The sequence below is a fragment of the Cetorhinus maximus genome, chromosome 1 (assembly GCF_964194155.1).
Source record: "Cetorhinus maximus chromosome 1, sCetMax3.hap1.1, whole genome shotgun sequence".
NCBI lineage: Eukaryota > Metazoa > Chordata > Chondrichthyes > Lamniformes > Cetorhinidae > Cetorhinus > Cetorhinus maximus.
This window is the reverse complement of record NC_135879.1, coordinates 81,256,483-81,773,536: the sequence shown is the minus strand read 5'-3', so window position 1 is coordinate 81,773,536 and position 517,054 is coordinate 81,256,483. Positions and strand designations below refer to the sequence as shown.

At 42.7% G+C, this 517,054-nt stretch overlaps 1 protein-coding gene and 1 pseudogene across 26 annotated transcripts; both read left to right on the top strand.

The window, feature by feature from the left end:
* The first annotated feature begins 102,013 nt into the window (after positions 1-102,013).
* Positions 102,014-110,871, top strand: LOC144688699 (serine palmitoyltransferase small subunit A pseudogene; annotated as a pseudogene).
* Positions 110,872-185,456: 74,585 nt separating this feature from the next.
* Positions 185,457-516,711, top strand: LOC144681317 (calcium/calmodulin-dependent protein kinase type II subunit delta). 26 transcript variants are annotated; one of them, XM_078542924.1, is made up of 21 exons: positions 185,457-186,099; positions 186,632-186,726; positions 302,486-302,545; positions 356,294-356,348; positions 401,759-401,824; positions 415,580-415,652; positions 421,624-421,726; positions 422,846-422,929; positions 431,102-431,196; positions 437,873-437,995; positions 440,784-440,867; positions 446,308-446,350; positions 459,773-459,810; positions 472,905-472,937; positions 482,786-482,845; positions 483,407-483,451; positions 485,364-485,412; positions 508,501-508,576; positions 513,062-513,156; positions 513,247-513,475; positions 514,923-516,711. In XM_078542924.1, the coding sequence occupies exons 1-21, from the start codon at positions 186,035-186,037 to the stop codon at positions 514,924-514,926; spliced, it is 1,575 nt and encodes a 524-aa protein (XP_078399050.1). In that variant the 5' UTR covers positions 185,457-186,034; the 3' UTR covers positions 514,927-516,711. The 26 variants fall into 26 exon arrangements, with proteins under 26 accessions (XP_078399050.1, XP_078399088.1, XP_078399093.1 ...); XM_078542929.1 differs by lacking the exon at positions 415,580-415,652 and adding an exon at positions 416,577-416,649 and having other exon boundaries at positions 185,473-186,099; XM_078542919.1 differs by lacking the exon at positions 415,580-415,652 and adding an exon at positions 416,577-416,649 and having other exon boundaries at positions 185,473-186,099; positions 459,770-459,810.
* Positions 516,712-517,054: the final 343 nt, after the last annotated feature.

Below are 517,054 nucleotides of genomic sequence, written 5' to 3'. Positions count from 1 at the left end.
CCAAATCCTTTCCATTTACCTTAGACATTTACCTTCTTCCTGGCCTGTCAAGGACCTTTAAATTTCGTGGGACCTTTAACTTACCTGTTTTACAGCAGCTAGTGCCATAAAAAAGGGGCGGGTCCTCCTTCACTTTGACAGAGCTGGACTTCGATGCGAGGGCTCGGGGACGAGCTGCGCTGCTTGAATCTCACCTGGCTTGAGTCGGAAGTTCGGGCGAGACAGGATTGGAAGAAAAGTTGTGTAAATAATTGGGCACGGAGTGCCAATCTGATGCCAAACGCCACTCCAAGGAAGTTACAGCTCATTATGACTGTACGGGTGCCATTTCCTGTCCACACCCTGAATTGGAAAATTTTTACCAATTTTGCTTCCAACCTCCAACCTTCTCTCATCTTTAAGAAATATAAGCTGGTTTAAGTGGTGGGGGGGTGGTGGGGGGACAGGTAGAGCTGGATAGAGGGCCAGTGATAGGTGGAGATAGCCAAAAGATGTCATAGACAAAAGGTCAAAGAGGTGTTGAAGGTGGTGATATTATCTAAGGAATGTGCTAATAGGTGACATTAAGGGTAGAAAGCAGGATGAGCAAGGTACAGATAGCCCTAGTGGGGGTGGGGGGAAGGGATCGAAATAGGCAAAAAGGTAGAGGTAAAACAATGGATATAAATACATTTAAAAGTAATGGAAATAGGTGGGAAAAGAAAAATCTATATAAATTATTGGAAAAAAAAAGGGGGGAGGTATCGGAAAGGGGGTGGGGATGGAGGAGAGAGTTCATGATCTAAAATTGTTGAACTCAATATTCAGTCCGGAAGGCTGTAAGGTGGCTAGTCAGAAGATGAGGTGCTGTTCCTCCAGTTTGCGTTGAGCTTCACTGGAACAATGCAGCAGGCCAAGGACGGACATGTGGGCTTGACAGCAGGGTGGAGTGTTGAAATGGCAAGCGACAGGGAGGTCGCAAAGCAGTCACCCAGTCTGAGTTTGGTCTCTCCAATGTAGAGAAAACCGCATTGCGAGCAGCGAATGCAGTAGACTAAATTGAGGAAAGTGCAAGTGAAATGTTGCTTCACTTGAAAGGAGTGAGGCATGGGCCCCAGTTATGCCTGTCCCTTTATGGGGTATGTTGGACATTCCTTGTTCCAGTCCTACTCCGGCCCCCTCCCACAACTCTTACTCTGGTACATTGATGATTGCTTCGGTGCTGTTTCATGCTCTTGTCTGGACCTAGAAAAATTTATTAATTTTGCTTCCAATTTCCACCTCTCCATCATTTTCACATGGTTCATCTCTGACATTTCCCTTCCCTTCCTTGACTTCTCTGTCTCAATTTCTGGTGATAGACTGTCCAGCAATAATCATTACAAGCCTACCGACTCCCACAGCTACCTCGACTGCAGCTAATCACACCCCGCTTCCTGTAAGGACTCCATCCCATTCTCTCAGTTCCTTCACCTCCATCGCATCTGTTCTGATGATGCCACTTTCAAAAACAGTTCCTCTGACATGTCTTCCTTCTTCCTTAACCGAGGTTTTCCACCCATGGTGGTTGACAGGGCCCTCAACAGTGTCCGGCCCATCTCCCGCGCATCCGCCCTCACACCTTCCTCTCCCTCCCAGAAACATGATAGGGTCCCCCTTGTCCTCACTTATCACCCCACCAGCCTCCGTATTCAAAGGATCATACTCCGCCATTTCCACCAACTCCAGCATGATGCCACCACCAAACATATCTTCCCTTCATCCCCTCTGGCGGCATTCCACAGGGATCATTCCCTCCAGGACACCCTGGTCCACTCCTCCATCACCCCCTATAACTCAACCCCCTCCCATGGCACCTTCCCATGCAACCACAGAAGGTGCAACACCTGCTCCTTTACTTCCCCTCTCCTCGCCGTCCAAGGGCCCAAACACTCCTTTCAAGTAAAGCAGCATTTCACTTGCACTTCCCTCAATTTAGTCTACTGCATCTGCTGCTCCCAATGCGGTTTCCTCTACATTGGAGAGACCAAACTCAGACTGGGTGACCGCTTTGCAGAACACCTTCGGTCTGTCCGCAAGCATGACCCAGACCTGCCTGTCGCTTGCCATTTCAACACTCCACCCTGCGCTCATGCCCACATGTCCGTCCTTGGCCTGTTGCATTGTTCCAGTGAAGCTCAACGCAAACTGGGGGAACAGACCCTCATCTTCCAACTAGGCACTTTACAGCCTTCCGGACTGAATATTGAGTTCAACAATTTTAGATCATGAACTCTCTCCTCCATCCCCACCCCCTTTCCGATACCCCTTTTTCCAATAATTTATATAGATTTTTCTTTTCCCACCTATTTCCATTATTTTTAAATGTATTTCCATCCATTGTTTTATCTCTACTTCTTAGCCTATTTCGATCCCTTCCTCCCACCCTACCCCCACCAGGGCTATCTGTACCTTGGCTCGTCCTGCTTTCTACCCTTAATGTCACCTATTAGCACACTCCTTAGATAATATCACCACCTTCAACACCTCTTTGACTTTTTGTCTATGACATCTTTTGGCTATCTCCACCTATCACTGGCCCTCTATCCAGCTCTACCTGTGTCGTCCCCACCCCCACCCCCACCCCCCCGCAACACACCTTAAACCAGCTTATATTTTACCTCTTTTCTATTTTTACTTAGTTCTGTTGAAGAGTCATATGGATTCGAAACGTTAACTGTGTTCCTCGCCGCAGATGCTGTCAGACCTGCTGAGTTTTTCCAGGTATTTTTACTTTTGTTTTGGATTTCCAGCATCTGCAGCTTTTTGTTTTTCTCACATCTTTACATTGACCATCTTCAACTTTCCCTTCCATCCCTCCACTTCCCTGTTGCCATTTCTTGGGATAGGCTATTAACAAATATTCACTGCAGGTCCATGGACTCCCACAGCATGCTCTGCTTCCTGTAAGGACCTTCTTTCATTCTTCCAGATTCTCCATCTCCATTGCATCTGTTCTGATGATGTAACTTTCCATACCAGCACTTTTGATGTGTCTTCCCTTTTCCTCAACCAAGAATCCCCCTCCCCCCATTGTGGTTGACAGGGTGTTCAACCATTTCCAACCCATGTCCTGCACCTCTGCTCTCACCCTTTCCTCTCCCCCACCAGAACAATAATAGGTCACCTTTCACCACACCAACATCTATATTCAACAGATTATCCTCTGCCAGCTCTGCCACCACCAGCATAATGCCACCACCAAGCATATCTTCCCCTCCCCTCACCTGTTAGCATTCTGAAGAGACCATTCCCTTCATAACACCCTGGTCCACTCCTCTATCTCCCCCAGCACCTTCTCCTCTTCTCACAGCACCTTTCCATGCAAGTGCTGGAAATGCAACATCTCTCCTCACAGTCCAAGGCCCCAGACACTGTTTCAAGCTAAAAATCAATTTATGTGTACATCTTCCTACTTAATATACTGTGCTTGCTGCTCACAATGCTATCAGCTCTACACTGGGGAGATCAAACACAGAATGGTTGACCCCTTCGTGGAACACCTCCATTCAGTCTCCCAAACATGACCCTGAGCTTCTGGCTGTCTGCCATTTTATTTCTCCACCTTGATCTCTCTCTGTCCTCAGCCTCCAGCATGTTCCAACGAAGCTCGACGTAAGCTGGATGAATAATACTTCATCTTTCAATTAGACACTTCACAGCCCTCTGTACAAAACATTGAATCCAACAAATTCAGGCCACAACCTCTGCACCCATTTTGTTTTTGTTTTGATTTTAATTCATTTTTCTCTTGTTTCTGCTTTTGGATGACAACTGCTCATCTTTCTGCCATTCATACCTCTCTAGACAGATCTCTTGTTTCTTTACTTGACCTATTGCCATTTGCTTTGACCTTGCACCATCAACACTTTTGTCATTTAATCTTCCCTGTCCTCCATCCTGTTACAGACCTTCCCTTTTGTTTTTTATCCACCTTCTCCCCTTTACTTGCTTAAAATCTATTATATTTCTAATTTCCCCTGGTTCTGGTGAAAGATCAATGAACTGAAACGTTAATGAGGTTTCCCCCTCCACAGTTGCTGCCTGACCTGCTTAGTATTTCCTTTCTGTTTCTTTGAGGACTCATCGGCCCTCCCACTCCAGCTCCTCCATTACCCTTGAAGGCCCTGTGAGAATTGAAAGCTATGAGTTGGAACTGACTTGGGAAAAGGGTTCGAAATTTACGTTATCAAAAATTGACATTTCAGTTAGTGATGACATCAATTCAACATGAGTTATTATGTGCCAAAGGCAAATGTGATATCTAATTCTGTCACCAGGTGTGTGGGGGACCCTCACCTCTCCATCACCAATGCCCACGAACTCTACCATCCTCTTGCTCTCCAATGCCCTGCCATCACTCACTTGGGAACCATCACTGGTTCTTGGTCTTTCCCTGGTGTTGTGTGCCATCTTCTCCTGCAAAGAGAGCAATCAGAGAAGTGGAGTGTGTAGAGAAGGTGGAATGAGAACACTCATGCAGGGTGGCTACAGGGATGAGTGCAAGATGGCACTAAGTGAGGGTGAGTGTGAGTTGTTGGTTGTTCAGATAATGTTGTAAAGCGGTGCCCCTGGAGAGAGGAACGAGTACAGCTGCAAGGTATGCTGTCCTGAGGAGCATTATACAGGAGTATGCTATGGAAATCTGAGGGACAGGGTTGGCATGTAAAAGTGGTATGCCAGTCACCTTTCCTGCCCTTATGAGATGATTGAACCTCTCGCAGCACTAAATCCAGTTGTGAGAGACCTCAGGCCTGCTGCTGACTGTTTCTGCCACTTCCAGCCACGCCTGTTTAGTTTGCGCAGCTGGCCTCTTCCTCGGACCCACGGGAAACAATACTTCTCTTTGAGCCCTCACCAGCTGTACTATCACCTCCAAGGGAGAATCAAAGTTTTCCCATGTCTCTTTGCAATTGCTTTGTTTCCAAAACTGTCCAATGCAGGATGATGCAATTCTAATGCTGCCAGAGTCCCTTTAAATAGAGATCCTAACGTTGGTGCCGGCAAAAAGAAATGAAGCGTCAATGGCAGTAACATGGGAATGACACTGAAGGTTCTTTAAAATGCTAAGCTATCCAAGGATCAACATCAGTAATTATTTGTATATGCCCCTAAATAAATTCTATTAAAAAATGAAAAAAAAAATCAAGCCCACACTTTATGAATGCTCAAGAAACCTGGAAGCGCTAAACAGCCAAGGCAAAGTCCATTTCAGCAATGGTCAGGATCCTGACCCACTGTCAGAACCTCAGCTGTGAGTGGGTGGGGTCTGTGAAGATTCTGTCACAGATAACGACCATGCCTGATTAAACATTGATAAGCATAACTTTGACTTTTCTTTCAGGTTCTTTGAAGAAAATAGTGTTCAAGGTCTTTTTTTCGAAATGTTCTTGGCAGTACTCTGCTTCTGTTCTTTGGTAAAACAGGACCTTGGCTTTCAATCAACACAGGAGCAATTTATTACTTCATACACAGGGGATAACTGAAAGGAATCACTGAATTTAATATGCATCAGGCAAGCCATAACTGGTATACTTTTCACTCAAAGTGTGAAACCGGATCATATAGTTGATGCATACCATACTTACTAGAATACATACTTTTTCATTCAACCACGTTCAATATAAATGCTTATTTATGACTACACCTCTTGATCCACATTTCGGGCAGGTGGCCATTTATTGTTGTACAAAAAATGAACCATCAATTGCTTTCACCAACTGCAAACTACAATAAACAAACCACTTCTAGCTTAATACCATGTTTCATATACAAGAATTACCTTTGTATAAGAGTTTGGAGCATTACTTGCTCCACAGGAGTTGGTGATTATTGTCTAATGGGCAGGAGGGTGTTAATTTAAACAGCACTAATTTCTCCTCCCACCACTCATCCATAAACAGGAAGGTGTTTTAGTTTGTTTCCCTCTTTATAAGCTGTGGAGGATTTCCCAACCTCTCGGTTTTGGGGAGATCGAATTTTCTATTAATAACCCCCATAGCAAACTCGAGATAGGATGAACTCAAAGGGTTAGTTTACTTGCACACACTCAAAATGCGAAAAGAGAGGGTTCACAAAGTCCTCCTCACCTTCAGGTAGTAAAGAGAGGGATAGAGAAAAGAAAGACCTACAGTGACGCAACCACAGAAGAAAGAAATATTGTTTCACGCGGGTTCAAGAGCCAGAATCAAAGTCCAAAGAGGTATTTCTTCACAGAGATTGGTGGGCTGAAAACCAGTGTTATAGAATTCACTTTTCTGGTGGTGTTGACTTCACATGATAAGATAGGCACGCGGAGATGAATCAGTCTGGTAGGCGATGGCATATAACTTACAACAGAAGCAGATTACATGGGGCCAGGTGTCCTACAGTGTGGCTTGCTAGTCAGATGTTAAACAGCAGACTGAGCTATGCAGTTCAGCAGGGCAATATTACTTGCTCCACAAGCCTGAGACCCATGTCACATGACTCCCACATGTCCACCAACTTTGAAAGGATGGATCCATTGTCTGGATTCAAAGGTGTCTTAGCCATTAGGAATTATAAGGAAGGTTTCAGGGTCTTTGTCTTAGCAGACAATCCATCTCCTTCTGGCCAGCCTGGGTTATTAAATGCAGATGGCCTTTGTAGAGCTCTCTTTGAAGTTGGACTGTACAGTCCTCAGGGGGTCATTAGTGGCTCTTCAGAGATAACAAGGTGTGACTTTTCCTAAAACTGCCAAGTGGCTTCTTTTGTTCAGGGGTCACAGACAGACACTGATTCAGCCATTTTAAAGGCCTTTGGTTTTTAAAAATTTAGAAGTAGCGATGAGCATATCCATACATATATATATATATCTCATATAAAAAATATACAGTGTGAGGTCTTAGGCCCTCACAATTGACAGAAATACATCACATAGCAAGGCTACTTAAACTAGTCTCTGCTCTTTTCTGCTAGAATTTGAGTTCCTTTTTCTGGGATTAACTTCACCTTGCTTACATAGCACTAAGTTGTTGTATGAGAAAGTTAAAAAGGTGGGTCTGGATATTTCACTGGGTGATTGTCCTCCTGGCCCGTTTTGTCTCCATCAGGGATAAACTTGTTATGTTTGGCATTTAGAATATAGTTAAACTTGAGATTAGATTGCAGATGAAAGAAAATCACTCTTATCATTACCGCTCAATTTATTACATATTTAAAGGCTTGACTTACACAGCTGGATTACAGATATTAGTGGGATAGAAATTCAGCTCCAATTTTCCATGACAATTTGGCCATCAATCCATTTTCTAGTTTTTATATTTGGCCTGAGTTTATCCTCTAGGCCAATATTAATTCCCTCCCCATTTACACAGGGATTCCGTTGTTATAGTGGGAAGAATTTTCTCCCCGTTGGGCGGGCCGGTAAGGAGTGTTCACAGGCTGGCGCTGAGCCGATTGCTGCCTGCGATCGGCTCCGCTTCACCATTTTACGTTGGAAGACCAATTAAGGTGCGCCCAGTGTGAAACACAGCTCCAGAGGACAGCGGGAGTGTGCGGGCAGTGGCAGGACTGCAATGACCACCAGGTCCAATGGTGACCTAGCAGCCTGTTTAAAGAGTACTCCTGCAGCCTTGCAAAGTCTGTGAACCATGGCCAGCAGAAGGGTTCCCAGAGCGCTGCTGGTGAGCAGGCCAGGCAGGAGGGCAGGTCAGCGGGGCACTGTGCCCCTCATTTTTCTGATGAGTGCCTTGCTGCCCTCCACGAGGAGGTGGCAGCACAGCGTGAGGTCCTTGTACCCCAGGATGGGAAGAGGAGGCCCTTCCACATGACCAAATGTGCCTGGGAGGAGGCAGCAGAGATAGTGAATTCCCACGACGTGGAGCGACGCACCTGAGTACAGTGTCGCAAGCGCTTCAACGACCTCTTGTGCTCGGGTTGGCATTGCCGTGTTGGCATTGGTCACTTAACCCATCAGGTAGGCTTTCCCCCACCCCCTCACCCCTGGAAACTCTGCGTGTAGTTATTGCATTGAATCATTCACGGCACGCGTCCCTCGCTGGTGGGTCAGCAGATATTGCCCATGCCTAGTTCACCCTGAGAGGTTTGTTCTGGGCTGGGTTTTGCACCCGCTGCATGTGGTAGACTGATACCCACAGTACTGTTTTGGGGGGCTACCTCAAGGATCTGCACCTAGGCGCAGTGCTGCAACTCCAAAACATGTCAAAGTCAGGCTGCTGACATGCTGGAAGGGGAACTTCAGTTGGCAGGGCACCCATCTATCTGCTGCCCTTGATGTTCCACGTGCTTATACTTCCTTTTGCTTTGCAAGGTGAAACTGTGTGGGTGGCAAATGTGATGGAGGCAGCGTGTGGGCAAGGGGGGTCAGCCCTGGCTTCTTGGTGTGAGTGTGCGGCAGCTGCAGGGTCACGATTCACTGGAGCCCTTCAATGTTTCACTCAGGTTGGGATGGCAGGGATGCAATGGCAATCCAGGTACAGGGTGGACTAATCAATGCTCCTCTCTCCTTTCCAGGAGAAGACCACAAACAACACCACAGAGCGGATGCAGACTGGCGGAGGCCAGGCCCAGTTGGCCATAATAACCAGATATGAGCAGGAGGCGATGGAGCTGGAGAGGCGCCATGCACCCAGGTCCACTGGTGGCAGTAGGGCTGGGGTGCCAGAGGGAGGTAAGAACGCCATGCACTGAGGTCACCATGTCTGTCCCAGCAGACATTCCACTGTTGAATGTTTAGTGAGTTAAGCATCCAACATGGGTTGACCATTGATTATGGAAGGAGGAGCGCACACTGATCCAGAGGCCAGGCATGCACATTGACATTGTCTCGACTTGAACTACCAAATTTCCTTGTTCTTCCTTTCAACATCACCAGATCAGAGCCAGGAGGAGGAGGCAGAAGGGCCACCTCTAACACCTGAGGGCCCAGATGAATTAGAAGCACCAGCATCACACCATCTCTGCCAGGCAGGCACCAGCACAGATACCAGCACCTCAGTGGGAATTAGATCGCCAGCTAATGTCCCGGGGCACAGCGGTGAGAGCACTTCACACTCACTTGAGGTGCAGGCAGAGACAGAGAGTGCCCATGGCACCAGCAGTCAGAGGACTGCTGGTGACCAGGAACATGCTCAGTCAGTACCTGATGATGTGCCTCTGGAGTCGTCCCTGAGGCAGCAGATGCTGGAAGTCCAGCAGGGTGTGCGGGAGGGTTTGGCGGAGATACATGAGGGAATGCGTGCCATTGTCTCTGTGATGGAGGAGTCCATGTGGACCATTAGCAATGCAATGACCCTCATGGCTGAGCGCCATGCTTCCTCCACGGAGAAAGTGGCAACTCTCATGGAGAGGCTCCTCCAGGAGAATAATCAGGGTCTCATGGGGTTGCGCTCGGACCTGCAAGCCCTCACAGCAGCATTGACCTCAGCTGGTCAGTGCCAGTGTGGAAGATGGATTGGGCACCAAGTATTCCAGCTAGGTCAATGCACTGTCATCTCTGCGGGCTCCTCTCAGGGTGCAACAAACGAGGGTAGCAGCTCCTCCGCCCCTCTGCCAGTGACTGTAGGATCCAATGAGGCTGCGGCAACTGGGGAGATGCCAGCTGCGGAACTGGCCGCTCCCTCCCAGGCGGGGCCATCAAAGGCTCCACCGGCCAGAGGACGTCCACCAAGGTCATCGAGGCCAAAAGGACAGCACAGTGAGCAGGCTGCCTTGAATACCAGTGCCAGCGAGGGGGGAGCACCTAGACCTAGCAACCGAAAACATAAACTTAAGGCACATTAGGCACACCACGGACTTCTCACTGGTGGTTTTATGTTCCCCCACTATCAGTTGATTATAATTTGGTGTGATGCTGAACACCTTTGAATTAAGTTTCTTTTCTGTTTTATTTTGTGAATTCATTAAATGCTTCATATGTGAACATGGCTCAGGGTGATTCCTTACTTCTGCAGGTGGACGGGAACCCATAATGTTATGAGTGACTTGTTTGTCATTGAGCTTTATTGACAAGACACATAGTTCATGTTCCTAACCAGGCAAATGTTGCTCTCAGGTATTGAGTATGAAGCCTGCAGCCCTGGCGTGTGTTGGAGGTTCATCTGTGGTGGGCTAGCTGAAGGAGCGTTGGATCAAAGCCTCTCAGGCGTCCCTGCCTCCTTGGAGGATGCCTGGTCAGCATCTATCTCCTCAACGTTCTCCTGTGCGTGCTCATCCTCAGACTCACTACTGGACTCATTGTGTGTAGCCGCAGCCACTGCATCTACATCTTTTTCCTCCACTGCGTCCCCCCTTTCCAGCACCTGATTGTGGAGAGCACAGCATGCATCCACTATCAGTGACACACGATCTGGGGGATACTGGAGTGTGCCCCTGAACGGTCCAGGCATTGGAAGTGCATCTTGAGAAGACCGATGGTTCTCTCCACCACAGCCCTTGTGGAGGCGTGGCCCCTATTGTACCGCTGCTCGGCCTCTGTTCTTGGATGGTGGAGAGGCCTCATGAGCCACCTTTTGGGGGGATAGCCCTTGTCACCCAGCAGCCATCCATCCAGTCGGGCTGGAGCACTGAAGAGCCCTGGCACTTGGGAGTGTCTCAGGATGTAATCGTCATGGGAGCTGCCTGGGTACCTTGCACAGACTTGTAGAATCTGCATCCTACGGTCACACACTATCTGCACGTTCAAGGAGTGGAAGCCCTTCCTGTTGATGAAGGCACCGGGCTCACCCGCTGGCGCCTTGATGGCCACATGTGTGCAGTCGATTGTACCCCTGGACGTGGGGGAAGCCAGCAATGGCCGCGAAGCCTCTGGCTCGCTCTGTCTGGCTGGCTTCGTCCCAGCAGTAGTGGATGGAGGTCAATGAACGCCTGAACAGAGCGTCTGTCACCTGCTTGACACAAATGAGGACAGCTGATTGGGAGACTCTGCAAAGATCATCCACCGACCCCTGGAAAGAGCTGGAGGCACAGGGGTTAAGGGCAGCCGTCAACTTCAGTGCCACTGGCATGGGGTTCCCACCCACACAGTTTACGCAGATCTCAGGGCCAATCATCTGACAGATGGAGGCCATTGTCTCCCTTGAGAGATGGAGCCTCCTTCGGCACTGCACCTCAGACATATTGAGGTAGCTTCTTCATCGCCTGTATACTCTGGCGGGAGGATAGTGGCATCTTCTGCAGCCCCTTCCACCTTGGACTACCTCTTAGTCCTGCGCCCCTTGTGCCTGCACCTGTCCTCTGCTGAATATGGACTCCTGGTCTCCTCCCCCTTCTGGCCCTCCCTTCCTCAGAAGAGGAGGTGCCTCCAGTGGAGGGCACAACTCCCATTCTGAGGGTAAGGGAAGGCTTCCTGAAACCAGCAACGCCCCAAAAATGATGTTTACTTCAAAGCCCTGACCTGAAGCCTATTATTCCTGTCCAAGCAGCTGTGCAGAGAGTTGAAGTATTCCTGCTCACGCAGGCAAGTAGAGTAAGTTTAAACATCAAATGTCTGCCAAAGATCACTTGTGACTCCAGTCAGTCCTCTTATCCTGCCCGTGGATGAGGTTTATAAAAATGTGGCCTACCCGCCTGCACATTGTGCCCGTGTGACGATCTGAAGAAAGCAAGAGCCCCAAGAAATCGGCATCAATTACTGGCTCAAGGGCCTTAACTGGCCCATTAATTAATGACGGGCGCGCATCGGAGATCATCGCGCACCCGCCTGGTGCACGATGACATCGGGACGCATGCCTGACATCGCTGCCTGTCATTTTATGTGTTGCCGTGTGGGGCCCGCCCCCACACGCCGACGAGAAAATTCTGCCCAGTGAAAACAGAAAGAAGCTGGAAATGTACTGCCAAAGATCATTTGCGACCCCAGTCACCCCTCTTATCCCATCCGTGGATGAGGTTTATAAAAATGTGGCCTATCCGCCTGCCCGTTGCACCCGTGCGACGATCTGAAGATCACACGAGCCCCAAAAAAATCAGCGTCAATTACTGGCTCAAGGGCCTTCACCACGTTAATTAGTGGTGGGTGCACATCGGAGATCATCACGCGCCCACCCACCGGAATATTGTGATGGCGCATGGTGACGTCGGGACGCACACCCGACTTCACTGCGCGGCATTTTACGCATCCGCGTGTTGGGCCCACCCCCGCACGCCAACGAGAACATTCTGCCCAGTGAAAACAGAAAGAAGCTGGAAATGTACTGTCAATATCTAAAAGTGATGAGGAGGTTAATGCTTTGAGTATGACCCTTCATTGCACTCTTGCCCAAACCATTAAGCTTTCCTTTTTTAGATGTAATCGATGTGTTGTGCATTTCCGCCATTTCCACTGGAAGTTTCCTTTGGAAGTCCCATTCACGCATATAACTGGGGATTTCTGCCAATCTTCTGCTGAAGTTACAGAGGTGATCCCTCTGGGGGAATTCCAGCATTCTTTCATTTCTTATTTCTTTGAATCTCAATCTTATGATTTTAACTTTGAAGTTCTGTACTGGGAGTATAAGGTTTCAAGTTAGCAATCATGCTTTCTGATCAAACATAGAATCACACAGCAGGGAAGACCATTCAGCCTATTGTGCTTTTGTCAGCTCTTTGAAGATTCAATTAGCCCCACTTCCCCGCTCTTTACACATAACACTACATTTTATTTATTTTCAATTATGTACCCAATTCTATTTTGGAGGTAATTGTTTATTTTGTTTCCACCACATCTTTAGGCAGTGCATTCTAGATCACAAGAGCTCAATGCATAAAAATAAATTCTCCTCATTTCTGCTCTGGTTCTTTCATCAATTACCTTAATATGATATTTTTTGACTCCTGGCTCTCCTACCAAGAGAAACTGTTTCTTGTAATTCAGTCTATCAGAGGCTCTCATGTGAACATATGAATTAGGAGCAGGAGTAGGCCATTTGGCCGCTGAGCCTGCTCCGCCATTCAATAAGATCATGGCTGATCTGATTGTGGCCTCAACTCCACATACTGCCTATTCCCTATAACCTTTGATTCCCTTGTTAGTCAAGAATCTATATACATCTGCCTCAAAAATATCCATTGACCCTGCCTCCACTGCTCTCTGGGGAAGAGAGTTCCAAAGATTCACGACCCCCTGAGAGAAAAAAATTCCTCTCCACTCCATCTTAAATGGGAGACCTCTTATTTTTAAACTGTGCCCCCTAATTCTAATCTCTCCCACAAGAGGAAACAGCATCCGCCCTGTCAAGTCCCCTCAGGATTTTATGTTTCAACAAGATCACCTCTCATTCTTCTAAACTCCAGTGGATACAGGTCCAGCTCATCCAAACTGCCCTCGTAAGATAACCCCCCATCCCAAGTATCAGTTGAGTGAACTTTCTCTGAACTGCTCCTAATACATTTCAATCCTTCCTTAAATAAGGAGACCAAAAACTGTACACAGTACTCTAGATGAGGTCTCACCAATGCCCTGTACAACTATAGGAAAACATCCCTACTTTTATAATCCATTCCCCTTGCAATAAATGAAAACATTCCATTTGTCTTCCTAATCACTTGCTGTACCTGCATACTAACTTTTCCTGATTCACGTACCAGGACACCCAAATCCCTCTGTACCTCAAGAGTTCTGCAATCCCTCTCCATTTAAATAACATGCTGCTTTTCTATTCTTCCTGCCAAAGTGGACAAGTTCACATTTTTCCACACTATATTCCATTTGCCAAATTTTTGCCCACTCACTTAACTTATCTGTGTCGTTTTGCAGACTCTTTATGTCCTCTTCACAACTCACTTTCCTAACTATCTTTGTGTCATCAGCAAATTTAGCAATCATACATTCACTCCCTTCATCCAAGTCACTGTTTAAAAATAAGGGGTCACCCATTTAAAACAGAGATGAGACAAAAAAAATTTCACCCAGAGGGTCGTGAGCCTTTGGAACTCTCTTCCTGAAAAGGTGGTGGAAGCAGAGTCTTTGAATATTGTTAAGGCAGATGTGGATAGATTCTTGGTAAGCAAGGGGGTGATAGGTTATCGGGGGTAGGTGAGATGCAAATTTCAGGTTACTATCAGATCAGCCATGATCTTATTAAATGGCGGAGCAGGCTCAAGGGGCTGAATGGCCTACTCCTGCTCCTTGTTCGTATGCTTGTATAAATTGTACATAGTTGAGGCCCTCGCAATGATCCCTGTGGCACTCCACTCATCACATCTTGCCAACCCGAAAAAGACCTATTTATTCCTACTCTGCTTCCTGTTAGCTAACCAATCCACTATCCATGCTAATATATTACCCACTACACCATGAACTCTTATTTTGTATAGTACAAATCTAAGTACAGCACATTCACATGTTCCCCTTTATCTACATTGTTTGTTCCTTCTTCAAAGAACTCCACACATTAGTCAAACATGATTTCCCTTTCACAAAACCATGTTGACTCTTCTTGATTGCACTGAGATTTTCTAAGTGTCCTACTATAGCCTCCTTAATAATACATTCCAGCATTTTTCTACAATAGATGTTAAGCTAACTGGCCTGTAGCTTCCTGCTTATGTCTCCTTCCCTTCTTCCTTTCTTCCTTTCGTATCTAAGTAACTCAAAGACGTTCACTTCTCAAAGGGAACGGTCAACAGCATCATTGCTACAAAAATATTGCAGTGATAACTTTGCAGAACATAATGACAGAAAATATTTGAGAAGAAATGCATTCAAGACTGTCAAAAATTGTTTTTTGTTAACAAATGCAGCATGATTTCTAGGCTACCTTACAAAAGAATTATAAGGGGTCATCTACTTATGCTTCTGGTGAAAATCAATTTCTTTCTGTTGAATATTTAAAGCCCACCAGCTTCATGAGGATGGAGCTCCAACACTAAATGTAATCATGAGTGTTGTGGTTTCAGCATTTTTGATCAGACTTAAATGCTGGAAGTCTACATACTTCCTTCAATGGCCCAATGGATAATGACACTGCTCAGTCCAGCAATTAGACAAATTCAAAATGTTGTGTATTTGATTCCTGTCCTGAGGCAGCTGATCTTAACTCTGTCATCAGCAGATTCGTCACAGTTGTCCTCATTGCTCACAAGCTAGATGGAATTTTTAAAAATCTTCATTCTTAAGCCTAGTGAATTCTGTTGGAGAATATGTGTAGGTACACAGAAAATGGACAGGCGTAGACGTCAGAAGAGTACAATGGGCGGAATCATCCCAGATGGCCGCAATGGTGGGTTTTCTCGCAGTATCATCCCAAACCCACCACATTATTTATGCATTCCTGGGAAACACGCCATTTCCATGGCGGGTGGACTCTCATTCACCCACCCGCTATCACCTCACTGCTTCATCACGCCTGGCGCCATATTTAAAGCATAGCCGCACGCACACATCTCAGTGCTTCCAGGCCACGACTGCTGCAGGGAAGGTGTCCACGAAAGGCAAGAAGGCTGCAGTCCCCAGGTTTAGTGACGCATCACCGGGATGCGTTTTGGATGCCGCAGTGGCTCACCGCATTGGCCTCTGCCCCTGCTCTGGCTGCAAGATGGGCAGCAGCGTGACCAACCAGGCTTGGGAGGCAGTGGCAGCCGTGTCAGCACCAATGCCCTTTAAAAGAGGACGGCCACCCACCCAGTGCTGCAAGAGGATGAATGTTCTCCTCCATTGTGCCAGGGTAAGTCACTCTTCTCACACTGTCAACTCAAACACTCACAAACCCATCACACATCCACAGGGAATCTCACTCACTGTTCAAGGGACATCACCATTCACTCTCTCACACACACTTTCATTGTCCTCATCTTAGAACAGATAAGGCTGAGGGGGGACCTGATTGAGGTGTGCAAAATGATGAGGGGCATAGATAGGGTAGATAGGAAGAAGCTTTTCCCCTTAGTGGAGGGATCAATAATCAGGGAGCATGGATTTAAGTGAAGGGGCAAAAGGTTTAGAGGGGATTTGAGGAAAGATTTTTTCACCCAGAGGGTGGGGCATATCTGGAACTCACTGCCTGAAAAGGTGGTAGAGGCAGAAACCCTCACAACATTTTAGAAGTATTTAGATGAATACTTGAAATGCCATAGCATACAAGGTTACGGGCCAAGTGCTGGAAAATGGGACTAGAGTAGATCGGGGCTTGATGACCGGCACAGACCGAGACCAAAGGGCCTCTTTCCGTACTGTAAAACCCTATGACTCTATCCTGTCCATGGGACCACTCACCACCCACACATGCCAGGCATACTTATCATCTGGCCTGACAGGCATCCTGCTTCCACTCTGTCCATCTCTATTCATGCAGGACAAGCTGGCACACAAGAGGGAGAGGTCATAGACCGGTGGAGGAATGCCTGAAATCTCGGACTTTGAAAGCAGAGCCATCCAGCTGGCCAGTGACAATCTGGACTGGTCCTGTGCTGACGCTGAGGTTGGCGCTGCTCTACCAAGTGAGGATCCAGCAATGCAACATCCATCAGGTGACCATGTTGTGAGTGATGTGTCCAGTTTCACAGGCCACTGCCATGCACTAATCACCCCTTCTTGCTTTGGCAAGTACATCTGGGAAACAGCCAATGGAGTCCATGACCCAGGGCCTCAATTCACGCACCAAAGAAACCTCTGAAGAGGAATCTGAAGACACCCTCCATGAAGTCCCGTCAGAGCATCACCCACACCCTCCACCAGCGCAGACACACACCTCGGTGGGACCTTGCTTTAGAGTAGCCTCGGGATCACAATGTGGTGGGCACATCACACTGTCTGATCCACAGCAGGTGGAGCCCAGGTTTCCGGCACTCGGAGGACTGCTGGAGGCCAGAAATTTGCTAGGTCTGAGTCAGATGGTGAGCCTCTGGACTAGGTCATGTCAAAGCTGCTGGAGCTGCAAAGGCAAGCTCAGGAACATCAGGAAGGGATGACTCCTGCACTCCTCAGATTGTAAGGCATGATGGAGGAGTCCGTCTGCCTTCAGGCTGAGCTGATAGCGCCAGCATGCCAATGCATTGAGGTCAACACTGGCAGGATGGCAGCCGCCATGGAGACCTTGGTCCAGGACGTGGCTCCTGCACTGCTGCATGGGTTCAACTACATCGCTGATGCCATAGTTGGCCTCCAACAATGTGTACGCGAGAGGGATGCAGGGCAGCTCAATCTCACTGCAACTACCCCTTCCGCTCAGGGAGTCAGCCAGGGGCCTTGGGCACCCATAGGGAGGAGGATCAGCAGGTGTCCTCCCCCTGGGGGCCATCCACCCAGGTGGCTCCGGGAGTGCCTGGCCCATCTGAATCCCCTCTGCCTGTGACCCCAGCAGCTGCAGTTCTACAGGCCGAGGAGGGTGCCACTGCCACACAGCAGGACCCCAAAAGCAGGCCGGGGCCTTCCAAATCTCGGCTCTCCGGAGGGCATCTGTCAAGATCATCACAGACAGGGTGTAGCAGTCAGCAGGCTGCCTCCACCTCTGCTGTAGATGTCCGGGGAGCACCAAGGCGTAGCAGCAGCATTAGAAAAGTTAAGAAGATGTAGTTGCACAGCCTGGGCACGGGTGTTAATCATTTGTTAATCACATACTGTTCACTATTGTCAATAAACTTCCAAGAACATTTCCCTGCTTATGGCTCCTTGTTCTTGATGAGCAGTGTTCATGTCACTCACATGTGAAGTCTTTCTACGCAAGATAAAGGCAGGTATCTCAGTCCAGAGTCTCTTTCCTGTGCTTTGTGCAGCCTTCAGACCAAAGTGATGTTCCGGCCTCACGCTCATTGGGCACATTAGTGATGCCTGCACCTCAATGGTGCTTGTCATTGCTGACAGAATGTTGTGGGCAGGAGTCACAGAGTTCCGACAATCTCTCTGTGTGCTCTCAGCACCTTTAAGGTGGGGTCGGCTCCCATCTCATCAGCATCTGTGACCAGTGATGCTGTGCTCCTGAAGGGGTCGCTGCTGAAGGCAGCCAAAGGATCAGATGCTTTTTGAGTTTCATGGCTGTGTCTCTATGATATGATCCTGATCACAGAGCGCAAGCAAGCTACCCTCGCCAGACAGGAGTCAGTGGGAATGTGAAGATCTATGGAGTGCCCTCACTGCATGTCATCATCATCCTCCTGCAATCGAGCAGCTATTAGGGCCTCTACTGCATTTCCATGACAGGAGCCTTCTCACAGAGGGTATGTGCGCTGCCATAAGCCAGACTGGAGTCAAACGTTCACAGATGCAATGTGAGGATATATGGGGTCACCTCACTGCATGTCATCATCATCCTCCACAAATCTAGCAGCTATGATGGCCTCCCAAGCATGTCTGCCTCATCTGGCCAGTGCAATGGCCTCATCCCTATCATCGCCGCCTTCGAGGACCTTCTCACCCTCCTCCCTGTTGGTGCCCTTCTCATTGGAGGAGACCTCCAGCTCCTCCTCAGCCAGCTCCTCTCCCCCTTGCAGCACCAGGTTGAAAAGGGCACAGCAGATGAAGACGATGCATTGCACCCTCTATGGACTGTATTGCAGGGCTCCACCAGACCGGTCCAGGCACCAGAACCTCATTTTCAGCATTCCGATGGTTTGCTCCACCAAGGTGTGAGTTGCAGCATGAGCCTCATTATACCTTTTCTCTGCTGCAGTCTGAGGCCACCACACAGGTGTCATCAGCCACGTCCTCTGCAGGTAGACCTTGTCCCTGAGGAGCCATCTCTGCAGCCTCTGTGGACCCTGGAAGACATCAGGGATCTATGACCGACTGAGAACACAGGAGTCATGCACACTCCCTGAAAACCATGCGCAGACCTGCAGGATGCGTTTGTGGTGGTTGCACACAAGCTGCACATTCAGCGAATGGGATCCCTTGGAGTTGATGTAGTTGACCGTGTGTTGTAACTGAAACCTGGGCACCACGTGAGTGCAGTCGATGACATCCTGCACCTGTGGGAAACCTGAGATCTGGGAAAATCCCGGCTCTTGCATCCTGGCTGTTCCGGAAATGCATAAAGTTGTGTGCCCTTGTGAAGATGACATCCGTGACCTCATGGATGCATTTGTGGGTGGAGGCTTGTGATATCCCACAGAGGTCACCTGTGGAGCCCTGAAAGGAGCGACTGGCATAGAAATTGAGCGCCGTGGTCACTTTCACGGCCACTGGCAGTGGATGCCCTCCACGTTCCTGGGGTGCCAAATCCTGCAGCGGGTGGCATATGTGACTGACCAGTTCCCTAGACTTGTGCAGTCTTCAGCGACACTGGTTCTCGGTCATCTGCAGGAATGAGAGGTGGCGTCTATAGACCCTGGGTGTCGCTAAGCCTGATCAGCAGCGGCTCACTGTGGCTGTTCGGCGGCATGTGCGGGAGCCCCAGCCACCCCTTCTCCCTAAGGATGCTGCTCCTCCCTCTGAGCAACCAGGCACCTCAGTCACTCTCTTCTCCATCATCTTCTTTCTCTGTACATCACGAGGTATACAGCTAGGTCACCAGGCTCCATGATCGTGATGTAATCCTCCTGCAGGATGAAAGCGAGAGACACGTGGGTTAGCATGTGCATCTAAGAACTCATTCTGGTTAAGTGTGAAGACCTCTTAACGCTTCCCGGAGAGTGCTGGCCACCACTTGGATGGCCAGAGTTTGGTGCGCTGCATGGCTGCCCGAAACCCCACCCACCTTCGCCCCACTCCACCTGACTGATTGGCAGCAGCTTTGCCCATTGGACTGCACGCTGTGCTCTCAGCTCAGGCGCAGACATTCTCCTAACCCACACTGCAAGGCTGCACTGTTAGCTTGAACCATGGGGGAGACTGGTTCAAACCTGAATGATGACATTGCAAGGGGCTCTGAGCGCCTCCACCAGTGACTGCTCCACAGCCAGATTTAACAAGGAGATTGTACAATGTGCGCAGTCGTCCACTAAAATGCTCATTAGTTTGTAGTCTGTGTTCCAAGGGTGAAAAGCATTTTGATGCCTCTGTGTTGCTTGAGTGGGCAGAGAAGCTAGAGGCCCGACTCCAATCACATCGATGGCTGCACCTGAACTGTTTCAGCTGCAGAGGAATCGTCATATTATATAAGGTGTTCCAAATGTGTGGCTGCTTCACTTGCCCACCCTACCCTGACTGCTTGTGCACTACGTTCAACTGCAAGGCAGCCCCTGGTCCCCCTCCAAGTCACCTCAACTGCAAGGCAGCCCTTGACCACTCCTCGAAACATGTTTGAATCCCAACAGGCAACCCTGGTGAGCACTGCACATTATTGCTGTGTACTCACCTCCGGGTTCCTCTCAAAGTGCAGGCCGCCAAGTGCACACCTTTTATGTGCTGTTGTGAAACACGTCAGCGTGCTTTCCCACCGACGTAAGTGGACGATCCAGTGGTGGGGGGAGGATTCCGGGGGGCTGGCCTAATAATGATATGCAGATGCATTACAATGAGGTTCCCGATGTCCGATGTCGGGAAACGCAGCCCGACGCCAGCAGGCTGAGCGAACAATCACAAACTGGTTTCACGCCATCATGAGACCAATCACATCATACTGTCTGTTCACGCCATCAATCACGCCCGACGCCTGTGGGATGGAAAATCCCGGCCAATATTACTCTTTTCAGTTGAATATTTTTAAAAAAGAACATTTATTTCTGATGTACAGTTCTGAAGCCTTACCATTGGTGACTGTATCTTCAGGCAATTCAATCTCTGCAATTCCCTCGATCGCTAGATCCTTCCATCTCTCGCTTCTCCTTTTAAGATCATCCTTGAAACCCACTTCCCTGTCAAATCTTTTGGTGACTCTTCCTAACACATTCATCCTTTCTCAGCATTAATTTTGCATCATTATACCTCTATGCGTGTGGCTGTTTTTCTATGGTAAAGGCACTATATAAATGTAAGTTGTCACTGTTGTTAAAAATGACCTGTTGTGATTTTTTTAATGTTTTATACAAAATGTATAAATAATATGTAACACTGGAGTGCAAAAAAATCATAAAAGAATCTTAGAATGGTTACAATATAGAAGAAGGCCATTTGGCCCATTAAGTACATACCAGCTCTCTGCAAGAGCAATATATCTAGTCCTACTTCCCTGCCCTTTCCTCGTTGCCCTGCAAATTTCTTGTTCTTCAGGTGCCTTTCCAATTCCCTTTTGAAAGTCATGGTTAAATCTGTCTCTAATCTCGCTTCAGGCAGTATATCACAGGTCCTAACCACTCGCTGCATAAAAATGTTGTACCTTTGATCCTTCTGCCAATCACTTTAGATCTGTATCTTCTGGTTCTTCACCCTTCTGCCAATGGAAACAGTTTCTCTCTATCTATTCTGCCCACATCCCTCATGATCTTGAACACCTTTATCAAATCTCCTCTCAACTTCCCCTTCTCTATGGATGACAACCCCAGCTTCTTCAATTTATCCATTTAGCTGAAATCCCTCATTCCTGTAACCATCCTCGTAAATCTTTTCTGCACCCTCTCTGAAGCTTTGATATCCTTCCTAAAGTGCATGGCCCACAATTGAACATAATGGTCCAGTTGAGGTCAAACCAATGTTTTATAAAGATTCATCATAAACGCCTTTGCTATTGTACTCCATGTCTCTATTTATAAAGCTGAGAATCCCATTTGCCTTTTAACCGCTCTCTCAACTGCCCTGCTACCTTCAACAATTTGTGCATATGTACCCCAAGGTTTCTCTGTTCCTGCACCCCCTTTAGAATTGCATCCTTTATTTTGTATTGCTTCTCCTCATTCTTCCTACCAAAATGTATCACTTGACACTTCTCTGCATTAAATTTCACCTGCCACGCGTCCACATATTCCAGCAGCATGTCTATGCCCTCTCGAAGTCTATCACTATCCTTCACATAGTGCACAATGCTTCCAAGTGTTGTGTCATCTTCAAATTTTGAAATTGTGCCCTGTACACCCAAGCCTAGGCCATTAATATAGATCAAGAAAAGCTGCACAGTTAACATAGAGTTCCAGCACACAAGAAGGTTATGTGGTCCAACATGACTCTTTGAGAGAGCTATTCAATTATTTCTACTCCCCTCTGGTTCTTTTGCCAATTATCTTAACTTTGTGTCCTCTAGTTAACAATCAGCCTGCCAGTGGAAACAATCTCTCCATATTTAGTGTATCAAAAGCTTTAATAATTTCAGAGGGAATTTTAGAACTGAAAAGCGTAATCATTTTTTTGAACTTCTCCAGTTAATGCTTTTTTTTTCTGAAATCAAATGCCATCTTGCTATTTTTGTCAGAAGCAATTGTTCTGAAAAGAAAGAATTGTACTTCTATGGCACCCTTGATGACCACCAGACACCTCAAAGCACTTTACAATCAATGAAGTACTTTTGAAGTGTAGTTACTATTATGATGGAGGAAACACAGCAGCCAGCTTGTGCAGAGCAAACTCCCGCACACTGCAATGTGATAATGACCAGGTCAGATCATCTGTTTTTGTGATGTTGGTTGAAGGATAAATATTACCCAGGACACCAGGAATAACTTTCCTGCTCACCTTCATAATAGCATCGCAGAATCTTTTACACCCACTTGAGAGGGCAGACTGGGCCTTTTGCTTAACATTTCATCTGAAAGATAGCAACTTCAAAAGTGCAGCACAACCCCACTGCTGAAGGCGTCAGTCTTTATTTGTGTGCCCAAGTAGGATTTAAACCTTCTGAGACAGAGGGAAGATTGCTACGAACAGGACCACAGCTGACACACCAAGTTAAAAGAACCTATCCGGTCGTTGTTGAGTAAACTGCACATGGAGTGGGAGAGGTGCATTTTAAAGGCAGGTTGTTACCTCCCTCTATTCATCAAATCATACCTTCATGGCATTTATCCTCTTGTGCATGTTGCAACTTTAAATACTGGCACTTCCTTATGTGAACTATTCGGATGTTCAGAATGTGAAAGTGCACTCAGCACTGCCTGCAATTTATCCGCATCTTCTTATCTTAACAAGCAAAATGAAGTCAGTTTGTTTTTAATTGGATTGTCACTAGAAATGGAGAAAGGCATGGCATCACAGTATCACAGTATCTTTATAGTGCAGAAGGAGGCCATTCGGCCCATCGAGACTGCACTGGCTCTCTGAAGGAGCACTCCACCTCGTCCCACTCCACTGCCTTATTCCTGTTAACTTGCACATTCTCTCTTTTCAGGTAGCAAGCCAATTCCCTTTTGAATATCTCGATCAAACCTGCTTCCACCACCCTCTCAGGAAGTTTGTTCCAGACACCAACTACCTGCTGGGTGAAAAATGTTTTCCTCACATCACTTTTACTCCTTTTGCCAATTATTTCAAATCTGTGCCCTCTAGTTCTTGATGTTCTCTTCAGAGGGAGCAGTTTCTCACTATTTGCCCTGTCCATACCCCTCCAGATCTTGAATACCTCTATCAAGTATCCTCTCAGCCTTCTTTTTTCCAAGGAAAACAGTCCCAACCTCTCCAATCTATTCTCACAGGTACAGTTCTTCATCCCGGGAAGCATTCTTATGAATCCCCTCTGTACTGTTTCCAAAGCCTTCATATCCTTCCTCAAGTATGGCAGCCAGAACTGGATGCCATACTCCAGTTGAGGCCTAACTAGTGTCTTATACAAGTTCAACATGACCTCCTTACTCTTGTACTCAATGCCCCTATTAATAAAGCCTAATATACTATATGCTTTATAAACTGCTCTCTCACAATGCCTTGCCATCTTCAATGACCTAAGTACGTATACGCCTCTGTTCCTGACCCTCCTTTAGAGGCTCTACCTTTATTTTATACTGTCTCACCATACCTTTCCTGCCAAAATGAATCACCTCACACTTCTCTGCATTGAACTTCATCTGCCACTTGTCTGCCTAATCCACCGACATATCTATGTCCTGTTGAAGTTTAATACTATGCCCATCACAGTTGACAACATTTCCAATCATCATATTATCTGCAAATTTTGAAATCATGACCTGCACACCACAGTCTAGGTCATTAATATATATCAGGAAGAGCAAAGGTCCCAACACTGTCCCCCGGGAAACTCTATTACAAACCTTCCTCCAATCTGAAAAACAACCATTTTCACTACTCTCTGTTTCCTGTCACTCAGCCAATTTCTTATCCAAGTGCCGACTTTCGCTTTTATTCCATGACCTAGAATTTTGCTCACAAGTCTGTTGTGTGGCACTGTATCAAATGCCTTTTGAAAATCCATATACACCACATCAAAATCTTTTCCTTTATCGACCTTCTCTGTTACCTCCTAAAAAACTCCAGCAAGTTAGTTGAACGTGATTTTCCCTTGATGAACCCAAGCTGGCTTTACTTAATTATCCTGCACTTAGATCAGTGATTATTGATCTTATCCTGTACTATAGTTTCCAGATGTTTCTCTACCACTGAGGTCAAAATGACTGGCCTGTAGTTGCCAGCTTTATCCTTGCACCCCTTTTTGAACAGTGGCGTAACATTCACAATTCTCCAGTCCTCTGGCACCTCCCCTTGCGGTAACCCGGTGTATTGGGAGAAAGAATTAGATGCACTTAAAGTGGACATAATCTTTGGTTGGATGTGATAATAATTGCCTTTTGTAGTGCAAAATCTCTGGAAACAAATTTAAAATGATTGTGTTTTCAATTTCTAGGTTCAGACTGGATGAATGGTCCATTGGTGCTGGAGGGTGCCTGGCAGTCATAGAATCATACCTCAGCAAGAAGACAGGGGAAAAACATTAAGACGATAAATGGTCCTTATTCCTACTTCCACTGCGAGAGGTTTGGTTTTTGTGTAAACCGTAATGTTTTTAATATGATGCAGCTGTTATTTGGCACTTTATCAAACACTTTTGTAAGTCCATATTCACCACATAAACTGCATGTTTCTAAGCTGAAGAAAGGGTTATGAAGGTGAAAGCCCATTCCGCCACTAAAGGTATGAAACATAGTCAAATCACCTGGCTATACAAGAACCATTTTATTCTATTCATTTCTTATTTTCTATGTCTTGATCCATTCATCATTTCTAATTTTCTGTGGTTTTGTTTTGTTCAGAATGTAATTCTGGGACTGACTCTATGGTTTCCAAAATTTCCTACATTCTTTTTGTTTTGATTCAAACTCAGGAAATTCGAAGGTGGGTTTTGAAATTCAACAGTTTCACTTGAAGTTATTGTTTGGTCTTATTAAAGAAGTGACACAAACCCAGGTAGGAACCAGGTCCAATTCCACTCCTTATTGAATTACCTGACCTCGGCCAAGTACCATTATAATTGTCCTCAGTGCCTTTATTGCTTTTGAGGGGGAAATTAGTCAGGAATTCTTGCTCCTCTGTGGTGTACGCTGCCCCCTGCTGGAAAGTGGGCATTTTTGGTTGTCAGCTGTGGGGTGAGTTGGCTTCTGCTGTGATTTTCCCTCCAATAAAAGCAGTCAGTTATGCCAGATGCAGGAGGGCAATCAGTACCCATTGAACTTTATCCTAATAAGGCATGCCTTTGAGGGATGAGGAGAGGGAAAACATTGGCAGAAAAAGAGCAAGAAAAGATTTAACAAAAGAGAGAGAGATACGCATTTACAAAAGTCACTTCTATTGGAAAAAGCTGTTTTTGAGCCAGCTCAGTGGTTCGGAACATGCTAGACATGCATACTTTGTTTCACTATAATTTTATTGCTTTGATTTTCTTAAACTTTAAAAATATGATTTGTTCACTTCAATTTTGCATTGTTGATTGATACTGTACATTTAATTTAAAAGTATGTATAGATTTGTGTGTATTGAATGTGTGTGTGTCTGTATGTATCTGCTTGTGCACACACAACCTGGCAGATAGCCTGCAACATTGCTCACTGTACGTCAGGTGATGTACTGTTTTATGAAAGCAGAAGCATTATATCTTGTAATGTATTTTTTATTATTCCATTACTAAGGCATCATACTGTTTAACTTGAGATATTCCATTAAGGCCACAATGTCCAATTGTGCACAGACATAATCTTAGTTCAGTTATCAGCTAATTACTGTTGATCAGGGAGGTTTGAATATTGGTAACTGTTAGTAAACTTCAGGCTTTGAGTCTGAAAAAACCATCATAAGTTGATTGTCTTTCTCTTCTTTATACTTTTGAAGCGTGGCAAATGCACGACAGACACAGTGGCCTGAATTTTCAGGGAGACAGAAGAGCTCCGCACCTTAGCCAAGATGGCGCTGGAGCCCTGAATCCAGAAGACCCGTCTCTGTATCCAGCACTGACCATTTTTGTCGGGGGCAATGGGGAAAGGACACGTCCACATCACACATTTCAAGCATCCATAGTTCATGGAGGCAGCAGCACATTTAAAAGTGCAACTACCTTCACTCAGAAGCAATTATTGCCATCCAAGTTTCTGAAACATGATTTTTATTTATTTATTTTTTTAATATTCATTCACAGGATTTGGGCTTCACAGGCTGGGCCAGCATTTATTGCCCATCCATAGTTGCCCTTGACAAGGTGGTGGTGAGCTGCCTTCTTGAACTGCTGCAGTCCATGTGGTGTAAGTACACCCACAGTGCTGTTAGGAACGGAGTTCCAGCATTTTGACCCAGCGACAATGAAGGAACGGCGATATATTTCCAAGTCAGGATGGTGAGTGACTTGGAGGGGAACTTCCAGGTGGTGATGTTCCCATCTATCTGCTGCCCTTGCTCTTCTAGATGGTAGTGGTTGTGAGTTTGGAAGGTACTTTCTACAGAGCCTTGGTGAATTCCTGCAGTGCATCTTGTAGATGGTACACACTGCTGCCACTGTGCATCAATGGTGGAGGGAATGAATTTTTGTGGATGGGGTGCCAATCAAGCAGACTGCTTTGTGCTTGATGGTGTCAAGCTTCTTGAGTGTTGTGGGAGCTGCACTCATCCAGGCAAGTGGGGAATATTCCATCACACTCCTGACTTGTGCCTTGTAAATGGTGGACAGGCTTTAGGGAGTCAGGAGGTGAGTTACTCATCACAGGATTCCTAGCCTCTGACGTGCTCTTGGAGCCACAGTATTTATATCGCTAGTCCAGTTCAGTTTCTGGTCAATGGTAAGCCCCAGGATGTTGATAGTGGGGGATTCAGTGATGGTTATGCCATTGAACATCACGAGGTGATGTTTGGATTCTCTCTTGTTAGAGGTGGTCATTGGCTGGCACTTGTGTGGTGCGAATATTACTTGCCACTTGTCAGCCCAAGCCTGGATATTGTCCAGGTCTTGCTGCATTTGGACATGGACTGCATCTGTACCTGAGGAGCCGTGAATGGTGCTGAACATTGTGCAATCATCAGCGAATATCCCCACTTCTGACTTTATAATGGAAGGAAGGGCATTGATGAAGCATCTGAAGATGGTTGGGCCGAGGACACGACCCTGAGGAATTCCTGCAGTGATGTCCTGGAGCTGAGATGACTGACCTCCAACAACCACAACCATCTTCCTTTGTGCTCAGTATGACTCCAACCAGCAGAGAGTTTTCCCTCTGATTCCAATTGACTCCAATTTTGCTAGGGCTCCTTGATGCCACACTCGGTCAAATGCTGCCTTGATGTCAAGGGCAGTCACTCTCACCTCACCTCAGGAGTTCAGCTCTTTTGTCCATGTTTGAACAAAGGCTGTAATGAGGTCAGGAGCTGAGTGACCTGGTGGAACCCAAACGGCACAACAGGGAGCAGGTTACTGTCAAGCAAGTGCCGTTTGATAGCACTGTTGATGACCCCTTCTATTAATTTACTGATGATCAAGAGTAGACTGATGGGGTGTAAATTGGCCAGGTTGTATTTGTCCTGCTTTTTGTGTACAGCACATATCTGGGCAATTTTGCACTTAGCTGGGTAGATGCCAGTGTTGTAGCTCTACTGGAACTGCTCAGCTAGGGGCGCAGCAAGTTCTGGAGCACAAGTCTTCAGTACTATTGCTGGAATATTTTCAGGATCCATAACTTTTGCAGTATCCAGTGCCTTCAGCCGTTTCTTGATATCACGTGAAATGAATCGAATTGGCTGAAGACTGGCATCTGTGATGCTGGGGACCTCCGGAGGAGGCTGAGCTGGATCATCCACTCGGCACTTCTGGCTGGATTGCCTTATCTTTTTCACTGCTGTGATGGGCTCCTCCATCATTGAGGGTGGGGATATTTGTGGAGCCTCCTCCTCCAGTGAGTTGTTTAATTGTTCACCACCATTTATGACTGGATGTAGCAGGACTACAGAGGTTAGATCTGACCCGTTGGCTGTGGGACTTAGCTCTGTCTATCACTTGCTGCTTATGATGTTTGACATGCAAGTAGTCCTGTGTTATAGCTTCACCAGGTTGATGCCTCATTTTTAGGTATGCCTGGTGCTGCTCCTGGCATGTCCTCCTGCACTCTTCATTGAACTAGGGTTGATCCCCTGACTTGATGGTAATGGTAGAGTGGGAAATATCCCAGTCAATGAGGTTAAAGATTGTGCTCGAGTACAATTCTGCTGCTGCTGATGGCCCACAGCATCTCATGGATGCCCAGTCTTGAGTTGCTAGATCTGTTCGAAATCTATCCCATTTAGCACGGTGGTAGTGCCACACAACACGATAGAGGGTATCCTCAATGTGAAGGTGGGACTTCGCCTCCACAAGGGCTATGTTGTGGTCACACCTACTGATACTGTCATGGACAGATGCAACTGTGGCAGGCAGGTTGGTGAGGATGAGGTTAAGTATGTTTTTCCCTCTTATTGGTTCCCTCACCACGTGCCTCAGACCCAGTCTAGCAACTATGTCCTCTTGGACTTGGCCAGCTCGGTCAGTAGTGATGCTACTGAGCCACTCTTAGTGATGGGCATTGAAGTCCCCCACCCAGAGTACATCCTGCACACTTGCTACCCTCAGTGCTTCCTTCAAGTGATGTTCAACATGGAGGAGCACTGATTCATCAGCTGGGGGAGGGCGGTACCTGGTAATCAGCAGGAGGTTTCTTTGCCCATGTTTGACCTGATGCCATGAGACTTCATGGGGTCCGGAGTCAATGTTGAGAACTCCCAGGCCAACTCTTTCCTGACTGTATACCACTGTGCCGTCAAGTCTGCTGGGTCTGTCCTGCCGGTGGGACAGGACAGGGATGGTGATGGTGAAGTCTGGGACATTATCTGTAAGGTATGATTCCGTGAGGATGACTATGCCAGGCAGTTGCTTGACTAGTTTGTGGGACAACTCTCCCAATTTCAGCACTAGCCCCCAGGTGTTAGTAAGGAGGACTTTGCAAGGTCGACAGGGCTGCGACTGCCATTGTTGTTTCAGGTGCCTAGGTCGATGTCGGGTGCTCCGTCCGATTTCATTCCTTTTTTGTGACTTTGTAGCAGTTTGCTACAACTGAGTGGCTGACTAGGAGATTTCAGAGGGCATTAAAAGTCAACCACATTGCTGTGAGTCTGGAGTCACATGTAGGCCAGACCAGGTAAGGACAACAGATTTCCTTCTCTAGAGGACATCAGTGAGCCAGATGGGTTTGTACAACAATTGACAATGGTTTCATGGTCATCAGTAGACTTTTAATTCCAAATTTTTATTGAATTCAAATTTCACCATCTGCCATGGCGGATTCGAACCACGGTCCCCAGAGCATTACCCTGGGTCTCTGGATTACACATCCAGCGACAATACCACTTGGGCTTTACGAATTTGAGGAAAGGTCTAAACCTACGGGAGTTCTTTGGAGAGGTCAGGTACCCTCTGGAGAGGCCTGGTTTCCTTTTGTAGAGGTGAAGTATCCTTTTGGAGCAGTCAGGTACCCTTTTTGGATTGTGAAGCATTGGCATGAATGTGCATAAAAGGTGGATAAGGTCTGCTGAACTATCAAACTGCCAAGTGAACTAAATTTCCTGCCCTCTAAATTTTGAAAAAGAAAGTCTTCTGTGTCTCTCAATTGAAAAAAATAATGGTGCTTGCAATTTCAATAGATTTTTGTTTACATATGCCTGAGAGGTATCATTATAGTACTAGCACTGCTTGACTGCTTCTACAACCTATGGTCATCACAGTGAGAGCCTGTGAATTCACAGTTTGACTGACAGCTCCAAGTGTTTATAAAGGGATTAGCTGTCTTTAATGTGGGGCTATGAATACAAATGTTTGTTGTTGTAAGGGATTAAGTATTTGAAGGGTTTAAATATATTGAATGGACTTTTATCAATGAGAGTTGTTTTTTACTATAGTGAAGTCTGTAATAGATACTTGGAACTTTATTTTCTTTCATCTCAGCATAGCTTCTGAAGTCAGTCTATGGTGCATACTGGATGAATTGCCATGGAGAGTGTAGGGGAAAAAGCGGCTGGGTGGGAGCATGGGTTGCCATGATTTAGCATTAAGTTGGCATTGGAGCTATAAAGGGCCATAGGAATGAGTGGGTTAGCATGGAAGATATGAGAGGCAATTAGGGGTGGGCATTAAGTGGCATGAGTTGACATGGATGGGCATGAGAGTGTATGGGGGGATGAAAGGGTGTGATGGGTGAGGGCTGGAGTGCCTGGGATGAAGTCCCAGAATACCGAGTTGGGCCATTTTAACCAGCCTGCCTCGAGACCCTGAAGCCCCTCTGGCTGTCTCCATACCGTTTCCCGGGGCGGCAGTCCTGATCTCAGTTAACACCCCACACCCACCACCAACCCCCTCTCCCCCCGACTACCGCCTCCTCCACATACCCTAGAAAGAAAACCCAACCATTTGGGGTAGTTTCACCCGAGTCGGGAGATTTCCCGGTTCTGTGCACTTGACTTGGGGGTGAAAATTTGAGCCAAGGATTTCAAATTTTGGGGGGCTAGAGAAGCTGGAAAGAGGATGCATAGCAGATTGCAGTGAGCAGGGTTGGGAGGGTGCAGCATTTGAGACAGAAGCCAGTTCTGTCAGGATTTTAACCCATGTAAAAAATCCAAGAAATTCCAATTGGGAGGAAGACAGGTCTCTTCCAATCCTCCACCCTCCTCCATGTCCAAGGGGTATGTCTGGGTTAATCCCTAGCTTCCCTAGAAATTAAACCATAACACACTTGCAAGGCCCAACAGAATTCATGTCATCTGAGGGATGGTTTGACTTCAGTTGGAAGCCTTGGAAATGCCCCCAAAGCTTTCTAAACTTAAAATAATTGATCCCAGGTGGATATGGACAATTTGAGACCAGGGCCTGTGGCTGCACTTCTTCTTATGGTGTGGTACCCCCAGAATTATCTCTTTTGTCCTTCCCCCAGTCCTATAACCCTCTGAGATTTCTACACACCTTCAATTCTGGCCTCTTGTGCATCTCAGATTTACTTTGCTATTTCCTCTTGGGGGCTGTATCTTCTGCTACCTAAGGGAATAAACTAGACAATTCCCACCCTAAAGTTCTCTACCTCTCATTACATCTTTAAATCGCTCCTTAAAACCCACCTTCTTAACCAAGCCTTTTGTTATTTATTCTAATATCTCTTTTGATAGGTAAAATTGTGATCAATGAGAAGGCCTTCAAAGTGGAGACAGCTTGGATACAGGCCAGAAACACTCCCTTGAGAAGACAAAGGAGTGGCATCCAAAGCTAGGGTTCCATGGATGACTAATGGTAAATAGAAATTAAAAAGAAACAGGATAAAGAGGATTACAATAAATTTCACACTCATAATGCATAGAAAATTAAGCTAAATACAGAAAGGGCAGATCGCATAGGGATATCATTCTGAGGGGAGCCTCAACAACACACCCTCTGGAGCAGCACAGCAGCACTGGAAACAATTTCCAGATTTCTGTATTCTTCTGCATGTGTAAAGTCCCCAGGTTAAGGCTAATAGCTTAAAAGGACAAGCTTTCATCAGTTCAGTGAGTTCTACTTGATCCCATAGTAGACTCGTGACTAAAGTGAAAGCATGTGGAGCCAGGGAACAGGGAGCAAAATGGATAGTAACCTGGTTACAAAACAAAAAAAAATCAATGTAGAGATGAAAGGTCCCTACTCAGATTGGCAAAACATTTGAAGTTTTCCACAGGGAATGATGCTGGAATCACTGTTGATCACCATTTACATTTATGATTTGGTCTTGGGAATGGGAGGCACAATTTCAAAATTTGTGGCAGCACAAAATTGGATGGTTTAGTTAATAAAAGAAAGAACTCATCAAAATACTGGAAGACATTAATAAACTTACAGAATTGGTGTGCAATTGGTCATTTCAATAAAGGTATGAGATAGGAATTACAAGAAGGCCAGATACTATTTGGATAACAAGAGTCCAAATGGAGTTGAAGTGCAAAGGAAATAGGGATACAGATACACAAATGACTAAAAGTAGCAATGCAAGGTAATACGGCCAAAAGAAGTGAACTAAGCACCCTGGTTCATTTCTAGCAGGATAGATTTGAAAAGCACGAATGTTGTGTTAAATTTATACAGAACCTTAGACCACACTTTCAAAGAGCTGACAAAGGCACAATGGGCTGTAAATCCTCCTTTTGTGCTGTCACGTTCTATGGTTCTAAGTAGTTGGGTATTAATTTTTTTCCGAGAATATTTTGGATGTTTTACTACATTAACAGTGCTATACAAAGACACATTTTTGTCCCTGTATTTATTAAAATACAAACACCTAAAAAATGTTGGCATTTCACTATTCTTCCCCAAAATTTCAGCAATAGACTTACTGCCCCACTCCTGCCTGCCACCATTTTAGTTTAGGCCTCAGAATGAAACCCTAGTTTCCATCCATTTCCATCAGGAGCCGATTTGCAATACCCTTCCAATGACATATAGAGGATACTAAAGCTATTTTGAGGTACTAAATGTCATCACGCACACCCTGCTCTTTGGAACCAGGCATTGGAGTTCCTTAAAGGAATCTTTGGAGGCCCCTCAGGCACAGGTAAATACTTGGGATTTTTGTGTGGCAGCTGCTGCTGACTCATCCACAATCTGCTGCACAATAGGAAGTCAGTAGCCCTTCACCAGCTGCTGCTACTTGACATTCCTGCTAACAAGCCTGATATGCCAAAGGCCAACATGCCCAGAATGATAGAATAATATGGAAATGGCCTCCTATTTTTCAGCAATGGATCAGCTCATTTGTATGCATGTGGCACTGCTACATAAAGATCAGCTACCCCACCACCCTTCCCCATGTTTGGCATTAGTATCAGCATCACACTCAGGCACCATAATCATGCAAATCTTTGTATCAGGTTATATTGGATTGGATGAAATGTCATATTTACAAAACAGTGGGAAAAACATCATTCAATAAATTGCAATCAGAAAAAAATACAGTCAGCAATTTCAAAAAAGAAATCAATGTAAAATGAGCAGTCAGCAAACAGCTATCAAAGTCAAGGCGGCAAAGAAGGATTAGTTAACATCGTGAAGGTCTTTTCTGCTGCAATTTTGTTTCTTCGCCCAGATGATTACTGAGGAATTTAAAAATGTATTTTATAATATAATAAACTTATGGAACCTTGAATTATTAAAATATTGCAACCTGTCCATGAAATTGTCCAACACCGCTTGATAATGTTCCCATTACATGTTGTGCCCTGAAACAGAAACTCTGTGGGTTTGCCAACTCTGATTGGAGGCATTCTTGACCACATGTGATAGCTGATCATGTGACATCAGATCACATGACATCTGCAAATGTCACTGACCTTTACCTTATGATGGTTGAGTCCTCTGTGGTTGAGTATTTTTGCTTGTAGCAAGCAACTGTTTTGTGAAAATTCTGAGAACCCTTGGACCCCCTCCCCCCAAGAACAGGTAATGAGGAGAATATTTATCCCTTAACCAGCACCTAAAAATATGCATACCTAATAATGGGTATGCACCTAAAAACAGATTACCTGGTCATTATCTCACTGTTGTTTGTGGGATCTCATTGTGTGCAAATTGGCTGCTGCATTTCCTTCAAAGGTACTTCATTGACTGTAAAGTGTGTCCTGATGTCATAATGGATGCTGGGCTGATGCAAGCCCTTCTTTCCTTTAAAACTCAGATTCCCTTTATGATCAACAATAATTTAATAACTCACTCTATATGCAACAGGTAGTAATAGATTCATATGCCTCATTATCCTACCTGTAACTTGTAGTAATTCACTGATAATTCATATTGAAATGCTGCCAGAATATAGCTGTGCTGCACAAGGCCTGGTCAGTCCACAGGGTTCACTCACTACTGTCCATCACAGCACATTTCTGCTGCTCCTGGCTCTGCAGAAAGCCTCGATTCCTGCGTCCAGACCATTCTCCCATCTCATCTCTCCACTCCCCCCCCCCACCCTCACACTATTCCCATTCACCTCCTCTAAACTCTCAGTTCCCACTTGCCCTCCCTTCCTCTCCCCCACCACTCCTAATCCCATTCCTCAACACCCAGCCTTCCTCTGCTGGAATCCCAAATCCTGAGTTCCCCCATACTCCCAAGGCCCCTAATTCCTGACACCCAAGGTCCCAGGTCCTGGAACAAATATAACCCAATGCACTGCATTTTGTGAGCAAAAAAATCATCATGCAGCACCTTTTATCAGAGTAACTGTCACATTACAATGCAGAAAAAGTAAATTTAATTTGAAACCCTGGCAAGTGATACCCCAAAAATGACCTGCTACATGGGGCTGTGGTTTACTCTCAGCAGCATACTCTTGCACTTGCCCATTGACTTTCTCTGGGCTTTTGCATTGGAAGTCCCTGTCAGCCAAACACTCAAATAGCACTGCACCCTCTACAGAGCATTTGGGATTTGTGTGAACAGGGTAAGCAACTCTGTGGGCAGGATCTTCCGGTCAGCGAGTGGGGGCGGGGCCTGCTCACCAATGCATAAAATGATGTGGGACAACGTCGGGCAGAACTCCCGACGTCCCCCCGCGTCATTGCAATTTTCAGGTCAGTGGGGATGCAGCCGAGTCAGCTGTGTACCCGCCGACCTGTCAACGGCCTATTGAGGCCATTGAGAAACCAATCAAAGTCATTAATGGATCTGCCCGTCCAACCTTAAGGTTGGTGGGCAGGCCGGGAGCGCTGGTGGGCATTGGGAAAAGCATCAAACCTCATCCACGGACGGGATGAGGTTTCATGAGGGTATTTAAATTTTTATTAAAGGTTTCAATAAAAGTTATGGACATGTCCCAACTCATGTGACAGTGTCACTTGAGGGGACATGTCAGGGAAATTTTTTTATCATTTGCATTACAAATTTCAATTCCGAGCCGATCTCCCTGAGGCAGCACCTGGCCTCAGGGAGATCTATGCGCTCTTTCATTCACATGCGCAAAAGAGTGCACTCTTGGCTGAGGGAATCACCCCCCCGCCCGCTCAGAGAGCGCATAGCGCTTCCTGGTGGACGTCACGCTGGGCAGGCCTTAATTGGCCCACCCACTTAAAATGGCGGTGTGCCCCCGACAGGTGGCGCCGATCGGAGACACGCCCGCCAGTGCCTGCTCCCGCACTTCCTCCCCCAATGGGGGAAAAATTTTTCCCTGTGTCTCCTTAATCAATCAGATTGATTAATCAATAATGAGCAGCACAGAGCCCGAACTAGGAAGTGGCAGTTACGATCATGAGTTCAATGTCAAAATCGGATACAGAAAGTGAAATAGAGATCCAATAATAATAACGAGAAGGAGCCTGCTGTTCTGGCCCAATCTATTGCAATCAGTTCTTCATCAATGACATTCCCTCCATCATAAGGTCAGAAGTGGGGATGTTCACTGATGATTGCACAATGTTCAGCACCATTCACGACTCCTCAAATACTGAAGCTGTCCATGTTCCCAAGCAGCAAAACTCAGGCTGGGCTGTTAAGTGGCAGCTAACATTCATGCCACACAAATGCCAGACAATGACCATCTACAACATGAGAGAATCTAATAATCTTCCCTTGATGATCAACAGCATTACCACTACTGAACCCCACACCATTAGCAGCCTGGGATTACCATTTGCCAGAGACTTAACTAGACCAGACTTCAAGAGCAGGTCAGAGGCTGGGAATTCTGCAGTGAATACCTCACCCCTGAGTCCCCAAAGCCTGTTCACCATCTACAAGGCACAAGTCAGTAGTGTGATGGAATACTCTCCACTTGCCTAGATGAGAACAGATTCAACAACACTCAAGAATCTCAATAGCATCCAAGACAAAGCAGCCCGCTTGATCAGCACCCTATCCACCACCTTAATCATTCACTTCCTTCACCATCAGAGTATAGTGGCAGCAGTGTGTTTTACAAGATGAACTGTAGCAATTCACCAAGCCTCCTTCAACAGTACCTTTCAAACTGTAACCTCGACCACCTCGAAGGGCAAGAGCAGCAGATGCTCGGGAACACCACCACCTCCAAGTTCCCTCCAAGCCACACAACATCCTGACTTGGAACAATGGATGGGATTTTACAGTCCTGTGATGATACCCACCACTAGAGTGACAGGAAAATCCTGGCCTATGTTATCGGTCCTTCACTATCACTGCGTTAAAAACTCAGAACTCCCTTCCTAACAACACAGTGGGTGTACCTACAAGAGTTGGACAGCAGCTGTTCAAGAAGGTGACTCACCACCATCTTCTCAAGGGCATTGCAGGCTGGGCCAATAAATGCTGGCCCAGCCTGCAATGCCCACATCCCATGAATAAATTTTAAAAATTACAAAACACCCAGCAGCAATCGATCCATCAGTCTTACATAATTGCCAGATAAAAAATAGAATTGAATGTCAATAGTAAATTTGATGATTCCCTGCATCATAAGAGTCTAGTGAACAGCAGAACAATGGTAAAATGCAGTGAGGAGGGGAAGATCCTGCCTAACCATCCTTCTTGACATTTTTTGAGAAAGTGATGTCACAAGTGGGCTAGGGAAAGCCTAATGCTGTGTAATATCTCGACATTCAAAATTACACATCATAAAACAATGGGATATTGAGTAAAAGATAGGAATGAATTGTCTAAAGGGTAGGAAGCTTTAGGTATTTGTTACAGGAATTATGTCAAACAGAAGAAGAGCTAAGGGGCTGACCCACTGATTGACTTTTGGGCTCTTACTGATTTTAATTTACATGAATGGATTAGATTCCAAAAGTCAACAAAGACTATCAAATATGTAGACTACACCAAATGAGACTGTTCCAAATTCAAGTCTGCCATAGATACCTTCTCGGGTTTGTTGGCATCTGTTGCTCCTGTAAGTGGATGCCATGTGCTTTATGTTCCAAGGTAGACTTACACTACCAAATTACACTACCAAATACCATGTATATGATAGAACGATACAAAGGATGTAACAATGCACCCCTCTTGGTACACATTGGATATTGTGAATTTTGCCAATGACTATTCAGTGAGGCATGGCCAGAATGAAATATAGAACAATTTTCTTTCACAGACATGCAGACCAACAGTTATAATCAGGATTAATTCAATTCATAGAGCTTGACTTTGCAATACTACAAAATAATACATAGCTATGTTCCCCAGATCAGTGCATAATCTTGTTTGACCAACAAAATAATTTCTAAGTAGCCTCCTGTATCCTAATTTTGCTTTTGTTATGTATCCCAAACTTCCCAATCTGGGAACAGCCTGTCCTAACTCCTTGCTGTTTGAAAGCCAAACTGTCGATTTGTTTTTCTGTCCCTATTTTATCTGCTTGTTCAGAATCAAAAGGAAAGGCTTATTCCAAACAACCTTTCCGGAGTGCCCAGCATCAGCGACTTGCTGACACAATGGTTGTGAGGCATTTATCAAATTACTGAGACAGGTTAATGAGTTGTTTATTGCTTTCAGTTTTCATACTAACACTTAGCACATTCACAGGACAATACTTGATCTGTTATTCCAGCACAGTTGCAAGCCCACTTAAACTGTGTTAAAGTAGCAAAAAGGAAAGTGTTATGCAAAAGGGTGAAGTGTATACCTGCTGAAATTGTCAACAATAACTTGTAGGCTAAAAGGAACGTATGATCACTGGTTCCCTGTTTCAATGTAAGGTTAAGAATAAAATCAGATACTCGTAAAACCAGTTTAGAGTTTTATAATAATTAATCAACATTCAGTAGTATTGGACCAGGCCCAGATTTTCACTCCCAGGTCGGGTGCACTCAGAGAGGAGAAGTTCCAGCTCCACAAAACCGACCGTTAAAAACTGGCTTCCCGGATGTCCGAAATTTGGTCCAGCGGGGCTGGGGGTGGGGGAAGGGCTAGATTAGAAGTTGGGGCAGATGCCTCGGGAAGAACTGATGGAGGTGCTGGATGCTGAGGAGGGCTGGATGGAAGGCCTGCTTCAGGGAGCCAGCACTGTGTCCAAAGTTTAAAAATAAAAATGAAAACATGAAACAGCCCTCCAAAGCTCACACCCCCAAACCCCACATACACACCATGCTCTATCCATGCCAACACCTGCCCCCCCACCCACCCCCATAACCGCTCATACGCTCCATGCAAACCCATGCCCCTCCACCTACCCCTCAAAGATACGTACATATGAACATACAAACATACAAATTAGGAGCAGGAGTGTTCACCCAACCACTCGAGCCTGCTTCGCCATTCAATAAGATCATGGCTGATCTGAATGTAACCTCAATCCCACATTCCTGCCTCCCCCGATAACCTTTTACCCCCTAGTGAATCGAGAATCTATTTAACTCTGCCTTAAAAGCATTCAAAGAATCTCTTTCTCAAAAGGCAGTGGAAGCAGAGTTCCAAAGACTCACAACCCTCAGAGAAAAAATTTCTTCTCATCGCTGCCTTAAATGGGTGGCCCCTTATTTTTACACAGTGACCTCTAGTTCTAGATTCTCCCACAAAAGGAAACATCCTCTCCACATTCACCCTGTCGAGACCCCTCAGGAACTTAAAGGTTTCAATCAAGTCACCTCTTACTTTTCTAAACTCCAGTGGATACAACCTGTCTAACTTTTCCTCATAAGACAACACTCCCATTCCTGGTATTGTTCCAGTAAACCTTCTCTGAACTGCTTCCAATGTATTTATATCATTCCTTAAATAAAGAGACCAGTACTGTACACAATACTCCAGATGTGGTCTCACCAGCGTCCTGTACAATTGAAGCATAACCTCCCTACTTTTGTGATCAATTCCCCTCCCAATATACGATAACATTCTGTTAGCTTTCCTAACTGCTTCCATGCTAACCCTTTTTGATTCATGCACTAGGACACCCAGATCCTTCTGAATCTTAGAGCTCTGCAATCTCTCACCATTTAGATAATAAGCTTCTTTTTTATTTTTCCTGCCAAAATGTACAATTTCACATTTGCACACATTATACTCCATTTGCCAGATCTTTGCCCACTCACTTAACCTATCTATGTCCTTTTGTAGTCTCCTTATGTCCTCTTAAAAATTTACTTTCCTACCTATCTTTGTGTCATCAGCAAATTTAGCAACCATTCCTTCGGTCCCTTCATCCAAGTCATTTAGATAAACTGTAAACAGTTGATGCCCCAGAGCTGATCCCTGTGGCACACCACTTGTCACATCATGCCTACCAGTAAAAGACCCATTTATGCCTACTCACTGCTTCCTGTTAGCCAGCCAATCACCTATCCATGCCAATATGTTACCCCCTACACCATGAGCTTTTATTTTCTGCAATAATCTTTGATGTGGCACCTTACCAAATGCCTTTTGGAAACCTAAGTACAGTACATTCACCTTTATCCACAGCACATGTGACTCCTCCCAAGAACTCTAATAAATTTATTAAACATGATTTCCCTTTCACACAACCACGATGACTCTGCCTGATTGCCTTGAACTTTTCTAAGCGCCCTGCTATAACCTCTTTAATAGTAGCTTCTAACATTTTCCCTATGACAGTTTTTGAGACTAACTGGCCTGTGGTTTCCCACTTTCTATGTCCCTCCGTTTTTGAATAAAGGAGTTACCTTTGCTATTTTCCAACCTAACGGAACCTTCCCTGAATCTAGGGAATTTTGGAAAATTAAAACCAATGCATCAACTGTCTCACTAGCCACTTCTTTCAAGACCTTAGGGTGCGGTCCATCCAGATCTGGGGATTTGTCAGCCCGCAGCCCCAACAATTTGCTCAATACCACTTTGCTGATGATTGTAACTTTCTGAATTCCTCCCTCCCTTCCATTTCCTGATTTACAGCCATTTCTAAGATGCTACTTGTACCTTTTATAGTAAAGACCGAAGCAAAATACCTGATTAATTCATCCATCATCTCCCTAATTTCCATTATCAATTCCCCAGACGCACTTCCTATAGGACCAACACTCACTTTGTTAACTCTTTTCTTATTTAAATATCTATGATATGACTTTATATTACTAGCTAGCTTTCTCTTGTACTCTAATTTTTCCCTCCTCATTAATCTTTTTGTCATCTTTTGCTGTTCTTTATATTTTCAATCTTCTGACCCGCCACTGTCTTTGCGTAGCTATATGCTTTTTCTTTAAGTTTGATACTGTCTTTAACTTTTTTAGTTAACCACGGATGGTTAACCATGGATGGGCCCTCCCCTTGGAATTTTTCCTTCTCATTCTGTGTATTCTGAAATGTCCCTTTAAATGTCTGCCACTGAACCTCTATTAACCTAATTTGCCAGTTCACTTTAGCTACTTCTGCTTTCATGCCCTCATAATTGCCCTTATTTAAGTTTAAAATACTAGTCTTAGACGCAGTAATTTCTCCCTCAAAATGAATGTAAAATTCAATCATATTATTATCACTGCTACCTAGGGTTGCCTTCATTATGAGGTTAACAATTAATCCTATCTCGTTGCACAATACCAGGTCTAGTATAGCCTGCTGTCTGGTTAGCTCCAGAACCTGCTGTTCTAAGAAACTATCCCGAAAACATTCTATGAACTGCCCATCTACAATACCTTTGCCCATCTGATTTTTCCAGTCTATATGCAGATTAAAATCCCCTATGATTATTGCTGTACCTTTCTGACAAGCTCCCATTATCTAGGCCTCTGGATTACTAGTTCAGTGACATTACCAGTATGCCACCATCTCCCCATTTTAAACATTTCACTTTAACAGTGTTAAAATTGTTAATTATTGATAATCAATCTCTCTGGAACTGAAAATTAACTATCACAAGTGTGGAATTCATTTCTTCAGCTATTAACTGTTGTAAAGGATTTTTTTATGTCAGATTTAAACTTTTCCTTTCAGCCTTTCTTTATCTCTCACTCATTTTAATCTTTCTTTTCTTCCTTTATTTCTCTTCTGTATCTGATTTGACGTTGAATTTGTTATTTTAAATGACACTTCCTGGTTCTGACTCGGCACTGATCATTCTTCAATTTGATTGGTTAAGGAGACCCAAGTTGCTTGCCCTGTAGGGGCTGCTTTGCTTTTTGGTTCTGTAATTTATAGAAAATCCAAGTGCAAAACCCAATAAAATGTTCATGAGCAAGTGTAAATGCCACAAACAGTTGAGGCCATTTGTTTGATGCTGGCCCAACATGTTATCTTGTATACTTCTGGCATAGTTTGGATGCAGCAGACTGTATACGAATTTAAGAGAACTGACGCTAATTTTACATTGGAAATTACACCAGGAAATCAAGCGGTCGTGAATTGAATTTCTCCCCCATTGGGAAGTTGCAATTTGGAGGCACCAGGAAGGCCCCAGGTCTATGTTGGTAAATCATCTCAGCTAGGTTTTTGACATGGGCCAGCTGAAATGGCCTGGGTGTTTCATGATGTGAGAAGGTTAAATAGCCTGATGAGTTTTACTTTTAGGATCACACATTAAAAATGGTCACTTTTATGAGCATGCTCCAACATAAACCACTGCCCGTCAGAAAAGGAAGGGAAAAAGATTTGAAAAATGAATTCTATATCTGCTTGGAAGGCTCCAACGATTATGCTGTATTAATCATTTGAAATTAGTGTACCTTATGTTGTGTAGTAGCAATTTTAACCCAACTAATATTTCCTGGATATAATATTTTCTACTTGCCACCCCGCCCCCCCTCCACCATTGTCATATAAACCTTTATCCCATGATTCAATAAAAATTTACAATCCATTGTGGAGTATTTAGATTAGTAACATCACTACATAATAAAATATTGGCTGCTTGTTAATTTACATCCAGAGGTTCAACAAGAAAAATGAAAATTGGAGGCATGGCACAAGATGGTTTTGGTTTTCCGATTTCTAATCACCTAGCAGAAAAAAACAAGCACATATGCATGAAAGGAAGTATTAGATTTCCAGTGATATGCTTGATTTTGCAGTTACCCTAGTAAAGTGACAGAAAACCACAAGATGGAGCCACAGTTTGTTCCTGAGATGTCTGACAGTTTCTGATGAATTATGCCATTTTGGCTGCAACCAGAAAAAAACACTGCATCATTGCAGTGCTGACCAACCGACAGAGTCAGGCACAATTTTGTGCGTCAGTAAGAACAGGCCTTCATCAGTTTAGCCAAGGGAATCAGATCCAGCTTTTTAGTCACATGTTTTTTAAACTTCTGTTCATAATTAAATGTGAGTAGTTATGATGAGCGATTGTTTTGATCTGGACTGAACCAGCAGTACATTATATTGATACACCACTTTTCATCAACTGAAAATCAGTAATGAAGACACATCAGTCAGAGATAATATTCAGCCTAAAATAAAAGCAAAATACTGCAGATGCTGGAGATCTGAAATAAAGCACAGAAAGTGCTGGAAGAACTCAGCAGGTCTGACAGCATCTGTGAAGAGAGAAACAGAATTGATGGCTATAAATTGAGGAAGGGGAATGTGCAACAAGACCTGGGTGTCCTTGCACACCAGTCACTGAAGGTAAGCATACAGGTGCAGCAGGCAGTAAAGAAGGCAAATGGTATGTTGGCCTTCATAGCCAGATGATTCGAGTACAGGAGCAGGGATGTCTTCCTGCAATTATAGAGGGCCTTGGTGAGACCACACCTGGAATATTGTGTGCAGTTTTGGCCTCCTTATCTGAGGAAGGATGTTCTTACGATGGAGGGAGTGCAGCGAAGGTTTATCCGACTGATTCCTGGGATAGTGGGAGAGTGACATATGAGGAGAGATTGAGTCGGTTAGGATTATATTCGCTGGAGTTCAGAAGAATGAGGGGAAAATCTCGCAGAAACCTAGTTATACCAGTTTACATTTTCCAATGTTTATCCACAGTTAATCATGTTGCTGCCATTGTAACATTAATTCAACTATGTTTTTCTTTTGACAGGAGACAATGGAACCAATTAACAATAGCAATGTTGCAAATTCTGAAAAGTTATGTGATACATGCAACAGCCAGTACCGATGAGAAATGGATAAGACCAGGGCAAGGCTTAAATTTCCATCCCCTTTGGTATCTGAAGCATTGCATCATTAAATCTAATCATATGTTTAAGTAAATTATAAGTCCAATTAGAATTGGACGACAAGACACAAAGGAGTCAGTATTGCATCAATTTCCTGTTTTACATCCCATCTGAATTCAGTTATGTTGGTTTCAATACAACTGGATATGAGATGTGAATTCAATGAGTGGCAGATCCAATTCAGCCAGTTTAGTGTCCCACACATGTGCAATTTAGCCATCAAAATCTTAGAAGGTAATTTGTCTCCTCCTGAGCTCCATTTTGTGCCTTCTTTTGTCATTTATGTCACATTTATTTGCATTTGTTAGCTTTGTTAGGTATGTGGGAGAATGTATGAAGTGCATACTTAAAATCTAGGTGTGAATAATGTGATAAACATCACCTAACTTCTCTTTTTTTTCAATTTTATTGTTTTATTGTCCCACCTGCTATTACTGGGGAAAGATTTTCTCTGTGCACTAAATGTGGCCAAAACACAAATGTGTGATTACACATAATGCACAGTGGAATACTTCCCCTATCATGAGCATAAATGGTCAGCATATTTATCAATCATTACACATTAACTATATGAGTTGGATTAATTTGACACTACTTTAGGACTACTTAAACTTAAGATGCTGTTTAATTAGAATTTGCAGTCTTCCTACTTGGTAGATTTTTCACCTTGTAAGTACCTGTAATTTAAATATCACTCCTATATTTCTCTGATCCCAATAATAATCTCAAATTGTTAGCATAAAATCAATCTTACTTTGCTAAAATGCTTATTATTTCATTTAAACGGTGTCCGATCTCAAAAGCTACTTATTAGTTGAATCAAGATGATTATAATATACTGGGCACTTTGCATGGTAGTGCACACATGAAGGAAATACCAAGTGCTGTCCTCAGATGAAGTGAGGTTAGAGGACAGGAGATAAGAATTAGGAACAGGAGTAGGCCTCACAATCCATCAAGCCTGCTCCACCATTCAATAAGATGATCATGAATGATTTTCTACCTCAAGGCCACTTTCCTACCCATTCCCTGGAATAATTGATTCCCTTACTATTCAAAAATCAACCAGTCTCAATCTTGAATATACTTGGCAACCGAGCATCCAAAGCACTCTAGAGTAATGAATTCCAAAGAGTCACAATCCTGAGTGAAGAAATTTCTCCAAATCTCAGTCCAAAACAGTCAAACCCTTATCATAAGATGATGATCCCTTCTTCTAGACTCTCCAGCAGAGAAGCAGCCTCTCAGTACCTACCATGTCAATCCTTCTAAGGCTTTTACATGTTTCAATGAGATCACCTCTTATTCTTCCATACTCCAGGAAGCGTAGGCGAATTCTGTTCAATCTCTCCCTCACAGGCAGCACTCTGATCCCAGGAATCAATGTATTACTCTCGGTTACGTCCCTCACTTACTTGGATCAGGACACACATATAATTACATCAACATTTTAAAAGTGCTATGTGCTCCCTGTGTGGGCGGGGGGTGGGATTCCCTGAGCCGAGAGTGCGCACTTTCACGCATGCATGCAAAAGAGCGCACTCACCTCCCTAAGTGTAGCCTCAGGGAGATCAGCTTCACATTAAAATAATCTTAAAACAGAAAAATTTCCCTGACATGTCCCCTCACTGTCACATGAGTTGAGACATGTCCATCACTTTTAAATACACTTTTATTACATTTTAAAAAACCTACATGAAACCTCATCCCGTCCGTGGATGAGGTTTCATGCTTTTCCCAATGCCCGCCAGGGCTCCTGGCCTGCCCACCAACCTAAAGGTGGGACGGGCATGTCCACTAATTACTTTAATGACTTTCTCAATGGTGCACAGCTGATTCCACTGAGCCCCTGTCGAACTGAAAATTGAAATGACGCGAGGTGACATTGGGAATTCCGCCTGACGTCATCCTGCGTCATTTTACGCGTCGGTGAGAGGGCCCCGTCCCCGCTCGCCAACCGGGAAACCCTGGCCCAGAAGTTCCTGTCAGCTTCACAGAGTATGGCAGCAAACACTGTCATTACAACAGCAAAATCTGGGCCATTACTTTGATTTTATCTTATGACCTATAAAGAAAAAAAACTTGCATTTCTATAGTGCCTTTCACAATCATAAGATTTCCCAATACACTTTACAGCCGTTGAAGTACTTTTAATATGTAGTCACTGCTGTAATGTAGGAAGTGCATCAGCAAATTTATCCACAACAAGGCCACAAACAGTAATGTGATAAATGACCAGATCATATGTATTGGTGGTGTTGGATGAGGAATAAATATTGGCTGACCAGAACATTCGGGAGAATCCCCTGCTCTTCTTTGAAATAGTGCAGTGGGATCTTTTCTATTCACCTGAGGAGGCAGATATGGTCTCTGTTTATTATCTCATCTGAGGAATGTATTTTTTTAGTAGAAGGATGTATAGCAATTTGGAACAGCATAAAGTTTCTCAGTGCTAGAGAGGAGATACAAAAGAGAAGCATCCAGGATCATCATTAGTTGGTGGGTGTAATTACAGCATGACAAGTTTACATAGGCAATTTCTATTATAAATCTGAATATAGGAATCTATAATGGAAAATGCTGACAGGAGTTGCATGACAACGTAAGACTTCATGGCCTCTAAATTCCGAGCTTCCAGGAGTCCTAACTGGGGGGTACCTCAAAGATGCACTGGGGAACACCCTCCAGAAGTTCCCTGGTAAGGATTGCCTGACAATTGTCTGGGAAGTTAAAATGCCCATTGGCAACTGCCCTGCAAACGGAGCCATCCAAAAGTATGATTTAAGTCACAAACTTCAGATGGTTCCGACTGTCTCACAGCAATAGTTACTCAGGAAAAGTTAGAAATAAAACCACCTCTAACTCCTGGGTAACTATAGCGCTGACCCCCCCACAGGACTACTCCCAACTTCCTGACCCCCCCACTGGATCCCCCTGAACACTTGACCGCCACCCCCCCACAGACCACTCCCCCAACTGACCACCTCCCCACCAGCCACCAGATCCCCCAACTGACCATCCGACACCCCCGACCACCCAACACTCCCAGTGACCACTCAAAACCCCCCCTCGCTGACCATCTTTTCCCCGAAACCCCTGACTAACCACCCCCACCAACCGGGCCCCCCAACCAAATGAGCCCCCCAGCCAACCCCACCAACCAACCTCCTGCTACTGACCACCCAACCCCCACCCCCCACTGAATACCTGACACCCCCACCTCCCCACCGCTCAACCGACAACTCCCCCTGACCAACACATCCCCCTGACCAACACATCCCCCCAACCGACCCCCTTCCTTCCCACTTAACATGCCACCCCTCCCCTCCATCCTACCCACTTACCTTACAAGCCTACTTTCTTCCTGGCTTCTGAAAGCGGCTAGACCTTTAAACTTACCTGCTTTACGACATCTAGTGCCGTAAAAAGTGGGCGTGTCTTCCTTTCCTCCGACCCTCCAGCCCTTGACTGAAGGCCTCTGCCCTATAAAGTTCTCGCCCAGCTTGAGTCGGCAGGTTGGACGAGAAAGGGGTGGTTGGATTTTCAGGTAAGTAACTAGGAGCGGGGCGGCACTCCAACTCTGATTACAACTCCACATAAGTTCTGGCCCAATACTTTATAGACGGTTATGCTTTGTGTAGAATTCTCTTGTAATTCAGTGGAAAATGACCAGCTAACTGCAACATGTTCTTGCCATCCTGTAAGCCTTATGAAAGCTCTGCAACTTCCCTGAAACGTATGGAAAACAAGGAAAATTCCACCAAAAAGTAAAATCCCATACCCTGTGTACATAATGTGAGTGAAAGCTTGGTAAGTATGTTTGTGAAGGTTTCCTCTGTTCAATATTTCTAACTGTAAACCTTTTGAATGTGTTGATGATTCCAGCAGAAATTTCACACAGAGAAAATCTTCACAAACTTGGAGGATATCTTACCGCAGAATGAGCTAAAAACTATAATCTACTCTTCAGGTCTTGGACACATTTCATAAACTGCTTAACCTTGACTCTCAGCTTATGTCACCATTTGACCTCCAATGTTACAGTCCCATTGTTAATCATTTTGCTAATATTTTATATGTTTTATTATATTTAGAACCCTGATACATAACCACCAAAAGTTAATTTTATTCTTCTATTGTGAGATGTGCTAATACTGGGGGAAGATTTCCTCTGTGTACGAGCTGTGGCAAAATTGTGTCTCATTACACAATGCATAGGGGAAGTCTTTCCCTATAATGAGCATCGACTCTCAGTATATTTACCTGTTATTTCAGATTAACCAAATGAATAAGTTTAATTTTCCATTACTTTATCAATACTTAAGCTTGGTTATTTTAAACCTGTAATGCAATATCCATTTTGTGTCCTAGAATTTAGAGGCTGAACACAGGAAACATCATTCTGAAATGAACAACTGGGACATGCAGAAAGAAATGTCCTACTTATTCACCTCATGAGTTCAGTAATAAGACGGATAGAGATAAATCATTGCATCACTCAGGAGTGACCTTCACTTTTTGGATTGCCGATGCTGCTTCAGCTAGGAGTTGCAACTACAATTTAAAAATCACCTTGGGAAAGGATTTTTTTTTCTGGAATAAAGCAGGCAAAAGATTACTACCTTGTGTTACAATGTTTAAAAGAATTAATTCTAGTACAATCTCTGAAGTCTTTATTGAATAGTTCTCAGGTCTCTGTGTGTAACTTCCTCCCTGTCTAGCTTCTGCAGCAAGATGAGCAATATTTTGCCATTTAAATGCATGCCTGCTCTCCAGTAATATTCTGCGGATTTTTGATTCTCTCCATTGATGAGCTAGTATCTTCAACCAACTTTGCTGCATCCATTAAGAGACCACGGCCATCTCTGAGGGAAACAATAAGGCACCAGAAGGCAAAGAACCCAGCACCTGTGAATGGTCTGCAGCCACTGGATAACATCCCTTTAGGGAACAAAGCAAGTCCACATTCTGCTGCCAAACTGAATCCCCATCATTTGATGCTAAATATTCCATGTAGCATGCACAATAGAACCTTATACGTTCACATCGACAAACTAAAGACACATACGTCACATGAGATAACGTTCTGACTCCCTCCTTCTAAAATTGCAGTGTTTTGCAGAGCAGAGTTGATGCCAGTCTGGCTACACTCAGTTGCAGACTGAAATATTTTGCCTGCATAGCATTTAACAATTGAACTTGGGCAGTCAATTTGCTTATCATATTCATGCATGGCCAGTATCTCTTCTGTAAGTCATGCAGAGCACATAAGAATTTCCATGGGGGGCACCCACTTTACCTATGGCCGAGATGCCCCATTTCCCAAAACACAATTTTCTTAAAGATGGGTCTTCACAAAGACTGACAGTCTTTATTCTTTTTTAAGTCAAAAATAAAAATGAAAAGTAATGTTCTGGCTTAAAAAGTCAACCATGGCTCAGTTGGTGACTCTATTGCCCTTGCATCATAAGGTTGTGTGTCCAAGTCCCATTCCAGGGGCTTGACAAAAACCTAGGCTCACACTCCAGTCCATTATTGAGGCAGTACTGCACTGTTGGAGGTGCTGTCTATTAGATGAAATGCTAAATAAAGACCCTGACTGTTCTCTTAGATGGATGCATGGCACAATTTTGAAGAAGATTTTGGGGGGAGGGGGCTGGGGGTGATTCATTGTTGGTGTTTATATTTATTCATCCTTGGGATGTGAGCATCACTGGGCAAGTCAGCATTTATTGCTGAATGCCCTTGTGTCAGTGGTGGTCAACTGAATGGCTTACTATATGGATTCAGTTAAGAATGAATCACATTGGTATGTGTCTGGTGTCATATGTAGGCCAGACCAAATATGGAAAGCCGTTTTCCTTCACTAAAGGGCGTTAGTGAACCAGACAACAAACACCTAGTAGTTCCATGATCATTATTAATGTGACAAGCATTTTATTCCAGACACACTAATGTATTGAATTTAAATTCCTCCAGGTGCCATAGTGAGACTTGAACTCACATCTCCAGAGAACAAACCCTGGGCTCCAAATTACTAGCCCAGTAACTTTACCATCCTGGCCAACATTTATCCTGCAATCAACATTGCTAAAAAACACAGATTATCTGCTCATTTTTATATGGCAGTTTGTGGGAGCTTTCTATGTGTAAATTGGCCACATTTCCTACATTGTAATAGTGACTACACTTCAAAAGTACTTCATTGGCTGTAAAGTGCTTTGGGGTGTACTGAGGTCATGGGAGGTGCAATATAAATGTGTGTCTTTTTTATTTTTTTAATTATGCAAATGTATTATATAAAAACATTAATGTTTGATTAAAAGTTTGGATTAAAAATTCATTATAGCCCATTTTCAGGCATGGGGATCACAGTTTGCAATCTGCCCACGCCAGTTGCCACTGAGGCAGGCAGCACACAAACTTGGTACTGTCTCCACATTTACCTGCTGGTCTGAGAGGGGGCTCCATGCTGCTGGCTGCCTCATTGCTCACATGAGGCTGAGCACCATGCACTGATGTCCTGTGGTACAACCGACTTACTTGTTTTAAAGATAGTCTGCCCAACCTCAAGGTGAGCTGCACTCAGTGAGAGTGAGCTGCTGCTGTTAGCTGTCTGGACTGGCATTGGTTGCATATAAGAGCTGCACAAATGGAGCACCAGGGAAGAGAAAGAGCTCCTAGCGTCATGGAGGCTTTAGTAATGGAGCTGGATAGTGCAAGGATCACTTTCCCACAGGAGGCCAGGTGGCTCTCAAGGACCACTCTCCAAAGGAAATAGGATCAAGTGGCCAGAGACGTCAATGCAAGGAGTCCAGCTCCGAGGATCTGGCAGCATATGAACATGTGAACAAGGAGCAGGACTAGGCCATTCGCCCCTTTGAGCCTGCTCCGCCATTTAATAAGATCATGGCTGATCTGATAGTAACCTGAAATCTCCATCCCACCTATCCCCGATAACCTATCACCCCCTTGCTTACCAAGAATCTATCCACTTCTGCCTTAAAAACATTCAAAGACTCTGCTTCCATTGCCTTTCCAGGAAGAGAGTTCCAAAGACTCCTGACCCTCTGAGAGAAAGAATTTCGCCTCATCTCTGTTTTAAATGGGCGGCCCCTTATTTTTAAACAGTGGCCCCTAGTTCTAGATTCTCTCACAAGGGGAAACATGCTCTCCACATCCGCCCTGTCAAGACCCCTCAGGATCTTAAAGGTTTTAATCAAGTGCCACAAGAAGCTTAATGAACTCACCAGGGTGGTCAAGGTCAGTGAATGCATCTTCAAAGGACTTCATATGCACCCCACCACCAATCTCTCATGCTCAACCCACCACACCCTCATCACTCATCCAGCAGTACTCCAGTCTAGCATCCAGATACTCCACCTCATCCATACATACCTACCAATGCTGCCAGCCTCACACACAGACCCCACTTCTTTCACGAATCCAGCTATTCAGCTATGGCAAGCATATCATCCAAACACAGTAAGACACAACCACTGACATCTCTGTTGCAGGGCAAGGTCACCCATAATCACCCAAAGCAGAGCAGAACAAAGTGAGGACAAGGGCACCCGTAACTCTTGAGTGCTATGGAGGAGATGGTTCATTGCATCATGGGGCCAGCTGTGATAGAGAGCAACTGCACAGCACTGATCTGACCCTCTCAGCACCAGCTCAGTTACTGGCACTGCATAAACCTTGGAAGGTAGAATAAAGATGGAAACAGCAAAGTGATGAGTCACCAACATGACTGGGCTGCAGGCAGGTCAGGGGAAAGGACAGTTTGTATATGAGCTCGCCAGAGGATGAGGTCATAGTTGAGTTCTGCTCAGTGTCCTGTCCAGGAGACAGGAGGTAAAGAAAACACACATATATATAATATATATATGGTTTCTGGAAGACTCTAAGCTGTCCCAATGGACAAAGTCTACTTTGTCATCCTGGAATGTGACTTGTATTGTATAAACATTCCAGCCAAGCCACACAAAAGATTCATAGATGATAAGTCTGCACCAGCCAGCTATGGACAATGGTAGAGCTATTTGTGATGCCTAATCTCCAATGTTGTGCTGATAGCCCCACTGTTACCTGCTCCAAAACATAATGGGCTTCAACTAGGCACCTCATTAGCTGAATAGCTCGACCTGAAACTACCCTGTCACATGACCGAGACTTGAGCTGTTTAAATTCCTTGAATTATACAGCTCTTGAATTTTATCTTCAGTCCCTGTTTGACTTCAGAAGAGAAGCAGGACTCCAGGCTAGCAGCCTGCCTCTGTCTGCCATTTTACCATCCAGCCAGTAGCAGCAGAAAGAGTTCTGCCAATGGCCTGGCCCTTCTCTACATTGTGAACTATTGGAACCTTGGAATGTCTGTATCTGTGCCTTCAAGACTAATTCAATACTATGTCCCTTTTTCCATCATGGAAGTCCTCACTTCTGGAAAGTCAGAACACCCTGCAACCGTTTCAGCCTGTTGACCTCTGGCAGAAAACGCCACTGGACTTCTGATCCTGGACTCTGGACTCATATGAACCCAGAATTATTATTTTTATCATGGTCTTGCCCTATATCCCTTTCTTTCCCCTATCCCTCTTTTATTGTATGAGTGCTAAAAGGGGCAGATGTTGCAAAGCCCCTTTCCCGCATTTTATGTGTGTATAAATAAACCAACTGTAATAAACTTGGTGTACCGGACAGGTTTCTTACTTGAAACAGTTACTTTTATTTACAGGGCTCTTGAAGAAGCTACATGCTTGAATCAGGTCCACGACTAGAAAGCTCCGCCCATAAGATTACCCGCACTTAGGGCTGATTTGTCAGTACAATCACATGACTCCTAAAACAAGAGGAACAGTTTTACCCACAATCACTATATTCTACCACCTTTAATTTTTTTTTACATTTCTTATTTACAAGAATATCTTAACCCACAACATATACATATATACACAGGTCATGTGATTATAGATTAAGTCTCTGAGGTGGTTTTCTAATTCGGTTAAAGCGACGTAGCTCTACGACTTGAGATTCTCCCACTAGATCAACATGATCAGGAACTGCAGCATCAGGGACATCCTTAGACAATGGCAGTTCAGAGTTATTTAATTCAACAGAGACATCAGGTATGTCTATTCTAGGTCGATCTGGCACCTCAGGGGTTAAAGATTCAAAATCAATTACAGGTGGAATAACTGGTTGTTTGAATGTCTCTCTACTCCTTAGATGATCCACATGTTTTCAAATAATCCAGTCTTCCACTTCCACTTGGAATGACAAGGATCCAGTTTCAGAGACAATTATACTAGGAACCCAACTAGGTGCATTTTCAAAATTCCACACAAAAACTGTCTTTTCCACAGTAATTCTTTGAGCTTTGCTATGAGTATCATGATTCATTTTCTGACCACTCTGGTTTATCTCTACTTCCCCTTTAAGTTTGGAAACATTAGGCTTAACCTTTACGAAGACAGCATTTCATCAGTAATTCAGACGGTGTTGAACCCGTAGTTGCATGAGGAGTCACATGATAATTGAGAAGAAAACGTGAAATTCGAGTTTCTAACATTCCTTTGGATAACTTCTTCAATCCTGATTTGAAAGTTTGCCCTGCTCTTTCTGCTAACTCATTGGACAAGGGATGATATGATGCTGTTTTAATATGTTCAACTCCATTCAAACTCACAAATCTCTGGAATTGAGTACGAGTAAAGACTGTACCATTTTCCAAAACAATGACTTCCAGTAGGTCATGTATACTAAAACATTGGTGCAGCTTTTCAATAGTTGCACACAGTGTCGGTGATCTAACTTCATACGCATCCATCCACATAGAATGCACATCGATGATCAAAAAATGACACCTAAAACTGACATACATAGACTATACAAAAACAAAAATAGCTGGAAAAACTCAGCAGGCCTGACAGCATCTGCGGAGAGGAATATTTTGCTTTTATATTATACATAGTCTATGGGTAGTCTAACCCAGGTTCGACCAGTCCACTCCCACGGATGCAATGGAGCTGAAATAAGCAGCTTCTGCTGTTGCTGACACTGAAGATGATGTTTAACCATTTTTTCTATATCATTGTCTATACCTGGCCACCAGGCATAGCTTCAGGCAATAATCTTCATCTTCAAAATGCTTGGATGCAGTGTGAAGCTCTGTCAGGAGCGGTTCACTTCCTTGCGAAGGGTCAACAATTCTTGATCCCCATGACAAGATTCCATCTTGACAACTTAACTCAGTTTTACAGGCATAGAATGGTCTTATCTCTTCAGAGACTGGTGCATTCGACCATCCTTGCAATACCTGGTCTCAGACTTTTGATAAAGTTGGGTCCCAGTTTGTCCAATTCCTTATTTGCTTCACACAGACCAGTGAAGAGTCCAGAAAATTCAACACAAGTATTACTTCTTGAGGCACTGGGGCATGTACAATGCTATCTGGTAATGGAAGATGAATAAGGGCATCTGCATTTGCTATATGCACACCCGGACAGTGCATAAAGTTGAACTCATATGCTGACAAAATCAAAGCCCACTGTTGAATTCTGGCAGAGGCTATCAGCGGAATTGCTTTATCTTCACTAAATAAACCCATTGGTGGCTTATGATCCGAAACTATGGTGAAATGTTGACCATGCAGATATTGATGGAATTTCTTTACTCCAAATATTACTGATAATCCTTTTTAAAGTTGTGAGGAACCCTTCTCGTCTGCAGAGAGGGTTCTTGAGACATAGCCTATTGGCCTTTCAGAACCATCTTCCGCCCTGTGTGATATACCGCTCCCACACTGTAGGGAGATGCATCACAGGTTAATACTAATTCTTTTGATGAGTCATAATGTACGAGTAGACATGAGGAGTGTAATAGCTTCTTGACTTTAAGAAGGCTTCTTCCTGTTGTACCTTCCATGAACATCAATGGTTCTTTTTCAATAATAAGTGTAAAGGGGCTAACACTGTTGACAAGTTTGGCAAGAAGCAACTATAATAATTTATCACGCCCAAAAAAGACTTGAGTTCAGTGATACTGGCTGGCAGAGGGCATCTCCTTGATTGTCCTGACTTTCTCCTCTACTGGATGCCACCCCTGGGCATCCACTCGATGACCCAAGTAAGTGACTTCAGTCACATGGAAAGTACACCTCTTTCTTCAATCATACACCAGCTTCCAAAAATCTCCTTAAAACCTCTTCTAGGTTGGCCAAAAGTTCAGCTTTCATTGGTCCTGTGATCAGGACATCATCCAAGTACACTACTACTCGAGAATGTCCTTTCAATAGGCTTTCCATGGTCCTTTGGAAGATTGCACAGGCAGATGATACACCAAAATGTAGGTGTGTATATTGGTATATACAGGACCTTGTGTGTGTTGATGGTTACATACCCTCTAGATGTGCTGTCCAGCTCTACCTGTTGGTATGCATGGCTCATGTCCAGTTTTGTGTAGAATTTTCCTCCAGCAAGTTTAGTGTACAAATCTTCAATCTTCGGGAGAGGATATTTATCTAATTTAGCAGCCTTGTTCACAGTTAATTTGTAGTCTCCGCAGGTGCGAATAGTTTGACCTGGTTCCATCACAGGGACAATGGACGCTGCCCATTCTGAAAATTGGACTGGCTGGATTATGCTTAGCTTCCTTAAGTTGCACAATTCAGCATCTACCTTCTCCTTTAGGGCGCAAGGCACAGGTCTGGCCTTAAAGAACCAGGGTGTTGCCTCCGAGTCTACATATATTTTTGCTTGTAGGCCTTTTATCTTTTCCAATTCGTCACGAAATATGCTGTCATACTTCCTTAACAGCTCAGGAATTCCTCCTGTTCTAACTTGAAAAATTTCTGACCAGTTGAGCTTAATGTTTTGTAACCAATCATGGCCCAGAAGACTAGGCCCTTCACCTGTTACAATGATCACTAGAAGCTGGGCTGTCTATTGCCTGTAGGACACAGGTACTGTGGCGATGTCCTTTACCTATATTGACTCTCCAGTGTACGTCTTCAGCTGAGTTGTGGTTTGCTCCAGATTCAGTGGCTGAGTACCTTCACTTAGGTATTTAAATGTGTGTTCTCCCACCACTGTGGTCGATGCTCCCGCATCCACCTCTATGACTAGAGGCTTCCCAATTCACTTGAAGGGTGAAGGTTTACTGTGTCAGTTTTTACTGTTTTGACATTGCATAGGGAATAGATAACAGTATCAGCAGTTTCTGGTTCAGTTATTTTGTGCACTTCAATCATCTTAGTCTACTATCTGATTGGCTGTCTCGATTTTGCCCTGCATTGATTTATTACATGCCTTTTTTTGTGGCAGTAGTTGCATTCTGCCTCCTTAAATCTGCAGGTGCCCGGTACATGGTTACCCCCACATCTGTAACAGGTTAATTTCTGAATCGCTGGTGAGATGCTTCCAGTGTACCTTTTCATTTCTCGAGCAGCTGAGAGTGTCTCCTGCTTTGCGGCTGTCTATCTGGTTTTTGAGCCATGCCTGGTGGTGGGTTCCTGCCCCAACTGCAGAACAGCGCCATGTTGCACACTCTGCAAAGCCTGCGAGTCCCTCTCAGCACACTCCATTGCTAGCGCTATCTCCATGGCAGACTTCAGATCAAAGTAACTTCTGCAAGTAAACAGTTCTGAAAGTCGTTGTTGTGTACGCCACAAACTAAATGATCTCGCAACATGTCATTGAGTGTACCTCCTAAGTCGCAGTGCTCAGTCAACTGTTTCAACTTCCCTTTATAAGTTGTGTTTGACTCTTACTTTACTTTAGAGATGAACTTAAATCTCTGCATAATTACCAATGGCTTTGGCTGAAAATGTGTCTTCGCGAGGACTACCAGCTCATTAAAAGATTTAGAATTGGGCGCGTTCGGGACCATCAGACTGCGGATGAGATTATATACCTTGCTCCCACAGACACTTAAAAGAATTGCTTCCTGCTTCTCCTCCACTGTTATTTCATTCGCCACCAAATAAAAAAACCTAGATGCTCTTTGTACTGGCTCCATTCTTCCATGGACAAGTCATAATGGTCGATTCTTTCAAAGAGCAACATGATTGATGGGTATACTTTTCTTTCTTTCCTTAATAATTGATGTACAGACATTCACAAGACAAGGTGCAGCATCAGAGCTATTTATCTTCTTGGTCAATTGTATTAAACTTCGTGTGCCAGACAGGTTTCTTACTTGAAACAGTTAACTTTATTTACAGAGCTCATGAAGAAGCTACATGCTTGAAGCAGGTCCACGACTAGAAAGCTTCATCCCTAAGATTACCCATGCTTAGGGCTGATTCGTCAGTACAATCACATGACCCCTAAAACAGTAGGAAAGGTTTTACCCACAATTACTTCACCAACTTTCTTATTTTACCTTATCTCAAATTTGCTGTAGGATTATTTATAGAGGATTGGATAACTCCAAAACTGAAAGGTTAGGGAAAATATGCCACCATTTATAAAGGGGGAAATCAAAAATCAAAAACTCCTTTCTGTTCACGGAGGGATAGTGAGACGAGAAATCAAGGCTGTTTAAATTAAACCTCCCCCTCTGGTCTGTAACATCAGATTAGGTCCTTGATGGGGTAGTATACAGAAGAACACGGGCGGGGATGCACACCAAGATGCTTGGTACTTTGCCTGGCCTGCCAAGTAGCCTCCTGGCTCTGTAAAGGAGCAAGGAGGGGTCTGACTCCAACTTGGCAGAGGGTATCACGCAGGACTTCCCAACTCCACAACCGCTGCTCCAGCTCCCTGTCGTGATGTACACCCAGAATCATTGCAACTGCAGTCCCCTGTATCTCGATAACCTCCTCCAGCCCTGCAACCCTCCGAGACATCTGAGCTCCTCCACGGCCACTTCCTCATCCATGATTTTAACCGCTTCACCATTGGCTGTGCCTTCAGGTGCAAATGCCCTAAGCTCTGGAATTCCTTCCCTGATCCTCTCAGCCTCTCTTTCCTCCTTTAAGACACCCAATCTCTTTGACCAAACTTTTGGTCATCTGCCTGAATGACTCCTCAGGTGGTTCAGTGTCCAATTGTATTTGATATTACTCCTGTTGAGCAGCTTGGGATATTTTATTACATCAAAGGCACTATATAAATCTGAGCTGTGTTCTTGTGCTCAACAATATGTTCCTTGTTCATCTGTATTGATGCATGATACTCAGTAGATTTTAACGTAGCAGGACCTCTCATTTTCAATACCTCGTTCTATATGAGAAATTATTATCCATCAAAGTAACCATTTACCATCAGGGGTAAGGCAAGGTCCAAGGGTGACTTATAAATCCTGTAGGTACTTGAGTAACAGTTGCAGCACTAATAAGCTTAATTGGAACCATGCATTCATTAAACCAACAATTGGCTTCATTGCTATTTTTAGTCCACTGGTGCACAATAAAAAAAATACAAATGGTGTTAGGCAGATGTTGCAAATTGGCTTTACTACCACACAAATGCAATTTTGTGCTTAGCCAGCCATTATCCATATGGTGTTAAGTAGGTATAAAAATTTATGGCGGACAGATTTTCACTTGTTTTGTAGAGGAAGTTATATTCTGCATTCTGCACCTTGTGCAAACCTAGAAATGTTTGTAGCTCACACATTGCCTGTGCCAGTTAAGGTCAATGCAAGCAGAATGCAAGAATTGTGCTGTCTGCTATTTATAATTATCCATGTGTGCAACCATGCTATTCACTGGCTGTCTACTTATTGGCACAGGAGTTGGGGGGATGACATCGTGCATCCATGATGCTACTTAAAGGCAGCCAACACCCACTAAAGAGAAGGCAAGTTCTGGCTGGAGACACCAGAGAACAGCTTCAGAAACTAATAGCTAAAGGAGGGAATGAGCAGATACCAAGGTTCACTGATGTTACACGAAAGACCTTGATGTGGAGAGGAGCAGAGGGAATCATTTTTCTGTCCCTGAGGGCAAGAGGCTCTGCAAGCACTAACTGAGGAGTGTTAGGGCCAGGTGAGGAGGAGTCAAAAGGCTCCCCCTTTTTTCCCTCTCCTCATTTGACTGCAATAGGTTTTTTGCTTTGGAAAAGAATATAATTGCCAATTTAGCGTGTACTTGCTGTTTACGTGCTGTGATAATAGAATAACCAATTGGACATGTTTTCTTAAGTTTAGCAAAGAAAGAGGTTAGTGTTATTACACTTAAATTGATCTGGGCAAAATGATAAAATAAGCTCTGACTTCCGCACACGCTCACGTGCCCCCACACATCCGAAGCCCACATACATGATTACAGAGTAAGGGAGGATAGATTGGCCATAAGAAATAGAAGAAGGTCACGGTTTGTAGCTTTGAGTCTCTACTGGCTGCAGACAGAATCTGCTAGTCTTGATTTCAATGTTGAGACGGTTTGAAGCTATAGCTGAACTTTCTGTAATGACCCTTGTGCAAGTCCTTAGTCTGAGTAACAGATAATAATATATTATGTGGGCATGCTAGCACTCAGAAAATCATAATACAATTGGACAGAATCAACACATTTATGAAAGGGAAATTGTGTTTAAGCTGTGAGGGCACAAAATTTATTCACTCCATTTCTTGGGAGCGCTGTGGTGGTGTGGGTGGGCGGGGGTTGGTGGAGGTGGTATCATGATTTGCTGCCTGTTGGAAACAAGTTTGTTGAGACATAAAGTTCACCTACTTCCCTCATTTCTGCCCAGGTATCCTAAGTGGGGAGCCAAGTGGTTTGGGAAGAAGGCATGTACTTTTTAAAGATACTTTCCCCATAAACAGGAAGTTGTAGCAATGCACACTGCAGGCTGCTGGATAATGGTTCTTTGCCATTTAAGGACAGGCTATGGTACACCTGGGGGAAGTGCTCATTCTCATGTATTTTTGCTAACTCAGTGGTGATTTAGTGATACTGGCCTGGAGACAGTGTCAAGAAGTTGAGGCCAGGAAAGAGGCCATGGGCTGAATTTTATGGCCCACACAGGTAAAAGATGGTGAGACGGGGGGTGGTGGGGGGGAGAGGTGGGGCATAAAATAAGGTGCTACACCCCCACTGCAATTTTACCAGCATAAAGGAAGTTTTGGGAAGCCGACTCACCCATGGGCCAATTAAGGCCCAGAAGTGGCCAATCAATAGCCATGTAAGGGTGTCCTCCCGTTGCATGTATGATTTTATGCATCAGGGGAGGCTGGTGCCTAGTGTCCAGTCTTCCCTGTGAAACCTGGCAGACTAGTGGCTGGGCAAAGTGGGGGTGCCTTCTTTTTGGGCTCCATGTGCCAATCGGAGGCCCTCCCCCAAGGTATTTCCCCTCCTCCACCCCCATCTTCTTGACCTGTCCAACCTGTCTGCTCGAGGCAGCTAGCTGAGCTACCAAGCCAACAGTGTGAGCTGCTTTAGTAGCAGCTCTGTGACCTTCCAAGGTGGCAGTTTGTCCTACAACACTCCAGCATAATGGTTTCCACTGTGGTGTTGATGAAGCTCACCAATCAGTTCATGGTGGACAGCATAGTCTCAATGCCATGCACAAATCCTTGTAATAAATTGGAGCTGGACTCCTCCATGCTTTGCACTATTATATGCTAGATATCTGGCGCTCTGTCCAATACACCAAGTATTTCCCAGTGTACGCCTCTGACCTCTCTTTGGTTGCCTGCTCTCACAAAGTCAACATACAAATCCTCTGCAGCCAAACTAGGATGCACTACACACTCCATCAAGATCCTGTGCTGTCAAATCCCCTTGCCCTAGCTACTTCACAAGTGTTTCCGCTGTGTCAGCACCTTCTTTATCCAAGCCTCTAAAAAAGGTGCCAATATCTGCGCTGGTGCTTATGATTATCACATCAAGTTATGTGCATCTTGTGGAACATTCGGCCCCTCTTCCTCCATTGGCTCACTGACATTCTTAGCAGCTGAAATCATTGCGAGGCAGAAGGGTTAGTTACTGGTGTGAAGAACAGGAGAGAAAAGGAAGTGGGTTTTCAAAGCATCTACACATTATTGGAATGATGTGATTGCACTGGAGGGGGTGCAGAGGAGATTCACCAGGATGTTGCCTGGGATGAAACATTTAAGTTATGAAGAGAGGTTTTTGTTGGAGCAGAGGAGACTGAGGGGCGACCTGATCGAGGTGTACAAGATTATGAGGGGAATGGACAGGGTGGATAGGGAGCAGCTGTTCCCCTTAGTTGAAGGGTCAGTCACGAGGGGACATAAGTTCAAGGTGAGGGGCAGGAGGTTTAGGGGGGATGTGAGGTAAAACTTTTTTACCCAGAGGGTGGTGACGATCAGGAATGCACTGCCTGGGAGGGTGGCGGAGGCGGGTTGCCTCACATCCTTTAAAAAGTACTTGGATGAACACTTGGTACATCATAACTTTCAAGACTATGGGCCAAGTGCTGGTAAATGGGATTAGGTAGGTAGGTCAGATGTGTCTCGTGTGTCGGTGCAGACTCGATGGGCCGAAGAGCCTCTTCTGCACTGTGTGATTCTGTGATTCTGTGAATTCAATATAAAGGCAAAATACTGCGGATGCTGGAAATCTGAAACAAAAACAAAAAATGCTGGAAAAACTCAGCAGGTCTGACAGCATCTGTGGAGAGAAAGACAAAGTTAATGTTTTGAGTCCGTATGACTCTTCTTCAGGCAATTCAATGGTGGTTATAGAAAAGTGCTAAGGATTGTGGGCCCATTGGGGATGGGAGGGCTGATTTAGATGAAGCAGTCACTTGTCTCTGAGAGTTCAGGCAGATAGGACTTCTGGTGATTGCTGTCTCTCATCTTCCTCTTTGTTCACTACCTCTTCCTCCATCTCTTCCTCTCCCTACTCCACCTTCTGTATTTTTGTTGCCTAGCTGGAGGGAATGCCTGGCCCCACAGGATGGCAAAGTTGTGCAACGTAGTGATGAATCGAGATACCCATTCAGGGATGTACTGCAAAACTTTGCCAGAATGATGCAAGTAATGGAAGCATTGCTTGAGCAAGCCAATTATTTTCTTGTTGGTATTCTTTGTGGTAGCGCAGCTTCCATTGTAGGGCAGCTCTGCAGACTTATGAAGGATCCTGATGGAGTTTTGAGCCATGACTAGATGGGATATCCCTTGTCACCCAATGGGAAGCCTATAACTCGGTGGCCTGATTGGAATAAAGGTGACACAGGGGACTGGCATAGGATGAATGAATCAAGACTGCTTCCAGGATAGCAGGCACAGATGTGCATGATGTGGTCATTTATGGAGGGAGTGGAATCCTTTCAGATTGATAATGGTGACACACTGCTGTTAGGGAACAGGCTGAATTTTCGACACTGAAGAGGGAAGCAGGAGCCAGGCCTGTTTATGGGTCTGAAACCCATCTCCAGTGGAAAACTGAATAAAGTTCAGATTTTCACATGGGTGAACCCTTAATGATTTCCTGTCCACTTAGAGCCCATCCCAATACAGCTTTCACTGAGGCTGGTAGTTGTCTGAGAGAGGGATCTGCAGTTTTTTCCAAAGCTGTCCACTGCACCAGAGGGAAGCCAGGTATCACAGGGGAGCCGGAGGCCTGACATTCAGAGCATGGTGGACTTTAGCTTCATCTGTACTGACCTAGGCCTAATGCTGCAGATCATGAGGGAGAGGAGGGAGATCCTTTCCCTGGAATGGGGGGGGGTGGCTACAGGAGGCCAGCAGGGGAAGCTGTCTGCTCAACCTCATCTCCTCAGCCTCCAATTCTCCTCCTCTCTTACCTTCTGCCCCCAAATGAGCTTCTTCTTCCAGGGCCTCACCATCCTCCAGGTTTACACCTCTCTGAAGGACCATGTTATAGAGAGCACAACAGATCCCCACAATGACTGAGATCCTTGCAGGAAGGTACTGCAGGACACCACCCAGCCGATCAGGCACCAGAATCGCATTTCCAGGACCCTGATGCCTGCTCAATGGCTCCCCGCTGAGCAGGTGGCATTGCTTGTACCACATTTGTGCCTCTGCCTGGGCTTCCCATAGAGTGGGTCACTAGCCGCCTCTTCAAGGGATATCCATTGTCTTCTAGGATTCATCCATGCACTTTGGGGGCTGGAGTGAAAATCTGAAGCAGCCCGGACTGACAGCTACCAGGTGAGTGAGTGCACATGAAGTCTTGTTATGTTTGCAGACCAGTAGCAATTTAAGGAATTGGAAACTTTATCTTTGGTGTTACATTCTGGCGTTACCTGTGTTACATTCCCGTCCTTCCTGATGCCCAGTGTTCTGCCCTTCCTGCAAAAGATGTTGCTCATCATCACCACTGGGCTCAAAATCTGACATTTGTGCCCCATTGCCAGCTGTAGCCCTCCTTCTAAGAAGGTGACCACCCCCTTGGCAACCTTACCTCTGGCACTCTACCGCCTCAATGCCAGATCTTGACGACCCTGTTCAAAGACTGGGCATTGTGTTTCTACTCTCCCTGTCACCCGTGCAGCACCAAGAGGACCTCCTTACCGAGAGCCCAGTACACCTTTGTCCCACTGACCCTTTTATGAGACCGGTGTGATGCCTTGAGGCAGCCATGACTGGCTTCCCACTGTGTGCCTCCACCCCCCCGTGCCCCCCACCCCCACCCTCAGCTGTCCAGAATCCGACAGCTTGTAAAACCTGTCCACTCCTTTAAGTATCCCACCGCCACTTTCAAGAAGCTCCAAACAAGCTTTTTAACAGTGTGATAAAATCAAAATACTGCGGATGCTGGAAACCTGAATCAAAAACAGAAAATGCTGGAAAAACTCAGCAGGTCTAACAGCATCTGTGGAGAGTTAAACAGAGTTAACATTTTGAGTCTGTACGAAGAAGAGTTATCTGGACTCGAAACGTTAACTCTGTTTTTCTCTCCATAGATGCTGTTAGACCGGCTGAGCTTTTTAACATTCTTAATTGGCCTCACCATGGAGGAGACCAGGATTCTTGTACCACCCAGCCCCCAACCTGGTGATAATTACTGGCAATGGGATCAATGCCTTGGAATTGACATGCCGATTGGGCGCTCCCGAAAATCTAGCCAATGTGTGGGCAGTCAATGGCATCTTGCATCCTCGAGAACATCCCAAGTATGCAAAACTTAATGCTCGCTTATTCTGCTTTACTTGGGCACTAGGGCAGGAGATGTAGGTATTTCTCTTGACGTAGAGAGCTTCAATGACCTTCATGATACATTTGGGTATTGCAGACTGTGACATTTTGCTGATGTTACCTGTTGCTGCCTGAAAGGCACCCATAGCTTAATACTTGAGGGTGACAGAGGCTGAGAACACCACAAGACAGTGCTGTCCATGCTCTGGTATCAGGCTTGAGTTGTGTCTGCCTCAGGTGTCATGCCTCACTGGCACCTGCCTGTGACACAAAGGTGCCTCTTACATTTCTCCTCAGAAAAGTTGATGTCGGAGAAGTGCTCCCTGACCACCCTCTGTGGATGTGACCACCTGTTCCGTTCCCTCTTCCTCTTCATCACTCTTGTGGCAGCTTCTTCTGCTCTGTAGTGTCTTCCATGCTGCTCCTCCTAGTTCTCTAGTCCCAAAATCAGCACTATGAGATTGCCCCTGACTAAGACAAAGAACAATGCAGGACCAGCCATACTTTCCCTGTGCAGACAGATGAACTTTCGAGAATAATACATCATGACAGAGAACACCTGGCAGCAAGAAATGGCTACTACCCTCTAAGTTCAGCATGGTGCCTTTAAGTAGTGCTGGTGTGGAAGGAAACCTTCATGCTGGCCAGCACCGTGTTGCATTGTTGAGATCAGTTTATGGTGAGTGAAATGCTGTGACTTCAGCAGCTCCAGCTCCACAGGTCGAGGAGAGTGCCACTGTCACACAGCACAACCTCAAAAGCAGACTGGGGCCCTCCAGGTCTCAGCCCTCCAGAGGACGCCTGCCAAGGTCATCATAGGTAGGGCGTAGCAAACAGCAGGCTGCCTCCACCTCTGCTGTGGACGTCTGGAGAGCACCAAGATGTAGTGGCACGGCCTGGGCCCGGGTGTTAATCACTTGTACATACTGTTCACTATTGTTAATAAACTTTTAACAATGTCTCCCTAACTATGGCTCCTTGTTCTGATGAGCAGTGTTCTTGTCATTATAAAACCTTTCTGCACAAGATAAAGGTAGGCATCTCAGTCCAGGGCCTCTTCCCTGTGCTTTGTGCAGCCTTCAGACCAAAGTGATAGTCCAGCCTCAGACTCCCTGGAAACATTATTGATGCCTGCACCTCAATGATGTTTGTCATTGCTGCCAGAATGTAATGGGCAGGCGCCACAGAGTTCCGTCATTCTCTCTGTGTGCTCTCAGCACCTTTAAGGAGGGGCTGGTTCCCATCTCTTCAGCATCTGTGACCAGTGACGCTGTGCTCCTGAAGGAGTCAGATGCTTAAGGTGGACAAAGGATCAGATGTTTTTAAAGTTTCATGGCTGCGTCTCTATGATATGACCCTAATCACAGAGCACAAGCGAGCTGCCCTCGGCCAGACAGGAGTCAGACATTCTCAGAGGCTATGTGAAGATCTATGGAGTGTCCTCACTGCCTGTCGTCATCATCATCCTCCTGCAATCAAGTGACTATTGGGTCTCCACTGCATCTCCATGACAGTAACATTATCACAGAGGGTATGTGCGCTGCTGTAAGCCAGACTGGAGTCAAACATTCATAGATGCAATGTGAGGATCTATGGTGTTTCCTCACTGCATCTCATCATCATCCTCCACAAATCTAGCAACAATGAGGGCCTCCCGAGCATGCCTGCCTCGTCTGGCCAGTGCAAGGGCCTCATCGTCATCATTGGCGCCTTCTAGAACCTCCGCACCTTCATCACCGTTGACGTGCTCCCCATCGGAGGAGGCCTCCAGCTCCTCCATGTCCTCCTCAGCCAGCTCCTCTCCCCATTGCAGCACCAGATTGTAAAGGGCACAGCAGGCAACGACAATGCATGACACCCTCTGAGGACTATATTGCAGGGCTCCACCAGACCGGTCCAGGCACCGGAACCCCATTTTCAGCATCCCAATTGTTTGTTCCACCAAGATGCAAGTTGCAGCATGAGCTGCGTTATACCTTCGCTCTGCTGCAGTCTGAGGCCACCGCACGGGTGTCATCAGCCACGGCCTCTGCAGGTAGCCCTTGCCCCGAGGAGCCATCCCTGCAGCTTCTGTGGACCCCGGAAGATGTCAGGGATCTATGACCATCTGTGAGCTTTGGAGTTGTGGACACTCCCTGGAAATGGTGCGCAGACCTGCAGGATGTGTTTGTGGTGGTCGCACACCAGCTGCACATTCAGCGAATGGAATCCCTTGTGGTTGATGTAGTTGACCACCTGTTGTGATGGAGATCTGAGCACTTTGTGAGTGCAGTCAATGGCACCCTGCACCTGTGGGAAATCTGAGATCAGGGCAAATCCAATTGCTCTTCCATCCTGGCCCTCCTGGTTCTGGGTGATATGTACAAAGTTGTGTGCCTTTGCAAAATGGCATCCATGACCTCATGGATGCATTTGTGGGTGGAGGCTTGTGATATCCCACAGAGGTCACCTGTGGAGCCCTGAAAGGAGCCACTGGCATAAAAATTGAGCACTGTGGTCACTTGCACAGCCACTGGCAGTGGATGCCCCCCATGTCCCCGTGGTGCCAAATTCTGCAGTAGGTGGCATATGTGACCAACAAATTCTCTTGACATGCGCAGTCTATGGCAACACTGGTTGTCAGTCATCTGCAGGAACGAAAGACGGCATCTATAAACCCTGAGTCTAGTTAGGCGCTGACCAGCAACAGCTCGCGGTGGCTGTTTGACAGATTGTGCTGGAGCCCCAGACACCCCTTCTTCCAGAGGGTGCTGCTCCTCCCTCTGTGCAGCCAGGCACCTCTGTTGCTCTCTTCTCCGTCATCTCCTTTCTCTGTAAGCCATGAGGTATACAGCTAGGTCACCAGGCTCCATGATCCTGATGTACTCCTCCTGCAGGATGAAAGAGAGAGATGCGTGGGTTAGCATGGGTGTACTAAGAACCTCTCTTGGTTAAGTCTGAAGGCCCCTTAACGCATCCCGGAGAGTGCTGGCTACCATTTGGATGGCCAGAGTTTAGTGCGCTGCATGGCTGCCCAAAACCCCACCCACCTCCTCCCCACTCCACCTGCCGATTGGTGGCAGCTTTGCCCATTGGACTGCATGCTGTGCTCTCAGCTCAGGCGCAGGCATTCTCCTAACCCGCACTGCAAGGCTGCACTGTTAGCTTGAACCATGGGGGTGACTGGTTCAAAACGGGATGACGACATTGCAAGGGGCTCTGAGCGCCTCCACCAGTGACTGCTGTATAGCCAGATTTAGCAAAGAGATTGTACAACATGCCCAGTCATCCAACTGCTATGCAGGCCACTGAAATGCTCATTCTTTTGCAGTCTGTGTTCAAGGGGTGAAAAGCTGTGCAGCACTTGGTGGCACTTTCATGCCTCTGTTTTGGTTGGGTGGGCAGATTTGTGTAGCAATCTGATGTGTAATATACCTCTAAGACAAGTGTTGTAATATAAAATCACATGATCTGGATACCCAATAGCAGAGTAGCACAGGCTACCTCTGTCAAGTAGTCTTGAGTTAGAGTCTGAAGAGAAAAGACAGATTTTTGAGTTGTAAGCACACAAGTGTAGCTGCTGAGTTCCTTCTGTAAATAAACAGAATGTGTTTCTTCTAAGAACGATCTACAGATCTTCTCTGTCTTGGTACCAACTTGGTCACCCCAAAACAAGTGTGCAAACCGGATCCTTTAGCCCCAACAAACCAGGGCACTGGATCCAACAATCAGTTAGGGACCCAACTCCACGCATGTCAATGTGGCTGCACCTGAATTCTTTCGGCTGCAGAGGAATGGTCACTTTATACAAGGTTTCCCTCACGCATGGCCACTTCTCTCTCCCCCACCCCACACATGCCTGTGCACTACCTTCAACCGCAGGGCAACCCTCCCCCCAACAACAGTCGCCTCAACCACAGGACAGCCCTCCCACCCCAAGTTGCCTCAAACACAGGGCATCCCTTGCCCCCCGACCCCCAACATCACCTCAACCTTGAAGTCCAACAGGCAACCCTCTCGAGCACTGCACAACGTAATTGTGCTCTCACCTCCGAGTTCCCCTCAAAGTGCAGGCCACCAAGTGAACATCTTTTATATACTGTTGTGAAACACATCCGCGTGTTTTCCTACTGACGTGGGTGGGCGATCCAGTGGGGCGGGATGATTCCGGCTGGCTGGCCTTATAATGATATGCAAATGTATTACAACGAGGCTCCCGACTTCCGATGGCAGGCAACGCAGCCTGCCATCAACAGGCTGAGCGGACGATCGCAAACTGGTTTCACGACGTCATGAAACTGATTTTTGTCCTTCTCGTCATACTTTCAGCTCACACCACCTGATGCCAATGGGCTTGGAAAATTCTGCCCTGAATATTATCAAAATGCTATTAGGAATTACATCTGTGGTGTTATGCTAGTTTAAAGCTAAACTGTATCATAATGCCCTACTAAATAAAACCTTCTGTAAAAAGGTTACACGAGTTCAACAGGAATACAAGGCACAGTGCTCCATTTGGTTGCTCTGCCTGGAATGATTTTTATTGTGCTAGAATAAAACTGTGCCACTTGAATTTAAATTTTCTCTCTAAGCAGCAGGCTTGCAGTATTTATTTTATTAACAGGACAGCAGATTATATTTCAATTTACAAAGAGATATGTTCTATGTTTTTTTCTTAAAATGATGATTAATCAGTCATGAAAATGACTCAAGACCTTGAAAGGTAAACACGAACAGATGCAAGCTGCAGATTTGTTACAGTAATTTGATATTCCTTTATGTCTGTACCTTAGTGATTTTTAGATTTTTTTATTCTTCCACAAGATTTGGGCATTTATATAGAAAAAGAAAGGAAATGTTAGGGGCCATTCAGGTCTAGGAAATGCTACTTGCTAAATAGCCTGAGGCAAATTACTTTCTGTCTTGGTTAAATTCAAAAATAGCATTTGAGTTAGGGTTAGGGTTAAGATTAAAATCACATCAGTGTGCTTCCTTCTCCAACTCAAATCCTTTCTTTCATTTGCAGGCATTAGAACAATTCAACATTGAATCAAATGTAGCTTCCAATTTAACATATATTAATGCAATATTTTCTACCAGTCCCAAAATGATAATCTCACTGGCAATAAATTAAGCCAGCCAATCAAAGTAAATCTAAAATCATGCAAATGCATCAATTTAATTTCCTGATAATGCATCACTTTCTCTTATCAATGAGTGTGACATTATTTCCACTAGTGGAAAAGGCATTAAAGGCAAAAGAAACAGAGCAGGGTACAAGTCATTCATCAGAAGCACAGAAGTGGAAATTTTTGGTAAAGAGGTCAGTAAAAGACATCAAGCAATCCAGAACTTGGAAAAATGCCCCAGACCTGCACAGCACACGCTGCTTGAACAGAAATAGCCCAGAAAATGAATGCAGTCCCCCAAATGAGAAGGGACAAGAAAACTGCAGTAAATGCCTTAATAATGCAGAAAAGACTGTCAGGGAGTGTTATCCTATAACAAGTAAGTAGGACAACGTGTACGTATAGGAAAAATCATCCAACTTATTGGTGCTGTCCAAAGCTGAGAAAAGTGCGACTGAGCTCTCAAACATGGAACAAGAGCAGGGGAACTGTTGCAGTAACCTAAATGATTCTCTGCATTTGTCAATTTAAAGGTATATTTATCAGCTTTAAGGTAGTCAACAATGAATGCATTTGAAAACATATAATTTGTCCAATATGACAAGAAAGACTTGCTTAAGTAGAATGAAACAATGAACATTCAAATTAACAGTAGGAGTAGGCCCACTCGGCATCTCAGGCCTGCTCTGCCATTCAATAAGATCATGCCTGACCTGACTGTAACCTCCCACCTACCCCCAATAACTTTTCACCCACTTGTTTATCAAGAATCTATCTACCTCTGCCTTTAAAATATTCAAAGGCCCTGCTTCCACTGCCTTTTGAGGAACAGACTCTCAACCGTCTGAGAGAAAAAAAATTCTCCTCATCTCTGTCTTAAATGGGCAACTCCTTATTGTTAAACAGTGACCCCTAGTTCTGGATTCTCCCACAAGAGGAAACATCCGCTCCACATGCACTCTGTAAAGACCCCTCAGGATCTTAAAGGTTTCAATCAAGTCACCTCTCACTCTTCTAAACTCCAGCGGATACAAGTCTAACCTGTCCAACCTTTCCTCCTATGACAACCTGCCCATTCCTGAACCTAGTCTAGCAAACCTTCTCTGAACTGGTTACAACCTTCCTTAAATAAGGAGACCAATACTGTACACAGTCCTCCAGGTGTGGTCTCACAAGCGTCCTGAGCATAACCTCCCTACTTATATATTTAATCACCCTCGCAATAAATAATAACATTCTATTAGCTTTCCTAATTACTTGCTGTACTTGCATACTTGCCTTTTGTGATTCATGCATTAGGACACCCAGATCCCTCTGAATCTCAGAGTTCTGAAATCTTTCACCAGTGAGATAAGCTTCTTTTTTATTCTTCCTGCCAAAAATGGAAACGCTCACATTTGCCTACATTATACTCCATTTGCCAGATCTTTGCCCACTCACTTAATCTATCTATGCCCCTTTGTAGCCTCCTTAGATCCTCTTCACAACTTATTTTCCTGCCTACCTTTGTGTTATCAGCAAACTTAGCAACCATACCTTTAGTCCTTTCATCCAACTCATTTATATAAATCATAAAAAGTTGCAGCCCCAGCATTGATCCCTGTGGCACACCACTCATCATATCCCGCCAACCAGAAAAAGACCCATTTATGCCTACTCTCTGCTTCCTGTTAGCCAGCCAATCACCTATCCATGCCAATATGTTACCCCCTACACCATGAGCTTTTATTTTCCGCAATAAGCTTTGATGTGGTACTTTATCAAATGTTTTCAGGAAATCTAAGCACAGTACATCCACCAGTACCCCTTTATTCACAGCACATGTGACTCCTTCAAAGAACTCCAATAATTGGTTAAACATTCTTTTACTTTTCACAAAACCATGTTGACTCTGCCTGGTTGTTTTGAATTTTTCTAAGTGCCCTGCTAGAACATCTTTAATAATAGCTTCAAACATTTTCGCTATGACAGGTGTTAAGCTAACTGGTCTGTAGTTTCCTGCTTTCTGTCTCCCTCTATTTTTGAATAAAGGAGTTACATTTTCTATTTTCAAATCTAATAGAACCTCCCCCATATCTAGGGAATTTTGAAAAATTAAAACCAATGCATCAACTATCTCATTAGCCATTTCTCTTAAGACCCTAGGATGAAGTCCAGCAGGACCCAGGGATTTGTCAGCCCACAGCTCCAACAATTTACTCAACACCACTTCTCTGGTGATTGTAATTTTGAGTTCCTCCGTCCCTTCCAATTCCTGATTTACAGCTATTTCTGGGATATTACTTGTATCCTCTATCGTGAAGACCGATGCAAAATATCTTCAATTCATCTGTCATCTCCATATTTTCCATTATTAGCTCCCCAGGCTCACTTTCTATAGGAGCAACACTCACTTTGTTAACTCTTTTCTTATTTAAGTATCTATAGAAACTCTTACTATCTGTTTTTATATTTCTAGCTATCTTTCTCTCATACTCTAATTTTTCCCCTTCTTATTAAACTTGTAGTCTTTCTTTGCTGTTCTTTACTTTCTGTCCAGTCTCCTGACCTGCCGCCCATCCTTGCGCAATTGTACGCTTTTTCTTTAAGTTTGAAACATGAAAAGGGCTTGATGCAATAAACTGAGTAATTTCAGTCAGACGGAGAATAGGCCCCTGATGTTTTCATAGATTCATGGAATAATAGAATGGTTGCACAGAAGGAGGCCATTCAGCCATTTGTGCCCATGCTGGCTTTCTGCAAGAGCAACTTAGCTGAATTTAATGCTCCCATGGTCAAGAGGCAAGCTGATATGCTGTAAGAACTCATATTACCATTGACCGCTTGGTGAGGTACGAGAAGATAACCATGCTAAAGTACCAATCAAGGCATTAATAAATGCCTTTCTTGCAAACTGCCCTCACAAGGTGCCCTGCCAAATACTTCCAATTGAGCTTCCATGCAGCTCACAGGATGAAATGTCTGGTTTCCTCTGCATGGCATAGTATGAATGGCACAGTACGATCAGACAAAGTCAACGTGGTTTTATGAAAGGGAATTTGTGTTTGACAAATTTATTAGAGTTTGTTGAGGATGTAACTCATCGGTTATATAAAGGGGAACCAATAGATGTAGTGTACTTTGATTTCCAAAAGGCATTCAATAAGTTGCCACATAAAAGGGTAATACACAAGATGAGTCTCATGGAGTTTGGGATAATGTATTAGCATAGATAGAGGATTGGCTAATGGACAGGAAGCAAAACATAGGGATAAATGGGGCATTTTCAAGTTGGCAGGCTGTAACTAATGGGGTACCACAGGGATCAGTAAATAGCCTTAGCTATTTACAATCTACATTATTTTTAAAATTCATTCTTTCACAGGATGTGGGCATCATTGGCTAGGTCAGCATTTGTTGCCCATTCTTAATTGCCCTTGAGGAGGTGGTGATGAGCTGTCTTCATTAAACGCTGCAGTCCATGTGGTGTAGGCACACCCACCATGCTGTTAGGAAGGGAGCTCCAGGATTTTGACCCAGCAACAGGGATGGAACAGTGATATATTTGCAAGTCAGGATGATGTATGGTTTGGACGAGAACTTGCAGGTGATGGTTTTTCCATGCATCTTCTACCCTTGACCTTCTGGGTGATGGAGGTTGTGGGTTTGGAAGGTGCTGTCGAAGGAGACTTGACGAGTTGCTGTAGTGCATTTTGTAGATGGCACACACTGCTGCCAATGTGCATTGGTCGGGGTGGGGAAAGAGTTATTTAAAATTAAGATATAATTGTAGGGGAAACATTTTATCAACATCTACTAACAGATATATTAAAAGCCAATAAAGAATGTTGCTTTGTCCTGTATAGTGTCAAGCTTATTGAGTGTTTTTGGAGCTGCACTCATCCAGGCAAGTGGAGGATATTTCGCCATACTCCTGACTTGTGACTTGTGGATGGTGAACAGGCTTTTGGAAGTTAGGAGGTGAGGTTACTCACCACAGAATTCCCAGCCTCTGACCTGATCCTGCAGCCACAGTATTTATATGGCTGGTCCAGTTTAGTTTCTGGTCAATGTTAATGCTCCAGGGTGTTGATAGTGGAGGATTCAGCAATGGTAATGCATTGAAAGCCAAGGGGAGATGGTTAGATTCTCTTATGTTGGTCATTACCCCCCTGGCACTTGTGGAACGTGAATATACTTGCCATTAATTAGCCCAAGTCTGAATATTATCCAGGTCTTGTTGCATATGGGCATGGCCTGTTTCAACATCTGAGAAGTCAAGAATGGTGCTGAACATTGTGCAATCACCAGTGAACATCCCCAATTCTGACCTTTTGATGGATAGCAAGTCATTGATGAAGCAGCTGAAGATGGTTGGGCCTAGGATGCTACCCTGAGAAGCTCCTGTGCAATGTCCTCAGACTGAGATGATTGACCTCCAACAACTACAACCATATTCCTTCATGCTAGATATGACTCCAACTGGTGGAGAGATTTCCCCCTGATTCGCATTGACTCCAGTTTTCCTAGTGCTACTTGATACCACTCTTGGTCAAATGCCTCCTAGATGTCGAGGGCAGTCACCCTCATCTCACTTGTCATTTTCAGTTCTTTTACCAATGTTTGAACCAGCCTGTAATGAGGCTGGGAGCCGAGTGGTCCTGGGGGAACCCAAACTGAGCACCAGTGAGCTGTGTAAGCAACACCTTCCATCACTTTGCTGAACATGAGAGTTGACTGATGGGATGGTAATTGGTTGGATTGGAGTTGTCCTGCTTTTTGTGGACAGGACATACCTGAACAATTTTCCGCATTGCTGGGTAGATGTTGTAACAATACTGGAACAGCTTGGCCAGGGGCACCGCTATTTCTGGAGCGTAAGTCTTCAGTACTATTGCCGGAAAGTTGTCAGGGCCCATAGCCTTTGCAGTATCCAGTGCCTTCAGTCATTTCTTGATGTGACATGGAGCAAATAGAACTGACTGAAGACTGGCATCTATGATACTGGGGTCCTCAGGAGGAGGCTGAGATGGTTCATTCAATCAGCACTTCTGGCTTAAAATGGTTGCAAATGCTTCAGCTTTGTTTGTTATGCACTGATTTGCTGGGCTCCTCCATCATTGAAGATGGGAATATCTGTGGAGCCTTCCCCTCTGGTTAGTTGTTTAATCATCATTCATGACTGGATATGGCAGGATTGCTGAGCTTAGATCTGATCCATTGGATTTTTGATTGTTTCGCTCTGCTTATCGGATACAGCTTCTGCTTTTTGGCATGTAAGTAATACTCTGTTGTTGATACCTCATTTTTACATATGCCTGGTGCTGCTCCTGGCATGCTCTCCTGCACTCTTCATTGAACCAGGGTTGAACCCTGGCTTGGTGGTAATGGCAGAATTGGAGACATGCTGGGCCATGAGGTTACATATGGTGGTTCAATGCAATTCTGCTGCTGCCGATGGCCTACAGTGCCTCATCGATTTCCAATTTTGAGTTACTAGATCTGTTCAAAATCTATCCCATTTTGCACAGCAGTAGTGCCACGTAACACAATAGAAAGTACCCTCAATGTGAAGAGAGAGCTTTGTCTCCATAAGGACTGTGCGGTGGTCATTCCTACCAATACTGTCATAGACAGATATATCTGGGACAGGTAGCAGGTAGATTGGTGAGGATGACATCATACACATTATTTTCTCTTGTTTGTTCCCTCACCACCTGCCACAGACCCAGTCTAGCAGCTATGCCCTTCAGGACTCAGCCAGCTCAGTCAGTAGTGGTGCTACTGAGCTACTCTTGGTGCTGAACAGTGAAGTGCCCCTTCCAGAGTATATTCTCTGCCCTTGCCACCCTCAGCCCTTCTTCCAAGTGGTGTTCATCATGGAGGAGTACTGATTCATCAGTTGAGGTGGGGAGGGAGTTAGGGGTGGTAAGTGGTGATCAACAGGAAGTTTCCTTACCCATGTTTGACTTGATGCAATTAGACTTTATGGGATCCAGAGCTAATGTTGAGGACTCCAAGGGCAACTCCCTCCTGACTGTAAACCACTGTGTCACCACCACTGGTGGGTCTATCCTATCAATGGGACAGGATGTACACTGGGCTTGTGATGGTGGTGACTGGGACATTGTCTGTAAGTGTGGTAAGTTTTCTGTCCTAATCATCAAAGCAGTCCCCTCACAGAATGCCGCAATGTGGAAGAATTTGATCCTTTCGATCCAGCTACAGACGATTGGTCTTATTTTTTTGAATGCCTCGCATTCTTTTTCCAAGTGAACAACATTGCAGTGGAAGAGAAGAGGCGAGCGATTCTCTTATCAACATGTGGGAGTAAAGCCTATAGATTGATTCAAAGTTCTCAGAATGGGCAGCACCAATAGTCCCTATCCTTAAACCCAACCAAAGTGTTCAAATTTGTGGACATTACAAATTGACAGTTAATAAAATGGCTAAGTTGAACAGACACCCTATACCAAAAATTGAAGACCTATATGCTAAGCTGGCAGGTGGAACCACCTACATAATTCTTGACATGAGTCATGCTTATCAACAATTAGAGCTAGAGAAGGCCTCCTGGAAATTTGTCTCAATTAATGCACACAAAGGGTTGTACCAATATACCCGTTTGCCTTTCAGAGTCTCCTCAGCTTGTGCCATATTCCAGAGAACAATGGAAAGTTTTCTGCAGGGACACCCCCACATTTTAGTTTATTTAGATGATGTTCTAGTGACAGGGCTCAATGAAAAGGAGCATTTGGTGAACTTAGAAGTCTTAAAATATTTCCTACAGGCTGGAGTGCATTTAAAAAAAGAAAACTGCACATCCCAAGCAAGGGAAGTAATCTATTTGGATCGCTGGGTAAATTCACAGGGCCTCCACCTGGTTGAGGAAAAAGTGAGAGCCATAAGAGAGACACCTGCGCCAAAGAACACCTCAAAGCTCAAATCATTCTTCGGAATGATCAATTATTATGGGCATTTCTTACCCAATTTGTCTACAGAATGGGCACCCCTGTATTATCTACTCAAGAAGAACCAATGTTGGCCTTGGGAGTCATCACAGAAAGAAGCTCTCGTAAAGGTAAAAACATTGTTGCACTCACCCAACCTATTAGTACGTTATGACCAGAGGAAAGAACTGGTGTTGACGTGTGATGCATGTCTCTATGAAGTGGGAGCAGTGCTCTCCCATCGAATGGACGATGGCACGGAACGGCCTATAGGATATGTATCAAGAATGCTCAACACAGCAGAAAAGGGATACTCACAGATGGAAAAAGGCCTGTCAATCAACATTGGTGTCAAGAAATTTCACCAGTATGTACACAGCCATCATTTTATTATCATTTCAGACCACAAGCCATTGCTACGATTATTCAGTGAGGACAAGGCTATACCACCCATAGCCTCAGCAAGAATACAATGTTGGGCATTGACCCTGGCAGCCTACGAGTATACTTTCATTCATAGGCTTGGAAATCAAATTTCAAACGTTGATTCACTGAGTCGTTTGCCCTTACAAGAAAATGATGAGGATGTTCCACTTCCACAAAAACTAATTTTGTTGTCGAATTTCATAGATTCACCTCCGGTATGTGCTAGACAGATCAGAGACTGGACAAGTCGAGACCCAGTCTTATCCAAAGTACAAGAACAGGTGCTTCATCGTTGGCCACAAGAGCATGTGTCTGATGAAATTAAATCATACTTTAACAGAAGACATGAAATAAACAGCCAGAGTGGCATCATATTGTGGGGAGCACCAAGTGATTGTTCCTCCAAAGGGAAGAAAGCCATTGTTAACTGAAATGCACAGTGCACATCCAGGAATTTCCCGAATGAAGACCATAGCACGCAGCTATCTATGGTAGCCTGGGATGAATGGAGCAATAGAAAGCTTAGTGAAGAATTGTGTGCAGTGTCAGCAATTGCAAAAGTTACCTTCAACAGCTCCATTACACCCTTGGGATTGGCCAGGAAGACCATGGATACAATTATACATTGACTATGTGGAACCTTTCATGGGAACAATGTTTCTGCTCATTGTTAATGCCCGCTGAAAATGGATGGACATATGAGGTGAAATCACCAACGCCTTCTGCTACAATTGAGAAGCAGTCAAAGTTTTGCCACTCACGGACTACCAGAAGTGGTCGTACCTGATACAGCAAGGCATTTACGAGTGCTGAGTTTCAATGGTTTATCAGCCTCAACGGCATCAGTCATGTAAAAACTTCACTGTACCACCCTTCCTCAAATGGACTGACTGAAAGTTCGGTTCAAACATTCAAGGCTGACATGAAGAAATTACCTGGAGATTCCATAGCAACCAAGCTAGCACGCTTTCTTTTCCATTATAGGACTACCCCTCACACATCAACCGGTGTCACACCTGTGGAATTATTGATAAAACGCCATCTCGGTGAGATTGAGCTTAATAATGCCGAATTTAGGGGGGAAGGTGGAAGGGAGTCAAGGAAGTCAGAAACCTAGACACAACTGGCATAGTCCATAAGACCATAAGACATAGGAGCAGAAATTAGGCCATTCGGCCCATCGAGTCTGCTCCGCCATTCAATCATGGCTGATAAGTTTCTCAACCCCATTCTCCCGCCTTCTCCCCATAACCTTTGATCTCCTTACCAATTAAGAACCTATCTATCTCGGTCTTAAATACACTCAATGACCTGGCCTCCACAGCCCTCTGAGGCAATGAATTCCATAGATTCACCACTCTCTGGCTAAAGAAGTTTCTCCTCATCTCTGTTCTAAAAGGTCTTCCCTTTATTCTGAGGCTGTGCCCTCGGGTCCTAGTCTCTCCAACTAATGAAAACATCTTCCCCACGTCCACTCTATCCAGGCCTTTCAGTATTCTGTAAGTTTCAATCAGATCCCCCCTCATCCTTCTAAACTCCATCAAGCATAGACCCAGAGTCCTCAAACGTTCCTCATATATTAAGCCATTCATTCCTGGGATCATTCTCATGAACCTCCTCTGGACCCTCTCCAGGGCCAGCACATCCTTCCTGAGATACGGGGCCCAAAATTGCTCACAATATTCTAAATGTGGTCTGACCAGAGCCTTATAAAGCCTCAGCAGCACATCCCTGCTTTTATATTCTAGTCGTCTCGAAATAAATGCCAACATTGCATTTGCCTTCCTAACTACCGACTCAACCTGCAAGTTAACCTTAAGAGAATCTGGACTAGGACTCCCAAGTCCCTTTGCGCTCCAGATTTCTGAATTCTCTCCCCATTTAGAAAATAGTCTATGCCTCTATTCTTCCTACCAAAGTGCATGACCTCACACTTCCCCACGTTGTATTCCATCTCCCACTGCTTTGCCCATTCTCCTAACCTGTCCAAATCATTCTGCAGCCTCCCCGCCTCTTCAATACTACCTGTCCCTCCACCTATCTTTGTATCATCTGCAAACTTAGCCAGGATGCCCTCAGTTCCTTCATCTAGATCATTAATGTATAAAGTGAAAAGTTGTGGTCCCAACACTGACCCCTGCGGAACTCCACTAGTTAGGACCCCCTTATCCCCACTCTCTGCCTCCTGCCAGACAGCCAATCTTCTATCCATGCCTCTCACCTTGCCTCTAACACCATGGGCCCTTATCTTACTGAGCAGCCTCCTGTGCGGCACCTTGTCAAAGGCCTTCTGGAAGTCCAAGTAGATAACATCCATTGGCTATCCTTTGTCTAACCTACTTGTTACCTCCTCAAAGAATTCTAACAGATTTGTCAGGCATGACCTCCCCTTGATGTAACCATGCTGACTTTGCCCGATTTTACCATGCACTTCCAAGTATTCTGAAATCTCATCCTTAATAATGGACTCTAAAATCTTACCAACGACCGAGGTCAGGCTAATCGGCCTGTAATTTCCCATCTTTTGCCTCACTCCCTTCTTAAACAGGGGGGTTACATTAGCGATTTTCCAGTCCTCTGGGACCCTCCCTGACTCCAGTGATTCCTGAAAGATCACCACTAACGCCTCCACTATCTCTTCAGCTATCTCCTTCAGAACTCTGGGGTGTAATCCATCTGGTCCAGGTCATTTATCCACCTTCAGACCTTTCAGTTTTCCTAGCACCTTCTCCTTGGTAATGGCCACCATACTCACCTCTGCCTCCCGACTCTCTTGAACTTTGGGGATGTCACTCGTGTCTTCCACTGTGAAGACTGACGCAAAGTACCTATTCAGTTCCTCCGCCATTTCTTTGTTCCCCACTACTACTTCTCCAGCGCCATTTTCCAGCGGCCCAATATCCACTTTTGCCTCTCTTTTACCCTTTATATATCTAAAAACACTCTTGCAATCTTCTTTTATATTACTGGCTAGTTTACCCTCATATTTAATCTTCTCCCACCTTATTTCTGTTTTAGTTGTCCTCTGTTGGTCTTTGTATGCTTCCCAATCCCCTGGTTTCCCACTGCTCTTCGCCGCATTGTATGCTTTCTCTTTAGCTATTATGCTGTCCCTGACTTCCCTTGTCAGCCATGGTTGCCTCGTCCTCCCTTTAGTATGCTTCTTCTTCCTAGGAATGAATTTTTGCTGTGTCTCCCAAATTACTCCCAGAAACTCCTGCCATTGCTGTTCCACTGTCTTTCCTGCTAGGCTCATCTCCCAGTCAATTCTGGCCAGCTTCTCCCTCATGCCTCTGTAGTTGCCTTTATTCAACTGTAATACCGTTACATCTGATTCCAGCTTTTTCCTCTCAAATTGCAGGGTAAATTCTATCATACTATGGTCACTTCCTCCTAAGGGTTCCTTCACCTTAAGCTCCCTTATCAAATCTGCTTCATTACACATCAGTAAATCTAGAATTGCCTGTTCCCTAGTGGGCTCCACCACAAGCTGCTCCAAAAAGCCATCTCGTAGACATTCCACAAATTCCTTTTCTTGGGATCCACTACTAACCTGTTTTTCCCAGTCTACCTGCATATTGAAATCCCTCATGATCACTGTAACCTTGCCTTTCTTACACGCCTTTTCTATCTCCTGCTGTATCTTGTGCCCCACATCCTGACTACTGTTCGGAGGCCTGTACATAACTCCCATTATGGTTTTTTTCACCTTTGCAGTTCCTCAACTCTACCCATACAGATTCTACATCATCTGACCCTACATCATTTCTTGCTATTGATTTAATTTCATTTCTTACTAACAAAGCAACCCCACCCCCTCTGCCAACCTGCATATCTTTTCGATAGGATGTATATCCTTGGATATTTAGCTCCCAGTCCTGATCCCCTTACAGCCATGTCTCCGTGATGCCCACCACATCATACCTGCCAATTTCAATATGCGCCACAAGCTCATTTACCTTATTTCGTATACTGCGTGCATTCAGATACAACGCCTTCAGTCCTGTATTTCCTGTCCCCTTTCTCATTGTCGTCCCTTTATCTGATGTGCTTGAAGTTAGATTCCTAACCCTTTCCAAACACTCTGTCCTATTTTGTGTTCTGGAGACTTTAATAGCCTCTCCTGGGCTCTCCTTTCTTTTCAGTTTTTTCATAATTTTCCATGAAGTTGAATCCACCCCCCCTCACGCTAACCTGCTGCTTTGTTTCCCATTAGTCATGCTTCTTGGAGTTTTACCCTTCCCTCCCCCCCCCACTTTCTAGTTTAAAGTCCTGTTGACCACCCTATTTACCCTTTTCGCTAGAACATTGGTCCCAGATCGGTTCAGGTGGAGACCATCCCAACGGTACAGATCCCTCCTGTTCCAATACTGATGCCAGTGCCCCACGAAATGGAACCCCTCTTTCCCGCACCACTCCTTTAGCCACGTGTTTACTTTCCTTATTCTCGTGTCCCTATGACAATTTGCACGTGGCTCGGGTAGTAATCCGGAGATTATAACCCTCGAGGATCTGTTCTTTAATTTAGTTCCTAGTTCCTGATAATCCCCAAACAGGTCCTCTTTCCTAGTCTTACCTATGTTATTTGTCCCGATGTGGACCACAACTGGATCCTCCCCCTCCCTCTCCAATATCCTTTTAAGTCGGTCAGAGATGTCCCTCACCCTGGCACCGGGCAGGCAACATACCATGCGGGACTCTCGATCCTGCTTACAAAGGAAGCTATCAATTCCCCTAATTATAGAATCCCCTACAACTACCACTTGTCTTTTTGCTCCCCCCTCTTGAATGGCCTCCTGTGCCACGGTGCCATGGTCAGCTGGCTCATCCTCCCTACAACCCTCTTCCTCATCCACACAGGGAGCAAGTACCTTGTACCTGAGTCGTGACAGGAAATTTACCATAGGAGAGACAGTATCCGTAAAGAACTTTGGAGAATGACCAAAGTGGTTACCGGGTGAAATAAGTGCAGTGACTGGGCCTCTATCTGACCATGTGAAGGTGGAAGGCCGAGTCATACGGAGACATGTGGATCATCTAAGGAAGAAAGAAACAAATTTCCAAGAAATGATTCAACCACGGCCGAGTTACTGATTCATGTTGAGAGAACTCAACCTAGTACAGATGTGTCAGATGTGTCTATTGAACCTGCAAGAGTTGAGGAAACAGACTTGAAGGTACCCGCTGAAGGATTTGGGTGTTCCTGTACAAGGAAAGTAGAAAGCATGAAGGTACAGCATGCAATTAGGAAGTCAAATGTCATGTTGGCCTTTATTGCAAGAGGATTGGAGCATAAAAATAGAGAAGACTTGATACAATTGAACAGAGCTTTGGTGATGCCACAGCTGGAGTACAGTGTGCAGCTTTGCTCTCCATATTTAAGGATGGTTACACTTGTATTAGAAAGTACAGCGAAGGTCCACTATGTTGGTCCCTGGGATAAGAGACTTGTCTTGTAATGAGAGGCTGAGTAAATTGGGTTTTTATTCTCTGGAGTTCAGAAGAATGAGAGGTAGTCTCATTGAAACATATTAAATCCTGAAGGGATCTCACAAGGTAGACACTGATAGGCTGTTTCCCCTGGCTGGAGAATCTAAAACATGGGGACAGGGTTTCATGATAAGGAGCCAATCATTTAGAACTGAGATGAGGAGAAATTCCTGCACTCAAATAGTTGTGAACCTTTGGAATTCTCTACCCTAGAGGGTTGTAGTTGCGCCATCATTGAATATATTTATGGCTGAGATAGACAAATTTTTGATTTCTCAGGGAATGGCGGGATATGGGGAGAAAGTGCTAAAGTTAAGTTGAAGCTGAAGATAAGCCATGAATGTATGGAATGATGGAGCAGGCTCAAAGAGCTGTGTGGTCTGCTCAGGTTCCTATTTCTTATGTTCTTATGTTCAATGGGCAGAATTTTCCTGGACCCGTGGAGACAGGGTTGGAGGCAGAGGAAGCTTGGGAAATAGTAGGGAACTGTGACATGACAGCTCCCCGATGTGCTCCCGTCATCAGGGAAGCTCCCCAGGGGTGAGCCAGGATACAGGTCGGCTGCCTGATTCATGAATTGCAGGCAGTCAATTTAAGGCCGTAATTAGGGGCAATTTTTCAGGCTCAGTGGCAGTTTGAAGCAATGGAGCAGACCCCTTCCTAGCATGTGGAGGCCAATAGCTCAATGGAGGCTGCAGGCTGGGGAAGGGACAACAGAGCTGGAGTCTCCATGCCCCATTGTTAGGGCTGCAGGAAGGAAATGTTGTCCCTGTGGTCCCAAAAATCCCACCAAGGGTTTTCTCCTCCATTCTGCAGGACCTTCCGCCTTCCCTGCTCTGCATTATTAATTTAATTTTACACCTCTGAGAGTACCTTCATGACTGAGCAGGCAGCATCGACAGTGAAGGATAGCAAGTGTCGAGGCAGCAATTCAGATGCCAATTCCAGGATTACTGTAATGCCAGACCTGCCTCCAGCAAGTGTGTGCACAGGACACCCATTTGGTCTCGAAGTTGAGGTCCTGAAGCCTGTGGGAAAATTCTGCCCAATGTTTCTCAACCACAGTGGAGCTGAAATCATTACCTCAGGCATTTTAAGCCTGAAACTGCACCCAGTACTCCAAGAAATCATATATTGGTGCACCAAATACCTCAGCATTGTGTCATTATGAGCACTTTAGTTTGGATTCTTAACTATTCACAATAGGGGTGAATCATTGGATAAGCAATCCCAGCGTGGAATGGAACTTCAGGGAGTGCTGTCTAGAAAATTGTAAGTACACAATCCCTGATTTTCTAACTCCAATTTTCTAATTTAAAAGATAGAAAATCAGCTGGTGTTTGCCCATCTTTTCCACAACTCCATGTATGAATCTTTCTAACAAGGTCCGTGCCCTTAAAGTATTGTGCCACAGCCAATGGTAAAGGCTGAGTTGCTCAAATCCCAGAGAGAAACTTGAACCAACTATCATAACCCATTTTTGCAATTTGTATGTTTTGAGATGCAGGCTTTGAATTCAGTAGTAATAAGATCACCGATTCTCAAGAGTCTTTGTATAAAACTAAATGCAACATTTATTGATACAAGAAAAATTGTAAGCACGTACATACATCTACAAAATTACTACCATAATAACTACAAAAATCCCTTAATTAACCCGACTCTCAGCTACACCCCCATTAAGGCAATAGTTAAAACTCATGGATTTAAAGAGACACCTGGAAGAGCACACCCTGGACAGTCACATTCAAAATGAGTTTCTTTCAGTTCTGGGTCCTTGCAGATAGACTTGAGGTTTACAGGCTGGAGGCTTCTCACACTTGATGGATCTTAAAATGCCCCTGCCTTACACACAATCTCTTTTCTCCTTTATACATATCTTTCTCTTTGAATGTAAATTTTATATTTTATTACTAGGTTTTTAATTTTACCTCTTCTAACAATAACATCCTTTGATTCCACCAATTTTATTATTAAGCTAAAAATAAACACATTGCTTAGCACCTTCCAGCTAGGTGCAAGATTTCACCAATTCTTATGAATGGTTTATTTAAAAATGCAAATTTCCCCCTTGATAAACCTATGTTTATCTAATTACCATTTCAAACCTACTTCTTTCTATACATCAAAGCCCCAAGACCAACTGGCTTTAATCCAATTAAGACACACACAGACACACACATAGACACAGACCCCACTAGAACTCTATTTAAAAATAATAATTTCCAATAACATTATGGACATTAATTTCTTCATGACAAATGCCACAGCACTGAAGCATCCCTAATAAAAGACACCAATTACATCCTCTTTGACTGACTGTGGTGCACTACCCCTTCTTGTCTCTCTGCACTTCTCTACAGTCTTTGACATGGTGATCACATCACCCTACTTGCCTCTTCTATGTTGTGCAGATCTGTGAGACTACCCTTTCTTGATTTTACTCATAACTGTATGGTTGTAGCCAAGCCATCTTTGGGACTATCCACTGTGTTCTCTGATTGCATGTCAAACATTGAGTCCTTGATGAGCTGCAATTTCCTCCAGTTATGGGTATTTGCTCAGACTGTTGGAAAGCAGGAAGTGATGTTTCACTGAGATGGGTACTGGGACCATTGTTGTTCACTAATTACAGAAACAGTTTGCATGCGGGAATTGGAAGCACAATTTCATAATTTGCATATGACACCAAATTAGGGTTTAGTTATTACTGATGAAGACTGTGGGAAAATACAAAAAGACGTTAACAAACTTGCAGAATGATGTAAATGGCCAATTAATTTCAATATAAATAAGTGCAAGGTGCTGCATTTTGGTAGGAGGAATAAGGAGGCCACAAACTCCTTGGAGAATAAGAATCTAAGTGGGGTAGAGGAGGAAAGTAATCTAAGAGTACAGGTTCATAAATCTTTGAAAGTAGTATCACACATTAATAAGGTCATAAAGAATGCAAACAAAGCACTGAAGTTTATTTCTGGAGGTATAGAATTCAAAATCAGAGAAGTTATCTTAAATTTATACAGAATCTTGCTTAGACCACATGTAGTGTACTGTGCACAGTTCTGGTCTTCATACCTACTAACAGGATATAGAGGCACTGGAGATATATATAGATAATACCAGAACTAAGAGGTTTTCATGGGCTTTACCCTCGAGTAAAGAAAAGGCTGAGAGATTACCTGATGGAAGTGTTTAAATTTTGAAGGGGTTGAACTGGAAAGAGGCAGAGAAGGTTTTTTCCACTTCTGGAGAGTCATTAATAAATTCAGGAGAAATTTATTTTCTTAGAAAGTAGTTAGAATATGAAACTTGCAGTTTTTGAGGTAAATAACACAGATGCATTTAAAGGAAGCTAGATAAGACCATGAGGGGAAAAGAAATAGAAGGTTATGCCAAAATAAAAGCAAAATACTGCAGATGCTAGAGATCTGAAATAAAAACAAAATGCTGGAAAAACTCAGCAGGTCTGGCAGCATCTGCAAAGAGTGAAACAGGGTTAACGTTTTGAGTCCAATATGACTTTTCTTTGGAACTGAAGAGACATATCTAATCCTCGATAGAAGGATATACCGATGGGATTAGATACAGTGGAGTGGGAGGAGGCTTGCATGCAGCATAAACACCAACATAGAACTGTTGAGCTGAATGGCCTGCTTCTGTGCTGTAAATTTTAATGTAAATTTAATCAGTGTAACTTTTGACACAGAGCGGGCTCCATACCATCACTACTAATTGCATTCCTTACCACAGAATTTGGTCCAAATGTTGCGGTTGCGATAATGGCAAAATTGTCGGTATTTGCCGTCATTACCCTTGAAACCGGCAGCAACTTCTAGTATCCACACACGTGCAGTTAAAAGTGGAAATCTAGTTGTTGCTATCAGTAATTCCCTGCTCCTCCACAGGGTGTGCTGTTGAACTCCCAACAGGTAGCAATCTTCAGCAATGGCCAAACTTTCCCTTTTAAGATGAGAACTTTCCCTTTTATGCTGTAATCTGTTAAAAACGCCTGAAAAGGTGACACCTTGTTAATGAGCTTTTTTAACAGCATAGCTATGAACAACGTCTCTGGCCCTGGAAAACTAATTCTATATTTGTGTAATGTCAAATTATTCCATTATGATAAAAATTCCATACTTTATGAATATAATAAAAAAAAGTTTGTTCATGATATTTCAGCATCTGGATTTTCCTGTCAGCAACAAAGCACATCAGTGTTAGCTCTCCTGGCTTCTGCATGGTTCCAGCAACGTTCTCATGTCCCAGGCCTAGCAACTAAGTCTATTCTCAGTGAAGCCAGCTAGAAGAATTCACGCCCCTTGAAGTTAAGCAGTCAGTCACTGTTCAGGTTGGTGCTTCAAGTGCTTTATAACGATTTACAGTAGTTTTGAACTTTTTAAGAGGTTTAATTGCTTTTAATCACTTTTAAATGCCTTTATAAACTTGAAAAATTCTTCAAAACTTCTAAATACTTATAGAAACTTTAAAAAATCTTTTAAAACGTTTAAATGCTTTTATCAGTAGCAGTGATATGAAGTGAAAGTTAGTCTAGCTATTGGTGTGTTGCAGAGAATCAACTGACACGAAACTGACATGTCCACGAGCTTCCTGGCACTGTATACCCATTCATCATTAGGCCCTCTGTGGATCGCCACCTTGGCATGGTGGAGAGGCTTGTGTGCTCCAAATATCCCTTCAGTGGTGCTGTCAGGAGCTTTTGGCAGCAGGTTGGGCCACCGATGCCAGCAAGTTTGGGGAGAGGTGCCAGACAACATGTGGTCTAAAAAGTCCTCAGCGGCACCCCAGGTGAAGGAAGACTGGACATCTCACCAGCTGCAAAGGCAGAAGAGGGCTGCAGTGGCAAGGTGACCAAAATCTGACAGCCAAACCATCAAGATCATGTGGACAATGAAGGTGCTCCAAAATCCCCATGTTAAACAACATCATGTGCAGGCTTCTACCAGGGTCAATTTGTCAAGTCTGGTGGCGATGGACAATTGGCAATGGGGACTGGGTTGTGAAGCTGGGAGTCCCTAGTCAAGAATCTGCAAACAAGTGACAGATGGATGAAGGTTGTTGGATACCTGTGTTGGGACAAAGGTGTCTTTGGCAGCAGCATCTGTGACTGAGCAGCCTCCTTCAGGATATCCTCTGCTCACCCAAAATGAGGAGGGACCTAGGAAAGGTGTCCTTAAAATAGCCTATCCCACTTTCTCCTGGCTGAGAAACCACACCGTGCAGAATCACCATCTTTGTGGTCAAAGAATGAAAACTTTAAATTTTGTAACTTGAAATGTTAGAACACTCATGGATAACCTCAAGAGTGACTGTCCGGAAAGAAGAACTATAATCATATTATGTGAACTATTAAGACTCCAAATTGACATCACTGCCCTCAGTGAGAACCACATTTCTGGGGAAGGACAACTCAAGGAACAAGCTGGGGACACACCTTCAAATGGAAAGGCTTACAGCAACCCTCGTGTCCTCAGAATTGGTTTTGCCATTCAGAAGAGGATCCTGGATGCGCTGCCAGAATTCCCCAGTTGTGTAAATGAAAGTCCCATGACACTTCACTAATAGTGCAGCTATAACCAATGAGCCACAGACATCAGTGCTTATACCACAGCCCTTGACTCTGATGAAGATATGAAGGAAAAGTTCTATCCTGACTTTGATGAAGTCCTCACCACCATCCTAAAAGAAGAAAAGATCATCGTTCTGGGGGACTCTAATGCCAGGGTTGGCTGTGACTCCAATGTCTGGACCAAAGCCACTGGAAAAAAATGGGGTGAGAAAAGTCAATGCAAATGGTGTCCTCCTGCTGACAAAGTATGCTCAGCATGGCCACATTATAACAAATACCCTCTTCTGCCAGTGTGAAGGCATCCTAGATCAAAGCATTGGTGCCTCTTGGATTATGACATTGCTCCGGTCAAAGATCTAAGTGATGTCTGTATCACTTGATCCATGCTGGAGCTGATGCCTGCTGGACAGGTCATAGACTTGTTCAATCAGTGATGAAAGGAAGAACAACCATTGATAGGAGAGCTGTAACTAGCAATCAACAGATGAAAAACAACAAAGCCTGTGGCCCCAATGGTATTCTAGCTGATTACTTCAAAACTGGTGGATTTTTGCTTAATCAAGACTCCATGCACAATTCCTATGGATTTGGGAGGAAAGAGAACTGACCTCACCCCCATCCTTCGACTTCAGGAATGTGACAATTGTAACTATCTACAAGAAGGGAGCTAAATGATGCTGTGGAAACTATCCAGGTATTTCCTCTTTTTGAAAGCAGGGAAAATCCTAACATGCAATTTCCTGAACTGCCTACTTCCTGTAGCTGAGGAAATCCTCCCAGAGACACAATGTGGCTTGCGACCTCCCAGAGGAACCTCCGACATGGTCTTTGTTGCCAGACAAATCCAAGAAAATGTTGAGAACACCAGGAACACTTTGTTGCATTCATCAATCTGATCTGGAAATCAGTGTTTCTTTACACAAGGGGCTAGGTTGCTGTCACATGATATTCCTTCACAAACTAGCCAGTTGCCAAGCATAGTCATAACAAGTTCATTCCAGTTCCATTGTTTAAAGTGCTTAGATTAAAATGGTGGGTGGGGTCCTCTTCTCAGCTGGAGTCCATTGCTCAAAGTGTTTCAGTTTAAGGACTCATTCCTCACCTTTTTCAGTAGTTCAGCATTAGCAATTCACACTCATTCAACCTTATTGTCCTTGCTGGGTTACATCCAGACAGCCCGACTCCAGATTGGTTTGTAAATTGCAAGGTATAGTTATATAGATGCTCGGCCATTTTGAGACCTGCTATTTAGGTCACTAGATGTCTTCTTAAAACTTTTCCTGTGGCTTCAGCCCACTCAATAAACAAAGTCATTTTTTGCTATAAAACAGCAGGATTTTATAACAGCACAGAGAGGAGTGTTTTCAATTCCTTGAATTTGGTGATTTCTATCATAATTCTTTAAACATGGCCCATGGGCTTCATGTAGTTGGATGGCCCATGAAGATAAAATGATTGTACACGGATGATGCAAAAAAATTATTTTAAAATAATGTTTGGAAAACATCATCCTTGCAGTACTTACTTACAGAATTACCTTCCCCTCAAAGCAGAGATCTTTGGCAAAGAGGATGCAAGCTCAGCCTCCAGAGATCAAATTGTGCTATTTAGTAATTTCATACTGAAGTGTGAAACTAGAGCTGATGAACTGCAGTTGCAGATATGAAAAACCAAGTATTAAATGTAGGTCAGTCCCTGAGCATTGATCTCTCCCCTCATAATTCACAAAGCCTTGAACCTTTGTTGATACTCACACAATAGAGAGAAGCAATGGCTTAACCAGCAATTTATTTTCAATTTTGAATCAACCCCTTTCTGTTTTCTACTTCAAGTGAAATTATTAAACAGACCAGTTTAATCTGATAGGAACCACTTAACATGAGAGGCATAGCTGTTTTAATGCATACTGTTCACCATAAACATTCTATGAATTTTGTGGTGATTCGCTTGTTGAATTTTGAACACAATTCTTTTGTAAGTTCATTATTTTACAGTTTTAACTGGAAAATGGGTATAATTATGGACACAGTTCCCAAAACACTGATCTGGAATCCCAAGTAATTATAAAAGAGTTTGTCATCTTCCATCACCATCAATCAGTGACCCAAAGTATAAATAGATGGAATTGTGAAATTATATTCCCAAATCGTCAGCAAAAAATTCCAGAATCTCAAGAAATTGAAATGAAGCTATTCAGTCACTATAATTGGCCCTGATAATTTGTGTTGTGACCTTGGAGATATGCTTTCAGTTTACCTATAGGCTGCTGATGTCTGTAGTCCCAAATTTAATAGGCTTTGACACAGAGCGAGGCCACAGATGGGGTTGAGGCAAGCCAGCAGTGGCCCAAGGTATTGATGTGGAGCCAGGAGAGGCACAGTGTCACCAATGTTATTATAGATTCTCAGGTATGTACTCAGTTATCTATCACCACCCCTTTTCTGATTGCAAAGATGTAAAGCACACACACACTACCACATGGTGCATCTTGCATGCTAATCTAAGTACTGAAACATTGCTTTGAGCATCCCAATGGCTCATTCAAATTTTTTCTTCATATGTATATCATTGTGGTACTTCTTTGCAGCACTACTGGTCCTTTAATGAGGCATCAGGAGTCCTGGCAGTAATGAGTTTTCCTGATCACGCCATTATCCTGGTCCTTGACCACACCCCCACCCCCAATCCCCTTCCACCCCTGCTGAAGTAGAACTGAGACACTGAACTGATTATACATAAATATAACATACATCTCAGGGTCTCATGAATTCATGTGCAAGAAGCTGTATTTATCATTATGAGGAAGGTGTGGAACAAGAACGTCTGCAGTTCATATAACTATGAATCTATATTGGGTCACACAATGTTTACATGTGTGCAATGTAAAGCCCAAACAGCTATGGAGAATCCCGCAATTCTAAATAAAAATGGGTGACCTTCTCAGTCATGTGTTTGGGCGCACTGTCACCTTGTTCAAATTGAGATTCCCTGGCAAAGAGGGCATTGGTGGCTTGCCTGTTTAGGGGAGTACACAACAAATCAGCTAATGTGCCAAAAAAATTCCTGTGGCTACCTGAGGTGAACCTAAGGCACAGAAGGGAAGAGCCATGGTCGCTTTTTGTGCCATCGTGAGAGCTGTCTTTACTATACACCTTATTTGAAGATCTGGCTACAGCTGTGAACAGAAGTTCTTCAAAGCTTCATGACGAAGCACAGTCTCCTGTGGCAGAGCTCCTGGAAAAAGTCTCAGAAACTGTGCCGCCGTGTATAGATCCAATTGGATGAGAGGTGCTGGGATGGTCTGGCTTACCTCTGGTATGCCTGATTAATGTGGTTTCCCTTACAGCCTCCTGCTGCCCCTCTTCCTCCAGCATATACATCATGTAAAGTGGGATTCCTACTGGAAAATCCATTGTGCAACTCTTTAGATCCTTTCTCTGTAATTATCCTTAAATATAATGCTTTGCATGGTTAATGCAGAATGTAAGTTAACGCTTCCTGACATCTCAAATTATGGAATCTAAGAGTTCCCATGGCACAGGTTAGACTAACTGCCCTAATACTTCCATTTTCCAATAGCTGCAGAGAGTCCCAAAATATGACCTATAGTCTAGACAGCTACTTTGGTGAATAGTGTTCTTTCAATTATATATTTTTGCCTTGATGAATTGGTCATTGCAAACTGGGTCTTTTAAACAGTGGCTGGCATACATTCTCAAGGGCAAATGAGCAGGTAGAAGACTCAGAATTTAGGAAGTGATGTCATTATGTCCTAATTCCATCTGCATGTGGTTGTCACTGGGAGGATTGGTGATTCTTGAACCTGCCCTGAAACTGAGTAAGATATCTGTGGGGTACATTTCCAGTGGAACTCCAGTATAAGTTGGCCCTGTCAGAAAATCTTGGCCCAACAAACGTGCAAATCCTGATTTATGCCCTTCCTAATGCAGGAATTTCAAGAACTATGTATCCAAGGTTAGATAACGTAGATCTTTTAGTACTATGGTCAAGCCATTTGTCTCCAATGACATTTTATCAAATCCCTTCTAAAAGTCCATGTACACCACACCATCTGAATGCCCTATATCTATTCAATCAATCCCTTCTTTAAAAACGCAAATAAAGTTGTCAAACATAATGTTGCCTTTAACAATTCAGTGCTTGCTGTCCTTTGTTAACCTACGCATTTCGAAATACTTTATCATTTTTATCTCAGGCTATGGAATGCAAAAGTGCACAGCAAAGATTAGACTAACATGTCTATTGTGACTTTTTTTTATTCTTCTGTCCTTTATTGAACTATCATGTTACATTGACCATGCTCCAGTCCCATGTAAAATTTGCATATTTAAGGTGGATTTTAAAAATGATAGCCAGGCCCTCTGCTATCTTCTCTTTGACTTGGGTGCATGTTGTTAGAAAGCAATGATTTGCACACCATCAGTTCTGCAATGTCTTTTAAAGTCAGTTTTGTTTCTACAGTTCCCTATAACAATTGTTTCATATTCTCTTCTCATATACACTTCCACTAGCACTCGTAAAAACCAATTAAAAATATTTGCTTAATACTTATATTCTTCATTCTACTCTCCATGTGACCATTCTTTTACTTTCTATATGCTTATAAAAGCCCTTACAATACACTTTTATCTGTTAGTACTTTTAGTATTTCATTTTAACCCATCTAATCCATTTTCATTCCCCCAAGACATTTTCTGTATTATTTATGATATTCTTTAGCAGTGTTAGTGTTAATTTTATTAAATACCTCCCTTTTAAGTTTTAAATTAGTATTAATCTATTAATTTATCCATAGAACTTGATGCTTTGATGCACCCCTTTGTCCTTTATAGCAAAATATGTCTATTTTTACTCTGTTCCATTTCATATTTGATGATCTCTCACCATTGATCCATTCACCTGTTCGCTAATTACCCTTTGAAGTTAATTTGGTCAAATTCTTTCTTTTCTCAAAAACAACAACTTTCATTTATATACCACCTTTAACGTAGTGAAACAGCTGAAGGTGCCTCACAGGGGCATTGTGAAAAGAAATGTGACGCTGACCCACAAAGGATATATTAGGACAGCTGAAGAAAAGCTAGGCCTAAGTTTTAAGGAGTATCTTAAAGGAGGAGAAAGTGTTACAGATGAGTACAATTTTAGGGAGGGAATTCTCAGAGCTCAGACCCTCGGCAGATGAAAAACGTGGTTGCCAATGGCAAAGTGATTAAAATCAGGGACACGCAATCCTCCACCGGGAGAGTGGAGGGCTGGCAGAGGTTACAGGGAGACAGGAAGGCTGAGGCCATGGGCAGATTTGAAAATAAGAATAAGAATTTTAAAAGTGAGGCACTGCAAGATCAGGAGTAGGTCAGTGAGCACAAGGGTGCTGAGTGAATGGGGCTTGGTGCAAGTTAGAACAAAGACAGCAGAGCTTTGGATGTGCTCAAGTTTACAAAGGGTGCAAGATGGGAGGCTGAATGGTCAACTAGCCTTGAATAGTCAAGTCTGGAAGTAACAAAAGCATGGATAAGTATTTCAGCAGCAGATGAGCTGAGGTGGAGGGGTGGGAGATGGGTGATGATACAGAGGTAAAACAAGGTGGTCTCGGTCATGGAGCGAATATGGGGTCAGATGTTTATCTCAGGGTCAGTTAGGACATTAAGGTTATGAATAGTCTGGTTCAGCTTCAGCCAAAGGCCAAGGAGAGGGATAGAGTTGTTGACAAGGGAATAGTGTTTTGGGGGCAGACCAAAGAGGGTGGCTATGATTTTCCCAATATTTTGTTAGAGGAAATTTCTGCTCATCCAATAGTGGATGTTGGACAAGAAGTTCAGAGGCAGTCAATGGGTAGAGAGAGGTGGTGCTGAGGTAAAGCTGAGTCTTGATAGCATACATTTGGATCCTAATTATGTGTTTTCAAATGATATCACTAATAGACAGTGCATATGTGGGAGCCAATTATGGATTCCTGGGGGACTCAAGAAGTAATGATGCCTGAGCTGGAAGAGATCTCACTGAACTCTTGGGCATAATTTTAAACTGGTGGTCCCTGATTAAACAGTGCAACCAGTAGTGGGTCAGAAACCTATCAGAAGTTCCACTAGCCTTTGCTGTGGCTCTTTAATTGAACCACACCATTGGTATCCCATGTCCGAGTTCCCTGATGAAACAGGTAGGGCAGGACAGAATGACAAACTGGCTGGAATTTTCTGGCCCTGTTGGCGTTGGGCGTCATGGCATGTCGGGGGTGGGGGGGGAACCAATGTGGTGAGAAGGCAAAAAATTGGTTTCACACCATCATGAAGCCATGTTGTGATCGCCCACTCCACCCATCAATGGCGGGCTGCGTTTCCCGCTGCCAAAGTTTGCCTTTGCAGCTCCAACACCTGAGGTGTGACCGAGACCAGAGGCTCCTCATCTGACTCAGACTCAGCAGATTTCTGGCCTCCAGCAGACCCCCGAGTACCGGAAACCTGGGAAGTCTCGGCTGCCGCCTGCTGTGGATCAGACAGTGCGATGTGCTCACCAGATTGTGATTCCGAGGCTACTCTAGAATGAGGTCCCAGCGAGGTGTGTGTCTGTGCACTGGTGGAGGCTGTGGGTGAGCGCTGTGACGGGTCTTCAATTAGGGTGTCATCAGCTTCTTCTTCTGAGGCGCCTTCAGGGCTAGAGTCAAGGATCTGGCTCGTGGACCCCTTTGGCTGTTTCCCAGATGTGCCTGTAAAAGCAAGGAGAGATAATTAGTGCATGGCAGGGGACTGCGGAACAGGGGAACTCACTCACAGCATGGTTGTCTGATGGATGTTGCGCTGCTGGATCCTCACTTAGTTGTGCACCGCCAATCTCACCATCAGGTCAGGAATGATCCAGATTGTCATCGGCCAGCCGGATGATTCTATTTTCAAATTCTGTGAGGACCTTGTTGTCCAGCATTCCTCCACCAATCTGAGCACGATTCCCAGGGAGTGTCCACAAATCCTATATCATTAGCAGCTCTCATATCACTGGCATTTTCCAGGGTCCAGAGAGGTTGCAGATCGATTCCTTGGGGACAAGGGCTACCCACAGAGGATGTGGCTGATGATGCCCGTGCGGCAGCCTCAGACTGCAGTAGAGCAACAGCACAACATGGCTCATGCTACGACCCGGGCTTTGGTGGAGCAAACTATAAGCATTTTGGAAATGTGGTTCTGGTGCCTCAACAGGTCTGGTGGAGCACTGCAAACAGTCCCCAGAGGGCATTGCATATCATCATCGCTTGTTGCGATCTCCACAACCTGGCGCTGCAACAGTGGGAAGACCTGGCTCAGGAGGAGATGGAAGAGTTGCACGTATCCTCCAATCAGGAAGATGTTGAAGGGGATGACAGTGATGAGGTCCTCGAAGGCGTTGTGTACCAGCTTTTCCCGCATGAATGCATAAAGCCTAAGCAGGACACCTGCCAGGCCAGATGATAAGGATACCTGGTATGTGTGGGTGGTGAGTGGTGTCATGGACAGGATGAAGACATGATCTGCAGGGCAGATGAAGGTATATCTAAGAGAGTGAATGGTGATGTCCTTTGAACTCGCAGTCAGTGAGATCCCCGTGGATGTGTGATGGGTTTGTGAATGTGGCAGAACAGAGATCATTCATCCTCTTTCGGCACTGGTTAGCTGTCCTCTTTTGCAGCTCATTGGTGCTGACAACCACTGCCACTGCCTCCCATGCTGGATTGGTGACCTTGCTTGCCGGTTTTCACCCAGAGCAGGGGTAGAGGACTCCATAGCATCCAGTAGGTGCCCGGGGGAGGCATCACGAAATTTGGGGGCAGCATGTTTCCTCCCTTTGCAGCCATGACTTTGCATCAGCTTCCGATGCCTTAGAGAATGCTAGCTCTGTGTCGGGGCACTCTTCAAACATGGCGCCCGGATTACTGGTGACCCGAGGGTGACGGCAGGACAGGCAAGTCAGAGGCCACGCCGCCAGCGAGCTGGCATGTTTCCCGGGAATGCGTTGTTAATGAGGCAGGATGCACCGGGAATGGGACAATACGGTGCAAAAAGCCGCCATTGCAGCCGGTGGGTAAAAGGTTTTTTTCTCACCCACTACTGCACTTTGTGTAAATCTGGGATGATTCCACCCACTGGATTAGTCAAAGGAAGGATTTCTAACATGCTGGGACCCCAGCATTAAACACAAGGGCTCAACTGCATATGGATTTTTGAGACCAAAAGAGCCACAGGAATGGAGAGGAAACCTAGGAAGGCTGCATTGCCCCCCTCCCAGGTGTCTCCTTCATACCTCGAGGTTCTGCTGCAAGATCTGAGGGGCTCAAGTGAGGTGAGCTTTCCTAAGGACAGGAAAAAGAAGCTAAACTCTCTAACCAAGCAGGCAAGGATGGAGCTGGTTGAGGAATTCAGCAGCAGAAGTGTGGTCTAACCAACCTGGAGAAAGTGCACCAAGAGGATCCTGGACCTTGGGACCCCAGGAAAGATTTTTTTAAAATTTGTTCATGAGATGTGGGCATCGCTGGCCAAGCCATCATTTATTGCCCATCCCTAATTGCCCTTGAGGAGGTGGTGGTGAGTTCCCTTCTTGAACAACTGCAGTCACTGTGTTGTAGAGTTCCGCCAGGGCCACTCAGCTCCTGCTCTCATTACAGCCTTTGTTCAAACATGGACAAAAGAGATGAACTCCCAAGGTGAGAGGGACTGCACTTGACTGCATCAAAACTGCATTTGACCGAGTGTGGCATCAAGGAGCCCTGACAAAAGTGGAGTCAATGGGAATTGGAGGAAACTCTCCGTTGGTTGGAGTCATACCTTGCAGAAAGGAAGATGGTTGTGGTTGTTGGAGGTCAGTCATCTCAGCGCCAGGACATCACTGCAGGGGTTCCTCAGGGTAGTGTCCTCAGTGGTGGAGGCAGTGAATTTTGAAGGTAGAGGACGGAGTGCCAATCAAGCGGGCTGCTTTGTCCTGGATGGTGTCCAGCTTATTGACTGTTGAAGCTGCACTCATTCAGGCAAGTGGGGAGTATTCCATCACACTGCTGACTTGTGCCTTGTAGATGGTGGACCGGCTTTGGGGATTTAGGGGGTGAGTTATTCGCCACAGGATTCCTAGCTTCCAGCCTGCTCTTGTAGCCACAGTATTTATATGGCTAGTCCAGTTCAGGTTCTGATCAATGGTAACTCCTAGGGTGTTGGTAATGGGGGACTCACCGATGGTAATGCCATTGAATGTCAAGGGAGGGTGGTTAGATTCTCTCCTGTTGGAGATGGTCATTGCCTGGCACTTGTGTGGCATGAATATTATTTGCCACTTATGAGCCCAAGCCTGAATATTGTCCAGATCTTGCTGCACATGGACACGGACTGCTTCAGTAGCTGAGGAGCCATGGATGGTGCTGAACATTGTGCAATCATCAGCATATATCTCCACTTCTGAGCTTCTGATGGAGGCCAGGTCTTTGATAAAGCAGCTGAAGATGGTTGGGTCTAGGAAACTACCCTGAAGCACTCCTGCAGCGATGTCCCAGCCACAGATGATTGACTTCCAGCAACACAGCGATCTTTTTTTGTGCTCGGTATGATTCCAACCAGTGGAGGGTTTTCCCCCTGTTTCTCATTGACTTCAATTTTACTCAGGCCCCTTGATGTCACACTCGGTCAAATGCGGCCTCAGTGTCAAGGGCAGTCACTCTCACCTAACCTCTTAAGTTCAGCTCTTTTGTCAATGTTTGGACCTAGGCTGTAATGAGGTCTGTAGCTGAGTGGCCCTGGTGGAATCAGTAGAGGAGCATTTTGAAGATAGTGACAATAACTTAGTCAGATTTAGGAGTGTTATGGAAAGGAAAAGGTTGGACCAGGAATAAAAGTTCCAAACTGGGGAAAAGCTCATTTTACTAAGTTGAGAAACGATTTGGCCCAGGTGGACTGCGAGCAGCTACTTGCAGATAAAGCTGTGTCAGAGCAATGGGCGGAATTCAAGGAGGCAATAGCGAGGGTACAGGGCAAATAGTTCCCGTAAAGACAAAGTGGGGGACCAAGTCTGGAGATCTCTGGATATCAAGGGACATAAAGGTTAGGATTAAGGAAAAAAGAGAAGCTTATGGCAGATACCAAGGGCTCAATACGGCAGGGTCCCTAGAGGAGTATAAAAAGTGCAGGGGGAAACTTAAGAAGGAAATTAGGAAAGCTAAGAGAGTGCATGAGAAAGCATTAGTGGGTAGAATAACTCAAAGGGGTTTTTTAAATATATAAAGAGCAAGAAAATAAATAGGGAAAGAGTAGGGCCAGTTAGGGGCCATAGAGGTAATCTGTGTGTGGACCCGGAAGACAGGGGTACAGTTCTCAATAGCGGCCTTAAAAGTGGATAAATCCGTAGGCCCGGATGAGATGTATCCCATGCTGTTGAGGGAGACAAGGGAAGAGATATCAGGAGCCCTTGGCAGTAATTTTCAAATCCTCTCTGGCCACAGGTGAGGTGCCAGAGGACTGCTAACATTGTCCCAAAAAAGGGAGGAAGGGATAGGCCGGAAAATTACAGGCCAGTCAGCCTAGCCTCGGTGGTGGCGAAGTTACTAGAAAGAATTCTGAGGGACGAAATATATCTGCACTTGGAGAGACATGGATTAATCAGGGATAGTCAGCATGGATTTGTTAAGGGAAGGTCGTGTTTGACAAATTTGATCAAATTTTTTGAGGAGGTTAGCAGGAGTGTTGATGAGGGTAATGCATTTGATGTGGTCTACATGGACTTTAGCGAGGCTTTTGATCAGGTCCTTCATGGCAGACTGGTTAAGAAAGTAAGAGCCCATGGGATCCAAGGCAAAGTGGCACGTTATCCAAGATTGGCTGAGAGGCAGGAAGCAGAGGGTGATGGTAGTTGGATGCTTCTGTCAATGGAAGTTTGTTTCCAGTGGGATTCTGCAGGGCTCAGTACTGGGGCCCCTGCTGTTTGTGTTGTATATAAATGATTTGGACTTAAATGTAGAGGGTATGATCAAGAAGTTTGCAGATGACACGAAAATTGGTAGGGTGGTAAACAGTGTGGAGGATAGCCATAAACTGCAGGAGGATATCAATGGACTGGTCAGGTGGGCAGAACAGTGGCAAATGGAATTCAACCCGGAAAAATGTGAGGTAATGCACTTGGGGAGGGCTAACAAGGCAAAGGATTACACTATGAATGGTAGGACCCTGGAAAGTACTGAAGATCAGAGGGTCCTTGATGTGCATATCCATAGATCCCTGAGGGTAGCAGGGCAGGTAGATAAGGTGGTTGAGAAGGCATATGGGATACTTGCCTTTATTAGCTGAGGCATAGAATACAAGAGCAGGGAGGTTATGCTGGAACTGTGTAAAACGCTGGTTAGGCCACAACTGGAGTACTACATGCAGTTCTGGTCATCACATTATAGGAAGGATGTGATTGCACTGGAGAGGGTGCAGAGGAGAGTTATCAGGATGCTGCCTGGGCTGGACGGCTTGAGCTATGAGGAAAAATTGGATAGGCCGGTGTTGTATTCCTTGGAGTAACGAAGGTTGAGAGGGGACCTGATAGAGGTGTATAAGATTATGAGGGGCATAGGTGGAGAGGAAGGCACTTTTTCCATTAGTAGAGGGGTCAGTAACCAGGGGTATAGATTTAAGGTAAGAGGTAGAAGGCTAAGAGGGGAGTTGAGGAGAAATGTTTTCACCCACAGGATGGTGGGAGTCTGGAACTCACTGTCTGAAAGGGTGGTTGAGTCAGCAACTCTTGTAACATTTAAGAAGTATTTAGATACTCACTTGCGTTGCCATAGCCTCCAGGGCTATGGGCCAAGTACTGGAAATTGGGACTAGTGTTGTCAGATCTTTGTTGACTGGTGTGGACACAATGGGCTGAATGGCCTCCTTCTGTGCTGTAAACGTCTATGAGTCTATGAGAACTCAAACTGAGTGTCAGTGAGCAGGTTAATGCTGAATAAGTGCTGCCTGATAGCACTGTCAACAACATCTTCCGTCACTTTGCTGCTGATCATGAGTAGATAGATGGGGCGGTAATTGGCTGGATTGGATTTGTCCTGTTTTTTGTTTACAGTACCTACCTGGGCAATTTTCCACATTGCTGGGTAGATTCCAGTGTTGTTGCTACACTGGAACAGTTTGGTTAGGAGTTTGGCTAGTTTTGGAGAACAAGTCTTCAACACTATTGCCAGAATGTTGTCAGGGCCCATAGCCTATGCAGTATCCAGGCCTGCAGTCATTTTTTGACATCATGTGGAGTGAATTGAATTGGCTGAAGACTGGCATCTGTGATGCTGGGGACCTTCGGAGGAGGCCGAGATGGACCATTCACCCGGCAATTCTGGCTGAAGGTGGTTGCAAATGCCTTGTCCTTCGCAATGATTTGCTGGGCTCCCCCATCATTGAGAATGTGGATATTTGTGGAACCTCCTCCTTCTCTTAGTTGTTTCATTGTCCATCATCATTCATGACTGGAAATTGCAGGACTGCAGAGCTTAGATCTTGATCCGTTGGTGGTGGGATCGCTTAGCTCTGTCTCTTGCATGCTGCTTCCACTGTTGGGCACACAAGTAGTCCTGTGTTGTAACTTCACTAGGTTGACACCTCATTTTGAGATGAGTGGCACAACACTTTCAGATGCCAAGCCCTCGACTCTGATATTCCCAGGATTTATCCTGTGCAGCACTTTGCAGAACAACACACCTTGCAGCACTACCCATTTCTCTCAATCCAGGTACCACCTCACATCCCCATCCAAGCAACCAACGCTCACATACACTTTCATCCTATTGTACTCTTGTATCCATGCCTCACAATCACCCTCTGCAAATGTTGCCCTTCCCTGCTCTGCACACAGGTCATTAAGAACATCCCTAAGTCTCTGTTTTCTCTCCTGGCAGGAGAAGAGAGAACACAACTTTGGAGAGTGGCCTTCTAATGACAAGCAACTTGACAACCACTGGCTATGCGAGCCAGGTTTTGGCCAGGTGGGAAGGTCTTGTTGTTCCAGGAGGCTGCAGTTGTTAGCAACTATTAATAGTATATTAATTGTGTTTAATTGTATGCAGGTAGTGGGCATTAACTGGAGATCTATTTGTGTTCCTAGAAATAAACAGAGACTGAAACAGGAGTTGTTGAGGCTAGGAGGCAAATGTTTGTAATGTGTACTTCTATAAATAAACAAATATATAAGTGTTTAAAGGCTTGGTCGAGTTCTATCCTTTACCACCTGGATTTCCGAAATAGAATATGGTAGGAGAGGATAGTTGCCCAAAGGTGAAGGTTAGAAACTGGAAAAAACTTTTCAGACAAAAAAATTTAGGTCCAAGTGACCAATGTGGAAAATGGCAGAAAGCAAGTGTAAGTTGTCCTCCAATGTTCTTGGAGTCTGAGCCATGTGACCAATGGAAGCATGAAGTAGGACACGGATTATATCTCTACCAAAGAGAAAACAGGGTATGCCCTTGGCATTGTGACTTCCTTCAAGAAGTAAACACTGAAGTAAAGTATTTTGTGAGATGAATGCCCATCAGTTAGATAGTGATGAAAAGTTTGAACCTTCTATTAGGGTTCTTGGATGAAATCTACAAGAAAAATGATCTGTTAAATGCCTATGGACCATAGCCAGAATTTGATAGATTTTGGAAATCAAATGATCATTCCACAGAAGGATATATCATGGACTTTAGCAGATTGTAAAAAGGATTGACAGAATTCAATTTGTGTCCCTGGATCAGTACTAGCATTGTGCTAAGGTGTCTCATAGAACCAGGCAATTCGTTCTAATTGGTTTTCATTTCTCGGAGGAGACTCTGTTGGATCAGATGTCTGTTGCATTAAAAAAAGAACTTGGGAAACAATCATTTCCTTCGTTTCTCATGGAACAAATCAGATATTCAGCGGTGACACAAACAATAGAAAACTCAATGATTTCCAGATTTTGAAATAGTCCAAGTACCAAACACAGACATCAATAAAATGAAAGGATTGAAATCAGGCAGAATAAGGATGAAAGTGCCTTTAGAAGACAAATTTGGAACAAAAATAATAGCTGAATGAATCCCAGCAATACCCAGGGAACAGTTAATAGGTGCTTCAGGTGTGATTCAAATATCATTATGTGACAAATTGTCCGAAGCAAAGAGGCAGGGTCCTTGAAATGATACATAACAAAGAAAATTCTGAGGAACAGGGTGAAGATAATGATGAATCCAAACAAATTAAACTGATCACAAGGAGTTTTAATTTTGTGATCCATGTTAATCACAGACTCCTTTAACTGTGCAGCAACTCACCAATATTTTTTCAACAACACTTTCCAAACTCTCAACCTCTACTGAGAAGGACAAGGGCAGCAAACACATCGGAGCGCTGTTAATTGTATTAAATTAAAGTTAAGCGCAGGATTTTTCGCTGAGCAAGCGGGCGAGCGCCTGACCCACTCGAGCATAAAACGATGCACGATATTTCGGTCAGCGGGCATGCACGGGAGTCAGCAGCGCGCCCACCAACAATTAAAAGGCCTAGTAAGGCCATTAAAAGATTTAATTAAATGTTATATTTTGCTGCCTGTCCAACCTCATGGTTGGCGGGCAGACGAAAAGGCCAAGCAGCCTTTGCATTTTTTAGGAAACTTCATCCACGGGCAGAATGAGGTTTCCAACAGCAATTAAAAATAAAATAAAAATTTTAACATTTCATTAAGGAAATGTCCATGCTCATGTGACGGAGTCACGTGAGGGGACATGTTTTTTAACACCTTAAAATTCTTTATTTTTAATTTTCAAGACTGCTCATCTCCCTGAGGCTGCTCTGTGCCTCAGGAAGCTTTTCTAGTGCACACCTGCCCACATACACAAAGTTCCCCACTCGCCCTCCTCCCCCCTACACACAGGCAGCGACAAGCATGGCAGCGCACGTTTCACACTGGGCAGGCGTTAATTGGCTCACCAGCGTGAAATCGCTGTTCAGTCCCGATCGCGGGCAACAGTCAGCTTCCCGACCGCTCCCACCCGCCCCCACCAAGCCCGCCCAATGATGGAAAAATCCTGGCATTAAGGGTGAAGGGGCGGAGGGGGGGTGGGGGCACTTGTTGGATAATTACTTTGTGCACGTAAACCAAACCAGCGACCATGGCATTGGGAATGGCATGGGAACGAATTTGGCTTCATCATCAGCATTTGTTAATTACAGCACTGTACATGTTAGAGCCCTGGGAAAGGATCATATTCAAGTCCCTATTGATATCTATTGTTGGGATGGTTGTATACATTGGTTATGTGTTTATGCCTCAGCATATTATGGCAATATAAAGAGACATTAAGTGTCAGCCATGTCTCAGTTGCTAGCACTCTTGCCTCTAAGTCACTCTAAGTCACAAAGTTGTAGGTTTAAGTCCCACTGCAGTGCAGTGTTGAGAGGATGCTGCGATATAAAAGAGGCATTTATATGACCAGGAGGCGCTGCAGGGGCTGGAGTTCATTATCTCACCACAAAATAACATTTTAATTTAAATTTGCTAAGTTTCCTTTAATGTTTGATTTTTGTTACAGTTCCTGTCTAAGGAGTAGTTCATTAATTACAGCTACAGCTCCTCACACCCCGCTTCCTGTAAGGACTCTATCCCATTCTCTCAGTTCCTTCGCCTCCATCACATCTGTTCTGATGATGCCACTTTCAAAAACAGTTCCTCTGACAAGTCTTCCTTCTTCCTTAACCAAGGTTTTCCACACACGTTGGTTGACAGGGCCCTCAACCATGTCCGGCCCATCTCCCCTGCATCTGCCCTCACACTTTCCTCTCCCTCCCAGAACCATGATAGGGTCTCCCTTGTCCTCACTTATCACCCCATCCGCCTCCGCATTCAAAGGATCATCCTCCGCCATTTCCGCCAACTCCAGCATGATGCCACCACCAAACACATCTTCCCTTTTCCCGTCCAGTGGCATTCCGCAGGGAACATTCCCTCCGGGACACCCTGGTCCATTCCTCCATCACCCCTTACACCTCAACCCCCTCCCATTGCACCTTCCCATGCAACCGCAGAAGGTGCAACACCTGGCCTTTTACTTCCCCCCTCCTCACCACCCAAAGGCCCAAACACTCCTTTCAAGTGAAGCAGCATTTCACTTGCACTTCCCTCAATTTAGTCTACTGCATTCACTGCTCCCAATGTGGTTTCCTCTACATTAAAGAGACCAAACACAGACTAGACTGGGTGACTGCTTTGCGGAACACCTTCAGTCTGTCCACAAGTATGACCCAGACCTCCCTGTCGCTTGCCATTTCAACACACCACCCTGCTCTCAAGCCCACATGTCCATCCTTGGCCTGCTGCAATGTTCCAGTGAAGCTCAACGCAAACTGGAGGAACGGCACCTCATCTTCCGACTAGGCACTTTACAGCCTTCCAGACTGAATACTGAGTTCAACAAGTTTAGATCATGAACTGTCTCCTCCATCCCCACCCCCTTTCCGATCCCCTTTTTCCAATAATTTATATAGATTTTTCTTTTCCCACCTATTTCCATTATTTTTAAATGTATTTCCATCCATTGTTTTATCTCTACCTTTTAGCCTATTTCAATCCCTTCCCCCCACCCCACCCCCACTAGGGCTATCTTCACTTGCTCGTCCTGCTTTCTACCCTTAATGTCAACATTAGCACATTTCTTAGATAATATCACCACTTTCAACACCTCTTTGTCCTTTTGTCTATGACATCTTTTGGCTATCTCCACCTATCACTGGCCCTCTATCCAGCTCTACCTGTTCCACCCCCCTTGAAACCAGCTTATATTTCACCCCTCGTCTATTTTTCCTTAGTTCTGGTGAAGAGTCATACAGACTCGAAACGTTAACTGTATTCCTCTCCGCAGATGCTATCAGACCTGCTGAGTTTTTCCAGGTATTTTTGTTTTTGTTTTGGATTTCCGGCATCCACAGTTTTTTGCTTTTATCATTAGTTAACTAGTTTATTTGTTTTCTACTCAAAAGAGTATAAGGAGACTTTTATTGACACTGTGGTGGGTTTTTGCACATTTGTAATTTCTCACTTTGTGAATAAATCTGAAAGTAAGTAAAAATTGACTTCTCGGCTCCTCCTTTACCAATTGGCTTTCAGAAGTTTAAAATGGTAGCAGAGAATGGTTGCCTTAAGGTGAAGATTGTAAAATAAGAAAAACAATTTTAAGAAAGAAGATTACAATTTGAGTAGCTTTTGTGAAGAATGGCTGAAAGCAAGTATCAATTGTCAGGGTATGATTACCTGTCGATATTCTCAGAGTCTGAACCTTATGACCTAGTGGAAGAATGAAATGGATATGTGGGCACGGGTTATGTTCTTACCAAAGAGGAAACAAGATATGGCCTTGTCACTATCTAACAAAATTAAAATCAGAAGCTGTGAGCTGGAAGCCCGTCAGTTCGATCTGAGGAATGTTTGACTCTTCTCTTAGGTTTCATAGATGAAATATAGCAACAAAATAATCTTTTGGATGCCTACGAGGCATGGTCATTCCATAGAGAAATATATCATGGACTTTAACAGAGTGAATAAAAGATTACAGAAGTTCAATTTGGAGATTCCTTGTTTAGTTCTCGCATTTAAATTAGTGGATTGCCCTAAGGTGTCACATATGGATTGGTTTGTGGTCTTAACTGGAGTTCAGTTCTTGGAGTGGATATCTGCTGCCTTGAAAAAATTCCTGGGGAAGCAATCATTTCCAGCAGCCTTGATGACAAAAATGGGACATTCCATGGTGCCTCAAAAGATGGAGAACTCAATGATTGAGATATTTTGAGATCTGGACACAGGTGCCAGTACAAAGGAAAGGCTTGTAACAGAAGGAATGAGCATGAAGTACTTTTAGCAGATTTGGATACCAAAGCAGGATTGAAGCAGCAATAGTAGTTGAATGAATCTCAGGAATGCCCAGGGAACAGATATCAAACATTTCAGGTGTGATTCAAAATATCATTCTGCAATGAGCTGCCCAAAGCCGAACAGTAGGGTTCTTGATGTGATGTATGACACTGAGAATTTGGATGCTGAGCATGATGAAATTGATCAGTCAGAGGAAATTAGTCCAGTGAGGAGTATATTAGTCACAGATTTATTTAACTCTGTGGTATTAGGTAATGTGTAGAACAAATTGGCTAAAATGTTATCTAGGTTCACTCAGTAGTGAGGACCACTGTAACGTCAGGGAATACGATAGTTCTGCTTGTTTTAGGATCAGGAATGACAACACATTGAGGTCACTAAAAAAAGTTGTGATTCCATACAAAACAGCTGGTTTGAGTCACTGTATTAGTACTGATGTAGTACCTAGTGGGGTATCTTTGCTGTTAAGTAGGCTTTCCATAAAAAAGGCACAAATGAACTAGATATGGAGCATGAAAAAGCAATTGTTTTTGGAAAATCAATAGACCTGTAGCTTACCCAACCCAGATATTATTATATCCCTTTCCAAAAATGATGTTTTTAATCAGAATTATTAATCAGAAGTATTATTAGCTTCAGGTGATAAGAAACAGAGGATAAAAAAGTAAGTTGTCTTAAAGCTGCATAGACAATTTAGTCATCTTCTTGTCAAAGATTAAAATTCCTGCTAAAGAATGCAGATTAGTGCAAAATGTGAAATATGTAAGAAGTATCAGAGGACATCACCACGTCCTACTGTGCTCCTTCCATTGGTATGTGACTTTAATGCAGTAATTGCCATTGATCTAAAGGTACGGGACAAAGATAGAAATGTTTACTTTTTTTTTCATTCATGGGATGTGGGCGTCGTTTGCTGTGCCAGCATTTATTGCCCATTCCTAGTTCCCCTTGAGAAGGAGGTGGTGAGCTGCCTTCTTGAACCGCTGCAGTCCATTTGGTGTAGGTACACCCACAGTGCTGTTAGGAAGGGAGTTCCAGGATTTTGACCCAGCGACAGTGAAGGATCAGTGATATATTTTCAAGTCAGGATGGTGAGTGACTTGGAGGTGAACTTCCATGTGGTGGTGTTCCCATCTATCTGCTGCCCATGTCCTTCTAGATGATAGTGGTTGTGGATTTGGAAGGTACTGTCTAAGAAACCTTGATGAATTCCTGCAGTGCATCTTGTAGATAGTACACACTGCTACTACTGTGCGTTGGTTGTGGAGGGAGTGAATGTTTGTGGATGTGGTGCCAATCAAGCGGGCTGCTTTGTCCTGGATGGTGTCAAGCTTCTTGAGAGTTGTGGGAGCTGTACTCATCCAGGCACCTGGATAGCATTCCATCATACTCCTGACTTGTGCCTTGTGGATGGTGGATTTGAGTCAGGATTTGAGTTACTTACCACAGGATCCCTAGCCTCTGACGTGCTCTTGTAGCCACAGTATTTAGATGGCTAGTCCAGTTCAGTTTCTGGTCAATGGTAACCCCCAGGATGTTGATAGTGGGGGACTCAATGATGGTAATTCCATTGAACATCAAGGGGCGATGGTTAGATTCTCTCTTGTTGAAGATGGTCATTGTGTGGTGCGAATGTTACTTGCCACTTGTCAGTTCAAGCCTGGATATTTTCCATGTCTTGCTGCACTTGGACATGGACGGCTTCAGTATCTGAGGAGTCGCGAAAGGTGTTGAACAGTAAAGGGACAAAGATGGGCCAGAAATCAGAGTTCTAAATTGGGAGAAGGCCGATTTTAATAAGGTCAAATATGATTTGGCCAGAGTGGACTGGGAGCAGCTACTTTTAGGTAAATTTGTGTCACAGCAGTAGGACTCATTCAAGAAGGAAATAGGGAGAGTACAGGGCCAACATATTCCAGTAAAGACAAAGGGTGGGACAAACAAATCCAGGGAACCCTGGATGTCAAGGGATATACAGGATTGGATAAAGAAAAAAGGGGAGGCATATGGCAGATACCAAAGCCTCAAAACAGCAGAAGCAGGAGTTTAGAATGTGTAAGGGGGAACTTAAAAAGGAAATTAGGAGAGCAAAAAGGGGACATGAAAAAACATTGGCAGGTAAAATAAAGGAAAATCCAAAGTTATTTTACGAGTGCACTAAGAGTAAGTGAATAACTACAGAAAGAGTAGGGCCCATTAAAGACCATAGTGGTAATTTGTGTGTGGAGCCGGAAGATGTAGGTAGGGTTCTAAATGAACACTTTGTGTCAGTGTTCACAAGTGGGAGGGACAATGTGGGTATGGAAATCAGGCAGAAGGACTGTGATATAATTAACGAAATTAGCATAGAAAGGGAGGAGATTCTAAGTGGTCTGGCAGGCTTAAAAGTAGATAAATCTCCAAGCCCGGATGAAATGTATCCCAGGCTGTTGAGTGAGGCAAGGGAGGAGAGAGCAGGGGTGCTGGCAATAATTTTCAATACCTCTCTGGCCACAGGAGAGGTGCCAGAGGACTGGAGGACAGCCAATGTGGTAGTGTTATTCAAGAAGGGAGGAAGGGATAAACCAGGGAACTAAAGGCCAGTCAGTCTAACCTCAGTGGTGGGGAAACTATTGGAAGCAATTCTGAAGGACAGAATTAATTTACACTTTGAGAGGCAGGGATTAATCAAGGACAGCCAGCATGGTTTTGTTAAGGGGAGGTCATATCTGACCAATTTGACTGAATTTTTCGAAGAGGTGACCAGGTGTATAGATGAGGGCAATGCATTTGACGTAGTCTACTTGGACCTCAGCAAGGCTTTTGATAAGGTCCCGCATGGGAGACTGATAACAATGCTAAGAGCCCATGGGATCCAAGGCAATTTGGCAAATTGGATCCAGAGTTGGCTGAGTGGCAGGAAGCAGAGGGTAATGGTCGAGGGGTGTTTTTTGTGACTGGATGCCTGTGTCCAGTGGGGTTCCACAGGAATCGGTGTTGGGTCCCTTGCTGTTTGTGGTATATATAAACAATTTAGGCTTGAATGTAGGAGGGTTGATCAGTAAGTTCACAGATGACATGAAAATTGGTGGGATGGTAAATAGTGAGGAGGATAGCCTTAGATTACAGGAGGATATAGACGGGCTGGTCAGATGGGCTGATCAGAGGCAAATGGGATTTAATCCGGATAAGTGTGAGGTGATGCACTTGGGCAGGACAAACAAGGCATGGGAATACATGATGAATGGTAGGACCCTGGGAAGTACTGAGGATCAGAGGGACCTTGGTGTACATGTCCACCGGTCCCTTAAGGTAGTGGGACAGGTAGATAAGGTGGTTAAGAAGGCATATGGGATACTTGCCTTTATTAGCCAAGGCATAGAATATAAGGGCAAGGAGGTTATGCTGGAACTGTATAAAATGCTGGTTACCACAGCTAGAGTATTGAGCGCAATTCTGGAATCCGCATTATAGGAAGGATGTGTTTGCACTAGCGAGAGTGCAGAGGAGATTTACCAGGATGTTGCCTGGACTGGAGAGTTTTAGTTATGAGGAGAGATTGGATAGACTAGGGTTATTTTCCCTGGAGCAGAGGGGATTGAGGAGGGACATGACTGAGGTGTATAAAATTATGAGGGGCATAGATAGGATAGACAGGAAGGAACTTTTCCCCTTGGTGGATGGATCAATAACCAGGGGGCATAGATTTCAGGTAATGGGCAGGAGGTTTAGAGAGGATGTGAGGAAGACATTTTTCATCCAGAGAGTGGTGGGAATCTGGAACTCACTGTCTGAAAGGGTGGTAGAGGCAGAAACCCTCATAACATTTAAGAAGTATTTGGATGGATGTGCACGTGCAATGCCATGGCATACAAGGCTATGGGCCTAGTGCTGGAAAATGGGATTAGAATATTTAGATACTTGTTTGACTGGTTTAGACTCAATGGGTCGAAGGGCCTTTTTCTGTGCTGTAGACCTCTATGACTCTATGACTCTATTGCGCAATCATTAGCGAACATCCCCACTTCTGACCTTATGATGGAAGGTAGGTCATTGATGTAGCAACTGAAGATGGTTGGGCCGAGGACACTACCCTGAGGAATTCCTGCAGTGATGTCCTGGAGTTGAGATGACTGACCTCCAACAACCACAACCATCTTCCTTTATGCTAGGTATGACTCCAACCGGTGGAGAGTTTTCCCCCTGATTTTCATTGAATCTAGTTTTGCTAAGGCTCCTTGATGCCACACTCGGTCAAATGCTGCCTTGATGTCAAGGGCAGTCACTCTCAACTCACCTCCTGGAGTTCAGCTCTTTTGTCCATGTTTGAACCAAGGCTGTACTGAGGTCAGGAGCTGATTGGCCCTGGCGGAACCCATTTTATACTTTTTTGACATAGCAACCTGTTATGTTCATTCTGTCGAGTCACTTTGCTCGTGAACATAGTTGCACGCCTAACTACCGGTGGGTGAGTTGGCAAACAATTTGCTGCAGACGCAAAGACCAATATAAGATGAAGTACATGCTGTTTATTTACACAAGTAACAGAGCACTAACACAATGTCTGCTTCCAACCAGACCCTACTCTAAACTACTGATTAACATTGCAGCCCATGCTACAAAGCCATTGGGTAATACAGTCACGTGGTCAATCTGCTCACATTCTCTTAAAGGTGTATTGCACCTCAGATTACCACATCCCTCCCCCTTTACTCAAAAGTACAATTTACAATCTTTACAATTGTAAAGAACATAGCTTTTTTATTTGTCCCTTTCTTTCAGGTGCTAAGGAAAGCAAGCTCCAACAACTCATTGATACCAACGCTCATCCAGGACCCTCCACCCCTTCCCGTCCTTCTGACCCCATCCTGTCTTCTAATCCCAGACCTTGCTGTGTATTCACCATACCCCCTGACCTTCTCTTCTCTGATGCAGAACATTCAGTACTCAGCAAAGGTCTCAGCTTCATACCCTTATAGCCTCACCTCAATGAATTCCAGGCTCAGCACAAGACTGAACTCTTCTTCCAGTGCTTCTGACATGTCTTCCTTCTTCTATAACCAAGGTTTCCCATCCACTGTGGTTGACAGGGCCCTCAACCGTGTCCAACCCATCTCCCGCGCCTCTGCCCTCACACCTTCCTCTTCCTCCCAGAACCATGATAGGGTCCCCCTTGTCCTTACTTTTCACCTCGCCAGTCTGCGCATTCAAAGAACAAAGAACAAAGAACAAAGAAAAGTACAGCACAGGAACAGGCCCTTCAGCCCTCCAAGCCTGCGTCGATCATATTGCCCGTCAACTAAAACATTTTGCTCTTCCGGGGTCCATATCCCTCTATTCCCATCCTATTCATGTATTTGTCACGCTGCCTCTTAAACACCACTATCGTATCTGCTTCCACCACCTCCTCTGGCAGCAAACTCCAGACACTCACTACCCTCTGCGTAAAAAACTTGTCCCGCACATCTCCTCTATAGTTTTCTCCTCTCACCTTAAATCTATGTCCCCTAGTAATTGACTCTTCCACCCTGGGAAAAAGCTTCTGACTATCTACTCTGTCCATGCCACTCATAATTTTGTCAACTTCTATCAAGTCGCCCCTCAATCTCCGTCGCTCTACTGAGAACAATCCGAGTTTCTCCAACCTCTCCTCATAGCTAATAACCTCCAGACCAGGCAGCATCCTGGTAAACCTCCTCTGCACCCTCTCCAACACCTCCATATCCTTCTGGTAATGTGGCGACCAGAATTGCACACAATATTCCAAGTGTGGCCTAACCAAGGTTCTATACAGCTGCAGCATGACTTCCCAGTTTTTATACTCAGTACCCCTGCCAATGAAGGCAAGCATGCCATATGCCTTCCTGGCTACCTTATCCACCTGCGTTGCCACTTTCAGTGACCTGTGGACCTGTACACCCAGATCCCTCTGCCCGTCGATGCACTTAAGGGTTCTGCCATTTACTGTATAATTCCTGCTTGTATTAGACCTTCCAAAATGCATTACCTCACATTTGTCCGGATTAAACTCCATCTGCCATTTCTCCACCCAAGTCTCCAATTGATCTATATCCCATTGTATCCTTTGACAATCCTCTTCACTATCTGCAACTCCTCCAACCTTAGTGTCATCTGCAAACTTACTAATTAGCCCAGTTACATTTTCCTCCAAATCATTTATGTATACTACAAACAGCAAAGGTCCCAGCACTGATCCCTGCGGAACACCACTAGTCACAGCTCTCCATTCAGAAAAGCACCCTTCCACTGCTACCCTCTGTCTTCTATGACCAAGCCAATTCTGTATCCATCTTGCCAGCTCACCTCTGATCCCGTGCAACTTTACCTTCTGTACCAGTCTGCCATGAGGGCCCTTGTCAAAGGCCTTACTGAAATCCATGTATATAACATTCACTGCCCTTCCATCGTCGATCATCATTGTCACTTCCACGAAAAACTCGATCAAGTTAATGAGACATGACCTCCCCTTCACAAAACTATGCTGCCTCTCAATAATATGTCCATTTGCTTCCAAATGGTAGTAAATCCTGTCACGAAGAATCTTCTCCAATAATTTCCCTACCACTGACGTAAGGCTCACCGGCCTGTAATTTCCTGGATTATCCCTGCTACCCTTCTTAAACAATGGAACAAAATTGGCCATTCTCCAGTCCTCTGGGACCTTACCCGTAGCCAGTGAGGATACAAAGATTTCTGTCAAGGCCCCAGCAATCTCCTCCCTTGCTTCCCTCAGTACTCTGGGGTAGATCCCATCTGGCCCTGGGGACTTATCCACCGTAATATTCTTCAAGACGCCTAACACCCCTTTTTTGATCTCAATATGATCCAGGCTATCTACACACTCTTCCCTAGACAAATCGACCGCTAAGTCCTTCTCTTTGATCTACTGATCAGAAGTATTCATTTAGTATCTCTCCCATTTCTTCTGGCTTCATACACAGATTCCCACCTCTGTCCCTGAGTGGGCCTACCCTTTCCCTGGCTACCCTCTTGCTTTTTACATATGTCTAAAAGGCCTTGGGATTTTCCTTAATCCTGGTGGCCAGTGACTTTTCATGACCCCTTTTAGCCCTCCTGACTCCTTGCTTAAGTTTCTTCCTACTTTCTTTGTATTCTCCACGGGATTCATCTGTTCCCAGCCTTCAAGCCCTTACGAATGCTTCCCTTTTCTTTTTGACTAATCTCACAATATCCTTCGTTATCCAAGGTTCCTGAAACTTGCCATGCTTATCCTTCATCCTAGCAGGAACATGCCGGTCCTGAATTCTTCTCAACTGACGTTTGAAAGCCCCCCACATGTCAGTTGTTGATTTGCCCTCAAACATCCGCCTCCAATCCAGATTCCTCAGTTCCTGCCTAATATTGTTATAATTAGCCTTCCCCGAATTAAGCATTTTAACCTGAGGACTCCTGTTATCCTTATCCACCAGTACTTTGAAACTTACTGAATTATGGTCACTTTTCCTGAAATGCTCCCCCTACTGAAACTTCGACCACCTGGCCGGGTTCATTCCCTAATACCAGGTCCAGTATTGCCCCTTCCCTAGTTGGACTATCTACATATTGTCTCAGGAAGCCCTCCTGGATGCACCTTACAAATTCTGCACCATCCAAACCCCTAGCACTAAGTGATTCCCAGTCAATATAGGGAAAGTTAAAATCACCCACCACAACAACACTATTGCTTTTACATCTTTCCAAAATCTGTCTACGTAACTGTTCCTCAATCTCCCACCTGCAATTGGGAGGCCTATAGTAAACCCCCAACATTGTGACTGCACCCTTCCTATTCCGGAGCTCTACCTATATTGCCTTGCTGCATGAGCCCACCGAGGTGTCCTCCTGTCGTACAGCTGTGATATTCCCCTTAACCAGCAGTGCAACTCCCCCACCTCTTCTACATCCCTCTATATCCTGCCTGAAACATTTAAATCCTTAAACGTTTATCTGCCAATCCTGTCCATCCTTCAACCAAGTCTCTGTTATAGCAATAACATCATAGTCCCAAGTACTAATCCAAGCTCTAACCTCATCTGCCTTGCCTGTTATACTTCTCGCATTGAAACAAATGCATTTCAAACCCCCAGTCCCACTGTGTTCAGTAATTTCTCCCTGCCTGCCCTTCCTCTTAGTCCTACAGGCCATATTCACTTGTTCCCAGTCATTTATTTCACCTGCTGACCTATTGGTCTGGTTCCCACCCCACTGCCATACTAGTTTAAATCCTCCCGAGTGACACTAGCAAACCTCGCAGCCAGAATATTGGTACCCCTCCAGTTTAGATGCAACCCGTCCTTCTTGTACAGGTCCCACCTGCCCCGGAGGAGATCCCAATGATCCAGATATCGGAAACCCTCCCTCCTACACCATCTGTTCAGCCATGTGTTTAGCTGCACTATCTTCCTATTTCTTGACTCACTGGCACGTGGCACAGGGAGTAATCCTGAGATTACAACCCTAGAGGTCCTGTTTTTTAACTTTCTGCCTAACTCCCTGAACTCCCGCTGCAGGACCTCGTCACTCTTCCTGCCTATGTCGTTAGTACCAGTGTGTACCACGACCTCTGGCTGTTCTCCCTCCCCCTTCAGAATGTTCCGTGCCCGATCAGAGACATCCTGGACCCTGGCACCAGGGAGGCAACATACCATCCTGGTGTCTCTTTCACGACCACAGAAACACCTATCTGAGCCCCTGACTACAGAGTCCCCTATGATAATTGCTCTTCTGAGCTTTGATCCCCCCTGCTGAACAACCGAGACAGCTGTGGTGCCACTGCTCTGGCTGCTGCTGTTGTTTTCCCCTGATAGGCCATCCCCCCCCAACAGTATCCAAAATGGTATACCTGTTAGAGAGGGGGACAGCCACAGGGGATTTCTGCACTGACTGCCTGCCCCTTCTAGCGGTCACCCATCTATCTGTCTGTACCTTGGGTATGACCACTTCTCCAAAACTCCTGTCAATGATGCTTTCCACCGCCTGAATGCTCCTAAGTGCATCCAACTGCTGCTCCAACCGATCCATGCCCTCTGTGAGGAGCTGCAATTGGGTGCACTTCCTGCAGATGTAGTTGTCCGGGACACTTGAAGCGACACAGATTTCCCGCATCCCACAGGTGAAGCACTTCACCCCAGCAACTGCCATTTCTAGAACTATTTAATAAATTAATTTAAATCTAATAACTGCTTATTGACTCCTTATTAACTATACGTTCCCTAGGGCTAGATTTCTACTATAAATGCTAAATTCTAAGAACAGTAACCCCCTGACAAAAACAGAATTACCTGGAAAAACACAGCAGGTCTGGCAGCATCGGCGGAGAAGAAAAGAGTTGACATTTCGAATCCTCATGACTCTTCAACAGAACTGAGTAATATTAGGAGAGGGGTGAAATATAAGCTGGTTTAAGGTGGGGGGAGAAAAGTTGGGGGGTGGGGGGTAGTTGTAGGGACAAGCAAGCAGTGATAGGAGCAGATAATCAAAAGATGTCACAGGCAAAGGAACAAAGAGGTGTTGAAGGTGGTGATATTATCTAAACGAATGTGCTAATTAAGAATGGATGGCAGGACACTCAAGGTACAGCTCTAGTGGGGGTGGGGTGGAAAGACTAACAGGTTTAACACTCCACCCTGCTCTCTTGCCACATGTCTGTCTTTGGCTTGCTGCATTGTTCCAGTGAAGCCCAACGCAAACTGGAGGAACAGCACCTCATCTTCCGACTAGGCACTTTACAGCCTTCCGGACTGAATATTGAATTCAACAACTATAGATCTTGAACTCCCTCCTCCATCCCCACCCACTTTCCGTTTCTTCCCCCTCCCTTTTGTTTTTTCCAATAATTTATATAGATTTTTCTTTTCCCACCTATTTTCATTATTTTTAAATCTATACTTTTAATGCCCTGTTAGTCTTTCCACCCCACCCCCACTAGAGCTGTACCTTGAGTATCCTGCCATCCATTCTTAATTAGCACATTCGTTTAGATAATATCACCACCTTCAACACCTCTTTGTTCCTTTGTCTGTGACATCTTTTGATTATCTGCTCCTATCACTGCTTGCTTGTCCCTACAACCACACCCCGCCCACCCCCAACTTCTCTCCCCCCCCATCCCTCCACCTTAAACCAGCTTATATTTCACCCCTCTCCTAATATTACTCAGTTCTGTTGAAGGGTCATGAGGACTCAAAACGTCAACTCTTTTCTTCTCCGCTGATGCTGCCAGACCTGCTGAGTTTTTCCAGGCAATTCCGTTTTTGTTTTGGATTTCCAGCATCTGCAATTTTTGTTTTTATCTCAGTAATCCCCTGATTCTGGTCTAGATACCCTCTATTTATTAATTAAGTGATTAATTTATTTGGTTTAATTAGTTTAATAATGTTTTAGTTTCAAATTCAGTGTAGATTCTCTACTAGCCAATCAGGTCACAGATTTACCGTGACGCCACTTTTAATTTTTTTTTAAGACCCGAGGTCCGCGAATCCTCGAGGTAAGGTTTTTATATTCACCTCTCTGGAACTCCGCCATCCGACTCTGCTACCTGGAACTCTCCTCGCGTTCTTTTATCCTGTGTCTCCGCCGGTCTCCTCGCGCTCTTTTATCCTCCACCATTTTCACCAACTCCAGCGTGATGCCACCACCAAACACATCTTCCCTTCACCGCCCCCCCCAGTCAGCATTCCATGGGGACCATTCCCTCCGGGACACCCTGGTCCACTTTTCCATCACCCCCAACACTTCAACCCCCTCCCATGGCACCGTCCCATGCTATCGCAGAAGGCGCAACACCTGCCCCTTAACTTCCCCCCTCCTTGCCGTCCAAGGGCCCAAACGCTTGTTTCAACTGAAGCAGCGCTTCACTTGCACTTCCCTCAATTTGGTCTACTGCATACACTGCTCCCAAAGCAGTCTCCTCTGCATTGGAGAGACCAAACACAGACTGGATGACCGCTTTGAGGAACACCTTCAGTCTGTCCGCAAGCATGACCCAGTCCTTCCTGTCGCTTGCCATTTCAACACACTGCCCTGCTCTCATGCCCACATGTCCATCTTTGGCCTGCTACAATGTTCCAGTGAAGCCCAACGCAAACTAGAGGAACAGCACCTCATCTTCCGATTAGGCACTTTACAGCCTTCCGGACTTAACATTGAGTTCAACAACTTCAGACCATGAACTCTCTCCTCCATCCCCACCCCTTTTTGATCCCCCCTTTTCTATATTCATTTTTATTTTTAAATTTTTATTTATTTTTCCACTTATTATCATTATTATTATTTTTAAAATTTATTTCCATTTTTATTCATTGTTTTATCCCCATCTTTTAGCCTATTTTCAATTTTTTTTCCCACCACCGTCCCCTCCCCTGAGACTAGCCCCACTAGGGCCATCTGTCTCTTTCCAGAGTGCTTACCCTGGTCATTATCACATTCTGCTTTCCACTCTTAATGCCACCATTAGCACCTCCTTTAGCCAGTACCACCAATATTAACAACCCTTTGGCCTTTTGTTTATGACATCTTTTGCAATCTCTCCTTTGCCTCCAACTATAGCTGGCCTTCTATCCAGCTTCATCTGTCCCACCCCCCCTTAAACAGTGTGTATTTCACCACATGTCTACTTCCCTTTAGCTCTGAAGAAGAGTCATACGGACTCGAAATGTTAACTCTGTCATTCTCTCCACAGGTGCCACCTGTCCCTCGTGGAAAAATTTATGCAGAGAAACACCTTTGACCACAAGTCCATCAGGCAGTGGTCGGCACTTAACGTCTTAGAGGCCCTGCGGGAAAAGCAGATGGTGGATCCTGTCGGATGGTTCCCCGAGTGGACTGTCAAAGTCATTTGGCAGAATGCCTCATCGCCAGAACTTTCCAACAAGCACCAAGATGTAGCTTGGCTGGTGGTGAGAAAGACCCTCCCCGTAAAATCCTTCCAACATGCCAGGAGTCTCACCCCCTCTGCACGTTGCCCTTGAGTTGGCTATGGTGGGGATATTGTTCACCTCCTTGTGGATTGTGCCTTTGCAAAGTAGGTCTGGAGAGAGATGCAGTGGTTTTTGTCGAGGTTCATCCCGAGCAGTTCTGCGACACGGGACTCTGTGCTCTATGGGCTGTTCCCAGGGACACACACTGAGACAAACATGAACTGCGGCTGGAGGATCATCAACTCGGTGAAAGATGCTCTTTGGTCTGCTCAAAACTTGTTGGTCTTCCAGTGCAAAGAGTTGTCCCCAATCGAGTGTTGCAGACTGGCACATTCCAAGGTCCAGGACTACGTGCTGAGGGACGCACTAAAGCTTGGGGCAGCCGCTGCAAAGGCACAATGGGGAAAGTTCGCTGTCTAAGACTTTTCTGCCATAATGCACCGAGGGGCTGAGAATTGTATAGACACCTCGGGCTGTACAGCTCACAACGAATGTATGCATTGAATACTAATTGTATTATAATTGTATTGAAGTACCTCAGAGTGCAACATGATGTATGTTGATAACTCCAATACCATTGCACTGTCTGACTGTAATGACCATATTGAAATGATTGTAATATTCATTGATTTTATTGAAGCACCTCATGATCCATGTGTAAAAGTTGAATCTGATTGCACTTTTTGTGATGGCGATTTAGAAATGTTTTGTAATGTTCTTCCAGATATTTTATGAATAAAGTAAACTCTGTCGTTCTCTCCACAGGTGCTGTCAGACCTGCTGAGTTTTTCCAGCATTTTTTGTTTTTGTTTCAGGTTTCCAGCATCCACAGTATTTTGCCTTTATCTTTTTTATTTCTGTTGGATTGAAGTTACAATGGCTGCAGTTTGAAGGGTATGTCTACTGGAACAGTGTGAGGGATATATACAATGTTGCTGTCCTGGAACAGAGTGTACCATGAAATACAGGATGGTGAAAGGAAAAAGACCTAAAACCTTTCTCTCCTGTGCGTGTAAGATTCCAGTAATTCTACAATAATAGCCAGCTGGCTTTTTCACCTCATATCTCTATAACCTGCTCTCTCTCTGAAAACCCCTGTCAAGAGTAAAAGGGGAAAATCACTGTTAGAGACATTGAAAGGCAAGTGCTGAACCAATGAACTAAAGACTGAAAGTGCTGGAAGACCACCTCATGTCATCAACAAAGAACTGAAAGGAATTTGGAAGACATTGATCAAAATCAACCCATCAAAATCTGTACTCCAAATTGGTGCTATTGAACTATTTTATCCCACCCTTAAAATCCATGTTGTTGTATGTCTTATGTGTCTTGTATGTGTGTATAGGGATTTAAGAAGAGGTAGAGTTTTGGTTATAGAGTTAGAAATTAGCAGTTCGAATTTCTTTCTTTTGCCACTGGTTAAAGCCAATTTGTTCAATAAACAGTTATTTACTTATAGGTCAGAATTTTCACGTCAGCATGCGGGGGCAGGCCCTCACAACGACATGTAAGATGATGCGTGGTGATGTCAGGCGTGCATCCCAATGTCACTGTATATCATTCTGATCTTTTCGTTCAGCAGGCACGCACCCAAGGCGGCTGCGCACCTGCCCAACTGTCAAAGGCCATTAGGAGACTAATTGAGACAATTGACAGGGCTGCCCATCCAACCTTAAGGTTGGCGGGCAGGCAAAGAGCCCAAGCAGCCTTTGCATTTTTCAGGAAACCTCATCCACAGGCGGGATGAGGTTTCCTGAAGGTTTTATTAAATAAATAAATATTTTTTACACATTTCATAAACATGTCCCAGCTCAAGTGACACTGTCACATGAGGGGACATGTCTGAATAATTTTAATCTTTCTTTATTTTAAACTTTCAATTTCAACTTAATCTCCTTGAGGCAACTCCATGCCTCAGGGAGATTTTTGTGATCTTTCGCTCGCATTCACGAAAGAGCACAGGCCCTGACTCTCCCTCCTCCCCCCACCCGCACAGGTAGCGAGCGCTAATTGGCCTCACCTTAATTGGCCCGCCCACGTACAATGGCGGCGCGCAGCCAATCGCGGGCGGCAATCGGCTCTGCGCCTGCCCACATACCCACTCCCGACTGGCCCGCCCGACCGGTAGAAGATTCTGTCCATTAAGTTTACAAACCTGGTGCTGGTATTCTGTTAATTTAAATTAAACAATTAGGTGGGTTGATCAAACTTTTTCACATTTGCCATGGCTCGGGGAGCAGTGGGGCTTGATATTGCAACGCACTATCCCCAGTGAGTCGTGACACAATATATCAACTATTTACATAAATAATACCTGGCTAAAGGAGGGATAATACTGGCAGCTTATTATCCTTGGTTATAGAGTCTTCAGACACAATAGAGTAGTAGATAAAAAGGAGGGGGGTGGTGGGGTAGCACTAATGGATAAAGAATCAATTCCAGTTGTGAGGAGGGATGATTTACTCAATGGGTCAACAAATGAGGCTTTATGGATTGAGCTTAGAAATAAAAAAGGGGCAGTCACACTACTGGGAGTATACTACAGACCCCCAAATAGTGAAAGGGAGATAGAAGAACAAATATGTAGGCAAATTTCTGCTTGTCAGAACAAGAGGGCAATAATAGTAGGAGACTTCAACTATCCTAATATCAACTGGGATTCAAACAATATAAGGGGCACTGAGAGAGAAATATTCATGCAGTGTGTCCAGGAAAAGTTTTTCAACCAATTAGTGACAAACCCAATGAGAGGAGATGCAATTCTAGACCTTGTCTTGGGGAACGAAGAAGGGCAAGTAGGTGAAGTGACAGTTGGCGACCATATCGGGGACAGTGATCACAATTCAGTTAGATTTAGCATTACCATGGAAAAGGACAGAGATAAGGCAGGAGTAAAAGTCTTGAACTGGGGGAAGGCAACTTTTGCAGAAATGAGAAGGGGCTTGGCTGAGGTGGACTGGACTGCACTGCTGGAGGATAAAACAGTGGAAAACCAGTGGGAAGCACTAAAAAGCAAGATCCTAATTGTACAAAGTACACATGTCCCCTGCAAAAATAAGAGTGGTATTGCCAAATCTAGACCCCTCTGGTTGTCAAGAGGAATACAGGATCAAACAGAAAAAGAAAGCGTACGAGAGGCACAAAGAACTAAGCACTGCAGATAGCCTAGACGAATATAGGAAGTACAGGGATGAAGTAAAAAAGGAAATAAGGAAATCAAAGAAAGGGCATGAAAAAAGATTAGCAAGTAAAGTTAAAGATAACCCAAAGATGTTTTACCAATACATTAATGCTAAAATGTTAGCATTAAAAAGTGGGACCTATCGGAGATGAAGATGAAAACTTGTGTGTAGATGCAGAGGCTGTGGGAAGGGTTTTGAATTAATATTTTGTCTCCATGTGGACAAAGGAAAGGGAGGATGTAGATATAGTAGTCCAGGAGGAATGCTGCGAGATATTGGGTGGGATAGTCATAAAGAGAGAGGAAGTACTCGAAGGGTTGAAATCCTTGAAAGTTGATAAGTCACCAGGGCCAGATGTATTGTTTCCAATGCTGCTGAAGGAAGTCAGGGAGGAGATAGCAGTTGCTCTGAGGATGATTTTCCAATCTTCACTAGACACAGGGGCGGTACCGGAGGACTGGAGAAATGCAAATGTAGTTCCATTGTTTAAAAAGGGATCAAAGGAAATGCCAAACAATTATAGGCCAGTTAGTCTTACATCGGTGGTGAGCAAATTACTAGAATCAATCCTGAGAGATAGGATTAACTGTCATGTGGAAAGGCATGGACTAGTCAGGGATGGTCAGCATGGATTTGTTAAAGGAAGGTCTTGCCTCACAAATTTGATTGAATTTTTTGAGGGAGTGACAAGAAGGGTTGATGAAGGTAGTGCAGTGGATGTTGTGTACATAGATTTTAGCAAGGCATTTGACAAGGTCCAACATGGCAGATTGGTCAGGAAAGTAAAAGCCCATGGGATTCAGGGTAATGTGGCAAACTGGATAAAAGGTTGGCTTTGTAACAGGAAACAAAGGGTAATGGTCGATGGATGCCCTTGCGAATGGAAAGTTGTCTCAAGTGGTGTTCCACAGGGCTCGGTGTTGGGACCCTTGCTGTTTGTGTTATATATTAACGATTTGGACGTATAATGTTGGAATTGTATAAAACACTGGTGAGGCCACAACTGGAGTATTGTGTGCAGTTCTGGTCACCACATTACAAGAAGGACGTAATAGCTCTGGAGAGAGTGCAGAGGAGGTTTACAAGAATGTTGCCAGGGTTAGAAAAGTGTAGTTACGAGGAGAGATTGGTTAGGTTGGGGTTATTTTCCTTAGAACAAAGAAGGCTGAGAGATGACTTGATTGAGGCGTACAAAATTATGAGGGGAATAGATAGAGTGGACAGGATAAAATTGTTTCCCTTGGTGGAAAATTCTAGAACCAGGGGACATAGATTCAAGATAAGTGGCAGAAGGTGTAGGGGGGACATGAGGAAGAACTTTTTTACGCAGAGGGTAGTGGGTGTCTGGAATTCGCTGCCCAAGTTGGTGGTAGAGGCAGAAACTCTAAACTCTTTTAAAAAGTACCTGGATCTGCACCTGAAGTGCTGTAAGCTGCAGGGCTATGGGCCAGTTGCAGGAAGGTGGGATTAGGAAGGGCACCTGGCTGTCCTCGGGCTGGCATGGACAAGATGGGCCGAATAGCCTCCTTCTGTGCTGTAACCTTTCTATGGTTCTATGGTTCTATAAACTATTTACAAACTCAGTCTCTCTGGGGTCTTCTTCAAATGTGTCGAACATCGTAGTTTTATGACTTTGGATGGTTTATCCGAGGCCTCCGTCTCAGGAGTCATCTGTCCACTGGGCTCTCCAGTGGGAACCTGTAAGTTTGTCTCTTCGATTCTCTCAAGTTCAACGGATCCTCCAGGTACCAAGGGGAGTTCCTTCTACATGTGGTGTAGATTCCAACGGGAATGCTTGTACCCTCTTTCGGACCCAATCACATGCACTCCTGCTGCCTCTCCCCTTCTAGTTCAACAATATGAATGTCAACTGCCAGGAAGGTTCTCAAAATCAGGATGTTGGGCACGGCTAAATTCAACACAGTATGATCAGCTTCCTGTTGTGGAAAAATGGAAAAAAAAAATTCGGGGCCTCTTTGTAATTCTGCTTTTTCTTGCTACTTGTCTTCTTTTGATGGGTTTTCTTCTTGGTAGCGCTGACTTTAATCTTGGCCTTCCTTTCAATTTCCCTATTGGCTGGACTAGGCTCAGGTATGAGCTCAACTTGAGTGAACTCGTTGGTTGAGTCTTCCAGCATTTCCTCATCTGTCAGCTCCTTTGAAAACTCAGGGATCTATATTTTTAAAATTTCTTGGCTTTCACATAGCTGATTCTTCAGTTCTTCCATTTCTATTTTATATTTGTTAGTTGTTTCCTGGAGAATCAAGTATTGCTGTGTTTTCTCGACTAATTTATTCTTCATCTCAGCAAGAGATACGCTGAATTCTTTCTGTTCTTCCTCATATCCTTTTAGTGGTACAAATTGGGATCTGAGGGAATCTTGCAATATGCAAAAGCCCTTCAGCAGATTTTCTTTTTGTTCTTGGAGGTTACTGACTTCAACTCGAACTCTGTCCTGAAGCATCAGCACTACGAGTTCCTTTTGTTGGATCTTTACATGCTCCTTTTTCCAAACAGCAACATTTCCTGCTTCTGATTGAGATCTCAGTAATCGCTCAAGATTGATCTCTCTTAACCAGTTTCTTCTGAGGAGACTCGGTTCTCTGCCAGCTATCACCATTAGGGGTAGATTAACAGGCTGATTTTCAAACTGTGCTGGAACCTTGTATATGCTTCTTACTCGTATGTCTTTGCCAGTATATGTATCTGAATTTTCCAGATTTAATGAGTGGTCTCCTCCATTCCAATATTTGAACATTTATTCCCCTATGACTATCATGGATGCCATTGTATCCACGTCCATTCAGATGGATTTTCTGTTGACTTCCACTGTCACGTAGATTGGCTCTGTTTTACCCATTTTTAAGTTGTGTAGTGAGTAACTATCTGACTGTTGCTTCTGGTTCCTCTATTATGTGGATTTCACAATTTCTACCTTTTTTGTTTAAAATTTTGTCTCAATCTGTCTTTACAATATCGCATAATGTGCCCAATACGATGGCAGTAGAAACACTCAGTTCTTTTAAATTGTCCTTCATTTCCAGGTTGTCAGATTCCATTTCTGCCATAACTAATGTGGGTTTTCTCTGTTAAACCATTGCTTTTTGCTGGTCTGTTAATGGTGGTTGTTTCCCACTTTTCCACAGAGCCCAGTGATCTCGCGCAATTTCTAACCTCTGTTTCCCTTCTGACGCGAAGGACGGCACCATTTTGTGCTCCCTTGATTGCTTCTGAGTCCCCGACTGCACTCCCCATTGTGAGCACCAACTCCAGCGTCTTGCTGAAGTCTAAATTCATTTCTGTCAACAACCTTTTTTGAATGGTGTCTTCATTAATCTCACATGCCAATCAGTCTCCTAACATGTCATTAATCGACGTCTCGAACTCACAGTGCTCTGTCAATTGTTTGAAGGCTGCTACGTAGCAAGCGACTGTCTCTCCAGGGGCACGACAACTCGAATTAAATTTAAAATGCTACATTGTTACTGAGGATTTCGGCTGAAAATGGCTTTTCACAAGATTTACCAACTCATCAAAGCTCTTGGAACATGGGGCGTTGGGTGCTGTTAGACCACGAATTAGGTCGTATGTTTTACTGCCAAATGTCGATAAGAGGATTGTCCGCCTCTTCTCCTCCCCCAAAATGTTGTTGGCCAAAAAGAAGAACACAAGGTGTTCAATGTAATGTGACCAGTAATCGGTGATCTGATCAAACCGTCCAATATGGCCAGGGGAGGTGGTGGCATTGTCACTGGGCTAATATTCTGAAGACTCAGGATAATGCTCTGGAGGCCCAGGTTCAAATCCCACCATGGCAGTTGGTGAAATTTTGCCTTGGCACAAGTTGTTATGTTCCTTCTGTCGGGTCGCTTTGCTCGCAAACACGGTTGCACACCTATCTACTGGTGGATGAGTTGGCAAACAATATACTGCAGACATAGAGACTAATATGAGATGAAGCAAATATGAGATGAAGCACATGCTGTTTATTTACACAAATAACAGAGCACTAACACAATGTCTGCTTCCAACCAGACCCTACTCTAAACTACTGACTAACATTGCAGCCCACGCTACACAGCCATTGGGTAAAACAATTACGTGGTCAATCTGGTCACATTCTCTTAAAGGTGTATTGCACCTCAGATCACCACACAAGGCCAAAAGGGTGACTTTAGATAAAGTTATGGATAACCGTATAGAGAATGGACTTGGGGCACTGGCTACATTTCTGACCGATAATAGAGTGGAATTGCTTGTGATAAGTTTAGAGACATGAGTGAAAACATGAACATTGTGGTTCTGAATACTGCAGCTGAAATCCCTTTCAGCAATGGACCCTGTGAAAGGAGTCAAGTGGTGATAGATGAAATCTTAGCAGATCAACCAAACTGCAAGTGGACAACTGCACTAGCATGGGTGGTCCATTCAAGGAATTTGCTTCAGATCATTGGAGGGTATAGTACCTATCAATTGGTCTATGGGAGAGATCCCAAATTACTTTTTATGCTGGATGTGGGTTCCCCTGCCCTAGAGGAGATTTCAATTAGTTCCTTTTTTTCTACATATTTGAATGATTTACATGCGAGAAGAAGGGTTTTCATCAAGGCTGAGGTCTTGGAGAAAATTGGGAGAGTGCTAAAGAATTGTATAAGACCATGTAAGATAAACCTTAACTCTGGAGATATGGTGCATTTCAAAAGAGAGGGCCATAAGGAATGGGAAGGTCCTTAAAAGATAATAAGGCATGGTGGTAAGACAGTGGTTATCCGACATGGTAATCAAGCTATTCAGCTTCACTCCTCATGATTAATCAGGATTGATTACAAACTGTCAGAATCTGAGCAGTGAATAGAAGGTGACGAAGTGCCCTGTATCTCAAATACTCGTGTTTTGCGATGACAGTCCCGAGGAACAGAATGCACAGATCAGGGGCTGAATGTGAAGGCTAAGTGTTAGAAAGCCATGCTTTATATTGAAAATGACTTTATTTACTTATTGGGCTGAAACGACTTGTTGAATTTTTTTTTTAAAAATTGACAAACAGCAGCTTCTAAGTTGGCCAAATATTTGCATAATTGTACTCTACAAATTCCAAAGCCATTAAAATGGAGTCAGGCTGTTTTGAAGAACCCGTCAGAGACAATCGCGATTGAGGAATGTGAATACCCTTATCCTGACCCATTCACAAAACATCCAGACAGTGCATGTGTGTTCAGCTGGGTGTAGGACAAGTCATTAGATGCAATCACTTTGGACAATGAACCCTGGCTGAGAAGGGAAGTCTTCCAGCCATAATATAATCATGCCTAAACCATGGACCTGTAATCAACTTGCAGTGACCATGATTGCATAACTAGTCAGTTGGTGAGAGGGGATCATGTGACGAGCCCAATAACCCTCTTTGTGTATTTAGGAAAATGCTTTTCTTCAGGCCAGTGGTAACAGAAGAAGGAAAGACATAGAAGAAGGACCTGAATGTACTCTCTCTCTCGCTCACTCTCTCTATCCATTTTGCAAACTGGAGTGCTGCCTGTCGTTTGACCAGCCATACAATGTAGGCAGCATCTAAAAGTATACCCAGCAGCTGCTGACTCCAGGAGAACAGGTAGAAATCCTCCGTCAACATCTTTAAATCATCCGGATGCAGAATTTGGAAACTCCATTAAGCCCAGTCTGAAACCATCCAAGTCATCAATCCACTGGAACTGTTGGTGGAGTTATCCCAGACTTGCAGGGAGTGTGGTAGCTGGTGGGAAAAAGTAATTTTATCCACCAGCTGCAAAGGCAGGTTTTCACACTGTATCATCCCATTCCTAGCACATCCTGCCTCATTAATAAGGCATTCACGGGAAACATGCTGGGTCGCTGGCAGGCGGGCATGGGTTTGCCCGCCCCGCCATCACCTCAGCACTTCCTCGCTCTGGGCTCCATATTTAAAGTGCACCAGAGCTCATGCCTACTTCATGTCTACAGATCAGGACTGCTCCAGGTGACAGATAGCCCCGAAAGCAAAGGAGGCAGGAGCCCCCAAATTTAGCAAAACCTCTCTGGGGTGCCTGCTGGATGCAGTGGAAGGCTGTCACAATGTTCTCTATCCCTGCTTTGGTACAGGAGGTCCACCAGAGTCACCAATCCAGATTGGAAGGTGATGGCAGCAGCAGTCAGCGCCACTGGAGCACAGAGGCAGTCAGTCATGCATTGCAGGATGAGGATGAATGTTCTCATCCATTCCACCAGGGTAATTCAACCACCACATCACTCTCAACTCACACACTCACAAACCCAATACACATCCACAGGGATCTCACACCTCAAGGGGCAACATCACTAACTCACACACACACCCTCACATCTCCATCGCCTCATATCCACTGGAGCTCGCGTCGTCATCCTGTCCACAACTCCGCTCACCACACAAACATTCCACGCAGTGCCATGCGTCCTGCTCACACTCTCTCCATCTGTTTTCATGCAGGAGAAACCTGCTCACATCAGCAGGAAGAGGTCCCAGGTGGAGTGGCCCACATTAGGTCCCTCATTCACTTTGAGGAGCGTGCCATTGTGTTGATTGGTGAGAATGTGCACCGTGTCTGCGGCAACAGCGAAATCAGTAGCGAACACTCACATGAGGATCCTGCACCGCATCATCCCTCTCTCAACACAACTGTGAGTGCTCTCGCTCCTGATTTTGACTCTGCTGCCATGCATTAATTATCTCTGCTTTAATTCACAGGGAGCTCTGCCAAGCGACCGACGTCCTCAGCCAGCCAGTCCCTCAGCTCCATCCAGGTCATCACATCCAGCCAAGAGGACACCTCCTCCATTGAAGAGCTGGAAATAAGCAGCGCTTACCCATACCCTGCACCAGCGCAGAGACAGGCATCTCAGTGGGACCTGGATCTAGAGCAGGCTCGGGTTCACAATTTGGTGGTCACCACACCAACACGTGTCCACAGCAGCAGGAGGCAGTTTCAGCCTAGTTCCCCGGCACTCGGAGGACTGTCGGGGAAGAAGCATCTGTGAGGTCCGAGTCAGATGATGAGCATCTGGATTCAGCCTTTCAACTCATCGTGGAGAGTCAGCAGAAGGTGTGGGAACATCACACAGAGCTGTTGGAAGCCCTCAACAGAGTGGCACACGAGTAGGAGGAGTGCATCCACCTGCTCTCTGATGAAGTGGTGCCCACATGTGCACGTATGGAGGTCTCCATGGGAAGGATGGCAGACACCATGGAGACCCTGGTCCAGCAGAATGTGGAGATGTGCACAGACCTGCACTCCATCACAGTAAACATGGGCAAATTCCTGCAGTGGCAACGCAAGAGGGGAATTGGGCACCTCGACATCCCTCCAGGTGTTCCTTCCTCTCAAGGAGTCAGCCCGGGAACCTCTGGCACCCAAAGGGAGAAGGAATAGCAGCTGGACATCCTGAGTCATCCACTCTGGAATCTCAGATGCTGTCCACTCCCTCCGAGTGCCCTTTGCCTGCAACCCCCTCAACCTCGTCCTCTGTCACCACAGAGGAAGCAGCTGGCCCACAGGAGGACAGCCAAAGCAAGCCGGGTCCCTCAAGGTCTCAGCTCTCCAGAGGATGCACACCGAAGTCATCAGAGGCAACAGGGTCAATCATTGCACAGGCTGTCTCCAGACCTCCTGCAGATGTCAGGGCAGCACCTAGAAGAAGTGGTTGGCCTAGAAAAGTTAAGAAATTCTGATAAGAAGTGGCTACATGGGTGAACACATTTTGTCACTTTACAGTCTGAAAATATATTCACTTTCACTGAATAACGTGTAATGGTGTCTTTCAGCTTCATTGACAGGCTTTGCGAATCCTCCCACTACATCACCCCCGCCCCAACCAACTAGCAGTTCAGCTGCACGCAGCCAAGACAATGAGTGATTCTGGAGGGCAAGTGTTTGGCAGGGCCTTTCAGGGCCTCATGCAAGTACTCTCCCACGCATGCAGAGTATCACATTTATCTCACGGTCCTGAGCATTTTCAATGCTGCCTGCTGGGGTTCTCTTTCAGTTGTCCATCTGAGCTGACCTGCAACTCCACTCACCCACTGCACTTCCATGCAGCACCTGTTCCCATCCAACACGAGGCCCTGCTCATTTTTGATTTTGACAACGATGGTCATAGTAAGATTTTTGCTCAACTCCCTGTCCTTTTCCCTCCCCAAGTCACCCATGTACTTTCCCCATCACTGTCAATCCTCCTGGCATCACCTCCCATGTCCCCACCATCACCTACCAACCCAAACTCTTGTCTTCCCAGGATGTCCAGTTGTTTTATTTGTTCATGGGATGTGGGCTGGCTAGGCCAGCATTTATTGCCCACACCAAATTGCCCTTGTTCAGAGGGCATTTTGAAGAGTCAACCACACTGCTGTGGGTCTGGAGTCACATGTAGGCCAGACCAGCAGATTTCCTTCCCTAAAGGACATTAGTGAACCAGATGGGTTTTTACAACAATTGACAATAGTTTCATGGTTATCATTAGACTTTTAATTCCTGATTTTTATTGAATTCAAATTCTACCATCTGCCGTGGTGGGATTTGAACCTGGGTCCCCAGAGCATTACCCTGGGTCTCTGGATTGCCAGTCCAGTGACAATACCAATATGCCACTGCCTCCCCCAGTTGAACGTACACGTCCCTTACCTTCCTGAGAATCCCACTCCCATCCACATTGACCTCCCCAACCTCTTCCTTCCCACCCCCAGGGTCCGTGCCTGCCACCATGTCCCCACCAACCACCCTCACTGTCCCTTCTACTGCTACCGATGTACCCACACTCTCCCACTCTTCTGACTCCCTCTGCCCCCTCTCATACTCAGCATTGCCTCCTACCATGCACACCGTCAGTTCGCTCCCCAGGAGTTAGTCATTGACTCCACAGACTCCTGCCTTGCACATTCAACTGGATATCCTCACCCTTACTCCCTCCTCCGCCCTTACTCCCTCCTCCGCCCTTACTCCCTCCTCCGACCTTATTCCCTCCTCCGACCTTATTCCCTCCTCCCCCTGGACACCTTCCTCCCACAGGACTCCTTCCCCCCTCTGAACTCCTTCCCTCCTCTGAACTCCTTTACCCCTCCTAACTCATTCCCTTACACCTTACTCCCCACTTAAACCTACCTACCTCCCCACTTGTTGCATTTTCCCTGTTACACCCTCCACCCACGTACTCCTTCCTACCCCCTTCCAACTTCATCCCCCCCTACCCCGACACCTTCGGCCCCTACTCCCAACCTCACCACCCCCACCCCCAACCCCACTCCCCCAGTACACTTTCCCCTCCCAGTCAATCCTAGACCTTTTTCTCCCATTCTCTGGTACGCCTACCTCTCCCACTCACAGCTGGACCTTCCTCTCCCCATCGCCCCTCACCAATCATCTGTAGCAGCCCTTGGCCAAGGACGTGACGTTCCGAAGCAGACCCAAGACAACAATGGCGACCTCCCACCTTCCGAGAGATGCTTCACGGCAGAACTATGTCCATCAGAATCCACCCAGCATGCAATGCACATGTTCCTCCAGGGCCCAGTAGCTGTAGGACTCCAGCATCTTCTGTTTCTCAGATGTGCACAATGTGAGCAAGGCCCTAACGGTAAGGCTTGACTCCTGCATGTCATACTTGTCCAGACATGTTCTGAGCCAGCGTGTTTTCCTGCCGGCGTAACGGTAAATCTGATGTGGGGCGGGGGGCGATTCTGGTCGGGCCTGACTTTGCAACCCAGTAGTGGAATAAAGCAGGTTCACGCCAGCCTCCACCTAGATTGGCGGGCACCAGCAGATGATCCCGTTGTGCTTGCATGCTGGCGTGAAACCGATTTTTTGGCTTCTTACCATAATCCCCCCCTCACCCTCTGCCTGCACTGACGCCCGAAGCCAGCAGGACCGGAAACTTCCGGCCTGGACTGCCAGAATGGGACTTCTGTTGGACTCAAACTATTTAACCTACCCTCCCAATTTATAATTTACTTGTGCATACATGTGTGAACTTTTGAATGCACGTGTGCGTGTGAGAATTGGAGTGTTTTTATTATTTCTATTGAGATCAGGTGTTAAGCACAATAAATACTATTGTTTTTTCTTTTTAAAAACTTATAAGAAAGCTTGTCTGTTAGTGTCTTTTACAGTCACAGCACTTAAACAGTTCAGCACTCGCTGAATTGGCAAGCACATTCTTTTTTCAAAAAAAACCTGTTGCGATGAACAAGGAGTGGAAAGAGAGGGGAGCCAGTCTAGAACTTGTCACCTGACCTAACACTGAGTGATCATGACGTGCAAGTAGGGCTATCACACCCAAAGGCCAATTTCCAAGGTGGGTACTTGGCTGACATATGTTCCGGAAGGGTCAGGTGAATGGAGTTATGCAATTATTGTGGGATGTACAGGAAAAGTTACTGACAAGGTTAAATATTGATTGAATGTTCAAGATGAGGTCCATGGACTGCCACAATGGGGTAAAAGAAAGGAAAGCAATAAAGTGTGTTATGAGTTCTAATAGTGGGTCTGAGAGTGGCTGTTGCGTTCGGAAATGATCACATTCTGGGAAAATTATCACATTCCAGAAGAAGAGTCTCCGACCATGCGAGAGAGAGATCTCAGAGCAGTAGTCCCAAAAGACATCAAAGTTCAAGTTGAGGCTGCAGCTTGAATAGATTACACAATGAAAGGAAGGATACAGAAGTCTTGAGATAGGACTAGAATCAGAAGTCATCATGACTGTGAAGTTTTGGTAGCTGCCAATAAACTAAAGGGTAAACTAATAGGAGGCAAAAAGAAAGGTATTTGATAGTTGGAAGGAATCTGGAATTCATTCTAAAGTGCCAGATAGGACACAGCCAGCCTTGTTACGTAGATGGATTTGTACAGCAAAATTTCTTGCAAGTGGAAGTCATAAGGCTAAAATGAGGCTAGTTGCTCTGGATTTTGAAGAGTGACTAGGAGATGCAGATGTTAGAGTGGATTTTCCAACAGCAGAAAAAGTAACACTGAAAGTCTCTTTAGCTCTTTTGGCCACATATTCAAGGGAGTGTAGATCAGTTGATATAACAATCTGCATTTCTATACTGTAAAAGATTTCAGAGAAGTGTTTCAGAAACCGCTTAAAGAGGCAAGCGATGCAGAAGGGAAACTATGGTAACTAAACAAATGCATTTATGGCCTGAATGATACCCCAAGGATGTAGTATTTTTCAGTGAGACCTATTTTGCTGAAAGTGGGCTGGGTTCAACTAAAAGCAGATCCTACAATGTTTTATTGGTATTAAAAAGGCATCTTCATGATGCATGTTGGTGAGTTCATATAGGGTGGTGCTGTGCAATTTGAGAAATGTGCTGTTAATAAGATTAAAGTACAATGTAAGATTGGAAGTCAGGCTTCCGAGGCTTTTAAATATATTGGTTTAGACATTAAACGGAATTGTTCTGGAGTAACTTTGAATCAACAATCCTCTAACTGGGATAGAAGTAACACTCTCTAATCATGTTAGGTCAACACAGAAAGATGATGTCACGTCTAAAGAAGAAAAAGAGCAGTTGCAAAGTTTGGTCAGTTGAAATGGTTATGCATATAGACAAGACCGGGTGCTAGTTTTGAAGTATTGCAGTCAAGTACTATGTTGAAGCACCCTAAGGTTGAGGATATTTTAAGGACAAATAAAGCATTAAAAATTAAATATGGAGGCATGTGTACTTAAGTTTCCATTCTTGGGTGACTCAAGGAACATGAAATTAATTATTCTTAGTGTTGCTCCTCATACCAGTCTTACTGATAGGTATTCAAGTGCAACAGGTTTCATAATATATTTGGTTGTGAAAATGGAAAATGTTACCCTTTAGCCTGGGAAGTTAAGAAAATTAGAAGTATTTTAGGTGTAGAAACACTGCCTCTTATATAAGCAATAGACATGGAATTTTATTTGTCAAATATTTTAGGGGAAATTCTAGAAAAGAGGGGTCCTGAAAACAGATCATTTAATGTTCTGTGTGCGATAATGTTCACTCAACAAAAAGTGCAAGTGAAAAATGATTTAGGATTAACATTGCTAGCGTAAAACAAATGCTAGTTTAAAAAAAGGAAATCTCCAGGATGAAGTGAGCTGATGCAAGTCATCAATTATCTGATTGTTTCATGAGAAGGAGTACTTGTACCAAAAGAGTATTGAGGGTCCTGTAAGAAGGGCATTTTGTAGAGAATAAGGAAAATCCTTTGTTTTCTTCTTCGATTTGTTTTGAAATTTTGTTTGTGAATATTATTTAAGTTTAATTTAAAGAAAGAGAAAAAAGGGAATCTGTTAATTCTATAAAGTAATGTTAAGTGTGTTCACATGTAAAGAAACACTCACACCGTGCCATTCCATCCTGCTGTCCAGAGGTGGTGGGGGCCCCCAGTGGAAGGCTTTTTCCATTGAAGTCCTCCCCTTTTCCATTGGGAATTTGGTGTGGAGGGTGTTACATGCAGCAGTCACATGATATAGAAGGCTAAGCTGGTTCATGGACTCCCAGGCTGCTTATATCTTCTGTGGCCTTGGAGAGTCCATGTTTCACGTATATATAGTCTGCTCAAGGTTGTAGACATCACTTCATTATCTGAATAAGGTTCTCAAGTTTGTTTGCACTTCAGCCCCGTGCTCCTGATCTTTGGCCTCCAGGTGTGGGGGTATGCCAGAAAGGTGGAGGACCTTCTTGTTAGCCTGCTGTGGGCCTACAAAGTAGCCATTAACAGGTCCAGGTAGCAGGTAGTTGAGGGGGGTCATTCGCTCTGATTATTTGCCCCTCATCTGCAGCTATGTTCGCGCTCAGGTGTCCCTGGAGAGAGAGCATGCAGTGTTTGCCGGTATGCTTGAGGCCTTCCACAATTGGTGAGTGCCGCAGGGGCTGGACTGCATCGTCAGCCTCAGGAACATTATTTTAATTTGTTTTGATAAAGTTTCCATTGAAGTTTTGTTTTTGTTACAGTGCCTCTTTAAGGGGTGGTTCTTTAGTTTTCCTCAGTTAATTAGTTATTTAGTTTCATTTCTCAAAGAGTATAAAGAAACACTTGCCCCTCTTTGATTATGAGAGGGGCTGCTCCTCAATCTTTGGCTGCTGTTCAGCCCCACACTCCTGGGGCAGAATTTTCCTCCCATCGGGGGGGAGGTTTAGGAGCAGGCACATGGAAGCGTGCCTCCGATCGGCGCCCCCGATCGCAGGTGCACCACCATTTTACGTGGGCGGGCCAATTAAGGCCCGTCCAGCATGACGTCCGCAAGGAAGCGCTATGCGCTCCCTGTGCAGGCGGGTGGGGGGGATTCCCTGAGCTGAGAGTGCACTCTTTCACGAGAGCAGACTCATCTCCCTGATGCTAAGTGCTGCCTCAGGGAGATCAGCTCCTGTCTGAAAAAATTTTAAAAACAGAAGAAATGAATTTCCCTGACATGTCCCCTCATGTGACACTGTCCATCACTTTCACTGGCAATTTTATTAAAAACGTTGAAACCTACATGAAACCTCATCCCGCCCGTGGATGAGGTTTCATGCTTTTTCTGAAGCCCGCCAGGGCTCCCGGCCTGCCCACCCAACCTTAAGGTTGGACGGGCAGGTCCATTAATTACTTTAATGACTCTGTCAATGGCCTCAATTGGGCCCGCAGCTGATTCTGCTGAGTCTCCGCCGACCTGAAAATTGAAATGAGGCGGGGTGGCATTGGGAGTTCTGCCTGGTCATCCCATGTCATTTTACGCGTCAGCGAGCGGGCCTCACCCCGCCGATCGCCAACCGGGAAATCCTGGCCCTGATCTTTGGCCAACCAGTGTGGAGAGGGGCAGACATTTAGGAAGACCTCGTGTTGTAGAACACAGACTCCTCAAGACTGCAGAAAATATAAGCAGCCTGGGAGTCCATAAAACAGCTTAGCCTTCTATTTCATGTGACTGCTGCGTGCAACACCCTCCAATAACAAGTCCAAGCAGCAGGCAGTTGACAGGGTCATTCAACCTGACTTTCTGCCTCTTTTTCATGATTACATCTGTGCCCTGGAGAGGGAGCATGCGGTGTCCACGGGTGCACTTGAGGCCTTCCACAGTCAGTGAGCACTGCAGGGGCTGGAGTGCACCATTTTCCCACAAAACATTATTTTCATTTAAATTAGATAAGTTTCCTTTAAAGAAGTGCTCCTTTAAGAGCGGGTAGGGTGGGTGGGGTGTTGTCAATTTGTTAATTTGGTTATTAGTTATTTGTTTTTTTGATCTTACTTAAGAATATAAAGAGACACTTACTGACACTGGTGGTGTTTTATTGTAGAGTTAGGAGCTTTACATTTGTAATGTCTCATTTTGTGAATAAATCTAAAACTGAGTAAAAAATGATTTCTGTACAATTGTCCTCCTGCTCTAGAAGGTACTACAATTATTTCAATTTTTTTCTGCATATTTAAATACTTTTCATACAGGCTTTCATCAGGTCTGAGGTGTTGGAGAAATTTCAGAGAACACTGTGGCATTGTATCAGATCATCTAGTTTTTTTCAGGAGATTTGGTATTCTATTCATGAAAGGGTCATGAAGAATGGAAAGGCCCTAGTAAGGTTGTGATGGGAGGACAGTGCATATCAAACAGGTTAAGATTCATTCCTCATGATTAAACAGATTCACCTACAAAATCTTGGACTCTGAGCAGCTTATAGAAGTAAATGAGATACCTTGTACCTGAAAGGTTCATATGCTTTGCAATCAGGGTTCTGATTAATAGAATGCAGTAGATCAAGGGTTGGACAGTGGTAATGTGAGTGATCACAACTCACATGACAAAACTGTCAATCCATGGGCAAATTACCCAGAATAGCTAGTCGGGTGACCTATATTCTAAAGGGCTCTAATGAAGGAGGGATAAGACAACTGTGGGACATCCAGGAAAAGCTACTGGCAAGTTCAAATATTGATTGAATGTTTAGGATAATAGCTAAGAGGTTAGGCCCATGGACTGGCAAAATGGAATGAAAGAATGGAAAGTAAGAAAGCACAGTGGAATTAGTGAAAATGAGTCCGAAAGTCACTCTTGTGTCAGAAAGCAATCATGTACTGGTGAAAAAATCTCTGATAATGAAAGAGGTTTTGCAATAGTAATCCCAACAAACATAAAAGAGGAAGTAGAGGCAGTAGCTTGAATATGTTAAACAACATCCGATAAATGGCAATCCTGTCAGAGAGAAGAGCAGAACTTCTTCAAGGTGAGCATTCCTGGAAGTGAAATGGACGTGAATTAAACACTAATACGAACATACAAACATACAAATTAGGAGCAGGAGTAGGCCACTCGGCCCGTCAACTCTGCTCCGCCATTCAATAAGATCATGGCTAATCTGATTTTAACCTCATATTCCTGCCTATCCCCGATAACTTTTCACCCCCTTGCTCAACAAGAATCTGCCTCAAAGGTATTCAAAGACTCTGCCTCACCACCTTTTGAGGAAAAGAAATCCAGAGTCTCACAACCCTCTGAGAGAAAACATTTTTCCTCATCTCTGTCCTAAATGGACGACCCCTTATTTGCAACAGTTACCCTGTTTCTCGAATCTCCCACAAGAGGAAATATCCTTTCCACATTCACCCTGTCAAGTCCCTTCAGGACCTTATATGTCTCAATCAAGACGCTCCTTACTCTTCTGAACTCCAGTGGATACAAGCCAGATACAAGCAAAATACTGCAGATTCTGGAAATCCAAATTAAAAACAGAATATGCTGCAAATACTCAGCAGGTCTGCAACATCTGTAAAGAAAGAAACAGGATTAACATTTCAGATCTGTAACCTTTCATCAGAACTGAGAAAAGTTAGAAATATAATAGGGTTTGAGCAAGCGTGATAAGAGATCAAAAGGAAAGGCCAGTGATAGAGTGGAGGGCACAAAATTGAGGGCAGAATCATCCGTGCCCGCTGGCATTAACATGTTCAGTGGTGTGAGGGGACAATATAGCAAGAAGGTAAAAATCAGTTTCACGATGTTGTGAAACCAATTTGTGCTCGATCCCTCAGCCCATCAAGGGGGGCTGCATTCCCCACCATCGGACGTCGGGAACCTCATTGTAATACATCGGCATATCATTGTAATGCCAGCCCGCAGGACTCATTTCCCCCTTCGCCAACCCCCCCCCACCCCGCTGGACCATCTGCCCACATTGGATTTCCAAGCAGGGAGGGGGGAAGGGGTCCAGAGTTGGGGGGTGGTGGGGGGGGATGTCCAGGTGACGTGCAAGGGAGGGGTCTGATGTGTCCATGACTGCCTCCTGGGGAGTGAACTGAAGGTGGGCGTGGTAGGAGGGAATGGTGAGAATGACCGAGGGCAGAGTGAGGCTGTAGGGTGGGATGGTGAGGGCTCGACGGGAGAGGTAGAAGGGATGGCGAGGGCGGTTGGTGGGGACTCAGAGGCAGACACAGACCCTGGGGGTGGGAAGGAGGAGGTCGTGGAAGTGAATGTGGATGGAGGTGGGATTTTCAGGAAGGAAGGGACCACCCGGAGATCCCCGGAGGGAAAGAGTTGTGGCTGGTAGGTCATGGAAGGGAGGTGGAAGGTGATGCCTGTGAAGTCAGCTGTGATGGGGAATAGGAAATAGGTGACTGGGGGAAGGGAAAAAGAAGGGGCAGCTTACAAAAAAGCAAATAAAGACCAGACTATCTAAATCTAAATTGAAATGAGTCATGGTGGGCGAGATCAGGGTGCCGCATGGGAGTGTGATCATTGGGTGTGTGGAGATACAGGTCAGCTCAGATGGACAACTAAAAGTGAACCCCAACAGGCAGCATTGAAAATGCTCAGGACATTGAGGTGAGTGTGAGATGGGAAGGATCCGCATGCGTGGGAGAGTGTTTGTATGAAGCTCTGAAAGACCCTGCCACACACACACTTCTCCCTCCAGAATCACTCGTTGGCCAGCTGCTCCCTCTGTGCTGACAGAGGATGAGGCTGAGGGGCTCACACGCAAAGGGGACTTAGAGGGAGAGGACAGCCTCTGAGATTCCTGAGTCGATGATCCAGAGGTGTCCAACTGCTGTTCCTTCACCCTTCGGGTGCCTGGGGCCCCCAGCCTGACTCCTTGAGAGGAAGGAGCACCTGGAGGGATGTCGAGGTGCCCCTTTTCCTCCTGCTTTGCCACTGCAGGAACTAACCCAGGGTTCCCGCGATGGAGTGGAGGTCTGCATGGGTCTCCATGTTCTGCTGGACCAGTGACTCCATGGCACCTGCCATCCTCCCCATGGAGACCTCCATACACATACATGTGGGCACCATTTCATCAGAGAGCAGGTGAACACACTCCTCCGACTCATATGCCACTCTGCTGAGGGCTTCCAACAGCTCTGCATGAAGTTCCCAAGCCTCCTCCAAGTTGAGTTGAAAGGACAAATCTAGAGGCTCATTATTTGACTCAGACCTCACAGATGCCTGAACCCCAGCAGTCCTCCAGGTGCCAGGGAGCTTGGCTGAACCTGCCTCCTCCTGCTGTGGACATGTGTCCATGCAGTGACCATCAGAGTGTGAACCTGAGCCTGCTCTAGATCTAGGTCCCACTGAGATGTGTATCTCTGCACTGGTGAAGGGTGTGTGTAATTGCTGTGATGGGTCCTCCAGATGCTTATTTCCAGCTCTTCAATGGAGGAGGTGTCCCCTTGGCTGGAGGTGAGGACATGGATGGAGCTGAGGGACTGGCTGGCTGAGGGTGTCAGTCACTTGGCAGAGCTCCCTTTGAACCAAAGTAGAGATAATTAGTGCATGGCAGCAGGGTCATAAAAAGGAGAGAGCGCACTCACAGTTACGTTGAGAGAGGGATGATGTGGTGCAGGATCCTCGCATGGTGTTTGCCACTGACCTCAACATCACCGCAGACATGGTCCATGTCCTCACCAGTCAGCGTGATGGCACACTCCTCAAAATGAGTGAGTGGCCTAATGTGGGCCACTCCCTGTCTGGGACCTCTCCCTGGATGTTAGCAGGTTTCTCATGCATGGAAACAGATGGAGAGAGTATGAGGAGGACACATGGCACTGTGTGGAATGCTTGTGTGGTGAGCGGAGCCATGGACAGGACGAGGACCCAAGCTCCAGAGGATATGAGCCTGATGGAGATGTGAGGGTGTGTGAGAGAGTTGGCGGTGTTGTCCCTTGAGGTGTGAGATCCCTGTGCATGTGTGATGGGTTTGTGAGTGTGTGAGTTGAGAGTGATGAGAAGAGTAAGTTACCCTGGCGGAACGGATTAGACCATTCATCTTGTAGGTGGCTGTCCTCTTTTACAGAGCATTGGCGCCGACCACCGCTGCCACTGCCTCCCATGCTGGATTGGTAAAGCCGCTGTCCCTCCTGCGGCCAGAGCAGGGGTTGAGGACATCCTGGTGGGCCTCCATGGTGGCCAAAAGGTGCTTGAGGGGTGCACCACTAAACCTGGGGGGCTGCAGTCTTTTTGCCTTCCTGTCTTCCATGCAGCAGTGGTGAGCTGGAAGCACTGAGAGGTGTGTGGCTGGACTTTAAATATGGCACCCGGTGTGATGAATCAAATGAGAGCCCTTCCATAATGCAACCAGCGTGTTTACTGGGAATTCATAATCAATGCAATAGGTCTGGGACAATACTGTGTGAAAGCCGCCATTGTGGCCAGCGGATAAAACGTCATGAGAAAAAGTTTCATTGTAAAACGCCAAAGGAAGTGGTACTGGGACAAGTAAAGAAACAAAAGATGTGACTAGAGGAGGTGTGAATGTCAGGATAGCAGCCATCCAAACACAAAGTAAAGGAATGACAAAAGAATCAAGAGAAAACATAAAACCTGCAAAAAACACACAAAACAAAATGGGGCAGAGGTTACACTCTAAACTTATTGAGCTCAATGTTGAGTCCAGAAGGCTGTAAAATGCCCATTCAAACGGTGAGTTTCTGTTCCTTAAACTTACATTGAGCTTCATTGGAACACTGCAGCAGGGCAAGGGCAGAAACTTCCGAATGGGAGCAAGGGAGAGAACTAAGATGACAGATGACTGGGAGCTCAGGGTCATGCTTGCAGAATGAACGGAGATGTTTGACAAAGCGATTAGTGTCTCCAGTGCAGAAGTGACCACATTGTGAGCAATGAGTACATTATATTAAATTGAAAGAGGTACATATAAATCTTTCACTTGCAAGAAGTGTTTGGGGCCTTTGACAATGAAAAAGGAGGAGATAAATGAGCAGGGGTTGGATCTCCTGCGCTTGCCTGGAAAAGTGCATTGAAAAAGGAAGCGGTGTTGAGAGTGCCTCAGAAGCAGACCAAAGTATTGCAGAGGGAACAGTCCCTTCAGAATGCAGATTCTGCAATGTTTTATTAATGTCCTAAAGAAAAATATGCATGCATCATCATGTTGCCTGGCTGGTACTACAAAGTTTGAGAAATGTGTTATTAATAAGATTAGAGTAGAATTTAAAATAGTGAGTTAGGCTTGTGGGGATTTTTAAAATATATTGATTTAGATATTAGGTAATGTAGGCTGGATTAATTTTAAATCAACAATCCTGTTTAGAGAGTTTTACTCTCACCCCAATTAATCATACCAGGTCATCACAGAAAGATGACGTTGTATCTAGAGAAGAAATAGAACAGTTACAAAGTTTGATTGGTTAGTTAAACAGCTTGTACATTCAAACTAGATCAGGTGCTAGTTTTGATGTACTACAATTAAGTACTACTATGAAACACCCGAAAGTGAAGAATGTTTCCAGGGAAAATAAAACATTAAGAGAGTTAAATCTGGATAAACGCATACTTAAGTTCCCATTCTTAGTAATCTAGAAACATGAAGCCTCTCATTTTTAATGATGTTTCACATGTTAATCTTCCTGATGGGTATTTTACTGCAGCTAGTTCCACAACGTTTCTGATAGGTGGGAATGGGAAGTGCTGCCCTTTAGCTTAGGAAGCTAAGAAAATAAAATGGCTTGTTAAAAATATTCTGGCTGCTGAAACACTGGCACGGTACAGGCAGTAGATAAGGGATTCTATCTGTCAAAAATGTTGTACAATTGTATAATGGCATACTGAACATAGTATACCCATTGAATGCTATGTAGATAGTCATTCATTGTGGGACAATGGACACGCTAGGAAAAGTATGAGTGAGAAAAAGTTACCGTTTATTCTTGTTGACTTAAAAATTATACTGGTGAGAATAAAATCTCTAAAATTAAATGGGTGGATGTTAGTCGTCAATTGTTGGATTGTTTCACAAAAAATGTGTGTAAAATCTTTTTAGGGGTCCGAGAAGAGAGGCATCTTGCAATGTAATGCTTTGTGCAGAATATGGAAGTCTTTGAATTTGTTTTTGAAATTTTGATTGTACATATAGGCCTGGATTTTCATCCTCGAGGTGGGTAGAGGGAATTGGGAAAATTCATGATTTTGCCTGCCTGCCTCAGGAGAAAGTGCCCAAGTGTTTAGTACTCTAATGGATGTCTGGGCTCTCAACCAAGAATACATAATGAGGCTTGGCTGACAGCACAGAAATACATTAGCCTGCTGAAACACCCAAGCCCCAAAGAAGGCATTGCTTGATTTACAGCTCTGGCTCTCTGATCTATGCTGTCAATATTTATTTACACAAGGTGTAGAGATTTCAAGTACTTGCAGTTTCAGCTTTTGAAACTTTAAAGGCCTTGGATGATTGACTTTTATTGCCCTGTAATTAAAGGACTTTTTTTAACATAGTGGAAAGTTATGAATGAATGACTTTCTAAAAAATCTTTTTCGTCATCCTACTGTCACTATAGGGTTCCTTGGTCCTACACAGTGTATACTGGGTGAATGTGCATAGAAATGCCATACCATGGCATGGGTGGGCATGAGGGGCCACAGCAGATTGGGGGCCATACCTTGGTGGTGGGGCATGAGGGGCCATGGGGAGTGGTGGGGGAATACATTAGCATAGGGGGCAGGTGGGGCCATAGAGGTTGTTTGGGGGGAATACCTTGGCATGGGGTTGGCATGAGGTGGATCTTTTTAACTTACCACTTAAAAGAGCCCCTCATGCAGACTCTTGTTCACTACACCTCTGCGGTGCCATGAACCACAATTCTTTGAAAAGCTGGCCCCATTCCATGAAAATTGCTGACGGCTTGGACCATGTTTATCTCCACAATGAAGTTGAACGGACTTTGTCCTGAACGAGTCCATGCCCTTAAAAAAGGCACTCCAGCAAATTGGAAACCCCGGAAATGGGGTCGGGAATCCAAAAATCGGGTCCCTGCCTTCATTTTTAAAGGCCTGACTCAGTGAAAATCCAGGGCTTAAAGTCTCGTCTTTATTTTAAACATAGAGAAGGGAATCTGTGTTTAATTGCACGCAGAAGGTGGGTATTAACTGCAAATTCACTTCCTACTACTAACTATAAATAGAAACAGATAAAAATTGGGAAGGATTGCTATAAGCAGCAGCCATGGCTGGAGCTCTTCAGTTACACTGTTCAAAGGCTTCCCAGACTGTCAGTTTCACTGAAGTCCACTCGCCTTATGACCCTGCTCAGGAAATAGGTCCACCGGTTGTTTAAGCCAGAATCCTTGGTTAAAACAGAACTTAATGGTTTATGTGAATATTTAAATGGCTTACTCAACATCTGTATGGGAGGTCCCCACTTGCCTTCAAACTCAGAAGGCAGTGGGATGATGTCAGAATCCTAACCTGACATCACTTTTAAGGGATTTAGATCCTGACATGTACCCAAACCCATCTCCCCTTGCCTGTAAAAATTCTGTCCCTTTTTTTTTCCAGTCCAGCATGATTACCCACAAATATTCATTATCCTTTTTCTATTCTTCCATTGAAACTAGATATGTTGTGATTACTATTTTCAATTGTTCTCCTAATCTTATGGGTAGAATTTCCCCCCCCAACGGGTCAGTTGTGAGGGGGCGGGTGAGGACCCAATCGGGTGTGTGCCGCCATTTTACATGGGTGGGCCAATTAAGGTTAAGGCCTGCCCAGCGTGACACATGCCCAGAAGCGCTGTGCACTCCCTGTGTGGGTGGGGGGGATTCCCTGAGTTGGGGTCTGTGTGCAAAACAGCATAGAAATCTCCCTGAGGCACAAAGCTGCCTCAGGGAGATTAGTTTAAGTTCCAAAAATTATAATGAAGAAAAAAAAAATTTAAGACATGTCCCAGCTCATGTGACATTGTCAATGAACTTAAATGAAAAAATTTATTTAATTTATAAACATTTCATGAAACCTCATCCCGCCCATGGATGAGGTTCCATGAGAAATAAGGTTGGATGAGCAGCTTTCTCAATAGGCTTAATTAGTTCATTAGTGGCCTTAACAGGCCTTTGACAGTTCAGCGGGCATGCAGTTGACTCGGCTGCGAGCCTGCCGAACTGAAAATCTAAATGACGTGAGGTGACTTCGGGACGCACACCCGAAGTCACCCTGCTTCATTTTATGCCTTGGCGAGTGGGCCCCACCACCGATCGCCGAGCCAAAGATTCAGCCCTATGAGTTATTTGCTCAATTTCATTTTACAGATATTTCACAGCAAGTCAAGCGAAGTTTGATATTGCTTCTTCAATTCCAAAGTCCAAACCATGGAACAGTCCCAGCAGAATGGAGAGTGGCAAATGTAACCCCAGTATTTAAAAAAGGAGGGAGATAGAAAACAGGAAATTACAGACCAGTTAGCCCAACATCAGTTGTAGGGAAAATGCTAGAGTCTATTATACAGGATGTGATAACAGGATACTTAGAAAATGTCAACAGGATCATCAGAAAGCTTTTGATAAAGTCCTGCATAAGACGTTAATGTGCAAATTTAAAGCACATGGGATTGGGGGTTATATATTGGCATGGATTGAGAATTGGTTAGCAGACCGGAAACAGAGAGTAGGAATAAATGGGTCTTTTTTGGAGTGTTAGGTGGTGACCAGTGGGGTACCGCAGGGATCAGTGCTTGGGGGTCCCAGCTATTCACAATATAGCAATGATTTGGATGAGGGAACTAAATGTAATTTTTCCAAGTTTGCTGACAACACAAAACTTAGTGGGAATGTGAGTGGTGAGGGAAATGTTAAGAGGCTTCAAGACGATTTAAACAAGTTCAATGAGTGGGCAAATACATCGCAGATGCAGTATAATGTGGATAAGTGTGAAGTTATCCATTTTGGTAGGAAAAACAGAAAGGCAGAGTATTATTTAAACGGTGATAGATTGGGAAAAGTTAGTGTACAAAGGGACCTGGATGTCCTTGTACACCAATCACTGAAAGTAAGCATACAGGTGCAGCAAGCAGTTAAGAAGGCAGATGGCACATTGGTGAGACCACACCTGGAGTGCTGTGTGCAGTTTTGGTCTCCTTACCTAAGAAAGGATATACTTTCCATAAAGGGAGTGCAGTAAAGGTTTACCAGACTGATTCCTGGCATGACAAGATTGTCATATGAATAGAGACTGGGTTGACTAGGCCTATATTCACTGGAGTTTAGAAGAATGGGAGAAGATCTTATTGAAATGTATAAAATTCTGACATGGCTGGACAGACTAGATGCAGGGATGATGTTTCTTCTGGCTGGGGGGATCTAGAACAAGGGGTCACAGTCTTAAGATATGGGTAAGGCCATTTAGGACTGAGATGAGGAGAAACTTCTCCACTCAGACAGTGGTGAACCTGTGGAATTCTCTACCATAGATAGATACCTAGACTCTAATGGTGTCAAAGAGTATGGGAGAGAGCAGGAGTATGGCATTGAGATAGAGGGTCAGCCATGATCATATTGGATGGTGGAGCAAGCTCAAAGGGCCGAATGATCTACTCCTGCTCCTATTTTCTATGTTTCAATGCATCTATCATATAGTAACTCCCAACACAAACCTACATGGAGCAACACTCAAAACATCTGTCCATATTGATAAAACCTTACTTTATCACATACTCTTGGTTTTCTGACCCCAACCATCTCTCTATCTATGTGGCCACATTCACCTTAGTTCTGTGTGCTATTATTTTTGCCATACATGCAACTTGACAAATGTCCTTTGAAAATCCATATTAACCGCAGATTTCACCCTGCTTCTTATCTGAAATCTCCCAGGAAAATTCCTTTCCCTTCACATCCATTACAACATTGGTCTAAGATTCCAACGCTTCACACCTTTCATAGGTTCAACAACTAGAGACCCAGCTCAGGGTTAAATAAATTCCCATTGATAGATGAACTTGAAAAAAGAACAGCAATTTTATGATAGAAAACAAGTGTTGTGCCCAACATGCTTTTGTACGACTACACTGCATCTTAAAGACATTCTAACATATATATGCATACAAAGTTTAGAAATTATTACATTGAACAAATAATTTTAAAATTAAAACTACCCTTTATAAACAAAAGGGTTGAAATTGATCTTGAGCAGCACCATAAAATGGACAATAGTGAATCAGCAGCCTGTTTTACACCATGCCTAATTTCCTTTTTCATCAAGTTCTGGTGAAAGGAACAATTAAGAAATCATTTGAATGCTCATTTCCTTATAAAAATTACCAAGCTATCAAGCTTCCTAATTATTATCAATGAAATTGATAAAAGTTCAAGGGAAACTGAATTAATTAAGTGGAAAGCTATTGAATTCTGATCATTATAACAGTATGTTTTTGGAATTCAGGCGCAGCAGAAAAATCCGGCAGATGGTACACCCTCTGCACTTGATTTCCTGATAGACCCTCCTGATGAGCCAAGCACTGCTCCAGAAGCTCTTAGAGTAAAATCTATATCTTTGAGGCCCTTGAAATGCACCCTACCCTGTACTGTAGGGATGTATCCTAATGGCATTGACTATAAGTCAAAACACGTTCTTTTAAACTTTACACAAATCATCACTCACATTTGTAATTATGGGCACCATGACGTCCTAATACCAAGGGGATATCAGTGGGTTATAGAAAGTTCAGAGAAGGGTGACAAGAAAAGCTCTGAGACTTAGGTCCTGATTTGAACTAACACCCAATGAGAATGGGGCATATGGAGAATGAAATGCCTGCAACAGCCTACTCACCTGACCCACACTGACCTTGTTCTGTACATCATTGTAACAGGCATGTTTTGGCCAGTCATTAAGGCCCACATACCAGGCACGCAAGGGCCTCATCAAAATTCTAAAGTAAGGTTCTGATTACATAATTCAGATTCCAACAGTATCTTAACCCCTGGCATTTGCATTCGACACCCAGTATCAGCCTCACCAGGAATACCAGATGCAAAGAAGCAGCTTACCCTTCCCCCACCCTTCCCACCCCTCCACAATTTTATGGATACTTGAACCAAACTCCAATATAAAGCATTTAATGCGATATTGCTTAACAACTTTAAAACAGCTGGGTGAATATCTGATTCAGAATGTGATTCAGGGTAGTAAGGATAAAGAGATCAATTTATTATTATTATTATATAGTTTATTTTTATGAAGTAGATTACACTATGTTATGATGTAACAATAGGTTATCTTTTGAAGCAAATGTGATAGGCAGTTTGGGAACAGCAAGATCAAAAACAACAGCTGAATGTTTTTCCAGATAATTACCTTGATTTTCCAATAGTTATCATCGACTAGAACCCATGAATTGTAAATGGGGGCATATTAATATTACAATCAGAAAACCTAGACCAATCTGTTCTTGGTAATTTTGTTTCAGGGAAGAATGTTATCTAGGACATAAGGTGAATTCCTAACATTCTTTGAACAGTGCTATGTTTTGTTTTCTATGTATTTGAGCAGTATTTACTTTAATACCAAATCTGAAATACTGTACCACAGGCAGTGCAGTGTTTATGAAAACTGCACTGAAGAGTCAACCTAGATTGTGTGGTTTAATTTCTGAAGTGGGGTATGAACCCTCAGCTATAAAAGACCTTTATGCAGTTTCTCAAGGGGTTCTACAGATCTTTTGCTGAAGTTACGGCAGGAGATGGAGCCATTATGTCAAAGCAAGGTTTAGGATGTATAATATTGTATATGTTGCAGCTAGACATTCTGGTGTTTGTGTTGAGAGGGCAGCATCTAAAATTACAGATTATTTCCTCACGTGGTTAAATAAGTTGGATAGAATTCATAATAGGTGGTGGAAGGAATGACAAGATGGGTCAAATGACTTGTTCTTGTTTATCATTACTTATGATTTGCAACTTTAAACATGGTAACATTTGCATTATTTTTATATTCCTTTCAGAGGTTGGCACTAATCATTGAATCCCTAAGGCACTGCCTTTTAGCCTTTCAGTTTTCCTGTCTTCACTATAATCATCAAAATCCAATCTTTTTAATCTGCAGCTCTTGCTCCATGAATTATTTCAATTGTTTGTACCTCTATAAAATTACTTTTCTTGTGCTCTGGTGATTTAAACTTCAATTTGGAGGTATATGTAAGTGGTCTTTGTGATAAAAGAAATGTGGGACATGGAAGCAAAGTCTGAGTTTAAATAGAATTCTGAAGTTGCAAACAGTCATCTTCAATGTCAGACAGTGGTAGGGGAGAGGGATAGGTTCAATTATAAGGTTTAGAACTTTGTGTCAGGTGCTAAAGACAACGGCTTTGATCTTCTCAATGTTTGCAGGGGGAAATTGCAGCTCATCCAAGAACAGGTGTAGGAAAATCAAACTGATAATTAAGGGACATTCGAAAGAGAATGGTGGAGTGGTTGAGCTGAGAGATATCAGATTATATGTGTAAAATGTTCCATGTCTTTGAATGATGTCAACAAGATAAGGAATGGATGGAGACAGGGAATAGATCCTTGGGAATCTCCAGAGATAAAGATGTGGGTGCTGGAGAAGAAGCCATTGCTGGAGATGCTCTGCCTGTGATTGGTGAGTAAGATTGCAGGCACATGAGTGTCATGTTGCTTAGCTGGACAACAGGGGATACATGGGAACAGAATAATGGGATAGACTGCTAGAAATATCATAGAGAGGTTGAGAGGAAGAGGAGGAGGAATGGTTCAGTATTGGTGGGATGAGGGGTGGGGGTAGGTGGGGGGGGCAGGGTGGAATCATAGTCACTTAAGTTGTAATTTATGACTTTGATTATCAGTTTCAGTGCTCTGTCAGGGATTGAAGATTGATTGGACAGAATCAAACAGGAGGTGTAAGGAAAATTAGGCATGGGTTTGGGACATGACAAGATATTGTATTCAAGGACATTGAAGGAAAGGGAAGGCAGAAATGGGATTGTAGTGCTTTAAGGATAGAGGGATCACGTGTGTTTTTGAGAATGAGAGAAAGTTGCAGGTTTAGAGCTAGGCAGGTGCACCAATGGCACAGAGTTGGATTAGTAGTCTGAGAAAAGTAGGATGTGGCAGAGGATGTTGATCAAATGGTCTCAATCTTCATGAGTTCCTCACACTTAGAGGAGAGGGTTGAGGAGCAGGGTAGTGTCATTTAAGGAGAAGTTGATATTGGAGATGAGAAGCCAATGGTTATCTTTACACTCCAAGATGGTCCTGAAGTAAATGATTTTGGTGGTATGTTTTTCCTTTCATTCATATTTTGAATCCCAATAGTCACTGAAGATAACAATGCCACTGGAGGCTACTTTTTCACATTAATGCATTTTTCCTGTAGAGAAGTTAGCACACAATGCTAGAGAATGGAAGCCCTCAGACATCTGCACATTAATCCAGAAGCAATGACTACATTGGTGAGTAACTCTTCCCAAGCAGTAAGGGTGAGAGAACTTGGAAGTCCTGTGCCCACTGTTGGTGCATGGTTAACAAGTGCATATCTTTATACACTATTTTTATTATCATGACTCACTGGGGATAGTGCACTATAATGTCAAGCCCCACTGTTCCCCGAGCCACAACAATTGTGAAAAGTTTGACCAAACCACCAGATTGCCCCAATTCTAACTAACTGTTTAATTTAGATTAACAGAATACAAGCACCAGGTTTGGAAACTTAATAAGTAATTAACTGTTTATTGAACACATTGGTCTGAAATTTTGCCCCATCGAGGGCGAAGTTGAAGGGTGGGCGCGCATAGGCTCACTTCCGATCGGCAACCCCAATTGGGGGCGTGGTGCCAATTTACATGGGCTGGCCATTTAAGGCCCACCCAGCATGACGTCCACACAGAAGCGCTATGTGCTCCCTGTGTGGGCAGGGGGGGGGAACCCCAAAATCGAGAGTGCGCTCTTTTGCGCATGCACATGAAAGAGTGCACTCATCTCCCTGAGACTAAGTGCAGCCTTAGGGAGATCGACTCAAAATGTAAAAAACTTAAAAATAGAAAAGTAAAATTTCCCTAACATGTCCCCTCAAATGACAATGTCACATGAGTTGGGACACATCCATAATTTTCACAAGAGCTTTATTAAAATTTTTAAAAACCTACATGAAACCTCATCCAACCCATGGGTGAGGTTTCCTGCTTTTTCTAATTCGCGCCGGGGCTTGTGGCCTGCCTGCCAACCTTAAGGTTGGACGGGCAGGTCCTTTAATTACTTAATTGACTCTGTCAATGGCTTCAATTGGCCATTGACAGGTCGGCAGGCGTGCAGCTGATTTTGCTGCGCCCCCGCCTACCTGAAAATTTAAATGGGGCATGGTGATGTCGGGAGTTCCCCCTGATGTCACCGCGCATCATTTTACGCATCGGCGAGCGGGCCCGCTCCCGCTCACCAACACGTAAAATCCTGCCCATTGTCTTTAACTAGTGGCAAAAGAAAAAAATATCAACTGCTAACTTCTAACTCTATTATTTAAACTCTACCATTTCTTAAACCCCTACACACAAACACACAAACATAAGGCACACAAAACATGGATTATAAGGGTGAGATAAAACAGTTCAATAGCACCAATCCGGAGTACAGGATTAGATGGGTTGATATTGATTGACGTCTACCAAATTTCTTGCAGTTTGTTGTTGATGACACGAGGTGGTCTCCCAGCACTTTCAGTCTGTAGTTCACTGGTTGAAAAACTTCCTTTTCAATGTCTCTACTGGTGATTTTTCCCCTTTTCCTCTTGACAGGGGTTTTCAGAGAAAGCAGGTTACAGAGATATGAGGAATAGCCAGCTAGCTACTATGGCAGAACTACTGGAATCTTACAAACCAAGGAGAAAGAGGTTTTAGGTCTTCCCTCTTTGCAGGCTAGGAGCAGTACTGTCTGCACTGTCACTACACAAAACCCTGGTCACCTGGTCAGGAGCCAATTAAAATGCTGTCATCAGGCAGCTCCCCTTTGTCCAGGACTCCTTTCTGGTACCATCCTGTTCTTTTATGGCACAATCTGTCCCAGAGCTGCAACATTGTATATATCTCTTTCATCCTGTTCCAGTGGACATGTTCTTTAAACTATAGCCATTGTAATTTTAATCCACTGTATAACAGAAAATAAAAAGATATGTTCTTTACAACAGTCCAACAGAAATAAACAGATAGGTTTCTTACATTATGGAAACAGATCAGAGCAAAAAAAAACGTTTGTCTGAAACTTCAAATTAAGATGATGATGGCAATCTAATTTAGTAACAGCAGACCTCAATAATCCACGTCTACCTTTGTATCCTCAAAAGCAGCAAGCAAAGAGGAATCACAGAATGCAGAATGCAGCTGAAGCTGAGATATCTGGCACTGGTTAAGAAGAGCTACCTACACTGTCACATTGTCTCCCTCTCTCTCTCTCTCGCTCTTTCCAACACTTTGATTCGTCATTTGAAACAGAGCAGCAATGTATGAATGTAAAACTATGAATGCATCATAGCCCTCGCCAGCATTCTTTATAGCAATATGAAAGAACCGCTGCCTAAAATTAAACAAAAGCTGAATACTGAGGGAGTGACATCTCTTTCTAGCAACAAAATGAAGAAGATTGTTAGTTGAGGCACATAATGCTTATGCATTCAATTATGGCAGAAGCCCAGGGAAATCTTGCAACTCTAGAAATTGACAATACAGTCATCTTTGCACCTTTGGGCAAACTTGATAAAGTGTGCATCCCCAGCAAGTGCATAATGATTTGCTTCATACCGGTACGAACTGAAAATCCGGCAGGAGTTACCTGTTGCACATTGGAATATGCCAGTCTTTAAAAAAATTAAGCACTGAAGGTCACCTTCTATGGAAAATTAGCATGGCCCTCGTTCTGTACCAATATAGGTCGGAGAATGAGATGAGCTACTCTAGAGCTTCTCAACTGAAGCCTCATATAATATGGCTCCCAAGAGAGATTTAAGAAGGGGCACGCACCTGAGTCCATATATCCTATTAGTAGGCTTCTTCCTTGATGCTGCCTCATTACATATATTTGTCCTACAGCCAAATCCTCCATCCCCTCTTCCTTCTCTATGTATTATAGATAAGATAAAGAAATCACCATTGCAAACTACTTTTTACAGGTTCCATGGCTTTCATCCTCTCTACGAGGAATTGAATTTGAAGCTGAAGGATTCAGAGGAGCAGAACAAACAAGTGCTTGAAAGATATGCAGGTAGAATGAAGTTATTGCCAAATATATTTTCCAACAGAAAAAAAGTTCTGCAATCTATGATTGGCTCTAAAGCACTATAGGAAATCCTGAGGTTTTAAGAAGTGCTGTATAAATGCAATACTTTTCCTTCAGGATTGCACTTCTGTCTTTGTCAGTGAGCCCTGATAAGCTTGTTTGCTTTGCAAGAAGAGTGGAGTTCATGGTTTAAAAAAAATGGATTTCATGATGGGTGATGTCGTCCCACTCTAATTTGATCAGTTGTATGATTGCACTTTATAGAATGAACACGTCTTTCTCCCACTCTGACTTCTCGTGGAACTTGGGATCCATTATAAATGGGGTGGAAAACCAATGAATTTGGATTCTACTCCAAATTCTTGCCCCATAAAGCAGCATCACCATGGCACCCTCACGATTTGTGGAATTTGAGTCCCGAAGTGTTCAAGGGGAAATCAGGATTGCCACCTTCATATTAACATTACAAATATACACAAGTTACCAATTTGACATCAACACCTACTTTTAAGGCAGTGTGAGCAGACAGTAGAGTTATGCTTCCTTCTTCACACTGCTCACTCTGCAAATTTAGAAAGAAAACTGTGTGTATTTAAACACATATGCAGAGTTTTGTTCAGCTGCCTTTGACTTGACTGCCTGAACATTTCTAACGTTAGAAAGGAATCAACAGCACAGCTGGGCCTATTCCAGCGATAGTGATTTAAAGATGGTTCACCAAGTAGCCCCTGAGCTTATGCTAATTCTAGACTTTAAATATTAAAAGTTGAATTTGTGTTTATTGTATTGATAATGCAACAAGGAAAAAATCCAAACAGTTGGAGACTATATCCTCCAGGTGGTCTCACACCCAACATATAGTGTCAACTTGACAACAGTTGGATTGCAGTTAAATAGCAGCATCACAGCAATACAAGATGTGCAATGTAAGAAGAGAGCTCAAGAGAGTTGAGATTTCTGAAAAGCTGTTGCATTGCTTAAAAGGAGACATATTTTTCAGCTTGCAAGAGACTGAACATTGTAAATAGGTGACTTACAGAGCTGCTTGATGGCCGCAGACCTCAGTTCAAGGTGCCTGAGGAGGTAAGGCAAGAAATTGATCCGCACCATTTTTTGGTCACCATGGAGAAAGGCTGCATGCGAAATTTGTACTGGCTTCTCATGTATCTGATTGTAACTTTGGTCTGAAAGGGCATCCATGGTGCTGGCTGCCTGCACAGTCAGCAGGGAGAGAAGCTGCATTCACTGACAACATGTGCTGCAGCCAGCCTTCTCTTCTCTAAGGCAGCCTGTTACTCCTACTGTCCTTGTAATGAAACCAGAAGGCTGCTGCTGAATGCTGCTGCTGCTGCAATTGTGAAGTAGGAAAATGGAATGCAAGAGCAGAAAGAGGCCTCCCAGGTTTACGATATGGAGCTGGAGCCTTAGTCATGGAGGTGGACAAAAGGAGAGATGTCATGGTTCCATGGGGAACCAGGAGCCCTCAAGAAGGTATTGGGAGCAGATGACCAGAGAAGTAAATTCCCAAAGTCTGGCCCTATGACCTGGCAGCAGTGCCACAAAAAGTTTAATGACCTCATATGGGTGGACAAGGTCAGTGAATGCATCTTCACACGACATGTCCGATCCACTACACCACCGAACTCTCATGCTGCTCAATCCACTACTTCCCTATCACTCACCCATTAGCAGCCCCTGGCATTCAGGCCTCACGCTTAACACACAGAGACTTCACCTCACACTCTCACGCATTCCAACGCATTCACACTCAGCTCCTACATATCTTCAGTTGTGGTACATCATCCAAACACAGCGTAACACCACCACTGACATTCTGCCCCCTCACTTGCGGGGCAAGTTGGAAAACAGTGAAAGGGAGCAGAGCAAAACCGATGGGTGACAAGGACACCTGTATCTCTTAAGCCCTAAGGAGAAGATTGATCTCTACATCATGGGGCCAGCAATGACAGAGCCAGTGGCATCTGGCATCAATGAGCGTATTGAGGATAATGGTATGTTTGTGCATTATGCGCCTTCTCATCTTCCAGGTCACCCTTGTCCTGCTATCTGGCATGATGATGGTTATGGTGTGACCATGGACCTCTTACTTGTTATCCCAACCTCTCTCCCCTCAAACTAACCTTATCTTTTCTCATTGCCTACTTTCAGATACTCAAGAATTGCTGCCTTCCCAGGCACAGCAGCTCTAGGAGGTGAAAAGTGCGCATACCACAATATTATCAAGCGGCCCTGTCACTTGGTCTGACACTCGCAGCCACCAGCACAGATACTAACGCTGCACGTACCTTGGAGGCAAGTATAGAGTTGGATTCTGCATGTGATGAGTCACCAAGCGTGAAGGTGCTGCTGTCAGGCCAGGGGAAAAGGGTAGTGTATGTGCCAAGTGAGCAGAGGGGACTCCAGTGAGGGCTTCAATTATGGGGCAAACAGGAAAACGCTGATGTGCAGGCACATCAAGATGCTGGCTGCATTGGCTGGCCTTCCAGATAGCCTCCTGCCACTGTCATAGAGTGTGGAGGAATCTGACTCCAACTTGGCAGAGGGAATTATACAGAGCTTGCCCTCTCTGCGTGCCAGGGAAACATGCAAATTACTCATAGATACATTACTTCTAAGCCTTCCTTAAATTCTCACATAAATGGCTCAGTCTTCTCCTGTAGCCTTAGTAACCTTTCCTTAAAACCCTTACCATCTCAGTGGGTCCATCATGACATTAAGCTAAGGCATACATTCACCATTACCCTCATGCAGTGCAGACCTTTTCATGACTTCCTTCTCAATAGCTCACCAGCTGGTAACGGCCCACTAGTGCAGAAATGAGCATTTGACACGTTATCTAAGACAAAACAAGACCTTTCATTTGATACACTAATCCAAATCTTAAACATTCCACAACAAACCATTACGCAGTGAGATCCAAGAGGTGGATTTAGATGAGGAGATCTAGAACATTCTTGGTCTCGGTGTGCTAACAAAATATTTACAGAGTCTGCTGAGGTAAGGGAAACATTGGCCAGAATTTTCCAGCTGACGTGCGGATGGTGTAGCCCACACGTCAGCAAGTAAAATGGCACGCATTGACGTCAGCGCGCGCCATCGCGATATTTCGGTGGGCGGGCACGATCAGCTCACCCGCCATTAATTGAAGGGCTCGTTAAGCCCCTTAACTTGCCAATTGTGTACAATTTTGAGGGGCCTGTGTGAACTTCGGGTCGGCGCACGGGCCCAGCAGAAAGGTGGGTAGGAGATTATTTAAGAAAACTTTTGCAATGTCGGGGTATGTGGACTCAGAGGGGTTGTTCATGTTTTTGACAAAGTTATAATTGATGAAAGTGCTTAAAAGTTGCCTGTGTGATCGTTAGCAGTTCTTATCGATTTCCAAGAGCTTCTTGTGTACTTTGAAACCAGTCTGCAGACAGTAGTCTTTTTCGGACCTGCAGCTTTCTGGAGGCCTCCATTTAGCCTGGGGATATGGGTTCTGACATCTCCACTGGAGGCAGCTCCCCTGAGGAGGAAGGGAGGGATAGAATAAGGAGGAGACCAGGAGTGGACAATCAGCCTCCAGGGGAGCCACCTTTGGAAGGCCAGGCGCAGGCACAAGGGGCGCAGGGCCAAGAGGTTGTCCAAGGTGCAAGGGGCCGCAGAAGACGCCGCTATCCTGCTGCCAGGGTATACAGGCGGCAAAGCAGCTACCTCAATATGACTGAGGTGCAGTGCTGAAGGAGGCTCCGACTGTCAAGGGAGACAGTCAACTATATCTGTCAGATGATTGGCCCTAAGATCTCCCCTAACTGTGTGGGTGGACACCTTGTGCCAGTGGCTCTGAAGGTGACAGTTGCCCTCAACTTCTATGCCTCTGGCTCCTCCCAGGGCTTGGTGGGTGATCTTTGCGGTGTCTCCCAATCAGCTGCCACACTTGTGTCAAGCAGGTTACAGATGTTCTGTTCAGACGGGTATTGACCTTCATCCACTTCCGCTGCGATCAGGCAAGTCAGGCAGAGCGAGCCAGAGGCTTCGCGGCCATTGCTGGCTTCCCCTGCGTCCAGGGTGCTATAGACTGTACACATGTGGCCATCAAGGCGCCAGCAGGTGAGCCCGGTGCCTTCGTCAACAGGAAGGGCTTCCACTCGATGAACATGCAGATAGTGTGTGATCACAGGATGCAGATTCTACAAGTCTGTGCAAGGTACCCAGGCAGCTCCCATGACGCCTACATCCTCAGACACTCCCAGGTGCCGGGGCTCTTCAGTGCTCAAGCTCGGCTGGATGGTTGGCTGCTGGGTGACAAGGGCTATCCCCTTAGAAGGTGGCTCATGACATCTCTCTGCCAACCAAGAACAGAAGCTGAGGAGCGCTACAATAGAAGCCAGGGCACCACAAGGGCTGTGGTGGCGAGAGCCATCGGCCTTCTCAAGATGCGCTTCCATTGCCTGGACCGCTCAGGGGGCGCACTCCAGTACCCTCCAGATCGCGTCTCTCTGATAGTGGTAGTCTGCTGCGCCCTGCACAATCTTGCGCTGGAAAGGGGGGATGCAGTTGACGATGAAGACCTTGACGCCCTGGATGAGGCTGCACATGATGAATCCAGCAGTGCCTCAGAGGATGAGGAAGCACAGGGCGATGATGGGGAGCAGAACGATCACCCGCATTTACACAAAAGAGGCAGGGACACCCGCGACAATTTAATCCAAAGAACCTTCAGCTAGCTCCACACATGTGGATCAGCAGGAACAGCATTGCCTGGAACTTCCACACGTGGCACTTAGGTGCTACATCTTCCACCTGCTCAGCTGCAAATAAGGGCTTAGTACAGAAACATCAATGTCCACTCAAACACTCATGATAAAAATGTGAAAAAGAAAAATGCACCACAAACAAAACACCCTCAGCCATGGTTACAAAGGTGGACTTTATTTTGTCAAAAACAAAAACACACAGCACTTGTTAGCAATCACAAAAATATGGGTCCCTATTCTAAGGCCAACACAAAATCACCAGTGACATACCCGTGGAGTGCCTAAGGTGTCTTATACTTATGTTTTCGGGTGCTACGTCTAGGTGCCGCCCCATCGTTCGGAGTGGCTTGAGAGACAGCCTGCTGACTCTGCTGTCCTGTTGGCCTCGATGACCTTGGCGAGCGTCCTCCGGCCCGTGGAGCCTGGGATGGCACCTCCCCAGTTGTTGCAGCCTCAATGGAAGAAACGTTGACTGGCAGAGGGGCAGAGGAGCTGCTGCTCTCATCCGGAGCGCCCTGAGAGGAGTTCGCAGCGACGACAGGCAGCTGCTGCGCCGATGTGAGGTCCAAATCTACCTCCCTGCTCACCACAGAATCATGGGCACCGAGTTCCGGCGCTTGGTGTCCACAACATCTACCACAATAGAAAACACCACCTGTGGCCAGAACTGCTGTGAGGGCTTGCAGGTCAGAGCGTAACCCAATCATATTTTGATCCATTTGGTGGAAGCCCCTCTCTATGAGAGTCGCCAATCTCTCATTGAAGGAATCCAGATGCTTTGCCCGGAGGGCGGATTCTCCGCGTGCACTCTGCCTAGTCTCCTCTGTCGCAGAGAGCAACTGAACCATTCCCTCATGCAACCCTGCCAGATGCAAACGCACTTCCTGCCGCCTTTCCTGCAGCTGCTGCAATGGGGACAATTCCAGAGGCACGTCATCAGTGCTGGACTCAGCATGTGCCTAGTCCCCTGCAGCCCTCCGGCTGCTGGCGCCATCGGCACTCTCTGCCCCTACCATCTCCTCCAGCGATTGTGATGTGCCCTCTCCACTGTGACCCCGGACACTAGCCGACGGTAAAGTCCCCACCGAGGTGTGTGTGTCTGCGCTGGTGCCTGGCTGGCTGAAATGATGTGCTGCAAGTTGCACTTGTTGGCCCTCAGGTGTGGAGGGGGGGCTGCGGTGTCTATGGGCGCGGCCATGCTGTGGTGATGCTGAAATTAACAACAAGGACAGTGCATCAGTTAGCGTACATTCAGTTCAACCTTTCATCCCTCTACCCCCCCAGCCTCATAAGTCGCTCACCCTTCAAGACCCTAAGGAGAAGAACATTGGTGAGGTGAAAAAGAGTCAAGACGAGCCTCAAACATTAAACGGCAGACAGGCCGGTCAGATGGCCTCAGGAATGCCACATGGCATGTTATGAACCATAGGAGTGGGGAGAGTGCAGAGGTACCTGACCTGGATGCATTGTGGCCTGGATAGTTAAGGGGCTGAGGAAACATCGCAAACAGTTGCGACATTTGCCGTTGATCACAGGGGATTGAGAGGTCACATTATTGACCTTCATTCCATAAGGAGGGGCATAGATCGGGTGGGCAGAAGGCTACATTTCCTTTGGCGTAGGGATGAGTAACGTGGTGGCATTCATCTAAGTTGAGGGCCATGATGTTCACAGCTGAGGTGCTGAGGAACTTCAGGTAATGTGGGGCGCCCTGGCTGAAAGTGTGCAGGAGATCCCAAACTCCCTCAGATGAAATAAGTCTTTGGCTGTGCAGCAGCGATCCAATGGCATGTGAGACCATGGTGATAGTGGTCACAAATGGGATAAGGTGACTTTGGAAGGTGGTGGAGGTACGATTCCTCAAGGGGACAAGGGTCCCTTCTGTATGACCCACATGTCAGAATGTCTCAGTCTGTGAATGAGCAGTGTTGCTGCATTAATGATTGCAGCAACCATCAGTGGTTTGGATGGTGGGCACACAGAGTGGATGGGACTGTGGACCTCAAATACCTGCCCGCCGGACACCAGCCGCGCTGCCCCCGGCCACCCTGGCCTCCTGCCTCCTGCCCAGCTCCATGGCCTGCTGTTCAAAAGGTGTGAGGCGCTGCACACCCACCTCCAGTCCTTTGGTGCTCCTGGGCATTGTGGTGAGTTTTTGCCTACAAAACAGAGAAGAGGATTTATTGGGGCTGATCGCTCATGTACTCTGCACGCACACACCGCACCCCAACCACAGTAGCCCATCTGAGGCCTCCAGCAGCTCCTGTCCACACTACTGGTGATCAGTCCCCAGAAGATAGTACGGCTAGTCCCAACCCCCTCCCCCAACGGCCACCTTGGACACATTCGGCGTCCATCATTTTGAATATCACACAGATCTTAGCACCCATGGCAAGGAGGCGCAACTAGGTGTGGCGCCGATGCCAGCAGATGGCACATGCCCAAAACACCTTGAGGTACCCCTTGCACCATTTCATCACCATCAATAAGACATGTGTTGGAGTTCTGAGTATGTGTCGTGCGGCCTCCCCTGCAGGTTGCCCCCAGACTACTCAAATGCCACAAAGACCAACATATGCTGCGGGGAGAACCCTTCTTCTCCTCAACCACTAAGGCTGGTGTAAGCATGGTCAGTACCCATTTGCCCACTCAGCGTGCGACAGATACCCTATGCAGTAATGACAGCAAGACATGGTGGGGGGGGGGTCAAAGGCTAAGGCTACCTTCTGGGTCAAATGGGCAAGATAGACATGGTACTCACCCTTCCAGAGTGCAGCAAATCATTGAATCGTTTCCTGCACTGTGTGCCAGTGCGCCGCACATCATCATGGGTGCTTACAGTGTCACCCACCTCCTCCCATGCCTGGCTGGTGACATGGGGGGCCCTCCTCCACCCATCCTCTGGATACAGAAGGTGCCAACAGATGCCCACCTCTTGCAGGAGAACAGCAAGGCATGCATCGGAAAATCGGGGGGCACAGTCGCCCCCCGCTGGCCTCTCCTGCAGCCTGCCCCACTCCTCTTGCTCATGCTGCTCTCCACTCGGACCTCCATCCCTCTCTCCCCTCTTCCTCAAGCAGGCTGCCTGGCCACTCTTTATACAGGCTGCCGGCTCCCCACTGGAACCGGCGGTCTGAGCACGTCCGCCTCCGTGACTATTTTCCCATTCTCCACGTGAGTCGCAAAGCCGTGGTGCGGGCGTTAATTGGCCCACCCGCGGAAAATGGTGGCGCGGCCTGTTTCTTCACGGCAATTGGCCGCCCGCTCGCCGCCGAGTCTGTCGGGCCCGCCCGACCGACGAACGTAAAATTCTGCCCATTAACTTTATTGAGAAACAACTTACTGTGGTTTCCTTGACATAATGTACATAAGAGAGAGCAGGACCATGAGACATTGCATCATCTTCCTGTATACCATGTCTCATCAGCATATCACAATTTACAACTTCCAGGTGCTCTGACATTGTGCTCTTCTGGTGCATGCAGCTGAAATGGAGGCAGGCTGCTGGCTTTTCTCCTTCAGTGCAATGGATGACCACAGTGTACATCCTCTGGGTGCCTAAGGCCCAGAGAGCCCCGATACATGGAGGGGCCACTGGCATTTGTGCAGAAGCCGCCTCTGTCATTCGTCAAGCATTTGTCTTTTTTTATTTGTTCGTGGAATGTGGGCATCTCTGGCTAGGGCAGCATTTATTGCCTATCCCTAATTGCCCTTGTTCAGAGGGCACTTAGGAGCCAACCACATTGCTGTGGGTCTGGAGTCACATGTAGGCCAGACCAGGTAAGGACGGCAGATTTCTCCCCCTAAACATTAGCGAACCAGATGGGTATTTACGACAATCGGCAATGGTCTCATGGTCATCATTAGACTTTTAATTCCAGATTTTTATTGCATTCAAATTTCACCATCTGATGAGCATTACTTTGAGTCTCTAGAATACCAGCCCAGTGACAATATCACTATGCCACTGCCTCCCCGTACCATCAAAGGAATCGAGAAACCGTAGTCTACACCAGGAGCAAGCTGCTTCTCCACCCTTTCAAAGGCCCACCTATCATTCCCTGCACTCCTGGTGTGCTTGAGCCTTTGTCAAGGGATTCAGGCCTCTCAAGTCCATCTCGCCCACACAGCACTCCACAGAGCTCATGGATGAAGTACTCGTGTCCAGGTCAGTGCATACCTACTGCATCCACTGAGTGGAATGCTGCATGTAGCTCTCCATGAGAGTTGCATTCTCTCAATGGAGGAGGCCATGCCTTCACACATCAGACATGGCACCACTCATGGCATGGATGGACTCTCCCATGTTGGAAATCTGATCAATGTCCACACATTTTATGCATTTGCCACTTTGCTGATGACTCCCAAGGCTTGCCATCTGCATAAAGCTGAGCATCACTGAGCCCTTCCTCTGTCCTCCAGTTGGGAGTGGCCACAGCTGTCACTGCCTCCGTTAGCTGCTTGCACACTTCTGTGCTGTGTTCACCATCTGGTGGCATCTTTTTTAACCATGCATCACCGACATGAGAGTATCTGCGGTGGTGGTGGATATGCTAGAATGATGTGATGTTGCCTCTTCAGACAGGGGCTCCATCTCTGAGGTCTCTTTGCTACTTGACTTGTGGGAGAGACAAGAGTGGTGTTAAGTGCAGCCACTTTCCAGCACCTTCTTCTGGCTGTCCTTCATCTGGAGCTCCCTGTGTTCATCACTGGCCACAGGTACACCATAGTTAGTGCTCATCCAAAGGATTCATGGCCGCTTTCATAAAAGTATTCACTTTTTATGGGCTCCACATCTGCCTCAGTATCAGTGACAGGCAACCCTGCTGCAATTCCTCCAAGTTCCATTGCCTCCTCCTCCATCAGCAATAGAGCAAACATTGGCTGTCTGCCTCTAGCTCACTTCTCCTACAAACACAGACATTCACGGTGCCAATGCTCTCTCATAGCCCAGCTTTGCTCATCAGTTTCAATGTCCAGCACTGCACCACTGGAAAGCCTGCTGCATGCAGTCATTCAGTGTTGGCAATGCAATGATCAACTCTGTCTGATCGTTGATGCCTGGTATGCCTGATGTATGGGTTGGTAATCTCTTCTCACATTTCCTTGGCACTTTTTTGTGATATCCAGGGCTGTGAGCTTACTATTATGTATTTCACTTGCCTTGCCAGATTGCACCAGGTCATTGAATTGTTTGTGGCATAGCAACCATCTTCCACCCCATAGCTACTGACTTCCTAAGCCACCTCCAGCCTTGCCTTCTTGGTTAGGCTTGCTGGCCTCCTCCTTTTGTTGACAGGGAGGAGCAACTCTTTCTGTGCCCTTACCATCTGCAGGAAGACATGCAGTGAGGTATCAGTAACCTTGGTGCAAACCTTCCTCTAATTCTGGCCATTCCTTCACAACCACCGTTGGATAACCTCCCTTCAAGTTGCTTCTATGTGTGATGCCTTTGTTACAAGTGCTGTCTCCCCTTTAGATATGGCACCTGTGTTTCAGCTGCCAGCCCTATCTCTCACCCTCCACTTGGTAATAGCCAGCTCCCAAGCTTGCTGGACACTAAGTGGCAATATTCACTATTATGTCCCGCTACCCAGCCATGTGGCCATGCAATCCGAACCGGACCCCAATGTTGGGACTTCCATCCTTTCCTTAAAATTCAGCCTGTAATTTCTGTAAGAATGGGATCACTCCTAATGGGTACAAACAATTTGTACAAAACACTGCACAGACGGGATCATGGTAGTGGGGCTAAAATTCCAGGGAGATTCCATTGGCCTCCCATTGTATCTCCAGCAATAGGCCAGTAAAAGCTCTGCAGAATTTCAGCCCCTGTAGAGATCATAACTTGGAAACACCTTGGTCACACAACCATAATAACAATACAAGCTTTGGGATTTCTTTGTTAAACATATGCAATAAATGATCAATCTATGTGTTGTTTGCAGATCTTTGCAGTTCCTGAGGTTGTGAATCCCAGCTCCTCTTGTTGTATTGCTGTGTTATATTTGTTGGATTTCATTTTGACCATTGCCTCTTTGAGTTATTGGAGGTTTGTAAACACGTGTCTTCCCATTGTGGACAGTGGTTTATTACTTATGCAAGGCTTATGTAAAAATATTGATGTTATGTTCCCCATGAGGGGCAGAATTTTGCCCTTGTCGGGCGGGCTCGACGGGGGTGGTCGGGAAGCCAACCACCACCCGCAATCGGGGCCGGACCGCTGACTGTGCGGGCCTGGGAGGAGAGCGAGCGCGAACTTCACGCATGCATGCACAGAGCTGTCTCAGGGAGATAAACAGTTTTCAAAAAACATAATAAAGATTTTACAAATGTTATAAAACATGTCCCCTCATGTGACTCTTTCACAAGAGCAGGGACATGTTATAAATGAAATGTAAGATGTTTTATCTTATTTTTATTTGCTGTTGGAAACCTCATCCCACCCGTGGATGAGGTTTCCTAAAAAGGCCACGTGGCCTTTTTGCATGCCCGCAAATCGTAAGGTTGGACGGACAGCAAAAAATTTAAGTCAGTTATCTTTTTAATGGCCTTAATAGGCCTTTTAATTGTCAGCAGGTGCACTGCCGATCCCCGGGTCCGTCCGCCGGCTGAAATATCACGTGACTGTGCGTTGATGTTGGGATGCTCACCCCACGTCAATGCGCATCATTTTACGCTTGAGTGGGTCGGGTGTGCGCCCGCCCGCCAAGGTAAAAATTCTGCCCATGAGGATGAACATACGAATTAGGAGGAGGAGTCGGCTATTTGGCCCTTTGAGTCTGCTCCACCATGGCTAATTTGATTGTAGCCCCAACTCCACATTCCCACCTACCCCCGATAACCTTTGACTCCTTTGTTAGCCAAGAATCTAACCTTAAAAACATTCAATGACCCTGACTCCAGCACTTACCGGAGAAGAGAGTTCCAAAGATTCACGACCCTCTGAAAGAAAAAAGTGTCCCCTCATCTCCGTCTTAAATGGGAGACCTCATATTTTGAAAGTGTGACCCTTAGTTCTAGCTTGTCCCACAAGGGGAAACATTCTTTCAGCATCCAACCTGTCAAGTCCCCTCAGGATCTTCTCTGCTTCAACAAGATCACCTCTCATCCTCTTTTAAACTCCAGTGGAGACAGGCCCGGTGAGTGAGCCTTCTCTGAACTGCTTCTAATACATTTAAATGAGGCCAAAACTGTACACAGTACTTTAGATGTGAACTACACACAGTACTCCAGATATGTGCTTTTATATGAATAAATTATTTGCTGTCATTTTTGAACAATATGAATGTAAGTGAGCTATACTTTTGACAACAGTATTTTTTCTTTAAAAACCTCTACAGTAACTAACTTAAATTGTGTTTACTTTTATGTTAACTTGGGGAAAGCTCCCTTCTATGGATTAACTGAAAGGTTCTAGATGATGTCATGCAAAGTTGCCTAAATTCAATGAAAAGTTTAAAAAAAAGACAGAAAAGTTTTTATAAAGAATTTTACAAGTCACCCAAAGAGTCAATTGGTTAAGGCGTTGAGTAGCTGCGAGAATGAAAAGGTCCTAGGTTTGATCAACTGCGTTAGCCAATATCAGTCAGGATAATGTTAGTCACATCACAATTGGAAAACCATCAATGTTTTCTGATCCTCATTGGTATCCTGTCACCACTTTTAGAAGTGCTTGATTAAGGATAAGGAGTGCTAACAAGATTGATTTTACAGTTGTCATACTCCTGCAGTCAAATTGTGTGCCAACACTCATGGTCTTGGCTCTGGCATGAACATTGACAGCTTGAGTGAGAAATCTGAGGCCTACCTGCACCCACAGAACTTTATCCCACCAATTGCATAATAATTTCAGGAGATACAATCGTGGTATGTGAATGCTAAAGAAAGAAATACTTTACAATAAACTGAGCATGTCTCAGGTGAGTGGTTCATAAAAAATTCTCGATTGATCTCTGCATCTCTCCTCTTTCTTAAACTTTGATGACGATGATTTGAAAGCTAAGTATCAAAAGTAAAGCAATGAACATAAATCATTGATCGACACATTACAAAAGTATACATAAAGCTATCATCTAATCAACTATGTTTGCAATTTTTTATCTGCTCTCAGGCAGGGGACAGTGATTCATTTTATTACAGAATTAAATAGAATACCCAAATAAATACTTCTTTAGGAGAACAACATATAAAATCAACACAAAAACAAAAATACCTGGAAAAACTCAGCAGGTCTGACAGCATCTGTGGAGAGGAATACAGTTAACGTTTTGAGTCCAAATGACTCTTCACAGAACTAAGGAAAAATAGAAAAGAGGTGAAATATAAGCTGGTTTAAGGTGGGGTGGGGGGGCGGGGGGGTGGCGGCTGTGGGACAGGTAGAGCTGGATAGAGGGCCAGTGATAGGTGGAGATTGCCAAAAGATGTCATAGACAAAGGAACAAAGAGGTGTTGACTGTGGTGATATTAGCTAAGATTGTGCTAATGGTGACATTAAGGGTAGAAAGCAGGACGAGCAAGGTACATTTAGCCCTAGTGGGGGTTGGGTGGGAGGAAGGAATCGAAATAGGTTAAAAGGTAGAGATAAAACAATGGATGGAAATACATTTAAAAATAATGGAAATAGGTGGGAAAAGAAAAATATATATAAATTATTGGGAAAAGGGGGATCGGAAAGGGGGTGGGAATGGAGGAGAGAATTCATGATCTAAAGTTGTTGAACTCAATATTCAGTCTGGAAGGCTGTAAAGTGCCTAGTCGCAAGATGAGGTTTGCGTTGAGCTTCACTGGAACATTGCAGCAGGCCAAGCACGGACATGTGGGCATGAGAGCAGGGTGGTGTGTTGAAATGGCAAGCGACAGGGAGGTCTGGGTCATGCTTGCGGACAGACCGAAGGTGTTTCGCAAAGCGGTCACCCAGTCTGCGTTTGGTCTCTCCGATGTAGAGGAAACCGCATTGGGAGCAGCGAGTGCAGTAGACTAAATTGAGGGAAGTGCAAGTGAAATGGTGCTTCACTTGAAAGGAGTGCTTAGGCCCTTGCACAGTGAGGAGGGGGGAAGTAAAGGGACAGGTGTTGCACCTTCTGCTGTTGCATGGAAAGGTGCTGTGGGAGGGGGTTGAGGTGTAGGGGGTGATGGAGGAGTGGACCAGGGTGTCCCGGAGGGAACGATCCCTGCGGAATGCCGCCGGGGGGATGAAGGGAAGATGTGTTTGGTGGTGGCATCATGCTGGAGTTGGCGAAAATGGCAGAGGATGATCCTTTGAATGTGGAGGCTGGTGGGGTGATAAGTGAGGACAAGGGGGACCCTATCATGGTTCTGGGAGGGAGAGGAAGGTGTGAGGGCGGATGCGCGGGAAATGGGCCGGACATGGTTGAGGGCCCTGTCAACCACCGTGGGTGAAATACCTCAGTTAAGGAAGAAGGAAGACATGTCAGAGGAAATGTTTTTGAAAGTGGCATCATCAGAACAGATGCGACGGAGGTGAAGAAACTGAGAGAATGGGATGGAGTCCTTACAGGAAGCGGGGCGTGAGGAGCTGTAGTCGAGGTAGCTGTGGGAGTCGGTAGGCTTGTAATGAATATTGGTGTACAGTCTATCACCAGAAATTGAGACAGAGAGGTCATGGAAGGAAAGGGAAATGTCAGAGATGGACCATGTGAAAATGATGGAGGGGTGGAGATTGGAAGCAAAATTAATAAATTTTTCCAGGTCCCGACGAGAGCATGAAGCAGCACCGAAGTAATCATCGATGTACCGGAGAAAGTGTTGTGGAAGGGGGCCGGAGTAGGACTGGAACAAGGAATGTTCCACATACGCCATAAAGAGACAGACATAACTGGGGCCCATGCGGGTACCCATAGCCATGCCTTTTATTTGGAGGAAATGAGAGGAGTTTAGGGAGAAATTGTTCAGTGTGAGAACAAGTTCAACCAGACGGAGGAGAGTAGTGGTGGATGGGGTTTGTTCGGGCCTCTGTTCGAGGAAGAAGCGGAGAGCCATCAGACCATCTCGGTGGGGGATGGAGGTGTAGATGAATTGGACGTCCATGGTGAAGAGGAGGCGGTTGGGGCCAGGGAACTGGAAATTGTTGATATGATGTAAGGTGTCAGGGGAATCGCAGATGTAGGTGGGAAGAGACTGTAGGATCAACAAACACCAACTATTGCACATTATTTTAACAGAGGGCTCAGCACATACAAGGAAAGTGATTGATCAGCTTGCAGGCACATCAAGCATTGAGGAAATTTCACACTAGGCACCATAATCCATAAATTAGAAAAGATACCAGTTTTTGGCTGCTGTGGTGGCAAACCATGAGATGCCAGTGGTAAGATGTGGAATTTGACCATGATCAACCAGGTCAGTTTGTGACAACAACAATGCTATTTGTTGGAGGCACTGACCAAAATGATGGCACATTCTTGACAAAGGAAGAGGGGAAATCAGAAAATTCCCAGTTTGCTGAGTAGTACCAAACAGAGTTGCCTATAGGAGCGAGTCGGGGGGCAGAGGTAAGTATGGTGGCCATTACCAAGAAGAAGGTGCTAGGAAAACTGAAAAGTCTGAAGGTGGATACATCACCTGGACCAGATGGATTACACCCCAGAGTTCTGAAGGAGATAGCTGAAGAGATAGTGGAGGCGTTAGTGGTGATCTTTCAGGAATCACTCGAGTTAGGAAGGGTCCCAGAGGACTGGAAAATAGCTAATGTAACCCCCCTGTTTAAGAAGGGAGTGAGGCAAAAGATGGGAAATTACAGGCCGATTAGCCTGACCTCAGTCGTTGGTAAGATTTTAGAGTCCATTATTAAGGATGAGATTTCAGAATACTTGGAAGCGCATGGTAAAATCAGGCAAAGTCAGCATGGTTTCATCAAGGGGAGGTCATGCCTGACAAATCTTTTAGAATTCTTTGAGGAGGTAACAAGTAGGTTAGACAAAGGAGAGCCAATGGATGTTATCTACTTGGACTTCCAGAAGGCCTTTGACAAGGTGCCGCACAGGAGGCTGCTCAGTAAGATGAACCCATGGTGTTAGAGGCAAGGTACTAGCATGGATAGAAGATTGGCTGTCTGGCAGGAGGCAGAGAGTGGGGATAAGCGGGTCCTTCTCAGGATGGCGGCCGCTAACTAGTGGAGTTCCGCAGGAGTCAATGTTGGGACCACAACTTTTCACTTTACACATTAATGATCTAGATGAAGGAACTGAGGGCATCCTGGCTAAGTTTGCAGATGATACAAAGATAGGTGGAGGGACAGGTAGTATTGAGGAGGCGGGGAGGCTGCAGAAGGATTTGGACAGGTTAGGAGAATGGGCAAAGAAGTGGCAGATGGAATACAACGTGGGGAAGTGTGAGGTCATGCACTTTGGTAGGAAGAATAGAGGCATAGACTATTTTCTAAATGGGGAGAGAATTCAGAAATCTGGAGTGCAAAGGGACTTGGGAGTTCTAGTCCAGGATTCTCTTAACGTTAACTTGCAGGTTGAGTCGGTAGTTAGGGAGGCAAATGCAATGTTGGCATTTATTTCGAGAGGACTAGAATGTAAAAGCAGGGATGTGCTGCTGAGGCTTTATAAGGCTCTGGTCAGACCACATTTAGAATATTGTGAGCAATTTTGGGCCCCATATCTCAGGAAGGATGCTCTGGCCCTGGAGAGGGTCCAGAGGAGGTTCACAAGAACGATCCCAGGAATGAATGGCTTAACATATGAGGAACGGTTGAGGACTCTGGGTCTATACTCGATGGAGTTTAGAAGGATGAGGGGGATCTGATTGAACCTTACAGAATACTGAAAGGCCTGGATAGAGTGGACGTGGGGAAGATGTTTCCATTAGTAGGAGAGACTAGGACCCGAGGGCACAGCCTCAGAGTAAAGGGAAGACCTTTTAGAACAGAGATGAGGAGAAACTTCTTTAGCCAGAGAGTGGTGAATCTATGGAATTCATTGCCTCAGAGGGCTGTGGAGGCCAGGTCATTGAGTGTATTTAAGACCAAGATAGATAGGTTCTTGATTGGTAAGGGGATCAAAGGTTACGGGGATAAGGCGGGAGAATGGGGTTGAGAAACTTATCAGCCATGATTGAATGGTGGAGCAGACTCGATGGGCCGAATGGCCTAATTTCTACTCTTATGTCTTATGGTCATTTGCTTTTCTGCTCTCCTGATATGGGAATAAAATAGAAAAAGTGAAGAGATGAAGCAAAAATAAAATAATTGTTATAACTAAAGGAAGAGGATCCAAATTGGAGAAAATTATGGTATCTGGCTTATTCCCCTTTAACCTGATATAATTTATAAACTTCTTTCTGTTTAAAAAAAACTGCTTCAGGTTCCACCATTAGAATATATTACATTTAATTTAACATAATTGGTGCTTAGCCAAAATCAGCATTAATGGCTGACATGGTCACCAGTGTCATAGCCGGAATTGATCAAACCTGGGAACTCTGTTCTCTATGGCTCACCTACTCACTGTTTTAACTGCCAGACTTGCTTTGGTCTGCCAGAATTCAAATATTATAAAATACAATGGTGTTGCTCACTGCAAATTCGAGGATGTGCAGTTTGATAGTGACATTATCAGAAATAGTCGACCTCTGTGACATTGCACATTGTGATAAGAAACCAAGACCGGGATTTTCCAGCCCCGTTCTGGGGGGGACCCGCCGCGGGCAGGACCTACCGCGGGTGAGGCAGCCCCCCAGCCTGAAGTCCATTGACTTGTGGCGGGGCCGGAAGAATGTAGCGGCGGGCGGGTTCAGAAAATCCCGCAGTTAATATCGTCTTCAGGGAAAGTAGGGTTAAGGCAGAGAACAAGTTGACCACAGAATATAAATGGAATCATTATCCATTTTAAAATGATATGCTCTGTCTTTATTTTCATATTTCCAGTTAAAAATTATGGACACATTTATAATATAAACAACCTATCTAAATTTGTCACAATGTATTCACACCTTCTTGCAAGTGGAGGCACTGTGGGGGGTGTGATTACAACATGGCAAGATAACAGAGGTAATTTTCATTATAAATTATACATAGGAATTTATAATGGAAGGTTGACAGGAACGGTGCATTAATGTAAGATTATTTAATATATACTTAATGTATAGACCCTTCATGGTGTTGCTTATAGTGCTGAAGATTACATTTTACCTCACTTGTTTCATTTCCTTGTTGCTGTTTATCTCTTTTGCTCTACTGATTTTCTCTTGCTGCTTCTCTCCTCTTGGCCCTCTCTCATCCCTCTTGTACCAGTCTCTTTCTCACCTATTATTTCTCTATCCCTTTTCTGCTTTGCTTTTATTTCTCTTCTGTCCTTTAGGGATGGGGAGTCACTGGGGGCCTCAGGCCACATTTTCTACAGCAGATTTAGAGTGCATGAAACATCGTTGTTAAGTGTCACTTTTTTCAGTGGAGAGTTAGAGAGGTTCCAGGTGGGGTAGGCATTACACAATGTGGCAGGTCAATTTTGGGGTGCTGGGTCAAAAATTGGTTTTTGGGCCACGTAAGTTGGGTGAGGTAAGGAATATGCCAACGGTTGCAGGCAGGATTTGGATTATGAATGGGGAAAGGATTGAGACAGGGCTGCAGCCTGGTTTTGAACCAACAGGTTGCAGGACTAGAGTATCAGCGGAAAGCACTTCCGCTCCCCCTTGTCCCACATCTGCTATCACATGCCAAAAGACATTTCCTTCCCTTCCCTCATCATCTTGTGTTCCCCTTCTCTCTCACTGCTTCATCCCTATCACTTTCTACCCCCTTTGTTTTTATACGTTTCTCCTCAGAGCTTGGTTCTGCTGAAGAGAAAGAGGATTGGTCATAGGGAAGTTGTGGCTCAAAACTGGCCAAGCAGGATGGGTTTGGATGAGCATGTGATGTGGATACAAATGAGTATGCAGGATATGAGAACCAGGTAGGGGTAAGTTGAGAAAGGTTGGAGCTGGGTGGAAAATGAACAGAGCTGGTTAGATTTGTAAAGCAGGTGACTGTGTAATGTAGTGCCATATGTCATCCAGTTTTGGGAGGACTGAAAGATAAGCATGATATGTAAGCATAAAACAAAAACAGAATTACCTGGAAAAACTCAGCAGGTCTGGCAGCATCGGCGGAGAAGAAAAGAGTTGACGTTTCGAGTCCTCATGACCCTTCAGCAGAACTGAGTAAAGTTAGGAGAGGGGTGAAATAAAAGCTGTTTTAAGGTGGGGGGGGAGAGAAGTTGGGGGTGGGGGGTGGTGGTAGTAGGGACTAGGGACAAGCAAGCAGTGATAGGAGCAGATAATCAAAATATGTCACAGACAAAGGAACAAAGACATGTTAAAGGTGGTGATTTTATCTAAGAGAATGTGCTAATTAAGAATGGATGGCAGGACACTCAAGGTACAGCTCTAGTGGGGGTGGGGTGGAAAGACTGACAGGGCATTACAGATTTAAAAATAATGGAAATAGGTGGGAAAAGAAAAATCGATATAAATTATTGGAAAAAACAAAAGGAAGGGGGAAGAAATGGAAAGGGGTTGGGGATGGGGGAGGGAGTTCAAGATCTAAAGTTGTTGAATTCCATATTCAGTCTGGAAGGCTGTAAAGTGCCTAGTCGGAAGATGAGGTGCTGTTCCTCCAGTTTGCACTGGGCTTCACTGGAACAATGCAGCAAGCCAAGGACAGACATGTGGGCAAGAGAGCAGGGTGGAGTGTTAAAATGGCAAGCGACAGGGAAGTTTGGGTCTTTCTTGCGGACAGACTGCAGGTGTTCTGCAAAGCGGTTGCCCAGTTTACATTTGGTCTCTCCAATGTAGAGGAGACCGCATTGGGAGCAACAAATGATTTCCAGCATCCGCAGTAGTTTTTTTTTGTTTTTATCATTGATATGTAAGCATGTCTTAGATACACAGCTTAAAACTAGCTTACAGGCCTTGTGAAAATGGCACAGGAAGTTTGTGTTTTTTTTATTATTACATCATTTTCTTCGCCCTTTCCTCTCCTGAGGGCTGTAATCCATGTGATTCCACAGGTGCCAATCTTTCAATCTTTTCAGTATCATACCCATTCTTAACAAGTGGCATGTACAGTGAATTTTGACAGATTATTTGACTTAGGAAATATCACAATCAAACTTTGTATTCCCCTCACATGATGTGTACAGATAATACATTTTTTGGTGGGAACACTGACTGAAATTTTCTCTCTCTAGTCCAGGGATACAGATACTAATTTTAGTATTTCCAAAGACATGTTGGCTGGGATCAGTTAATTCAAGGTAGATCGAAGACAAAGGGCTTCCCGAGTGTATATGGCTTATTTCCATACTTGGTAGTGAATTTACCAATGAAGCAATCAAGGGAAAAATTCAGTTTAAAAAAGTCAAAGCTAGTTTTAACCTCTGCATTCTGCTCAGATACCTATGGAACAACTATCTATAATATTCCCTGGAATGCTGTCCTTTTCCTTTCATTTCACCAAAAATATCATTTTAATTTTGTTGTCAGCATGTTAAAGTGGATGGATATTTGTGATGTTTTAAATTTTAAAACCATTTGGATATATATTGTAAGCTGACTGTGGACACTGTTACTTAGTACAGTGATTCATGTTGATCAAAGATAAAGAACCAGGGCAAATTCCACAAAAACATGAGGCACCCAGGTATTACAAGGCTGTTGCCAAGTGCATGTCCATTATACTGTTTTTTATTATTGACCTTGCTGCAGCGTTTTGGCTGCCTAACCATGCAATAAATAATGGTGGAACCTATTGCTCTGTGTACTTCATTATTGGACTGTTGCTAAGCGTTGGTTTTCTGACAGGTTCAGCAAGTGAGAAATTCTAAGCACTGTTGGACTGATGTTGCATATTTTATAAGGAGGCTATAGATATACTAGACCTTTTGGGGAGTGTAAAAAGGCTCATACAAATTCTGGCCTGGTACACATATTCGGGACAAATAACAGAAATTGGAAATCTTGATTCATATTATTGGATGCCATGATGGAGGATTTATTGTCAACTACTGGAAATGAAACCATATGCAGGAACAAAGATAAAGTGGTAGATTAACAAAACTACAATTAATTTACAATTTGATGTTTATGAGTTGTGGTTGCTAAATTATGTTGCAAGAATCTCATCCTTACAGATTGCTGGTAACTTCCCCCTGTTTATGCACCTTTATTACACAAAGTCCAATTATGTATTCCTTTGCATTACTCTTACAAAACCTTAGTAATTTGACATATTTTCATAGAAAATGATGGCTCGGATAATCCAGAGAACGACAATCATCGACGGAATGCTGCTCCACTCCTATTTTTGTCTGCCCTGATGATGCTCCGCATTTCTGTACTGGTCTTCCGAGCCTGGCTTCTTCAGAAATGTGGAGCACAGCTTCCATCCAAGAGCTCAGTCAGAGTGCTGTGATTCGGAGGAACACAAACCATGCCCCCATTTTACAGCACCAGCTGCCGTAAGTTTAAATGTCAAGTGTGAATGTAAGTGAATGGGTGAGAGGATGAATGAGTGAATGGGTAGGCTGGGCAGGCAGGTGAGGTGAGTGGGTAGAGTGGCAGGTGGGTAGGTGGTGAGGGAGGTAGGGTCTAACATTCCCTGGGTAACTATCCAGGTAAGTACGTGGAACTATCCAAAGTCTCTAACACTAATTGAGAATCTGAGACTTTTGCAGAGGGTACTGGGGAGGAGGGAAATTGCCTGTCAAGTTCAAACTTCCCGGGCAATTCCCACAGACTTCTGCAGTGTCCTGATGTGCATCTTGAGTTGTACATCCGGTATCCAGTGATCCAGAGACTGGAAGATCTGGGGAAATTTCTTTTGCACAGCTTTTAAATACTTTAAGGGCAGAGTTTTTACCTCATCGGGCAGGTGCAGCGGGCGGGCCCAGGAGCGGCCGCGCAACAGATCGCCATCTGCGATTGGGCCCCGACCACGATTTCTCGTTGGTTGGCTGTTAATTCTGGAATTTGGATAACCTCAGTGCTGCCGGGGTGGGAGGAGTGCGAGCCCTGAAGTTTGCTCAGTGAAAGAAGATTTCTAATCTTAAAAATAAAGAGTTTAAAAATAAGGAAAACATGTCCCCTCATGTGACTCTGTCACATGAGCAAGGCCATGTTAAAAATTAGTTTTAAGGTTTAGCAAAAAATGCAAAGGTCGCTTGGGCTATTCACCCGCCCGCCAACCGTAAGGTTGGACAGGCAGGGATAATCTCACTTTAATTAATTAACTCATTAATTGGCTTAAGAGCCCTCTTAATTGGCGGCGGGCACACAACTGACACCCGCGCATGCCTGCCAACCGAAATATTGCGTGAGTTCACAATGACGTCAGGACGTTCACCTGACATCATCGTGTGCTATTTCACGCTCTTGCGTGTCAGGCACGCACCCGCATGCTAAGTTGAAAATCCTGGCGTAAGTGTATCATGTCTATTTTTTGCTCATTTAAATTATATTCATAAAATTACAGTATGCTAGATCTTCAGATGTCATTGTTTCAGCAAGCACTTGGCTGCTTTTTCCCAAGAACAATTGCTTTTCAATTTATTATTTATATCAAAATTAACAACAATCTATTTAAATGGAAATGAGTTTTTACAACCATTTACAATTCATGTTGGCTGCGTTTCAGCTGGAAACACTCTCAGCTGTGAATTAGAAGGTTGTGGGTTCATAATCCTACACCAGAGACTTGAGCACAAAATCTAAGATGATGGTCCAGAGCAGTACTGAGCAAAAGCTACACTATCAGAGGTGCAGTGTTCTGAATAAAGCAACAAACAAGGCTCTATCTTCACTCTCAGGTGGAGGTAAAAGATTCTATCGTACTATTTCAAAGCAGCAGGGAATTCTCCCTGGTATCGAATGAAACAGGTTATCTGATCATTGTCACTTTTTTGTTTGTAGGGCCATGCAATGTGCAAATTGGCTGCCAAATTTCCTACATTACCATACCACAAAGTATGTAAAGCACATCGAGATATCCTGAAATCTATATAAACACAAGCTTTTCTTTCTTATGTAGTTCTTTTCACATTATAAATGTCTTAAGGGATTTTACAAAAGTGATTTATATTGAACAGAAGTGGGAGATGACTAAAACCTTATTCAAAGAGGTAGGCTTTCAGCAGGCTTTTCAAGAAGGTGATAAAGGTAGCAAGTCACATCTAACCTTAGTAAAGACCTTTCCCCAATTGAAAACTTTTACTCTTGGTCTATCTTTATCCTTTTCTATAACTACTTTAAATCTAACTGAATTCTGATCATTACTACTAAACGCTCTCCTGATGATACATCTTCCACCTGTCCAGATTCATTCTCTAAAACAAAACCCGCAACTGCCCCTCTTCTAGTTGGGCTTGCTATGTACTAGCTGACAAGCTATTCTCCTGAAAACATTTTAGAAATTCAGCACCCTCGATACCTTTTATACTTGAAATCCCATATTTTACCCTTTTATTTCTGCACTTGTCAGCAATTTGTCTACATATTTGCTCCTCCACCTTCCTCTGATTGTTTGGGGGTCTATTGTATACTTGCAGCAGTGTGCTTCTTCCATTTTTGTTCCTCAGCTCAACCTATGTGGCTTTATTTGACGATCCTTTCAGCATATCATCTCTCCTCACAGCTGTAATTGTTTCTTTAATAAATATTGCACCATCCCCTCCTTTTTATCCCCCTCTCTATCCTATATGAAAACCCTATAAACAGGAATGTGGAGCTGCCATTCATGCCCTTTGTGAAGCCACGTTTCAGTAATAATAGCAAGAGCATCATACTTCCCATCTATGCCCTCAGCTCACCTGCCTTTCTCATTAGACACTCTGCATTGAAGTGTATACAATGAATCATTGAACAACTTCTTTGTTTCCAAGACCTTCCCTACTCACTTACTGATTTTTTTGCCTTCTTTCCAGTTTTGCTTCTCTTCTTTCTGAATCTATGCTCAGGTTCCCTTTCCTTTGCCAAGTTAGTTTAAACCCTCAACAGCATTACCAAACCTCCCTGCCAAGATATTGGTCCTCACCTAGTTGAGCTGGAAGCTTTGTACAAGCTTGTACTCCCTACTCCTTCCATTCCTTTTGCACAGAGTTATTTTGAAAAAAAAAGTTTGGTTGGCACATTATGGAGCTAAATGTCAGTTTTTAGCCATATGAAAAGAAAAAAAAGTCTAAAGACAGACATGATCGTCCTACAAACAGGAAGGCGGAAACTAAAAGCTCTGAAGAAGGGTCATACAGACTCGAAATGTTAACTCTGTTTTTCTCTCCACAGATGCTGCTAGACCTGCTGAGTTTTTCCAGCATTTTCTGTTTTTGTGTTGTGAATATTGGCAACTTCCATGTGAAGGCAAGTAAACTTAGCTATGTATGCTTGGGGTTAAAATGGAGACGTGACCCCAGGTTAGTCATGTTGGTCCTCTAGAGAGTGACAGTGGGGAGTTAATAGTAGGTAATAAGGAAAGGGTGGAAGAAATGAACAAATATTTTGCTTCTGTGTTCACTATAGAGGATACAAAAAACATTCCAGTAATAGCTGCAAATCAGGAGGTGAAGGGGAGAAAGGAACTTTGTGAAATTGAAATCACTCAGGAAATGGTACTGGGCAAATTGTTGGAGCTGTGGACTGGCAAGTCTCCGGGTCCCAATGGATTATATCATAGGTTCTTAAAAGAGGTGGCTAATGAGGTAGTCGATGTGCTGGTGTTAATTTTCCAAAATTCACTAGATTCTGGAAAGGTTTCATCAGATTGGAAAGTAGCAAATATAACCCCTCTATTCAAGAAGGGAGCGAGGCAGAAAACAGGAAACTATAGGCCAGTTAGCTTGACATCTGTCATGGGGAAGTTATTAGAATCTATCATTAAGGAGGTTACAGCTGGGCACTTAGAAGAGCTCAAGGCAATTGGGAAGAGTCAGCATGGTTTTATGAAAGGAAAATCATGTTTAACCAGTGTTTTGGAGTTTTTTGAAAGAGTAACATGCGCAGTGGATAAAGGGGAGCCAGTAGATGTACTGTACTTGGATTTCCAGAAGGCAATTGAAATGGAGCCACATCAAAGATTATTACAGAAAATAGAAGCGCATGGTGTAGGGGGTAACATATTAGCATGAATAGAAGATTAGCTGGCTGGCAGAAAGCAGAGAGTATGCATAAATGGGTCTTTTTCTGATTGGCAGGATGTGAAGAGTGGAGTCCCACAGGAGTCTATACTGGGGCCTCAACTTTTTACGATTTACATCAATGACTTAGATGAGGGGAATGAAGACATGGTAGCTAAATTTGCAGATGGCACAAGGAGAGGTAGGAAAGTGTGTCGTGAGGAGTACATAAGGAGGTTGCAGATGGATATAAATAGGTTGGGTGGGTGGCCTAAGATCTGGCAAATGGAGTTTAATGTGGGAAAATGTGAAGTTGTTCACTTTGGCAGGAAGAACAAAAAAGCAGAGTTTTACTTAAATGGAAAATGGCTGCATAATTTTGAGGTGCAGAGGGATCTAGGTGTTCTAGTACATGAGACACAAAAAGTTAGTATGCAGGTACAGCAAGTAATTAAGAAGGCTAGTGGAATACTATCCTTTAATCCAAGAGGGATTGAACATAAAAGTAAGGATGTTAAGCTTCAGTTATACAGGACACTGGTGAGACCGCACCTCGAATACTGTGTGCAGTTTTGGTCTCCTTATTTAAGGAAGGGTGTAAGTGCATTGGAGGTGGTTCAAAGGAGGTTTACTAGATTGATACCTGGAATGAGTGGATTGTCTTATGAGGAAAGGTTGGACAGACTAGGCTTGTTTCCACTGGAGTTTAGAAGAGTGAGGGGTGATTTAATTGAAGCATACAAGATCCTAACCGGCCTTGACAAGTTAGATATTGAAAGGATGTTTCATCTTGTGGGTGAGTCCACAACTAGGGGGCAATGTTTTAAAATTAGGGGTCGCCCTTTTAGAACAGAGATGAGGAGAAATTTTTTCTCTCAGAGGGTTGTGCAACTTTGGAATTCTCTGTCCCAGAAGGTGGTGGAGGCAGGGTCATTGAATATTTTTAAGGCAGAGGTAGATAGATTCTTGTTAGGCAAGGGAATCAAAGATTATCAGGGTTAGATGAGAATGTGGAAATCGAAACACAAGAAGATCAGCCATGATCTTATTGAATGGTGGAGCAGGCTCGAGGGGCCGAATGTTCCTGTTCCTATTTCTTATGTTCTTTTGTTCTGAGTACACAACAAATTGCTAGAATAAAGGCAAATGATTGAGATACAACTTTTAAAAATGGACTTACCACAAAGGAATATAGCTTTCATTTTTCTAAGTTCTGAGAGGAGGGGACCAAATTCACATCATGACCTGATTTTAGTAAGTTCATTTAGAATTTTATTTTACTCACTGTATATAGGAAATATTTGTGATGTCGAGAAACTCAATATGGATAGCAAATCACATTTTCAAGTATTCTTTTACATGCTTCTAATGTTCATAGTTATTTCATATTGGCATTGTGTTCTGTAACATTCTGTAAATTTTAATACTGATATAAATGGTTAATTCAAGATAGTCTTTAATAACATTAGCTACTTAGAAGATGATCACGTAATGGTTTCCATAATTTTATCTGCTCCAAAAACATGCAACTTCTAATTATGTGTCTTTTGTAGAACTTTGTCTAACAAAGATCTTTCAATTTTGTCTTACTTGGGATGCCACATTTGGGAAATTCTCTATGTTTCTGAGAACACAGCCTTCAGAAAGACATCAACAAATTGCAGAGGGTCCAAGGAACTGGAATGAGAATTCTGGGACTTTGACTCTGAAGTTTGAGGAGAGAGGGATAGAGCTGAACTTGTTTTCACCGAAGAATGGAAAAATGAGGAGAGACATGATCTAAGATTTTGTTTAAACACTGAGAGACATAGCCACACTGGAGTGCTGTTTTGGGCTCCGTTAGAGTGCTTCAGTTGTAGTTTGGTGAGAAAGGGACTTTCAAGGGTTAATTTCTATCTAAAGTCTAATCTTTCTTTAATTTAGCAACTAACTAAAAGTTGCTCTTTGGGTTGGGAGAAGGTGAGTTTTAGTCCAGTTTTAGGACAGGGGTTATACAGGCTCTGCTCGCAGCTGCAGCTGGTTAATTAGTTAACTGGCTTAAACAGGTTTTCAGAAGCTAGATTCAGACAGCATAAAAGCAAGCCATCTACAGTGCTGCTTTTGTCTGCTCTGGAGTGCTGCTTTGGGCTGCATTAGAGTACTTAAGTTGGAGTTTGGTGAGAGACGGAGTTTGGTGAAGAGGGAAGGAAGTGATCCTTTCATTTTCAACCTTTCCTCAGTAAGAAGAGCAGCAGCTTTGGTAAGTAGGGCCTGGTAAGTATTTCTTATATCCTTAATATTCTTTAAACTAGAGGAATTAAAAGTAAAGGGAGTAATTTAAAGGTAAGTCATTGCAGGGCACCTCAGCTAAGTGGAATGCTCCCCTTCAATGGGCCGAATGGCCTACTTCTGCTCCTACGTCTTATGGTCCTGTGCGATGTGGGAAGCAAGGGACTCTTCCAGTGTCTAGGGAGACCACGTGTGCAGGAAGTGTCTCCAGTTGCAGCTACTTGAAATCCACGTTTTGGAGCTGGAGCTGCGGCTGGAGTCACTCTAGAGCATCCGCAAGGATGAGATCTTCATGGATAGCACATACAGTGTGGTGGGCACACCGCAGGTAAAGAGCACATAGGCAGAATGGGAATGGGTGACCACCACACAGAGTAAATGCACTAGGCAAGTGGTGCAGGAGTCCCCTCGGTCCACCTCCCTCTCCAATAGATTTTCCATTTTGTATACTGCTGGGGGAAAAGGTTTCAGAGGGGAAGGCAGCAAGAGCCAAGTCGATGACACCATGAGTGGCTCAGTTGCACAGGGGGTGGGGGGGTTGCGTGGGAGAGCAATAGTGATAGGGGATTCTGTCGTAAGGGGAACAAATAGATGTTTCTGCAGCTGAAGATATGACACCAGGTTGGTATGTTGGTATGTTGCCTCCCTGGTGCCAGGTGCAAGGTATGTCACTGTGCAGCTGCAGGACATTCTGAAGGGAAAGGGTGAACAGCCAGAGGTCGTGGTCCATATCGGTACCAATGACATTGGTGAAAGGAGGTGTGAGGTCCTGAAAGCAGAATATAGGGAGCTAGGAAATAAATGAAAAAGCAGGACCTCAAAGGTATTAATCTCAGGATTACTCCCAGTGCCACATGCTAGCAAGATCAGGAATAGGAAAATAGACCAGATGAATGCGTGGCTGGAGAGATGGTGGAGGAGGGAGGGATTTATATTCCTGAGGCATTGGGACTGATTCTGGGGATGATGGGACCTGTGCAAGTTGGACAGGTTGCACCCCAGCAGGACTAGGACTAATATCCTCGCAGGGGTATTTGCTAATAATGTGAGGGAGGGTTTAAACTAGAGTGGCCGGGGAGGTGGGAACCTGAAAGGAGAGATGCAAGAGAGGGAAACAAAGGTAGGAATGAAAGACCGAAAAGTAGAAAGCAAAAGTGGAAGGCAGAGGAAACAAGGACTAACAGCAAATAGGGCCAGAGTACAAAAAAGTTGTGTAAAAAAGTTAAAGACAAGTCTAAAGACACTGTCTGAATGGATGGAGCATTCACAATAAGGTAGATGAACTAACAGCGCAAATAGATGTAAACGGGTACGATATGATTGCGATTACGTAGACATGGCTGCAGGGTGACCAAGGCTGGGAATGGAATATCCAAAGGCACTTGATATTTAGGAGGGACAGGCAAAAAGGAAAAGGAGGTGGCGTAGCGTTGTTAGTTAAGGATGAGATCAATACGATAGTGAGAGTGGATATTGGCTCAGGAAATCTAGATGTAGAATCAGTCTGGGTGGAGCTAAGAAGCAACATGGGGCAGAAAACATTAGTGGGAGCTGTCTATAGGCCTCCAAACAGTATTGATAAGTTAGGGGATGGTATTAAACTGGAAATTAGAGATGCATGTAACAAGTCTGCTACAGTAATCATGGGTGACTTTAATTTCCTTAGAGACTGGGTAAACCAAATTAGGAATAATGCTGTGGTGGATGAACTCCTGGAGCGTGTATGAGCTGTTTTTTTAGACCAGTATGTTGAGGAACCGACTAGGGAACAGGCTATCCAACATTTGGTATTGTGCAATGAGAAGGGGTTAATCTTGTTGTGCAGGGTCCTTTAGACCATAACATGATAGAACTCTTCATTAGGATGGAAAGTGAAGTAGTCCAGTCTGAAACTAAAGTCCTAAAACTAAACAAAGGAAACTACGAAAGTATGAGGCCTGAGTTGGTGAACATAGATTGGGGAACTTCATTAAAAGGCATGGTGGTGGATAGGCAATGACTAATATTTAAGGAATGGATGTATGCATTGCAACAGTTATACATTCCTTGCTGGTGCAAAAACACAACAGGAAAAGTGGCCCAGCCATAGCTAACAGAAGAAATTAAGAATAGTATTAGATCCAAAGAGGAGTTATATAAAGTTACTAGAAAAAATAGCAAACCTGAGGATTGGGAGCAGTTTAGAATTCAGCAAAGGAGGACCAAGAAATTGATTAAGAGGAGAAACATTGAGTATATGGGTAAGCTTGCAAGGAACATAAAAGCGGACTGTAAAAGCTTCTATAAGTATATAAAAAGAAAAAGATTAGTGAAAACAAATATGGGTCTGTTACAGTCTGAAACGGGAGAATTTATAATAGAAAACAAGGAAATGGCAGAGCAATTAAGCAACTACTTTAGTTCTGTCTTCACGGAGGAAGACACAAATAACTTCCCAAAAATACTAGGGAACCAAGGGTCTAGTGAGAAAGAAATTGAAGGAAATTAGTATTACTAAAACAATAGTGCTGGAGAAATTAATGGAACTGAAAGCCAATAAAGGCCCAGGGCCCGATAATCTACATGCCAGGGTACTAAAGGAGGTGGCCATGGAAATAGTAGATGCGTTGGTTGTCATCTTCCAACATTCTGTAGATTCTGGAACAGTCCCGCAGATTGGAGGGTGGTAAATGTAACCCCATTATTTAAAAAAGGAGGGAGGGAGAAAACAGCAAATTACAGACCGGCTAGCCTAACAGCAATAGTAAGGAAAATGCTAGAGTTTATTATAAAGGATGTGATAACAGGACACTTAGAAAGTATCAACGGGATTAGACAAAGTCAACATGGGTCAGAATTTTATGTCCCATGGGCGGGCATGTGCCCGACCCTAACGGGCATGAAATTGCACGAGGTAACGAAGGGTGGCTATCCCGATGTCATTGCGCATTCGCATGATATTTCACTCGGCAGGCATGCTCAAAAGTCGGAAGCGCCCGCCGACAATTGAGAGGGCAAGTAAGCCCATTAACGTCCCAATTGTCAGCGATTTTTCATGGCTGGTCCAACCTTACGGTTGGCAGACAGGCCAAATGTCCAGGCGGGCTTCACATTTTTGATGAAACCTCATCCAAGGGCAGGATGAAATCTCCGTTAGGATTTAAAATAAAAATATCTGGAGACTTTTTTTCATGAGGTCTGTTTGCAGCTGCTTGATTGTGCTGCATGGACATTTTTTGCAGCATTTTGGACTTTCTTTTATTATTGGGAGCTCTGCAGCTCCTTGAGGCAGCTGTCTGCTTTTAGGGAACTTACTGGAAGCACTCAACAGCACCCATGGTGACGTCAGCGCCCGCCCTCTTCCCGCCCCCCAGTGGCAGTGTTGAGCCTTTCTCCAGGTGCGTTTCACGCAGGCTGGCCGTTAATTGGCCAGCCAACATAAGATTACGGTCGGGGGCCGATCACAGGCAGCAATGCATTTCGCGTCTGTTTCCGGGCCCGTCCAATGAGGGATAAAGGGAAATCATTTTTGACAAACCTACTGATGCGTTTTGAGGATGTAATCAGCAGAATAAATAAGGGAGAACCAGTGGAATAAATAGTGAGGGTAGGAATAAATGAGTCTTTTTCGGAGTGTTAGGTGGTGACAAGTGGGGTACCGCAGTGATCAGTGCTTGGGTCTCAGCTATCCACAGTAAATATCAATACTTTGGATGAGGGAACCAAATGTAATATTTCCAAGTTTGCTGACGACACAAAACGTGGTGGGAATGTGAGCGGCGAGGGGAATGTTAAGATGCTTCATGGCAATTTAGACAAGTTGAGTGTTAAGTTATCCACTTTGGTAGGAAAAACAAAATGGCAGAGTATCACTTAAATGGTGATAGATTGGAAATGTTGATGTACAAAGGTCCTGGGTTGTCCTTGTACACCAATCACTGAAAGCAAGCATGCAGGTGCAGCAAACAGTTAAGAAGGCAAATGGTATGCTGACCTTCATTGTGAGAAGACCTGAGTATAGGAGCAAGAATGTCTTACTGCAGCTGTACAGGGCCTTGGTGAGACCACACCTGGAGTACTGTGTGCAGTTTTGGTCTCCTTACCTAAGTAAGGATATACTTGCCGTCGAGGGAGGGCAGCAAAGGTTTACCAGACTGATTCCTGGGATGGCAGGATTGTCATATGAGGAGAGATTGGGCCGACTAGGCTTGTATTTACTGGAGTTTAAAAGAATGAGAGGAGATCTCATTGAAACATAACATTCTGACAGGGATGAACAGACTGGATGCAGGGATGATATTTCCTCTGGCTGGAGGTCTAGAACAAGGGGTCACAGTCTCAGGATACGGGGTAGACCATTTAGGACTGAGGTGAGGAGAAACTTCTTCACTCAGAGGGTGGTGAACCTGTGGAATTCTCTACCACAGAAGGCTGCCGAGGCCACGTCACTGAATATATTTAAGAAGGAAATAGATTTCTGGTAAAAGCAAAATACTGTGGATACTGGAAATCTGAAATAGGTTTCTGGACTCTAAAGGTGTCAAGGGGTATGGGGAGAGAGCGGGAGTATGGCGTTGAGATAGAGCATCAGCCATGATCATATTGAATGGTGAAGCAGGTTCGAAGGGCTGAATGATCTACTCCTGCTTCTATTTTCTATGTTTCTATGAGATATTGATATAAGCATGATGTTTGCATGTAGATTTTAAGTCACAATTAGAGGCTTTAAATGCATTGAGAAATCAGGTTTTAGAACAAACCTTTTCACTACTTGTGTATATGTAGGTCAAACTTTCAACAAAAACAGTTGAGGCTGAGATAATTAACTTGTATAAAGAGGAGTTGGTTAAATATACGATTAGGGATGATGATTATAGTGGTAGGTACAGAGTGCAGTGATGAAATACTCCCCAGAGCACGATAGTTCTTATGTTGCTTGGGTGAAGGTTGCTGTCAGGAACACATCATGTTCTGCAGCATGTTCATTTTAACTACATGTTTAAGGCCTATATGCAGAACTTTATTGTCAGTTTTTGGAAGGTTGAATGGTGAAGATATCAAGATGGATGACCAGTATGTCACACATGGTATTAGGAGAACTTGATGTAATGAGTGTTTCTTGTTTCATGCTTTTTCATTTACTTATGATTTTTCCAACAGTACCAGCACTGCCTATCTTATTTATTTTAAACTTTGTTTGAATGTACATTGTTGGAATCATACACTCCCTGAGCAAGGCAGAGCTTCTTGTGTTTTTTTAAAAATCTGGACTGTGCTTTATCACAGGACATGATGCCCCTTTGCTTCCTTTGTCATACATGCTAACCTAGAAAACCCATAAACTCAAATGACAAGCTACAAAAATCTGATGCCGCCTTCCAAAAAACTGACAAGCCAAAAACAGCCCTGAACATAGGCCTGAGTATGCAGTTACACTGAAAGTATAGCGGAGCACAAATTAATCACAAATGAATTGCAGGTATGTCTCATATTCTATCATTTGTATAATGGAAGATTGTGCAAGATGGTTCCTTATCTGGTTAAAAAAGATGTGGACAATTGTGTATTTGTATTGGTACTCAGTTGCAATATCTGTTAGATTGTTTTAAGACTTTGGGCTGGAATTTACTGCAGGCTTTGAGTCCCTGATGTTGCAACTGAGTGGGAGTTGCAAGCCCATGTTCGCCAAGACCAATGGTGCAATATTTCCAGAGATGGCCTCCAAAGTAATCAGAGGGCTGGAAGCTCTGAAGCCTTGAAAGCCCCACAGGGAGAGGTGGGCACTGTTGAGGCTATTCAAAGACCTCAACGTGGAGGCATCCTTGAAGGCGCAGTTTGAAATGTAAAATTATGATTAGCAAAGCTGTTAAGCCCTTGAACCAGAGGGAAAACCCATCTGGGTGAATTTTTCAGGCCGCCTTTCCTGTCCTCTATTAAGCTGGCAGCCTTTGCACAGGATGGGTATGGGGGTGGGTGGGCACTCCATTGGTGGAAAAACGCCAGTGAGGCTGCAAAGTTGCACTTAATTTTGGCCTTAAGCATCTTAGTTGGTTGCCCATCGCTATGGAGCGGGTAGTTGATCCTACTCCCAGCCCACTCCTGGGAAAGTTCATTGACAGCAGGAAGGCTACTACCCCCCCAGCTCTCCCTCCACTGCCTTCAAGCCTGTTACCATGTGGCCAGAAAAATGCAGCCTTTTGTTTGTACAGTTGTCACAGTGACATGCAGATACTTTTCTCCCTTCCCCTCTACTCCTCAGACCCTCCCCCCCCCCCCAAGACATGGAGACACTCTTTTCACTCTTTTTCACCCTCCTCTCACTTTGTGATGGCAGTCTTGTTCTTACCTCTTCGTCCTGGTACTCTTTTTTTGAAGTAATGTTCTCTACTGCTCTTGACTCCTACTTAATGTTCCCAATGCATTGCTCCACTCAGTGAACTCCATTCCATGCTTTGGATGGGCACACTTGACCTTCCAAAACTACCATAACATCAGGTATTCCCATCATACTGAACAGCAGTTTGATCTCTGAAGCAAAGCAGAACATCATCCACTCCAGCTAGAAGCTACCAACGCTTAGGAGCAACAAAGAGTGGTGTGACACCACACATTACAACCAAGTAATTTTAAAGAGTTAGTAGGGAAACACAACAGCAAATTTGTGCAGTCAAGGCCTATAAACAACAATCAGATAATCTGTTTTGATGACATCGGTTGAGAGATTGATATTGGCCAGGACACTGGGAGAACTGACCTAATCTCCTTTGACGTAGCATTATTTGATCATTTACCTGATGGGGTAGACAGGGCCTTGGTATAACATCCCTTCTGAGAGATGCATCTCTGACAGTGCAGCATTTCCTCAGTGCTCCTCTGGACCATCACCATAGATTTTGAGCTCAAGTCTTTGGAGTGGGACTTTCTTGAATCTTTTGACTCCGATTCATTTGTGCTACCACACATGCGACTCACCTGACACCAGAGTGTGATCTCCAAGGTACATGGAAGGTTTGAAGCACCACTTTTTTTTTGATATCTTCAAAAGTAAACAAATAGATTTGAGATGCAGAACATTGGCTGACAGCATAAAACATCCAGCATGTATAATTAGTAACCTATTTCCTTCCATATTGGCACCCATCTACATGACTTTTGATACTATTTGCTTACATGTTGTGAAACAACATTCCCCCGTTAACCTTTAATACCGATTAAGCTATGAAAAAAGCATGTTACCTGTCCAGCCAGATCCCTGCTGTAAAATACTAGCAATTGGTTCTGGCTGTTGCATTAAAAGGCCCAAGACTGTGGCAGCGGTGACCAATAACAGCGATGAAGCAGGCGTTAATTCGAGGGAACGGGGAGAGGGACGCAGTTTATTGCCCAGTGACTCCTCAACAGTCCCTCAAACTGGCGGCTGCTCAACGAGGGGCGAGTGAGAGCTGCCCAGCCGGGTAGCGCTGAACAAACACAATCTGGGCTCGGCTCTGATCTCAGGTCAGCGGGCAAAGTTTTTCCTTGGCAAGAGGAAGCTGCATTGGAAAATATGAGCTGCAATAAATACAACATTCTTTTCATGTGCCAGTACCAACCCATCAAAATAAAAAGCTAAAATAATAGATTGATTGAGCAATGAATGAACTGACGAGCAAAGGGCTTTCCGTGCCCAGCAGTCAGTCCTTCATTAGCCCGCTCATAATCCATCTCTACGACACGAGGCTGCAAACCAGCTCAATATTTACCTCACTAAAATAAATGAAAGTTTTCCCATGAATAAACCAAGGGTATCGCTTTAACATTTCGAATTAAAGGCTGCTGTTTTAACAGCACTTTCGGCATCGCCTTCAAGCGATGTTTCTTTAATTCATGAGTATTTGTCTTTTGAAATGTAAAATCCAAGTTTTCCCCTGCTCGCCACTTGACGTCAGCCTCTCCCCTCCCCCAGCCCCAGCCCCACCTCCGCTCGGGGTGTTTTTGTAAGATATATCGCGAGATGTTGAGAGAGTCTCCGGAGCTGGGTTTTTATTTTCTCATTTCCCTGTAGTGGTAGGGCTGAGGAGGGTTCAGCAGGCGGGCGAGAGACTGATGTTTCCTATCTTGAGGAGATAGAGAGGGAGTGGAGAGGTCAGGGAGGAGAAGCTGACTGGCTGACTGACAGACCGTGAGTGTAGGCTGCACCACAATGTTATGAGGAGAAAGAGGGAGTGTTAGTTTAACGTGACACGGACTCCCGGGAAGCTGCTGCAGGTTTTAGTGACACACACACATAGGCACAGGACCGTGCAGTCACTCTGACTGGGTCCCACACACATTGTCGGGCAGACATCCACACAGCTCCTCCGACACCCGCCCCGGCACCAGGAGAAGCAGCAGCAGCTCGAACTCCGCCTTCTGCTTACCCCCACCCCCCCCTAGGGTTAGGGAGCAGACGGGCGGCTCTGAGGTGCGCACCTTGACTCAGTCAGCCAGCCAGGTTTTGTCCCAGCCAGGTTGTGGTCCATCGAAGGGGGAAATCGGCGAGCAGCCTGAAACACCGGAGACAACAAGCTACCGTCGCCCGCCCTCACCATGGCTTCGACTACAACGTGTACCAGGTTCACGGACGAATACCAGCTCTTCGAGGAACTTGGAAAGTACGGCGGCAAATCTTGTCATCCGACTGATTTTTAAAAAAAAAAAAATTGACATAGTTGTATTTCCAACGTATTTTCTTTACTTGCGATATGCACTAGTATTCTGGCGGAGGTTCGCGTTAATGTTTTTATGGAGCGCAGTCTTATCGTGCACGGTTACGTTTTCTTAAATGTACTAGGCATGTTATAAGGATACTGCCCGACTCGAGGCATAAAATTCAGCAAAATATGTGGTGTCGTTTTCTGGAGGAAAGTGTCTCATGCCCGGATTCTGCACCGAATATCCTGACATGTTTTCTTATTTATGTTGTGTTGGCAAAACCACACGAAGTGTTTTGGAAAACACAAATTTCAATGCATTTCGATACTTCGGTGCGCTTAATTTGTTTTGCTATTTTTGTTCATTTAATGCGGGGTTTGCGCGCCAGCTGAATTGAGATAGTGTTGTAATGTGGTGAGGGTTAAGTTGTCTACCTGTACCATTTTTGTTTGAACGATATATATCTGTATATATGTGATCGATTGTTTTCAGGGGAGCTTTCTCGGTGGTGAGGCGATGCATGAAAATCTCGACAGGACAGGAATACGCTGCCAAAATCATCAACACCAAAAAATTATCTGCCAGGGGTAGGTGTATAAAAAGAAATTCGCATCTTATCATTATTAATAATCTGGATGCATTGAAGGAATATTCAGCATGCACACGTCTGAATGTCTATCTCGTGAAATGAATAGATAGAACGGGTTTTAAAACGTTATAATCCTTGTCCATCATTTCACTTAAGATCTTATTATGGATGATGCAGAAATCGTGAAGTACTATTTTCTACAGATTTAGTTGTGAAAGCAGAGTGGGTTGAAATCGTCTAAGCGGAGGTCACTGATTAAATTAACATTGGCTTCAAAATTCAGTTGACAGGTTAGATCGAGTCTATACTTGCATATTTATATTTATTGTACAGTATTTGGTGGAGGGAAGCATTCCAATCAATTTGTAAACGCCCTTTTTCGAAGATATCTATAAAACCAGGGAGCAGAATTTTCTTATGCATGAAGCTGCAAGCTTCAGTGGCATCAGTCACTGCGAAATATTTGATTTATGTCAACTATGTACGATTTAATAAATTTCCAAGCATATTTCATATTTAATGTGTTTTGAAAGTTTGCGCCTGTAAGGCATCCCGATGGCCTTTAATCCTAGTGAAAGGATGAATCATGGATGTCTGTGGCCAGTTATCTTTTTGTGGACGTTTCCTTATCTGCTCCTTCCGCTAACCTCTAGCTTTCCAATGTTGCTTTCCCTCTCGACTTAGTTGGCTCTGTGATTGGCTGACGGCAGTCGTCGTTCTGCAGGTCCTGTCAGTTCCAGTAGCCAAGGAAGTGCTTGCGAACCTTCGTGCACAAGAGTACGATCTTTGAACCCTTTTAGAGTAATTGGGTTTTATAGCCATGGAAGGAGCCTACACCCTGTCAGACTGTGAATCCTTAAACTAGTTAACAATACTTTCCAAGGGAAATTGTATGAAGAGAACAACAAGCTATGAGGCTCACCTCTGAATTACTGTGCTTGAACTTCATACAATGGTTATAGCACAGGAGACCATTTGTACCGTCATGTTTGTGCTGGCCCTTCATAGGAACAATTCATCTCGTGTTACTCTCCTGCCTTTTCCTTGTTTGCCCCGCATATTTTTCTTTTCTGATAATCCAATTTCCTTTTGAATGCCTCCGTTGAACCTGCCTCCACCACACTGTCAGGCAGTACATTCCCAATTCTAACCACTCGCTGTGTAAGAATGTTTTTCTTCATGTCACCATTGCTGTTTTTGCATTAAATCTTTGCCCTCTTGTTCTCAATCCTTCCAACAGTGGGAACAGTTACTTGCTATCTATTTTGTCCAGACCCCTTATGATTTTGAATACTTTTATCAACTCCCTTCTCCACCTTCACTTATCTAAGTAGAAGAGTTCCAGCTCCTCCAGTCAGTCTGCTTAACTGAAATTCCTCATTCCTGGAGCTATTCTCATGAATCATTTCTGCATCCTTTATAATGCCTTCAAATCTTTCCTAAAGTGTGGTTCCAAGAACTGGATACCAAACTCCAGTTGAGGCCAGATCAGTGTTTTATCCAAGTTGAACATAACTTCCTTGCTTTGTATTTTATGCATCTACTGATAAATCCCAGGATGCTGTATACTTTATTAACCACTCTCTCAACTTGTCCTGCCACCTTCAATAATTTGTGCATATGTAAACTTGAATCCCTCTGCTCCTGCTTCCCCTTTAGAATTGTACCTTTCTACCAAAATGAATCATTTCACACGCCGCTGCCTTAAATTTTATCTGCCGCTTTCTGCCTATTCCACCAACCTGTCTATTTCCTTTTGAAGTTCTACACTATCTTCCTCACATTTCAAAATACTTCAAAGTTTCGTGTCATCTACAGATTTTGAAATTATGCACTTTACATCAGGGTATAGGTCGTTAAATATATCAGGAAGAACAAGGGTCCTAACACTGCCCCCTGGGGAACCCCACTAAAAAGCTTCTTCCAGTCTGAAAAACAACCTTTTACCACTATTCTGTTTCCTGTTACTCAGCCAATTTTGTATCCATATTCAACCAATTTACAGCAAAATGCAAGGTTAAGACTGTTTCTGTCAAGTTGTGAATAAGATGTATGCCTATATTTAATTAAAAGATCTCTTCATGTGAGTTAGCTGGCTTCCTGATTCCTGCTTCTGTCATCTTTGACATCGCTGAAGATAGTGTGCAGAATCATAGCGCTAAGTCACTAAGACCAAGTTCCAAGAACCTTCTGATGTAGAAGTGCAGAGATGGGTGTGACAGCATCATTGGCAAAATGTCATATGTCAATTTCCTTAAAGCCTTGAAGATGTGTCTCCATCTGAACTTTGAAGTTTGAACTTTGTCAGTGTTAAATGTGGGATGTATTTTGCAAACATAAGCAAATTCAGTTGTCTGGCAAATTAACTTTGTGCATTAGTATGAATGTATCATTGGTATTTTTAAATTATTGAATCCCATAAATCATGAATACTTGGATGTTTAAGTAGGGTAGCCATCATCCTCTGCATGAAAGAAGAAACAATCCATTGTCCATTGATTTGGCTTATTTTAACTATATTCTGGAAGAAACCTTAATGCTAAAGCTCAGAAATGTGATAACTATCAGTAATTAAGATATTTATATTACAAGTCCACAGAGAGCATTGGAGGCAGGGTCATTGAATATTTTTGAGACTGCATTAGATAAATTCTTGATTGACAAGGAAGTCAAAAGCAGACAGGAAAGTAGAGTTGAAAGTAAAGGTGACAGTCAGATCAGCTATGATCAGAGGCCAAATGCCCTACTCCTGCTCCAGATGTGTATGTTCATATAATGTATTGCTTTCCCTTTTATCTAATGTCTAAACTAATTCGGAAGATCCTTTCAAACTAGAGTAAGGGCAGTAAGAATATAATGCTATTAATCTATGATATATGCAATCAATAATGTGTATCACAAGAGAGGAACATTTTAATAGGTGTTCATTGTATGCTTCATCTTATTTAATTTTTGGGCTTAAAGGCACAGTATTTTACTGCATTGTGTAATGGAGAGGTAGAAGGTAGTTGTTCCTTGCAGTCTAGTCCTTGAACATCTCCCCACATGAACATACAGTGAGGAGTTAGTTAGTTTAGAAGTATTAAGTCTCAAAGTGCATTAGTTACATTGTATTAACAAATAGGCTGGGGTGGCTTTGATACTGAAGACTCTGAGTTTTGTAAAAAGTGGATGTCTAAAATGCTCTGTATTTTGCAAATGTAAGTTACAATACTAAATTGAGCTTTTATTACGCTTTGAAAAATAAGAATGATAACATAGTATTTACTCATGAATTTTGAAAATAAAAGCTGTTATCTGATAAATTGTTTCAATATTTAGTAATTCCAGTATTTATCTTACCATCATACACATTCTTTTTGAGCCAATTGGATAACTGATTCAGTTCTAAAATTGGAGTTCTATATTCTTGAACTAGATATTCAAGTGGCTTCTGTAGTTGAAACTGCAATTAAAAATTCATAACCTGGTTTGGGCATGTTTATTCAACCAAAGTGGTTGTTTTGTAAATATTATGTAGCATTGTTTTTAAATTACTCTCAGTAAACAACGGTTAAAGCAGTATACTGTTTCAGTGATTTGCAGTAACTTGGTTTTGATTATTGGTAGTACCTAAAGTAAAATAATATGATTGTCATTGTAAAAAAAGAGACTCCAATTCACCTATTGCAACTGTATAGTTTCAGCATTGGATTCCAGTGCTGGATGCCAGTTTTTATATTTCAGCGCCCTCTCCATTGGTGAATTGCAGCTTTTTCATGCTTTTTTTTTGGGTTCCCACTGGGAAGTCCCATTTTGGTTATCTAGACAGTGTGTCTCCTAATATGAGTGCAAGATAGGAAAATTAGCTGAATTAGTCTGTAGAGACTTATATATTCTTGTGTTGGCAATCCCTTTTGAGAACAAACATAAGCAAGTCGTTTAGACAATATTCATAGCCCAGTCTTTCTAAGCAGAGTTTCTAAGCAAGGAATGCTAGAATCGTTGCACTGTAATTAGTTAACACTGGCATTTTTTGGCACCATGTCATGTCCTCAGATCACAGTACCAACTGACAACAGTTTCAGAAGTAATGTAGGCAAATGCAGCAGATAATTTGCATACAGCAAGGCCCGATTTTAAAAAAAAAAAAATTCATTCATGGGATTTGGGCGTCACTGGCTATTATTTGCCCATCCCTAATTCCCCTTGTTCAAACTGCAAGTCAACCACATTGCTGTGCATCTGGAGTCACATGTAGGCTAGACCAGGAAAGGAAAGGACAGCAGTTTTCCTTCCTTAAAGGACATTAATAAACCAGATGGGTTTTTATGACAATCGGCAATGGTTTCACGGTCATCATTAGATTTTTAATTCCAGATTTTTATTGAATTCAAATTCTACCATCTGCCATGGTGGGACTTGATCCTGGGTCCCCAGAACATTACCCTGGGTCTCTGGATTACTAGTTCAGCGACAATACCACTACACCATCGCCTTACCCAGCCAATTAAAGGTGCATGAGTGAGAAAGTATTTTCTTTTGGTAGACTTTGACCTGGGTACCAGGAGAACTCACTGCCCTTCTTTGAATGGTGCCATGAAAACATTAGCATTCACCTGAGAAGGGTCTTTGGTGTAATATCTTGTTTGTGAGATGGCACCTCCTGCGCTTCAGTGTCATCTTGTCACCTTAGATCATGTGCTTAGTTCCATTTGTGGGGCTTGAGCCTACAACATTTTGATTTTGATACAATAGGTACTCAGTAAAGAAAGAAAGACTTGCATTTATATAGCACCTTTCATGACCACTTGAACTCTCGAAGCATTTAGAAAATACTTTTTAAGTGTAGTTGCTGTTGCAATGTAGGAAACATGGCAGCCAATTTTGCACACAGCAAGCTGCCACAAACTGCAATGTGAGAACAACCAGGTAATCTGTTTTTGTAATTTTGATTGAGGAATAAATATTGGCCAGGACACTGGGTATAACCCCCATGCTCTTCGAAATACTGCTATGGGGTCTTTTTTATGCCCATCTGAGAGGGCAGATGGGAGTCTCAGTTTAACATTTCATCTGACGGAGGCACCTCTGTACTGCACTGGAGTGTCAACCTTCATTTTTGTGCTGAAGTCCTGGAGTGATCTTAAACCCGTAAACTTCTTATTCTGGTGAGAATGCTACCAACTGACTCATAGCTGATACCTGCTACTCACGATTTCTTACCTGCTCCTTTGAAAGGGTTTGTTTGCAGTACTTGTGCTCAGAGGTTACTTTACACACTTTGGAGGTGTCACCTTTAGTCTGGGGGTGTTATCTGCGTTTTTTGATCTGATCTATCATAGTGCAAGTTTTACTTGTGTTTGGAGCCGAGATAAGACCATAAGACATAGGAGCAGAAGTAGGCCATTCAGCCCTTCAAGTCTGCTCCGCCATTCAATGAGATCATGGCTGATCTGATAATCCTCAACTCCATTTTCCTGCCTTTTCCCCATAACCCTTGATTCTCTTATTGATTAAAAATCTGGCTGTCTCAACCTTGAATATACTTAACTACCCAGCCTCTTGAGCCGTCTGCGGTAAAGGATTCCACAGATTGACTACCCTCTGAGAGAAGAAATTTCTCCTCATCTCTGTTTTAAATGGGCGCCCCCTTACTCTGAGATTATTCCCTCTGGTCCTAGACTCTCCCACAAGGAGAAACAACCTCTCAGCATCTACTCTGTCAACCCCCCTAAGAATCTTATATGTTTCAATAAGGTTGCCTCTCATTCTTCTAAACTCCAATGAGTACAGGCCCAACTCAACCTTTCCTCATAAGAAAATCCCACCATCCCCAGGATCAACCTAGTGAACCTCCTCTGGACTGCCTCCAATGCCTGTATATCTTTCCTTAGATAAGGGGACCAAAACTGTTCACAGTATTCCAGGTGTGGTCTAACTAGTGCCTCATATAGTTTTAGCAAGACTTCCCTATTTTTATACTCCATATCCTTTGAAATAAAGGCCAACATGCCATTTGCCTTCCCTATTACCTGTTGAACTTGTGTATGAATCCCAAGAAGCTAACATACGAGGACCCCCAAATCCCTCTGTGCTGCAGCTTTCTTCAGTCTTTCTCCATTTACGTAATATTCAGCTCCTCTATTCTTCCTGCCAGTGCATAACCTCACACTTTCCCACATTCTATCTGCCACATTTTTGCCCACTCACTTAACCTGTCTATATCCCTCTGTAGACTCTTTATGTCATCCTCACCACTTGCCTTCCCATCTATTTTTGTCATCTGCAAACATGGCGACAGTGCATTCATTTCTCTCATCCAAGTCATTAATATATATTGTAAATAATTGTAGCCCCAGCATTGATCCCTGTGGCACTTCGCTTGTTATAAGTTGCCATCCTGAAAATGCCTCCCCCTTGCCCCCCCATACCCCAACTTTCTGTCTGCTATTAGTTAGCCAGTCCCCTATCCATGCTAATATATTACCCCAGCACCATGGGCTCTTATCTTATTTAGTAGCTTTATGTGTGGTACCTTATCGAACACCTTTTGGAAATCCAAATCTGTTACATCTACTGGTTCCCCTTTATCTTACTTGTTACCTCCTCAAAGAATTCTAGTAAATTTGTCAGGCATGATTTCCCCTTCATGAAGTCATGCTGACTCTGCTTGGTTATATTATGTACTTCTAAATGCTCTGCTATTATATCCTTTATAATAGACTCTAACATTTTCTCAATGACGGATGTTACGATAACTGGCCTATAGTTAACTTTTTTTTTCTGACTCCCTTTTTGTATAAGGGTGTTACATTGGCAGTTTTCCAGTCCTTTTGGACTTTGCCAGAATCTAAGGATTCTTGGAAGATTACTATCAATGCATCCACTATCTCTGCAGCTATTTCCTTTAATATCCTAGGATGCAACCCATCAAGTTCTGGTGACTTATCGGCCTTTAGCCCCATTAGTTTCCCTAGTACTTTTTCTCTAGTGATAATTATTGTATTTATTTCCTCCCCCCACCGCCCCCCACCCACCCACCTTTTGCCCCAAGGTTATTTAGTATTTTTGGAATGCTATCAGTAACTTCTACCGTGAAGACTGATGCAAAGTATTTATTCAACTCCTCTGCCATTTCCTGGTTCCTCATTATTATTTCCCAAGCCTCATTCTCCAAGGGGCCTATGTTGTCTTTGGCCTCTCTCTTCCTTTTTATATATTTAAAGAAACTCTTACTGTCCATTTTTATATTACTTGCTAGTTTACCCTCAAAGTTTATTTTTTCCATCTTTATTGAAATGAGATCCAAGATGTGCAGCAGCAGCCAGGAAAGCAGCGTCTGAACCAGTCTCACAGATCTGCAGCTCCTCAGGAGAGAGGGAATCGTCAGAGAGTTGCAAATCACAGATGACCATACCCAGCACACATTTGAAAGATAAGCTTCCTCAACATGTTGGAACACCAGTGACTGAAGAAGCTCATGATGTTGCACAAGTTGGTGGTAGCTTGCTGGTGTAGGCCTGCTGCCAGTTGGACCTGGTGGTCACTCTTTACCAGTGGCTGTCAAAGTCACCACCTTCCAGAGTTCTATGTTAGACATTTGCAGAATCTTGCAGTTGGTGGCTGACAGATGCATAAGACAAGTGACTGCAGGGCTGGCAATTATGTCAACTTCTGTAATGCCAGTTAGAATGAGTAGGTGCTCAGATTTGCAGCTTTGGCTGACTTCTCACAGGTGCAGGATATAATCAACTAAACACATGTTGGAATTAAGGCAGCTGTAAATTGCCCAGTAGTGTTTGTCAACTGCAAGGGTGATGTGACATCAGCCAAATCACCGGCACGCTGGAGATGTGCTTCAGGTACCTGGAGGTGCCCTTTAGTCACAGCAGGCAGGATGTCCATAGTGCTCATGGAGTACTGTGTTCTGCACAACATTGTGCAGCAGTGAGTTTTGGAGCTGCAGGAGGAACAGGGTGTAGAGCACAGAGTCTCTTTGGATGATTGCAAGGGTAAAGATAAGGAGGAGGAGGTGGTGAATGCTGATGTGGACAGTGCAATATGCTACCTGGGATGACCTCATTATTGCAGAGTTGACTTAGATGGGTGCATTGGTGGAACCTAACCCATGTTAAAAAGCCACTTTTACAGCCCTCTTCCCCTCCCTCATCCATGCCACAAACACAAAATATTCCTGCATATAATCAAGCCTAGTTTTTTTACAGGTCTCCCCTGACTAACCATCCCCGATTCATCCATCGCTTGGTGTCAATTGAAACCTTCCCATTCATCATTATTAAACTGAAAAGGCCACTATTCAACCAGTAACTAACAAAGGGCAAGGTGGGAAAATGGTGCAAAAGAGGAATACCTATGTGGCTCCAAATGTCAAACTGAACTTCAGATTGGTATGCACAAGGCTGTGATATGTATTGTCCATCTACGAACCTTTACTTTTCCTTTAACTAGAACTTTTATATGGTGCAACTCCTACCAGAGTTGGAGGTAGGCTGCTCAGATCCCTGCTCGTTGCTGAAATGTTTCTAGCCAACATGCTCTGAGATTTGGAGCTTGTGAAGGCTCTGGTGGAGACTGCCACACCTGCAACTATGCAGAAGCAGACTCATTCGTCATGATACGAGGTATCATGTTGGGCGCTGAGTGGGGTGGGTGGGTGGTGGTGGGCAGCAGTGGGTGAGAAGTGGAAGTGTTTTGAGGTGAGTCTCCACTTTCATGTTCCCTTTAGTCTTCATGTGGCCCAACTATACTTAATACTAGCAGGTAATGTGCTGGAGAGCACTTGGCTGCAGATCAGTGGGGTGATAAATGGCCAAGGCTAGGGTATCATTCATCTAGTTGAGGTGGCATTCATACTGTGTAAGCCATTAGTGAAGACCTACATGCAGTCGCGTGATTTCTAGTTTGCTGCTCGATGCAGAAGGCCATGGTTGGGCACATAATTGCAAACAGCTGTGATGTCGTGCCACTCATTCTTGAAACAGACTCGTCCAATCTCTATGCAATTGTGCAAGGTTCAGCTGGAACACTTGCCAGTACATCAGCTATCCTCTGCTACTGAAGAAGATCCTGTTATTTGATGGCTCCTGAAGCACAGCATCTGTGCCCAGCTGAGCAGAGCTGCAATCCTCCAATGCAGACTCTCCACTGCTGCCCCGTCTCCACCATCTGCTATTATTCACTCGTGATCGGTGAGTCACCATGTGAAAACCAACTATCTCTCTAGCTAGTCCCACCAAAGTATCTGAGCTGGTGTATGGTCTGCATGACTCCTGTGACGATGAATCCTAAGAGTGGGTGATCTCCTCCTCTGAGGAGTCATCAGTGACAGTGACCTGGACCTCCTGTGAGTAATGAGACATGAATGAGTGCTGTCAAGCTAAACATGTTTGAAGTTTTCATTTTGCACATGATCATATTTTACTTGCTGACATCAAGTTAGTATGACTTAGTGTTCTATACAGTGTGGCTACCTGATAGCTAATTCTGTTATCAAGTAGCTGGAGGCCCTATTCTCTGCCCAGGCTTGCTGAAACTCTGCTCATCTCCACTGCCACTTCCTCTGCAGCTGTCAGTGACAAGATGGCTGGAGGGCCACTTCTTGTTTTCCCTTGAGTTCTGTGCTCTCTACTGCAAGGAAGGAAAGAAGAGATCACTGAAGTGAGAATAATGGCATGTGTTGAACAGATGGATTGCGAGCATTTGTTGAGGGTGATGGTGAAGGACTGGTGTGACATGGCATTAGGGTGAGTGCTGGTGGTGGATGGTCAGATGGGGATGTAAGGAAGTGCATAAACAAAAAGAGATGAATGTTTCTGCAGGGTAAGTTGGTGTGAGAAGTCATGTGCTGGGGTAGGCTTGAGAAGGCAGAGTCAGGGGTAATGGTGATTTATACATTACGATGTAGGTGAATCTGCCCAGCTTAAGTCATTACATTTCTCTTTGTACTGAATTCAGAAGCTTAGCACCACAATCCTGCTGAGATTCCTTGTCACCTCCGACCACGCCTCCTTAGCATTCCTAGCTGGCATTACTATAGAACAGTGTATCCTTTTCAGGAATGCACCCCCCCACCCCCACCACCGCCACCACCAGCACATCCAGAGAGGCATTGCTAAAGCAGGACAAAGCCTTTGACCTCCTACCTTCCGTAGCAACTTTTTTTTCCTCTCCCCACCTCCAACTGTTTCAATGTGTGCATTTGGAGTGTCCCATTAAACAGTAGAGAGGCAATTGCATTAGGTGGGTTGTCATCACACCTGCTGATAATAATTGGCCAAGAAACACAGAAATCTTATGTTAATATAGCTATTGCATTGTGTGTCCATCAGTGGCTTTTTAATGTACTTCTGGTTTTCCAACATATTATTGGGCCCCTCTACGTCACTATCGTCAGCACATTAACGCTGTCTGGGTTAAACTCCAGGCCATAGCTTCACTTATTAAATAATGATCACAAATCAATGGCTCTAATTTATATTATTCATAATGTCATGAATTATCTGATTCTTACTCTCCATGAGCAATTTTACAGTGTTCTTGAAAGGGTACATCAAGTACACATTTCCTGTCTGTTACACTTCAAAGAGCAGAATAAAGAGACAGTGTAGGAATATACAAAACTGGAGCTAGGATATCTGCAACCTTTTAATTGACATCTGTATGAACTTGCTGTGTTTATTTAATAATTGAATTTTGTATATTCACTTAAGTATTTTACATAGTGTAACGATCCTCTACTTGTAAACCCTGACTTGTCATGAACAGTGACTTGGGAGTGTCTTGCTATTAATATTATGAAAGATTTATGTTTGCATGCACTTCCTCTTCACTTTAGGATATTACACCATGTGTAATGTAGATTTTCGTATTGTGCTTTTCTTAAAATTATAGGTTAAAAGCAATGTAGAGATTAATTCTGTCAGAATAGGAAATACAAGGCACCATATGCATGTGCTTTTAAAGATAATCTATGAATAAGGTCCCAATTTTGGTCTCCCAGCAATTAACATTTGAATTCATCCAGAGTTTACTTAACAGCATTGTAATCCTAAAGAAACACATCTATGTCTTTACCAGTGGAGTGTTTTATATGTTTTTGTTTTTATAAAATAATATCGCCTGACTTACTATAGATAACATCTTGGGGGATCTTAATATGCTTAAGATGAACATGTTATTTTGTACACAAGAAATGAGAGAATGTCTAACAAAATCCACCCCACACGCCAATATGTTCAATTGTTGTGTGTATGGAATATTAAACATGTACCTAATAAATACGCTTTTACATAAAATTGCTTCAAAAGCATATGAAAGACTCGGTTTTATTTTGCTGTTTGAAATGAATGCTGAATTCTAATGACACCAATTTGAATTAGAAAGAAACCTTTTCACTGAACAAAGGTTGAACAGATGAATTGAAATGTCTTTTCCCAATTTTTTGCTCTCTCCTTGGGAGACTGTTGCAGAGATACTAACTGCCCCCAATGCCTTATGCAGCTCACCATTGTTAGTGTATTCTCAGAAACCAGGAGTCAAAATATGAACCTTTCTGCTCTGTATTCTGAGATGAACATAATTGTGTTCAGCAACAAGTTTGAAAAATGGGAACTAATATCTGCAACATAGCCTTCATAAAGAGTGCACTGAATTCATTTATGGTTACTATGTCTGGTGTGAATTTGGAGAAGTCTTATTCTATATTATTCTATAGATATTTGGGAAACTTGTGAAGTATTATCTCACTGTGATCATACTGAGCTCTAAGTCCTTTTGTGATCTTATCACTTGTTTATTTCAGAACTGGGTGTTGTGTACTTGGGTTTGGTATAATTCTCAGAAATGGGAAAAAAAAAAGTTTGATGTACATTTGGCCAGCTGCCTATTTTTCTAGGGCCAAACATCTCCAGATATTTCTCTAATTTGGCACTGGTTCTGCCCCTCCTTCAATCATTGGAGTGTGCAGCATCATTGGACTGATCTAACAGTGTGGAAACCCAACATCATTTTCAAGTTAATCGGCAGGATTTTCTGCACACGCCTGCCGCTGTGATCTTCTGGACCCGCCACAAGTCAGTGGACTTCTGGCTGGAGCACCGCTGGTTGGAGCACCGCCTCGCCCGCGGTGCGTCCCGCCTGCGACGGTGCCAGAAAATCCCGGCCAATATTAGAAACCATTTCGGTTATCGTGGAAACGTATTTTGGCATGTTTTTCAAAAAAATTCATGTCATTGTATTCTGGTATAGTAGATAAGCAGTTTACCTTGTAATTCACAGAAAACACCAGATGCTGTCAAGGCCCTTTCTACTCTGTTCCATGCATTCTGCAGCTATGCCTGAGAGGCATCTATGTATGAGACTCTCACATATGCTTATACTGCTGTTGATTCAGACCCAAGGGTGTGCTGCCTTGACCTAGTGAAAGCCTTCTCTTTCTCTTTCCCACCCATCTCACTACCCTTTCCAGCCAATGTATTTCAGAGTGGCACTGTGTGTGTAAAGTCACATCCCACTATCCATTGTGCTTCCCATTAAAGTGTCCTTGTGATGAATTATTTTAGAAACTATTTTGGAATTGTTGCACACAAAAGCTTATTCTCAGATATAATTGTGGTGTCTTTGGTTTTAAGGCTATATAAGTGTTCAAGTTGTTTGAGAAAAATTGGTTTGAGTTTTGTGGTTCCCTGAATCAGTTTCTCCAGGTGGGCTATGTCTCCATGATAGGATGGAAGTAACCTAAATGGCTCGTCACACTGCAGTTGTGTTCAATGCACAGTTTTCAAATTTCCTATCATGTAACTGAGAATGAATGTTTTGTCAGCTGATTCTGAAATATCCAGGAATATGACCATTATTATGCAGTGGACTTATTTTAATATATTTTCTTAGATAAATGCATAGTATGCAAAATATCTGTTTAGTGTGTGCAATTTATTTTGCACTAGATAATCTGGTCTCAGTTGATTTTAGTTCAACAACTTATTTAGAGCAGTTTCCTATAAGGGATGGATTATTGATTTTATTATTAAATGAAGATTTGTTTGTTGACTTAATGTACTTCTTTCATACCATAATAATGGTATTGACCCATGTTGATTAATACTTCGAGAAGTTTATTAGATCCACTCACAGACTAAGCTTGCAAACTTTCGGGATTTCTATAGTGATTTGTTTTAGTAAGCAAATTCAGTTAGATTTGTCAGGAAGAAAGGTCAATTGTGATCTTTTTACCTCACTTGCTTTAAGGGTGTTTTACTTGATATTTTTTTTAATGGTGCTGTTTGCTATGATCTCTGCAAAAACAAAAATAGATAAAAGGTGCAGTTGGAATCTAGTTATGTTTTGGGCAATATCTGAAAGTCAGTACGTGGTAAACCTGGTCTGTAATTGCTGTAGAGCATGGGTTTCTGTGTTTTTTTCTGTACACAAAGATCTATTTTGGAACTTGACTTTATTTTTAGCTAGTAAGGCTTGGTAACTTTGAGTCCATGATTTCTTGATTGAGAATAGACCCAAATGTATTTTGGCTTCTCAGATGCCATTGGGATTCAAACTCAAGATCTTCTCAAAATGTGAAATTTGCAGCATTGTGGTAAAATTGTGCACACTTTGTGTAGAAAGATATGCTTTGTTTCTGTATGATTCAAAATGGAATAAAATGTTACGGGGACCGGGAGAAATAAAATAGCCTTTTCATCAGCTTTGCATGCCAGTCATGACATTTCACTGAATTTTAGTAGATAAATTGCTTATCTAAAAACCAGACAGCAGTGATGTAAATTTTGAATAAAGTTAGACAATAGTTCACAAAATTAACTTGAATTGCCACATTTGGAGTTCCTCCTGTGTTAGACAGTTGTTGTACCCCACAGTCTTGATGATATGTTCAGGAATGTCTGTCTTATTTTTAAACAGATTTTGAAGCCAACGTGCTTGGAGCAAATGAAACTTCCCATATGAAATTAGAAGCTGCTTTTATACTGGGCCTTTTTAAAATCAGATTCTGGGATACTGGTGTTGATGAACCCAGATGAACTGGCTAATATTAAGGCAGCAAAATTGTAGACCTACAAAAAACTAGGTGTACAACTTGGAACAAAAGATTTGGGCGTGTAAATAATGGGAGATGATTCACAGATATTAATCTTTAGAATCTGACACAGACACTTTTTTATACTAGCAGTTGTTTGAGGCTGCTGCCTTAGAAATAGCTTTTGTTGAGTTTGAATTTGCAAATAATGTTTAATAAACTTTGAAGAATCATGCTTTTGAAAATTTCCATCTCCTCATATCTGTACAAGAATATGGAAATTTTATTGGTATGAAAATTACATTTAAGTCTGCATTAAGTATAGCCATCACTTGAATATCTTTCATATCTTCAGAATATTTGATTCATCTTTCATCTTGTGAAATAATTGAAGTTTGAAATTACAGATTTGTATAAACCCAAAGCTTTTAAACTTGTTATACACCTAATTTCACCTTCAAAGAGGAGCTAGAAATTTAAGTTTTATAGGAGCATTCTTTTCTCAGTCTGAAATACGCCCTAGTATTAATTGTTAATAATGGGAGTATGCTACTTAAATTGCTTTCCACGCATGCTACTTCCTCTCATACGCAGCAACAAAGGCTGACTAGAGTCTGCTGGTACAAGTAGCTCAATAATGTCGCATGCAAGAGGCTGTTCTTCATGGAGCTTCAACTTTATCACTGGGCTGTTCAGTCATTGGGGATGGGACAATTCCAGCTGACCCTAGTTGTAATGATCACACATGGATGCAGGAGTCACTGGATTTCAATCATGAACTCTGTCTGACTATTTTCTCTTCCTGTTTTTTGAGGTGTTGGTGCCCACTGTGCATTTCCCATCCCACCATCTCCAATCCTAGGGTATAAAGCCTCTAGATCTACTTCCTCACCCAGTGGATTACTAACTAGGGAGCGATACAGTGTGTGGTTGCAAATGTCAAGAAGCTAAATATCTTTAGTAAATAAGTTTCAGTTATGGGTTCACTATTAACTGCTTCATTTTGTGTTAAGGAATTGTTATGGTAGTGGTGGCTTTTACTTCATTTTTTATCCAATGTTGCATCAGTGTTTGTGCTTTTAAACCAATGAAATTTAACAAATGACTTCTAATGGTAATTTCTGAAATGGTGCAGGTTTTGGAGAAATATGGGGAACAATAGGCATTGCTAATATAAAATGAAGTGGCAATACTCAGCAGATCTGGCAGCATCTGTGGAGGGAGAAACCGAGCTAACATTTCAAATCTGTGACCTTTCATCAGATCACAGGCCTGAAATACAAACACTGTTCCTCTCCCCACAGATGCATTTTCTGCTTTTGTTTCAGATTTCCATCATCTGCAATACTTTGCTTTTGTATTGTGTACTCATGAATCCTTGGACAGGCTTTTATGAGGTGCTGCATTATATCATTGATAAATTTACAGAATAGGTTGAAGTCCATGTAAGGATACTGTTTATTAAATTTGTGTTTTTAAACAACTTCACAGCCTTCTTATGAAGTGAAAAATTGACAGATTGTGATTCGGTAATGTGATTTCAGTGTAAATACAGGTTCAAATGTACCTGTAGAAAAAGAGGTCCACAGCTCTTTTTATCTTAGACGACTGAACATATTTCCTGTTGAAATATTCAGTGTAGTCATTTCCAATAAAACTGTCTCTTCCTCTTGCCTACAAAGATTATTTCACTGTAGAACATAGTGCTCTAGTGTGACATGAATTTGCATCACAGCAGCATTAGAGGTAAAACAAAATGGCAAATGTTCAAATTGCCAGTGACATTCATGTCACACAAGTGTCATGCAAAGACTGTCTCCACCAACAGGGAATCTAAAGATCTCCCCATGATGTCCAAAGGCATTATGTTCACTGAATCCCCCACCATCAATATCCCAGGGTTACCACTGACCAGAAACTGAACTGGACCAGCCATATAAATACTGCAACTGAAAGAGCAGGTCAGGGGCTGGGAATTCTGCATAAGTTACCCACCTCCTCACTCCTTGATGTATCTCTTTTAAAATTGATAAGGAGGAAGAATTGGATGGACTGTTGGTACTTAAAGTTGACAAGGCACTGGGACCGGATGAGATGCATCCAAGGATATTGAAGGAAGTGAGAGTAGAAATTGCAGGGGCACTAGCCATAATCTTTCAGTCTTCCCTAGATTCTGGTGGTGCAATGGACTGGAGAATTGCAAACATTATGCCCTTGTTCATAAAAGATTGTAAGGATTAGCTCAGCAGTTACAGACCGGTCAGTTTAACTTCAGTGGTGGGCAAGATTCTAGAAACAATTATTTGAGATAGAATTAGTAGTCACATGGAAAAATATGGGTTGATAAGGAAGAGCCAATGTGATTTTCTAAAGGGAAAAATGTGTTTAACTAACTTGCTGCAGTTTTTTAAAGAGATAACGGAAAAGGTCGGTGAGGGTAATACTGTTGATGTGGTGTACATGGACTTTAAAAGGCATTTGACACAGTGCCACGCAACCGACTTGAGTAACGTTATTGCTAATGGAATAAAAGGGATAGTAGCAACGTGGATACAAAATTGGCTGAAAAATAGGAAGCAGAGAGTAATGGTCAATGAATATTTTTTCGGGGCTGGAGGAAAGTTTGTAGCGGAGTTCCCCAGGGGTCGGTATTGGGATCCTTGCTTTTCCTGAAATATATTAACGATCTAGATTTTGGTGTGCAGGGGACATTTCAAAGTTTGTGGATAATATGAGGCTTGGGAGTGTTGTGAACTGCGAGGAGGATGGTGTGAAACTTCAAGAGGACATAGACAAGTTGGTGGAGTGGGCAGATAGATGGCAGATGAAGTTCAATGTGGAGAAGTGTGAGGCTGATGCATTTTGGTGGGAAGAGCATGGACAGACAATATAAAATAAGGGGTGAAATTTTGAAGGGGGTGCAGCAGCAGAAAGACTTGGGTGTAAAGATCATTGAAAGTGGCAGGTCAGGTGGAGAGCAGTTAATAAAGCTTTTTGTATCCTGGGCTTTATTAATAGGGGCATAGAGTACAAGAGCAGGGGGAGGTTGTGCTGAATTTATATAAAACACTTGTTAGACCTCAGCTGGAATATTGTGTACAGTTTTGGGCACCATATTATAGGAAGGATGTGAACACATTGGAGAGAGTGCAGAAGAGGCTTACAAGATTGGTTCCAGGGATGAGAAACTTCAGCTGTGAGGATAGATTGGAAAGGTTGGGACTGTTCTCCTTGGAGAGAGGAAAGCTGAGAGAAGATTTGACTGAGGTGTTCAAAATCATGAGGGGCTGGACAGAGTAGATAGGGAGAAGGTGTTCCCACTGGAAAAGGATCAAGAATGGGAGGGCACAGGTTTAAAGTGATTTGCAAAAGAAGCAAGTGTGATGTGAGAAAAAACTTTTTCACGCAATGAGTGGTTCGGGTCTGGAATGCACTGCCTGGAAGTGTGGTGGAGGCAGGTTCAATTGAGGCATTCAAGAGGACATTAAATGATTATTTGAATAGAAACAACGTGCAACGGTATGGGGAAAAGGCAGGGCAATAGCACTAGGTCATAATGCTCATTTGGAGAGCTGGTGCAGATACAATGGGCCAAATGGCCTCCTGTGCTATTAAGATTCTGTGATTCTGTGATCTCCAAGGCACAAGTCAGGAGTGTGATGGCATACACTCCACAGCATTTAGGACAAGAAACCCACTTGATTGGCAAACATCCACCGCCTTCACTCACTCCACCATGGCGCACAGTGACAGCAATGTGTACATCTTCAAGATGCGCTGCAGCAGCTCACTATGGCCCCTTCAACAGCACCTTCCAAACCCATGACCTCCACCACCTAGAAGAACAAGAGCAGCAGATGCGTGGGAACTCCACCACATGCATGCTTTCCTCCACAGCATCCTGACTTGAACTATATTGCTGTTCGTTCACTGTCCCTGAGTCAAAAACCTGAAACCCCCTTCCTAACAGCACTGTGGCTGTACCTACACCACATGGATTGCAGTGGTTCAAGAAGGTGGCTCACCACCACCACCTCAAGGGCAAATTAGGAATAAGCAATAAATGTTAGCCTTGCCAATGATGTTCACATCCCATGAAGGAATAAAACAGTTTGCATTTTCCTAAGGTTGTGCTGATTCATTTGATTTTGTATGATTTAAAATCCCCTTAACTAAGTTACAACTCAGTACCCTGCTTCTGCTTGATTTTTCAAAAATTCTTCACCGTGTATATATTTTTCAGTAAACATCATCTTCCTGTTTCATAGTTAACTTTTCAACTTTTGTAAGACTCCTGTTACATGAGCAAATTAATGCTTCAAAACAAATTGCATTGAAGAAAATCTGCATTATGAATGAGCTATCTGGGCTATAAGCGTAACTACTAAGGAGTTATATGTAGGACTGAAATTTCCTTCGTCTTGTGTAGGTATCTATTATGTTGAAGAACATCATGGAATTCCAAAGACAGCAAGGAAATTGTTTGAATAAAAACAGAAACTGCTGAAAAAACTCAGCAGGAGTTAGGAGTTCAGAAGAGTCCTGTTGGACTTGAAAGGTTAACTCTGTTTCTCTCTCCTCAGGTGCTGCCAGACCAGCTGAATATTTCTAACATTTTCTGTTTTATTTTAGATTTCTAGCATCCGCAGTATTATGCTTTTACTTTAAGGAAATGTTTTGCCCCATCACAGCATATTTTGACACTAATTGATCAAATTTCTCATTGTGATCCTAGCCCTATTATCCCATATGTAGCACAGTTGCAGTCATCTATATTTCTCACATTGAGATGGGTTATTATGCCAGATTACTTCTTCCCAACAGTCTGTTCTACATGGATCTATAAATTGATTCTGTTACATGGATAAATTTCTGTTAATTACTTTTATTTTGGAGGGCAAGTGAGGCTAAAGTTTTAATTTCAAGGAGCAAAAAGACATCTGAAATCTCATAGCTTCAATTTGAAGAAATGTTCCTTTTTGAATTCAACCAGAAAAGTGGGTTTTAATGTAGTTCTGAAACACTGTTGTCCAATATGTAAGCTGGTAACAGGATTTGGTTAATGCGAATCCAGATATGGCTAATTGCATTTTTGGTCAATTACTAGACACTGTCATCAAGCATGTCAATACTCGTATTCTGTTAAAGTATGCAGGTGTACTTCAACCTTTTGATGCATTAGTTGGTAAGATGTGAAAATATGGGACAGAATGTGTGCCGAGCTTTATTAGATTCTTGTGTGTGCATTACTTCTTTGGTTACTGCTTATTGGTCATGTGCAAAAATGGTAGTTAATGGGGGAAAATGGTGAACTTCATTATGGAAGCACTAGCAATGTTGTATGGAGCAGGGAGCTGTCAAGGTCAGTTCGAGCAATAACTGCTGCAGACCGGTACAACTGAGCAGCTTTGAAAGGGCACACCACGTGAAGAGCAAGCAGTGTACAGTAACATTTTGGTCAGATGGCAGAGGCAGGTCAGGCATGTCTCATTGTGCGATTCAATCTTTTCAGCAATCACTCTGAAATCACGGCCTGAATCTTCGGCTCAGCGAGCAGTGGCATGCTCCCTGAGGTGTAAAATGACGTGCGGTGACATCGGCAGGCATCCTGGCGTCACCGCGCATCATTTAGATCTTCAGTTTGGTGGGTGCCCAGCCAACTCGGCTGCATGCCCGCCAAACTGTCAAAGGCCTATTAGGACCACTTAAATATCAATTAAACTAATAAACTGAGCTGCCCGTCCAACCTTAAGGTTGGTGGGCAGGTGCAGAGCCCAGGCGGCCTTTGCATTTTTCATGGAACCTCATCCACGGGCGGGATGAGGTTTCATGAAGGGTTTATAAATTAAATAAATGTTTTCATTAATGTTCATTGACATGTCCCAGCTCATGTGACACTGTCACATGAGGGAACATGTCTTAAAATTTTTTCTTTAGTTTAAGTTCCCAAAATTTTAATAATCTCCCTGAGGAAAATTCTCCCCCACATGTATCATTTGCTGTTGCTGGATAAAGGCTGAGAAGAGGTGTGCTGTCTGATAAATTCATGCAACTCTTTCAAACTTTAGTGTAAGAAGAAGACTAAAATTTTACACTGTATGGTGGTAGAAGTTCGTTACGTAACTTTACACTAAAGGTACATTTATCTATATTGTGTGTCAAACATTTTCTAGTAATATTAGTGCATGTGTTGCTGCATGTCTAGTGTTTGCAATTTGACAACACTGTTTTGAATAATTTGTGCTGGGTTTTAATTTTTTGACAAAGAAGAAACCAGAAGTTTAGATTTCTTCTCATTCTCTTCCTTCCCACCCTTCCACTCCCCCATCACCAACAAAAAACACTAATGGGGGATGTCACCTTTTACATAGGTTCATGTTTTGGAGTAATCCTGCAATATAATCCAGCACTCGTGTTCTATGATGAACAGATATTTGCTAAAGCTTCTTTGGTTGCTCCAGATTGTGGATTACTGTGGGGGTTGGCCACTTTGTCTGGTGAGTTGGAACACCAATCTGAAAGAATGGTTTGATGTAGCTTTGATTTATCCCATCTTAACCTCAGATTGACTTTTTCCATCATGTACGTCACCCATAATGACCTACCTCTGATGCTGTTAAATTAGCATTGAAGTTTGGTTAGCTTTACATTGTGGGACAGCATCCACTAAAAATGGTACTGAGACGGACCATAAATATTTTATAGAACTCCTACAAGTGGTTGATAGTGAGACTCATGATCATTAATTCTGAGTTGCATTCACATGCAGTTCAGTGTTAAACCACTGCCTAACCTTGTCTCTTAACACCAAGTGTGAAAAGCCCATAGGTTGCTTCTGAAGGATTGAAGTCAACTGTTCAGTTGCCTCAGGTGCCACATCTCAACTTAACCATGCAGCCCCCCCTCCCCAGTCTGCAAATTCATCTTTTTTTTTGCGCAACTCCTGCTTCCATGATCTCAACCTCGCATGACCACTCAACCTCCTTTGCTGCCACTAGTGTCTGCCAACATAGTCTGCTGAAACATTGTCCCTCTTCCTTTAAAACCAGTATTGTCATTCACTCCTCAAAATGCCAACTTCGACCAGTCTGTCCCTTCCAAATCTGCCAGCGTCTGAGCTCCTCCTCCTCCTGCCTTTCCAAGAGTATCCAGTGCATTCCAGGCAAAGACTTCTCTGGTTTATTCAAGGCCACCTCCTGAGTTCCTCCAGGATCCATCTCTTTGCACACCTACATGCTGTTGCAACGTCTGTAGACACAGGGTGGTATTTAATCCTGACAAGAAGTGTCTTTTCAGAGAGCCTCATGTTGCCTCCTTTGGGGAAGGCCTGCTGTATTATGTGCCACTCAGGCACTTAAGGGGCCAGTGGTGAGCTTTTCCTAGGATCAAAGACCCCCAAGGTGGAAATCCTGCCCACTGAGAGCTGCCGGTCAACCAGAGACCAATGGCTCTTCATTGCAGGCATCACCACTCGGGGAATGGTGGAAGCTGCTGGCAGTGCACCCACCAGAGGCCCAGAATCAGCAAGGGACCCAGGCCACAGGTGAGTGAGGACAGGGTGTGCCTTGTAGGAGAAGGGCAGGGGAGGGGTTGGAGGCTCTCAAAGATCCTCCTCCTTCCCAATGCTGGGGCTCTCGATCAGGCACTAAGTGCCTGACAATAAAGGGCACCACCCTCCCTCTCTCTGCAAGCAAACCTAAGGGCCTCAATTGGAGGAGGGGTGGGAAAGCCATCTACAAGCCTTCTTGCCCCGGACTTGACTGGGACAAAGGCAGGAAGGTGGCAGGGTCCCACCTAATTAAATGCTCCACCCACCTCCAAACCTGCCTCATGGAAGGGCATTAATTCTACCCATATGCTGATGGCACCCAACTTGACCATTTCACTGCTTTTCTTGAGCACATGGCCATACCATGTTATGAGACATTCTTACAATTGGAAATTTGGGATGCCCTAATCAATTTTTCTGTTTGACTCAGAGCTGAGCTTCAAACTTGATATCCATTCTGTTATATCCAGTTCCACCAATGACCTTGCCCATCTTTGTCACAATTAGACGCTGACAGCTCCTTCCTGATCTGCACTCGCCATGATCTTCATATTGTCTAGAACTCCTCATTCCATCCGGTAGTAAGCCCGTCTGACTTCCAGCCTCATTTTAGCTGAGCTAAATTGGCTCCCTATCCCCATGGCTTAAATTTGAAATCCTTACTTTTGCAGATCCACAGTCCTGCAACCTTACACCACCTTCTGCAACTTCTGCTCCTCTCCTCTAGTGTCCAGTGTGTCTTTCCCCTCCATGCTGCCTTCAGTAACAAAGCTTTCATCTATATCCTCTGCATTCCGCTTCCCGAACCCTCCACTTCTCTATATCCTTCCACACTTTAACTGGATGCACTTTGAGAAGGCTTTTTAATCAGCTTCCTAGTGCTCCTACAATGAGATGACCCTTGATCCCTTTCTCCTCTATGGGATACAATAGCATTATGGTTATGTTGTTGGAGTAGTAGTCCAGAGGCCTGATCTAATGATTCAGAGACGCAAGTTCAAATTCCACCATAGGTGTTGGGAAATTTAAAATTCAGTTAAGTAAATAAATATGGAATGTACAGATAATACCAATCGTGATAATTAAGAAACTACTGTTAGAAAAATCCACCTGGTTCACTCATTTCCTTTTAAGGAAGGAAACCTGCTGCCTGTATGTGGCCTGGCCTATCTGTGATTCAAGACCCACAGCAATGTGGATAACTTTTAACTGACCCCTGAAATGGCCTAACAAGCACTCAGTTGTCGTCACCACCTTCTGAAGAGCAATTAGGGGTGGGTAATAAATGTTGACCTTTCGTACAATGTCCACGTGTTGTGAATGAATAGAGAAGCAAGCAGCCTGGAATGTTGATCTACACTAAATGCACTCTAAATGCAAGTTTTCATTGTAATCAAATTCCTTTGGGGAACCATTGTTTGCAGAATTCAATGTGGTTGTTACTGAATTTGAAGAATACTGGTCAGTCTCCTGTAGCATTGTATTGAAGTATTCAAGATCCAGTGTAGTCTTGAGTTGAAGTGAAGTTTGAGGATGTGAGATAAGTAGACAGCGTACAGTCAAAATTTTACCCCTTTTGGAGTCGTATTCTGTCATTTTAAAAATGTATTTCCTTTTATAAATGTGGACATAGGCAGTTTGCATTGTAAATTCAAATGTAAACTTGTTATTCTGTAATTACACACCTCTGCTAATGATGGTGTTGACAGGAGTGTGTAGTTACAATGTTACACAGTCAGTTTCCATTTTAATGTGACCACAAGAATTTACAATGTAATTGTTGACAAGTGTGTGTAGATATATGTATTATATATGTGTACAAGTATGTATGACTGGTACAGAAACTGTAAGTGACCATTGTTTTGAAGGTATAGCTTGTATTCTGAATTTTTAAAATATTTACTTTTTTTCTTTTTAAAATTAGTGTGTTGTGACTTTTATAATAATGTATTTGAGTTTTGAAGTGAAAATTCAGTTTGATTGCGAACAGAAGTAGAAGGTTGATCCCTGCATTTTGTTGGTATCTGTCTTTAATTTTGATTGATTTTATTTTTGACAAATTAAACAGCATCTGAAAGAATTCATTTAATTTAGAGCGGATGTGTGCTATAATTTTAAATAGTTGACTATGCAGTTTGTACAGGCACAAAAAACACTCTGAATTTGTTCAGAAGTGACTATTTGTGAGCATGAAGTGGGAAAACAAAAAAAAATCAAAAACTTGCCAGTTAAATTGGATACCATCTGTTCCTAAGGAATTGGTGTATATAGTTCAGCAAGAGCTGGAGTAACTTTTCTGATACAGAGCCTTAGCCTGACCAATTACCAGGGAGTAGCATGGAATGTTGAAATCTAATTCCAACAAGCCTGCTATCAAGGTTGAACTCCTGTGCAGATAGATGAACAAAATTTCATTTGTATGCATGTGTTATACACTTTTAACGCAGTAAAACATCCCAAGGCACTTCATAGGAGTGATTATTAAACAAAATTTGACACCAAGCCACACAAGGAGACAAAATGCAGATGACCAAACGCTTGGTCAGCAGGTAGGTTTAAAATGTTTTAAAGGAAGAAAGAGAGGTGGAGAAGTTTAGTGAGGGAATTCCAGAGCTTAGGGCTTCAGCAGCTGATGGTGTGGTCACCAGTGGCATAGCAATTAAAGTTAAGGTATCACAAAAGACCAGAATAGTTGGATCGTGGATACCTCTGAGGGCTATAGGGCTGGATGAGATTACAGAACTAGGGAGGGGGGAAGGCCATGGAGGTATTTGAAAACAAGGATAAAAATTTTGAAACTGAGGTATTACTTAACTCGAGCCAATATAGGTCAGTGAACATAGGGATAATGGGTGAATGGGACAGGGCACAAGTTAGGAATGGGCAGCAGAGCTTTGGATTACCTCAAAGTTGTGGAGGGTAGAAGATGGGATGCCATTCACCAGTGCTTTAGAATAATCAAGTCTACAGATAACAAGGCATGGATGAGAGTTTCAGCAGAAGGTACACTGAGGCAAGGAGGGGCTTGGGCGATGTTATGGAAGTGAAAATAGGTGGCCTTTGAGATGGCACCAATATGAGATTGAAAACTCTTCTTTGGGACAGATGTGACGCCAAAGTTGTAAACCATTTTTTCAGCTCATACACTTGCCAGGGAGTGGCATAGAGTTGGAGGCTAGGGGACAGCGTTTGTGGTGGGGGCCTGAAACAATGGCTTTGGTCCTCTTCGTATTCAGCTGTATAAAATTTCTGCTCATTCAGTACTGGATGTCAGACAAACAGACAATTTAGGGATGGTGGGAGTAGAGTTGGGGGAGGGTGTCAAGAGAGATGGCGGTGAGGGAGAGCTGGGTGTCATCACCATACAAGTAGAAAGTGGCATTGTGTTTTTGAATGATGGTGCCAAGGAGCAGCATGCAGATGAGAAATAGGAGGAGGCCAAAGATGTAACAATGCAGGAGTGGGAACAGAAGCCATTGCAGGTGACTCTGTCTATAATAAGGATAAGAATAGCATCAGGTGAAAGCAGTCCCACCTATCTGGATGATTTTGGAGAGGCTTTGGAGAAGGATGGTGTGGTCAATCGTATCAAAGACCACAGACGGGAGGAGAAGGAGTACTTTACCACTGTCACAGTCTCAAAGGATGTCATTTGTGAAATTGATGCAATTATAACATTTGGAATGTATCATGGCATGAGAAAATAAATAATTTTTATGCTCAATAAAGAAGGTGAAGGAAATGGATTATCGAGTTGGTGAAATTTATTTCGATTACTGTTATATTTAATGGAGTATCCTTGCCACTTTGTGGATAAATGTTTTCATTTGCTTAACCTCCCACAGCACTATTTCATTATCCTAGGTTGGTTGAACATTGCATCTGACTCCTAGGGCAGAATTTTCTGCCGGGCGGGCGGGCCCGACCCAATCTCTGGCTGGCGGGGAGACGATCCCTGCCGGAGAACTGGCCCCGCTGCCATTTTACGAGGGCGGGCCAATTAAGGCCCGTCCAGCGTGATGTCAGGCAGGAAGCGCTATGCGCTCCCTGTGCAGGTGGTGGGGGGGGATTCCCCAAAAGCGATAGTGTGCTCTTTTGCGCATGCGCACATCTCCCTGAGGCTAAGTGCAGCCTCAGGGAAACCGCTGACACTTTTAAAAATATTAAAAATAGAAAAAAAAAAATTCCCTAACATGTCCCCCTCATGTGACAATGTCACATGAGATGGGATATGTTCATAATTAAAATAATAACTTTATTAAAAATTTTAAAACCCTGCATGAAACCTCATCCCGCCAGTGGATGAGGTTTCATGTTTTCTCTATTTGCCGCCGGGACTCCTGGCCAGCCCACCAACCTTAAGGTTGGATGGGCAGGTCCTTTAATTGTTTGACTGATCCTGTCAATGGCCTCATTTGGCCATTAACGGGTCGGCAGGCGCGTAGCTGATTTTGCTGTGCCCCCGCCTTCCTGAAAATTTAAATGGGGCGGGATGACGTCGGGGGTTCTGGCTCGCCTGCTCGCCAACGGCAAAATTCTGCCCCTAGTTTTTAATTGTCCAAATGAATGAATAAAAGAAAATTCATTCCTGGGATGTAGTTGCCTCTGCCAAGGCCAGCATTTATAGCCTCTTTCTAACAGCTCTTGAGAAGATGGTGGTGAGTTGCTTTCTTGAATCGCTGCAGTCTATATGGTGAAGATACACCCATTGTGTTGTTAGGTAGGGAGTTTTTTTGGCCCAGTGCAGGTAAAGGATTGGTGACTATAGCTCCAGGTCGAGATGAATTGTGGATTGGAGGGAACTCGCAGATCACAGTGTCCCATGTGCCTGCTGCCCTTGTTCAGGGAGATAGAGGTTGTAGTTTGGTGGGCACTGTTGAAGAAGCCTTTGCAGGTGCATCTTGTAGATCATTAGTTGTTTTGTGCTACAATCCATTCTATTTTAAGAATTTGGAACTTGAGTCCTCTTTCAAGTTTTGGAAGATTCCTCTGAAACTACGAGTTGGACAATTCTAGTCAAAGCAATATTCATCAGTCTGAGAGAAGAAGCCTGAGCATTGGACTATGTTTGGCTTCTCCGGAATTGAGAGCTTAGAGGACTATATTTTCAGAGTTTGTAATAATCACATCTGTATTTGTATATTTATTTTAGCTGCCTTTTAAATAGTTCATTAAATGTAGACAGAGAGGGTCGCAAATATGTAGTTGGATTCTGTGAATATAATGGGCAGAATTTTATACTCTGCTGCTGGTGGTTTGTAGGCAGGGGGTGAGTGTAAAATTCCTCGGATGGGCTTCCTACCCGCCCTGACTTCTTTGCAGGTGGGGTGGTGTGGGGTGGCAGGTGGTGGGGTGGGGGGTGGTGGGGGTTGCACCTCCATCACCAGCCCCATTTTAACTTTGGGCACGCCTCCTTAAGGTCCATTGATTGCAGGACCTCCCTGCCCACCCACCCCTGGCTTCTCCGCTGACACCCCATCCTCCCCCAACAGGCCTCCCCTACCCGCCTGCCCTGAGTCCCCCAAAACTTACCTCTTCCCAGAATCCTGGGACTTTAGTCCAGGGACTGCATGCAGTCCCAATTCAGTCCACTGAAGTTGCTGGCCAATCAGGTTGGCCAGCAGCTCTCTGAGGCAGGGCTTCCTCCCAAATGAGGGGCAGAAGTCCCAGCTCCAGCTAATTAACGCTTGTTGGGAGCGTGAAATTGCTGCGGTTCAGACAGTGTTGGCGGGGATGTGTTCTCCGCTGGCTCTTCGAATGGCGGGAAGGGAAACCCTACCACCCAAAAAATTCTGGCCAGTGTTGCTGCTTCAAGCTTGTTTGACTGAGGTACAGTGAGTAATAAATGGAGTATTATGCTATGTTTATTTGTCAGTGTGTGATTTTTGTCCTAGTTAAATAATTGATCAGTGTAGCCTCTTTCTTTCAAATGGATACTACTGACAATCTTACACTGTATATTAAATCTAACTGTAGCACAAAATGTTTTTAAAACCTAGTGCTTACAGTTAAATTGTAGAGGGAGCACTCGGTAAGTTCATATTTAGCAAGCAACTTGCCCATTGTTATGAACTTCTCTTAAGTATTTCATCATGTAAAAGATGAACAAGGCTGTGTAAATGGTCTTATTATTTGAAACAAAATCAGAATATGTTGGGAATCACTCAACAGGTCAAGCAGTATCTGCATTAGAGTGAAACAGTTGATGTTTCAGGTCAGTGACTTTTCATCAGAAGTAAAATTATTTCTTATCAATATGAACTGTGCAAAATATTTCAATAGCAAAGTGTTAACAAAAGTTAGAATCTAATATGAAGAAATCTTGTAACAAAGTGTGAACAGATGGCTATTTATGACAGCATGAAATACAGGTTTAAGTAAAGGCAATGGAAGCGTGAAAATTATAATTTGTTATGGGTGTGAAAAGGTATTCTTCAGCACTGTGTAAAGACCAATGTTCCTCAGTGAGTGTTGCGTGTACTAAATTTAGCCTTTCTGGACATTGTTTAAATTTAGTTTGGTTTACAATTATCAAAATACACTATGTCCCTCTTGATCTAGATTCATGCAGGTCAGATACATTTACGGTTTTCAAACATTCCCCTTTTAAATTGAGATGACAACTCACATCTAAATTGCCAGAATTTAGAAAGTTTTAATTTAAATGCTGGGAGTTGGCTCATGGATACTGGGTTCCCAAATTTCAAATGAAAATAATTTAAAAGTGGCATTGGCTTTGAAGTTGTTTATATTTTATATTAATGATGGTGAGACTGTGTTAGCCTGGCTCAGTGGTAGCAGGTTTGGCTCTGAGTCAGAAGGTTGTGGGTTCAGAACCTCACTTCAGAGACTTGAGCAGCTGGCACTTCTCTGCAGTATGGACGGAGTGCTAGTTTTTCAGAGGTGCCATTTCTCGATGAAACAAGGATCAACATCCCACTTGTCGACATAAATGATTCCATGGCATTTTTTTTCAAAGAAGGGAAGAGCTCTCTCTGTGACCTGGTGAATCTCTTCACTGATAAATTAACTGGTCATTCATTTACTTGTTTGTGGGATTTTGCTGTGAGCAAATTGACTGCTCTGTTCACCTACAAACTGACAGTGATTACACTTCAAAAATAATTAATTATGCAGTTTTTTGGCATGTCTGCTGAAGGTGAAAGGGACCAGATGAGTACCAGTGTTTTTATCTTAATAAAAGTATAAATTTTGAATATTGAACATCATCATATTACACAGAAGTATGTTACATAAAATCTACAGCACAAAAACAGGCCATGCTATCCAACCAGTCTATTCCAGTGCTTGCATTCCACACACACCATTTGCACCCAGCCCCTTTTCTACTATTCCCATCTTTAAGAATACATCATGTCTTCCCTAAAATGTGTCAATGCTGTCTGTTTCAACCGTACAATGTTCTGCATCATCACCATTCTATGTAAATGTATTCATCCTAAATGCGTGATCTTTTGGTGAATATTTTATATTTATGCCCCCATCCCCCTACCTCACTGGATTCATCCACAAGAGGAATCAATTTCTCCGTATACAACCTATTGAACCCTTTCACAATTGCAGAGAGCTTTTTTTAGATCTCCTGCTTAGATTTTACTTTTCCAGATAAATGAGCTCCAGCCTGCTTAATCTTTCTTGCAGGTTGCATCTTCTCAATATCCTTTTTATAGACCAGAACTGCAAATACTGCTCTGAGTGTGTTCTAACCAATATTCTAAATACATTTATCATCATCTTTCTGCTTTTGTATTATATATCTCTATAAATGAGCCACACAATTTTATGTTTATGCATTTTTCTGGCCATATGAATTTGTGTTACCACATTTAATGATATATGTATTTGAATTCCCAGACCCCCACCCCACCAATCCCATTTAGTTTCTTTTCTTCCAGGGAATAAGTGACTTCCTATTCTTCAAAATATGAATCACCTCATAACACTATATTGAATTTCATTTGACCACTGTGCAAGCTGTTTGTCTTCCTATAATTGGGGCTGTCTTCTACACTATTAGCTATACGCCTCGACCATGATTTTTTCCCCCAAAAATGTATAATTATGTTGCTGTTATATATACTACAAATAAAAAGGAAATCAAAAACTAGTTCTCTTTACTGTAGCATTTTAGCTACAAAATAGCTTTTGGTGTTCTAATACACCTTGGCATCTTTCTAACAGGATTTTTTTTTGGGTTTGCTTAAGAACTGCCATCTATGCATGTCCCATATTGCGAACATATTTCTCCATGATCAGTGCAGGTCTTCATACTCTTGAGGGCACTGTGGATATGATTAGATGTTTGAATGTTATATTAGATCTACAGATTAGTTTTTAAAAAAATATAAAAACAAAATCATGGAATATGGCGATGCTGCAAAATACATCCGATGGATGAAGTGGGAATTATACTGACTGCTAGTCAGAATTGTGGTACAGTCTAATACAAGATCAAGGGATTTATCTGTATTTGATAAGATTCTTATTAAGCACTGTGTGACCTTTCCTTTGTCTGCCTGTTGTGGAGGATATTTATAGAAGTGATGGTTTGAGCACGTATTGCTTTGGGGCTGGCATTATCTCAATGGTGCTATTTAAAGGTTCAGAATATATTATGATTTCAGGCTTTTAGACTACCTCTTACAAAAAGCCTATCAGTTACAAGGGACCAAACTCTCTCGGTGCACTAAATTAATTGAGTTTAACGGGCTGGTTGAATCTCATTAATTTCCAAGGCTTGAATAAGCAATGCATCACTCCATTCTTTTAAATCCTTTGTGTGCTGAATGCTCTTTGCAGATTTTGGAAATGTGTTCTTTGTAGTTTGCAGTACCAATTTGTTTGAGCTTTCAGCTGAATAGGTACTGTGTTTTGGCCATGAATTGGACAGTACCAACTTAATATAACTTTGCTTTTGCCTCAAATAAGACAAGTACTCAGTGACTAAAATTGGATATTTTTGTCAACTTTTGATTTGAGAGATGTTCTTTTTAAATCCAGTCACTGAACATCGTCAATTTTAAGAAAAAAAGTTCTTCTGATTCCTGTACCAAATTTATTTTAATAGTATTGCAAATTTTGCCAGGCTGGTGTGAAATAATTTAAACTTAAAACAGTACTGTGCAATTGGTTCAGTTTATATAATGCTTTCTTTTTTAAAATCAAAGTGGTAAAACATGCAAGAACCAGGAGGTCCCAGAATCGATATAAAAGAAGAGGACTATTCTGTTCAAATCAAAGTGCATGTTTTGAGTCCATTTGAAAAAGACAATTATCCTGAGAATTTTGAGATAAAAATCTGTTTATATATCCACCAAACCATTTAAATTAATTTGATTTCCTCCATGATGAGAAATTCAAAAGCAAAAGATATTTAAAAGTTTAGCTTTTCTTTTTTGGGTACAAATAGTTTATTTTTAATTGCACATTTCTTATTCTTGAGTTTAAATAATTATTCGGTTACCTTCAGCTGTTATACAACTAACTCTGGCTCTGGGCTAAACTTTGGTTTTTGGTTTGCGACCCCAACATCAGGAGCATTTCCAGGTCTCAGCCCTGCATTTTGTTGGCGTCTGATACAATTTTCAAGAAGGTGGCCAGTTAGTGGCCGGATGGTGCGTTCAGCGATCAATCAAGAATGGAACATGGGCTGCTGAGGCTGAAGCACCAATAGGAGGCCTTCCGGTACTGAACAATTGGAAGTCCCACTATTAGAGTTGGGGGTTGCTAATGTAGGGGAAGAAGGAGAGGGTGTCTCAAGACTGAGGCGCCCTTTGATGAGTTTTCAAACTTTAAAAATACAAAGAGTCCACAGCTGCCAACCATCATTGCTGAGGGGGAGGAAGCCTCTCCAAAGGACTGCTTGCAGCCACTGCTGTGGCCCTATGGCAAGTGTGGCTTCAGAGTTTTGGGGAGTGTGGATTACATGATGGCGCACTGGCGCTGTCTGCTGGTGGGAGGCTGCTTCCATCCATAGGGGTTTGTTCTCCGCAAAAGCTCTGCATTCCAATTGGAAAATACCAGTTGGTGTCAGCAGAGTGGCCTAATTGTGTGGGTGGGTAGACATCATCCCTGCCTCCCCCGACCTTGGACCAACCGCTAACAGGATGGCTCCAAGGCAGGAACATTTTGGCAAACTGGCATGCCGTTCTCCAATGCCAAGTACCTGTCTCCCATTTAAGATTGGGATGAGAATTTTTTTCTGAGGATTGTTAGTCTGTGGAATTTTCTTCTCCAATGAGCAGTGGAGACAGTTCACTGTTAAGGCTGAGTGAGATTTTTGATTGACAAGGGAGTCAAAAGTTATAGTGGGGGTAGACAGGAAAGTAGGGTCGAGGCCACAATCAGATCAGCCATGATCTTATCAAATGGTGGAACAAGCTCAAGGGGCTGGATGGCCTTCTCCTGCTCTTAATATATATGTTCATCAGCCCAAAGAAAATACAACCCTAATTCTTCTTTTAAAAAATTAAAAACAAGATTTCAAACTTAAAAATTATTACTTAGTTTTGTTTATAGCATTTGAACTCTATGAATTCCACTGAAGCTATTACTTTACCCTTTTAGCCTTTTTAAGTATTCTTATCCTGAAGTATCCTGCTCTTGTACTTTAATTTACTCCCTTGGACTGTCTTACCTGCTTATATCTTTTAAAGAGATCTAGCAAATCTTCAGTTGGATAGGCAGAAATGTTTAAGGAGGGAAATCTGGAGCTTCAGGGCTAGGTGGCTGCAGGAACAGATGCCAATGATGGACAAAGGGTCAGGGGGTGGGGGGTGCGGGGGAATTTGAGGTCAGAATTAGGTAATGCAGAATTCTCAGTGGTTGAAAAGCTGAAGTAGGCTACAGAGATGAGGAAGAGCAAGGCACGTAGGTTTCGAACATCAGGATGTTAATTTTAAAAATGAGGGTATTGATGGACCGGCAGTCAACATAGGCCAGTGAGAACAGGGATGATGGTGAGTGAGACTTAATGCCGGTTAGCATATGGGCAGCCAAATGTTGGATGTGCTCAAGTTTCAGAGAGTGGAAAATGACAGTGCAGCCAGGAGAGCTTTCTTCTGGAGTCAGCAAAAACATGGTTGAGGGTTTTGCATAACCAGCTGAGGCAGGGTGGTGACGGGCAATGTTAAGGACGTGGGAGTAAGTCTTTGTGATAGGCTGTGGGTCAGAAGCTCATTTGAGGTCAAATAGGATGCCGAGCTTGAAAACCTTTGGTTCACCTTGAGACCATGGCTAGGAAGGGGGATGGAATCAGTTGCGAGGGAATGGGGTTTGTGGCGGGATCCAAAGATAATTACTTTGGTTCCCTCAATGTATAACTGGAGGAAATTGCAGCTCATCCAGAACTGGATGTTGAATAATAAATAGACTGAAAATGCAGAGGCAATGGAGAGGGTCAGGGAATTAGTGGTGAGGTGGAACTGGCGTTGTCATCTTCCATTTGCCTAAAAACTCTGCTAAGCCAGTCCAATTCAACAGGACAACTGAGGAGAATGGCATGGATAGGACGTCAAAGACAGCAGAGAAATTGGAGATGTTTAAACATGGAATTGTGGGAAAGAGGAGCATGGGGTTTTAGAAGTGACAACACCTGCAAGGAATTTGCAGACAATCTTTCACCTAACTGCTCAAGAGAGCAATATCATAAACCAATCACAACTAGAAGAACTAAGCAAACATTTTGTTAGTACCTTTTAAATACTGTGATTCTTTTCCTTAAATTCCTTTACATTGTGGGCGTTGAATTAATCAACGTGATTTGCTGGAAGTCCAAACCAGTTTTTCTGTCTCAGGAGTTTCAAACCGGTCGGCTGTTTTCAAAATACGTCCCACAGTCCCCAGATTAAATAGAGCTTTCTCTTCTGTCGCCTGGCAATGTAACACACGGGCTTTCTGAAATTTGAGTATCCCATCACTTGGATTTGAAAAGGAACTGAGAGTTCCATATAAACCAAACCAATGATCTAAATTTGATGTTATTTGTCTCTCTGCAGCATGTAATGATGAAATTTGCAATATCCTGTTAAGATTATTTCAGTATAGCAATTTAAACTGCAGTCACTTTGTTTATTCAACTGCTTATGTTTGATGACTGGATTTAACAGATAATAAACCAAAATTAGACAAAATATTGTATTCTTGTCACATCCAGTTTATATTTTAAAACTGCTTCCAATTCTGTACCAGAAAGCCAGTATCATTATGCCAAATTCGCCCTGTTTTCTACTGTGATCAGAGTTAGCAACAGCATAATAACTGCACATATGCTAGGTGTGCATTTACTATCAAATTGCCTTCACAGCTTATTCCATGCCTTTCCTGTTACTGGGGTAAGGTGTATACAGGCCAGATTTCAGAAAATTGCACTGTTAGCCCATGGCCAGAATATTATTGTGGACCTAATGGCAAGGGCTAGAATGACAGTCATTTAGGCTCTGCCACCAACAGCAGTGTATTCTTAAGGCAACCATTGAATCCATCTCTTGAACTGGCTCTTGTCACTTGTGAGAATGTGTCTGAACAATAAACATGTAGGCATTTAAGAGATGAAAGTAGGAAATGCACAAAGTTGAGTCAGGAATGGCTCTAAATGTAAAGGATAAACAATGCATAACAGAGTGTGAATGATTGTTGATGCCTATGTTCAGATGACAAGGCTGAAGAGTTCCTAAGTGAAAAATGAGTTTACATTTGAGCAGGAAGCTGTGTATGTCCAAAGGTGAACATGTTAGAGTGAAAATGGAAAGGGGAGTTGGGGTATTGAGTAATGACCATGCTTGTATACAATAGAAAGGTTAGTAATCTGCATTTTTTTTCAGTGTACTGGAGATTTTATGGTGCATTAAATGCTGTGCATCACTTTGGAGGAAAAGCATTAAGTTGTAATCAAACAAAAAGAGTGGTTTTCGGGCTTTTGAAAAGCTGTTACATCTGAGTGTTTGGAACAGAGTGCCTGAGGAAGCGCAGCTGCTAGTGGGGTGATAGATGAGCAAACAAGGGCATTATCAGCAGTCCATCTGGAAAGCTAGGAGGGGAAAGATTAATTTATATTATATCTGTAATGCTAATTCCCTAAATTTCAGAAGGTAATCTGATAGTAGAACAGGGGGTGAGGACACGGGATGCAATCATTGTAAATGAGGAGGAGTGACAAATGGGACAGATATAATGAAGGGCTTAATCCATGTCTGAGGGGAAAATCTTCATGTTGGACGGAGGGCTTTCCAAAAGCCCTGGTGTAAAAATTGATGTGATTAGAGTAGATTTGAAAGAGAAATGTAGAAAGATGAACCTTATAATCTAAGTAACTGTGGATGACTTGGGCTTATCATTGATATAATTACATCCAAGATCAAGCAGTCTTTTAGGTGATTTTTCACACTTTACCACATTCTTGGTTGGAATCTATTTCCCTCCAATATGAAATGATAATTCATTAATAAGAGTTGAGGCTGAATTAGATTGTCTCTGAAAATAGGTACAAGCATCATGATGTTTGATTAACCTGCGCCCATTGATTGCAATGCAGGCACTATAGCAACTTTGTTAACTACATTGGTTATTGGCTGGACTCATCAGCAGGGGCCTAAATCATGAATGGCTAGCACCACTTAAAGCTAGCGTGCACCTCTTAAAGGGAAGGTACAGTGAGAGGTGAGCAGCTGCGGGGAGAGTACAAACTCTAATATTTTCAAATGCAGCACTAGAAGTCTTGGAGACAGAGGTGAAAAGGAGATGTTCCGCGCTGAGGGGTCAGGGGCCCTCCAGGCATATGGTCGAAAGGCAGTGGAAGCAGATACTTTTTAGAGGTCAGTGATGGGAGTCAAGTCCTGAGGATCTGGATGGAGTGCTGCAAGAAGCTCAGTGATCTCACGGTCAGTGTATATATCTTCCAATCCCAAAACCTACCAACTACACAGGTCACCTCCGACACTGCTGAAATCACCTCACCCCCATCACTCACCCACCAACAATCTCAATCAATCAGGACTCATACCTAACATTTACTCCACTTTTGCGTATTTGGACAGATGCAGTACTCACACTCACATCTCACAGGTTGCATACAATGCCAGCTATTCAACCATGACATTTACATTAGCCAAATCAATTGCACAGCACTTGCTGATGCATTTCTCCCTCACTTGCACTTTCAGATACAACAGGAACTAAACAGAGGGTAACTAGTGTACCTGGATGAGACTGTGCTGGCCATTGTTGTAATGCCAATTGCAGAGACTGTGGTCAATGATGGGACTGAAACACCAAAGAAACACCAAAGTGGGCAGAATTTTCGCCCCATCGTGGGGGAGTTTAAGAGTGGGCACGTGGAGGCGCGCCTCCAATCGGCGCCCCTGTTTTACATGGGTGGGCCCTGTGCAGGTGGGAGGGTTCCCTGAGCCCAGAGTGCGCTCTTTTGCGCATGCGCACGAAGGAGTGCACTCATCTCCCTGAGGCTCTACAGTAAAAAATCTGAGAAATAGAAAAAAAAAATTCCCTGGCATGTCCCTTCATGTGACACTGTCACATAAGTTGGGACATGTCCATCACTTTTAAATACAGTTTAATTACATTTTTAAAAACCTACATGAAACCTCATCCTGCCCGTGGATGAGGTTTCATGCCTTTTTTTAATGCCTGCCAGGGCTCCCGACCTGCCCACCAACCTTAAGGTTGAACAGACAGGTCCATTAATTACTTTAATGACTCTGTCAACGGCCTCAATTGGCCATTGACAGGTCGGCGGGCGCACAGCTGATTCTGCTGAACCCCCGCTGACCTGAAAATTTAAATGGAGTGGGGTGACGTCTGGAGTTCTGCCCGATCTCATCCCGCGTCATTTTACGCGTCGGCGAGCGACTCCCCCCCCCCCCCCCCCCCCCACCCGCTCACCGAATGGGAAATCCTGGCCAGTACCCTTATATCTAACAATCCTTTTCACATCCCATTTCTTCCTGATCCCTCAGTCTCTTCTGATTTACAAGCTGCAAATGAAGACACAGCAGCGTCGCTTGAGTTCACACTCAGCCACCAGCTTAGCCACTGATACTGCGCATATCTTAGAGGATAGATCAAAGGTGGGATCTGCAGGTGGTAAGACACTGGGCATGAGTGACTTGCAGGCAAAATGGGACAAGGATATCGTGGGTGCCACCCTGCCAGAGAGGGATTGCACATGGGTTCAGTTGCAGGGTCTCAGATGAGGAGGTTGATGGGGAAACCTTCAGAAGAAAGCTGATGGGCAATGCACAACAAAATGTTTGATGCATTTGCTAGCCTGCCAGAAAGCCTATGATAAATTTTAAGGAGCATGGAAGAGCTCAGCACACAGCTTCGTGCAAAGCTTGGAACTCATCCCTTCCTGCATGGAAGTGGTAGCGAACTCCACTCATGCTGTGAATACAACTATGATGTAGTGCTGATGGTTGATGTTTCAGTTTCCATTGTAGCATGAGCAGCAGTTACCTGATGCCTGAAAGCTCAGACTGCTGCCATCATGGTTGTGGATTGAAGTGCGCAAAGGGGGCTTCCAGGCTTTTTGAGAATCCAGCAATCTGTCCACCCAACAGATTACTAGGATTGCTGAGACACCGTTTCAATGATGTTGCAGTGACTCCATGGAGCACATACTTGCTGCTGTCTCTCAGGATGATAGCACTAGTGCCCTTGTTGTTTGCCAGCCTGCCAGCCCAGGTTTCTGCTGCTCATGCTGTGGTGGTGCAGTCCACAGCCAAGTCTTGTAGGCACAGAATAACTCGAGGTTGTCCCCTAAGGCCATCTGCAGTCAGCAGCCTTCTAGTAGCCATGCTGCAGCCACTGGGGTAGCACTGCGTAGGAGCACATAGAGGAGAGGCACTCAGGGAATGCACAAGGATGATTAGTTCACCTTTGTGTGCAATGTGGCATAATTTCATTTATAAATTTGGTTTGGAGTGTTTATTTTATGTTGGCTTTTATTTTAGCATTGTGATAAAGTAGATGCTGTGATGATTGGTGACAGAGGGAAGGAAAAATGTGTGACTCTTGGTGAATGGTGAACTGGGGTTACAGCTACTGGTATTTCACTCAAGTAAGTTTTCCACAGAAAGCCTAGGCAGAACAGTGCTATCTTGGTTGCCTCCTCCCTTCTTCGCGCTCCTGCTGCTCTGCTCCTCAGTGGTGGGAAAATAATTGGAAATCATTCTGAAGGGCAAGATGAATCCTCTTTTAGAAAGACAGGTTAATCAAAGCACGGATTTGTTAAGTGATCATGTCTGACTAACATTGAATTTTTTAAGCAGGTTACAAGTAGGGCTGATGAGGATAGTGCATTTGATGTAGTCTGTATGGATTTAAGCAAGGCCCTTGATAAGCTTCTACATGGCAGACTGGCCACAAAAGTAAAAACTCATGGGATCCCAAGGAAAGTGGTAAGTTGGGTCCAAATTGGCTCAATGTAAGGAAGCAAAGAGTAATGGTGTTTTTGTGATTAGAAGGCTATTTCCTATGGGGGTTGGCAGGGCTCAGTGCTAGGTCCCTGCTTTTTGTACTGCATGTCAGTGATTTAGTCGTTAGTGTATGGGGTATAATCAGGAAGCTTGCAAATGATACAGAAATTTCCTGTGTGGGTAATAATGAAGAAGGAAGCTGTAAACTGCAGGAAGCTCTCAATGGACTGGTAAAATGGAAACCTATTGGCATGTAAAGTCTAACAAATGGCTGCTGCTGTTAACAGCAAAATGCAGCCCTATATGCTCTTGTTGCATTCTTCAGCCTGGCGCTTTCCTGTAAATACTGGGTATGAAATTGGATTCGCTCCAAAATGGCATTCATGGCACGTGGACAGACTTGCGAGATGAATTGAGCTGAATGCTATATTATCCCAGAGGTGAGTGACTGTTCAATAAGAATCCACCGGAGGTATGACGAGAGAGAGGCAAATTGTGACGCCACTCACTTGCAGTGCTGATTTGACAACGGTGTATTTTGGAGTTCAGTGCTTCAGCAAGCACATTCTGTTAACTTCATACAGCTGGACAGTGGGTAGCTGACCTTGAGGGTAATTAGGGATGGGCAGTAAATGTTGGCCTAGCCAGTGATGCCCACATCCTGTAAATGAATAAAAAAGTAACGTGATTGCAGCAGCCAATTGCCTCTCCTCCCAATCCCCCGCCACAAACCATCTCTATTTAAAGGAATTATCAACTATTTCCAGATTAGTTACTGGTTTGACTGTTTTTTTTCTGGCTTTTCCTTGGAATTTATGTGTTTGGTGCTTTCTATAATTTCAAGTAGCAAAAGCCTTTACAGCTTGGTCTGGCAAATGCTGAAGGACTTTTTGTTGATTTCAAGGCTTCTGCATAAACAGTTGCTCCAAGATGTAGATGCGCTAGTATGTATTCCACTTGGAATACAGCACTAATTCACAAATTGGTGATGGCACACTGATCTTGCATGGCAGCAGCCTGAGCTTCCACTGCAGCACCCAAGACACTAGTTGGCTGTGGCTTGTTCTGCAATGGAAAATGCAAAATCAGCCATTAGATTGGATCCACAAGTGAGTGAAAGCAGTTGGCCACCAGTTCCATGCTGGACAGAATGGGCTGCAACCTCTGCATGAAGTCTTGTACCAAGTTATTGCTGGTCTGCTCCTTGCTATTGACTGCTAGCTTTCTGGCAGGCTACTTTGTGCATGCCTATTAGTGTTTTTATAAACAGCCCATAACTTCGTATTTCTCTGCATTAAATTTTATCTGCCATATTTTTGTTCATTCCACCAGCCTGCCTGTTTTTTTGAAGTCTATCACTATCCTTTAAGTTCATGATACTTCCAAGTTTTGTGTCATCTGTAAATTTTCAAATTGTGCCCTGCATGCCCAAGTCTAGGCCATCAAGATATATCAAGGAAAAGCAGTGCTGACAAGTCTTTACCGAACACCTTTCAGAAGTCCATATACACCACATCAACTGCAATAAACCATCTCTACCAATTCACCAAAAAGCTCAATCAAGTTATTGATTGCTCTAAAAGCTTTTGTTTCCAGACTTAACAGTGTTAAAAGAGCTGACTGAGTGACTTGCATCAGTTCTTTTCTGCTCTTCAAAACTTTAAAAACTTGAGGTTTGCTGTTTGCACATAACTTTTCTCAAACTGATCGACGGCAGCCTGCTGAGGCCAGTAGGAAATACAAAATGTTTTTTTTTTTTGCAAATTGCAATAGGTTGTCAGGGTGGAATTCTCCTGAAAATGTAATTTAAGTACTGCTAAAATTGCAATATATGTGTTTACTCTTAACATTTCAGTCTGCTTTAAAGAATTACAGATGGAATCTAAAACATACTGAAATATAAATGTATGCTTTGTAACCTTCCTACACTATTGGATCGATCTTTTTGACTGCTGACAATTGTTTATACATAATGTAGGTGTACAGCTTGTACTCTTGTGAAGTAAAGTACATTCTGTAAGTAATTATAATCAATCGATGACAGTCCAATTTATTTGTGCACAACTGAGGTCATAATTACAGCAAGTTCCTATTGGGAATAATTAAAATTCCAGGTTGGGTTAATGATAGATTGTGAAAGTGGAACAGAGTAGTTGAGCATTTTGGTGGTACAGCAGTTACTGCCGTTTGACAAACACTTAGAAGTTGAGTATTTTGTGGAGCTGTTTGGTGAGTTATTGACCAAGTTAACTTTTAAATCCTGGAATAAGAGCTGCTCATATGGCACTAATGTGACATGAAAGAATAATTGATGTTCCTTGTTGAATACGGTCTTTTTAAGCAGCTTTTGACGCACAGTTGAAATTTTATATACAATATCTTTCTATTTAGTGAAAGAATGCTACTGGTAATTTATTGTAGAGCGAGATGACGTGTTTGTATCCTGATTGATATGCAGAATGTGGCCTTTTCCTCTTGCTGTTGATGTGCAATTAACTAAAATTACACAGGAGTTTGAATCATTTTGAAGTGAGGTTATTGCTTGAAAAATTGGAACATATATTTAATGTGTTTGTTTATGAACATAGAATTGTAACACTCTACAAGTCAACTGCACAAATCTATTGTGATTTACTAATCCCTGTTGTATTAGCAACTTTTAAAATAACTGCAGAACATTTTAACTTCAATTATGAAGCTAAAATTAAAAAAAAGTGATGCACTTTATGGGTGCTGGATCTACTGTTAGGCCACATTTCAGTTAGGTTTTGTAAAGTTGGCATGAAATAAATTATGAGAGTTTTAATTTTATATTATCCTTGGCACTGATTTTACGTAGTGAAATGTTGTTTTTATTAATGAAAGTACTGGTGGTCCTCAAGTGCAAGTTGTGTTTTGCCCACATTTTTTTGTAGAGATTATAAATAGATTGCCTTGCGTTATTTAGCTATGAACTCGATTTTATGTCCTGGCCCTTTTTTCCGAAAAAGAAAGGGATGCAAATGAACATGTTAGGAAGGAGCTTCTAGTTGGCAGTTTCTAGATGGCAGTAGGGCATGTGGTAGTATTACTAGGGCAGGTCGTGTGCTTTTGTAATGTGGGTTAAGTGGCTCATGTATGCAGGCGGAGTAGAAGGTATTGGACTGAGGAAAAATGAAGGAAACTATAGAACTTGGAAGTATTGGGACTGATATTTTCAAAGTTTGACAGTGGTGCAAGGCTATAGGCCCTGTGGCTGGGGTATAGAAAATTGGGGATTTGTGTGTCAGTATCTGGAAGCACCAGGAGGTGGGTAGTTCGGTTTAGGATCAGTACCTTTGGAAGTGAGTGGCTGGCTACGTGAGACTACTGGGATGAGATGCTACTGTCCTGACTCATTGCTGGGGGCATCATGAGATGTGAGAAGCGATGGCTGTGTGTTGCCAAAATACAGGGGAGCGTCTGTGAGGTTCTGGAATGATTGGGGATATACAATATGGTTCTGAGGCTCTGGGCGGGTTGAGTCTAAAATTATCAGATGCAGGAATGGGAATTGATATTTTTAAGGGGGCAGTGAAGCAAAAGGCTGCAAGCCTTCATGAATCACTCCTGGCCCAGAAATCTACCAAAGATGCTTTCCTAGCTTTAAGTGGGGATGTTTGTTTGACTAAGTTTCTTTGGTCAGTGGCGAAGCAGCATGAGGCTATGCACAAAGTTTTCACAGGTTTTAGAGCAGTGACTTACTCTAATAGATACCTATTTCAGCGTAGCATCCTCTGCAGGAATATATGTTTTCTTTTGACTACTTGAAGTTATGAGGTTCTTCAAACAATCAGATTGAAGAATCCTCATTAAGACACAAGTCCAAACTGGAAATATAAAGCAGGAAATATAAATTAAATTTAAATTACATAAAGAAAGTGAAATTAAGACTGGGAACTACAAATTGTTTTATCTTTGTCCCTTAAACCTGATGGAAAAAAAATGCAAAGAACTTTTTTTAAATCTCCAAACTAATTTTCTTCTGAGTTAATGAGACTCTATACTTGGAAAATAAAAATTTCAGGGCCAGAGAGGTTGTTCAACAATAGTTATTACTGATCACACTGCTTAAAAATTCCCTTATTCCTGAATGCATGAGTCACAACTACTTAACCATTTTTAATGCAGAACTAATAGACAAGTACACCAAGTTCGTGTCATTGGATTGATTTTGTTGCCAAGTCCAGCTGTGAGGGCTGCAATACCACACACTGTGGAGTAGCAAGATATTACTGACAGGAAATTCTGGATTTGGGCATTTAACCGTGCATGTACATACCCCAGAAGCTGCTTCTGATTTACCCTGTTACAATGGTGAGCACTGATAGCCTTACTGTTACTTTTATCACAAAATACGGTCCAATGCTATTGCAAGTATTTGGTGCTTTTACATGTAATTGATTGTTTATTCATTCATTTTAACCTGATTAAAACCCTTGTTAAGATAGCAAAATATTTTCAGATTAATGTGTTTGGTGTTCCTTTTGTTTTCCTGTAACATTCCGGCAAGAAAGCAGCAGATAAATGAAGAGATGCTGCTTACAAGGAAAATAAATTGCAATAAGAGATCAACCGATTTATTGTGAAACCTGGAATGATTTGGCACTGAATGATGATACATCTTTGAGTTATGTTAATCTTTGACATTATATTTTATTCCCTACATTTAATGTTCTGGGGTCATCTTGTGGGAAGGGACAAAGGATGAGGGGGGAGAGAGTTCAAGGAAGTGGAGGTTACCCCAAGTGGAGGTCAGTCTGGGCGGGTTGCGCATTTGCTTATCTGAAGCTCCCATTAAAGCGTAATGGGGTGGGGGAGATCTAGGTGTGTTTTTGGTGGGTAAATAGCATGGGCATTTAACTGCCCAACCACTGTTATGTAGGGTTAAAATACCACCACCCTCCCACCCGCTGCAACAGATTTAAGAAAACTGTTTATTTGTATTGACAACCCTTTTGTTTTGTATTCATGATGCTCACTTCCACAAACCCACCAAAAAGACATGGTGATGGTACAAATTATCATTGGCAGATGGAAACTGAATATTGATTCCATTTGGCTTCAGCTTGCTTCTGTGAGCTGGGTGTTAAATACATTCTAAATTCTAACTATAAAAAGATTTGGGCCTTGGTGTTAAACTCCCACTTCTCACCTCAAAGAGCAGGAAAGAGTTGGGCAAGGAGTAAAATCTTGAAATTCAAAATTCTGCCTGATTTCAGCCCTGAATTTTAAAAAGGGATGACTCCTAGGGCTAAATTTTTCACCCCGCGGGCGGGAGTGCACCCGACCCGAATGGGAGTAAAATAGTGCGTGTTGATGTCGGGCGAGCATCCCTATGTCATCGCGCACTCGTGCAATATTTGGGTCAGTGAGCGCACGTGAGAGTCGGCAGCACGCCCACCAACAATTAAGAGGGCTCTTAAGCCCATTAATCAATTAATTGAAGTGAATTGTTTTCCCTGCCCGTCCAACCTTACAGTTGGTGGGCGGGCGAATAGGGCAAGCGCCCTTTGGATTTTTGAGGAAACCTCATCCGCGGGTGGGATGAGGTTTCGGATTGTTAATTTAGAAAAAAATTAAAATGTTTGTGCCGCATTTTTGTTATCCACTTGATAGAGTGATTGCATCTGCTGAGTGGACATTTTTTCAGGATTTTTAAAAACTCTATTGATTGATTTAAAATACTTCAGCCCCCTGAGGCAGCCCTGTGCCTTCAGGGAGCTTTCACTGAGCGCACCAGCGTGCATGCGCACACTTCAACGCTCACACTCCTCCCACCCCCACCATGGCAGTGCTGAGGCTCTCACCACGGGTTTCACGCTGGCTGGCCTTAATTTGGCCAACCAGCGTGAAATCATGGTCGGAGCCTGATCACGGGCGGCGGCCGGTTGTGTGGCCACTCCCAGGCCCGTTCGCCTGACGAGGTAAAAATTCTGCCCCTAAGACCATAAGATGTAGGGGCAGAAGTAGGCCATTCGGCCCATCGAGCCTGCTCTGCCATTCAGTGAGATCATGGCTGATCTGATAATCCTCAACTTCAAAGTGTTCATCATTATTGTAGATACAGATTTATCTGGGTTTTAACATTGGTTGAATTGCAGGTCTCCCTTTCTAGTCTCCTTAATGTGTGGAATTGGTTCGGTGCATCTGACCAAACTCTCCTAAGTTAGCCAATCATGTTTCCAACTTGATAAAAGCAAAATACTGTGGATGCTGGAAATCTGAAATAAAAACAGAAAATGCTGGGAAAAGCTCAGCAGGCCTGACAGCATCTGTGGAGAGAGAAACAGAGTTAACGTTTCAAATCTATATGTCGGAAGAAGGGTCATACAGGCCGAGTTTTTCCAGCATTTTCTGTTTTTATTTCATGTTTCCAACTTGTCTGCTCCCGTTTTTAAAACCCTTCTTGGCTTAATGTCTTTGTGCTATTGGAAACATTTTCTTCTTTGCAAGTGTGTAGGCTACAGCATTGTGGTGTAGGCCTGGATTTTCATGGAGTTTGGGGAGACTCCGCGGAGGGGTAAAAATGGCAGCTGGGACCCAACTCTGGGATTCACGACCCAGTTCCTGAGGATTCCAAGTTTCACCCGGGTCTTTTAAGGGTTCGGGCTGGTTTGGATCACAAGCCCGCACCCACACTCCTGATCTGGCCAGTTCCATAGCGGGGATTGACATGTCCTAGTCCTCTGCAATTTTCATGGAGTTGGGCCAGCTAGCGACCTCCTCAAAAATAAAATCAACTAGATTAGTGAGCCATGTTTTGATCACTTTATACATGCCCAAGCACTCAATCCCCTACCTTTAATGATAGATTCCAGTAACTTTTCCAGAATTGATGTTAAACCACCATATCTCTAGTTGCATGGCCCCACTGCCCTCTCAGAAAGTTTGCTCCAGACCCTAACCACCCTCTGGGTGAAAAAACTTTTCCTCACATCACTTTTACTCCTTTTGCCAATTATTTCAAATCTGTGCCCACCAGTTCTTGATGCTCTTTTGAGTGGGAACAGGTTTCTCGCTGTTTACCCTGTCCATACCCCTCAGGATCCTCAGTACCTCTATCAAGTCTCCTCTCAGCCTTCTTTTCTCCAAGGCAAACGAACCCAGCCTCTCCAATCTATCCTCGTAGAGTTCTTTATCCCTGGGATCATTCTTGTGAATCTCCTCTGTACTCTCTCCAATGCCTTCACATCGTTCCTCAAGTATGGCGCCCAGAACTGGATGCACTACTCCAGATGAGGTCTAACTAGTATTTTCTACAAGTTCAACATGACTTTAAGGTTGGCGGGCAGGCCGGGAGCCCAGGCAGGCTTCAGAAAAAGCATGAAACCTCATCCACGGGCGGGATGAGGTTTCATGAAGGTTTTTAAAAATTTAATAAAAGTTTAAATAAAAGTGATGGACATGTCCCAACTCATGTGACAGTGTCAGGGAAATTTTATGTTTGTGCATTGACCATTTTTGAATTTGGCACCGACCTCCTTGAGGCAGCACTTAGCCTCAGGGAAATGAGTGCACTCTTTTGCGCGTGTCCGACTTAGCGAATTCCCCCCCACCTGCACAGGGAGCGCATAGCGCTTTCTGGCGGACGTGATGCTGGGCAGGCTTTAATTGGCCAATCGGAGGCGCACCTGCATGTGTCCGTTCCTGCACCCCCCTCCCCCCAAACGGGGAAAATGCTTCGCCAAAATTCCATTTGTCAACCTGTGCCTATAGTTCACCAATCTTATTAACCACACTCCTTGCATTTATATATGTGCTCATTAGCCCTGATTTAGGCTTTTTTACTTTTTCCCCCTTACTCTGACCCCATCTAATGACTTACTGTTGCCTACTCTAATTTTATCAAACTCTCCAAGTATTCTATCTAATTTGATGCTACTCGCTGATATATCCTCCTTATCAGTTAATACTTCTCGACTTGAATGTTGTTGAAAAGAGGGACATGTCTAAGCTTTTCATCTTGCACTCACCAAGACACTCGCAAGAATACCAATATAAGGGGGGAAAACAACAATTTATACTATATGTGAAGTGAGTACTGATTGGTTGCAAGTGGTGTTGCTATGGAGAATGCACCATTGATGGTGACTGACAGTTAACTGCCAAGCATTATTTGAAATTTAAACTAGGCAGCTTGACTCTGATTGGTCAAGGAATTGCCCTGAAGAATGTGTCAGCAAATATATATCACTTACATTGTGCCTGTTTCAGCTCAACAAAATATGTTTTCAGTCTGTCCGCAAGCATGACCCAGACCTCCCTGTCGCTTGCCATTTCAACACTCCATCCTGCTCTTAGGCCCACATGTCCGTCCTTGGCCTGCTGCAATGTTCCAGTGAAGTTCAACGCAAACTGGAGGAACAGCACCTCATCTTCCGACTAGGCACTTTACAGCCTTCCAGACTGAATATTGAGTTCAACAATTTTAGATCATGAACTTTCTCCTCCATCCCTACCCCCTTTCCAATCCCCCTTTTTTCCAATAATTTATATATATTTTTCTTTTCCCACCTATTTCCATTATTTTTAAATGTATTTCCATCCATTATTTTATCTTTACCTTTTAGCCTATTTCAATTCCTTCCCCCCCCCACCCCACCCCCACTAGGGCTATCTGTACCTTGCTCGTCCTGCTTTCTACCCTTAATGTCACCTATTAGCTAATATCACCACCGTCAACACCTCTTTATCCTTTTGTCTATGACATCTTTTGGCAATCTCCACCTATCACTGGCCCTCTATCCAACTCTACTTGTCCCACCCCTCCTTAAACCAGCTTATATTTCACCTCTCTTCTATTTTTAGTTCTGTTGAAGAGTCATACGGACTCGAAACGTTAACTGTGTTCCTCTCCGCAGATGCTGCCAGACCTGCTGAGTTTTTTCAGGTATTTTTATTTTTGTTTATGTTTTCTTTCTGTCTGCAAAGAACAGGGCCCTGTGTCTTAATATATGTAGCATCCAGTACACGCAAATGCACCACATTGCGGGCCTGACTGACCATCTTAAATTGGTTGTCAGCGTAATTCTTGGCATGTTGAGGATTCTTTAGCAAATGTTGTCCAATCACAGAATCGCATCTAACGTTGGACAGTGTTTTGAGTTTTGCAAGCACGGGCTGGTTGGCTGCGTTTGTACCCTGCCCGTTGTGAACAGCGGCTGGGACATGCTATTTGATACAATCTGCCAGTCTTTGGAATGTATGGCTTACATGCCTAGCATCACACTGGCACTGAAATTCATATACTGCATTACTCATTTGTGTGATGGGCAGAACGTCTTTTTGGCTTGACGGCAGCATCCTGTTAATGGCAAATACCACTCGTGTCGCTACTGCATCGTAGCTGCGTGAAACTGCTAGCTTCACCTGTTGCTCAAATTTTTGAGACACCTTGTCCTTCCAGGGCAATGTGAGGTAGACTGGGCACTTTTCAGAGCTGAAAGTAACGGCCTCAGGCCCATTCATGACCTTGTGTGATGTACGGTGTGAAATGATCTGATCAGGGTAGCCATTATCCCACAGGATGTCTTTGATGCCCCCTATTTCAGCATCAAGCTTGCATGGTGAGCAAATGGCTTAGGCCCTATTTACTAGGTTGCTGATAAGACAATCTTATTGTGTGTAGAACTGTAAGAATCCCAATGCATATATTGACCAGTGAAGGTAGGCTTGCAATAGACCATGGTAGAGAATCCCCTGGCAGATTTCCCAATTAGTACATCAAGGAAGGGGAGTTCATTTGACTGTTCCATTTCATTTGAGTGCAGGATGGAGCCCATTAAGACATGCAAGGAAATTATTACATGCAACCGCTCACAGTGCAAGCTGAAATAGGGGACATCAAAGGCATCCTGCAGGATAATGGCTACCTTGATCAGATCATTTCGACTGTTTATCACCCAAACTCATGAATAGGCCTAACGCTGTCACTTTCAGCCCTGAAAAGTATCCAGTTTACCTCTGATTACCCTGGAAGGGCAAGGTAATTTAAAAAAAAAATTGGACAACAGGTGAAGCTAGATGTTTCAAGCTGCTACTATGCAGTAGCAACATGAATGGTATTTGCCACTAACTGGATGCTGCTGCGAAGCCAAAAAGACGTTCTGCCTATCACACAAATGAGTAATGTGGTTATATAAATTTCAGTGCCAGTGTGATGCTAGGTATGTAGGCCATATGTCTCAAAGACTAGTGGATCGTATCAAACAGCATGCCCCAGCCGCTGTTCACAACAGGCAAGGAGAGCGTACCCAACCAGCCCGTGCTTGCAAAACTCAAAACAGTGTCAAACATTAGATGTGATTCCGTGATTGGACAACAATTGCTACAGAATCCTCAACGTGTTAAGAATTACACTGACAACCAATTTAAGATCATCAGTTCGGCTCACAATGTGGCGCATTTGCGTGTACTGGATGCTACATATATTAATATACAGGGCCCTGTTTTTTGCAGAGAGAAAGAGCATATGCATACATTGTGCCTGTTTCAGCTAAACAAAATAAGTGAAAGCCATTCGCAGACTCATTCCTCAGGGTAATGCCTTAACCAATCAGGGTCAAGCTGCCTGGTTTAAATTTCAGACAGTGCTTAGCAGTTAACTGTCAGTCACCATTAGTGATGCATTCTCCATGACAACACCACTTGCCAACCAATTGACACTCTCTTCACATATAGTGTAAATTGTTTTCCCCCTTATATTGGTATTTTTGCGAGTGTCTTGAGTGCAAGACTAAAAGCGTAGACATGTCTTTTTTTCAGCAATACTGAAATTCTGTACTACCAAATTAATATTTCTCTACTTCCCACTGCCAGTTTTTCTCCTGCCCGCTCTGAATTTCCCCTCAGATTCCTATCCCCCTGTCAATCTAGTTTAAGCCCTCCTCAACAGCACTCGCAAACCTGCCTGTGAGGACATTAGTCCCAGTCTTGATAAGGTGTAACTTGTTCTTCTTGTACACGCCCCATCTGCCCCAGAACCGGTCCCGATGCCTCAGATATCTAAAGCCCTTCCTCCTACTCTATTTCTCCAGCCAAGGGTTGAACTGCTCGATCTTCCTATTCTTATGCTCATTAGCACGTGGCAATGGGAGTAATCCTGAGATTACTACTCTTGAGGTCCTGCTTTTTACTTCTCTTCCTAACTCCCTAAAATCTGCTTTCAGGACCTCATCCCTTTTCCTACCTATGTCATTGGTTCCAATGCGGACCACAACCTCTGGCTGTTCACCCTCCCCCAAAGGAATGTCCTGAAGCTGCTCTGTGACATCCTTGACACTGGCACCAGCGAGACAACATGCCCTCTCTGCCTGTGTACTTCTTGGCTGTGGTGTGACCACCTCTCTCAGCGTGCTATCCACGTAACCCCCAGCCTTGTGAATGCATCACAGTGACCGAGATGCTGCTTGTCTTCCGCAACCTGGAGCTGAAGCTTCTGTAGCTTGTGACATTTCCTGCTATGTAGTCATCAAGGGCCCTTTGCGCCTGCACAACTTCCCACATTCCACAAGATGCACATTCCACATGACCAAGCTGCACTGACATACCTTAAGCTTTGTTTACTACAGTATGGTGTGATATAATAACCCACATGCTCCTCACCATTTATCTCCTCTGTGCCGAGTCCATAGTAAAAGATCCAATGGCAAATAGTGACCATAATACCATTCAATTCCATGTTAAGTTTGAATGCGATGTATTCCAATTGCAACAAAAATCTTAAACTTAAACAAAGCCAATTACGTAGGTATAAGGGGAGAACTGGCTAAGGTTAATTGGGTAAATAGACTAAAAGGTATGGAGGTAAATGAGCATAGGGAGATATTTGAAGAAACAATTCAAAATGTTCAACAATAATACATTCCATTGAAGAACAAAAACTCAGCAAGAAGGATTCATCTGTGGCTCACTCAGAAGGTAAGGATAGTATTAGATTAAATGAAGAGTCTTACAATGTTACAGAAAACAGCAGCAAGTCTGAGGATTGGGAGAGTTTTAGAAACCAGCAAAGGGCCACCAAACAGTTGATAAAAAGGGAAATTTATAATATGATAGTAAACCAGCTAGGAATATAAAAACAGATTTTAAGAGCTTTTATAAGTGTATAAAAGAGAACAGCTAAAGTAAACTTTCTTCTCTTAGAAGCAGAGGCAAGAGAAGGTATCATAGGGAATGAGGAAATGATGGAGGCATTAAACAAATATTTGTGTCTGGCTTCATAGTTGAAGACACAAGTTTCATTATAGAGATAGATGATAACCTAGGGGGTAAAATGAGTGTGGAAATTAGGTAAATTAATATCAGTAGATATAAAGTATTGGAGAAACTTAAGGGACTAAAATCCGACAAATCCCCAGAACCACATGGCCTACATCGTTTGGTTTTAAAACAGATTGCTGCAGAGATAGTGGATGTGCTGACTATGATTTTCCGAAATTCCTTAGATTTGAGAACAGCACACTGGACTGGAAGTTGGCAAATATTACACTGCTTTTCAAAAAAGGAGGGAGTGAGAAAACAGTGAATGACAGGCCAATTAGTATAACATCAGTTGTTGGGAAAATGCTGGGATTTATTATTAAGGAGGCCTTAACAATGCACTTAGAAAAGCATAGTATGATTAGAACAAGTCAACATGTTTTTACTAAATGGAAATCCTGTTTGACAAATTTATTAGAGTTTTTGAGCATGTAACTAGTAGAATAGATAAAGGGAAACCAGTAGATGTTGTATATTTGGATTTCCAAAGTCATTCGATAAGTTGCCATACAAAAAGTTAATAGGTAAGATGAAGACTCATGGAGTCATGGGTAATATATTTGTATGGATACAGGATAGAAAACAGAGTGTATGCATAAATGGGGCTTTTCAAGTTGGCAGGCAGTGAATAGTGGAGTGCCGCAACGAACAGTGCTGGGAAAACTCAGCCAATTCAAAAACTCAGGTAATTCTGTTTTTGTTTTGGATTTCCAGCATCCGCAGTAGTTTTTTGTTTTTATCTCAGTGCTGGGACCTCAGCTAATCTATATTAATGACTTGGATGAAGAGGCAGAGAGTAATGTACCTAAATTTGCTGATGATACCAAGCTAGGTGGAAAGGTAAACTGCAGGGAGGAGACAGAGAAGATGAAAAGAGAAATGGACAGGTTAAGTGAATAGGCAACAAGACGGCAGATGGAGTACAATAGAGAGAAGTGTGAAGTTATTCACTTTGATCGTAAGAATAGAAGAGCAGAATATTTCTTAAAAGGTGAGAAACTTGTAAGTGTTGTTCAAAAAAGTCTTGGGCATGCTTATACAAAGAGCACAGAAAGTTAACATGCAGGTGCAGCCAGCAATTAGGAAGGCAAGTGGCATGTTGGCCTTTATTGGAAGAGGATTGGAGTAAAGAAATGAAGAAGTCTTTCTACAGTTGTACATGGTTTTTGTGAGGCTGCATCTGGAGTACTGTGTGCACTTTTGGTCTCCATGTTTAAGGAAGGATATACTTGCGTACAGCGAAGGTTCTCTAAGTTAGTACCTGGGATGAGGGGGTTGTCCTATGATGAGAGACTGAGTAAATTGGGCTTATATTCTCCTGAGTTTAGAAGAATGAGGCCATCTCATTGAAACCTACAAAATTCTGAAGGGGCTTGATAGGGTGGACGCTGAGAGATTGTGTCCGTTGGTTAGGGAATCTAAAACATGGGGGCACAGTCTCAGGATGAGGGGCCAATCATTTAGGACTGAAGCGGAGGGATTGCTTCACTCAGAGGATTGTGGATATTTGGAATTCTCCACCCCAAAGAGTTGTGGATGCTCTATCATTGAATGCATTTAAGACTGGGATAGGCTAATTAAGGGATTTTTTAAAAATCCAATCATGGGATGTAGGCTTTGCTGGCTGGGCCAGCATTTATTGCCCATCCCTAGTTGCCCTTGAGAAGGTGGTGGTGAGCTGCATTCTTGAACTGCTGCAGTCCACGTGGTGTAGGTACACCCACAATGCTGTTAGGAAGGGAGTTCCAGGATTTTGACCCAGTGGCAGTAAAGGAATGGCGATATATTTCCAAGTCAGGAAGGTGGGTGACTTGGAGGGAAATTTCCAGGTGTTCCCATCTATCTGCTGCCCTTGTCCTCCTAGATGGTAGTGCTCGTGGGTTTGGAAGGTGGTGTCTAAGGAGCCTTGGTGAATTCCTGCAGTGCATCTTGTAGACGGTACACACTGCTGCTACTGTGCATTGGTGGTGGAGGGGAGTGAATGTTTGTGAATGTGGTGCAAATCAGTGGGCTGCTTTGTCTTGGGTGGTGTCAAGCTTCTTGAGTGTTGTGGGAGCTGCATTCAATCAGACAAGTGGGAGTATTCCACTGCACTCTTGACTTGTGCCATGTAGATGATGGACAGGCTTTGTGGAATCAGGAGATGAGTTACTCATCGCAGGAGTCCTAGCCTCTGACCTGCTCTTGCATCCACAATATTTATATGGCTAGTCCAGTTCAGTTTCTGGTCAATGGTAACCCCTAGGATGTTGATAGTGGGGCATTCAGTGATGGTAATACAATTGAATGTCAAGGGGTGATGGTTAGATTCTCTCTTATTGGAAATGGTCATTGCCTGGCACTTGTGTGGCACATAAGTTACTTGCCACTTGTCAGCCCAAGCCTGGATATTGTCCAGGTCTTGCTGCATTTGGACATGGACTATTTCAGTATCTGAGGAGTTGCGAATGCTGCTGAACATTGTGCAATCATCAGCGGACATCCTTACTCCTGACCTTATGATGGATGGAAGGAGGGTCATTGATGAAGCAGCTGAAGATGGTTGGGCCGAGGAGACTACCCCAAGGAACTCCTGCAGTGATGTCCTGGGAACTGAGATGACTGATCTCCAACAACAACAAAAACCATCTTCATACATGGGGAGTGGGCAGGAAAATTGAGTTGAAACCCAAGATCAGCCATGATCGTATTGAATGGCAGAACAGGCTCAATGGGTCACGTTGTCTACTCCTGCTCCTATTCCTTATGTCCTATCAAAACTTGCTCATAAAGCAGCTGTTAAGTAAATGTTAAGAGATGAATTCAAACCTGGCCACACTAACATGTGGATTTCAGTGGTGTACCCCTATTGGAGTCACTGTGCTGGTCTGTATCTTCTATTGTGCACTCTCTACGACAAAATTTTAAATATTTAACTCAAAACAGTCGAATTTTTTAAAAATGAGGGGATTTTCCCTCAAAAGCCCAATGAAGTCCCGTTCTGGAGCTTTGTGATGGCTATATCCACTCAACAGTGTTGTCCTCTACTCCTGACTGACTATTGCTGTTGATCACCCACTTGACAAGCAACATTTTAGAACAGCCTCTGTACAAGCATGTAAAGCCTGTGTATAAATAACTATTTAAATGCAAGTAGTTGTTGTAGCTGACAGCATTCATTTTGTCAAGAACAAATATGAAAGGCAGAATACAGAATATTAAGCTACAGTTCTTTTGATGACTCAGTAAATAGCAGATGGTTCTCATTTCTTTGACTGGGGTGTAGTAGGGGTCTTAAAGTTGGTTTTAGCCTTTTGGGCTCGCAGGAGAAATCAGCCAGGGTTCCTGCTTTTGAAAACTACAGACAAACCTTTGGAAATGAATGTACGCAACTGTAGAATGAAGCCAGGATTATCCTCAACTATGACCTCGGAGGTCAAAATAGGCTGCTATTATTAACTGCAATACTCACTGATAAATAGTGGTCACTTGCACAAGGCATTAGGGCAATACCTTTGCAATGGGGCAACAATTTAAAGAGAGGAGAGGAATGAAGAAAGCAGGTGAGAAAAGGTAGGGGAGGGCAGGAAACGATCTATAGTGGTTTATGTGAGAACTGATAGAAATGTTTGTCAAAAGTTAAGAAAATCCAATGCTACTGAGGGGTATGCAAGTAACGATGAGAGTTAGCTACTATATTCCGCTAATACCTTAAGCTATTAATTGGATTGGTTACTCCAGGATGGCTTTCGTTAGGGTGACACAAACCATTTTTCTTAAGTGGATCAAATATCCCTAGCGCTCCTCATTTTTGCATAAACAATTTGTATTCCATCTTTTTATATCCTGACACACTGTAGTTCCCGTTAATGGACATTATCTGAAACACAGTGTACAAATTGTTTATAGTTACTTTTAGATCCAGCTTACTACACTATCTTTGATGAACACCACTGTATTAATTTGCATAATGCTATTTTTTAATAGAGTAGTGGCTTTTGGTATCTACACTTTATAACCTGGTTTACAAAACAGAATGGGCAAACTATGCTGCCATGTTGGCCAAGTGACAGTGTTCACTGGTGTCATCTTTTCTGTTGAGTGTAACTTTCAAAACCAAACTGAAATCTCGATGAGAGAAAGTTGAAGTGAGCCCTACTAAAATTCTGTAGGTCATTGTGAAGCCTGGAGCACTGTTTTTATGCAAGATGCCCCTGTGCTTTACCACAGACTAAGACAAATGCTCATTATTCATGGTTTACTTGGGTCTATTGTGTATTTATTTATTAAACCAAGTCCTGCTTCTTGGAGTATTGTCAGTGATGGAAATAACCTTATCTCGGTAAAATTTGTTTTAGTGGAATAATAAAGCACCTTATTGTTAGACATAATAAGTGGGGAAAATCCAGACCTAGAAGACCTGACTGCAGCATGTGATTAATTATATTAATGATATTAATATATTTGGCTTCCAGTACACACAAATGTGCCACACTGTGAGTCTGACTGACAATCTTAAATTGTCAACGTAATTTTTAGAACACTCAGGATTATTTAGCAAATGTTGTCCAATAGCAGAGTTACATCTAATGTCGGACTCTGTTTTGAGATTTGCAAGCACAGGTTGGTTGGGACGGACTATATCTTGCCCATTGTGAACAGCTGCTGGGGCATGCTGTTTGATACAATCGCCAGTCTTTGTGACGTACGGCCTACATACCTAGCATCACGCTGGCACTGAAGTTCATATACCACATTACTCATTTGTGCAATAGGCGGAATGTCTTTTTGGCTTGACAGAGCATCCTGTTAGTGGCGAACACCACTTGTGTTGCTACTGTACAGTAGCAGCGTAAAACAGCTAGCTTCACCTGTTGCTCAAATTTTTGAGATACCTTGCCCTTCCAGGGTAATGTGAGGTAGACTGGACACTTTTCAGGGCCAAAGTGACAGCATTAGGCCCATTCATGTGTTTGCGTGATATACAGTGCAAAATGATCTGATCAGCTTAGCTGTTATCCAGCAGGATGTCTTTGCACCCTATTTCAGCATAAAGCTTGCATGGTGAGCAAATGACTTGGGCCCTGTTTACGCAGTTGCCAATAAGGCCAATTTTATAGCATGTAGAACTGAAAGAATCCCAACGCGTATATTGACCATTGAAGGTAGGCTTGCAGTAGACTATGGTAGATAACTCATGGCAGATTTTTCAACTAGTACAGCAAGGAAAGGGAGTTCATTTGACTGCTCCACTTCAAATGTAAATTTGAGCGCAAGATGGAGCCCATTAAGACATGCAATGAAATTATTGCATGCAGCTGTGGATTTAAATATAGCAAACGCATCACCCAGAATGAACACATATACACATTACGCCTGTTTCAGCTTAACAAAATAAGTGATAGCCATTCACTGGTTCTTTCCTCATGTCAATGCCTTGACCATCAGAGTCAAACTGCCTGCTTTAAATTTTAAACAATGCTTGGCAGTTAACTGTCAGTCATCATTAACTGGTGCATTCTCCATGGCAATGCCTCTACCAGTCAGAGTCCACTTGCCAACCATACAGCACTCTCTTCACATACAATATAAAGTTGTTGCTTCACCTGACGTTGGTGTTCTTGGGATTATCCTGATGAGTGCAAGATGAAAAGCTTCGGCAAAATGTCTTCTTTCAGCAATTATGTAGTTTTGATTCTGGCTGCCTCACAAAATTTCTACAACAATGTTCCACTGAAGCAAATAGTAAAATGCAGCCAGTGAGGGAAATCTAAAATAAAAGCAAGAATGTTAGAAACATTCAACAGGTCAGACAGCACCTGTGGAGAAACGAAGCTAAGTTAACATTTCAAATCCAGGACCCTCAATCTGATCCCAAAAATTTAGTGCAGCTAGCACTACCAATATTCTCCTTGAAAGAGTATTTTCTTTTTGTGTCCCTGAGTAATGGGGTGCTGATAATAGCAGATGCAAACAGTTACCTCCAACACTACTTGTCAGGTCTAACTGTGTGCTGCTGTCTTCTTGGTATGCTTGTACAGGCAGTGTACAATGTAGGCCCATATGGACCTCCCTGTGAAAGTGGGGAATATCTGTGATTACTAATATATAATATATATTCTAACATTCTTGCTAAATACATGTCATTATTTAAGTGGGAAGTTGCTTTGAGTAGAAGTGAGGTGCAAGACTTCTGACATGTCAGGCTTTTGTGACATAAAAGTTTAGAAATATTTTCACATCATGTTACTCGGTGTAAACCTGATGTACGTGGACATTTTAACGATGAAAAATCAAGTATTGAGCAGAAGAATTGCTTGCGAGTTTGTGGTTGAGTAGAAGTGATTCTGTAATATCTTGTAGCATGCATCCCACAACAAGCTCTTTATGTTGAGTGTAAACTCTACTACTTTGGCAGCAAGAAATAAAAGAATAAGCATTGTATTAATTTTACTTCTGGATGCCAACACTTCCCAGAACTCTAAAGAACGTCTGTAAGGGCTGGTGATTGGGAACCTGCTCTATGGTATGACCAGCTGGCCTGCTTGTGGACAAAAAACGGTAATCTCTATAGGTGTTGCTGCTTCTGTACATAACAAGGAAGTGATCTCCTGAGGTTTTCTCTGTATCCCTGGAAGCAGCATTGTCACCTCATTTACCCTGCAGCTGGCAGGACCATTATTGTAGTGGAAGTGGGTTCCGAGTGGCTCTCCAGAGGGGTGAGTTGAGGCCGCTATTCTGTTGATTGGTGAGGTTAGGACTGATTTCCTTGGAGGAAATAAGGCTGAGAGGAGATTTGATAGAGGTATCTAAAATCATGAGGGGTTCAAACAGAATAGATAGGGAGAAACTGTTCCCACTCGTGAAAAGGTCGAGGATGAGAGGGCACAGGTTTAAAGTCATTTGCAAAAGAAGCAAAAGGCATATGACAAAAACTTTTTCACACAGCGAGTGATTAGGGTCCAGAATGCAATGCCTGAGAGAGTGGTGAAGGCAGGTTCAACCGAAGCATTCAAAAGGGAATTAGTCTGTTATCTGAAAAGGAAGAATGTGCAGGATTACGGGGAGAAGGCAGGAGAATGGCACTAAGTGAATTGCTCATTCGGAGAGCTGGTGCAGACATGATGGGCCAAATGGCCTCCTTCTGCACTGTAATGATTCTGTGCAACAGGTGGTTGGTTGCCAAAAATAGCATTTTGTGTTTAATGAATAAAATTCATAAGAGTGCAAGGGTAAAGAGTTTATAAAAATGAATTTGTACAGGGAAACAGTTAGGCCACTGTTAAAGTACTGTATGCAATTTTGGGAGCCTCATTATGAAAGGCCATTAAAGTTAGAGGATATACAGCATACATTTATTAAGATTATATTAGACATAAGATACTGCGGTTGAGAGACTTGAAAAACTGGGAATATTTCAATTAAAGTAGAGAAGATGAAGAAGATCTTCAACATAGGTTTTTGAAGTTGTAAGATATGGGGATGAATAGAGTTCACTTCCTCTAGTTGGGGAATTATTGATGAGGTGTCTCACTTTAACATAGTAACTGAGAGTGAGGATAGAGATAAGAAATTTCTTTAAACGGAGAGTTGTTGGAGCATGAAATGTTTTGCACAGGGAGTGGTCAAGACTGAGACCATTATATCCTTTTAAAAGATAATTTGATAAATATTTTAAGCAGAGGGAGATACCAGATTATGGTGGGAGTCTAAGCAGTGGGATTAATTTTGAGCTGCTGTAGCAAAGAGCAGGCACAGAAATTGCTTCCTTCTGGCTTTTGTGGAGAAAATGTTTTTTAGAATATTACATGATGGATCAGGCAGAATTTTATTTCTGAATGCATTTTAAGTGACTTGGATCTCCAAGATCTGTTATGATGCATTTTTATTAATGTACTATGGAATTTCTATATTTAAGGATCTAAAACACTCAATTTCTTTATACAGCTTGGGAAACTGAAACAGATCAGAAAACTACTTAACCAAATGTGGTTTATGACCACAATAATAAACTTGTTGCATGCAACGTGATGAAAGGCTCAGTTGCTTGACATATCACGTAAATTTGGTTTTTAGGTCTCCATATCAGCTACTTCACTTGTATCAGTTTTACAGCTTTTGCTAAACTGAATTTTGATTATCTGAAAATGTGCAAGAGTTTAAGTGATAATTAATTACTGGAAATGGACAACAGCAGTAAACCAGCAACATTACAAAGTGGCTCCCATATTAACTCCGAGGTGCCCTGGCAGTGTGGAAGGGAGGGTATGAGATACTGGATGGGAAACAGAGAAGGAATTTCTGTTTTCCTGACTGGCTTTTAACATAACCATTTCATTATCATTTTGCTTCTGGGTTTGACAGTAATTGTGCATCAAAGGGTGCAATGAAGAGCCGTATGATGCAATCTGAACTGCAGAATTTAAAGGGCCAATCCAATGATGGAATTGGAGAAGGTAGGAGTTTGATCAAGGAGAGGGAGAAGTTTCATGATGGATGCAGGATGGTCAAGACCTGTTCCTTGATTTAACAATGGATCGCTCGATGGACTGCTGGGGTGAGTGAGGAGTCGGAGAAAGATACTCTTCTCAGCAGTGAGACGGAGAAACCTGCTGCTGCCACAAAAAAAGCATGGCTGGAGAGGGCACAGGAGGTCAGCAGCAGTGCTAGTATGCTACCCTCCTGACTTCATTACAGAAATTACTTTAATGACTTCACCAGATCATGAAAGGTGAGTACATTTGCACAGTTACTTACATCCTGCTGTACATATCACCCCACATCTCACTGTATTTTGTCAAGCCTGCTCCATCACATCAATTCTCACATCCTCTTAACTTGCAAATGCACCTATACTCTCTGTGTACTTCCTCACATCCCCATCTGTCAATTAACCACTGCCACTTACCCTCATCCAATTTCATGCTGATTGTCATCCCCATCAACTGCATTGCATCTGGCAGGAGAGCATATGCCATTGTAGTTACTTATAGGTTTGTTCTTTGTTGCAGGAGAAGAGAAAATAGAACATGAGAGAGCCAACCAGAGATGGGCCTCCATAGATTTTACAGCTAACAATCATATAAATGGCTGAGGAAACGTGAGGAAATGCTGGAGATCAGTATTGTATTGTTTCGGTGTCCCTGGCCATTGGAGATTGGGACCTCCCAGCTACCTGGTGACATAATTAAATATCAGCAATCCATATGTCATCCAACGCTCAGTCATGTTGATTTAATTTCAACAGCAAGTGAAATATGATATTCATAATAAGTTGCAACATTCTTACCTTACCAGTATTATTGTAGATCACGGCATACAAGTCAACCTTTGAAGCATCCAAAAATCCTTCCAAAAGCAGGGGTTGACTTATACACCAAATATACAATGTGAACTGCTAGTGTGGATGGTCATATTTTGAAATGTGAAGGAAAAACATAACACTGGTAATTCACATTAAGTTAACATGGCACAGTTTATTGAATGAATTGATTGTACAAAGATACCTTTAACCACAATCAAAGCATTTTAAAACCGTCAAATTCATTGTCATTGGCATCCGACATAAAGAGTTCATCAAATTAATTCTGAGTCACTTTGGCTGTGGCACCATCATAAGGATCCCACTCTGGATCAGATTTGGCGCTTTCAATTTTAGAATCATCCCTCTACAACAAATCATCTTCCTCTCCAACCATTGAATTCGATATTTTGCATTTTTTGATTGATCTGGTGACACTTTTTACACTAATAGCATCCCACAATTTGATAATAAACCACACAAAAAATCAAACAGGGCAGCGCACATATTTCCACCCTGTGTGAAGGTTTTTTTTCTCCTCCACTTATTCCATTCATCATGAACATGATCCTTGAATGTCTTGTTGAGGCATGCATGCAAAGGTTAAACTATGGATATTAGACTACCTGGTATAATTGCATTTTAGGTGTTAATTCTTTGCAGGCACTTCTTGATCTCATCGATTATATGGGCTCTGAACATGTTCCACACTAATAAGCTGCATTCTTTACATAGGCCTATTCCACACATTATTGATCCATAACTTCACCTCATCCTCATCCATCCAACCGTTGTCATGGACATGCACAAAACCTTGTGGAAACTCGATGTTTGGCATGGTTTTACATTTAGAAAATTACCACAGGCTTTAATTTCATTCCATCAGCCATGTGGGCTAGTACCACCATGAATCTTGTCTTATGTTCTGTGGTTTTCACTGGAACTGTTTTCGAACCTTTCCACTCTACAGTTTGGCTGCTGGGCATATCAAAATTCATGGGCATTTCATCCATGTTGCTGATGTGACTTAATGGGTACTCATGCTTTATTTTACTGCTGCCTGATGATGAATTGTTGGAAACTGGTTGTTTTGGCATCAAGGTCTCTTGGTAATCTCTGAGTGATCTTGGGCCTTCAATTACAACACCAAGACTGTTTCATTCCATAAATAGCTACACCAACAAGCTGTTGGTCTGAAATCTTTGCTGGACTCTAGGTTTGATTTGGACCACTTTGCATTGCATTTCTGGTGACAATGTCACCATTCTGGCAATTTTTAAGGACCCATTCCAATACATGCTTCTCAAGATCAGACCAGTGGCTGATCCCTGTTCTCATGGCGCATTTGGTCTTCGGCATCTTCTTCAAGGTGTATTCTTCCTCCTTCCATTCTCAACAGTTTTTCACTAACACCCAGTTCCCTTGCTGCAGCACAGTTATTTGATGAGTTAGCAAATGTTATGACTTTAGCTTGAAACCAGCTTCATACTGCTTTCATTTTGCTGGAAGACCCATTTCTGTTAGTTACTTGTCATATTACGTGCAGTCTTTTCTGTGTTGGCGTGCCTTAAACTCCCACGTATCATTTTCGTAACACAGTCGGTAGTGCTGCCATACAGTATGAGGTAAGTAAAACATGCATTTTTGGTTGAAAAGTTGAAGCTGAATACTAATGGGAGTATACCATTTTGTAGCTGAAAAGAGGAATGTCTTATACACGGAGTATATGCGAAAGCATGATTTTTGGTGCGTAGAAAAGTGAGGTCATCTTGTACACTGGACCAACTTGTAAGCTGCGACCTACAATAATTCATATCTTTTCTTTCTACCAAGGCACAGGCATGAAGAACAGAAGTCTAAGGAATTAGTGGATGCGAAATCCTCAAGGGTAGCTATTTATTTCTGTGGGTACACCTTCATAGGACTCATGCTTGCCATGCACACCTCAGATACTCGGTGGAACCAGTAAGATAAGTTCTTTGGTTTCCACCTGATGGCTGTCACTTCACTAGTGAGTAAGAGCATATTTTGGTGGCAGAAGACAACTGTGGAGAATCTGTGACTGAGGGTGTTCCCTCCAAGCTCTTCTCAGCTGGACACTGTGCTGTACCCCAAGGACCTTGAAATCATGTTGTATACATAGTGGCCAACTCCTGGAATAACAAATGTTGCAATCAAATGATGTAAATTTTGACCATAGCCATTTACACTCTGGAGGCCGACATGTCTGCCAATTTCATTAGGATGACGGATACTTTGGCTTTATCCTTAGAGCACCACACTGATCTGCACCCAAGTGCTCTCCATTACAGTGGTAGCAATGAAATATGTTTGGCCCTCGTGAGGGATGATGGCAAAAGGGGACTTGGAAGTGGGAACTGCACTCCGGGCACTTCCACGTCTCACTTGCCCCCCCCCCCCCCCCCCCTACTCCCCGCCCCAGTCAGAATCCGACATGCTGTCTGGTGATCTGATGGACAAGCCTGCCCCTGCACAGGTGCAGGTGGGAGGTCTTTTCTGGGACCCTCTTGTGCTCCAAAACCGAGTGGATGCCGGCCAAGAGCATCTCAGCAGTCAGAGCAGGGATCCTAGCAGTCTGGCTCTACCTCAGCTGAAGCCACAGGGATTGCAATGTGACAGAGTGGCTAGGAAAGGAAGAATAAAGTTCTGTAATTGTACAACAGTGTATGCACATAGATGTATAAGAGAAGACTGAGTTGTGAAGTTTCTGTTCTTTAGTAAAATCACACAAATTTTATTAATTCACTCCTCTTGCCAGTTTTGCACATTCATGGTTTCTGGGGTCAACTCGGCTTTTAACTTGCTTGATGGTGATGGGGACATGGAAGAGGTGGTTGGTTGTTTGTAGGGCTGCATTGTTTCAGTGGCAGTGGGGGTGGGGTGGTAGAGGGGTGTGGAAGAGTGGCCATTGCATGTTCTTGACACCAATCCACTGGTGCAACCTAAGTGAACTTGAATTAATAAGGGCATCCTAGGCAACAAAATGAGCAGCAGATGGTGGATTTCTGTCATCATCTTTCTCCATCTTTTCTTCCTCCTCTTTGTCCTTTGATTTGTCCACAGAGGGTCTGCACTCTGCTACTTGTTCCTCCCACAGGTCCAAACCTTGCAGTTGTGTAATTTGCAGAGTGCAGCACACCACAAAAATTCTGGACACCCAGGCTCGTACATATTTAAGGGCGCCTCCAGGCCTTTCGAGGCACTAGACACCTGGTAGTCATTTGGCATTTATTGTAAAGCTGTTGGACTTCATTGGTTGAGTTTCAGACACGTGTCATCCACCAAATTTGAAGTGGGTATTCCTTATCCCCTCACAGTCATCCTTCAAATCTGTTTGCAGATGCAAAGATGTCAGAGTTTGGACTGCCAGTGGACCTAGGCATCATGACCACTCCCCAGGAATCCTGTCCCCACCTGCATAATGATCTTTTTGTGGATATACACCAGCTGTACATTGATTAAGTAGAAACCTTTGCGGTTCACCAATATTCCTGATTGATCTGTGGTTGCATGGATTACTACATATATGTGGACCGCTGCCTGTCGGGAGTCAGCCAGAGATGCAAACCCGAGTGCCTGCCCATTCTCACTGGCATCATTGCCGGCTGAGCTCACATAATTGTTGGTCCTGGCAAACAGCTTACTAGTCACCTGTCTTATGCATTTATGGGTTGCCTGGGGGATATTGGATATGTTTATGACAGAGCCCTGGTGAAATATAGTGGCATTTTTGCTGCTTTTTGGGCCTCCCATCCACACCCAAACCTGTACGCCCCCAACGCACACGCATATGTGCACACGCAAACACACACATGCGGGTGCACAAACGCACAAACACAGACATACACGCACATACTGTGGCCATTCTATCTCCCTTCACTGAGCGCGACTGAATTGTGGTTTGTACCTGGTTTACCCAGTAGGCGATTTACAGATCAGATTAGTGTAAGCTGATGCAAGATACTTCCCGCCAGGAAGGAAAAATTACATTTCAAACCATAGTCAGGCAGTCTTGTAATCTGCCATAGAAGCAGGTGGCTGCTTGAGACGCAGAAAATGCTGGAAATACTCAGCAGGTCAGGCAGGATCTGCAGTGAGAGAAACAGAGTTCTGATGAAAGGTCGTTGACCTCAAATGTTAACTCTGCTTCTGTCTCCACAAATTCTGCCTGACCTGAGTATTTTTAGCATTTTCTCTTTTAATTCCAATTTCCAGCTTCTGCAGTATTTTCTTTTGTAGTTGTTTAAGGACAGGTATTCAGCAATGTGGTATGGTGAAGGGTTTAAAAATAGATCAGGTTTTTTTTGAAAGTGATGTTTGCAAAGATTTGCTACTGCAAAGCTCTTGTAACAATGCTAGGTAACGAGATAAATAATTGAGGATAGTTTTCTTCCTTGCTGCATGTCATTCTAGTGATTTTTTTTTCAGTTTGACCTTGTAGTTGGGAAGATGAATTGAAAATTAGTGCATAGCCTGTCATGATTCTGACATTGCAATGGTTAGTGTATATAATGTATGCACGGAAAGGGCTTTCATCTTGTGCTGAAGCAAGGAGGCAGCAAACTGTCAATCTCTCAGTCACGATAAAACTCATTACAGCACTGGAATAGCTCATAGAGTGATGGATGTTCTGATAAATTCCATTAATATGTGTGGTTACACCTGGGCTTAGTTATTGGAAATGAGCTCTTTTGTAATTCCTGTAATAGAGAGAGGCTTTCAGATATCACGTACTGATGTAAAATGGAAAAATACCTTGCATACTTGGTTATTTTGTGGTAATCTTTGTTTTTGATTAATTTTGAATTTGTGTGTGTCTTCTAAGTCTAACACAGTAAGAAATTTAAGGCCCACCTACTGCCCATTCTTCTACCGACTGAGGTGCAAACTTCAAACATCTAGTGGTTAGGACAGTTAATTCAGTGGTGGAGAAGTTGAAGCTGTCAGTTTTTCTTCTCTTCCCCTTAATGACAGTATATTTTATCAGCCAGTCTGCTCGATGCAGAGCCAACTGATATTAGTAACTCTGAACTCTGGCAGGTGGCCTCAAGTGATATCCCAGGGGCCATCTGTCTAGTTTTTCTTTTGGTGTTGAATGTTTGGCTTCTAAAATAACATTTTAACCAAGTTAAATATTGGAGCCAAGCCAGATGAAGTGTCAAGTGTCTGAATAATGCAGCTGAATGTAGCTAAATGAGAATTGTTTCACCCCAAGTTTAAGAATAAAAGTCGTAGCAGCCAAAATAATAAATTGGAGCCTGTTATAATTTTATGTAGGAGTGTTTACTTTGTAACTGTAAAAGTATAAATATGTAGAGTTGTTTATTGTACCTGTTTGGATAGAGTTCTGGCTTTTTATGTATATTGTGCATTTATGTAGTGTTTTCTCACATCTTGGGGTTGTCTCCAAGGCCTTCACATTATTTAGACTTGCAGAGATACAACACAGGCGGAACCAGCAGCTGTTTTACATATGGTCAGATGATTGAGTTTTTTTTTATAAGGGAGAGCAGTTCAGCAAGTTTTGTTAACCTGGCTAGTGATGCTCACTGAAACACTCAGCATGTGTCTGTGGTGTACTGCTCAGAGTAGAAGGATCAAGTGCAATGCCAAATCTGAATCATGGAGGAACAGATTTTTGTTGCTGATGTGATTCAAATTATAGCAATCCTGGAAAGAAACATTTTCATTAAGTCCTTTTAATGTGTGATAGGTATAACTTAGTGTTTTGTGAATAAACATCAAATTTGATGATCTCAAGCACTCAGCAACCAATAGATAATTTGTTTTTGTACATTTTTAGATGAGAAAATAAATGAAAGATAAAACTTGTGTCTATATATATATATATATATATATCAGGCCCTTGGGACATTCCAAAATGCTTCACAACCAATGAATAACTTGCAAAGTATAGTTATCATTGTGCAACATTATCTACATGACAATTTGCACATTTGCTGCATTTTTTTTGTATGTGGGTGCAAATCAGAATTAATTTTTTATCCAGTTTAAGTAACAACTGTGAAGCAAACATCATGGCCCTGAAATTACAGCATGTATTACTTAGTTTGTTAGAAAATTTACTGCATTGATTTGAAGTTCCTCTCAGCTATTTGGTTGAAGGAACTAACCTATTGACTTGAAATGAGTTAGTGTCTCTGTTAAAAGGAGGAAGGGATTTCAGATGACAAAACACTCACCCCAAAACAGGTCCTTAGAGTAATTTTTTGATAAGTGTTGCCAATATTACAGATGCTGCTCTGTATAATCTGACAATTATCCTCAGCGTCTTTGTAGTACCATGTTTGGAGCAATCCAGTGGTGCGAAAGCTGCTTTTTGCAGGAATCTTCATTTCTGCTAATCCAGATGTTGGCTACAGATTTTTGTGCAGCAGATGGGAGAATTCTGTGGCAGCTTCTCCCCTCAAACTCATTTTTCACCATCTCCATTATAGTCGATGGCACTATAGTTAGAAACAAAGGAGACACTTAAGAGCTGCAAAGAAACGGTTGAATCAAAACGTGCAAAATTCAGTCTTCAAGTATTCTTTCAGCAGAACTGGTTAATATTTAACAGACTTCTCAAAGAATACAATTATATTTGAATTAGATTTGATGCTGATTTGTTTCCACACGGTATGTAGCTAATATTAGATCTACTTATTTGGTGCACTTAAACATTTGCACAGTATGATAGTTCTACTGTGAGATTAGGTCAAGTTGCCATTTTGATTAGAATCAACACTCTTTTTAAGTAGAAACTGACCAGCTGCTTGTGTCATTCTCACTTCCTTCTGAGAAAGCTGTAGTTCAGTAATTTGCATTGGAACAGTTCAGCTTTATGACTGCTAATTTGTTTGATTTTATTGTGTATGTCTAATATTGGAAGTTTTCTTGGTGCTTTACAATAAGGCAATCAATAATAAGGTAATTGGAAGACTTTCTTGATTATTTTCTTTTTTGTTGGTGTAGGGAGGCAGTAGTGTCTCACTGATCAGAAAGCATCCTTTATGCAAGTGGTAATAAAACAATAGAAACATTTAAGTAGAACTACACGTTCATTCCAAGTTGGCTACCCTGTGTTTATTTTTGTTGGTGAAAAAGCATGGTAGAAATATTTCAGTTGGGGGTAGGTATTTTGGACCAAAATCTAGAAGAGAATTTCTATTCAACTTAGTTGTTCCTCTTCATTTTTGTAAATAAGCTTTTTTCCCCCCCATTCAGCTTTTAAGATAAAGTAAGAAAACAGGTCATGATTGTGCAGTTCTGTGCAGAAATGAAGTTTGTAGTAACTTCAGCTGCACCATTTAGTGCAAATTGACAAATAAAAAAGAATCAAGTCAATGCAAATTATCCCCAAGTAGAAATGATAATTTCATTTATGTTAAATTGGATCAGTTCCTTTGCCACATTAGAGTTCCAGTGTATAAGCAAATGCCCATTTTTTTGTAATATAAATAATTAAAATATTTGTACCCAGGATATGAATGGTCCTGGCAAGGCTCCATTAATTGTCCATCCCTTGGTTGCCCTGAGATGTTGTTGATGAGCTGCCTTTTTAAACTGCAGTCTTTATGGTGATGGTACTCCCAGTATTGTATTAAGGATTTGACCCAATGACTGCAAATTAACTATATATATCCAAAGTGGCAATGGCTTGGGATTTTCAAGGAAACAGAAGGTGATGAAGTCCCATGATATTCCTTCTTGGTATATTGTAGGGCCTAGGGGGTACCATCAAGGTCAACTTGTTACAGTGCGTTCTGCAGATAATACGTACAGCAGCCATGCCAGAGGGAGTTGATATTGAGTTTGATTACAGGGGCACCAGTTAAATGGACTGCTCTTGTCCTGGGTCAAGTTTCTCAAGTGTAGTTGCGCCTGCTATCATCCAGCGTGAAATGTGTATTCTTTCACACCCACTTGTCAGAGCCACTTTTTAAAAAATAAAATGGCAATTGTGGAGCCTCTTTTTAACAGGATCCAGGTGAATAGAGTTTGTAGAGTGGAATACTGGTATTGATGTTAACAGGTGGAAGACTATTTTTGATCGGTTGCAAAGATTTAGAAAATGCTTTTCTCTTTTTTATTTACAGGATTATAGGTCATTCAATTTGCCTCAAATTTCTATCCTCCCTTACTTTTATGTGGTCCACTTCTGAATCATGCCACATTTCTGGAGTTCTCTATCTCTGTGAATGGGCTGTTCAGAAGCTTTTATTAAAAGCCAACTGCATACACTACACTTCAGTCCATCCTCCTTCCTGTAAAGACTCCATTCCTTTCTCCCCATTTTTCTATGCCTGTCACTTCTGCTTTGAGGTTGCCTTTCAGGAGGATGATGCATCCATGGTTAACTAAGGAAGTTAAGGATGGTATCAAATTGAAAGAAGATGTTACAAAGATCACTGGTGGGATAGAAGATTGGATACTGTCATGAAAATATAATAATCTTCATAATATTATTGTGATTTATTGTAAAGATAGGTTAATAGTGGGGTTTTGATTAGTTTTTCTATGTGGATGTGTGTATGGGGGGATTTAATTGAATTGGAGACAGCTGGTCTGGAGCTTTTGAGCTATTAAAAGGGAAGTTAGGTTTGAAATGCTAAATACGTAAATATGGCTGAAGTTTTAGAATGTGAGGTATGAGGAAAATTTTCATTTTTAGATAAACCAGAGTAGTTTGAATTTCAAAGAGATGGTAAGATGTTATATCTAACCATAAGAAGCTAAGCCAAACTGTGTTTATTTTTCCAAAAGGTTACTGATAAAATTAGTACTATGAAAGATTTATATTATGAGAAAAGTAAAGTTGTAAAAAGATATGGGAACAATGGAATTTGCATTAAAAGGGAGAAACATGTATAAAGGAGATGAGGTTATGTGTAAGGGAAGAAGACATTCTAAGATCTGACACAAGTGTGAAAAGCGTCCAGCCTCTATGCATCAAGCTGTTGTCTACAGGATCTGAAGCTAAGAAAATTCACTGTGAATATCAGTGTCCAGGGTATTATGTGCTTCGCCTGGGTCTGTTGAAACCTGTTTTGTTTTACCGTTGCCTTAAGACCATTAGACATAGGAGCAGAAATTAGGTCATTCGGCCCATCGAGTCTGCTCCGCCTTTCAATCATGGCTGATAAGTTTCTCAACCCCATTCTCCCGCCTTTTCCCCGTAACCTTTGATCCCCTTACCAATCAAGAACCTATTTATCTCCATCTTAAATACACTCAATGACCTGGCCTCCACAACCTTCTGTGGCAATGAATTCCATAGATTCACCACTCTCTGGCTAAAGAACTTTCTCCTCATCTCTGTTCGAAAAGGTCTTCCCTTTACTCTGAGGCTGTGCCCTCGGGTCCTAGTCACTCCTACTAATGGAAACATCTTCCTCATAACGGAGGTGTAACTGGGAGCCAGAATAATTAGGGGTTTTAGGAGTTATTATTGCAGAAATTTGTAGAGCCATATATATGCTTAAAATCTTTTCTTTTATTAATAAATGTTTAATTTAGTTTTGTAAAAAACCTCTAAGTTTTGGTGGACTTACTAGTACTGAATTGAAGGCACACATCTCAAAATAAAATACAAATTGCAAAATAGTTATGGCAACTGTTTCAAGTTTCCCTCTGGAATTGGAGCAGCTTGGCATTTACCATCTGCTGTGCCATAACAGTACATTTCAGAAACCCGTAAAGGATGACTAAAAAAATACAGGGAGAAAATAGATTGAGGGTAAACTTGCAAAATATATAAAAAACGACGGTAAGACGTTCTGCAAGTGCAGGAAAAGGAAGAGAAGTAGCTAAAGTAAATTTTGGTCCCTTAGAGGATGAGAACGGGGAATTAATAATGGGAAAGAAAGAACTGGAGGTGACTTTGAACAAATGTTTTTGGATTTGTCTTCACAGTTCGAGATACAAAGCATCCTAATAATCATAGAAAATCAGGGCAAAAAATAGAGAGTAACGTAAAGTAATCATTATCACTGGAGAAAAAGTGCGAGGCAAGCTAATGGTCTGTAAGGCTGACAAGTCCCCTGGCCTAATGGCCTGCAGCTTAAGTCTTAAAGAAATGGCTGTAAAGATATTGGGATGAATTTAATGGCTGCAACTGTGGCCTGACCATAGGCCAGAAAACTGGGAGTAACCCCTCCGCGGCCATTTCCGGAAGCCGCAGTGCGATTCCTTGCCTGTCAGGCATTTAACTGCCTGGTTTCAGGATTTCTATCCGTTTAAGGGTGAAGATCCCACTCCAAGAGTTGCTGGCCAATCAGAGATCCAGCAGCTGTTCAGACCCAATTGCAGCATCAGGAACAGAGGCTGCTGCTGGTACTGCAGCCAGCCAGGACCAGCAACTATTGTGGAGGCCCTGGAACTCGGGTAATTTGGTGTGGGGTGGGGGATGTGGGCTGTCTGAGAGATGGTCCTACATTGGCACAGGATACTCAATCAGGAAGCCTACCTACCGCCAACCCTGCCGCGTGCCCCCCCCCCCCCCCCCACCAAAGCCCAAAAGAAGGTTGCCAGGTCTTACTGTATGGCCTTCCAAATGCCCTCATGGCACAGGGACCAGTGTGGTGGGAAGTGGGCATTAAATGATCACTTAAGGACCTCAATGGCCTGTCACTGGGAAGGCCCATCCACTACCTTCCCTACCGCTGACTGAATTGCAGGGAGTCAGGAAGGTGACGGACACTCCATGCCCCCATCTTTCCATGCCCACTCCCAAGGATGCAATTTAATTCCGCCTAGTGAATGCATTGGTTGTAATATTCCAAAATTCCCTGGATTCTGGCAAATCCCAGTGATTCAAAAACTGCAGAAGTAACTTCGATGGAAAAATGTGAGGTTATCCACTTTGGTATGAAGATTAGGAAAGCAAAATATTATTCCAATAGAGAGAGATTAAAGAGTTCTACACCGAGGTCTGAATGTCCTTGAACATGAGTCACAAAAAGTTAGCGGGCAGGTACAGCAAGTAATTAGGAAGTCAAATGGACTGTTGGCTTTTATTGCAAAGGAGATGGAATATATAAGTAGGGAAGTCTTGGTGCAATACCATATGGCATTGTTGAGAGTGCACCTACAGTACTACATACAGTTTTATTCTCCTTATTTAAGGATGAATATACTCGATTGGAGATAATTCATAGAAGGTTCATGGGATTGATTCCAGGAAGAAGGGGTTGTTTATGAGGAAGTTGAATTATTGAATGGGAGTTTAGAAGAATGAGAGGTGACCTTATTGAAACATAGAAGATTCTCAAGAGGCTTGACAGGATAGATGCCGAAAGGATGTGTCTGAGAATAGGATGTTGTCCATTTAAGATGGAGATAAGGGATTTCTTCCCTCAGACTATGGTGAATCTTTGGAATTCTGTATTCCAGAAAGCAGTGGAGGTTGAGTTATTGAATATATTCAAGGCTGAGACAAACAGATTTTTGAACAAAAGGAAGCTGATGGTTATTGGGAACAGGCAGGAAAGTGGAGTTGAGGCCAAGATCAGATCAACCACGATCTAATTGAATGGCAAAACAAGCTCTATGGCCTATTCTTGCTCATATTTTGTATGCTCCTATGTGGCCACATATCACACCAGTGCTGTCTTCGTTCTTCAACTGAGGATTCCTCTGCACTTTGGTTACAAGACCCTCAACCCAGTCTGTCACATTCCCTGTCCTTCTGCCATAGCTCATTTTTTGCCACCTTGGATCCATGATGGGGTCCCCATGTCATCACCTTCCACCTCACTAGCTCCTCATTTGAAATCATCTTCTGTCATGTTTGCTGACTCCAAAGCCAAGGTCGCCTTCTGCACTCCTTCCCTCACAATATTCTGAAGTACTCTTTCTATCCATGACACTCTGGTTCACTCTTCTGCCCTAATCAACCATGTTCCTGGTATTTTCCAATGCACGTGCAAGAGATACTGTTTTGTTGAGCATCTCCTTTTCTGACTGCAGAAGTGACTCTGAGCATTCTGATACTTGGCATTTTAGCTCTTCATCACACTCCCACTCTGTCCTCTGTTTTGTGACCTTCTCCACTGTTTGAATAAAGATCAACATAAGCTCAGTGAACACTACCTCATCTTTCTAATCAGTACTTTGCACCCCTCTGGCTTCAACGGTGACTGCAACCACTTCAGACTGGGGCTCCTATCTTCTCTAATGCTGACCTGTGGGGCAGGTATGTCTGGAGTTAGAGATGAGGAAGAACTTTAGTGGGGTGAGTGAGGGAAAGAGAGTAGCAAATGGGAGGTAGGGAGTCAAAGAGCAGGAATTGGTATGGATACAAGAAAGAGTAGCAACTGGAAGGGAGGAGAGCAAGAGATCGGGGCTTGGTGGAGAAGGAAGAGTGTGCCAATCGGGAGGAAGATATCAATGCTTTGTAGGTTGGTGAACGGGAGGGGAAGAGAGCAGCAATAGGGAAGAAAGGTGTCAGAGTTCGAGGTGGAAGTAGAGTGAGGTCATCCATTGTGGGAAGAGTGAGAGAGAGAGAGGGGCTCCAACTGAAAGAGGATTGCTGAACCACAAGGAGTGCTGTAAAAGACACCTCACCTTTTTGAGCCGGTAACCCCTGCCTCTCTTTCACTGTCTGGTTTCCTTTGTCCTGGGAAACCCAGCCACCTCTTCAAGTTGGGACACATGCGCATGGCAATACCTGCTGACTTAAAATGCCAGCAAATGGGGGAGTCTTCCCCATTTTACAATTTTAAACCCATGTCATACTCCAGCCTTTTGTGATGAGTTAATATTGAGGCCTCTATGGCTCATTATTTTTATTTCTTGTTATGTTTCCATGATATATTGTTATGCCTCTTTTTGCCTCCTGCTGGTCGCGCTTCTCTGACTTAACCATCTGCCGTTCTCCACCAAGCACTTCACAGGTCATTGTGCTTTTTTTTTCACTCCCTTTTTCTTGATCTGGTACTCTTTAAATGCTGCTCATCTATAATATCCATCTTATCTTCATGATAAGAGGGGGCCTTATGGCCTCAAATATTGACTAACTGTCTGATTTCTGTTTCTTTGCAGCTTTTGCCTAATCTGCTGAGTATTGCCAGCTTTTTGTGTTTTTAGTTCCAGCATTGGCATTGATAGTTCTGTCAAAAATACTTGGGCCAGGATTTTTCAGTTGGCATGCGGGGCTGGCCTGACACGTCTGCATGTAAAATGACACGCAATGACGTCGGGCGCGCAGGTGCGCGCCAGAGTCAGCTGTGCGCCCGCCGATAATTAATAGGCCTATCAAGTACAGTTGGCGGGCAGGCAAAACGGTCAAGCGGCCTTTACGTTTTTTAGGAAATCTCATCCACGAGCAGGATGAGGTTTCCAATCGCTTTAATGAATTAAATAAGAAGTTTTCCTGAAAAATGAAAACATGTCCCATCTCGAGGGGACAGGTTTCATTAAATTTTTATTGACTTTATTTATTATTTTCAAAAGCGTTTCAATCTCTGGGAGATTGAAGTGCTCTTTTGCGCGCATGTGCGAAAGAGCGCTGGCCCCGAATCTTCCTCCACATCCCCAGCACAGGTAGTGCTGAGCGCTATTGCTCATGTAATACGTTGGGCAGGCCTTAATTAGCGCATAAAATGGCGGCGCGGAGCCAGTCGCGGTCGGCTCTGTGACCGCCCCCACCTGTTCTTGCGAGCCCGCCCAACGCGGGAAAAATTCAGGCCCTAGTTCCGGTAATTAGACTGTTTCACCTTACGCGCCCACTGCAAACTAAACGCTTTGTTGTAGTTCCCATAGTATTTGATTCACTTCATTGACTGCCGGCTGATTTATTGGCTTTATGTAATTTTGGCATTTAAGCTACTTTATTGGATTTTTGATCCAAATCTGCACCAGCTAGTATATGTATCCGTGTATTTTATGAATTTTTATACAGTATAACAGATACTGCTGGATTAGACAGTTTTGAGGTTCCATTTTTTTTTAGTTTGTGCATAATGGTACTTTTAGATGTTGTCTTGCTACTGCCTATGGACTTATTACAAATCTTTATGTAGCTTACCCTTGTCTATGTAGCAAAATACAAATATTTTCATCAGCTGTGTAGGAATGGCCTTGCAAACATCAGTAAATTTACATTAGGAGCACACAGTAACAAATACATAAAATCTATAGCAGTTACTTAGAATTCACTTCTTTGTAAATGCATCTTGAGCACTGATACTTGTGTATTTGAAATTCAAGTCATAACATTTGTTTATAAATAGCAACTTAATATAAATTGGTGCGGGAGCATGTGATTTCCAAATTCACTTTGGCCAATTACAAAATTTGATTTTTGTGCTGGTAAATTAAGTATACTACATATATTGTGTGCCTGAAATTGTTTATGGTTGCATGGTGGCAGCATAATAGGATTTCCAATAACCTAATTGATTGCAAAACAAAATCTAAGCAGCTTGAAACCTGGATTTGTTCATGCTGTTAATATCTCCTAAGATTTGTTAACTATTGCTATGTGTCTGTACTTTTGTGTATAAACCTGACTTTGTCTTCCATTTTACTCATACTTTTGTGTTAATCTTTCCCATTGCATATTGCTGTAGCCACATCAAGGGTTTTCTGTATTTACAGGCTCTGTCAATTAGACAGTGCTGTATTTTTAACCACAAGTCACTTAATACTTTTTGAAAAAATATGCCTTTTCAGTAACTTAAATTTTTAATGTTCAAAATAATATTTAAAACCAAATAGAAGCACATTTCATAGTAAAATTATTAAATTTAATCACTTGAATTAGTTGTTTACTTTGTCCTTTAATGCCATCATAAAAGTTTCATGTAAAGTCAGGCCTCTGTTCTTCCAAAAGCCTGGGCATAGACTTGATATCTTTTTTCTCAGAGTGTGACATAACTGAATGCAGTCTGAGCAAATTCAGTGCAATCAGTTACCCATAATACATTTCTAATTGTTAAAAAGCTTTATCTAAATGCAATTTACAATTGTATATCAATCTATATATTCAGCTGAATTTTTAAAAATTTCAACTCGGTTGCTTTTCAAATTTTCATAAATTTTATTCAGGGTAAATGTTTTGTATTTATTTTGAGTTTGAGTTAACTTCAAAGTAAAAATAACAAAGACTCTACCAGCATTTATGAAATTATAAATGTCTGAAATAATAGCACCTGTGAGGTTGGCACAGCCACGAACAGTACATTTCCTCAGTTCAATTTTGAAAACTAACTGTTGCCTTTAAATGTTTGCATTTTCTTATAGCTGTATGTGTGAGCGAACAATGGAGATGAAGAAAGACAGATGCATGCCTAGGAAACAATCCATTAGAAAGTGATAAACCAGCACTGCCAGCCAATTTGCTTTCCCCCACCTGACTTTTGTCAGACATCAGGAACCTACCAGTGAGCCAAATCTTGCATTCCATTTCCAGTCAAATTTCATGTTCTGTCAACCTCCTGTTTCCCCCTCCACACTGATGCCTAATCAAAGGGACTTCCATACATGAACCCTAGCAGCCCCACTACAGGACTCCACCCCAGTTTTGCCATGGAGAGGGTTGCACCCACATGATACCAAAGCACAGTGTTACTCCCAAGTGCAATTAATGTAAGTTAGCTGATCTCAGGTGGTTCAGGAGAATTTCAGTTGATCTCATGGTTTAGGGAAATGGGAAAGTCAAGTTTGATTCCAGTTACTGATCGCTATGGAGTGTCTCCTGCTGAGAAGGTCATTTAAAAAAAAATCAATTTGGGCCAGGGTCTTCCTTTATTGTTTAGTCTCTGCCACTCCTTGAGACTGCCAGCAGTGATGGTCTAGGCCAGAGATGGCCAGCTTTTTGAAGAGCTGGTGAAGAAAAATTATATCTGACCAAGAACAGCAAATGTACAAAGCCATAAAGAAAAAGCTTGGGCCCACAGAGGCCAATGTCAAATTGGGTGTTCACCAGTCATTTATGTTCAGGATACAGCCAGCAGTGAGAGAAACAAACACCTGCATGGTACTCCATTCCATTGAATAGCTTCTAAGTTAAAACCTACTGATAGGAATATGCTCAGTGTGACCTGGCAATTTTATTTTGTAACATTATGTTACAACTAAAATTATAATTACGTTCTTTAAATAGAAGTTTGTTAATATCCAGAAACTGCAATAATTCAGCAACAAATGATCATGGTTTTTAATTCCTGATGATAAACTAGTGGTGAAAGCATATTCAATGAGTAACTTTCAAAAGGGAATTGGGTATATACTCGCAAAGGAGAAATTTGCTGGGTTATGAGGAGATAGGTGAGTGCAACTAATTGGATAACTCTCTCAAGGAACCAGGATAGACAAGATGGGCTGAATGTCCTTTTTTGTGTGGTTCCATGAAACCATATTCTTGCTAGTAGTGTTATCAGTATGATCTGTAATGTTTTCACTAGCTAGAACAATGATACACTTACATTGCCCAAAAAAGACAGGCATAGTAATGAATGTAACTCGTGATAGTCTTTCCTTTTTTGCTGTTTTCTTGAAATCTGCTTCAAGACCCCGTACCCAAAAGTAACAGCTCTGATCTGTGCATCAATCAGACCAGATCTGCATGGAAACATAGGAACAAAATGAGATATCAGCTGAGCAGAAGTAGCTACATGGCGCACACACCTCCATGAAGTTCAAGCATTTTGCACTGAGAAGTTGCATCATCTGTAACAGCAGGGAACTTCAGTTTTTCTCAGCATTGTAAAGGTTGACTGGAAATCTTACCTAAAGCTTTTTTTTTCATCTTTAGTTTCCTTTTACATCATTGAAATGAATCCTGAGCAACAATTATACAATGCTTGTTGTGGCTCTCTGTGAATTTACTGCCACGTTGGTATTTTTGTGAGACTTCACTTCCCATCCATGATTAAGTGTAAAGTTCAACCAAACTCAAACTTGTTTATAAGGCATGCACACTGAATATTTTCAGATAATATAACCTGTCCTTCAGTTGGAGATTTAATTTTTCCAGATGCAGTAACATATCTGCTAGAAAGGACAAATCCAAAATTGAAAGGCTCTGTCAATTCAGAGCTATTTTACTTTCTTGAGAGCTTTCACACTTCAAAAACAGTGTGATCACTTTTCTGGAAGAAGGCCAGAGTATTACACAATGAGGTGTAAGATCTAAGAATATTTTCATCATTGAACTTGTTAATCTGGTTTTTGAGTTTCCTTTGTTTCAGTTTGAGTTTCATTTGAGGTTAGCAATCTCTAAAAATGTGTTTATAATGCGTTTATAACTGACTGTTCATCATGAACAATGCAGTGGAAATGTAGAGAATTGAAGAAATTTAACATCAGCTTTATAAGCATTCACTAACCCACATTCTGATCCTGACATAACTGGCATGCCACATGTAACAAGCATACCTAGCTAAGGTGTCATGGCTTTCTGAATAATTGACATCAGGGAATTTGATATTTATATCCTAGGTTTAATATTTTAGCCAACAAGCAGTTCTTCCAATATAGTGCAGTCATCAGGCACTGTACCACTGAATGAGACTTGTCCTGAGCATCACAAGACATGTCTAGGTGAAGAATAAATGTGCACACCTCTGGATATCTGGACATAGCTGTGATTCAACATCACTTTTTGGATCTGAGATTCAGCATTCTGACTGTGTGTTGGAGCTGATATAGAGCTGAAAATGGTCCCGTAGTGTTTTATTATTCTGGTATAGAATTGCTGTAATATCACTGACTCTCATTTTCAGAGTCACGCTTAACCATTTTTTGCTTGCTGCTTTTCTCTGTGGACATGTTTTCTTCGTGTTTTTACTGCTGCCGTTTCCAATTGTTCAAAACAACAGTCCCATTTTTGAGCCCAGCCTCAATCCCACATGTTCAAAACTCCAAGTCCACTCTAGGAAAAATTGACCCTGCTCTGCTGAAAATAGCACCTCCCACTAAGTACAATAATTGTTACTGTTGTAGCTAACCAGAGAACTGTACTGCTTTACATAGTTAAAAAGGAAGATCATTCGTTGATGAATGCAAGAGCCATATTGAACTAATGTTGGTCAGTGCTGGTCTAGGCTCAGCCTATGAAATGACCACTTGGACAAGGTACCAGAGACTACCAGATGGCCATGGAACCAAACTCCCAGTACGAGGTGGTGCCTAGAGAAGAGGAAAAAATAAGTAATAAAAAATCACATTGAGTTACCATAAATTATGTTGTGTAAAAAATCTCAAATCTTTCTTGCATAAGGGTGGCACATTAGCACTCTCCAATCCTCTGGCACTTCCCCTGTAATTAGGGAAGATTATGGTAAACCCTTCCAGTATCTCCACCCTCACTTCCTTTAGTAAACTGGCATGCAAACCATCTGGACCAGGTGACTTATCCACTCTAAGTATAGCCAGTCTTTCCAGTAACTCCTGCCTCTCAACTTTCATCCCCATCCATCACTTCTACCAATATTTTGTCAGATTCCTCTTCCTAAGTAAACACCGATTCAAAGTACTCATTAACTATTTAAGCCTTGGCCTACCCCTCTAAGCATATATCATCCTCTTCGTTCCTGTTAGGATCCATTCCCCCTCTTGCTACCCACTTACTATTTAGATGCTGAGAGAAGATTTTTGAGCTTTTTGTTTCTGATGGAAGTATGGAATTTATTGCAGATTTTGATGCTTACATGGAATACATTTTGAAAATGCTTTTTAAAACTTATTCTTGCATGGGAAGTGGGCATCGCTGGTAACACCGGTGTTTGTTGCTCATCCTTAAATGCCCTTTGAGGGCGGTTAAGAGTCAAACACATTGCTGTGGGTTTGGGGTCACACGTAGGTCAGACCAGGTAAGGCTGGCAGATTCCCTTCCTTAAAAGTCATTGGCGAACCAAATCGTATTGAATCATAGACCTGAATTTCCTCTTTGGCACGTGTGCCAAGTTGATGGAAGCAGATGTGGAATCCGTTTCCAGCTGCAGTCGCGTTGCAAACATGATTTCACACTGGATGGCCATTGAGGTCCGCCCAGTGTGAAATGCAACTTCTCAATGGTTGGGAAGGGCCGGGCGAGGGAGACTGTCGGGCGCCGGCTTGATTGGCAACTTGGCGGGTGCTTTAAAACCAGAAGAGGCAGATTCCTGAAGGTTGTCGGGAGAATCTTTGGAGTCTGTCCAGGAAACCATTTCATTCAAACAATGGCCTCACCAGCGGCTGGAGCCATCAGGGGGGAGGGGAAGTCGGACAGGCACTCGGCACCCCGTTTCTCAGAAGAGCGCCTCGTGGTCCTTGTGGAGGAGGTCGGTGTCTCAAGATCCTCTTCTTTTGGTGGCTCCCCCCTTGTCAGTGCCAGATTGTGGAGAGCGCAGAATGCAACCACTATCAGTGATACTCACTCTGGGGGTATTGTAGTGCTCCCCCTGAACGGTCCAGGCATCGGAAGCAGATCTTCAGAAGACTTACGGTCCTCTCCATCACCGCCCTTGTGGAGACATGACTCCATTATACCGCTGCTCTGCCTCTGTTCTTGGGTGGCAGAGAGGCGTCATAAGTCACCTTTTCAACTGATAGCCCTTGTCACCCAGCAGCCATCCATCCAGTCGAGCTGGAGTAGTGAATAGCCTTGGCACCTGTGAGTGTCTGAGGATGTAAGCGTCATGAGAGGTACCTTGCACAGGCTTGCAGAATCTGCATCTTGTGGTCACAAACTATCTGGACGTTCATTGAGTGGAATCTCTTCCTGTTGCCATAGGCACCCGGCTGACCAGCTGGCACCTTGATGGCTGCATATGTGCAGTCAATTGCACCCTATTTGTGGGGGAACCCAGAAATTGCTGCAAAGCCTCTGGCTCGCTCAGTCTGGCTAGCATCGTGCATATGGAAATCAATAAATGTCATTACCCACCTGAACAGAGCATCAGTCACCAGCTTGAAGCAACTGTGAACAGCTGATTGGGACACTCCACAAAGATCCCCCACTGACCTCTGGAAAGAGCCGAAGGCATAGAAGTTGAGGGCCACTGTGACCTTCAGAGCCACTGGCATGGAGTGTCCACCCATACTTTTGGAGGCGATCTGAGGCCCAATCATCTGACAAATGGAGGTCACGGTCTCTCTGGAGAGGCGGATCCTCCTTCGGTGCTGCTTCTCGGACATGTTGAGGTAGCTGCGTTGCCGCCTGTAAACCCTGGCAACAGGATAGTGGCATTTTCTGCGGCTCCGTCAACCTTGGACTACCTGCTGGCCCAGCGCCCCTTGTGCCTCTCCTCCCACAAGTCTCCCCCTTAGAAGCTGCATAAGGACACTTGGCCTTCCTTCCCTTCTGCCCCCCTCTTGCCCCTCACAGGAGGTGCCATCAGCGGAGGCACAATCCCCATTACCAGGGTCATTACAAGAAGGCTGTCTTGTGCCTGGAAGGGTCCACACGGTCAAAACCCCCGGGGTCCTTGGAGACACTAATGAGTCCTGAAATGAAGCCTAGAAATGCTAAGACTAAAGCTCAGAATGGGGATGAAGCTGTTAAGTTCAAATAAACAACCAGCAGCAAACTACCTCTTAAACTCCTCACTATTCACAATAGCAATGCTGCAGGTCCTTTTTATCCTGCCCTTGGATGAGGTTTCATGAAAAGTGGGCTGCCCGTTTTGCCCATGTGATGAACGCAAAATTGCACGGGCAAGATAAAATCAGGATCAATTGCCTTTTAATGGCCTTAAGTGGCCCTTTAATTGTTGGAAGGTGTGGCTCCGACACCCGCGCGTGCCCGCCGACATGAAGATTGCTCGCATGCGGGATGATGTCGGGATGCTCGCCTCTTGTCATCTTGCGCTATTTCATGTTTTCAGGTCGGGCGCGTGCCCACCAGCGGGACGTAAAATTCTGGTCATAGTATTTCCTACATCATCAATTAATCTAGTTTGTGCAATATTTTTAAGGAAAGAGATTGGATAATCTTGGTGTGCAAAAGGAATTAAAATGGAAGAGTCGAGCATCTTGCTGTAGTTCGATTGATAGTACAGAATGACGAGGTGCTGAAATTCTGACCCACGTAATTAATTATTGATATTTACATATACATTTTGATGCCCTAAAGTGACCAAAAGGAGTACTGCATCCTGATCCATCTCTCTGCACCAATACAGCAGCAACAGGACATGCTGTGGGCAGGAATTTTATAATGGTAACTTTGAGAGATCAGATTACCTGAACTCAAAACTAGAATCATCGAATGGTTCCAGCATAGAAGGAGGCCATTCAACTCATCAAGTCCATGCTGGCTCTCTGCAAGAACAATTTAGCTCATCTCACTTCCCGCCCTTTTGTTATAACCCTGCATTTTTTTTTCTTTTCGGGTGCTTATCCAATTAATTCCCTTTTGAAAGCTGTGATTGAATCTGCCTCCATCACCCTCTCAGGTGGTGCATTCCAGATCCTACCCACACACTGTGTAAAATAGTTTTTCCTCTTGCCTTTGGCCCTTTTGCCAATCACCTTGAATCTGTGCCATCTAGCTCTTGACTCTTCTGTCAATGGGAACTATATATCTCTTTATTGACTCTCTCTAGATCTCTCATAATTTCTAAACCTTTTTCAACTCTTCTCTCAGCCTTCCTCTGAGGAAAACATCCCGGGCTTCACCAATCCATCATTATAACTGAAGTCCCTATCCCTGGAACCATTCTTGTAAATCTTCTTTGCACCCTCTCTAAAGCCTTCAGATCCTTCCTAAAGTAAGGTGCCCTGAATTGGACTCAATGGCCCAGATTTTCCAGATGTAGCGGGCCGCCCAAAAGTCCATTGACTTTCAGAGCACCGGAAAATCCCAGAGGTGGGAGGAGCTGGAAAATCCCAGCCAATATTCCAGTTTAGGTTGAACCAGAATTTTATGAAGGTTCACCACAGCTACTTTGCTTTTGTACTCTATGGGCCAGCTTTTCATCTCAGAGGCGGGAATAGAGAAGCAGGACTAATCCCATCATTGCGATCCTACCTCTTCCACCAGACTGTCTACAGGCAGGATCTTTCAGGAGTCCAGGCCCTAAGTGGCAGGCCTGAGACCGCAGTGAAAGCAAGCCGAGTCCTGAGCGGGCAGGTTAAAAGGCCCGCCACCATTCTCAAAAAGCCTCGGCCTGGTGCTTCCAAAGCAATCAGTGGCTCACCTATATCCAGTTGAACCTTAGTTCCCCCTCAACCACCCTCCTCCCACCCATTATCCACTTTATGAACAGAACTCTCAAATCCTATCATAACAGTTGGAAGAGGTTGAATAGGCCATAAAATACCCCAAATAAACAAACCAGCTGTACAAACAATGCAAAGCACTTTTAGAAGGATTAGACCATTGGATTGCTGCCAAGAGCCCATAGAACTCCCCGAGTAAACAAACTTCAGAATTGCCATCTCCACAGATGTCTCGACTGAATACATAAAAGCAATGGGAAAAGATGAAATATTCACATTTGGTTATCATACTAGGCTACCCTTTCAATAGAGTGAAATTTACTCTACCTTTTTATTCATTAGATGAAATTTTTAATTCATTTGAAGACTTGTCCATAATGTTGATGTTTTTTACTTGACAGCATGCCAGTTAACAGCATTTTGTGATGATCTATAAAGAAGGCAAAACCATGTTACTTGCTTTTTAAACTCCTCCTGCCTCCAATCCATGGTTCACACCTCCATGCAGCTGGTGTAAAACCTGACAGCTGCTAAAGTCTGACTGCCTCAATGAAAATTGAAATAAAACTTACCTGGGACAACTCACCTCAATCAGCTCACAAAACTCCAGTTTCATCATTCATAGGTGCAAGCAGGGCTTTGGGGCCCACCCCCTCCCTGTCCTCATGAAATGGCCAATGGTGGGCATTCCAGTCAGCCTGCCTAGCAGCCAGAATTTTGTTTCTACGTCCATTTTGTGCCAATCGGACAATGAAAATCCAATCCAATGCCTCTATTTATGAAGTCCAGGAATCCTGTATACCTTTTAAACCACTTTCTCAACCTGCCCTTCCACATTCAATGATTTTTGCTCATGTACCACCAGGCGTCACTGTTCCTGCACCCCCTTTAGAATGGTACCCTTTATTTTACCTCCTGCCTCTCCTAGTTCTTCCTATCGCTTTGTACTTCTCTGCGTTAAATTTCACCTGCCATGTGTCTGTCCATTATACCACTTGTACATGCCCTCCTTGATGTCCATCACTATCATCCTCACACTTTACTATACGTACAAGTTTTGTCACCTGAAAATTACACCTAAGTTCAAGTCGTTTACGTGTGTGTGTGTGTGTGTGTGTGTGTGTGTGTATATATATATCTCCAAAAAAGCAGTGGTCCCCGTACCCACCCCAGGGAGCACTGCTATATCCAGTTCAAAAAACACTGTTCACTGCTACTCTCTGTGTCCTATCACTCAGCCAATTTTGTATCCAGGTTGCCACTGTCCATTTTATTCCATGGATTCAACTGTGCTGGCAAGCCTGTGATGTGGCACTTTATCAAGCACCTTTTGGAAGTCCATACAGACGACAATAACTGTTGACAGAATTTCTGTCCACTTTTGCATTTGGTCCATAGGAGGGAAAGTGAGGATTAGCCTTGTGGGGGCAGAGTGAGCGAAGAAAGGGGGAAGTGCCTATCAGAATGAAGAAGGCAAACAAGCACTTGAAAGCAAGTATGTACAATTCTGCATTTCTGGCCTGTATGCTGTTTTCCTGTGTTGAGGAGATTGGCCATTCAGCACATTTTGAAATTCAGTTGTTTTTGATGAATTCTAAAGGTTAGACTATTTAAATTGACCCTATTTTGGTATTTTGTTTTACACAGTTGACCTAATAGCTTTAAAAAAGAAATCATAGTTCTGGAATTAGCCAACATATCTTGAAACACTACATGTTGAACACCTATGCCTTTAGAAATTCAGCTTGGTTCCTTTGCAGCTTGTAGAGCATGGCTGATGCTATTATGCCATACCAGATACGTGTTAAAGCTGTCCTATTTCTTTTCTTTAGTATGAGAAAGACTCGTTGCATTTGCTTAATGTAATGAAGTTTGGATTGATAGCTGGGTGAGAATTTTTAAGTGGCATTGCAGCAGAGAGAGTGGAGCTAAGGCAGCATCTATTTATGGTGTATTGTTGCAGCTTTGCTGTCTGCTTATAGAACGTATTAAGTTTCATGGCTTCGCATTGTGAGGAAAAATGACTTTCTGGCAAAAGAAATATAGATTTGCTATTCTGGTTAATAAACAGCGGGTAACTTTGAGTTCCTGTGCTGTTTTAAAAAAAAAAATAGATTTGGTACTCTGTGAAACTATATCCTTCAGTCTTAGAATTATCCTCTCAGGACAGACTGTTTGATAATGGGCGCCACTGGTTAAAGATGTAACAAAACAAGTGTTTCAGTAATGTAGATATCCAATATATTTACATGGTTCTAAATCATAAATTTGCCCTTCCCTCTTAATAGTGGAATTTCATGCACCAAAGGGCTATGGATGGTGGACCAGTTTTTTTTTGGATTAAGAAGCGTAAGATCTTCTTGAGAGTTGAATACTTAACTTATTTCACTTCTAAATGTACAAATGCAATTCAGTGAGGGAAAAATCCAGGGTTTCACATGAGTTACATTATTAGATGGTAAAGACAAGTGGTAGTTGCCATTTTACATCTGCATTGACTTAGTGTTATGATGTGGCAGGTGATATGTGCCAAGCGGACCAAATCCACAAGGGAAACTTGACCATGCTATCACAGCAGTTTTGTAATTTGTATTTATTACGAGGAGATTTGTGCACTGAATTCAGAAGTAATAAGTCCACTAACACCTTTCGTGATTTTAAAAATTAAAATAAGACATTTATTAACAAAAGAAAAGAATTCAAACACATAAGTGATATTACAGTTATTTCATATAACAAATCCCAAAATTCCTAATTAACCTGACTCCCAACTACACATCCCCTTTAAGGCAATAGTCCAAAATAGATCTTAAATTTAAATAAGCAATCCAGCAAGGTTACCACAGCACCCACTCGACAGTGGAATTCCAAAGGCTTTTAACACTACTTTAATCACTGGAGCAGCACTTCATCAGAGTGGCTAAGGCTTCTTGTAAGCCTGTGTCACATGATGTGCTTTTCAAGATTTTACACGACAACCCCCACATAGCCTTCCATCCTTCTTTATATATGTTTCTCTCTGTTTAATGTGTAAAATCCCATTGTTCTACATGTCTTTGGAAGTTTACTTTTCCCATAATTGAAATTTTTTAATGTTGTCAATATAGCCTTTTTTCTTTTGGGAAAAATAAACATAATGGCCTTGCCCTATTTATCTTGTTAGTTGTAAACATTACACCAGCCTTCTGAAAATTAAACAACCCTTTCACTTATCTAAAAATGCAAATTTCCTTCACACCCTATCTGTGGAGCCTTAATCCTAGCTTATCTATCTCAATTTCAAAATTCTGTTTTACACCTATTTTTTTGAGGATTCCAGTCCTGTAGTCTAAGCATTTCTAGTTTAATTAAATCAGTTACACAGACAAAACCATCCACACTCACACCCATAAGACTATGATAATATTATGAAAAATATGATAGTTTTGTGACGCTTAGTGAAGTATTGAAGATACAGATATAGTTAAATCCATGGCAAGTTGTCATTTGAATGGGGCTTAATGTCAGTTCCACAAGTACTGAGAAGTTTGTTGTATTGCTACTTTTAGTAATATTCATTTATTTCTTAAATACACAATTAAAAGCAGTATGTCCAAGAAGCTGAGTATGTTTTGGGAGAATTTGTTGAATTGAGAGTTTTGGTGGATATTTAGAGAGTTGTTATTTCATTGGAAATGTAGGGGAAATTTTCTACTTCTGCATTTCCAATTTGTGCTGGGAACTCATATCCAAAATAAATACTCTCAGTAGTCTGTTAAGTTTCTTACTAAAATTATTAGAAAATTGTGGATAGGTGGTGCACTATTTCCCAAATACGTGCTCCTGCCAAATACAGGAACAGGTGAGCAAAAATTCAATGCACTGTTTGATCTTGTAATGCTCGATTTTGGTCAGATGGGAATAGGAATAATAGATTTGACAAGCACTTGGAGCAATTAGCACACATTTCAATTTCTTTTTAAAAAATTATCTAAATATCTTTGGTATTCTTGAGAAAGCTATCCTAGCGCAGCTTGCATCTAGTTGGAGCCTGATAAAGATTTGACTGGAGTAGAGATGAAAACTCAGCACCTACAGTAAGTGGTCTCCATGTTTCAAACACTGATGCCAAAAAATAAATGTTCGATTCCAAAACTCAACATTCATTTTGTCTTAAAGTGACGATGACTTCATGAATAATATGAACTTGCTTTTGTTTTTGAGGAAAAGAGAAGGTATGATACATGTCTTAAAATCTTATCATGGTGTTATGATCCCGGTAGAGACAGATAACTTTTTAAACAGATATCTGAATTCTTAGTGACTGACTGACTGACTGAAATAAAAATAAAACCAACATTGACTAAACATTACCTAACCATCAACACGTACTCTAAACTGTGTCCTTTTTAACGCGACTGAAAATGCCATGCCATAGTTATACTTCACTATCCGCTCCCTGCAGAATTGCAGGTTTTACAGGACCCAGTCCAACATCACTCCCAGCTTCCAATGGTTTGCGTCTTTGCCTAGTTGTAACGTCAAGTAACCGTCAAAATGTGCATCTGTTAGTTTCCAGAGAAGTCCAGAACCAACTACCTGCCATAGGGCCTGCTCTGGCGATTCTTTCCACTCCTGGCTGCATCAGGACGAATCTTCTGGATTCCGTAGGTTGCCATGGGATGTGTCTCTTTGCCTAGGGACCGTCTTCCCTCCTGCATTCTGCCTGGTAGTCCACAGAAAAGACACATCTCTTCTCTGCTGAGCACACAAGCTGCAGCCTTTTGACTCTGTGAGACCACCCTCATTTTTTGCCTTAAATCTCAGCTGCTCTTGCCTTTGTTCCTGGTGTGAAAATGTTTTACCTTGCTCGAAATAATATTACAACCAGTCACCAGGCGAGGTCCCCCAACTTGTTAAATTCCTGAAAGGGACCCGAATTTTGTTACGCTCCCAGGTGAGGAGGAGTGAGCTGCCTCTCCTTTTTTATTCAACCTCCTTGGTTGGTTGCAACAAGGTTAATTTAAAAGGAATCCCTTCCCCTTATGGATACCTTTTCCCAGTCCAAATATTGTTATGTCTTAGAAGGAGCCAATTTAACCAAGCTTTCTTGAGTCAAAGAAAGGGTAAGCTTATTAGTTACTAAAAACCAAAGAAAAAATAATAAAAACACAACACACATACACAGGTCAGAAAAGAGAAGTTGAGTCTGAATGAAAGTTATAACAGATATATGAATCAGTCTTTGGCTTGTCTCTGAGGTGTTGATGGCAAAATGTTGTGGCCGTTAGTTGGGTGATTCCAGTAGAGCTGACTTTGGCAGTTTAGCAGTTGGTTTGGAGACACTTGGTTCTGCGGGTTGGCTGAAGAAGCTATCCTGTTTCGTTTGTGATTGTGGCTTTGCTGACTTGCCTCCAGCAACAGAGAGAGAGAGCCTTTGCCTGCAAGCTGCAGGGGTGGCTAGTTGATCATCTTCTGCTGTGACTCTCACAGCACAGTAGCGCACACAGATCAGGTCTGCAGCTACCTTTCTAACCCATTCCCTTGTATACTTCTGGAAGGAAAAAAATAACATGTCTTTCATCCAGTGTCCGTTTTCTTTCAACACAGGTCATTTCCACATTCTGAGATATAACTCAACAGGAGATGATTTTGGGTGGTTTGCTGATATTTGGCAATCAGTCTCCATTGTCTCCGCTACCACAGGAGATTAAAGTTCAGTCTTTTGCATTTCATCTCTTCCTTTTCAGTGTCTCTGTCTGAAGTAGGCCTTGACACCTTTTTAGGTGCAACATTCCATGTTCTCTCAGGACTGGTCGGTCAAGTATAGCCCATACAGGAATTTTCCAGAAAGTGGCTACCTTACATTCTCAGCCATCTTTTCCTCAGTGTCTTTGCTTGTATGTCTTTTTAAAAAATATCATGTCTCCCTTAAAAAGTTCAATATACCCTAAGTAATTCAGGTCTGTGATCCACTCTTGTGACAGTAATTCTTGACTTGGTTTACCCTTCCGCATGATTACCAAGCCACCCAGGCTTTGTTGTCAGACAGAATTCAGAACAAATCAGATGACCATCTTCACTACCCCATTTTATCTTGAATTAGAGATAATTCCAAACCGTAACCATCTTTTAAAACCTCACATTCATAGTGATGCATAAATAGACAGTAGCAAACCATCAACATAGAGAATGTGAATGAAAAAATAATGAGCCTCACATAAATTCAATGATCAGCAAAGAAATTCGCACACCTACAGATTAGTGGTCCTATGGAAATTAATCCCTGGAAATGTTCATTAGTTTCTTCCAAAAAAAAGTTGGGGTAATATCGTGGTGATACAGATGGACTGCTATTTTCTAAACCTGTATTCACTGAACTTATGAACTTAGCAACTCACAGTGGAGTTCAGTTTTAATGACACGGGACGGAACTTTACGGCCCCATCATGGTGGGGGCGGAGCCATAAAATGCGGTGAGTCGTTCAAAAGTCCAATGACTTTGGCAGGACCGGAAAATTCTGCCAGTGGGAGAGGCCGTAAACTTCAGCCCCATGTATGCCCAAATAAATGGTGTCAATCAGTAATGTAGGTTATAACTATTGATATGGATTTTTGCTTGAGTAACTTGGCAAGAAGAAACTTTACAAACCTTTCCATCAATAATTAAATTGGCTCGAGTCAAAACCGTGACACTTCAAAAACCTTTTGTTTTTTACTTTGTTTGCTTAACAGAGGCCTTTAGGATAGTTTTACAACTGCGCAACTGATGAAGGGTCTTGTTCATCAAGAGCCCATATTGAAAAATCATAAGCTGCACATGATTTTCCAGCAGCTTAAAATAATGGTTACAAAATTACACACAGTACATGCCTGAATCTTTGCTATGAGCTCTCAGTGGCCGAGGTTCCCTGCCTGAAGTGGGAAATCAAAAAAGTACACTTTTGTTTCTTGAAGCTTTCCTCGTTTTCTCTGCTTTGCTACATACAATTTAATTGAGCAGCTTGTCTAAACTATGTCAATAAGGCTAAGTCAGAAAATCAGTTTCTGCTGCCTGAAATATACTACATTTACATCTACATTCAATAAATACTTTTGAAATACAGTCACTGAAACACAGCAGCCAAATTTCTATTCCAGAGCCTATTTGAGCTTTCACTTATATTGCCCAGGGGTCATTAATGGAGCTGGAAAAGCTCAAATAGTTCCAGCCAGGCTGAGGGTTTTGCTGGCTGCGTTTCTGTGTACGTCAGACTTAATTTGTTGAGTTTTTCATGGATCAGCCGCAATTGAAGCCTGACCTGTTTTATGAAATTTTAGCTCATGGACAATATGTATGTATTTTTTTATTTCAGTCGGTAGTTTTTAGGAATGTAGGGATCCTGCAACTGAGGAGAATGATGAGTACCGGACTTTGCTGCTTTTACATTATGTTTATGTTCTAGTTTCCTGTTTTGTGGAAATACCCTGGGAATGGAAGTATGGTAGTTATGTTATTGGATGAGTAATCCAGTGGCCTGGACTAATGATCCAGAGATGCAAGTTCAGATCCCAACACAGCAGCTAGGAATTTAAATTTAGTTCATTAAATAAGCTTGGCATAAAAAAGGCAAGTATCAGTAATAATTACTGGATTGTCATAAAACCCACCTGGTTCACAATTGTCCTATATGAAAGGAAATCTGTGCTGCTTACCCAGTCTGATCTGTACGTGACTGCAGGCCCACAATAACATAGTTTTAATTGCCTTCTGAACTGGCCTAGCAAGCCATTCAGTTGTCAAGTGCAACTTTGGGATGGGCAATAAGTACTTACTTGTCAATGAAATCCACATCCCGTGAATGAGTAAAAACAAACCTGGAGAAATAGAAACTTACCAACCACTGCTGTTTGGCACCAGTAGCATATATTTCTGTAAGTTTGTACAGTCACAACAATTTGTGTAGTTTAGCACATAATGCCATCATTAAGACCGCCTATTCTACCTCCATAACATCTCCTAACTCCGCCGTTGCTCTCGATTTATTTTTCCAAGCTTTATTATCTCTAGACTTGAACATTCTAACCGATTCCTGACTGATCACCCACGTTCTACCCATGTAAACTTAAGGCCAATCAAACTCTGCTACCCATGTTTTAACTCACACCATGTACCTGTCATCCATTGCCCCTGTGCTTGCTGATCTGTATTGGCTCCCAGTTGAAATGCCTCTTTTTTAAAAAAAAATCTCAAATTGTTTACAAATCCCTCATGGCCTTGTCCCTGCTTATCTCTGTAACCTCCTGCAGCCCTGCAACTCTAATTCTGGCCTTTTGAGCATTCCTGACTTTAATTGCTTCACCACTGATGCCCATGTCTTCAGCTGCCAAGGCCCTAAGCTCTAAAATTCGCTCCATAAACCTTTCCCTCTCTACCTCTTTTCCTCTACAAAGACACTCCTTAAAACCTACCTCGTCAACCAAGCTTTCCCTAATATCTCTTCATGTGGTGCAATCAAGGTTTTAAGATGCTCCTGTGAAGTACCTTGGGACATTTTATTATGTTAGAAGTGCTGTATTAGTGCAACTCTTTATAATTAGAAGGCCTTATTTTCTTTGGAAGTGCTTAGTGTTTTAAAATATTGTACCATTCTGTGTAACTAAGAATGACTTATGATGTCAGTATTTTTGTTAACATCATGGGACACTTCGAGGGGGTGCAATATATGTGTGCAGGAAGTTGATTTAGTATTTTAAATATAGCTGTGGTGCTTTTGTTTTTGCATAATGCAAATTGTGCAAACTTGATATTCTATGGTTGGTGAGGTAAGCAAGTTTGAAGGCTATACATGCAAAACAATACCACAAAACTCAGCATTTTTTCTGGACAGATTTTTTTTTTCTAAATAGAACAAATGCATTGTGTTTTCTTTTTCTTTTGAACTCCTTGCTCACAAGGTTAGCTTGGCCTAGCAATAGGATACCCCAAATTCTTGGTGCAGTCCTTAAGTTGCACATTTTCAAAATTAGGGTGTAAATGTAGCTGCACAAACTCGCTTATAGTACAGTTGTTGTACAGTGTTTCCAATCTTCACACTTGTCTGGTGTGTTTTGCATATACACAAATATTTGCTATTCATGATAATAGGGAGTGTTCATGTGGCTGTACATGCTTCGTAGCTCAGATATCGTGGAAGATTTCCTTTTCCTATGGTGAACTTCTGCATTGCAGATACCTTTCTGGTAAAGTAAGAACATTTGTTTACAGCCACACGGCAGCTGTAATGTCCAGCATTTTAAACATGGGAGCTAAAAATCAGTTGATATATTGGACCGAATTTTACTTTAAAAATATGAGTATTAGCAATCTTGGCTATAAATATGTAAATCAGTTAGCAATTTTTGGTAGGTACCCGTGTAAGTACAAAAATCTGGAAGTTGCTGTCCAAGATGTGTTGACCCTCTCTAACTTCACAAGACAACAGTGTCCCATTCATATGAATGGAACAACATTAAGGGCAGAATTTTCTGCCTGTCGGGCGGGCCAGCCAGGAGCAGGCGCGGAGTCGATCGCCACCCGCGATTGGCTGCGCGCCACCATTTTACATGGGCGGGCCAATTAAGGAGCTGCCTCAGGGAGATTAAGTTCACGTTGAAAGTTTGAAATAAAGAAAGATAAAAATTATTCGGACATGTCCCCTCATGTGATAGTGTCGCATGAGCTGGGACATGTTTATGAATTGTGTTAAAAATATTTATTTATTTAATAAAACCTTCAGGAAACATCATCCCACCCGTGGATGAGGTTTCCTGAAAAACGCAAAGGCCACTTGGGCTCTCCGCCTGCCCGCCAACCTTAAGGTTGGACGGGCAGTGTTGAGAATTACTTTAATTGGTTTATTACTGGCCTTAACAGGCCTTTGACAGTTCGGCGGGCACGATGCTGCCTCCGGCACGCGCTCTCCGAGCAAAATGAATGACGCGCAGTGATGTCAGGATGCACGGCCGATGTTACTGCTCATCATTTTACGCGTTGGTGTGTTGGGCCCGCCCCTGCACGCCAGCATGAAAATTCTGGCCTAAGCTTCTGTATTGCTGTATCGCATATTAATGCGCAAAGCATTTGCAAAAAAAATAGATGAAATGATAGCACAGAAATTACTAGATCTGATCTAATACCCATTATTGTGAAGTGGTTGCAAAGTGACCAAGGTTGGGAGCTAAATATTCCCTGATAACTTTCAGAAGGAATAAGCATTATGGAAAAGGAGTAGCAATAGCCTGATTATAAATGACGGGATAAAGAGAGTGCAGAGAAAGGATTTTAGCTCAGAAAATCAGAATCAGTTTGGGTGGGACTAGAAAACAAAGAGAGAAAACATTGATGGGAATTGTTTATAGGCCCCCTACAGTAGTTGTAATGCAGGGCAGAGTATAAGTCAGGAAATTAGAGGCACATATAATAAGGATAATACAAGAATCATAGAATTTATTTTCATATAGACTGGGTAAACCAAATTTACACTGATAATGTTGAGGACAAGTTCACTGAATGTATACAAGATAGTTTTCTAGATCAGCATGTCAAGGAACCAACCAGAGAATAGATATTTTGGATCTAGTATTGTGTGTTGAGAAAGGGTTAATTAATACCATTGTAGGAAACAAGCCTTTCAGGAAGCATGACCATAACATCATAGAATTTTACATTGAGATTGAAAGTGATTTGGTTAAGTCCAGAACTAGGGTCTTAAATCCAAACAGCATTAAAAGATATGATAGTAGTCAAGCAACGGCTAGCATTTAGAGAAATAATACCTCATTTGCAACAGGTAAACATTCCTTTGTGGGCCACATTTTTGTGGAGGTTTTGTGCCTTAGTGTTAAGCAAGAGAGGTTAAAGATAGCATTAAATCAAAGAAAGGGGCCTTTAATGTTGCCAGCTGGAGTAGTAAGCTTAAGGGTTGGAAGGACTTTAGAATTCAGCAAAGGAGGACTAAAAAATTAGGAAGTAAAGTGATAAAAGAATGAGAACAGACAATTAGGAGGTATAAAAACAGTTCATAAATATTTTTGTAGTTATGTAAATAGGAAGAGATCAGTGAAAATAAATGTTGTCCCATTAGAGGCTGAGACAGTTGAAATTATAATGGGGAATAAGGAAATGGTAGAGATATTAGCCAAATAGGGAAGAATTTTATGATCGGCGAGCGGGGGCGGGGCCCGCTCGCCAATGCATAAAATGATATGCGGTGACGTTGGGCGGGCATCCCAACGTCACCGCGCATCATTTAGATTTTCAATTCGGTGGGCGCACAGCTGAGTTGGCTGCGTGCCCGCCGAACTGTCAAAGGCCTATTATAAGGCCTGTTAAAACTAATTAAACCAGTTAGATGAGCTGCCCATCCAACCTTAAGGTTGGTGGGCAGGCGAAGAGCCCAGGCGGCCTTCGCATTTTTCATGAAACCTCATCCACGGGTTGGATGAGGTTTCATGAAGTGTTTTAAAATTCAATAAAAATTATTTTAAAAATTCATTGACATGTCCCAGCTCATGTGACACTGTCACATGAGGGGACATGTTTTAAAAGCTTTTCTTTCCTTTATTTAAATTTTAAAACCTTAAACTGATCTTCCTGAGACACCTCTGCCCGCACAGGGAGCGCTTCTGGGCGAGCGTCACGCTGGGCAGGCCTTAATTGGCCCACATAAAATGGTGGCGTGGACCCGATCAGGGCGCTGATCGGGTTCGTGCCCGCCCCCGCACAACCCTCCCGACAGTTACCAAAGATTGGAAGGTAACAAGCATTTAAGAAAGTAGAAAGAGAAAAAATTGAAAACCATAGGTCAGTTAGCCTATCGTAAGTAGTAGGCAAAATGCTAGAATCTATTTTTAGCGATATGGTAAGTGGGTACTTAGAAACTCATAAAATAATTAAGCAGAGTTAACATAGATTTATGAAAGGGAAATCATGTTTGATAAATCTGTTAGTTTTTTGAGGATGTAGGTAGTAGGGTGAATAATGGGAAGCCAGTGAATGTAGTGAATTTGGATCTTCCAAAAAGCACTGGTAAGGTGCCACACAAGTGGTTATTACACAAAATTAGAATTCATGGGATTAGAGATAATATACTAGTGTGGGTTTAAGATGTTTAAGATTGGTTAAAGAACAGAAATGGAGGGTAGGAACAGACAGGACAATTTGGGGTTGGCACACTGTAACTAGTGGGGTACCACAAGGCTCAGTTCTTGAGTCCTAAGTATTTACAGTCAGTATTAATTACTTAGATGAGGGGACTGAGGGCAATGTTTCCAAGTTTGCTGACAATACCAGGTTAAGTGGTAAAGTAAGTAGCGAGGAGGATGTAAAGAGGCTGCAGAGGGATATTTACAAGTTGGATGAGTGGGAAGAACGTAGCAGGTAGAATATTACGTGATGAAGTGTGAAGTTATCCACTTTAATCAGAAAAATAGAAAAACAGAATATTTTTTAAATGGTGAGAGACTGGGAAATGTTAACATTTAGAGGGGCCTGGATGTTCTGGTACATCAATTATAAAGTTAACATGGAGGTACAGCAAGCAATTAAAAAGGCAAAAGGTATATTTGCTTTTGACACAAAGGCATTAAGATCTATGAGTAAAGAAGCCTTATTGCAATTATACAGGGCATTTCTGAGGCTACACTACTGTATTACATGCAGCTTTGGTTTCCTTACCTGAGGAAGGACATTGAGTGCAATGAAGGTTCCTTAGACTGGCTTCTGAAATAAGGAGATTGACGTCTGAGGATGGATTGAGTAGACCAGGCCTACATTTTATGAGAGGTGATTCTAATTGAGGCAGAAAATTCTTGAGGTTTGCAAGGATAAATGCTGAAAAAATGGTTTGCCTGGCTGGTGAATCTAGAACATGGGGTCACAGTCTCAGAATAAGGGGTCAGCAATTTAGGATTGTGATGAAAATCTCTGCACTCAAAAGATTGTATATCTTTGAAATTCTCTACTTTGGAGAGCTATGGATGCATAGTCAGCGAGTATATTCAAGACAAGAGATAGATGAATTTTTGGGTATTAAAGGATGAGGGCATCATGCAGGAAGGTGGAGTTGAGATCGAAGCCCAACATATTGAATGGAGGAGCAGGCTCAAAGGCCCAAATGGCCTAATCCAACTTCTGTTTCTTACATTCTTTGTTATGTGCTGACATCAAAGATATGGATTAAATGCACCATTAGCATTATGGCATGTCCACTCCCGTCTAAGCCCCCTTTAATAGTGTGGTAACTCTTAATTACTACCAAACAATTTCTCTGGTACTGAACATTATTTTCTTACATGTGTGGTGCCTGATTCCTGCAGCTTTTATTTATTGTTGAAGAGTTACATTTCTGTCTCTTGTGTCTCTCTCTCTTAACCCAATCTTTATTTTCCTCTTTATATAATTTTCTATACCAGATTTGATATTGAGTTCACTATACTAATTTACATTTTGTGATTTTGAGTTTGTATGAATGATTCTTCAATTTGATTGGTTCAGGTACACAGTTGCTTGCTCTTTTCTGCAGGTCCCAGGTGCCCTGTAGAGGGTGCTGTGCTGTTTGGATTCCCAATAATCAGCAACTTGCTGGATTGAATCCTGCAGAAAGTCAATGAGCAAGTGCCAGCCTAATTTAGAACAAAATCCTGACTTTTGAATTCTTGTAAGAAGATTTGAGACAATCATATGGAACTGTATTTTGTATTCCTTTACTGACCTCCACTTCAAAGGAAAATGACCGAATCAAAATACAGAGACAAAGTGAAAACTTTTCATTATCACCGCATGAGTAAAATATGAGAATGAACATTGTGCCTTTAATTGCTTAATTGTCACTGGTTTCATAATGGGAATGTCTCAAAAAGCAAAAACAGTATATATTTTTAAAATTGTTTGTCAATTCCAATCTCTGAAGCCATTGCCCATCAGCCAGAGTGTCTCTGAACTTCAATATTAAACAACCTTTTCGTGTACATTAGTTGCAATATTATTAATTAAAGATCACTTGAAAAAGATGAATTAAAGATCAGTTGCTCCGAAACAGGCAGTTAGATCACATTCATCCAATTATGTGCAACCAAACAGTCAACCCAAACAGTCGTAGATGCTTTAATTTCACTCTCAGGCATGAACTGTGAACTGGTATGGAGACATGCAGACCTGAAAATTTAGTTTTTCTAGTCTGTGCGTCTTGTTGACAGTTTTTTCAATTATAAAGGGAATAGGCAGGTACTGCAACTGGTTATGAGCTGTTTGTCTTGCCAATCATGGATATTTTGGGGTAGATTTTAACTATTGGGTGGCTAACTGGCAGAGTGCTATTGTTTGCCTAATAGTGCTTGTGGGAGGCCTGGTCTATTTTGAGGCCTTAATGTTATAGGCTGCAAGCGGCAAAGGGGTGTCCTGATGTACTGCCAGCCCAGAGTCAAAAACTACAGCAGGTGTTGACCTGGCCAAGGAAAGGGTGGTTCTTAGAGAGGGGTGAAGCATATTATTGTTGTGCAGTCCATAGGAATATGCACCTGCTCATCAAGCATCCAAAAAAAATGATTGTAACACTTGCGCTTCTGGCCCTCTTCTGTATCCCCAGGTTCCACTGGGCAGAGAGTACATAACAATAAAATGGCATCAGTGTACATGCATGCTGCAGACTCACAATTTGCATAGGTTAACAAGGCTCCTGTTTGATTCAACAATGGCAGACTGGGAACAGGGCAGTAGCTCCATCACTTCTATGTTACCTCCATTTCTACAAGACATGTTTTATTCATCAGTGACTTAATGTGACTATATTAATGTTTTCTTTTAAACAAACTTTAAAGGTAAATTTTTAACACAGTATTGGGTGACTAAGGTGGACATTCTGGTGACTAAGGCAACCATGCAATTCAAAATCGAGCAGTATTCTCTCAGCACCCATGCTATTCCTGGTAACATACCGATATGTAGCCTGAAACCACATTCGGAGTATGCTAATTGACCTGTGAACAAATTACTGTAAATTTTGCCTTCCGGCATCTCTTGCTCTCCTTTAATTTGGACCTACACACCTTGAGCTAATTTTATGTTGAAAAGTTCAGCTTGTAACACCACAAGCAGAATTTCAATTCTATTCATTGTTACACAGATTTTTGTGTAGGCTAGTGGTTAGCTTTTTATCCAGCTTCTACCTGGATTGAATCAAAAGCAGATGGAGTGATATCATCCACATGACTGCTATTATTTGACTTTGCTCATTTATGTGCTGCGCAGTCAGAGCCTGAATTCAGCAATATTTCAGTTGTTGTACACAGCAGTCTCTGTTTTATTTGTTATTCCCCGATCTGCGAGTGCTGCAAGTTGTAGGATGGGGAAGAAAATATGATGCAACAATCCCCATAGGGATCCACAAACCAAAATAACAAAATTTACCGAACAACTCTCAAATGAAGAAATTACCGGGCAAGATTTCATTTTTGTAACTTTAACAGGAGTCATAATCAATGTAAATTAAACATAAGGTAACAGGCAAATATAGTCAGTACAAACGATAAATTGCATATGGAACAGCAGAGACTGTCTCATGGAGATAGTAGGGAATCCATTCCACCCGTATGGTCCCAATTTCAGCCATATTGTTCTTCCAAGCAGAATTCCAGACCCTTTTGTTCAAGGACTTAGCTGACGCTCTGCTGGCAGCAACTTCTGTGTAAATATGGTTCTGCCAGTGCAGTCTTCCCTATAGACACAGTTCTTTCTGGAGCCTTCTCAGCTATCAGCGCCTGTCAGTCATGGTAACACGAACACCAAAACATCCTTTACTGTCACACAGTTTGGCTAATTCTGGGCATTTAATCTTCAGAAGTGAAGGAAACAGCAGCAGCAGCCCTAAATGTGATTTTGGACTGCTCAGGAATCCAGCTCTCCAGTTTGGGTTTCTTGATTGCCTCTTCTGTCTCCAGCTTTTCCCTTTCATCTTTTTTGTCTGCCTCTGTATTTTAACATCCTTTCTATTATTACTGCTTCCGGGTCACAAGGTCACATTGACCAGTGTTTCTTATCATCCAAAAATAATAAGTAGTTCCTTTACAAGTGGTAAAGTCCTTTTTCAAACATTTTTAAAGAGCAATTACAGACGTACCCCAAACACTTTAAAGTAATTGCAGTGTTTCCTTACTGTTACTACTTCCAGGTAAAAGGCCATCACACTTCAGTGGGTTTCAGTTTGAGCTTCTCTCCCCATGGCAACCGGATCACGTGGGCATGTCTCTGAGCTGATGTGTTTATCCGGATTTCTCTGTTTTATTTTGAGTTAAAGGTACATTCAAAACATAACTACCTTGTAAAGTTTGGTGTTCATGGCAGTCAAAATAATGAAGGTTGCCCCAATTTCATTTTAATTTTGATTTTATCAAAATTCTGTTTGGATTGTACTGATTCATTGACATTAGTATCTATTACTATTACTATATTTAGGTTTATACTGAAGTTGAATCATACTGTCTCATAGAAATTGGTCATAAAATCATAAAATACAACTATTTTTGGTCTTCAATATATATGCATTGAATGAATTAGAGAAAGGGCAGACTGGACTGGGAGATTTTACTATTTTAAAGGTGCTATATAAATATAATTTGTTGTTGCCATAGCATATCTGAATATATTGTTTCTGCTCCACTGTACCACAGTAAAAGATTTTGAGTACCTCTTGGAAGGTTCCCTGTGTCATGTCCCTTTGTTGAGGTTGAAGAGCTCTAGTTTATCAAGTCAATTCCATAGCTATTCCCTCGGATACCAATACAAGTGATCAAGTATATTCCTCTCCTTTGGATTGCCTGTAGGGCCTGGATGCTTGTGCTTTGGTTACTAAAACTATGCATAAAGGTATTCATTGTACAATCTGACCAGTACATAGCTACAGCATAGCTTTCTAAGGATTAAGAAGTCAAAGGATTTGCAGAGTGGTGAGGAAAGTGGAATTCAAGCTGAAGATAAGCCCTGATTGTATCGAGCAGGCTCAAATGGCCGTATGGTCTACCCCTGCTCACGTTTCTTAATGTTCTTAGGTTCTAATGCATGGTACATTAAGTGGACAAAATAACCATGCATCTTATTTGATTTGCTCCTTGTCTTAGACTATATTGAGATATGAGTCATCTAACATTCCTATGTCTCCTTCAGATGCCCCTTTTGTACATTTCATTCCCCCCCCAGGGCAACATTTTCCCCCTATTGGAGGGAAAAGTGCGGGAGCAGGCACGGGCAGGCGGGCTTCTGATTGGCACCCCTGGTCGGGGGCAAGCTGCCATTTAATTTGGGCAGCTAATTAAGGCCCGCCCAGTGTGACATCTACCAGGAAGCGCTACGCGCTCCCTTTGCAGGCGGGGGTGGGGGGGCGTTCCCTCAGCCGGGAGTGCACTGTTTCGTGCATGCGCGCAAGAGTGCCCAGATCTCCCTGAGGCAAAGTGCTGCCTCGGAGATCGGCTCCGATTTAAAACTTTAAATAAAGGTGATAAAAAAAATTTCCCTGCCATGTCCCCTCATGTGACACTGTCACATGAGCTGGGACATGTCCATTACTTTTAAATACCCTCATGAAATCTCATCCCGCCTGTGGATGAGGTATTATGTATTTTCTGAAGCCCGCCTGGGCTCCCGGCCTGCCCGCCAACCTTAAGGTTGGATGGGCAGGTCCATCAATCATGTTAATTAGTTTTTTAATGGCCTCAATAGGCCGTTGACAGTTCGGCGGGTGCTCTGCCAATTCAGCTGCACGCCCGCAGAACTGAAAATCTAAATGACGCGGGGTGATGTCGGGACGCACACCCGACATATCCCCGCATCATTTTATGTGTCAGCCAGCGGGCCCTGCCCCTGCTTGCCGACCAGAAGATGCTGCCCCTAGAGTGCATGAGACTCCTATTTTTAAATACAAAAGACACTAGCTTGAATTTGCCTGTGCTTGACTGATAAGCCCACACACTTTTTCAGGAAGAAGATAAGATTACCTATTTTTAGGAATTCTAATTCTTGAGTAGTTCATATTCCACTTCACTCCTACCATCGCTTTTAGTGTTTGATGATGTGACTATTATAACCTACAGTCCAGACCACCAAAGTTAAATACTGTAGACTGGTTGATGCACAACACCTGTATTTAGTGTGTGCTTGGTGAACAGAGGGTGCTGGTGAGAAGTGACTGAAGCATTCTGGGAGAAGTCATCGCAGCCACCGTGACTCAGGAGGGAACCGAGGAGAAGGACTCTTGCACTCAACAGGAGGAAGGGCATCCAACAGAGGGCACTGGTGAGAAGTGACTGAAGCATTCTGGGAGAAGTCATCGCAGCCACCGCAACTCAGGAGGGAATCGAGGAGGACCCACTGTCAAAAAACGGAATAGCCCCAAACATTACATTGCTGTAGTGTTTCCATCCCTCCCTCCTCCTCAAACCTAAAAAAAAAGAGAGGAAGAGGCAGTGCCTTCAGGAGTGCACCAGACCTGCGAGGGACTGTCTTCTGAAAGTGGATTTTAAAGAAAAAGCAGCTGATTGGTGAGTAATCCTGGGAGCAGACTCGGAAGGAGGAGCACCGGAGCAGTGAGTATAAATCTTGCTTACTTCGGGGATTCGCGGCCTTGTCTCCAGGGAGGAGTACCGGAGCGGTGAGTATAAATCTAGCTTACCTCGGGGTTTCGCGGCCTTGTCTCCAGGGAACAGACACGGAGGGAGGAGCACCGGAGCGGTGACCTCGGGGCACAGAGTAACTGAAGCCAAAATGGAAAAAAGTGATGTCACAGAAAAGCTGTGACCTGATTGGTTGGTAGGAAATCTGCACCAAATTTGAAAAAAAAAACACTGCAAAGCTAATTAATAAATTAATTATCTAAGTCAAGATGGCTGGGCAGGTGATGTGCTGTAGCTGTATGATGTGGGAGCTGGCAGATCCCATTGCGAGCCGCAGTGACCACATCTGCAGCAAGTGTTGGTTGCTGGAGGAACTCCGGCTCAGAATTGATGAGCTGGAGTCCGAGCTCCAGACGCTGCAGAGGGGGAGAGTTACCTGGACGCTTTGTATCAGGAGGCGGTCACACCTGGTAGATTAAGTACCTCAAGTCCGGTCAGTGGTCAGGGTCAGCAGGGTGTGACTGCAAGGGAGGCAGGTAGAGGGATCCTGTGTTCAAGAACAGAGGAGCCTCAGCTCTTGACCTTGTCCAACAGGTACGAGGTACTTGCTCCCTGTGTGGATGAGGAAGAAGGCTGTAGGGAGGATGAGCCAGCTGACCACGGCACCATGGCACAGGAGGCCATTCAAGAGGGGGGAGAAAAAAGACAAGTGGTAGTTGTAGGGGATTCTATAATTAGGGGAATTGATAGCTTCCTTTGTAAGCAGGATCGAGAGTCCCGCGTGGTTTGTTACCTGCCCGGTGCCAGGGTGAGGGACATCTCTGACCGGCTTGAAAGGATATTGGAGAGGGAGGGGGAGGATGCAGTTGTTGGGGTCCACGTCGGGACAAATAACATAGGTAAGACTAGGAAAGAGGACCTGTTTGGGGATTATCAGGAACTAGGAACTAAATTAAAGAACAGGTCCTCAACGGTTATAATCTCTGGATTACTACCCGAGCCACGTGCAAATTGGCATAGGGACGCGAGAATAAGGGAATAAACACATGGCTAAAGGAGTGGTGCGGTAAAGAGGGGTTCCATTTTGTGGGGTATTGGAACAGGAGGGATCTGTACCGTTGGGACGGTCTCCATCTGAACCGATCTGGGACCAATGTTCTAGCGAAAAGGGTAAATAGGGTGGTCAACAGGACTTTAAACTAGAAAGTGTGGGGGGAGGGAAGGGTAAAACTCCAAGAAGTATGACTAATGGGAAACAAAGCAGCAGGTTAGCGTGAGGGGGGGTGGATTCAACTTCATGGAAAATTATGAAAAAACTGAAAAGAAAGGAGAGCCCAGGAGAGGCTATTAAAGTCTCCAGAACACAAAATAGGACAGTGTGTTTGGAAAGGGCTAGGAATCTAACTTCAAGCACATCAGATAAAGGGACGACAATGAGAAAGGGGACAGGAAATACAGGACTGAAGGCGTTGTATCTGAATGCACGCAGTATACGAAATAAGGTAAATGAGCTTGTGGCGCATATTGAAATTGGCAGGTATGATGTGGTGGGCATCACGGAGACATGGCTGTAAGGGGATCAGGACTGGGAGTTAAATATCCAAGGATATACATCCTATCGAAAAGATATGCAGGTTGGCAGAGGGGGTGGGGTTGCTTTGTTAGTAAGAAATGAAATTAAATCAATAGCAAGAAATGATGTAGGGTCAGATGATGTAGAATCTGTGTGGGTAGAGTTGAGGAACCGCAAAGGTGAAAAAACCATAATGGGAGTTATGTACAGGCCTCCGAACAGTAGTCAGGATGTGGGGCACAAGATACAGCAGGAGATAGAAAAGGCGTGTAAGAAAGGCAAGGTTACAGTGATCATGGGGGATTTCAATATGCAGGTAGACTGGGAAAAACAGGTTAGTAGTGGATCCCAAGAAAAGGAATTTGTGGAATGTCTACGAGATGGCTTTTTGGAGCAGCTTGTGGTGGAGCCCACTAGGGAACAGGCAATTCTAGATTTACTGATGTGTAATGAAGCAGATTTGATAAGGGAGCTTGAGGTTAAGGAACCCTTAGGAGGAAGTGACCATAGTATGATAGAATTTACCCTGCAATTTGAGAGGAAAAAGCTGGAATCAGATGTAACGGTATTACAGTTGAATAAAGGCAACTACAGAGGCATGAGGGAGAAGCTGGCCAGAATTGACTGGGAGATGAGCCTAGCAGGAAAGACAGTGGAACAGCAATGGCAGGAGTTTCTGGGAGTAATTTGGGAGACACAGCAAAAATTCATTCCTAGGAAGAAGAAGCATACTAAAGGGAGGACGAGGCAACCATGGCTGACAAGGGAAGTCAGGGACAGCATAATAGCTAAAGAGAAAGCATACAATGCGGCGAAGAGCAGTGGGAAACCAGGGGATTGGGAAGCCTACAAAGACCAACAGAGGACAACTAAAACAGAAATAAGGAGGGAGAAGATTAAATATGAGGGTAAACTAGCCAGTAATATAAAAGAAGATTGCAAGAGTGTTTTTAGATATATAAAGGGTAAAAGAGAGGCAAAAGTGGATATTGGGCCGCTGGAAAATGGCGCTGGAGAAGTAGTAGTGGGGAACAAAGAAATGGCGGAGGAACAGAATAGGTACTTTGCGTCAGTCTTCACAGTGGAAGACACGAGTGACATCCCCAAAGTTCAAGAGCGTCGGGAGGCAGAGGTGAGTATGGTGGCCATTACCAAGGAGAAGGTGCTAGGAAAACTGAAAGGTCTGAAGGTGGATAAATGACCTGGACCAGATGGATTACACCCCAGAGTTCTGAATGAGATAGCTGAAGAGATAGTGGAGGCGTTAGTGGTGATCTTTCAGGAATCACTGGAGTCAGGGAGGGTTCCAGAGGACTGGAAAATCGCTAATGTAACCCCCCTGTTTAAGAAGGAAGTGAGGCAAAAGATGGGAAATTACAGGCCGATTAGCCTGACCTCGGTCGTTGGTAAGATTTTAGAGTCCATTATTAAGGATGAGATTTCAGAATACTTGGAAATGCATGGTAAAATCGGGCAAAGTCAGCATGGTTACATCAAGGGGAGGTCATGCCTGACAAATCTGTTAGAATTCTTTGAGGAGGTAACAAGTAGGTTAGACAAAGGCGAGCCAATGGATGTTATCTACTTGGACTTCCAGAAGGCCTTTGACAAGGTGCCGCACAGGAGGCTGCTCAGTAAGATAAGAGCCCATGGTGTTAGAGGCAAGGTATTAGCATGGATAGAAGATTGGCTGTCTGGCAGGAGACAGAGAGTGGGGATAAGGGGGTCCTTCTCAGGATGGCAGCCGGTGACTAGTGGAGTTCCGCAGGGGTCAGTGTTGGGACCACAACTTTTCACTTTATACGTTAATGATCTAGATGAAGGAACTGAGGGCATCCTGGCTAAGTTTGCAGATGATACAAAGATAGGTGGAGGGACAGGTAGTATTGAGGAGGCGGGGAGGCTGCAGAAGGATTTGGACAGTTTAGGAGAATGGACAAAGTAGTGGCAGATGGAATACAACGTGGGGAAGTGTGAGGACATGCACTTTGGTAGGAAGAATAGAGGCATAGACTATTTTCTAAATGGGGAGAGAATTCAGAAGTCTGGAGTTCAAAGGGACTTGGGAGTCCTAGTCCAGGATTCTCTTAAGGTTAACTTGTAGGTTGAGTCGGTAGTTAGGAAGGCAAATGCAATGTTGGCATTTATTTCAAGAGGACTAGAATATAAAAGCAGGGATGTGCTGCTGAGGCTTTATAAGGCTCTGGTCAGACCACATTTAGAATATTGTGAGCAATTTTCGGCCCCATATCTCAGGAAGGATGTGCTGGCCCTGGAGAGGGTCCAGAGGAGGTTCACGAGAATGATCCCAGGAATGAAAGGCTTAACATATGAGGAATGTTTGAGGGCTCTGGGTCTATACTCGATGGAGTTTAGAAGGATATGGGGGGATCTGATTGAAACTTACAGAATACTGAAAGGCCGGGATAGAGTGGACGTGGGGAAGATGTTTCTATTGGTAGGAGAGACTAGGACCCGAGGGCACAGCCTCAGAGTAAAAGGAAGACCTTTTAGAACAGAGATGAGGAGAAACTTCTTTAGCCAGAGAGTGGTGAATCTATGGAATTCATTGCCACAGAAGGCTGTGGAGTCCAGGTCATTGAGTGTATTTAAGACCGAGATAGATAGGTTCTTGATTGGTATGGGGATCAAAGGTTACAGGGAGAAGGCGGGAGAATGGGGTTGAGAAACTTATCAGCCATGAATGAATGGCGGAGCAGACTCAATGGGCCGATTGGCCTAATTTCTGCTCCTATGTCTTATGGTCTTATGGAAAGATTGAATGACTGATTTCAGGTTTTCTGTTTAATTCTGGATGCAGGACAAACTATTTTGAGTTTTGCTTGCTGACTGTAGAATTTCCACAAACATATAGCACAAAAGGAATTACAGAATTATAGAATGATGCAGCTCAGAAGGCCTTTTGGCCTATCCTGTGTCTGTCAGCTCTTTCAAAGAGCTATACACTTTCTTGCTCTTTCCCCATAATCTTGCAAATTTTCCCCTTCAAGTAGAACCATAGGAATACGTGTAAGCCATTTTGTTTCACAAGCCTGTTCTGCTATTCAAGGAGAACATGGCTGACCTGTGACCTAATTTCATACGAGGCCTTTGCTCCATATTCCTTAATAAATTTGGTTGACGAAAATCTCTCAATTTCAGATTTAAAATTAACAGTTGATCCAGAATCAACTGAAATTTGTGGCAGGGTGTTCCAAACTTCAATCTTTCATGTGTAGAAATGTTTCCTAACTTTACGCATGAAAAGTGTGGCTTGCCCATTTTGTTTTTGAAAAGGGCTGTAATGTTAGCAATTCTCAAGTCCTCTGGAGTCACTCCCATATCCAAGGAGGATTGGAAGTCTATGGGCCAGCACTTCCACAGTTTCTATCCTTACTTCCTTCAGCAACCGAGTATGCATTCATCCATTTTAAGCGTTGCCAACTTTTCGAGTACATTTGTTTTCTGATTATTTAATTCAGTATCCTGGCAATTTCCTTGTTTACTATAGCTTTGGCAAAGTCCTCTCCCCCCAACACTGATGCAAAATACTCATTTAGTACCTCAGCAATGATTTCTGCCTCAACCAAAGGTCTACATTTTGATCCTTAGTCAGTCCCACTGTTCCTCTGATAATCCGAGGCTATGGAAGGCATTTGGGTTTCCGTTATATTGGCATCCAGTCTATCCTTGCACTGTCTCTTTGTCCCTCTTATTTTATTTTTCACTTGTCCTCTGTACTTATAATACTTAGCCTGATTCTCCCTTGTATTAGCAAACTGACTTCTGTCATATGCTGTCTTTTTTTTCTCGCTCCTAACACATCTAGAAAGCTATGAGCAGGATTTTTCAGCCAGCGTGCGGGGGTGGGCCTGACACACTGATGCGTAAAATGACGCACGATGACGTCGGGCGCGCGTCCCAACGTCATTGCGCTGTCTTGTTATCTTTCTTTCGGTGGGCATGCGCTAGAGTCAGCTGCATGCCCACCAATATTTAAACGGCCTATTAAGGCCATTAAGGAAGTAATTAATGTAATTGTTAACACTGCCCATCAACCTTAAGGTTGGTGGGCAGGCGAAAAGACTAAGCGGCCTTTACCTTTTTTAGGAAACCTCATCCACGAGCAGGATGAGGTTTCCTAAAGCTTTTATTAATTTAATTAAAAAATTTACCTCCGTGCCTCGGAGATTGAAACGCTCTTTCGTTTGCATGGGCAAAAAAGCGCTGGCCCTGACTCTCCCTCCTCCTCCCGCCCGCACAGGTAGCACTGAGCGCTACGGCTCGCGTCTTACGCTGGGCGGGCCTTAATTGATCTACCCGCATAAAATGGCAGCACGGAGCCGATTGTGGGCGGCGATCAGCTCCGCGACTGCTCCCGCCCACCAACTGAAAAATTCAGGCCTATGGTTTTGGTTGCCCTACCTTTCTCGGCGGGAATGTACCTAGTTTCTACCTGAACCAACTCCTCTTTAAGGACTACCTATTGTTTTGTTACATTTCTGCCTACCTGTTATTGACTCCAGTTTACTTGGCCCAGATCCCTCCTCAACATGGACAAGGGCAGCAGAGCTTTAGATGATCTCAAGTTTACAGAGGGTAGAATGTGGAGACTAGCCAGCTTTTTCTATTAAGAGTGGATTTAGCTCACTCAGCCTCATTCCTAGTTCAGTATTATCACAACCATGTCTGTCTGGTTTTGTCAGCGTTTCATGACATATTTATCAATTTTGTTCTGTAGGTTCACCCGGATGCATTGGTTCAGTTTTTGCGGTCAGTGGCGAAGCAATGGTGTTCATCAATGACCTCAAAGAAAGTTGTGCACAAAGATCTAGCAAACAATGTGTTGTGGATTTCCCCTTGCCCAATGTGACTTTGATTCTTGCGTCAGCTCAAGGGAATCTCTGGCATCCAGCAACAGTAATGCTAAGCAGCTAATCACATTGAAGAATTCTCAGGCAGTAAACCAGAAAGTAATTTTCTTCACTTTGTAATGGTTTTTATAGAAAATGAAATAAAGATTGGGACATACACATGGGATTAAGGTAGAAGCTAAATATCATAAAGTTTAAAAAAAACTGATTTTTTTTTTTTGGTCATGATGAAGAATTGCAATATTCCACCAATATGAAATTAGATTTTTGGAACCAGGAGAGGTTGATCATCAGTAGTTATGAAGTTAGCACACGGTTAAAAACCCAGTTTCACTTCATTAAACAAGGTATAACTTCTTCACGGGATTGTACAGCAAGAGTAATAGTGTAAAAGTGGAAGTTCACACCAATTCTAGTGATTTCAGCAGGTTTCCATCTTGAACAGTCCACCCTGTAGAGGAGCAATGATACACCAACAGTCACTTCTTGATTTCCATTTTTAACTGCCCGTGCATGGATGTCAGAAGTGCTATCAGTTTTGCAGTGGTAATGATGGTAAATGTTGACTGTTGTGGCCAAAGAATTAGTGCATTGTGTTAATACTGAAATTGAGGCTCTTATTTTCATCTATAATGTCTATCATCATTCAGGATATATTGACCATTTTTCAATGGAAATCATTTGGGAAAATAAGGGCCACAATTTTATCCCCTTTGCCCAGTCCATTACTGGCCGCAGGTTGCTCCTTTCCCTCCTTGCACCATTTCAACATCATTGACTTTGGAGTTGGCCGTGGCTCTCGCTACAGTCAGGGAGGGGCCTAACATAAATTGAAAGGCCATGGCTAATGATGACATTGCTGCCTCACTGTGATTTTAATGATGTCAGAGGCAGTGCACCCAGTGTAAAATCCAATAAAAGCACCACGGTAGGAGGTGCCTACCGATCAGAAGAGGCCAAGATAAGTTTTGAAAAATTACATTCGTGGAAAGTCCTTATGGATCAGGAAAAACAGGAGTTCATCATCCAGGCTCTGTAAGGATGTTGGGCCTCCCAGCGCCAGACTTGCCTCTCCGTCTTCCCACTGTTATTCTGACGAATATACTTGCTAAGTGCTGACATTATGCTGAGGGCCTTTGGGTCCTTGACATCTTGCCAATCTTGACGTCAGTCCTGCTAGTTTTGGAAGGGAGACGCTCCTGGATTATCTAAACAAGACCCAGACGTCAAAGCAGCCCGTTCCTCCCGTTGAGATCTCTATGGGGATTACCCACCTGCTCTCCCATCCACATCACAACCTAATAGGAATGCACGCCGCATCCCAGGAAAAATCGAGGCCAATATGTATCAACAAAGACTTGGGGGAGAATAAAGGCTAGATAAGTTGTCAATATGTTTTCTACAGAGAATATAGAACGAACAGCTTAGTTTGTCTAGGCAATCGAGAAAACAGATCGATCATTATGATGTGTTCCTTCTGTGTTTGCAAAGAAAGAGAGCAAAGGTGAAAGCTTTTGCAGGTGAAAAGTCTTTGAGGCAGAGAGACTGCAGATAATGCAGGCTCAAAAGTAGACAGTTAACTACCGGGAGTGGCTGTTCTGTTTGAGACTGTAGGAAATTATGTTTCCAAACAGTTGATAAAATCATCTGAAATTCCCCTTTCCTTCATTTTAGTCAAGGCATTAATGAGTTGAAGTCTCCGCTCAAATTGCAGATGAACATGCTAACCTTTCATATGCTATTATCCTGTGGCATTATTTCAGACCATGGGCAGAATTTTGCCGTTGGCGAGCAGGGGGTGAGGCCCGCTCGCCGACACGTAAAATGACGCGGGATAACATCGGGCGGAACCCCCGACGTCATCCCGCCCCATTTAAATTTTCAGGAAGGTGGGGGCGCAGCAAAATCAGCTGCAGGCCCGCCGACCTGTCAGTGGCCAATTGAGGCCATTGACAGGATCATTTAAACAATTAAAGGACCTGCCCATCCAACCTTAACATTGGCGGACAGGTCAGGAACCCCGGCGGCAAATAGAAAAAACATGAAACCTCATCCACCGACAGGATGAGGTTTCATGCAGGGTTTTAAAAAGTTTAATAAAGTTATAGTGTAAATGATGAACATGTCCCGTCTCATGTGACATGGTCACATGAAGGGGACATATTAGGAATTTTTTTTTTCTCTATTTTAAATTTTTTTCAAAGTGGAAGTGTTCTCCCTGAGGCTGCACTTAGCCTCAGGGAGATGTGCACTCTTTCGTGCACATGCGTGAAAGAGCGCACTCTCGCTTTTGGGGAATCCCCCCGCCTGCACAGTAAGCGCATAGCGCTTCCTGCCGGATGTCACACTGGGCGGGCCTTAATTGGCCCGTCCACGTAAAATGGTGGTGCGGCCCGCTTCACTGGCGGGGATCAGCTCAGAAAATTCTGCCCCATAAGTTCAGGCTACCTTAGCTTTAATTTATTTCCTCAAATTGATCTTTATCCAGTATATTGTTACATACAGGAAAGAGGCAAACTTGAACTACTTTATCCGTTGAAGAGTCATACGGACTCAACGTTAACTGTGTTCCTCTCCGCAGATGCTGCCAGACCTGCTGAGTTTTTCCAGGTATTGTTATTTTTGTTTTGGATTTCCAGCATCCGCAGTTTGTTGCTTTTATCCTTTCACTGTCTGTCTGTAAGCAGATGTGTTTTTAATTGTCTAAAAATAGGCTGTGGCATGTTTCCCTAAACCCTCAGTTTGTGAAGTCCAATTCTTAAAGTGACTCACTGCAAACTCTCTTTATGATTAAATTAGAAGGTTAGTTTAGTCACACAATCAAACACGGGGGGGGGGGGGGGAATGCTCGCAACTTAATATGCACACAACATGCATACAAATATCCAGTAAAGGAGGGTAGAAAAGAGGAGTTTTACAACTATGAATAACTTAACAGTAAAAGAACCACAGAAATGGATATCATTTCACATGATTTCCAGAGTCCAGAAAGTCAAAGAAGGACATGTTTCTTCACGGAGAAGTTCAAGTTCCAGTAGGTTCCTGGGAGAAGACAGCAGTGCAGAATCCCTTTAAAGTGAATGGCGATGCAGCAAGATGAGATTGCCATACATAGACTTGGTCTGCTTGGCAGGCAATGGTCAGGGGCTTCCAGATAAACAGGCGTCGAGTTGCTGAGACTTGTTGCAGGTTGCTTGGTCAACCTAGAGTCCTGCTGTTGGTCTTGCAGGTTGAAGTTAAATCAGCAGACTGCTTGTTTGAATTCTCAACTGAATATAGAAATTTCAAAATGATCACTTGAGTCATGTGGCCTCTTTCCTCTAAAATGATTTCATAAAGGGATGTTATCTGGTGTCAGAACCTGGCTTTTGCTTTATAGCTTATAATGTCCCAGTCATTGGCCTCTGTAAGAGTCATTACCCATATTACTGACCCTGATCTGGGTAGCTATCATCTCGGTAGACCCATGGACTTTACTAGAGGGGTAAACTTATAAAGATGCAAATGATGTTCATTTCCCTTCCGTAGTTCCTTTTTGCAATTGATCTGACAATCCCACATGTGAGATGGTGGCAATTAGCGCCTCTGCAGATATAACGCGGTTCAATGTTTCTCGCTTTGTTATAGTCCTCTGGTTTTGTGGATTACAATGTGTCCTCACAGAGAGGTGTACGATTCCACAAGGATGAGGGTGGAACTCTTTTGTTCTTGTAACTGCTATTGGAAATTTCCAGAAACTATGATCAATCTTGTGAGTCATGTAGCAGCCATCTTTTGGGTCAGCAAAGTCCATTTCTAAATAAGCATAAAGAATAAAATTGTGATTTACACAGTTATGATTTCTTTCATGCCTTACTGACATGTCAATATTGAGATAAAATAGAGCTCAGAGTTCAAATTGCTCATTAATCATAACGTAAAAAGCTTAGAAAGATAAAGCTAGGCACAATAAATAACTCAGCTTATCAGAAGGCTGGAGCTGGGCATCTATCAGTAAGTGTCTAAACTTGATGTTCAAATAAAGAAAGATTAATGCAGTTCTGCTAAAGAGGTCTACACATTGTTTTGTGCAGTCCTTTGCAAAAATCATTGGCCTAAATTTTGTGAAGAAAGCTGCACAGAAAGATCTGGGAATCTCTGTCAAGAGAACTATAACAGTGCTGAAATGCAATTGTTGTAGTATTGTTTAATGAGGTTTCCCAGCACCAAGCTGCAGTGATGTCATCAAGCTGTCAAAGCTGCCAATCCCATTGTAGAATTCCATCAGAGAGCCTACCAGAAAATAAAAAGCACAAATAATCAAACCACATTTCAAAAAGTTACAAGAGAATGAAATAAATAATAGAACATAGACATATGGTTATGGTAGAAGCTGAAATGACATGAGCAATTTTTTAAAAATTAGATTTTTGAAACTAGACTTTTTAAATAATTAATCATAATGGAGACATTTAAAAACATTCCACCAATATAAAATTATTTTTTTAGGGTCCGATCAATTGTTCATTATTACTCAGATCGCCATTAAAAACCTAGTTTTACCACATTGAAAGAGGCATAACTTTCTATGGAGTATCTAACTGTTATATGAGGGCAGAAAAGGAGAAGTTCTTGCCAGAGCAGTTGGATTTCGCTGATTGCCAGTTCTGGTGGTGGGGAATCCACACTGCAGCCCATGGTGAAACAGTAAATGACAGACCACAGCTTCAGGATTTCGATGTTAATTTGCACTAAATTCTGAAGATGTGGTCAGGTTCTGAAGGTGGATGGCATGAACGTCAAAAACTACGTAAATTCCAGGCCATTGTTGCTTTTATCGTAAAGGTATATGGTAAGTTATTCAGCTTCTTTAACCTTGGGATGAAACAAGTTTTTAATTAGGAAAAATAAAATTGTATCTCTCCTTGAAGGCAATAGTACTTTTAGCCTTGCTGTTGAAAGACCAGTTAATCCTTGAAATCAGTAATGGGCAATCAGGTTTTGCTAATTCCCTGTACACTTTAAAAAAAAATTGACCTCCTTTTAATGCACGTACAGAATTAGGGCTTTCATTCATTTGTGTTAGACGTTGGTCAGAGTGATACCTTGGGCTGAATTATAGTCCTCGGAAAGCTTGAGTCAGGCCATTTCCTGACGCTGCATTTCCGACTTGGAAAGTCAGCCCATTCGCCCTGAATTTTGGTTTTGGAGTCAGGTGCTGCCTGGGGTCTCGGCTGCCACTTCTGGAGACATGCCCAAGGTGGCAGTGGAGGCAACAAGGCTGGTGAGGCTGAAAGGTTAAAAGGCCCGCCTCCGTTTATTGGGACATTAGCCCATTGTATTCATGGTTGTTAGGCCCTCACCCCCATCACCTAATCCCAATGACCCCTCCATGCTCCCCATGTCCCCTCCATAACACCTCATGTCTCCCATGCTCCCTCCATGCCCCGCAAGCATCCTACATGCCTACTTACCCAGTATTACCAAGTATAGAACTCATGAGCCAAATAATATAAAACTGGCAAGTCTTTAAAATGCTCATGAAATTAAAAAGAACAATCAGCCATTCAAAATTCCCTTTGGGGAAAAATGCCCCTCTTAAAAGCTCAAAAAACTGTCAGTCAAATTCAAACCTTCATACTGCCATTGGAAAAACTATCAACAAAGCTGGCTGAAGAGATAGCCATACATCTGTTTTGCCAGATGGCCTCATTATGCATGCCTGACTGAGTTCCAATAATCACTAAGGGATTCAGCTCTGTGTCTCCCTCTTTGTTATAGTCCTCTGGTTTCGTGGATTACAATGTGTTCTTACAGAGGTGTTGTTTACACAGCTGCAAAGAGGACTACTTGCTTTGTTTGACTGATCTTGTTATACGTTTATCTTCCTTTTGAAGTGATTTTTCACTGCCTATTTGGACAAGATTAGGAGATGTTAAGTGGATTAAAGTTTTTTTTCAAGAGATTTTGAAAGGCTATTTTTTAAAATCTCATGAGCATTTCAAAAACTTGCCACTATTATTATATTGTTCATTGATTTTGTACCTAGTAGATACTAGAAGAATACTTCAAAGGCTCAGATGATGTCAGGACATTAAATCAATGTGAAGATCAAACCACAGGGACCCGACATACATTAATATCTGATTCTACACACTGTTGAATGTAGAAGAGGATTTTATCCATTAGATACAATACTCCAGTGCACCTGAACCATTACACAGTGCCAGTCGATAAATGGTGTCTTACCTTTTAAGGACAGAGCCCTAGGATCAATCACTGCTGGTTCAAAATCCTGGAACTCCTTCCCTAACAGCACTGTGGGTGTACCTACACCACATGGACTGCAGCAGCTCAAGAAGACAGCTCACCATCACCTTGTCAAGGGCAACTAGGGATGGGCAATAAATGCTGGCCCAGCCAGCAAAGCCCACATCCCGTGAATGAAAAAAAAAACATATTTAACATCTCGCACAGCATCTAATTGTGACAGTTGAAGTTGGCAAGAGCTTTTATACTTACCTGTCAAAAGGCTCCCAACTCCACAGCAAGCTTCCCAAACCGATTTGTTCACAAACAGACTTAACCTGGCATGGTTCCCACAGCCTTCAGCAACCCACTTGCCTCAATGAAAATAGCAACCTAAGGGAAAATTGTATTTGGAGCAGGCATTTAAATAGCAAACCCAACGTTGTTTTACGTGAGCGTTGGGTCATGACCCACCATGTCCCCTGACCCAGGGAAAATGGTGGGTGGTGGGAATGGCTTGGTAAAATTGTGACCCCACACACCTCCCATTTGGTCCTCGTGATATGAGCTTGCTCAGTGTTAGGAGGGGAAAATTGAGCCCCTTGTTTCTGTTTCCAGCAATTAAAGTTTTTGTCATCTTCAGTGAAATTGGAAGCTATGTGCCAATTCATCGCTGGTCCTCAGGGCAGCATCATATGGCCAACTATCTCCAGCTGCTTCATCAATGACTTTCTCTTCATCATAAGATCAGTTTGGTGATGATTGAAATGAGCTTCATTCATAATTTCTCAAGATAGGGCAGGACCTTCAGGTCGGAGAGCGGGGGAAGGGTCCACTCCCTGACGTGTAAAATGATGGGGAATGACATCGGCAGAACTCCCGACGTCACCCCGCATCATTTCCATTTTCAGATCGGCGGGGGCGCAGCCGAATCAGCTGTGCGCCCACCGACCTGTCAACGGCCAATTGAGGCCATTTAAAAAGTACTTTACATAATTAATGGACCTGCCCGTCCAATTTTAGGGTTGGCAGGCAGGCCGGGAGCCCTGGCGGGCTTAAGAAAAAACATGAAACCTCATCCACGGGCGGGATGTGGTTTCATGAGGGTTTTTAAACATTTAATAAATGTTTCACTAAAAGTGATGCACATGTCCCAACTCATGACAGTGTCCCATGAGGGGAAATGTCAGGGAAATTTTGTTTTCCTCTCTTTAACATTTTTAAATTTGGAGCCCACCTCCCTGAGGCAGCACTTAGCCTCAGGGAGATCAGTGCGCTCTTTTGCGCGCATGCGTGAAAGAGCGCACTCCTGGCTGAGGAAATCCATCCCCGCCTGCACAGGGAGCGCATAGCGCTTCCTGGCGGATGTCACACTGGGCGGGCCTTAATTGGCCCACCCATGTAAAATGGTGGCACGTCCCCAATTGGGGGCACTGATTGGAGGCACGCCTGCCCGCACCCACTCCTGCATCTCCCCCCCCCGATGAGGGGATGAGGAGAAGATTTTTCCCATAATTAAGCAGTCTGTGCCTACATGAACAAGATACAGACTTGAGCTTATAAATGTCAAGTACATTCATAATGTACAAGTGTCAAGCAATGACCATCTCCAATAATGGAGTCTAATCACCTCCCCATGGCATTCAGTGACAATGTAATCGTTATTGGCAAAAGAAGCATTGGAGACATGAGGCTTTTTTCACGCAGTAAGTGGTTAAGATCCGGAATGCACTGCCTGAGATGGTGAAGGCAGGTTCAATCGAGGCATTCAAAAGGGAATTGGATTATTATCTGAAAAGGAACAATGTGCAGGGTTACAGGGAGAAGGCGGGGTGGGGGGGAGGGTGGGGTGGCATTAGGTGAATTGTTAATATAGAGATCTGGCACAGGCACAATGGGCTGAATGGCCTCCTTTCGTGCTGTAAGAATCATGTGAATCATCCTGAACATTCAGATCAATGAATTTTCTTCAGACCAGGAAGATATTTGTGATGACCAAAAGGGGAAGTTCTTTGATAGTGTGGAGGGCAGGAGTGATTAAATGACAAATGATGATGGTGCCAGGCACAAGGAGGGATGATAATTGGACAAGAAAATAATCAAAAGTTTGGTTTCAGAGGAGGTTTAAATTGTTATAGTAGAACAGCAGAGTGAGAAAGAAGCGTAGATAACCTGACAAAGTGGAGAGGATTTCTGTCTTCCAGGACTGTGCAGGAAGAGGAAAGGCAGTGCAGACCACCCCACTGGCCATGTGCTAATAGGGGATCACCAATCCAATTACCAACTCCACCTCCTTCACTCCCACTTCCAGCATTTGCTTCCCCAAAAAATGGGAGTGGTGGCTAAGGTGCATAAAGTTGTTAAATGAGGCTGGAAGACCATGAAGTGTCTAGCTTGCAGTAACCTTCACTGGAGCAGCATATAAAACCAAGAATCGAGTGCGTAGATGGAGTCTGTGATGCACATTTGTCGGAAAGGAATGGTTGTTAACTGCAGATAAACTTAATGGGCATTTCCCCCTTTTCTTCCTCTGCTTTGCTTTGACTTTCTGAAGATTGATCCCTTAGAGGGCTACAGCCATGTATGAATCCAATACATGGATTGAAGAGAAACAACAGACTCCCTCGCCACATGTAAACTTGGCCTTTGATTTTGCATCACTGAGCATTGTTCTTCATATTCCACTTTAAATTAGATCTGTCTTTCTTTTTAATACAGATCACCAGAAGTTGGAAAGAGAGGCTCGGATTTGTCGACTTCTAAAGCATCCCAATATTGGTAAGTGTATTTTTTTAATATCTTTCTAAAACTATAGTTACAAATAAAATGACATCATTGCTTTAATTTTAAAATAATTTACTTTCCACAAAAATTTCAATGCAACTTATGCCTTGACATTGTCAGTACAGAAATCCCTGTGGGTCTACGTTTTGGGAAAAAGATGAATGGTGCTTGGTTTTCTTTTTCGCTCCAATAATTTGTTTAAGCTTCCTTCGTGATCAGTGGATAAATGCTGTGCCTGGAGGATTCCAAGCTCGCTTTCTAGCCTCTATTTAGTCAACTGGACTTGGCCAGGATGGGATCCTGAAGCAGGTGAACAAAGACAAATCAGCAAGGCAAATTTTGTTGTTAGCAGTACGTTGACCATATTAATGACCTGGATTTGGGTATACAGGGCATAATTTCAAAGCTTGCAGATGATACAAAACTTGGAAATGTAGTAAAGAATCAGGGGACTGGTGACAAACTTCAGGAGAACATTGACAGGGCGGAATTTAATCATAACCTTGAGGAAGTTCTGCATAGCCTCCATTAGCGATGGCCTGACGGAATTAAGTGGCTATTGGGGATGTAACTGGTCAGCGAGGGCTTTCCCCTGGATTTAGGATCCCGGGGGTATAAATCTTGCCTGCCAAGAGCTGCTGGTCAGTCAGAGGCTGGCAGCTGTCTATTGTTGGCCGTGCCACCAGGAGCATTGACTTGGTGCTGGTAAAGCACCCAGGGAGAGGCCAGGGTTCGCCGAGGGACCCAGGCAAGAGGTGAGCCAGGGTGGGTGGGAGTTGTAGGAAGGGGGTCGCCAGATGTTGGGGAGAGAGGGGTCAGAAGAAAGGGTGGGGGGCTGGCTCTCAGCGGGCCTCCCGCCTCGCTTCCTGATGACGGGCCCTTTGATTAGAAAAAAGGACCCCTCCCTCTCCCTGGAAGGCTGTAAGCAAACCTGGCAGGGTTTGCGTCTTGGTCTCCCTGGTCCTCAAGAGGGTTGGGAAGGCCATCCATAAGCTTTCCCGCCCCAGACCTAATCGGGGCAGATGGTGGGAAACCTACCCCGTTCCCTCGCACCTGATTAATGCTCCACCCGCCCAACCACCCGTGCCTCCAAGCCTGCCTCGTGGGCAGCATTAAATTCTACCTTGTGTGTGTGAAGTGATTCATTTTGGTAGGATGAATGAGGGAGAGGCAATATGAATTAAATGATACAATTTTAAAGGGGTAACAGGAATACAGAACCTTGTGGGTGAATGTACACAAATCTTTGAAGATGGCGGAACCAGTTGCGAAGGTTGTTAAATCCAAAGGTCCCATATTTTCTTTTAGTAATAAAGGAGCGAGAGTATAAAAACAAGGAAGTTAGCTAAACCTATAAGACACTGGTTAGGCCTCAGAGGAATATTATGTTGAATTGTGGCCATTACAGTTTAGGAAGGATGCCAAGACAGATTTATAAGAATGGTCCAAAATGAGGGACTTCAATTATGGGTACAGAATGGAGAAGTTGGGGTTATTCTCCATACAGCAGAGAAGATCAAGAGGAAATTTGATAGAGATGTTCAAAATTATGAATGGTTTGGTAGAATTTGATAAATAAAATGAAACTGTTTCCAGTGGCGGCAGGATCGGTAACCAGAGGGAACAGATATGAAATGATTGGGCGAAGAACCAGAGGTGACATTAAATATTTTTTAAATAGCAAGTTGAGATTTGAAATCCACTGCCTGAAAATGTGGTGGAAACAGATTCAGCAGTAACTTTTGAAAGGGAATTGGGGAAATACTTGAAGTAAAAACATTATAGGACTATGACGAAAGAGCAGGGCAGTGGGAATAGTTAGATAGCTCTACCAACACTGGGCTGAATAGCCTCCTTTTGTGCTGTATCATCCTGTAATTTTAATGTGGTTTTGTATGCAATTGTCTTTGAAAAACCATGTTAGTTATTCAAAGGAAAGTCACAGTATTGTGGAAAATCTTTTATCAGCAACAGCAAAATGTGCTAATGGGTCAACAATTAGGGGAAAAGAGTGCAGAGCTCTCAAGAAACTTAGGGTGTGTGGTATCCCTGGCCCAAACAGAAATCTTAAAGCCTCATGGACCCACTGGGCCAAATTAGGAATTCCTAGGACCCATGGATTCCAGTTTGAAAGATTATATTTCAGGTAGGTTTCTCTAATGGTGTTAGGTTTAAACTGTTATTGGAACTTTGATGTGTATTAATAGCTGATTCCTATCCCTTTTTTAAAAAAAAATCTGGTTTTATTTAGGTGGTGTCTGGGGATTCTCTTTCTGGAAAGAGATTAGAACCTAATAATTTATAAATCTCAATGCATCCCAGGTGGTAGCATGGAACCATTTTAAATGTTGAGAAATGTTAGTCTGACGGGAACCCATGCTTATTCTGTAATTACTATAATCAGCATGGCTTTTTCAAAGAAATGTTAACATTGCTGTTTATATCCTTAAGTTATGGGGTATTGAGACAGTTTCATGTGCTAGTGTAACAATACTATTTATCTGTATTTCTAGCTATGTATACATTAGAACTATATTTGGCCTGTATATTTTTGTGAGGTGTATAGTACTTTTCCAGGCTATGTTTTCTTTAATGGGCACATGGATTTGAATAGTATCTTTCAAGTTAACCTTTCCTATGGGACTTAAGAAGTGCTGTTTAAATTTATCTTCCGTTTAGATCATTTTTAACTGGATTACATTTATCAGAACTGCATTACATTTATTCTACCTCATTGCAATGCATTTGATACTGCGCATGACTCATGGGATGCTCCTCAAGTATTTTCTTGGGTCGGTGAAATGTGTTTATAATTGCAATTCATCGCTTCAACTGAAGGTTCACCTAGGCTAACAACTCTGCAGCTGAGAGGCAGGGGGCCAGCTCCCAGAACTCTGTTGGAAGGCATAATCCCATCTGATCTGTTGCTTCTTCCTGCCCAGGGAAATGTTGCAGCCTCTGTTTGGTGAGACTAACACCTAAAACTGAGTAGAGTGGAATATGGAATCCCTACCCTCCATTCTGTGGTGCTGATTGCTAATGTTATAATTTAGCAACACCATGTTGATTCTCCATTTAGGCCCAATTTGTACAAACAAAGGTTGCTTCAATCAGAGGTCTCTTGGGCACACTGACGCAATTTTTCTTTTGATTTGAAAAGGTTTTTGCTAAAGTGCATTGTTGGCACAAATTATTTTCCGATTAGATGCCAAGGAATTTAAGCTATGATATTACTGCTCTTACTTCCCAGCCCTGGGCACTGTATTCATCTTGGATTCATTTGAATGTATCAGAACTCAAATTATTCCTTATATTGTGGTCAAGAATAACATTTAACAATTGATTTATTCTTTAAAAAAATCCATCTCACCTGCTTATCACTGGTACTTCAACAGTTGAAATGTATATATTTTAATGACTCAGTGGTGGGAAATAGAGCCCAATCTTCAACTTCTATTTGAAATAGGTATGAAGTTGGTCGAATGCCACTTGCTTTAAGTTGGTGTTATGAGGCCTGAACCACATTTCCCCTCCTTGCCCTCCTCTCCCCCTGCCCCTGCTACTCCTACTGATTTTCAAATGCCGTTCAACCACTTTGCAGATAATTAGTAGGTGACTGGCAGTTGAAAATGGCATCACTGCCTTTCTTTCTTTAAATTGAGTATTCTCTCCAATAAGAAGAAAATGATCTGAATTTTGAAAGCTTTAAGTCTCATTCATGTTTCGTTGCTCATAATGGAAATGTTGATGTTTACATATAGCTGAGAGTGCGTGCATATGAGACAGATACATCTAGGAACCAATCACAAAACACTCAATTTTGTGTTTCCAGAAACCTTTTAGAAAGTCACAAATGGCTGCTGCCAGATCCGTCTGCTCTGTCCCCTCTAAGCAATGCTGTCAGGTCCATACATTGCCTCACCTTTCACTGCTGACATACACTGAAATCCACTCGTTAAACCAAATCTCACAACCAGCCCCAGTTCTTCCAAGTCTTCAGAAGTGATAAATTAGAGGACCCCCTGCACTGCTAAATTCCAGAAGTCCAACTGTAGCACCATCAAAGTCTAGGACTTTTCCCCATGTGAACAAAGCCAAAGACTATCTTCCAGTTTGCCTAAAGCAGAGAATTTCCCCAACTTCTATAAAAGCACAAAAATGTTCCAAGTGTGCTAAAGCACTTATTCCTGCCCCATCTTATTAGTGCTAAATACCTGATATTTGCCTTCATTTGGATACCATCTTGCTGTAATTCTGAACTTTAAAATTTAAATGGATAGAGAAAGGAATATACAAGATCTTGTATCTCTCTTCTAATTTTTCATGCATTCCCACCACTTCAATGTATTGTCCCCTACTCCATCCAACTGTCACTTATCAAACTTTACCTGTTAGAAATTTAGGAGCCCTTTTTTTTTTAGCATCCCTGTAGAGCCGGGTAATGCCAGTGTACATGTGAAGGCTGAGCTGTGGTTTCAGATGAAGTTGTTGAGCTGCAGCATGTAGATGAGAAATAGAGGGGATGGATGCTTGGGGAAACAGTGCAGGAGCAAGATAAGAAGCTATTGCAAATGATACTATGGCTATGATTAGATGGCTAAGAATGAAACCAGGTGAGTGCAGTCCCATCCAGCTGGATGACAACGGCGAGGAGTGATGATGGCAGATTTGAGGGAGAGAACAACAGTACCTGAGAGCAAGAACAATATCAGCTAACATGAGAAGCAGGAGTAGAGGTTGATTGATCAACATTTTAGTGGATTCAGGGTGCAGAAGGTGGATCTCCTAGATAAAATGAGCTGAGAGCGGCCATGAGGGGTGATAGAAGCGAAGTTAGAGAATCGTGTTGTTCCATTACAATCAACCGCATCTGAAGCCCGCATCACCTTGTGGAAAGACCGGCCATCCAGTCTTGAACAAACCCCAGCGATGGAAATTCTACCGGATTAAATCCTTCCCCCTGCAGCTAATTGCAACTGGGCAATCTGGAAGTGCCTTAACAGACTTAGGACTGGTGTAGGTCGTTCAAAGGTGTCACTAAGAAAATGGGGATATACAACCAGCCCGACAACTTGTGAATGTGGAACTGAGCCACAGACTATGCAACATCTCCTGCAATGCCTATTGCTAGAGGAACCCTGCACTGTTGCAGATCTTGCCGAATTTAACAACAAGGCACAAAAATGTGTCCAGTTCTGGCTGGGCCATGTATAGACTGTCCGTGGACATGATAAGAAGAGGAGAGAATAGTACAAGTTCAGGTTTAGAGCAAGGGTCAACTTTAGAGGAAGTTTGGCCTGATAAGCTAGGAAAACGAAGGAAACTGGGACAGCCAGCTGATCACAAGTCCACTAGTTCCCTGCACTTCTTGTTGAAGACGAGGGTGAAGGAGACAGGGGAGAGGAGTTTAAGAAGGTGGTTTACTGTAGGTAAAACAAGCCACATGAAATGTGGAAAATGTACCTTCTGTAAATTATACACTAGACTCCCTATCTTTTTATAAAGGAGTTTGGTGACTTCAGATTGCATCATGAAAGTATTATATCATTCTATGATTTTATTAATGGGTGTCAGGGCTTTTGTGACTGTGTATTCCACTTTCATGTGACACGGAAAAATAGTCTTTCATATTCCAAGCCAGCTCTTGTGCTTCTGACTCTGCATCAACATTAAATAACCTCAAATGCATAATTGGCATTGAAAAGCTTGTTTGTATTGAGCAGTTTAGTATGCATTGTGAGTGGGTGAAAACACTAGTGTACATTTCTGAAAGAGTAACAAAAGGGGGAGCACTTCAAACTGTGAAGTGAGCTTTCAGATCGGTGCTATTGCCATGGATACCGTGGCAGCTGGTGCTCCGGAAGTGCTTTTAATCAGAGTGTTTCAAGCCCACAAAATGTGAAATGAATCCCTTCTGTTAATTATACACCAAAGTCTATCCTTTTGTAAAGCAGTTTGGTGACTTCAGATTGTATCATAAATTCATTGTGTGGGTGGAAAGACAGCCTGGGGGATTTCCTCAAAATCTGAAGACCTAGAATGACCATTCCATAATGCAGAATTGCTGATTTAACAGTTTGTAACAATAGTGACTGCACCGTTTAAAATAAAAGACAACAAAACTAGGCAACTAACACAATATTTTGCAACAAATTGAATTTTTCATCTTTTGAATTGAAATCCTTTCTGTGCTGTCATGCATTTGTTAACCAGGAGACATCCAACACTTACACAGATACTACATAAGGAGCGCCATTAATACATTTTGTATTTGCATTACAAATGCTTTTGAGGTTTTGTTTTCCAGTTTAAAATATATGATATTCCCCAATTCTTTCAGATGAAATAGATTCTTTTCACGTTGCTGCTGGATTTTTAGACATTGGGGATTATGATCAGTTGGGATTGTCACAAGGCTGAAAACGAGATAAAGTTTGTGACAGTCTTGTAAACCAGTCACCAAATCCCTGACAGTTTTAATTGAATCACAGAATGATGAAACTAGAAGGAGGCCAATCGGCCCACCATACCTGTGCAGGCTCTTTGGGAACAGCAATGTCTGTTTATATGCTGTATGTAACAGAGTAAAGTGTCCTAAGGTGCTTCCCAGGAGTGTTATCAAACATAAATTATTATGAACCACAGGAGCCAGATGACCAAATCCTTGGTCAAAGATGTAGGTTTTAAGGATGGGATTAATGGAAGAAAGAGAGCTGAAGAGACAGAGAGATTAGAGAGGGAATTCCAAACCTTGGGGCTTAGCTGCTGAAGGCACGATGAAGATTGGGGATGACCAAGGGGCTAGAATTGGACGAGCACAGATATCTGAGGGTTTAGGATTGGAGGTGGTTACGGAGAGACAGAGGGCGAGGCTGTTGGTGGATTTGAAAATAAGGATGAGAATTTCAAAATCCAGGCATTGCTCAACCAGGAGCCTGTGAAGGTCAACGAGCATGATGGGTGAATGGGTGTGAGTTAGGATAGAGAGCAAAGTTTTTGATTGCTTTAAGTTTCTGGAGGGTGGAAGAGAGAGGTCTGCTGTGTGTTGGAATCATCAAGATAAGGGATAACAAACCATGGATGAGGTGCAGCTATTCAACTATTTCCATTCTTTCCTCATAGCCCTGTAGTTTTTCCCCTGTCAAATGTTTGCCAACTTTAAAAGGAAATTGGATATTGAATCAGCTTCCAGTGCTCTTTCAGGCAGTGTGCTCCTGATCACAGCAACTCACTGTGTAAAACAAAACAATTGCTTCATTTCACCTGGTTCTTTTTCAAATCATCTTAATTCTGCGTCTTCTAATTACCACCCTATCTGCCCCTCGAAACAGTTTCTCAGTTTTGCTCTAGCAAAACATTTTATGGTTTTGAAAACCTCGATCACACCTCTTAATCTTTCCTGCTCTAAGGAAAAAAAAACAGCTTCTCTTGTGTTCCTCCACATAAACTGAACCCTCCCATGGCACTCTTCTGGGAAATCTCTTCTGCATCCTCTCTTGGGCCTCGATATTCTTCCTAAAGTGTGGTGCCCAGATTGGACATAATACTCCAGCTGAGGCCTAACTAGTGTTTAATAACTTAATTGCTTTTGAACTCTATTCCTCTATTAATAAAACTAAGCTCCCATCTGCTTTTTAAACAATCTTCTCAACTTGTCCTGCCTTTCTTCAAAGATATGTGTATGTTCACCTGTGGGTCTCTCCATTCCTGTACCCCTTTAAAATTGTACCATTTAGTTCATATCACCTTTCCTCATTCTACTACTAAAATGTATCACCTCTCATCTCTGTCATAGATTTCATCTGGCATGTGTCCTCCCATTTCTCCAAACTGGAACTATGTCCTCCTGAAGTCTCTTACTATCCTCATTGTTTGCTACATTTCCAAGTCTTGTATCATCTGCAGACTTTGAAATTATGCTCTGTATATCTAAGTCCAGGTCATTAGTATGTGTGAATAAGACCCCTAATATCAACCCTTGGGAGCACCATTGTATACATCCGCCTAGTTTGGAAAGCAATCATTCACTACAACTCTCTGCCTTTTGTGCCATAGTCAATTTTGTATTCATACTGACACTGTCCCTTTAAGCCCATTGGCTTTAATTTTGTTACAAATCTTTTATGTGGTGCTTTGTATATATGGACTTTCAAAAGATATTTGACAATGTCAACTGTACTGCCATCATCAGCCCATCCTTTACTTCATCCAAAAACTCAATTAAATTAGTTAAACACAGTTTGCCTTTAACAGATCTGTGCTGACATTCATTTATTAGCCTATACTTTTACAAATGCCAATTAATTTTGTCCCAGATTTTTGTCTCTCCCGCACCACCAATATTAGGTGGACTGACCAGTTATCACTGGATTTATCCCTCTCCCCTGTTTTAAACAGGGTTATAAAATTTGCAGTCTTCTGGTACCATCCCCACATCCAAGAAGGATTAGAAGGTTTTAGCCAGACCCTGTGTATTTACCACTCTTATTTACCCTAGCAACCTAGGATGCTTCCTGTATGGATCAGGTGACATTTCTACTTTGAGACTGCAAACCCTTTCAGCACCTCCTCTTATAACCTATTCAATATCACTATTATCCCCTCCTTCCTGCTACTTCTGGAAACTTCCACTTCTCCAGTGAATACATATGCAAAGTGTTCATTTCATAGCTCAGCCATGCCCACTGCCTCAATAAGATCTCCTTTTTGTTCCCGATTGGCCCCAACCTTTGTTTGTCTTAAAATGTGTTTTTATGCTAGCCATTAATCTATACTGATACTCTTTCTTTGCCCCTCTTAATCCATTTTTATAGCTCTCTGTACTTTCTATATTCAATTTGCTTCCCTACTGTATAATGAGATTACAATTGTCATAAGCCTTTTTCTGCCTCGTTTTAACTTCTGTATCTTTAGACATCTAGGGAGCTCTTGCTCTTCTTTTCTGCCTAATGGAAATGTGTTTATGTTGCAGCCGAACCATTTCCCAATTTGAAAGCCTCCCATTGTTCAATTAATGTTCTGCTGAGAAACTTTTGTTCCAATCCATCTGGGCCTTTTCAACTCACTAAATTAGCCCTCCTCCAGTTATGTGTTTACATTTGATTGTTCGCAACGGCTGTAAGACTGATGATATCATGATCACAGTTCCCCAGTGTTATCCCACTGAAACTCCCCTAGCTTCATTCCACGGCACTAGATCTAGCTACTGCTTTCTTCCTTGTTGGGCTGGAAACACAGTGATCAAGGAGAAAGTTCCCTTGAGCACATTTTAGCAATTCCACATCCTGTTTGCCCTTTACACTGTTACTATCCCAATTTATATTAGGATAATTGAAGCCCCCTATTATCACTATTCTGTAGTTCTTGCATCTTTCTGAAATTTGCTCCTCTATCTCCATCCCACTATTTGGTAGCCGTAGTTTACATCCTGTAATATAATGGTTCCTCTAATGTTCTTTAATTCTAACCAAATAGAACCTGTCTTTGACCCCTCAACTACACTGTTCCTCCCCAAGGGCTATAATAGTTTCTTCGATCAATACTGGCACACACACACACACACCTTAATCGTCTTCCTCTTTGACTTAGGTCTCTGTTATTGCCACTGCTTGATTGGCCCCCCCATCCGCAAACATTCACTCCCTCCACCACTGACACACAGTAGCAGCAGTATGTACCGTCCATAAGATGCACTGCAGGAACTCACCAAGGCTCCTTAGACAGCACCTTCCAAACCCACAACCACTACCATCTAGAAGGACAAGAACAGCAGACACACGGTAACACCACCACTTGGAAGTTCCCCTCCAAGCCACTCACCATCCTGACTTGGAAATATATCGCCGTTCCTTCACTGTCGCTGTGTCAAAATCCTGGAACTCCCTCCCTAACAGCATTGTGGGTGTACCTACATCACATGGACTGCAGCGGTTCAAGAAGGCAGCTCACCACCACCTTCTCAAGGGCAATTAGGGGTGGGTAATAAATGGTCGCCTAGCCACCTCCCGTGAATGGATCAAAAAAAATCATAGTCCAGTCAGTCTTCTGCTCAAGTTCTAAAATACTTTCAAGTGAATTGAACCAAGGAGTTGGAGAGGGCAGTTGTGGAAACATATTTGGCCTTCAGAAGTTTGGCAGTGTTGTTGTTGTGGAAGAAATAAACTTAAGATGGTTGCATTTAATGAGGCAAATATAAATGGTTAAATCATGAATCTTTTCCCTCTTTGGGAGTCTGGTGGTGTATTAAGGCTCTCAAGGTTTAATTAGAATTTAACATGAGCTGTTTTCAATGCTGCTCAGCTGTTCAAAGCTACTCACTGGCGATTTAAACAGCTGATCACAGTGCTTTGCTTCATGTCTTTTTTGTTTAACAGCTGCCTCCAAGAGCATTTTAAGATTGCCACCATATTTCCTTAAAGTTGCAGCTTCTGAGCTCAGTTTTCACCACAAACTGATCAATATAACTGATGAAAAGTGCAAATTTAATGTAAATTGATAATGGTAAATCGGAAGGTGGGCAATCCCAAAATTGCACAAATAGATTTTTAAAGCAGCTCTTTTTAAAAAAAAAACACTATTGTAAAATTTCTAATGGATTTGTAATAAACACAAAAAAATAATTCTTATTTTCAGCAGCATAGATTTCATTTACAACTAAAACCTTGAAGGTGTTCTCATATCTTCAAGCAGTGTCATCGAGTGACGTCCTTTGGTAGATTCTTGGAAGATTTTTCTGCCCATCTTCGATTCTTCATTTTTCATTATTTTATTTTCATGCAGGCTTAGTAGTTCCTCATTCATAACCTTGTTGCTTTCCTTATTCTTAATTTGTTTATTCCTTACCAATTCAGTTTTAATTTTCCTCTCATGAATAATCAGCAGATTTATTTTTTGATAAACATACTCTAGGGGCAGAATTTTCCCCTTGGCGTGCGAGGATGGGCCCCCGCATGTCTGCGCGCAAAATGACACGTGGTGACGTTGGGCGAGTGTCCCGACGTCACTGCGCACCATCATGATATTTCGCTGGGCGGGCGCGCGATGATGCCTGTTGCGCGCCCACCATTAATTAATGGGCCACTTAAGGCCCTTGACTCCCCCAATTATTTGCCGATTTTTCGGCGCCCGTGCAATCTCCGGGTCAGAGCATGGGTGCAACGGGCAGGCAGGTAGGACACATTTGTATTAACCTCATCCATGGGTGGGATAAGAGGGCTCACTGGGGCCCCGAGTGTGCACAGTCAAGTATTTATTTATGCAAGTTTTTGAAACTTGCCAGGGTGATCTACAGTACTTCAAAACGCATACCAGTTGCTTTTTCGGGACTCTTAACCTTCAGGTCAGCACTCTGCAGTGAGTAATCTTTTCTGGGCCTGCAAGTTTCAGGAAGTCTTCCCTTAGCCTGGGAATGGGAGCTGAACTGTCCACTGGAGGCAGCTCCTCTGAGGAGGGAAGGAGGGATAGAAGGGAGAGGAGGCCAGGAGTGCACATTCAGCCTCCAGGGGAGCCACCTTTGGGAGGACAGGCGCAGGCACAAGGGGCGCAGGGCTAGGTGGAAGGGGCCGCAGAAGACGCCACTATCCCGCTGCCAGGGTATACAGGTGGCGAAGCAGCTACCTCAATATGACTGAGGTGCAGTGACGAAGGAAGCTCCATTGCTCAAGGGAGACAGTCAACTATATCTGTCGGATGATTGGCCCTGAGATCTCCGCAAGCTGTGTGGGTGGACACTTCGTGCCAGTGGCTCTAAAGGTCACAGCTGCCCTCAACTTCTATGCCTCTGACTCCTTCCAGGGGTCGGTGGGTGATCTTTGCGGTGTCTCCCAATCAGCACTTGTGTCAAGCAGGTGACAGACGCTCTGTTCAGGCGTGCATTGACCTTCATCCACTACCGTTGGGACCAGGCAAGCCAGACAGAGCGAGCCAGAGGCTTCGCGGCAATTGCTGGCTTCCCCTGTGTCCAGGGTGCAATAGACTGTACACATGTGGCCATCAAGGCGCCAGCAGGTGAGCTGGGTGCCTTTGTCAACAGGAAGGGCTTCCACTCCATGAACGTGCAGATAGTGTGTGACCACAGGATGCTGATTCTACAAGTCTGTGCAAGGTACCCAGGCAGCTCCTATGACGCCTACATCCTCAGACACTCCCAGGTGCCAGGGCTCTTCAGAGCTCCAGCTCGGCTGGATGGATGGCTGCTGGGTGACAACGGTTATTCCCTCAGAAGGTGGCTCATGACCCCTCTCCGCCATCCAAGAACCGAAGCTGAGCAGTGGTACAGTAGGAGCTATGCCTCCACAAGGACTGTGGTGGAGAGAACAATCGCTCGAGTACACCCAGATCATCTGTTGGTGATAGTGGTTGCATGCTGCGCCCTCCACAATCTGGCGCTGGAAAGGGGGGATGCAGTGAACGAAGAAGACGTCGACGCAGTGGCTGCAGCTGCACACGATGAATCCAGCAGTGAGTCCAAGGATAAACATTCACAGGGAAATGCTAAGGGGGTAGACGCTGATCCGGGCATACTCCCGGGAGGCAGGGACACCCGGGAGGCTTTAATCCAATGAACCATTAGCTAGCACACTACAGATGGACCTCCAGGACAAGCCTGGGCTGTTGGCTCAATACTCGACACCTAAGTGCAAAATCTGCCAGGTTAGGAACAGTCACCACGGGCCTTGTTAATAAAGCTGAATGTCCAACTAAGCACTCATTACAGTTTTGGAAACCACACACATGCAGAGGAAAAGAGGCACCCTCAGCCATGGTGACATATCTAAATTTAATATGTGAAGCAAGCCAACTTATTCCAAAAAAAAGAGAATAGTGTTACCCAACAAAACAAATCATAAGGACCTCATCTCGGACGAACACAAAAGCACCAGTGAAAAACCCATGGTGTGCTTAAGGTGCCTAATGTTTACGTTTCCGGATGCTATGTCTTGGCTGTTGCGCCGACGTGAGGTCGCTTCGGACCTCCCTGCTCACCGTTGATGGATAGGCACCGAGCTGGGAAAGTTGATGAAACCAGCTCCCACACTGGCACTGACCAGCTGAGGTCAATGCCGATGTGAGGGCTTGCTGGTCAGAGCGCATCCCCAGGAAGCCCTGATTGAACTCCTGGAGGAGCCTCTCCACAAGAGTCGCCACTCTCTCCATGGGGGACGCATGGCGCTTGGACATGTGGTTCATTGCTCCGGCGATCGTCCGCATAGACTCCTCTACCACGGAGACCAAGCCAAGCATAGCCTCATGTATCTCCTCCAGATGCTCCCGCACGCCCGGCTGCATTTCCTGCATTTGCTGCGTCGCGGACGACTCCAGAGGCCCATCATCAGGCACCGACTGAGCATGTGTCTGGTCCCCTGCAATCCTCCAACTGCGGCACCACGGGCACATTCTGTCTCTGCCAGCTCCTCCGGTGACTGTGAAGTGCCCTCTCCACTTTGCCCCGGGACACTAGCCGATGATCTAATTCCCACCGAGGTGCTAGTATCTGCGCTGGTTCCTGCCAGGCAGAGATGGTGTGACACTGGTGAGACTTCAGGGCCCTCAGGTGTGAGAGGGGGCCCCTGCTACTCCTCCTCCCGACCCTGCTCCGCTGATACTGAAAGGAAGAACAAGGATAGTGGATCAGTTAACGTGGAGACAATGTCAATATGCATCCCTGTTCCCCGGATCATTATGCACTCATCCTTCCATAAGCAATGGTCAAGCCCTGTTTAAAAATTAAATCAATTAACATTCAGCACTGCCATGGCTGTTGGGAGAACAATGCTGACCTCACTGTTGGGCATAAATACCTGGCCGTGGCACCCCAGCCTCACCGGCACCAGTGGACCAGGGCGCATAGCACCTCTCCAGATCCAGGGCCTCCAGTTCAAAGTGGCTAAGAATGGCGATCTGCGCCTGGCCAACACCAGTCCTCACACGCTCTGCAGCATTGTGAGCATTCTTCTCCTGAAAATGAGAGACGAGCAAATTACACATGGAGTCTCTTCGCGCACGGCCCACCCCAACCAGAGTGGGACATATCAGGGCTCCAGTGCCTCCTCACCCCCCTTCTGCCGAACACTCACACAAAGGTGCTAGGCCTGTCCCACACCCTCCTTGGACACATGCTGCCTACATCATATTAGGCACCACACGGTATATCCTTTCATTGTAAGGAGACGCAAGCAGGTGGAGCGCAGAGGGCAGCAGATGGTTTGTTGCCACGCCATCTTGAAGCTCCCCTCCCAGCATGTCATCCCCCTGACTTGGCCATATCCTGGAGTTCCAGCACTGCGCCTAGGGGCAACTCCTCCAGGTTGCCCCACACCAGTCATGTGCGACTCAAATGTAACACATGCTGTGGGGGCAAAACAAATCTCTTCTTCACCCCCTCAGGCTGACCTCAGCATGGGCAGTATCTGCTGGCCCACCCAGCAAAGCACAAAAAAGCGTTTCAGATAAACAGGCCACCGGGTCGCCATTGGATTCGGCGGACAATGCACTCTCGCCGCCGCCCACCCACTCTCCGCTGTCCTCAGGAATCGTGCATTACACTGGGCGGGCCTTAATCGGCCCGCCTGTGTAAAATGGCAGCATGGACCCGATTGCGGGTGGCGATCAGGTCTGCTCCTGCTCCCACTCCACTCTGCGCCCCGACCCCCGCCAACCAGAAATTTTAGCCCTAGGTGTTGTTATTTTCATTCTGTCAGGAATGCTTTGGTATTACTCACAAGTGAGGCAGAGATTGTGTTGTTCCAAGAGATAAACACTGGAATTTGGAAAGGGTAACTTGAAAAGGAAAGATAATCCACCAAGATTTAAAGGGTTGTTTGTGGATGCAACTAGAGCAGGTTACTGACATGGACGTATTGAGGAAAGCGTGCACATGTGGGAACAAATTTGTTTTTTGTCAGTAGTGGGCAAGGAAAGCTCTGTACCCAATTTGTATTGTATGTGATCTTTGAGTCTTGCCACAGGAGTTCCATACTTAAATTTACATTCTGTCTAGCGCATGCTGGTCATATGTCTCGGCCATAAAAAAGCATTATTCAGCCCAAATTTTCCAGGAACTAATTGGAGTGCAATTGTAGAATTATGGATTTGAGCTCTTAGTGAGGCTGGATAGGAGAGAGAGCTGCAAATCTGGACCTTTGATTCTCCGGACTGCTCCCTTGAGCCTGGGTCCCTGCTGGAAGTGCAGCCATTGGTGTGTTACTTCAATGTTTCTGAGCGCATCAGTCTCAAGTTTCTTTTCAAATACTTTCAGTGACCAGCTATTCACTCCTACTCCAACCTAGATTTCAAGCAGGATTATCATCCCCGATGCGCTGTGAGCATCTTTGTGTATTTAGCTTTCAGACCTACCGGCCACACTTCGTGTTGCACTTAATTTCTATATTAATTTCTGTCAAGCTATCCTTAAAAACAAACCCATTGCTGCTAATTGGAGGGAAATTTCCTCAGCAGCAAATCTACTACCTAAGTCATTCTGAGGAGTCTCAGGATGTGCTTTAGTCATAAGCCTGCAATTACCCATTAGATTATGCTTATTTATAGACCTTGTGAATTGAAAAATCGGGCCAGATAACTTACAAGATCCCCTTAGCAGTAGAATAATATAGATCCATAGAATCATACAACAGAAATATACCATTTGGCCCATCTGGCCTGTACCGGCTTTTTAAAAGAGCTGCCCAATTAACCCTGCCCTACTCTTTCCTCATAGTCCTGTAAACATTTTGTAAACATGTCCTTTTGATGGATGCTTATTGCTTTAAAATACCTCTTCTCCTTTCTGGTTCCTCCGGTTACCGATCCCCCTACCAGTGAAAACAGTTTCTCTTCATTTATTCTGCTGAATGTTGAACACCTGTTAAATCTCTCCTTAACCTTTTCTGCTCTAAGGAGAAAAATTGAATGACTTTCTTAATGACATAGACCTCAAAATTCCGAGACTGGCGAGTATGTTGCCTTGGCTGAGGGTTGGGGAAAGATTGTAAATTTGGCTGCACTATTTTCTTCCCATTACCAAATATTCCAGTTGGGAGTGGGTTGGAGCTGCTTATGTCTTCCCCACTTGAGTTTTGACATAACTCAAGTATGTGCACCTGGCAGAATCCTCCAACTGCAATCTATTGGTTCTGCCTTCCTTCTGCATGATGCACGCACACTTAATGTACAGTTGCAGAAGTGGGGCCTGATGTAAGAAAGTAGTTACAGAGAAATTGTTCATTTTATAAAAGAAAACTGTTCCTCCAGTGTTCCTGACAGAGTGGCAAGGTGCTGCCTCAATTTTCCTGGCATCTTCTCCCTTCCCTCTCCTGCAGGACCATAAATCAATGAATATTGTGGAGAAAGGCTGCCTGCATTTAAATGACTCCATTCGACTTTTTGGGAAAGAGCCAGTGTTAAGGCAGATTGGAGTCCAGAAGTCCTGCTCTGCTGCATTTCCCATTAGCAGTGTGGAACTTCTGGTGCCATTGTCAATAAAATCACTACACTATGTAGTACATACAGACTAAAACATTCAAGATTTGATTGCTATTCTGTACTGAAATAGTTGATCACAGTTGGCTCAACAATTAGTTGTTACAATTAGCTCCTGTGTCTCATGTTGGATAGAAGAAAAGATGTAACCATGTTGAGAATAGCATGGTTGAGAATGGATATGTGTGAACGTTGGATTAAAATAGCTCGTAAATGTTACAGCGTTGCTCATCAAAGGGTGTACTGATAAGCCCACAAACTACAGGCCAATCAGTTTAGCCTTGGTAGTGGGAAAACTTTTGATTAGGTCAAAATTAGCAGTCACTTGGATAAATGTGGATTAATTATGGAAAGTCAGTGGGGATTTGTTAAGAGCAATCATGTTTAACTAACTTGTTTGAGTTTTTGGATGTGTAGCAGAGAGGGTTGATGAGGGGAATGCAGTTGATGCGGTGTACATGGACTTCCAAAAGTATTTTATAAAGTGCCACATAATAGAAACATTGTGAGAAACATTAGAACTCATGGAATAAAAGGGAAAGTGACAAGATGGATACAAAATTGGCTGAATGACAGGAAACAGGAAGTAGTGGTGAATGATTGGTTTTCAGACTGGAGGAAAGGATATAGTGGGGCTCTCGATGGATCAATGTTAGGACCACTGCTTTTCTTGATGTATACTAATGACCTAGGGCAGAATCTTGCCTGGGTCGGGCGGGAAGCTGACCGCCACCCGTGATCAGAGCCGGAAGGCAATTTCATGCTGGCAGGCTAATTAATGCCCGCCCAGCGTGAAAAGCGAATGGCAGGCAGCACTCAGCGCTGCCTGTGCAGATGGGGGCGGGAGTGTGAGCAGGGCGAGCACAAGCTTCACGCATGCATGCAAGTGCGCGCTTGACAATCTCCCTGAAGCACAGAGCTGCCTCAGGGAAATGAAGATTTACATTAAAAGAAACTTAAACCACATAAGCAAGGACATGTTATAAATGAAGCTTTAAAATTTTTATTTTATTGTTAGGAAACTTCATCTCACCCGTGGATGAGGTTTATTAAAAAGTGCAAAGGCCGCTTGGCCTTTTCGCCTGCCTGCCAACCATAAGGTTGGACGGGCAGTGAAAAGTTTAACTTAATTGATAACTTAATAGCCTTAACAGGTCTTTTGATTGTTGGCGGGCACGCTGCCGATTCCGGTGCATGCCCGCCAAATGAAGTATTGTGAGACTGCGCGTTGATGTCTGGATGCTTGCCCAATGTCACCGTGTGTCATTTTACACTGGAGCAGATCGGGCATGTTCCTGCCAGCTGAGCTAAAAATTTTGCCCCTAGACTTGGGGGTGCAGGGAACAATTTTAAAAGTTACAGTTGACACAAAACTTAGAATATTGTGAACTGTGAGGAGGATAGTGATAGATTTCAAGAGGACATAGACAGGATGGTGGAAAGGGCAAACAAGGGACAGACAAAATTTAGTGAAATGATTTATTCTGGTGGGAATAATGAGGAGAGGCAATATAAAATAAAGCATACAATTCTAAAGGGGGTGCAGGAGCAGAGGGGTGTGAGTGTTTATGTGCAAAAATCATTGAAGGTGGTCTTCACCCAAGAGAATGAGGATGAAGGTATCGAACTCGGGGTAAGTAAGTTTGCGGATGACACAAAGATTGGCTGGGTGGTTAACAGTGAGGTTGAGTGTCTTGGGCTACAGGAAGATATAGACAGGATGGTCAAATGGGCACGTAAATGGCAGATTGAATTTAACCCTGAAAAGTGTGAGGTGATACACTTTGGAAGGAGTAATTTGACAAGGAAGTATTCAATGAATGGCATGGCACTAGGAAGTTCTGAGGAACAAAGGGACCTTGGCGTGTGTGTCCATAGATCTCTGAAGGCAGAGGGGCATGTTAGTGGGGTGGTGAAAAAGGCATATGGGACACTTGCCTTTATCAATCGAGGCATAGATTACAAAAGTAGAGAGGTCATGTTGGAGTTGTATAAAACCTTGGTGAGGCCACAGCTGAAGTACTGTGTGCAGTTCTGGTCACCACATTATAGGAAGGATGTGATTGCACTGGAGGGGGTGCAGAGGAGATTCATCAGGATGTTGCCTGAGATGAAACATTTAAATTATGAAGAGAGGTTGGATAGACTAGGGTTGTTTTCGTTGGAGCAGAGAAGACTGAGGGGTGACCTGATCGAGGTGTACAAGACTATGAGGGGCATGGACAGGGTGGATAGGGAACAGCTGTTCCCCTTAGTTGAAGGATCAGTCACAAGGGGCCATAAGTTCAAGGTGTGGGGCAGGAGGTTTAGGGGGGATGTGAGGAAAAGCTTTTTTACCCAGAGGGTGGTGACGGTCTGGAATGCGCTGCCTGGGAGGGTGGTGGAGGCGGGTTGCCTCACATCCTTTAAAAAGTACCTGGATGAGCACTTGGCACGTCATAACATTCAAGGCTATGGGCCAAGTGCTGGTAAATGGGGTTATGTAGGTAGGTCAGGTGTTTCTCACATGTCGGTGCAGACTCGCAGACTCGATGGGCCGAAGGACCACTTCTGCTCTGTGACTCTGATTTGTGATTCTGTGATAGCTTGAGAAAGTGTGTAATGATGCACATGAGATTCTAAGCCTTATAAATATGGGCATAGAGTGCAGAAGCAAAGAGGCTATGATAAACCTGTAGAAAACACTGATTTGCCCTCAACTGGAGTGTTATTTGCAATTCTCGGCACCACATTTAAGGAAGGATGTGAAGGCATTAGAAAGAGTGCAGTAAAGATTCGCAAGAATTGTTCCAAGGATGAGAAGTTTTAGCTACATAAATGGAGTAGAGAAACTTGGGCTGTTCTCGGAGAAGAGAAGATTAAGAGGAGATTTGATAGAGGCGTTCAAAATCATGAGGGTAAGAAAGGGAGAAACTGTTCCCATTGGCGGAAGTGTCGAGAACCAGAGGACACTGATTGATGGTGATTGGCAAAAGAAGCAGTGACGATGTAGAAAAACTGTTACACGGTGAGTGGTTAGAATCTGTAATGCAGTCCCTGAGGGTCTGTTTGAGGCAGATTCAATTGAGGCTTTCAGAAGAAAATCAGATTATTATCTGAAGGGAAAAATGTTGCAGGGCTACAGAGAAAAGGAGGGGGACTGGGCTTAGCTGAGTTGCTCTTGCAGAGAGCTGGCACAGGCATGATGGGCTGAGTGGCCTCCTGTTTTGTAACCATACTATGATTCTAATATTTCTTCTCAGCTATCACTCTTGATGCTCAAGTATGAAGAATGGCTGTTTAGATGAGACATCAGAGGATGAAATTTAGTGCTGGGTTTGTACTGCAGTTAAAGTCTCTACGTTTAGAAGAAAAGGAGATCAAAATGGAGAACTAGGAATGATGGGTGGCAAATATGTTGTTTGTTTTCTGCACTTGATGATTCAATTGCTTTTCTGGAAAGACTAAAAATTATTCCTCTGTCAGCAGCTCCTACATATTTTACTCTGAAAATTCTTGAACAATTCAGAATCACAATGGTTAAAAATACAGGAGGAGGCCATTTGGCCTGTCATGTCTGTACTGGCTCTCCAAAAGAGCAGTGCACCCAGTATCATCCCCCTGCCTTCTCCCTTTAACCCTGAACAGTCTTCCTTTTCGGTTAATAATCCAATTCTCTTTCGAATGCCTCAATTGAACCTGCCTCCACTACATTCTCAGGCAGTGTATTCCAGATCTTACCCACCCGCTGCGTGAAAAAGTTTCTTCTCATGGCTCCATTGCTCCTTTTACCTCTTACCTTAATTCTGTGCTGTTGTGTTCTCGATCTTGCCACAATGGGAACAATTTCTCCCTATCCACCCTGTCCAGACCCATGATTTTGAACACTTCGATCAAATCCCCTCTCTTCTCCAAGGAAAACAGTCCCAACTTCTCCAATCTATTTGCGTAACTTAAATAACTCCACATGTTCTGTAAAATTGAAATAAACTTGGCAATTATACGTTAATTGGTATGATAAAATTTTGCCTTAAATTACTGATGGGTAAAATATTTAGATTTTTGCTTAAATTTTCTCCATTTAATTTAACACCACTTCGCAAAATGAGATGATGCTTCTCTGAACTTGATCATTGCTTGTTATATAATTCTTCTTCAGAGCTCATTTAAGATGCCACCCATGCTTTTTTTTCCCCTGAGTATCCTATTTTCATAAACAGTAATTCTGATTCAAGTAGGTGGCATCTGCTTATGCGAGATGAGCATTTTTGCTTGGTTGCAATACTAACGGCAAGCCATGAGGGACATTTTCCTTCATCTCCTTCAGGAACATGGTTAAATGATACCACAATCATAGAGTCATTGTCAAGCACAGAAGGAAGCCATTCGACCCATCAAGTCTATGTCAAGCATTCCAGCCAGTCCTATTCCCTGGTCTAAGCCCATAGCCCTGCAAGTTTATTTTCTGCACATGTCCATCCAATTTATTTTTGAAATCATTGATTGTCTCTGCTTCCACCACACTCGTGGGCTTTTTGATTGATACATAATATTTATTTGTTCCTTTTGAAGATGACAATGTCTTATAACCATCAAAATCATATAACCAAGTTTGTACAAACTTGTTTAGTACGGAAGAGCTATAAGCGTTGTAATCACAACCAAGCATGTTGTTAAATTTCCTCCAACTAAAGATTGGGAAGACTGAAACTATTCTTTTCAGTCCGTGCCATACACTCAGTCCCATAGCCACCGACTCCATCCCTCTCCCGGGCAACAGTCTGAGATCGAACTGTCTATTTGCAACCTTGGTGTCATATTTGATCCAAGGTAAGTTTTGCAGCTACATATTCGCATCATCAGTAAGACTGTCTACCACCACCTCTGCAACCTAGCCCAATTTCATTGATATCTCAGCTTATCTGTTGCTGAAATTTTTAGTGACCTTTATTTTAACACACTTCAAGTTGCCATCCTAAGCACCTCCAAAGCTCTGCAGTCCTTATCCTAACTTTTAGCAATTTTCCACGAACCCATCACCTCTGTGCTCACTGACCTATATTGGCTCACAGTGGAGCAACAGTTTGATTTCAAAATTTTCATCCTTGTTTTTCAAATACTTTCATGACCTTGTCCCACTCTGTAAGTTTCTTCAGCCCTCATGCACACTCTGAAATATCTATACCTCCTAATTCTGGCATCTTGCGCATCCCTGATTTCAGTCACTCTAGTATTGACAGCCATATCTTCAGCTGCTGAAGCCCAGTGTTTTGGAATTCCCTCTATCTGCCTCTCTGCAGACAGAGGGAATTCCAAAACACTGGGCCTCTTTATCTCTCTTCCTTCTCAACTTACTTTCCTCATTTAAGACATTCCTTAAAACCTACCTCTATGAAAATGCTTTTGGTCATTTGCCTTAATATCACCTTATGTGGCTTGGTGTTAAATTTTGTTTAATAATGCTTACGTAAAGTGCCTTAGGATGTTTTACTATGTTATGAATGCAGTGTTACAAGTTCTAAATTTTAAATTTACGTAAATGTAAAGTGGTGACCTACACAGTTGTGTAAGCTCCATCATCATTTTCAATTATTAGTTATATTTCAGTCTAATTGTTTAACTTCCATTTCCATTCTAAGGTAATATACAAAATGAAAGATAGTCAAGGAAATATTTAAACACTTTTACTATGGGAATAGAGCATGGGAATGGGACTGACTAGATTGCTCTCCAAAAAGCTGGCATTGATTCAGTGGGAATGACCTCCTCCTGTGCTGTAACAACTGTGCAGGTTGAGGTGCACTTTTTTCTAATGTTTGAAGTTGTGTAGATATTTCCTTACATGATATGCAGTAATGCACAAGATGCATGATTTAGAGTTGGAGTCTATTCAGCGGAACTATCAATGTCATGTATCAGCCTGTACTAAATTAATATTTAAAATTTCATGTGAAACCATCTCTCAATCGGTAACAGCTGATGAATGGACATTGTCTCCTCTGAACAATTTTTTTCTACCTGTATTTTAGGCTTCAGTAGTGATTGTGATAGGTGCCACTGACACACAAATATTTCACTAATTTTTAAAAGCTGCCTTTTTTTATTTACCGAGTTTGAAGTTCTGAATGCTAGGTACACTGGCCTAGGATTTCCTCAATTTGATTTGGGTCGAAGTCTACACTGATCTTTCCATCTGTAACTTGCTCAAAAATTTCCTGCAGGTCTCATTTGCATGTGCTAGAATGCAAAGAAAAGCTAGCATAAAAGAAGTATACAGTGTAGAACTGGCATAAATTCAGCATAACCATGTTTAAGAAACTTTTACAACATATGCCATCTTCCTTCTTTAAGTCTCTCTTTATTTTATTTATTTGAGAATTAGTTACAGCCACCAGACCATCATTTGTATAAATTAAATACTTCCACATGTTTTAGCAGAAGTAATTGTGGAAAGTTTTACTTTAAATGTTAATAGATTCTGATTCCATAATAAAACATTCAGGGATATATAAAATGCAATCAAAGTCCTACTGGGAAAAATAATTTTTAAAAAAACATGCCCAGAAGATTGTCATCAAACCCTAGATATGAAGTTTGAGGCCTGGCTCAAGGCTGACATTCTGCAGTTATGTCTATTTCCGGTTCAGTAGGGATGTGCTGCACCTAGATTTATGGAATAAATACATTTACCTGATATGCCTATTTAGAACTGATGTAAATCAGGAAATGTGTATTCTCTGGTGTTTTGTGTGTGGCGCATGGTTATGTTACTGAGCTTACATAGGGTTTCAACAGACTTATCGCAAGAGTAGCATAAATGAGTGAAGAAATTTGTGAATTACAAGGTTCCAGCATAACATTAGCATAAATCACTGACTTGCAAATTTCATTGGAAAGTAATGGCACAGCACAACTCTTACATTGTTGTTTTGTTGGAAATTATGAGGAAATTCTAGGCCATTTTTATATATGTATACTAACAATTGCAGTTCAAACCTTGTAAATATTGTCACATTTATTGTATTGATATAAAGGATGAGTTAACTTTGAGTGTTCAAGATCTGAGTTAGTTTGTTATTTCTGAGGAATGGCTTGTGGCAGATTAAGAATCTGGCTTCTTCACATTTATAGAACTTCACACTTTTTTATATCTCTAAGACCTTGGAAAATAGTGTGTCTTAGGACACCATGATGTGCCTACTTCAAGCCAAGTTCACGGTTGACCTTGAATAAAAGGAAACCATCCATAGATTTGTTGGAGACAGACTGCTTGCTTTGTTCTGAAATTAAACCATTTTTCATCAAATGAGCAAAGTCCATGCCCATTAAGTGTTAAAACAGGTAAATCTAGAAAAAATGAATTGTGCTCTGGGTTCAAACCCAAACCCAAACAGATGCATCGAGAGTCTCCTCTGGTACCTGAAAGATGTACACTAAGCACAGTGCTATGTTTTCACTTCTGGACAATGTTGCACCACATATACAATGGAAAAAAATGCATAACTGGTGTTAACTATTTACAAGGAAAATCTATCATCTGTCGACAAGTTGAACCAGTTTTGTTGAAAAGTTTAATCAGTTATAGGTTTGTGTTAAATTTTAACTGGCCTACTTATGTAACCTAATCCACTTCTGATTGGACAATCGTCAAAAGCAGTAAATGCAATGTGATTATTACCTTCAGAATGGAGCTACATTACTATTTACATAAGATTTGGTTGCTACAGCAATAAATAAGTAAGCGGATATGATCAAATACAGTGAACATTATAATTCTAGCCTTAATCAGCCTATGGGAATGTAACCCAAGAAATGATTGTATTTGTCACATTAGACCAATATCTTGGATGTTTGCTTGATTATTTCCAACTCTAGCACAGTATTCAATTTGTCGCTTGGTGGTACAGAACTTGATGAAAAAAGAGACATGCTGTTAAAGCTTTTTTCCCTGCACTCATCAGGACAGGCACAGGAATGCCAAATTTCAAAGGAAGCAACAATTTATACTGCATGAGAAAAGGGTGCTGATTGGTTGGCAAGTCAGCTTTGGTCTAGGCATTGCAATGGAGAATGCACCAGGGAACTCAGGCTTTTGTTTAATTTTAAAAAGGCGCAGTGCCTGGACATGTTCCTTCTGCCTGCAGAGGACAGGTCCCTGCACATGAACATATGTAGCTTCCAGCAGGTATAAGTGAGCCACATTGCGAGCCGACTGATAATTTTAAATTGGTTGTCAGTGTAATTCTTAGCTCACTCAGGATTGTTCAGCAAGTGTTATCCAATCATGGACTGACATCTAACATTAGACATTTATGTTCTGAGCAAGCATAGGCTGGTTGATTACAGTCAGTTTTCTGCCGAAGGGCTGTGCTGCTTGATACGATCGGTCAGTTGTTGGAACGTGCGGCCATACCTGGCATCGCATCGGCATTGAATTTCATGTACCACATTATTCATTTATGTGGTAAGCAGAACGTCTTTTTGGCTTGATGGCAGCATCCTGTTGGTGAAAAATAAATACCACCCGTTGCTACTGCATTGTAGCAGCGTGAAATGGCTAGCTTCACCTGTAGCTCAGAATTTTCTATGTTCCTTCACAGGTCCAGTGAGATAGGAGAAAAACAGAGATTTCAAGGATCATTGCTACTAATCATGGAACAGACTAGAGGTTCAGCTAAAAACACCTGGGGCAGAAATTTTCGCTCAGCGGACGGGTACGCACCCAACCCGCTCAAGCGTGAAATGACGCATGTTGATGTCGGCTGAGTGTGCCGACGTTAACGCGCAGCCGCGTGATAGTTTGGTCGGCGGGGCGCGCTGCCGACAATTAAAAGACCATTAAATAATCAATTAAGGTAAATTTTTGCTGCCTATCCAACCTAATGGTTGATGAGTAGTCAAAAAGGCCAAGCGGCCTTTGCATTTTTTTGGAAACCCCATCCACGGGAGGGATGAGATTTCCAAAAGCAAACAAAAATAAAATAAAAATTTTACAATTGCATTAATAAGATGTCCCTTTTTATGTGACAGAATCACACGAGGGGACACGTTTCATTATATTTTAATTTTTAAAATTTTCTTTAACAGCGCTTCATCTCCCTGAGGCAGCTCTGTGCCTCGGAGATTATGAAGTGCACACTCGCACGGATGTACGAAGTTCGCACTCGGCCTGCTCGTCCCAGCCCCGCCCGGCACAGGCAGCACTGAGCACTACCGCTCGCATTTCACGCTGGGTGGGCCTCAATTGGCCTGCCAGTGTGAAATCACAGTCCATCCCAACCAAGCCTGCCCGCCAAGGGCAAAATTCTGCCCCTGGATTAACACAACCTGCTTCCTTCATGCACAATTTAAAAAAAAGAGAGGTCATGTTTGAATAAATTTACCCCAAGATAGAAGGAGTGAATACACAATTGTCACTCACCTTTTATAATCACTTCTTCGATACTGACAGTAATGATCTTGTTACCAATTTCCAGAGAACTGGAAGGGAACAGTGAAAACTAGGAGGTTGGAACCTGTCTTGTGTCTTATGCAGTCAATACCCAGAAAAGCCCCTCTGCCACTGAGTAATTTTCAAAATGGAGTCATTAATGTTACCTAAGCAAATGTGCCAAGTTTTACATAGCAAGGTGCCATAAACAGCGAAGAGATGATCACTAGGAGAGCTCGCTGCCGCTTTAATAAGAATGCCATGGGCTATTTTATTTGCACAGCATTTTACAATTGGGTCCTTATCCTGAACTTAGTGTGACTTCTAGAGGAATAAGGCACTGCAGTAGGTTGTGTGCAGTAGTGGTTTCATGATGACTACACTTCTTGCTATATCATGGTCCAATACAAGTGGACTAAGGGAAAAATCTGGAAGTGTGAGCCTCCCCTTCTTGTGCTGATCTGTAATCCTGGCACAGCAACTACTCTGACATGTGGTAAACATGATGTAAGTGGAGTCAACTTTTGTGTGGAAAGAAAAAACGTTGATAAAATTGGAAATACTATACATGTTTTATCATTAGCTTGCCGTACCTTTAGGTGCCTAATTGGATGCAAGATAACCGAAACCAACCCTGGTCAGTTAGAAACAGAAACCTCTGACTCAGAAAGGTTGTGTAACTTGTTGAATATCTATGATATTGGTCCAGTAGAAGGTGTTTTGTTATCTGTGTTATGCCTTAGTTATTAAATAAAACTTGGGGCAGGATTTTCCAGTCGTTGGGCAGACATGCCGGGAGGGCCCGGGAGCGGCTGGGAAATGGTCCACCTCTTGTGATTGACCCCCGACTGCAATTTCATGCTGGCTGGCTAGTTCATGGCCAGCCAGTGTGACAGGCGTGCTGAGGAGCTCAGCGCTGCCGGGGTGGGAGCGGGAGGAGTATGAGTGCAAAAGTCTGTGCATGCGCAGGGGAGTGTGCACTGAAAGCTCCTATGAAGGCAGGGAGCTGAAGAATTGTACAATCAAAAAGAAAAATTTTTTAAATGTTAAAAACATGTCGTGACATAGAACTAAGTAACAGTAGCAGAAACATAATAAAAATTACGTCTCAAAATATTTATTTTTTTAAATTACTGTTGGAAACCTCATCCCGCCCGTGAGCGAGGTTTCCTAAAAAATCCAAAGGCCATCTGGCCGATTCGCCCGCCCACCAACCATAAGGTTGGACGGGCAGTGAAAAACTGCTTTTAGTTAATTGATTAAGGGCCTTAATAGGCCTCTTTAATTGTCGGCAGGCGCGCTGCTGACTTTCGCGCACACATGCCGACCGAAATAGCGTGCAAGTGTGAAATGACGTCGGGATGCTTGTAAAATTCTGCCCTTAGTTTGTGCAGAAAGTGAATTCCATTTAGTGATATTTTGGCAGCTTATGTTAAATTTCTTCAACCATTTTAACCATGCACTGGGGTGAAAGAGTGAAAGGGTGGAATGGTTGATAAAAGTCTATGCTTGACTAATTTATCAGTTATCTATGAAACTGATTATCAGAGAGATCTGCAGGCTGCTGAGTATCTGAATGCCATGACTCAGTAACTTTTATTGGAGATTTGATTAAGCAAATACACATATAAATAATGCACCAGTGCCTAGGAATCTGCCTAGGAAAAAGATATATTCTAAAGGCTTTCACCTGGAACATCATGACTGTCCCGTTCCCCATTGTTCATTAATAACTTCCAGCAGTCACATTAATTTATTTTATTTCCCACTTGCAGTAGTCAATCATATCAATGTCCCTGAGAATCATTTTCTCAACTAGGCTTGTATAGCCCAGATGAGTTTTTGCATGTCATTGGTATTTAAATACTGCACCTAGTTTCAATGCTAAGTTTCAAATTCAGCACCAGTTTTAAAAATATAAAACAAGCAGTTTTAAAAATAAAGTACGGCATACAAGGTTTCAAGTGAGTCCTTTGAATTCTTAAATTAATACTGAGCATGCACCCAAAATATTCATCCTCATTTTTCCCACACGTTAATCAGATACATGCATAATTCAATTTTGGAAGGATAATTTTTTTTCAATTGAATTTCTTAAAATGTGAAGAAACAAAAGGGTATTTGGTCAGTCATGGCAAAGCTTTCCACAGACCATATGCAATTTGCTCTACCCTAAACTCCATACAACCTGTTGAATTTCTTGAGGAGCGGGTTTAGTAATTTTCTCCTTTCCTACCTTCTCTAATCACTCTATTTCACCAGGTTCAATTGAACATTCCTATTGAATCTTGTATTCTGATCCAGCTGTTCTTTCTACTATGACCTATTCATGGTACCAGCAGCTCAGAAGCCATGCTGTTCTTATCATTTTGCTCATCTTTGTCCTGCAGCTAAATAAATTCCTATCTTAAGTGTGTGCGCGTCATGCTGGACGGGCCTTAATTGGCCCGCCCGTGTAAAATGGCGGCGTGCACCAGATCGGGGGCACTGATCAGGCCTGTGCCCGCCCCAGCACAACCCCCCTGACGGGGGAAAATTCTACCCCACTATTTTTAATGTTCACTATAGAGCTTGGTTGACTAAATGCGTTTTTATGCAAATCGACTAAAAATCACATTTTGTAGCAGTACAACAAGGTATTTCTTGAGGAAAATAATTAAATTAAATCAAATCCGTATTTCATACATGAAAAAGCAATGGCAGATGGACTTAAATATTGTTTTGGTTAATATTAGAATAGTATATGATATATCAATAAGATATGATATTTGAATGTAATTATTTACAATTTACTGAAAATTTGTAATCATCCTGAAGCTGTACGGACAAAACTATTTTAGAAGATCAATCTATTACATAGGTAGCTGACTGCAACTTAAAATGATTGGCCCAGCAGCAAGTGGGGGACTAATGGGTAATAACCCCAAGTTCACGTCTTTGTAGTGATTTTACTTCTGAATCTATAGACAAACATTGCAGCAGCGCACCCTGTCAAGGAGCATTGTTTAACTGCAGCAGCTTCTGAATTTTTGCACATGTGCAAATGTTAAAAGTTGCTGTCAGGCTTACCTTATAATAACGATGAGTGCTGATAGCTTCACCATTATTATTACAGCAAACTCTGGGCCATTATTTTTAATGCTGTTTGAATCAAACATTGGTGGCAGGTCTGTGCAGAACAAGAGGGTTAGGGTGGAAAGCAGAGGTATATAATTAGTTTGGAGCTTTTTTTAATTGCCTTTGGCAAGGGAATATCAGGAAATTAATTGAGTGAGAGAAGGTAGATTGTGGAAGATGTAGGGTTAATGAATCAATGACCTTTTCTAATTCAGTGCTACCTTATATTCTATGGTGATCATTTCCAACTCTTGCCTAAGTTTGATTCAAATTTTGATACTTGAAGCAAACAGTACTGAAAATTTTGGTCTATTTCTGAAAATGATTCAGCCGCAAACAACATTCCATCTGCTCCATCAGCTTTGTGATACCATTAATTGGAGAAAGAGGTGGACAAGTCTGCTGCATTTTATGAATAGTGATAATTATAGAACAATGCAATTCAGAATGCACAAATACCTGTTTTGTTCCTTCACCATTTTGGGGTTAGAGTGGAACAGTAAAGCCAACATTATTTTCTCTAGATATGTTGTTTCAATGTTGGTAAATTTATTAATGCAGTTTGAAATAGATAAAAGAGGAACAATCATTCATATCGTTATCAACAAGCTTTTTTTTTAGAAACATATAAAATTTATGGTATTAAAGGAAGCTATTTGGCACGCTGTCTATGCTGGCCGAAAAAGGAGCTAATTAAGCTAATCCCACTTTCCAATTCTTAGCCCGTAGCTCTGTACATTACAGCATTTCAAGTGCATATCCAAGTATTTTTAAATGTAATTCACGGGATTTGGATGTCACTGGCGAGGTCAGTATTTATTGCCCATCCCTAATTGTCTTGAGGGGATGGCAAGTGCCTTCTTGAATCTCTGCAATCTGTGTGGTGAAGATACTCTCACAGTGGCGTTAGGTCAGGAGTTGCAGGATTTTGTCCCAGCAGTGATGAAAGAACAGTGTTATATTTCCAAGTCAGGATGGCATATCACTTAAGAGGCAGTGGTGGCCCTATATGACTGCTGCCCTTTTCCTGCTTGGTGGTAGAGATCATGGGCTTGGGAAGTGCTGTTAAAGGAGCCTTGTTGAGTTACTGCAGTGCACCTTGTACTTGATATGTACTGTCTCCACACTGTACCCATCATTGATGGGAGGATTGAGTAGCACCATATCCACCACCTTAAATAATCAAATGGGCTGCTAACTCCTGGTATTGATCTTCCTGAGTTGGAGGTACTTTCATCCAGGCAAGTGGAGTGTATTTCATTACACTCCTTACATGTGCCTTGTATATGGTACAAAAGCCTTTCTGGAGTCAGGAGGTTCACCTTCGTTGTGGGATTTGGATACAGGATTCCATTGTACCATTTTCTTGTATCCTATGCTGAATGATTCTGATGGATTATGTTGGGCACTGGTATCTAGTTTATTGGTTTGCATTTTCAGGTGTAGTAACTTTATTTGATGTTGATGATTTTCCTATTTAAATGAGATAACATGTAGGTTACTGATGAAAGGATAAAGGATAATCCTTTGATATTCCTGGTAGTGGAAATATTGCTTAATAGAAGAACTAGATCATACAACTGGACAATATTAACAATGTGTAAGAGATGCAGTATTTTTTCCTTTAAACTCAACTTTGAGCTAATTTAGCCATTGGGTTGCTTAAAAATTAGAGAACATCAAACACATTATGGATGGACTTTGGGCAAATACCTAATTTTGAAAAGTCATCTGCTTAATTTGTCCAGCACTGTCTTTTTTTTCATATTTCAAATTTCCTTCATTGATGCCCATACGGAAGAAGCGGCTCAGTGGAGGCGAGATTTTCAACTGGTTACCTTACCATACATGTACCAAAAGTAGTTTAGTTGAAATTAAACACTTTTCTTCCATGCAAACTTAATGAGTTTTGGTGAAAAATTTAAGGTGGCTGCCTGTCATGATTTTCCCACCCAAGGATACTTTAAAGATATCAAAGTAAATCTGAACTATTTTTAATGACCAGAAACTGACCACTTGCTCATTTGCTGTTTGCATAATCATTGGCCCTGCTCATGTATAAAATTAGTTCACCACTCTAGTGCCTTGTCCCATTGGCCTGTTTACTGGCACAGGGTTCAGCTGCACCTGCTTATAAGCTGGCATGACATTCCACAATGTATGTACGTGTGCGCAGATGCAATAAGCTTGTTTTGGAGGTTTAGGACTAAAACTAAAGGTAGTGGATTGGTATTCTGGAGTCTGATTGACAAGTACTCTGAGTTTTGAACTTCAGTAACGCCATGTCATTTTTTGAAAGGGATATTAAATTAAGGCCTCATCTCCACCAGTGCATGTGCAGATAAACGATCCCTTGGTGGTATTTGAAAAAAATTGAGAATTCTTCTGATATTCTGATCAACATTCGTTCCCTCAACCAACTGCAGTAAACCAGATTAATAGGTCCCTTGTCTCGTTTGCCATTTTGTGTGATCTTGCCGTGTGCAAATTCTCTCTGCGTTTCCCTTTGTATCAAATTACTCCACTTCAAAAATTAAGTAATTAATTGGCACTGAACCGCTTTGGGACATCAAAAAGATGGTACTATCTGCAAGTTGGTGCTTTTTCACTTGCTAACAATTAATATGTCTGAATCTCTCAATTTTCCTTTGGGTTTATGAATGTGTATGCTTAGTTTTACTAATTGGCACACTGGAAAAAAAAGTTACCCACTGTAATTTTACCATAACCACAATGTGCTCTGTTAAGAAAAATCCCTAGCAGGGAAGAAAAGGCAAAACAAAAAAAAACCGTTGAACTGGAGATGCCAACCAGTTGGGCTTGAGGTCTAACCTGACACACTGAAAATTTAGAAAAACAGGCAGGCAGTTGGGCCAATAGGTTGGCATGTGAGGCCACTAAAAAGAAAAGATTGGCAACCTGCAACAACAAGTTGTATTTATATAGCATCTCTAACGTAGTAAAATGTCCCAAGGCACATCACTGGAGCAATTATGAAACAAAATTTGACACAATGACATAAGGAGATAATAGTACAGGAAAAAGGTAGGTTTTACGGATGCCTTAAAGGGGGAGAGAGAAGCAGAGATGCTCAAGGACTGAATTCCAGAGATTAGGGTCTAGGCAGCTGAAGGCATGCCTGCCAGTAATGAGGTGGAGAATATCAGTGATGCACGAGAGGCTAGAATTGGAGAAGTGTATAAAACTTTGAGCACGGTAGAGCTGAAGAAAATTATAGAAATAGCAAAAGTCAGGACCATAGAAGGATTTGAAAACAGCGATGGAAATTTTAAAATTGAGGTGTTGCTCATCCAGGAGTCAATGTAGGTTAGGGGTAATGGGTGAATGAGTCTTGGTGCAAGTTAACATATGGGCAGCAAAGTTTTGGATGAGCTCAAGTTTATGCGGAGTGCAAGGTGAGAGGCCGGCCTAGAGAACCTCAATAGTCAAACCTAGAGGTAACAGAGTCATGGATAAGGGTTTCTGCAGCAGATGAATTAAGGTGGAGTGAATACGGGTGATTCATAGAGTTGTAAATAAACAGTCGTAGCAATGGCATGGATGTGTGATTGAAAGCTTATCTCAGGGTCAAATTTGACGCAGACTATGCAAATGCTCTGGTTCAGCTTCCAACAGTTACCAGGGATAGGGATGAAATTGCTGTTTAGGGAGCGCAGTTTATGACTGGAACTGAAGACAACAGTTTCGATTTTCCCAATAGATGCAGAACCCACGTTTCCTAAACAAAAACATGAGTGGGGGTAGGGAGAAGGGGGTTATCGGGTAGGGGAGAAAGAAACGTAAAATCCCTGATTTGGGTGGACCCTGTGGTCTGTTTAAAAAAAAGCTTACAGAAAAATGTCAGTTGTTCTCTGGGAAGTGTATTTCTAGAGCACTGTCCTGTGGCAAATGTTAAGTATTGCAGTTAGAATCAATATAATTGGCTTCATCAGCCACTAAAGGTAACAAATTCCATTTGATAACCCTGTAGATACATAACATTCTTACCAGCCATGCTTTTCACACTAACCTTAAATTTTTGCACTTATTATTGACTCTCAGGCCTCTGATTACTCTCAATTCTTTCAAACATTTAAATACTTATATGAAATTCCTCTTAGCTCCTACTGGAAAAAATCCTATTTTCTCATTAAAGCTAGTCATCTTATCCATGATATTGTCTCAGTAATTCAGCATTTCACATTTCCTTGGCTTCACAGCCCATTCTATAATGGGAGATCGAGAGTATTCAGTGCTCCAGCCAATTGTTTGTGTGGTATTAAGTATAAACTAGTGAAAATCAACTGTAAAGGAGCTTCACATAGAAGTTGATAAATATCAGTAATAACAGTAGGATATTCAAAATGCAAACTTAACAGCTGTTCAAAATGCAATTGGATTCTGGGTTAGCAGGAATAGAATGCTGGAGCAAAGAGTTTTAATTTCCCAAAATGTTTTTTCTTATCCTTGATTTTTTTCTGACGTTATATCCTGTCAGTTCATAAAACTGACTTACTGTAGTGGACTAATAAGTATTAATTTAAATCTGCAGCTATGCTAAGACACATCACTTGCGTCATAATGAGCTGCCCTGTAACAAGGAGGTGCTCTGCTGATAGATGTCTGCAGTCTGAGGTTGAGAAGCCATGATTATGTGTGATCACCAAGGGTAGAAATGAGGTTCCTTTGTTCAAGTAATGACTAATGCTGACATTATGTGGCACTCATTCATTTCATTCAAACTCACTTAGGGATAAGACAACAGTAATCTTTTTCATTCAATGGCTCATTCATTCTTGGAAATTTAGGGTACATATTTCAAATTATCATTGATAAATGCAGACTATGAAATGGTGACCTTCAATTCTGAACCTATAAGCATTTAAAATATACATTTGCATTTCTCAGTTCAAGTACAGGATGGGAGGGGGTAGGAGCAATTCAGATTTTGGAAGTAGACTGAGGAGCTTCACCACTTGCATGGTAAGGAATGGACTTTAACAGTGGATTTAATTTGCCCTCTTCTCCCATCACCAGAAGAAAACAGCCCATTTAGTGCGATAGAAGCACTTTTCAGTCTAGGCTAAGCAATGAAACTGAAGATAGTTGAAGGCATGATTAAACAAAGTTTTGAAGGAGGTTATTACAGTCTAGGAGAGGCAGCATTCGAAGGGGTTACAGAGAGCGTTCCATATTTGGGGCCAAGGCCCTTGAAGTCTCTGATCAAAAGTAGATTGGAGATTGACAGTGGATGCAAAGGGTGAAGTGGGAGACGAGAGCATGTAAGGTTGGGGTTTGCGTAAGTGAGGTGGAACAAGTTATGAAGTGACTTGTAAATGATACCATGCATTTTAAATCAAAAGATTTGAGGGTTGAGAAGCCAGCAGAGGCTGGTAACCACTGAAATAGGAATTTTGGCAGTGGAGTTTTAAATGAGTTGCAGTTTAAGGATAAAATTAAACCTAGAATTGGTTAGGTATCTCAGTAGCTGTGGGAGTGAGCTGGGGTTGAGACGAGCAATGTTGTGAAGGTGGAAGTAGACATATCAGTTGCAAAAGTGTAGTTGTTACGACCGGGATGGGAGGACTGTGCGAATTATCAAGTCCCACTACTCAGCAGGCCATACCATTAATTTAAATGTTTAATTTTCTCACTGAAATGGCCAATTGTGTACCTATACTTCTCGTACCCAGAAGAAGAGACACTGACCAGGCCTCTATCAAAAATTTAGAATTATTAATTTATTTCAAAACAAAACTGCTTTTAACAAGTTGCAAGTACTGGTTATCACACAAATGTAATTGGCAAGTATAACTTTCTATCTCCTAAAGAATTCCCCCAGCACACACACACACACACACACGACAACAAAGGATAAACAGATAGAATCTCTCTGCAGAGATGGCTTTGGAGGATGGGCATTATAAAATAAAGGATAGAGTCTGCAGGCAGGGTCTCGACACTGTCGACCTGGAGTTCTCTCATGTGAAGACAGGCTGTTGGTCCCAGTGAATGTCTGGGAGCTCTCACCAACTCTCAGCTTTGCAGGTCCAAATGCAGACTGGTTACACCCAGATGAAGATTCTCTGGCTGCAGGTTGATAGCCACACACAATTTTAGTCAAGGTAGCCTTCCTTTATCAGCTTGGTCTCCAACAAAACTGCCTTCAAAACAAGCAGGTTCACAACTCAAGTTTTTTTCCCTCCCTTCCATGTGATTGCCTTTTGTCTCCCAGCTATTCATTAATTAAAGTGCTCTGCAGTTCAAACAAACAAATAATTCCTTCTCAAGTACCATATGGGTCAGGTGATTTCTTGGAAGAGGCCTGCTTGTTGACAGTTCCAAGGTGAACGTATGACCTTTTAAAAAAAATCCCTGTTTCGCATCCACATATCTAGGTCACGCCATGTTTTTTCATTTTGTAAAAGAAAACCTCAGTCTTGAGAGACATGAATCTAACATAGTTAATTAAATAGTTTGAAGCTCAGCTCAGGACACGGAGTTTATATGCTTGGGTTCAGCCTGTTTGAGAATGAAATCCAGGCTTAAGGTGTGGAGTTTTGGCTTGGAGCCAAACAGAATGGTTTTGGTCTTGCTGATGTTAAGCTAAAGATCTTGCTTGTGCACAGCTTGATGTTGGATATACAGTGATGGATTTCACAACTCTTACGGACTGAATATATTTACTTGCACCTGCTGCAAATTTTTATTCAGAAGTGTGATACAGGATTTTACACTTGAATGTGCTTATGTCTAAATGATATTTTAAACTTCTTTCAATTTCAAAACCATTAATTCTACTGCAGCACTTGCTAGAAAGTGCATAAAATCATGTGAGCACCCCCAACCTTTCACTCCTACCCCTCTATTCTTTCTCCCACTGTCATCACAAGGACTGAGGCAGGTCAAGAGGAAGGCTCACTATCTCATTTTCAAGGCAACCAGAGTTGGAGGGCCTTGCCAGCATCACCACATCCCAAGGTTTATTTTTAAGCAACTGTAAAAGTGTGAATAACTTCTCTGCTGTCAGAATGATGTAGAATGTGTCAGCTCATCTCCATACTGATCTCAGCGACTGTCACATGATCGCATCACAGTACAACTGTAGGTCTTTCAGTCACAACTGGAAAAAAAGCAAATCGATTGTCCCAATTTTTTCAAAACTGACAAATTGTGAAGTCTGTAATTGCGTAGCAGGAATAAAGATGGAAAATTAACTTGATTGGCTTTTGGAAAACTAAGCCACCTTTGAGCTAGTTGTGTGGGTTGATTTGGTTGATAAACTTAAATTGCAACAGTGATTACACTTCAAAAGTATCCTTGGCTGTAAAGCACCCTGAGATTGTGAACAATGCTATATAAATGCACGCTTATTCTTTCTTAAAACCACTGTGAATCCAGTTTGATATGGGACAGGCATAGAATGAGATTTTATTCTCCAATTGAAAGCCTGGAATGAAAGAACTGAAATATATTTTGGTACATGCTGGATGAGTTATTTATTTACAGTGGCAGGGAGGAAACATTCTATATCAAAGACTTGCTTGTTCTTGTTCCTGATTGACAATAGTGAAATCAGAAACAAAGAGCTGCTTGTAAAATCTAACTATATTAAAGCTTGTGTCAGCAAGTTTGTCACATAGTGGAGAGTCTATAATTGTACAATAAAAATTTCCTCATGCTCCACAGCCCCTGTACTGAACAATGTCTCAGCCTCAAGTGATTTCAACCTTCATCTTAACTCTACATGCTTTCCCTCCTCTGAGTTCCCTGACCTCTTCCCTAAATCTCTCCCTCCATATAAACTCCCCAACCCATATTCACAGCCTCTCCCTTGTCCTTGCCAACTCGCATGGTCTTGCTAGTCCAATCATCCCAATCAAATATAAGACCATCTCTGATCACTTCCTTGTACTGCTGACCATGCACATACCCCTTCCATGCCCCAAGCCAACTCCTTCTATGTCCACTCCTTGGAGAAACCATTCTCTGATTCGATTACAACTATATTTTTGAAATCCCAAATGCTTAGCCTTCAGGCCTCCATTCATCATAATATTTCTGCTGCTATTTATTTGCTCAATCGCACCCTCACCACACCTTTGATTCCCTAGTCCCCAATAAACTCATCTACTCTCAATTATTAGCAAAGTGATAAAAGGTGACATTGACAGTGCTATCAAGCACCAATAAACCTGTTCAGTTTGGGTTCTGGGCTACTCAGCTGCTGATCTCATTACAGCTTTGGTCCAAAGAAGGACCAAAGAGCTACATTCCACAGGTGAGGCTAGAGTGACTGCCCTTGACACCAAAGTAGCATTTGACAAAGTGTGGCATCAAGGAGCCCTGGCAAAAATTGAAATCGGGGGAAACTTTTCACTGGTTGGTGTCATACCAAGCAGAAAGGAAAATGATTGTGGTTGTTTAAGGCCTATCATCTTAGCTCCAGGACATCACTGTAGGAGCTCCTCAGGATGATGGCTCTCAGCCAGCCATCTTTAATTGCTTCATCATATGACCTGCCCTCCATAGCGATCTTTGCTGATGACTGCAGTGTTCACAACCATTCGGGGCTCCTCAGGTTTGGAAGCATTCCTCGCCCACATGCAACGAGACCTGGACAACATTCAGGCTTGGGTTGATAAGTGGCAAGTTATATTTGGCTTCACACAGGTGCCAGGCAGTGACCATTTCCAACAAGAACAAATTTAACCATTTCCCCTTGACATTCAGCAGCATTACCAATGCTGAATTCCCAACTATCAATATCTTGGAGGTTAGTTACGGTTGATCAAAAACTTAACTGAACCAGCCATATAATATGGATATGGATACAAGAGCTGAGAATTCTGCAATGGGTAGCTCACCTCCTGACTCCTCAAAGCCTGTCCACAAGGCACAGATCAGGAGTGTGATAGAATACTTCCCACTTGCCTGGATGAGTGGAGCTCCAACTGCACTCAAAAAGCTCTACAGTCCAAGACAGCAGCTTGATTGACACCTCATCCACTATGTTAAACATTCTCTACCCCCTCCACTGATGCACAGTGGCAGCAGTGTGTACCATCTACAAGATGCATTGCAGCAATTCGCCAAGTCTGCTTCAACAACACCTTCCAAACCCGTAACCTGTACCACCAAGAAGGGCAAGGGCAGCAGATGCATGGGAACACCAGCATCTGCAAGTTGCCCTCCAAGCCACTCACCACTCACCACCCTGACTTGGAATTATATTACCATTCCTTCATTGTCGCTGGGTCAGAATCCAGGAACTCCCTCCCTTACGGCACTGTGGATTTACCTATGCCACATGGACTGCAGCAGTTCAGGAAAGCAGCTCACCATTACCTTCTCAAGGGCAGTTAGGGGTGGGCTGTAAATACTGGTGTTATCAATGGCACTTACATCCCATGAACAATTCTAAAACATAATTATTCTCTCACACTGGCTGCTCTTCTGGTGCAGCCCTCATCTCTCCTTCCTTAAGACCAAGGGATGTGTACTTGAAAGGATATGGCAGACAACTATTTTCGGCAACCAGCACCATATCTGGTTGGACTACATAAAGCACTATTGGATCCTGCTGTTGTGTGCTAAAACTGCTTACTATTCCAGCATCACCCTGGAATGCAAAGGTAACCTTGGCTTCCTTTCTTTACTGCAATCCACATTCTTAAACCCCTCTCCCGTCTCCTCCACTTCCACCTTCAACAATAATGTGAGGAGTTCAGGGAATTTTTTGTCACGAAGATGAGACTATTCGATCAGCGTCTCCTGCTACGTCCCTCCCTTCAACTAACCCACTGGGCCAAACTGCCTCTAAAGTCCCCTCTACCCTATCCCTTACCTCATATCTTTTTTGATGTTCTCTCCTATCTCTTCCCATGCCCTCTCTGAGCTCACCTTATCCACAAGACTCACCTTATTTTCCCTTGACCTTATTCCCACTAATCTGCCCACCACCCAACTTCCCCTCCTGGTCCCCATGTTAGCTGATATTGTTAATGGGGTTCTCCCTTCAGGTGTTGTCCCTCAATTCTCTAAATCTGCTGTCATCATCCCCTCCTCAAAAAGACAGTCATTAAACCTACCATCCTCGCAAACTATCATCCCGTCTGCAACTTCCCTTTTGTCTCCATGAAAGTGTTGTTGCCTCCCAAATCTGTGCCCATCTTTCTCAGAAATCCATGTTTGAATCCCTCCAATCAATTTTCCGCCCCTGCCAGAATTTTGACCCATTGACTTTTATTGGCCTTGTTCTAGGTTGGGACCTACTGTGACACCACAGACAAATTAGGTAGCTTTAACCCTCCAGAATGACTGGAACAGTGGGAGGAGCTGGGGGTTAAATTGTAAACGAGAAATAGAAAACGTGCCATAAGTATGCCAACTAATAGTTTAAATGGGACAGGATGGGATTGGGCTGATAAAACACACTCACAAAATGGGTTGATAATTATAATATGTTAATTATAATATGTTAATTAAGCTGTGTGCCTCAGATTTTGGTGGCCATTTTGATTTACAGCTGTGGGTTGGGTTTCCCAGGGCTTGGAACACACAGCAGGTAACAGAAGTGGGCATTGCCAAATCCAGCAGCCAATTTCTTTTCCAGCACTGCTTTTGGACTGGGAGGAACTGGAGTGCTTCCTCCTAGCCTCGCAAGATAACCTTCAGGGATCTACCTCCCTCCCTGTGGTCACCAGACTGCTCCCAACAACCTACAAATGCATTGTCCTTGTCATAAAATCTCCCATGGCTTCACTCCTTCCCTACTCTAACTGCCTCAAGCCTTATAATCTCCTTCCTCCACCATTCCCTTTCTTCTGACTCCATCCTCTTGTGTACCCCTCCTCCATTTTCCCCATCATTTGGCAGCTGTCCCTTCAGTGGCCCAGTTCCTACTCTTAAAGCCCTCTACCTCACCATGTCCTTTTCCCTCTTTAAGACCCCCCTTAAAACTGATCACGATTATCAAACCTTTGGCCATTTCTCCTAATCTCTACTCCTTTGGTTCAATATCTATTTTCTTTGTATTTTTTATTCTATGATAATGTGCTGTATAAATGCAAGTTATGGGTGTGCACCGATAGCGACAAGTTTGTGGAATGAATGTAATGAGAGAAGAATGATAGACAAACCAGACAGGGAGCGAAAGACTGAAAAAAGTGAATACAACATAGTTGAGAGAGAGAAATTTGAATACAGATGTCTATGTGTAATACAACTATTAGTGTATACATGCACCTGAGTCATAGGAAAAAGGTTAGAAATAGAATTGAGACTTTTTTTTTTAATAGTGCTTTGATTTGACAGATTTCAAATGTCTTTGTTTCATACTATTTTATGTCTAGCTTGTTCAGAAGGTACTGTTCAATATGGCTCATAATTGTATCCATGAATTAGTTATAACTCTTTGGAGTAAATTAGGAACACTGCAATTTAAAACAGTTAGAAAACATCTGCACCTTTGGGCTAAATAGACAGGTGTATATTGACTAGGTCCTGTAGCAAAAGGATAAATTGAGGATGTAAGGGAGAAGTTTCTAATGAATAAAATAATCCCAATAGTCAGTGCACTTGTGTTGGCTGTCTCTGCAAAATAAAGGCAGGAGGCTGAGCTTTGTTATATCCTGGTCTGATGGAAAGTTTTGTAATATGCTCCAATACAGATTACATAACTTTTTAATCTGAGATAGCAGAAAATTAAATTGCTTTTCCTGAACCAATACTGGGTGACAAGCTGGAGGAACTCAAAGCCTTTCTTTGACCTTGGATTTAATGAAAATGCTAATGTCAGAAGCTGGGTGTTAGCCAGTATGTGCTTAATGTCTACATAATGTGGCTTCTAGCAAACACATCATGTTGGTCTGTGTTTTTTGGGACTCTGATTTGGAAAGGGTTGCCTCCTGCTTTTACATGTAGGTATACTGGGCTTTGCTGTGCACTGTGACGAATTGGCTGCAAATGTGTGCAGAGTAGTAGACTCGCCTTCACTGAAATTGGGTCCCTTGCCCTAACAGCACAGCTGCAGACCCACAATCCCATGGATCAATTGTATTGTTGGCTCAGTGAAGCTCAGCTCACTTAGACTTGGGTGCAGCAAATGGAGTGGGAATCTCACGTCTTCCACTTGCTCTAGTTCAGGGTAGTGTAAGAATGTGTTTCATGTTTTACTGTGCTAATCAGTGGTTGTATCTTTTAACATTTTATTTAGGTGTAGAATAAAAAAACCAAATAAATGGTACAAAGCTAAAATTTTGTGCCACACTGTCAGGAAGATATAATTTTCATAATGTTATTGGAATTTATTATAAAGGAGAGTAATAGTGGGGCCTATGTCTGTGGGTCTATGTCTGTGTGTGTGTGTGTGTGTGTGTGTGTGTGTGTGTGACTTAATTGAATTAAAGGCAACTGGAAGCACTGTGCGCTCCCTGTGCGGGCGGGGGGGAATCCCAAAATCGAGAGTGTGCTCTTTTGCGCATGCGCACGGAAGAGTGCACTCAACTCCCTGAGGCTAAGTGCTGATTCAGGGAGATCGGCTGCACATGTAAAAAAGATAAGAATAGAAAAATAACATTTCCCTTACATGTACCCTCATGTGACAATGTCACATGAGTTGGGACATGTCCATAATTTTAACAAAATCTTTATTAAAATTTTTTAAAGCGTACATGAAACCTCATCCCGCCGGTCGATGAGGTTTCATGTTTTTTCTAGTTCCCGCCGGGGCTCCTGGCCTGCCCACCAACCTTAAGGTTGGACGGGCAGGTCCTTTAATTACTTAATTGACCCTGTCAATGGCCTCAATTGGCCACTGACAGGTCGACGGGCGCGCAGCTGATTTCGCTGTGCTCCCACCTTCCTGAAAATTTAAATAGTGCACAGTGACGTCGGGAGTTCCCCCCCAACGTCACCGAGCATCATTATACCCGTTGGCGAGCAGGCCCGGCCCCCGCTCGCCGACGTGTAAAATTCTGCCTGTTAAGTCAATAAACATAGGTGTAAAGGGAACATTTACATTTTTAAATAAAGCAGACTAGATTGATTTCAAAGGAGGGGTGAAATGTTTCACCTAGCCAGGAGGAGTAAAGAAACAGCGTGTTTATTTTTCCCAAAGATTACTGGTAAGGTTGGTACCATGAGAGATTTTTATTATTAGAAAGGTAAAGTCCAGGGACATAGTGAAACAATGGGAATTTGCATTCAAAGGGGACATATGTATAAAGGAACAAAGGCTGTGTGTAAGGGCAGGCATTCTAAAAACTGACAAGTGTGAAAAGCCTTCAGCATCTACGCCTGAAGCTGCTGTCTACAAAAAACTGAAGTTAAGAAAACTCACTTAGATTTTAAAAAACCCAGGCAATGAAACAAGATAACCTGAACAATCCAATTCATTGTGTCTTACTGTTGCCTTAACAAAAGTGTAACTGGGAGTTAGATTAACTCGGGGATTTAGAAGTTATCATAGTAGTAATTTGTAGATCTATGTGCGTACTTAAAATAATTTATTCTATTAATAAAGGTTTAATTTAGTTTTGTAAGAAACCTATAAGACTTGGTGGTCTTGTTACTACTGAACTCAAGGCACGCATCATGAAATTTATACAAATTGCAAAACAGTTGTGGCAGTTGTTTCAAGTTTCTTTTTGGGATTTGAGCAGCTCAGCATTTGCCATCAGCTGTGCCATAACACATACCTTGAATAACACTTGTGGATTTCAATAATCAGATGAATTTGCTGTGGAAATAATTATTATGTAGATCATGGGAAATGGCTTTAAGATTATTGTGGAAATCTGCATTGAAAATATTCAGTTCACAAGGAGGGCAATGATTGAGGAAGGTCACCATCACAATCAGGGTAACTGGATAATAAATGTGACCTTGTCCATGTTGTGCACATTCCATGATTTGGAAATTGAAGATAAACATTCTTGATATTAAGCATCTAAACTCAGGAGTACTGTAATATAGGTTAGCAGCTAAACCCCTTGAGAAAGGGCTTTGACTATGTTCTAAACTTGTCAACACAGATTGGCAAGTAGCACAGAATATTTTGAGAAAGTAAATTAATCCCTTTGATTTCAGTATTATTTAATCAATGTGCTCAGTGGTAGCTGCCTCCATTTTTTGTTTGGTGTGCATTATTGGGGTAAATGTTCAGTTTCGTGTCCCTGCCATAGAGTATCTGCACAGGCATACATCAGTCATTGGAGCACATTCTGCACACTGTTTTCCATTCATTAATCTGAAAACTTAAGCTGCGGGTATCAAAGGTGAAATTTGATCCTATTATATTCCATTTAATGGCAAATACTTAAGACATTGTGATTAACCAAGAGTGGGAGCAATGATGATCTGTATTCTGAATTAACTTTAAGGTTGGGGAGAGGGTGCCTAGTATCCTAGGAGGAGGTCATCCAAATCTTTTCAGGCTTGGAGCAAGTGATTGATGCATTCCCCTTTATCGGAACCATTGGTTGTCTATCTAAGGCTCTTCTTTTTTGTGATGTTGGAAGTACCAATTGTGTGTCCCACCATTGTAGCCAACACATGGGTCCAGTTGACCTTGGATGAAAATTGCTCCTTTTTTCCATCTACTCAATAGAAATGCCTAGGAATCCTTCCATAAATACATGGATAATTTGGAAGCTTGGTGCTTCTTTTGAAGAAAAATTTGATTCAGCCATCTGTTATAAGCATTTATGTTGACATTTGACAAGATTTCCACAGTCCAAAGACAAAATAGCATCAAGATGGGAGTGTGTGTTGTGAGGAAGATGCAAAGTAGCTTCAAGAGGATTTGGACAGACTTAATGAGTGGGCAAGAACATGGCAGATGGAATATAATGTGGAAAGATGTGAAGTTATTCCCTTTGGCAGGTGGAACAGATGTGCAGAGTAGTTCTTAAATGGTAAGAGATTAGAGAGTGTAGATGTACAAAGGGATAAAGGCAAAATACTGTGGATGCTGGTAATCTGAAACAAAATCAGAAAATGCTGGAGAAACTCAGCAGGTCTGACAGCATCTCTGGAGAGAAAGACAGAGTTAACATTTTGAGTCCGTATGACGCTTCTTCAGATGTACAAAGGGACCTGGGTGTCCTCATCAATAAGTCACATGCAGGTGCAGCAAGCGATTAGGAAGGCTAATGGTATGTTAGCCTTTATCGCAAGAGGATTTGAGTACAGGAGTAGAGAAGTTTTGCTTCAATTGTATAGAACCTTGGTTAGACCGCACCTGGAGTACTGTGTGCAGTTTTGGTCCCCTTAGGAACGATTTTATTGCCATGGAGCAGGGGTGGGGAACCTTTTTCTTATCAAGGGCCACTCACACAGACAAAATCAGTCATGGGTCTCACAGACACACACACACACACAGACACACAAACCAACTTGCTTAATTTTTTTCTAAGAGAGAATATAGAAACGTTCAATTCACCCACTGTTTTTTTGCGATGGCTGAGTTTGCTTTTCCTTAATGAATAGCACAGCTTCTGTATCTTAATCACAGCACTCCTGAAATTCAACTCAACTTTTTGCTTGCTTTCCTTTCCCATTCTCTTTCTCTGTCTTTCTGTCTCTCTCCTTTCCCATTTTGTCTGTATCTCTCTGTCCCTCCCCTTTCCCACTCTGTCCCAGGTGTCCTGCTCCCTTTCTCCCCCGCCCCAGGTTACTCACAATTCACCGCCTGATCGGCAGCCGGCAGCTTCCTGTCCCTGCCCTGCGCTCCTGCTTCCAGATCTCGAGCCTTGCTTTCTCTGCACAGCCTGGGCCTTGGGTGACTGCAGCCAAGGCTTGGGCATCAGAACATGGCAGCGGCTGGCCCAGAGCGCAGCATGCGGGGGAAGCAGGGAGGCTAGATTTTGAAATCCCCCTGCGGGCCGGATGAAAAAGTTCAACGGGCCAGGTGTTCCCAATCCCTGCCATAGAGGGAATGCAGTGAAGGTTCACCGGGATGGTGGGACTGTCCTATGAAGAGAGAATAGGGAAACTGGGCCTGTATTCTCTAGAATTTCGAAGAATGAAAGATAATCTCATTGAAACCTAGTAAATATTCAAAAGGATAGACAGGGTAGATACAGATAAGATATTTCCCCTGGCTGGTGAGTCTAGAACCAGGGGACACAATTTCAAAATAAGGGGGAGGCAACTTATGACTGAGATGAGGAGAAATTTTTAGAGGGTTGTGGATCTTTGGAATTCGCTACCCTAGAGGACTGGGAAAGCTCAGTCACTGAGTATAGTTAAAGCAGAGATTGGCAGATTTCTAAACGCCAGTGACACAAAGGGATAAAGGGATGGTGTGGGAAAAAGGCATTAAAGTGGATGATCAGCCAATATCGTATTGAGTGGCCGAGCAGTCTCGATGGGCTGAATGGCTCCCTGTTCCTACTAAGTACAATTTTACTGGATCTAATTGCAGCTTCCAGCTCTCGGTTTATCCTGGGTCCTAATCACATTTCTTATGTTAGCTAACACCTGCAGACCTTCTGATTTGCATGTTTTAAACCAATTGATTCTGCAACTGTGCCATAGTAGTCTTCCTACTTAACCTGATTTTTCAGGTTTTACTCTTTTAACAATGTAGGGAGGATGCTGCAATTGAAGTCCATTTACTTACACAATAGCCAAGCTATAAATATTGTACAGACTCCCAGCAGTAAGGTCCTCTTTTTTTTTGTGACATTCCATTATCATACAGAAAAAATGTAAAAATCTGGATTACAGGAGTTCGGTAACTCTATACAATCTGTTTCTTGAATGAGAATTATGTTTGATTTAGCACAATATTGGTCTAAAATTATTGACAGTATAGCAGAAATTAACACAACTGTTAACTGCAACCCCATTGTGGAGGTGGACCGTTCTCAGCCCAATACATGGCACTAGACATCAAACTTCAAAATGCTGCAGTAATCTACCTTCATTGTCGCAGAAAAACATGTGAACTGCAGCCCCTGGAATTCAGGTTTGCAAACATACCTGACATCGAAGGTTAGAAATCCAGCTGGCCAAGTTTTTGGGTTTTGAGATAGTGGACTCTTCTCTTAACAGCTAGTTTGTTTCCATCAGTGAGCCACCCCAGAATATATTTTGAAAGGTAAGTTCAAAAGGCCTTACCCATGCCAACCAATGCCCCTCTACCCACCCTCATTGCCCCTCATAACCTCCACGCCAAGCCTTGCCCCTCCACCCCTCTCCCCAACCATGGCCCCTCATACCCTCCATAGCAATCTATGGCACTTCCATGTCCATTCACCCAGCATACACTTTGTACAGAACCACTGAACACTATAGTAACAATAGCATGTGTGAAAAAGCTTTAAAAAACAGCTACTCATTCATAAAGATTACTTTTACTACAGCCTCATAAAAGTGTCAGTCATCCAGGCCCTTTAAAGTATCAATAGCAGAAACTGTAAACAGTTGAGACCTCTATCTTATGTAAATAAAAATTGTACAATTGTCAGAATAGATCCTAGAATAAGAGCTGTCAATCAAGATGTGTTTTCTCTGGGGCATAGCTGTTTCAACAGACTAATGGATGTCTGGGCTTTCCACCAAGAATGACCTGAACTCTTAACCTATGAATAGATAAGAATCCATACACCTTTTGAAGGAGAGGAATATTACACTAGGAAGAGAGAACAAGACAGTGTGATTAGATTTAGATTGATATAGCAATGAATCAGCACAAGTAGGACAGGCCAAAAGGTCTGCTATGATGCTGTGGTACAGTGATGTCATTCATATACTGATACTAATGTAGAAGCCTGATATAAAATACATTATGTTAAGTCTGCTGCCTGTTTAGGCATAAATATTACTTTTAGAATGTAAACAACATGTGTTCACTTCACTGGAATGCTACCTGTAATAACAGCACTAAAAGCACTTCCCATAAATTGTTGATGGGCACAATTTGTGGCAGTTAAGTTTGACATGTTAAAACGTAAGATTTAACACCCTAACAGCAGATTGTGCATGGGAGGGAAGTGATCCTACAGGAGGAAAATGCAAAACTAGGGTTGAAAGATGAGAATTTCCTGAATTTGGATGTCACTCTGTGCTACTTTCATATGCACCTTTACTGATGTGCCAATATTCCTTATTTATATTGAAAGCCAGAAGAGGGAGGTGGAAAATGGAAAATATCAGGTTTCAGTTTGGTATATGAAGAACGATTAAAGCAGTGCTGCAACATGAGCAATTGAGGGGAAATGTGGGAATTAAAGATAATTGAAGACAGTCTAGAATGGGGACTATGCCTGAGAGGAAACAGGGGGTTGGTGTTGGAATTTAGGAGGGTCTCAAAGCTAGTGTTAGTGGCTCCTCAGAGATAATGAGGTGTGGGTTTCCCTGAAACTGCATCGTGGCTTCTTTTGTTCACAGGGTCACAGACAGACATAGGTTCAGCCATTTTAAGGATCTTTGTTTAGTTTTAAAAATTTTAGAAATAGCAATGAGGAAATCTAAATATCTTTTATAAAAATATACAGGGCGAAGTCTCGGTCCCTCATAATACAGAAAAAAGAGACAAAGTAAGGCAACAGCAATGTCAGAAGGAATGTGAGAATGGTAAAGGAACTGTTGCTGGAAGATTTTTTCGATGCGTGAGCAATGTTGTAGCAAATGAGCTGTACTGTACACTCCTAACACTGTAAAATAGTGTATCCTCTAATTCACGTGATCACCCTTATGGGTGATCATCCAGTAATAGCAAGCAACTCATACAGTATATAGGAAAGGGAATTTACAGAGATTCGGAGGTGGCGGGGTGGAGGTGAAGCATAGCTAAAGCTATAATAAATCTTGAGCACTTAGAGTATGAGGGTAGTTATAAAATACATGAGAACCTTGAAAAAATAAAAGAAGAGTTGAAACAGAGGATGAGCACAAGGTAGTTAGTATTCTGAATGATTATTTCCTGTAAGAATTCACAAGGGAAATCATAGGCATAAGTAGTGATAATCTAGATAGAATTGCTTACTTTGATAATGAAATGAAAGACCCCCACAGATTTAGAGAACTCAAAGCATGCAGATAATATTTATCAAGCAGTACCAGGAGAAAAAAAGGAGAGAATCACAGAATGATAAGCACAAGTAGTGCATTCAAAATTTTTTAAAAAATTCTTTCATGGGACGTGGGCGTCACTGGCTAAGCCAGCACTTTTAATGCCCATCCCAAATTGTGCTTGAGAAGGTGGTGGTGATGAGCCACTTTGGTCCATGTGATGTAGTTTGGGAGGGAGCTCCAGGATTTTGACCCTGTAACAGTGATATAGTTCCAAGTCAAGATGGTGTGTGGCTTGGAGGGGAACTTGCAGGTGGTGGTGTTCCCATGCACCTGTTGCCCTTTCCTTCTAGGTGGTAGATGTTACAGGTTTGGCAAGGAGCCATGGTGATTTGCTGCAGTGCATCTTGTAGATGATGCCCACTGCTGCCATTGTGCATTGGTAGTCAAGAGTGTGGATGTTGAAGTGGTGGATAGGGTGGCAACCAAGCAGGCTGCTTTATCCTGGATGGTGTCAAGCTTCTTGAGTGTTGTTGGAGCTGCACTCATCCACACAAGTGGCGAGTATTTGAGCACACTCCTGACTTGTGCCTTGTAGTTGGTGACAGGCTTTGGGAGTCAGGAGGTGCGTTATTCTCTGCAGAATTCCTTTTCCTGTTCTTGTACCCACAGTATTTAAATATGGCTGGTCCAGTTCAGTTTCTGGTCAATGGTAACCCCCAGGATGTTGATAGTGTGGGATTCAGCAATGGTCATATCATTGAATGTCAAGGGAAGGAAGTTGAATTCGCTCTTGTTGGAGATGGTCAGTGCCTGGCACTTGTGTGGCGAGAATGTTACTTGCCACTTGTCAGCCCAAGTCTGAATGTCATATGGGCCTTGCTGCTTATGGGCATGGTCTGCTTCAGTGTCTGTGGAGTCACGAATGGTGCTGAACATTGTGCAATCATCCGCGAACATCCCCACTTCTGACCTTATAATGGACGGAAGGCCATTGATGAAGCAGGTGAAGATGGTTGGGCCTAGGATACTACCCTGAGGAACTCCTGCAGTGATGTCCTAGGATTAACAACCACAAATATGAGACCATAAGGCATAGGAGCAGAAATTAGGCCATTCGGCCCATCGAATCTGCTCCGCCATTCAATCATGGCTGATAAGTTTCTCAACCCCATTCTCCCGCCTTCTCCCTGTAACCTTTGATCCCCTTACCAATCAAGAACCTATCTATCTCGGTCTTAAATACACATCTTCCTTTGTGCTAGGTATGATCCCAACCAGCGGAGAGTTTTTCCCTGATTCCCATTGACTCCAGTTTTGCTAGTGCTCCTTGATGCCACACTCGGTAAAATGCCGCCTTAATATCAAGGGCAGTCACTCTCACCTCACCTCTGGAGTTCAGCTCTTTTGTCCATGTTTGGACCAAGGCTGTAACAAGGTCAGGAGGTGAGTGGCCCTGGCAGAACCCAACCTGAGTGCCAGTGTGCAGGTTATTGCTGAGTAGGTGCCTCTTGATAACATTGTCGACGACCCCTTCCATCACTGACTGCTTAAAAATTCTTCTCATGTTTTCTCTGCTTTTGTTAATGAACTTAACTCTGTGTCTTCTGATTATTGATCCTTCTGTCTCTGAAAACAATTTATATATACTATCAAAACCCATCATGATTTTGAACATCCCGATAACATCTCCTCTTAACTCTGCCCTAGCTTCTTCAGCCCCTCTATGTATAAACTTGGTTATCATTCTCATAAATCTCCTGCACTCTCTTCAAGGCCTTGTTATCCTTCCTAAAGTGTGGTGCCTAGAATTAGCCACTATACTCCACCTTGTGCCTAACCAGTGATTTATAAATGTTTAACAGAACTTCCATGCTTTTATACTCTATCCTTCTATTTGTAAAGTCAAGGATCCCATATGTTTTGTTAACAGCTTTCTCAAATTGACCAGTCACGTTCAAAGATTTGTGTATGTAAACTCCAGGTCTCTGCTCCTGCGTCCCCTTTAAAAGTGTACCATTTAGTTCATATGACATCCCCTCATTCTCTCTACCACAATACATCACCACACTTTACTGCATTAAATTGCATCTGCTTTATATGAAATTAGTGGTCTCAGCACAAACCCAGGGGAACACCCTGTATTTCCCTCCAGTCTGAAAAACAACCGTTCATTATTACTCCCCGCTTTCTGTTCCATAGCCAATTTTGTATCCACACTGCCACTTCTCCTCAATCCTGTGAGCATCAATTTTGCTCCTAAATCTATTATGTTGTAGTTTATCAAATGTCTTTTGAAAGTCCATACGCACGTTAACCATACAACTTCAACCTTCTACATTACTTCATCAAAGACCTCAATCAAGTTAGTCAAGCACATTTTGCCTTTAGTAAATACTTACTGTGATTTAAGTGACAATTTTTGTCTCAAATTATTGTCTCTAAATATTTCCCACCACCAACGTTAGGCTGACTGGCATTGAGTTACTGGGAAAACAACAGATACAAAAAGGAATTATGTTGAGGTCGGGAGGTGAAATTGTTGAGTGGGGTACCTCAAGCAAGCGACACTAAAGTTTCTAATCTACCTAAGTGATTTGGAGTCAGAGACTCAATGCAATTGTTTAAATTTGTAAATGATATCAAACTAGGAAGACTGATTTGATTCTGAGTAGGTAACTTGAGTTGCACAGAATATGTAAATGAAAAAACTCTAGCGGACATATTTAATGTAGACAGTTATAAATTACTGCGTGTGAAAAAAAATTGGCAATGTGCATACCTGTGAATAACATTGAAATGTTTAAGGGTATTACTAGGAGAGATCTGGAAGTGTATCTAAGTACAACATGTCAAACCACTGCAAAGTGGCAATCAAGAAAACAAGTAATATGTTTGAGTATAGAGCCAAAATAGTAGAGTGCAAGTCGCAGGATATGGTGCTTTAACTGTACAGGTCTGAGTTCTGTATCCCGGACTGGTCACCAGGTTCATGTGCGAGACTTTCAAGTGCTGGAAGCACTTCAAGTGTCACAGGCCTGAGTTATGAGGAAACATTAGAGAAACTTTGGCTTTTTGACCTTAAACAAAAGTGAGAGGTTTTTTTTAGTGAGATTCAAGATAGCGAACAGTATGGAAAACTACTTTATACCAAATTGAGAGAGCAAGACAGGGAAACTCATTGAACCAATTAAAAGAAACACATTTAGGATTGATGTCAAGGCATTTTTTAGTGTTCAAAGAGACCCTAAAGTATCTGGTATCCAATCATTTTTTTAAAATGACTCTTTGGCATTTATCTCCATTACTCAATTTGCGGTGTGGAGGGGAACTAAATTTTGTTTTTGGTGATCATGTGAAATCAGAATTTCCCAATTCATAATTGAATTCAACAAAAGGCTGTATAAAGGTTGGCCAGTCTGTTATCGCCCATTTTACACTTGCCGAAAGTAAGATTTTGCCCCCGAATAGAGTTTTACTTAGACTTATTTAGCTCCTCCAGCCCTATGCGGGACAATGGGCAGCAAGATTCCCCCACTGGCCCCAGTCCATCGCAATTTCTTTCACTCCAGCTCAGGTGCTATTACACTCGTGAAGGACCTCCTTAAATGTACTTCACCAAATCCTATTTGGCTGGCCCTGTCTTCTTTTTCCATCTGATGGTGTCCGTTCTAGTGCCCCTCTGGCAGGGAAAATGTGGGGGAGGTGAAATATGTGTCCTGCCAGTCTCAGTTCTCTCTCTCCCATGATGTCCTGCAGGCGCTTTTGACCAGTTCTCTGTAGGCGTGGAATAGAGTAGTGGAGGCAAAAACCACTTGATCATTTAACAAACAATTGGATGGTACAATGTGGAGTCTGCCAATAGTTATTCTGAATTGAATAACTAAAATGAGCTAAATTATTTTCCTCACCTGTATTTATCTTGTGATCTGCCAGTTTTTCAAATTTGGATAACTTTTTAATCATTGCTTTTCTAGTTTGTTTTTATTGGCATATGTGGCTTAATGACCATTAGTACACTTAGGACAGTGGTGCATTATTCAATTTTACATCAGGCAATGCTGTCATGGCTAGTATGGTAATTACCAGTAATAAAACTTCATCATCATTTGTTTATCCACTAGGTGAAATGCTAACCTGGCTTGTTCAGCATTTGGAGTCATAACCTTTCTAGTTATTTTTGTGTTGGACTAGTTTTGCCCAAGCTCTGTTTTTCTCTACATCTGACTGAAATTCATTGTATTATTAAAACTGAATGTGTGCTTTTCCCACTTAGTGGATAAATACTCAGCAGTATAATTCTAGATTTTGCTCTCCAACACTTGGCTTTTGTTTGTTTTTTGTTGCCCTCTATTTGTCTTTTGAGTGAGCGTTGAGAATTTTCCAAACCTGTTGAGGATGATTACACAGTGCCTCAGATGCTTTCAGAATTTCCAGAGTTGAAAAATTTTTGTCTTAATACTTTGTGATTCCCTCCCATGGTCTATCTCGTCAGGTACAGTAATGCAATCTAACCCTGTTTATATAGTGGTAATCACATGGTACAACAGTAGTGGGGAGGGGAGAGCACGGTCTGTGTTCTCACATGGAAAAGCATTAGTTGTAAACAGTGGAAGCTTCAGCTATACACTCTCAATTTAACACAGAAAATATATATACTGAATGTTTTCTTCCTTAAATAAGGGGCAATATATGAAAAATGAGATGAAGTGTTTTGGCAGACTGGATTGTAAATTCAAACAAGCAAGTTGTTGCCCAGAATTAGAATGCTTCCAAATGACTTGCCTGGATTTTGCATTAATAACAATGGTTGGGCTAACAGCGCTCACTGTTAAAACAGAGTAAATCGAACAGCAGCTTCTGGCATGCAAAGTTCTGCACAAAATTCATAAGCTGTTATCAGAGTTGGCACAGTCTTTGCAGGAGTGAGCTACAACAGTCCTCTACGATAGACTTGGCTCAGAAATCAATGCAGTTATGTAATGTTAGGGCTCTTGGCCACTAGTTTCCCTGTAAAGACACCAGAAAAAGTTATGGCTGGTGCGTTCAGGAGAGTGAGTGAACATTTAATGCAGAACAAGTGCTAATTACTTTTAAACAACTTTTCTGGCATTGATAATTAAATTTTATTTGTGTGGTGCCTCATTTCTTCAGCTATTTAGTCTTAGAGACTTAAAAAAAAAATCAATTTTACTTTGTGTGCCTTTTCATCTGTCTTACATAATCTTGTTAGTTTTTTTTCCAATCTTTATTTGGCTTTCTATACAGCAAAGACATGAACATAGAAACAGGAATAAGCCATTCAGCCCCTTGAACCTGTTGCAGCATTGCTGAGTATTTCCAGCATTTTCTCTTTATTACAGTTCATAATTGGCTTTTTGTAAATAATAAACACGTCTCATTACAAGTATTTGATGGTTAAAGTGGAAATGTGTTACTTGCTGTGTATAATGTCTACATACTTAACACCTCAAAGGACATGGGACTGTAGCTATCAAAACAAACTGGCATTGAGTGCGCAAGCATATTTGTGTATACAGTAATTTAGTTCAATCACATGTTAATAGTAAAGACCTTTGTTAGGATTACACTTGAAAATGTTACTTTTTGCTTTATATATACTCATATCTAAATTTGTATACAATATTTTTATATTGGTACACATGTAGTTTCAAATATCAACGAATAGATATTTTAGAATTTTTTTTCTCTTTCAGTTCGGCTCCATGACAGCATATCAGAGGAAGGGTTCCATTATCTAGTGTTTGATCTGTAAGTATTTTTTTCATCTTTGATCATTATTTCATGATTACAGCAAAGTAAAATCAACTTGTTTGTGTTGAGTGTTTTTTACATCACCAGTTGCTCGTGATGTTAGATGTTTTTGAACAGTGATTTTCAGCAGGCAGTTTTAAGCATTGTAGTGTTACTTGATGTTGATAAAAGTTGGTGCGGAAGGGCTCACCATTAAAGTTATGGTGCATTTCAAAAACCGGTCCGTTTTCTTTTACAATAGCACACAAGGACACAAAGTTGTACGCAGATATCAAGCAAACAGATGCTCAGTTTGCCTGTAAATGTGCATAGTATAAAAGACATATGATTGATCCACCAAGCACATAGTGTGGCATTGAATTTTATTAAAATACACTAAAGACAATTTAATAGATAAATTTATTTATTTTAAAATATGTAACTTTTGAATTACTATTTTGTTGGCACCTTTATTTGGGGTGTTAGAAATGTTTAATATGTTGGATAAAATGGCTTGTGAAAACAGTGTTCAGTAAAATTATTTTGAGCAAACTGTAGGAACCCAGTTGCTAGATTGCACAGCAAAAGTGAGATAAACAAAAGCCCAAATAAAAGTAAACTTAGGAATTTATAATAAAGACCTACATTTATGCAGCACCTTGTATGGCTTCAGGGTGTCCCAAAGCGCTTTACAAACTGAGAGCTACTTTAACATGAAGTGTAAACACTGTTGTAATGTAGGAGCTAATTTGTGCACAACAAAGTCCTGCAAATAACAATGAGGTAATGATCAAACAATCTGTTCTGGTGATGTTGGATGAAAGATGAACATTGGCCAGGACAGCAGGAAGAACTTCCCTGGGAGAAAATGATACAAATTCAACGTATAAAAATGTGACAACAGGAAGTCAAGTGGTGCAGAAAGGAAATGTATAAGAGCCTTTTCCAAGGACACAAGTCAAGCCTCAAGACTGATTTGCAGTACATTGGTTTAGCATTATTGTAAAACTAAAATCACTTCACCGTTGAGCTGAACTTGTAGTGCAATTGCACCGGTAGTGCCCTGGCCTAATTACAAATCCTTTTACTGTGACCAAGCTGGCATTGCATTTCAATTCTATCAATATTGTTACTTGAAACATATTGCATCTGCCCAGGCATTTGCCTTTATTATCAGAATGTATCCCATACCACCAGGTTGATTCCCAGCAAGTAGTGGACATTGCATAGCAACCCAGGCACATGCTGATGCATTGGCATCATACTACTAAAATACAAGTCTTCATGCTACCATGCATTGAATGTTTTGCCTTTTTTTAGTAGGTAAATTGGCATTAATTTTCTTTGGCGATACTACACAGAGAAAGTCCAAACCCTCACAGAACACTGCATGATTTACTATCTGACATTTTGCTGTCTGTCACTATTGTGTAGAACAATATATAACAACATCCAGAAAGACTCTTAAATTGATATCCAGCTGGAGTTCAGTTTCTTAGCCACTGGGAAACTTGTGCTCTCCGCTGGTGGCACCTCCTCTGAGGAGGAAGAGACGGGGAGGAGGCCATCTCAATGCAGCTTCCAGGGGAACGACCTGTGGGAGGAGAGGCGCAGGCACAAGGGGCGCAGGGCAGCAGGAAGTCTAAGGTGGAAAGGACTGCAGAAGATGCCACTATCCTGCTGCCAGGGTTTACAGGCGGCGATGCAGCTACCTCAATATGTCTGAGGTGCAGTGCCGAAGGAGGCTCCGCCTCTCAAGGGAGACAGTGACCTCCATCTGTCAGATGATTGAGCCTGAGATCAGCTCCGACTGTGTGGTTGGACACCCCATGCCAGTGGCTCTGAAGGTCACAGCGGCACTCAACTTCTATGCCTCCGGCTCTTTCCAGGGCTCAGTGGGGGATCTTTGTGGAGCCTCCCAATCCAAAGTCCACAGTTGCGTCAACCTGGTGACAGAAGCTCGGTTCAGGCGGTTACTGACCTTAATTCTTTACCGTACAGACAAGGCCAGCCAGGTTGAGCGCGACAGTGGCTTTGCAGCGATTGCTGGGTTCACCAGCATCCAGAGTGCCATCGACTGCACACATGTGGCCATCAAGGCACCAACGGGTGAGCCCGGTGCCTTCATCAACAGGAAGGGCTTCCACTCCATGAATGTGCATATAATGTGATCACAGGATGCAGATTCTGCAAGTCTGTGCAAGGTTCCCAGGCAGCTCCCATGATGCCTACATCCTCAGACACTCCCAGGTGCCGGCGCTCTTCAGTGCTCCAGCCCGGCTGGATGGATGGCTGCTGGGTGACAAGGACTATCCATTGAAAAGGTGGCTTAAGACCACACTGCGCCACCCAAGAACAGAGGCAGAGCAGCGTTATAATAGGAGTCATGCCTCCACAAGGGCTGTGGTAGAGAGGACCATAGGTCTTCTGAAGATGCTCTTCCGATGCATGGACCGTTCAGGGAGAGCATTACAATACTCCCCAGAGCAGGTGTCACTGATAGTGGTTGCATGCTGCACTCTCCACAATCTGGCACTGGCAAGGGAGGGACCCACTGGAGGAAGAGGATTTTGACGCAGTACACAGGCCACAGGTGATGAGTCCAATAGTGAGTCAGGAGAGGAGTATGGTGAGGAGAATGCTGAGGGCGTGGAGGCAGACCTCGGTAACCTCCAGGGAGGCAGGGACACCAGGGATGCCTTGATCCAACGCTCCCTCAGCTCAGCTGCCAAAGATCTGCTTCCATCTCATGCCAGGGCTGCCACCTCCATCCCGGATATCTGAAATGACAATTTCATTTGAACCCAAAGTCCACTCAGTGCCTGTGCAATATAGTTCAGAGCCACTCATGTCCAGCATTACATATTGGTGTGCCCTGCACCAAAAAAAAATGAAACATACTCACGCCATCAGAACAAAAGCAAATTTAATGTTATATTGAATGCATAATGATATTACCATCATTGGTGTTGATGTCTACACCAGCAGATATATAAACCAAACATAAGTGAACAGAAAATCACCCGTGAACTGTCCATCTTGTGCTCATGGTGCCTTTAACTTGCGTTTCAGAGTACCGATTGGTGCCTCCCCCCCGCCACTCTGGCATTGGATATAACCTGCTGATTCTTGATGTCTTCTTGGCCTTGATGACCTTGGCGCTCGTCCTCTGACCAATTGAGTCTGTGCTAGCCCCACATGGGAGGGAGCGTATATACCATATATATGCCATAGGTGGCATATTCCCAATCATTGTAGCCTCATCAGATGCCACGGTTACTGGCAGAGGGGCGGAGAATCTGCTGTCGTCATCCAGAGAGGAGCTCGCAGAGACGACAAACAGCTCAGGTGCGAATGTGAGGTCGCTCTGGACCTCCCTGCTCACCATTGATGGACAGGCACCTAGCTGGGATACTGGGTACCTTATCCATCTCCCACACTGACACTGACCACCTGAGGTCATTACCTGGCCACCTGAGGCTTGCAGGTCTGAGCGCAACCCAGGGACCCCTAATTCTTCCCCTGGAGCTGCTTCTCCATGAGAGTCACCACACTCTAAATGGAAGAGGCTGTGCCTTGGCTATGAGAGTCAACGCAGTGCTCATGCTCTGCATGGGCTCCTCCACAACGGAGACCATGGCACGCAGACCCTCATGGATCTCTGCCAGATCTTCCCGCACATCTCGGTGGACATCCAGCATCTGCCGCCTAATGGACGACTCCAGAGGCTTATCATCGGCTTTCAACTGAACATCGCTCTGGTCCCCAGCAGCCTTCTGACGGCTGGCGCCCTGGGCTCTTTCTGCCCCCGTCTGCACCTCAAGCGAGTCGGAAGTGCCCTTCCTAATGTGCACCGACATTCTAGCCTCCAATCTAATGACCACCGAGGTGCTGGTATCTGTGCTGGTGCCTGGTTCAGAAAGCGGATGTGACGTAGGTGCAAATGAAGCCCCATCGTCCTCCGGCATCAGGGGTGGCCCTTTGGGGTCCAGAGAGCAAGTGCGTGCTGGCAAATCTAAAAGGAAGAACAAGGACATGCCATTTGTTAAAGTCATCACACTGCCACTGCGCATGCCAGGCACCCTGGTGAGACAATAGAGACCTGCAACATGGTGCCATCGTCTTCCCATGATCAATGGGGATGCCAGGTTTGAGGCTCCCTTCAATGAAGAGACTACACTAGAATGGTTGCACAATCTGAAACTCTCACTTCAGTGCACTGCACTCTTTCCATCGCCTGGCACCCCCGCCTCTCCACACCCTGTTGCACATGGAGCATGCTGGCTCTCTAGCTCTAGGGTATCCCGCTTGAATCTGGTGAGCAGCAGCAGGTTTGCCGGGCCTCTACTTGTATGCGACCTCTCTGGTTATGGCTCGCTTTCTCCTGAAAGAACAGAGGAGCATTGATTAGTCCACTCTCTACCTGCAGCGCCATTGCAGCCTGGCCAACCCCAGCTGAGGAACATCTAAGTCACGGCCCTCGAGCCACATGGCATATGGTTCTTACAGTTCCACATGCTATAAGATTGTCTTATCGGCAACCTCGTAAATAGGGCCTGAGCCATTAGCTCAGCATGCAAGCTTGATGCTGAAATAGGGGGCATCAAAGACAGCCAGCAGGATAATGGCTACCCTGATCAGATCATTTCACACTGTATATCACGCAAACTCATGAATGGGCCTAAAGCTGTCACTTTCAGCCCTGAAAAGTGCCCAGTCTACCTCAGAATACTCTGGAAGGGCAAGGAATCTCAAAACTTTGAGCAACAGGTGAAGCTAGCTATTCCAAGCTGCTACTATGCAGTAGCAACATGAGTGGTATTCACCACTAACAGGGTGCTGCCGTTGAGTCAAAAAGACAGTCTGCCTATCACACAAACGAGTAATGTGATATATAAATTTCAGTGCCAGTGTGCTGCTAGGTATGTAGGCCGTACGTCCCAAAGACTGGTGGATCGTATCAAACAGCATGTCCCAACTGTTGTTCACAACAAGGTACAGACCACTTCCAGCCATCCCATGCTTGCAAATTTCAAAACACAGTGTCCAACATTAGATGTGATTTTGCGATTGGACAACATTTGCTAAATAATCCTCAGTGTACTATAAATACGCTGACAACCAATTTAAGATTGTCAGTCAGGCTCGCAGTGTGGCACATTTGTGTGCACTGGAAGCTACATATGTTAATATAAGGGGTCCTGTTCTTTTGCAGATAGAAAGAACATTTACACACATTGCGCCTGTTTGAGCTAAACAAAATAAGTGACAGCCATTCGCTGATTCATTCCTTAGGGCAATGCCTTGACCAATCAGGGTCAAGCTGCCTGGTTTAAATTTTGAACAATGCTTGGCAGTTAACTGTCAGTCACCATCACTGGTATATTCACCATGGCAATGCCTCTACAATCAGAGTCCACTTGCCAACTGATCACTCTCTTCACATACAGCATAAATTGTTGTTTTCCCCTTATATTGCTTTTCTTGCGAAGTGTCCTGATGAGTGCAAGATGGAAAGCTTTGATATGTCTCTTTTTTTCAGCAACACTCTTCTGTACTACTAAAAGACTATCTTTTTTGTTCCTGATCCACCACTGCCCTTAGAAAGAAGTGTAATGTGGAGCTTTTGGGCATGGTCTGGAAAATATATTTTATGTTACTTAAAGGTGTTTACTTCACCTTTGTTAATACTGAACTACTTAAAGAACCTAAAGATAATCCTGCCTGTGACTAGGAACTTGGCAACAGGTCATTTCTGACCCCACCCTAAAACCTAACACATTAACCCTCCCTATTAGTGCTTCCAGATCTCTGTACCCCCTTCCCATTAACTCCAGCAACTTGTAAATCTACCTTCTAACGTCTCACTTAACCAGCGCCTCTTCCCTCATAATGCTGCACCCCTTAACACTGTGGTGAGATTTTGGACCACACTCCAGGTGGTCCCAAATCCGAATTCCACAATTATATCTCATGCTTGTCACTGGGAGCATTCTGAAAGGGAAATAGGGTGGAAGGGGAGTTGGTGAAGTTACCCTACACCTTCTCCCACTTCAGAGACACCAAGCATCATGGGACCTTATCAAAGTACTCCCACACAGCAGCATCCCCCTTCAAACCATTCCCAGTACTCCCTGATCGAAAGACTTCCATCCCCTGTGCTTTTTGACCCCATAAGTTCTTAAGAGCTCCGATAACTATTTCTACCCTACCAGTGTTGGCAGACCCCAGGACAACCTTCCAATCCAATTTTCAGTATTACTTCATTCCTTAAACATAGTTAGAACATGTTCCATAACATTGTAGTTCTTTTTTTTCAAATGCAAGTAAGAAGTAAAAATGAAACAAACCAATAGCAATGAATCACTGATTTACAATTGCTACAAAAATAGGGATGAAAATTGTTACAATATTTGTATCTTATTCTATTTTGTGACATTTGAACTTCCAAACTGAGCATTCCTTTTCTGTTATTATAACAAGACAATTTTGCTTTGAATGAACAAAGGTGAATGTGAAAATTTGATTTGTACACACTTTTGAATCACTCCTACTTCAGGTACTTTACATTTATTGCAAGCATGTTCAGGTATTCTAATTCACAAAGGTAGGGACAAGAAAAGACCGAGAGAGAAAGCAGGAAAATATTGGCCAGTTAACCTAAGATCAGTCATTGGGAAAATGCTAGAGTCCATTATTAAGGAAAGTAGCAGGGCATTTAGAAAATCAAAATACAATTAGGCACAATCAACATGGTTTTGTGAAAGGGAAATCGTATTTGTCAAATTATAGTTCTTTGAGGATGTAACAAGCAGGATAGATAAAGGGGTACCAGTAGATGTAGTGTATTTGGATTTCCAAAAGGCATTTGACCAGATGCCACATAAAAGGCTACTACACAAGATGGTGTTGGGGTGATATATTAGCATTGATAGAGGATTGGCTAACCAACAGGAAACAGAGAGTCAGAATAAATGGATCATTTTCAGGTTGGCAAACTGTAATAATGGAGTGCTGCATCTTGTTGCAGTTAGTTGAGAGGTGGAGAAAGGCAGAATCACTCTACTATCTCTCCCTTGTCCATAATGACTGAGTGAAGTGACTGTTTTCCCAAAGGAGAGCCCATCTCAAAGATACTGTGTTCAAGTGAAAAGTGATAGAGCCTTATTTCACCAGTAAGTTACCCGTGAATTTCCCAGGCCTCCCTTTGGGAGATGAGGCACGAATTTGAAGTAGGTACAGGCCCATTGCAGAGATGCAAGTGCAGCAGCAGGAAATTCCTAGCCTCCTGCCTCAAGAAACGAGACGTTAATGTTAATGCTCGGACCCCTGTGCAACCGAAGGTCTGTGGGTATCTTAGAAGTACCCCAAAGATCGCTGGTGACGTAAGGACTGTGAGAGCTTTTGCCGCTACAAAGCAGCTTCTCAGGTTCTTTTGATGGAGCATGATTCAAAAGGCCTTGAGGCGAATTTCCCTTCTCCTTTTCCAAGCAGCTAGCCTTGCTTGGGAGTTAAGCCAATACCAGGGTTTCCTTCAAGACATGTTAATGCCCCAGGACTGGAAGTACCAGAGCCCCTAGACCTAAACAGGCACAGGCCTTTTATCTGTTGACCAAATTTGTTGCCCTGTTTGTGCTTAAACCTCTGTGGGTTCTATAGGAAGACGTGGGCTATGTGGACAGCAACAGTGTTAGTTTAGATTGCACTAGTAGAGATCTGCAACAAACATGATGGACCAAATAGCCCCCTTCTATGCAGTAAACTTCTATACCCTCAACATTGAGGTGTATGTGAAGTACTTGGGTATAATAGCTAACCAAGTCTGAATAATTAAAGTTGCAAACATAGTTTTGTACAATTATTGCTCAGTATTATCTGCTTTTGAGCTACAATCGTCTGTGCAATAATTGTATTAGGTCCTAGCAAGGCTTCTCATTTATAGTTTGTATTCAAGTTATTGCTGGTGAACATCTAATCTTGATATTCAGATATTCCCTGTATTAAATGGGCACATCTGTCCTGTATATTAGCTGTTTTGCCTTTGTTGAATGCTCAAATTTACCTCAAGGGACATTGCAGCCAGCTACCATCAGATGCCATTGTCACTTTTGTTCCCATAAACATAATTGCAGCCAAAAATATGGCCTTTACCAGCCAAGATGCTTCAAACAATGAATGGTTTCTGTGAGTTTAAAATGCAGAATAAAAATTCTTTCTTATTCACAATTTTATTTCACGTGATTATAGAATTTTAAATGGATTATAAATCTTCATGTGAAAGAGCTGAAGCAAAAGGGCATCAGCTGTGTAGAACAAAGGAACCATCTGTTTATGCTTGGCAGATGCAGCTGAAATGCATGCGTGGGTTCATTTCTTAAAATACATTGCTTGACGTACGAAACACTTAGTAACTTAATCGTTCTTATTTTACACTACTGTCACTGAGGAATGAAGTATGTATTTGTGATGACTACACAACTCTATTTAGTTTTGAGAAAGAGACTATCTAGTGAAAAACTTCCGGTATGTTTTGCTCTCTTGAGAGTTGAGCACATCAAGCTTCAAAGCTTCAAAATTGTGGTGTAACCATAATATGAATCATCAACACTTTTTGAAATAATGCTGGTAATGAATTTAAATCAAGCTTGTACATCTGTAACATAACAGTGTGGGGAAATAATTTTGATTAAGATTGATGGTTTTGTCCAGAACAATGGCCCAGCTCAATGTAGAATATAGTGTACAATTTTAGCCTCTATTGAAAGATAATAAACAAAGATATAGGAGAGGAGGTAGTGAAGGACAGCTAAATAGACAATTGGGATTAAACACCTCTGTTATCAGGAGAGGCTGCTAAAGCTAAGGATGTTTACACTGAAGAAGCCTGATATATGCAAAATGCTGAAAGGCTTAAACAAGGTAAATGTCAATCTACAAACTTGAGAGATATTACACGGGTGGGGGCATGTGAATGGTTGTGGTGGTGGTAGTAAATGTATGAAATGGATTGCCAAAAGAGGTAGCAGGGGTTGACAGTATCAGCAAATTTAAGAAGTGCCTGGTGCAAAATATTTTAGGATGAGAGAGATAGTGTGGGATTTGATGGTTCCTAGAAAATGGGACCAGTCAGATGGACCTCAAAGGTCTTTTCTGATTTGTGAATTAATTGTTGCTAAGATGCAGTAGCCAGGTTGTTCCTACTGGTGGTTACTATCCATTCTGGTACAGTTGTTTTGACAAAAGCATAAAAAATGATAGGCAACTATCATTACTATTCTAAATCAAAATAGAGGGTTAATGTCCAAGTCAGTTTTTTTGGTGGAGGAAGTGATCCAGTTCAGTCCACCTGTCACCTGTTTCCTGAACATAGAAAAGGAGGGAGACACTCAGCCATTCAAACCTGTTTTCCCTTTAGTTAGGTCATGGCTAATCTGTATCGTAATTCCATTTAACCGCCTGGTTCATTGATATCATTGAAGAAACCCACGAGAGCTGTGCAGATGGGGGTCCATGGTGCTGCCTGCCCCTGGGGAATGGACGTAGTCTATGTAGCGCTGCCTTTAAGCAGTGCTATGCGAGCAAATCTTTCCCCCCATATCTTTCAATAAGTTTACCTAACAAAAATCTATCAGCCTCAGTTTTGAAATTTTTAATTGACCTAGTGCCACAGCTTTTGGTGGGGGAGAAATTTCTAGAATTCCACCACGCTTTGTGTGAAGAAGTGCTTCCTGATCACATCCGAACAGCCTAGCTCTAAATTTAAGGTTATGCCACCTCGCTCCACGCTCCCCCACCAGAGGAAATAGTATCTCTCTATCCAGCCTACCAACCGCTTTGATAATTTTAAACATCTCAATTAGCTCACCCCTGAGGAGAGCACGGATAGCGTGGCCGTTTGTTTCTAATAATTTTTAGGGGTCCATGGCTGATCAGATGGGCTGATCTGTGGCAAATGGAATTTAATCCGGATAAGTGTGAGGTGATGCACTTGGGCAGGACAAACAAGGCACGGGAATGCACAATGAATGGTAGGACCCCGGGAACTACCGAGGATCAGAGGGACCTTGGTGTGCATGTCCACCGGTCTCTTAAGGTAGCGGACAGGTAGATAAGGTGGTTAAGAAGGCATATGGGATACTTGCCTTTATTAGTCGAGGCATAGAATATAAGAGCGGGGAGCTTAAGCTGGAACTGTATAAAATGCTGGTTAGGCCACAGCTAGAGTATTGTGTGCAGTTCTGGAATCCACATTATAGGAAGGATGTGATTGCACTAGAGAGAGTGCAGAGGAGATTTACCAGGATGTTGCCTGGGCTGGAGAGTTTTAGTTATGAGGAGAGATTGGATAGACTGGGGTTATTTTCCCTGGAGCAGAGGAGATTCAGGGGGGACATGATTGAGGTGTATAAAATTATGAGGGTAGACAGGAAAGAACGTTTCCCCTTGGTGGAGGGATCAATAACCAGGGGGCATAGATTTAAGGCAAGGGGCAGGAGGTTTAGAGGGGATGTGAGGAAGAATTTTTTCACCCAGAGGGTGGTGGGAATCTGGAATTTACTGCCTGAAAGGGTGGTAGAGGCAGAAACCCTCGTAACATTTAAGAAGTATTTGGATGTGCACTTGCGATATCATGGCATACAAGGGCCTAGTGCTGGAAAATGGGATTAGAATAGTTAGGTACTTGTTTGGCAGGCGCAGACTTGATGGGCCAAAGGGCCTTTTCCTGTACTGTAGACCTCTATGACTCTATGACTCCATAAGCTTTGAGCCTCTCTGTGCTGGCACAGCCAGTGACAGAGGGTATGACATTGCTGTTGACTTTTACACCAAAGGAGATGATGTGGGGATTATCTGGGAGCAGTTATTGAAGAGTGCACCAGAAATCTGACTCGATCTGGAGCTGATTGCCCGTATACGTTCTGAGGACTCATCCAAATGCTGCATGTGTGTCTGGGGGCAGAGATCACTGTTGCCTGCAAACATGAAAACAAAAGAGGAAGTCAGGATGCATCCCCTGTCTCAAAAGCATCAGTACTGTTAAAAGGAGCAGGCACAGTTGAAGCTCTGTGTCACAGCCAGAAGAATTGGCTATCCCAGGATTCGAGTATTATCCTTATGAATGAGTGTGTGCTGTTGTGCCGTGGCTGGGATGACAGCAACACCCCAAGCTGCAGTCCAGATGCTTTACAGCTTGCCTTGGCAGAACGTGTACTTGGATGACACTGTTGCACCAAGGAAGAGCTAGGACATTAAGTACGGGTCCGATGAATGTTGCTGCAAGAATAGGAGGAGGCTACTTGGCTGACTATGATGCTTCTCCCATTATTCTAGGTGAGAATTAACAGTTGTAAGGCTATAGAAAAGGGGGGTATCTACTGTGTGATAGGGCGACAGGTGTTTCCAGCTTGGGAGGTGTCCAAACAAATAACCTCAGCAGCTGTTACAGAGCTTTATTGTTATTTCCATTCAAATAAATAAATACCAAATAAACTATATGGCAAAATGAGGAGGGAAGGGGTGTTGGCAGGACACATTGCTGAGCACTGCTTTCATCTTAAATGTAAAGAACTAATAGTATTGTGCAACAAACACTGAAGCAGCAAAGTCATTTTATTGTTCAAGAAGTCGAAGTTAAAGGCCCAGAAATTGCTGGAGTGGCGCATCTCACGGCAAGCACCGTGGATTACATTTTATGTCTCACCTTTTTGTGCTGCAAATGTGAAGTGTGATTTCATAAGGCAAAGTGATGTCAACAGGGCATCTCAGACCTCCTGAATGTCAGATCCAGTGGTCTATCCTCTTAACCAATTAAATTCAAGGCTAAAGAAACAGAGGGAACAAAGGAAACGCGATGAATTAGAGTCAAATCAGATACAGAAAGAGAAAAAAAGAGCAAAAGAAGTAATGGAGTCAGAGAGTGCGAAAGAGAAAAGAAACAAAGTAAAAGTAAATAAAACACTTAAATAAAACTCCAGAAATAGTTTACTACCTGCAGAAATGAGACTACATAGTTTCATTGTTCTCCTTCTGGGCCTCCAAGATTGAGTGACTTATCAAGACCATAAATTATGTCATTAACAAGCACCTTACAGCATGAGTTACCAGCCCTTAATGACTGATGCGAGATTAATTTGCATGAACTGTACAAATCTGGCAATTTTATGATACACAATGTGGAGACTTTCTAGCGAGGCTTTCAGCAGAATAGTGCAAATCATTCAGCAGCCCGTGGCAAATTAGAACTTGTGGTGTAATTCTTCTTTGACACAAAGCGCTTGGTCTTTTACTGATTATTATTGGTAGGTGCAGTGAATGGCCCTTAATTTTACAGCAATATCTGTGCGAAAGATCAATCTTGGCAATTACCAGACTGTCCCTTTAAGACAAATGGTGTTTAAAGTGACTTCTCTGGAATTTGCAACGCCAGGTTTTTCTGAGAGAACTTTACTCCTGAACTGCACCTGGTGCTATTGGGTGAGGTTTGAGTACAGGTATCTTATGACATTTATTTGCATATAATTTACAATTTTGCACCCTCTCAAGCTTAGTCAGATGCAAACACCAAAAAGCCATAGAAGGAAATTTGCTTGCACGATTGTTCAGGACAAAGGGTTGCATCAATTCTTTATCACCTGTTTTTTTTGGGATGCTTTATGTGAACTAAGTAATGCAAAATGAGCCTGATGATCGTTGTATATTGTTTTTCATTTTGAGTTGTCTTCTCAGGCCTGTCTTTTGTATCATGTGTGATTAAGTATGACCAAAACAGAAAACACAAACATCTGAAAATATAACTACATTTTTTTTCAACAAGTGTATCCCAAAATTAAATGTGTTTTCTGTTACCCCTCCCACTGGAAGTTTTTTTTGTATATAGCTTTGTTTCCCTAGATCTTTCCATTCATATTTTAGTTCGTGCTTTAAAATTTTAACTGTAATCTTGATTTGTATATTTTTGTTAATTTGCAGTTAAGCAATATGGTAATTTTTAAATCTAAATGACTTTGACATTTAAAAGGTTATTTTTTGCTTAATATTACTGTACATCAGAAACTTCTAATAACCCTGAATTGGTAAATACATTTGGATATGAAATACATGTCAGCACCAAGGTTTAAAATGATTTTATTCAACCCTAAGGGCTGAATTTAAAACTGAAAGGCCCTGGTGAAATGGTAGATCCTATATGGGTCAGGAACCTGGTTGCTGTTGGAATGGGCTTTGCCATTCCTTTTATGGTATTAGTATCCTGCTTCAGGGTTTCCTGAAAATTGAGAGGGCAAACAGGATTACGCACCGAATTTATGAAAGGAAGGATCTTTAGTTAGAAGGATCTGGCAGGGTTCAGGCTCAACTGAATATGGATTCCTGAGGCTGCAGCAACTCACACTCAGTTGGGCCATCTGACATCCATTCTTCACAGTCACCCTCCACAAATGCTATCCTTCCTCCCCTCCCCTTCACATAGTCCGATGCGAACACTCATAACTTTCTGCTTTCTCTTCTTGCAGAAGAGAGCACACAACTTTGGGGAAACGTGGGGGTGAGGCAGGGGGTGGTGTGCATGGCACAAAGAGTGAGGGGGACTGTCCTCCAATGATAGTTACCTTGTCAGCCACTGGCAGTTTACACCCACCTGGCCCCCTGCTCTTATTTGAGGAGGTTGCAGGTGTTGGCAACAACCTGCCATGAAATCCTGAGCCTCCAGAGGAATTGATACTCAGACATATTGAGAGAGTTATTCCTACAAACATACATATGAATAAGGAGCAGGAATAGGCCACTCAGCCCCTCAAGCCAGCTCCGCCATTCAATAAGATCGGGGCTGATCTGATTTTAATCTCATATTCCTGCCTACCCCCGATAATCTTTCACCCTCTTGCTAATCAAGAATCTATCTACCTCTGCCTTAAAGATATTCAAGGACTCTGCCTCAACCACCTTTTTGAATAAGAGAATTCTGAAGTCTCTCAACCCTCTGAGAGAAAAAAGTTTCCCTCATCTCTATCCCAAATGCGTGACCCCTTATTTTGAAACAGTGACACAAGTTCTAGATTCTCCCACAAGAAGAAATATCCTTTCCACATTCATCCTGCAAATTCCCCTTAGGATTTTATATGTTTCAATCAAGTCTCCTTTTATTCTTCTTAGCAGTGGATACAAGGTCTAGCCTGTCCAGCCTTTTCCCATTAGATAACCTGCCCATTGCAGGTATTAATCTAGTAAACCTTCCCTGAACTGCTTCTAATGCACTTATATCTTTCCTTAAATAAAGAGGCCAATACTGTACACAGTACTCCAGATGTAGTCTCACCAATTCCCTGTATAACTGAAGCATAACCTCCCTACTCTTGTATTCAATTTGCCTTGTAATAATTTATAACATTATATTAGCTTTGCTAATTATTTGTTGCGCCTGCATACTAACATTTAGCGATTCATGCACTAGGATGTCCAGATCCCTCTGTATCTTAGAACATTGCAAGTTCTCACCATTTAGATATTATGCCTTTTTACTATTTGTCCTGCCAAAATGGACAACCTCACATTTTCCTACATTAAACTCCATTTGCCAGGTCTTTGCACATTCGCCTAAACTATCTATATCCTTTTGTAGCTTTCTTACGTCCTCTTCAAAACTTACTTTTCTACCTACCTTTGTGCCATCAGCAAATTTAGCAACCATATCTTAATTCCCTTCATCCAAATCTTTCATATAAATTGTAAAGATTGAGGCCCTAGCACTGAACTCTATGGCATACCACTCGTCACATCCTGCCAACCAAAAAATGAGCCATTTATGCTTACTCTTTCCTGTTAGCTAGCCAATCTTCTATCCATGCCAATATGTTACCCCATACACCATGAGCTTTCATTCCACAACAACCTTTGTTGAGGCACCTTATCAAATTCCGTCTGGAAATCTAAGTACAGTAAATCCACTGGTTCCCTTTATCCACAGCATCTGTTACTTCTTCAAAGAACTCCAATAAATTGGTTAAACATGATTTCCCTTTCACGAAGCCATTTTAACTGCCTGATTGCCATGAATTTATCTAAATGCCCTGATATAATGTCTTTAATAATAGCTTCTAACATCTTCCTGATGACACATGTTACATTAACAGGCCTATAGATTCCTGCTTTCTGTCTCCCTCCCTTTTTGAATAAAGGAGTTACATTCGCTATTTTCCAATCCAACGGAACCTTCCTTGAATCAAGTGAATCTTGGAAAATTAAAACCATGCATCAACTATCTCACTAACCACTTCTTTTAAGACGCTAGGATGAAATCCATCAGGACCCGGGAACCTGTCAGCCCACAGTTCCAATAATTTGCTGAGTACCACTTCCCTGGTGATTGTAATTTTCTAGAGTTCCTCCCTCCATTCCAATTCGTGATTTACAGCTATTTCTGGGGTGTTATTTGTATCCTCTATAGTGAAGACTGATGAAAATGCCAGTTCAATTCACCCCCGCCATCTCTTTATTCTTAATCTCTTTATTTAACTCTTTTTAAAATATCTATAGAAACACTTACTGCCTGTGTTTATATTTCTAGCTAGCTTTCTCTCGTACTCTTATTTTTCTCTCCTTATTAATCTTTTAGTCATTCTTGCTGTCTTTTATATTCTGTCCAATTTTCTGACCGGCCACCCATATTTGCACAATTATATGATTTTTCTTTAAGTTTGATACTATCTTTAACTTTTTTAGTTAACCATAGAAGGTGGAACCTCCCCTGGGGAATTTTTCTTTCTTGTTGGAATGTATCTATTCTGCATATTCTGAAATATCATCTTAAATGTCTGCCATTGGATCCCTATTGACCTATTCCTTAACCTAAATTGCCAGTTCACTTTCGCTAGCTCTGCTTTCGTGCTCTCATAATTGCCTTATTTATGTTTAAAATACTAGTGTTAGACCCAGCCTTCTCTCCCTCCAAACTGAATGTAAAATTCAATCATATTATGATCACTGCTACTTAGGGGTACCTTCACTATGAGATTGTTAATTAATCCTATCTCATTGCATGTAGACCTCTGCCTGTAGACCTTGTGATACGGGACCCCTCCTTCGAGCTGTAACTGTGTCCATCCCTCTGCTCTGTGGAAGAGCAGGCAGGTGGTGCTGGTGTTGCTTCTGCTGCTGCTGATGTAGATGTTACTTCTCCTCTTGTACCTCACCTGAGATGCAAGAGGGATCAGCATAAGCTGCTCCCATGCCATTGTGAAGGCTGACAGCAGGGAAGTGTAGTTGAAGGTGAGTTAAGGACAAGATAGATGATATGGCTTCTAAGAAGTTGGCAGTCACCTGCAAAGCATTAAAAGCACTCTTTGAAAAGGTGTGCTTTGAGCAGCAGCCTCTCAGCTAGCCATGACTGCTACTCTTCAGTTTCATTGTTCAAAGCCTTGCCAGTCTGTCAGTTTTACTGAAGAAGAACTCACAATGGCGCACACGGCTGGTTGATGCTGGTGAGGTGCCCAGGAAATAGGTGTGCTGGCTGTTAAATTCAGAATGTTTGGTTTAAACAGGAGTTAATGACCTGTTTGTATATAGCAATTACTTAATCGGCAGCTTTAAGGGGGTTTCCTGTGACTCAAGGTCACTTTTAGAGAATTTAATTCCCACACACACCCAAACTAGCCTTCCCATGGCAGTTGAGATTCTGCCCTATACAGCGGAACTCTAGTAGGGCTGCTGCATTGTGGTCAGAAAATATGTTTCTATGCTTGCTTTTGCTATCATCATCTCTGTCTTTGTCACTTCTTCTATTCACTCTTTGTCAGATCCACTTTGTTTCCCTTTCCCTCTCAATAATTAAAACAAAAGGTCATACCATGACTACTGCTACCAAGAATAAAAGTATCAAGGGACTTTAAACATGAAGGTTCACCAAATAAGAGGTTATTGAGGGCTCATTGGGTGGCACTCTCCGGCCTAGCCCGCCGCTGTCATCATCCAGTCCAACCGAAAGTCAGTGGACTTTTGGCTGGGTCACCGAATCTCCCCCAGCGCGCCCTGCCATGACGGCGCTGGAAAATCCCGGCCATTGCATATGTGAGGGACTGTGCCAGGTTTTTTAAGAAAACATGTTTTAAATAATGCTAAATAGTCAGCTAACATAGAATATGTAAATGCTAGTGAATTGGGAAGAGATCATAGAGTACTGTGCATTAAAACTGATTTAAACAGAAATTTCCCAGTTACACAAGCTGATTCCTGTAAGGGACAACAATGAGCTGGAAGCTGATGGAACAGATTTGTGGAAAATGAGAAGTTGCCACTTCACAACACACAGATGATAAAGTGAAACTCCAGAAATCTCGGGCACAAATACACTCTAAGCAATTGAACACCATCAGTTTCATGGAATAAACGGTTCAATTAAATGATAACCGAATGACCTGAGCATATTGATGAGTTAGTGTCTTGGCCGTTTCAGTAACTTCTACCATCTGTAAGAGACAAAATAAAAAGGAATTAATTGCTTTCAAATTGAGGCAGATCCATCTGACCTTTTTAGTCTTTATCCCTTGAGTGCATGCTTACTCATTCCTTCATCCTTTAGGGTCTCTGTAGTCTGTTGATAGTCGTTAGTATAATAAACACTGTCAGACAGTACAACTTTATTCTTAATTGGAAAAGAATAATTCAAAAATTCAGAGTTATTCAGAACATGAAAGTAGCAGGCTACAGGCTGTAAAATGATGGTGAAGCCAGTAGTTGTGGAGGGCTGTGACCAACTTCATGGGGAGAATTTTCTCCCTGTCAGGCGGGTAGTTCGGGAGCAGGCGCGCCGCCATTTTGCATGGACGGGCCAATTAAGTCCCGCCTAGCGTGACGCACACCCGGAAGCGCTGAGCACTCCCTGTGCGGGCGGAGGAGGAGGGAGAGTCAGGGCCTGCGCTCTTTCGTGCACGCACGAAGCTGCCTTAGGGAGATTAATAATAAAACATTGCTAAAAGTTTTTAAAAAGCACTCCGACATGTCCCCTCATGTAACATTGTCACATGACCTGGGACATGTTTATGAAATTTCAGAACACATTTTATTTAATTAATAAACACTTCACGAAACCTCATCCCACCTGTGGATGAGGTTTCATGAAAAATATGAAAGCCGCCTGGGCTCTTCGTCTGCCCACCAACCTTAAGGTTGGACGGGCAGCCCTGAGAATCAGTTTAATTGTTAATTAATGGCCTTAATAGGCCTTTGACAGTTCGGCGGGCACGCAGCCGACTCCGCTGCGCGCCCGCTGAGGTGAGGATCGGAATGATGTTTCCTGCTTTTTTTGCCTAAAATGTTCTTCGTTCACTGGGGAGTGTACCCCTACACTGCTCACTGTAGTTGTTGCTTTGGCATCCTTCAGAAACATGTCAAAATATACTAGAGAGACTAATCAACTTGTCAAAGCTGTTAAGAATAAGTTGCGTAGGGAATAAGATGTAGCTGCTGCTTATTTAATCAACACTGGTGTCAGTTGCAGTTGGTTATATTACAAAAGCTTCTCAGCTATTGCTCTCAGGACTTCTACGCACATGGGGGCCATCTATTTTTCATCTTTGTTTTTCACTGACTATATGGCAGAATAGAATTATTGTGAAAGTTCCTTCCATTGAACTGAGCAAAAAAGAGGTTGTTGAATTCGGTTCAAATGATGGAAATCAAGATAGAATTGTGGTATCATAAATAAATGATCACTACTGAGATGCAATTACTCCATTGGTTTGTGTAGATTTTTATCAGGTTTCTCAAAAGTTTTGTTTTACCTAATAAATATGTGTAGGGCTTTTCACAGGTTGTGATTAAGAATGATGGTTCCAAAATTTGGCTCAGTACTTTCAGCGCAGCTGCTGTCTTTTGGTACCAAAATATCATCAGCATTATATGCACACACTTCAGCTATAACCTGCATCAGACACCATTTTGGTGAAGGCATCTGTGTATAAATCACAAGAGATTGAGGGGTGAGAGGGAAGTGGAATGTGCAATGGTGGATTAGATAGGAACAAACTTTAAGAGATGCAGGTTGGCTTTAAGTAGTGCAGGTTAGCTTTAAGTGGTGATAATCAGGTATGAACTTGAGCCCCCTGCTGAGCTGTGCAGCTGCTCAGCAGCATGTTTAGTGCTGAACTGCACACTTCTGTCAGTTAAATTAACAGGCAGCACAAAGATTGCACGCTGCCTGCAATGCAATGATCAGGCTAATTGTGCATTGAGATCCCCATGCCAGTTTCGGGCCTTATCCAATTTTTTCCCATGTATTTTGTTTCAGTTCATTTAGAATCACACTTTCAAGATCCCACCTGCCTAGCATTTGATCTTCTATTCACCACAGCATTTACGCAGCGCAGCCACTTCCATTTAAACCTCCTAGTCCACATAAAAACCATTACTGTTATGACCGGGTTGGGAGGAGCGCACAGCTGGTCGAGCCCTATTACTCCACAGGATGCACCATTAGTTTAAAAGTTTGATTCACTCACCAAAATGGCCATTCATTTACCTTTGCTACTGTTACCCAGAATATAAGAATCTTTACCAAGCTTTTTTCAATAAACAACAAACTTATTAGTTAATTATAAAAATAGTCTTGTTGAATAGAAAGGCAAAGCTTATTGACACACAGTATGGAATATGAAAGTATACCAGTTGCTCTTTTGAGATCCCCTAAGTGCCTCTCACACACACAAAAAATAATAAAATATAAATAAAGGAACTCTGCCAAAGATTAAAAGTCAATGCTTCAAGGGAAAAGGAAAGATGGTGGTGTCCTTGAAATGGCTTCTGGATTATACGGTTGGTCCCTCAGCACTGATCTGCAAAGCAGTCAATGACTCTTGCACTGCTTTTCAAGCAGACTCAAGGAAAACTTGCAGACACTCTATTCGAGCATGTAGCAACTTAGGAGCAGCTTATATTCACCTCTGGCTGTGGACTGGCTCTAGACTGCAAAAAGGTTGCTGCCTTCCTTTCATAAGCATTTAGTCATTTCTCTTCTCAAAGCAAAACCAAAACCAACTTTTAAACAGCCTTTCCAGGCATGGTTTTGTTTTCAGAGCCATAAACTATCATGTGACCCCTTTTGTACACAGTCTGCCAGGGTCAAGAGGCTTCCAGCTTCCAGTAAAACTGCTTAATTACCTTTTGTTTTGTTTTTTCCAAGAATAGCAATCAGAGTCCTGTCCTTTAAGGGACAGTGTCTTTAAAACACAAATTCTTCCAGAATGTCCTAAAACCTTGAAGATGAACCATTTTCTCTGATTAAAGTGTTCATGACACTTCCCGCTTTGGAGAAGTGAAACGCTGTATTTATATGCGTTCATTACAAAGTGAAATAAAACATAAACAAAAATACTAAAACACACCCACACTCATTCATTCACTTTTTATGCAAAGCTAATACAGTTATTCTCTGTATCATTTTGGCCTTTAGCAAATTTAAGGCAAAGTTAAATTCTAGACAAAGCAGCACCAATACATTGTTTTTCCCCATAATGTGGTCAATCTTTAAGTGATAGGGCTATACTAATAAACTCCATTGAAATAGTCTGAATTCAAGTTTTTACATGTGTCCACAAAGGCTAAGGGGTTGTGATCAGTATATACCAGTGTCTCCCTGTATCCTAAGTGGATATACACATCAAAATGTTTAAGAGCCAATAGCAAGCCCACGCTTTCCTCCTCCACTGTAGAGCATATTTTTTGGTGTCGATTGAGCTTTTTGGAAAAGTATCCAACTGGCCTTTCTATTCTCAAATCATCTTTTTGTAACAGGACTGCACCTACCCCCAGGTCACTAGCATCAACTGCTACTCTGAAGGGTTTAGTGAAATTTGGAGCAGTCAACACTGGTTCATTGATCAAAATTGCTTTCAGCCTTTCAAAAGATGTTTGGCACTTTCTGTCCACAATACCTTGGCTTTCTTTTGTAACAAGTCCGTCAATGGAGCAGCTGTGGAACTGAAATTTGGTACAGATATTCAGTAAAACCCACACATCCCCAAAAACTTCATGATCTCCTGCTTAGTTTTAGGGGCAGGGAACTCCACCAAGCCTGTACTTTCACTGTCCTTGGCAACACTTGTCCTTGCCCTACGATATGCCCTAGATAAGTTACTCGCGCTTTCGCAGATTCCTTTCTGGCAAAATTTATTACCAGATCAGCTTACTGTAGTTTTTTAAAACAGGGCTGGTTTAATGGCGTTTCCAAGTGTCACTATATATCAGTACATCATCAAGATAAACCACGCAGTTAGGAACACCGGTCATCACTTGGTTCATTAGCCTCTTGAAAAGTTGTTGTGGCATTTTTTAGCCTGAATAGCATCACTTGGCATTGGAAAAGACTGTCTGGTGTGACAAAGGCTGATATTTCTTTAGCCCGTGTGTGAAAGGAACCTGCCAATACCCCTTTAACAGATCTATTTTGGTAAGTAATGTGGCACTGCCAACTCTGTCAGTACAGCTTTCCAAGCGAGGAATTGGGTAGGAATCTGCTTTTGTTACTACATTGACCTTTCTGTGGTATATACCGAATCTGGCCGAACCACCTAGTTTAGACACTAATAGAACAGGGGATCTCCAGCTGCTTTGGCTGGGTTCAGTGAGGCGATTTTCTCACATGTATTGGATCTCTGCTTTCACCTGAATCTGTTTCTCTGGCCCTAAGCGATAAGGATGCTGTTTTATAGGAGGGGATTCTCGTACATCCACATCATGTATGGCTAAGGTTGTACATCTTGGTTTGTCCCTACAGGTTCCTTTAAATTCTGTAAGAAACCTCACTAGATCTTCTCATTGTTCTGCTTCTAGGTGTGAAAATGTGGTGTCTAACTGTCCTAATATTTCAGTGTTAGCTAACTGGATAGTAGGAGGTTCAATCTGAGAACTGGCTAAATCTCCTTCTGCCTCACTTTCACTGTTTCTTTCATCCTCCACTCTGCTTATTACCTGACACACCTGCTCCTTAACCTCCCCTCTACAATGGTATTATTTTAACTATTGATGTGACACAGCTGATTCTTTTTCCTGCGATCTGGAGTGTCTATCAAATAATTTACTTCACTAACCCTCCGAATCACCTTGTATGGACCACTGAACCGTGCTTTCAGCGGTTTCCCCTGTAAAGGCAATAACACCAACACTTCATCCCCCTACACCTCAACCCCCTTCCACGGCACCTTCCCATGCAACTGCAGAAGGTGCAAAACCTGCCCCTTTACTTCCCCCTTCCTCACTGTCCAAGGGCCCAAACACTCCTTTCAAGTGAAGCAGCACTTCACTTGCACTTTCCTCAATTTAGTCTACTGCATTCGCTGCTCCCAATGCGGTTTCCTCTACCCTGGAGAGACCAAACACAGACGGGGTGACCGCTTTGCGGAACACCTTCGGTCTGTCCGCAAGCATGACCCAGACCTCCCTGTTGCTTGCCATTTCAACACACCACCCTGCTCTCATGCCCACATGTCTGTCCTTGGCCTGCTGCAATGTCCCAGTGAAGCTCAACACAAACTGGAGGAACAGCACCTCATCTTCCGACTAGGCACTTTACAGCCTTCCGGACTGAATATTGAGTTCAACAACTTTAGATCATGAACTCTCTCCTCCATCCCCATCCCCTTTCCGATCCCCCCCTTTTCCAATAATTTATATATATTTTTCTTTTCCCACCTACTTCCGTTATTTTTAAATGTATTTCCATCTATTGTTTTATCTCTACCTTTTAGCCTATTTCGATCCCTTCCCCCCCACTCCACCACCACTAAGGCTATCTGTACCTTGCTCGTCCTGCTTTCTACCCTTAATGTCACCATTAGCACATATCTTGCCAATATCACCACCTTCAGCACCTCCTTGTCCTTTTGTCTATGACATCTTTTGGCAATCTCCACCTATCACTGACAATTATATAGAGTTGTGGCAAGACCACACCTGGAGTACTGTGTGCAGTTTTGCTCTCCATATTTAAAGAAGGTTATGCTTGCATTGAAAGTGTGCAGCAAAGGTTCACTAGATTGGTTCCTGAAATGAGAGATTTGTCCTGTGGTGAAAGGCTAAGTAAATTGGACCTATACTCTTTGGAGTTTATAAGAATTATAATCATGCAGGAGCTGTAAAGATGATCTTTGAAGGAGCTTGAGAGGGTAGTCACTGAGAGGTTGTTTCCCTTGATTGGGCGACCTAGAACATACATTACGGACACAGCCTCAGCACAAGGGGCTGATGGTTTAGAACAGAGATGAGTGACATCTCTTCATCCACAGGGTTGTGAACCTTATGAATTGTAGATGCGCCATCGTTGAATATATCTTTGAGGAATGAGCTGGAAAGTGGAGTTGTGGCATAAGATAATCCATGATTTTATTGATCAGCAGGGTAAGTTTGAGGGGCCATATGGTGTAATCCTCTTGTTTCTTATGTTTTTTCCCCAGCCCACTGAACCAAACTTCTCCTAAAATTTTCCCCACCCTAGCCCTGAACTCTCATCTTTCTCTAGGTTCACCCCGAACTCCCTCATTCCCTCTGAGCTCATCTTGTACATGACATCACCACCTGTTCCCTCAAACCTATTTTCACTAAACTGCTGATCAGCCAACTTCCCTTGCTGGCCATCATGTTAGCTGGTATTGTTAATGGATGAAAGGTCACAACCTGAAACACTAACTTTATTTCTCTCTCCACGGATGCAGCCAGACCTGCTGAGTGTTTCCAGCATCTTCTGTTTTTACTCCAAGGCGCTGACTTGCTACATTCTACCCTCCATAAACTCCATCCATGTTGCACACTCGTGCCAAGTCCCATTCACTGGTCACCCCTGTGCTGACTGGCCTGTATTGATTTCCATGTTCTTGTTTTCAAATCCCTCCATGGCCTCAACTATCCTTGCCTCTGTAACCTCCTCCAGGCCCTGAGCCCCATAAACCTACTTCACAATAAACCAGAAAAATATTATGAAAATTGTTGTACTTTCATACAATTCTGACCTGAGAAATTTCAAATGTATGCAACTACAATGACTTCCAGTCATATAGCTCCTTTAACATAGTAAGGCATACTATTTTAATAACCTGAAGGCGGCATTATGTTGTGGTTCAGTGGCCTACGAAAGATAATAGAGTATCAGTTTTGGATTGCTGTTTTATGCCCTCACTAGTGTTCGCATAATTAGGTTGTACCCGGTTTGAGTTACTTCTTCAACCTGATCATTTTAATGTTGCGGTATTTACAGGCGTGCTTGCACAGTGTGCAAATCTCAATTATCCCCATGACAAATTTATCAAGTGTGCTGTTTTTGGAAGACAGATAATGAATTATTCTCCATGTTTTCGGATGCCTTCCTGTATTCAATGCTTGAAGGTTAGTATCTGAAGGACGTTTGGATCTGGTATCTCAGATCTTCATCAGATGGATTAGCATTATTGAAAACGATATGGAATGGTGGATGAAGCTTCCTGAAGGAATTAACCTTCCACAACCCAAGATGAACTGCAGAATCCATATTCGCCAACAATTTGACTGTTTGAGGTATAATTAAAATAACAAAATGTTCACTCCAAATTTGTATGAAGAATTGTGCAGTTTGTAAAATGCATTCTGGATTTTACCATCCAAACTGCAAATTATATTTTCAAATGGGATACTTATCCCCAGCACCCAGTTTAATTGACTGTAGTTTACAATCCCAACTCATATTTTGAGTTAATTTGGAACAGGTGGGTCAAAATACATTCCTTGAACAGAGGCCCGAACAATCCCCATCCACCACTACTCTCCTCCGTCTGGCTGAACTTGTTCTCACACTGAACAATTTCTCCTTTAACTCCTCTCACTTCCTCCAAATAAAAGGTGTGGCTATGGGTACCCGCATGGGCCCCAGCTATGCCTGTCTCTTTATGGGGTATGTGGAACATTCCTTGTTCCAGTCCAACTCCAGCCCCTCCCACAATTCTTTCTCCGGTACATCGATGATTACTTCGGTGCTGCTTCATGCTCTTGTCGGGACCTGGAAAAATTTATTAATTTTGCTTCCAATCTCCACCCCTCCATCATTTTCACATGGTACATCTCTGACACTTCTCTTCCCTTCCTTGACCTCTCTGTCTCAATTTCTGATGATAGACTGTCCACCAATATCCACTACAAGCCTACCGACTCCCACAGCTACCTCGACTACAGCTCCTCACACCCCGCTCCCTGTAAGGACTCCATCTCATTCTCTCAGTTCCTTCGCCTCCGTCGCATCTGTTCTGATGACACTACCTTCAAAAACAGTTCCTCTGACATGTCCTCCTCCTTCTTTAACCGAGGTTTTCCACCCACGGTCGTTGACAGGGCCCTCAACCGTGTCTGGCCCATCTCCCGCGCATCCGCCCTCACGCCTTCTCCTCCCTCCCAGAAACATGATAGGGTCCCCCTTGTCCTCACTTATCACCCCACCAGCCTCTGCATTCAAAGGATCATCCTCCGCCATTTCCGCCAACTCCAGCATGATGCCACCACCAAACACATCTTCCCTTCACCCCCCCCCGGCGGCATTCTGTAGGGATCATTCCCTCCGGGACACCCTGGTCCACTCCTCCATCACCCCCGACTCCTCAACCCCCACCTATGGTACCTCCCCATGCCCACGCAGAAGATGCAACACCTGCCCCTTCACTTCCTCTCTCCTCACCGTCCAAGGGCCCAAACACTCCTTTCAAGTGAAGCAGCATTTCACTTGCATTTCCCCTAACTTAGTCTACTGCATTCGTTGCCCCCAATGCGGTTTCCTCTACATTGGAGAGACCAAACGCAAACTGGGCGACCGTTTTGCAGAACACCTGCGGTCTGTCCACAAGAAAGACCCAAACCTCCCTGTCGCTTACCATTTTAACACTCCACCCTGCTCTCTTGCCCACATGTCTGTCCTTGGCTTGCTGCATTGTTCCAGTGAAGCCCAACGCAAACTGGAGGAACAGCACCTCATCTTCCGACTAGGCACTTTACAGCCTTCCGGGCTGAATATTGAATTCAACAACTTTAGATCTTAAACTCCACCGCCCCCCCCCCCGTTTCTTCCCCCTCCCTTTTGTTTTTTTCAATAATTTATATAGATTTTTCTTTTCCCACCTATTTCCATTATTTTTAAATCTAAAACTAATACCTTGTCAGTCTTTCCACCCCACCCCCACTAGAGCTGTACCTTGAGTGTCCTGCCATCCATTCTTAATTAGCACTTTTCTTAGATAATATCACCACCTTCAACACCTCTTTGATCCTTTTGTCTGTGACATCTTTTGATTATCTGCTCCTATCACTGCTTGCATGTCCCTACAACCACCCCACCCTCAACTTCTCTCCCCCCGCCCCCCACCTTAAACCAGCTTATATTTCACCCCTCTCCTAACTACATTCAGTTCTGTTGAAGGGTCATGTGGACTCGAAACGTCAACTCTTTTCTTCTCCACCGATGCTGCCAGACCTGCTGAGTTTTTCCAGGTAATTCTGTTTTTGTTCAAAATACATTCCCTGCTATGTCCTAAACTCTCTTATTATCCAAGAGTGATTACCAGCAATCCAGAATAAATCTCTCCAGATGTGTTGCAGGTGGGTATAAATTGATGTATTTGAGTGACTTGTGGCTACCCAGGTGTTTTCTACATTTAATTATTCCGAATACTTGATGCAGAGTAGGCACAGAAATTAGGGGTAGAATCTTACCTATGGCAGGCAGGCTGAGCAGGAGCGGGTGGGGGCCAGCGCGGAGCCGATCGCCGCACACAATCAGCTGCGCGCCGCCATTTTAAGCGGGTGGGCCAATTAACGCCTGCCCAGCATAATGCGCGGCCAATAGCCCTCAGCGCTACCTGTGCAGGCGGGGGGAGGAGGGAGAGTTGGGGCCTGCGCTCTTTTGCGCATGTGCGCATCAGAGCGCAGCAATCTCCCTGAGGCATGGAATGGGTGACAAAACTTCTACATAAATAAAGTAAAAATTTATTTAGACTCGTCCCCTCATGTGACAGTGTCACATCAGCTGGGACATGTTTGTGAAGTCAAGAAAATTTATTTTTTTATTTTATACAAGCTTCAGGAAACCTCAACTGCCCTTGGATGAGGTTTCCTGAAAAACGCAAGGGCCACTTGGGCTATTCGCCTGCCCGCCAACCTTAATGTTGGACGGGCAGCGTTGGTAACAACTTTAACTGCTTTTTTAATGGCCTTAATAGGCCATTGACAGTTCAACGGGTGTGCAGCCGCCTCCGGCACGCACCCGCTGAATGAAATATCGAAATGACGTCGGGACGCACACCCGACATCATCGCACGCCATTTTGCACGTCGGCGTGTCGGGCCCGCCCCCGCACGCCGACGGCAATATTCTCCCCCCTAGGTGTTCAAAGCTGGCAGAGGGACTTGTGTTAGCACCTTCAAACCACCATAAGTAGGCCACAATATCAAAATTTACCATTTTCAGGGAAAAAAAGAATTTCTTTTGACAGCTTGCCAGCCTCCTCCCCCACCTCCCCTCCTGCCCTCGTTGGCAGCCGTATGAGGGCTGAGAAACATTCTTTCCCTATTCTGACATGACTGGCTGGCAAAGGCTGGAGAGCCTGCTTCCTATCTGTTAATGACCTTGGAGCCCTAAATATGGCCAGGGTTGGGGGCATGTTTGTGTAGGGCAGGGGTCCTGCCCCACCAGAGATAGGCTCAAACTAAGAAGGGCAAAAGCCTAGATGAACATATCCAATAAAATATGTGGGAAAAGTGATCCAAACTAGTCCAATGAACATCTTTTTCCAAACCACACTTATACCATTACACAAAAAAAAGAGTTGTCAGTACACAACCATCTTCCCAAAGGGCCTCCCTAATCTTTGAGATGAATGCCATTACTTTGTGCATCACTTTTTTTTCTGCATCAGTGCTCACTGTAAAGTTGCCAAGTGAAATATGACCATACATGTTAAGTTCATAAAGTCATCTTGCAACAACTAGTGGCTACACAGAGCTCAGAGTCATGCAACTAAAACTAATGTTGATTATGTTGAGTGTGAAGCTGTTGACATTACAGTATAGATTTCATCGACTCATGTTTTTAGTTCAATAAAGTATTTCTTTTTAAATCCCAGACAGCCACAACTTGTAAGCTAATGCCCTTCGGATTGCAGGGAATGACCTGTGTAACCGCCACCTTTCAATTTATCCAGCATGTAAGATTTAACTGTAAAATCACAGCTTGATTTGTTCTTAGCTCTGAAACACCCAAGTCCACCTCAGTACAAAAGCAATTGTTTAGGCATGGTGAATTCTTGGGAGGACTTTTGTTTAAATCCACCTGTAAACCCCTATTACTGGTAGCTGACATGGCCAGGGACAAGGTGATGGAAGGGGAGTAAGAGAGGAATGCCAAGACCCTGCTTAACCACCTCCAGCTTCAGTCGTAAATCTGTCCTCCTTTGAATCTTGGCCTCATTACCAGTCAGCATCTAGTGCCCACATATCTAGCTTATTGACCAGTGTTCTTATTGCCTCCAACACCATAGCTTTTAACAACCCTAAAAGCAGTTTCCTTGGCTGCAGCAAAGAATCTTATTGATGGAGCTCTCATTTGATTCTTATGTCTGCGGCATAATCGGCCTTGTTTTCAGCAACAAAGCTTGCTGTTTCTCCTCACTGCATGGGTGATGAGGTCTAGTTACTCATTGAATATTTATGGGGCTTAATTAACTGTGAATGAAAGTCTTCTGTGTAAAATATATGTTTGTTGTATTGAGGTGTTCTCTTAATTGCATGAGGTTAAGTTATTGATGTAGTGAGAAACCTAGTTTGTAGAATCGCCATTAATTGAAGACAAATATATGAAAATTGTCTGTGGCTAACACTGAATTAATAAAACTGATGAGCTGCTCTGTATTCACCTTTTATGTTAATACACCCAGTCTAATTATGTTGAGAAATTACTTTTTCATTCCTTGTGCTATGACTCAGCTCACCTAGCAGAGATTAGAACCATCGATTTTGGAAAAAAATATATTTTCCTGCACATCTTCTACCCTGAATCCAATTAAAATGGCATAATTTATATAAATTACCACTGGACTTTTCAAACCACAATTTAACTGCTGCTTAGCACAACAAAACTTATAGCATTTTCTGTCATCCCGAACCTAAAACCCAGTAGTACTTCATTTTCTGTATGAGGGCCATGTTTGCCCTGTGGGATCTCATTGGAAAGGTTTGTTTTGGGGTCCTTGCATTTTGCCAGATGATGATACGATGTACTACCTACTTAATCTAGTGTCAAATCTGCATCAGCTTCTGAGAAGAGATGAAAATTCTTTGTGAGGGTCCGGACCCAAAATATTAGCCTAAGTTATGAAAGCTAAGATGGTTATGTCTTAAACTGTCTCCTTTAATTTTTAATTTAAAATGGAGTAGTTTGGAGAGGGCAATAGGGCCTCCTACTAAATCTGCCCAAAGACAAACCCATGTGACCTGCTTATTATGGAGACAGAAACTCAAACTGAAATTTATACAAAGTCAGGTGCAAATTTTAATACATTGACACAAAGGAGGAAGCAGCTTGTCATGTTGCTGTCACGGACTCTGAGTCAGTCAGACCAAGGGATTTGGGGGAAGACTGAAAGCAGGTGTAGCTATGCCAGGCAAAAAAAAAGTACTGTTTTTGGGTTAATCACCAAGCAGGGTGTTGGGGAGGGCAGAGCCCCTCTTTGAGTAAACAAGGATTGTGGAGAGCTTAAGAAACAAGGAATCGCCAGAGGGCATCTTGCTACTGGAAGTCCATTTGATTATGCCCAGAAGGTTGAGTGAAGGGAACTTTGTTTAAAAGGACATTGGAACATTTACCCTGTTGGGAAGACGGGGAGAAGAAATCCTGCTAAAGTGGGCAGGAGCTTGGGATTTTTAAACACGATTACGTTTCTGCTGAGAGTGTGTTATAATGTATAAATACGGTGTACACACACAGCTATCTGCTTCTGAACCCCAGCTTCCTGTGTAAAGAAAACAGAAGGTTCCTTTATTCCTTATTCCACACCAGAAGGAAATACATCCGGGATTTAGCACACCCAATTGTCAGGTTTTTTATATAACACTTCTTTTTAACTAAAGTGTTCTTTTACAAAAAACCATAAACGTTAGACACAAACATCACATCTCTTCCACCTTTAGCCAGGAACAAATTGGTCAGGTGGTTTGCAGATTCGCTTTGGCCTAGAGAGGAGTGTTGGCTTAGATATCTCAGTTTGTTTGCTTAGAAATGGAAGGTTCTGCTGTTCCACTTGTTTCTGTTCAGGTTCAACAGTTGCAGCTACAGGTGCTACAGATTTGTCAGTTGAATCAAGTCGGGTTTCACCAACTGGAGCAGATATTTCCTAGAAATCTTCCACTGTGACTGGAGACCCTGGAAATTTGGATCCTTGGATTTGGCTTCTTTAATCTGGTCAGTGTCTCTCTTCCAGATTCCATAGGAAGATTAAACATCATAGGTCAGTGGTCCTCCATGCTTGATAATTCTTCCCAGGAGCCATTTTGGTGTTCCACAGTAATTTTGGATCCAAACAGACTGTTCCAGATTAAACTCATGAGTTGGTTTACTTGTGTCAAGCGACCATTTCTGATCAAGTTGCCTTGAACCAATCTTTCCTTTCAAATCCGGACACACAAATCCATTCTGGTACGTAGCCGTCTTCCAAATATCAGCTCAGCAGGAGAAACGCCTGTTGTTGAATATGAAGTGTTACGATATATCATCAAAAGGTTCTTCAGCTTCAACTTTCAATTTGTTTGCATCCTCCCCTTCAATATGGCTGCTCTGAATGTCTGAACAAAGCACTTTGCTTCACCATTTGAGGATGGATGGTAAGTGAGATGAAAACCTGCTTGATCCCATTATTTTTCAGGAATGTTTGAAATTCACATGATGTGAACTGTGTGCCATTGTCAGACACAATCTGCTCTGGCAATCCAAAAGAAGCGAAACCATTCTGGAGAGCATCAGTAGTCCTTGCTGAAGTAGTCGACTTCATGAGAATAACATAAGGCCACTTTGTGGCATTCACCACAATGAGGAACATATGCCTGACAAGTGGTCTGGCAAAGACCAGATGAAGTCCCTGCCGCGGGTGGTCAGGCCAAGTCCACGGATGTAATGGGGCAGGTGCAGCAGAAGACTTCATTTCTTGGCATGGAAGGCAATCACTGACCATGCCTTCAATGTTTTTATCCAGGTGTGGCCACCATACATGTAGACGAGCTAATGCTTTCAGTTTGACAATTCCCATGTGACTGAGGTGAAGTCCTTCTAACACACATGTTTGGAATTTTGGAGGAATAACAACTCTGATTCCCCATAACAAACAACCGCCTTGCAGAGTCAGCTCAAATCTGCGCATGTAGTAAGGTTTAAGCTCAGTAGTCACTTCTTGGGGTACACACCAACCCTACTGTGTGTACATGTAAACTTTGGAAAGCACAGCATCTCTCTGTGTTTCAAGTCGAATTCTGATCATCTTTAACAGGTAACATGTCTATCAGGTTCACATTGAAAGCAGTGACTTCACTTCGGGTTGTGGAGCTGTGGTGTAACGGAAGTCTGGGAAGTGCGTCCGCATTTCCATGATTCTCAGTAGAGTTTATTTTAATTCATTTCATGGGATGTGGGCTTCGCTGGCTGAGCCAGCATTTATTGCCCGTCCCTAGTTGCCCTTGAGAAGGTGGTGGTGAGCTGCCTTCTTGAACCACTGCAGTCTATGTGGTGTAGGTAAAACCACAGTGCTGTTAGAAAGGGAGTTCCAGGATTTTGACAGCGACAGTGAAGGAATGGCAATATATTTCCAAGTCAGGATGTGAGTGACTTGGAGGGGAACTTCCAGATGGTGGTGTTTCCATCTATCTGCTGCCCTTGTTCTTCTAGATGGTAGTGGTCATGGGTTTGGAAAGTGCTGCCGATGGAGCCTTGGTGAATTTCTGCAGTGCATCTTGTATATGGCACACACTGCAGCTACTATGTGTCGGTGGTGGAGGGAGTGAATGTTTGTGGATGTGGTGCCAATCAAGCGGGCTGCTTTGTCCTGGGTGGTGTCAAGCTTCTTGAATGTTGTGGGAGCTGCACTCATCCAGGCAAGTGAGTATTCCCTCACACTCCTGCCTTGTGCCTTGTAGATGGTGGTCAGGCTTTGGGGAGTCAGGAGGTGGGTTACTTGTCACACAATTCCTAGCTTCTGACCTGCTCTTGTAGCCACAGTTTTGTATGGCTAGTCCAGTTCAGTTTCTCAGTAGAGTGAAATATAATTTCGTACTGGTAAGCAGATAAGATCAGCACCCACATTTGTAGCTTTGCAGCAGTAAGTGTTGGGGTTTGTGATTTCAGGCTAAGGCTTGTGATCTGTAATTAACGTGAATTTACGCTCATACAAATATTAATGGAACTTCTTGACTCCATAGATTAGTCCAAGAGTTTCCTTCTCAATTTGGGCATAATTTTGCTCTACGTTGGACAATGTGCTTGAGGTGTATGCAATGGGCCTTTCACTGCCATCAGGAAATGTGTGGGAGGTGACAGTTCCAACATCATATCCAGATGCATCACAAGCCAGGCTGACAGTTAACTTTTCATTGAAATGTGCCAGGACTTTAGCAGAAGTGAGAAACTTTCCTGACAGGCTTGTGACCAATCCTATTTTGCATTCCTCTTCAGATTATTCAGTGGTGCTGCCTTGGTAGCCAAACTGGAAATGAACTTGCCGTAGTAATTCACAAGTTCCAAAAACGAACAAAGTTCCTTAACATTTTTGGGCTGTGGTACATTCACCACTGCCTCCATCTTTCTGGGTGAGGTTGAGAGGCCAGTTTCATCTATCACATGTCCCAGGTACTCCACTGAGGGCTTCGGGAATGAGCATTTGGATTTCTTACAGCGGATGCCATATTTTTCCAGTCTACGCAAGAACCTGCCTAAGTTCTCTAAATGAGTTGGGAGGTTTTTCCCAGTGATGAGCATGTTGTCATGGAAGCAGATTACACCAGGGAGGCCCTGCAGTATTTTGTCCATGGCCTGCTGGAATAAGGCTGGTGATGACGTTATTCTGATTGGTAGTCGTTTGTATTGATATAGACTTCTCTGCAAGCTGATAGTTGTGTACTTCCTGGAATCTTTACTCAGCTGCATTTGCAAAACTGTCTGTGATAGGTCAAGCTTTGTGAATAATTTAGCTCCATTCAGAGCAGAGAACAGGTCCTCAGTTTTCGGTAGTGGGTACTGATGCACTTCCAGGAAAGGATTAATGGTGATTTTATAGTCGCCACATATTCTGATAGACCCACTATCCTTCACCACTCATGCTATTGGAGCTTCCCACTCTGCATAATCAACTTTCTCAATTATCTGAGAGTTTTCAAGCCGTTCTAGTTCCTGCTCGATTTTCCATTGCATTGAGTAAGAAGCTGAACATGCTTTGAAGAACCTCGGAGAAGCTTTGGTCTTCACAGCAGGTTTGGCTTCAATGTCTTAAATAACTCCCAAGACCTTCTTTGAAGACATCAGTATGCTTGTCTAACAAGGACTGCCACATTGGGTTGCAATGCATATTCCAGTCCTGCTGAATTTCTTTCAGCTAGTTTTTGCCCATAAGCAATGGACGATCCCCTTTCACAATGATGAGTTTTGCTATTTGATCTCTATATTTAGCTTGAGCAGACATTTTTCCAAGTAAATTCACAGGCTCACCTGTGCAGGTGCTAAGCTAGAGGAGGGTTACCTCCAATGGGTATTTCTTGAAAATTTTCTCCCATGTCTTCTTTGAAGCAATAGAAACAGATGCTCCAGTTTCAACCTCCATTTCAACCATTTTACCATTTAAGGCAATGTCAACTTTTAGTCCTTCATCTAGTTTCAGATCAGATTGAATGCAATACAGTTGCTCATCTGCATTGTCGCTGTTAGTTTCACTTTCTGTCTCATCTGGACTTGCATTACTTTTGCATTTTGTTTCCAAGTAATGTGTCTTTTTAAACTGCCTGTTTATTTTCAAGCGCAACTTGTCTGCGTGGTCCTCATGATGCCCTTTTCTTGATGGTACTGCTTTACTGTGATCAGTCTTTGATCTACATGTACGCTGTATGTGTCCTGTTTTTCTACACTAGCGAGAATCAGCAGTTTTCCACTTACAGGCTTCTGCATTATGCCCTATTCCAATACAGTGATAACATGTTTGAAAGCGAGTATACCCTAACTTTACTGTTTTAACTTCAGCATTGTTAGAATGTGCTTTCAAATCTCCAGCTTGTTTCTCTGTCATTTCTATGCTTTGTGCAATCTCAATCACTTTCTTCAGTGTCAACTCTTGCTCTGCTAACCATCTAAGCTGAATTCTTTGGTTTCTTTTAGTCTACAAACCAAGCGATCACGCAACACTTCTTCCTGGCTCACTCTCATGCTGTTCTCTTCAGTGAAACTTGAATCTCTCAGCAATAATTGCTGGCCTGGGATCGAAGTGCTTTCGAAAAATGTCCACAATCTCTTTAAAGCTTTTATCTGCTGACTTGTCAGGAGCAATGAGATTTGTCAGTAAAGTGAAATTTTTCATTCCAATGACTGTAAGAAACACTAAGGCCTGCTTTTCCTCTTCAATCTCATTTGCAATGAAAACTGTTCCATTTGCTCAACATAAACTACTAAGTCCATAGTAGCTGGATCAAAAGCCTCTAAAGCCCCTAATAATGATGATCCCATCCTCGTCGCCATTTGAAGTGTTTTGTCACTTCTTAATGATTAAGAATATACACACACACACAGCTATCTGTGTCTGAAACCCAGCTTCCTGTGTAAAAAATAGAAGGTTCTTTTGTCCCTTATTGTACACCAGAGGGCAATACATCCGGGGCTTAGCACACACTACTGTCAGGTTTTTTAAATAACACTTCTTAACGAAAATGTCCTTTTACAAAAAAGCATAAACATTAAACACAAACATCACAGTTTTCAATTCAGTTTAATTGATGGAGCAATTGAAGATGGTTGGGCCTAAGGTACTACCCTGATGAACGACTGCATTGATGCCCTCGAGCTGAGATGATTGGCCTCCAACAACCACAACCATTTTCTTTGTGCTAGGTGTGACTCCAACCAGTGGAGAGATCTCCCCCTGATCCCCATTGACTTCAATTTTGCTAGGGCTCCTTGATGCCACACTTTGTCAAATGCTGCTTTGATGCCAAAGACAATGAGTCTCACTACATATCTGGAGTTCAGCTGTTTTGTCCATGTCTGGGTCAAGGCTGTAATGAGGCCTGGAGTCAAGTTGCCCTGGTAGAACCTATACAGGGCATGAATGATCAAGTTATTAGTGAGTAAATTCCACTTCATAGCATGGTCGATGACACCTTCCATTATTTTACTGATGATTTAGAGTAGTCTGATAGAGTGGTAATTGGCTGGGTTGGATTTGTCCTGTTTTTTGTGAACAGGAACATACCTGGGCAATTTTTCACACTTTCGGGCAGACGCCAGTGTTATAGCTGTACTGGAATAGCTTGGTTAGTGGTATGGCACGTTCTGGACCACAAGTCTTCAGTATTATTGCCAGGATGTTGTCAGAGCCCATAGTCTTCATAGTATCCAGTGCCTTCAGCTGTTTCTTGAGATCACGTTGAATGAATTGAATTTGCTGAAGACTGGCATCTGTTATGGTGGGGATCTTAGAAGAGGCACAGAAGGAGAGTGGGGATGAACAGACTGAACCAGGAACAGAATGCTTTGTGAACCAAATGCTAACTCAGGAATTTGACGGAGAGGGAGAAGGAGATGTTGCTGTTTATTCTTTTTGTTTTCCTCCAATAGCTGGGGAGTGTTCTTCTTTTGTCCCTAAGCTTGGAGACTGTAACTTGCTATTTCTTTAACTAAATTAGTAACTAATTGGTTAGTTAAATAAATAAGGTTAGATGGACATATGGACATGACAGGGATGGTGATGTGCCGTGGCTGCAACATGTGGGAATCTGTGGAATGCATTGCAATCTTGGACAACCATACCTGTGGTAAGTGGCTGCAGCTTGAACAACTTTGGTTCAGAGTTGCTGAGCAGGTGTCTGAGTTACAGATATTGTGGGCTTCAAGGAGGCGTAGAGTTACCTGGAAACTTTATTCCTGGAGGCAGTCACACTCCTTGGGTAAGTGGAACTTGACAGCTGATCAATGGTCAGGGACAGGAGGTTGTGACTGCAAGTCAAACAGGATCTAACATGCAGTGGTGAAGGAGTCTCAGCCCTTGACTTTGACTAAGAGATACGAGGTACTTGTTACCAGTGTGGATGAGATCAAGGACTGCAAACTGACCATGGTGCCATGGATGCCATTCAACTGGGAGGGAGCAAAAATGATTGTGGTGGCTATAGGTCCTGTATATTCAAGGGGATAAATACTGTTCTCTGTAGCAACAGCCAGGAGTTCAGAAGGTTGTATTGCCTGCCTGGTGCCAGGTTAAGGATATCTCCTTGCAGCTGGAGATGAACCTGGAATGGGAGGGTGAGGATCCAGTTGTCGTGGTCCACGTAGGAACCAATGAAACAAGTAAAACTAGGAATGCTGTTCTGGTGAGGAAGTTTAAGCAATTGAGATTCAAGCTAAAGTACAGAAACTCAAATGTAATCATCTCTGGATTATTAGCTGAGCCATGCGTCAAATGTAGGAAAGAGGGATTTTGACTCATGAGGTATTAGTAACAGTACTTGGGAATGAGGAAGATGCTGGGGCTCCACATCAACCAGGCAAGATATGCAATTGCATTATTGCATCTTCGCACAATGCAATTAGACACCAGATTGTCATCACCTGCTGAGATTCTGTTTGTTTGACCAGTGAGAACCACAATTCCATGCTATCATCTTTGATCACAGACCGATTACATAAGAAACAAAATAAGTTGAAAGACAATGCACCTTAACAGACATGCTGGTGTAGAATTACCAGCAATATATGTTAGCCTGAAGGTGAGGGGGTACTACCCTGGCAAGAATAGACATGGATCCCAGCAAAGGTGTCCAAAATGTGCAAAGAACCACATTAGTAAGAGATGACAACACCAAATGGTGCGATATTGTGAAGGAATCGATCTCACCAAGGGGACTCTCTGGTAGCCATGCACAAAGTGGCTAATAAGCATTGCCTACCCTACCTGGGGACATTTAGCGCACACAGAGATAACAAGCAACATACCAACAACTGAGCACAATTGTTCCAAACACAATCTTCAGGAGGAGTGGACAGATGGATTGAGAACACACCCACATGCTGTTGTCACAAGGTCTTATCAAGTCAGTTGATAAGTAGTATGGTTCCAAATGTAGAAAAACACCTTGAAGAGGAATGTTCCATATGTTCTTGTTACAGTTCTTGAATGTTTTATGAAAATAATGTTATAGCTGTCACATTTCTTTTGAATAAGGAACCCTTATGGAATATATATATTAATGTTATAGTATACGGGGCTGTTATTTAAGGGAAGGAGGATGTTGCGATTGTGCATTTGTTAGTATGTTAAATATTATCATTTAAATATATGTTTATGCTAATGGATATGTTATCATGGGAAGTGATGCAATATCACGTGACTCAGTTCTGTTGCACAGTTAGCATTTGCAAATTGAAGCAACAGCAAATCTCCATTGAAGCTCTGTGTTCAACCTCCTTGCCTGTCCTTCAGCTTCATTTGTATTAATCTAGAAAGAGATAATACAACAGTGGCAAGGCAAATTGATGAAGCTGTTTTCAAAATAAAAGATACTGGATTCTTGGTTTTGTAAATAAGAGGCAAAGAGCACAAAAGCAAGGTAGTTGTAATAAACCTTTTGTAAGTTACTGGTTAGACCCCAAGCAACATACTGTGTCCAATTCTGGCCACCACACTTTTTTAGGAAGGATGTCAAGGTTTTGGAAAAGGTAAACCTTCTCTGCACCAGGGTCATACCAATGATGATGGAATTCAGTTATGTGAAGAGGCTAGAAAGCTGGGATTGTTAAGGGGAAAGTTAATCAATGTGTTCAAAATTATGTGTGGAGTTTTATTTGAGTTAGTAGGAAGAAAGTGCACCCACTGGCAGGATGGTCAGCAACCAGAGGACACGTTTAAGATGGGCAAAAGCAGGGAGATGGTGAGAAGTTTTCTTCTTTCTCCATGAGTTGTGATCTGGAATACATTACCTGAAAGGGCAGTGGAAGCAGACTCAATAGTTATTTTCGAAAGGGAATTAGCTATCTATGGAAAAAGAAAAAAAAATGACAGGTTTACAGAGAAAACTGCCAATGTAACGCCCTTATTCAAAAAGGGAGGGAGACAAAAAACAGGTAACTACAGGCCAGTTAGCTTAACTCCATCATTGGGAAAATTTTAGAGTATTATAAAGGATGTAATAGCAGAGCATTTACAAATGCATAATATAATCAAGCAGAGTCAGCATAGCTTCATGAAGTGGAAATCATGCCTGTCAAATTTATTAGAATTCTTTGGAGAGGTAACAAGCAGAATAGATAAAGGGAAACCAGAAGATGTAATACACTTGGATTTCCGAAAGACGTTCAATAAGGTACCGCACATAAGACTACTTGATAAGAGCTCATGGTGTTGGGGGTAGTATATTAGCATGGATAGAGGATTGGCTAACTAATAGAAGACAGAGAGTTAAGATAAGGGGGTTATTTTCAGGATGGCAACCTGTAACAAGTGGAGTGCCACAGGGTTCAGTGCTGGGGCCACAATTATTTACAATATATATTAATGACTTGGATGAGGGAAGTGATTGTACTATCACCAATTTTGTGGATGACACAAAAATAGGTGGGAAGGCAAGCGGTGAAGATGACACAAAGAGTCGACAGAGAGATATAGGCAGGTTAAGTGAGTGAGCAAAAACTTGGCAGATGGAATATAATGTGGGAAAATGTGAGGTTATGCAATTTGGCTGGAAGATTAGAGCTGAATATTATTTAAATGGAGAAAGCTTCAGCACACAGGGATTTGGGGGCCCTTGTGCATGAATCACAAAAAGCTAGCATACAAATTCAGCAGGTAATAGGGAAGGCAAATGGAATGTTGGCCTTTATTTCAAAGGGAACGAAGTATAAAAATAGGGAAGTCTTGCTAAAACTATACAAGGCACTAGTCAGACCATACCTGAAATACTGTGAACAGTTTTGATCCCCTTATCTAAGGAAAGATATACTGGCATTGGAGGCAGTCCAGAGAAGGGTTCACTAGGTTGATTCCGGATATGGAGGGATTTCCTTATGAGGAGAGGTTGAGTAGGTTGGGCCTGTACTCATTGGAGTTTAGAAGAATGAGAGGTGACCTTATTGAAACATATAAGATTCTTAGAGGGCTTGACAGGATAGATGCTGATAGGTTGTTTCCCCTTGTGGGAGAGTCTAGGACCAGAGGGCATAATCGCAGAGTTAAGAGGTCACCCGTTTAAGCCAGAGATGAGGAGGAATTTCTTCTCTCAGAGGGTAGTGAATCTGTGGAATTCTTTACCGCAGAGGGCTGTAGAGGCCGGGTCATTAAGTATATTCAAGGCTGAGAAAGACAGATTTTTAATCAGTAATGGTTATGGGGAAAAGGCAAGAAAGTGAAGTTGAGGATTATCAGATCAGCCATGATCTCATTGAATGGTGGAGCAGGCTCGATGGGCTGAATGGCCTACTTTTGCTCCCATGCCTTATAGTCTTACGGTAAGAGCAAGAGAGTGGGACTAATTTGACAGCTCTATCAGAAAGCTTACACAGGTATGATTGGCCAAATGGAATCCTTCTGTGCCGCATGTTTCTATCAATTCAGCTACCTCAGAAGAATTCCAGTGAGCCATAATTTATTGCTTGTATCTCAATACTGACTTTCCTTAGGATTGCTAATTTGCTTAGCTGTACTTTGAAAACCCGCAAAATGCTTTGGAGCATTTCCCCAGTGTTGATATGATAACTGGTCTAACCTTTGAGTTAATACCTTCATTTTTTAAATGTTGCCTATACCTTCAGATGCAGCTGTTCTACTTTTGAATTCTGTATCTTATTTCCTTGCTCACTTCCTTGAGAATACTGTACTGTGTACAGTCTGTCCCATGTACGTATTCCATGCATATATTTAATTCTGCATGTTTCATCATAAAGCTTGCTTTACCAATCTCTACTTCTGTTCTAGATTCCTGAACTCAAATGAATGGGCTGGATTTTTGTAAAAGAGCAGAATGGTCGAGTTAGGAAGCTTCCCGACCTGGTAGACCCATCTCCTTTAAAAGGATCCCCATCCGCCTGCTATATTTTTGTTCTGGGGAGGCAGGGCATGTTGGAGTCAGGCCCATCGCCTCAGGAGGCAGGTCCGAGGTGGCATGGTGTGGGCAGTAGGCTAGGGCGCCTGCCTGTTTACTGGGATGTCGGTCCAGTTTTAATGATGCATGTCAAGCCCTCAAACTCTCATGTCTCACCACCCCCTGCCCAAACCCACCCATCTTGCATGCCGTGTCATATCCCCCATTCCCCCTCTTATTCTCCATGCCCCCTCATACCCGATGCCCACTTGATGCCCCCCATGTATCCTCCATAGCAACCCACACAGTATTCACTTTCAGCCGATCTCAGGAGCTATGTCTTTGAAATGAGCATAAAAATAAATGACAATCTAATCTTAATGAAAAATAACTCTGCTCCAAAAAAAGCCATTCCAAAATAATTAAATCCCCCCCCAAGCGGTCAATCTGTCATATGTATGAACAAACATCTATTTCACTAACCACATCAAAGGTAGCTAACCTTTTAATTTTCTTATTCATTTGCCGGATGTGGGGTTTGCTGGCTATGCCATCATTTATTGCCCTTCACTAATTGCCCTTGAGAAGGTAGTGGTGAGCTGCCTTCTTGAACCTCTGTAATTCCTGTGGTGTACGTGCTGTTAGAGAGGGAGTTCTAGGATTTTTACCCAGCCACAGTGAAGGAATATATTTCCAAGTTTGGATGGTGAGTGACTTGGAGGGGAAATTCCAGGTGGTGGTGTTCCCATCTATCTGCTGCCCCTGTCCTTCTAGATGGTAGTGGTCTTGGATTTGGAAGGTGCTGTTTAAGGAGCCTTGGTGAATTCCTACAATGCATCTTGTAGATGGTACATACTGCTGCTACTGTGCGTCAGTGGTGGAGGGTGTGAATGTTTGTGGAAGTGGAGCCAATCAAGTGGGCTGCATTGTCCTGGACAGTGTCAAGCTTCTTGAGTGTTGTGGGAGTTGCACTCATCCAGGCAAGTGGAGAGTATTCCATCACACTCCTGACTTGAACCTTGTAGATGGTGGACAGGCTTTGGGAGTCAGGAAGTGAGTTACTCGTTGCACGATTCCTATCCTCTGACCTGCTGTTGTAGCCACAGTATTTATATGGCTGGTCCAATTGAGTTTCTGGTCAATGGTAACTCCCAGGATATTGATAGTGGGGGATTCAGTGATAGCAATGCCATTGAATGTCATGGGGTGATTGTTAGATTTCCTCTTGTTGGAGATGGCCATTGCCTGGCACTTGTGTGGCGTGAATGTTACTTGCCACTTGTCAGCCCAAGCTTGGATATTGTCCAGGACCTGTTGCATTTGGACATGGAATGCTTCAGCATCTAAGGAGTCATGAATGGTGCTGAACATTGTGCAATTGTCAGCAAACATCCTCACATCTGACCTTATGATGGAAGGAAGGCCATTGATGAAGCAGCTGAAAATACCGAGGACACTCCCCTGAGGAACTCCTGCAATGATGTCCTGGAACTGAGTTGCTTGACCTCCAGTAACCACAACCATCTTCCTTTGTGCTAGGAATGACTCCAACCAGCAGAGAGTTTTCCCCCCTGATTCCCATTGACTCCAATTTTGCTACGGCTCCTTGATGTCACACTCGGTCAAATGCTGCTTTGATGTCCTGGGCAGTCTCTCTCATCTCACCTCTGGAGTCTAGCTCTTTTGCCCATGTTTGAACCAAGGCTGTAATGAGGCCAGAAGCTGAGTGACCCTGGCGGAGCCCAAACTGAGCATCAGTGAGCATGTTGTCGCTAAGCAAGTGCCACTTGATAGCACTAATGAAGATTCAACCCCCTTCTAAGAACTGGTTCTGGACCTTTTGAAAGTCAGCCGTGCATTCATAATGGGCTCAGCTATGATAATACACCCAGGAAACTGTAAACAATTGAATCTATTGAAATTAAAATACCAAATGCCCTTTTTTCCTAAGTTACGCTCGATGTCCTGTCAATCAATCAGCCCTGGAACAGATGGGGGCTTTATTTTTCTCTAAGTCCAAGCTCCTGAAGGTTTTATTGTTCATTTTGAAAGGACTGTGGGAATCTAAATCACTTCAGATTAATGCACTAAAGATCCCAAGCAGTGTTTTCTTCAGTTTTTAATGCATAGGAGCACTTTTTCCAATGTGTAAATGGACCCAGGAAAAATACTCTAATGCATCTCAGCACTTCTATTATGCTGATGAATGTAATGGTCAACTTAGCTTTGCGGCACAGAGTTCTCTAATCAATCACTGCAGTAAAAACACATCTACCTTACAATACAGCCTCTAACTATTGAAACTGACAGAACAACTTTTTTTGTATTTCAAAGCCTATCAATGAAGGAATTCTAGGAGCATGTGTCTTTTCTTTTGGTTCCCTACTTGCAGCAGTTACTTCCCTGCAGTTCAAGCCTCCTCTGGGAACCATGCCTTCTTACTGAAGGGGCCCCACTCCGCTATATTAGAGGGGTGGCGGGGGCAGTGGGGAGATGGCTTTAAGCTGCCCACCTTCACAATGGAGCCGGCAAGGGCTGCAGTGCTCTGACGGGCTAACTGCCTGTAACCTTATCCCGTGCCGGTGAAAATTAACGGATATGGGGGTGGAACTCACAGATCCCACCCTCTATTTTGAAAGGGCTCCCAAGTTGTCCCGACTCAGTGAAAATCCGGGCCAATTTATCAAACTCTGTCTCCATTCTTTATTTTTAAGGAATTCATTTTACAACATCTCCCATATCTGGCCTTCTATAATATTTCTAACTTGACCCTTAACTGATTTACCGGTTCTCCATTTACTGTGTACATGACTTGTGAAAAAAAGCTTTGGATCCCTTTTTTGCTATCTTTGGTCTTTCATTACATTGTCCTCTTGCCTACGAAGCTGAAGAAAAAGTAGAATAGTGCAGGGGTTTGGAAACCAGACATAAAAACAGAAAACGTCTTGTGGAGAGGTTGGACAGGCTAATGTTTTTGGTGCACGGACCCTTCAGAATGGTCGGCAGACCTGAAACACTGACGTATCTGTTCTCTACACAGATATTCACAGGTCTGCTGGGTGTTAGCAGAATTTTCTACTTTTTTTTCCTTTTATTTTTCCTTAGCTCATTTCATCAGCATTCCACAAATTTCTTTTTTACTTGGCATATTATAAATCACTACTGATTAACTTACATGTTCTTTTTAACAGTTTCTTTAAGTCAATAGCTTAGTATTACTAGATGCTTGGTAATGCTAAATTTTACCCTCTAGAGCTATGCTTCTGCAACCCTCAGTAATGTCTTAAAAAGTATTTATTTTTCATCTATTTTGTAGCTCCACTCCACTCCTTCCTGAAGATGTTCTAAAGTTTTGCCTAATTATATTTCCTCTTACTTGTTCAGACAATTTGCCTTTGCAAATTATAAATCAAGCCTTCACAGACTTTGTTTCTAATCTAGGCAGGTTTTACTTTTGTAATAAAGCTATCTCACCCGTGTGGAATCAAGTAAATTGTTAATGTAGCTGTCCATGCATGAATAACGATCCTTAAAAACTCTCTCCTGTAAGATTTGTGAAGAATTTTCTGTCCTTGACAATTAATGTGTGATATAATGGATAAACAAAACATTTCCAATTATAGCCTTTTTGAGTGATTAGTTTGCAAACCTTAATTTTCTGGCACAAAGCATTTTTAATGTCAAAAAAATTCTATAGCAGCTGGCATTGACAACATATTTTTCTGGCACTTCTCTCCCTCTCCTCTCTTGTGACTGATACTGCTATACCTCCTTCTACTGGGAATTGTATAGGACACCCACTGTACATTAGGCCTGGCAGCATCTGTGGAGAGAGAAACCGAGTTAACATTTTGAGTTCATATGACATCTTACAGACTCAAAACATTAACTCTGTTTCTCTCTCCACAGATGTTGCCAGACCCACTGGGCTTTTCCAGCATTCTCTGGGCAGGTTTTTCCGATCAGCGAGTGGGGGTGGGGCCCAGCCACCCAGCCGTAAGATGACGTGGGGATATGTCGAGCGTGCATCCCGATGTCACCCCACGTCATTTAGATTGTCAGTTTGGCGGGTGTGCAGCCAAATCGGCTGCGCGCCTGCCGAACTGTCGACGGCCTATAAAGGCCATTAAAAAACCAACTAACATGATTGATGGACCTGCCCGTCCAGCCTTAAGGTTGGCGGGCAGGCCAGGAGCCCAGGCGGGCCTCGGAAAAAGCATGAAACCTCATCTGCGGGCTGGATGAGGTTTTATGAGGGCCTTTAAATTTTTACAAAAGGTTTCAAGAAAAGTTATGGACATGTCCCAACTCATGTGACAGTGTCACATGAGGGGACATGACAGGGAAATTTTTCAAACCTCTTTATTTCAAGTTTTACATCGGAGACGATCTCCCTGAAGCGGCACATTACCTCAGGGAGATCTGTGCGCTCTTTTGCGCACATGCGTGAAAGAGCGCACTCCAGGCTGAGGGAATCCCTCCCCCTCCACCCCTGCTCGCACAGGGAGCGCATAGCGCTTCCTGGTGGACGTCACGCTGGGCGGGCCTTAATTGGCCCACCCACTTAAAATGGCTGTGTGCCCCCGATCGTTGGTGCCGATTGGAGGCCCACCCACCGGCACCCGCTCCCACTCTTCCCCCCACCAATGGGGGAAAATGTTGGCTTCTGTTTTTATTTCAGAATTCCAGCATCCTCAGTATTTTGATTGTCTCTGCTGTATACTCTTGAGTTATACTTGAGGAGAAACACCAGAGTGATAGGCCACATAGTTCAGGCTATTAATCGAGCCATTCAGAATTATTATAAGACACAAAATTACATTGAAGCAAATACATAAATAGCCTTGGTAGAACGTATTGCATATCTGCGATGAATTGAATTTTACTAAAATAATGCAATGGCAGATACTTATTGGAATAAGCAGAATAAAACATTTGCTAGTACTTCCTCACTTGTGTTCCATCCTTAAGATCATTGTGCAGTCGGCTACAGAGAGATGTTTTGAGAGGCATACATGTTTTGGAGGTTAATGCTGTTGGGTAATGGGTGACAAGCTATATGGTATGTTGGTGCTTCTTCTTTTAGAAAGAATACTAATCACGAACGTGCAATGTTTGTTGTCTTACTAGAGTGACTGGAGGAGAATTATTTGAAGATATTGTGGCCAGAGAGTACTATAGTGAAGCCGATGCCAGGTAAGTCTGTCCCTTTTATTGTGCAACTCTCTGGCCTGGAAATTCCTCAGAGCTGTTTTGAGGAGTTTCCTGGCCTTAGTTACTACACCATGTTTTCTGAGTTATTTGTAAATCTTTCTCTTCGTGTAGTGTTTAATCATTTTGAAGGCAAATTTAACACAACAAAAACGTCAATGTTTTAATTACACTTTACTGAAACCAATTCTTTAAAAAAAATGCAATGAGAGGCCTGTTTTCATGATATAGCACCAAGCCTATTTATTTAGAGGCTCAAAATATGTTTTTTTGCAAGATAGAGCTAATAATTATTTTATAAGTTTTGTAGTGAATACACCTATCATTTCTCCTTTTTAAAAAAAAAAATTGAACATTTTCCATTTCTGAAACATTTTTTTTACACTGATGGGGGAAGCCCAAGTGTAGTACGCTGATTTGATGTAGAACTGGCTGCCACTTTAATTTCTACAGTTTTATTCCAAGGATCAGTAATTATAATGTATAATGTCAAAAACAACTGAAAAACAATTCACACTTGATCGAAAATTGTAAGAATTAAAGGTTGGGGCAAATTGAATTATGTAGTATATATTATATTGAACTTCAAGGGCAGAATTCTCCGGTCGGCAAGCGGGGACGCATAAGATGACACGCAGTGACGTCGGGCATGTGTCCTGATGTCAACGTGCGTCATTTAGATTGTTGGTTCGGTGGGCATGCAGCCAAGTTGGCTGCGCGTCCACCAAACGGTTAAAGGCCTATTAAGGCCATTTAAATAGTCATTAACTCAATTAAATGAGCTGCCCGTCCAACCTTAAAGTTGCCGGGCAGGCGAAGAGCCCAGGCGGCCTTTGAATTTTTCATAAAACCTCATACACGGGCGGGATGAGGTTTCATGAAGTGTTTTAAAATGTAATAAAAATTTTTACATTAATTCTTTGACATGTCCCAGTTCATGTGACAGTGTCACATAAGGGAACATGTTCCAAAAATTTTTTCTTTCCTTCATTTAAACTTACACATGCCAAAAAGATCTCCCTGAGGCACCTCCGTGCCTCAGGGAGCCCTCTGCACTCTTTCACATGCATGCGCAAAAGAGCGCAGAGAACCACTCAGGGAACCTTCCCCCGCCCGCACAAGGAGCGCTCAGCGGGCGGGCCTTAATTGGTCCGCTCACGTAAAATGGCAGCATGTCCCTGATTGGGGGCACCGATCGGGTTCGCGCCCGCCTCCACGCGCCCCCACACAACCCCCCTAACGGGGGGAAAATTTTTCCCCAAATTGCTACTCAGCCCAAAAAACAAAAAAAATGGAAGTACACGTTTCAACAATTTTTGTCACTAAACCCTGATCTAAAAATTAATGTAAATGCATAATGCTCTCCAAGTATGTCTGCAAATATCTGCAGTAGATATGGGGTAGAGCTTCTGCTTTGATCGCACCCATTTTGATAAGTGGTTCTTCTCCCACCCCAGTTTCTGCTAAAACTGATTTCTGTGTTGCTGGATGCAAAATCTGCCATGAACCAATGCAATCAGGCATTATGTTAAACATTTTTTAAAAGGAATTGCTTTAATATCAAAACGTGCCTGGATATATTTAACTGCGGAGACTTGGTGCAGTTTGATTAATATAGCTGAAAATAGGTGCATCACAAAAAAATATGCATTTTTAATCATCGTCTATCCTCCATCTTTGAGTAAACTGATTTTACATGATTAAAAATTAGCTTTAAAAATGTACAAAACTAATTTCAAGGGCAGCATTTTCCCCCCGTTGGGGGGGGTTGTGTGGGAGCGGGCGTGAGCGGGCAGGTTCCTGATTGGCGCCCCCGGCTGGGGGTGCGCCGCCATTTTACGTGGGCGGACCAATTAAATTAAATTAAATTTAAAAAGATTATAAACGAAGAGAAAAATTTTATTGACATGTCCCCTCATGTGACACTGTCACATGAGCTGGGACATGTCAATTACTTTTATTAAAAATGTAACACAAATTTTAAATCCCTCATGAAACCTCACCCTGTCTGTGGATGCTCCTTTAAGTGTTTTAATTACTTTTCAATAGGCCTTTGACAGGTCGGCGGGTGCGCAGCCGAGTCAGCTGCGTGCCCACCGAATTAAAAATCTAAATGACGCATGGTGATGTCGGGACACCTGCCCGACGTCACCGCACGTCATTTTATGCATCGGTGAGTGGGCCCCGCCCCCGTTCGCCGAAGGGAGAATCCTGCCCCTAGTTACATTGGTGTACAGTCATCAGTTTCTTATATTAAGTTTAACAAAAAACATTTAAAATATTTTAAGAGGTAGCTGTTGGTGCCCTTGTGCCCAAAAGACACAGCTTAATTTTTAGAGCCTGCTGGATGGCCCACAAATGAAAACAATTCGTAGAAATTCCCAATAGCGATTTGAGAGCGTGCCAGGTTTTGTGTATGGGATTATCTTTTAGTTATTTAATAGTTTAGAACTTCAGTATTGTTGAAAGAAAGAGTCATGCCATCAAAGCTTTTCATCATGCGCTCACCAGGACAGATACACAATACCAAGAATAAAGAGAGCAACAATTAATACTGCATGAGAAGAGAGCGCTGATTGGTTGGCAAGTGGACCTTGATTGGTAGAGGTGTTGCTATGGAGAATGCACCAGGGAAGAGTTAACTGCCATGCTTTTGTATAAATTCAAACCAGGCAGGTTGCCGCTGATTGGTCAAGACAGTCCCATGGGGAATGAACCAAGGAATGGCTGTTGCCAAGCAATATTTCGGATACATAGATGATACGTTTGCTATCTTTGAATCTGCAGCTGCATGAGAATTTCCTTACGCACCTTTATGAGCTCCATCTTGCCCTCAAATTTTCCTTTGAAATGGAGCAGTCAAATGAGCTCCATTTCTTCAACGTGCTAGTTGAGAAATCTGCCAATGGGTTCTGTACTACTGCCTACCTTCACTGTACAGTTCCACACGCTATAAGTTTGGCCTTATTGGCAACCTCGTAAATAGGGCCCGAGCCATTTCTTCACTGTGCAATCTTGATGTTGAAATAGGGTGCATCAAAGTCATCCTGTGGTATAATGGCTACCCTGATCAGATCATTGCTTGCCATATAACGCAAACTCATGAATGGGCCTAAGGCCACCACTTTCAGTCCTGAAAAGTGCCCAGCCTACCTCAGATTACCCTGGAAGGGCAAGGTATCTCAAAAATTTGAGCAATAAGTGAAGCTAGCCATTTCACACTGCTTCCACGTTGTAGCAAAGCAAGTGGTATTCTCCACTAACAGGATGTTGCCAGCAAACCAAAAAGATGTTCTGCCTATCACACAAATAAATTGTATGAATTTCAGTGTGGGTGTGATGTCAAGTACATAGGCTGTACGTCCCATCAGCTGGCAGATTGTATAAAACAGCATGTTCTTTCTGCTGTTCACAACAGATTAAGTGACCGTACCCAACCAGCCTATGCTTTCAAAACTAAAAAACACGGTGTCCAACATTTTATGTGATTCCGCGATTGGACAGCACTTGCTTAACCATCCTGATTGCGCTCAGAATTACATTGGCAATCAGTTTAAGATTGTCATTTGGGCTTGCAGTGTGGCTCATTTACACATGTTAGAAACTACATATGTTCACACACAGGACCCTGTTTGCAGACAGAAGGAGCATGTTCACGCATTGTACATTTTTCAACTAAACGAAAGGTTGGGGACAGCTATTCCCTGGTTCATTCTCCTCTTCCAATCAGAGTCCACTTGTCAACCAATCAGCAATCTCTTCTCATGCAGTATAAATTGTCGTTTCCTTTAGTATTAATATTCTTGCATATCTGCCCTGATGAGTACAAGACGAAAAGTTTCAACAGCATGTCTCTTTTTTCAGTAATACTTCATTTTCTTTTGTGCAGTAATTTTAAAACAAGCATAAAGGACTGCACAAACTCAAACTTGTGCTGAATGTAATTTGCCCTTAAAATTCTGCGATCATTTGCAACAAAAGAAGCATAACCGACATTCTAGACCCAAATGTTGTCAATGTATTGAGTTTAGAAGCATGCTTTTTGATTTCTGTAAAGTAGTGATGGGCATCCTAGGCTGGTGAGTGGGCCGCATGAGTGGCCCTCCTTCATCTCAGCAAGCCACAAGATTGAAATCAGGCATGTGCGATCCATTATATAATTAGGGGCAAATTAAATTATTGGCAAAAGTAACCTAAAAATGCGCAACCTCCCACACCCACCAGTGTCGTAACTAAGACAGTCTCCTGGGATAGGGTCATTTTACTAACTGCACCTAGAATTTGCAGGGCATCCCAGTTGAACCATAGCAGCACTTTGATTGGACACAGAGGGAGTGCAGGGTTCTCACAGTCAATGTTGTGTGCAATCAGCATGCACCTCACTTCATGTGTTCTTTGCATTGTGTGCATATTACTTTAGTAATACCAGTAGGAAAAAAAACTATGTGGACGGAAATCCTGTGTGTGGGCAACAGTCAACAAAATATCTCGCTGGCCACGCTCAGAACCCTGATGGGCGGCATATGGCCTGCAGGCCGTAGGTTGCCCACCATTGCTTTAAAACATTTTTTTTTCATTTGTTACAGTTGCATTAAATGCAAAATTCAATAGCGCAGCATAGTTTTTAATATTTCTGAAATCAGAAGGATCAATCAAGAGTATGAAAAGTATTAAAGTTCTACCTTGCCCATAGGATGTCATGCATTTGGCAGCATACTAACTGATCTTCCAATTGTAAAGAGCATAACACTATTAAAGTATTTACCAAGCGAAACACTTCACCAATCTTCAATTAGAATCTGTGATTGTGTTAATATTAGCAATCAAAACTTCAGCTGTTTTCACATATTTAGCAATAAATTGTGGTAAACTATTTCAGAAATGGAAACTACTTTAATATTCTTGAGAACTTAAACTATTTGCATTCCTGCTGTTTAGTTATGCTTACGATTTATGCCTTTTATTTTTACAGCTAATTTTAAAATTATGAATAATGAAAATTGAAATTTGTTATAAACCAGTGCCGTAATGCTTGATTTCTTCATATAGAATTAATTTTCCATTTCTTTAATCCTATTCCTAAACATCTAAATTCCAAGTATCTACTAAAGGGATATTCTGTTCATAGTTGTTCCATAAGCTTACAGCTAGTTTATTAAAATTAACTAATTGCTCATTTTTTTAACCTTTACATAATGATGAAAAGGCCATCATCCCATTTAGGAAAACGTACCTGAACATTTCCTCCTTTAAAGATTGCTATAGGGAATATAGTGATTAGTTAGTCAGTCTCATGTGGCTTTACACACCAGGAGTCTGGATTAAGTGTGGTCCTCAGAGAAAGTGAGGTTAGTGGACAGGAAATAATTAGACCCGAGGAAGACATAATTCCAACTCACTTTTTGATGTCCTACGTGCTGTGCTTAGTTTTGCATTTAAATTCTAATGTGAACATCCATAATGGACACTGTCCACGTAAATGTGTTAAAAAATAATTATACCCCACCTCTGCCAGTAGTGGTACTGCAGCACCTCTACTGGAAGGAATGTGTATAGAGTGTCAATTTTATGCAGGGAGTTTCTATCATTATTGTTTATATTAGAATTTATAATGGAAAAGGTTAAAAAGAACGGGTGATACATACAGGGGAGAGAGGCAAACTGAATTCCTTTATTTTTCTTGCTTTCTGTCCGTAAGTAAATTACAGTGCGGCACTGATCACAGGCAGCGGTCGGCTTCCCGACTGCCCCCTCCCGCCCCTGCCGAGCACTCCTGCCAGGGGTAAAATCTTGCCCATGGTAATCAATTGTGCACAGAAAATTGCAACAAACAGCAAGGCCTGGACAATATTCGGGCTTGACCTTATTAGTGACAAGTAATATTTGTGGCACACAAGTGCCAGACAATCTTCAACAAAAGAAAGTCTGACCATCTTCCCTTAACATTTAATGGAATTACCATTGCTGAGTCCCCCACCATCAACCTCCTGGGGGTCACCATTCACCAAAAACTTAAGTAGCCATATAAATACCATGACGCAAGAATAGGTCAGAGGTTGGGTATTCTGCAGTAAGTAACTCAACACCTAACACTCCAAAGTCTCCACTGTCTTTAAGTCACAAGTCAGCAGTTATCCTTTTTATTCTTTCACACTACTTGGGCAATGCTGGCTACGTCAGGCTTTTTGTTGCCCATCCCAAATTGCCCTTGAGAAGGTAGTGGTGAGCCAATGCCTTGGATTCTGCAGCCCATGTGGTATAGGACACCCACTGTGCTGTTAGGAAGGGAGTTCCAGGATTTTAACCCAGCAACAGTGAAGGAATGGCAATACAGTTCCAAGTCAGAATGGTTAGTGGCTTGGAAGCGAACTTACAGGCGGTGGTGTTCCCATGTGTCTGCTGCCCTTGCCCTTAAGTGGTAGAAGTTGTGGGTTTGGAAGCTGCTGTTGAAGGAGCCTTGGTGAGTTGCTGCAGTGCATCTTGTAAATGGTACACATTGCTACCACTGTGTGTCGGTGTTGGAGGGAGTGGATGTTGGAAGTGGTGGATGTTAGAAGTGATGGATGGAGTGCCGATCAAGTGGGCTGTGTCATCCTGGATGGTGTTGAGGTTCTTGAGTTGTTGAAGCTGCACTCATCCAGGCAAGTGGAGAATATTCCGGCACACTTCTGACTTTCTGCCTTGTAGGTGGTGGACAGGCTTTGGGGAGTCAGGAGGTGAGTTACTCTCCACAGAATTCCCAGCCTCTGACCTGCTCTTGTAGCCACAGAATATATATGGCTAGTCCAGTTCAGTTTCTAGTCAATGGTAACCACCTGGATGTTGTTAGTGTGGGTTTCAATGATGGTAATGCCATTGAATGTAAAGGGGAGATATTTGGATTCTCTCTTGTTGGTGAACTTGCGCTCTTCCCCTCCTCCCCCTCGCCCTCCTCTCCCCACCCCATACACAGGCAGCGCTTCCACGTGCGTTTCACACTGGGCGGACCTTAATTAGCCCGCCAGTGTGAAATCGCGGTCTGGCCCTGATTGCGGTCAGCTTCCCGACCACTTCCCCTGCTGACCCTGCCCAACGAGGCAAAAATCCTCTCCAATTATTTTTTTTTTTAACTGCAATCGTCTTTCTAGTCAGCATGTTTCAGCCCTCCAGCTTTGAGATTAACATTGGCAGCGCAAGATAGATGTGCTGTTGCTTTGGGGAATGGGGTGCTGATTGGTGCTTTTGTGGGTCTGCCCACAATCTCAGATCACTGCAACCTTTGTATCAACCTACTTTTTGTCTTCTGCCAGACTGCTGGGGCACTGGATCCTGCTCTGCCTTCCTGGTTTTTCACACATCTCTTCTTAGCTATCCCCTTTTTGCTATTCATTCACACATTGCATATGTTTCTTAAGTTTTGTATTTCCCTTGTTGTTCCCCTTTTATCTCCTGCCAATACCTGTGTTTCTGTTTAATCTTCTCCTGTTATCTACCTAAGCACTTCACAAATTGTGACTTCTTTTTTGTGTTTTTACCTCCCTTGTTCCGCTTCTTTCAAAAATGCTGTTCATCTTTAATATCTTCCAATCACAAGGATGGGTGTTAAGACCTGAAATATCGACCAACTGACTTCTGTTTCTCCATTGATGCCTAATGTGATGAATATTTCTGTTTTTTGCTATTTTGGTTTCCCAGTTTCCAGTAACTGCAGTATTTTGCTTTTTGACTAAATATTTAGTCATTGAATTAATGTATTATAATTGCTGTGAATTTACCAAGTTTTAGATGATAATGAGCTTGGCTCAGTGATAGAACTATTTTCCCTGAATTTGTGGGTTCAAGTTCCACTCCACAGACTTGAACTCATAACCTAGGCTGATAATTCAGTGCAGTACTAAGTGAGTGCAGCAGTAGGAGGTGCTACCTTTCAGATGAGAATGATGCCCATCTGCCGTCTTAGCTGGAGCTAAAAGATTCCATGGCAGTATTCGAAGAACATGAGAAGTTCTCTCCAGTATCCTGGTCAATATTCATCCCTCAAACAAGATTAATTGAAACATTACTGATTTGCTGTTTGTGCGACCTTGCTGCATGCAGAATTGGCTGTGATGTCGACTACAGTGATTGGGCTGGATTTTCATGAAGTCAGGGAGACTCCGTGCAGGGGTGAAAATGGGTGTTGGGACTCAATTCTAGGACTCCCAACCCTATTCCCAGGATTTCCGTTTTTCAGTAGTGCCTTTTAAGGTTGCAGCTGCTGCGGGTGGTGATCCAGCACCTACACTTCCAACCTAGCCGGCTGCATTACGGGGATAGGCATGTCCTAGTCCTCCACAATTTTCATGGAGTAGGGCCAGCTTTTCAAGGATTGGTGGTCTGCATAAGGGAACCTTTTGAAAGCTAAGATCAAAAGGTCCTCCACACGTCCCCCATGCCAAGGTATGTCACACACCCACCAACTATGCTCCTGCCATGCCAAGCTATGGTACTTTGATGCCCATTCACCCACTATACTGGATGGAAACAATGAACCTAAGAGTGACAATACGATGTGTAAAAAGCTTTAAAACAAAAACAGCCATTCATTGATAACTTACCACTTCCTTTTTTTTAAAAACCCTTCTTTTCACGACAGGGTAATAAAAATGTCAATGATCCAGACCTTCTAAAGTATCAATAGCTGAAACTGCAAGCAGTTGAACCTTCTTTATCTTGTGTAAATACACATTTTGAAATTGACAGCATAGATCAGAGAGCTAGAGCTATAAAGCAAGCAATGTTTTCACTGGGGTTCAGGTGTTTCAATCTAATGGATGTCTGGGCTCTCAGCCAAGATTACAGAATGGGTCTTGGCTGAGAGCCAAGTACAGGTGGCATGAATGGGTCATGGGGAGTGTGTGGAGCTGTGAGGGATAAAGGGCCTTAGTTTTTTCATTATAAGTGGGGCAAAGTCCCACAGTGATGAGGCGAGCCTTTTAAACAGCTCGCTTTGGTGTCTGGCAACCCCTGTGGCTGCCTCCAAACTATTTCCCACCCATCCCTCTCTGCACACAGTTAAAATCTCATCTTTCCTGCCACTTTCTCCTGAGGCAGGTGGGATGATTTATCTTCTCTTGCTACCCACTTTGGGGTTGAAAAGCCAGCCCGTTATCTTTGAAAAAGTATTTATTTATCTATAAAATGCTCTGGGGGATCCTGAGATTCTAAAAGGCAGTATATAAATACAAGTAGTTTCTTTCTTCCTTATCATAGAACATCATAACACAAGAATTAGGAACAGGAGTAGTCTATTCAGCCCCTCGAGCCTGCTCTGCCGTTCGATAAGTTCATGGGCTGATGCATTTGTGGCCTCAATTCCACTTTCCTGTCCGCCCTCCAAACCCTTGATTCCTCTGTCGATCAAAAATTTATCTAACTCACCCTTGAATATATTCGATGACTCAGCCTCCACTGCTCTCTGGGGCAGAGAATTCCACAGACTCACGACTCTCTTGAGAGAAAAAAGTCCTCCTCATCTCAGTTTAAATGGGAATCACCTAATTTTTAAACAATGTCCCCAGTTCTAGATTCCCCAACAAGGGGGAACATCCTCTCAGCATTCACCCTGTCAAGTCCCTCATGATCTTATATGTTTCAATAAGATCACTTCTCGTTCTTCTAAACTCTAATGGATATGGGCCCAATCTGCTCAACCTTTCCTCATAAAATAATCCCTTCATCCCAGGAATCAGTTGAGTGAACCTTCTCTGAGCTGCTTCTAATGCAATTATATCCTTTCTTAAGTAAGGAGACCAAAACTGTATACAGTACTCCAGATGCGGTCTAATTAAGGCCCTGTACAGCTGTGGCAATGCTTCCCTACTTTTATACTTGCTTGCCCTTGCAATAAAGCCAATACTCCATTTGCCTTCCTAATCACTTGCTGCGCCTACGTAGCAACTTTTTGTTATTCATATACCAGGACATTCAGATCCTTGTGAACTGTTGAGTTCCGCAGTCTCTCTCCAATCAAATTAGAAACTGACTTTTCATATTCTTCCTGCCAAAGTGGACAAGTTCGCGTTTTCCCACATTATACTCCATCTGCCAATTTTTTTTGCCCACTCATTTAATCTATTGAAATCCTTATGTATACTTTTTATGTCCTCTTGACAACTTAACTTTTCTACCTATCTTTGTGTCATCAGTAGATTTAGCTACCGTACATTTGGTCCCTTCATTCAAGCTATTGATGTAGATTGTAAATAATTGAGACCTCAGCACTGATCCCACTAGTAACAGCTTGCCAACCCAAAAATGGCCCATTTATCCCTACTCTCTGCTTCCAGTTAGCTAACCAATCCTTTATCCATGCTAATATTTACTGCCTATACAATGTGCTCTTATCTTGCATAGTAACCTTTGATTTGGCATCTTATCGAATGCCTTTGGAAATCTAAGTACACCACATCTGCAGATTCCTCTTTATCTACGTTGCTTGTTATTTCCTCAAAGAGCTCTAATAAATTAGTCAAACACAATTTTCCTTTCACAAAACCATTTTGACTCTGTCTGATTCTATTGTGATTTTCTAAATGTCCTGCTATTACTTCCTTAATAATGGATTCATCTGCAGATAGGGATGATGCTGAGTGGCAGGATTCTAGTCCAAAAATGGTTACTAGTGACTTTCTCATTCATTCTAGAAACTTGTGTTTGCTTTTACAAACATTTCAATCAAGGTGAAATTTTTCTCCCTGAAGATTCACTGGAGAAGGCACAATCCAATTAAATATTGGGAAGACCGAAGCCGTTGTCTTCAATCCCTGCCACTAATTCTGACCCCTAGCCACTGATTCTAAACTCTGTCCTGATCTTTGAGGATGCATCAAACTATTTTCAATCATGGTCCTATTTGATGATAAGTTTAGCTTCTGACCCCATATACTTTCCGTCACCAAGATCACCTACTCCCACCTTTACCACCAATCTCCACCCCTTCCTCAGCCCATCTGCTGCTAAACTACTCATCCTTGTTTTTGTTACCGCTAGACTTAACTGTTCCAATGATTGACTGGCCAGCCTCCCATCATCCAAAGGCCTGCTGCCCTTATCCTGACTTGCACCAATTCCCAATCATACATCACACCTCAGATTTAAAATTCTCATATGTGATCTAATTGCTCCATAGCCTCACCTCCTCTATCTCTGTACCTTCTTGCAACCTTATAACCCTACCTGTTTCGGTGCCTTGAGCACTAGATTTCTTTTGGCCTTCCATTTCCCAGACCCAGGGCTCTGAAATTGCCTCCTAAATGACTCCACTTCTCTCTTCTCCTTTAAGACACTCCTTAAAATCTATCCCTTTGTCCAAGCTCTTGGTCACCTTGTTCTGATCCCTGTAGAGTCCGATAACATTTAAAAAGAAATTCGAACTACCAGTTAAAAGCTGAACGGATGACATGACAAGATTTCACACTTTAAGACATTTAATGTAGCAAACAGGCTAAAAGCTCCATTGACTAAACGTTATTTTTATTGGATGCTGCCATTGTTTTCAGGTGTACACACCTTGCACCTTCTTCCCACTAAACCAGTCTGAGTTCCCTTTAATTAAACCATCCAGGCTTGCTGTCAGAGAAGGCCCACAGCAGGTCATATGGCCCACTTTATTTTACCTTAAGTACACAGGCCAAAACTGAAACCTCATAATTTTAACAGCCTGTCCTAAAATGTCCTTCTGGACCTTTGTGTCAAATTTTGTCTGCTAATGCTCCTGTGAAGCACTTTCGGAGGTCTTGCTACAGTGAAGCTGCGATACAAGTGTGAGTTGTTAGCATTGTAGTTGCTAGAGAAATTCATTAAAGAAAATAGTAATTAGAAATTTGGTTTTATTTTCATTATCTGGTTGTTCCAACTTAAGAGTAGGCTTCCAGCTAATTATCAACTGTCCAAACAACTGAACACCAGATTGTATTTGGGTAACCAAATATTGTAACAATGAATGCTGACCTAGGGCCAGACTCCACTCTGAATTTTTGCTGTCCAGCATTTTTGATCAATAAACATCTGGAGCGAACCCTCAAAGCTGAAATTATTACCTGGTTTGAATTTTGCAATCTGAAGAAACAACCATTATGGCTAATGATTTGTATCTGTAGACAGCTCTTTGAAGCAAGTTCATCAGTTGTGACTGTGTATCAGAACCACCTGGGATCTTGCATATTGTTTACAGAATTGATAGATATGCAAGGATTCATTTTGACATAAGTTGCTGTTGAGTAGATCTCCAGTGATGCACGTTGCTGTAGTTAATTGTTTCCCAAAATGATGTACTATTCAGTCCTAAACTGCAATGGCACTTTGTGTAATAATCATACGAGTAGGTAATTTAAGATAATTGAAAGGGAGGGTAACAGAAAGAATTGCTTGTATTAATCAGAGAATTTTATACTTTCGGCTGGACATGATTCACTTATGGCCACAAATGTACAGTTTTTATTTTTTCCTCTTGGAGGTGTATGAATTTGCAGTACAAAACAATCTTGAAATGGAGAGTGGTAAATACCAGCAGAGTGAAAAGATGGTTGTAGCCAAAAAGGAGAAATAGAATTGTCTCTCACACATCTATACACAGATGACCAATCAGTTTGTGCTTTCATTGCTTTATGTTTATAGTTATTGTTGATAGGGTTTATAGGTGCTCAGTTAAAGTGTTAAGTATTGTTTCTTCCTCATTTGCTCTGCTGCTACCTAGAAACTGAAAAAGTCCCTTTCCTTGAAAGATATTCGATTTGCACACATGAAATCTACCTTTTTTATTATTTGATGAAATGTTATTTGGAGCTGTTTTTAGCATGTAGGTTATTTTGTTTTTATTGTGCTTAGTTCTCAGTGCTGCCTTCTTTAATTGGAGAGTCTAAGGTTTCAATTCAGAGCAAATGCTTATACACCGAGTACAAGGCAATCATCGGACTATTATAGCTGCATATAACATAGATATGAGGAAGGACAGTTATCCAAAGGGCCCTGTTCCCCACCCCAGTACACCCCGCCATCCCCGGTCCCTACAATCTAGGATGATGGTATTTTCCTCTTGTATGTCAAGGTTATATTTCTTTCATTGAAGAGCAAGGTGAATGCTGTGATAGTTAATCTAACACTCTCTTTTTGTATTAAAAGAGCTAATTGCAAATCTGACCTTATTTCAGTGCCACTAGTTCCTGTCCCATTTGCATCTAATTTGTTCTGCAATGATTTTATCTTTGACAGTTGACTTTTTAAAAACTGCTTGTTCATAAAAGAAAACTGTTGATACTTTGCAGATGGTGGGATTTGTGAAGACTTATCACATATCTGTATATGTCAGTAAAAGGATAGTGTAATTGTAATAAAATATAATTTTCACTGAGATTTACTTTGTCATACACAGTACTAGTCAATCATGGCTTTATTAAATTATGAAATGCAACTTGCTGTGTTTTGTCTGTCTGGAATGTTTAAAATAGTCATCTGCAATGTCCATACTTTTTATATATAAAGCTTTTGATCAAATTAGCTTTTTAGCTCATTAGATTTCTTTTAGAAATTATTCTCAATGATGACTGTGGTGCTTTTCTTTTAAACTTCTAAGTGTGGCTTCATTCACTGTCACTGTTTTTATTCCTTTTTCAAGTTGCAGTTGATGAAGTTCTGTTCAGTACTGTGAACTTTCTATGTGTGTGCTGTGAATATGTACCCTAAATTTCTTCTCCCTTCCATTCTGCCCTTGTTTCTTCACAGTCATTGTATACAGCAGATTCTAGAAAGTGTAAATCATTGTCACCTTAATGGCATAGTTCACAGGGACCTGAAGGTCAGTATTTACCCATGAACTGCAAGCAGAAATACATTAATAGGGGTGGGAAAACAATCTTAAAGATCTCCCTTGCCTCAGCACAATCTGCATGGTGCCTTTTACCTTTTTGCAAGTCCACATGTCTGCTATGCATCATGGCTGAAAGCTTTTGAATGCAATTGGGGAAATCTCCAATTTTAAGGTTCAGGACACTGAACATTTATTAATAACTTGTTTGAGTTGTTATGGTGCAAAGTATGGGTGTGTGACTATGTAGTTTTTTTTAAAATTGCTTATGATGCATTGCGGCGTGTGAATGAACACCACTTCTGTTCTGAGACTTGGACTGTGATAGCAACTATTTATACAACTGGTCACATGTTACTCCATTGGAATACGTATAGGCAGTAGGCAAAAAAGGAGGAAATATAAAATATTTAAAAATATGACAGCACTCTTTTAACCTAAATTAACAGCTATATGTTGATTATAATGTTTGTAACCTACATGTTACATAACGAAAGTGTTGATGAAAGATGCAAAATTACTAAGAACAACTTTCATTTGAAAAACATTTGTTTTCCAAAGGCAGTGTCATGGTAACCATTATGTTGACCAAAATTAATATACAATGGTCGAAGTAGCTACCTGCTACTGTTTTCTCATTGGCTAATCATGACTTTATGGTTACTACTGAGTGTCCAACCAGTAGCTAAAAGAAGGATGACTATGTATCTAATTAAAGTAAATGAAGGGAAGCTATGAACTCTTGGTTCATGTGCCAATGGTTATTCTGCTGGAGCACCTGTGTTTAGGTCCATTAAGAACAATTCCAAGAAACACCAGTTGTTTGCTATTGACCACGAAGCCAGTCTCTCCAACAGTACACAAAGAGTGAGTGTCAGCTTGGAACTAACACACGCCCCTGGTGTTTGCATGCAGTCATTGCATTCAGCAGATCCTGGAGGCTGTGCTACACTGCCATCAGATGGGTGTGGTCCATCGAGACCTGAAGGTGAGTGATATGAAGATGATAATTTGAACAGTTCAAACTTGTCTGCAGTCATGCATGAGGTAGAATCAAAGCTCCTTCCAACTTTCTTACATGAATAACAACTTGTGTAAGGTACCGGGGGCTGTTACAGCCCCAAAACACAGTACCCCTAATATATGCCACTGCATTGGAGGGAAGCAGATTTGGGAAGAAAGGGCATATCATATATTTTCCGAAAAAATAATTATAAATGAACAATTTTGGTTCTCCTTTCTCCCAGCCTTGAGTCATTCTTACCTGCAGTATTGCAGCTGGTGACAGATTCTACATACTGCTACAAGGGCTGGCAGTCCCTTTATGCTTATCCAAATGGCCATGCCTCATGCTTAAGCCCATTGAGGTTTGGCAGGCAGTTTGAACATTTGGGGTCAAGGACCACAAACAGTCCAGCTTTTGCCTTGCTCGGTATCCTCATGTCAGCAAAGGAAACTATGTAACCAGACCTTGATCTGATTTGTACAGAAGGCTATATTTCCACTTGACAAGGCTGCAGCTGAGCATATAGGTAAATTTTCATTCCTTGTCTACTACTAGTTTCTTGGAACAGTTTTCATGTACTTTTAGGACCAGTAGTTACTTTCTTGATGGTTTTGTGAATAAATGCACCATATGGAGAGGAGCTTGTAAAGTATAAGGGGGAAATCCAGTAGTTGTGGTTCAAAAACAACACAGGTAGGAACAGTGAGGAAGTCCTAGTGAAAAGGTATTAGGAGTTAGGCTTTAAATTAAAAAGTAGGTCCTCAAGGTCTCTGGATTATTGCCTCAATCAGGTGCAAATTGGCATAGGAGCAGTCAGATCAGGAGAATTAACACATGACTGATGGGCTAGTGTGAAAGAGATTTCCATTTCATGGGACACTGACATCAACTCTGGGACAGGAAGGAGCTGTACCGATGGAAAGGGCTTCACCTGCACAGGGATGGGACCAGTGTCCTCACGGGAAAGATAAATAAGGGACATGACAAAAGTAAGAGAAGGGTGGATCTACAAGAAACATAAGCAGCCTAAATGTAAACAGAGTGGGGCAGGAGAGCATATAAAAGAATAAAGTATGGGAGGACATTGAAGGCAAGGGAATAAATAGAGCGTGAGTCTTAAAAGATGATTATACCTGATATGGAGCCCAGATTTGTTATCAGTGCTCTAAATGCAATCTAACCAAAGTTCTATACAACTATAACATAACTTCCCTGCTTTTTAAATTTGTTCCTCTAGAAATGAACCCCAATATTATAATTTATCCCTTGTACCTTTCGTGGTGAGATAATTAAAAATACAACTGGAAGATGAGCTAATTCAGAGCTAACAAAGCTTATTAAATTTACAATATCTATTCCCATTCAGGTACTTTATTGTGCAGATTCACCTTATCAAAAAAAGTTCATGAATGCTAACTTGAACCATTTTCCACCATGAGTTATTTCTCCTCTACTCCCTTTTCCTATTTCAAAGCCCAGACAAGATTTGGTATTCAAATGTTGCTAATGAAGACAGTTATGCTTAGAGTGATCTCAGAAATACAGCAAAATTGCTAAAAATTACCATTAAAAACCAGTCAAATTTTAAAAGTTTTTTTTAAAAAGTTTATGCATGGGTGCAGTTAAACGCCGTCCTATCATGGAGTTTAAAACAAATTGATCAGTAGTAGTTCAAAAAATGTATAACGTCATAATATATAATATAATCAAAGTATAAAGCATCCTAATAATCTAGGGGCAGAATTTTCTGCCTGTTGGGCAGGCCCGACCCAATCTCTGGCGGGCAGGGAGCCAATCCCCGCCAGCGATCGGGGCCACGCCGCCATTTTACATGGGTGGGCCAATTAAGGCCCGCCCAGCATTACGTCCAGCGGGAAGCGCTATGTGGTTCCCTAAAAGCGAGAATGCGCTCTTTCGCGCATGCGCACGAAAGAGCGCACATCTCTCTGAGGCTAAGTGCAGCCTCAGGGAGATCGCTTCCACTTTGAAAAATGTTAAAAATAGAAAATAAAATTCCATAACATGTCCCCCTCATGTGACAATGTCACATGAGATGGGACATGTTGATAATTTACAGAATAATTTTATTAAAATTTTTAAAACCCTGCATGAAACCTCATCCCGCCGGTGGATGAGGTTTCATGTTTTCTCTATTTGCCGCCGGAGCTCCTGGCCTGCCCACCAACCTTAAGGTTGGACGGGCAGGTCTTTTAATTGTTTGAATGATCCTGTCAATGGCCTCAATTGGCCATTCACAGGTCGGCGGGCCCGCAGCTGATTTTGCTGCACCCCCGCCTTCCTGAAAATTTAAATGGGGCAGGATAACAACGGGGGTTCCGCCCGACATCATCCCGTGTCATTTTACACGTCAGTGAGCAGGCCCCACCCCCTGCTCGCCGACGGCAAAATTCTGCCCTCGGTTTCTAGTCAGCTAGAAGACTCCACAGAGCGTCAGTATCATGCCTGTCAAGAGCACAGCCACCCTGCACACAGATTTCTCACTGTGCTGCTCTGAATTGGCCATTAAGAGTTATGAGAGAAACATACTAAGAATTAATTCAGCAGAAGCGCAATTGGAATAAAACTTAGCCCCTGATTTAAATTCCTTCAAATTAATTTTAAGGTCTCAATCTCCATTCGGCTTTTAAAAATGTCATTAAGGTGATTGACCCTCTGACCCAATGTAGGATTTGTTTTAGTAAGTTCAACACAGAATCAAACAAGGAATTCTGGACAGCCAAGGTGAATGTAAATGTTGAAAAAGGCATGTTCATGTCAGTTGTCAAATTTGGTTTTGTTAAACTAATTATTTTGCCCTAATGTATGACCTAAAGCCAGCAGTTAGATTGTGGAAAGCACTTTTCCAAATGATCTGCTGCTCACCTCATTCAACCATTGCTAAAAAATGCAAATAATCCCTATATCCTTCATTGAGACAGTATACTAATAGGGCTTATTTAACTTGGAGCAGAGAAATATATTGGAAACCTCAATAATTTTGGAGGGTACATCTAAGCCAGAGTAAACATTTGTAATCAGAAATATTTTGCCACGTTCCATGCATGACTGCAGATATTGGACTCTTCGCCCTGAGATACATGCCTTTTATTGCTGCTAAACAGTCAAGCCACTGACAGTTCTATGTGTTGCTCAATCTTAACATCCTTTTACAGCTGTGCTTATCTGATTAATTTTCAGTGGCTTTTGTATTGCATTTAACCAGCAACTGTATTATGTTTAGAGTGTTGCAATACGTTGCCTAAATATTGATTGTTGATCAGCTTAAATACTTTGATTTTGGTGTTTGATGAAATCAAAAATTAAGTTCTTGGATGGAGCAGAATTTGAAATGATTCCAGAATTGTAAAAGATGTAAAATATAGATTTTCATTTTAAAGTATCTATTTTACACCCATGTGCACACACTTAATCTAGCCTGCCCTTTCAACTGACCAGTCACTGCTGCCCATAAAACTGTGGGGGAGAAATTTGTCTACATAACATCGCTTCAAGCGAAACTATGCAGACTACATCAATTCCCTAGGGCCGACAGTGCCTTCAGCCGCTACCTGTGTGGCCCATGCCACGATGATACCAATGAAGAAACCCATGCCACTGCAAGGTAGAGGTATTGTCTGCAATTGTGGAATCAATGTAGTCTGTGTATTGCTGCTTTGAAGCAGCACTGCATGAACAAATTTCCCCACTGTTTGCCAAAGATTGGGATGAGTCAGGCTAGGCATGGCAGGTTTGCCTTTCTTTTCTCTTGCTGGGAAAATGGTTTGCTTCCATGTTAACTCAAATTGAAAACTTATTTAGGTAAATTATTTGAATTGTCACTTGTTCCTGAGGTTGAACCACTGGCCACTGAATTAGTAATTGAGCACAATTTGTGCTTCAAAGCTTTTGGTATATTAGTTTGATTTGTTTTTAAAGATTACATGTAGTAATATGATTTATAGCTCAGTGGAAACCAATTTTAGGGTTGCTAACTGTTATAGATATGATCTAAATAAAATAGTAACTGTACTTTACAACTTGCGATACTTTACAACATCACTCTTTTTGATTTGAAGTAGGCATTATAGAACAATTGTCCCAGCAATCTTTAGTTTCTATTGGCTGAAATTAGTATGACAAGGTTTCACCAAAAGGTCCCAATTTTTTTTGTAAATTTTCAGCTAAAATAGAAAACAAAACAAGCCCAGCCGATAATTCTGGTGGTACGCCTTATATATTTATTGAAATGTTAATTAACATACCTTTTGACCATTTTTGTGTATAAACCAAGGATTTACCTTCTATCTAGAGCATTCTCTTTTACTAGATGCTTTTCAACATTCTATTTGATCTGGAATCATTTAAGACAAGTGTAATTGTATGACCTTTATGTATTTCAGATTTCTTTCTTTCTGAGTGCTAAACGAGCAGGAAAAACAAAACAGTTGAGAAGCCCTTCAAAGCACTATAGAGTTGTGAAACTGTAATAGGTTGGATTTGGGCTAAAAATGAATCCTAGATAATTTGGATATAGTGCTGTAATTGGAAACTGCTCTAGTTGATAGTGATTTAAATTGACTGTCATTGAGCAATTGCAGAGGAATGATCTGTGCCCTTGCAACATTTGATTCTCTGCCCTCTGTAAATATTTGGCTAATTTATATATGTACAAGTGAGGTTGACCTGAAAGTTGTAGACCAGATTTCATATGCCATTACTGATTATTTTTGATCAATGGTAGAAGTTGATTAATAAAAAATTGTCTCTTGTATGGATTTGATTCTTTGGAGAATAAACGAGACTTCTGATCTATAGTGCTTTGGTAACCATTTTGTAGAAACTTATTGAATTTGAACATTTTGCTTGTGAATAACAGTTTAAGTAAGGGATAAGAAAAATGTAACTTGAAAGTTTACTAAATCATTTTTTTTCTCATTCACCTCTTTGAAAATGAAGCCAGAGAATCTGCTCCTAGCTAGTAAATTGAAGGGAGCAGCTGTGAAATTGGCAGATTTTGGTTTGGCAATTGAAGTCCAAGGAGACCAACAAGCATGGTTTGGTGAGTACATTGTAAAATGAATTTTTGGTCTTCTGCAGCTTAATACCAGTTAACAGATCACATCCGCAGATTTTTCATAAGTCATCATTCAAAGAACTTCCAGCTAGGGTTTTCCAAAAAAAATTCTTATGAATTTTGACAAAGTGAGTTTGGACGCCTGGGACAATCCCATTTTCAATCCAAGGACCATTTTGTAAAATGCCCAGTTCAGCATTGACAGTTCCCAAAGTCAGTGGCCAAACAAATTTCCCTTATATCCACAAGTTCAGGACAATGGAGCAATTCCATAGTCGGGGAGTCAGGTGGCACCTGTGGAAAAGAAAGGTATACAGAACACTCTGACCAGCTTTAAGAATTGTACAAAGACTATAGGCAATAATTGTTGCCTTTGAACAATAGTGTGAAATGGATAATATTGGCTTGGCTGCCCATTAAACAACTGCCCTGATTTTCAATTCCATTGAAAATAGAAACAAAGATCAAGAGCGGCATGTAATGGGTAACTGAAATGATATCACCCATTTTTACAAGGCAACATTACCCCCCATGGTATCTGAATGATTATTACAAGGCAACATTACCCCCCATGGTATCTGAATTGGAGCAACGTATTGAGGCTTGGGATCCAGTTGTTAATGTTCACTGTATGAATGCAGCAACTGCAGGCCTCTGTTATAAATATTAATAGAGGGAAGCAAATGAAACAATCTATTGTGACACCAATTTCTTTGCTCCCAGTGTTTTGCATTTGTCACCAGGATATTAGCATTTTCAATTTTTGTCTCCAGCTGAATAGGAAATGTGTTTTCCTTCTTTCTAACTTATTTTATAATTTGGTCATGATGTGTTTGTGGACAGTAGGGACTACTGCAAAACTGCTGTGTAATGTAGATCAGTAAAACTTAGTTTAGATTATTTGTGGATGTCAGTTAAAGTTTGCTATCCACATAAAATTTGGATTAATAGTTTGAAATGAATACCTTCTCTTTTCTGCATCATACTAACCAGATAGTAAAGGGAAAATGCAACTGTATAAATACAAAGCTGTTTTACCTTGCTGAAACATTAAAATTTATTTGAAATCAACTTATTTTCTGAAAATTGTCTGATAATCCACAGGTTTTGCTGGTACGCCAGGGTACCTCTCTCCTGAAGTATTAAGGAAAGATCCATATGGAAAGCCGGTGGACATGTGGGCCTGTGGTAAGTAAATTGCATTGTTTATGATTTATTCTATCAGACATGGAGGATTTCTTAGCCAATTTGTTTATGTCCTCATCAGACATAATGTTATCGATATAATAAAAATAACTAAACATACACCTTTCTGGCAGAAATCCTTGGATAGAAATGCAAAATGGGAACCATGGTTCTTTTTCCTTTCCCTCACACAAGAGCACTGAAGCCAATCATAACACTTCACCTGTGCTCTGGCTGAAATCAATTAGCTCAGCACAGACTAGGAATTAAACCTGGGACTTTTTAGTTTGTATTCTAATGTATTAACTGTTCTTGATTGGAGTCTGTTTCTAGTATTTTGGGACAGGAGGACAAAAATAGTTCTTCATGTATCCCCACAACGATTGCTACAATTTATGGCAGAAACCTAAGCTACCTTTACCCCAGTATCTCACTCCCGAAACTCTAGCATCTCCTTTGCTCTCCATTTTTTAAAAATTTAAAAATTAGAACTCATTTCCAGCCAGGCTTTAGTCACCTCTTCTAATCTTCCTCCATTTGCTGCCTTGTCTATTCCTTTTTTACTTTTATCACACTGCTATCCCTCTTCTCAAAGTACTACATAATGCGCTATGTATTAATTGTCTTCTTGTCTTGCTTGAGCCTTGAGTCTTGTAGTGTCCTTCAAGTTAAACCTCATACTTGACAGAATCATAGAAGTAAGTCATTCAGCCTGTTGAGTGTGTGCCCCTCTGCAAAGGCAATACCCTAGCACTGCTCCTCTGCCCCTGTAGCCCTGCGAGTCTTTTCTTCAGATAAAAATCCGATTCTCTTGAAAGCCCCAATTGAATCTGTCTTCACTGCAGTCTCAGGCAGTGCATTCCAGATCTCAATCACTCGCTGCATAAACAAGTTTTTCGTTGTGTCACCATTGCTTCTTTTGCCATTCACCTTAAATCAGTGTCCTTTGGTTGTTGATCTTATCACCAATGGGAACAATTCCTCCCTATCTATTCTGTCCAGACCTCTCAGGATTTTGAATACCTCTATCAAATCTCCTCTCAACCTTCTCTTCTCCCAGCTTCCCCAATCTATCTACATCACTGTGGTTCCAGGGATGAGGAACTTTTCCTGTGAATCTTTTCTGAACTTTTCCTGTGAATCTTTTCTGAACACTCCCTTATGCCTTCACATCCCACCTAAAGTATAGTGCCCAGTATGATACTTTCATTTTTTTAAACAAAACTCTCTCACATCTCTCTTATACCACCGGAATCAAAGGCCACTGAATGTCGTTAGAATTTAAAGCATTATATGCCTCCGTATTGATGCATTATATCTCAAATCATTTTTAATTGCTTCTTTTGTAATGGTTTCAATTCACTTCCAGTATTTGAGTTCACTGTCTAGGTGGTATCCAAACTGGGTATTTCCATTCACCGGAACCCTGTTATAGTGCAGCATGCAATCATAGGAACAGGAGAAGGCCATTCAGCCCATCGAGCCTGCACTGCCATTCAGTACGATCATGGCTGATTGAACACTTCAATGCTTTTTACCCACACTATCCCCATAACCCTTTCAATAAGATCACCTCTCGTTCTTCGAAACTCTAGAAAATACAGGCTCTGTTCACCTAATCTTTCTTCCTAAGACAGTCCCGCCATCCCTGGAACAAATCTGGTGAACCTTCGTCGCACTCCCTCTATGGCAATAATAGCCTTTCTGAGGTAAGGGGGCCAAAACTGCACACAGTACTCCAGGTGCAGCCTAACCAAGCTTCTATACAAACTAAGCAAGGCTTCTCTACTCCTCTACTCAAATCCTCTTGCAGTTAAGGCTAACATTCCATTAGCTTTCCTAATTGCCTGCTGCACCTGCATGTTTGCCTTCAGCGACTTATGGACAAGGACACTCAGGTCCCCTTGTACATCTACACTTTCTAATCTCTCACCATTTAGGAAATACTCTGCACATCTGTTCCTTCTACCAAAGTGAACAACCTCATATTTTCCACATTATGTTCCATCTACCATGTTCTTTCCCACTTAGTGAGTCTGTCCAAATCCCTCTGTAGCCGCTTTACATCTTCTTTACAACACATTCCTGCCAAGCTTTGTATCATCGTCAAACTTGGAAATATTATATTTGGTTCCCACATCCAAATCATTGGTATATATTGTGAATAGCTGGGGCCCAAGTACTGAGCCTTGCGGTACCCCACTAGTCACAGCCTGCCAACATGATAATGACCTGTTTATTCCTACTCCCTGTTTTCTGCCTATTAGCCAATCCTTAATCCATGCCAGTATATTGCCTTCTATTCCATGTGCTTTTATTTTGCTAATCAACCTCCCGTAGGGGGCTTTATCAAAAGCTTTCTGAAAATCCAAGTATACTACGTCCATCAACTCTCATCAATTTTGTTAACAACGTCCTCAAAAAAACTCCCAAGATGTTCGTCAAACATGATTTCCCATTCGCAAATCCATGCTGACTATGCCTAATTAGATCATGATTATCCAAGTATCCATTTATCACATCCTTTATAATAGATTCTAGCATTCTCCCTGCTACTGATGTAAGGCTAACAGGTCTGTAGTTCCCTGTTTTCACTCTCCCTCCTTTCTTAAATAGTGGGGTGACATTTGCTATTTTCCAATCTTCAGGAACTATTCCAGAATTTATAGAATTTTGGAAAATGATCACCAATGCATCCACTATCTCCACAGCAACCTCTTTCAACACTCTGGGATGCAGAATATTAGGTCCCGGGGACTTATCAATTTTCAGTTCCATTAATTGCTCCAATCCAACCTTCTTACTTGTAGTAATTTCCTTCAACTCCTCATTCTCCCTAGTCTCTTGGATCTCTAAATCTGGAAGATTTCCTGTATCTTCCTTGGTGAAAACAGACACAAATGATCATTTGACTTCTCTGCCATTTCTCTATTCCTCATTATGAATTCTCCTGACTCTCCCGACCCGAATGGGAGTAAAATAGTGTGTGTCAGGTGAGCATCCTGACGTCATTGTGCACTTGCGCGATATTTTTCTCAGTGGGCACGCACGGATACCAGAGTGGAGCCCTCCATTAATTAACAGGCCACTTAAGGCCCTTAATAGTCCAATTAACTGTGATTTTACCATGGCTGTGCAAGTTTCTGCTCATCACATGGGCAAAACGGGCAGGCAGCCAGCCGACATTTTCACAAACCTCATCCAAGGGCGCGATAAGAAGGGTCAGCAGCATTGCCAGTGTGAGTAGTGAACCGTTTTGGAGATAGTTTGCAGCTGGTTGCTTATTGCTACTTGGCAGCTTCATCTCTATTCGGGGCTTTTTCTTAGCATTTCCAGGCCTCATTTCAGACTCATTGCTGTCTGCCAGGCTCCCTGAGGATTCAGACCATGCGGACCCTTCCAGGTACCAGACAGCCTTGTGTAACCATGTTAATGGGGCTTGTGATCTCCACTGGAGACACCTCCTTAAGAGAGGGACAGAAGGGAGGAGGCCAGGTGTCCCAATGCAGCTTCCAGGGGAGCGACCTGTGGGAGGAGAGGCGCAGGTATAAGGGGCGCAGAACCAGCAGGTAGTAAAAGGCAGAAGGGGCTGCAGAAGACACCACTATCCTGCTGCCAGAGTTTACAGGTGGCGATGCAGCTATCTCAATATATCTGAGATGCAGTGCCGAAAGAGGCTGCGCCTCTCAAGGGAGACCGTGAACTCCACTTGCCAGATGATTGGGCCTGAGCTCAGCTCCAACTGTGTGGGTGGACACCCAATGCCAGTAGCTCTGAAGGTCACAGCGGCCCTCAACTTCTATGTCTCCGGCTCTTACCAGGGCTCAGTGGGGGATCTTTGTGGAGCCTCCCAATCAGCTGTCCATAGTTGCGTCAAGCTGGTGACAGTAGCTCTGTTCAGGTGGGTACTGCCTTTTTTTCTTTACCGTACAGACGAGGCCAGCCAGGCTGAGCGAGCCAGAGGCTTTGCAGCGATTGCTGGGTTCCCCTGCGTCCAGGATGCCATCGACTACACACATGTGGCCATCAAGGCTCCAGTGGGTCAGCCGGGTGCCTTAGTCAACAGGGAGGGCTTCCACTCCATGAACATGCAGATAGTATGTGACTACAGGATGCAGATTCTGTAAGCCTGTGCAAGGTACCCTGGCAGCTCCTATGACGCGTACATCCTCAGACACTCCCAGGTGAAAAGGCTCTTCAGTGCTCCAGCCCGACTGGATAGACGGCTGCTGGGTGATGAGGGCTATCCGTTGAAAAGGTGGCTCATGGTGCCTCTCCGCCACCCAAGAATAGAGGCAGCAAAGCATTACAAAATGAGTCATGCCTCCACAAGGGCAGTGGTAGAGAGGACCATAGGTCTTCTCAAGAAGCACTTCCGATGCCTGGACCATTCAGGGGGAGTGCTGCAATACCCCCCTAGAACGGGTGTCACTGATTGTGGTTGCATGCTGCTCTCTCCACAATCTGGCACCGGCAAGGGGGGGACCCACTGGAGGAAGAGGATCTTGACGCAGTTGCACAGGCCACAGATGATGAGTTCAATAGTGAGCCTAAAGATGAACACAGTGAGGAGAACGCTGAGGGCATGGAGCCAGACCTCGGTAACCTGCAGGGAGGCAGGGACACCAAGAACACCTTGATCCAACGCTCCTTCTGCTAGGCTACCAAAGATCAGCTTCAAACGCATGCCAGAACTGCTTCCTCCATCCCGGTTGTCTGAAAGGACCCTTTCATTTGAACACAAAGAACACTCAATGCCTGTGCAATAAAGTTCAGAGCCACTTACGTCCAGCATTACATACTGGCATTCCCTGCACCAATAAAACAAAAAGGTGAAGCATACTCAGGCCATGACGACAAAAACAAAAAACTGGGTGCGGCCAGTGCCACGCCTGGCATCTCCCCAGTCACCACAGCTTCATCAGATGCAACGATCACTGGTAGAGGGGCTGAGGAGCTGCTGCCGTCATCTGGAGTGCCCTGAGAGGAGCCCACGGAGACGACAGGCAGCTCGTGCGCCAACATGAGGTCGCTCTGGACCTCCCTGCTCACCATTGACGGACGGGTGCTTAGCTGGGATACTGGGTGCCTCACATCTATCTCCCATACTGACACTGACCACCTGAGGTCGTTGCCTGTGTGAGGGCTTGCAGGTCTAACGCAACCGTAGGAACCCCTGATTCTGTCCCTGGAACTGTCTCTCAATGGAGGAGGCAGTGCACTCACCCATGAGGATCAACGCAATACTCACACTCCGCATAGACTCCTCCATCACGGAGAGCATGGCATGCAGACCCTCGTGGACCCTCTGCCAGTTCCTCCTGCACATCTCTCTGGACACCCAGCATCTGCCACCTAATGGAAGACTCCAGAGGACCATCATCAGCCTTCAACTGAGCATCATCCTGGTCCCCAGCAGCCCTCCGACTGCCAGAGCCCTGGGCACTCTCTGCCTCCGCCTGCACTTCAAGCGACTGTAAAGTGCCCGCACCAAAGTGCACCAAGCTGCTAACTGCCATCGCTCTAATGCCCACCAAAGTGTTGGATCTGCACTGGTGCCTGCTTCAGAGAGCGGGTGTGACGTAGATGAAAATGATGCCCGGTGGTCCTCTGGTGTCAGGGGTGACCCTTCAGGGTCTGCAGATCGGATGCTTGCTGGTAAACCTAAAAGGGAGAAGAAGGACATGTCATTAGTTAAAGTCATCACACTGTCACTGTGCGTGCCAGGCGCCCTGGTGAGACAATGGAGATCTGCATCACGGTGCCAACGCCTTTCAATGACCAATGCGGACTCCAGGTTCGAGGCTCCCATCAATGAGGAGACTACACTAGAATGGTTGCACAATTGGAAGGTCTCACCTCTGTGCACTGCACTCTTACCTTGGTCTGGCACCCCTGCCTCTCCACGCCTGGTTTCACGGGGAGCATGCCAGCTCTCAAGGTGGTCCTGCTTGAACCAGGAGAGTAGCAGCAGGTTGGGCAGGCCCCCACCCATATGACCTCTTGGCTTGGTTTTGCCTTGTCTTCTCTTGAAAGAACAGAGGAGCATTGATTAGTCCACTCTCTCTATGTGCAGCACCATTGCAACCTGGCCAACCCTATCTGAGGACCACCTCACAGGGCACATCCAAATCACGGCCCTCAAGCCACATGGCACTCAGTCCAAGCAGCCAGGGCTCACCCTCTTGGCCAGCTCTGGCATCATTGACAGTTGCCACCCAGACTCTAGTACCCCTGAGGTCCATTGAGGGACAGCCACACCTTAACACTTCTGCACACTGTCCCATGCCAACTTGGTACTCACCCTTCCTGAGTGCAGCAGGTCATTGAAGCACTTCCAGCACTGCACCCATGTGCGCCGCACCACATCATTGCTTCTCACCACGGCTGCCACCTCCCCCCATGCCCTCTTTGTGAGGTGTGGTGACCTCCTCCCATCTCTGGGGACAAGGGTGTCCCTCCTGGCAGCCCCCTCCTCCAGGAGGACAGCGAGACGCTCATCAGAAAAGCGGGGGGACCCCAAGTGCCCATCCGACCTGACCTCCTGCCTGGCTTTTGCAGCCGCACTCGACTCCATCGTTACAACGGCAGACAGATGTCCTTCCCTGGCAGCCACTGTGTTGCCATTGAACCCGGCAGCTGACAGGCCCCCACCCCCACTCAGCCCTTCCTAGCCAGTGTGGAGACACCTTTCACGCTGCATCCGCGTGAAATTGCAGTCGGGGCCCGATCGAGGGAGGCGGTCGGTTTCACGGCCGCTCCTGGGCCTGCCCACCATACCCGCCTGACAAGGGAAAAATTCTGCCCCAGGTTTACTACTACTTCTGGCAACTTTATAAGCCTTTAAATCTTATACAATCCTTAACTTCCTTTGTCAGCCATGGTTGACTGACTTTTTTTGGGGTTTTTGCACTAGAAGGAATGTATAGGTGCTGTCAGCTATGTAATAGTTCTTTGAAGACTATCCATTGCCTATGTACAGTCATACCTTTTAATGTATTTTCCCAATCCACCTCAGCCAATTTATCCCTCATGCCTTCATAATTTCCTTTATTGAACTTTAACATCTCACTTCAGAGCCAACTACCTCACTTTCAAACATAATGTAAAATTCTATTATATTGTGGTCACTCTTTTCCAACAAGACTAATTAGCCCTTTTTCATTACATAATACTGGATCTAAAGTAGCCTGTCCTCTAGTCGACTCCTCAACATATTACTCTAGAAAACCATCCCTAACACACTCCAGAAACTCGTCTTCCACAGCATTAGCGCTCAATTGGTTTACCCAGTCTATATGCAGATTGAAGTCATCCATGATTACTGCATTGCCCATGCTACATGTTTCTCTGATTTCCTGATTAATACCGGGCCCCACATTACCACTACTATTTTGGTGGCCTATAAACAATTCCAGCCAATGTCTGCTGCCCTTTGCTGTTCCTTATCTCCACCCAAACAGACTCCACACATTGTTCTTCCGATCTGAGATCCTCAATTTCTAATGCACTGATCCGATCCCTTATTATCAGCGCGACTCCACGTCCTTTCCCTTCTTGTCTGACCTTCCTAAATGTCGAATATCCTTGAATATTGAGTCCCCAGTCTTGGTCACCATGCAGCCATGTTTCCGTAGTGGCATTTAAATCATACCATTTACCTCTATTTGTGCCTTTAGATTATCTACGTTATTGTGAGTGCATTCAGGTAGAGTGCCCTTAACTTTGTCTTTTTGGGTCTCTGCTATCTTTTAGTTCAATCCTTATAGGCTAATGCACAGCTCTGCATAGAGAGTTTGGGTGCTTTGTCTTGGCTGCACTGATTTAGCCCTATCTTCCTCACAGATCAAGTATTGGGAAGCCTCCAGTCTAGGCTTGTTACCCTATCTTTCTTGAAAACTAAAGGCTGGGTCCCAGTAACCACAGTTTTTAGTGCGCAGTAGGGATGCTGGAAAGAACTGAAGATTAGTGATAGAGTCTATGTACTTCCCAACCTCAAACCTTTTGAGAAGGTGACATTCTTAATTGTGCTGAAACAGTTTCTTTTGGAAAATTAAATATCAGTCTGTATTTTTCAAAAATAATTTACTGGGGCCTGAACATGTTTGACAACCTAGCTGTACATTAGCCATATGAATACAGTTTTGGCATTTAGTATTTCTTTAATTTCGGCAGGCGTTATTCTGTACATACTGTTGGTTGGTTACCCTCCATTCTGGGATGAAGATCAGCACAGGCTTTACCAGCAGATCAAGGCTGGCGCTTATGATGTAAGTAAATTGAATAGCTCCTGCTAACTTTTTCAAGCAGTTGAAAATGTTTTATTAACACATGTAGAGTTTGTTTTAACCCCCTGACTGTCGATAAGTCATTTGTTATTCACCACTCAAAATTTTTTATTCCAAAGGTAAATATTGCAATGGATACCACCTAAATTAAAATTTTTCCTTTCTTTATGTTTTTTTCCTTCCCCTAAAGCACAAACCTAGTCCTGCAGCCAGCAAACTTTTTAACTGACACTTTGACACCTAATCTGGTGGATAGGTCTATCAATACACTGTTTCATAGAATGTATTCTGACACATCCAAATTATCTATGCTCACATTGCATTTGAATGCGGCACAATCACATCTGGAGCAGTGTTATGATAACTGAGCAAATGCATAATGCCATTATTGATTCGACTTACAAGCTGTTCAAGAAATAAATCTGTTTTACTTTGATAGGCATTTGCCAAAATCTCTGGAAATCTGGCATTCAAGAAATAGCAGATGGAAGGAGAAAAACAACAAAGGTTTCATCTAAAAGTTGGATTATATAGATACACAACATTCAACTAATTGGATTCAATCTGTTCTTTGATTGCAGTCTCTATAAGAATAAGAGGTGGATTGATCTTATGTAAGGTTAATTCTCAACATGAAGCTTCACACAAACATAGCCTTCAGAGTATTAAGTTAGGAGACATTTAGGGCAGCACCTTACCAGCTGCACAGAGGCAGGGTTGGGGGTGTGATATTTGCAGAGTAGTGCATTAGATCAGCCATCCATTGCATTATTGCCTTTGGGTGATCTTGCCGGAGGTGGGTGGGCAACGGAAGTGGCTCATCCGCTTTAGCTGCAGAGATGGTGGGTGTGCTAGCTATGATTTTCCAAAGTTCCTTAGATTCTTGAATGGTCCCACTAGATTGGAAGTTGGAAAATGTTACACTGCCTTTCAAGAAAGGAGGGAGAGAGAAAACAGTGAACTGCAGGCCAGTTAGTCTAATACCAGTTGTTAGTAAAGTGATGGAACCTATTATTAAAGGCATCTGCTGATGATACCAAGCTAGGTTGAAAAGGTGAGAAACTTGTAAATGTAGATGTTCAAAGACTTGGGTGCGCTTGTACAAGAAACGCAGAAAGTTAGTCTGCAGGTGAGCAAGCAATTAGGACGGCAAATGGCATGTTCGGCTTTATTATAAGGGGTCTGGAGTACAAGAATAAAGAGCCTTACTATAGTGGTACAGGAATTTGATGACACCACATCTGGAGTACTGTATGCAGTTTTGGTCCCCACATTTAAGAAAGAATATACTTGCATTGGAAGTGGTACAGCAAATGTTCACTAAATTGGTCCCTGGGATGAGGGGGTTGTCCTATGATGAGAGGCTGAGTAAATTGTGCTTATACTCTCTCGAGTTTAGAAGAATAAGAAGTAATCTCTTTGAAACCTACAAAACTCTGAAGGGACTTGATATGGTGGATGGTGAGAGATTGATTCTGCTAGTCGGGGAATCTAAAATATGGGGTTACAGTCTCAGGATAAGGGTCGATCATTTAGGACTGAGATGAGAAGAAATTACTTCAGTAAAGGGTTGTGAACCCTTGGAATTCTTTACCCCAGGGGTTGTGGATGTCCTATCATTGAATACATTCAAAGCAAAGATTTTTGGCCTCTCCGAGAACAAAGGGATATGGGGAATGGGCGGGAAAATGGAATTGAAGCCCAAAATCAGCAAGATCATATTAAATGGTGGAGCAGGCTCAATGGGCCTTGGAACCTTTTGGTTATTTTGGAAAATCTACTCTCTCTGTAGTTCCCTCTCCCAGTGTCCAGTCTCTCCTGGCAGCTGCCTTCAAATCAACGTTAGCATGGGACTGGCTATCTGTACCTACTAGGCTACTTCTACCTGGCAGCTGTCTTCAAAACTGAACTCAAAAACTGCTGTTTCTAGTTTCTTCTGTGTGTCTGTGGGAGGGACCTGCCTCTCTGGACCCCTGTTGCTAGGCAACAGCCTCATTTTTCTATTCTTGTGTTTGCTTAACTTCTCTTACAGTTGCAAACTCTCATTAGAAATGCAGGCTACTTTTGAAGTGAAACTAAAACTCAACTTGACCTTTTCTTAACACACATACAGAAATATAAATCAAACTTAAACATAAAGCTAAAACTCATTCCTAACACCCACACATACCAATGTAACTCACTTAAACTGTCTCTATTTCCTAACAGGCCATCCTGAAAAGGGGGTCTCCCTCTACAATGATGGCCTGGCAGTTATGGCCACAAATATTTCTAAAAATTTCACACATCTTCATAGGGCGCCTCCACTTTGAAGTTCCCTCGCATTCTGCCACTTGCCACAGCAGCACCCTCCTTTCCCAGTGTGGCTGCCAGCAGGACAACACTGTGGGCCCTCTCACTGGGCCAGCTGTGTGCCTGTTCTGCCCACCATCCTTAATTGGATTATGCTCGCAGAGGTGGCCTCTTAATTGGCCGCCTGCAGTTAGATCACACAGGCGGTTGGCCAGACATCACCAGCAGGGTCTGGACCTGTTTTTGGTCCCAATCTCAGATAATCCACAGAGGCAATATGATGCTGCCCTTTATGTCCATCTAATGAATGGACATTTTTCTTTGCTTCATCCTCCAATTATGTTTACATTGCTGAATTTATTTTGCTAAAGCCAGGCCTGTGATATGGAATCTGCATTCTGTTCTAGCAAACAGATGTGCAAGCTGGCTGCTGGACTTCTGATTGGTGGGGAAATCCGAGCAGTAGCCTGTATAGGTAGCTCAAGAATGTTCCAGATCTGCACCCTCTGACACAGTTAATCACCCTGTCCTTCCCCCAATCCTGTGCTCTGTCGTCCAGCTAGGTGGGACTACATTCGCCTGGTTCCATCCTTATCTATCCATTCGTAGCCAGAGAATCACCTGCACTGGTTTATCTTCCTTCTTCCACCTGATCTATCCTTGGAATTCTCCTGTTTCTCATCTACACACTGCCCCTTGGTGGATTCATCTGAAAATGCATGAGGTTCCACGTACGCTGACGACGCTCAACTCTACCTCACCGCCACCTCCCTTGACCCCTCTGCTATTTCTAATTTGTCATACTGCTTGTTTACGTCCTGTACTGGATGAGCAAACTTTCCTCCAATTAAATAATGGGAGGACTGAAGCTGTTGCCTTCGGTCCCCACCTGAAACTCCATTGCCTACCCACTGACTCTGTCCTTCTTCCTGTTGAATGCCTAAGATTGAACTAGACCATTCAAAACTTGGGCCAGAAACTTACCCATGTCGGGTGGGCTGAGCAGGCGGGGACGGGCACAGAGCCGATTGTCACCCGCGATCAGCTGCGCGCCGCCATTTTACGTGGGCAGGCTAATTAAGGCCCTCCCAGTGTAAAATGCATGCGCGCAAAAGAGCACGGCAATCTCCCTGAGGCAGAGCAGTGGGAGGCATTCAAGGAGGAAAAAGCGAGAGTACAGGGCAAATATGTTCCGTAAAGACAAAGTGGGGGACCAAGTCCAGATAACCCTGGATGTTAAGGGACAAAGAGGTTAGGATTAAAAATAAAAAGAGAAGCTTATGCAAGTTAGGATTAAGAATAAAAAGAGAAGCTTATGGCAGATACCGAGGGCTCGATATGGCAGAGTCCTTAGAGGAGTATAAAAAAAGTGCAGAGGGGAACTTAAAAAGGAAATTAGGAATGCTAAGAGAGTGCATGAGAAAGCATTGGTGGGTAGAATGAAGGAAAACCCAAAGGGTTTTTTAAAATATATAAGGAGCAAGAAAATAACTAGGAACAGAGTAGGGCCAGTTAGGGGACATAGAGGTAATCTGTGTTTGGACCCGGAAGACGTCGATGCACTCCTCAGTAAATACTTTGCATCAGTCTTCACAATGGAAAAGGACGATATAGATATAGACATCAAGATTGAGGACTATGAAATATTAGGGGAAATTAACAGAGACAGAGATAAGGTACTAGCGGGTTTGGTGGCCTTAGAAGTGGATAAATCTGCAGGCCTGGATGAGATGTATCCCAGATTGTTGAGGGAGGCAAGGAAAGAGATATCAGGGGTCCTGGCAGTAATTTTCAAATCCTCTCTGGCCACAGGTGAAGTGCCAGAGGACTGGAGGACAGCTAACATTGTCCCATTATTAAAAAAGGGAGGAAGGATAGACCAGGAAATTACAGGCCAGTCAGTCCAACCTCGGTAGTGGGGAAGTTAATAGGAAGAATTCTGAGTGACGGAATATATCTGCACTTGGACAGACACAGATTAATCAGGGATAGTCAGCATGGATTTGTTAAGGGAAGGTCGTGTTTGACAAATTTGATCGAATTTTTTGAGGTGGTAATCAGGAGTGTTGATGAGGGTAATGCATTTGATGTGGTCTACATGGACTTTAGCAAGGCTTTTGATAAGGTCCCTCATGGCAGGCTGGTCAAGAAAGTAAGAGCCCATGGGATCCAAGGCAAAAAGGCACATTGGATCAAAAATTAGCTGAGAGGCAGGAAGCAGAGGGTGATGGTAGAGGGGTGTTTCTGTGATTGGAAGCCTGTTTCCAGTGGGGTTCCGCAGAGCTCAGTGCTGGGGCCCTTGCTGTTTGTGGTGTACAAAATGATTAGGGCTTAAATGTAGTGGGTATGATCAAGAAGTTCACGGATGACACGAAAATTGGTAGAGTGGTGAATGGTGAGGAGGATAGCTGTAAACTGCAGGAGGATATCAATGGATTGGTCAGGTGGGTAGAGTAGTGGCAAATGGAATTCAAACCGGAAAAATGTGAGGTAATGCGCTTGGAGAGAGCTAACAAGGCAAGGGATTACACTATGAACGGTATGACCTTGGAAAGTACTGAAGATCAGAGGCACCATGGTGTGGATATCCATAGATCCCTGAAGGTAGCAGGGCAGGTAGATGAAATGGTTAAGAAGGCATATGGGATACTTGCCTTTATTAGCCACGGCATTGAATACAAGAGCAGGGAGGTTATGTGCTGGAACTGTATAAAACGCTGGTTAGGGCACAACTGTAATACTGTGTGCAGTTCTGGTCATCACATTAGAGGAAGAATGTGATTGCACTGGAGAGGGTGCAGAGGAGAGTTACCAGGATGCTGCCTGGGCTGGAGGGCTTGAGCTATGAGGAAAGATTGGATAGGCTGGGGTTGTTTTCCTTGGAGCAACAAAGGTTGAGAGGGGACCTGATAGAGGTGTATAACATTATGAGGGGCATAGATAGGGTGGATAGGAAGGCACTTTTTCCATTAGTAGAGGGGTCAATAACCGGGGGGCATGGATTTAAGGTAACAGGTAGAAGGCTAAGAGAGGAGTTGAGGAGAAATGTTTTCACCCAGAGGGTGATGGGAGTCTGGAACTCATTGCCTGAAAGGGTGGTTGAGTCAGAAACTCTCATAACATTTAAGAAGTATTTAGATATTCACTTGCGCTGCCATAGCTTCCAGGGCTATGGACCAAGTGCTGGAAAATGGGATTAGTGTAGAAGACCGACGTGGACACGATGGGCCAAATGGCCTCCTGTGTTGTAGACGTCTGAGTCTAAAACGTTTCCGTAAGAAAGCAGAATGTGTTAACAGAACAAAGGTCAGCACTCAGTGAGAAAACAACATATAACAAGTGACAGATGGCCCTTTTGGGGAATGTGGGGGGAGAGGCGGTGGTTGGGAGAAAAGGATTGAAAAGGGGATTTTAAAAGGGGTTAAAAAAAGGGATAAAACAATAAATAAAAATGAGTGAATAAAAAATACACTTTAAAAAAAGGATTAAAAGGGGTGATGATAAAGGAGAGAGTTTTGATCCTTTTTTAAATTCATTTTTAATTTTCATTCACTTATTTTTATTCATTGTTTTATCCCTTTTTTAATCCCTTTTTCTATCCTTTCCCCCAACCACCTCCTCCTCTCCCCCATATTCCCCAAAAGGGGCATTTGTCACTTGTCCCATGTTGTTCTTTCACAGGGTGCTGACCCTTGATCTGCTATTCACACATTCAGCCTTCTTACCTTTACACCACTTTATGCACATTCTTTAGTCTTCACCACTACCATTAATGCTCCCTTTGTCTTGTGCCCATGACATCTTTGTCAATCTCTTCTTAGCCCCAACCTATTGCTGACCTTCTATCCTGCTTTACCTGCTTCGCCCCTGTTAAACAGTATAAATTCCATCACATTTCTACTTCTCTTTAGCTCTGAAGAAGAGTCATACAGACTTGAAACATTAACTCTGATTCTCTCTCCACAGATGCTGTCTGACCTGAGTTGTTCCAACATTTCCTGTTTTTATTTCAGATTTCCAGCATCCACAGTATTTTCCTTTTATGTTATGGGACACTGGAACTGAAATACATGAATGAATTTTTCAGACCTTTTCAATTCAGGAATGTTTTCAGTTCAGAGAGGAAGTCAATTACCCAGGTTCTTGTAGGTGATTTGGCAAGGGTTTAAGTATTTTGTTAAAATAACAATTTTCAATTAGAGATAAATATATACTGTTTCCTCCCCAAAAAAATTGCACATGCAGTTATTAAACAATTTAGCTGTCCCCATAATATGGTGCTAATGTGAATTGAAAAAGTTTTACACAGACAAATATCGAGGTGCTGATAATTGTCTAGTCATCTGTCATTTCATCTGTTTTGTAGTTTCCATCACCAGAGTGGGATACAGTGACTCCAGAAGCTAAGGATCTTATCAATAAAATGTTAACAATAAACCCTGCCAAACGGATCACAGCCTCAGAAGCCCTGAAGCATCCATGGATTTGTGTAAGTTGCTTCCTTTTTTTGCATCAATAACAACCAATGATGCTGTTCCTATTTCAAGTGGTTTATTATTACTGAGTTCATACTTAGTAGTTATGGGGCTCTGGGATTATTATTTGGAAATACAGTCTTAAAAATTGAGTATGTGGGGTTATCAGTTTTTAAAAAGTCTATTCCTGTTAAATAATATCAAAACTTAAAGAACTTGCCTTCATGTAGTCTTCCATGTCTTCAGGATGCCCAAAGCATTTTAAAGGCAATAAATTACTTTCCAAGTGCAGCCACTGTTATAAATGAAAGAATAATAGCAAAGAGATGACTGAGCAGTTAATCTGTTTTCAGTCGAGTTGGTTAAGGGATACATGTTGGTTTGGATGTTGAATGAACTCACTTGATCGTCAAGTAGTGCCATGCAATCTTTCATGTCCACATGAAGGGCAGGCACAGCTTCAGTTTATTGCCTCCAACAGTGCAGCATTCTTTCAGCACGTCAGTGAAGTTTCAGCCGAGATGACGTGTTGAAGTTTTGAAGAGGGATGAAAGTATGTGTTTCAATGAACGTAGAATTTATGTGAAGAATGTGTGGTGACCAGGTGACCTCTATGTACTTTTCAGATTTTGATCTGTAGGGTTCTTTCATGACTCACTATTCATTTCCCTATGGCTCCAACATTTTGGAGCAGAGGACCAAATTCACCTAATACAAACTTTGAATGGACCACTAAAATTTAACCCCTATACATAAAATTCAATTCCTTCATGCTGCAAATCCCAGGTCTCCCAGCTAAAGATCCAAGCCCTTCATACTAAAAGTTAAAATCTCCATGCTAATACGCAAACTTCTTGTACAAAAAATTCAAAACCCAGCTATGCAGCAAAGAACTCCTCCTACCCCCAAGAAGCCTTGTCACTTATATTTTTGCTGTTTCTAGTATGGTCTCCACTGTAAACCTTCCAGGTCTGAAAGTGCATCCTGTCTGGTGCAAAAATGCTACTCCTTCATTCGTCTGAACGCAGCAATCTGGAAACAACTTTTCTGATCCTGAAGTTTCAAAGGCTCAGTATGCAAACAAGAGTAAAAACTATGGGTTGAATTGAAGGAGTTCACAGGCTGAATTTGACCCACCAGTAATGTTTTGAACACCTAATCACTTATTACCCTGTATATGACACAGACACTTCTTAAAAGAAAAATTGCTCTTCCAGCCTTTGCATTTGAAAGATAGCTAAATGCATCTGCTCAAGTGAGGGAGTTATTGGTTATTGTATACTGCCAGGGTTGCAAGACTGTGGGCTGGGCACTGGGAGGAGAATCTGGTGTTGGAGATGCAAAATTAGTTTACAGGGATATAGTTTTCAGAAATTATCAGGAAACAAATGCTTTAAATTGCAATATATTTAACTCCAGCTAAATTGTGATAATAGGTATTTAATTTTGTGACATTAACATTGTGATACACGTTCAGTTTTCGCTTTAATGGATTTCCTAGACATTTGGTAGAATGCTTTATATTTCCTAGATGCCTAAGAATTTGTAGAAGTCCTGTTTAGTTTGCTGATAAGATTTTTTTTTAGTGCTAATAATAAAGTTAGGCAGAGCTTTGTAATTTTATGGGTTTTCTGCAGTATTGGGCAAGATTTTCCCATCGGTGATTTGGGGGCGGGGCCTGCTCGCCGAGGGGAAAATGATGCAGGATGACGTCGGGCAATCCCCAACGTCATCCCGGTCCCTTTAAATTTTTAGGAAGGCGGGCGAACAGTGAAATCAACTGTCTGCCCGCCGACCTGTCAGTGGCCAATTGAGGCCATTGACAGGCTCATTAGGATAATTAAAGACCTGCCCATCCAAGCTTAAGGCTGGCAGGCAGGCCAGGAGCCCCAGCGGGCTTCTGATTACTCATGAAACTTCATCCACTGGCGGGATGAAGTTTCATGTCCGTTTTTTAAACATTTAATAAATTTTATGTGTTTATTATTAACATGTCCCATCTCGTGTGACATTGTCACATGAGGGGGACATGTTAATAATTTCAATATTTATCTATTTTTAGACTTTACTTACCTGTCACGAATCTCCCTGAGATAGGAATTTGCCTCAGGGAGCAGTGCGTTCTTTCGCGTGCATGCACGAAAGAGCGCACTTTGCCAGATGGGGAATCCCTCCCCCACCCGCACAGGAAGCGCATAGTACTTCCTGTCGGGCTGGCCACTGGGTGGGCCTTAATTGGCCTGCCCACTCAAAATGGTGGCAGGTCCCATTTCGATGGTGGGGGTCGGCTGTCCACCCGCCGCCAAGCTGGTGGGCCCACACGCCATCCGAGGGCAAAATTCTGCCCATTGTGTCAGTAAGAGTTCTCCAACATGGAAAGACTGGAAGAGAAACCAAAACAAGACTAAGAGATCAAATCGATTTGGGTCTTGGCCAGCCATGTCAAAACTGATTGTCATGGACCTTTTTGAAAACTTTGTTGCAAACGTAAGTCTCTGAGAATTTTGCCTGAAATTGGCCACAGTTGTTTCTGTTTGCTTCCTCCAGGCATTACCATTACTAACAATTGGGGGAGGTAGTGCTCATGGCTTAGACAGGGTGAACATCAATAAGCTCAATTATCCTTTCGGTACTCACATGAGTTATTCAGTAGATTGAAGTACCTGAAGAGACATGATTGTTTACAAATTGTTGTCGTTTTTTTAACCAAATGTATAAAATGTTAAAATGTTACTATTATGCAACACATTAGTACTTATACAAACAATAATCCTTACCTTGCATTTTGTTTTTATTTTGCAGCAACGATCGACTGTTGCTTCTTGTATGCATAGACAGGAGACTGTGGAGTGCCTGAAGAAATTCAATGCTCGAAGAAAACTGAAGGTCAGATATCATGACACCCTCTTTCCTTGGCCTGAAGATATGATCTTCAATCTAATTTTAGATTTCCTTTGGTTTTCATATGAAATGTATTGTGTTATGCACAGAGCTCAAATAGGAAAACGTTGTTGCAAGTATCTTGTGACATCAAGACTTATGGGGATGGGGTGGTGTTCGGTAGCAGAGGGTATGGGGAAGAAGCATTAGTTTACTGGTGAGTACATATGTTGTAGCAGAATAAGGTGTCCCATAAGCATGTATCAAGTACCCACCTGTAAACTAAAACCTACAGTTACTTGAGCAATTTACATACTTACTACAAAGTCTGGTTTCACAATCGAATCTGCTACTCTTGCTGCTAGGCATGGACAAAAGGTACCTATATCTAGCCATAGTTGCCTAAACACGGTTGCTTATTACTTTAAATGGAGAACCAAGGCTGATGAGAAGATGGATTACATTTCCATGCAAAAGTGTGGCTTCAGTCAGAAGGTTAACCATCTTGTAATTTTTTTTTACCTTGCATGTTTAAACATTACAGGCATTAAATTGGCTAACCACTGCAAATATGATTAACCGATATCTATTCATAATGTTGCAGCCAGCACATTAAATTCATTCTGCCTGATGTTCTCAATGGCTGCTTTGTGCTGCCAGTGCTACCTGTACTGTTCACTGACTACATGCATCAGCAGGTGGCCTGATGTTGTGTGTGGCTCCGGCTACTTAAAGTCAGCCTGCTCCTCTTAAAGGGGAGGTATATTGTGGCTGCAAGAAGTGGTGAGAGTCTTTTAAAAGGTGAATGGGGACAGTGACACCTTAAGGAATGGCTGCTCATGCAAGAGAAGAGAAAAAAGGTTTCTGATAATGCACTTGATGTCTCATTGCAAAATGTAGAAAGAAGCTTGACACCGTCCAGGACAAAGCAGCTCGCTTATTGATTGGCTTCACATCCACAAACATTCACTCTGTGCACCACCGACACACAGTAGCAGCAGTTTGTACCATCTTCAGGGTGCACTGCAGGAATTCACCAAGGCTCCTTCGACAGCACCTTCCAAACCCACGACCACTACCATCTAGAAGGACAAGGGCAGCAGATAGATGGGAACACCACCACCGGCAAGTTCCCCTCCAAGTCACTCACTATCCTGACTTGGAAACATATTGCCGTTCCTTCACTGTCGCTGGGTCAAAGTCCTGGAACTCCCTTTTTAACAGCACTGTGGATGTACTTACACCACATGGGCTGCAGCGGTTCAAGAAGGCAGCCCACCACCAGCTTCTCAAGGGCAAATAAGGATGGGCAATAAATGTTGGCCCAGCCAGCGAAGCCCATATCCCGTGAATGAATTTTTAAAAAAATTACAAGGTAGATAAATTAATGGCACAAATTGCGATAAATGGGTTTAATCTAATAGTCATTACAGAGATATGACTAAGGTATAGGAATAAATAGTCCAGAGTTCCTGATGTTTGAAAAGTCAGACTAAATGGAAAAGGAGGGAGAGTAGCCCTGATAATAAAGGATGATATAAGTGCAGCAATGAGGAAGGATCTTGGCTCAGAAGAGCAGGAAATGGAATCAATATGGTTGAAGCTAAGAAATAACAAGAGGCAGAAAGTATCTCGGGGAGTAGATTATAGCCCCCTAACATTACTATTATTGGCTGTCCCTCACAAGCGAGGATGTTGTCTTCCATGAGTCTGAAGGTGGCTGTTGAGGCCAATTTGGGACCTGCAGACTTTATGGCATGTAGGGCATTTGTTGTCATGTGAGATGTCTGGTCATGTGTTATTAATTCTCATTGCTCTTGTTTTTCCTCTTCATTTTGTCACTGTTGGGTCTCAAAGTGCTAGGATCCTTCTCACAGACTTTACTGCCATCTGGTTTGATCCTGGTCAATCATCTCCCAGGTGTTGATGCCAATGTTGCATTTCTTCATGTTGGCTTTCAGCACGTGCTTGAAGTGCTTCTTCTGTCCTCCTCGGTGTGTGGTTGCCCTGTCTGAGCTGGGAGAAGACGACCTACTTTGGGAGCCTAATGCTGACATCTGAACTTTGTGACCAACCTGATGAAGCTGATGGTGGATGACCATAGCCTCGATGTTTAATTTGCTTGTTTGTGAGAGGACACTGATATTGTGGTGTCTGTTCTCCCACTTAATCTGTAAGGTCTTCCGCAGGCAGTGTTGATGTTATGACTCCAGGTGCTTCCTGAATGTTCTCCATGTTTCAGCCCCATACATTAAATAAGGGGTCATGACCTCATGGTAGACCATGAACCTGGTTTCAGTTTTGATGTTGCGATCTTCAAACTCTTGCTTCCTCAAGTGGCCAAAGGCTGCACCCGCAGAATTCAAACGATGCTGGATTTCTTTATCAATGTCAGTCTTCTGTGAAAGATAACTTCTAAGATACTGGAAGTGGTCCAAATTTTCCAGGGACTCATCATGAAACCTAATCAATGGGGCTGGGGCTTGTGCATTTGGAGCTGACTGATAGAGGACTATGGTCCTCTGAATGTTGAGTGTAAGTACCATCTTCTCTTATATCTCAATAAATACATCGATGATTCCATGGAGATCTGTTTCCAACACAGCACTTACTGCAGCGTCATCAGTGTATTGGAGCTCAGTGACTGAGGTTGGGGTGGTCTTAGTTTCTGATTGGAGCCAACTGAATTAAATTGTTTACTGTCCATTCATTAAATAAGCTGCACTCCAGCAGGGAGCATATCTCTAGTCAGGCAGAGCTTGGCAGCAAGGAAGATCGAAAAAAGATTTGGGGCAAGGATACAGCTTTGTTTGACACAAAAGGGTCTGTAATGGATCCATTGCTAAGGATCACTGTTCGCATGTCATCATGAAGCAGGCGACAGATGATAATCAATTTTGGAGGACATCCATAGTTCAGCAGGTTCCAGAGTACCTCACGTTTTACAGAGTCGAAGGCTTTTGTCAAGCCAAAGAACAGTTGTAGAAAGTTTGATATTGTTCACAACATTTTTCTTGTAGTTGGTGAGCTATAAAAATCATATTGGCTGTGTGTCTTGATGTTCTAAACCCACAATGAGATTCAGGGAGTAGCTCTTCAGCTAATGTAATAAGTCAGTTTAGAATGGTCTTTCCTGCAATGGAAAGCAGGGAGATGCCTCTGTAATTCCAGTGGAACCGCCTCCAAATTTGTGTTAAGTGCAGCTTAGTAATAGCTGAGGAGGCCCCATACCCACATGAATGTATCTCTACATAACCTGATTTGCCTACAGATGTGGTCTATGTCCAAAAGAAAAACATTTAAATGCCAAATGAAAACACAGTAAAGCAGTAAATGTGTGGGAAGGTCTTTATTCAATTTGTTCACACACATTACAATGACCTGACCTTGCAAAAGGTCAGGCTTTGCAATGAAAAAGGCTGACGGTTAGCTCTGGAAAAACTCCATACCCTTTTTCTGCTTAATGTGCTGGTTTCAGATGTGCACAATACAGTCCACCATGTCTACAATGTAGTCAAACATGTTGTCCGTGTTTTCATGCTACAGTGCGAAATCCCGGAGCATCTCTATGGCCTTTGCGATATTGGCTAGGGAAACAATCTTGCGAGCAATTATCATACTCTTCAGGATCATCCAACTCCTCTGACTCCGTGGTTGAAGAACATATTGCATCTATGATGGCATCATCTATCAGTTCCATTGTGCATTGAACACTTCTGCATAAGTTTCCATGGTTGTCTCGGCTGGAATTTCCATGCTGGCCTCCTGTAGCCAAGTGAAAAGTGTCTCATAATCAGGTTGATTGGCCTGACCCTGCTCATTCTCATTCTCATCATCCTTTCCAGTTGTAACCTGTTTGAACTCAGCATGGTGGAAGCAGTTGGCAATTGTGGCTTCCGTTACCAACTTCCATCCCTTTTTTATGATGAACGTGGCCTCCAGTAATGTTGCGATTGTACTTTTGCTTCTTATTGATGGCCTCGATAACCTGAGAGATCAGCTGCCATTGGTAGTGGGTTTTCAGGTTCCGAATAACCCTCTGATCCATTGGCTGGAGCTTGCCCGTGGTATTGGGAGGCAAAATCATCAGCTTGACACTCTTCAGGCTAGCAATGTCAGGGTGCACAGGGTAGTTATCCATAATGATGGCAATCTTCCTTTTTCTTTCATTGATGCATTTTATCCACTTCCCTGATTTGTGCCTCAAAAATGATGGAGGTCTTCCAGGCAGTTTTGTTAGCCACGTACTGTGTGGGTAGTGTCTTGACATTCACAAAGCAGCATGGCTTAGTAGACTTTCCTATCGCAAGAAGCGGCAGTTGGTCGGTGCCATCATGTTGGTGCAGACCACAGCAGTGACTTGTTCCGTGCTCTGTTTTGCACCATTTCATGTTTCACCTTTAAACATCAAAGAGTGGTCTGGCAAAACAGTCCAGTTTCATTCACGTTAAAAATGTCTCCTGGTGCATACTCATTCAAGACGTGGACAAGACCATTTTGGAGCCAATCATCTGTCATTGTTGCCATAACCACCAGACCCTCACCACCTACCGCTCAGACAACGATGCCCTGCCTTTTCTTGCATCAGTGCAGCCATCAGTCGCTGTGGGTAAACTCCAAGTGGCCCAGCTCTTTTTTGCCAAGGTGACTCCCCTTTCCTGTAGGATTGGACCAGAGATGGGATTCTTCTCCCTCGGGTTGCTTTGAACCACATTAGCAGAGTTTCCTCAGTGTGGGTAAAAGCAGCAGCTCTCATCCTCTTCCTTGCTGGAGAGAATGACCGTATATTGAACTGTCCCAAGATGGTCACCTTATGAGTCATAATGGTGGATAAATGATGGTGGAACCTCCCACTCCTTTGCAATGTCCGCTTTCTGCTTCATGCCACAGCTTTCCACTTGCTGTATCAACTTCCCTTTCCCCCCGATTGACAATACTTCTAAATTTCTCACAGGTTTCGTCATACTCACATGTTTTGCACATCCTTTCGCAGGAAGATCTGTGTCAAATGATGGCTTGTCCAGTGCTCCATGATTTGGCGCTCATGTAGTCTAACTCTGCTCTGATTGGTCAGCATGATCATATGATAAATTTGGACAAGTTTGGCTAATCCGGAGTTACCAGTGCAGAATTTCGGCTTATCACGGGCATTGTTCTATGGGATTTGCTATTCTGTCAGGAATGGTTAACGACTACAACATAACTAGAATTTCATGTTATCTGAGTGTGATTCATCACGATTTCACTGTATAAATATTGCATGATCAAAACTTTCACTTGACCAAATGTACATACACAATGGATAAAATGTCAATTAGAATTAAAAAACATCTGCCTGTTAAGCTGTGTCCAAACATCGATGCATTGATATATAATTGTAGTTGTACATAAGATCATCTTTGCCAGAAGTTGTTCCTCATTTTTTTGTTCTCTTCAACTTTTCCAGGGGGCTATTCTCACAACAATGCTGGCCACAAGAAACTTCTCGGGTATGTGTGCAAATGATGCTGTTTGTGCATCCTCTGCCTATATATTAATGTACAGAAATCGTAAAAATCCATGTTCGCATTTAGACAACAATTGTGGTATAATGGGGCCAGCAATTTTAGAATTATTCGTGATAGACTGTTTGTTATGGTTACACAACAATTCTTTGTGATAATTGGTGTGATTGTCAGATGCACAAATATCAATGTCAATTTGATCAATGTAGCAATAAGTAATTCATAACAGTCAATATTACCTGTAGAACACATTGGCCTGGAATTTATGGTTATAATGAAGTTGAAACTGTCAGTGCGCGCCATCACAACTGTGTGGAACTTGGGGCAGAATTGCTTGGCGGGCGGGCGCGCACCCAACCCGACCGTGCATGAAATGACACACGTTGACGTCGGCCGAGCGAGCCAACGTCAATGCGCAATCGCACGATAATTCGGTCAGCAGGTGTGCGCTGGAGTCGGCAGCGTGCCAATTAACTTAAATTTTTCACTACCTGTCCAACCTAACGTTTGGTGGGCAGGCGAAAAGGCCAAGCAGCCTTTGCATTTTTTTGGAAACCTCATCCACAGTCGGGATGATGTTTCCAACAGCAAATAAAAATAAAATAAAAGTTTTAATATTTAATTAATAACATGCCCCTATTCATGTGACACAGTCACATGAGGGGACATATTTTATTACGTTTTTATTTTCTTCATTTTCTTTTTAAAAGATGCTTCATCTCCCTGAGGCGGCTCTGTGCCTCAGGGGGACTTTCTAGTGCCCACTTGCATGCATGCGTGAAGTTCGCGCTCAGCCAACTCGCCATCCTCCCCCCGCCCGCACAGGCAGCGCTGAGAGTTGCCGCTCGTGTTTCACACTGGGTGGACCTTAATTGGCCCGCCAGCTTGAAATCGCAGTCCAGTCCTGATCGCAGGCGGTAGTCAGCTTCCCCACCACCCCTGCCGAGCCTGCAAACTTCTGCCCTTGGTGTGTATTGCACTGAGTAAGACTAGCACATGCTCAACTGCAGGCAGCCATTATTGAGCTAATTTTAGTTGCATCTCCTAGAGAGGTCAATGTACAAAATATTCAGATCTTGCAATATACTACACTCCCTCCCCACTTATATGTTAAAATGTAAAATGATACATGTACATAATTTCCCAGAATATAATATGACTAAACCAACATCAACAAAACCTGAAAATTTAACAGGTTTGGCTGCTTATTTTTTCTACTGTAATCACAACCAAATCATATTTAACCAACACTGCCCAGAGTAATTTAGATGTTAAAAAAAATGTTTCTCCTTAACACCGGTATGTCCAAAAAAAAAATAATCATTTTACAAGGAATAATGAAAAGGACCATTTCTTCACCCTTCCTTCCTTCCTACATAGTTTCAGTGTACCTATCTGGGTTCTTCCCCTTTCTGCCTGGCTATCTCCTTCCATTTCCAATAGCTTGACTCTGCTCTCTCAACTTTTCTGACTGTGTCAAACCTGAACTTTTGACTTTGACTACCAACTCTACTTAATGGTTGGGACTGTGACATTGATTGATTTGTCTTAATCAAAGACCATGGGCAGAATTTTCTGCCTGTCGGGCGGGCGGGCCGACAATCTCCGGCGGGCAGGGAGCCGATCCCTGCCGGAGAAGCGGGCCGCACCACCATTTTACATGGGCGGGCCAATTAAGGCCTGCCCAGCATGATGTGCGGCGGGAAGCACTATGCAATTCCTGTGCGGGCGGGGGGGGGTTTCCCCAAAAGCGAGAGTGCGCTCTTTCGCGCATGTGCACGAAAGAGCGCACATCTCCCTGAGGCGAAGTGCAGCCTCGGAGATCACTTGCACTTTGAAAAAGATTAAAAATAGGAAAAAAAAATTCCCTAACATGTCCCCCTCATGTGACAATGTCGCATGAGATGGGACATGTTCATAATTTATACTGTAACTTTATTACACTTTTTAAAACCCTGCATGAAACCTCATCCCATGGACGGGCAGGCTCTTTAATTGTTTAAATGATCCTGTCATTGGCCTCAATTGACCATTGACAGGCCGGCGGGCGCACAGCTGATTTTGCTGCGCCCCCGCCTTCTTGAAGATTTAAATGGGGCAGGATGACAATGGGGGTTCCGCCCGACGTCATCCCGTGTCATTTTATGTGTTGGCGAGCAGGCCCCGCCCCCTGCTCGCCGACGGCAAAATTCTGCCCCATGTCTCACTTTTTTCTTGACTGGTAGATTCTGTAAATCCAGTAAACTTTCAGTTTCTTCCTGACTTTCACTTTGGGCTGTAGGAGGATTTTGAACTATAGAAGGTTTCTCATGTTTTCCCTTTCCCTGCTTCAAGCAAATGATCTACATAACGGAGTCTCTCAAATCTTCACTGGAAGTGTGAATGCACCTAATTTCTTTACAACAGCCCCAATCACACACTTCTCCTTATCACCTTGATGGTTTTTCACCATTACCTTCTGACCAGCACTGAACTCTTTAACTGTTTACCTTACTTTGCTATTGACATCAGGTATAAGCAAACTAAACCTTTTCCTAGAAGTGTGTTTGAACACTAATCGTAAGGTGAGCAACTGTTTTTAACTGTGGGGTTATTCTGTAAGAGGACAGAATGTTGTCTAGCCTGTTTCAAAAAGAAGTATGAAATTTATAACTTAGCTTGTCACCTGGCAGATACTTCTGCAAAGATAAAAACAAAAAACTACTGCGGATGCTGGAAATCCAAAACAAAAACAGAATTACCTGGAAAAACTCAGCAGGTCTGGCAGAAGACCTCTTCCCAATCTGTACACTTCCTTCTACAACACCATTCAATGCTGGGCGATGTGTGTTTGACTCCATTCTTTTTCAAATATTTCACACTTTTATGATATAAACTGAAGATCATTATCTAACACCAACACCCCTGGCCACCCATAAATTGCCTCCCAACTTCTCAAAGCCCCAGTAGTTTTGGCACTTGTGGTATTGGGCATAGACTCAACATTTCTGCACTTGCTTTAGCTATCGTCCAAAACAAAGTACTCTTTCCCTTCCACTTCAAAAACATTGAAATGTACTCGTTCCCACGATTTTCTTGTATTTGACCATGTTCTTTCTAATTTCGCCAGCTCTCTACTTACCACTTCTAACTGTGCATAAGGCACTAGCATAGCCTCCCAAAATGGCTGTACATTGTCTTATATCTTGACCTAGGCTTTGAGATGCCTAATTTTATCATTTGATCCTTCTTGCCCAAAGCCCACTTTGTGCTCTCTTAGCAGTTTCTCAATGTCAGACATACTCTTACTGATCCCTAGCATAAATAACTCAGCCCAGTTTGACCATATTTGCTTAAGCCATTTCCTTCTCACCAGGACACTTTACCTCCAACTTCTAACAATGGCAAGCAATAGGATGTATTATGTGTTATACACTGAAACACTGTTATTGGAATAGCTAAGTCAGTTTCACACCAGCATTGTATAAGAGAATGTGATTTAGGGACTTCTGGTACTCCCCATCCAAGATAGCAGACATTGCTGCAGTTGTATCAATGATGAAAGTAAGTTGTGAATCTCTGACTTTCATTTCTACTGTGGGCATTGGAACTATATCTTCAGCTCTTTTACTCTGATATTCCATATGCTGTTTATGTTGCTCTCTGACTGAGTACAATTCTCAGTCTTACTGCTCGATAACAATAACTTGTTTCCACATCTATCAAATGCACATTTGAGTACTTCCAGACTTTAAATCTACCTGGTGCATGGCTGCAACCTGCTGTTTTAGCACAGTTAGGATATCCATGGAGAATGATAGCAGTTTAAAGAGAAATTCTAACTTCCAGTTATTAGCTGAATTGAAACCCATTTTTCCACACCAATCCTTGGGCCTCGCATTCAACTCACTAATCCTATTTACCTTATGCTAATTTGCTTGTGCCCCAGGTAATAACCCAGAGATTACTACCTTTGAAACTTTTAATTTAGTCCCTTCTCATACTCCCTAAGCTGAATCCTTTCCCTGGTCCTACCTATGTCACTGTTACCTATGTGGACCATGATGACTGGATTCTTGTCCTCCGACTGCAAGTTCCTCTCCAGCCCAGAGCAGATACCCTGAACCCTACCACTGGGCAGGCAACATAACCTTCTGGACTCTCGCTCTCAGCTACAAAGAACAGTGTCTGTTCCCATGACTATATTGTCCCCTATTACATTTGAATGGCTTCCTGTACCACAGTGCCATAGCCAATTTGCTCATCCACTCTGCAGCTCCTGTTCTCATCCATATAAACTGAAAGAACCTCCAACCTGTTGGTCAATTGCAAGTGCTGGGACTCTTCCGCTTCTAGCTTCTGGGTCCACATACTTGCCACTCTTGCAATCACACCCTCCTGTCCCTGACCATAAAGCCAGTCAGAAGACTATCTAAAGGAGTTTAACCACCTCCTGGAACAAAGTGTCTAGGGAACTTTACCCCTCCCTGATGTGTCGTAGTGTCTGCAGCTCGGCCTCCAGCTCAGTGACTCTGTGACAAAGTTCCTCAAGCCACAGACACTTACTGCAGATGTGTTTGCCTTGGGTCACACTGGAGTCCACGAGTTCCCATGTTCTGCATCTGCCCTGCCATCTTTATAGCACTTTAATTAATTAATTAATTTCCTGATTACATTTTAATTAATGCCCCTATTGTTTCAAAAAATGCTTTACTTAGCCTGATTGAAATTTCCTATTTAATAGAAATAAGAAATACTCACCAGCCAATCACCTATCATCTTCCATGTGATGTCAAGCCTCAGTTTTTCTTCCTGAACACAGGTTTTGACTGGGTCCTGCTTACAGGTGGTGGTGGCGGCCTCGCTAGTCTCACTCCTTCTCGAAGTGAAGTCACGCGTTCTGCATCACCTCTTGAAGTTTCGCTGGTCTTGCTCCTTCCCAAAGATTTCATGTTTTAAAAGAACTTTTACTTTCTCAGTTGACAAAAGAAAAAACATTGCTGATGTTTTCTTGTGGGTAACTTATATTTTAAACTCAAGAAATATTTTACTTATCCCAAGGGAGCTGAATTCCTGAGGTAGGTGAGAGTGACTGCCCTTGACATTAAGGCCATATTTGACTTAGTGTGGCATCAAGGAGCCCTAGCAACAATGAAGTCAATGGGAATCAGGGGAAAACTCTCCACAAAGGAAGTTGGTTGTCGTTGTTGGAGGTCAGTGATCTGAGCTCCAGGACATCACTGCGGGAGTTCCTCAGGATAGTGCCCTGGGCCCAACCATCTTCAGCTGCTTCATCAATGATCTTCCCTCCATAATAAGGTCAGAAGTGGGGATGTTCGCTAATGATTGCATAATGTACAGCACCATTCGTGACTCCTCAGATACTGAAGCAGTCCATGTCCAAATGCAGCAAGACCTGGACAATATCCAGGCTTGGGCTCACAAGTGGCAAGTAACATTCGAGCCACACTGGCCATCTCCAATAAAAGGAAATCTAACTATTGCCCCTTGACATTCAATGGCATTACCATCACTGAATACCCCATTATCAACATACTGGGGGTTACCATTGACTAGAAACTGAACTGGACTAGCCATATAAATACTGTGGTTACAAGAGCAGGTCAGAGGCTAAGAATCCTGTGGCGAATAACTCACTACCTGACCTCCCCCGGAAGCCTGTCCACCATCTGCAAGGCATAAGTCAGGAGTGTGATGGAATACTCTCCACTTGTCTAGATGAGTGCAGCTCCCACAACACTCAAAAAGTTTGACACTGTCCAGGACAAAGCAGCCCACTTGATTGGCACCACTTCCACAATCATTTATTCCACCACCGACACACAGTAGCAGCAGTGTGTACCATCTACAAGATGCACTGCAGGAATTTACCAAGGCTCCTTAGACAGCACCTTCCAAACCCACGAGCACTACCATCTAGAAGGACAAGGGCAGCAGATAGATGGGAAAGCCACCACCTGCAAGTTCCCCATCAAGTCACTTACCATCCTGACTTGGATGTATATCACCGTTCCTTCACAGTCGCTGGGTCAAAACCTGGAACTCCCTCCCTAATAGCACTGTGAGTGCACCTACACCACATGGATTACAGCGGTTCAAAAAGGCAGCTCACCACCACCTTCTCAGGGGCAACTAGGGACGGGCAATAAATGCTGGCCCAGCCAGCGAAGCCCACATCCCGTGAATGAATAAAAAAAATTGCACTCTCCTCAAAGTTAGACACACCTCAAAAGCATCTGGACCCATCTTGGTGAGGAAAAAAATTTACTTTATCCTCATTTCCTATTTTATTCACTTGCAGCTAATTGTGTAAACTTTGTTCGTAATTACACCAGTCCTCTTTGTTAGGTTTGAATTCCCTCATTGACCCCAAATATGCCTTCAATACCATTTTTCAATTCTGTACCGTGCTGATTCACTGTGTACCTGAACATGATGTGCGTATGGAGCAATCTTTCAAATTGCTTAAACCTCCACAAAATTAACTTGAGGATTTCTAAAAAGGTGGCACAATCTTCTTCAGTCCTTAATTCCTGATATGAAGTGTAAAAAAGAATCATATCCCAGCCTCATTGCCATCTTTCTGTTGAGTATTGCATTGAATAAAACTAAGACATGTTCAACTGTAGGCAGCCATTATTGAACAAACTTTATTTACACCTGCGAGCAGAGAGGGCAGTATAACAAAATGCTCAGATCTTGCAATATACTCCAAAACTGACAACAGCTTCAGGCATCTGCACATGTGCAGTTAACAGCGGAGATCCAGAAGTTGCAGCCAGTGACATCCCGCTTCTCCCCAGGCGTGCTGATGCAGTCTTCACAGGTGCACTGAGCATAGAATCGGCGATTTGACATGAACTTCAGCTTTTTACATGTTACTCTCACTGTAAAAAAACATGGAAAGAGTCAAGTTCTGTTGAATGCAATGTAACTGAGTTTTAAATGACACGCTAAATCATAAATACGGCTCTTTGGCCTTGAAAAACTAATTTTAGAAGCCTGAAATGCCACTCCCTGAAATGTCATTCCCTCTGTTTCATGATTTTAATACCTTTTTCATATACTTAAACTTTTAAAAATCAAATAATAATTATGATTTTTCAGCTTCTACCTTAATCCCATGTGTATGTCTCAATCTTTATTTCACTTTCTGTAAAATCAGTAAAAAGTGATTGATAGTCAGTGCTTTTTACACCCTGCTTTGCAGTCTCTGAGAACCTTTGAACCTTGGCTGCTCAGTCTGCCTGATGAATTCACTGATCCTGGGTACCAGAGATCCCATACGAATGACACTAGAAAGAAATTAGTGTTATAGGAAAAATCAATGCCACAGGATCCATTAAATCTTTTCAGATAGCTTTCTTTGAGGTCAGTTGTGAGTGCCATCTCTTATAGCCCACTGCAAAACCAGGTTCATTTTATCAATTGCCATCTTTTTCTAGGTCCTGTTTATAAAATATTTTCACAGCTTTTATCTGTATTTGTAACAATATTATTTATCAATCTTGGTACATTTTGTGCTTAATTTATCTAAAGTTATTGAAACCCCTGTTTTTTTACTGAATGATCCTTTAGGTGATCTTACCATCTGATTAGTTCTGTATAAATGTAAAGAGAAAGGATAAATTGGACAATGCAATATTTTAAAATTTGGGGGGAAAGTGTGATTATTTTGGTTCATTTTAAGAGCCAGGTGATACTCAGTAATAAAGATAATTAGGTTTTAAGTTTGTCATGAAAATAGGGAGGGAGTAGCGTATTGTAAATGAAACTAGATCAAAAGAGTAGAAAACTAGAGTACATGGTTAATGTGCAATTTTATGCATGGAGTGTGCCGAGAAATGTAAAGTCAGTGGTAAATCTGAGGAAAATTTTAATGATACAACTATTTCAAATAAGACTTTTGATTTATTCAACCAACCAACTTTTAGACACCACAGCATGTTGGTGAGCTTCAGATGACTAAATGCAACCGTTAGCAGAATTGACACACTTTATGATGTTCCACTGGATGCTGAGCACAAGTGATTTGGGAAACCTAAGGTAATGGTGAATCGGGTAGAAGTTGAATATTAATAAATGAGGAATTAAGGTGTAGTTATAGTTAATAAGTTAGAGGAGAAAATTGTGGTAGTTTTGTGATTAAAGGGAGACTGAATTGCAAGAAATGAAAAGGTACAAATTCAGAAGTGTAAAGGAGAACTTTAATTCAGAAAAGTTCCAGATAGCTCCAGAATTGCATGGTTTATCTGAGCTTAAATTACGTTTTGTTTTAGGAATAAGATGATGTTGTAGGTCTTTCCTTGGCGATCTCACTTGTTTACCTGCCTTCTAGAACCTCTCAGTCCCAACTCTTTTTAGAAATGCATTTATGGCCCCTCAAAACCATTTATAATGGCCATTCCTTTGGTAACACACTTTTAAATTGTGGGTGTAGTTTAAAAACAAGTTCTGCCTCTTTTCCCATACTGTTAATGTTGATTTGAGTCCCTAGATTTTTGAGCTCTTCACCAATATGAACAATTTGTCTCGATCAATCTTAAAAAAAAGCCTTCAGTTGGTCAGCTTCAAATCTGTCTTTCAAAGAAAATGAAGCCAACTTCTTGGTCTTTCTTCAGAACTTAGTCCTGATACCCAGAACTTTTATCATTCCTCACCATTTATTTCATATCATTAGATAGCCAGAACTGAAAAATTAAGGTGATGGGAACTGAGATGGAGAAAAAGGAACCACACCAAAAGTAACAGAAGTTGTTTGAGGTAACAACAGTAAAATATGCCTGCAGCAGATAATGCTGTTACCATGCAAATAGTACTGAATGAGGTAAACATAGGCTATATGGAAACTAGACACTGAAAATGATGAGAAGAGGGTGAGTCTTGTGCTGTGACTGAATTGGTATACTTTCATGGATGATGTATTATTTGGAGGATCAGGAAGGAGATGTGGAAAGTTGCTGTAACAAATAACCTTAATAAGGCAGTATGTGCTGTTCTAGTGGAAAAGGTATGGGCACAATCATGAAAAATGTAAATACTCACAGGATACAATGGTTCCTGTGCTGCTTGGACCAGAGTGAAGAACAGTCAGAGTTGCATTTGGACAGCAATGGTCAAAGCTCCATTTTGTAATTTTGGGAATGGATAAATCTTCAGAAGATTTTTTGGAAACTGTTTGAGGATTCCACCTTTTCCTCAACAGATAGTAGAGGTGGGTAGAATCCCTGAAATTGTAGAATGTACTTAGATTGTTAGGTGAAATGACATTTTATGTTCTGTACTTTCTTGTGCTATTATGCTGTTCCATATATGTATATTATATCAGTTTAGGCCATAGATGTTAAGAGTAAAATAAAATTATCTCCTGATTTCTAGTTATGAGCAAGACTTGAAAATGTGGATATGATCAATCAAAAAAAATGTACTTATGATTCATTCTAACTTTATATGAGCACGATATACAAAGGTTAGAACAAAATTATACCTAAATAATATCATAAGATCTTAAACTTTTGTTCTCAGTTGAGCAGATTTGATGCATTCCAATCTGTTCATTGCAATAAGGGTTTTTAGGATAAACCAAAAACATCAGAGGCAATTAATTTCATTTTGTGGCAGCCCTGCTGTTTTGCATCATCTGAATGCAATTCTCCCTTTCAGTAAGGCAGTGGAAGGTAATGGAGGTCTGCTGAACCTGTACAAATGAATATTGGAATTCTGAAAGAGCGTTTCATAATTTTGTTAACTAATACATGGTGTTCTTGTTTTCTCTATATACAATCTACACCTATTAATTCAAAGTTACTATTTTGTTTGAAAAGTGGTTTATTAACATGTAGTATAAATTAAGAAAATTCAAGAAAACACAGATATTTTTCTCATGGAAGTGGTACAAGCCGTACATGAATTCCTAAAAAATGTTGTACACCTTTAAAAAAATTGTAGTTTAATGTATGCCTGTAGTCAATTTAATTAGATGCATGACTTGCAAAGTAATGACACTTTGTTTTTATTTTACCATTGTTAAGTGCACCTGTTAACAACTGCTATCAGAAACCTTTGTGCCCAAAATTTCTATCATTCATATTGAAGTTCTCGCTTCTTTAAGTCCGTTTGGTTATCAGCTTGCACATTGGCCACATGCACTGGCTGAAGAATATAAATTATAGAAAATTATGTTTGCATACTTTATTGACTAACCAGATAATGAATTCTGCATAAAGGCTGACAACATAAAAGGATGTAAATGCTCTCCCTCTATGTTCTTAGATGTTCCTTGATAAATATTTTAATTTTGTCTTTTCCCTCACCACCTCTTCCTATTAGCAAAATGCATATCGGACTTTATTGTTGGGTAATATTTAGCTGTATGATACTTTCAGTTTCAGTGAGATTAGCTTCACAAAAAAAGCCCATTAGATTAATTCACGAGTTATCGTCACTTGGTCTATTACAACTTTGCAACTATTATTCTTTTCATCAATAGAACTTAATATAGGTACCTTCTGCAAAGTTTAGAACAAGTATTTTAATTGCTTAATAAATTCACTGTGAATTATTTAGAATAACACATTATCTTGAAATGTTATAAAATGCAGGATTTTTACATGTGATACATAACTTTCTGATTCTATGAATAACAGGTCTGACATTTTTAGCGAACATGACTACTTTGGGTTGTAAACGTAGTCAAATATTACATATGATTTCAAACGCAATAATGCTCACACGATCTTTTAATGCAGACAGGAATTGAATATTGGAATATAAACTAAGGAACAAGTATTACCATAGAACAAAAAGTAATTTGGTGACACTTTGCAAATATTTCTCAGTTATTCAACAGAGGAACCAGGTTACTACTGACCTGTCAGAATTACATCAGTTGTGGGTTTTTAGGGAAGTTACTGCAATCTATCAACAGGGACAGAGTGACTGAGCACTTAGGCAGATATGAGCTGATCTGACAGCACAGATTTGTGAAGAGTAGATCATGATTGACTAATCTAGCTGATTTTTTTAGGAGGCTGCCAGCATGGTGGATCATGGAATAGACGTATCTATATACATTGCCTGTATAGACTTCCAAAGGACAACTGTTGAGGGTTCACACAAGAGATTTTTAACAAAAATCAAAACATTGATTTAGAACTTTTCTTGTGATCTGGGTTGGTAATTGGTTGGGACATAGGATTTCGAGAGAAGGGGCAAAGGCAAATGCACTCTGATTGACAAGATGTGACAAGTGATGTCACCCAGGGATCTATACTGGTTCCCCAATCTTTCAACATATATAATCAACTTCACTGAATGAATGTAAAATTTTGCATCTAACTTAGTGTCAGCAGCAAACTTAGAAGATATGGTCATTATGTAGATAGAAGCAGAAAGTTGCAAGGGGTGGGGATATGCTTAATAGAGTGGGGAAAACCGTGGAGTTCAATGTGAGAAGTAATCTATATTTTGAATGGGAGAAAGGCAGATCAATTTCTTTTTTAATGGTGAGAAGCTGGAAGCTGAGGTGGAGCAAAGGGGTTTAGGTGGCCTTGGACACAAATCACTAAAATACATAAGTACAAAAAGTAATCAAAAAGCAAATGGAATTTTGGATTGGAATGCAAAGGTGAGGAAGTGATACTTCAGTTGTTCATAGCCTTGGTTGGACCCCTCTGGTGAACTATGTTCAATTTTGGACAGATGCAGATCTACCAGAATGACATTAGGGCTTAAAGAGTTAATTTATGAAGAGCAGTTGCATAAATTTGATTTTATTTCTTTGAGTTTAAAAGATTGAAGAGTAATGAGGTCTTTCAATTTATAAACAGGATTTCATAGGGTAGATATCTGTACAGAGAAACTGCTCCCTCTGGTGGGGAGTCCAGAGATGAAGGCGTAATCTTAAATTTAGAACTAGGCCAATTAGGAGTTGGGAAGGACTCCTTCACACAAAGGTTGGCGAAATTGTGGAACTTTCCCCCACAAGACTCTGGATGCTGGGTTGGTTGAAATCTGTATAACTGGGATTGAAAGATTTTTGTTAGGTATGGGTAGTAAGAGATTTAGGTTAAAAGTAGATTAATGGATTTAAAATATAGATCAGCCATGATTTAATTGAATGATGGAACAGACTTGAGGGATGAATGGTCTACTCTTGCTCTAATGGTCTAATATTTTGTCTATCAAAATAAATCAGATGAATAAATTGTAATTGTTTGATTTAACCCACACAGTAGATTTTGTGGATTAACCAGAGAAATTTCTGAAGTATAAGTTGCAAATATGTAGTGTATAATGGCCTTGAATTTGTGTGCAGGTTATCCCAATCTTTTGCCATAGCTTAGGTGGAACATTGGCAGAATCCCTGGAGAAATGGCAACGCTACTTTCAACCTTTTATGCTATTTTTCCAGAGGTTCTGCTCATCCTAAACTGGAGTTACAGCAGAAGAGTGGGAGAAATGCAGGCGCTATGCTCAACTGCTGTAGAGTATATGAAGTACAAATTAACGAAATCCATCCCACTGATAGTATATGGGGAAAGGTTGATTCTAATCCTAATTATATTATTCTTTTTACTTCTAATTAATACACAGTGAAGAAGTGTTGCTAAATTTGACCTAAATGCAGTTTCCTTGTTTAAGTACATTTTACAAATCAATAAATTTCTGAAAGATCATGAATTGACTTTTTTAAGCTGACTTTTTATTTCTACTTGTCAAACAAAATCTGATTCCAAGTTTGCACTTTTTTACTCGGACTCATTTAATCGACCAATTTTAAGCAGACACAAACAGCTACACAAAAGGAATATTATGCAGGGTTTTTGTGTCATTAGACATGCAAATCGCAGCTTATGAAAGTGCTACCTTTATTAATCCCCAGTTTTTAGTAATACCTTGTATGTTTTTGTTTGAAACTGTTATAAATCAGTTGCAGATAAAAGTCCCCATTTCTTTCTAAGGTATTACACATTTGATGTCTACTTGTATTGGGAAATGTTGAGAAAGAAGTGACCTAATCAAACACCTGTTTGTTTCTGTTCCTCCATTTTTTTCCTTTTTCCACTTTATTTGGGACGTGTTCCCTGTAAGGTAAGACCCTAAGCCACTAATCGGGCATTTTTGCATCTCGAAGCAATCACTGCCTGATTGATAATCTGTGCTTGCTATTGAATTTAAAATCGACTTTTGCCTGCTGTTTATAAATTTGCTTTGGGTTTTTTTTCTGCCTAACGTTGATTGCTTTCAACTGCAGCAAAATTAGCTTTGGCCTGCAGCAGCTCTTTAACTATTACTGCTGTTGCTGCTGCAAGTTAAACAGTGCTGGCTTTGCCAAAAAAATTGCTTGTGGCTCTTGGAAGTTATGCACCTAAATATGACCTTTTTTTTTCAATTAATTTACAGCAGCAAAGAGTTTGATGAACAAGAAGACGGATGGAGTTAAGGTAAGTTTGAAGTCATAAGTACTGACATGTCATTTTTTATTCTTGTGATTCTGTATTTTTCTGCTCTGTTTTCCCTGTCTTTTTATCACTATTGACAACCATGCAGCTCCTGTGGCTTTCACAAAAATAGCTTCCCAGTCTGCACACCAATGTGAGGTTATTTTTAACCAACTCTTGCTTCCAGACAGAAAGCCAGGTAACACTAAGGGACGCTATACACCCCCTTCTGCCAAGTGCAGAGATTAGCTTTAGAGAATCCTCTTCAGTTACAAAAAATAAACTTCTAGCTATAGCTGTAACTATAAATTTTCTTTGGTTGCTTTACGAAATAGCCAATGTAATTATATACCTCGGTTAAGTTAGTCATTCAGCTTTCCAATTACACCGACTGGCACTTTAAATTTATTTAAGTTGTATTGTGAAGACCTACCCTGGAATATTTGAATTAGCTTAGTTGTCTGTTTGCTCATTTGGCTTCTGCTATTTCTACTCTTAGAAAAATATACCAACTGTTAGAACTAGAACTGGCTAGTTATTTACAAAAATGTTGTGACCTCAAGTATACATGATCTTTTGCATAACCTAGAAAATCAGCAGGAGGATTGCAAGGATTTTTTTTTCAGCTGGGACTATGTGATGCTGTGCATGTATTTAATCCCACACGAGTTTATTTTCGTCACATTGGAATCTTGCATTATGGCCCTAGTTTTGCAAGTTTTGATCAATAGCAAATACTGGGTATGAAAATTATGCCCCCTTCAGAAGGCACTTCTTTTATCAGATGGTCATGATCACTCATTTAAATTTTGAATTTTTTTAATGATTCTGAGGAAAATATAAAATATGATTCAGTTATAATTCAGTTCATTCTGAATGGCCCTAAGGTTTTGCACATTCAGCCTCCAATATACCAGCTCTCTATATTTTTAGAGAGGCTACAAAATTTTGTAAGAATAAAGAAACCTCTAGATCACCCCGATGTCCAAGTTGAAATAAGCGAGTGACATCATCAGAGAATCATTTCCCTCAGGTCATTTTCTGTACATTGTTGAATTGGAATAGAGAAGTGGGGCAGGGTGGTGAAATAGGTGGTGAGGGAAGGAAGTTTTCAACTAAAGTCTGAGAAATCTGTTTCCTGATCCAAATCTGCCTCCAGCCCACCCATTTCCAGTTGTATCTGAAGCAGCTTCATTGAGGTGAAGACTTGGTAGATTCAAGAGCGAGTGTACTTACACCTACTTCGAGGATCCAGCTGCCTACCTGTGGAGTTCCCATGATTGGGTAACCCCCAAAGGTCTTCCCCCAAGACCTCCAATTTTACGGCCTGATCCTAAGCCCAGCCCATCTAAGTCTGCAGTTTCCCCATTACCATGCCTTCAAACTCCCCAGGATGATCTGCCCACCTTATTGACCACCCTCTACTATTTAAATCCCCCACTACTAATTATGACCCCCTACCCCCACACCCAGTGCAGAATTAGCTGCTGCTGTGGTCTTTATTGACTGACTCCCCATCCTAAAGGAGATCTGCATGGATACAGAGAATTTCACCTGGGGACAAGGGTAGGTTATCAAAGAGAGACTGACCAATTGATGGAAGGAGAAGACACTGGCATGATACTGACCAATTTATTGAATTTGTTGCATAGGAGGCATGTTTGCAAAGTACTTGTGATACCTGTTGGCAAAAGGTGACCAACATGGCCAACTAACCACGCTACAGGACAAATTTTGCAGATCTTTTCAGCTTGACATTGCAAATCAAATTCCTTCATAAAAGTGCTGAATTTTTAGGAGTAACATCCAGGGCTACAACATTCATTAAAGGATTTTTCAATTGCCCAGTCATACGTTTGATACCACATATCTTCAACTGGGGAATTGCGCAAGTAAATGCAATGGGAGCAGCATCAACATTTATCTTGAGGGCATCATTTAAGTTTGAATTGCCACTTACTAGGTATATTGTTCAGACTTTACTGCTATCATACAGACCAGCTGACATATCTAACAAGAGCTTATAAGCATTTAATGGATATGGCCTCACCATTCAGAATATTCTGCAAAACCATTTTGGAGGCTTACAATTTCTTTGAGACATGAAGTACGGATTAAACTGTTGGTCTAAAGGTAGTCCTGATGAAGATTCATAGATTCCTCCTCTTCCCTTTTCTTCACCGTAACCACCAAAAAAAGTTTAGTTGATCTTTATTAAGCTGCTATTTGATAAATTCTTGGGCAAGTCTGGAAATATAAGGAAGCCAAAGAAGTCTGCTGCATGGACTTTGTCCTGAAAGAGCCCTGTGAGGGAGATGGGCAAAGGCTACATGAATTTGAGTCATTGGCTAAGCTCCATTTTCTGTTGAGCCAACTTTTCTTAAAGGTTTCAAGATTATACAAAAAATTCCAAAGTGCCTTATGTTCAATGAGCCCTACAGATATGGTAGCATTATTGTCAATCAATATATTATAGATCAGTCAGTCAATGTGAAGAATTATAGTACTGCAACTTTCAAAAAGTGACTTATTTTCAACTCTGTGGTGCTATTGATCCTTCTTAATCAAAATAAATTGAATTTCTTGTCTTTGTTGTCCCTGCCCTTGGTAGAGAAAAGATAAGTTTGTTTGAAGTGAAAGAAATATTTTTCATGAAGTTGGGTAGTTGACCTTTGTTACATTTGCTAAATGCACCTGTTAATTTTGTCTAACTATACAATATATTTCAATGTTTTTGAAGTAATACTACTTATATTTTCGTATAAAGTCTGTGCTCACTCTTATAACAAGTCCAAATACATTTATGCAGTCTCTTTATGCAGTATGAGAATTAATTAATTATGTCTGTAAGTAATCTTTTACTCATTGATAAACTGTACTCACCAGAATTCCTCTTTCATTTCATCTGCTTCAACTGGTCAAGCTTCTCCCTGCATTAGCCAATAATTGTTTATTTTACCATGATTTATGTAATATTTTTCACTTGTTTCTCTTCTCAATTTATGGAATAATTCTGCTAAAGTTTAAGACATAATTGTATTTTTTGTTTTTACTAATTTGTGTTTTTTACAGATAAGTTGCTTAAATCCTGCCTTTGGTTCCTGTTATCTATATTAGAGATTTAAGTTGCTTTGCTTTTAAACATCTAACTGGGAAAAAGTTTTTTATTATTGTATGTTACTTATACACAATGGGATGATAGTGTCAAGATCTAAAAACATTTTTGAATTTGAAGCAAACAAAATAACAAATTGCGTTGAGTTATCACTATTACATCATTTTTATTATAAGCTGTTATTAGCAGAACTAAGTTCTAACTTGCTCAATTTATTCTTGTATTAATAGCTCAGGATCTACATTGCAGACTTCCCCCCTCAAATCTGGTGTATTAGTTTCAGATAGTGTTTGAGTATGTCCTGTCAATTTAGTTTAATTATGCTTGTACAGAAATTACCTATACTTCAGTGGCAGAAATGTAACCAAATCGATACATAAATAGAATATTTCTTAATATATGAGGAACACACTTTTATCACTGATGTTGCTTTAACAGCTCAGAATCGTTGAACTTTATAGCATAGGAGGCCACTCATTCAGTTGCACCAATGCCAACTCTCTGAAAGAGCTTTCCACTCGATCCGATTCCTCTGCTGTTTCCTCTTACATTTAAATGATATTTTTAAATATTGCATTTTAATGTAAAAAAAAATCTTTGAAAACATGTCTACAAAAATAGACATCAAGCCATGAAGACAGATATAAGGAAAAAATAACCTACAGCTTGATCAAAAAGGCGTGGTTTGGAATATTTTTCAAGTTGGAGAGAAATTGGGTTTAGGGAGACAGCTCCACAGAGTAGGCTCTGACTCTGTCACAGGTGCTGGGAGGAGAGTATCCATAAAAAAGCTAAGAGTCAGAAGAGCAGAGATAGGGATAGGCAAAGCTGTGAAGAGACTTACAGATGAGGATCAAGATTTTAATTTTAATATATTGGTGTAGGCTAAGCCAATGTAGTCAACAAGAACAGGACTTATGAAGGGAACGTGGCACATCACAGGAAATAACAGATTTCTGGACAAGTTTTATTATAATTAAGCAAGCAAAGGAAAGCGTTGAGCAAAATGATATTTAAAGTGGGTGAGATAGGAAGGCAATGCTGCAAACATTGAAGTAGGAAGTCTTATGCTATGGAATTTAAAACACAGTTTAGGGTTTGAAAGAAACACAGACTGCAATTGGTTTGCATGAGAAAACGATTGGAGCTTTTGGTATAGATGCGAATGATGGTTTCCATTTCCCCGGTATTAAACTGTAGGAAGTTGTGACTCATCCAGGATTTAATGGTGGACAAGTAGTCATACAGCACAAAGGAAGTCAAGGAGTTCAGGGAAGTGTTGGAGCGACAGAAAAAGCTAACTCGGTGCTTATGGATCATGTCACAAGGGGACAGCATGTAGATGAGGAAGAAAAGAGACTAAGGAGAGAGCTTTGTGGAACTCTGTAAGTGACTAAGTGCGAGAGGTAACAGATGCCATTGTTGAAAATGCACTGGCTATATTATGATAATTTAGGATAGAATCATGCAAGAGCAATGGTACAGAGTTAGACAGAGGAGGAACAGTAGAGGAAGATGGCATGGTCAGTTGAACACTGCAAGAGCGAGCAAGAGTCATGCAACATAGTTGCCCTCACACAGTATGTGTTTTGCAACTTTGCTTGAGTTGTTTTGGTGTTGCAAAGAGGATGAAGTTGGACTGGATGAAATTAAAAGATATGATATATTAAATCTTATTTGCTGATTCTGTAACATTTCATATTCTCTCAAATATATGTTTTTATAAAATACATAAAACTAGACCTGAAGAGAACATAGACAGGTGAAATGAGCAGACATATGGAAGGTGAAATTTAATGCAGAGATGTGCGAAATTATACAATTTGGTTGGAAGAGGAGAGACAGTATAAAATAGGGTGTACAATTCTTAAGGGACAGAAAGACCTGGGGCAGAATCTTCTGTTCGGCGTGTTGGGGGGGAGGGGGGGTGGCAGGCCCTGCACGTCGACGTGTAAAATGATGCGCAGTGATGTCACCACACGTCATTCCTATCTTTCGTTCAGCGTGCGTGCACCAGAGTCGGCTGCGCATCCGCCGAACTGTCAAAGGCCTGTTAAGGCCATTAATGAACCAATTAAAGATATTAACAGGCCTGCCCGCCCAACCTTAAAGGTAGGCAAAGAGCCCAAGCGGCCTTCGCATTTTTCATGAAACCTTATCCATGGGCGGGATGAGGCTCCATGAAGGGTTTATGACATTAATAAATATTTTTCAACTATTTCAAAAACATGTCCTAGTTCATGTGACGCTGTCACATGAGGGGACAGGTGTAAATTATTTTTTAGCTTCTTTATTGAAAATTCACATTATAAAATTATTCTCCCTGAGGCAGCTCTGTGAAACTGTCACATGAGCTGGGACATGTCCATTATTTATTTCAAAAATTTTTATTTAAATAATAAACCCTTCATGAAACCTCATCTCGCCCGTGGGCTCTTTGCCTGCCCTCCAACCTTAAGGTTGGGCAGGGCAGCTCTGTTAATTATTTTAATTATCTTTTAATAGGCCTTTGACAGTTTGGCAGGCGTGCAGCTGACTCAGCTGCGTGCCCGCCTAACTGAGAATCTGAATGACATCGGGACGCCCGCCTAAGGTCATCACGCGTCATTTTACGCGTTAGCAAGCGGGCCCTGCCCCCCTGCTCGCCGACGGGAAAATGCTGCCAATAGTTAACAGCTCAGTCTAACTCTTTACAAGTATATGCACAGGAGTGCCAGTCGAATGCAGTATGTCTAATGCACTGTCAGCAAAATTGAGGCTAATTGAATAATGCTGCAAAGGAAGTTAGATAGGTACAGCATGCTGGTTTCAAATCCAAAGTTGATTTTAAATCCAGGTGACATTTTGTACTTCAAACCCCACAACAATTTTAAATGGTTATCTATGGAAAAATAGTTGCAGTTTCTCTATGCAGAAGTGCTTTCTTGGTTTTGATGACAAATAAAGTATATCAGGCATCCACATGAAAACAGTGCATCCTAATCGTATGATAGTCCACTCATAATGACTCTGTACAAGATAGTTTTCCTACAAGTATTTTTACAAATTGTGCAGTATCTATTTTGCGCTTCGATTTAACATGCAGAAAACATGATGTCCTAAAAGTCACAAATTCTTGGTCATGAGTGTACATTCAAATTAATAATTTCTTATTTAATTATTCCACTCTTTTAGCAATAGGGGGCATATCGGGGTGCAACTTGAGACATGACAATTGACCCGTGTGGTTGTTTGGAGCAGAGAAATTTAGAACAGGTTATACTGGGATACCGATATAATGTATACTTTCAATTAGGTCTATTATAAACCTTTGAGTAAAATGGATATAGCTCTTTGTCAGAAAGCTCTATCCGCATGCTGCCACTGGTGTTTTGATCAGCCTCTGAAGTTATAGAGAACATCGAGGTGCAGCAGCAGTAATTCATTTCTTTGGCATAAATGTGAAGCTTGTCTTGAGTTGTGACATATTATGTGCTATTGCAATCAATTTTTCTGAAAGACCTGCAACATTTTGCATCTGCTTTGGATAGAAATAAGAGATGGATTTCTTTTCAACATTTCTTGAGGAATTGACTTAATCCCTTTGGCAGTAAGGTGTAAAATAATGTCTGCATAGTCTCTTTTCGGCTTGTGATGACTCAGATAATACATGCCTCCCGAATGTATAGTTAACAAAGAGGAAGGAACATTACTTTGAATGGCATCCATAAGATCATATGAGAGAAGAACAAACATCACTTCCTAAACAAACTCTCTCAGTATTAGGATGAGACAGACATGCACGAGTCATGAGAAAGTTGTATATCTAGTTCATTGGTAATAAGAGGTTCGCTTCTCAACAAGTTCAATAAGTCATTCCCTATGTGAACATGGTGATGAGCATTGCCAGAGCTTCTACTTTTAGTTCATAAAGTTGACTGCCAGTCAGTCATGAATTGACCAAATATTGAATCAGATGTTGTCAGAGTTTCTCATTCATTTGTTTAAATTAGCTTTGACACAATGGCCAGTAGGGACGAGTTCTTGGTGCTATAATTTTTTTCTTGTTTCTTTTTTTCAAATTATTCATTCATTCGATATGAATTTATTTCCAATCCCTAATTGACCTGAGGAGGTGGTGGTGGCTGCAATCCATAGGGGAAAGTATTGCCTAAATAGTGATAGATAAGGAGTTCTAGAATTCTAACCTAGGGCAACACTTCCCCCCTGTCGGGGGTGGGGGGGTGGTGGGATGTGCAGGCGGGCGGGTTCCCGATCAGGAATTAAGGCCCGCATAGCCTGACATCCGCCAGGAAATGCTATGCGCTCCCTATGCGGGCGGGGGGGGCTTCCCTGTGCCAGGGGTGCGCTCTTTCGCACATGCGCGCCAAAGAGCACACAGATCTCCCTGAGGCAAAGTGCTGCCTCAGGGAGATCGGCTCAGGTTTGAAACACTAAATAAAGATGAGAAAAAATTTCAGTTGCCATGTTCCCTCATGTGACAGTGTCACATGAGTTGGGACATGTCCATAACTTCTATTTTAAAATATTCTGAAAGTTTTAAATCCCTCAGGAAACCTCATCCTGCCCGTGGATGAGGTTTCATGTTTTTTCAGAAGCCCGCCTGGGCTCCTGGCCTGCCCACCCTCCTTAAGGTTAGACGGGCATGTCCATTAATGCTTTCAATTACTTTTTTAATGGCACTAATAGGCTGTTGACAGGTCAGCGGGCACGCAGCCAACTCGGCTGCGCGCCCACCGATCTGAGAATGTAAATGACGCGAGGTGACATCGAGACGCCCACCCAACGTCACCCTGCGTCATTTTACGCGTCGGTGAGCAGGCCCCACCTCCCTGCTCGCTGACTGGAAGATGTAGCCCCTAGTGATGATGAAGGGATGACAATATAGATCCAAGTTAGGGTGGTGTGTGACTTGGTGAGAAACTTGGAGGTGGTGGCCCCATGCACCTACTTCCCTTGTCCATCTAGGCAGTGGAGGTGCTGTCGAAGAACCCTTGGGTGAATTGTAGATTCAATTGTTGATTTTGTAGATGGTGCACACTGTACTCTCATTGCACCAACTTTAGAAGGGGTGAATGTTTAAGGTGATAAATTGGGTGCTAATCACATGAGCTTTCTCCTGGATGGTGTTGAGTTTCTTGAGTGTTGTTGGAGTTGTACTCATCCAGGCAAGTGGAGAGTATTCCATCACACTCGTGACATTTGCCTTAGGTGGTAACTCTTATAGTTACAGTATTTATGTGGATGGTCTAGTTAACTTTCTAGTCAGTGGTGATAATGGTGAGGGGTTTGACAATGGTAATGTCATTGAATGTCATGGGGAGTTGGTTACACTCTCTCTTGTTGAAGATCATCATTCCCTGTGTATATGCACAGAGCTTCCAACTTTCCACTCACATGTGCTGATATTTTTTACTGAGGCAGCTAAAATTGAGCTAGTTGCTCAGGTGGTATTTTGAAATCACAGCTACTGATGTAATCAATGCCAATAAGTTTCAGATCAGGATGTTGTATTATCTTGTGATCTTCATCAAACTGATGGGATCGTAATCTTACACCGAAAGTTTGAGTATGTGAGGCTAGGCTTTAGAGGATTTGCAAATATTCAAAGTTTTTAGAGCTTATTTCAGAGTAATGCTGAAGAGTTGAGTCAATTTTGGTATTAGTGTCCTTGGTAAGTTAATGAAGATTCACCATAGTTTCACCATAACACCATAACAAGATCTTGCATTTTGTCCTTGTCACGAATGGTGGTTACTGACCAAATGTATCTTTTCAGCTGCCTTATCAAGTCATCAATTAACAAGATGTAGAAATTGCACTGGAGTCATAATCACCAAGGAATGCAGAGGACAAGAAGAAACATAATAGTGGCCCATCTGGCTGGTCCCAGGATTTATAAGTTATGCTATCTTTTTTAATGACATAAGGAAATGAAAGGCAGGAAAGGACCAGCTACGCCTTTGAACCTTCCTTGTGCTGTTATGGTGAAACTTAAGTGTGCCATGACTCCTTTCCCCCACTCTTTCTTGAACCACTGTAGCCCATAGGGGAAAGCATTGCATAAATGATGATAGGTAAGGACTTCTTAACCAAACCCCACCCCATCCACTAGCTAGGCAATCGCTAGGAAAAACAAAAAAAACTTAGGGCAGAATATTACGCCCGGCGTGCGGACACATGCCTGAGCGTAAAATGAAGCGTGATGACGTCGGGCGAGCGTGCCGACGTCATTGCGCAGTCTCGCGATATTTCGTTCGGTGGGCGTGTGCCAGAGTTGGCTGTGCACCTGCCAACAATTAAAAGGCCTATTAAGGCCATTAAAAAGCTAATTAAATTCAAATTTACGCTGCCTGTCCAACCTAACAGTTGGCGGGCAGGCGAAACGGCCAAGCAGCCTTTACATTTTTTAGGAAACCTCATCCATGGGTGGGATGAGGTTTCCTAAAGCAAACAAAATTTTATTTTTGAATTATAAACATGTCCCAGCTCATGTGATAGAGTCACATGAGGAGACATATTTTCTGACAACTTTATTTCCTTTTTAAACAGCACTTCATCTCCCTAAGGCTCCGTGCCTCAGGGAGATTGAAGTGTTCTTTCATGCGCATGCGCGAAGATCGTGCTAGGCCCACTCACCCTCCTCCCCCGGCCCGCACAGGCGGCACTGAGCACTGTTGCTTGTGTTCCACGCTGAGTGGGCCTTAATTGGCCAGCGTGAAATTGCAGTGTAGAGCCAATCGCAGGCGGCTTCCCACCCACCCCCGCCAAGGGCAAAATCCTGCCCGTAGACCAGATAAGGGAAAAATGCTCGCCGATGCCCAAAGGCAATCAAACAAGTTCCAGGAAACTAAAATGCATCCCCAATTGCCACTCCTGTATATAGTTATGTTGGCATGTTTTTCACAAAAAAACTAGCCAGTTCCCTCTTGAATTTGCTGACTCAGTCCACCTTCACTATCACCTATGTCAATCTTGACCACATATTTATGATCGACTATATGGGCCAGAATCTTTGGGTCGGCGTGCGGGGGTGGGTCCCGCTCGCCAACGTGTAAAATGATGCGCAGTAATGTCAGGCGTGTGTCCCGACACCACCGCGCATCATTCCGATTTTCAGTTTGGCGGAGTCGGCTGTGCGCTCAAAGACCTATTAAGGCCATTTAAAAACTAACTAAGATAATTAGCGGAGCTGCCCGTCCAACCTTAAGGTTGGTGGGCAGGCGAAGAGCCCAGGCAGCCTTTGCATTTATCATGAAACCTCATCCACGGGCGGGATGAGGTTTCATGAAGTGTTTATAAATTGAATAAAAATTTTTGTTAAAGTTCATTGATATGCCTCAGCTCATGTGACATTGTCACATGAGGGGACATGTCTTAAAAATGTTTTTTTCCCTTTACTAAAATTTTTGATAATCAAACTAACCTCCCTGAGGCAGCTCTGACCTCGAAGATTTCTGCACTGTTTCGGCGCGCAGGCCCTGACTCAGCCTACTCCCCCCACCCGCACAGGGAGCGCTCAGTGCTTCCGGGTGCGCGTCACGCTGGGCAGGCCTTAAATGGCCCGCCCATGTAAAATGGCAGCACGCAGCCAATCGCAGGCAGCGATTGGCTGTGCACCCAGCTGCGCCCACTCAGCCCCGCCGATGGGGAGAAAATTCTTCCCATGAAGTAGATAAATCTAAACTATCTCTTCAAAACTCTGCCCGTGCTCCCTAATTCACAGTGTTATGATTATGTCAAACAATTTATTCGTGTTCAATTTATTTATACCCTTTAGAATCTTAGGAACTTTAATCAGGGCTCCCTTTTCTAAGCCTCCTTTGTCTCTTATAACTCAAAGCTCTATCCCCCTTTAGAAAGCTGCTCTGTATCCACTTCAAAGCTAGAATACCCCACTATATTACGGTGATCAGCATTATTGGGGGCTCTCTTCTCAAGACGTTGTCTTCTTGTGCTGCATTGATGGCCTTACCGACACCTTTAGATCCCGCTCCTATGCTGTGTCCTGTCCTCTCATTTATATTGTATTTTCAATGTTATACTCCTCTTGTCCAATATCATTTGCTTGCAATGTATGATTGACCAAATTTCCAATCTATCTACATTTTCCTGGATTTAGTTCATTTGTTCCCTATTTCAGCCGCACGACGGCAAAATTCAGCCCCTCATTTTTGATCCACTCCAGAAGCTTCTCTCACCCCATTTTGAACCTTTTAACAATGGTCTCACTGCTCTATCCAAAGAGGCTTTTCTTTTTAAATGGCAGTTTATTTGTTGTGCGGTATTTATCAGTAGAGTTTCTGGTGGGGTGTGTCATTCAACCGGTCTCAGCTCTTTGATCTTTGATGTTAGGAAATTGCAAGTTGCAAGAAAGCCCCCCCAACCCCCGCACCACGACCAATAACCCCAACCCCCAACTGGAATTTTGACTAGTGGGGAGAAAAACAGCAAATTGATTTGCACCCAGAATTCCAGCTCCCCATTGCCATCCTCTCTATTTCTCACCTGATCAACTTTTTAATGTATAAAAATTAATAGCTTCTACTTATACTAGTTTGAAAGCCTACTCCAATTGATCATCCAGTTTGTACTTAAATAATTTTGAAATACACATCATTCATAATAGTATTACAAATGCACACAATTCATGTTTCTACTGGGTAAAAAGTGGTTAATAGTTCAAACATTTATCAAAAACTACAGCATATAGCTTGTTTTCAAAGTGCATCTCTGTTCATTCATTACCCTTGCTCTGTTTTGCTTACACATACACTCATGGTTCCTTTTCTTTTAAAAGAAAGAAACATATAATTTAAAACTTTTCAAATAAAGCTATTGAATTCCTCCCTCTAATTTTTCGTCAGTTTGAGAAGAAAAATTAAACACAACATCAGTGGATGAATTTAAACACAATATCAAATATGCAATAATTTAAATCTTTTGTTAAAACATTGTTTTGCCCATCAGATATTTCAATTTCTAAGATAGAAAATGATATTTTTCCCAAAATTTTTTTTAAAGTAATTTATATCAAAATGTTGCTTTGAACCGTCCAGTGTTTGATCAGTGGACTCACAACTAGGGTTCCAGATTAAAACTCTCTTTCTATCTGGTATTTACACCTGACTTTACTTGTGAAAGGCCAAATTTATTCAGCAATTTTTGCTGGAAGGAAGGAGGACAGACCGGTCTGTGGGTCCTTTCTTGCATCAAAAAAGTGCATTTTCTATTGGAAAGGCCAAAGAGTGAAATGGCTGGATCTGGATTAGACTACCATGACTTATTAAGGTAGTCATAACAACATCATAACTAGTTACGTTAATTGCATCGTCATCAGTGAGACCAACCTGATACAACGTTACAATAATAACAATGACCAAACCCTGTGTAATAAGACTAGGTACCAAATCCATGCTTTGTCTATGACTCAGTGTATTAATTTAGTTAGTGCGTCATATGCTACAGAACCTTTTTCAGAAAATTAACATCAGTTGCTTGCTTCTTCATATCTGTCCACAAAATTATGTATATATCTCTATGCTTAGGCGTACTTGGTTATGCCCATAAAAAATCTTTGTCCCAGCATTCAAAATAAACAAATTAATGTTTAGCGTTTCACTTTCCAACTCTGTCATCCCGTTGTGCCATATGTAATCTCATACCATTGACATCTTCGAATATACATTTTTATAAAGACTTTTGTATTATTTGATAGCTACTATAACCTTTATATCTTGTTTATGTTGCCTTAATTTTAACTATTCTGGTTTCTGCCAAGTTAGTTCAGCTTTTTTTTTCTTCTCCACTACTAATTTGGGGAAAATCTATCTTTTCTTCGCATTTTATTTTTGCCCTCCATATGTGGAATTGTTTCTTTTTGTTTCCAGATATTTTTACTGCAGCACAAGACAGCTTCTGAAGAAATCCTTTCTTTAAACTATCAAAATTATCTTCTTTTTCTTTCTCTTTGATTGGTCAGAAAAGGAAGTCCAGTTCGAGTGTTCAGATGATGGTGAGGATTTTTGTCTGACAGATGTGTTTTTCTTGGGTTTTTTATATTATTTTGTGAAAATGGTGCATTTTATATTTTTCATTTTCAATTGCATTTTAAGACACAAATACGCTTGGCATATGTCTGACTTGAATTTGCCCTACCTTGCTAAGACTGCAAATGAAAACGCATCTGATTTGAGAAATATATAACTCAGTAAAATCACCCCAAATCCAAAAGGGAATTTATTTTATAACTGTGAAAGAATTTGATGCTGTAGAGGGTTTAAAAAGCATTCTTGATATTTTTGTTCTTTTCTTACCCATCCCTTCCTTTGACAAACATTGAGATTCCAAGAGACACTCGATGCTTTGAAATACGTGCTGCATTTCTTTTAATTGTGTTCTTAACCCTTGCAGTTAAACAAAGAGACGGCTTCTATTTGATTGAGGCTCTGTTACAAAATAATTGTGGACCAAGCTGTTAATTCTGTTTTGGGGTGTACTAATAAATTACTAATAATACTTTATTAAAGTTATTATTTACCCATTGCATATAATTGCAAGAATGTTCATGTGGTGATAACTGTTAATAGCTTACTGTAAAATGTGGTTCATGTGTCACATCTTCATGTAATCTTGGGACTTTTAATCCTGGACATCAAGCACCAATATAGAAAATGTATGAACCTGAAGAAGCTGACCTTCAATTCATGATTTGATCTCTTAAGGTTTCTGGAATGTTTGTGGACCAGGAAATACAATATGTTTTTTGATTTGTATCATAGAATTAGCCACATTGTTGATTTCTAAATAAAGGAATTGTAAATCTGCAGGTGGCATAAAGAAATGGTAACTCCTCCAGTGATGCCCTAAAACTGATTTAAGAAGTAACAAGCTGCATACAATTGCACGTATTAAAAAAGCTTAATTGTTTAATTAAAATTTTAATAGATGATTGAATTTATGTTGCTGAGACGTATACATAAAGAATTTAGTCAAACTAAAAAACTTGCATGCAACATTAAAAAAAATAAATTGAATATCATACCTCACTTTCACTCTTAAGGTTTTTGAAGCTTACACTTCTATCAATGTCAATGGTTTTGAGGCAGGTCATAATAAATTTCTGTACAGCAGCACATCTATCAAATGTTGTGAGGATTTATAAATAGATCAGAGCATGCCTGCAATCTTCAAGAACTGACTGCATGATTAAATATACTGGTTCCTGTTGTAGCACAGTGTGTTGGGAATATCACATGCAGTGCAATAGAGTGGTAGGACATGGGTTCAGTCTACTACACTCACTGTTGTGTAAAGGTGAACGCTAGCCACATTTCCAAAGGTAAAATTAGAAGGAAAGCCAATCTTCTGCTACCAAAAAGCCTGGAACCTAAGAATGGAGGAACCAGAACAGATCCCATGACTACCCACTTGACTGCAGTCAGCACATGATCTGGAAAAAAGTGTAGAGGGATTTACACCTTCAAAAAATACCTTTAATGCAAAGATGCCACCTCAAAAGGATGGAGAAACAAGATTTCACATTATATTTTAACCTTAATAAAACGTTGGATTTTATTGAAATGAAGTACTTTATATTACTGTTCCTAGGGACTTCATTTTCCTTTCCTATGCTACCACAGCAGGTAATTGTTTTTCATGCATAGCCTCTTGGTATTGTTATTAACCATTTTTCTCTGCTTGTTTCTTTTCTTAATCTAATACAGCAATTTACTTTAGTTACTTAACTAACTGTTTGGATTTTTATTTTGAGTATGTTTCTTTTTAACTGTTTATCTGAGAGATTAACCAACTAGATTTTTAAAAAAAACTATGCAAACTAAAAGCAAAAGAGCTTATAGGTGAATGAAGAATGAGATATTGTAGGTATTAACTTGAAGAATGCTGCAGACAGGTTATCTTTTCCAGTCACATCTGAGCTGTTTGCATCACAAATGAGAGTTGGTCCTAGAGGAGCAGTATTGGTTTGATGATGTAAAAACATTCTGAAAGTTGAGCTGACCATCTGGTGGATTTGATATTTGTCACTCAGAATAGGTTCATCTTTAAAATGAATGGTGGGACAATGGAATGGTGGATTGTATATAAGAGACAATTTTTTTTTAAACTTAAAGCTGAAGAGTACTGAATAGGATAGAAATAAGGTAAGTGTAGTTAAAATAATAGAGAAAATCCTGGAAGGTCCATCTGAAGCTTTCAGCTCACCTCTCTCCAGCTCGTCAGCAGGACATTTCCATGATCTTGGCTTCCCATTAATCGATATGCTTTACAAATGATTTAATCTATCTGTACATGTCCATGAAACTCGCGGCCTCATTCTTGCAAATAGTGCTCTCATTCTTTTATTAGCTACATGTGTGACATAGACAAATCCCCAACCAAAATATTGCAAATTCTACATGAGTTCCATTTGCTTGATGCAGTGTGCACAATCTCCATAGAAACACTTCCTGCTTACTGAAACGCAGTGAACCTGAGTGCAGCTTGATAAGAAACAAGGGGAAAAATTTTCACCCCGTCGGGGGGGTGGGAAGTGCTGGAGCGGGCGCAGGTGGGCGTGCCCCCGATCAGGGGCGCACCACCATTTTACGTGGGCGGGCCAATTAAGGCACACCCAGCATGACGTCTGCTCAAAAGCGCTAAGTGCTCCCTGTGCAGGCAGGGAAGGGATTCCCTCAGCCGGGAGTGCACTCCTTAGCGCATGCCCTCAGGCTAAGTGCTGCCGTAGGGAGATCGGCTCGGAATTAAAATTTTCAATACAAATGATAGAAAAATTTCCCTGACATGTCCCCTCATGTGTCACATGAGTTGGGATATGTCCATAACTTTAATTGAAACCTTTATTAAAATTTAAATGCCCTCATGAAACGTCATCCCACCCGTGGATGAGGTTAAATGCTTTTTCCAAAGCCCGCCAGGGCCCCTGGCCTGCCCGCCAACCTTAAGGTTGGACGTGCAGGTCCATTAATGACTTTAATTTGTTTCTCAATGACCTCGATAGGCTGTTGACAGGTTGGCGGGCGCACAGCTGACTCGGCTGCGCCCCCGCCGACCTGAAAATGAAAATGGCACGAGGTGGCATCAGGAGTTCCACCCAACGTCATCCCACATCATTTTACGCGTTGATGAGCAGGCCCCGCCCCTGCTCACCAACTGGAAGATCCTGCCCAAGGTTTTGTGACCCTTCGGTGAAATTTAGCAATACCTGTTGCTGGTCAACCTAGCTATCTTATTCAGGATTATCTAGAGCTCATTGGTCCAGATCCCTTCTCTCTCCCCTCCCCCATCCCACCCCCCCCACTTTGGCAGACCACAACCCCCACTGCAAACCATCTCCAGACATCAAAAAGGTTAGCCTATAAATACCCAGCTTGGTGATTGTTTTTCCCTTCCTCTTTCTTTCCTCTTGTTTCCCATTTGCCCCAACTTTCCTTGACCTAAACTTGGGGCCATATTTTGGCTACTGAGGTGGGAAGCCTGAGTTGGGAAATTTGCCAACTTGTCAGACCCACCTCAGTAAAAGTGCCCTGGTGCACACAATTTTCGCTCCGGGGTGGAGTGGGGGGGGCGGGGGGCGGTGCAGTGCATACAGAATAGAGTCCAGCCCCGGAAGCAGAGCATGCGCAGCAACTGGGGCAGACAAGTACCAAGGCGGTTCAAAGGACTGCCTCAGTTCTCTGGGACTTTGCCCCAGTTGTTTTACAAATTGTTAGGCCCAAAGTCCTTACTCCACACCACCCCCCACCCCCCCATGGCCCTCCATACCTTCATTCCAACTCATGCCTCCCACCCGCCCTTCATACCCTCCATGCCAACTCATGCCCCCAAACCCCTGGCCTCTCATATCCTCCATGCCAACTCAAGACCTCCATAGCCCCTCATACTTTCCATGCCATGTCCATAGCCACTCACCCAATATCCAACATGGGCAGACCTCAGGAGTCACGTGGAGATGAAAAAATACTTCTGACAATCTAATACAGCTTTCACTCCACACTTGATACTGGAAAGACTCCCATTCATAGAACACATTCAAAACTTCTAAATCTCAAGTGGTTAATCTCTTATAAAAACAAACTTATATTCAGACCCCACATCAAAGACAATTAATCCTTGAATAGACTCTTTAAATTGTCAACTAAACTGAACTCCGAACCCCTGCTGAAATATAAGTAACCTTTTAAACTCACCCAGCCACTTATAATGATAGTCCTTGGAGAAATGTCAGCAAAGAGCACTATTCTAGCCTACGCCTGTCAATCAAAGCAGTCCAGCAGAGAGTGGATTTTAACTCTCACTGACAGCTGCAGCATGGTTTTTAAAGTTTTTAAAGAGCAGGGAAATTAAAAAAACTTCAGATCATGACTGTTAGACAGGCCTTGTCCATCCTTCAAGAGCATTTATATCTATTCCATCAATTCATGACTCCCACACTACAGTTTAAGGCTCTTGCAGTCGCCAAAATGAGATCTGTTTGAACTCAGGACTGAGAACAAATGGCCCTGCTGAGTTCAGGTTTCCCTCCAGTGTGAATCACCCCCTCCCCCCCCCCCGCCAAACACACAAAAATTGGATTTGTAGGAAAGGGGGGGGTGGGACTTCAGCATCCATTCCGCCCACCATTTTTTAAGGAATGTGGAGTCTTCCTGACTCCGCAAAAATCCGGCCCTTAGCCTTGACTCCTTGTATGCAGTATCACAAGATAACTAGTATGTTTAAATACTTCTGCTTTCCTTGCCTTCCCTTTCCTGATTTTATCCTATTGGTTCCATTTTAGCTAATGTTTTATTTTTACCTAGTCTAACTTAATTTATTTTACAATATTCATAAAACTACCTTATAAATCTTCTGACTTTCAGCCTTCATTTTAGAGGCAAGACAGAATTGAAAAAAACTTTATATTTTACTTGTCCAAAAATTGATTCCCAGGCCATTTTTCCAGTCAGTTGAAATCCATAAGACTGTAGATTGGCAATCACATCCATCTGATGTCAGAATATGACAGTAGACTTCCTTTGTGTCACAATCTCCTGAAGCTTAGTAAGGATTAAGATCCCTTTGACGCAATCTTGCTTTGTTGTTTACTGTTCTTCCATATTCTTGATCATTTCTGCCAATGGCCACCACTTCATTTCCTTCGTTGTATAAGTATCGAACTATATACTATCTTAACTCATAGTGCCCTCAAAGGGTGCACATGCTTTCATAGCCTCAAATGGCTTCTGGTTTTATTGGAAATTCTCATCCTCTCCACTGCAGTTTGTAATTTTTTAAGTTCACCTTAAATAATAATGTGATGTCAGTTTTGACAACCCCTACCCCCCTTCCCTTTTACAGAGGCCTGATGCATTCCAACAGGATGTCATGGCCTTGGAGAGGGTGGAGAAGAGATTTAGTGGAATAGTACCAGGGATAAAGATTTCAGTTATGTGGAGATAGTGAAGAAACTGGAGTTGTTCTCCTTTGAGCAGAAACACATGAATGATTTTGAGAGAGTAAGTAAGTAGAAACAGATGGTTAGGTGATCAAAGGTCACTCATTTAAGGTAATTGGCATTACAACTGGAGGTGACATGAGTGGAAAATATTTGTGCAGCAAGTTATGATGATCTAGAACGCATTGCCTGAAAGGGTGGTGGAAGTAGATTCAATAGTAACTTTCAAAAAGGAGATTGGATAAAAATTTGATCGGCCCACTGTAATATTCATTTCCTTTCCAAGCATTTATTTCTTAGCCAGTTTTCTTAAACTGATTAGGTTTCTACTGTTCTCCACTTCAATTTTATTCATTAACTCTCTAGTCAATTCTTTCTTAAACATCCAGGCCTCAGTAAGGATAGATTCCTTGGCGGATACTTAGCTGAAATGGTGCACATGTGCACAGAACAATATTAATAAATGATTTTGCACAATGGGTTGAATGGTTTTCTGTTTCGTATCATTCTAAGAGTTGACCTGCACCACAAATGTTTTTGGCAGTTTCAGCCTTAAATTCCTTCTCACTTGTCTTATTTTGTCATGAATATATATTTTTGTGGTATTTTAATTTTTGTCAGTGTCTCCATTGAAAGGGAAACTATTCAGTCTTTAAAATTTCAGAGATATTCAAACTGTTGATACAAACATCTTATTTACATAAATCCTACAAGGCTAGAAGACACAACTGATAAACTAAATGCAAAGAGTAATTCAGTGGCCACTGTAGGGTAGATTATGTTGTGGCAGTGGAATGAACTTGGTGGCCAAGTAGCTTTTTCTTCAGATTTCTTGATGGTCAAGTAGCTTTTTCTTCAGATTTTTGTGTAATTTTTAGAAGACCAGTACAACATCATCTTTTGTAGAATTGAAGATGGTAAGGAAGAATTAGGTAGTCATTCTGTAGAGTACTATAGTTTGAATCCCGCTAGGACTATGACAATCTCATTGACAGAATGCAGCATTTTAAGCTGAATAATTTAAGCTTGTAATATTGGTGAACTGTGATCTAGGAGTTTCCTACCAGTGCATTAACAAAGAGAGGAAATATTTAATTGCCTTACCATAAGAATGTTTATTTGTCCAAAAAAAACAGCTCTCTGGGGACTGAAATTGGGAAAAGTCCACAACCATGTAGATTGTCTATGGACTTCCGGAAAAAGTAGGCTTAATTTCCAAATGTCCTTTACACATTCCATACTTGTGCTTGTAGTGCATTGCGCAGTCTGAAATGTGCTTTAAGCTGTTGTCAATTTATAGAGATCTAAAAATAAAAGCAATCTCTTAATGATTTGCACCCTTCTATAGATAATTTAAATTGCTTCTTAAGGGAGTTTACCTCCAGAATAGAGACCCTTCAAAGTAGAATAATTCAAAGAAGCAAAGTGATAAAAAAAACAATGATTTTTACATAGTTATGACACTGCATCTCCTTTTAATTAAATTGGGTAGTTGTTTGGATTTTCAATTAGTTCAGTTATGAGCAGATGGAAGTATTTTCTGGGAATATTTGAAGAAGATTGTAGATACAAGTTAATATTTCATTTATCCGGCACATACTTGGAGGTCAAAACAGAAGAATATATTCCAAACTGCCCCGTTAATATTTAAAATGTTGCTGTATGCTAGAGCAAAGGAAATTACTTTCAGTAATATTTGAAGTAATCCTCTGCATGCAGGCAATCCCTGCCAAAGCACTAAAACAATATGTGATCACTGAGTTCTGATTCTGTTCCTTGTATAGCAAGTAAATGCATAATTTTCCTTCAGTGCGCAAAGCACATTTCAGACTGCGCAATGCAGTACAAGCACAAGTATGGAATGTGTAAAGGACATTTGGAAATTAAACCTACTTTTTCCAAAAGTCCATAGACAATCTACATGGTTGTGGACTTTTCCCAATTTCAGTCCCTGGAGAGCAGCTTATTTTTTGCACAAATTGTAGTCCATTATCAATCCAAGCACAGTTAACAAGAAAGATTTGATTTTTTTCAAATGTTGATAGTGCGCAAAAACATTGAACCTTGATTTACACCAATAATTTATGCTTTTTATGCAATACCAGTTTGACATAATCTTTTTTTAACTATAAAAAATCTGACATATCTGCACTGCTGCTGACTGCTGAAATCGTGAACTTTATTTCAGTTATTTCTATTGTTGAGTGTTATTTCCTGAGTACCATTTAATCAACAAATTAATTTGATAAACGTATCTAGTAAATGGATTTTAGAAAAAAAACTAATCGTCACTTTTGGAATTTTTCTTCAGATATAAACTACGCAATTGGTCCTGATTTTCAACGTTTTAAGTTAGTCATGTTATTGAAATACATGTATTCATTTAGCCTGAACTGTAAAAGCCCATGTAAAAAATAATCTCTTCTATTTGATGCAAAATCCCTTTTCTGAAAAATACAGGAGAAAACCTGTGATCTCTTTATCCATCTCTCTAAAACATTATTTGATGACTGAGCAGTACATGTTTAAATTTAATGGAAATGTTTCAGAATGCCTTATATACTATTCACAAAATTGACTAAAGCAAGGCCAAATTAACATCAGACAGGTTTTAAAAACCTTTTATCTGTGTGTGGATCCATTTTTAGATTTTTTTTTGAGTTTCTGCAGTTCTTAAGTTGATAATTTTCCTTATTCTTCCACCCTCCTCTCTCCCCCTTCCCTACCCGTTTAGTTTTTGTCAGATTTTACGGATGGATTAAAATGCAAATTTTGAGCTTTTGGTTTTTTTCTATGAACAAGTTTCAGCGCAGATAGATTACTTTATTGATACTGCACTGCTGTTCTGTGTGGATGCACACCTTTCAATTGGTAGCTGCTGAGTAATCGAACCTATTAAACCCTGGATTTACAAGAAAGAATTGCTAGAGAGTTGATGAGCAAAACTGAGTAGATGAGAGGTAGAATGTCAATAAAATTAAGGGCAGCATTCTCTCTCCCCCACCCCCCCCCACCCCTGACAGGGCGATTGTGCAGGAGCGGGCGGGTTCCTAAGCCGTCATTTTATGAGGGCAGACCAACTAAGGCCCGCCTGGCGTGACATCCGCCCGGAAGCATTATGCGCTCCATGTGCAGGCAGGCAGGGGGATTCCCTGAGCAAGTCTGTGCGCTCTTTCGCGCATGCGTGCGGAAGAACGCACAGACCTCCCTGAGGCAAAGTGCTGCCTTAGGGAGATCGGTAGAACTTCTAAAAATTTATTAAAGGTAAGAAAAAATGTTCCTGACATGTCCCCTTATGCAACACTGCCACACGAGCTGGGACATGTCCGTAACTTTTATTTAAACATTTTCTGAACATTTTAAATCCCTCATGCAACCTCATCCCGCCCATTCATGCTTTTTCAGAAGGCCGCCTAGGCTCTTCGCCTGCCCTCCGACCTTAAGGTTGGACAGGCAGGTCCATTAATCATTTTAATTACTTTTTTAATGGCCTTAATAGGCCTTTGACAGTTCAGTGGGCATGCAGCTGACTCAGCTGCGCGCCCGCCGAACTGAAAATCTGAATGACACGGGGTGACGTCGGGACGCATGCCTGACGTCACCCCGCGTCATTTTACGCGTCCGTGAGGGGCCCTGCCCCCGCTCAGTGACCGGAAAATGCTGCCCTCAGAAAAGTTGTAGAGGTAATGGATATTTTGAAAGGAAATGGTGAGTGGCAGTGTGACCCACTCCCCATCCTCCTCCCGCCATCCAAGAGATCGCCAGGGCTTCCAGTTAAGATGTTAAGTGCCTGGTTATGCGCTGTCCCTTTTTTATTAAAGTGATGTTATTTCTCACATCTACTGTCAAGATATGACAGTTCGTATATGTGGAAATGATCTGTTTTGTCCAAAACTTAACTGTGGAGAGGCAATATTAATTTGAAAGGTTGTAAAATGTCAATGTTCTCTTCTCAGCACTAAAACTTTATGCTACCACTAGGTTAGGAGGGGGAAAAGAATGCAGCATAAACATAAATATTCTTTAATATACTACAATGATGACCTGAGCTGAATTGGAATGACATATATATATGTGATGTGTTTGGAATATCTGATAATTTTGTATATTTGTGCTGCTATTACTTTTTACACGTACAATGTCTTTCAAACTTAATGTAATATTCTTCCTAATTCTTGTACTCCTTGTCAACCGAATTAAATGTGTAACCAAATACATTTTTTCTTCTGTAATTTTATATAACTTCATACGGTCAATGGAAGTTAGAAGTAAAATCTTAGGAAGATTGTAAACAGCCCACATTACTTTCCAACGGATGTTCGTTTGAAGTTGGTTTCAGGGTGGTCCAATATACAGTGGAAATGTTACTTTTGAGGCTTATATATTTTCTATTTTTAACTTATCTACAGATAAACAACAAAGCCAACGTAGTAACCAGCCCAAAAGAACCCATACTTACCCCAGCGCTGGTATACCTGATTCCTCTTCCTATTTGTTTTTTTTTCATTTTTCTTTTGCTTTCTGAGGTACCATGTGATTATCAGTACATACCTCTGTTCTGTTATGTGGGAAAATCCAGTGTAAAACAGCATATTTACAGTTGTTTATCGTGACACTGAACATGGTTGTTACTGTTTGCATGTTGTAGTGGCAGGGCACTGCCTTCCCGCATGATACTTTTAGCTCCTCCACTGATGTCAGCTACAGTACCAAAAGAGAGGCTGCTCTAAATTTAACAGCACAAGTCGTTGACTTCAGGGAGCTAACAGAAATGATGCTAGACAATTTAAGAAACTGCATGCCGCTACTGTAGGTAATTAGGCCTTTCCTGCAGGATGCTCAGGCAGGAACTGCTGGTAGCAGTAGAAACCCATTCTTGTTTTTGTTTTTTTTTTAAATGTGTTTATGATTTTTTTTCCACATGGCAGTAATAATATTGCTTTAGCCTCACCATTCTTGTAGTTGGCTCTTGCACATTTTGATGACTAAGATAACTTTGACCAATGAGAGTTTTCTTTTATCTTGCTCAGGAGCCCCAAACTACTGTAATCCACAATCCTGCTGATGGAAATAAGGTATTCCAAGATCTGCTCACTGGTTTAAGCATTGCAGAACCTGTTTCATAAACAGACATAGCAAAAGATCTGTTAAATTAGGGATTCAATCTGTGACAATTTTAGTTTTGAAACATAGAATATCCTTTGAAGAAAATATAGAATATACAGCTGGAGCATTCGACATCTTGGGTTTTGCAAAGCTGTTTAGCTTGTCCTTTTTTTCTACTTGCAGTTTGATTTTCTGTTTTTGGTTGGGGAGAGGAATGCATGGCTGTTCAGTAAGCTTTTAGTCTTCTCTGTGTGTGTTCTACTCACTTCATCTTGGTGAACCTGCAGGTGTACACAAGCATGCAGTATAGTCATCTTCATCTGTGTTGTATGGTTGCATGAGCTAAAGAACAGAGGTAACTTGTTGGCTGTTGGAAGGTTACAGTCATTTTGCCTGGGAGCTAATGGTCCATGCATTCAATGTCAGTGTGTGAAATGGCCTTATCCACAGGACATGTTGCATTGTATAAGTACTGCTTGAAAACAATACCTCGCCATTCTCCTATTCCAAAATCATGCAGATGCGCTTTGTAATTTTTAAAATTTCTTTTTCATTGTTAAGAAGACATTTAGTGGTTATTCACTTGAACTGAGTCGCAAAGTAATATGAATTGAACTGCACACTTAACTGAGGTTGCTTTCCTTCGCAATTAAGATTTTAATGTATTTTGCTGATGGAGAATTATGCAGAGGACAAAATCTGTATTTCAGTTTTGCTGGTCCATTTGCTATGAATTAAACTAATTTTTAAGATAACTAATTTAAAAGGTATCAGGCACAATATGAAGTGCCTATGTGCTGTTTTTTATCGTCTATCTATAGTGCAAAACTATCATAATTGTGACAGTTTTGACAACTATACCTGATTAACTGACATGATTCAAGAAAATTGTGAATAGCTTTAACCACCATTGTGGTACATCTACTCCTACAAAATGTTAGTTTTAAAAGCTTCCTCAATTTTATAATAGCCACTAAATGCCTGTTAATAGTTCATTTGGTACTGCTCAGTTACATTCGAGCTAAAGTGTTAAGTTATGACAACTCATGTTTATTACTTTCAGACAACAATCAAGAATTTGTTGATGTTTTCTTTTGTCAGTAATTGCATGTTTCATGGTTGTTGCACATCCTCTGGATGGTTTGTCATGTAATAGTGGAATAAAATTTTTTGTCATGCAAATATAGATAGCTTCCCTTCTGCTTGTCAGTGTGTTGATGGGCCACAAGACGTAAACTGTACAGACAATAATTAACTGCGTGTATATGTTTTTTTTTAAGTGAATGCATGAAAAATGTGTCAGCTCTCATTTTGTTTCATTATGCAACCTCTCTCAGAAACTGCCATAGCCCTCTAGGAACAGGGCAGTACCTATTGGAAGCAACTTGACATTGTTTCACTATACCATACTGATTCCAGGTCACTTTTGGGTATTGCTGTACCTGTTTCAGATCTATAAACTGCTTCCTTATTTTAAAATTTTTAACCAGTTGTACTGTCACAGTCTGTAGTATCATAGGAGTAATTCATGAACCAGGTTTACTTTTAAAATGAGTTTTCTTACTGAAAATCGTCTTTGTCTCAAAACAAACTGATCTTAGTTTCCAGATTCATTTAAGAAAAGGGTTTAGGCTGTTTATTGTGGCAATCATCTGAAGAAATTTCTAAATGTAAATAAAACTCTTTTGAATAACAATCTGGCACTTGTAAAGCCATTGAATTCTATAAGGGAAGCTAAGTTTTAAATGTTACCTGCATCTCTTGCTTTTTGCATCTGTGTTCTCCACTTCAAGCTTTGCATTTGGTATGGGCTTATTCTTCAAAGCCTGCATGCACATAAACTCAGACTCTTCATAAAATGGTATCTTGCTTTCCTCTTAGGAATCCTCAGAAAGTACCAACACCACCATTGAAGATGAGGATGTGAAAGGTAAGCTGAATAAAGAAATGTAAATCAGTCTGATTGAGGGGCCTAAGCTTAGTCTTCAAATGTTTTATTACCATATAAGTAACTATCAACGCCTTACACAATATTAGCAGAAAGGCTCCATCAAATCTGATAACATTATGAAACCTAATTCAGTGCTAAAAATCAATATAATGATTTTGGCATTAAAAAAGAAGTTTTGTATCTTTGGATTATATTTTAAGGCAAGTTGTTGGCAAGTCTGAAATGGGTTGTGTTGGTTTTAAAAATAGGGCAGTCAAAAAAAAAGTTTCGGAAAGTTTTAACAAATCAGTTATAAATTAATCAAGGCAACAAAACCACATATTTATTCATATATATGTATATGTAACTTTTTAATTTTAATCTAATGTGCCTTTATTTACATAGCCATTTTGCCCATTCTGTTTGGTTATAAATTTGCTTCTTTGCTGTTCAGATGCCAGTCTTCCTTGTTTGAGCTCTCCTTTACACTTCTTATTTAAAAATTAAACACTTTTCCTTCAACTATTAGTTCACTCGTTTCCCCATTGGGAATATTGCAAGCACATTGCTTAGTTCCTGCATTTTAAAAATGCATGCCATCTATATGTTATAACTTCTGTTAAAATATTATTTTAATTGTTGCTTTCGCTAGCATTCTTCCTGCCTGATGTTAAATGAGATGTATAATTAGTTTTTTTTTAATTAATTCTCAGGATATGGGTGTTACTATCAAGACCAGCATTTATTGCTGCCCTTGAGATTTTTCCAAAAATTCATTGCAATAACAAAAATGAGTATTCCTTCATTGTCATTGGAACAGTAATCTGGAATTCCCTACCTAACACCAATTTGGGAGCACCATCACCAAAAGGATTACAGCAGTTCAAGTAAAATGCTGATCAATACCTTCTCAAGGCAGCTAGCAGTGGGCAGTGATGCAGTCTTGCCAGTGCCACGTACATCCTGAGAACATTCTTTTCAAAGTTACATAATTCTCACTGTATCTGGCACAATGAAATTGTAAAACATCATGCAGTCTAATAGCTTAGTCTCCATTTGGCATTGATGTTGCATTCTCATTTTGTTCCCCCAAATGGCACTGCTTAAATCTATTCAAAATAAAGCATTGACATGCATAGCTAGGACCAATATATGGTAATTGAATATTGTGCTATGGGCTCTGAAAATTAGATTTTTTTACTGAAACCACGAGACTGGATTTCCATATTGGTGTTATTTTAATGGCAGCAATAACCTCTTCCTTGGAATAGGTTAAAACAGTGCCAATTGGAAAATCTAGTGTCCAATGTCCATTTTAAAAGGAATTAAGCAACTAGAGTGGGAAGATTCTTTTGTAATTTCCTTTTGTTTTTTTTTCATTTCTCCCTCCCAGCACCTTCCCAAATATCTTCCTTAATTGTGAAGATGGTTTGGAGATCAACTCCCAAATTCGGCTAATATTCTATAGCTGGTGAACTTTTGTGGCTGGGGTCCCAGTTTCTCATTCTTTGTATGAAATCTGCTTTACTTGTGCTCTAAAACACTTAATTCCACAGTTCAGCCTGGAAACACAGAATGTGGGGAATTTCAAGTCTGAACCTATGGGTGGAAAATTAACCCAAATAAATAGGCGGGTATTGGTCGTGTTGGAATGGCAAGTTGGGAGAGCGGTTAAAGTCAGAAAAAGCTGTTTCCTAACCAAACCTGCCTCTAGCCCGCTCACTTCTAGCTGTAACTGAGGCCAAAAGGTGGGCAGGCAGCCAAACTGCTTCAAAGAGAGCAGATTGGAACTTCAAATATGATAAATGAAGATTTAAACCTCACCTGTCATTCTATTTTTCAACTTAAGCTCTGGTCAGCTGGGTTTTCTGAGCATCAGGAAACCCAGCAGCTTCTTAGAGGCGAGTACTTGGCAGAGGCAGGAGGTGAGTGCTTTCACATATAACTCCTGACCCAGGCAACCCCCAACAACCCTCTCCCGAGACCATACCCCACCATGGAACCTCCAAACAATACCCCACCCCACCAACCATGAGGCCTTTGATCCTCCCCCACCAAGCCTCCCCCAGGGCTCCCATGCCTCCCCCAGACCCCTGAACCTTCTCCTCTTCCAATGCTCCCAACCCGAGACCTTAGATTTATCTCACACCAAGGTCTCCAATCCCACCACCATCTCCTTCCCACATCCCTCAGTCCAGACTCGGTTGCAACCCTCAGTCCTTCAGTCTTTTCCCCCCCAACTCCCTTATCCACCACACAAACATGGCAAGTTGTTCAGCGAATGGCCCCCTGCTCAAATGAAGAAGACATGGCTTTCTCAGTCAGGGGTAGGGAGGTAGTGGGTAGAATCCAATTGGCTAAGTCTACACAAAGCTGTGGAGTTAAAACTGAAAAGCATATACAGGAAGCCCCAATTCTGGGCTCCCATGACTTACTAACCCTCCCACTCCTAGCAGGTCACATGTTAAAAATTTGACCCTATCTTTTAGTTTCATGGGGCAGAATTTTGCTGTCGGCGAGCAGGAGGTGGGGCCCGCTCGCCAACGCGTAAAATGATGCGGGATGATGTCGGGGGTTCCCCCCAACGTCATCCTGCCCCATTTAAATATTCAGGAAGGCGGAGGTGCAGCAAAATCAGCTGCAGGCCCGCTGACCTATCAGTGGCCAATTGAGGCCATTGACAGGATCAATTATACAATTAAAGGACCTGCCCGTCCAACCTTAAGGTTGGTGGGCAGGCCAGGAGCCCAGGTGGGGAATAGAAAAAACATGAAACCTCATCCAGTGGCTGGATGAGGTTTCATGTAGGGTTTTAAAAAGTTTAATAAACTTATGATGTAAATTATGAACATGTCCCATCTCATGCCTACATGAGGGGGACATGTTAAGGAATTTTTTCTTTTCTATTTTTAATATTTTTAAAAGTGTCAGTGATCTCCCTGAGGCAGGGAGATGTGCACTCTTTTGTGCGCATGCGCGAAAGAGTGCACTCTCGCTTTTGGGGAATCCTCCCCGCCCACACAGGGAGCGCATAGCGCTTCCCGCCGGACATCACGCTGGGCGGGCCTTAATTGGCCCGCCCACGTAAAATGGCGGCAGGGCCTGCTTCTCCAGCAGGGATCAGCTCACCGCCCGCTGGAGATTGGGTCGGGCCCGCCCGCCCGACAGGCAGAAAATTCTGCCCATGGAATTCCAACGTATTTTGCCTCAGAAGTCAATTTTTAGTTTTAATTTATTTTTCACTTCCCTAATTTCCAACCTCAAGTTGGCATTACACCCAACCTATCCCCTCAAAAGTGGAACAATCCCACTTCTTGGTCAACTGAGCAGGAAGATTGAATTCGAAAAGGACATTTCTCTTACTCAAACTGCCTGATACTGATTAAAATAGAATTCGTATGCCACTGTTATTCTGTGAAAACTGACCAGGGTTAACACTTTTACACCTCCCAATGTTGGCCTTTAACTTGTTTTTTCAGTTGTGAGATGGTTAAGAAAATTGAGTTTGGAATTCACAGACTGATTTAAAGGAGTCATTTAACATCTGATTTTTAACATCCTATTGACCGTTTAAAGGAGCTATCTAGTCATATGCCTCATAATTACTGCACACACGGTTCAGATTTTTGTCCTGGGGTCAGGACCCTGAAGCCTGGAGAATTTCCAGGTCCCAACCCCCCATCGTGTTGGCGTCAGATGCCCAAAGTGATTTTTGAAGGGATCGCCAATCGTGGCCAGGGTGCGCACTCGCTGCCCAATAAAGATCGGCAGGAGGGTGCCTGAGGCTAGGGAACCAATGGGAGTCCCTCCAGCACTAAGAGAGCAGCAGCTCCACCATTAGAAGTGGGCACTGCTGATGCAGATAGGAGAGAGGGCATCTCAAGATGGAGGTGCCTCTCAGAGTTTATAAAATGTCTGCAATTAAAAATTGGCCACAGCTGTCAGAGCACCTTTGTGGAGGGAGAGCCCCCTCCCCAGAGTGACCCAAGTCACAGCTGGAGCTATTCATAAGTTGTGACTGCAGAGAGATCTTTAAAAAGCCAACTGGCAATTACATCTTTGAAATCCTTACTACTTTTACCTTGTTGCTGCAGCCCTCTTATTTTCTTGAGCAGTTCTCTCGCTGTTCTCCCTTGAGCTGGTGATTGATAGCAATTTTCAATTTACCTTTATTACTAATTTCTACCCAGATTAGTTTGCCTTTTTCCCCCTCCAAGGTCATATCTTCCCTGATCAATAAATATTGCCCCACTGCCTATCATTGTAGGTCAAATTTCTGAAATATTTTCTCCTCCTTTGACTCAGTCTTCCCTATATTCTATACATGACCAAGTTCTTTCAGCCTCAATAATTTCATACACCTTGGATTTTTGAATTCTAGAAGAAAGGGATCACATGGACTGAAGAAGAAGCTATCATGTCATCTCCAAATCTTAATGCTCCTTGCATTTTTATATGTATTTGAAAACTTAAATTTCTTTAAACTTTAAACTTTCAACACCTGATCCCTATTTAACCCTTTTGTCATACGTACACCTTTAAAATGCTTTCCTGAAAAACATGATCCCGTATCTCTCGATCAGCCGCAATCATTTGCTTGTCTGAGTCAGCCATCTGCAATCTCATTTGTAATTCTGAAAAGGTTTATGTCCTTTCCTTAGCTTTGTCACAGGTCAGTTCTCTTTAGCGGCAACCTAGCCTTCATATACTACATTTTATATCTGAATGCAGTGTGTTAGCTTTAACTACATTAGTCTGACTCCTGGGGAAGAATTTTTAGCTCGGCAGGTGGGTGCGTGCCTGACCCGATTTGGCATGAAGTTGTGCGAGATGAGGTCGGGCAAACATCCCAACATCATCCCACGCGATGTTTCAGCTGGCGGGCGTGCACAAAAGTCGGAAGTCTGCCCGCCGACAATTAAGAGGCCAGTTAAGATCATTAACGGCACAATTGTCTTTAAATTAACGTTGTCCAACCAACCTTACGGTTGGCAGATGGGCAGATCGGCCAGGCGGACTTTGCATTTTTCATGAAACCTCATCCAAGGACGGGATGAGGTTTCTGTTATTAAATGAAAGAAAAAGAAAAATCAATGGACAGCATTTTTATAATGTATATGTTCAGGTGGCTAATTGTGATGCTTGAACATTTTTTTTCTCTGATTTTAAAAACTTTATTGAATGCTTCTCAGGTCTTCAGCTCCCTGAGGCAGCTCGCTGCCTTCAGGGAGCTTTCTGTCAGCGCCTGCCCGTGCCCACACTTACATCAGCGCCCGCCCTCCTCCCACCCTCACCCTGGCAGCGCTGAGCTTCTTGGCACACACCGAGAAATCACAGTTGGGGGCCAATCACAGGCGGCGGTCCGTTCCCCAGCCGATCCCGGACCCGCCAATCGCGCCCACCCACTGACTAAAAATCCTGCCCTTGATGTCAAAATATTTTATTTTTCCATCCAATTTACTTCTGGAACTGTAGAATAACTTTTAGGCTTAAACGCCGATGTAACTGAACCACATTGTTGCCTCAATAGGCCAAATGAGAACATATTCATTCCACACATTATACCTCTTCTAACCCAAAGTAGATGCAGAATTGTAATTAAATAGGATGATTCCCAGTTGTTTCTGGGAAGCTAAACCATTGCTGCCATTCTGAAGTATAATACCATATCAAAAATCTGTTGCACTTCATGATTAAACATTTGTTTCCTACTGTGATAATGCCACAAGTTCGTGCTCCAATGCACATTGTTAGTCAAAATTTACTTTGGATGCTTAATCTTCAAGCGTTGTCACGAACAGAATTTTTATTTTAGTTACTGGATCATTGTTTTTATATTATTCCATTTTTGAACACTTAGTTTAGATATGACCATTTCATATTTAGCTCATATTGGGGTGGATCATTGATTTGGAATCAGCATTAACACTCCTATCTGTTTTCAGGTTCAATTTGTTACGAATTTGAGCCAGGATGAAAATCTAATTTAGCGTGGTAAAGCCAAAAAATCTTGTACAAAAAGCTGCATTGTCTCTGGAGTTGTCAAATTATCACTTTCTGTAATTTCATGTTATAATTGAAACATGAATTTCAATTCAGAATGATTTTCTCAAATTATTTAATATTATGTAACAATATTTGTTAGTTTTTCTGTATAATGTATAAAACTGGGAAATATATTTTCAAAAATAAGGAACTTGAACATTAATTGGGGATTTGTGATTGTTACTTTGATTCTTGGAAGTAATCAAAACTTCCTATGTGTTTGGCATATCTAAATGAGTACAAGTCAATTTAAAAACTGATCTCCATAGAAACCTGGGCCAGACTTTTTGGCTCAGTGAGCGGGGGTGGAACCCGCTCGCTGAGGCATAAAGTGATGCGGGGTGATGTCGGGCATGCATCCCGACATCACCGCGCGTCATTTAGATTTTCAGTTCTGCGTGCCCGCCGAACTGTCAAGGCCTATTAAGGCCTGTTAAGAACTAATTAAATTAATAAACTGAGCTGCCCGTCCAACCTTAAGGTTGACGGGCAGGCGAAGAGCCCAGACGGCCTTCGCATTTTTCATGAAAGCTCACCCACGGGCGGGATGAGGTTTCATGGGACAGAATTTCCCCGTCGGCGTGCGAGGTCGGGACCCGCACGCTGACGTGTAAAATGACACGCGGTGACGCCAGGCGAGCGTCCCAATGTCACCACGCACCATCATGATATTTTGGTGGGCGGGCGCGCGACGATCTCCGTTGTGCACCCGCCATTAATTAACAGGCCACTTAAGGCCCTTGAGGCTCCAATTGACAGGGATTTTGCGGCGCCCGTGCGATCTTCGGCTCGTCGCACAGGCGCAATGGGCAGGCGGGTGGCAGAAATTTGTACGAACCTCATCCACGAGCGGGAGAAGAGGTTCATACAGATTTAAAAGTTATTGTACAAAAGTTACTGAAACTTGCCTGTGTGAGCTGGAAAACTTCAAAATGCATACCAGCTGCTTGGACTGGACTCATAACCTTCAGGTCAGCACATTGCAGTGAGGATTTATTTTGTGGCCTGTAGGTTTCAGGGAATCTCCCTGAGCCTGGAAATGGGAGGTGATCTCTCCACTGGAGGCACCTCCTCTGAGGAGGAAGGAAGAACTAGAAGGGGGAGGAGGCAGGAGTGCACATTCAGCCTCGAGGGGAGCCACCTTTGGGAGGAGAGGCGCAGCCACAAGGGGCGCAGGGCCAAGAGGTAGTCCAAGGCGGAAGGGGCCCCAGAAGACGCCACAATCCTGCTGCTGAATCCCTCAAAATGTAAGTAACAGTTGTAGTTATGCACTCTAAATCGACTAGACTTCCTGGCTTCACTGTTTTTGAGCAGCTGTTTTTGAATGTTTTGAAAAATAGGCTTTCTTAAGCATTATATTTCAATACTACAATTACATATGTTTATTACCCCAGCCACTAAAGTCATATCTTAATTGATCTTGGCTGAGCATTACTGTCACAAGTATTTGTATCTATAATTCAGACACACAAATCAGAAGACAAGCCATGCTTCAAAGCCATTCTGTTTATGTTGGAAACTTAGTTGCTCCAAGATGCAAAGAAGTTTGCCTCATAACCCTTAACTCCCCAAGATGTTCAACATAAAACTCTCCCGATCACCAAGAGATGAATTAACACTTTTGAAGGTTATTTTGCTTAGAATAGATCTTCATAGTAGTTTCCCATGAATCTGCTTAAAACTTAGTTGCTATGTTGTTGAATGACCTGTAAGAGCAATGGTTTTGCTTTCATATAATCATGGAATGATTAACCCATTGTGTCCATGCCAGCTCTTTGCTACAGCTCTCTGATTAATCCCAAACCCCTGCACTTTCTCCAAAGCCCTGCAATTTTTTCCCCTTCAAGTGTTTGTTTATCCAATTCTCTTTTTAATGTTACTTTTTGAAAATGTATTATTTCATGGGTGGGCATCGCTGGCAAGGCCAGCATTTGTTGCTCATCGCTAATTGCCCTTGAACTGAATGGCTTGCTAGTGGGCATTTAAGAGTCAACTACATTACTGTGGATCTGGAGTCACATGTAGGCCAGACCAGTTAAAGATGGCAGATTTCCTTCCCTAAGCGGCATTAGTGAACCAGATGGGTTTTTATGACAATTTGTGATAGTTTCATGGTCACCATTTCTGAAACAAGCTTTTATATTCCAAATTTTTATTAATTGAATTTTTAAAATTCCACCAAATGTCATGGTGGGATTTGAACGTGTGTCACCAGAGCATTAGTCTGGGCCTCTGGATTACTGGCCCAATGACATGACCACTATGCCTCCATCTCCCCTTATTGAAACTGCTGTTGAAAATATTGAAACTGCTTTCACCAGGCAGTGCACTTCACAGCATAGCAACTCAGTGTGTAACAAAGAAAAAGTTTCCTTATGTTGTCTCTGGTTCTTCTAAATCTGTGGGTCCTCTGGTTACTGACCCTTCTGCCATTAGAGGCTCACGACTGGCTTGATAAGAACAATTCATGATTTTGAACAGCTTGAACAAATCTCCTCTTAGCCATATCATTTTAAGGAGAACAATTGTGGCTTCTCCAGACTATCCACATACCTGCTACCATTTGAATAAGTCCCTGCTGTACTCTCACTAAGGCCTTGACATCTGTTCTAAACTGTGATGCCCAGAATTGAACATATACTCTAGCTATGGCCTAAACAGCCTTTATAAATGTTTCAAATAACTTCCTTTCTTTTGTCTCTCTATTAAAAAAGCTAAGGATCTCATAGGGCAGAATTTTCTCCCCGTCGGGAGTGGGGAGTTCAGGAGCGGGTGCACCTCCGATCAGCACCCCGCCGCCATTTTGCGTGGGCAGGCCAATTAAGGCCCGCCCAGCGTGATGTCCGCCAGGAAGCGTTATGCACTCCCTGTGCGGGCGGGGGGTAGGGATTCCCTCAGCCAGGAGTGCGCTCTTTCGCACATGCGCGCAAAAGGGCGCACTCATCTCCCTGAGGCTAAGTGCTGCCTCAGGGATATCGGTGCCAAATTCAAAAATGGTGAATGTAGAGAAATAAAATTTCCCTGACATGTCCCCTCATGTACACTGTCACATGAGTTGGGGCCATGTCCATCACTTTTAATTAAACTTTTATTAAATTTTAAAAACCTACTTGAAACCTCATCCCGCCCGTGGTTGAGGTTTCATGCTTTCTCTGAGGCCCGCCAGGGCCCCCAGCCTGCCAGCCAACCTTAAGGCTGGATGGGCAGGTCCATTAACTAGTATAATTACTTTTTAAATGGCCTCAATTGGCCGTTGACAGGTCGGCAGGGGCACAGCTGATTCGGCTGCGCCCCCACCGACCTGAAAATTGAAATGACGCGGGGTGACATCGGGAGTTCCGCCTGACGTCATCCTGTGTCATTTTACGCGCCAGCGAGTGGGCCCTGCCCCCTGCTCGCCGACCTCAATATCCTGGCCATTAAATTTTCCCATCCTTGTCAACAGGTTCTGCCACCTTCAAAGATTTGTGTGCATAGACCCCCAGGTCTCTGTTCCTGCACCCCCTTTAAAATTGTTCCATTTAGTTCATAATTATTCTTACCAAGATGTATCATATCACACTTATTCACACATATTAATATATGTCAAAAAGAACAGTGGTTTAAATAGCAACCCCTGGGGAGTACCACTATACCAGCTCCAGTCTGAAAAAACATTCACCATTATCATCCCTTTATCAATTTTGTATCCATGCTGTCCCTTTAACCCTATTTGCTTTAATTTTGCTGGTATGTATTTTGTGTGGTAGCCAGTGAAATTTTGAAAGTCCATATACACAACATTAACCGCACTACCTTGATTGACCTTCTGCATTACCTCGCCAAAGGACTCAATTAAGTTAGTCAAACACATTTTTCCTTTAACAGATCTGTGCTGATATTCATCTATTAGCCCGTACTTTTCCAAATGCCAATTCATTTTGTCCCCGATTATTGTCTCTCAAAGTTTCCCCTGCAGCGATGTTAGGCTGTCTGGCCTGTAGCTGTCATGTTTCCATCCCTCTCCCCCTTTATACACAGGGATATAACTCCAGTCCAGCACTCTGGTACTACAACACAATGGAAGATTTTAGTTAGAACCTCCATAATTCTTACTTCACTTAGTAATGTAGGGTGCCTCCCATCCAGACCAGGTGACTAGAGGACTGCCAACCTTTAAAGTATCTCCTTTCTGTCTTTTTTCTAATCCTATCCAATATTGCTACTGCCTCCTCCTTTACTGCTGTATTGGAAGTATCCCCTTTCTTGTGAAGATAGATATAGTTTAGTACCCCAGCTATATGCCCTCTGCCTCCACAGAATATCTCTTTTTTGGCCCCAATTGGCCCCTTTTTTTCTTTGACTATCGTTTTGCTATTTATATTATGTGTTCATAAAGATGTTTGAGTTCACTTTTATGTTTCTGTTACGTTAGCCACCTAATCTACTCTCCTACTCTCTCTCTCTGCCCTGTTTATTCCCCCTTTTCAGAACTCTTTTCTACTTACCATATTCAGCTTTGTTCCAAACTATATTATGAAACATGTGTGTCATACGTCTCCATTTTCTGATTCATTTTAACTGCTACATCTTTAGTCATCCAGGAAGCTCTGGCTTTGGATGCCCATCCTTTCCGCCTCAGAGGAATGTGTCTATTCTATAACCAAACCATCTCCTCTTTGAAGGCCTCCCATTGTTAAATTGCTATTTTACTTGCCAGATTTCAATTCTAATCCACCTGATCCAGATCTTTTTTCAACTCACTAAAGTTAACCCTCCCCTAGTTTATGTTTGATTGGTCCTTATCTTTTCCATAACTGTGTAAGCCTGATACTGTGATTACACTTTCCTAAGGTAAGAACTGCTGTTAGAAACCGTCTTTAAATTGCTGTAAATTAGAAAAGCACGTTATTTTTTAAAATGTAGCTATAATTGAATTTAAGTGAGGAACACCAAGAATAAGGGAAAGTCAGAGCCAGTATAATGAAGTAATATAAGTAAACCAAAGTAAAATAAAGTTAAGACATGACAGGGCAGCTCAGTGGAGTGGAATGTGTGGCATGTAATATGTGGGAAGTCATGGACGCTGCCAGTGTCCTAGACAACCACATGTACAGGAAGTGCTGTCAGCTGCAGAACCTTGAGCTCCAGGTTTCAGAGCTCGAGCAGCGGCTGATGTCACTGTGGCACATCCACGAGGCTGAGAGCTATGTGGATAGCATGTGCAGAGAGGTGGTCACACTGCAGCTTAGGAGCCTGGAGGCAGAAAGGAAATGTGTGACTGCCAGGCAGTCCAAGAGAACTAGATAGGTAGTTCAGTAGCCCCCTGGGGTCCCACTCATAAATCGGTTTTCCGTTTTGGAAGCTGGTGAGGGCGCAGGTTCCTCAGAGGAGTGCAGCCAGAGCCAAGCTTGTGGCACCATGAGCGGCTCGGCTGTACAGGAGGAAAGGAAGACGAAAGGAAGAGTAATAGTGATAGGGGATTCATTAATTAGGTGAACAGACAGGTATTTCTGTGGCCGTAGATGTGATTCCAGGACGGTGGTTGCCTCCCTGGTGCCAGGATCAAGGATGTCACCGAGCAGCTGCAGGACATTCTTCTGAAGGAGGACGAACAGCCAGAGGTCGTGGTCCACATTGGTACCAATTACTTAGGTAGGAAGGAGGATGTGGTCCTGCGATCAGAATTTAGGGAGCTAGGTTGAAAATTAGCAAGCAGGACCTCAAATGCAGTAATCACCTGATTACTCCCAGTGCCATGTGCAAGTGAGTACAGAAAGAAGAGGGTAAGGCCCTCCCTAACAGCACTGTGGGTGTACCTAGACCACAGGACTGCAGTGATTCAAGAAGGTAGTTCACCATCACCTTCTCAAGGGCAAATAGGGAGGGCAATAAATGCTGGCCTAGCCAGCGACGCCCACATCCTGTAAAATGTATAAAGAGAAGGCAGGTGAATACGTGACTGGAAAGATGGTGCAAGAGGGAGGGCTTTAGATTTCTGGGGCTGACTCTGAGGGAGTTGGCACCTGTACAAGCCAGATGGGTTGCACCTGGACAGAGCCAGGACTGAATTCCTTGCGAGCGTTTTGCTAGTGCTGTTGGGAGGGCTTTAAACTAACTCGGCAGGGGTGTGGGAAGCACAAGAGAATCTTGGAGAGAAATACCAGGGTGGACAAAATACTGGGAAAGACAGATAACACTAGAATAGAGAATAGTAAATTAATAGGTGGAGTAAGAGTGAGGGAGAAAGTCATGGGCCTGAATTTTTCGGCGTCGGGCGCGCATGATTGGCAATCCCGGGAATGGCTGGGAAGCGGAGCCCGAACTGCGTTCGGCCCTCAACCACGATTTCACGCTAGCTGGCCAATTAACGGCCAGCCAGCGTGAAACGCACGCTGGAAAGCTCAGCACTGCTGGGGTGGGGGCGGGAAGAGAGGAGCCGTGATGTCACCACGGGCGCGGTTGAACGCTGCGAGAGAGCTCCCTGAAGGCAGACAGCTGCTTCAGGGAACTGCTGACTTGCAAATAATGAAATAAAGCTGTAAAAATTTGCAAAAGATAGTCCATGCATCACGATCAATCACCTGAAAGCATACCTCATAAAAATGCTGTCCTCCAGATTTTGATTTTTATTTTATTTCCTAACGGAAATTTCATCCCACCCTTGGGTGAGGTTTGATGAAAAATGTAAAGGCCACCTGGCCAATTCATCCATCCACCAACCATAAGGCTAGATGGGCCACGAAAAGTCACAGACAATCGCGCCATTAATGGGCTTAATTGCCCGCATAATTGTCGGTGGGCACGCTTCCGACTTGCACACGCCCCCGAGTGAAATATTGCGCGAGTGCAGTACGACGTCAGGGTGCTTACCCGACATCACCCCATCGGGTCGGGTGCGTGCCCGCCCGTGGGACATAAAATTCTGCTCATAAAGTCTAAATCAGGGCTACTGTGCATGTTTGTGAGTGCACCGAGTACAGAAAATAAGACCTGGGGTGTGAGGGGGGTGGGTGGTTACGGGCACAGGTTGCCTTGTGGAAATATGATGTTGTGACAATAGCAGAGACCTGGCCCAAGGAAGGGCAGGACTGGGTGTTAAATATTCCCAGGTGCAAGGTGTTCAGAAAAGACAGGAAAGGAAGAAAAGGAGAAGGGGTGGCGGTATTGGTTAAGGAGAGCATTGCAATGCTGGAGAAAAAGGATGCCCCAGAGGGTTCAAGGACAGAATCAATTTGGCTAGAACTAAGGAACAAAAAGGGTACAATTACATTGCTTGGTGTAGCCTATAGACCGCCAACTAGTTGGAAGGATGTAGAGCAACAAATCTGCAGGGAAATTACAGGGAGTTGCAAACATTATAGAGTAGTTATAATGAGGGATTTTAATTACCCAAATGTAGACTGGGACAGTGGTAGTGTAAAGGGCAGAGAGGGGCAAGCGTTTCTAGATTGTGTTCAGGAGAATTTTTTACGCAGTATGTGTCCAGTCCAACAAGAAAGAATGCACTGTTGGACCTGGTTCTTGGAAATGAGGTGGGCCAAATAGACCAGGTATCAGTGGGGGAACATTTAGGAGACAGTGATCATTGTATCGTAAGGTTTAGGATGATGGCAGAAAAGGACAATGGGCAATCCAGAGTAAGAATACTTAACTGGGAGAGAGCCAACTTCAAAGGAGCAAGAACGGAGCTGGGCCAGATGGACTGGAACCAAAGGTTGGTGGGAAAAACTGTAACTGAACAATGGGCTATCTTCAAAGAAGAAATGGTTCAAGCACAGTCAAGATATATTCCCTCAAAAGGGAAAGATGGGGCAAACAAATCCAGAGCACCGTGCATAGATCATTGAAGGTGCCAGGACAGAGGGGAAGAGCAGTTAATAAAGCACACCTAGGCTTAATAATAGGAGCGTAGACTGCAAGAGCAAGGAGATGATGCTGAGCTTTTATAAGACACCCATTAGACCACAGCTGGAATATTGTTTAAGTTCTGAGCATCACACTATAGAAAGGATATGAACGCATTGGAGAGCGTGCAGAAGAGGATTACAAGAATGGCTCCAGGGATGAGAAACTTCAGTTATGAAGTTAGATTGGAGAGGTTGGGACTGTTCTCCTTTGCAAGGAGAAGGCTAAGAGGAGATTTGATAGAGCTGTTCAAAATCATGAGGGGTCTGGATACAGTAGATAGGGAGACACTGTTCCCGCTCGGAGAAGGATCAATAACGAGAGTGCACAGATCTAAAGTGATTTGTAAAAGAAGCAAATGTGACGTGAGAAAAAACTTTTTCATGAGGTCATAATGCACATTTGGAGAGCTAGTGCAGACGTGATGGGCCGAATGGCCCCCTTCTGCGCCGTAACAGTTCTGTGAAATGCTCTTGCATTGAAACATGCTCCACTTGACCCACTTCATTCCCCAGAACTAGGTGAAGCACTGGTTTCTTTCTTGTTGGACTGGAAAAACCCTGATCAACAAAGTTCTCTTGTACACATTTCACAAATTCCTCCCCTTTACTGTTTACACTTCTGTTATCCCAGCCTATATGAGGATAATTGAACCCCCCGATTATCACTACTCTATAGTTTTCATGTCTTTAAGTAATTTACTTATAAATTTGGTCCCCCATCTCATTCTCACTATTTGGTGGCCTATAGTGTGCACTCAGTACTGTAATAGTTCCTCTACTTTTCCTTAATTGTAACCAAATAGATACTGTCTTTGTCCCCTGACTACATCATCCCTCTTCAGTGCTGATATAACTTATTTGATCAATGCTGCCACAAGGCACCCCATCCCTCCTTTTTCACTTTCCGTATCTTCCCTGAATACCTGTAGCCAGGGATGTTACAGCCGGAATTTTACCTTCGGCGTGTGGGCGCGTGCCCAACATGCACAAACATAATACGAGGCACGATGATGTCGGGCGTGCATCCCGACATCATCACGCCCTTACACGATACTCCATTCGGCGGGCACACACTGGAGTCAGCTGTGTGTCCGCCAATAATTGAAAGGCCTATTAAGGCCATTAACGAGCTCATTAAGTTGAAATTTACGCTGCCCGTCCAACCTTACGGTTGATGGGCAGGTGAAAAGGCCAAGCGGACTTTACATTTTTTAAGAAACCTCATCCACGAGTAGGATGAGGTTTCCTAAAGCTAATACAAATTAAATAAAAACATTATTTTGAAATTAAAAACATGTCCCATCTCATGTGATACAGTCACATGAGGGGACATGTTTCATTAAGTTTTTAATGTCTCTATTTTTTTTTTAAAAGCACTTCAATCTCTCTGAGGCAGCTCCGTGCCTCAGGGAGATTGAAGCGCTCTTTCGTGCGAATTAATTGGCCCGTCCACCTGAAATCGCAGTGCGGAGCCGATTGCGGGCGGCTCCCCGTATACTCCCGATGAGGGAAATATTCAAGCCCACGTTTCCAATCCTACTCTTTTTTTGAGCCTGACCTCTCGTATTGCTAATGTATAATAGCCCTATGTGGTGACTTGTGCCTGCAGCTCACTAACCTTATTTACCACACTATGCAATTAAGCATACACACTCCAAACCAATTTTGGACTACCTCGCATTTGCCCCTTTCTGGTCTCTACCTATTTCTGAATTATTCTTGACTCTAGCATTATTTACCTCTCCCAATCCTCTGTGCACTTTCTTTATCTGCTGTAAGGTTTCATCCTGATGCCTTTTCCCTTGCTGGATTAATAAAACCCTCCTCCACAGCACTAATTAACCTTCCTGTGAGGACATTATCCCAGCTCTGTTAAGGTGCAACCACTCCACCTAGAACTAGTCCCTTCTGCCCCCGAACTGGCTCCAATGCCTTGGAATCTGAAATCTGCCCTCCTGCACCATTTTTCCAGCCATGAATGCCCTACTCTTCCAATACACTCTAACACACAGCACTGAGAGTAATTACCAACTTTGGCCACCACCTTAGTCATCCAAATAATGTTGCCACAACAGCACGTCAGAGACCTGGGGCAGCATCTTCCAGTTGGCGAGTGGGGGCGGGGCCTGCTCGCCAATGCGTAAAATGATGCGGGGATACGTCGGGCGTGCGTCCCGACGTCACCCCGCGTCATTTAGATTTGCAGTTCGGTAGGCGCGCAGCCAAATTGGCTGTGCCCTCGCCGAACCGTCAACAGCCTATTAAGGCAATTAAAAAATGAATTAAGATGATTAATGGACCTGCCCGTCCAACCTTAAGGTTAGTGGACAGGCTGGGAGCCCAGGCAGGCTTTGGAAAAAGCATGAAACCTCATCCATGGGTGGGATGAGGTTTCATGAGGGTATTTAAATTTTTATGAAATGTATCAATATAAGTTATGGACACGTCCAAACTCATGTGACAGTGTCACTTGAGCGGACATGGCAGGGAAATTTTTTTATCACCTTTATTTGAAGTTTTCAATTGGAGCTGATCTCCCTGAGGTAGCACTTTGCCTCAGGGAGATCTGTGCGCTGCGTGCGTAAGAGCACACTCCCAGCTGAAGGTACCCCCCTGCCCACACAGCACTTGCTGGGCGGGCCTTAACTGGCCCGCCCACATAAAATGGCGGCGCCCCCCCACCCCCCTCACTTGACTGGGGGTGCCGATCGGATGGCCGTCCACCCGCGCCCTCTTCAGCACTGTACCCACCCTCCCTCCAATGTGGGGGTTGGGGGGGGGTGGATTTTGTCCCAGGGATTCTGTGGTGAGTAACTCACCTCCTGGCCCCCCCCTCCCCATAGCCTGTCCAACATCTACAGGGTACAAGTCAGGAATGTGATGGAATACTCCTCACTTACCTGGATGAGTGCAGCTCTAAAAACACTGAAGAAGCTCAACACCTTCCAGGGCAAATAAGCCCACTTATTCAGCACCCCATCCACCACCTTAAACATTCACTCCCTCTATCACTGGTGCACAGTGGCAACAATGTGTACCACATACAAGATGTACTGCAGCAGCTCACCAAGGCTCCTATGATAGCACCTTCCAAGCCCGCAACCTCTACCACGTAGAAGGACAAGGACAGCAGACACATCCAAATACCCACCAGCAAGTTACCTTCCAAGCTGACTTAGAACTACATCACCATTCCTTCAGTGTGATTGCATCAAAAACTGGAGTTCCCTTCCTAACAGCACTGTGGGTGCACCTACACCAGATGGACTGCAGAGGCTCAAGAAGGCAGCTCACCACTACCAACTCAAGGGCAATTAGGGATGGGCTCAAATGCTGCCCTCGCCAGAAATGCTCACATTGCATAAAGATTTTTTTTTAAAATGGAGGTCAGGCTGTATAATTTCCTCCTAAACTCCTGGAACTCTGTGATTACAACCCTTCAAATCTTTTCCTTCCTTTGGCATTGGTTCCAACATCGGTCAAAATTTCTGGTTGTTCCCCTTCACACCTCCCCACCTCAAATAATTCTGCATTCTCTCAGTGACCTACTTGATCTTGGCACCAGGAAGTAAACACACCATTCCAGACACAGCTTGGGTTTACAGAAGCACTTGTCTATCCCTCTGAGTATCGAAAACCCTTGCACCCTGCTTTTCTACACTTTGCACCCTTCTATGCAACCATTTTCCCCACAGCGCAGTGGTTGTGCTCTAGACTGCACTCTCCTAAAGTGTCTTAATTTTCACGGGTATTTAGCAAGAAAAGCAAGTTTGAGTGTCATGCTCCAGAAGATGTTTGCACGTCCTGCCTCTTCCCACTGGATGGCCACCCATCTCTATTGTGAACCCTGTAGTTGCCGGATGGTTGCCTTCTGGAATGTGCGCTCCAGGAAATTCACAACCTTCCGTAAGCCTAGAAGTGACAAGAGCCACTACTCAAACTCAAACCCTGAGCTTGAGCTCAGCTTTAAGAATTCGGAAGCCTTTCTAGTATCCGTGGTTTTCTGGAACACATGGAAGTAATTTGGTCACATTGTGCCACTTCTCACGGTGCTAAGCAAACTTGTATCGATTCCCCAGGGGCAGAAAGTGCTGCTGGCCACTACCTCTATGACTCGGACAGCATTTTCCATCGATACCATCGAAGAATGTCACGAAGATCATACAGGTAGCAACCTGGGAACTTGACATTAGCCTTTGTAGTGGCATTTCTCTCCCTCATAGTGTCCTGGAATTCCCACATGGCAAAGGAATTGCAGGCAATGGGTCCTAACTATCCCAACATTTGCTGAGTAGCCTATTTGCTGATGTATGTTCTTTGTTTTGTACAGCCTTACCCCTGTTGAACATTTAATTATTTATCTATGCCAGATTTTTATTTAAGCATATTCGGTTCCCTTTAATGTTGGTACCCTCTGTTTAGTTTTATCCCTTTAGATCATATTAATTACTGTTAATTTAAACAGTTAATATATAAATTGTTTTAAATTACTTATCACCTCCTTCCCCCTTTGCATTAAATTTCCACTTTCATTGCCATGTTCTTTAGCAGATACTCCCAGCTCTGGGCATCAACACACATTTTTGAGTTTTTCAGGATTTTTTTATAAACTTAGCTTTTGTCCACATGTGACCCTGTTAACATCAGACTTTAGTCACTTTCTCAACTTGTGGTTTTCAGGTTCAAATAACCATGCTGAAATGGTTGCATAATTGTGACCATAAATGATTAAGGGTAACAGCTATAATTTATCTTCTTTAAAATTATCCAACTTGCTGTTTAATTTTCTATCATTTTCTGCCAAAATACTTCATGGCTCAGCTGTTCAACTGTAACAATGCCTTAGAAATGCAACTAAAAACCCAAGGGCAGCATTTTCCCCCATCAGGGGAGTGGTGTGGGGGCGGGCGGGGGCAGGCTCGAACCCAATCAGCGCCCCCGATCGGGCTCGCATCGCCATTTTACATAGGCGGACCAATTAAGGCCCACTCATTGTGATGTGTGCCCGGAAGCGCTGATCACCCCCTGAGCGGGCAGGGGGGATTCAAAATAACTTTTACGGAATTTTAAAACACTTCTTGAAACCTCATCCCGCCCGTGGATGAGATTTCATGAAAAATGCGAAGGCCACCTGGCCTCTTCGCCTGCCCGCCAACCTTAAGACTGGACGGGCAGCTCATTTAATTGTTTTAAGTAGGTTTTAAATGGCCTTAATAGGCCTTTGGCAGTTTGGCGGGCGCGCAGCTGAGTCAGCTGCGAGCCCGCTGAACTGAAAATCTAAATGACGTGCGCCGATGTCGGGACGCCCGCCCAACGTCACCGCGCGCCATTTTACGGGTCGGTGAGCAGGCCCTGCCTCCCTGCTCACCGACGGGAAATGCTGTCCCAAGAGATCAACCTGCTTTCAGCAAAGAGAAAAGTGGTTTAAAAATAAAACAATTTTCTTAAAAATGAATTACATTTAAAATGGATGGATGGCACTTTGGGGTGGTACTAATATGATGTAGATTCTCCTTTGTGACTTCCTCATCGGAGTTGGACCATCTGGAGATATAATCAAGCAATCTTGGTATTTTCCTTATAAGTGGGAAGGGGCTTATCTTATAAATTTCCTCGCCACGGCACTTTTAGAGACCTTGAATCAGACACCATGCTTATTCTCTTTTATAAATTTGTGTGAAACTCTTGAAACTTGATTGACAGAAACTTTTATTTCATAGTTTTATATAATCGTGAAAATTAAATTATTTCAAAAAAATTGAATGCCAAACAATAGAGCTTTTCAGTTTTATGAAACACCTTAAATAATGCAGATAACTGTCAGCCACATTACTTTTTTTATAACTGGACAAACACTTTAATGAAACAGTTAGTATATTGTCTTTAATAATGCATTTATTCAGCTTCAGGGAGTTGTCATTCAATCTTTATTATTTGAATTCAACCTTTACTGCCAGTGTACTGATGAAAGGACATCCTTGCAGTGCTATTAATTGGGTGACTTTACTGACTTGCTGTAATTCAAACATTCCTGTGGGAACTGATATCTATGTCCTAGTCCAAAATTAGCATGTCCTGTGGTCTCAGAAAAAGAGCTCAGAGGTGGCTATTTTTATAGCAAGTACTGATTCTGTCACCTAAATGTCTTGAAAATTAGTACAATCTTTAGTTATGCAGTAATGGGTGAACAGGCATATTTCTGTAGATGCATAAATGTTTTGCTCTCTATAGTCACTAAACACCAGAGCAAATTTTCTCGTCAGCCATGGTTCAGTGGTTGCACTCTCACCTCTGAGCAGAAGCTGTGGGTTCAAATATACCTCAGAGATTTGAGCACATAATCTATGCTGACACTTCAGTACAGCACTGAGGGAGTGCTGCACTGGCAGAGGTAAGGTCTTTCAGATGGGATGTTAAAGTGAGACCCCGCCTGCCCTCTATTGATGACACTATTTATGAAGAAGAGCAAGGGAGCTTTCCACTGTATCCTAGCCAATGTTTATCCATGGACCATCACCAAAAAAAGCAGATCATTATCACATTGCCGTTTATAGGATCTTGCTGTGTCCAGGTTATTTGCAGCATTCCCTAAATTACAGAAGTGACCAGACATCAAAAATACTTAATTGGCTGTAGAGTTCTTTGGAATGTCTTAAACTAGTAGAAGGCACTCCATAAGTGCAAGTCTTTCTTTGTATGGAGGAGTTGGACAGAAGAGCACTCACTCTGCACTGGCAACTGAACAGGAAATACAACTTATGAAATCTTTCAATTATTGCTTTGAAAGCAATGTTAGCATTTTTAAAATAATTGATTTTATGATTTTTGCTTTGTTTCGTAATTTCATTTTTTGGCCTTTTTCTCCTCCTTAATCTTTGCATGTCCAAGTACAGCCTGCATAAAGGAGTGTAACACAGGGAGGTTGTATTCCATTCGTTCATCACTCTCTACCTCCTTCTCTACTTCATCATCTTGCTGGTCTCCGTCCTCGTTATGTCCCAGCAGTAACTCTTGCTGTCATTGTATCCTGAAGATTCTGGTCACACTCTACCTTTTCACCTTTATTTGCTCATATGTTGTGTTTCTTTCCATCAATTCAGTGACTCAGTGTTCAGAAAATGCAAATAATAATCAAAATGTACACTCAAAGAGTCAGTCGTGTGAGTCAGAGCCCTCACAGACCACACCTTCCTTTATTCAGTGTAAGTTAAGAAAACAACAGTCCCAAGTGGTCCTCGGGGTGACTAATTTGGGGCATTAGACAACATTAAAGACCAGTATTATTTCACAAAGCATTGACATTGCTTTGGCCATCATAACAGCCATGCCCTAGTTGTCAGTTTTGCTTTCGGTCTCTTTGTTTACATTTATTTCTGTGATGGTGGCTTTTGTATAATAGTGTTAGCCATACATTAATGCTTCATCAGACTTTTGGTTTAATGTTTTGAAGCTGAGTGATGAAAATGCAGACGTACAATCCAAGTGTAATTTTTCATTGCCTCCTAAGGAAAATTTATAGAAGGAAGAGATATGCGGTATTTACTGTCCTCTGGACTTCTAATTATTTTAATCCCGTTAATCAGATCACCAGTTAAACTCATCTTCCAGAAATGTAACTTAAGTTTTCCTTGTCTCTTATTACAATGCAGTCCTTTCATCCAAGGTATCATTCTTGGCATTATCAAAGACCAGTAAACCTTTCCTAAGCCTAACGCAATACTGCTAGTTAGGCCTTACTAGTGTTCTGTATAACTGCACAATGCACTCCCCTTTCATGCAAGGCATTAATATAGATTGGGAATAGTTGAAGCCCCAGCATTGATTGCTGTGACACCCCACTAGTTCCAATTTGCCACCCCAAAAATTACCCATTAACTCTAATTCTTTGTTTGTAATGAAATAAACTACTTAATATCTGATCTTTTAAGAGATTTTTAACTGAATCTGGTGTCACCCTCTTCCTGTATCTATGGTAGATAGGCCTTAGGAGAATTTGGTATTAGTAAGTTTGAACTTGACATTTAGAGTAATTTATAAAGAGGTTTGAACCCTCTGAGAACCCCATTGCCCCTAATTGGACATCCACTGATACCAGACTTGTTGCAACAACTACTACATGAATGTAAAATATAGATATATTTCCATATACTCTGGCCATTATTATAGGACATTTCACTAACAAATTACAGTACTTTGCATTAACAGGCGTGGCTGAGTGCAGTAAGTTATCATTTGATTTTGTGAGTGGCCCAGTGACAGGTTGCTAATAACCATTCTTAGGTTTGTACGTTTGCACAAATGTCACCAGGAGTTTGAGGAGGTTTCCTGTTGCTGTGCAGTTAGATGTGACTATGTACTTGTACAGCAATCCTGATACTAATGTGGCTTGAACAAAAAGACATGTTGCATATTGCTGGACTTTGAGGTTATTATTCATGTATGAAGCAGTTTTGTTCCTGAATGCACTTGACTTGAGAGAAAAGGATTTAGTTGCATTTTTGAGAATTATTGAGGAAGTGATGAGCACGATAACAGGTAGGAAATTATCCATTAAGACTGATTGGAAGAAACTACAAATGAAGATGGCAGCAGTAATATTCAATAACTGATTTATATAAATTTATGGCTCTAAAATATATATATATATATATTGCAAATTTTATTAATGTTCTTCAGTGTATTTTGACAATGCACTTTTTGAAAGGAGTACTGTAGCCATGGAAAAATGTTTTATGAGCTTAGTTTCTTGTTGATGAGCACATGTAATAATTGTTTTGTAGCACATCATATATTGTTGTGCAAATGTCATAACAAAGATGATACGTGGCATTTCTGGTTCAGTTCCTTCTACAAACACTTCTGCATGAATAATGAGCCCCTGTTAAAAAAAAAAAGAGCACTATAAAAGCATATACTATATTCCTTGGATTGTCATTTATTCAATTCCTGGCTTCTAAAATCAAAAATGTATTGTTAATGCCAATTTGGGGAGAAACTACCAGGTTAATAAGAGTATTGAAGAGAAGAGACAGGGATGGGGAGGAAAGAGGAAATATCTGGCTTGTGATTTGATGACCTGACTGGAAAAAAATTCTGTGCTTTTCTCACAATCTTTATTACTTTTTTAAATAGCATTTACCCTGTTTATTCTTAGCACGCAAACAAGAAATTATTAAAGTGACAGAGCAACTGATTGAAGCCATTAACAATGGAGATTTTGAAGCCTACACGTAAGCATTCATTTGTTTCCTTTGTCCATACTAAGTCAACTTATTCCATTTGGAACTGGTTAGGTCATGTATGGTCTGAATGTTGCATAGCATTGATGTTCATTCATATGTTACTGGAGGTGATTTTTTGAGTTCGCATTCCCAGCACAGAGTCTCACCCACCAGATTGGATATAATAATAATTTGATTGCCAGGCTTTGCACATTTTTCTGTACATTCCTTCAATCACTCATGTTCAAAAAATTATCCCTTATGTTCAATTTGATCCAGAAATTGGAAAGAAATAACTGACTTATCAAGATTCAGTTCTGATTGAATTTACCAGCAACCCACAGTGTGGGTGAACATTTTTTTTTCATAGCAGGACGTTTACATTTAACAAGTGCTTTGAATACTATTGGTCATCTTGTTAAAAATTGGTCTTCATTTTATTTTTAATTTGTCCCTGAGATGCGGGTGTCACTAGCTAGGCCAGTACTGTCCAGAGGGCAGTTAAGAGTCAACCACATTGCTATGGGTCTGGAGCCACATATAGGCCAGACCAGGTAAGGATGGCAGATTTCCTTCCCTAAAAGACATTAATGAACCAGGTGGGTGTTTACAACAATCGGCAATGATTTTGTGGTCATCATCAGACTTTTAATTCCAGTTTTTTATTGCATTCAAATGTCGCCACCTGCCATGGTGGGATTCAAACCCGGGTCCCCAGAGCATTACCCTGGGTCTCTGGAATACCAGTCCAGTGACAATACCACTATGCCACCGCCTCCCCATTATTTCCCATTGTACATCTCTATTACCCCAATTTTAAAACAGGGACCAGAAAGAAGAATTGAAATTCCTGAAGCAGATGGTGATCCTAGAGAGCGCAGGGGGCAGAAGCCAGGGCTCATTTGAATACATTTTCCTAGCATTCTAGTCAGTGGGCAGGGAATTCAGTGACAAGAGCTTATAGCTAGAGATCCATGAGAACAGCCCCTGGCAGTCATTGGAGTGGTGCGGGAATTCTGGAGGTGATCGTGGACTCAGGGTTGGTGGGGGGGTGCAGGTCTGGTTGGTTGCCTGGGGCAAAGGAGGCCCAAGGCTTTCTTGGGAGACCTGAAGGCTTGGTCCACAAGGAAACTTCAGTAATATTTTTCAAACTTACTTAATGGCCCTCCCCGGCCCACAATCTGGTTCCTGGCACAGCTACGCCTCACTGGAAAGCCATCACTGTTCCCCTGTTCAGATCTCTAAAATTGCAGTTATGTTTTAATGCATCATCAGGCTCCAATCTGCCTATTCTTTTTATAAAAAAGGAGCCTGTTTCCTTGATGTGGATATCCCATTTGTTGCTGAAAAGAGTAGGTAAAGTAAGGAACATGGCAGGAAGGCAATGGGTTCAGAGAAGGTGACTGGCCTTTTTTAACTGTCTCCCCTGCCCAGTTTTCTATTATCTTTCTGGCACTCTTGAGTGGCTGACCTGCGAAGTTCCTGCTAGTGATGAGAGAGTCTAATTTTGTTAACCCACCTTATATATTCTATCTGATTTTTTAAACTTGTATTGCTTCTCCCCACACCTCCTTTGTTGCACACTTTGCTCAGTCAAATTAATAGCCCAATAATCTACTTCCATCAAGTCCACTCCAGGGGATACCTGATAATAGCTGTTGATGACCAGTCCTTCATTTTGATTGTTCTTGACATCCCTTACATATTGATCATAATGCAAACCTGCATCCTGTGACAAGGGGCACAACACTGCAATTTAGCATGCAGGTACAGCAGGTAATTAAGAAGGTAAATGGAGTGTTAGCCTTTATTGCAAGGGGGGTGGAGTATAAAAGTAAGGAAGGCTTGCTATAGTTGTACAGGGCATTGATGAGACTGCATCTGGAGCACTTTTAGTCTCCTTACTTTAGGAGGGATATACTTGCATTGGAGGTAGTTCAGAGGAGGTTCATTAGGTTGATTCCTGGGATGAAGGTGTTGTCTTATGAGGAAAGGTTGAGCAGCTTGGGACTGTACCCATTGGAGTTTAGAAGAATGAGAGGTGATCTTATTCAAACGTTTAAGATTTTGAGGGGGCTTGACAAACTGCTGGGCACAGTTTCAAATTAAGGGGTCTTCTATTTAGGACAGAGATGAAGAGGAGTTTTTTCTCTCAGATCTACAAGGGAGTAAAAGACAATGGAGGACAAACAGGAAATTGGAATTAAAACCACCATCAGATCAGCCTTGATCTTATTGAAAGGTGACATAGGCTTGGGGGGCCAAATGGCCTACTCCTGCTCCTCTTTCTTATGTTATTATACTGGCACACCAAAATATGCCAGGCTGTTACATTCAGATTACATTCTGGATTCAGAAACAAACTTTAGCAGCATTGATTCTCAGGTAAAAAAATTGGAAAACCTAACACATATCACTAGTAGATTTGTGGTATTGACACATTGAGATGAATTGTTTTCAAATAGAACTGTATTTTATATAATGAAGAAAAATTCTGAAACCTTCAAAAAGAGCAACTTTATGCCTGTTAAATCTTTATTGAGCTATTTTTCTAATTATATATACATCCATAACCATTCACTTGCATGTGTACACACATGGTCCAAGTCTTCCGATATCCAGATTATCAGAGATTTGGATGTAAGTTAGGAGGTCCTGTGGCGCACACATGCGCTGAAATTGCTGAAATTCCTGCTGCTGGGAACCTCCACAAATGTATCCAACACTGAGTTCAATGTCAGAGACTTGGGTCAGAAATGCATGACTTGCCTACATACTTATCCTGGAAGTGTTATGCTGGTTTATATCTTGTCTAACTCAGTGATTAGTCAACGTAACTGAACTAAGCACCATATCTGACCCGACAAACCCCCCACACACATTCCCCCGACCTGACAACACCCCCCCAACCCGACCTACCTGAGACAACCCCAAACCGAAGACTACCAACCCGACTAAGCAGCCCCCAGACCTGACTACACCCCTACACCCACTCCAACCCGATGACAAACCAGCCTCTAATCCAACAGTCCCCTCTCCGACCCATGACAGCCCCTCCCCCTGACCCAACTGTGTGCACCAACTCTCTCCCCCCCCACCCCCTGACCGGACAACCCAGCCTCTGACCCAACAACCACCCCTCCGACCCGACAACCCCCCACCCGAACCAATTAAACCCACCACCTGACCCAACTGCACCCCTTCCGACCCATTCCCCTCCCTGACCTGACTACGCTCCTCCCCCGGACCATGCCATCCCCGACCCATCTATAGCCCCCACCAATCCAACTCGCACCCCCACGGACCCGACAGCGACACCCAGACCCGACTATGCCTCCCACCAACCCGACTAGCCCCTCCGATCCGACAATTGCCCCAACCTGATTACTGCCCCAAACAACCAACACCACTCAACTATCCTCCAACCCAACCCACTCGCCTACCCGCCCACTCTCCACCTCCATCCACTCGCCCATTCACTGACAAATTTGAAACCTTTAAAAAAAAGTTACCAGAATATGGCAGCTACTGTTGTGAAATGAGACATGTCCTGTCTTTACCAGTCTTTTATTGCGCTCGATGATCTTCCCTGTGGATGAGCTGCACTGACCCAGCAATGCTTCAACCGGATAAAAAAATTGGAAAAGGGTCAAGTCGCAGAAATCTTCAAGGGCAGAGACAATATGCGCGGCATTGACATTCAGTGGAAGACCTGGGCCCAAATTCTGTTCTCAGTGTATTGACTAGGTTAATAGAAACCAGGTTTAATGTCACACTAAGTCATTTAGATCTGGACACCTTGATACCGTGTGTAATAGATTGAAATTCTGTTGTCTCCAAATAGCAAGCTCCACTTTGTCACCAACTAAGGCATAATGTGGCTTTAAGAAAAGGTGTTTTTCTTTAAATAATCTAATTCAAAAACCTTTGTACACTGTTCCAAGCAGTGTTCCCGAAAGTACTGGGTAACTTGGTTGAAGGAATGGACTTCCACATATTTTACTTTGAAAATTATTTTAGTAGGGCAAAACTACTAAGTTTATACACAATTGTTTTAACCCTTCAAGCTTCTCCAGTACACCACATTTTGTAATAATTTAATTTGCGAAGCATCTAATTTAAAAACAACATACTGGTTCATAATGCCATTGTATCGTAATTTCTATCGATACAACTTTTATCTTTACAGGGACTGCTTACTTTTTGAGACCAGTAGCACATGTGAGAAATGGTAGACATTTGTGACCACACCGCATGGGAACTGGCATCCCTTGGCATTAGCAACAATAACATGAATAAACTTGGCATGAATGTGGATTAAACCAGTAACACAAACCAATACTCAAAAGGCAATGATGGAATATTTTCTGAATGGTGAAAAACTAGGAGCTGGATTTGGGTGTCCATTTCAAAAATCACTAAAAGCTAGTGCATAGTTCAAAAGGTGAATGTGATGTTAATTTTGAACAATATTCATATTTGATCTTTTTACAGAAAGATTTGTGACCCAGGCCTCACTGCATTTGAACCTGAAGCACTGGGTAACTTGGTTGAAGGAATGGACTTCCACAGATTTTACTTCGAAAATGGTACATGATGCGGGCATTATTTCTAGTTTTGTAAGGCATTCAGTTTTGGTGTGGTTTCATTATTAAATAAATGTACATTTATTTTTCTAGCTTTGTCTAAGAACCACAAGCCAATTCACACCATTATATTGAACCCTCACGTCCATCTGATTGGTGATGATGCAGCCTGCATAGCATACATCCGCCTCACACAATATATCGATGGCGGTAGCCTGCCAAAAACTATGCAGTCCGAGGAAACCAGAGTCTGGCATCGCCGTGACGGGAAGTGGCAAAATGTTCACTTCCACCGCTCGGGAGCCCCATCTGTATCTGTCAAGTAAGGTGAATTTCTATATTGGTAAAATACACAAAGAATTTGCAAGATTAACAACTAGCAATAAAATGAGAAATTCTCTTTTTACAGAAATACATTTCTTTTTTTAATAAAATAAGACTCATATTGCATCTTTATAACACAAGTGAATCATAAGTTAAACGATAATTAATGAAATTGTGGACAGTCTAGAAAAATTGATTTTCATTTTAGAGAGTTAGTCTTATATTGTGTCTCCTTTATAGCATGGCTTAAAAGTTTTATGAAGTTAGGCCTTCTGTTTCATAGTGAAGATTTATAGTGAATTGAAGCACAGCATTTATTTGAAAACTTATAATGCTATTTCAGAATCAATACATAAAATCAAATGTAATTTAATTATTTTCTGTTTGAGAACCGATGTAATACCTGAGCAAAAAGGTGCGGGATTTGGGAGGTGGGGAAGGATGCGCTGTGATATGTTACTGACCCGTGTTGCAGCTGAAACAGAAATGGTTAATAGTCCATCCACATGATGTCCTCAGCTTGGCTTTTTTCAGGGACAGTCACACACAATACTATCTGGTTTTATCTTCTAAAGAGGATCTCTGCTCTAACCCTTTAATCTTTGAAGTAGGCCACATTAATGTTTAAGCTTTTCCCATTTTTGGCTTTATTACAACATTGATGCATTTTTCACACTTCAGGGAGTGCTGTATTATCAGACTTGCAGTCATCAAGAAGAGACATTACGCCAAGTTCCTTTCTGCCCTTAGGTGGATCTAAGCCATCCTTTGGCACTATTTAAAGAAGGGCTGGGTAGTTCTCCTTTGGTGTCTTGGTAAAGGGTTATCCCTCAACCAACATCACCGATAATCAGTCATTTATCTCATTGCTGTTTGTGGGACCTTGCTGTGCACATAATGGCCGTTGTTTCCCCATGCTGCAGCAGTGATTGCACTTTAAAAGTAATTAATTAGCTCTGAAATACTTTTGGATGTCCTGAGGACATGAAAGACACTTTAAAAATAAACAACTGCAATTTCTTTTTACTTATAATTTGAAAAAATATTTACTTAACTCTATAATAAACCGATCAAAAGACTTTTCCATTAAAAGAAGATAAAAGCCAGGTATATTGGCTTTTAAACAATTTGGGATGGAGAGAAAACTACTTGACTCTAATATTTATGGGGAAGAGAAATAGCAATGAAAGGAAGAGAGCTGCCTGCCAAACCCAAACCTTAATGGCCTATTTAAAAGTATCCACTGTGATGGAGCACAAGGGTACAGTGGGAGTTTCATGTATTGTCAGAAAAAACACTTGAGCTGTAGGTCCCCTGATGGCGATCATGATCGAATTGCAACAAGAGGATTTTTTTATGTTTAGGATTTGTATAATTTTGTTTAGCCCAATTCTTGGCTGTGTTGTGGAGTAGAACTTGAATTTCATCTCTGTTCTTTGTTTTAGCTAAAAGAGCTGGTGCCACTGCTGGATTCTCAGCACTCATTGTGGACTGGAAGATCACAATCACATCCTACGCACTTCCAGTCTATTTTAAAGCATGTTTCTGAATGCATGAAGCTCTGACGGTGCACTTGTGACATGTCCTTTACTGTTTATTCCATCCGTAATTTTTTGTTTACACGTCATGGGAAGAAATGTTACAAGAAGATCGAAACCAAAGGAAGGAAAAATGGTGAAAGTACTTTTTAACCCTTCATTTATGCCAGGTTTCTTAACTTGTTATAATTGTAAACGTTTAAATAAAATTGTATTTTTTCTGGATTACAAATATTTTAAAAGCTACTGTACCCCCCTTAATCTGTATAAGAAAATATTGTAAGTGGCCCATTTTCATTTTCTGATTATAGAATACTTTTGTAATATATATATAGAAGAGGATGTCCTTAAGGTGGCAGGGCACTGTTCCATGCAGTTCCAAAACTTGTTTTACAAGCTGGAATTATCCAGTCAGGGCTGGCTGTATCAGCCTAGAAAGCAACACCTACTACAGTAGCTGAACAGCCTTTTTCATTCTTTTCTTTTTCCAGCTGAAACATATGGGAAAATATCTTTTTAAAACAAAAATAAATTTTGATGTGCTAGTGCTACTACTAGTCTTTTATTTGTTGTATTTCATATGTGTCATCTAGAATTAATTTTAAGTTGATACTTTATTCAGTTTGGGTGCAATACATTTCAGAAAATCAAGCTTGCTTTCATTATGGTGATGTGAAGATTGTGATTTGAGTCAATGCTTATTGCTTTGGTGGGAATAGAGCTTAGAATTTTGTGAACTATGTTAATCTGCTTGCTAGTAGGGATTCATAGTATCCAATTTAACAAAGAAACACAAGACTTTGGAATTTAAACACCGAATATAGTGGATCTCTGTGATGTACATGCATCATTTATATAAGAACTTCCTTGCCTAGGCAGCTGATCAAACAAACTCAAATCATTTTTAACTTTTTATTTTTCTCCTATGGACACGGGGATTGATGCTTTTGATGTCATCCGTGATAAATTGGTTGGTGAACTGGATGATTTTTGCTTCTGCTTCTGTATATTTGTGAGATGTTCTTGTAAAAGATTCAAGTTACCAGATATGTCCTTTTTCTTTTTGGAGGGATGATTCCTTCCTTTAAAATGCTTGTTTCTTCGCTGTTGTATACTTATACTGCAGTGCTGAATAGTGCATGGAATCTCGATTAGTGTTTTCAGTGATTGTTGGCAGCCATCAGACTCTCTTTCTGTGGTCAGTTCCTGGCAGAATTCATTTATTTATATTGTGTGTTTGTCAGTCACCCAAAAAATAATACAGTTAGCTGCTGTTACTGTTAAATAGATGGCAATAAAGTCTACCCATTACATGGATTCAGAAATTGTGTTTAAATAAGCATGTATATTTATGGGCCATATTAATCTGCCAATAAGATCTATGAAAAATAGGAATATCTTGATTTTCTTTTTTGGTGACTGGCTGTAGTAACATAAGTGTATTGAAATCTATATATGTAATCTTGAAATTTTAATACCACATATGGTGTTAAAGTAGTATTAAAGATCAAGTCTGTCTTCCATGCCCAATTCTGAAGAACGGTGATTGGTTTTTCCACCACAATTGAAATGATGCTTAAGTTCTGTTATTCTGCAAAGCTGCTGTTTATCATGGGACACAGTGTACAGAGTTCTTGCCATAATGGTAAATGATTGATATATTAAAACAAAATAAATTTGTGATTATTTCTCCTGATTGGCTATTCTCTGTAGTATGTGTGTTTTTTTTTAAGTTTTCAAAACTTTGAATGTTTGAATGAGAAATATGAGATAACTTAGAACCCGAGTTTCTGTTTCAGGTATTCAAGGTAGCTCTAAATGTTTTATGTACGTTACTGCATGCTGAGACATTTCTCTTTGAGGAAATACATTTTATTGAGCACAAAAATGATGGCAAAGCATTAGTTTTAATGTCTATATGATAAAGATTTAGGCTTGGTCTACAGTAAATATTAAAATGAATGTTAATGCCAGTCTTGGCTGAGTGACAGCACTCTGGATTCTAAGTATGAAAATCAATGGGTTTAAGCCTCACTGCA

Coding starts and splice junctions, on each gene's coding strand:
- LOC144681317 (XM_078542919.1), top strand. CDS start 186,035: ATGGCTTCGACTACAACGTGTACCAGGTTCACGGACGAATACCAGCTC. Junction 483,452..485,363: donor ATCCTGCTGATGGAAATAAG/GTATTCCAAGAT, acceptor CTTTCCTCTTAG/GAATCCTCAGAAAGTACCAA. Junction 485,413..508,500: donor TGAAGATGAGGATGTGAAAG/GTAAGCTGAATA, acceptor GTTTATTCTTAG/CACGCAAACAAGAAATTATT.